We start from the raw sequence: 576,716 nt of genomic DNA, 5'->3' as shown, positions 1-576,716 counted from the left end.
AGCTTGGAAATCACCATTCCGTCCTAACAAGTGAAAAGCTGAACAGACAGAAAAATCAACAACTCCTCTAGGGTGTGTATGAGAGGTGAGAACCCAGGGCAAACTGCTGCCCCCAAGATTGGAGAGACCAAAGAGCTGTTACATAAAATAACTTATTGGAGCAGAGACTGACCAGCAGAAACTACTGCAGAAACCACTGCTGGGGTAGGAAAACCAGAACTGTAATTGATGATTATTGGAGGCTCAGTGTGAATGACTCTGAGTTAAAAACACCAGGGGGAGCTAGTCATAGGAGGGGTGCCAAAATTTTGTGAGATTTATCTCCAGGAGCTCAACCAGGTTTCCTTAGTAAATATTGGAGAAAAATCTCCTCACACTTCTAAGAGGGAGAAGAGCAAAGGAACCATTTTGAAATATACCAGAGCACTTTGTTCTTTTTATCAAAGCCCGCCCTCAGGAGAAACTAGTTAACCAGAGCCTAAACTTCTGGGGTATTATCAGAGCCTAATTGACCTGGTGGGAGAGAAATACCCAACTCTACTCAGCCCTAGCTTTCCATGTGGGAGAAGAGAAATACCCAACTCCAGCACACTCTAGCCATCCTGTCCCACCTAAGGAGTGAGGAAAAAAATTGAAAACACTTGTGAAGTTCACAGTCAAGAGGCATAGGCTTACTAAAAGACTGACACATAATCATAGGACTATAGAACACTTCCCCTCCACCCACACCTCACCGCCACATTACTAAAGGCCCATTTACAGCAATTTCTTTTACCTGGTATATCATTTCTGGCTATCAAGAAAAAATATGAGGCATATCAAAAGGCATAAAACACAATTTGAAGAGACAGCTAGTATCATAACCAGACATGGCAGAGATACTAGAATTATAAGACCAAGAATTTAAAACAACTATGATTAGTATGCTAAGGGCTCTAACTGATAAAGTAGACAGCATGCAAGAATAGATGACCAATGTAAGGAGAGAGATGGAAATCCTAAGAAAGAAGCAAAAAAGAAATGATAGAGATCAAAAACACTGTAACAGATATAAGAATGCCTTTGACAGAATTACTAGTAGACTGAACACAACTGAGGAAAGAATCTATGAATTTTAAGATATCTTGATAAAAACCTCCAAAAATGAAAAGCAAAGAGATCAAAGACTGAAAAAACAGAATATCCAAGGACTGTGGGACAACTACAAAAGGTATAATATGCATGTAATGGAAACACCAGAAGGAAAACAAAGGAACAGAAGAAGAACTTGAAACAATAACTGAGATTTTCCCAAATTAATGTCAGACACTAAACCACAGATCCAGGAATTTCAGAGAACACCAAGCAGGATGAATTCTAAAAATAGTGCACCTAGGCATATCAATTTCAAATTACAGAAAATCAGAGATAAAGAGAATATCCTGAAAGAAGCCAGAGGAAAAAACACCTTAGCTACAGAGGAATAAAAATACGAATTACATCCAACATCTCTTCAGAAACCACGCACCCAAGAAGAGAGTGGAGTGAAATATTTCAAGTGTTTAGAAAAAAAAAACCTCACAACCTAGAATTCTGTACTCCGCAAAATTATCCTTGAAAAAAGTGAAGGAGAAATAAAGTCTTTATCAGACAAACAAAAATTAAGGGAATTTGTTGCCAGTATACCTGCCGTGCAAGATATGTCAAAAGAACCTCTTTAGAGAGAAGGAAAATAATATAGGTCAGAAACTCAGATCTACATAAAGAAAGGAAGAGCACCAAAGAAGGATTAAGTGAAGGTAAAATAAAAACTTTTATTTTTCTTACTCTTAATTGATGTAACAGATAATAGTTGTTCAAAATAATAATAGTAACAACGTATTTATGTATGCTTATGGTTATGTATAAATGTATATGCTTCTGTATTCTTTTACATACATGAAATGAATGACAGCGATAATACACGACACAGGAGAGATGATTTAGGATTATTTTGCTATTATAAGGCACTCACACAACCCATCAAGTGGTATAGTATTATTTGAAAGTGGACTTGTATTAGTTGTAAATGTACATTGCAAACTCTAGGGCAACCACTAAAGAAAGTAATGAAAGAAGTATAACTGATATGCTATAAAAGGAGAGAAAATGGAATCATATAAAATGCTCAATTAAAATCTCAAAGGCAGAGAGTGAAAGACAAGTATAGGAACAAAGAACAAGGGCAATAAATAGAAAACAGTAACAAATATGGTAATATTAATCCAACCATATCAATAATCACTTTGAATGTCAGTGGTCTAAATGCACCAATTAAAAGAGATTGTCAGATGGATCAAACAACATGATTCAAATATATGTTGTCTACAAGATATCCATTTTAAACATAAAGACATATAGATTAACAGTAAAAAATGGATGAAGAAAAATATACTATGCTAACACCAATCAAAAGAAAGTTGGAGTAACTATATTCATCTCAGACAGAGCGAACATCAAAGCAAGGAAAGTTATCAAGGAGAAGGAAGGGGATTACACAATAAAGGGGTCAATTCTCCCAGAAGACATAATAATCTTTAACATGTATGTGCCTAACAATGAGTCATCAAACTATATGAAGCAAAAACTGATAGAACTGCAAGGAGAAATAGATGAATGAATTATCGTAATTGGAGACTTCAACACCCCTCTATCAGCAATGGACAGATCCAGCAGGCAGAAAACCAGTAAGGACATGGTTGAACTCAGTAACACCATCAATCAACTGGATATAATGGACATTTATAGAATACTTCACCCAAAAACAGCAGAATACACATTCTTCTCAAGCTCACATGGAACATTGACCAAGATAGACCACATTCTGGGCCATAAAACACATTGTAAAAAATTTAAAGTAATACTGAACGTACAATGTCTGCTCTCAGATCACAATGGAATTAAACTAGAAATCAACAACAGAAAGATAGCTGGGAAATCCCCAAATTCTTGGAGATTAAACAATACACTTCTAAATATCACATGGGTCAAAGGATAAATTTCAAAAGAAATTTTAAAATATTTTGAATTAAATGAAAATGAAAACACAACTTATCACAATTTGTATGCTGCAGTGAAAGCAGTGCTTAGAGAGAAATTTATAGAATTGAATACACATATAAGAAGAAAAGAAAGATCTAAAATTAATAATGCAAGATTCCACCTTAGGAAACTAGAAAAGAAGAGCAAATTAAATCCAAAGTAAGCAGAAGAAAAGAAATAATAACAGGGCAGGATGAAGTTGAAAACAGGAAATCAATAGCAAAAATCAATGAAACCAATAGCTGATTCTTTGAAAAGATCAACAATATCAAAAAGCCTCCAGCCAAGTGACCTAAGAAAAAAAAATAGGACACAAATTACTAATGTGAGATACAAAAGAGAGGCCATCACTACAGAACCATGGACACTAAAAGTATAATAAAGGAACACTATGAACAACTCTATGCCAAGAAATGTGATAACATAGATGAAATGAACCAATTCCTTGAAAGTCACAATCTGCCAAAACTGATGCAAGGATAAATAGACAATTTGAATAGGCCTATTAAAGAAACTGAATCAATAATTAATAACCTTAGAACAGAAAGCACCAGGCCCAGATGGGTTGTACCATACATTTAAGGAAGAAATTATACTGATTCTCTACAATCTCTTTCAGAATATAGAAGCAGAAGGATATACTTTCTAACTCATTTTATGAGGCCACCATTACCCCAATACCAAAACCTGACAAAGAAAACACAAGAAAACTACAGACCTATATCGCTCATGAAGATAAATGCAAAATCCTCAAAAAAATATTTACAAACCAAAACCAACAGTGTGTGAAAAGAATTATACACCATGACCAAGTGAGATTTACCCCAGGTATACAAAATCAATTAATGTAATCCACCACATCAAAAGGCTAAAGAAAAATCACATGAGCATATCAATAGACGCAGAAAAACACCTGACAAAATCCAATACCCACTCATCATAAAAACTATCACTAAACTAGGAATAAAAGAAAACTTCCTCAACTTAATAAAGAATATCTACAAAAATCCTACAGCTAACTCACTTAATTGTGAGAAATTTGAAGTTTTCCTACTAAGATCAGGAACAAGACAAGGATGTCTCCTCTCACCACTGCTTTTCAACATCATACTGGAAGTCCCAGCTAATACAATAAGACAAGAAAGGAAAATAAAAGGCATACAGATTGGGAAGGAAAAAATAAAATTGTCTTTGTTCACAGATAAGTTGGTTCACAACCTTGAGAATTCCCCAGGTGAAATTTGAAACTGACCCTCTTCCCCATCCCCAGACATGGAGGGGAAGGAGAGAACCGAAGAAAGAGGCAGACCACTCCAGATTGGTAGGTGGTAGTTTGAATCAGCAGAGGAATTTACATGTGAGGCTTGTGTTGGGCAGCCGCAAGACTAGGAGATCTCTACATCCATCTGCCAGGATCTTAAAAATTTATTATGTAGAGGCCTGAACAGGGTTCCGTCACATATCCAGTCCAGATGGTCTCAACAACACATTATTCTCCCAAGGCTGTGTCCTTGAAACAGCTGCTAGTATGAGAGTAGTAGGTGGAATATACATTCTGAGGACAGGGGAGAGGCTAGGGAGCCTCCAATCACCCAGGTCCAGCTGGTGAGTCCATCAGTGGTCATGTCCTCTTGAGAACCTCCTTCAATGACATGATCATCTATGCAGAAAATCCAAAAGAATTGACAAAAATCTCCCAGAATGAGCAATTATAGCAAAGTTGCAGGATACATGGTTAATATACAAAAGTCAATCACTTTCCTCTATTCCAGCAATGAACAAGTAGAATTTGAGATTAAAAACACAACACCATTTACATTAACACCCCCAAAAATGAAATACTTAGGTTTAAATCTAACAAAATATGTATAAGATCTAAATGAAGAAAACTATAAAACTCTGATGAATGAAATCAAAGAAGAATTAAATAAATGGAGAGATGTTCCATGTTCATGGACAGGAAGACTCAATATTGTTAAGATGTCAACTCTTCCCAAACTGATCTATAGATTCAATGCAATCCCAATCAAAATCTCTACAAATTATTTTGCAGATATTGACAAACTGATTCTAAAGTTTACAAAGAGAGGCAAAAGACCCAGAATAGCTAACAAAATATTGAAGAAGAACAAAGTTGGAGGGCTGATGCTACCTGACTTCAAAACTCACTATAAAGCTACAGTAATCTAGACAGTATGGTGTTGGTGAAAGAACAGACAGATCAATGGAACAGAATAGAGATCCTAGAGGCAGACCCACATAAATATAGCCAATTGATCTTTGACAAGGAGCAAGGGCAATACAATGGAGCAATGATAGTCTCTTCAGCAAATGGTGCTGGAAAATCTGGACATCCATATGCAAAAAGATGAATCTAGACACAGACCTTACACCCTTCATGAAAATCAACTCAAAATGGACCACAGACGTACATGTAAAACACAAAATGATAAAACCTTAAAAAATAACATAGGAGAAAACCTAGATGACATTTTTTAGATACTACACTAAAAGCATGATTGATGAAAGAAATAATTGATAAGCTGGACTTCATTAAAATTAAAAACTTCTGCTCTGTGAATAACACTGTCTAGAGAATGAGAAGACACACCACAGACTGAGAGAAAACATTTGCAAAAGAATATATCTGATAAAAGACTGTTATCCAAAATAGACAAAGAACCCTTAAAACTCAACAGTAAGAAAACAAACAACTGGATTAAAAAATGGGCCAAGTGCCGGCCCCACGGTTTAGCGGTTAAGTGCGCGCGCTCGGCTGCTGGCGGCCCGGGTTCGGATCCCGGGTGCGCACCGATGCACCGCTTCTCCGGCCATGCTGAGGCCGCGTCCCACATACAGCAACTAGAAGGTTGTGCAGCTATGACATACAACTATCTACTGGGGGCTTTGGGGGGAAAAAATAAATATAAATAAAATCTTTAAAAAATGGGCCAAAAGCCTTAACAGATACCTCACTAAAGAAGATATACAGATGGCAAATAAGGACATGAAAAGATGCCCCACATCATATGTCATCAGGGAAATGTAAACTAAAACAACGAGATACCTCTACATACCTACTAGAATGGCCAAATGCTGCCAAGAATGTGGAGCAACCGGAACTCTCATACATTGCTGCTGGGAATGCAAAATGGTACAGCCACTTTGGAAGACAGTTTGGCAGTTTATTACAAATATAAACATGCTCTTACCATGCAATCCAGCAACTGTGCTCAAAAAAATTGAAAACGTTTTCCACAAAAAACCTCCACATGGGTGTTTATAGCAGCTTTATTAATAATTGCCAAAACTTGGAAGCAACCTAGATGTCCTTCAGTAGATGAATGGATAAATAAACTGTGGTACATCCAGACAATGGAATGTTACTTAGCACTAAAAAGAAATGGGCCATCAAGCCATGAAAAGACATGGAGGAACCCTAAATGCATATTACTAAGTGAAAGAAGCCAATCTGAAAAGGCTACATACTGTATGATTCCAACTATATGAATTCTGAAAAAGGCAACACTATGGAGACAGAAAAAAACATCAGTGGTTGCCAGGGGTTAGAGGATAGGGAGGGATGAATAGGCAGAGCACAAAGGATTTTAGGGCAGTGAAACTACCCTGTAATGGAGGATACATGTCATTCATTACACATTTGTCCAAACTTATAGAATGTACAACACCAGGAGTGAACCCTAAAGCAAACTATAGACTCTGGGTGATAACGATGTGTCAATGTAAGGTCATCAATTGTAACAAATGTACCACTCTGGTGAGTGATGGTGCTAATTAGGTGAGGCTATGCATGTGTTGGAGCAGAAGGTATATGGGAAATCTTTGTGCCTTTCTCTCAATTTTGCTGTGAACCTAAAACTGCTCTAAAAAAATTAAGTTTTGGGGCCGGCCAGGTGGCACAGTGGTTAAGTTCGTGTGCTCCGCTTCGGCGGCCCAGGGTTTGCGGGTTCTGATCCCCAGTGTGGACATACACACTGCTCATCAAGCCATGCTTTGTTGGCGTCCCACATACAAAATAGAGGAAGACTGGCACAGATGTTAGCTTAGGGACAATCTTCCTCAAGCAAAAAGTGGAAGATTGGCAACAGATGTTAGCTCAGCGCCAATCTTCCTCACGCGGGGGGGGGGGGGGGGGAGTGGGGGTGGTGAACCATGAAAATAAATAAATAAAGTTTTGTTGAAAGAAAAACAAAAAACTAGTCACCCTTCCCAGTCTTTACAGACTGGTTCTGTGCTACAGTAGCCCTTTACTCATTAGCTGGCTTGCTCTCAGCCTAGGGATCAGATGGAGGTGAAAACTTAAGACCTTCTTAGGTCTTTTCTGAATATGCATCTTGGTTGGGCCTTATGTTGCTTTTTCAACTGCTTTTAAATGTCTTGATTTCCCAAAGAGTCTCTGCCCAGCCTCTCTTCCAGGCCTTAGATCGTCTACCTTATGTCTGTACCCTTAACTTCCCACCCCAGGTGACTGTGGGACTGTACTCGAACTACAACTTTCATGAGCAGGGTTTGCTGTTTCTCCTCACCTTAGATCCAACTTCGGCAAGATGGAGCCCAGTACTTCTGGCAGCCCCCAGACAGGCTTGAACTTTACAAATAAAGGCTGCTCTGCTCCCTCCCTGTTGGAGAGAGGGAATTGGGAACTCAGCTGCCTCCTATCCAGATCAGGACCTTGCTGCACTGGGCAAGGAGAGGAGCAAGGGCAAGCAAAAAAAAAATGCCATAAAATTTCCCACATTTCAAATGTGGTTTTTACTTTGTTTGGTGGCTGTGATACCAGCTCAAGACAAGGTTGACATATGGGAAGCCATATTGTAGAAAAGAAACCCTCTTGTAACTTTGAATGACCTGGCTAACTAACCCAGCTGGACATGCACCCTCCAGGAGATCTAACTGCTCTGTAGTTTATGACCCCTGCTTGTGCATGTACCTCCCAGCGGCAACAAGATAACTTTGTTCTTTTGAGTTCCTTAGGAATGTGATGACCCCCAAAGAGAGAGTCTACGCTGATAGCCATCATCAATGACAACTGAAAGATCTGGTGTGGCACTCCCAGTCTCTAACACCCAAGGGTCAACATTCCTAACCCTCCCCCATAACCTACCTGCCTACATAACTGCTATAAGATTTTGTGCCCCCTTAACATGGTTTTTTTGGACATTAGTTGGCCATCTACCCTCTTGCTAGCAAGCTGCAATAAAATGCCCTTTCTCTGCCATCATCTTGCCTCTTGACGATTGGCTTTTGTCTCGCAGCAAGCAGATCATGCCCTTTGTGCAGTAACAACTGTACATCTTTTACTATTTTCCAGAGCTTTTCTAGGGTTATTTTAGCTAGTTTCTAGTTGGTTTTTGATGTTTCCAAGGGGGTTTGAGGGTTTAGATCTTTCTACTCTACCATTTTGCTGATGTCCCTCTACTTTGACTAGAAATCATAGACCACTCAATATGGCAATTACAGGAAAGAAAATATATAAACAAAAAACACAAAACTATTGTTCACGTGTTATTTGATATTACATAAAAAATCCAAAACAACAAATTCATTAGAATTTATAACAGACTTTAGGCAGTAAGCTGTACAAAAGTACAAAATTGATACTACATAAATGAAATTATAAAAGAGATACCCTTTACAATAGCTTAAAAAAATACAAAATCCCTACAAGTAGAACTCACAAAAATATGCAATACAACTATGAAGAAAATATATGGAGAGTTACTGGACCTATATAAAAGGAGCGATATACCATGGTAATGGATAGTCAGAATCAATATTGTGAAGATATCATACTAATCTATAGATTCAATGAATCCAATCACAGACTCAGTATTTTTATTTAGTGACATGATGATTATTCATGTGAGTTGATTATAGCCAAGACACTTGAACAATAACTTACAGAAGGATACTTATTCTATCTTATCGAGATTTAGTTTCCTGCTATATTAACACAGGGTGTTATTCGTGACCCTATTCCGTGCTGCACCCTGCCGCCACATCTACCCCAGATGCTACTGACCTTGCTCTCCTTCCGCTTTTTCCTATAACGCCTGCCTTCTAAAATGCTGTATAACTACATTCATGGCTTATTTTTCGCTCTCTACCTTTTCCCAAAAAAAGTTCTCGAGGGCAATGACCTCTGCTTTGTTCACGGACCTATTTCCGACAGCTTACAACAGCGCTCGGCAAACACCAGATGCTCAGTACACTTTTGTTGAACTACTGAAAGGGAAATAGGTTTGTCCTTGGCAGTTGTCTACTTGCCTTACTACCATTTATGCAGACACATATCTACAAGATACCTCCCTTTCCTTCTGCATGAACCGGGGACCCGGCGCCCCGCAGCCCACACAGCGCGGCGGCGAGCCCGGAAGTGGGAGCTGGGCACGTGACAGGCTTGACAGGGCCCCGCCTCGCAGAGAGGCGCCGGGAACTACACTTCCCAGAATCCGCGAGTCCACGCGTGGACTACATTTCCCAGAGGGATTAGCGGCCGTCCCTGAGTCGCCTCTGCCCCGCCTCTCCGAGACCTGCGTGGAGCGCCGGGGTTTGCCGCGGGAGGGAGGGGATCCGGGGCTTGAGGTCCGCAGAGGCGTCGCCCTGGGAGGAATCTGGACCGGAGGCGGCTGTCGGGCCGGGGAAGTTCGGTAGCCGCCGTCCTGCGGAGCGCGGCCGGGAGGCACGGGACCCGGAACCCCCGAGGCCTGGGTGAGGTGAGCGGCGGGGGTCGGCGGATGCGGGAGGGCGGACTGAGGACTCGGGAGGATGCGGCGCCGGCGCGGGCGCGGGCGCGGGCACAGGGCCGAGGGGCGCGCACGGGGCCTTGTGCGCGCGGACGGGCGCGGGCCGGGCGCCCGGGTCTGTCCCCTGCCCGGGGCACTTGGTCCCCAGGCCCCGGCCGCCCCCAGCGCGCTACCGGCCCGGCCGGAGCTTGAATTCCGCCGGCGGCCGTCGGTGAACTGAAGAAACGTGCATCCGTCTGGCCGTCGCCGCTGTCCCTCGGGCGGCGGCGTCAGGGTTTGTGCACGCGCGGAGCGAGCTGCCGGCTTCTCCGCTCGGCAGTCAGGACTGGCGCGCGGGTCTGGTGTCTGTCCCGTTCCTCCAGGCGGCGGCCGCGGGAAAGCTGATGTTTCCGCTCTCCGAAGCAGTGGTCTCTCAAATCTGGAAATCGATTCCTCGACGGGAGGGGAGAAATTGGGTGGGAAGAGCTGGAGGTGGAGACAGGTTGTCCCCCGGACGCGGGGAGGCTAGAGGATGCTCTGGGGCGCACTCCCCGGCTGTGTGGCCCGCGGCGTTCGCTCCCGCTCTGCCCTCAGTTTCCCGATCCGTAAGGTGGGGCTGCTGGCAGTGCCAGCTGTGCTGCGGGACCAGCCGATGCAGACGGTGCGTGGCACGCGGTGAGGCTCCGTGAGTCGCTGCTGCTGCTGCTGCTGGAGTCCCAGGTCCCTTTTCTCTGAGCGAGGGACGAGTTGGGGCCGCACCAGGACGGCCGAGCCCTTGTCTGGTCCTGTCTGCTCCCAGTTCCTCACCTCCCTCTCTGAGGGCGCGTGGGGTCGTTCTCAGGTGGGGCAAGGATTTCAGAGCTGTGATTCTGAGGGGTGGACAGCAGAAGGCGCTTCCTCCTGGCTCCCTTTTTCTTCTCTCAGACCTGCCTTCTGGAGTCTCCGGCCATCCTCTGGGAAGAGCCCAGGAAGAGGACATGGCTGCTAAACAGAGGGAAGCAAGGTCTCAGGTGAGTTCACTGCCGTCTCAGGTCTTAGGGACAGATGTGGGCTTTTTTACTCTCCAACTGAAGTTCTCTGCCCAATACAGCTCTCCAGGATTTGGAGCAACACCTTTTCCCTTTGAGGAGTTGGTCCACCCTGGTGGATGGTGGATTCTGTAGGGAATGCTTGCCTCCTCTCCCCCAGTCCAAGTCTAGCGTTTCTCTTTTCTTTTCCTAAGAGACACTCTTGTATTCATTCATCTCAATTCACTGTGTGAGTACTAATTCCACAGGTAAGATGCCACGTGTCTTCTGTCATTTGGGAACAGAACAAACACAGACGCACACTTGGCAGAGTTCCTTCCTCCCGCCTCCTTGGCTCACCCGTGTTTCCCCCCGATCCCTCCCCATGGCAAGAATGCTTTCCGTTTTCTTTCCACCCCTGAGAATCCTCATGATACCTTCCCCAGGCCTCTCCAGCCCATAGGTTTCAGTTTTTTCTCCCTCTTAACTTTGGATTGTGTGCCTTGCTTCTATCACTCTGTTGAAAAGAGTTCTTGACCTGCCATTTTGATCTGTATGTTGTGGGGATGCGGGAGGGACCCCATCGGGGTGAGCCAGTGCGTGAACAAAGATGAGCCATGTTGGAGGGGACACAGTCGGGGAGGTCTCTTGACTCCGAGGACAGAGAGAAGACTCCTCAGGAAGCCACAGGGAGGGTTTTGTGGGATCCCGGAGTGGAGAGGCAGTGTATACAGTGGTTAGGAAGTGGGGCTCTCGAGACAGGCGGCTGGGTTTGAACCCGTCTCCTCTGTTGCCGTTTGTGGGCCTTGGGCAAATAACTCCACCTCTCTGTGCCTCAAGTTTCCTCACCTGTAAAATGGGAATCACAGCCGTGCCTACCTTATAGGGTAGGTGAAACGATCAGTGAATTAGTGCACGGAGAGTGTTTAGATCAGGGCCAGGCGGATAGTAGGTGTTCAGTATGCGGTGGTTGTGGTAGCTGAACGATATTATTCTAGTATTAGTACTATTAATGTTGATAGCTAAAAGCTGCTCCACAGTGTTTCTAGGACCCAGAAAATACTCCCCCTTTCTTTACTCATCCTTATCTAACAATAACAGTGAATGTTGCTGAGGAATGTCCTGAGGGTTTTACATTTGTTCTCACTCTCATAACAGCCTAGCAGTTATTATCCCCATTTTACATATGAGAAAACTGAGGCTCAAAGAAGTCAAGTAACCTGAATTGAAACCCAAGTGTGTCTGGCCTCTAAGTTCATGCTCGTGATATCGTGTGGCCATTCCTCTGGTGCATTTTGCAGAACACAGGGCAGACCCCGCGCCCACGGTACCAGAGCTCTTCTGCACCGTGATGTTGTCTTTTGGACCCACAAAATGTGGTGGAGTTGGGTCTCCTGAGGCTACAGCTAGGGCCTGCCATTGCATATTTGGGGTGGTTTCTTCTAAGGCTTTCCCATTCCATTCCAGCAGAGCCAAGTTGCTCTCTTGCCCAGAATCTTCTCCATCCCTGTGTGAGTGAATCCTATAGAGCATTCTCCCTAACCTTGCCTGCTGCCCATGTGTCAGTACTGCATGGACTTGTGTGTAAAACTCAGTGACAGGACGTTTAAGACAGAGAGAGAATATACCGAGTGCTGGGTTAAAAGGAAACTTTAATTATTGTCCTGCCTCTGCCACTAATAAAGTATGTGACCTGGGGTCTTGACTGCCCTGGACCTGTGTTTCTCATCTCTAATATGAAGAGTGAACTAGGAGATGGCGTACGGTCCTGTCCAGCTACATATTTTTCTTTATTGTTCAAATTATTTCATGCCTTTTTCTTGCCTGCCAGTTGGATTATAAACTCTTTGAGAGCAAAGATCATTTCTTGCATTTCTCCCTGATATACAAATAATTTAATGCTTTTTCGTACCATAAAAATATTGCATGATCATGATAAAGCTTTTACAGAATGAAATTTGCACTTATATATGTATATATGTGTGTACATGTATATATTTATGTGCATAGATATATGTATATGTATGTATATATATACTTCTCTGTATATACATGTGTTTGTGTATATGTATTTTTTCATATATACAAAAGAAAGTAAAATCGCCCTTAACCCCACCATCTGGAGATAATCACTGTCAATCATTTGTTATGCATCTCTCAACATCATTTTGTATATACATATATAGTTTTTTTTCAAAAATGTGAACAAGCTATGCACACTAATATATAACCCATTTTTTGTACTTAATATCATGGATATATTTTTAAGTCAACAAGTGTTGACTTATACCATCAATTTTAGTGATTTCATAGTATTATATTGATTTGATAATAGCTAACATCTGAACCTTTAATATGAGCCAGACACGTTTTTAAGTACATTGAATAGATTGTCTCATTTATTTATTAACTCTATTTGGTAGGTTTCGAGAGGTAGTTTTGCAGAGTGGTTAAGAAGGGAGCCTTGGACGTACACCTGGATTGGAATGCCAGCCCTACCGCTGACCAGCTGTGTGACTTTAGACGAATTTCTTGTCCTCTCTGTGACTTTGTTTTCTCCTGTGTAAAATGGGAACAATAATTGGACCTTCTTCTTAGGGTTGTTGTGAATTTTAAATAAAGATTATATGACACATTAATATAAAATTCTAAGAACAGTACCTGCGCCGTGTAAAGCATTCAGTAAGAGAGAGCTGTTTCAGTTTTTCATTGTTACTGTCCTTAAGCTTCACTGAGCACACAGTCCCTTAAGTTATTTAACCCAGCCTCCATCATCAGTGATTATTTAGGTTGTTTCCATTTTTTTGCTATTACTAACACCTTGATAAATGTCCTCTCTGTGCATTTTTGTGCACTATTCATTATAACACAAATATAGTCATTGGTGAGTTAAAGAACGTGCACATTTTAAAACTTTTAATATGTATTATCAAAGTGCTATCGGAAAGGTTATTCTAATTAACACTCCCACTAATGGCCTTAATACCTCCACATATCTCTTATTGTGGTTAACACAGAGCCTGGTTCATACTTCATGCTGCTCAGTTTATATTTGTCACTGGTTGATTGTTCGTTAAACAGATGATCTAGAACCTTCAGAACCTAGAATAATATGAAAAGCGTTTCATGGTAGCCCTTCTACCTCCCCACCGCCACCACTTTCACTGTGTGATGGGTGGTCCTGGGCGAGATAGGATGGCTTGTCATTATAGGTGTCAGTGACGTTCGAGGATGTGGCTGTGCTTTTCACTCGGGATGAGTGGAGAAAGCTGGGTCCTTCCGAGAGAAACTTGTACCAGGATGTGATGCTGGAGAACTACAGTAACCTGATCTCATTGGGTAAGGAAATTTTCCCTGTAGGTACAGAATTCAGAAATTGGAATAACTTGGAACCTGCTTCCCCAGTAAAAACAGTGGGTCATCAGAAACTTCAGCTGAGTTTTGCCTTAGGATTGTACAAATTGGATCTCCATAAATGAATATTAAAACCTTTTTTCCCCTTACAGGCATGGAATTGCCTCATGCGTGGGACCGTCTGCACAGCTGCACATTAAAAATTCTCTCGTAGTTCAGGCTGCATTTTCCTACCATGATTGTTCTGTGATTTGTTTGCTCATCTCTCAGCTGAGAGCTTCCCTCAGCCCTCTTCACTGACCTACCCCTTGCCTTTCCCAATTCTCTTTTCCAATTCATAAATCTGGATAACATAGCACCCACTTCTCTGGATGAAAGCTGTGGGTCGTCTAATAAACTTCCACTGAGTTTTGCTGTCTGATTGTCCTTACAGGATCTCTAAAAATATTAAGAATACTCCTGCTTATAGGCATGGAACTGCCCCGTGTATGGGAATGGAGGGGGTGGTATTGATCATCATTCCCTTCCCTCTATATGGTTGCATATTAGAAGTGTCTTCAGTTGAGGCATCATTTCCCTGCAATGATTGTTCTGTGGCTTGTTTGCACATCTCTCAACAGAGGGCTTTGTTCAACCTCTGGACTTACTTTTCCTTTTTGACTTTCCTTTTGACTTGCCTTTGCTATTTGACTTTTCCAGGTGTCAGCAAACTTTTTCTATAAAGGGCCAGGTAGTAAACATCTTAGGCTTTGTAGGCCACATATGGTCTCTATAACATATTCTGTTTGTTTTTTTTCCATCCATTCTTTTCTCAAGGACCATACGTAAACAGACAGTGGCCTAGATTTGGCCTATGACCTGTAGTTTGCTGACCACTGCCGTGTATCAAAGGGAGTCAAATAGTGTTTTCTCATTTTAAATAGCTACTTGGTACATAATCCTTCTCATAGATACATGTTTTAAAATTTTATTTCAGTCTACATCTAACATATTCCATCTTATACAGAAAGCCACTGGTACCCTATTAATCAAGGCTGCATGTTTATTGTATTTCCTAACGTACAACTAATTATTCATCATCGTGTCCTGCAAGTCCCTTGCCTTTCCCTAACACACCCCCTCACATCGTGGGGGCACAACCAGAGCACCCCACAGAAGCTCTTTGCACCATCCCCTGACTTTTCCACTCAGATCTGGGGTACCTCTTTGTGTGAAAACAGAACCAAGTCTTGTTTTTTTTTTGTCTGTGAGCAGGACTCCCATTTTCCAAACCAGAAGTGATCTCCCTGTTGCAGCAAGGAGAAGCTCCCTGGAAGGCAGAGAAGGAAAGTCCTGGAGGCTCGTCTCTAGGTGAGTGGGTGGGGCCGAGGTGCCCGGGAATATCTGCAGCAACAGTCTGCTTAGTAGGTGGACGGTGCGGCTGGGAGACGTTGGTCAGGCATGTTTCTCCAGGGCTCTCAGTCCTCAGGAAGTAGTGGAGAAGGGGACGCTAAGGCCCCACACACAAGCTTCCGCTTTTCCTCTGGTAATCATTTCACAAATGAATCTTTCAGAATCTTTTTTATTCTCTCCTGTTGTATCAGAAGAGGGCTACATTTTCATGTATTCATTCAGCAAGCTGTGTTTAACGAGTTGCAAATAATTCATTCTGACTGAAGCTCAATGTATACGGGAAAAGAGGAGATGAGAAAGGAGACGGTACTAGAAAGTTAAGGGGGGACCGCATTATAACTTGCTTTGGTGCAGTTCTTAGAGATGTGAACTGTCCCATGGGTGACTGGAAATAATTAAAGGATTTTGAGCAGAAGAATTAGTGGTCCTCAAGGAAATATACGGGTCTGAATCAGAACAGGGTAAATGTCCTTCACTAAAGGCATAGCTAAGAAGCTGTGGTATGTCCCTCTCTGGCGAACAGCACCACGGTCAGGGACAAAGGGCACAGTGAGGTGGCCAGAGCTCCAAGACGCGGTAAGGACAAAAGCAGGTTATGGAGCATTGTTATGATAGGTCACCATTTGTGTCTAAAGAAAATTACGTGGGTGTTTGTCTAATGTATAATATGTGTGTAAGCGCAGAGAGCGGGGCTGAGGGAACACCGCTTAGCTGGTTCCATTTGGAATGGGATGGAGAATGGGCGTGAGGCAAGGGGACTTTATTGACATGTAATGTTTTAATTTTTCACAGAGAATATGTTCATGAAGTCCTTATGAAATTGAATTTAATAAGAGTGGTCACTTTAGAAGCAGTGTCCGGCTTAGATTTAAAGTGAGGCAAAGGTGGAGGTGTGAACATTCCAGAGATTAATGCATAATGTAGGCAAGACGATACTGGGGCCCAGATGAAGGCATGTGCAGTGGGGTTCATCGGGGAGCAGGAGGGCCCGTTGTTAAGGGGACAGGACGAGTTCGGTGTGGGATGGGTTCATCTGAGATGGGAGTGAAATACTCGGGTAGAGATTGCCAGTGGACACTTGTATAACATATAAGGGGTTGGAACTCAAAAGGGAGGTGAGGGAGCCGTCGCTGCAAAGGTGGCATTTGAAGCCTTGAGCTGACCAGATGAGGGAAGAGGGCAAAGGACAGAATCCCAGGAAACCTCAACATTTACGAGGTGGGTTAAGAAAGAAGAGTGTGTGGCTGAGCCTGAGAAGAAGTCATCAGAGGAGAGAAACGGGAGAGGCGGCTGTCGTGGAAGTTGGGGACAGAGAGCTGTTGAACTGGGGAGGCTCGGGCTCTGGAGGATCCAGGTTCCAGCCCTCACCCACTGTTTTCTTATCCCGTAATAAACGGAGAGTGAGTTCCGTGCTGGGCACTGGCGGTGCAACAGTGGACAGAAAGATGCAGGTCCACCCTGGTGGAGCCCACAGTCGAGTGGGGAGACAAGTGTTCCTGGACTGAGGGCACACAAGGGTGTGGAGTGACAAATTCCAGTCAGGACCTCGTAGGTACCATGAGATACAAAGTGCAGTGACAGTGTAGAACAGGAGGAGGCAGTGTCGGCAAAGGCTTCCCTGAGGAAGGGCCGGATCCCAGGATGTGGAGTATCCCAGGCGTTGGAAAGGGTGTGTGAGAGTCCAGAGAAAGGAAGCCAGCATGTGCAGACAGGAGCGAGGAGAAGGATAGAAGAGTCAGCAGGAGAGGAGCAGGGACCAGATCCCGCTGGGCGAGGGAGCCCTGTCAACAGGATTTGGTCTGTGCCTGAGAGCCAGGCACGGCCCCTGCAGAGCTGCAAGGAGCCTGGCCACAGGCCCAGGTTTACATTCTGCAAAGATCAACCTGCAGCCAACGTGGAGCCTCTTGGTGTGGAAGTGGGAGGACTCGTCTGAGGCTGTTGTCAGGTCCAGACGACTCAGTTAATGGCCCCTCATAACGTGGGCCCAGCAGAGGAGCTGAAGGACAGGCCGTCTCGATCCCCAAAGCCCCCACACCGGGGGAGCTTTTTTCCTACTGTAAGTTGAAGTTTTTGATGTGGGATCCACGCTTGTCTATCTTTCTATCTTTTTAACTCTCATTTGGGAGAAATACACTAATTTTGTGGAAACTGGCAGAGGCCACCACAGAGTAAGGAGAGAATGCAGGCAGCGGGGAAGAGTTGAGAGTTAGGAGGGGTGTCAGTCCCGCTATTAGGTTGGGCTGAGTCTGGCCTGAAAGCTCAGAGGAAGAGAAGAAAGGATCCCTTCCCCCTCACCTCGGGAGCCTCTCATCTGTGAGTGGGTCTCCCTTCCTGGGTGAAGTGAGTATTAGTTGGATTAAACAGAAGAGAAAGTAAGACGGGAGTCCAAAGCTGTCCAGAGAGATGCTGGGGCCACCTGGTGGTGGGGTCAGAGTCCTCAGTTAGCCCCTTCTCGGGTTTGGGAAGACGTTCCTGAAGGGCAAGTATGAGTGGATGTCTGAAGGAGGTAAGGACATCAGAGCTGACCAGTGTGTGCATTTCCCTCAACGGGGTGAACCTCCTGTTTCCTCAAAGATGAAAGATAGGACGTCCTGGGAATGCTCATGTGTGGTTGTGTGCGTCCTGCACCCCTGGTGAGTCTCCCATCGGCCTGGACTAAAGTGGCCTCAGAACAGCTTTCCCTCCCCAGGAAAGGGGTGCTCACTTGCCTGTGGGCACAGGTGAGGGACCTGGAAGTACCTCAGATTATTAACTCTAGACCAGAACCAAAACCTACCCTTTGAACAGCCAGTGACAGAAAAGCTCATACTCCCAGGATAGGACTCTTAGAACCTCTAGTTGCCTCCAAATGTGCTTTAAGAAAATTATTTTCCCTTCAAAACGATTCACAAATAGGAAAAACAAAACAAACCAAAAAGAAAAACAAGCTGTGTCATCCCTGGCTGTGTATGTTTTAAATTGAGAGCTGGGAGGAGTTGGCTCAGAGGATGTGCAACTCATCTGAGTTTTTTGCTTAAGGAATGAACCCAAAATATAGTCGCTGAGGCTGGGTTTTTCTGGAAGAGTTAGAATAAGAGTAATATGATTAAACCAACTTGTGCATTTCATGAGTTTGATTTACACCCAAATGTGGAAATATTCTTGAAATCTAAAATTTAAAAATCCAGAGATGATGTAGGTAAACAGTTACCTCCAGTGGAAAAGCGTTCTTCTGTCCTTGTCTTTTTCTCTTCCTTTGTTACTTTTATGCAAGAAACCACGTAGGGCGGACTGAACCTGTGCAAGGTGGTCAGCTGACGGGTCTCTTGGGGGCTGCCTTCCACTCCCCGAGATTTGCCGGGGCTCCTGCACAGAGGGCAGGAGTCTTTTTCTAATTTGCACAAAGGTGCTGTTGGGGTTAGCAGCCCAGTGAAATAGCATGCAGTGGTTTTGAAGAGTGAATTTCTTACAAGGTGAAAGTGGAGCCCAAATGCACCGTAGCCCTGTTTAATATGTGTGAGTTAGTCTTGTTCTTGGCCCTTCCTGCCTGACAAAGACCCCTACGTGTGCCCTATGCCTACCTTTTTGCCACCAACATCTGTTCCCCTTATAGCTGCCAGAATGATCTATGTAAAAGATAAATGAGGTCATCTCACTCCCTTGCTCAAAACCTCTAGTGGCTTCCATCACCTAGAGCACAATCCAGAGTGGCCTTCAGAGGCCTACATGGTCTGGCCCCGGCTACCTCTTCACCTTCACGTCCTTCTGCTCTCCCCTTCATTGGAGGACTCTGATCATGCTGGCCACCTTGCAGTTCATCAGGCAGGCCAAGCAGGCTTCCACCTCAGGGCCTCCGCATTTGCTTTTCCCTCTCCTGGACCATGCTTCTTCCTGGTGGTGCAAGCCCACGTGACTCACACTCAGCTCGCATTTTCTCGAATAGGCACTCTTCATCTAAAACTCGGCCCTCCATCCTCTGCATTCTTGATCCCTTCACCATGCTTTATTTTCCTCAGAGTGTTTGTCACTGCGTAATAGTACCTGTTTAGTTATTATCTGTCTCTTCCTCTGGATTGTAAGCTCCCTTAGGCTGGGTTGTCTTTTTCATTTGTTCCCATTTCCCCAGTACCTGAAACAGTGCCTGGTCAGAGTAGGCTTCCAGTTAATGAATGCATGAATGACTTGGCTAGGTTAGTGCTGTTGGAGACAGAAGGAAGTGAGCCAGCCTCAGAGATATTTGGGAGATAAAAGCAGCAGGACTTGGAGGTGGATTACATATGGAAGATAAAGGAGATGGATTTGTCAAGGATGCTTGCTTGGTTTGTGGCTTGTTCTGGGATGAACAATGATATCATTCACTGAGATAGTGACACTGGAAGGAGATCAGATTTGGAGGATGGTATCGATTTGGTTTTTACTTTTAGAGAAAATTTTACTTTTTTAAAAAAGTTTTTTATTTTGAGATAATTGTAGATTCACATGCAATTATAAGAAATAGTACAGAGAGATTTCATGTCCTTTTTCCCAGTTCCAAAACTATAGTACAACATTACAACCAAGATATTGATGTTGATAAAGAGACAGAATTCCTTCAGTCACCATAAGGGTCCCCTCTTGTTACCCATTATTTAGACACACCCATTTCTCTCTTATTCCCTGTCCCTATTCCCCACCTCCCCTTGTCCCTAACCCCTGGTAACCACTAATTCATTTCTAGAATTTTGTCATTTCAAGAATGTTATATAAATGGAATGATACAGTGTGTAACCTTTTGGGAGTGGTTTTTTTCATTTAGTATAGTTCTCTGCAAATTTATCCAAGTAGCTGCCTGTATCAGTATTTCATTCCTTTGACTGCTGAGTAGTATTCCATGAAGTGGATATATTATATTTTGTATAACTATTCACTTGTTGAAGGACATCTGGATTGTTTCCAGTTTCTGACAGTTACAAATAACACTGCTATAAATATTTGTGTGCAGGTTTTCCTGTAAAAATAAGTTTTCATTTCTCTGTGATAAATGGCCAGCAGTGCAATTGCTGGATCATATGGTGGTTGCATGTTTTGTTTTTGAAGACACAGCCAAATTGTTTTCCAGAGTGGTTGGAAACATTTTACATTCTACCAGCAATGTAGCGACATATGGGTGCAGCTTCTCTGCATCATTGCCAACATTTTATGTTGTCACTAGTTTATATTTTAGCCCTTCCGATAGGTATATGGTGATATACATTGTGATTTTAATTTGCATGTTCCTAAGGTCTCATGATGTTGAACATATTTCCATGTGCTGTTTTGCCATCTGTATATCTTCTTTGGTGATATGCCTGTTTGTGTCTTTTGTCCATTTTCTGATTGAATTGTTTGGTTTTTTACTTTTGAGTTCTGAGAATTCTTTATATATTCTAGATAGTGGTTGTTTGTGGATACGTGGTTTGCAAATATTTTCTCATGGTCTTTGGTTTCTTTTCGTTCTCTTAACTGGGTCTTTTGCAGAACAAAAGTTTTAATTTTGATGGGATCCAATTTATTAATGTTTTCTTTTATGAATTGTCCTTTTGCTGTCAAATCTAAGAACTCTTTGCATACCCTTAGATCTTAAAGATTTTTTTCATGTTTTTTCCTAAAAGTGCTATAGTTTTACATTGTACATTTATATCCATGATCCTTTTTGAGTTAATTTTTGTATTAGATGTGGGGTTAGGTCAAGATTCATTTTTTTTGCTTATGGACATTCAGCTGCTCCAGCATTATTTGTTGAAGAAGCTGTCTTTCCTTCGCTGAATTCTTTTGTAGCTTTGTCAAAAATCAGTTGAGCATCTTTGTGTGTGTCTGTTTCTCGATATTCTGTTCCGCTGATCTATGTGTATTCCTCCACCCATACCACACAGTGTGGATTACTGTAGCTATATAGAGGCCTTGATGTTGAGTAGAGTGATTACTCCCAGTTTATTTTTGTTTTTCAAAGTTGTTTCAGCTATTCTAGTTCCTTTGCCTTTCCGTATAAATTTCAGAATAATCTTATCTATATCTGCAAAAAAATCTTGCTGAGTTTTTGATAGGAATTGCAGTAAACTTGTATATCAGTTTGGGGACAACTGAGATCTTTACTAAGCTGAATCATCCAATCCATGTATATGGTACATCTTTCCATTTATTTAGCTCTTCTTTAATTTCTTTGCTCAGTGGTTTATAGTATTCAGCATACGAGTCCTGTACATGTTTTGTTACATTTACACCTAAGTATTTTTTGAGCAATTATAAATGGCATTGTAGTTATAATTTCAGTACCCACATGTTTGTTGCTAGAATATAGAAATATTATGGATTTTTGTATGTTTATCTTGTATCCTATGACCTTTCTGAACTCTCTTATTAGTTCTAGGAAATATTTTATAGATTCCTTGGGATTTTCTATGTACTGTCTTCTACAAATAGGGGTGGTTTTATTTCTTCCTTTCTGATCTGTATATCTTTTATTTCTTTTTCTTGCCATATTGTACTGACTAAACTTGCAGTCCTATACTGAATAAGAATGATAAGAGCAGACATTGTTGCCTTGTTCCCGATCTTATGTAGAAAGCATTCAGTCTTTCGCCATTAAGTATAATGTTAGCTATAGGTTTTTGTACATGCTCTTTATCAAATTGAGATATTTTTATGGGAGTTTTTATCATGAATGGATGTTGGATTTTGTCAGAGGCTTGTTAGATATCATTTATAGGAACATGTGATTTTTCTTTTCTGGCCTGTTAATGTTGTAGATTAATTAATACTGGCTTTTCAAATATTGAACCAGCCCTAGAACACTGGCATGAATACACTTGGTCATGGTGTATAATTCTTTTTATATATTGCTGAATTCTATTGCTAATATTTTGTTAAGGATTTTTATACTTATATTCATGAGAGATATCATCTGTAGATTTCTTTTTTTTGTACTGTTTTTGTCATATCAGGGTAATACTAGCTCCATAAAGTGAATTAGGAAGTGTTCCCTAACCTGACATACATGTGACAGAGGATTTCACATGTACCAGTGTAAATTCCAGATGTATTAAAATAGAAAATTTAAAAATCAGACCTAGTCAAATTGTCTGTTAATGAAATCTGGTCGAATAAATGCTGGTACATCCACACAATGGGAATTCTGTGTAGCTGTAAAAAAGGAATGAAGACCTTTGTAAATTCCTCTGTGGATCTCTATAATATATTGTGAAGGGAGGGGAATGTAGAACACTTTAATAAAGAAGGTGATACAGATCTATATATGGTTATCTATAAGATGAGGGAAGCAGAAAAGATGAAGAGGACAGGGATAGAATCAGGTTTTCTATGAAGGAACCTTGTTTTATAGTTTTGAACTTGGAACTATGAAAATGTCTTATAAAATTAAGTAAAAACGAAAAAGGAAATTGAAAGCAAAATGAAATCATTGTGTTTCAAGTTAATGGCTTAACCAGAACAGAAAAGAATTATTTCAATTGTGTTTTTAAAAACAACAATTTTACTGAATGTTCTAGTGGGTTATAGCCTGAGGATAAAAAGAATTGCAAACAAATCTTAACTTGTTTTTAATATTCATGTTGTTAGCAATAACACCGGTATTGTTATTTTGAAATTACATATTATAGGAAAAATGAATGAGTAGTTTTGTTAATATCATTAGGATCCCGTTTTTAGCGTGAAAGAAAAGAGATTGCAAATATAAAATGAAAGAAGTTAAGTAAAATTGCTAAAATACTAAATTTGAATTGAAAATGTTAGAATGAACTCATGATTTATAGTCCCATTTAAAAAGTATATCTTAGCTTTTTAAATGGCCTTGACACGATGACCAACCCAGTAGTGATGAACACCTCTAGTTCCCAGACTACATTTCTAAATACCCTTTTCCATTACAAGGAGCCGGGGTTCCTTGGAAAAATGACTGATTCTAGATGTGGGAAGTAAATGTTAAAGATGAGCAGAATATTTTGTCCTACAGAAAAGGAAGAACTCTTCAAGACAAATGAGTCACATTAGGAGCTGATTGATAGGATTCAGATTAGCCATAAGTGGGTCATTTTTGAGCATGTAAAGGAGTAATGAATGCAATGAGTTAAAAAAGAAAAGACAAAAACAACCAAACATGAAATATGTTAAAATTCATAAGTTCATGTTGATACTTAAACAAAAAAAAACTTCATTGGTCACTTTTGGAGGATGGTAGAGAACCAAGTCATTATTTTAAACTCTAGTTAATAACAGGAGAGAAAAAAAAAAACTCCTGTCTTTCCGTTAGGAACCATATCTCAAGCTAACCAGATAATTTATGAAGGAAAGTTATTTTCTATTAGAATGATTCCAGGTAATAAATGCAGGAAAATGATAGAACTAGAGTATCACTATTTTGTAACCCCTAATGAGATAATGGATCTAGGCAGTGATTATCAAAAGCTGCTAAAATCATGAGATGAAAACTGATGGGGAACTTTTTATAGGATGTATCAGGCTGAGACCACCTGAACCTATTTATCAATTGTAACATATTTATAAAAATAAACAGTCAGATATTATTGCCTCTGGATGTAATGTAGTAATTGAAATTGGATCTGATCAGGCCTCTAGGGCTGTCTACTAATTTACAGAAATATAGGAGGTAGAGGCATGTGTGAAACACACTACAGCTATGCAATTAGTAACACCCAGAATATGTGAAATTCTATAGGCCAGATGACTTTAACAGGTTACAGATTACATTTATAACCTATAGATTAAAAGAGATTTAAGATCAACCAAATGCAGTGGGTGAACCTTGATTGTTTCGTAACTGAAAAAATGTAAGAGGCAATTAGGGATATTAGAACACTGCCTGTATATAAGATGGTATTAGAGAATAGCGTTAATTTCATTGGTTGTGCTATGTTTTGCGTTTTGTTGGGTTTTTTTTTAAAGCCCTTATCTTTGAGAAATGCATTTGGAAATATTTAAGGATGAAATGATATTATGTTTAGGGTTTGCTTTAGCACTGTGTGACGGAGAAGGAATGGGGCTTGTAGATGAAACAGTGTTGGTGGTGGTTGCAGCTGGCTTAGGGGTTCATTGCATAATTCTCTGTACTTTAGTATATGTTGAAAATTTTCCATAATAAAAAGTTTTAAAAATTAGAGTTACCAAAAACAAAATTTCTAGACCAGCATTTCTCTTTTTCCACTAAGACCAAGAAACCTTTGAATGTTACTTTAATATAGCAAAGAGACTTTCCAGATATGATTAAATTAAGGATCTTGAGATGGTGAAATTATCTTGGATTATCCAGATGGGCCTAAATGTAATCACAATTTTATATGAGAGAGGTAGAGGGAGATTTGACACAGAAAGCAGAAGGTAGTGTAATGATGGAAGCAGAGAGAAATTTGAAGATGCCATTCTGTTGGCTTCCAAGGTGGAGGAGGAGGCCATGAGCCAAGGAATGCAGCTCTAGAGGCTGGAAAAAGGAAGGGAATAGATTCTCCCCTAGAGCCCTACCAGCACCTTGGTTTCAGCCCAGTGAAACTGATTTCAGACTTTTGGCCTGCAGATAGTAAGAGAATAAAATGCATTTTTTTAAGCTACCTAGTTTGTGGAACTCTGTTAGAGCAGCCATAGGAAACTAATAAACAAGATGACTTTTCTAAGGATAAATTCAGTGGGAAATGTTACTGAAAGGGTAGGAAACTGGGGTCAAAGGAACAAAGGGTCAATAGTAGTTATTATAGAGTAATGAAACCCTCAACTTAGGCAGATTTTAGTGATGGCTGTGAGAGACATTTCATTGATGGAATTTAATTAAGAGAATTTGGTGACTAGGCTTGGAATGCAGGGGAGAGAAGGTTCTGAGATGAAACTAAGAACTTAACGGCAGAACAACTGTAGGGTTATGATGTCATTTTGAACTAGGGAAAATAGAAAAAAGATTTGAAAAAGCATGTGTCGGCTTCAGACTTGGACAGACTGGATTTGAAATATAAGAAAAATACTAAAATGGAAATTCTAGCAGGCAGTTAGAAATACCACCGTATGTAAAGTATTTTGAGAAAAGTTTCAACAGTCATTCATGTAGGAGGTGTTGGAGTGGATGAAATCACCTAGGGAGAGAAGAAGTTTGAAGATAGAATCTCAAAGACTTAAGAGCCAAGGGAGGAGAATCCAGGAACTAGTTCCTGGAACTAGTTCCTAATGACAGGCACTAGTCAGGGTGGTGACCAGGCACAGATGACTATTGATTGTCATTTGTTAGATCTTCTTCCCCCTGGCAGAGGAGAGGTCATTAGCAAGATCATTCTGGTTTCTATAAACTTTTGATTTGTTCCTGAGGTAGCTCAGGTCCAGGCTCGATTCTAAGACAGACCAATGTTTTATTTGCACTTCAGGAGATAGACTTGTAGGCCTTGCTAAAGCCACAGTGAGAGGAAGAAAACTCTGAGCTGATCATAAGAAACACTTAGGAGGGCCACAATCCAAGGTTCTTGTTTGCTTCAGTGGGTTGCGTGAACCTAGGACTAAGGCATTGACACTTTAGAGTTGGGATGAGTAGAATTGATATAGCCCCTTGTAGCTGGGCTTACAAGGTTGTCAGCCTAGCCAGCAGATCATGACCTTTTTCATCCAGGCAGACTGATAGGGCCTCATATCTTAATGGGATGTCTTGATATGCTTTCTTAATACTTTGTAATAGTTTGCTCTTTTATAATTTGGCATATAAAGTGAGTGTCCTTGACACTGTTCCTTTGAGATGTTTGAAGCTGTTTTTTTCCCCTTCAAGCCTTTTATTGATGGTGACTATACCAGTCTTTGTGTGTGGGTAGTGGGGTAGTCATCTGTCAATCTTGATAACATACATACAAGTGAACAATAACTTTCTCATAAATATCAGTCTAGTTATAGTTCTGGTTTTTTTTAATCAAGAATTATATTTTTTTCTTTCTGTTATCGTTATGGACTCATGGCTTTTTACAGACTTAATTAACTAAGTCAATAACAAATTTTTGACTTAGCCATCAGAAAGTCCTTTAAGCTGGCTCCTATGTCCCTTGACATAACCCTACACACACACACACACACACACACACGTATGTACATGTATACGTATGTATATATATTACGTATTTTTAAACCTTAAGGACAGTGGGTTGAGTTAGCCATACTCTATTTTATAACACATTTGCACCACTGGTGTGTGCAAGCCCATTTTTTCATTCTTATATTCCCACTCCATTCTCCTCCCTATTCCCCACCTCATCCCACACCGCAATAGGCAAACATACTAATGCATTTAATGTGTATCTTACCAACCCTGTAAACTTTGCATCCTTGCTTTCTGCTAATATCAATATGTCGCACACTCACCTTGTACCTTCCAGAGCCCATACAAAGAAGTCTCACACATACTTTGTACCTTCCATAGGCCATGAAAGAAATAGCCATCCTTCCAAGGAGTCCTCATTCCTTTTAGTTGTTAGAGATCAAAATCTTAAGGACTGTAACATACATGTACTACTGGAGTGATATTGTTTAGAACCACTGTAATAAACAGAGCCAGAGATTTAATAGGACATTTTATTTTCTGATTTAGTTCCAACATTACTTTAAAACATACCTATTTAAATTTTAACTTTTTGCAGACTAAAACTTTGCTTTCTTTTATTATTTGCTGAACCGTGTAATATCATTGTTTTTGTTTATTTTTTTTTTTGTGAGGAAGATCAGCCCTGAGCTAACATTCGATGTCAATCCTCCTCTTTTGTTGCTGAGGAAGATTGGCCCTGAGCTAACATCCGTGGCCATCTTTCTCTCCTTTATATGGGACACCGCCACAGCATGGCTTGACAAGTGGTGCGTCATTGCACGCCCGGGATCTGAACCTGCGAACCCTGGACCGCTGAAGCGGAGCACCCGCACTTAACCGCTTGCATCACCGGGCTGACCCCAATATAATATCATTCTAACTGAAATTATTGAATTATGGCCTTAACCAAGTTTTAATAGTTATTGAATTCTGTTTTGTACTATCTTATCATTATGTTAGCCCTCCTTTACCTTATTCTGTCTTTGGCTGTCCTATTACTGATCCTTGACTGCTTTTCAATATTGCATGCAATTCATTATTGCCTTTTTCTTGAGGCACGAACTGGCTACCCTCCTAGCTTGGCAACTTTTGGCTTCACCTTATATTTTGACACTTACACAGACTAACTCAATAATGCCTAGCTGCTTCTGTACTTGGATTGGTGCTAAAACCTCCCCACAACCCAACTATTCTATAATGGAACTTCTTCTATAGGAGTTTGAAATATGTGTATATATTAACTAAGAGTATTTTCTAGTGTTGTGAGCTAGAAATTTAAATAGAGCCTTACTTTACCTTTCCTGTGCTCCTATTCTGATCTTATTGGTTATTTTTTTCATATTTTTCGGTTCAAAGTGGGATTAGTCTTTCTGGTGGTCACTCTAGCTCTTCTTCAGGCTCTTTGATAGAGTCCCTTTGTCTCTAGCTTTTTTTTCTCAGTCTACCGTTGCTTATCACAGAGCTTTATACCTGAGGCAAGGATGGGGCAGGAACATATGGGACTGTGTTGCTGGGAATTGTTGCTTTTTCTCTTCCTTTTTCTTTTAAACAGCTGTATTAAGATATAGTTCATATACTATAAAATTTACCATTTTTAAGTGTACACTTTAATGGTTGTAAGTATATTCACAGAGACCTTCTACCATTACCACTACCTAATTTTAGAACATTTTCATCACCCCAAAAAGAAACCCTGTGCCCGTTAGCAATCATGCCACATTCCCACATCCTCATCATCCCTGGAAACTACTCTCTACTTTCTGTCTTTATGGATTTGACTGTTCTGGACATTTCACGTAAATGGAATCATATGATAACGTGGCTCTTTCTATCTAGCTTTTTTCACTCAGCATAATATTTTCAGAGTTCATCCGTGTTGTAACGTGTATCCGTACTTCATTCCTTTTCATGGATGAATAATATTCCTCTGTATGAATATACTGCCTAATTGCCTCTCTCCCCAACCATTGGTAAATCGCCATTTTACTTTCTGTCTCTATGCATTTGACTTTTCTAGCAACCTCATAGAATTGAAATCATATAACATTTGTCATTTTGCATCTGGCTTATTTCACTCAGCATAATGTTTTAAGGTTCATCCATGTTGCAGTATCTATCAGAATTTCATTTCTTTTTAAGACTGAATAATATTCCATTGTATGTATATACCATCTGTTGTTTATCCATTCCTCTGTCAATGGACATTTGGGTTGTTTCCACCTTTTGGCTATTGTGAATAATGCTGCTGTGAACATGGGTGTACGGATCTCTCTTCAAGTTCTTGCTTTCAGTTCTTTTGGGTATATATGCATGAGTAGAATTGCTGGAACACATGATAATTCTCTGCTTAAATTTTTGAGGAACTGCCATGCTATTTTCCACTGTGGCCACTTTATTTTACATTCCCACTGGCAATGCACAAGGGTTCCAATTTTTCTACATCCTTGCCAACATTTATTTATTTATTTATTTATTTTAATAATAGCCATACTAATGGATGCAAAATGGAATCTTGTGGTTTTGGTTTGCATTTGAGTGCATTTGCATGCACTAATTAGTGATGTTGAGCATCTTTTCATGTGCTTATTGCCCATTGGTATATCTTCTGTGGAGAAATATCTATTCAAGTCCTTTGCCCATTTTTGAATTGGGTTGTTTGTTTTTTTATTGTTAAGTTATAGGAGTTCTTTGTACATTCTGGATATTAATCCTTTATCGGATATAAGATTAGTAAATATTTTCTACTATTCTGTAGGTTGCCTTTTTATTTTGCTGGTAGTGCCCTTTGATACACAAAAGCTTTTGATTTTGATGAAGTCCAATTTGTCTGTTTTCTCTTTTGTTGCCTGTACTTTTTTGATGTCCTGTCCCAGAAATCATTGCCAAATCAAATGTCATGAAGCTTTTGCCCTAGGTTTTCTTCTAACAGTTTTATAGTTTTAGGTTTTACATTTACGTCATGGATCCATTTGGAGTTAATTTTCGTGTATGATGTTAGGTAAGGGTCCAACTTCATTTTTTTTGTATGTGGGTATCCTGTTTTCCCAGCACCAAAAGACTGTCTTTTCCCCATTGAATGGTCTTGGCACTCTTGTCAAAAATCGTTTGACCATATATGTGAGGGTTTATTTCCAGACTGTCTATTATTGGTCTATATGTCTTTCTGCCAGTATCACACTGTTTCAATTACTATAACTTTGTAATAAGTTTTGAAATCAGGAAGTGTGAGTCCTCCAAGTTCATTCTTTTTCAAGATTATTTTGGCTTTTCAGGGTCCCTTGGGATTCCTTATGAATTCTAGGATGGATTTTTCTATTTCTGAAAAAAAACAGCATTGGGATTTTGATAGGAATTGCATTGAATCTGTAGATCGTTTTAGGTAGTATTGTCATTGTCATCTTAAGTCTTACAGTCCATGAGCACCTGATGTCTTTAAATTTATCAATGCTTTACTTTCTTCCTAACATGTAGTTTTCAGTGTACGAATCTTTCACCACCTCCTTTGAGTTAATTGTTAAGTATTCTTTTTGATGCTGTCATAAATGGAATCCTTTTTTTATTTCTGTTTTGGATTGTTCATTGTTAGGATATAAAAACACAACTGATTTTTTGTTGATTTTTTTTTTTTCTGCTGCTTTGCTGAATTTGTTTATTCTAACAGTTTTTTTCTGGAATCTTTATGGTTTTCTTCATATAAGATCATGTTATCTGTGACTGAGATAATTTCACTTCTTCCTTTCCAATTTGTATACCTTTTTTTCTTTTTCTTGCCTAATTGCCCTGGCTGAAAATTCCAATACTATGTTGAATAGAAGTGGTGAAAGTGGGCATTCTTGTCTTATTCTTGATCTTAGAGGAAAAGATTTCAGTCTTTTACCATTGACTATGATGTTAGCTATGGTTTTTTCTTATATGACCTTTATAACGTTGGGATAGTTTCCTTCTATTCCCAGTTTAAGTGTTTTTCTCATAAAAAGGTGTTGAATATTGTCATGCTTTCTCTGCATCACTTGAGATGATCATGTGCTTTTATCCCTTCATTGTGCTAATGTGATGTATTGCATTAATTGGTTTTTGTATGTTGAACCATGCTGGCATTCCAGGGATAAATCTCATTTGGTCATGGTGTATAATCCTTTTAATATGATGCTGAATTCTGTTTGCTAGTACTTTATTGAGGATTTTAAAAATCAATCTTCATAAGGAATATTTCTCTTTAGTTTTCCTTTCTTGTAGTGTTTTTGTCTGGCTTTGTTTTTAGGGCAGTGTTGGCCTTAGTTAGGAAGTGTTCCCTCCTTTTTAATTTTTTAGAAGAGTTTGAGGAGAATTGGTGTTAGTTTTTCTTTAATAGTAGGTAGAATTCACCAATGAAACCATCTGGTCCAAGGCTTTTGTTTGTTGAGAGATTTCTGTTTACTAGTTCAGTCACCTTACTAGTTACGTGTCTATTCAGATTTTCTATTTCTTCATGATTCAGTCTTGTTAAGTTTTTTGTTTCTAGAAATTTCTCCCTATCATCGAGGCTATCCAATTTGTGGTAATACAATTGTCCATAGTTCGTTCTTATAATCTTTTTAATGTCTGTAGAATCCATAGTAATGTTGCTACTTTCATTTCTTATTTTAGTAATTTGGATCTTCTCACTTTTATTCTTAGTCAGTCTCACTAAAAGTTTGTCAATTTTTTAGATCTTTTCAAAGAACCAGTTTTGGTTTTGTTCATTGTATTTTTCCATTCTCTGTTTTATTTATCTTGGCTCTTGTCTTTATTATTTCCTCCCTTCTGCTAGCTTTGAGCTTAGTTTGTTCTTTTTCTAGTTCCTTAAGTTGAATAGTTAGATTGTTGGTTACATCTATAAATTTTCCTCCTAGCACTGCTTTCACTGTGCCCCATAACTTTTGATAAGTTGTGTTTTTGATTTCGTTCGTTTATAAGTATTTTCTAATTTCCCTTGTGATGTCTTTTTCGACTCCTTGGTTGTTTAAGAGTGTATTGTTGAATTTCCACATATTTGTGAATTTTCCAGTCTTGTTATTGATTTCTAACTTCATTCCATTGTGGTTGAAACCTGTAGGATGCCTTATTTTTAAATCTGTTGAGACTTGTTTTGTGGCGTAACATGATCTATTCTGGAGGATGTCCTGTGTACACTTGTGAAGACATGTATTCTGTTTTTGATGGGTAGCATGATCTGTATGTGTCTGTTAGATCTAGTTGGTGTATCGTGTTGTTCAAGTCCTTTATTTCCTTTCTTCTCTTCTGTCTGGTTGTTCTGTCTTTTATTGAACGTGGGGTATTGAAGTCTCCAACTATTATTGTAGAACTATTTGTCCTTTCAATTTCATTAATTATTGCTTCATATAATTTGAGGATGTATCGTCAGATGTGTATATGTTTATAATTATGTTATCTTCTTGCCGAATTGAACCTTTAATTAGTATAACATCCTTGTCTCTTGTAACTTTTTTTGTTTTAAAGTCTTTTTTGTCTGGTACTAGCATAGCCACCCACTCTCTCTGTTGGTACTTCTGTTTGCATGAAGTATCTTTCCATCCTCTCATTTTCAACTAGTTTGTGTCTTTGGATCTGAAGTGAGTCTTCTTGTAGGCAGCATATAGTTGGATTATGTTTGTTTTTTTCCATTCTGCCAATGTCTGTATTTTGATTGGAGAATTAATCTATCTATATTTAAAGTAATTACTGATATGGAGGAATTTCAGCTGTTTTGCTATTTGTTTTCTATATGCATTTTATCTTTCTGTCCATGATTTCCTGCATTGCTGTCTCCTTATGTGTTTAGTTGATTTTTTTGTAGTGAGACATTTTAATTCCCTTCTCATTTCCTTTTATGTATCTTGTATAACTATTTTCTTTTTGGTTACCATGGAGATTACATTTAAGGTACTAAACTTACAGCACTAATTTTAATTTATACCATCATAACTTCAGTAACATACAAAATCTCTGCTTCTGTACAGCTCCATCCTTATCTGCTTTCAATTATTTATGTCACAAATTATATCATTATACATTGTGTGCCTAAAAACATAGCCTAATGATTTTTTGTGTGTGTGTGAGGAAGATTAGCCCTGAGCTAACATCCGATGCCAATCCTCCTCTTTTTGCTGAGGAAGAATGGCCCTAGGCTAACATCCATGCCCATCTTCCTCTACTTTATATGGGACGCTACCACAGCATGGCTTGACAAGTGGTGCGTCGGTCCGCGCCTGGGATCTGAACCTGTAAACCCTGGGCCGCTGAAGCGGAGCGCGCGAACTTAACCGCTACGCTAGCGGGCCAGCCTCTCCTAGCGATTTTTTAATGCATTTGTTTTTTAAATCATGTAGAAAATAAAAAGTGGAGTTACAAAGCAAAATTATAATACTGATCATGCATTTACCTTTACCAGAGATCTTTATTTTGTCACATAGCTTCAGGTTATCGTCTAGCATCCTTTCATTACAGCTTGAAGGACTCCCTTTAACAGTTCTTGCAGGGCAGGTCTACTAGTGACAAACTCCCTCAGCTTTATTTACCTGGGGATACCTTAATTTTTTCCTCATTTTTGAAGGACAGTTTTGTCACTGAGAGAATTGTTCATTGACAGGTTTTTTTCTTTCAGTACGTTGAATATATCAACCCATTACTTTCTGGCTTCCGAAGTTTCTGATGAGAAATCTGATAATCTTATAATGTATAAGGGGTCTTTAATAAGTCTTGCTTCTCTCTTGCTGCTTTCAGTATACTGTCTTTGGCTTTGGGTTCTGACAGTTTGATGAAAGTGTATCTCAATGTGAGTCTGAATTTATTCTGCTTGGAGTTTATTAAGCTTCATGGATTTGTAGCTTCCTACTTGCATCAAATTTGGAAAGTTTTCAGCCATTATGTCTTCAGATGATCTCTCTGCTCATTTCTCTCTGTCTTCTCTTTCCAGGACTTCCACAAGGCATATTTTGGTCCATTTGATGGTGTCCCACAGGTCTTTTAGGCTCTGTTCTCTTTCTTCAATATTGTTTCTTTGTTCCTCAGACTCAGTAATTTTAGTTGTCCTGTCTTAGGTTCACTGATTCTTCTGCCTGCTCAAATCTTTTGAATTGCTCCTGTGAAGTTTTCAGTTATTGTACTTTTCTTTTTTCCACCCCCCCCCCACAAAGCCCTAGTAGATAGTTGTTATGTCATAGCTGCACGTCCTTCTAGTTGCTGTATGTGGGACTCGGCCTCAGCACGGCCGGAGAAGCAGTGCGTCGGTGTGCGCCTGGGATCCGAACCCAGGCCGCCAGCAGCGGAGCGCACTCACTTAACCGCTAAGCCACAGGGCCGGCCCGTTATTGTACTTTTCAACTCCAGAATTTCTTTGTGGTTTCTTTTTATGTTTTCTGTCTCTTCATTGATATTTCCATTTTGTTCACCATTTTCATAACTTTGTCCATATCTTCCTTTAGCTCTCTGAACATTTTTAAGGCTATTGTTTTCAAGTCTCTGTGTAGTATGCCCACCATTATGTCTTCCTTAGAGATTTTTTTATCTTTTTGTTCTTTTGAGCCATAGTTGCCTATTTTTTTAATACCTTGTGATGTTTTTGTTGAGAACTGGACATTTGAATTCTATAATGTCAAAACTCTGAGAATCAGATTCTTCCCTTTCCCCAGGGTTTGCTGATTTTGTCTTGCAGGGTGTCTGTGTTTCATGGATCAGCCTGAGATATGAATTGAAGGTTTTCTCACATCTTTTCTGACCCTGTATCTTTTGCTGGACATGTATGGAGACTTTCTAAATTCCTCTGTGCAGTTGCTTTGAATGTTTTTATATTTAAATATATGGTTCCCTAAAGTGAAAAAAGGTAAAATGAAGGGGTGAAAAAAAACAGGCACTGTCCCTTAAATTCCCTGGAAGCTACTTCAGCCAGTGGTGACTATAACAGTGGCACCTGCCATTGTGTCTGCACCTCCATGATCCAAAGCAGTAATCTGCAGTCAGAACCCAGATCCCCAATATTTGGAGAACGAGGTCCTTATTGCCACCTTGGCTCGTGCAAGCCACTCTAGGAATGCTAGTACAGCTGCCTGCCATGGGGCTGCTGACCAAGGCATGGGTGGCAGCTACTGATTGAAATTAATTGCAGTTTACTGGCAAGCTTTTCTCTAGAAGCTGCAGGCCTTCAGATAGATTCCAGAGTTCCAAAATAGTAACCTCAAGACAGATTCTGCCAGTTCAGTTTGCTAGGTGGAGAGACAGAATCCTGGAACTTCCTACTCTGTCATCTTCCCTGATGTCCACTTTTTCTCTTCTAATTCACATTTATTTTACAGTTTTGGCATTTTCTTTTTTCAAGTAATGTTGAAGAATAAGACTTGCATAGAAGTTTCACAATTATGAAGTTAATTGTTTTCATTTGGGGAAGAAATTTTGATAGTTTTCTTACCATCCACCCACCATTGTTTTCAGCTACCCAGAAGGCTCTGGTATTTACTCTTTAAAAATGTTTTATCATTCTATAAGTATTTTAATTTTCTACTTAGAAAGTATGTTTTTTAAGTAAAAATCTTTTTTAAGATCTTGTTAGCTGTATACTGATTTTTTTTAATTCCTTTGCAGAAACCAGAGTTTTAAAATTAGTTGACATGGTCTATAAGAGGAAAAAGTAACCCACTCACTCCCGTTGCAAAAAATGACAGAAAGTGGAAGGAGATTTAATTTTTAGTTTTATTATGGAAAAGTTTAGACATATATAAAAGCATACAGGATAGTATAATGAATTCTTGTGTATCCATCACCCAATTTCAATGGTTATCAACTTATTGTCATTTTTTGTTTCATCTATACCAGTGGTTCTCTGCCAGAGGTGATTTTGTCATTTGTCAATGTCTTGAAACATTTTTGATTGTCACAACTTGGGGTGGTGGAAAGAGTAGGTGCTACTGGCATCTAGTGGTAAGAGGCCAGGTCTGCTACTAAACATCCTACAGTGCACAGGGCAACCCCACACAACAAAGAATTATCTGGCTGAGGTTGAGAAATCCTGATCTTTGTGCAGGATTCAATGTATCTTTATATATTTTCTTTAAAATATCTTTATATAACATTGAATTGTTCTATCCAAGAATAGGAGAGGTTGTTCCACTTGTTCAAGTGTACTTTAACATCATCAAGACTTTTAAAATTTTCCTCATAAATTTTTCATATTTCTTGTAAATTTATTCCTCTAATTCTTTGTTAGTGTAAATGAAGGCTATTGATTTTAGTGTGTTAATTTTATATCCTGCTACTCACTCAATGGTAAAACTCATGTTTTACCATTGATTCTTTGAGGTTTTTTAGATACATCATCTAGTATATCATTAGCAAATAGAGGTAGTTTTATTTTTTCTTTACTCATTCTTATGTCTCTAATTAATTTCTCTTATGTAATTGTATTGGTTAATAAATCTAGTAAAATCTTGACTATTAGCAAAAATAATGAGCATCCTTGTTTTGTTTTTGATAATGTTGGGAATGCCTGTGGTCTTTCTGCATTAAATAAGATACTGGCTTTAGAACTAAAATACATGTATTTTATCATGTTGAGGAAGTATTCCTCAATTCCTGCTTTCTTGAATGTTCTTATTATCAATGGTGCTGAATTTTTTTGAAGGTTTTCTCATTATTTCTAGATATATTCATAATTTCTTCCTTTATGTACATAAAATAGAATGTACTGCAGTAAGTGGTATGATAAGGGGACTGGATTTTTGGAGTTCAGAGTCAAGAAAGGATGCACAGAGGAGTTAACATTTGAACTGAATCTGAAGACTATGGAAAAATTTGGCATGTAGGAAAAGGAGGGAAGACATTCAAGATTAGAAATAATTACAGAAATGAGAATGATGTCTTGAAGATAATTTGAGTCTGTGGTAGGCTTTGGATACCAGACTTCATTTTCCAATTCATACTTCTCTTCTAATCCTTTCTCTCTCTTCTTCATTTGCCTAGTCACTGTTACGCTCTCACCTTCTTTTTTTAAATTTTTTTTCCCCCAAAGCCCCAGTAGATAGCTGTATGTCATAGCTGCACATCTTTCTAGTTGCTGTATGTGGGACGCGGCCTCAGCATGGCCGGAGAAGCAGTGTGTTGGTGTGCGCCTGGGATCCGAACCCGGGCCACCAGCAGCAGAGCGTGCGCACTTAACCACTACGCCACGGGGCTGGCCCTGCTCTCACCTTCTTTAAATGCTTCCTTTATTCTTTTATTCACCCTAGTACTTCAGCCCTCATTCATTATTATTTTATACAGTGTTACTTTCCTATTTTCTCTTTCTATTTTCTTTTAATCAGATAGCAAGCCCTTATTTATATATCATTAATATTTATTCCCTCTACACATTTAGTTTCAGCCAATCACCTGAATCATTGGCATTTTCTTTCTTTTTTTGTTTTTTTCAGGATGTAAGAGCAGTCCTAGAACCACAAAGTCAACTCAAACTCAAGACTCATTATTTCAGGGGCTGATAAGGAAAAGACTCAAAAAGGATGAACCGTGGAACTTCATATCAGAAAAACCCTGCATGTATGAAGACATATTAAAGAAACAGAAGGACAAAAATGAAAGTTTACAAATAATTTCAATCACCCATACGAAAATCCTTACTTTAGAAAAAAGCCATAAAAACAGTGAATTTGGCCAAAATTTCAGCCTGAAATCAGTCTTCATTAAGCAACAGAGAAAAATACCCTCAAAATATGAAATACAAAGAAATACCTTCAAGCAGAATTCAAATTTACTTAACCAACCAAAATTCAAGATAGCAGAGAAACGCTATAGATGTAGTATATGTGAAAAAGCCTTCATTCATAATTCATCCCTTCGTAAACATCAGAAAAACCATACTGGAGAGAAATTATTTAAATGTAAAGAATGTTCAAAAGCTTTTAGCCAAAGTTCAGCTCTTATTCAACATCAAAGAACTCATACTGGAGAGAAACCCTATATATGTAAAGAATGTGGGAAAGCCTTCAGCCATAGTGCATCCCTGTGTAAACACCTAAGAACCCATACTGTGGAAAAATCCTATAGATGTAAAGAATGTGGTAAATCCTTCAGCAGAAGATCTGGCCTTTTTATACATCAAAAAATCCATGCTGGAGAAAATCCCCATAAATATAATCCAGGTAGGAAAGCATCTAATTGCAGCACATCCCTTCCTGGTTGTCAGAGAATTCTTCTCAGAAAGAAGTCCTATTTATGCAACGAATGTGGCAACACCTTTAAGTCTAGTTCATCCCTTCGTTATCATCAGAGAATTCACACTGGAGAGAAACCTTTTAAATGCAGTGAATGTGGGAGAGCCTTCAGTCAGAGTGCATCTCTCATTCAACATGAAAGAATTCACACTGGAGAAAAGCCCTACAGATGTAATCAATGTGGAAAAGGTTTCACTTCTGTTTCACGACTTAATAGACATCGAATAATTCATACTGGAGAGAAGTTGTATAACTGTAATGAATGTGGTAAAGCCTTAAGTTCCCACTCGACACTTATTATTCATGAGAGAATTCATACTGGAGAGAAACCATGTAAATGTAAAGTGTGTGGGAAAGCCTTCAGACAAAGTTCAGCTCTCATTCAACATCAGAGAATGCACACCGGAGAAAGACCCTATAAGTGTAATGAGTGTGGGAAAACATTCAGGTGTAACTCCTCCCTTAGTAATCATCAGAGAATTCATACTGGAGAGAAACCATTTCAGTGTCGAGAATGTGGGATATCCTTTGGCCAAAGTGCAGCTCTTATTCAACATCAGAGAATTCACACAGGAGAAAAACCCTTTAACTGTAATACATGTGGGAAAACTTTTAGACAAAGCTCATCACTTATTGCACATCAAAGAATTCATACTGGAGAGAAACCCTATGAATGTAACGCATGTGGGAAACTCTTCAGCCAGAGGTCGTCCCTTACTAATCATTATAAAATCCACATTGAAGAGGACTCCTTGAAAATAGATTTGCATGTGTGAAAGCCTTAAACCAAAGCTCACCAGAGTATACATGTTTGAGCTAGATTTAATAAATGTAATGAATATGAAAAAACTTTCTAATTTAGCCCTCAACAGAAATTAAAACCCAAGGATAAACCTTGACTATATAATAAATATGGGAAAACTTTCATACCTGTCAGTCAGTTATTAAATTATCTTGAGAAAATAATTCACAGTTGCGAATATTGATTTTGCCCATTTGTAAGATAAAAGATGGGTTTTTATCTATTTATATAGCACTATATGCTATATACAATATGTAAATGAGAGAAAAATGAGTGCAGGTATGCTGGATTTTTCATTAGAAAGACGAATTGTATAAGTTACTAACATTTATTATAACTGACATTTAAAGAGCAAGCAGAAGAATTGATCTTAAAAATATATGCATTTTTAAAGCAAAGGACCAAATAAAAGATAAAAGCAAACTGTAAACTACCTCTTAGTCTCTGGAATTTGCCTTTTCCTAATCTGTTGTCAAACTTTGTGCATAGTTTTCATTAAAAAAGAAAGAAAAAATCCGTTTCCTTCCTCCTTTATTCTTCTTACTTCCAAACTACACCAGTCTTCAAAAATTTTTACACGATTTGTAATTTTGTTCTCAGAATTATTTTTCTTTGTTGCCTTGAAGTCATACTTATTATATAATTGTACTAGCTGTGCTCTGAGCATCATGTAAGGTTCAGGTAAGTAACTAGAAAACACAGTTTGTTTAGGCAGTCACATCAAGGTTAAAGCTATTAATATTTTTTTAGTTGGCTGCAAAAGAAACCTTAAGTAGTAGTTGAAAGAACCTAACATCTGTGGCAGTCTTGGGAAGAAATTAGTTTTTTGAAATAAAAGTCTGTTTTCCCCACTTGGGGTTTTCTAGTTTTTAAAAGTTTAAGACTGCAAAGGAAAATAAAAGAAATCATTCCATACTTCAGAACTGGTTTACACAGGAAATGTTTGTTTAACCCCAGGTTTGGGTCAGGTGCTATCCTGGGCACTGGAAATTGAACAGAAGAAACAGGCTCTATTTTCGAGAAGTCATGAATTGAGGGGGCGAGAGGATGGGGTTGAAGGGAATAACAAGTGAGTAAGCATATTATCATGATGTGTTAAAGTAGTTTTCAGAGAAACAGGTGATGATACTAAGTTGCAGATGTAGAGATTTGCACAGGATGCAGAAAGAAGGAATGGAGCCTAACCAAAGGAGCCTGGAGAGACCTGAGACAGTGTCCCAGAGAGAGTGGTGCCAGAACCCAATTTGGAAGAAGAATAGGAATTCTCCAGAGGCTGAGATGAGTACTTCAAAGAGAAGAAGCCACATATGCAAAGGCACAGGTGGGTGACAGTATGACACATTTGTAGAACATTATAAGAATGAGGAAAATGACAAGTGTTAAAGCTTGAGAAGAAGGAGGAGGCCAGATAACCAAAGGTCTCATTTGCCATTCTAAGGATTTTAAACTTTATTCTGAAATTTATGGAATCAAAGGTTTTATGTGAGGGGAACTGTCCTGGCAATAATGTCTAGAGAATGAATTTAGGAGGTTGAAGACAACTGAACAGATTGAAGCTTAGAATATGGGCTGTTAGAGTAATTTAAATGATGGGTGAGTGAGGCTCTAAACTCAAGCAGAGACGGTGAAGAATATGTGACAAATATTAATGTTGTACAATACATAGGGCATGGTTTTTGCAATAGAAAAGTTGGGAGAGATGAGTCAAGAACAAGGGTAGGTTGACTTCCAAGTTTATACCTTGCTTAGCTGAATGGAGGGAGATGTCATGTACCAAGTAGAAAGTACAGGGGGTGCACAATTTTGATTTTATACATGTAAAATTGATCATAAAATCTAAAAAGGAAATGTGAGCCAGAAGACTAGAAGTAGGAGTAGTCAAAATCATGGTACATGAAATTGGCCAGCAGAGAGCATTAATTAGAATGAGAAACAAAGGGGTAATGGATTAAACCCAGGAAAACATCAATATGTATGGAATTGTTGGAAGAAAAAGAACTAAGAAGAAAAGGAATCGGACTTCAGGTAGGAGAAAAGCTGGAAGAGTGATGTCATTGAGCCCAAAGGGGAAATGAATCTCAGAGAGTTAGTAGTGTTAGATGCCACAAGTCAAGTGATAGGGAAAGGGTAAATTGGAATTAGTAACTAGGAGAACATTGGAGATCTTGGCAAGAGCAATGTCAGTGAATTAGGGTGAACAGAAGTCAGATTATTCTATGTTAGATTATTATAGGAAGGTGAGAACTAATAGGCTGTTGTAGACTGTTTCAAGTTTAAATGAAGGGAAGTAAAGTATTTAGAGGGGAGAAAACTAGGGAGCATTTATATGTTAATGATTGAGGCAATAATGTATACACATGTTGAGGGTGAATTAAAGAAGAGATCACTGAGTGGAACAAATTTTCTGAGATGTTATGAGGGAAGTAGGAGCATAGGTGGAGGAATTAACCTTTACCTGAGGCTGGAGGGAAAAACCTACAGAAAGATGGGATTGCAGATAAATTTTTGTTTCATTTGGAGGTCGTGAAGGAATTTCTGCCTGCTGACCGTATTTTCTGTAAGGCAGAAGGATCTCATTCTTCAGAATTTTTTATTGATGTCATAATAGTTTATAACCTGAAATTTCAGTTGAAAATTATTATTTCTCAGTCACCATATATATGTGCCCCTTTACCCCTTATGCCCACCCCCTCCACCCCCTTCCCCTCTGGTAACCACTAATCTGTTCTCTTTGTCCATGTGTTAGATTATCTTCCACATATGAGTGAACTTGTATGGTGTTTGTCTTTGGCTTATTTCACTTAACGTAATACCCTGAAGGCTCATCCATGTTGTTGCAAGTGGGACGAGTTTGTCTTTTTTTATGGCTTAGTAGTATTCCACTGTCTATATATACCACATCTTCTTTATCCATTTATCAGTCGATGGGCACTTGGCTTGCTTGTGCATCTTGGCTATTGTGAATAATGCTGCAGTGAACATAGGGGTGCACACATCTCTCTGAATTGTTGACTTCAAGTTCTTTGGGTAAATACCCAGTAGTGGGAGCACTGGGTCATGTGGTATTTCTATTTTTAATTTTTTGAGAAACGTCCGTACTGTTTTCCATAATGGCTTTCCAGTTTGCCTTCCCACCAGCAGTGTATGAGGGTTCCCTTTTCTCCACATCCTCTCCAACATTTGTTATTTTTTGTCTTGGTGATCATACCCATTCTAAGAGGTGTAAGGTGATATCTCAGTATGGTTTTGATTTGCATTTCCCTGATGATTAGTGATGTTGAACATGTTTTCATGTGTCTATTGGCCATCTGTATATCTTCTTTGGAAAAATGTCTGTTCAGGTCCTCTGCCCATTTTTTGATTGGGTTGTTTGTTTTGTTGTTGTTGAGGTGTATGAGTTCTTTATATATTTTGGAGATTAATCCCTTGTTGGATATATGATTTGCAAATATTTTCTCCCAGTTGGTGGGTTGTCTTTTCATTTTGTTCCTGGTTTCCTTTGCCTTGCAGAAGCTCTTTACTCTGATGAAGTCACATTTGTTTATTTTTTCTTTTGTTTCCCTTGCCCAAGTAAACATGGTATTCAAAAAGATCCTTCTAAGACTCGTCTCTAAGAGTGTACTGCCTATATTTTCTTCTAGAAGTTTTATGATTTAACGTCCTACCTTTACCAAACCAAGTGGGCTCACCTCCTGGTGAGTTAAATAAGACTCTACACCAGTGGAAGTTGTCTCACAATGTGAAGTGTATTTGCAGCAAGTAGGAGGCCATGAGGAATCATTGCCAAAGTTATGGCATCCCCAAACAGGGAAGGAGGAAGTTTTATTTCGGTTGGGGAATGAATATTCAAAAGGGAGAAGCGGGTATTTGCTTGCACAGGCTCAGCTGAAGAACATGCTTCCACATAATGAGGCCTAAACTCCTCCTGGAGCCATCTTTGCATTAAAAATGAGGCAAAGGTCATTGGCATAGCTCTTGTGATGAGGCTTGGTCAGTTTCAGGATGGCTGGTGGTTACATGTCCCTTGAGTTTCTCACTTGGTGAGTTTCAGGATGATTAGTGGTTACATCTCCTTAACATACAAAAGGAAAAGAAGCAACTTGGAAAACCAGTTAATTGCTTCCAAACCCCGCTTTGAGTTTCTCGAGGCACCTAGTCAGTGACACTACCTTTAAGTCTTTAATCCATTTTGAGTTAATTTTTGTGTATGGCGAAAGATAATGGTCTGCTTTCATTCTTTTGCATGTAGCTGTCCAGTTTTCCCAACACCATTTATTGAAGAGACTTTCCTTTCTCCTGTGTTCTTATCTCCTTTGTTGAAGATTAGCTGTCGGTAGATGTGTGGTTTTATTGCTGGGCTTTCATTTCTGTGCCATTGATCTGTGTGTCTGTACCAGTACCATGCTGTTTTGCTTATTATAGCTTTGTGTAGTATATTTTGAAGTCAGGGATTGTGATGCCTCCAGCTTTGTTCTTTTTTCTCAGGATTGCTTTAGCTATTCAGGATATTTTGTTGCCCTATGTGAATTTTAGGATTCTGTATTCTATTTCTGTGAAAATGTCATTGGGATTCTGATTGGGATTGCATTGAATCTATAGATTGCTTTAGGTAGTATGGACATTTTAACTATGTTTATTCTCCCAATCCATGTGCATCGATTTCTTTCAAGAATGTCTTATATTTTCATTGTATAGGTCTTTCACCTTCTTGGTTAAATTCATTCCTGGATATTTTATTCTTTTGGTTGAGATTATAAATGGTGTTGTCTTCTTGAGTTCTCTTTCGTTAGTTCATTATTACAGTATAGAAATGCAACTGATTTTTCTAAGTTGATTTTGTATCTTGCAACTTTGCTGTAGTTGTTGATTATTTCTAATAGTTTTCTGATGGATTCTTTAGGGTTTTCTATATATAAAGTCATGTCGTCTGCAAACAGCAAGAGTTTCACTTCTTCATTGCCTATTTGGATTCCTTTTATTCCTTTTTCTTGACTAATCGCTCTGGCCAAAACCTCTTACTATGTTTACTAAGAGTGGTGAGAGTGGGCACCTTTGTCTTGCTCCTGTTCTCAGAGGCATGGCTTTCAGTTTTTCACCATTGAGTGTGATGTTGGCTGTAGGTTTGTCATATATGGCCTTTATTATGTTGAGCTCCTTTCCTTCTATACCCATTTTATTGAGAGTTTCTATCATAAATTGGTGTTGGATCTTGTCAAATGCTTTCTCTACATCTATTGAGATGATCATATGGTTTTTATTTCTCGTTTTGTTAATGTGATGTATCACATTGATTGATTTGCGGATGTTGAACCATCCGTGTCTCTGGTATAAATCCCACTTGATCATGGTGTACAGTCCTTTTAATGTATTGCTGTATTCAGTTTGCCAAAATTTTGTTGAGTATTTTTGCATCTATAATCCTCTGCGATATTGGCCTGTAATTTTCCTTCTTTGTGTTGTCCTGGTCTGGCTTTGGGATCAGGGTGATGTTGGCCTTGTAAAATGTGTTAGGAAGTGTTCCATCTTCTTCCATTTTTTGGACTAGTTTGAGAAGGATAGGTATTAAATCTTCTTTGAATGTTTGGTAGAATTCTCCAAAGAAGCCACCTGGCCCTGGACTTATTTTTTGGGAGGTTTTTGATTACTGTTTCAATCTCTTTACTTGTGATTGGTTTATTCAGATTCTCTATTTCTTCTTGGTTCAGTTTTGGGAGGTTGTATGAGTCTAAGAATTTATCCATTTCTTTTAGATTGTCCAATTTGTGGGCATATAGTTTTTCATAGTATTCTCTTGTAATCCTTCGTATTTCTGTGGTATCCATTGTAATTTCTCCCCCTCCATTTCTAATTTTATTTATTTCAGCCTTCTCTCTTTTTTTCTTAGTCTTGCTAAGGGTTTGTCAATTTTGTTTATCTTCTCAAAGAACCAGCTCTTAGTTTCATTGATCCTTTCTACTGTTTTTTTGGTCTTTATTTCATTTATCTCTGCTCTAATTTTTATTATTTCCCACCTGCTGACTTTGGGCTTTATTTTTCTTCTTTTTCTGATTCTGTTAGGTGTAATTTAAGATTGCTTATTTGAGATTTTTCTTGCTTGTTAAGGTGGCCCTGTATTGCTATGAATTTCCCTCTTAGGACCACTTTTGCTGCATCTCATACGAGGTGGGGATCTCATTTTTTAAGATATTGATTACAGTAGCAATTTTTGGATCTTTGGGTACTTTAAAATGTTAATCAAATAATGAGATTCAATCTGTGCTTTGGACACTTTTTAGGAAGTCATGGCTCCGAGTTCACTCCTTACTTTGTTTCAATAAGAAAGCTCTGCTTTTATCAGTTTTACAAGTTTGACATCTGTGTTACTTTTTGTTTTTTTAAGAAAGGAATTTCATCATGAATTTCAAAATTAGGAGGGGGAAGAGAGAATGCTTTAAAAAAGTGATAAGCCTGAAAAGAGACTGGAAAGAAATATAGGAGTTCAACAGGTGTGTGGGATAGATGGAAAGGCATTCAAATAAGGGAGAAGCTTGTCCAATGATAAGGAGGCATGAGAGGACATGATGTCCTCACTGTACTATTATAAATAGTAATTTTAAATGTCATTTTTCAATTATTTATTAGTATTACATAGAAATACAGGTGATTTTTGTATATTGACCTTGGATCCAGTGACTTTGCTAAATTTACTTTTTTCTAATAGCTTGTTTGTAGAGTTTTTAAAAAATTTTCTGCATACACAATTGTCATCTGTAAATAATGGCCATTTTTTTTCTTTTCTAATAGTAATATCTTTAAAAAATTTTTTTCTTATACCACTGTAGAGCAAGGCCGGTACAATGTTGAATACAAATGATAACATTCAGTATTTCACCATTTAATACAGTGCTACCTTTAATTTGTTTGTGGATATGTCATTAGAGTAAGGACATTCTCTTATATTCCCAATGTGCTGTGAGTTTATATCATAAATGGGAGTAGCATTTTGTCATATTCAGCTTTCTGCATTGATTGAAATGATCATGTTGTTTTTCTCCATACATTTAACAGAGAAATACATTGACTAAACTTTTATGTTAACCAATGTTACATTCCTGAAATAAATCCTACTTGGTCATGATGTATCATAATGTATGCATATGTATGTGTAAGATCAGGTTTGTTCCTTAGTAAATAGAAGCTTGATGACGTGATCAAGATTGTGTTCTAAGAACTCAGAGCAGAAAGAATTTTTTATCATCCAAGTCTGAAGAATAGATGGAATCATAATACCTAGAGAGCAAGGGGAATGCAAGGATAAGAGTAACAGGAGCAAAAGGCTCAGAGGGAGAATAAATACAGCATCTGTAGGGCCCAGTGGGGAAACTAGCCTTGCTGGTGTAAAGGGTTCCTAATGGGATAAAAGAAAAAATAATACTGTAAATGGAAGCTAGAGTTAGGTTGCCAAAGACCTTGAATGCTCCTGGCCACCCTGGTGTCTTTCCCAGGTGGCCCTGCATAGCATGCAATGCCTCCTATCTCTAGGATCTGTGAGGATAATAAACCTTAATTTTTTTTTCCTGAGCCTCTTCTGAATCTCTTCTAGTCACGCCTGACTGACCAGCTCATAAAATACAAAACAATAAGCATTTCTACACATTTAATTGGACAACTTAGATGAAAAAGACCAATTCCTTGAAATGCAATCTGAATTGTTCTATAACTATTAACGAAATTTAATTCATAATTGAAAATCTCCCTCAAAAAAAAATCTGAAGGTCCAGATTATTTCTCTGGATAATTCTACTAAATGTTTAAAGAAGAATTAAAATGAATTTTATATACTCTCTTCCATAAAATATAAGAGGGAACACTATTCAATTAATTTCATAAGATGGTATTACCTTGATATGAAAACCAAAGACTACAAAAAAAGAAAACTGACCAATATCTGTGGTGAATAAGTAACAAAAGTCCTTAACAAAATAATAGCAAATAGAATTCAATAATGTATAAAAAAAGTTATAAACCATGATCTAGTGGGGTCTATTCCAATATTTGGTCCAATATTTGAAAACCAATGTAATCCTCTATAATAACATAACAGACAAGAAAAATCTTATGATCATATCAATTGATGCAGATAAAGCATTTGACAAAATCAAACACCCGTATATAATAAAAACTCGCAGAAGAACAGGAACAGAGGAGAACTTCCTCAACTTGATAAAGAACATCTAGGAAAAAAACCTCCAGCCAACTTAATACTTAATGGTGAAAGACTGAACGATTGCCACCTAAGACCAAGAACAAGACAACTATCATGACCTAGCAGTTGCACTCTGGGCATCTATTACAGAGTAATGACAACTTATGTTCACATGGACTTCTGTACATGAATTTTTAAAGCTATTGGGATATGGTATGCCGACCATACAGTTCACCCATTTAGAGTACAATCCAACAGTTAGTATATTCAGAGATATTTGCAACCAACACCACAGGCAATTTTAGAACATTTTTATCACGTCAAAAAGAAATCCCACACTCTGGCTATCACTGTCCTATCTCTTTTATCCTCCCAACCCTAAGCAGCCACTCATCTATTTTATGGCTCTATATATTTGCCTACTCTGGACACTTTAGATGAATGGAATCACATAATATATGGTCTTTTGTGACTGGCTTCTTCACTTGGAAGAATGTTTTCAAGGTCTATTCCATGTTGTAGTAACTATCATTTTTATATCTTTTTTTATCCATTTTTGTATCCTTTCAATATCATTTTATATCTGAATATTCCATTGTATGGAGATACCACATTCTGTTTATCCATTCATCAGTTGATGGACATTTGAGTTTTTTCCACCTTTTAGCTATTATGAATATAGCTGCTATAAATGTTTGTGTACAAGTTTTTGAATGTATGTTTTCATTTCTCTTGGCTATGTACCTAGAAGTGGAATTGCTGGGTAGTATGGTCACTGTTTTACCGTTTGAGGACCTACTAGATGATTTTCCAAATTTGTTCCACCATTTTACATTCCCACCAGCAGTATATATGATGCTTCCAATGTCTCCACATCCTAACACACACTCATTTTCTGGCTTTTTTTTTTTTTTTGAGGAAGATTGGCCCTGCGCTAACATCTGTTGCCAATCTTCCTCTTTTTCTTTTTTCTCCTCAAAGCCCCAGTACATAGTTGTATGTCATAGTTGTAGAGTTGTAGCTCTTCTATATGGGATGCCACCTCAGTATGGCTTGATGAGCAGTGAGTAGGACCACGCGGAGGATCCGAACCAGCAAACCCTGGGGCACCGAAGCAGAATGCACGAACTTAACCACTAACCACAGGCCGGCCCCATATTTTCTGACTTTTTTACTCTAGCCATCCTAGTGGATGTGAAGTGGAATTTTATTGTGGTTTTGATTTGTATGTCCCTGATGGCCAATGTTGGGCATTTTTCCATGTGTTTATTGGCCATTTGTATATCTTCTTTGGAGAAATGCCTATTAAGATACTTTGCCCATTTTTTAATTGGGTTATTTGTCTTTCTTTATTGAGTTGTGAGTTCTTTGTACATTCTAGATACTGGCCTCTTGTCAGATATATGATTTACAATTATTTTCTCCCATTGTGTGAGTTATCCTTTTTTTGATAGTGTACTTTGAAGCACGAACATTTTTAATTTTGATGACATCCAATTTTTCTATTTTTTCTTTTGTTGCTTATGCTGTTATATCTAAGAATTTGTAATTTGTTTCCAAATGCAAAGTCCTGAAGATTCTCTTATGTTTTCTTCTAAGAGTTTTGTGGTTTTAGCTCTTATATTTAGGTCATTAATCCATTTTGAGTTCATTTTTATATGGTTTTAGTAGGTGCAAAGGGTTCCTGGACCCAATTCCAACGTGTGTATGTGGAGGCTTCCCCACACCGACAAGCAGTTCTCAGATGCCAGCAGGGTGTCCGAGAATTCAACTCAATTTTGACACTATCTATCCTGACATAGTATCAGATTCCACAGGTAGAAGGATCAGTCCCACAAGACTGCCCTCTACTTCAGATTCCAGTCACAAGCCTAGGTTGTTGCCTGTGCTTCTGACCAACTGGCTACAAACTGGAGGTTCCAACAACCCCCTACAACTCAGGATGACAATTGCAAGTCCAGGTTGTTACCTGTACTTCCAACCGACTGGCTATAAGTCAGATTCCCACAGCCCCCTCCTTGGGTTCAATTAAGTTGCTAGAATGGTCTTTAGCACCCTTGTCAAAAATCACAAAACTCAAGAAAACTCGTTTACTCATTAGATGACTGATTTATTAGAAAGGATAGTAAAGGATGTGAATCAACAGCCAGATGGATAGGTAGGGGCGAACTCCTGAACAAAGGAGCTTCTGTCCTCATGGAGTTTGGGACCCAGCATGGTGGCACATAGAAGAGTTCTGGTTCCCCAATGTAACAGCTCTCCAAAAAAGGCCAAAGAGCTGTCCTTGTGGGGTTTTATGGAGGCTTCATTACACAGTCATGATTGACTAAGTCATTGGCCATTGGCAATTGATTCAACCTCAAGCCCTCCCTCCCTCCCTGGAAATCAGAGGATGGGACTGAAAGTTCCAATCCTCTGATCAGATGGCTGGTTCTCCTGGCAACCAGCCCCTACCTTGAGGTGGGGTCATATTGCTCAGGAAATTCCAAGGGATTTGGGAGCTGTAAAGTCAGGAACTGTGGATGAAGACGAAATATATCTGAGAAATATATTTCAGTCATCTGAATCACCAAATATATACATTTCTTATAAATCACAGTATCACAGTAGGAGTCAAACTTCATGCTTTTGCATGGAAATCCAGTTGTCCCAGCACCATATGTTGAAAAGAATATTCTTTCCTAATTGAATGGTCCTTAGCACCCTTGTCAAAAATCACATGGGTTTATTTCTGGACTTTCAACTTTATTCCATTGATCTGCATATCTATCCTTATGCCAGTAGTACACTGTCTTGATTACCATTGCTTTGTAGTGATTTTTGAAAATAGAAAATGTGAGTCCTCCTTCAATATTCTTCTTTGTCAATATTGTTTTGGCTACTGTGGGTCCCTTGCAATTCCACATAAATTTTAAAATCAATTTGTCAATTTCTATAAGAAGTCAGCTGGGATTCTGATAGAGATTGGATTATATTTGTAGATCAGTTTGGAGAGTAATAGCATCTTAACAATATTAAGTCTTTCAGACCATGAACATGGAATATTTTTCCATTTATTTAGATCATCTTTCATTTCTTTCAACAATGTTTTGTAGTATTCAGAGCATAAGTTTTGCATTTCTTTTATTAAGGTTATTCCTAAATATTTTATTCTTTTTGATGCTATTGTAAATGGAATTGTTTTCATTTCACTTTCAGATTATTACAAGTGAATAGAAATACAACTGATTTTTGTATATTGATCTTATATCCTGTAACCTTGCTAAACTTGCTTATTAGTTCTAATAGTTTTTAGTGAATTCCTTGGAATTTTCTATATGCATGATCATGTAATCTGCAAATAGAAATAGTTTACTTCTTCCTTTCCAACATGGAAGGCTTTTATTTCTTTCTCTTGACTAATTGCCCGGGCAAGAACCTCCAGTATGTGTTGAATAGAAGTGGTGATAGTGGACATTCTTATCTTGTTCCTGACCTTAGAGAGAAAGCATCCAGTCTTTCACCAGTAAGTATGATGTTAGCTATGAGTTTTTTGTAGATTCTCTTTATCAAGTTCAGGAAGTTCCCTTCTATTTCTGTACTGATGAGTGTTTTTATCACCAGTAAACCTTTGAGGTTTACTCAAAGGGTGTTGGATTTTGCCTAATGTTTTTTCTGTATTTGTTGAGATGATCATGTGGTTTTTGTTTTTTTTATTTTATTGCTATAGTTTTGTACATTTGTTGATTTTTGGATGTTCAGTAAATCTTGCATTCCTGGGATAAATAACTTTTATTTGTGCTGTATAATTCTTTTTATAAGTCAATGAATTTTGTAGCTAGTATTTTTTTGAGGATTTTTGCATTCATATTCATAGTAGAATATGGATAGAATAGGCTAGAATATCATAACAGATTGGTGTGTGGTTTTCTTATGTTGTCTTTGTCTGGTTTGGTATCAAGGTAATACATCATAGAATGACTTGGGAAATATTTCTTCTATTTTTTGAAAAAGTTTTCAAGTATTAGTATTAATTCTTTAAATGTTTGGTGGAGGGGCTGGCCCAGTGGCTAGTGGTTAAGTTTGCCAATTCTGCTTCGGAGGCCTGGGGTTCGCAGGTTTGGACCCCTGGTACAGACCAATGCACCGCTTGTCAAGCCATGCTGTGGTGGCATCCCATATAAAGTAGAGGAAGATGGGCACAGATGTTAGCCCAGGGCCAATCTTCCTCAGCAAAAAGAGGAGGATTGGCAACGGATGTTAGCTCAGGGCTAATCTTCCTCACCAAAGGAAAAAAAAAAAGAATAAATGTTTGGTAGAATTCAGTAGTGAGGCCATCTGGTCCAGGGCTTTTGTGTGTAGTTTTGTTTTGTTTTGTTTTTAATTTCTAATTCTATCTCTCTTCTTGTTATAGATCTATTCAGATTGTCTATTTCTTCTTGAGTCAATTAGGTACTTTGGGACTGTCTAGGAAACTTCCTATTTCATCTAAGTTGTCTAAGGTATTGATATACAATTTTTCTTAAAATCCTTTTCTAATCTCTTTTATTTCTATAAAATTGGTAGTAATATCCTCTCTTTCATTTATGATTCTAGTAATGTGAGTCTTCTCTCTTTTTCTCTTGGTCAGTCTAGCTAAAGATTTGTCAATTTTGTTGGTCTTTTAAAATAACAGCTTTTGGATCAGATTTTTGGAGTGACATCAGCATCACGGCAGAGTGAGCTTTCCCATAAACTCTCCCTGGATAAATTACAAGAAAAAAGACATTCACATGCCAACAAAGGACACTCACACAACACAAGAGGACAGCTGAGAGACCCATGCAGCCGCACATCAGAGGGTGGAGGTGCTGGAGCCCCTGGAGGAAGTCGGGAGAGGTAAGGAGATATCCTCCCCCTCCCCATCCAATCGGTGTCTCTGGGTCTGTGTGGCTGCCAGAGAGGGGTGAGGGGTGGCCCTCTGCTGGGAAAATCATCGCTCTCCAAGTTCTCTCACAGCCTGTGGGAAAATCCCATACAGAGAAGTCTGAACTGTTGCCAGGGTGCCGTTAACATCTGAGCACACCAGGAGAACAGATAGGGAAGAGCAAGAAGCAGCCTGGTGTCGGGCAGGAAAAAGAGAGAGTCCCTCCCCACCACCGCCCGGCAGACCAGCTCAGCCGGTCAGCCAGAGTGCTCCACTCAAGGATGACAGTGGGCTCAGAATACACAGCCAGTGGCGGCAGGTGGAAACTGCAACCAGATATTGTCAGAATGAGGAAAAACAAATCATACTCAGCAGGCACAATGCAAAAATACATCAAATCTCCAGACCAGAAGGAGAATGACACGTACCCAGAAATCAACCCTGTTTGTACAGAAATATGTAACCTAAATGACAGGGAATTCAAAATAGCTATCATAAAAAAGCTCAACGAGTTACAAGAACACAAAGATAAACAATTCAATAAGATCAGGAATTTCTTCACAAAAGAGATTGAAACCATAAAGAAAAACTAATCAGAAATGTTGAAGATGAAAAACACAATGGAGGAGATAAAGGAAAATCTGGAATCTTTAAAGAACAGATCTGACAATATGGAGGAAAGAATTAGCATCACTGAGGATAGAAATGCAGGTATGCTCCAGATGGAGGAGGAGAGAGAGCAAAGACTAAAAAGAAATGAAGAAATTCTCCAAGAAATATCCAACTCATTTAGGAAATGTAACATAAAGATTACAGGAATTCGCAAGGGAGAAGAGAGGGAAAAGGAACAGAGAGCTTATTCAAGGAAATAATAGCTGAGAACCTCCCAAATCTGGGGAAGGAGCTGGAAATATCAGTACAAGAAGCCAATAGGTCACCTAAATATATCAACAGGAAAAGGCCCTCTCCAAGGCATATAGTAGTAAAGCTGGCAAACGTCAGTGACAAAGAAACTATATAAAAGGCAGCTAGACAAAAAAAAAAAAAACCTAGAAAGGAATTCCCATCAGGCTCTCAGCAGATTTTTCAACAGAAACCTTACAGGCTAGGAGAGACTGGAATAATATATACAAAATTCTGAAAGACAAAATCTTTCAGCCAAGAATACTCTATACTGCGAAAATATCATTCAGATATGATGGAGCACTTTCCCAGATAAACAAAAACTAAGGGAGTACCTGGCCATGAGACCCCCCCCCCACGCTATAAGAAATGCACAAGAAGGCCCTCATGCTGGGGGAAAAAAGAGAAAGGGGATACAAAGCATCGAGCAAGGAAAAAATTAGGTAGACAAAATCAGAAAAATAGTAGTTCTCTATCAGAATAGGTCAGCAAACACTTAAATACCAAGATAAAAGATTAAAGGAAGGAAAAAATATATATATATATAGCCTCATCACTTTAAACACATGCCCACAACACAAGAAGGAATAAGTTGTGAAAATAATGACTTACAAGGGGAAGAGGAAAGTGATCGAATTGACTTAGTCTAAGGAAATAAGAGGTCATCAGATAATGGACTGTCTCATCCACGAGATCTTGTATACAAACGTCAAGGTAACCACTAAACAAATAATCAGAACAGAACCACGTATAATAAATAAAGAGAAAACTAAAAGAGTCATCATACAGAATCACCAAACTGAATTGGTAGTCCGAAATACATGGGACAAGAAACAAAGGAAATGCAAAACAACTGGAAAATAAGCAATAAAAGAGCAACATGAAACCCTCATATATCAATAATCACTCTGAATGTAAATGGATTGAATTCTCCAATCAAAAGACACAGAGTGGCAGGATGGATTAAAAACCAAGACCCAACAATACGCTGCATCCAGGAAACACATCTCAGCTCTAAAGACAAACAGAGGCTCAGAGTGAAAAGATGGAAGACAATACTCCAAGATAATGGCAAACAAAAGAAAGCAGGTGTTGCCATACTTATATCAGACAAAGTAGACTTCAAGATAAAACAAGTAATGAGGGACAAAGAGGGGCAATACCTAATGATAAAAGGGACACTCCACCAAAATGATATTACAATTATAAATATATATGCACCCAACACAGGAGCACCAAAGTACATAAAGGAACTACTAACAAACCTAAAAAGAGATATTAACAACAACACAATAATAGTAGGGGATCTTAACACCCTACTTGCCGCAATGGATTGATCATCTAGAGAAAAAGTCAACAAGGAAATAGTGGACTTAAATGAAAAACTAGAGAAGATGGATTTAACAGACATATACAGAGCACTCCATCCAAAAATAGCTGACTACACATTCTTCTCAAGTGCGCATGGAACATTCTCAAGGATAGAACATATCTTGGGAAACAAGGCAAGCCTCTATAAATTTAAGAAGATTGAAATCAGACAAGTATCTTTTCTGACCATAATGCTATGAAACTAGAAATCAACCACAAGAAAATGACTGGGAAATTGACAAAGATGTGGAGATTAAACAACATGCTACTGAAAAACCAATGAATCATCGATGAAATTAAAGGAGAAACAAAAAAATATCTGGAGACAAGTGAAAATGAAAACACGCCATGCCAACTCATATGGGATGCGGCAAAAGCGGTCCTGAGAGGGAACTCATAGCAATACAGGCCCACCTTAACAAACAAGAAAATCCCAAATAAACAACCTTAAACTCTGCCTAACAGAACCAGAAAAAGAAGAAAAAAACAAAGCCCAAAGTCAGCAGAAGGGGGGAAATAGTACAAATTAGGGCAGAAATAAATGAAAGTGAAACCAAAAAAACAGTAGAAAGGATCAATGAAACAAAGAGTTGATTCTTTGAGAAGATAAACAGAATTGACAAACCCTTAGCCAGACTCACTAAGAAAAAAAGAGAGAAGCCTTAAATAAATAAAATTAGAAATGAAAGAGGACAAATTACAATGGATACCACAGAAATACAAAGGATTATAAGAGAATACTATGAAAAACTACATGCCAACAAATTGGACAATCTAGAAGAAATAGATAAATTCTTAGACTCATACAACCTCCCAAAACTGAACCAAGAAGAAATAGAGAATCTGAATAGACCAATCACAAGTAAAGAGATTGAAACGGTAATCAAAAACCTCCCAAAAAACAAAAATCCAGGACCAGATGGCTTCTCTGGAGAATTCTACCAAACATTCACAGAAGATTTAATATCTATCCTTCTCAAACTATTCCAAAAAATAGAGGAAGAGGGAACACTTCCTAACACGTTCTATGAGGCCCACATCACCCCGATACCAAAGCCAGACAAGGACAATACAAAGAAGGAAAGCTACAAGCCAATATCGCTGATGAACAGAGATGCAAAAATACTCAACAAAATATTGGCAAACCAAATACAGCAATATGTTAAAAAGATCAGACACCATGATGAAGTGGGATTTATACCAGGGATGCAGGGATGGTTCAACATCCACAAATCAATGTGATACACCACATTAACAAAATGAGAAATAAAAACCACATGATCATCTCAATAGATGCAGAGAAGGCATTTGACAAGATCCAACATCCATTTATGAGAAAAACTCTCAATAAAATGGGTATAGAAGGAAAATACCTCAACATAATAAAGGCCATATACGACAAACCCACAGTCAACATCATACTCAACAGGAAAATCTGAAAGCCATTCCTCTGAGAACAAGAACAAGACAAGGGTGCCCACTCTCGCCACTCTTATTCAACATAGTACTGGAGGCTTTGGCCAGAGCAATTAGGCAAGAAAAAGGAATAAAAGAAATCCAAATAGGCAACGAAGAAGTGAAACTCTCACTATTTGCCAATGACGTGATTTTATACATAGAAAATCCTAAAGAATCCATTGGAAAACAATTAGAAATAATACAGCAAAGTTGCAAGGTACAAAATCAACTTACAAAAATCAGTTGCATTTCTGTATGCTACTAATGAACTAAAAGAAAGAGAACTCAAAAAGATAATTCCATTTACAATTGCAACAAAAAGAATAAAATATCTAGGAATAAATCTAACCAAGGAGGTGAAAGACCTATACAATGAAAACTATAAGACATTATTGAAAGAAATTGATGATGACATAAAGAAATGGAAATATATTCCATGCACATGGATTGTAAGAATAAAAATAGTTAAAATGTCTATATTACCTAAAGCAATCTAGAAATCCAATGCAATCCCAATCAGAATCCCAATGACATTTTTCATGGAAATAGAATGAAGTATACTAAAATTCATATGGGGCAACAAAAGACCCTGAATAACTAAAGCAATCCTGAGAAAAAAGAACAAAGCTAGAGGTATCACAATCCCTGACTTCAAAACATACTACAAAGCAATAGTAGTCAAAACAGCATGGTACTGGTACAAAAACAGACACACAGATCAATGGAACAGAACTGAAAGCCCAGAAATAAAGCCACACATATATGGACAGCTAATCTTCCACAAAGGAGCTAAGAACATACAAGGGACAAAGGAAAGTCTCTTCGATAAATGGTGCTGGGAAAATTGGACAGCCACATACAAAAGAATGAAAGTAGACCATCTGCTTTTGCCATTCACAAAAATTAATTCAAAATGGGTCAAAGACCTGGAGGTGAAACCTGAAACTATAAAACTCCTAGAAGAAAATATAGGCAATACACTATTCAACATTGGTCATAAAGGAATCTTTTTGGATACCATGTCTACTCGGACAAGGGAAACTAAAGAAAAAATAAACAAGTGGGACTTCATCAGATTAAAGAGCTTCTGCAAGGCAAATGAAACTAGGATCAAAATGAATAGACAACCCACCAGCTGGTAGAAAATATTTGCAAATCATATGTCCAACAAGGAGTTAATCTCCATAATTTATAAAGAACTTACACAACTGAACAACAAAAAAACAACCTGATCAAAAAGTGGGCAGAGGAAATGAACAGACACTTCTCCAAAGAAGATATACAGATGGCCACCAGGCATATGAAAAGATGTTCAACATCACTAATCATCAGAGAAATGCAAATCAAAACTACACTAAGATATCACCTTACTTGTTAGAATGGCTATAATCACCAAGACAAAAAACAACAAATGTTGGAGAGGTTGTGGAGAAACAGGATCCCTCATTCACTGCTGGTGGGAATGCAAACTGGTACAGCCTCTAAGGAAAACAGTATGGAGATTCCTCAAAAAACTAAATATAGAAATAGCCTATGATCCAGCTATCCCACTACTGGGAATCTATCCAACGAACCTGAAATCAACAATCCAAAGAAGTTTATGCACCCCTATGTTCATCGCAGCATTATTCACTATAGCCAAGACATGGAAGCAACCCAATTGTCCCTCAACTTATGATTGGATCAAGAAGATGTGGTATATATGTAGAATGGAATACTACTTAGTCATAAAAAAGACAAAATTGTCCCATTTGCAACAACATGGATGGACCTGGAGGGTATTATGTTAAGTGAAATAAGCCAGAAAGAGAAAGACAAATACCACATGATTTCACTCATATGTGGAATATAAACCAACACACGGACAAAGAGAACTGTATGGTGGTTACCAGGGGCAAGGGGGTTGGGGGGTGGGCACAAGGGATGAAGGGAGGCATTTATATGGTGACTGACAAACAATAATGTACAACCAAAATTTCACAATGTTATAAACTATTAAGACATCAATAAAAAAATTTTTTAAATAACAGTTTTTGACTTAGTTAATTTTCTCTAATGTTTTCTAGTCTTCATTTCATTAATTTCTGTGCTAATCTTTATTATTTTCTTTCTTTTGCTTCCTCTAGTTTTAGTTTCATCTTCTTTTTCCAGTGTCTTAAGGTAGAAGATTAGGTATTATTTGAGATCCTTCTTCTTTTTTAGTAGTCATTTACAGCTATACATTTCTCTCTAAAGACTGCTTTAGCTGTATCCTGTAAGTTTTGGTATGTTATGTGTTCATTTTCATTCATCTCAGAGTATTGTCCAATATTTCTTTTGATTTGTTCTTTGACCCAGTGGTTTTTTTAAAAGTGTGCAGTTTAATATCCACATATTTGTGAGTTTTCCATATTTCTGTGTTATTGATTTCTAGTTTCATTCCATTGTGTTGGAGAACACACATTGTATTATTTCAATCATTTTAATTTATTGAGTTTTTTTTTTTTAATTTCCTAGCATGCAGTCTATCCTGGAGAATTTTCCATGTGCCCTTGTTATATATTCTGCTGTTATTGGAGAAATTGTTTTAGAGATGTCTGTTAGGTCTTCTTGATTTATAGTGTTCTTAGAGTCTTCCATTTCCTTGTTGATATTCTGCCTAGTTGTTCTATCCTTTATTGAAAGTGGGATATTAAAGTCTCCAACTATTATTTTTTAACTATCTAGTTCTCCCTTTATTTCTGTCAGTTTTTGCTTCACATATTTGGTGCTCTGATATTAGGTGCATTTATGTTTTTAATTATTATGTCTCCTTTTTTTCTGATTAAGGGCTTTAATGCAAAATATATAAAGTTTCAGAGTTAAATAAGAATACAGGGCTGGCCCCGTGGCTTAGCGGTTAAGTGCACACGCTCCGCTGCTGGCGGCCCGGGTTCGGATCCGGGGCGCTCACCGATGCACCACTTCTCCAGCCATGCTGAGGCCACGTCCCACATACAGCAACTAGAAGGATGTGCAACTATAACATACAACTATCTACTGGGGCTTTGGGGAAAAAAAGCAGGAGGATTGGCAATAGATGTTAGCTCAGAGCCGGTCTTCCTCAGCAAAAAGAGGAGGATTAGCATGGATGTTAGCTCAGGGCTGATCTTCCTCACACACAAAAAAAGAGTACAACCCCCCAAAAAAGATTTGAACCCTTCCTCAATGAAGATACTCAAATGTCAATTAAGTACATGAAAAGGTATTCAAAATTAGTTATTTGGGAAATGTAAGTTAAAACCACAATGAGACACCACCACACTAGAATGCCTGAAATTTAAGACTGACAATATCAAGTGTAGACAAGGATATAGTGCAACTAGAACACACACTGCTGGGAGAAATGCAAAATGATTCACCCACCTTGAATTATTTTATCTTCTTAATGGAATAGCTCTTTTATCACTATGAAATGTCGTTCTTCATCTCTAGTAACATTTTTTATTTTGAAGTTTATTTTTTCTGATATTTATATAGCCACTCCAGCTTTATTGTGTTTGCTTTTTGCATGAAATATATTTTTTCATCCTTTTACTTTCAATCTGTTTCTGTCTTTGAATCTAACACTTGTCTCTTGTAGACAGCAAATAGTTTGATCTTGTTTTTTATCTAGTCTGACAGCCTCTGCCTTTTGATTGTGTTGTGTAATCCATTTACATTTAAGGTGTTTATTGATATAGTTTTATTTACAACTACACATTACCTTTTGTTTTCTATGTCTCATCTCTTTTTTTGTTCTTCTATTCCTCTTTTACATTTACTGGATATTTTCTAAAATTGCATTTTAATTTCTATAGTCATTTCTTCAATATAATTTTTAAAGTTATTTTCTTAGTGCTTCCTCTAGAACTTACCTCCTACATCCTAACTTATCAAAATCATCTTCAGATTTATTCTAACTTAATTCCAGTGAGAAATAGAAACATTACTCCTTTATAACTCTATTCCCTTTTACCCCTTTTTGTGCTATTATTGTTATACATATGACATCTATAAATGTTATAAAACCAGCAGTACATTGTAATAATTATTATCTTATGTAATGTTATGACTTTTAAAGAAGCTGAGAAAAGAAAGAACAACAAGTAAATATTTATGGCTTTTTTATATTAAACTCATTATTTATCATTTCTGGTTCTCTTCACTTGTTCCTGTGGATTCCATTTAACATCTGGAGTTATTTTCTTAGCCCAGTACAGCTTTGCTTCCACCCACCTTCTTTGTGCTATTATTGACAAATATAATATATTTCTAAATGTTAGGCCTGACAATACATTATATGCATATTGTTTTATATAATTACTTTTCAAATCAGTTAAGAGAAGAATAAGAAATGTGCATATATACTATCTATATTTTATAATTACATACTTACCTTTTCCAGTGCTCTTTGTTTTATCATGTGTATTCAAATTACCATCTGAAGAACTTCCTTTAATGTTTCTTGCAAGGTGGGTAGTAGCAACAAATTCTTTGTTTTTGTTTATCTGGGGATGTCTTTATTTCATCTTCATATTTGAAAGATAGCTTTGCTGAATATATGATTCTTGGTTGACAGGTTTTTTCCTTTGAGTTCTTTGAATATGTTGTCCCACTGCTTTCTAGCCTCTATTATTTCTGATAAGAAGTCAGCTGTTACTATTATTAGGTTTCCCTTATAAGTGACAGGTGTTATTCTCTTGCTGTTTTCAAGAGTATCTCCTTGTTTTTTGGCTTTCAGCATTTTAAATAAATATGATGTATCTAATTGTTGATCACTGTGTGTTTATTCTACTTGGAGTTTCTTGAGTTTCCTGAATATGTAGGTTGTTATTTTCAGTAAATTTGGGATACTTTCAGTCATTATTTCCTCAAAATATTTTTCTGCTCCCTTCTCTCCTCTCCTGGTACTCCTGTTATGCATATGTTGGTGTACTTAATGGTGACTCAACATTTCTCTGAGGCTCTTTTCATTTTTCTTCATTCTTTCTTCTCTCTCTTTTTCAGATAACATACCTGGCTCCAGGAATGTAATCTGGATTACAACCTTATGCATATGATGGAATAAGGAATAAAAATTCATAAGGATTACATCCCCTTATGCCTGTGATGGAATAACAAGAACCAGACTTCCCTACAGCATCCAACAAGCGAAGAGCCAGATGAACTACATGAATCAAACATTTTCAGATACTGGACAATAGGAGCTCAGGACAGTGTCTGGAGGCAGGAACCAAGTGAGGGGTCCCCACAGCTTCCCCAGCTCAGAGCCTACAGAGAGCTTCTAGATCAGAGTGAGGAGGGGATTCAGGCAGAGCATGGAGGTACCCCTGATTCAAGGAAACAGGATTCAGAATTTGAGGAGGGAAAGGCAGCTAGAAATCTAGGGCCCAAGTACCAAAGAGGAGGGAGCTATACAGGTCAAGTTCTGGAGATCTGCATGTGTGTTTGCTTGACTTTTTGCCTAGGCACTGATCAGTGTATGCATGTGAGCAAACTACCCAGACTGGGTAAGAACCACCGGACAGAAGCAGGCTGAACAATCCCTGGGGTCAGTCAGAGCTGGGAAGAATTCATGACCCCAGCAGCCAGAGTGGAAAACCTCCTATCTGATGGGTCATAGTATAGAGTCCTCAGACAGGTATTGCCCTGTAGTGGAGCCAAATTACCCTGTGTTGGTCTCACCTAACAAAACTTTAAAAGTATCCTCAAAAAGACCAAACTGTTTCTAACTAACTGCATTATAAAACAAAGTCCAAAAATATTTAAAGGAACACTGTGATGGTTAATTTTACGCCTCAATTTGACTAGGCTAAGGGATGCCCAAATAGCTGATAAAGCATTATTTCTGGGTTTTTCTGTGAGAGTGCTTCTGGAAAAGGTTAGCATTTATATGGTAGACTGAGTAAAGAAAATGTGCCCTCACCAATGTGGGTGGGCATCATCTAATCCATTGAGGGCCCAAATAGAACAAAAAGATGGAGGAAGGACGAATTCTGTCTCTATTTGAGCTGGGACATCTGAACTTCTGGTTCTTGGGCCTTCAGCCCTTGGACTGAATTATACCACCAGCTTTCCTGGTTCTTCAGCTTGCAGATGGCATGTCATGGGACTTCTCAGCCTCTATTAACTGTGTGAGCCAGTTCCTATAACAAATCTCCTCTTATCTATATCTACATGTATCCTATTGGTTCTGTTTCTCTGAAGAATCCTGACTAATACAAACACACACGCGTGCGTGCGTGCAAAATTCACCAACATAAAATTCACAATATCTAGCCTCTAGTCCAAAATTACAAGGCATGCACGAAGGCTTAGAAGTTCAATTCATAACGAAGAGAAATCAACCAATAGAAACCCACCCATAAGTGACACTTATGAAAGAATTAGTATATAAAGACTTGCAAATATCTATTATACACAGATGCCCTACAGTCACAAAGGTGAAGGAAATTATGACCCTAAGAAGATAAATGGGCAATATAAAAATGACTGAGATGAAAAATCAAAGCACCCTCACATTCTCATTAAAATTAGAATGAGGTAGCATAATATGCTGATGGACTGTAGAGCCAAAGTGCCAAGTTCTATTCCTAGCTCTGAAAATTACCATCATGGGGTCCTGTTCCAGTTAGGGAAACATGCTGTGCCTTAGTTTTCTGTTTTGAAAAATGAAGACAGTAATAATGCCTTCCTTTTAGGTTGCTATAAAGATAAGTGGGTTAATATTTTTAAGAAATATAGAAGATATTTTATGGGCTGTATAAATGCTTATGAAATTAACTGAAAGACACATAAGCCAGTGGCCTGCCATAAACACAGTAAGTACCTCCATTTTACCTCCTTCTTTATTGCTGCAATTTCAGCTGCATTAACACTGAAATCCTGGGCTATGTCTCTTTTCTCTGCATCCTCAAGGCCTATTCTAGAGCCCAGAGGGCAGGAAATTCTCCCTTTATGGAAATTTTTTTGTTCATATTGTTAAAGGTTTCATTTTTATTTTTATTTTATTTTATTTATTTTTGTTAGGAAGATCAGCCCTGAGCTAACATCCATGCCAATCCTCCCCTTTTTTTGCTGAGGAAGACCAGCCCTGAGCTAACACCATACCTATCTTCCTCCACTTTATGTGGGACGCTGCCACAGCATGTCCTGACAAGCGGTGTATTGGTGCTTGCCCGGGGTCCGAATAAAGGTTTTATTTTTATAATCAAATAATTGCAGCTGATAAGCACCAAAGCTGTTACCTATAGAGACCATACTCCAACTCAGGCACGGGTCCCCACTATGCAAAGAAGAGCTGCTACTAGGAAAGCTGGTGGCAAATGCAAGAGCAAATGACAGGAATCTTCAAAGTCCATGGTGATGTCAGAGTCGAGGCCAGAGTGGTCTCAGACAGAGTAGACCCTGCAGCCACAGGGCACACCCCTGATGTTCCTGCCCATCTCCCACTGGCTTTGGGGAACCTCACAAAGGCAGCTTGTTCCAAAGTTGGTACCCCGAGTCTACTCATTTAGGTACACAAGCTTTATTTGTTGTTGTTAGTGTTTCCATCAAATCTCTTCAATTTGAACCTTTCAGTATTTCCTAGGTTTTAGATGTTTTGCTTATAAAAAGCATATAGCTAAATACTACTTATTTTTTCCACTATAAGTCATTTAACTGGATGATTTAGTCCATTTACATTGAATGTAAGTAATGATATGTTTATATTTAAATAGATCATCTTATTTTGTGCTTCCCATTTGTTCCATTTGTTCTGTATCCCCTCCCCTTTTCCATCCTTAAATCTTTTTGGGTTGACAACTTTTAATCATTCTATCTTTTTTCTCTCTTCCAGGCTGAAGTTACTTATTCTATTATTTTTATTCTAGAGATTAGTATAGAAATGCACCACATGCCTTAGTATTTAGCAAAGTCCAATATTAGTTGGTGTTTACTATCTTCCTAGAAAATAAAAAGTTTAGATTTATGAACACTTTTCTGCATATGTTTTAGAAAATATATGTACCCATATCTGTTGGAACTAGGAGTGAAATTGCTGAGTAGTAGGATATACAGATGTCAGCTTTAATATTTAATACTGCCAAACAATTTTATAATATGATTGAACCAATTTACGTTCCCACTAGTAGTGTATGTTGTGCATTTTCCCTCATCATTGCAAACATGTAGCGTTGCCTTTTATTTTACTGGGTCTGGTGGCTGTGAGTTGGTATCTCATTGTGGTTTTATTTTATATTTGATGCCTAATGAAGTTGAGTGCCTTTTCCTATGTTTATTTGCCATTTGGATATCCTACTCTTTTTTTCCCTTTTGATATCCTTTTTGTGTATTCATGTTTCATGCTCATTGTTCTATTGCATTGACTGTCTGTTATTGATTTCTAGGAGTCCTATATATTTCAAGAATTCAAGTCTTTGTAGATTTTAAGAATTTCAAATATCTTCCCCTACTCAGTTGCTTCCCTTTCATTCTCTTAAAACGGTTTCTTTCAGTAAACTTTTGGTAAAATTTTTAATGAACTTTGCTTTATCAGTGCATTCTTTTATGGGGAATATATTTGATGTCCTGTTTAAGAAAGCTTTACCGATCATGAAGATGCTTTTCTGTGTAATATGATACTGTAGTGTTAGTGGGCATCTTCATCTCATTCCTGATCTCAGGGGAAAAGCTTTCAGTAATTCACATTAGGTATGGTATTTGCTATGGTATTTTATAGATATGTCTAATCAGATTAAGTTGATTTTCTTATATTCCTAGTTTGCTAAAAGGGATTTTTAGAAAATTTATCATGAATGAATGTTGAACTTTACTGGATGATTTTATTGAATATACAGAGATGATCATATGTCTTTTCTCCTTTTTTCATGTTCATGTGGTGAATTACATTGATTTTCACCTGATAAACCACCTCGCATTTCTGGAACACACTCCACTTGGTTATGCTATATAATCATTTCCATACACTGCTGGATTTGATTGCTAATATTTTGTTGAAGATTTTTTAATGCATGCTTATGAGAGTGATTGGTCTATAATGTTCCTTTGTTTAGTCAGAGTTATGCTGCTTTTTCAAATCATGTTGTTAAATGTTCCTTTTAAAAAATAGTTAAAATGTTAATAGTTCAAATAGTTAAAAATGTTCCTTTTTTTTTAACTATTCCCTGGAAAACTTTGTGTAAGATTGGTGTTTCTTTTAAATTTTTTGAAATAATTTACCAAAGAGCCATTCTAGATCTAGAGTTTTCTTTGTTGGAGGGTTTTAATAATGCAAAAAGAGTATATAGGAATTAGGGACCACAGCCTTTCTTAGTGATACAGATTTCATTTGCTCCAAACTTACTTGAGTGTCTCAATGATGAACCTTGAGAGTCTCAATGATTCAGGATCCTGACTATATCTATATCAGACACACAAAAGTTACCATAGGTGTTTCCCCACTTCCTCCTCTACAAATTAGGTCACCTTTTTGAGGACTGCTGATGAAGAGATGCTGATTGTATGCTGAAAGCCATTTAGGGGCATCATCCAACTGTTTCCAAATTTGAGTCCAGTTCTTTTTCAGATTCACAAACTGACTTTCTTAAGGCATATAAAGATGAGCATACTCTTAGTGACAGACTCATAGTATTTAAAGTCAGAGTCTTAGGTACCTCTTAGTGGAATTGTTGGCTCATAGGGATGTAAATGTTCAATTTGAGTAGTTAACAGCTGAAGAGTTTTCCAAAGTGGTTGTACAGTACAGATTTACCACCCATCAACTACTCCATATCCTCACCAACACTTTATATTGTCGATCTTTAATGTTTCCTATTCTGATGGGGATGTAGTACTATTGTGTTGTGGTTTAAATTTGCATTTCCCTGATAATTAACAAAGTTTATTGGCCATTTGGGTATCTTTCTGTTCAAGTTACTTGTCCATTTTAAATTGGATTTTCTGCCTTTTTTCTTATGTATTTTTAGGAGTTCTTCATATATTCTGGATGTGTCCTTTGTCAGTTAAGGGTATTGCAAATATCTTTTCCCATTCTGTGTCTTGCCTTTGAACTATCTTAATTATATTTTAATAAACATAAAATCCTCATTTTAATGCATTGTAGTTTAATGTGTAGTCTAATTTATCAAGTTTTTTAAAATTTATGATTAGTGCTTTCTGTAACCCTTAAAAGGAAAAAAAAAAAATCTTTCCCTATTTCAAAGATACTCTCCTATTTTATCTTCTAGAACTGCACTGTCCAATATGGTAGCCACTAGCTGAATGTGCCTATTTAAATTAATTAAAATCACTAATGTGTGATTTTTAACTTAAGTTAAAAGTTAAGTTTCTCAGTTGCACTAGCCATATTTAAAGTGCTCAATAGCCACATATGGCTAGTGACTGCTATACTGGACAGTACAGGTATACGATATGTCCATCATTACAGAAAGTTCTATTGAACATTGCTGATCTAGAATCTGTATTGTTCTACCATTCACATTTAGATCTATAATCCATATGCTATTAAGTTCGTGAATAAAATAAGGTAGGGATCAAGTTTTATTTTTCATGAATATATATATAAACAACCAGCCCTGGTGGTCTAGTGGTTCAGTGGTGTTCTCACCGCAAAGGCCCAGGTTTGTTATGTTACCTGGTCAGGGAACATCACCTGTCTGTCAGTTGTCACATTGCAGCACCTGCGTGTTGCTGTGATGCTGAAAGCTATGCCGCTGGTATTTCAAATACCAGCAGGGTCACCCATGGTGAACAGGTTTCAGTGGAGCTTCCAGACTAAGACAGACTAGGAAGAAGGACCTGGCCACCTACTTCCGAAAATATTGGCCATGACAACCCTATGAATAGCAGCACAACATTGTTTGGTATAGTACTAGAAGATGAGAAGATGGCACAAAAAGACCAGGCAGGGTTCCACTCTGTTGTACACAGGGTCGCTAGGAGTCACGATGTACTCATCGGCACTAACAACAAATATATATCCACCAAAAGACAAGTACAAGAATATTCATAGCAGCATTCTCCTTAATATCCAAAAACTGGAAACAACCCAAATGTTCAATAGTAGAATGGATAAATAAATTATGATGTATTCACATAACGGAGTAATGTGCTGCTACGCCCAACAGTATGAGTGAATCTCAAGCTATAATGTTGAATGAAAGAAGCCAGACACAAGAGAATATATAGTGTAGTACTCTATTTATTTAAAGTTTTAAAAGTACAAAAGTAATCTATGGTGTTAGAAGTCAAGATAGTGGTTTCCTTTGCGGGGAAGGGATGGGGTATTTGTTGGGAGGGGCATGAGGGGGGCTTCTGGAGTGTGGATAACAATCTGTTTCACTGGATGGTGGTTATAGAGTTGTGTTCATTTGTGATGACCCATTAAGCATTAAACTATTAAAGGATAGGGGTTTTTTTAAGATGTAAAATCTTTACTGTCATATAGATATAAAATGAATAGATTTTATTTAATTAATTGGTGAGGGAACAAGAAGTTACTACTGGTTCAAAAGACATGAAATGAATTTACAAACAGATGCAGAACTGGTGTTTTTGTGGGAGGTGGCTGGAGGGAAATCAGTTGTCCCTCCACTGGACAATTTATTTGCTTATCTATAGATAAGAATAATTTGGGGGCTGGCCCGGTGGTGTACTGGTTAAGTTCACACGCTCTGCTTCGGCGGCCTGGGGTTCACAGGTTCGAGTTGAATCCTGGGCACAGATCTATGCACTGCTTGTCAAGCCATGTGTGGCCATGTCCCACATACAAAAATAGAGGAAAGGGAGTGATGTCAGCATCATGGCGGAGTGAGCTTTCCCGTGAACTCTTCCCCCGACAAGATACAACAAAAGGAACAGTCACAGACCAACAACAGAATCCCAGACAGTGAAAAGCTAGAGCGGAGGGATCCACACTGCTGCACATCTGAGAGCGGAACGTGCTGGGCCCCCGGAGGAAGTGGGGAGAGGTAAGGAGAACTCTCCCTCCCCATCAGATCAGCGATCCCGGTCCGCGCGGCTCCCAGAGAGGGGGGAGGGGCAGCCCTCGGCGGGGAAACCGTGGCTCTTCGGACTCTCTCAGCCAGTGGGAAACTCCGGCACAGAGGACTCAGAGGAGCCACGGGGCTACCATCAACATCTGAGCACCCCAGAGAGCAGATAAAGAGGGGCAAACGAGAAGCCTCCCACATCAGGGACCCAGAGGGCAAAAGAGAGAGCTCCCCCCTCCCTGCAAACCAGACTCTGCAACTCAACCGACCAGACCAGACCTAGCGATCTGCGGCAGACCAGACCAAGTGATCCGCGGCAGACCTGATCAAACGACTGGACCTGTGGATCGCAGCGGGGGGAAAAAAAAAAACAAAAACTGCGGATCGCAGCAGAAAAACCAGGGCAGAGTGCAGGGGGCTTAGACTACACAGCCCTTTACCACCAGACAGTGGCGGCAGGTGGAAATTGCAACCAGAGATTTCCAGGATGAGGAAAAACAAAACCAACACAGGAACCACAATGCAAAAATATATGAAATCACCAGACCAGAAACAAAATGACAAGCACCCAGAAATCAACCCCGAAGACACAGAAATCCATAAACTAAATGACAGAGATTTCAAAATAGCTATCATAAAAACACTCAACGAAATATGAGACAACACAGACAAACAATTCAATGAGATTAGGAGTTTCTTCACAAAAGAGATTGAAATCATAAAGAAAAACCAATCAGTGCTGATGGAGATGAAGAACACAATGGAGGAGATAAAGGAGAATCTGGAATCTCTAAAGAACAGAGCTGACAATATGGAGGAAAGAATTAGCACCTTAGAGGATAGGAATACAGATATACTCCAGATGGAAGAGGAGAGAGAACTAAGACTAAAAAGAAATGAAGAAAGACTCCGAGAAATATCTGACTCTATTAGAAAATGTAACATAAGAATTATAGGTATTCCTGAGGGAGAGGAGAGGGAAAGAGGAACAGAGAGCCTATTCAAGGAAATAATAGCTGAGAATTTCCCAAATCTGGGGAAGGAGCAGGAAATACCAGTAAGCAAAGCCAACAGGACACCTATATATATTAACAGACAAAGGCCTTCACCACGACACCTAGTGGTAAGGCTAGCCAGGGTCAACGACAAAGAAACCATATTAAGGGCAGCTAGACAAAAACAAAAAATAACGTACAAAGGAACTCCCATCAGGCTTTCAGCGGATTTCTCAACAGAAACTTTACAGGCTAGAAGAGACTGGAATGATATATTCAAAATACTGAAAGACAAAAACTTTCAGCCAAGAATACTCTATCCAGCAAAAATATCCTTCAAATATGATGGAGAAATAGTAACTCTCCCAGATAAACAAAAATAGAGGAAAATGGGCACAGATGTTAGCTCAGGGTTAAGCTTCCTCAGCAAAAAGAGGAAGATTGGCAACAGATGTTAGCTCAGAGCCAATCTTCCTCACAAAAAAACAAAACAAACAAAAGAATAATTTGCATTGTTATCAGTTGTCTACTAATATTTTAAACTTACAGAGTTTTAAAATAGCTCAAAGACAATGAAAGATTCAAACCCTGTAGAATCAGATAACCTGGAAGGGCATGCTCTAGACATCTGATAGTTTTCCATTGCAGATACCCAATAATCTTTTTGGTCCATTTCACAGTCTTTCACATTACTTAAGGTTTTTCAGTAAGTACGTTATACTTCAATAAAAAAAATTTATTAAAATATAAAATAAGTACAGAAAAATAGAGCTCTATAACCCATATGTCAGCTTTCTCAGATATTTCCCAAGACTTCTCTAAATTCCTGAGAATTCCTCACTGGCCAACTTTATTTAAAGCTTCAACCTCCTGCCATGTGGCTGGCCTCGGTCTTATTTCCCTCTTCCCATTCCCTTCTCCAGAATCTATCTAGATTTCTACCAAGGTGGAGGAGGGGAAATTGCCCATAATGTTTATTGGGAAAAGAGGTCTAAAGATCTGTCTCAAAGAGATTTTACTTTGTCTTCTTTTACCCTTTTTATTCTAACCCTACCCCCCACCTTCAGTCCCAATTCCAGAAGTATCTGGTATTATCACTTCTGTACTTTTTGAGGTTTCTGAGACATAAAGTCAGACTGGCACTCAGCTTATCTTACAGCTCTCTGGGAATTCGGCATTTTTCAGGTTTGCCAAGAAAATAACTTTCCAGGTACAAAATGTTGCTGACGTGTCCTTACCTGTTTTTTCCTGATTTTGTGAGTTAACAACGTTTCAAATAACCCCTTAAATTTGGTCTCACTGGGTATAGGAAGGGAACAAAATTTGATGTGTTGTTATGTTAAAGAAAAAAATATTATCCTAACTGTTAAAGAAAAAATTGTTCATGACAATTTGTTAAAGAACAGTAAGGCAGAATTTATTCAAGGGGGGCTATCGTGATAGATATAGGCTCCACTGCAATGGGGTCTTCAGTGGGGAAGAGAGATTAGGCTCAACTGAGTACAGCATGGACAAGTGCAAATTTATAGCCAAAGAGCAAGTTGGGGGTCAGAGGATAGAAAGTTACTAAGAGGAAACATCAGGGGTGAGGGGGCTTCTGGCTAAACTGACCTAACAGGATTCTTGCTGAAAGCAGGCCAGGGTGATCAGACATCATCTGGGGGATGGTATGAGGATGAGGAACCCAATCAGATATCGAGGGCAATCAGACATGGAAGATGGGGGATTCTTGCTAAAATTAGACAATGCAGAAATGAACATGGGAAGCCAAAAGTCAAGGCTTTGTTGAAAAAGAGCTCAGAGGGGCCTGATTAGAGTTTGGTCAAGGAGAGAATCTGTCAGTATGACCAGCCCAACCTCTAAATATTCCCTTTACCCAAATTTTATAAAAAGTCTCTAGTCTTTAAAAACGTCTAATTGGAGGCCAGCCCAGTGGCATAGTGGTTGGGTTCATGTGGTCCACTTCGGTGGCCCATGGTTCACAAGTTCAGATCCTGGACACGGACCTACACACTGCTTATCAAGCCATGCTGTGGCAGCATCCCACATACAAAGTAGATGTAGATTGGCACAGATGTTAGCACAGGGAGCAATCTTCCTCAAGCAAAAAAACAAAGAGAGAGAAAGATTGGCAACAGATGTTAGCTCAGGGACAATCTTCCTGACTAAAAAAAAAAAGTCTAACTGCATTATTGTCAAGGAATGTGGTCCTTATGATACCAATTCCTTGGAAAGTGTTGAGACTATAGCCTAGCATGAGGTCATTTTTTAATAAATGTGATTAAAGATGTGTTTTCATTAATTTTGGAATGCAGTATTCTATATGTCTGTTTATTAAATCAGACTTTTAAATTTTGTTCTTCAATATTCCATATCTTTAGTGATTTTGGAGGCAGCAGCTTTTCTATCAATTACTAAGAAAGATAGGTTATTAATAACTCCATAGCAGTGGATCTCTCAATTCTCTTTGTAGTTCTGTCAACTTTTGCTTTATATATTTTGAAGCTACATTATTAAATAATGTAAAGCTAAATTATTATTTTTGTGCGTGTGAGAGAGATTGGTCCTGAGCTAACATCTACTGCCAATCTTCCTCTTTTTGTTTGAGGAAGATCGGCCCTAAGCTAACATCTGTGCCAATCTGCCTCTATTTTTTTGTACGTGGGTCACCACTGCAGCATGGCCTGATGAGTGATGTAGGTTGGCACCCACGATCTGAACCCGCAAACCCGGGCCACCGATGTGGAGTGCACCGAGCTTAATCACTACACCATCGGGCTGGCCCCAAAGCTAAATTATTAAAAGTTTATGAATATTTTCTTTTTCTGGTGAATTAACACTTTTGTCAGTATGTAATTACCTTCTCTACCTCTGGTAATATTTTTTGCCTTAATGTATATTATGTTTGATCTAAATGTAGCTACATTAACTTTCTGTGGTTAATATCTGCCAGCTATATCTTTTTCCAACTTTCTACTTTCAAGGTTTCTGTATCCTTATGTTTCAGCATATAGCTAGATTTTTAAAAATCCAGTCTGACAGTATTTTTCTTTTAAGCAAAGTTCAGTCCATATGCATATCTAGTGATTATTGATAGACTGGAATTTATTGCTACCATCTTGTTATGAACTTTTTATTTGTCCGAATTTTTCTGTTTCTGGGTTGTTGGAGGTTTGTTTGTCCTTCTCTCTCTCCCCATCCCAAATTCTCTGCTTACTTGTTTGGAAATTGCACACTCTATATTGTGAGTTTTATCAAGGACCATTTCTCTACCCAAACAACTATGATGCATATATTCATGTAGTTTCTAATTTTAGAATGCCCTTGTTGTCCTGGAGAAACTGTTTCAAGGAATTTGTCTTAGTGTAGTGATAATCAGATTGTTACTTAGCTTGTTTGGTGCTATTTGGGTTACCTTAACTTGATTAAATGAATTGTGAAGATTTTCATATTTTTCAATATTTTGAAGTAGTTCAGACAGCTGCCAAAGAGAAACAGGGTTGGTCTCTAGTTAAAGGCAGTAAAGACAGATTTTATTCACTACTATTGCAGTAGGAGAGAGAGGCTTCAGTAAAAGTGAACTCAACTCTCCACACAGCAAAGACAGCTGGGGATTTATAGTCAACAAGCAGACTAAGGGGGTCAGTGGATGGAAAATTACCAAGAGGAGACAGCAAGATTAGGGGGATTCTTTGCTAAAGGTAGGCCAAAGACTTTTGCATCAAGAGTAGTGGATTATCCCAAATTGTTAAGTAAATTAATAAAAATATTTTGGCAAATTAAAAAAAAAATAGTAGATGGGGAGTTTGATCAGATATCAAGGGTGGTGGATTCTACCTAAACTGACTTAGGATTCTTGCTAAAACTGGGCTCCACAGGCCAATGATAGGGTCCAAGTACTTAGCCTTGTAGAAAACAGGGCTCAGAGGGACCTGTCTCAAGTTTGGTCAAAGAGTGAGTCTTTGTCACAGCAATAGAAAGAGGAAACTAGCAGTTATTTTTAGAAAACCAAATACTACTACAATCTAAGCTACCATATTGTTCTGCCCTAAATGTCATGTACTTCTCCAAGTTCCAAAGTGGCAGATCCAGCTGAAAGTAACTGAACTCTGGCCACTTATTTAATTGGAGATTTTGTCCACATTCTATACAGTGATAATTTTGAAGCACTTAGAGCAGTGCCTGACACTGACCCTAGAAGAGGGGGTACAGGAACCCCCATTCATGGAGCACTCACTACATATCTGGTTATGTTACTACTGTAGGGGAGGAAGACAAATCCTCTACCCTCTATGTCCTTCTGGCTGGGCTATGAATTAAACTGACATGAGACAAAAGAATAAGAGGAGAAAATCAAATAAAGCTTTATAACAGTATACATGGGAGACACTCAGGAAAACTGAGCAACTTGCCAAAATGGCGGAGGCTGTTACTCTAAATACTACCTTCACCTAAAGACAAAGGGGGATATTGGGGGTGGGGGGAGTCAGCTATGGGAGATTACCAGAAAAAGGACAGTAAACAAGAGTAACTGTTATTATGCAGCTTTAAGTCCTCGCCTTCCGTATTGATAAGAATTTCTAGAGATGAGGTCATCCCCCCTTCTTCCTGGCACAGAGAGGAATATAGATACCTTTACAACTGGAGATTTCTCTTACAAAGGGTAACTTCTACTTTTACTTGGTTTTCAGAGCTTTTCCTATGTCTGCAGTTTTTAAAAGTAACCAGCCCAAAATAACCCTTATGCCAAAGAGACACATTTTGAGATGGCCAATTCTGATCCCCCACACTACCTCATCTACTCGTTCTTCTCACAACTTTGCGAAGGACTCCTCTGGGCTTCTGTCATTTCAGAGGAGGAAAGTGAGGCTTAGCCAAGGCTGTGTGCCCCTCCTCTCCTCTCGCAAAGGGCATGACAAACCAACCAGGGGCTGTTTAAGAGTAGCCGGAGTGAGGTCGCGGCACAGTCCGCTTCGCGCTTGGCAAACTGCAAGCCCCGGACGCCAGACAGCCATCCTGGGAGCCATCGCCTCGGGGCCTGCGCCTGCGCATTCCAACGCCGGCGCCTCGCCCCCCAAAGATTTGTGGGAAATGTAGTCCGGCGCCCCGGGTGGAGGGGCCGGGCGGGGCCGCGTCGGTCTGCTGGGCGGTCCCTCTCCCGTAGGGAGAAGGTGAGTGCGGGGCCTGCGGCGTGATGTGGAGGAGCGGGCGGGCGCAGAGCCGAGGTCCGGGGAGAAGGAGCCCAGGATCGCCAGGCGAGGCCCTGAGGGGCGGAGCCGGCGGCAGATAGGCCGGGGGCCGCGTGTTTTTCGCCCCTGCGCAGCGCCGGGCCGCCGAGCTCCAGGTGCGCTTCTGTTCCTCGGGAGCCCGGCCCGGTGGGAACACCGAGAGCTGAGGGGCGGCCGAAGCGGTCCTTCCGCCACTTGACGGGGAGCGGCGAGGGCGGGGGACCTGGCGGGGGCGGCCCGGGGCTGAGCAGCGGAAGGATGCGGGAGTCGCTGGGACCTCGGGTTCCTCCCCCGCGGGCCTTCCCCGGACCCGCCTCGGAAGTCTCGGGGGTGCTGGACCCGGGTTGGGGGGGGGGTCTCCCGGCCCCAGCACCTGCCCTTGTGTACCCCGCAGCCGGGCGACCCGTCCTCCGTGGTTTCCGCTTCCTAGGGGCGCTGGCCTGGGCTCCTCTTGACCCGTCTCCGCGTAAGAGCGCGGAGGCCGACCCTGTGTAGATTTCTACTCCCGGGAATCCTTTTCTTTCAAGCAATTTTTCTTTCTCTTAAAAAAATAGAGGTTCACAATAGAGCAACTAGAAAATTCAGGTTAGCAAGAAGGAAAAAAATCATTTGAAAATTGTCAAAATCTGCACTCTGCGTTTTGTATAAACATGGAAACACTGGTTTTAAAAATATGGATATTAGAATCCTTTTCTCCATTTACCTTGTAAAATGAGTTATGAAATACATTTGGTAGGGTGTTTAAAGTGCTCAAATCTTAAGCTCCATAATTTTTTATAAACATTTTGATCTATGTAACTACCACCCAAACAAGATAGAAAATAAACTTAAAAAAATTAATATGTTGAAAACACCTACTTATGTCAATTTTTAAAAACAGCTAAGTTAAGGGGCCAGCCTGGTGACATAGTGGTTAAGTTCTTGTTCTCCACTGTGGTAGCCCAGGGTTCGGATCCTGGGCGGGGACCTACCTACTGCTCATCAGGCCTTGCTGTGGCCGCCTCGCAATAGAGAAAGATGGGCACATATGTTAGCTCAGGGCCAATCTTCCTCAGCAAAAAGAGGATTGGCAACAGATGTTAGCTCATGGCCAATCTCCCTCACCCCTCCCCCAAAAAAAACCCAGCTAAGCCATCATTTTAATGAGTGTGAGGAAAAGTATGGCTGTGCCATATTTAATCATCTCTTTAGGACCTCATGTTCTTTTTTAGGTTTTGTTTTTTCAGTATTATAAATGATATGGACCATTTGGCCACATATGTCTTTACATTCTTGTTTCATTCTTGTCTCTTCAAGTGAAATTTCTGGATCAAGGGTACTGTAAGACTTTTGTTACCCCTTGCTTTATACTCTCCCGAAAAATAGTAGTTCTTAAATACTTGCAATGTCAGTGTGCCTGATTGACCCACACCACCTCTGGGTGTTGTTATTCTCTATCTTCCTGAGAGGTGCAAATGATAGGGTTAAATTTGCATTTTGAACACTCATGAATATTTTTATGCAATTTGTGTTTTGTTTTAAAATTTTGTATCTGATGCATAAATATGTATTTCCTTACTATGCAGAAATGTTACATTTTTATATGGTCAGACAAGAAGATCTTCCTTTCATGTTTGGGTCTCTGACATCATTGTTAGAGAGGCCTTCTGTTCCACAGGATCACAAAAATGTTCATCTGTATTTTCTTCTAGTATTTTAGTTTTATTTCATGTGCAAATTTTAATTCTCTTGCAAATGTAAGCCCTTGTTCCAAGTTATTGACTAATTCATCCTTTCTTCACTGATGTGAAATGTCACTTTTTTCATATCCTGAATTCTTCTATGTAAATTTTTTTCTGAACCCTTTGTGTTGGTAGCATTTTAATTTGCTCCAATGACCCTTTTCCTTGTTAGGCTATAACATCCTTGAGGGCAGAGTTTCTCTGTTTTGTTTACACCCGTATTCACCCCTCCCCTATGACTGCCTCCTACACAGTAGGTGGTCAACAATATATCTGGTGAATGAGTGATTGTGCCTATTCAGTAACATTCTGTTCTGATTATTGTAGCTTTCTAATATCTGGTGAACGAGTTCTTGCTCATCACTATTCCCTTTCAAAAATTTCCTGGCTGTTGGTATACAACACAATTAACTTTTAAAAAATCATTTTTTCTATAATTAACTTTAAAATATTATTATTTAGGTATAACTTGGTTGGGAGTGTGTTAAGTTTATAAATTGATGTCAAAGAAGTGACAACTTAGAATATTGTGACATCCTATCCAGGAATATAGTACGTCTCTCTCTGTTCATCTTTCTTAATATATCTAAATAAGCTTAATAAAATAAACTTAATAAAAATTGCAGTTTTCTTTATGTAGGTGCTGTACACTTTATTTGGTTTATTTGTAGGTATTTTTTGTTGTTGCAAGAGTCTCATTTCTCATGGCTTCTTTCCTTCCCTCAGCACTGCCTCCTCTGGATTGTGCCCATCGCGTAGGAAGGACGCCACAGGAAGGAAGGAGAAGGCAATGGCTGCTAGACCTCTGCCACTGGGAGCTCAGGTGAGCTCATTTTTCTCTCAAACCTCTCCCTTACTCCTATACTGTATGTGGGCTTCACTGCAGAGGACAATGCTATTGAGATCTCAGAATGCTGGATGTTTTCCACAAAGCCCCTACTCCATGTCCCTCAGCTCTTTTCTCAGTTGCCACTGTCATTCAGCTGGATATCTGGCCTGCTGAGGGCTTGGTGCTGTTCAAGGGTCAGAAAAGGAACAAAAATCATATGAGAGATGGTCCTGGTGCTTATAGGGCTTATGGACTCTCAGGGAACTTAAAAGAGGTCACATGTGTACAGGATACAGTCATCATGATTGCACATGAATATGATAATAAGAACAAGTATGGTTAGGTACCCAGATTGTCAGTGTTCCAAGACCTGGAGAGGGGAAGATCAGTGTGGCAACCAGAAGTAGCGTTGGGTAGGGATAACTGGAGAGGATTTGCTATAATGGAGTCAGAGTGTCCCAAGTTTAAATCCTGACTCTACCATTTCATAGCTGCATTGTCTTGGGCAAGTGACTTGACTTCCATGAAGCATTATTTCTTCATCGTGGTTGTTACCGGACTGAAGAGTCCAATCGCCCAGGTTCTTGGTCAGCGTTAAGAGAGGAATTCAGAAACCAACACAACGGCAACAGCAAGCAAGCAAAGATTTATTAGAGGAAAGGTCAGATACACTCCAAGTGAGGAGCAGGCAGTGCCAGAGAACGCATCTGCTCTGAGTCTTGAGTTAGTTTTATTTTTATTTGGGCAGTTTAGAAGAGAATTAGCATTATCTGGTTATCCGCTAATAATGGTCTTTCCTCCACCCACACATTGGGAGGGGGAGTTCTTGACCTTTTAGGGGAATCTCTGGAACTGTCATGGCAGTCATCCCCCTCAGAAGGGGGGCTAATGCATATGGAATTCGTATGTAAATTAAAAAAAGGCCAATGTCCTCTAGAGGTGTAGAGCAGAAGGCTTTGTTTTGTGCACTCTTTACTTTTACTTTTATCCTCGTGGTTGAAGGTCTCAGACTCCGGTGGCGGGGCCAGGGCAGGTCTCAGTTCCCCTTTATCTGCATGTTGTAGGATGCCAGCTAGACGCTTCACTGATGCAGCAAGGTTTCCAACTATGATCCCCTGCTCATGTCTACCTAGCTATCTATCTCAGTGATGATAGAAATAACAGCATTACCTGAGTGCTTGCCCCATACTTGACACTGGTGAGAATTGCACTTGGCATATTTCACTTATCATACCTACTTCATGGTATGTAAACAGTGCCTAGCATGGTTTCGGAATGTTGAAGGTACTTGGTTAAGTGGTAGGCATTCTTAGCATTATTCCAGCCAAGAGCCTGGTGAGTTTTAGAGGTGGACAAATGTAGCAGTGACAGGTAGTGAGAGGAAATCAGATACAAAGTTTGGGGTCAAGTGCTGGAGGAGTTTGTGTGTTTGGTGGGGTGGTAGGCATTGGGGTGGAGAGGAGTCCAAGGAACTTTGATAAGGGAGCTGGCATGATCTTTCCTAGGGAGAAGCAGTGTCCATCTAGAGGACATCTAGCTAGAGGAGATCATGGAGAGAAAACAGCGAGTGAGGAGCCTGGGATTTTTTGCCCTGAGAGAGCACCTGAAAATGGAATCTGCTAGTTTTTACTGGAAGCTGGAGTTGTTGCTTCTCTGGAAAAGGAAATAAGACATCAGGGAGACCTGGCCCAGGAGACCCTAAGTTTGTGTTTTTCTTTTTAAGGTTAGGCTTACTTAACCTTGTCTGCAATACCGAAGGACTGGTGGTGTTTTCTCTATTCATAAGGTCATGTATTAGGGTCTCTTAAACATGTCACTTATTTATTTATCCAAGGAGCTAGTTTAAAGAAGCCTTCATGAAGACAAGTAGTAACTGTTGTGGTTTCTGTTTGTACTACTCTCTCTCCTCAGTATTATCAAGCTCAGTTATAAAAGGCAACAGAACTCACAAAAATAGTTATTAGAAAGGGAGTTTTTTTTAATGTATGTTAATATGTGTTGTTCTTTTCATTTATTTTACTCCTGTGTATTATTCCATGATGAAAAAAAATCATATTTTTATTTACCTATTCTACTACAGAGGGACAGTTAGGATGTTTTCTTTCTTTTATCATTATAAACAGTGTTGCAGGAACAGCTTTGCCAACGTCTCCTTATATGCCTGTGAGAGTGCTTCTCTAGAGCAGTGGTTCTCAAAGTGTGGTCCCTTGGGAACCTGCGAGCTGTCAGAGATGCAAATTCTTCAGTCCCACCCCAGACCTACTAACTCAGAAACTCTGGGGTGGGGCCCAGCAATCTGGTTTTTTTTTAAAAAATTGAAATGTAATTGACATATACATATTAGTTTCAAGTGTACACATAATGATTCAGTATTCGTATATATTGCAAAATGATCACCACAGTAAGTCTAGTTAACATCCATCACCACACATAGTTAAAATTTTTTTTTTCTTGTGATAAGAACTTTAAATTAAGAAAGAGAGGGAGTTTCTGGAAGAGGGGAAGGTTTACAGGGGGAGCATTCAGAGGATTTTCATTCGTGAAGGTTGTGATTTGGTTGTTGTTAGCCTTGATTTTATTTTATTTAGTTAAAATAATGTTAACTAAGTTTTTAAATCAGCTTTTTTTCACCTATAACTTACATGAAATAAGCCATTATAAGCATATAATTCATTAAGTTTTCACAAATTTATGCACCAACATAATCACCACCCCAATCAAGCTGTAGAACATGTTCATCACCCCAGAAAGCATCATTACCCCTTTCCAGTCCACATCCCCCATCCAGGCAACCGCTGGTTTGATTTCTATCATTATAGATTAGTCTTGCCCTTTCTAGAGCTTCATATAAATGAAATCAAGCAGTATGTATTCTTTTATGCCTAGCTTCTTTGGTTCAACCTAATATTTTTCAGGTCTGTTCATGATACTGTGTATAGGAGTAGTTTGTTCCTTTTATGGCTAAGTAGTATTCCATTGAATATACCACATTTTGTTCATCCATTCACTTGTGATAGACATCTTGGTTGTTTCTTGGTTTTGGCTATTATGAATAAAGCTACAAACATTCATATATAAGTTTTTGTGTGTACATATGCTTTCATTTCACTTCAGTAAATACCTAGGAGTGGAATTGCTGGTCAAGTGTACATTTGACGTTATAAGAAACAGCGAAATGGTTTTCCAGTTATGTACCACTTTACATCCCCACCAGGAGTGTTTGAGAATTCCAGTGGCTCTATCTCCTCTTCCATGCTTGGTGTATAGTTTCCTAGGCTGCTGTAACAAAGTGCCACAAACTGGGTGGCTTAAAACAACAGAAATTTATTGTCTCACAGTTTTGGAGGCTAGAAGTCTAAAATTAAGGTATTTGCAGGGCTCTGCTTCCTCTGAAACCTGGAAGGGAGGAATCCTTCCTTAACGCCTTCCTAGCTTCTTGTGGTGTGCCAGCAATCTTTGGCATTCCTTGGCTTATAGCTGCATAACTGCCATCTCTGCCTTCATTGTCACATGGCGATCTTCCTGTCTGTCTGTGTCTTCAAATGGCCGTCTTCTTATAAGGACACCAGTCATATTGGATTGGGGCCCACCTTACTGTAGTATGACCTCATCTCAACTAATTACATCTGCAATGACCCCATTTCCAAATAAGGTCAAATTCTGAGGTACTGGGGGTTAAGACTTCAACATATCTTTTTTGGGGGGACACAGTTCAATCCATAACACTTGGTATATACGTCTTTTTAATTTTAGCTATTCCTGTGGGTGGGAAATTGTATTTCATTGTGGTTTTTAAAAAAACATTTTTATTATGAAATAATTTCAACTTAAAAAAATTGTTGAAAAAATAATACAAAGAATTCCTGTATAGCCTTCACCTGGATTAACATTTTGCCATACTTGCTTTCATTCTTTCTCCCTCCATACATATATGTGTGTGTGTGTGTGTTTATCTACATGTGTATGTATATATATCTATGTGTGTATATATGCATATACACACACACAATTTTTTCTGAACTACTTAAGTTATAGACAAGGTGCGCCATTAACTCTAAGTACTTCAGTATATATTCCCAAAAACAAGGCCCTAATCTTACATAACCAAAATACAGGTATCAAAATAGAGAAACTTACATTGATAGAATACTATTAGCTAATCTACAAACCTTACTTATATTTTGCCAGCTGTCCCACGAATGTCCTTTATCTGGTCCAGGATCTAATCCAGATCATACCTGCCATTTAGCTGTCATATGTCTTTATCTCCCTTAATATGGAATAGTTCCTCAGTCTTTGTCTTTGATGACCTTGATACTTTTAAAGAGTAGAAGCCAATTATTTTATAGAATGTTCCTTAGTTTGGGTTTGTATGATATTTGCTCATGATTTGATTCAGATTCCGATTATTTAATTAAAATTTGAATGGCTAATATATTCACATGATTCAAAATTCAAAAAATATAAATGAGCATATACTTAAAAAATAAAGTCAACTTCTCACCCTTGTCTCCCAGCCACCCAGTTCTTGCTCTCTATAGAAAAGCCATGATGTAGTTTCCTATGTAGCTTTCCAGAGGTGACTGCGAAAGCACATCAGCATATACATTTCCCCCAATTTTTTATCCAATTGGTAACAGATAATATTTACTAAGAATTTTGCACCTTGTGTTTTATTTTTATGTTTTTTCATCCTACAGTATATCTTTGAGACCTCTCCGTATCAGTACAGGAAGGACTTCTTTCTCCCGTTCTGTGGGGCACCAGAGTGTGTCAGCAGTCTCTATCGAGGGACGTTAGCCTCGATTCTGAGATCTGCTGGCTACACACACTTCTTCACTTTAGCTGCTGCTTCTCTGAATTACCGATCACTTGGAGCTGGACAGAGATCATGGGAGATGAGCAACAAAATGTTGAGAAAGAAAATACAGTTGTCAGATGCTAAAGCTCAGTGACTGACTTGGGACCTGTCAGTGCAGCACTCGAGCTGTTTCTCTTTTTCATCTGTCCTCGTATTTTCATCTTTCCTCTATTGGCCAGTGATGTGATTATGAACTGCCCAAGTATGACTTTTATTTACTTTTAAACGTTATCTTCTTTTTCTGAATATAAATATTAGGCATATAGTTATAAAAAAATTTTTTTAAGGCTAGAAGATTTAATTCCGTGTCTCAACCCCTCAAAAAATAACTGTGGATGTGCATTCTTCTAGCCTTTCTAAATACCTATTTATGTCCTTTGGCCATTTTCATACTGGGTTGTTTATATATAAAAGAAGCCTTTTATGTAATGTGGATATTAATCTTTTGCCATAAGTTGCCAATATTCTGTCATTTTTCTTTTAATTTTGTTTATAACATCTTTTGCTACAAATAAGTTTTGAAGTTTTATGGAGTTAAATTTCCTTTTCCATTCTTTGGTATTGGAATCATGCTTTGAAAGGTTTTCTGTACCCCAAGATTATATAAATATTTTTCTATGTTTTCTATTAGTTTTATCATTTTCAATTTACATCCTTTAGCTATCTGGAATTTATTGTACCTGATGTGAAGTTGGGATGTAACTTCATGTAACATGATGTGGTGAGCATTTCATCATCCATCCATTCATTAAGCAGATACTTAGCCACCTGCCTACCGTGTGCTAAGCAGTGTTCTGGATCCTGGGAAGATGGCAGTAAATGAGACAGGCAAGGTCCCTGTCTCCTAGATCTTCGTTTCTAGAAACGCAGGACAGACAATAAAAAGGAGCTATTACTGTGGATAGTGTTAAGTGCTGTCATGGCCGTGAGGCAGGGTGGTGTGGTCAAGTGTGACTGGAGGTTTGTTTCAGCCCGGCAGGATCACCTCAGCAGAGCAGGAGTGGCACCTCTGAGGAGACAGCATTCAAACTGATGGAATCTGTTGAATAATCGACTTAGTCTCCATAGATTTGAAATGCTACCTTTAAAAGGTACTAAATTTCCATATATATGTACATGAGTTTATTCTTCTAGATTCTATTTATTGCTCTATTTTTCTTGTACTACTACACTTTTATTTGTTGTTTTGGAATTTATTTGTTATTTCATAAAGCAAATCCCCCCTAGTTTTTCTTTTCAGAATTTTGGTTACTATTCTTATACATTTATCCTTCTAGTCGAATTTTATTAACTACTATCAAGTTCCAACAGTTACAGTAAAAAAGAAAAAATATGCAATTCTGATTTGAATGGCATTAAATCTTTATATCAATTTGAGGAAGACTACCACCCTTACAATGTTTATTCTTCCTAGTAAGTAAAAAATCATTCATTTTACTCAAATCTTGTTTATGACTTTTGTTAACTTTTTAGAGATTGAACATGAGGATCTTGCATTTTCCTATTAAGTGCATTCTGAGGTGTTTCATTTTTTGTTCCTACTATGATTGAGCTATAACCCTGATTGTGATTTTGTGAGGAAAAAAATTGTTACTGCAAATTGTATTACTAAGACATTTTGCTGCTGTGGTGCCTAAAATTTCATCACTATCATATCTTCTTGATACATGGTGCTTTCATCATTTAAAATGTCCCTATTTATTCCATTTGATCCTCGACTTTTCCAAAGAATAACAATATCAAAAAGCCTAGGTTTTTAGGGATTTTTATTTTAATTATTTTATTGAGGTCATAATGGTTTATAACATTATAAAATTTCAGGTGTACATTATTATTTATCAGTTTCTGTATAGACTGCATTGTGTTCACCATCAATAGTCTAATTTTTATCCATCACCATATATATGTGCCCCTTTTACCCCTTTCACACACAAACACCCAAACCCCTTCCCCTCTGGTAACCACTAATCTGTTCTCTCTATCCATGTGTTTATTTATCTTCCACATATGAGTGAAACAATGCGGTGTTTGTCTTTCTCTGACTTATTTGGCTTAACATAATACCCTCAAGGTCCATCCATGCGGGGGAAATGGGATGATTTTGTCTGTTTTTATGGCTGAGTAGTATCCCTTGTATATATATACCACATCTTCTTTATTCGTTCATCAGTTGATGGGCACTTGGGTTGCTTCCACATCTTGACTGTTGTGAATAATGCTACAATGAACACAGGGGTGCGTTGATTTCAAGTTGTATGGATAAATACCCAGTAGTCAGATAGCTGGATCATATGGTTTTCCTATTTTTAATTTTTTGGAAAATCTCCCTGCTATTTTCCATGGTGGTTGCACCAGTTTGCATTCCCACCAGCAGAGCATGAGGGTTCCCTTTTCTCCACATCCTCTCCAATATTTGTTATTTTTCGTCTTGGTAATTATAACCATTCTGACAGGTATAAGGTGATATCTCATTGTAGTTTTGATTTGCATTTTCCTAATTATTAGTGATGTTGAACATCTTTTCATGTGCCTGTTGGCCATCTCTATATCTTCTTTGGAAAAATATCTGTTCATATCCTCTGCCCATTTTTTGATCAGGTTATTTGTTTTTTTGTTGTTGAGTTGTGTGAGTTCTTTATATATTTTGGAAATTAACCCCTTGTTGGATATATGATTTGCAAATATTTTCTCCCAGTTGCTGGGTTGTCCTTTCGTTTTGTTCATGGTTTCCTTTCCCTTGCAGAAGCTCTTTAGTCCGATGTAGTCCCATTTGTTTATTTTTTCTTTTGTTTCCCATGCCTGAGTAGACATGGTGTTCGAAAAAATGCTATTAGGACTAATATCAAAGAGTGTACTGCCTATATTTTCTTCTAGGAATTTTATGGTTTCAGGTCTTACATTCAAGTCTTTAATCCATTTTGAGTTAATTTTTGTGTATGGTGTAAGATAATGGTCTACTTTCATTCGTTTGCATGTGGCTGTCTAGTTTTCCCAGCACCATTTATTGAAGAGATTTTCCTTTCTCCGTTATATGTTCTTGGCTTCTTTGTCAAAGATTAGCTGTCCACAGATGTGTGGTTTTATTTCTGGGCTTTCAATTCTGTTCCATTGATCTGTGTTTCTGTTTTTGTACCAGCAGCATGCTATTTTGATTACTATAGCTTTGTAGTATATTTTGAAGTCAGGGATTTTGATGCCTCCAACTTTGTTCTTTTTTCTCAGGATTGCTTTAGCTCTTCAGGGTCTTTTGCTGTTCCTTATGCATTTTAGGATTCTTTGTTCTATTTCCTTGAAGAATGTCATTGAGATTCTGATTGGGATTGCACTGAACCTGTAGATTGCTTTAGATAATACAGACATTTTAACTATGTTTATTCTTCCAGTCCACTAGCATGGACTATCTTTCCATTTCTTTATGTCATCTTTGATTTCTTTCAATAATGTCTTACAGTTTTCAGTGTATAGGTCTTTTACCTCCTTGGTTAAATTTGTTCCTAGATATTTTAGTCTTTTTATTGCCATTGTAAATGGGATTGTATTCTTGAGTTCTCTTTCTGTTAGTTTGTTATTAGAGTACAGAAATGCAACTGATTTTTATATGTTGATTTTGTACCCTGCAACTTTGCTGTACTTGTTAATTATCTCTAATACTTTTCTAGTGGATTCTTTAGAGTTTTGTATATATAGGATCATGTTGTCTGCAAGTAGCAAGAGTTTTACTTTTTCCTTTCCAATTTGGATACCTTTTTTTCATTGTTGCAGGGAAAGATTTGCCCCGAGCCAATATCTGTTGCCAATCTTCCTTTTCTTTTTCCTTCCCTCCCCAAAGCCCCAGTACGTGGTTGTATATGCTAGTTGGAAGTCATTCTGGTTCTTTTATGTGAGCCGCTGCCACAACATGGCAACTGACAGACAGGTGGTTCGGGAAGCGAACCTGGGCCACTGAAGCAGTAAGTGCCGAACTTTAACCACTAGGCCATCAGTGCTGACTCTGGATACCTTTTATTTCTTTTTCTTGCCTAATTGGCTCTGGCCAAAACCTCCAGTACCGTGTTGAATAAGAGTGGTGAGAGTTGGCACCTTTGTCTTGTTGCTGTTCTCAGAGGGATGGCTTTCAGTTTTTCCCCACTGAGTATGATGTGGCTATGGGTTTGTCATATATGGCTTTTATTATGTTGAGGTACTTTCCTTCTATACCCATTTTATTGAGAGTTTTTATCATAAATGGATGTTGGATCTTGTCAGATGCTTTCTCTGTGACTACTGGGATGATCATGTGATTTTTATTTCTCATTTTGTTAATGTGGTATATCACACTGATTGATTTGTGGATGTTGAACCATCCCTGTGTCCCTGGTGTAAATCCCACTTGATCATAATGTATGATCTTTTTAATGCATTGCTGTATTTGGTTTACCAATATTTTGCTGAGGATTTTTGCATCTATATGCATCAGCAATATTGGCCTGTAATTTTCCTTCTTTGTGTTGTCTTTGTCTGCCTTTGGGATCAGAATGATGTTGGCCTCATAGAATGAGTTAGGAAGCATTCCATCTTCTTCAATTTTTTAGACTAGTTTGAGAAGGATAGGTATTAAATCTTCTTTGAATGTTTGGTAGAATTCTCCAGAGAAGCCATCTGATCCTGGACTTTTGTTTTTTGGGAGGTTTTTGATTACTGTTTCAATCTCTTTACTTGTGATTGGTCTATTCAGATTCTGTTTCTTCTCGATTCAGTTTTGGGAGGTTGTATGAGTCTAAGAATTTATCCATTTCTTCTAGGTTATCCAATTTCTTGGCATATAGTTTTTCATAGTGTTCTCTTATAATCCTTTGTATTTGTATGGTATCTGTTGTAATTTCTCCTCTTTCATTTCTAATTTTATTTATTTGAGCCTTCTCTCTTTTTTTCTTAGTGAGTCTGGCTAAGGGTTTGTCAATTTTGTTTATCTTCTCAAAGAACCAGCTCTTAGTGTCATTGATCCTTTCTACTGTTTTTTTGGTCTCTGTTTCATTTATTTCTGCTCTAATTTTATCATTTCCCTCCTTCATGTGACTTTAGGCTTTGTTTTTTCTTCTTTTTCTAATTCTGTTAGGTGTAGTTTAAGGTTGCTTATTTGGAATTTTTCTTGTTTGTTGAGGTGGGAGGTGGGCATGTATGCCTATGAATTTCCCTCATAGAACCACTTTTGCTGCATCCCATAAGAGTTGGTATGATGTATTTTCATTTTCATTTGTCTCCAGGTATTTTTTTATTTCTCCTTTGATTTCTTCATTATCCGTTGGTTGTTCAGTAGCATGTTGTTTAGTCTCCACATATTTGTGACTTTCCAAGCTTTTTTCTTGTAGTTGATTTCTAATTTCATAGCATTGTGGTTGGAAATGATGCTTGATATGATTTCAATCTTCTTAAATTTATTGAGGCTTGCCTTGTTTCCCAACATATAGTCTGTCTTTGAGAATGTTCCGTGTGCACTTAAGAATATGTATTCTGCTGTTTTTGGATGGAATGTTCTCTGTATGTCTATTAACTCCATCTGCTCAAGTGTTTCATTTAAATCCACTATTTCATTGTTGACTTTCTGTCTGTATGATCTATCCATTGATGTAAGTGATGTTGAGGTCCTCTACTATTGTTGTGTTGCTCTTAATTTCTCCCTTTAGGTCTGTTAATAGTTGCTTTATATACTTTGGTGCGCTTGTTTTAGGTGCATATATATTCATAAGTGTTATTTCCTGTCGGTGGAGTGTCCCTTTTATCATTATATACTGCCCCTGTTTGTCTCTCATTGCCTTTTTTATCTTGAAGTCTGTTTTTTTGGTATAAGTATGGCAACACCTGCTTTCTTTTGTTTGTCATTTGCTTGGAGTATCGTCTTCCATCCCTTCACTCTGAGCCTGTGTTTGTCTTTAGAGCTGAGATGTGTTTCCTAGAGGCAGCACATTGTTTGGTCTTGTTTTTTAATCCATCCAGCCACTGTGTGTCTTTTGATAAGAGAATTAAATCCCTTTACATTTAGAGTGATTATTGATATATGAGGGCTTAATACTGCCATTTTATCTCTTGTTTTCCGGCTGTTCTATATTTCCCTTGTTTCTCTTCCCTTGTATTTCTGATTGCCATTTCAGTTTGGTAGTTTTCTGGGATGGTTTTTTCAGTTTTCTTTTTATTTATGATTTGTGTCTCTGCTCTGATTTTTTGTTTAGTGGTTACCATGAGGTTTGTATAAAAGATCTTGTAGTTGAGATAGCCCATTTTCTGATAGCCTCTTATCTCCATTAGCCTAAGCTTGTTCCATCCCTTTCCTCTTCTTCTCTAACTTATTGCTGTCACAAATTATGCGGTTTTGTGTTCTGAGTTTGTCATTAAAATGAAGTGTTTATAGTTATTTTTGATGCTTTCCTTCACTCTATCTTTTATGTTATAATTGTTTGCTAACCTGTTCTGATAGAGAGCTGCAATTTTCTGATTTTTTCCTATTTATCTCCTTGTTCAAGGCTTTGTAAACCTTTGCCTTTTTTCTTCAGGTATGAGGTTATTCTTAATCATGTCTTGTAAGGGAGGTCTAGTGGCGACAAACTGCCTCAGCTTCTGTTTATCTGGGAAAGCTTTAATTTGTCCATCGTATCTGAAGGATAGTTTCACTGGATAGAGTATCCTTGGCTGGAAGTTTTTGTCTTTCAGTATTTTGAATATATCACTCCAATCTCTCCTAGCCTGTAAGGTTTCTGCTGAGAAATCCACTAGAAGCCTGATAGGGATTCCTTTGTAGATTATTCTCTTCTGCCTTGCTGCCCTTAATATTTTTTCTCTGTCATTGACTTTTGCCAGTTTTACTGTTGCATGCCTTGGAGAAGGTCCTTTTGCGTTGATGTAATTAAGAGTTCTGTTGGCTTCATATACTTCTAAGTCTAGTTCCTTCCCCAGGTTTTGGTAGTTCTCAGCTATTATTTCTTTGAACAAGCGCTCTGCTCCTTTCTCCCTCACTTCTCCCTCTGGAATACCTATAATCCTTATGTTGCACTTCCTAATTGAGTCAGATATTTATCGAAGAATTTCTTCATTTTTTTTACATCTTAGTTTTCTCTCCTTCTCCACCTGAAGCATTTCTATATTTCTGTCCTCTAAATTACTAATTCTGTTCTCCATAGTGTCAGCTCTGTTTTTTAAGGTTTCTAGATTGTCTTTTATCTCATTCATTGTGTTCTTCATCTCTAGAATGTCTGTTTTTTTGCTTTTTTATTTTTAGAGTTTCAATCTCTTTGGTGAAGAATTCCTTCTGCTCATTAATTTTATTCCTGAGTTCACTGAACTGTCTTTCTGAGTTTTCTTGTAACTCGTTGAGCTTCTTTATGACAACTATTTTGAATTCTCTGTCATTTAGACTATAAATTTTTGTAAGTTCGGGATTGGTTTCTGGAAATTTCTATACATTCAGGATTGGTTTCTGGAGACTTGTCATTTTCCTTCTGCTCTGGGGCATTAATGTAGTTCTTCATATGTTTGATGAAGTGATCCTTTGCCGGCAAGAGCTGTGTTTTCCCTTCCGCGTCTGCTGGAAGTTGTGCTGATAGGGCTTGTCTGCATTTGCCTGTTGGCCGCAGCTGCTTGGCAGGTCACATGCACGTGCAGGTGCTCTGGTGCGGAACCACTGCCTTGGCTGGAGATCGGCTGAGCTGGTGCGCTAGGTGGGAGGGGAGGGGGGCTTTCTTTCATGCACGTGGGCCTGCTCTGTGCTCATAGGAGGTTCGTCTGGGCTGCTGTGCTTGGTGGGGGCACCCACATGGTGGCTGAGCCCTGCCACTCGGTGTGGAGCATTCTCTTGGGCCAAACTGCAACTATGAAAGCAAAAGCTTTCTTACACAGGCCTGCCTGCTCCCCTGCCTCCTCTTACAGTCACACGTTGTTTGCTGCATGAGGACCCACGATGTAGCTAACTGCTGCTGAGGACGGGGGGGAATCAGCTCACCTCCTTCCACTGCTTCCTGGGATGCAGTACCCCCACTTTCAGATGTATGTCTGCATGGATCTCTCAGACATCCTGTTGTGCTTTGTAGGGAATCTTATCTTGGTTAGTGAATGTCCTATTGGTTGTATCATAGGGGGAAGAGACTAAGGGAACAGCTTACTCTGCCGTAATGCTGATGTCACTCCATACTCGATTTTTAGGTTTAAGAAAACCTCTGCATGAATGTGATAAACCCATGAAGGTGTTTATTTCAAACACCATGAGTTACCCTGTGCTTAATGTAATGCTGGGGAGAAAAAGACCCAGACTAAGTGGAAAGGAGAAAGGGAGAAAACATCCTAAGGGATTAACAACAAATACATTTTATGAGTGATATTGTTAAGTTTCACTTTAGCATTTTAAAATGCCTTTCTGTACTTATCTCAATCAGTGCTCCACAAGCCCATTGCCAGCACAGGGCTCCACACTACAGTTCATGATAGAGACAAGCTCTGTGGCACGCTCGGGGCTCTGCACTTAGGGTGATGAGAATCTAGGGAAATGGGGAAGACCAGTGGATAGCACATAGCAATCTGAATTTGGGCTTTTAATTTTGCCCAATATATTCAGCTAACAAGGCAATTTATTGAAGAAAAGTGGATTAATTTTTGGAAAAGGAATCTCATTATTTATGATTTATCTTCTTTCATCAGGAAGGGGCTTATGTTTTGTTTCCAGATATATTCTACCTTATCTGATATTTGTATGTTATCCGCCTGCTTTCTTTTTATTTGCATGTGCTATATTTTGTCTCTATGCCTTTTTTTAACTTTTTGGTTTGTGTTTTAGGTATATCTCTTGTATGTACCATATAACTGGATTTTAAACCAATTTTAGAGTTTTTATCTTTTAACAAAGAAAGTCAACCCATTTATGTTTGTTGTTATACATGTATTAGGTCTTTTTCTGGTTATTTAATGATTTATGGTTATTGTGCTGTCTTGTTTCCTTTCTCCTTTGTTTACATTTGTTGAACTGATGATTTGTCTTGGTTCCTTTTTTCCTTTCATAAAATGGAAATTCTGCCATGTATTTATATCCTACTAGTAGCTACCTTTAGTGTTCCTGACAATTTTTGTCAGTGAATTTTAACACTTTTTTTGTCATTTTGACATATTTATTAAATAAATATTAGGAGAAAATGAGGCAGAAAAAAAGATAATGAACTTTGTGCCTCAGTGTTGACACTTTTTCTGAGTTCATAGGCAATAGGATGTAACACACACAAAGTTCTTGGAAATTGGTTTTGTTCTATCTCCTGTTTCTTCAGTCCTTCTCTCTCCACTAATTTTCTCCCCTTTGCCTGTTTACATATTAAAATACTCTCTGTCCTTCAATGAAAACCTTTTCCATTACTTTATTTCCATTTCCCATTTCTTACTTCTTTCCATACAGTCTTATTCTCATCTTTTCACAAAAAGTTTGAAGTAATTTCATCTGATTCCTTATCTTCCATTATTCTTTTGTCCTCTGTAAGCTGACCTGTGCCTCCGGCACTCTGCTGAAATTAGCTAATTTTCAGTCATTCTGTTTGACCCTCTCCATCTTCTGTGACCACTCCCTCCTTGAAACTCTCTCCCCTGACTTCAATCCTGAACCTCCTTCCATCTCTCTTTTTGTCCTTCTCTGACTCTCCTGCTTGCTGGGGTTTGCTACGGTTCTTTCCTTGGCCTTCTCACAACATGAGGAGTTGGATGGCCTTAGTTTCAAGTCCCAGCTGCGTGATCTGGGATAAGTTATTTAACCTTTTTGATCCCTAGATTCCTCATATATAAAATGATTTCAGTGCTCTCAATCTAGCAGGTTATTGTATGGATTAAATGAGGTGAGGCGTGTGAATCTCCTTTTAGTGCAAAACTCAGTACAAATGTGAGTTATTATTCATGGTAACCACCACTCAGTTATGTGTACCCTGCTTGTATTAGTCAGGGTTTTCCAGAGAAACAGAACCAATAGGATATATGTAGATATAGAGAAAGAGATTTATTATGAGGGATTGGCTCACACAATTATGGAGGCTGATGAGTCTCCACAATCTGCTGTCTGCAGTCTGGAGGCCCAGGAAAGCCAGTGCTGTGGTTCCAGTCCAAACTCGTAGGCCTGAGAACCAGGAGAGCCAGTGGTGTAAGCCCCAGTCACAGTCTGAAGCCTTGAGAACTAGGGGCACTGATGTCTGAGGGCAGGAAAAGATGGCTCCACTCAAGCAGAGAGAGCAAATTCTCTCTTCCTCAGCCTTGTTGTTCTATTAGGGCCCGCCACAGATTCAGTGATGCCCTCCCACCATGGTGAGGGCTGATCTTCTTTACTCAGACTACTGATTCAAATGGGAGCACCCTCACAGAAACACTCAGAAATAATGCTTTACAGTGATCTGGGCATTTTTTTAGCCCAGTCAAGTTGACACACAAAATTAACCATGATACCTGTTAAACAGATATTAAATGCTTATGGTGTTTTATTTCCTAGTGTAATGGCTAGAGAACAAGGCTGAAATGGGCTTATAAATTTGAAATGCTATTTTCAAGTCAAGCTGGGTGTTTCATTGGTCCTCTTATAGACCAACCACATCCTAGATCTGTATCCAGTTTGCACGTGCTTTCCCCTCATCAACTGTGAGTCCCACCTGTATTGTAAGGCTTGAAATTCCATGTGCTATCTTGACATCTTTGAGCCTCACGGGCTCCAAAGACCTAGCTGTGAGTTCCCCTGCTCTCATCTGATATGTCTCCACCAGCAGGAAAGGCTCCCCACCCACCTAGCTCCCCCATCAGCCCAACCAGGTGCACCCCTCCCAGGCCTCAACCTAACAGATTTTACCTCCTTACCAGCCCACAAAATTGTTCAAACAAGCCAATCACATCCTCCCACGGTAGCCAAGGTCACCTCACCCTCTTGTCAGCACAAAGCCTGCCTCCCCAGCCCCTGCTGGTTCCCTGTTCCTGAGTGCAGCCCCGAGGGGCCCTGCATGGTGTATGGTGTCCTCCTCCCCCAGGCTGTGAATGTATGTGACTCATAAACCACCGTCAGTCTTGTCTGTCCGGTGCCTAGCGTTGTGTGTTCGGTCATCTTGTACTATTCAGGGCAGGGAGTCCCTCCCTTACCAATGGGGTGACTAGGAGGTGATCAAAGCACCACCCTCTCTTCTCCAGCAGTACTCCAGAGCAGCCTTCAGCACCTTTCCCTATTACTCCCTTATCCTCCTCTTCCTATCCTTGAATGCCAAAGCACTTTCTGTGTTATGATTATTTCATGATAATGTCTATTCTTGTTATATTGTTATATATATCCTTATAGTATAGTGTCTATTCTTGATGTTTTGTTTCTTTTGGGAGGTTACACGTTTTTCTCACACAGATCTCTGTATCCTAGTTTCTTCTAATGCTGCTTGTTTTTTTCAGTTCCTTCAGAGGGTTTTACTGGCACAGTCCTTTGTTGAGCAGGAATTTATAGTTTCATGTCAGTGACATTCAAGGATGTGTCTGTGGATTTTACTTGGGAGTAGTGGATTCATCTAGATTCTGCTCAGAGGAACTTGTATGGAAAAGTGATGCTGGAGAACTACAGGAACCTGATTTCGCTGGGTAAGGATTTTTCCTTGTAACTCAAAACCTACCTATTGATATCTTTCCCCGCTATTGACATCTTCTACCACCTCTGAAATTCATGAATTTAGACTTGAAATCCCTATCTTTTAGGGTATTTGCTTGGTGTTCTCTCTTTCAAGTTGAAAGGTCTTTTCTGTAAAGATTAGGAAATGGGAAACTTTTGAAGCCACACCTTCCTTTGTTTCAGAAGCCCTAAAGGAGAAGGGATAAGGATATGGCTGGGGTTGGTTTTTATAATCAGTTCAGAACCCAAATTTAGTGTGTCTTCTCTTGAGCAGGGCATCAGCTTTCCAAACCAAATGTGATTTCCCAGCTGGAACAAGAAGAACTGAGCCTGATAACTAAAGAATTTCCAGGGTGCATCTCTCCAGGTAAGTAAGTATCAGGCTGCAAGGACTTGTCACATGCATGTGTCACCTTGGGGAGAAATCACTTCAGAGATCCTGGGTCTCTGGAGAGACCAGAGTACACATTTGATGTGTATTCTCTCAAATGCCTCCACTTTACTGATGTCACCCATCCTCCCTGGGTCTTGCATGTCTTTACCTTAGAGGGAGGTCATGCCTTATGATTACAGAGTCACTACCTTTGTAGCACGTATTCTGTTGTCTGGAATATACTGAGCATGCAGTAAATGCTCGCAGTTCCTGTTTCCTCTTCCATCTTCATCTCTACTTGAATCCCATCTGCTGTCTCTTTTTGGGCCTTCACTCTCTTTCCCGAGTCTCCACCATAACCTATATCCATAGCCTCCTTTCCCTTATTCATTTAAATATGTGTAAGCTTTTTTAAAGGAAATTATCATTTCTCTTCCTCTGCTCTGTATCGGTGTTTTATACAGTCCTCATTTAAAAACAAATGAAAACTGACTTTAGCCTTATTTTTACTAATAATCTTCCATTTTATATATTTCCTTTCTCATTCAGATTTCTAATCTGCATCTACTACTTATTCAATCCCATTCTCCTCTAAACTTTTAATGCTTCTTAATCTTTATCTGGTTTCTCATCTCCATCACAAATGAAATTCCTCTTGTAGATGTTATCACTGACTTTTCTCTGAAAAAATGCCTCTTACACCTTTATCTTCTCTACTCTGTGGGAAAGTGTTGAACACCACTTCTTTTTATACATTTCTTAAAATTAAAGAGATAGGCAAATATTTATTTGATCCATGGATAGTGTACAGCTAAGTATAAAGTAATAAAAGAAAGCAGTAAAAGAACATATTGATGGGAAAAAAATAATCTGATGAACATCAATGCTGGTTTCCAGTAAGCTTTCTAAAGAAGAGGATTCTAGGAGAGGAATCACTGAGACAAACGATGGACACATTTTTATGGCTCTTGCTACATATTTTACAACTTTGGATATTATTCTGTTTTTTAATGCTAATTTATTAAGTATAAAATAATCCCTTAAGGTAGCCTTAAATGCCTTTATTACAGATGTCTATGCATCTGATTACTATTGTTATTTGTATTTATTCTTATGTAAATAACCTATTCAAGGAGTATTTTTTGAGCACTAGTCCCTGTTTCTAGCACCAAGGAAACAGCAATAAGCAAAACAGGCAGAGTTTCCCCATGGAGCTTATAGCCTAGTTGGGGAGACAATAAACTAATAAAGAAAGAAGGCAGGGAGGGAGAAGGGAAAGAGAAGGAAGGCAGAAGGAGGGAATGAACATCGCAGAGTGGTAGTGCTGTGTGGAAAGACAAAGCAGCATACGGAACGGGACATGGACCAGTTAACAGGAGTGCTGTTTCATAGGGGTGACCAGGGAAGGCCTCTCCTTTCGGGTGACTGTTGAACAGATACTCAATAAAGTGGTAGGTCATGTGGAAGAACATCCCAGGCACAGGGAACAGCAGGTGCAAAGACCCTGCGGGGGATTGCATGGGCTTGTCTGAAGGGAACAGTGTGAGAAGATGTGACGATTTCCTTAAACTTTGTCCTTTAGTCCTTCTGTGAAAAAATGTATTTTTACTATCACATTTTTTTTTTAATTTCTATGAGCCTTCTCATTATCTGAGTTCCTTCTTTTTTAATGCATGCATTAACTTTTCTCTATAAGGATAATTAAGTAATTTTGGTTAGGTTTTTTTGGGGTATGTGTATGCAGCATTTTTTTCCTTGTTCCCTATATATTATTTTGCTGGGTTTACTTATGGCTTTTTCATTATGCCACTGCCATTTTGGTGGGTTTCTGGAGGCAGCACAGGCAAACACATGTATTCTTGGTACTGTTTCCTCTCCTGCTTCTTCACCCACCTTCAGACTTCTCCATTGGGCTAAATCCTGAAGATTCTTCACCTATTTGTGACTGCACTTAACACTGTATTTTCCTTGTGTCTTTGAATGTCTGTCTAGCCACTAGTCTATAGGCTCACTGAATTGTCATGACTGAGCTTACCTTTCTGTATATCCCCTGCCTAGCACATTGCCTGCCAGAGTAGATATTTAGTATGTTTGTTGAGTGAATATTGAATGACATCAAGTAGAATTTTTAGAAATCAAGTGAAAATATAGCTTTGAGAGTTATAATCATACTTGTGACATATCAATGAGTATTGACATATCAATGAGTATTAGGTGATTATCAGGAAGAGTGAGTGAGAAGGGCAAAGCACCAAGGGTGGAACCCAGAAGAACAATAACATTTGGCTGAGGGCCAAAGATGTTCTAGCAGGGGTGACAGGGAGACTAGTCAGAGGAGGAGGAGAGAATTTAGGGAGAGCTGGGCCAAGGGAAGAGAGAAAAGCAGAGGGAGAGTGCAACAGTGCTAAGTAAGAAGTGAAAAGTGCCATTGGCCTTAGTGACAAGGAAGCGGCCTGTGACCAGGGAAATGTGCTGTGGGTAGAAGAGCGAAGGAGAAGCAAACAAGTAGAGACTTGGAGGTACAAACCGTCGCTTCAACAAAGTCAGCCTGAAGGAAAAAGGAGGAGAGGGCAAGAACCGAAAGAAGTCGGAGGTAGAGTGCTTCTGGTCCAAGGAGGAGACTCGAACGTCTTTACAAGAGCAGGAGGGTGTCCGTTAGAGAGGGGAACTAAAGACAGAGAAAAGTGGAGGAGGAGCATGGACCCCAGAAAACAGGACGACGTGCAAACCCCACATCTTATTCTTTCCAGATTTTCTTCGATGTTACTGCCAGATTAATCCACCATTTAGTCTTATTATCCTATCCAAAACCAAGATGAGAGAGCATCGACCAAGTGCCGTGCTCAGCTCTTCCTCAGGCAGCATCTGAGCACTCATCCTGACAACCCTGTGGGTAGGTATCGTCAGCCCCTTTCACAGGGGGAGAGAACAGCTCAGAGAGATGAAGTGATGGGCCAGAATATGAACGCAGCCTTTTTGTTTTGTTTTGTTTGTTTCTGTCTTTGATTTTAAGGCTAATTTTTTTTAAAAACCATAACTTTTTTTGCTTGCCTTGCTGTGACTTCTTATTTCCTAGTCTATCTAGTAAAAACAGAACTCCTACATCCTGGCCCAATTTTCTTTTCAGCATCATTGTCTTCTTTTTCCGTACTAAAGTTTTTGTGTGGACAGCAGTTGAATGCTTCAGTAGATTTTCCTCCTATTTTATAAAAAATGAATAGAAAATGTAAAGACAGAGGTGCTGTTCCTAGTGATAGCATTATACTAGTCAACTTGTTAATGTGGAAACAAAGATGGAAATTATTAGTAATATGGAAAGCAGTGAATTTTTAGCCTTTAATCAGTGGTCATTAGACTTAAATCAGTTGATAATATTCAGTTATGAAGGAAACAAACAAAAGTTAGGAATATGTATAAGTATTAGAAATCTATTATCAAAGATTATGTCTAAAAATAAGGTATAGTTAGGGATTTTATAACATTTTAAGCTCTCCAGGAAGCTACCCTTAACTACCCCAACTAAAAACGATAGGTTTTATGCATGATTTTGAATCATTCTCAGAGATGGACTGAGTGACTACCTCTGTGTGTGTGTGTGTGTGTAAATATATATGTATGTGCACACACACAGAGAGAGAATTATGTACTGTGAACGCGTCCCTGTCTACCTTCATGCTAACATGAGCCTCACTAATGTTTAGTACACACACGTATTTTTGCTTCTATTAGTCGGAAAACTGATCTAAAAGACTATAATAAATGTAGGAGTATCCAAAAAGCTTGTCATCCTTGCATAGGGCAGGCCCACTCCTGCTTCAGGGCTAAGCGCTGGCTCTTCCCTCTGTCTGGGACGCTGTCCCTTAGATAGTGCTTTGACTCCCTCCCTTAGCCCTAAAGTCTTGGCATAAATGTCACCTTTCCAGTGAGGCCTTTCCTGAAGACTCTATTTAAAATTACAAACGTTTCCCCTCCCATGCTATTCTCTATTTCCATACTGTTGCTTTTATTTTTTCCCTAAGGTTTACCATTTAAATACTAAGTATTTTACTTATTCATTATGGTGATTGCCTGTCTTCTTCTCACTAAAATACAAGTTCCTTCAGGGCAGAAATGTGTTTTGTTCATTGCTCTATCCTTAGCACTTCGAACAGTGCCTGGCTTAATAAATAGTTATTGAATGAAGGATTCCTCATGTTCAGATCAGTCTGGCTGCCATTGAGGGAGCAGGAGTATAAGTGGGAAGTCCAGTCAGGTGAATACGGAAATACCTGGTTGAGAGGAAGGAGTAGCTTAACTGTTACACAGGAAATGGAAGCAATAGAAAAGGAGAAAATAAATAAATCCACTTGTCCTAGGAAGAGCGGGACCTGCTGCCCAACCCCCCACACCCAGCCCCATACTCTGCAAGCTCTTGGCCTCACTATGGCCTGTTCCAGCCATAAATACTGAAGGACCTGTGCTGTCCCAGACCCCTTGATCCTGGGGACTCTTGCTCATGTCCTGATGAGTACCAAAATTGTATAAATCCTATCAGTTGACTAGGCATTCTAAGACAATAAGGAATATGGGCCGTCACTCAAAAGCCCTGGTTAGGGGCTGGCCCCGTGGCGTAGCGGTTAAGTACGCGCACTCCGCTGCTGGCGGCCCGGGTTCGGATCCGGGGCGTGCACCAACGCACCGCTTGTCAAGCCATGCTGTGGCAGCATCCCATATAAAGTGGAGGAAGATGGGCACAGATGTTAGCCCAGGGCCAGTCTTCCTCAGCAAGAAAAAAAGAGGATGATTGGCATGGATGTTAGCTCAGGGCTGATCTTCCTCACAAAAAAAATAAATAAATCCCTGGTTAGGCAAAAAGGCAAGGCAGAGAGCTGTCTATTGCTTAACATAAAATAATAATGGTAATAATAACAGCTAACAATCATTGAACCCTTATTATAGCCAGGCATAATGCTGTGAGCATTACTGAGTCCTCATTTAAAGAGATAACAAAATGGCAAGGATCTGAAATGTCCAATACAGTTCTTGACCCTAGAGCTCAGGTTCCAGCCCACAACATTTCACTAATTCTGAGTAAAGCTACCCTAACGATTTTATGTTTTCCAAAGAGACAGTCATGTAATCTGGGGAAAATAAAATGTCCTCCCCTCTCAGTTGTCTACTTTTTATTAGTCACACTTTTGGAACAATATTAAATAGTAGTGGGAATAATAAACACCCTCTCCTTGATTGGTATTAGTGTGAATTCTTGTAGTGTTTTATTTTTATGGCTGGTACAATACTAATATTTTTGGTTTTGAATCAGGATTGGAGGTTGGATATTATCAAATACTTTTGAAGTATCTATCAGGTTGATCATATGTCCTTTTTTCCATAATGTATTAATATGGTATTAATATAGTCCTAATAGTGAACATTCTGGAATTCCTGGATAAATGCTTTGTTCAAATTGAATATTTAAGTAACATTTCAGGAATGGTTTAAGAGTACTGTAATTACTGAATCTTTCATGTTTAAGAATGTGTTTTGGTTTTCTTCACACATGTGTAGAGTACTGGCCATGTTGAATTCTTGAGTCATATCAACCAATTATTTTTAAAATTTGTAGGTAATCTACTTTTTTTCCTTAAGTAGCAAGTCTTCAGAATTAACTTTTAAATTAGGTCTCTCAATTCCATGAAGATAGAATGAGTCTTACTATTAAGTTTTCTGCAGTACATAAAGATGTTTCAACTTAAAATGATTAATATTTTCCAAAATAGCAGATATTTTGCTGTTCTTCTCATTTGTTTTTTGAAATATTATATATACAGAAGAATGTATAAAACATAGGTACTATTTAACAAAAACCTACATACTCTTCTACTATAAATATTAACTAATTTTTGTTCTTATATCAACACTATGAGATAAGGTAGCATTTAACAGATGAGGAAACTGGAGCACAGACAGGTTAAGTAACCTGCCCAAGGTCACACAGCTAACAGTGATGGAGAATAAAGGTAGTCTGGCTCCAGAGTTGTCATCTTAACCATTATGCCATACTGCTTCTTTTTGTACTTAATAATGATAAAGATTAGTGAATAATAAAGAAAGCAAACTCCCAGGTACCACACCCCAGAGTAAGAATCAGAACATTGCTAGTATCTGAGACACGCTCTGTGTGCGCCTCGTCATTCCCATCCTCTGACCTCTACCCAAAACATAACTGCTATTCTCGCTTTTGTGATAATTCCCTTCCCTTGCTTTTCTTTATAGTATTGCCATCTGTATATGAATCTCTAAACAATATTTAAAATTCATCTAAATGGACTCTTAATATATATATTTTTCTTTTATTTTGCTTAAATTATTTATTCATCCATATTAATGTGTTAGCTTTAGTTTATTAATTTTAACTGTCTTAGTCAGTTTGGGCTGCTGTAACAGAATACCATAGACTACATGGCTTAAACATAAAACATTTATTTCTCACAGTTCTAGAGACTGGAAATCAGGGTGCTAGCGTGGTCAGGTTCTTGGGGAGGGCCTTCCTCCTGGTTCATAGATAGCTGCCTTCTTGCTGTATCCTCACATGGTAAAGAGCAGAGAAGCAGCAAGCTCTTCTAGTCTCTTATAAAGACACTGATCCCATTCACAAGGGCTCTACTCTCATGACCTAATGACCTCTCAAAGGCTCCACCTCCTAATACTATCCCATGGGGCATTAGGCTTCAACAGATGAATTTTTGGAAAACACAAACATGAAGTCCATAACATTCACTGTTGTCAGTTATTCCATTGTATAAATATTTGACAGTTTAATTATCCATTGTGTTGTTGATGGATATTTGGGTTGTTTCCAATTTTTTGCTATTGTGCACAATGCTACTTTTAAAATTGTGAATCGTGGTATACCTTTGCAAGGTATACTAGGTATACTTGGTATAGTATACCAAGTATACTAGGTATACATACCTAGTAGTGGACTTGCTAAACCATTCAGGTTCCCATTTCTTAAGTCCTATTCAAGTTTTTTGCCCATTTTTCTAATGGATACTATAGATACTGTTTTCCAAGTCTAAGTTCTAGTTCTTTGTGGGTCATGTGTTGCAAATATCTTCTCCCAGAATGTAACTTTTTTTTTCTTACTTTCTTTATAGTGTCTTTTGATGATTGGAAGCATTTAATTATTCTTCCAACGTTTATTTGCTTTTAATTTTTATGCTTTTTTCTTCTCGTTCTGTTTTTATTATTTTAAAAATTTATCTCTTGAACTTATTAGTTTCCAAACTTGATATTTTCTGTGTATCACTCATCTTTGGACAGAGGCAGTTCTGCCTGGACTTTTTATTTGTCTAACAGTGTGAATGGATACCCTTTGCCCTTCATGTTGTTTACTGGGTAGCATTTTGAATGTTCTCAGAGAACTTTAGTGGATAGCTGGATGTGCTGATAGTGAGGGGGGCAGTGGCCACCTCTAGTTCATGTGCTGCCTATTATTCTCCTACTTGATGGAATAGGTCCTCTCTGAGGTTACTTGGTGGTGTATGTTTTGGAGGTGGAGCCTACTTAGCTTTCCACTTTTTCTCTTTTTTTAGGTAAGCAGGTCAGTTTGGAAGGAGGAGGTCCAGTTAATGCATGCCTCTTGTTCACAGCAAAGCCTCCTGCCCAAAGGCCTTTGGTTTGTTGGTTCAGTGTTGATCTCAGCTCTGCTGAGTTTGATCAGGCCGAGAAGCTGATTCTCAGACTACAGTTTCCTGTCCTCAGCCTCTCACTGCCTCCAGGCCGTTTTGTCTGGGATAAGAAGTCAGATCTGAGAAAATAAAGTCTGAATGGCTACAAGGTCCTTCCTTCAGCCCCCTCCCAAGCAGTTCATCAGATTCTCCCTTGCCTGCCCTTGCCACCAGTTCTCATCTTTAAGGAATAGATATTTAGGAAAGGGCAGGGCCCTTTAGGACTCTCTCTTGTGAGAAAATTACAGCCTGCTAAAAGTTTGCAGGGGAAAAGCTTTTACATAGTGTCATCCTCCCATAAGAGTTTAAGTTTCAAGTATGTTCTGGTATTTTATGTTCCAGACAAGTATGTTCTCAAAGGGTAGTTTATATACATTATCTTAACTTAATCTTTATCAGGTTATTTTTATCCTCATTTTATATCTGAAAACTCAGACCCAGAGAAACAAGCAACTAGTTAAGATGTAAGTGTTAACAGCCAGGGTTTGGACCCAAGTTTGTCTGACTCCAGAGTCAACCATCTTTTCACTGTCACACTGAGATGTTTTATGAAGATTTAGTGTCAGAATTATAGGCAGCATTGTAGGAGGGATGAGAATGGCAGGAACACCAGGCACAGTGTGGCAGGGCTTTCTGAGCTGCCTCATCCAATCCCGGCTCTTCTGTATATTTTCCCTTAGTTCCATCTTCAGTATTTAGCCTTGTCCAGTGGTCAATGATTTTCTTGTCTATCCTTCCTGCACAGGCTCACTCTTTTCTCTGCTTATCCCATGTCTAGCTCCCCTATTATTTATCACTGGTTCACTGTTCCTTTGTTCTGGCTCAGTTTCCCTCCCTTCCAGTTCTCTTCCTACTTGTAGGAACATCTTTGAAAGCTCTCAAATGTGCCCTACAGTTATTCTCAGTTTTATTCTCTCATTCCCACCTAATAGAGTTTTCAGTCTCCCAGCTCAGAAACAAATGTGCATTTGAATTTTTTATTTTTTTCAGACTGGGAGACACAACTTGAAACCAAAGAATCAACTACAAGGCCCTGCATTACTGAAGATTTATCCTATGGGGTAATAATGGAAAGGGAAGGTCTCTGGCTTTCTTCTTTAGGGGAAACCTGGGAACATGATAATTGGTTACAGGGGCAACAGAAAAACCAGGATAGACATCTGGGCCAAGTGGCAGTTACCCGTAAGGAAACCCCCACTGAGAGAAGGGTGTATGGAGGTAATGAATTTGAAAGATGTTCCAGTCAGGGTTCAATCCTTGATACACAACAAAGTATTCCTATGGGAGAAAGGCCCCATAATCAGAATTCACATGGAAAAGACTCCAAACAAAATTCTGAATTAATAAAATCTCAAAGAATGTTTGTAGGAAAGAAAATCTATGAATGTAATGAATGTGGAAAAGCCTTCAGCCAGAGCTCGTCCCTTCTTAAGCACCAGAGGATTCATACTGGGGAGAAACCCTATAAGTGTAATGTATGTGCAAAGCACTTCATTGAACGCTCCTCCCTTACTGTACATCAAAGAATTCATACTGGAGAGAAACCCTACAAATGTAATGAATGTGGGAAAACCTTCAGTCAGAGCATGAACCTAACTGTTCATCAAAGAACTCATACTGGCGAGAAACCCTATCAGTGTAAAGAATGTGGAAAAGCTTTCCGCAAGAATTCATCCCTTATTCAACATGAAAGGATTCATACTGGCGAAAAACCCTACAAATGTAATGAATGTGGGAAAGCTTTTACCCAAAGCATGAATCTCACAGTACATCAAAGAACTCATACAGGAGAAAAACCCTACGAATGTAATGAATGTGGAAAAGCCTTCAGTCAAAGCATGCATCTTATTGTCCATCAGAGAAGTCACACTGGAGAAAAACCCTATGAGTGTAGTGAATGTGGAAAAGCCTTTAGTAAGAGTTCGACTCTTACCCTGCATCAGCGAAATCACACTGGAGAAAAACCCTACAAGTGTAACAAATGTGGGAAATCCTTTAGCCAAAGTACATACCTAATAGAACATCAGAGACTTCATTCTGGGGTAAAACCTTTTGAATGTAATCAGTGTGGAAAAGCTTTCAGTAAGAATTCATCCCTTACTCAACATCGGAGAATCCATACTGGAGAGAAGCCGTATGAGTGTATGGTATGTGGAAAACATTTCACTGGGCGATCATCCCTTACTGTACATCAAGTTATTCATACTGGAGAGAAACCTTATGAATGCAATGAATGTGGAAAGGCCTTCAGCCAGAGTGCTTACCTTATTGAGCATCAAAGAATTCATACTGGTGAGAAACCCTATGAATGTGATCAGTGTGGAAAAGCCTTCATTAAGAATTCATCCCTTATAGTGCATCAGAGAACTCATACAGGAGAGAAACCCTATCAGTGTAATGAATGTGGAAAAGCCTTCAGTCGGAGTACAAACCTTACACGACATCAGAGAACTCATACGTGAGGAAAGTTTTCACTGGACCCATGATTAATTCTTCAGTGATAATCAGATAAGTTATGTAATGTAGAAACCTAATTAATGTAATAATTGTAGGCATCTTTGAGTTGAAGTACAATATACCATATCAGATAATACAGACCACTGCAGAGAAACCATATGAAAGTGGAGAAATCTTGATTCAGAAATTTAAAACTTCCTTTATCTCAGGAGGTTTAAGTAGCTAATGTTCTAAACAATGAGGATTCATGCTGAAGATAAGTTCTGTTGTATCATACTGCAGATTCTCCTCTGGACATCAGAGACTTCACACTGGAGAGAAAACGTGCGAGTGCTTAACTGGACAACCCAAAGACCTGGTATGTAGTCCTGACCTGCCACTAACTTGGAAAAGTCACCTACTTTGACCAGGTCACAGTTTCCTTATCCGGTAAATGAGAGACTTGAGACTTACAAGGTCTCCAGGATCCGTATTAGCTCTGAAATGCTACAAACCTATAAATATAATGAATGCTGGGAAATCTCTGATCTTTTACAATGTTATATATGTTATCTAGATGCTCCTATTCCACAGTCTGGTTTCCCTGGATGTTCTGAGACAAAATGCTCTACCTCTACCAACTCCTATTATTCCTCCATTGCCCTTCCCTGCATTGTTATTTTCTCCCCTAAAATACAGGCTGGTTGCTACTAGGTGATGGAGTAATTGTACAAATCTTAATGCAATAGCATGCTGTTTTGAGTTCTCAATTAACAGTCATTAAACTGTTAAATAAGCTAATTATTTAGAAAACAATGTAACTTACAGTTTTAAGTACAAAGGATTCAAAATACCTATCTCAGTGTCATACTCTTATCAAAGTGGAAAGGAGAAGAGTGAGGCTGAACAATAATAGATCTGAAAATTTGACATATTAACAAAATCTTTGCAGCTGAAAACATAAATCATAAGGAGATTTTATAGATCTATAGTTATGATAGTAGTTAAGACAATCTCATTTATTTAACATTTAATAAGTGCTATATGTGCTAGACATGATTAGAAAATCAAAATGAGTGAGACATATTCTTTGTTTTCCAAGGCCTAACCTAAGAAATTGGCAGTGGGATGGGAGAGCAAAGGAAGAATTCAAGCAATAATGAGGCAGAATCTAGATAACATGGTAACTGATTAAATATGGGCACCTGAATTTCTTATTTGATTGGATAGGGGTGCCATAATTAAAAATACATAAAGGTAACCAATTGTGTGGGGCAACGATGAGTTGATTTTCGGCGCATTTTGCTGAGTCTGTGGGTATCCAAGTGAAGACTCCTGACAAGCAGGAGACTAAGTAGAAAGGCAGTGATAAAAGGTACCCTGGGGAGGACTGTCATTGAATGGGTAAGTGGAGGAAGTGGAAGCCGCAGAAGCTGAGAGGAAACAACAGCCAAAAGAAAAACAGAAAGAAAAATCAGGAGAGGGTGGTAGCACAGAAGTAAAAGGAGAATTTTAGCATATGGATAGGAATAGTTACTATTTTCAAATCCCAGAGGGTTAAAGTAAAGTGAAAATAGAAATATAGCCTTTGGTTTTGGTTCTTGATACCCTCTGTAAATTTTAGTGGATTGAAGAGTGAGTTAAAGGTTGAAAAGGACTTAGCTTGACGGAGAAAGAAGAGATTTAGAAAGATAACTAGAGGGAGATTGGGGTTGAGAGAGGGTCTATGGATTAGAAAAGATTTGGCTGTAAATAATAGAAAGCCCAGTTAACAATGGTTTACAAGCAAATAGAGATTTATTTTTCTCACATAACAAATCTGGAGGTGGTTGGCTTTGGTTCAGAGACAAAATAATTCAGTGCCTTGAGTATTCCATCATGGTCACATGATGATGGCTGCCACAGCTTCAGGTAAGGTATCTGCATTCAAGGCAAGAAGAAAGGAAGTGGGTAGCACCTGCGACATCTGTGCCTTTTATCAGAAAATGTTTTCCCAGGAGCCCCTCAGCAGACTTCTGCTTACACCTCATTGACCACTGCTGTGTAACATGGAGGCTAGTAGTAAAGGGGACTGAGAAAATAAGTGTTTAGCTCTTCTAGCCTCTATGGTGGAGGCAGGCAATGAAAAGGGGGTTTGAGAACGGTGCTGATGTAGCCAACCAACAATCTGCCAGAGAGTGTGTATGATTTAAAGTAGAAGAATTGAGCACGTTTATCACTGAAAAGAAGAGGCATGGGAGGGAATGGGTAGCTCAAAGTGGGAAAATAAGATTTGGGGCACAGGCAGAGACTATAGGAATCTTTTTCGCCAGGAGGAGGAAAACTTGCCACTGGGAGAGGCGGGAATCAATGATGGGCGCAGATGTCTGTGGGTGGCAATGGAGGAGGTTCCCTATGGACCCTGAGTATTTGGACCTTGAGCAGTTCAGTCTCTTTGGGCTATGGAACCTCTATGGTCTAACTCTTGGAGTTAGAACAGGCAAGGACAAAGGGGGAATGAAACACTGAATTAATTGTATCCTTAGAAACTTAGGTTTTTAATAATGTATCTCCCTTACACCTAGTTTCTTCCTTTCCCTTCACTTATTTTTCTTGTTCCCCTCCTGATCTCAAGAGATAGAAATGGAAAGGAAGAATAAAAGGGACAGAGATAGGTAGACAATAGATGAAAGTGATAAAGACAGCAGCAAAATAAAGGCTTGAAAGGAAGGCAGAGGACAATGGGGAGAGGGAAAATGAAGTGTATTGAAGCCTAAGATGGATGCAATAACTCAAAATCAGTAAAATATTAACCCTTAGAGCTCACACCAGAAGAAATGGGTCAGATAAATGGAGGTTTCACTTCTTTTTTCAGGAGTTTTGGAAGCCTTCAGCCCTTGTATGTCAGTTCTCAGCAGTCCTGGGCAGGAAGTAAAGGGAACAACCTTTGCACCTTTCCTCTGTCAGCAGGGGCAGGGCTTCCGGTTCCACTTCCTAGACATGAGAACTCAGGCAAGGCACTTCACGTATCAGTGCCTCCGTTTTCGTATTTGTTAATAGTGCAAACCTCACAGCTTTGGATTACATTCAGTACTAATGTAAAGTGCTTACAAAAGTGCCCAACATGTAGTTAGTGCTGAATAAATGTTATATCATCATCCTCATATACCTGAAAACAGATTATCCAAACTCCTTAGCACGGCATCCAGAACTTTAATTCTCTTAGAATCACTAGACTCTCAAAGCAGATGCCTTGTAGACAGCTTATATAACTGGGGGAGGCTGTCCCTCCCCTGGACAGTGGTCAGAACCTCCTACCTGGTTTCCCTGGATTCCCTCCAGCCCCACCACAGTCCGTTCTCCACAGCTGACCAGTGATTCTGTTGGAATGTGCTCAGCCGAGCCACCCTTGTGCTCACACCCCTTCAGTGGTTTCCCATCACACAGAGTAAATCCAATGTGTCTACGATGGCCTTCAAGGCCCCTTCTTACCCCTGCGACCTCATCTCCCACTCCCCTGTTCACCAAGTCCTCTCCACTCAGACTGGCCTTGCTGAGCCTCAGACTCACCAGGCCCACTTCTATCTGCATCTCTGTTCCCTCCCCTTTAGACGCTCTTCCCAGATATTCACATGGCTTCCTCCACTGTATTCTAGTCTCTGCTCAAATGTTACCTCCTCAGAGAGAACTTCCGAACCCCACACCCAAAACCTTAACACAGCTTCACTGTCATCACTACCTGATAAATATTTTGTTTTCTATTGACTCCTTCCCCCAGTAGAATTAAATCTGCATAAGCTATTTCTCCAGCCCCGAGAACTGAGTGGCTCCAAGTGGCTACAGAATGAAATCGTCAATAAAACCAAAACCAGATGCCATAGTGTCACATAAAGTCACCGTCACTGCTTCCTAAGGTGGCCAACACAGACCTCAGGCACATTCTTGGCTTTTTTGTCACCACCGACAAAGTTAAAACCCTCTCATTTCTCCTTCCTGAGCTCCATGAAAATGTGTTCAAGTGCAAGGAACATCTCCCGTCGGATGCTTCCATGTATCGCCTCGTCCTTGCCTCCCTGCGAACTGCCGTCCACAAAGATAAACACCGCCTTCTCCTTGAAGCTGTCCGAGAGGCCCTGGCCTCCAGCCCCTCCCGGGAGGCGCCGAAAACCGCGTCTGCCCCACCTGACGGCCGCGCTCGGGGCCGGCCACCCCCGGCTCCAGCCACCGCCCCGACCCCCCGAGTTGGCCCTCGCTCGGCATGACGCCCCGTCCTGTCCCCACAGCCCGTGTCGGCCCTCAGCACCCCTCCCCCGCTTCGGCCCTCAGCCCGACGCCCCGCCCTGCCCGGAGCCGCCCCCCAACCCCGCGTCGACCCTCGGCCCGACGCCCCGCCCTGTCCCGCAGCCCCCACCCCCGCGTCGGCCCTGGGCCCGACGCCCCGTCCTGCCCCGCAGCCCCCTCCCCCGCGTCGGCCCTGGGCCCGACGCCCCGTCCTGTCCCGCAGCGCGCCAGGCCGCCCGCCCCCGGCCCGCACTGAGCGTTGTTTGCGGCCCCGCCGCGTTCCCAAGTCCTTTCTGCGCGGTCCCCCGTCTGGAATGCGCCTTTCTGGCTTGTCGCCTCCTCCGTCCTCGGGGGCCTTCCCCGATCCTCTGTCCTCACGGATCAGGCGCTGCTCCTCCGGACTAACCTTTCCCATCCCACGGTCAACTTTTCTCTAGTCTCTATCTTCTTGGGCGTTTTTTCTAGGCAGAGACCGAGTCCAAGACTAAACAGAACAGAACCAAATCCGCATGTGCGGGTTAGCGCAAGGGGACTAATCTGAAAGGAGCAACGGGGGCGCCCCGCCGAGGCCCCTGGGAAATGTAGTTTCAGCAGCGAAAACCGCTAGCCCAAGGTGGGGTGCCGCGGAGGGGGCTGAAGGGTGCCCTGTTTGCGCAGGCGCGCAATGTCACGTTCTCGGCCGGCGCTGTTGCGGGCGGTCGCGGCCGATTCGCCCTCTGGGAAGTGGAGTCTGGGAAGCAGGGTGCTGCGGCCCTCGGTCTTGTGGGCGTTCAGCTCTGCGGTTCCCAGGGCAACGCGCAAGCGCAGTTCAGACCCGGGCTGCAGACTCCAGCTCATTGTGCTCTGCCTGCGATGTTGCGGTTGCCGTCTCTCGCTGCGGGCAGAGGCTCCTCGAAGGGCAATCCAGTGGTGACCAGGCACGGTGGCCGCAGCCGCATCGGAGAGCAGAAGTGGCGGTGCAGTGGTCGGGCCCGGGGACAAGGGCGGAGGGAAAGCCGAGTAGGTCTGGGTCGTGGTCCCTTCTGGAGGACGCTGATCTGATGCCCCAAACTTCCCGGGATGTATGCCTGAGGTTTGATTCCAAAGAGAAGAAAGGAGGACGGCCAGGTGTGGGGTCTCGGATTTAGAGTGCGAATCTGCGAGTGCATGTGGAGGAGGATGCGGTCAGGGCCTCTGGCGTGTGTGTTGGAGCCGACTACGGGCAGCCCGTTTACGCTCCGGGAACAGATGCTCCCGGTAGGGTTCGGAGCCCTGTATGCGGAACTTGCCGGGGCCGGGGCAGCGCTGGGCAGTCTCTGCAGCCGCTCCCCGGGGGACCTGGCAGAGGGCAGGACGGAGGGCCGGGGGTGGGGTGTGAATTAGATGGCTAGCCCCTGCTCCTCCCCCCCAACAGATACACTGCTGCTCGCCCACCTTTGACTCCAGGTCACCCAAACTGGGCCCCAGAGAGGGAGAGGCCTGAGGCCAGAGAAGGGCTTGGCCTGAGACAGGTCGACAATGAAGATGCAGCCTTCTTAGCTTCTTTTTTTGAGGAGAAAGAAGACGACTCTCCTTGCCCACTTCCTGGCCTCCGCTGGTAGGATTAGGCAGCTGTCCAGGCAGGAGACACACTTCTCTTGAGACCTCTCAGCATAACTTAGGGGCAAAGGCCGGAGGGTGGGTAGAAAGCGTGAGAACTGGGGCTGGAGGGTGCTTTCTGCAAGGGGAAGTCTATGTATTTAAGATACAGAAAGGGGATATGGAGGATTTGACTCAGATGCTGGGGTAAAGATGTGGGGGCAAGTAGCAGCATGGTGAGTGATTCCCTTTACAGTGGAGGCCTGCAGAAATGCCCTCAGAAGGAGCGGAGAGAATTGGAAGCAAAGACAGACTAAGAATTCACTGCTTGGGGTACTGTAGGACTCCCAGATGTGAATGCTCACAGCCTCACTCTGGACTGCTGTGTACTGTCTTTTCACACAGTCCTCTCCTCAGAGTTTCCAGCTTGAGGAGTCCTGCTCTCCCTGTCCTTAAAAGGGCTCATCAGAGAACAAGGAATGGCGGTCAGGCACCTGCCAACCAGGGTCCAGGTGAGTGGGGAGTTGCTGTGGGGTCCCCCACAAATTGCATGAGAAGATTTGAATCCGGAGGTTTGAAGAGTGTGAGCATATTTCTTTCCCCTGGCCAGAATTTTCTCCCAATCCAGTCTCAATCAGAGACTGACCCACTTGCTCCTTTCTCCCCCCTGCCCCCCATATTGGGCTTATCCTGGTGGATGTTTGAGCTAATATCCTGCTAAAGGTGTCATGAGTGACACAGCTGGACTGGAACTGGACCACACGTTGGTCCAAAATGGAAACCTGCGCTCTTTTCACTAGGAGTAAGATGAGGATTGTAAAGCATTAAGGCAGCAGTTGAGAGAAGAGAGAAACTGTAACACTTTCTTGAGGAGGTGAGATTGACTGGACTCTTTTAAAATGACATTTGGCTTTTACTTCAGAGGAATTGTGGGTACCAGTGAAATCATTCAAATGATATGTTTTCAATTTCAGTAAGTTACTAAAAAGCTTTGAGCAGTGTCAGCCTCTTAAGAATAAGAGTATGGACTCTGCTTTGAAGGAGCCAGCATTTGAGTGCATAAATTCTGATGAATTTGGTAAAATTGTTCTAATTCCTTCACATTTAAACCTGTCCAGGACAGGAATCTGGCAGAAATCGTTGGAAGGGATGAGTAGCCGGTTGAAGTGCCATGTTCAACCCAGTCACAGCTCACCAGCTGCTCACCCTCCTCCTGCTGGTTTCTGACTTGTCCCTTAAGACCCATCTCAGGCACCAGTTTTTCTGTGAAACCTGTCCCCACGATGCCAGTCCACTGTGATATTTCCCTGCCCTAGCCTTTTTCTCAAATTCATTGTTGATGTCACAGTTTGTCTTTTGTGTTTACAGGCTGCCTTAGTTTGGTTGCCATTCAACAGACCTATATTGGGGATGTAAAATGTGCCAGGTATTATGATCCATGCTGGTGATGCAGAGGTGAACAATGTCCCTGACACATTGGTTCATGGGTTCAATCCATCAGGTGTTTCTTGGTGCCTACTTTGTGCAAGGCTCTGGGTGCAGGTGACAGAGACCTAACTCACACCATCTGAAGCAAAAGCAGGCTTTTATTGGAAGGATACTGAGATATCTCCCAAGTATTTCTCCAAGGGCAAAGATGCAACTGGATTTTTGTATGGAAGTGGAGTCTAGAATAATCTAAAAGTCCTTTCTCTTGGACCCTTGGCTTTGTTCGCTGTGCTTCTGCTTCATTCTTCTTTCTCAGTGCACACCAGCTCCTTTGGCCTCTCAGCCAGTAGTTTCCAAGGAAGGGAATAGTGAGCAGAGGGACAAAGTCACAATGTCCAGAACGACTGTTTTCATGGGAACCGTGTGTGTGTGTTGGGGGTGGGCAGGTGAGCAGCTGGAGAGAAGCAGAAGTTGCTGAGCAACATATAATAGGTGCTGGGTACACGAGCCATGTTCTAGAAGGCGTGCTGGGGAGAAGGGAGATGTGGAAATGGTCCATAGCTTCCTGGAGTTAACAGTCTAGTGGGGGAACCAAAAGTAACCCAAAACTCACATCCAGTGGGACAGAGCTTTGATGGGCCTGCGTGGGTGATACGGGAGCAATCGAGGAAGGCTGTGCTGAGGAAGTAATGTCTAAGCTGAGAGGTGGGGAGGATTTGGTCATGGGGTGTGGGTAGAGGCAGGGCTGGGCAGATTGAGGGAGATGGGAGAAAACGTTTTGTCAAAATGAACAGCAAGTGTGAAGTTCCAGTGCTGAGGAAACATACCTTCTCCACGATATGTTTCTTCAAAGCAGGGAACAGGGTCTAATAAAAGCTCAACCCCTAGGAGACCCTGAGGAAATGCTTTCCTGGTCACAGAACACTGGCCCCCTATAGGCTAACATCCAGCAGATCTCAGCCAGCTCCTGGGGGCCCCTGGTCTCAGCATTTCCCAGAGAGCCATGTGAAGGGGTAGCTGCTGGTCAACAGGGACAGGTTTGCTATTACAGGAATCGGTGACCTTCAAGGATGTGGCCGTGCTCTTCACCCAGGACGAGTGGGCACAGCTGAACCCTGCTCAGAGGGCCCTGTACAGGGATGTGATGCTAGAGAACTACAGCAACCTGGCCTCACTGGGTGAGTGGGGAGCCTCCGAAGGCTTATCTTCACATTTGGAGATCTCTTTGAGACCCTTAAACTGGTTCCATATAGAAGGTTGGGTTGCGGGCCAGCCCCGTGGCTTAGCGGTTAAGTGCGCGCGCTCCGCTGCTGGTGGCCCGGGTTCGGATCCTGGGCGCGCACAGACGCACCACTTCTCTGGCCATGCTGAGGCCGCGTCCCACATACAGCAACTAGAAGGATGTGCAGCTATGACATACAACTATCTACTGGGGCTTTGGGGGGAAAAAATAAATAAATAAAATCTTTAAAAAAAAATAAAAAAGAAGGTTGGGTTGGGATGGGAACGGGCTAAGGATGTTATCTTCAAGGCTACTACATGCCTATCCTTGGTGTCCCGGGCACAGGGACTGCACAGACTCTTTTGGAGTCTAAGTACAGATGCCTCAAAGGTGACTAGGGGTCGAATCCTCCTCCCTCTGGCAGGGAGGAGGACATGGGAACGGATTGTCTGTGTCAGGCCTGAGCCGTCTTTTCCTCCTTCTGGGAACTCATCTCCACCCTGGGCCTTCCTGTTAAGTCACCTTTTCCAGGAAGTTCGGAGACCAGATGTCGTCCTTGCAGTGATTTTCTCTCTGGTGTCAACAGATATGGTCCATTTTTTTTTTCCCTTAAAAACAGGACTCTTAGGACCCGAACCAGATATGTTTTCCCAGCTGGGAAAAGGGGAAGAATGGATGCCAGAGGACACCTTGAGAGGCCTCTGTCTTGGTAAGAATCCTGCCTGTGGGAGGCATTGGGAGGAACTCCACAAATGCACCAGGCCTTGGAGTGAGAAACGAGCCTCTTTCCCCTTCTTGCTCACCTCAATACCTTGTTGCCACATTTGTCCCTGCGTGCATGTGGCACTCCTTTCTTGTGGCAGTTTGTGCCTCCCTGGACCCTTCTCTCTGTAATTTTTCTTCTCTCCCTATTTGGCACAGATTAATAGTCTCCGGTTTGGAAAAGACCTCAAATATAATCTGGACAGCTTCCCCCGCTGCTTGCATGTCCTGTTGTCCTGCTCAGCACCTGACAGTGCAGTCTCTGTTCGCACTTCTCCAGTGAGGAGGAACCACCCTGGGTACACACAGCAGGGCAGCTTCTGGTCCTCAGGGCCAGTCACCGTGTGCCTTCTGAGGCAGCTCTTCTAGCTAAACATTGCACATTTCTTGAACCACCTTCATGTTTGTTTATCCACGTGTACATACATTCAGCCAGCATTTCATTATTCTCCCCTTTTTGCTGGCGTCACACTGGGCTGTAAGCACCATGAGAGCACGGCCAGGGTCATGGTAGGTTTTGCTGTATCGCTCACACCCAGCACAATGCTTGGCATCTAGTAAGTGACATGGACTTTTTGCCTGGGGATACAGAGAACATGACAGTTTAATGGCTGTTACTTGTCTTGAGGAGCCCATTGGGTCTGGTAGCTTAAGAGCAGGAGTAGGGGTGCCTCTCTCCCCTGCCTAATGTTCTAGAGAGCTTATTGCTTTATCTGAGACATTACAAATTTCACCTTCAGCTAGCGTTCTGTAGGCTGTAAAATATTTTTAAAACCTTTTATTAGTGATTTTTCACAGTAGCCCAATGAAGCAGGCAGGAATTTCTGTCCTACAATAAAATAACTGTATACAGTCATGCATCACTTAACAATGGTGATACGTTCTTAGAAAAGCGTTGTTAGGCAATTTTGTTGTGCGAACATCATAGTGTCCTTACACAAACCTGGATGGCATATCCTAATACACGCCTAGGCTCTCTCGTACTCATCTTGTGAGACCACCATCGTATATGCAGTCGGTTGTTGACTGAAATGTCATTATGCAGCACATCACTGTACCTGGATGTCAAGGACCCAATGTGTTATGGAATTTAAATATCTGAAATCCAAAACTCAGTTATCAAAAAAAATCTTTTAACTTACCCCAATAATGTTCTGAGTTTCCATTACCACCAAACTAAGGCATTTTTAATATTTCATTCTGTATTATACAAGCAGTGATATAACAAAAAAAAGAGGAGAATTAAAATAAATTCACGCACTATCCTGCCATTCTCACATCATAATATTGTGGGGGAAGAGGGAGAATCCCTCTCTGCCCTTTCCCTCAAGGTTCTTATGGCTGGCCAAATAATTAACAAGACAGGTTAGCAGGAGAAAATAATACCAAGGTTAATAACGTATACGTGGGAGAAACTCAGAAATGAGCAGCTCGTCCCTCTGTGTAAGCTGCTTGCTTAAGTATTGTAGCTAAAGGCGAGGAAGGTGTTGGGAGTGGGTAATGGTTTGGGATTTCAGAGGGGAAGAAGACAATTCACATGGAGATAGAAATGCAAATGTTTGTCTGACAACTCTTTTCAGGGCCACCTATAGAGAATGTGGCCAGGGGGAGACAGAATTTTTGATAAGAGGGGCTTGGTGCCTTTCCTATTGTAACATCTATTTTACATTATTATTACAGCCATCATGATGATAACTCCTTCCTGAAACAGATCTTTTGTTTTGAATTCTTTAGGCAGTTTGGGAGGGGAAACTCAAATGTTCTTCCTGAGTTTTCTGAGTCTTTATTGTCTTCAGCTGGAAATAATCCACATACCAGAGTGGTGCTTCTTGGGGTGGCCTGCCCTGAGCACCATCAGTTCCCTCCTCTGAAACTTCCCTAGAAGTTTCACATATTAAAAGCTGAGCTGGTGACTGTGGAGAGAGAAATCAGGTTAGTATCTGAGTGATAAGAAGTCTGCAAAGAGAGAAAAGAACATAGATAGAATGAGGATGAACAGGCAGCAAAGAACAAATCAGAGCACATCCCCACACTCCATTAAACCAGTCCCCTAATCCTGGAAATAAGTCAGTCCAATAAAATGTGTGAGCTTCATTTATCTGATGGAAAATATCAATCTTCTCTTTTAGTAGATGTAAGTTAGATACTACTTGCCCTGTTTGATTCACATGGAAGTAACATTTTTCGCCAGTGATTGCACACGCTCCTCCTTGCTGGGCAGTGAGTACATCCAGAGCACGTCGATTTTGGAGCACCACAGAGGCTAGCCTGTTAATCTTTGACTGGAGTATGTTCACGGTTTGCATGGTGGTGTTGAACTCTTGCTCCATTACCATAGAGAGATTTAAGATTGCCTTTTCCAACTCGTAATCTCCAAAGCTGGGGAATAGGACTCTCAAGGCTGAAAAGAACTTGGAGTTGTGATACACAAGTGGATTTTCCACAGTTTCTTGACTGGCATGTTTATGTGGCACAATCTTATGAACAAAGGAACCCAAGTTTGTAATTTGGCTGGCATTTAAGGTGGAGTGTTTGGTGACAGAAGGGGCCAGGTATCCAAGTCCACATCGTCCTGACCAGTTAGGTAGGAATCCTTTGTATACTTTGTTGCCACATAAAATGAAAAGACCAGTGTAGTTCAAAGACAAGGTTAGAATTGAGTCTGTAGTTCCCAGGATCTGGACCATTTCATGATCTTTGCCACTGGCACTGTTAGTACCTAAACATCTCCATTTTCCACGCGCTCTTGTCAGTCTGTGAGAACAGAACAGATTGCAGAATAGCTGGTACCGGAGGCCTGCAGTTTGATTTTGCCAGCTATAAAGCCTGGTCTTGTCACCTGACCAGGTGAGTCCAGATTTTTTTGATCCACCCATATGTAGTCTGTGGCATTGGGCAGCTTAACCATGAGGGCAACTGTGATACCCCGCGTTGTACGTGGGTGGCTCGTAAGCCATCCAGAGCACTTGGTGATTTGGCACATGTTTGTGCCAGAGGGAGTAGTGATAGAGTCACTTACAATTCCCTTGAGAAGTCTGAAGATGCCACCTGCAGAATCAAACCACAAAGTTTGATTGCAATATTGTCCCAGTATGTCACCCAGGAAAGGTCCAGTGCCATGTTTACTTTCAATGCAGAGGGAAAAACTTTCACCTATTGCCTGTACTTGGGCAAGGGACAGTCCTTGAGCTTCTAAGGAGTCTTTCTGGGGCCCAAGTGACTCACCAGGAGAAGAGGCAGAGTGAAGTTTCCCTTGTGGATACCATACCCTGTTATTCAGCCATCTTCCGTACTTAGTCCACCAGGTGTTCACATCAGCAGGAACAAAGACTAGTTCAGGTTCTTTTTGCGCTGTCTAGCTGTTGACATAACCAACAGTCAGATTGATTAGTTAGCGTGGCCAGGGCTTGGTAAACTGGCATAAAGGGGTGTTTGGTCTGTGCTTGACCTGTTGAAAAGGAGAGGGTTAGTAAAAGCAAGACACAGATTGGAAAAGAGCCCATAGCGGAGACTTAGAGAGGGGAAGAGGGACAGATAGAGACCAGCACTCTCCAGTCAGCTTTCTAATAAATGATTAAAAATATATATATATAGGGGCCGGCCCCGTGGCGTAGCGGTTAAGTGCGCGCGCTCTGCTGCTGGTGGCCTGGGTTCGGATCCTGGGCGTGCACTGACGCACCGCTTGTCAGGCCGTGTTGTGGCAGCGTCCCATATAAAGTGGAGGAAGATGGGCACAGATGTTAGCCCAGGGCCAATCTTCCTCAGCAAAAAGAGGAGGATTGGCAGATGTTAGCTTAGGGCTGATCTTCCTCACAAAAAATAAATAAATAAATAAATAAATAAATAAATAAATAAATAAATATCCACTAATAGTTTGTGTGTACATGTGAGTGTGTGTGTGTATAGGGAGTTTTAAAGCAAGGGGGAGAAAATGGGTCAAAGTAGGTTTTCTTGATCCGTGATCTTGGGAAAAGCTGTCTACTTCGTGATGTTGGCTGCTTCTGGGGCCTGGATTTTGGCCCTCGAAATCCTTAGTTTAAGGTCACCTGTGGGGATTCTCTCTCAGTTGTGTTGAGAGCAATGTTCTGGGTCTATTTTGTCTTGGCTTGCATGGATCCAGGAAGATTTTTCCTTTATTTTGATGGCAGTGCAGGTCGTCAGTAAGTCTTCATAAGGTCCTTCCCAGCGAGGTGACAGTGTGTGTTTTCTTCTAAAGACCTTGATGTACACCGGATCTCCTGGTCGAAAGGGATGGCAAGGCTTGTCAGAAGGTGGGGGCCACGCCTCTTTTACCTGTTGATGATATGCTTCAAGTATACTAGTTAATTTTTGTATATAACTAGTCATAGCATCAAATTGTTCACTTAAGTTCCCATAATATTCACTTAATCCGGGAATTGAAGGTTTAGAGATGCCAGTAAGCATCAGACGTCCAAAAACTATTTCAAAAGGAGTCAATACATGCCTCCTATTTGGAGTATTTCAAATCTTCATAAGGGCCAAGGGCAGAGCTTCTGGCCTTTTAAGTCCAGTTTCTTGACAGACTTTTCCTAATCTTTTTATATCTAGATTTTTACGTTCCACTTGCCCTGATGACTGAGGGTGATATGGGGTATGAAATTTTAATGAGTACCCCAGAGTTTTTGCAAGCAAGTGGTTTATCTCTGCTGTAAAATGAGTTCCTTGGTCTGATTCAATCCATAAAGGAATGCCAAATCGAGGAATAACTTCAGGTATTAATTTCTTTACCACTCTTGTGGCATCTGCATGTCTGGTCGGATAGCGTTCAGTCCATCCGCACTAAACATGCAGACAATAACCAAACAGTGAGAGTAGCCAAAGCTGAGGGCAAGTCTATAAAATCCATTTGGAGTGCCGCAAAGGGCAGCGTGGGCCTGGGAGGACTTCCTGGGGCACACCGATTTCTCCCAGAAACTTGGTAAGATTTGCAAGTTGTGCAGTGGGAGGTAATTTGGTCAGAAATTTTATGGATGCCACGGCAAAACCAATTGTCTTTTAGTTCCTTAACTATCCCCTGTTTGCACATATGTCCCATTTGGTGGGAGATAAGTGCAAGCCAAAAAGTCAAAGGGAGCTACTGGAAGTCCATTTGGCCCAATGTACAATCCATCTGCTAATTGTTTGGCACCATTTTGTATCCAATTGTCTTTTTCAGATTGTGGGGCATTTGTCTGATAGTTAATAATATCAGTCAGACATAAAGGAAGGTTTAAAAATTTGGTGGAAAACGGATAAGGGGGTCCATAGTGAGCTGCATGTTTAGCAGCTCTGTCAGCCCTGTCATTCCCTAAAGATATGACATCAGTCTCTTTAGTGTGGGCTGAACAATGAACAATGGCAATTTTAGAAGGAAAGTGAATAGCTTGTAATAAGGCTGCAATTAGGTGTCCATTAGCGATAGGAGTTCCTGCAGAAGTTAAGAATCCACGGGATTTCCAAATTGTGCCAACAGCGTGGTAGACTCCAAAAGCGTATTTGGAGTCTGTGTAAATAGTGGCAGTTTTTCCTTTTGCTAATGTGCAGGCCCTAGTGAGAGCTATGAATTCAGCAGCTTGGGCTGATTTTATGGTGGGCCAAGAATAAGCTTCAAGAGTTTCATGTGGAGAAACTATGGCATAACCAGTTATTATGCTTCCCCAGAAATTTCGTTTACAGGAGCCGTCACAAAACAGAAGTAAGTCTGGATTGTCTAAAGGGATGTCTGAGAGATCCTCTCGTGGCTTCGAGACCATTTCTATAATTGCAAGGCAATGATGTGGAATGGAGTGGGGCTCTCCATCATCAGGAAGGGGCAGTAAAGTAGCTGGATTTAAAGTGTTGCAACGATGTAAGATGGTGGAAGTGTTAGTTAAAAGAGCCTGCTCCTAGGTGGTCTGTCGCCGTGTAGAGAGGTGTTGTGTCCTATGAACTTGCAAAATAGCTGACACAGAATGTGAAACGTAGAGGTGAATGGGAGAGCCTAATGTGAGAGTACTAGCTTTATCAATCAGGGTGGCAGCTGCAGCCACCACACGTAAGCATGGGGGCATACCTGATGCCACAGGATCTAGTTGGCATGAGAGATATGCTATAGGACGCATTTGAGAGGAAAAGATTGTCCTAGAATGCCTGCAGCAATTCCATTATTTTCATGACAGTATAGATGAAAAGTCTTGTCAAAATTAGGTAAGCCAAGAGCCGGAGGCATGGACAAAGCTATTTTTAAGGCCTCAAAGGAATTTAATGCTTCTGAGGGCCAGGAAATAGGCTCTGGGGCGATATCTGGGAGAAGAGAATACAGAGGTTTAGCAAGGGCCGCAAAAATAGGAATCCATTGGCAGCAGTAACCAGCAGCTCCTAGAAATTTTCGTAGCTGTTTCTTTGTTTTGGGGAGAGGGATGGATAAAATTGACTCAAGGCGTTTGGGGGTTAGCTTTTGAATGCCTTGAGATATCTCATGCCCTAAGTAGGTAACAGTCATTTGCACCCACTGAAGTTTAGATCTGGAGGCTTTATGGCCTCGTTCAGCTAGGGCTTTCAGGAGAATGAGAGAATCTGTAAGAGACCCCTGCTTAGTTGGATTACAGAGTAAAACGTCATCAACATATTGAACAAGAGTGGAGCCTTGAGTAAAGACTACAGAATCCAAGTCAGCTTTAAGGACCTGGGGAAATATTGAGGGGGACTCACAATATCCCTGAGGTATGCGAGTCCATGTTAATTGTCTCCCTTTAAATGTAAATGCGAAAAGAAATTGTGAGTCAGGGTGCAATGGGATTGAAAAGAAAGCTGAGCAGAGGTCAACTACTGTAAACCAGACTGCATCAGCAGGTATTGAGGTCAGGATGACAGCTGGATTAGGGACCACAGGATGCCGAGGAATTACAAAAGAGTTTATGGCTCTGAGGTCTTGTACAAATCTGTAGATTTGGTTCCCGTGTGAGTCAAATTTGCCTTCCTTTTTTACTGGCAAGATTGGAGTGTTACAGGGTGAGGAAGTAAAAACTAGTACACCCTGTTGCAAAAGAGAGTCTATTATGGGTTCAGTTCCCCACTCGGCATCTCTAGAGAGGGTACTGGGCTACTGATGGAAACAGTTTATTCTTTTTCCAAGCAATGTGTATCGGTTCAGCACTAAGCAACAATCCTACCTCATTTGCATGTGCAGCCCAGAGACTAATTGGGACATCCTTTAAAGACTCATCCTCCTCAGAAGGATTTAAATCAGGACAAGTTTCCATCATGGGAAGTAGGAGACTTGGGGCTTGGTCAGAAGGCAAGGAGATAAAAACACCTTTTTCATTACAATTTATAGTGGCATTGAATTTACATAAATCTCTGCCAAAGAGGTTTGCTGGTGAACAGTCAGAGACTAAAAAAGCATGATGAGTGTTAAGGGGTCCTAAAGATATTGGAGTGGGCTTAGATATGGGCAGTGAAATAGGCTGTTCAGAGACTCCAACAGCTTGAATAGAATCAGAGGTAACAGGTAGAGATAAATCCTTCGAACAGATAGTAGAGAGTGTCGCACCAGTGTCAATTAGGAAATCCAGTTCCCGATCCTCTATTTTAAGTTTAACTGTAGGCTCAGGGGTGCAACTGAGGATCGGCTGACCCCATGATTTGATGGAGAAATGCCCCTCAGGCGGAGAAAAACGAGCCTTTTGGGGGTGCTGGGGCCAAGCGGGAACATTTTTTAAACTTTCCCTTCTCTTAAGAGTGGGACATACCCCTTTCCAATGTCCTGGTTTCTTGCGATACCTACAATTGTCCGAAGGCAAATAGGGAGACCTCTGAGTGGGCTTTAGTTTACTTTCAGGGTTGAATTTTTGCTTTCCAAAAGATTCACCTTGCAAAGCAAGAAGAGTTGTCTTTAATTCTCTTTTCCTTTTGCTTTCCTGCTGACAATTTTCAAAGAATTGTGTAGCAGCCCCCATTATTACACTTAATGGTTGCCCTGCCCAACCAACCACACTGTTTTGAATTTGTTTCTTTATATCAGGAAGAAAATTTCCAACTGAAGCAGAAATTAGGAGATTCCTATGTTCTGGGGCTTCCGGATTTAATGCAGTGTGTCTTTGGAAAGTCTGAATAAACCGCTCAACAAAAGCTTTAGGATGTTCCCCCTGGTTCTGAGTGCATAATTCAATTCTTGACCAATTAACTTGAGGAGGAAACGCCTCTAGAATCGCTCCTATTAAACCTTGAATATCAGCCTGTAGCTGTGCCACTTCCTGGTCATCTGCAGGAGGGCCTGGGAGAGGGTCTGGCCATCTATTTCCTCTACGAGGAGGGTTTTCTCCAGGGGGCCGTCTGGCCTGTCTGATAACTACAGTGTAGTCATGGGCTGGAAGAACGCCCCTTAGCAGCCAGTCAAGGTCTCTGTGGGTGGGGTTTTGAATAGCCACTAATCTTTCTAATTCCTCTCTAAATTTAGTAGGGTCTTCTGACAATGGAGCAGGAGAATTGTATAATTTAATAGATCAGCTGCTGTCCAGGGGACATGAATTCTCTGCAGCAGAGGTCCAGGGTACATCCTCAATGGACACTGCATAGCAATGTCTGAAGCTGACAGAGCCTGATTACAGAGCCCTGGCAAGTAGGAGGAGTTGTAAGACACAGCAAAACGAACCTTCCTGTCCTTCCTGGGTGTTTCTACTAAATTTACTTCTTGGTTTTCAGCATTTACACAAGTCACCTGTACGCCGCTCACTTGGAGGTCAAGCCTAAACGCACCCTGTAAGTCTTCAACAGTGCGAGAAGTTAAAATAGGCAGCTGAATGCCCTTCAGAGAAGTTGGACTTCTGGGACCTAAGGGAACTGGCTGAGGAGGTGGCTGGGGAGCTAAGTCTTGAGGGGGAGGGTTTGGACCAGGGGCACAGAGATCCAAAAGATCTTCTGGGGAGTCAGGGGCAGGGAGTTGGGGATATAAGGGAGTGTAGGAGGGAGGAGAAAGGGAATTTTCAGTAAATTTGCTTTCAATCTTTGTTCTAACTCTGACTTTTGTTCTTGCATTTTGTTAAGAGATTCCCTAAGGCTAGCTGTTATATTTTTCTGGGTTTTGTTTTCAATTTGATCATCCCACAAATACCAATAAGGCAGCTGCTTGGGATGACAGCTCTTTAAAATATTTTCCAAATATAGAAGTGTTTCCAATTCAAAGGATCCATCGTCTGGCCATTGACGAGTAGGATCTTCATTTGTATATTTATTACAATAGTGACTCAATCCAATAAGCCCGTTTAAGGAAAGACCCAGAGGTAACTTTTCACACTTAGAATAAATCTTTACCACGGACGCAAGAGGTATCCCTGGTGAGGGCGCAGATGATGTAGCTTCCATGATCCACAGAATTCATTCCCAAAGATATTCAGAGAAAGTAAAGACCTTCGTTGCACAGGCGGTAAGAATGGTGTAGTGAAAACGGTGTCTCCAGTCTCCCACAATAGTGTGGGACGCCTCCAGTCACAGACCCGATAATCTGTGACACCGGGCAGGCACTACTGGAATGGGAGTTTTCCAGCACTAACAAGCAGTGAAGGTTAAGATGACAAAAGCCCTTATGGGCTGGCCCCTTTAAGACAAACTCCCCTGAGAGCTTGGCACAGCCAGACAAAGAGACAGTTCAGAACCCCAGTCTACTCAACTGGCCACCAAGGTACACCCCGATAAATGGACCTTCCGTATGGTGGAGACCAAGGAGAATATTCTCACTGGTCACAAAGCCAAGTTCTCAGGACACAAAACAAGACAGAAGGAAAAACCTCATCCAGTTTTTTTCTTATATGCACAATGACAGCTTTAGCCACGCCTTAGGTCTCTTAGAGCCAGAATAATACCTGGGGGGAGGTGCCGCAGGGTTGGGGACTGTGTGCTTTACAGAGTACCTCGTCGTTGCACAGATATTTTCTTGCAGTTGGCGGGGGACCTGTGTCATCTACCCCATTCCGTGACCCAACTTACCCTTTCACGGGGAGTCTTCTGAAGGTGGAGAGCGCCCTAATGGCTCTTAACTGCTTGACCTGTGCCCACCAAATTTGTGGCCTTTTTGGCTTCCAAGATGCCTTTGGCAATGGCCTTCACTTCATGTGCATGTTAACCCACAGCAAAGTTTGTCTAAATAGACGCCGGTCTGGTGAGACCCACAAACTCACCAGTCTGTGAGGCCGGCCCAGACAGCAGGCTTATAGGGCCTATGCCTGCGTCCTACCCTATGATATTTCCTTCTTATGACACACGACACAAAAGATAGAGACAAAAGAGAAAAACAGAGACTATCCCTGGGAGGAAAGGGGATCAAGATTAAAACCAAGAGTACTCTACCAAATTGACCAGAGTCACTAAAAACACAAGAAACTAGTTTCCCAAATATTTTCTCCTGCCAATCTAAATTTAGAAAGAGAAAAAAATTCTCATCACTTGCTTCCACCGGACCCCGCAGATAGAGATTCCGGGAGGCTGATGTGGTAAGAAATCTTACCTTTTGCTGGCTTTCCCGTATCTCATCATCTGCAGTAGTCCAGGGAGAAGGCAGTTCTTCCAGCCAGAGAAGGCAACTTGCCAGCCAGTGGGGATCTTGCCAACTAGGCCAAAACTGTGGGGGAAGAAGGAGAATCCCTCTCTGCCCTTTCCCTTAAGGTTCTTATGGCTGGCCAAATAATTAACAAGACAGGTTAGCAGGAGAAAATAATACCAAGTTTAATAACATGTATACATGGGAGAAACTCAGAAATGAGCAGCTCGTCCCTCTGTGTAAGTTGCTTGCTTAAGTATTGCAGCTAAAGGCGAGGAAGGTGTTGGGAGTGGGTAATGGTTTGGGATTTCAGAGGGGAAGAAGACAATTCACATGGAGATAGAAATGCAAATGTTTGTCTGACAACTCTTTTCAGGGCCACCTATAGAGAATGTGGCCAGGGCGAGACAGAATTTTTGATAAGAGGGGCTTGGTGCCTTTCCTATTGTAACATCTATTTTACATTATTATTACAGCCATCATGATGATAACTCCTTCCTGAAACAGATCTTTTGTTTTCAATTCTTTAGGCAGTTTGGGAGGGGAAACTCAAATGTTCTTCCTGAGTTTTCTGAGTCTTTATTGTCTTCAGCTGGAAATAATCCACATACCAGAGTGGTCCTTCTTGGGGTGGCCTGCCCTGAGCACTATCAACATCATTCATTCTTCCATTTGTTCGTCAATGCTAGTTGTTTATTGCACTTGGTGGGGGGATTGGGAAGGTAAAGAAGGACTTTTATGCTTAGAAGGGATTTTATAGTCAGGTGCAGGTCATGACATGAAAAACCCGGTGGTCATGGTTCAGTAATATTTCCTTATACACACGGGCCTTGGTTGGGAGTTTCTGTAGGTGCATTCACAGGTGTAGAAATACTGGGTTTAAGGGTATGTGCTTCTTCAACTCTTCTAGATTTCCCCAGATTGCTGAGTAAATTAGTTGTTCCAAATTATATTCATAATTGATGCACATTCCTGTTACTTTACATTCTTGCTAAAATTTGGAACTGTCAGACTTTTAAAAATTAGCCCCAGTCCTGAGAAATGGTATCCCATGGTTTTAATTTGCATTTCCTTGTTTACTCGTGAAGTTGAATATCTTTTCATATGTTGATTATTTGTGTTCTGTGACTTACATATTCATATTCTTTGCCCATTTTTCTATTATGGTTTATCTTTTTCTTATTCATTTGTAGGAGTTCTATATGTATTCAGGAATCGAATACTTTATCAGCTAATACGTATGTCAGTCTATAGCTTATCTTTTCTCTTTCTTTACTAACAGAAGTTCTTAATTAATGAAGTAAAATATATCAGTCCTGTCTTTGTGATCTTTATCTTCGTGCTTCCTGTGTCCTGTGTAAATCATCATCTCTACCTTAGATCTGTGAGAGAAGGGCTTGGTCTTATTTCCTCTTGTATCCTCAGCACACCAGAGCCCCAGAGGTGTTTGTTGAATGAAAGCAGGACTTTATTTAGTATTTACTTTTATCTTTTTTTTCTAGATAAGTCTTGTCAGAGTTTTGCTTTTTTAATAGACTTTTTAATGAATAATGTTTGGCTTTGCTGATTCTTTCTATTTTGTCTTAATCTATTTCATTAATTTTTGCTCTTTGTCATTTCTTTCCTTTAACTTTTTTGGATTTTATTCTTTTTCTTTATTTTTAGTAGTAAATTTTATCAAAGTAATACATGCATTTAGTTTAATGAAACTACAATGTTTACTATGAAAAACAGTGGCCCCTTGTCCCCCCTTTTCCCCATTCTTCCCTCTTTGGAAGTAACCACTTTCTCTTCTTTTAGCTGATTATTTGGTATATTTGCTTCCACGTCTCCAAGTAACACGTTGGTATTGCTACCTCTTGACTTTGCGGTTTTAGACGTTACTTATGAATTCCTTCTATAGAAAGTGAGGATTAAACTCACCTCCCTAACTACTCATGCTTATTGCCTCCTCCACCCCCTGTCCTCCCAGAAGAGTTGTAGTGTAATTTTGGTCAGAGCAATAATCACTGTTTTACATTGTCAAACGCTATTCACAACTGATCCAGAGTAAATTATGACAACTTTTGCTTTCCTAAGCAATCTATTCCCCGAGTTCATTGGTTCTTAGGTTCATTTGTAATGAGCACTAATTTACTCTCAGCCCTTCTCTACCTATCTATATCTCAGGACTTTCAGATGATTCATCAGTCAGTCTGATAATTTCATTTTCCTGGAAAAGTCTCTTCTGGAGCCATCTGACCTGCTCCACTCTGGAATGGTTGGTGCCCAGCTGTCATCCTCCTGCGAATCCCCCCTCTCCTGGTCTGCGTGTCCCATGTCGTTTTTTTCTTGGTTGACCCACTTCTTTTGGTGGCACACATCTTCCAGTAGCTTCCTAAGAAAGGATGCAAGGGAATACATTTTTTGCAACCTAATATGTCTGTAAATGTCTTTTTTCTGCCCTGATACTCCTGGATAGTCTGACTAGATAGAATTCAGCACTAGAAATCTTCTTCCTCTGGAATTTTGAAGACATTACTCCATTGTTTTCTGGACCTCAGTCTGCTGTTGAGAAATCCAAAATCATTCTGATTCTTCATCACTTGTAACCTGTTTTTCCTCTCTGAAAGCTGGCAGGATCTCCTCATTTACTCCCATGTTCCTAAGGTTCTCGGGGATGTACCCTGGTTCTGTATTTGTATCGTTGAGTCTCGGCCAGCCTGCAATTGAGCGTTTGGTGAGCCTTTCCATCTGAAATTCCTGCCCTTTGGTTCTAGGACATTTTCTTCTAGCATTGTTTGATTTCCACCTTTAGTTTTCTCTATATTCTCTTCATAGAATGCTTGATATCTCCTGGACTGATCTTCTAATTTTATCTTTGTATTAAAATTTCCATCTTTATTCTTTTTTGTTGTACTTTTTGACAGTGTTCTTCAATTTTTTCTTCCAGTTCTTCTACTGAGATTTTAAAAATATTTTTAAATTACTTTTAATCTTTTAGCTGATTAAAAATGCAATAAAATTCACCAATTTTAAGTGTAATATTTGATCAGTTTTGACAAATTTATACAGTTGTGTAACCATCACCAAATCAAGAAAAATAATATTTTTGTTATCCCTGAAAGTTCCCTCTTACCTCTTGGCAGTTGGTCCCCTCCCGCCTTCCCTGCCTGCTGATCCGCTTTTGTTGCTATGGGTTTACCTTCCCAGGACTTCATAGGAATGGGTTTATACAGTATGTGCTCTTTCGTGTCTGACTTCTTTCACTTGGCACATTATCTTTGAGACTCATCCTTGCTGTTTCATCTGTCAGTAGTTCCTTACTGTTGCTGAGTAGCATCTGTTGTATGGCTATACCACTATCTGTTCATCTATTCATCTTTAATGAACATCTGAGTTGTTTTCAGGTTTTGGCTAAAGCTGCTATGAACATTCTGGTACAAGTGTGGAGGTATTTTTAGTTCATATGCTTTTTGTGAACATGTGTTTTCACTAAGGTAAATGCGTAGAAATAGGATTGCTGGGTTGTATACTAAATGTGTGTTTTAACTTTATAATAAACTTTTGCAGTGACCATTCCATTTTGCATTCCCACAGTGAGGTACTCGAGGTCCAGGTGTTTCTTGCTGCCCTGGTTAGGCCGCCAGCACAATGCTGAGTAGCAGCTGTGAGAGGGGCCGTCCTGCCTTCTCCCCATCTTACAGGGAAGCATTCAGTCTTTCATCACTGAGTATGTCAGGTGTAGGTTTTGTTTAGATGCCCTTTATCAGGTGAGAAAGTTTATACCTTTTCCTGGTTTGATGAGAGTTTTAACATGAATGGATGTTTAATATTTGTCAAATGCTTTCCTGAATCCTTAAGATGATGTAATGTTATATAGTGTGTAATATAGTGAATTAATTAATATAGTGAATTACATTGATTGGTTTTAAAATATCAAATTTGCATTCCTGGAATATACTCAACTTAGTCTTGATTTGTTATCCTTTTTAAATATTACTGGGTTTAATTTGCTAGCATTTTGTTAAGAACTTTTGCATCAATTCTCATGAGGGATATTAGTCTGTAATTTTATTTCCTTGTCCTATCTTTGCTTTTGGTATCAGAGTAATGTTAGTCTCATAAAATGAATTTGGAAGTTTCCCCTTCTATTTTCTAGGAAAATTTGTGTAGAATTGGTGTTATTTCTTCATTAAATGTTTGGTAGAACCAGTGAAGTCTTCTGGGCCAGGGGTTTTCCTTGTGGGAAGGTGTTAAACTACAAGTTCAATTCTGGCGGCTTTCTGCTCTTCAGTGGCCACAGATTTTAGCTGCCTCGGCCCCCCACACCCTGCTCTCTGTCACTTCAGTTCACTGAGACTCCTGGGCTGTTTTGTGTGCTCTGTGCACTGACCTGGACCTGCCTCCAGGGGCTCACCTAGGGCATCATTACTGGTTTGTTTCCCTTCTCCCAAGGGTCTCCCTCTTTCGCTGTCATTTATACAGGGCCTAAAAGCAGTTGTTTCTTTCTTTTTTTTTTTTTCTGGTTTCCTAATTGTTTCAGGCAGGAATTCTCTATTGAGTTTTCAAGTTCTGCCATCATTTTTAATTTCCAAGAACTCTTGTTTCTCTGACTATTGCTCCAAATATTTCTAAATATTTATAAACTCTTATTCGTGTTTTACAGTTAAAATATTTTACCTCTAAAGATAACGATTTTCAAAAGCATTTTCTTCTCTCTTCATAGGCTCTATGTTCTCAAATTTTCTCTTTGATTATTTTGTTATCTCTTTCTTATCTAGTAATTCCTTATCGTCTGCCCCACTCAACAGTGGGAGGACTGAAGTCCTTTTTGGAAGCTCTGTGTGGGTGGGTAAGTGGGGCTTGAGTCTTCAGCTGGCTCTCCTGCCACCCATGGCCCTGGTGCCTTCAGTCCAGAGCAGCTTTGACTTACTCTCTCCAGGAGAAAAAGCCTCCAACCTTTGCCAAGTTGGGAGAGGGAACTCCTCCAGCTCCTCTGAGTTGGGGAGGGATCTGGGGGCATACAGGCTTCATAACCTGACCTTAAACCACTCCTCCTTATTTTATCAGCCCCACACCCCTACTTCCAGATGTACCTGATGGTGCCAATTCTTGAAACTTTTGGTGATTTGGAAGGAAATTGAGTTCATTTCTGGTCCCTCCCGGAAACGAGGGGGTGACCTCTTGACTGCGTTGTATAGGGGCTTGGATCATACTATTGCATGCCTCGCTTGAACCCGTATGGTTGTATACTTTAGAACCATACCCTTTTTTTTTTAATGTGGGCCAATGCAGCTAGGGGTGTGGCTCCTTAATTCAGCCCACCCTGAAGTAACCTGGGCCCTGTGTGCCCATCCCGAGCCTGCTCTGTCACATGACAGTTTCCGTGCGTCCAGTCTTTCCACACCTCAGGTGCTCTTCAGTGTGGAAAAACCAGGGTGCATTTGCCTCCTCTCTTGAGAAACAGTTAGATGAATGATATCCTATAACATAAAACATTAAGAAGACAAATATTCTCTAGAACTCACAGATGATGTGTTTTTATGATCACAATCAAGAGAAGGCTTTACTAGACATGGCTATCCAATAGCTGCTAGAAGAGAAAGCTAGCAATTGGTTATTTTTATTGAGCCAAATTATTATTTTTGAAAGCCATCTCCTAGATTTTTTAAAGTAAACATTTTTTTACTTTAAATTTTAAATTTTAAAGTAATACTAACACAGAAAAGTACACAAATCATAAGTGTACAACTCAGCAAATTTTTACAGTGTAAATACATCTGTATAATCAGCACCTATATCAAGAACTAGAATGTTACCAGCATCCCAGAAACCTCCATCCCCTCCGTTTCTTTTGTCCTACAGATAACTACTACCCTGACTGTAGCTTTGTTTTGCCTATTTTTAAACTTTATATAACTGGAATCATACAGTATACTTTTCCGTGTCTGGCTTCTTTCCTTCGACAGTGTGTTTGAGATTCATCCATGTTGTCACGTGTAGCAATAGTTGGTTCGTCTCATTGATGTACAATGTTTCCCTGTGTAAACCTACCACTACTTGTATGTTCTACTGTTGCTAGACGTTTGGTTTATTTCTAGCTTGAGCCTATCGTGAATAGTACTGCTATGAACATTCTTGTAGGTCTTTTAAAGAATGTATATATACATTTCTCTTGAGTATGTAGCTAGGAGTACTTTGTTCATGAATTGGCAAGCTTTAGTAGACACTGCCAAATAGTTTTCCAAAGTGGTCATAATAGATTATACACCAGCCAGCAGGATATGAGAGTTCCATATTCTCTTATATACTTAGTATTGTTATTTTTTTTAATTTTCACCATTTTAGAGGATATATGGACTATCTTACATCTCAACTTATAGCTGATGAAGTTAATCATCTTTTTAATTTTTATTAGTCATTTAAATATCCCTCTTTTGTTAGGTATATGTCTTTCCCCCATTTTCTACTTAGTTGTCTAATCTTTTCTTATTGATTTGTAGATTGTATATTTGGGATTTGAGTCCTCTGTCATATAGATATATGTATTGCAAACATTGTTTCCCACTCTGGATAATGGTGTCATTTGATAAACAGAAGTTCTAAATTTTTAAGATAGTACAATTAATCAGAGGTTTTTTTCCCCTTGTGGTTAATGCTTTTTGTGTCCTACCTAAGACATCAAGGCCATGAAGATCTTCTGTGTTTTCCTCCAGCAGCTTCATTCTTTTGTCTTTCATACTTAGGTCTACAGTTCACACAGAAGATTCATTATTCATTGTTTTCCCTATGGTATCCAGTTGACCCAGGATCATTTGCTGAGAAGACTGTCTTTTCCCCATTGTACTGCAGTGACATCGCACCTTTGTCATACATAAGGTGACTGTGCGTGCGTGGGTCTGATTCTGGTTCTACGGTCTGTTCCGTAGGTCTGTCTGTGTACAGGTCTGTTTCTGGACTCTGTTCTCTTTCATTCTTGTTGTCTAATCTTGTGCCAATACAATACTGTTTTAGTTACTCCAACATTATAATGAGTTACTATTGATGATATAAGTCCTTCAGCTTTGTTCTTTTCTTTGCCTTTAGAATTTTAGAATTGGCTATTCAATTTCCAAAAAATTCCTGCTGGGATTTTGATAAGAGTTGGCCTGAATCTGTAGATTAATTGGGGAGAATTGAGAGTATTCCATTCTATGAACATGGTCTACCCCTACATTTGTTTAGGTTTTCTTTAATTTCTCTGGAATTTTTTTGTAATTTTATGTGTGCAGTTCTTACACATCTTTCATAGCATTATATTTATTTCTAACTATATGTTGTTTTTGATGCAATTATAAATATCTTTTGAAAGTTTCGTTTTCCAATTATTTGTTGCTGGTATATGGCTAGACTATTGGTTTTTATATTGATCTTGTGTCCAGCAACTTCACTGAATTCCCTTATTAATTCTAATAGATTGTCCAGAGTATTTTGCATTTTTATATGAACATACTCGTATTATCTGAGAATAATGACATTTTTATTTCTTCCTTTCCAAACTTTTATTTTTTGTTTCTTAACCTTGTACTGGTTAAGACTTCTGTTACAGTGTTCAATAGAAATAGTGGCAGCAGACATGTTTATTTCATTTCAGTCTGAGGGGAATGTTTTCAGTATTTCACAATTAACTGTGATGTTTGGTGTAGATTTTTTGTGCATATTCTTTTATCAGATTAAAGAAGTTCTGTTCTACTCCTACTTTGCTATGAATTTTTATCATGACTGGGTGTTGAATTGGGTCAGATGCCTTTTCAGCATCTATTGAAATAATGATGTGGTTTTTTTCCTTTATTTCGTTAATGTGATGAATAACATTGAGTGATTGAAATGTGAGAACAACCTTGAATTTCAACTTATTTGTGATGTATTATCCTTTTTTATGTCACTGTATTCCTTTTGCTAATATTTTGTTTAGGAATTTTGCATCTGTGTTCATGCAAGAGAATGGTCTGTGATTTTATATTTTTTTAATTGTCCTCATCAGATTCTGGTAGGTTGTGCTAACTTCATAAAACCAGATGGAAATGTTCCCTTTTTTCAGTGCTCTGAAAGAGCTTGTGTAAGACTGGTGTTATTTCTTCCTTAAATATTCAGAAGAATTCACTAGTGAGGCCATCTCTGCCTGGAAATTTCTTTGTGAGAAAGTTTTAAATTGAAGATTAAATTTATTTATTAGATATAGGACCATTCAGGTTTTCTGTTTCTTCTTGTGTCTGTTTTGGTACATTGTACCTTTCTAGGAACTGGAGCCTTTTGTCTAAACTGTCAAATTTATTGGTATAAAGTTTCCTCATTATGTTGTTATTTTATAAATCTCTGTGGAATCTGTGCTGACGTCACCTTTATCATTCTTGACATTGGTGATATGTGCCTTCTCTCTTCTTTTGATTAGTCTTTCTAGAGGTCTGTCAGTTTTTTATTAAGTTACTAATTTCTGTTATCTTTATTATTTCTTTCCTTCTCTTTTGGGTTTAATTTACTATTTTTCTAATTTCTTGAGATTGATAATATAAACAGGTAGATGGTTGTACATTTCCTTCTAAACATGGCTGTAGCTACATCCTATAAGTTCCATTTCATGTTTTTATTATCATTTAGTTTAAAATATTTTCTAATTCTTGTTGTGATTTCTTCTTTGATCTATTAGTTATTTAGAAATGTATTGCTTAATTTAGAAATACCTGTGGATTTTCTAATTATCTTTTTGGTATTTTGATGTTCATTTCTGGCTTAATTCCACAGAGTTCAGAGAACATGTTCAGAATGATCTCAGCCTGTGAGATGTGTTCATACTGCTTCATGGCCCAGTATGTGATCAGTCTTGGTAAATGTTCTGTATACACTTAAATATAATGTGTATTCTGTCATTGTTGAATATAGTGTTCTAAGTATATCAATGAAGTCAAGTTTTTTTTTCAGGTTGTTGAGATCAATCCCTGTTCTTTTTTTTTTTTTTTTTTTTGGTGAGGAAGATCAGCCCTGAGCTAACATCCATGCCAATCCTCCTCTTTTTTTGCTGAGAAAGACCGGCCCTGAGCTAACATCTATTGCCAATCCTCCTCCTTTTTTTTTCCCCCTTTTTCTCCCCAAAGACCTAGTAAATAGTTGTAAACTGTTATAGTTGCACATCCTTCTAGTTGATGTATGTGGGACCCGGCCTCAGCATGGGCAGAGAAGCGGTGCACCAGTGTGCGCCCGGGACCTGAACTCCGGCCGCCAGTAGCAGAGCGCGCAGCGCTTAACCACTAAGCCACGGGGCCGGCCCTCAATCCTTATTCTTAATGGTGTGATTACTGAGTTATTGAGAGTGGTATGTGAACATATCTCACAAATGTAGATTTGTTACATGTTCTTGAAGAATTTACCGTTTTGTCAATATGAATAAAGTCTATTTTCTCTAATATTGTGAGATTTGTCTGATATTAGTTTAGGTATACCAGCTTTCTTGTGGTTAGTGCTTATATGATAAATCCTTTTCCATTCTTTTGTTTTCTATATTTCTATATTTCTGTGTCTATATTTTTGGTGTTTCTCTTCTAAGTGGCATTTAGTTGTATTTTTTTTTCCAGTCTCACAATCTTAGTTTTTTAGTAAGATAATTTAGACCAGTTACTAATATGTATGGGATTGGACATCTACTATTTATTTTCTATTTAAAAAATAGAAAATCTGCTTTAAATACCTTTTTGTCTTCTATCTTACCTTCTCTTGAATTAACTGTTTTTAGCATTCCTTTTTTTTTTTTTTTTTGTGAGGAAGATCAGCCCTGAGCTAACATCCATGCCAATCCTCCTCTTTTTGCTGAGGAAGACTGGCCCTGGGCTAACATCTGTGCCCATCTTCCTCCACTTTATATGGGACGCCACCACAGCATGGCCTGACAAGCAGTGCATCGGTGTGCATCCGGGATCCGAATCCTGGCCGCCAGTGGCAGAGTGTGCGCACTTAACCACCCCAGGGCTGGCCCCGTTTATATACTTTCTTTAACTAGTCTTTTATAGGTAAGTCTAATAAGTAAAACCAGCTTATTACTATCCAAAATAAATTTTTACTTTTAATAATTCCCAGACAATGCTAGTACCTTAAGACATTAACTCCATTTTCTTCCTTCCACCTTTTGTGTTATTTTTGCTATGTATTTTAGTTAACATATGTGTTTTCAACATCTCAAGACATTATAATTATTGTCTTGTGCCAAAATATTTTCATGTACCCACATATTGACTCTTTCTGTTGCTTTTCGTTCCTTCTTACATTTCCACCTGGGATTATTTTTCTTCTGCCTGGAGCACTCTTGTTATTGTTTCTTTTAATATGGGTCTTCTGGTGACACAATCTGTTTTTATTCATATGGAAATATCTATTTCATATTCACTTTTTAGGGATATTTTCTTTCTGTTGAATTGTAGTTTGGCAATTACATTCTTTCAACACTTCAGATGTTACTTCATTGTCTTCTGGCTTCCATTGTTTTTGTTGAAAAGACAACTGTCAGTCTTATTTTTCCTCCTTTAAAGGTAATGTATTCTTCTCTCTCAAGGAACTTTCAAGATAGTCTTAGGTTTTCATTGGTTTTACTGTGATGTGCCTAGGTGGATTTTCTTTGTGTTTATTCTGCTTGAAGTCTAGACTGCTTCTCAAATTCATTTTTAGCCTTTTTTTTTTGAAATAATGTTTTTGCCCAATTCTTTTCTTCCTCCCATTCCAGAACTCCAGTCACACATATGTTCAACCTTTTCACTATGACTTATACGTCTCTTTTTAAATTTTTTTCCTCCAAGTTTTACCATGGATATTTTCTGCTTATGTGTTTTTCTGGTTCACTATTCTTCTCTTCTGCTATGTCCAGTATACTGTTAAATCAATCTATTGAGTTCTTAATTTCAATTATCATATTTTTCAGTTCTAGAATTTTCATTTGATTCTTTGTTTCCAATCCACCGTTGAAATTCTCATTCTTATCTGTTTTATTGAACATATTAATTATACTTATTATAAAATCCGTGTCTGATAACTTTGGTATCTCAGTTCTGTGGGTCCTGCTCTATTATCTGTTTTTTCTCTTGATTCAGTTTCTTAGTACTCCTGGTGCTTTTGGATTGAATCCCTTATGTGTGACATATATGTGAAGGAGTGAAGAGGCTCTGGATGATGCTGTATTCCTCCAGAGAAGAGTTACCTCCTCCTCTGGTGGGCAGCTAGAGTGCACGCAAACCACCTTAATCCCACCAGTGACTTGTTGGCTGGAGACTGGGTTGCAGAGTTTGTAAAGCTTTGCCCTTCTCTTGTTTGCCCTTACTCCTAGGTCGTCGCCTTCCAGGAGTCCCAACGGAGAGCATCACATTTCCTGTGACCACTACCCTCCTTCTTTAGAGAGTCCTGAACTCCAAATTTTGGCTTCACAGTAGCATGAGGCTATAGAAAATTCTGAATTTCTGCTTAGCTTTAGTCTCTTGCCCTGAGAAGCATAAGAATTCAGCAAATTCTATGAGGAAAAAGCCACTAAGTGTTGGGATCACCTCTCTGTGTTTCCCTTCTCTCCCAAATGTTAGCCTGTCAAGTTGGCCTCAAGTGACATCTCATGCCTTTAGACAGAATTTTTTTTTTTTTTTTTTATAATTCAGATTTTCCTATGTTTTCTGCAAGAATGTTGGTTTGCCACAGGCTACTTTGTCAGGTCCAGAAGTGAAAGTCAGTCCTTAAGATTTTCAGATTTGGCAGTACTGGTGTAATTTGACCATTCTTTATTCTGAGCAAGGATATATTATTCTGAGCTCACCAGAATTTTAGCCTTAAAATACACCTATTTGTCTTTCTTATTCAGATAAATAAAGGAGATTATTTTTTTGATTGTAGCTCTTTGTAGATTTTCTGGAGTAAGTAGGAAAAAAAGTGATGAAGGAGGCTTGTTCTTGATAGGATTTCCCAGGAACCTCTGCATCATCTGTGTTTAGTATCTAGTCCTTATCCTTGCATTTCTTAGTACAAAGTCTTAAAAGACTTGACATAAAAGCCAGATATTCACTAAAAATAGAGATGCCCTATGATCCAGCCATCCCACTACTGGGAATCTATCCAAGGAACCTGAAATCAACAATCCAAAGAGGCTTATGCACCCCTATGTTCATTGCAGCATTATTCACCATAGCCAAGAAGTGGAAGCAACCTAAGTGTCCCTCGACTGATGATTGGATTAGGAAAATGTGGTATATATATACAATGGAATACTACTCAGCCATAAAAAAAGACAAAATCGTCCCATTTGCAACAACAAGGATGGGCCTGGAGCGTATTATGTTAAGTGAAATAAGCCAGAAAGAGAAAGACAAACACTGTATGATCTCACTCATATGTGAAATATAAAGCAACACATGGACAGAGAAAACTGGACTGTGGTTACCAGGGGCAGTGGGGGTGGGGGGTGGGCACAGGGGCTGAAGGGAGTCATATATATGGTGATGGACAAACAAAAATGTACAACCCAAAAATTTCACAATGTTAGAAACCATTAAAACATCAATAAAAAAAAAGGCAGATATTCACAAATACATATGGAAAACTGATGTGCAATTCAGAACTCTACTTCTTAACATCGAGGTACCCAGGAAACCAAGTGAGACAGTTGTCGAGTAAATGTGGAATTTGTGTGTGGGGAGAGGAGTCATTTTGTCAGATAATTCATGGGACTATGGCTCCTAGCCCAGTAGAAGAGTCCGATTTCTGGTGACTAGTGGAGTCCTTTCCCCAGATTCAGGGCCTCTCCCTCCTAGACATGCTGGAAATCCTGGCAGGTTTGCTGCTTTCTTCCTGATTTTCTGTGCTCACGTATATGTCCTCACAGTACATTTTCCTCATATGGATGTCACATTATTCATATAGATTTGAAAACATTGCTTTCTCACCAGTAGCAGGAGGTCCTAATATTGTTAGTAGATATGAGTGTTTCACATAGCCTTTACAGTAGCCTTTTTATTATCCACCTGACTGCTAAAATGAGTATAAAATATAAAAATGTTGGTTTCCAGTTAGTCTGGAACTGAATTTTTTCCTACCAAGTGTTGACCTCTAGTTTCAATGGTTTCTTAAGGCCATATCTGGGCTACTTTAAAGACCATATCACTAAAATAAACAAGGTACATTTTTTCTTATCTGTTAGCACAGTGTGGACTGAATAGATTTTTTTTGAGGCTTAGGAAGTCAGGTAACTTCTCTGTAATCACAAAGAGAATAAGTATTGTACTCAGGATCCCAACCAGGCCTGTGACTTCTGCACTCAAGCTCTCGAGGTCTCCTGCTCTATACATTATACATTAGTTCACCCCCTTCATGCCATGTCCTCTGTTCACATCTCCTCTCCTTTCCTTTGTTATCTTCACTTCAAGAAATCTTCAAAACTGAAACCTCTTGGTTAACATTATAAACAGGCTCATCTTCTTATCCCAACTAGAAATTTTACTAGGATAAAACAGACATTTTTATTTTTGGTGTCTTTCAGACTGGATGACTATGCCTGTGAGTAAGAAATCTACTCTCAAGGCAGATATTCCTGGAGAAGAATTGGATCAGTGGATTATAAAGGAAAGATTCACTAGAGATAGTAACTGGAAATATGACAGCCTGTCGGAATGGCAGCATGGAGGCCAGGAGATAAAGTTGCAGCAAGTGGTACCCTTTCACCAGAAAACCTCATCTGCGGTTAGGGACCAGGAATGTGATGAATCTGGGAAGCAGCACACCATGAGTTCATCTTTCGTTCAAAGTCAGGGATTTCAATCTAGCAAAAAAGCCTTTGAGTGTAGTGAGTGTGGAAAAGTCTTCACTAAAAGTTCAACCCTTAATAAACATCAGAAAATTCATACTGAAAGACTTAATGCAAATCAGAAAACTCTTATTAAAGAGAAACGATATGAATGTAGAGAATGTGGGAAAGCCTTTCACCAGAGTACACACCTTATCCATCACCAAAGAATTCACACTGGTGAGAAACCATATGAATGTAAAGAATGTGGCAAGGCCTTCTCAGTGAGCTCCTCGCTTACTTATCATCAGAAAATTCATACTGGAGAGAAACCTTTCGAATGCAACTTATGTGGAAAAGCTTTTATCCGAAACATACACCTTGCCCACCATCATAGAATACATACTGGAGAGAAACCTTTTAAATGCAACATATGTGACAAAGCCTTTGTATGCAGGGCACATCTTACCAAACACCAGAATATTCACAGTGGAGAGAAACCCTATAAATGTAATGAATGTGGGAAAGCCTTCAATCAGAGTACAAGTTTTCTTCAGCATCAGAGAATTCACACTGGAGAGAAGCCCTTTGAATGTAATGAGTGTGGAAAGGCCTTCAGAGTGAACTCTTCCCTTACTGAACATCAGAGAATTCATACTGGAGAGAAACCTTATAAGTGTAGCGAATGTGGGAAAGCTTTCAGGGATAATTCATCCTTTGCTCGACATCGGAAAATTCATACTGGAGAGAAACCTTACAGATGTGGTTTGTGTGAGAAAGCCTTCAGGGACCAATCAGCCCTAGCCCAGCATCAGAGAATTCACACTGGGGAAAAACCCTACACGTGTAACATATGTGAGAAAGCCTTCAGTGACCACTCAGCCCTTACTCAACATAAGAGAATTCATACGAGAGAAAAACCCTACAAATGTAAGATCTGTGGGAAAGCCTTTATCCGAAGCACACACCTTACTCAACATCAGAGGATTCACACAGGAGAGAAACCCTATAAATGTAATAAATGTGGGAAAGCTTTCAACCAGACTGCCAACCTAATTCAGCATCAGAGGCATCATATTGGAGAAAAGTGATGTGACTGCAGTTTAGATGGAGAAGCTTTGAGACTGAATATATTAGGTATTTAATGTAAGAGAATCCATTCTAGAGAATAACTATGAACGCTTACCTGGGGATAGTCATTTTATTTACTGAGAGTCAACCTTCACAATATTGTGGGTTTTCACAATTTAGGAATGGCAAACACGCCATAATTCAGTACAGCCTCAACTGAACAGCAGTACTGTTTAATTAGTTTGAATTACCAAGTATCAGAATCAAAATGGAGCTTCATTAACAACCTAGAAAATGGTTTATCAAATTTACATTTTAACTATTAAGACAAATTATAAAGTTGTAAAAATTAAAGTTGAGATGCAAAGGAACAAAAAAGTAAGAAAATGGTCTACAAGGGTTTTACTCTACTTGATTCTCTCATATAAGAGGGTTTCCACCTTCAGTAGAACCCTTTGTTCTCCTCACCCACACTCCTGACACCCAGTGTAAAGAAGTGCAGTCACCCATGGTCCGCTCAGGACTTATATAAATTATTCTCCCGACCTTCAGCTTCAAGCCGTCTGTTGTCAGATCTCCCTGGTCTATGTGTCCACTGCTTCTCACCTGTATTCTCCTCTGGGACAATTCATTTGAATGGCATGTCCCTCTTTTGGTTTAGCAACTCCTAAGTAGTAACATTGTGTCATTATTACTACCCCATTTGCCCTTGGGGAGTGTGGTGATCTCATCTCATATACAGTCCATGATTCTGGATATTGCAGCCAAACTCTGCTTTCATAACTTGGGACCTCTGTCTGGGAGGCAGAGGTTGATTAAAATTCTTCAGTTACCTAGTTCCTCCGGGCCTCAGCTCGACTCTGACCCTGGGGTGATACCTAAAGTAGGGGTTTAGTCTGTGTGGACATTACCCTCCGTTTCTGCACTGCATTCACTCTACACACAGCAGACGGGCATGCTCAGCTTCAGGTGTGATGATCCCAAACACCTAGTGGTGTCCTAGGCCACCTCCACTTCTGTGACTTGCCATTTCCTGATGTGCAACTGACATGAAAGGTTGGAGTCCCAAGGCCCGTTCTCAGAAGGCTCTGACCTACTTTCCCTCAGCTGGGCAGTCCTCTGTGTCCACAGCATTAAAGTGTATTTGTTGCTCCCAGAATATTGAACTGCTGCATCCTGGTCCTTGCCCTGCTTTTGTCCAGTTTTCTGAAGGTATTAATTCTATGTTCACAAGAAAAGCAGAGAGCTTTGAATTTCTGCTTTTGCATTTGAAAGTGGCCATTTCCTCTCCTCCAGCTAGGTATTCCACTACTTAAAAACTATCCCGTCCTGACAGTGGTGGGCAACATGTTGAGTAATTCCACGGGACAAGAAGTGGTCAACAGCACTGTGACATTCTCTGGCAGGGGCAGTGTCCATGCCCAGAAGTTTGAGTGAGACTCTAGTCCTGCAGGTACAGTTCTTTCACCGTCTTTAGTCCTTCAGTGCTTTCAGTGGAAATCACAGATAAAATAACGTCTCTGTGCCTTCACACATAGCCTCTGGTGGCACTCTCCCCTTCCCCTCCACAAACCGTGGGGAGGCCGCACTACTGCAGGCTGGAACACACCACCTAATGAAGCTGGAAGAGAAAGTAAACTATCATTCTGGGAGGTGAAGTGGCAGGTCTGATCTGTGGAAGTGCTATCCATCAGGTTGGGCAGTCTGCTTGCTCCTACAAATGCTGCATCTCAGCTCCAAGTTACAGAAGAGGATATTCTGTATCATGATGGAATCAGTGAACTCCAGAGTGAGTATAGACTTGGAAGCTTCCAGCATCTTTAAAGCCCAAAGTCCTTAAATTCGTCTTCCACCTAATAAAGGCCACTTGTGTGGGCAGGCATCTCCTGTTAGGTGATCAGCAACTTAGACTTTCTCCCCTGTTGCACAGGTGAAGCAGCCTTTCAAGAGGTTCCTTGGGACTGTCTGTGCCCTGAGCCCACACGTGTTCATCTGCAGCCTCACAGCTGACAAGCCCAGCTTCCACAGTAAACTTGAGAAGCTGCTCACTGCTACAGATACCTGCCTTCAGTACTATCCATGTGGCCTGCCTGGTCCCACCCATCACCCTCTCACCTTGAGTCCCTGAGAAACACGTTTCTAAGCCGAGTTGTGGTTCATTTTGTTTGTTTTTAATAAGAGCTATTGCCACTTGGTCTGTGCCTGCAGTTGAGCTGGGCCAAGACCTGCTGCCACTGGAAGGGCCTCATTCATCCCAGTGAGAGCTCCAGGAGCTGTTCCTCCCCCAGAGTCAGTGCAGTCCGAAGGCCCTCCATCCAAGATTGCAGTCCATGTCCCTGAGCCCACCTCCAGTCAGGCTTGAGTCTTCATGGAAGGAGACCTCTGAGATGCCGATTCACTCATCCCTGTCTGGGAAGGCAAAAAGTAAACAAACGACCTACTAGATGATCCTGGGCCAACCTGGATACATTCATGGTAATGCTGTTGGAGCAGGCAGTTAGCAGTGGCTTTATGATATTCTGCCGTATGATTAGCACCTTATTGTGTGACCTTCTCATCTGAGGGCATCAGCATTTTCCTGGGTGCTATTCTGTACTTTTCTAATGTGAAGTGGTATGGCTCTCTGCCTGGGCAGTCTGACCTGCCCCAGCATCGCCTTTGGCTCACCCCTAAAAATACATTTTTGAAAACCCTGAAATAGAGATCCTCAGCCACCTTCTCTTCTGCCAACTGATCTGCATGGTGTTAGGCAAGATTTCAGCAATTACTGGGAGGGACTTTAGCCCACCCTCAGCCATGTTAATCCTAAGACATCCAGAGATTTCTAGGAAAAGCCGTTCATTGCATACCTCACTTTTCTAATCTTACTGATTGACCACGTAGACACTGACTGTGACAGAAGGTGGGGACCACTGTTTGGGACCCTTCAGGGTTACAGAGTTTACAAGCTGGTAATGTGCCATCCTCAGCACATCCAGCCGATGCCCCACTCCTTCCTACCCCACATAGTGCACAAACTTGCCAGCACACCCACAATTATGCCATCTCAAGATGACAAATCTGTGTGTGGCAGAGGAACTGCTGAACTTATGTGCGAGCCAGTCTCCTCACCTGCCTCTCTGGACTAAAGGAAAAACTATGAGCCAGAGAAGCAGACCTGGGACCCACCTCCCACGTCAGAGCTCTCCTGGCATACTTTGGAATTGTCCAGTGGGCAAAGCCACTGGAGGTACCAGTCCCACTCTGCCCAGAGGAAGGGTTTGAGTATAAGATTAGCATCTTGGCTTTGTCATATTCTTCAATGCCTGCGGGCTCCCATGAACAGCCACTGAAACCGTCTGCTCTTGAGGAAAAAAAAATTGCTCCACATTTCCCCTCTCAAGTCCCTCGAGTCCCTCTCTCCCGTCAGGTCTTCCTCATCTCCAGCTGATTGGTTTTGCACCTAGGTTCTCCCCGTCCACCTGAGTTTGCCCAGCTTTGACAGCAGCATCGCCCTGAGATGGTGCCTCCTTCCATATCCAGTAACTGCTTTTACAGTGGCACCTTGACCCTGCAGCAGACTCGGGCTTCCAGATTACTGTGCCTGAGCTGCAGTCTTGGAAAAAAATAGCCCTAAACTGCATGCATGCCTTTGGTTGAGAAAACAATTCCCCTAACCATGAATTTAATCCAAGAGTGGGCAGCCTCCAGCTGTCTGATTGCGCTCTTTTCCTTCCTGTTGCCTTTGCACCTTTCACTGCCCTCCCGTGTACTGCTGGACTAGCCTGCAGGACCACATGGAGACAAAAGACGCCTGCCCTACTCCATCCTGCAGTGGGAGGTTTCCCAGCTTCTTGGCCCACCTCAACTTCTGCTAAATATATTTTTGGTAATATTTTTACTTTTAATATTTTTATACCAGTTTATGAAGGGAAAAAAATACAAGGCTTGATTGTTTGCCATCACTTGAGGACTTCTCAGTTGTGCTAATGCTTCTCTGCAAGTGCCAAGATTTGGTCGCCCAGATGCACCCCTCCTTGTTCTGTGTGTTACCCTGCATGCCACACATCACTGTCCTTAAAAAATTGTTGCCATAAGACTTATTCATCAGTGTGTCTTTCTGAAAATCAGGAAAGTACCTGGTGTTCTAAGATGTACAAGTTGCATTTGTGTTGCCTGCTTATCTAATTAGCTGTCACTAAGACGTGGCCAGAGTGGTGCTTCCAAGTGTTTTTAGCTTTTTATGGCTAGTCTGGTCCTGGCTCTCCACAATGACCATCCAAACCTACCTGGCCCAGAAAGCCTACTGTTCAGGCTGTGGGATGTAAAGAGCTGTACCCCCATCACTGGGAATAACAGCTAACGTCTGAGGGCATACTCTGTGCCAGGTACTGTTGTAAGCACTCTGCATGTATTAACTCACTTAACCCTCACAGTTATATGAGACTGCCATCCCCACTTGAAGGTGGAAGAAAGAGGTTTAGAAACGTCAGAAGTCGCACAGCTGGTAAATGGTGAATCGAGGACTTGACCCAGGTGGTGTAGCTCCAGGGCACACACTGCTGCACTTGGCACCTCTATGACACATTCTGGGCCACCCTAGAGAGCCACCTGGCTCCAGGCGCTGGGTGCAGCTGCTGTGGCTGTCGGCCGGTGGGAGGTTATGTAGCAAGTCCCCAGTCTTACACCCGTGCTCTGGGCATGGTTTTCCATGTGCACTTTTTCCACAAGAAGACCTTTCTTCAGCCCCAGGTTGGCAGGGTGGGAAGAGTTCAGGTTGCTCTTCCAACGTGAGGGTGCAGGACCATGAGTTCACGGACTCATATCTGAGTCCTGGACATCTCATGGGCACAGCCTGTGATAACCATGGCCGGTCGTGAACCCAGACCCAATGAGAGAGTTACTAGGAATGCCCCTTCTGGAGGTGTCCCTAAAGAGGAAAGCTGAGGCTAGCAGCCAGAGGAACGTAAAGGGCCATAGCCATTGACTTAATAATTTCTCCCAATCGTAGTATACGTGGTTATAGATGCATGTAGTTACTGCTTCCGTGACCCTTAAATGGGGAAGACAGGTATTATAAAAGGACATAGAAAGAATTAGCAAATAATTGTAGTATATGCAATGAGGCAATAGAATGGATACTCTGAATCAGAGTTCAGGGGCCCAGCTTTAGATTGTGTGGTTGGAGCAGGCCTCACTGAGGAATTAACTGGTGACAAGAGATACAAAGGATAGATGAGAGAGACAGGCAGAGAGGTGTGGGTGATCTAGACAGAGTGAACAGGGTGTGGGAAAGCTCAGAGGCAGGAACTAGCTTGGGCTGGTTTAAAAAGGTGTGAGTGGAGCCCAGAGAGTCGGGACCCAGGTGAGCAAGATGAGGGTCGGTAGGAAGGCCAGGTCAGCACGGGCGGTGAGCTTTGGTGGCACTCTATGCACCGAGGAAGCTATTCCAGGTTTCAAATTTTGTATTTCAAACTTCCAAGCTACAGATAGTTTCTATTGATATATAAATTTTACTAGAGCATAAAAGGTGGAAAAATTTCCAATTAATTTATTCTTTCCCAATTAATTTCCCTTGCAGTGAATAAGAAATTCCAAAGTTGGAAAAAACTGTTTAACCACCTAAAGTTCAATTACTAATTTATTTCGCTAATATACCTCAACCAAGATAACAAGGTTGCTCTCTGACACAAATGTTACCTAATGTTATTTTATAATTTCTAGCCATTGTGATAAGAAAAATAAAGGAGTTATAAACATTTACTCGCGGGGATAAGCCAGATTCCCCCTGGTGAATTGCCCCAGGCTCATCACCAATCTTTCTGGTCCCCTGCAGTCCATCTCCCACTCCAGCCACCACTGACCTGTCCACCCCACAGTTCCAGCCATGGTGCTCGCCTGCTTAATCCCTTCAGTGGCTCCCCTTGACCGGGGCTAGAAAGCAAGGCTGTCAAGACCCTTCACAACCAGATCCGTGTAGCCTCTCCAGCCTCTTCTCTGCCCTCCCCCCTCCCCCTGCTGAAATGGAACTGCCAGTAGCTCCTGGTGCCCAAGACTGGTTTGTAATTGTCTATTTGTCTAGTTCCCCAACCAGGCTGTGAGCTCAATGTCAAGGACTTGGCCCAATGTAGCCCACTGTGCCCAGCACCCAGCTCAAGCTGAGCACATAGTAGTGTCAACAAATGTGTGTGAAATTAATAAACAAGTGAACCTCACTATTTCCAACAAATATTTGCGAGGCCTGTAGAGGATATGACACATACACATCTCTTTAAAGAAAATGCCTTCAATTGGCTTATGGGTTATAAAGGGCACGTCTATTCCCAGGGCCACGTTATAAGGGAAAGTCCCTACTCAGCCAGTGACCTTGTGTATAACTGTTGGAAAGGAGAAAGAAGGTGGGGAGAGTTGTCGTTTTATCCTCTAAGTGTTATTCAATAAATACGTAACTATTTTTTAAATGATTTAATATGTTATTTTTTCTTTTTGATAACACATGGTACAAACTCTAAAGCATATACAGTGAAAGGTAACTGCCTCCCTCCCATCCCTCCTCCTGCCCCAATTTCCCTCCCCAGAGGCAACAACAGTTACCAGACTCTGTGTGTCCTTCCAGAGACAGTTAGACAAACACAACACCACGTCTTGTAAACACAGATGGTAGCATACTAGATAGTTGTTCTGCATTTTGCTACTTTTATCTAACAACATACCTCAAAGACCTTTTCATTCCACTAAATATAGAACTGCCTCATTCTTGTAATGGCTGCAAAATATGCCATTGCATGGATGCACCATAAAACATTTAAATGTGGTCCCAAATTGAGGTGCAGTGAGATTGTTTCCTTATTGCAAAAATGCTGCAATTAATGTCCTTGGATATATGCCATTTCATACCCTGGTAAGTATGTCTGTAGGGAATAACTCCCTGAAGCAGGTTGCTGGGTTCAAAGGGTGCGTGCATCTTTAATTTAGAAAAACAGTGCCATCTTGCCCTCCGTAGAGGATGAACTAGTGTGCACTCCACCTTATGTGCCATGGGGGTGGGGGCTATGCCCCAAAACTTGCCAGCACGGACCCTTAGCTAACTCTTTGATCTTTGCCAGTCTGATAAAAGGGTGTCTCAGAGTGGTTTTCCCCCAGTTTTGTTGAGAAATAATTGACATATAACATTGTGTACGTTTAAGGTGTACAGTGCCATGATTTGATACACATATATATTATGAAATGTTTACCACAATAAGGCTTGTTAACACACCCTTCACCTCACGTAGTCACCATTTTGCTGTTATCTTTATGGTGAGCACAGTTAAAGCTCTGCTCCCCTAGCACCTTTCAAGTGTCCCATTCAGTGTCATTAGCTGTAGTCACCCTGCTGCTCCTTAGCTCCCAGACTTTTTTTGGTCTTTTGAGTGTACATAATGGGGTTTTTGTTTGTTTGTTACAAAAGCTTTTGATTTTTATACAAAACTGATTAATCTTTTCTTTCATGGCTTCTGAGTTTTAAATCACAGGTAAAAAGTACTTACCCACACCTAGATTACTTTTTAAATTGTCCACTCTTTTCCGGTTTTATTTTTTACTTTAAAATCTTTGATCCCTTGGAATCATTTTGATGTAAGATGTGAGATTATAGGATGAATTTAATTTTTTTCCAGATGGCTATCCAGGTGTCACAACACCATTTATTAACTAAGCTGTCTTCTCCCCCACTGATTTAAGATGCCATATTTATCTTCTACCACATTTCACACATTTTTCCATCTTTTTCTGGACTACTCTGTCCCATTAGTCTATCTATGATCTATGAGCCAATACTTTAAATGATTATAGCCTGATAATAATATGACTTTTAAAAATATGGACTGACCCTAAAATATAGATAATAAAATTTATGTATATTTTTCTAAAGTAATTTCTTATCTCAAAATCTTATCTTCTTTCTTTAGAATGGTTTTTTTTTTTTTTTTTTAAAGATTTTGTTTATTTTATTTTTTCCCCCCAAAGCCCCAGTGGATAGTTGTGTGTCGTAGCTGCACATCCTTCTAGTTGCTGTATGTGGGACTCGGCCTCAGGATGGACGGAGAAGTGGTGCCTTGATGCGCACCCGGGATCCGAACCTGGGCCACTAGCATCACAGCGCGCGCACTTAACCACCAAGCCACAGGGCCAGCCCTTATCTTCTTTCACTTTAAGAGGATAATGAGAACTTGATTTAATGCTGGGAAGTATGTCAATGAAGATTTAAAGAGTCCTCCCTTCCAGTTTACCTTTTAGACCTAATTTTTCAGGCTGTATTGAAGTCCTTTGTACGTGTCCTTTTCCTTCCTGATTGAATTCCCTGACAACCCACCTAGTCTCCGAGCGCCTCTGAGTGGAGCTTAAGAGTCACTGCTTTGGCGTGTTTAAGGGTGTCCGTATGCCTTTGTCTCGATGTGGTTTTAGCCCCTTTTCTTGCCTTGTCTTTATTTACTTATTTTTTTACTTGACTCATTGGACAAAACGTCAGTATGACATAGAATAGTTGAACAGCGTGGTTAACGAACTTGCCCTTGTGGAACTAGACCCAAAATGCAGCGCTGACTCCTGCAGAAAGCTGAAGGGTATGAAAATACCAAATATCAAACTAGAGCAGATCTTTTACTCCATTCAAGATGCTAGACCACATTTTACAGTGTGATCCCATTCACAGAAGATGTTTGCAAGCTTGTCTTCAGTTTGTTCACCGTCATAAGCAGGCTATTTTGTTACTTTTTGTGAAAGTGCAGATTTCTCTAGAGAGCAGTTTTTAAAGAAGGGATACTGGGGGGGGGGCACTTATCTCCCAAGCTCAAAGTGATTTGGGGGGAGTGTGGCAGGTTATTTTTCATTTTTGTCCAATAATTTCAGCATCTGAAGTCTTTGCAAGTCTCTTTGTTGCTGTTGCCTTTGTTTTTGCTGGTTCTTTATCCTAGTGCCTTTTTTCCCCTCTTTGACTGATTACTTTTGACGCCGTGCTCTTCCTTGTCTTTGAATAACTATGTTGGAGGAATTCTAAAGCCCAAATGAAGTTGCATTCTTCCAGGGAAGATTTGCATGTGCTTCTGCAAAGCCCCTCATGTGCCACTCTGGGAACACTTCAATTTATGGCTGGGATACTGTGGAACACTCAGGGGATGTGAATCGGGCTACCTGTCCACGTGAGGGCTGTCACGTGGTTATAACATCTTAAGAATTGATTCATTTTTCTCTTGCTCTGAAAGGCACAAGACAAATGTCCCTGCAGTCCTCTGGATGCTAGAGAGAGGGGGACAAGTTTACTTCTGGTTTCTTCCTTACCCTGAAGTGTGCAGCCCTCTGAGGTTCCAGCTTGAAAAGGGGAGGGTCTCCCATTAGATGCTCCCCATGGAGCTGACCTTGGCCTTTGAACTCTGTCAACATTGCCCCAGCAGTTTGTCAAAAACCGACTTTCAAGTCTGCCTGAATCTCCAAATGCCATTCAGGGAGAAAGCAGCTTCCTCGGTCACTCACCTCTCTGAGATCATATTTTCACTGAGATTTTGACCTGATAACTCTTTATGATCTTTTCAGCTTTTCAATGAAGATTTTAAAAATATTTTTATTATGTCTTTTACATACTTTAACCAGGAGATTTTGCTTTCAGTAAACTTGCCCTCCCTCGTCCCATAAATAGAACGCTCTGCTCTCTCACACCGGTCCCCTCAGGTGCCCCCACTCCAGTGAAGCTGCTCCTCCTGACAGGGTTATCAGTGCTGTACGCGTTTGCTGGCCGTGACGGTCAGTTCCCAGTCCACTTCCTACATCACCTACCAGCAGCATCTGACATCGTCTATTACTCTCTTTACTTGGCTTTCAGGTCCACACGTTTTCTTGGTTTTCCTCCTCCTCAACTGGGCTGCTATTTCCTCCTACTTTGTTCCTACTATTCCTTGGTAATAATATCTTCTGCTAGCTCTTTCTCATCTCCCTGACTGCTTAATGTTAGAGTATCCTACCACTCAACTTCTGACCTCTTCTCTTTTCTCCTACAGTCACACCCATGGTGATGTCATGCAAATGAGTGACTTTAAATACCATCCATAGATGGAGGACTCCCCACCTTACATGTTTAGTGTGGGCATCTACAGTGTAATCCAGACTCATGCATGTAATAGCCTACTCAAAATTTCCACTTGGATGTCTAATCAAGATCTCAACCTTAACACATACAAACGGAGCTCCTATTTTTCCTCTCCAAATCTGCCTGGGACTGAGGTGTGAGAGAACAAAGGAAAGAGAAGGAATATGGGGGATTTCCCTATTCTCTAAGCATTAGGAATCCCCCTTCCTGATCTTGATCCAGAACTAGAGGTTCCTTGTGGAGCTCTCTATGTCTGGATCCTGGTGCCCAGGTCCAGGTTGCAGACTAGCGGGTAACAGAGGGGAAGAAGGGGGGAAGGGGACTTGCTGCCTGTTCAGCAGCACTTCAAATTTTGGACTTTTCCCCCAACCTGCCTGCTACCATTTATTTTCCAGAGTCCTCAAATAGCTATTCCATGTGTTCTGTCCAGGTTCTAGAGCAGCATTCAGTGGGAGAGACAGGATGGAATCTACTTCCTCCATGTTACCCAAAACTGAAAACTAGAATAAAATTTTTATTTTTATACAGCATTGTATTTTTCCTAAGTTAATTGCCTTAAAGATTTGTTTAGGGGCTGGCCCCGTGGCATAGCGGTTAAGTGCGCGCGCTCCGCTGCTGGCGGCCGGGGTTCGGTTCCCGGGTGCACACCGATGCACCACTTGTCAGGCCATGCTGTGGTGGCATCCCATATAAAGTGGAGGAAGATGGGCACGGATGTTAGCCCAGGGCCAGTCTTCCTCAGCAAAAGGAGGAGGATTGGCAGATGTTAGCTCAGGGCAGATCCTCCTCACAAAAAAAAAAAAAGATGAATGAGCCATGAACTATTAGGGGTCACTTGGTTCCACAGTAATAAGTAGCTACAATGCATGACAGAAGTCCGATGGCCCCATGGGATAAGAACAAATTGTTGTCGGAATTCACAGAAATTACAGAAGCTTTGGCAGAGACATCAGGAAATGTGGTTACATACAGTAAGTGATCTTTAACACCAGAATCGAGAGGTAAGGAACACGGAAGAAGCGAAGCTTGGGTGTTTCTGGAAAGGTTATGGTGTTCTTGTAGGGCTGATGCACACAGGGACAGACTTGCCTTTCGTTTCTGCCACTTCCTAGCTGTGTTACTTGCAGCAAATCTTTTATCGTCCAGTTTTTAGTTTCTTTACTGATTAAAAAAAAAGGAGTAGACTGGAAAGTTTTAAAGATCCTATCCAGTTATGTTACTTCTGCCATTCTGTGTCGATGAGTACGTAGGCTGAATACAAATCTTGAAGGGCTTTTGTTACCAATGTTATGTGTTTGAACTTAGGAAGTAGGCAGTGGGGGGGGGGAACTGGGATGACGAGATGAAGAGAATGTCATGATTACACATATTCATTAGGAAAGTGGTCTGTTACCAAAGATGGTTATCAGGATTACCTGTGGAGGTGTTCAAAAATGCAGCTATTTGTGTCTTTGGCCCTAGTCCTACAGATTCTGCGGTAGGAAAATATTATGGATATCTGAAGTTAGGGAGAGACTGGATCTTGAGAGTCGAGTTATGCAGCTGTTACAATAATTCATTTGAGTTAATGATAATATAGGCAAAGGAAATGTCAATGGCTATTCCTTGAGAAGTAAGTCATGATCTTCATCTTCCTCATCTTTTAGGCTTTCTTTAATCATCAACTTTTCTTACCCTTTCTAGGGGTTTTTATTCCTACCATCTAGCATGATAGATAATGTTCACATCATAGGTAATATTCACTGAGCGCTTTCTATCAGCCTACAATATGCCATGAAATTTATACCAGAACCCCATGTCTGTGGGGGCAGATGACCTGTGAGCTAGATATGGTTATCGTACTCACTTCATAGGTAAGGAATCTGTGACTTGCCCACGATCACAGTGTTAGAGTAAGAGAAGCGTTTTAAATGTGAAATCTTTCTGATTCTGGAAACCAAACCCTTAACCACTAAGCTGTACGGCCATAGGTCTTGGAGAACTGGTCACCCTGGCTGCCAGAGTCCTCTACTTACCTCTTTTCTCTCTTCCTTTTTATCCCTTTCCTAAAATATAAGTCCACACCAGAAGGTGTTTCTAAGAATGCTAGTGCATGCATGATTGACATCAGTGTTATTTCAATGAACGAATGTGTCCACCACTCTATTCTGCCTGTAATACTCTGAAAAGACACATGCACGAAAGATGTTTCTAGGACATTCTCAACACAGTCACCAGAGTGAAGCTTTAACTTGTCAGACCATCTCACTCCTCTCTTAAGTCCCCCCAGTGTAATCCTGCAATGTCCTCATCTCCCCTAGAATAAAAGCAAGCCCATAATTATAATGGCCTGTGCAGCCCCTCCACATGATATACCCCATTACTTTGTGGGATGGTTAGTTTTATGTGTCCACTTAGCTAGGGCATTCAATCAAACACTAATCAGTGTTTTGCTGTGAAGGTATTTTGTGGATGTACTTAACACCTACAGTCAGTTGACTTCAAGTAAAGGAGAGAGAAGTAATTATTCTCAATAATGTGGGTGGGCCTCATCCAATCAGTTGAAGGCCCTAGGAGCAAATATCCAAGTTTCCCCGAGAAGAAGTCATTCCACCTCAAGACTACAGCATCAACTCCTACCTGAGCTTCCAGCCTGCTGCCTGCCCTACAGATTTCAGACTTGCCAGCCCCCACAATCATGGGAGCCAATTCCCTAAAATATATCTCTTGACATTATGCATATATATATATATATGAAATATATATATATATATCTTATTGGGTATAAGATAGATAGATACTACATAGGAGATATATGTAATATATCTATTAGCCTTTCTATCGTATGTCTGTATATACTATATTCTCTCTCTCTATATATATATATAATATATATAATATATATTTATCTATATCCTTTATTTACATCCATTATACTTTATCTGTATCCTATATCTGTACATACTGCTATATCCAATAGGATCTATATCTACGTGTGTCTAGCTGTCTATCTGTCTATCTATCGGGGCTTTCCAGAGAAACCAATGTGTTCTCTTGGTTCTGTTTCTCTGCAGAACCCTGACTGACACACCTCGCCTACCCTCTCACCTTGTTTCCTTCCCTCACGCTGCTCCAGCCACACCAGCCTCTGCTGGGTCCTCAAACACACCAGGCATGCCCCTGCCCTAGGGCCTCTGCACTGGCTGTTCCATTTGCGGGACCCTCTTCCCCCATATAACCCGATGGCTCGCTCCCCACCTCCTTCAAATTTTGCCTTCTCAATGAAGCCTACACTGAGCCACTCTAGTTTAAATTGCAGCCCATCCTCTCTCCTGCCCCATTCTCCTTACCCTGCTCTACCCTTTTCTTTTTCCCATAGCACTTGTCACCTTCTCACATACTACGTAACGTATTTGTCCTACCTATTGTTTATTGTTTGTCTCCACCACTAGGAGGTAAGTCCCAGGCAGGAAACAATCCTTGTTTATTTTGTAGGCTGATGTATCCCAGGTGCTTAGCACAGAGTAAGCACCTGATGATACTTGTTGGAACAACAATGAATGAGCAGGCTGTGGGGGTCAATGAATGGGGGCCCATGAGTCTAAGATGAGGTCTTGGAACTGATCGGCTGAGGGGTTTGCTTAATGAGTGGGGTCTGCACGGGCAGTGATTGGTAGGACTGGAGGGTCAGTGTAGGTATATGGGGTCAGTGATTTGGCATCTCTGTGGGGATTGTTAAGGAGACTCTGGCCGTCAGTGACTGTCAGAGAGGCTAATTGTCTTGCCCAAGATCACCTATCTAGTAAGCAGCAGAGCTGGAACTGATCTCAACAAGTGTTAACCTCAACACTGTACAATTTGAAGATGTGAAAGCTGCCTGAAGGAAGTATACAGTGGCAGGGGCGAGACAAGGTCTGTGGACCCTGGAAAATCTCCATCTGGCAGATCAGAATGGGAAAAATAACTCAGAAGTTGCCACTATGGGTAAGTCCAATATTCAGTTGCTCTAGTAGAATAACCTAATGGTACTTAATCTGCCAGATTATATCAGTGAACAGCTCATGGGCCCGTGATCCTTTAGACCAACGTGCCCTTCCTGCTAGTTCTGTTTCTGAGTCTGCAGGTGAGTATGAGAATGAATCACAGCCAGACGCAGGTGCTGGCAGAGGACAGGGCCCACAGCAACGTTCCCACCAGTGTGGGGAGCTGGTGCCCTGGAGTGGGGATTTTGATATTGGTGTGTAGGATGAGAGGGAAAGATACAGGAAGCAGGAAGCCTAGTTAGTATCTTACCACAGTAATCCATGAATGACATGAGGAGGCTTAACATGTCCAAATCCAATCCCTTCACTCATCTGCCTCTCCACACCCCTGTCTGCCTTTTCCATCCAGTCCTCACATTCAGTGTCTCCCCTTTCAGAGCCTTATCCCCTTATCTCAGTTCCTACCCTTTGCTCCACAGGTTGAAAGGTCATCTCTGAAACTCCCCACCTGCCTGTCACAGCTCTCAGTACTCCGCTCTGTCTGTCCACCTGGGGCAGATTTCCCCCTCAACGCCCAAAGATGGAAAATATCTACACTTGGGAATTCTTCCTATTTAGAAACAAAGATGTCAACATAACAGAGCATTTCTGAAGAGGTTTCATTCTATAAAATGATGGTGGAAAGATCACTTTGAATTGTGCATTTTATTCCATTTTAGAAAGAGTCTTGGGCTGGCCCTGTGGCTTACCGGTTAAGTGCGTGCGCTCCGTTGCTGGCGGCCCAGGTTCGGATCCCGGGCGCGCACCAACGCACCACTTCTCCGGCCATGCTGAGGCCACGTCCCACATACAGCAACTAGAAGGATGTGCAGCTATGACATACAACTATCTACTGGGGCTTTTGGAGGAAAATAAATAAATAAATAAAATCTTCAAAAAAAAAAAAAAAAAAGAAAGAGTCTTGCAAGTTGATGACTACATAAAAAAGCAACAGAAAACCCAAGTCAAACTTCTGGGAACAGTTACATTTACTTAACAAGAAATCACTGAGTAAAGTGAAAGACAATGAATGTAATGAATTTGGGGGAAATTTCCAAAGAACACAAATGTACTAAATGTGGCAAAACTGTAATAAATGCATCAAAAAGTCACACTAGTGAAAAGGCATAAGAATATAATTAATATGAAAAAGGCCCTCCTCTACAAGTCTCAACTCCATGGACACAGTGATACCCTTATGAATAGGTGAGGAAAGGCTCTTATCGAAATGTGATCCTACTCTGCCGTGGAGAACTCCTACTGGAGAGAGATGCTGAGACTGTAATGTCGAGAAGCTCCCGTCCAGAGCCCCAGTTCACTGGAGCATGTAATCCACACTGGGGAGAACCCATTCATGGGCAATGGATGTGAGAGAGCCCTCAGGTAGAGCCCAGGTCTCATCCAACAGAGAAGAAACCACACAGTCAGAAGCGCTTATAAAGTCCACAAATTTGAAAAAAGAACTTTATTCAGGGGTTCAAATTGATTGATTGGACATCAGAGAAGGCAAAGTTGTGCATGCAAATAGCACGGGAAAACCCTCAACCCCCAAGGAACATCAAAGACACAATGGAAGGGAGAGATCTTCTGGTACACCGGGAATCTGGAAAGCCCTCTCCTAGGAGTCAACCTCTGAACACACTGGAGAATTCAGAAAGGAGAGAAACCTCACACATGTACTGAACATGATATACCTTTAGGAATAGAGGACGCCCCACTACACACAAAATGGTGCATGCTGTGGAGACCATCTGCAGGTGGACTGATGGGAGATGGCCCGTAAGAAGAAGACAGAACTTGCTGTGCATCAAAGAACTCACATCTGGCAGAAAGGCAGGAATGAGTGTGGGAGTGTGGGCAAGTCTTCAGCAGGAAGCCAGGACTCTACGTCAGAAACTTCACACTGGGGAAATCCTCCAAATGTGGAAACGCTCTTACCAAGAAATCATCTGAACTCCAAGTCATACGGTTCGGAGTGGAGAAAACCACAAAAATGTAAAAAATGTGGAAAAGTTTTTAACTAAAAGTCAAGACTCATTGCACATCAGAGAATTCATACTGGAAGAAACAGCAAGAAAACAATAAATATAGGAAAACCTTCATTGAGAGATCAGAGCTCACAGACTTGCTAAGAGTTAATATAGGAGAAAAACCCTATAAAAACACTAATACGGAAAAGCCTTCAGCAAGAAAACACACCTCGTTATACATCAGAAAACCCACACAGGAGAGAAGCCCTGTGAAAGGACGAATTTTGGAAAGCATTCAGCAATAAATGAAACTTCATCAGTCACAATGCAGAGAAACCCCAGGAATGCAGCCAATGCGAGCAAGGAGAATCTGTACACCAACAAGGGGATTCTGAGGAGAAGCCCTATTAATTGAAGCATGTGGAGACACCCAGTCCCCAGGTCAAAATTTATTATGCACCAGAGAGCCTGTATGGGGAGGGTCTCTCTGTTGTACGAAGTGTGGCTGATCTTCAAAATCAGTTCCAGACATTAGATACTAAAGAATTCACACTGATAAGTAAAGAGTCAATTTAACAAATTTAAAATTTACCCCAGGGAAATAAAATTCCATAACTTAAACCAAGCTTTTCGTAAAAAAAAGATTACTGAAAAATGAACGTCCATGAATCTGAAGTCCAGGCATCTTCCTCCCGCTGCTTCATGCTCGCCTTTCAAAGAAGACCTCCCAGTAAACATGGGGAGAGAAGAGTGTTTACATCCATCCTGAGTTACCCACTTCAATCAATCCTCACCATGGACGCAACTCTCTCTGTCACTGGTCCCAACCTAGAACTCCTGAACATACTCCCTCACCGGCATCAGAGGAGGGCAAATGCCACCCTGTTGCTTTATTCTCATGCCACTAACACCACACTAGTGTATCTGATTTTCTTAAGGTTCAGAGTCATTTAAGGGAGCAGACATGGGAAAGGAAAACGCTGTACTCTAAGTGTGGCATCTCCCAGAGCCCAGGGGAGAAGATCCCAAAGAAAAGACCTTGACAAAGTAACCTCACAGGCACATCCCAGTTCCTCTGCTCGCTCCCTGTCCTGTGCAGGCCATCTTTTCTCACGGGGCTCTCAGCCAAGGCTCCAGCCCCTCTGTGCTGGCAGAATACTGACCCGAGCCCGAGTTCCTCAGATCTCCTCTCATGGAAACTGCTCCTCCCTGCCTCCAACCCTGTGTTTCACTCTGACGTCTGCACATTTTCACACCCTGCCCAACCCCCAGGCTCTGGTGGTTGATCAAGGGGTGGAAATCTCACCCACACTGGGCCAAGCCCAGGGCTTCATTGTGATCTCTGAACTTGAGACCAGGGAGTGTAAGTTTAGTCTCTCTCTGCAGTAGGATTCTTTTGGTGGCTGCTTCCCACCATGAGTAGAAAGTCTGGTCTGCAGTGAGGAAGTATGAGGCCGACATGCATAGAAGAGCAGGGATAAAAGGTGGCGCGTGGGTCCAGGTATTTCTGAAGACCAGCCCCATCCTGGTTGTGTGGCCTTCGTGGACTCCCTGTCTCTGATTGCTCACTGAAGACCTGGACTCTTTCCAGCTTCCACCATGAAGCGAGGGAAAGAAATGAAGAGAGGAGAGGGAACAACTATGCCATTTCATCCCCCGACTCGCTATTTGGGGGCCTCTGTGTCCTCGCCCTTGGGTGGGGCTGCCACGGTGGAAGTTGTCTTGAGGCTCCGCTTCCGCTTCTGCACATTCTGCTCCGGGTGGAACAGGATGACGTAGGTTTTGGGTACATAGAGCATGCCCAGGGACACCGATGCACTCAGGCTCAAGGACACAGTCAGTGTGGTGGTTTGGATGTAGATCTGAGCCGTGGAGGAAGGGACCAGGTGGGACTCAGCCCTACTCTCTTCCACCTCCCCGCCCCCAGGTAGCCTGGAGGTGAGTCTATTTCAGTCGGGTGAATGGGAATGAGCACTTAGAAAAGGACAACAGCATAAGCAAAGGTTCTGAGGCATAAAGAAGCTCCTGAAGAAGTCATGGTGTGGCTCTGGCGTAGGCAGGAAGGAGCGACAGGGACTGAGTGGACAAATGACTGAGGGAAGCGAGGGGTTGATTCACAGAGAATGACGCCTGGGGAAACAGTCCATATGCCTAAAAAGGGCTAGAGCATGTTAATGAATGAAGGGACCTGTTTTCAAATGTACAAATGAAGGAATGAACCGAGATTAAATAAAGGAGCGAGTGGGCAAACAAATGGACGATAGGCGTGAATAACAAATGTTCTGCTATACACGTGAATAGATGACAGAATAATGATTGAGACAATGGACTGACAGATTAATGGATTGGCAGACATAAAGTACATGAAGAAGTCATTGAATAAAGACAAATAAATTGACGGTTAGAGGTGTGGATGAACAAATGAATGAATAAAGACAGGAAGAGAGGCATGACTGAGTGAACAAGCAGAGGGAGCTGGAAAAACAAATGAGCGAACAAGTCAGTCCATGAATGAATCCACCACCCAAGCGACCATCCAAAGGAGTGGCCCGGCTCTTGGAACAGTGGAGCCCTTCCGTGGACGGGCAGGAAACAAAAGGGGAAGTGAAACCTATGGGGGACCCGGATTACCTTTTCAGCTGACTGGGCGGTGCCAAAGAAGATAGGCACAAAGGCCAGCCAGACGATGCAGGTGGTGTACATGGTGAAGCCAATGGGCTTGGCCTCGTTGAAGGTCTCGGGCACACCTCGGGCCTTGATGGCGTACACCGTGCACGTGACCATGAGCAGGAAGCTGTAGCCCAGGCAGCCAATGAGAGACAGATCTGACATGTCGCACTTGAGCACCCCTCTGGCCTGCTCCGGGTCCACGGTCCGCTGCTCTTCATAGTCGATCACGCTGTGTGGGGGCCGGGCCCCCAACCACGCCATCACTCCCACCACCTGCAGGAGCCAACACTATATCAGAGACGCACCTAGCCCAGCCGCCGACCGAGGTCTCTGGCAGGTTAGAGTCCCTCGAGGCACCTGGCTTACTGAGTGGGATGCTCAGGCCTGAGAGCCACTGTGGAAAGGGAAGGGCCGTCCAGGAGGGGACAGCTAGGCAAAGGCTGTGCCACGGGCTGGGGAGAGAAGGGCTGCATGGAGGTGTGTGCTGGGAACATCGGGGTTGGTTGGGTAAGAGGCCCCAGGATGTCCTAGTCCTGTATTCCAAACATTAGTGACCACTGACTGCGCCCCGTGAGGCGCAGGGACTGCGGGCACAGGCTCTGGAATCAACACACCTTCTCTATCTACAGAATGGGAACCCTCATAAGCTGTTGTGAGGACACCATGCCAGCTTGGGGGAGGAGCCGGAGCCTATCCCAGCAGAGATGTTGTCTCCTCACAGCCCTCCAGGTGGGCAGTATCCTCTCCATTCTGTAGACGTGAGAACACTAGCTTGATCCTGTCTAGCACACAGCAAATCTAGTTCCTGAAAACCCCTTCCTTCTCTCGATCCAGAGAACTGTTGAACAAGGTGTAATGAAACCATATGTGAATGCAGAGTGAAGCTGAGAATAAGGAGGCACTCGATGGAGAGCAGTAAGAATATGAGCTGATGACGGGCAGCCTGGGAGGTTATCAGAGTCAGACACAGGCCCTAACAGGGAGGAGATGGAGTGTCAATTCCCCCACAGTGACAGGAGACATGACCTTGAGCCAAGGGAGGCTGGGGAGCGGGAACTAAGACACCCGCATGAAGGCAGGACCCTGGAAGGGCTGCCCCATACATTCGGGCAGGTTGTTCATTGCACAAGAGAGCCTGATTTGGGGGGTGTGCAGGCAGGGCTGAAATCTAACCAACACTCCAGTGCTGTGCACCTGGAGCAGGGCTGTGTGATCCTGGAGGAAGGGACGTTTTAAAATAACTTTTACCCCCAGAAGGAGCACCTTTTTGTGATTCTCCCCAAGGCAGCAGCTCCATGAACAAGGGACTGTTAAATAACACCCCGCCCCCTGTCCAGGAAGGCAGCACAGAGGCTCCTCTTAAAACACGCTCTAGAAGGGGGAGAACGTTGCCTATCAGAAACTAAAACCCAAGGCCTGTGATACACAGGAGTGCAACCAAAGGTACCCCACCGACTCTGCAATCCAGCTAATGGATAAAGAATCAACATCCAGCACATGTAACCAACTCCCACAAAATAACAGAAAATGAGTGAAGCCTAGGAACAGGTACATCACAGGAGAGGAAATTGCAAGGGCCAAGTGCACTGGGAATTAAGTACAGGCAAATTAAAGCAACGAGATCCCATTTCACGTCATCATGTTGGTAAATAACCTAGGGAAGTTGAAGGTGTGCCTCTTTGAAAGGGTCAAGGGTTCCCAGAAAGGAGGGTGTCATGTGGGGCGTCCATAGGTGAGCTGGGGGACACTGAATGTAGTCTACGCTTCTCCATCCTGGGGTGAGGGGCACCATGGGGGTTTCAGGCAGGGAAGCAGTGAGGCGCCCTCTCAGGACGTGCTGGGCACTGAGATTCTGGGCTGACCGGGGAAGCCCAGGCCCTACTATGTGCAGGATGACGGCGGCACCTGCCAGGCGTGGAGAAGTGCAGGGACCCAGGCCTGTGGGTGGGAATGAACGTGCAGAGCTGGGGAGGGAGAATGGCTCACCTGGAGTGGAGAGTGCGCCGTGTCAAGACGAGCTGAGCACGGGCCCCCCACCTGGCCCTGAGAACTGGGCTGATGCTGCAGTGTCACACAATGTCACACACACCTGTCTCTTAGTACCCTCTGCACAGAAGGCAGCCAGTGGTGGCCAGACCACGAGAGTCACGTCCAGTGCTGTGACAGCACGTCTTAGAGAAAGCCCCAAGGGAAGTCTGCTTCTGCTGCACAAGATTCACAACATCCTGGCCCTCTATGGACCTGGGTGCTCCCCTCCACGGTAACATCCCTGGCGCCCAGGCCTCTGATCCAGGTCACCCCAGTGACAGGGCTGCAGGAGCTCCCTTGTTGGAAACAGACTCTTTGCTTGAGAACAATTCATCAGAGAGTTCTTTGAACTGTGTTTGATACGGGAGCCAAATTGTGGAAGAGCGTGTTCAGTTCACGAAAATAGTTTCCCCGCTTTACAGAAAAATAGCTGGACGCTTGCACTTGCTGACCCGCTTTCCTTCAAGGAGCGGGCAGGGGCATGGCCGCCGTTAAATTAGTTCTTCTGGGTACAGGAGAACAGGAGGGCCCTATCTCCTGCGGCTTCTTTTTTTTTTTTGTAACATAGGAGCCAGAATAGAAAAAAGTGACTCTCTGATTCCTAAAGTGGAAGACAGCTCCTCCTCCAACCCCAGGTCGGATCCGCCCACCCTGTCACCTTGGGAGCCTGAGGACCCACCTGCACGAAGGTGAGGCTGAAGGTGATGACCAGCTGAGACGTGGGGCTGATGAAGGGAGGGGGCGTGACCGAGCGCTTCCCTTGCTCGAAGATGCGGTGGATGCGGTTGGTCTTGGTGAGCAAGGCAGAGTAGCTGAGGGTGGTGCCCAGGCCGAGGAAGAGCCTCCGGGCAGCGCAGACAGCGGCCCCGGGCTCGGCCACCATGAGGAAGGTGATGGCGTAGATGAGGAAGATGCCGGTGAGGAGGACGTAGCTGAGCTCGCGGCCAGACGCCCGGACGATAGGCGTGTTGTTGTGCCGCACAAAGGTGGCCACCACCGTGGTGGTGGCCAGGATGCCCAGCACAGCCAAGAGGAGGGGCGGGGCCGCCCAGGGCGAGGACCAGGTCAGAGTGACCACGGGCGTGGGGCGGCAGCCCGTGTGGTTGCGCGTGGGCCTCATGTCCCTGGGGCAGGCCTCGCACGTGAACTCGTCCACCTGGAAGCGGTACCCGTCACAGGCCTCACAGTGCCAACAGCAGGGGACGCCCTTCACCATCTTTTTCCTCTCACCTGGCCCACAGGGGAGGCTGCACTGAGACTGGGGCACCTCGCGGGGATCTCCCGACCACTGTAGGGCTTCCACCTGCGACACAGGAAACACGGACCTGTGACCTACGCCTCCAGGAACCATGAGCCGCCTCCCGACCCCGGAGCTCAGCCTCTGCCACTCACGTCCAGCCTGAGGTCCTCTGCCCACTGGCCCACAGCCTGGTAGATGCCACTGCCCGCACTGCCATTGGCCGCCTGGTACTGGAAGATGTCGTATCGCCCGGGTGCATCCCCGTTCTCGTTGAACATCACGGGCGTTCCTGCGCTGCCTGGAGGGGAGAGCCTGTCAGCCCAGCTGGTTCTTCAGCCCATCAGAGCCAGCCTCCTGGAGGGGCCCAGGCCCAGCCAGGACAAAGGAAGAGCTCAACAAATGCACATGCAAAGATGCTCAACATTGTCAGGGAAATGCAACTCAAAACCACAGAGGGGGCCAGGCCATGGCGTAGCAATTAAGTGCCCACGCTCCAATGCTGGGGGCACGGGTTGGGATCCCTGGTGCGCACAGATGCACTGCTTTCCAGGCCATGCTGTGGCGGCGTCCCATATAAAGTGGAGGAAGATGGGCACACACGTTAGTCCAGGGCCAATCTTCCTCAGCAAAAAGAGGAGGATTGGCATGGATGTTAGCTCAGGGCTGATCTTCCTCACTAAATAAATAAATAAATAAAATTGAAAAAAAAAAAAAAAAAACACCGAGAGGTACCTCCTCCTACCCATTAGGATGGCCGCTGTCAAAACAACAGAAAATAACAGGTGCTTGTGAGGGTGTGGAGAAATTAGAACGCTATGCTTTGCTGGTGGCAATGTAAAATGGTGCAGTCACTGTGGAAAACAGTACGGCAGTTCCTCAAAAAATTAAACATAGATTACCACATGATCCAGCAATTCCATTTCTAGGTATATATCCAAAATAATTGAAAGCAGAGACTCAAAGAGATATTTGTACATCTACATTCATAGCAGCATTATTCACAATAGCCAAAAGGTGGATGCAACCCAAGTGTTCATTGGGGGTTGAATGGATAAACAAAATACGGTCTATCCATACAATGGAATATTATTCAGTCTTAAAAAGGAAGGACATTCTGACACATGCTACAACAAAGATGAGCCTTGAGGACATTGTGCTCAGTGAAATAAGCCAGTCTCAAAAGGACAAATACTGTATGATTCCACTCATACGAGGTCCCTGGAGTAGTCAGACTCATAGATACAGAAAGGAGAATGGTGGTTGCCAGGGGCTGGGGGAGTGGGAGAGTTAGTGTTTAACGGAGAGTTAGTGTTTAATGAGCACAGGGTTTCAGTTTTGCAAGAAAAGAGTTCTTGAGGTTGGTTGCACAACAATGTACACCACTAAACTGTACGCTTAAAAATGGTTCAGACAGTAAATATTCTGGTATGTGTATGTTACCACAATGAAAAAAAGAAAAAAGAAAGAGCTGAACTGCTCAGGCGAGAGGATGGGTTTAGACTTGGATGAAGGTCTGAGTGGTGGCATGATATTTGTACGGATTTGAACCCTCAGCTTTATTTCTTTTAGAAGCTTGTTCTCCCAGCTTGTAGAGCTGGTCTGCAGTAATGTTAAGTTGCGGTATTTGGCAGAGAGAAGGTGCTCAACACTGAATGGAAGAACAGAGTTTTTACTTGTATTTTTTTTATTATTTATCTATTTATCTATCTATTTATTTATTTATTTTGTGTGTGTGAGGAAGATCAGCCCTGAGCTAACATCCGAAGCCAATCTTCCTCTTTTTGCTGAGGAAGATTGGCCCTGAGCTAACATTTGTTGCCAATCCTCCTCTACTTTATACGAGACGCCTGCCACAGCATGGCTTGATAAGCGATGCGTAGGTCCACGCCTGGGATCCGAACCTGCAAACTCTGGGCCGCAGAAGCGGAGCGTGCAAACTTAACCACTACACCACCGGGCCGGCCCCTTTACTTTTATTAAGGACAGTAATTGAATAAGAAGTGTCTCTCTCCCCACAAACCATGAGCACAGCTGAGTCCCTGTGGGCCTCTTCAGAAGCCTTCATGTGAGCCCTGACCATGCGCCAGGTGCTCTCCTGGCATCAGGAGGACATACCCGGCTCGCGTCTGTGCTCCAGCCGTGCAGGGCCTTGCTGGGGCGGCGTTTGGGAGCCTGAGACTCAGAGTGGGCAGCAAATGCACCTTCTGCCCAGCCTGCACTGGGCCCCACGCACCCAGAGTCCAGATGCCTCCACGCTCTGTGCCATGGAGGGGAGAGTTGTGTGTGCCCCTTTGAGGGCTCCAGGCAGAAGAGGTCACAGAGAAGTTCCCCAACACCTGAAGTTTGCAAGTTGGGGCAAGGGTGCTGAAGCATGGGGAAGCAGGAGTGTTCAGAACTGGTCCCCAGAACTTGGCTCGAGCCTCCAGCTCTCAGGCCCAGGTGCCCCCACTGTACCTTCTGCCTCTCCCGTCCCTTGGATCCTGCATCATCCCAGGTCCCGCAGAGAACTCCATCCCAGCCGGCTTCCCCTCACTCAAGCAGGGGCTCTGGCTCCCACTCACCATTGAAGCGGACCGCCCGAATATACTGCAGCAGCATCCGCCCATCAGTGGGCTCCATCGCCGGGCACAGGCCTGTGTGCCCGGGGCAGAGGGCCTGGTGCATGCTGTGGAGGGCGTGGGCGATGGCGTACACAGCATCAATCACAAACTGCACCTTCCCCTCCTGCTCGTAGGCGGAGTCCCGGCCAATGCGTTCCTCGCCTGTCCCAGGGAGGCCGGGAGGAAGTGTGCCTGGCCCCCAGATGCCCAACCTGGCCTCCACCTTCTCCCTCGCCACCCTCACCACCCTGGGCCGCTCTCACCTGTGCATTTGCGGGTGGAATCATCTGACTGGGTACCTGAGCTGGTCAGTTTGCAGTTAAAATTCTCTTCCCAGAACTCGGCAAACCAGATGTTTCGGCGGTTGTTCTCCAGGGAGCGGGTCATGAAGTACTGGTCAAATCCTGAGAGGAAAGGAAGGAGGGAGGGGGGTGGCAACTGTCTGAGCCAGCCATGGTTCTCCTGTGTCCCTTCACCACTTGCTCACTTTGCAGCTAGGAGTGCCCACACGACCAAGTTCTGGCTGGTGAGTTCAAAGCCATCTGGGGGCTCCAGGGTAGTATTTGCATCCTGATGAAAACTCAGAGCCTCACCACATAAAAGACTTTTAAGCTGCCCCTTCTTTCCTGGTTAGGATGCTGCTGTGAAGATGTAATGGGTGGAGCTTCAGCAGCCACTTTGTGAATAAGATGCCACAATCGTGAAGACACATAGCAACCACGGAGGATGAGAGACAGAGTGGGGACAGAGCTCAGGGCTTCAAGAACGTCAGTGACTCACTGCCCCGAACGTGAAGTCACCTACTTTCAGACCTCTTGTGACAAAACACCTTTATTGCTAAAACCACTCTTGGTCTAGATTGTCACTTGCCACTAAATGCATTCTAAGGGAAAGAGAGAGTGTGAGGGTGTGTACCCCCAAAAGGTTGGGAGCCCCTGGGATTCAGGGCTCAGGCTTTACAAGGATCTGTGCTTCATAAAATAGCCTTGAAGCACCTCATCAAGGGTGGGAAAATGCGCAATCCTGTTGTAAAATGAACATCCCCGCTGAATTCTTCCAGATATCTCACAGGTGGATGCGGGGCGAGGCCTCACCATCTGATTAACAGGACAGTGTGTCCCACATCCTTGTTTCTTTCCCTCCCACCCCTGCCCTCAAATTAGAGTGCCTTTGGCAGAACCAGGAAGACAGGCATCGAATTAAAACAAAAAAGACTAACAATTCTTCACCCTGCGCGTGGGGTGTGTTCTTCCTCATTTGCCAACTCATCCACACACTCCTGGAGGGATGTGTTCACAGAGTCCCAGAATTCTGGAATCTAGAAGGGACCTGGCTTGAGGTACACTTTTACAGATGGGGAAAATGCATGCCCCCAGGTGGGGACGTGGGGAGGGACAGCAGAGGTGGGGATACAGAGGAGGGCTCCCTGCACTCGCCATCAATGGAGGCCCTTTTGGGCAGGATGGTGATGGCCCCCACGGCCACGTCCTCCAGGTTCAGAATGGGTGAGATCTTGGATCCCCAGCTGTCCGAGCCGACCCACAGGAAGTGGCCAGTCAGGTTGGCCTGGCGTGCAGCCTCCAGGACTCTCCTGGCAGGAATAGGGCTGGGGGTGAGCAAAGGCCCGAGATCCTCCTCCAACTCACCCCAGCACTTCCCATTCTTCTCTCTCCATCTTTCCAGTCACATCCACATCACTCATCAGACCCTCGTTTGTCAGGAAAAATGGGGCATAGGGTGTTTAGGACACTTGCCCTGGGCTTCAGGGCAGCCAGGCCCTGACCCCAGGCCTGCCCTCCTGTTCCGTGCACTGTAGCCCACTTCACTCCGCCTGGAAGAAGGGCCTCCCTTCCTCTGGCAGAGCCTCCTGCTGGGGCTCAGGCCGGGTCTGTGGTCTCCTGCTGATAGCCCCTGGACTGGCCTGGGCTCCTTCCCTGACAGCTCATTTTCTGCACTAGATCTGCCCAAGGGTCTCTCTCACACTGTGGATTATAAAAACAGACAAGGATTCTTGTGTGTTTCCCTTGTCTACACTTGGAGCATCTCCATTCAGACTAGGCCTGGTTCATTTCTGAGGGCACCAGAGAGGCGGCAGCAGGCAAGCGTGTGGGGGCAGGCCGACGAGGGCAGGTGAGAAAGAGGGAAAGGGAGGAAGGGAGGATGAGCATGGCGGGGGGGGTGTGAGAAGAGGAGGCAGGGGCTTCAAGGAGAGCCTTTGAAGAACACTACGACTGAACTCGCCATTCGTCCCACCTGATGTCATCCTCATTGGCAAAGATGATGATGCCCCGGGCGTTGGGTGTCTCCATGAGTCTCCTGATCACCTTCTTGAATTCTCCTGGCTTTGGTTCCCTGGGGATCTTGATGGACTGGGCAATACAGACCCCCCCTGGGTGTCGGGGATGCCAAAGTCAGCTCTCATCCCACCCACCCGCCCACCAGAGCTGCCGCCACGCATGACTATCACTGGGTCTGAGTCCTCCAAAGAAAAGGGGCACTTGCCCATGGGGGGCACCATCCAGGCTCCCCACCATGGACCCAGTGCCCCATCTCATGGCTTCCACCCTGTCCAACGGCCCCTGGCTCACCCCTCTATAGGTTTCTTGATGCCTCGGACCCCCTGCCCCCAACTCACCAGCCTCGCGGGAGATCTGCACAAAGGCCTCAACCCCGCTCTCGCCATAGTTGCCCTCGGAGGCCAGTGTGGACACGTAGTTCCATCCCAGTGCCCTCACAATGTCCACCATGGCCTGGGCCTGGTAGGAGTCAGGCGGCACCACGCGGGAGAAGAAGTCGAAGCGTGTAGAGTCACTGAGCTCAGGGGCCGTGGAGGCATAGCTGATCTGGGGTATCTGCAGGGGGGAAGGACACCTGGGCTGTGGATGGAGGGTCAGTGACCCTAGGGAGGGAGGGCAGTGGGGATCCAGGACACGGCTGGAGGCATAGAAGTCTGAGGTTAGGGTGCTGAGGGCCAGCTGGAACTGCCACACGGAAAGGCCAGAAGGTTGGGGGAAGATCTGCATTTTCTGAACGGGTCTGATGAAATATGCGAGGTCTGATGGTCTAGGGGAGAGGGCAGGGCCACCATACACAGTTGCGCAGGGTGTGTCCTGAGCAAAGGGGAAGTAGAGACTCAAGTCCAGTCCTCAGCACAGGCTGCATCTGCCTGGGGAAAGGAACACCCTTGTCAGCCCCAGAGGACGACATGATTTCCTAATTCCTACAAAAGGGTTGTCTGTGTGGGTGGTCGGCAGCCCCAGGAGGGGTCAGAGCAGGCAGGGGAGCTGGGGAAGGGCATTTGATTCCAGGCTGTGTCTGGGCTCATGGAGGGGCCCGTTTTGAACTGGGTTTATCTGTGCGTTAGAGTGACTGACAGCGGATTACAGCTGAGCTGATCCAGGATAAGCGGGAGGAGTATGCAAGGGGAGAGGAGAACGGGAGCAGAAGGCGGAGGAAGCCGGTGGAGGGAGGCTGGCAGAGAGAGGGGTGAATCAGAACCACGTTCAAGAAGGACACACTCACAAGCCAGAGAGCAAAAGGGAGCCAGTGGGGGCTGATGTGAAGGTCAGAGGCGGAGAAGGTTCTGGAAAGAGTGGGCTGGGGCTGGTCTCAGGGAAAGGGTTGTTTGAAGCAGGGCAGAAAGAAAGTGTGGAGACAGTACGGAAAGGGGAGGGAAAGAGCAAGAGGGAGAGAGAGGAGAGAGGGAAGGAGGAAGGGGAAGAGAGAGAGAGAGAGACCAGGAGACAGAAGGAGAAAAACAAGAAGACAGACAAAGAAAGAGGGAAAATCAGAGAAAAGGAGGCAGAGAGAGGCCCTCTGGCTATAGTGCCATTCATGGATGTGCAGTTACTCTGGGCAGTCCAGACACTGTAGATAATCTTCAGAACAACATGCCCCCACAGGTGGAAACTCCTTATGGAAATTCATTGAAAATATCTGAGTTCATAGCCACGCGACTGTGGGAAGTGAACTCGGAAACCCTCATCTTTGCTTCTGGACCAGGAATTGCAAAACGGCCCCCAGGGAGACAAATCTGGCCCAGGGTTGCATTTTGTGCTCTACACCTTTATTTTTTTAATTTTTGAATTTGTAGCCAGTGTCTAAAATCTGGGGCTGCAGAACCACCTCAGTCTTGGGCTGAGCAGGCAGCAGTGGGACCCGGGCTCACAGGGTCCTGCTCACTCAGCTACAGTCCCCAGCTGGCCCCAGAAGGCCCTTGAGTTTGAGACGTCTGCACTCGACCCTTCGACACAGGGAAAGGGACAGAAACCAGAGCTCCAGGCAGGGCAGGGGACAGAGCACACAAATGGACAGACGTGGGCAGGAGACACCAGACAGAGATTCCCCCACCCTCCCAACACACACACACACACACACACACACACACAGGGAGGCCACACACTTCTCCCACTGCCAACTAGAAGTTGTGTCTTTGTGCTCCACACCGAAGCTACTATCCAGGGGAAACTGGGGTAGGGAGAATTAAATGGATGCAGACGATGGAGGGGAGCCCAGATAAAACCTCTCCCCAGCATGCATGGGGTAGAAACAGAGGCCACTCCTGGGAGAATCAGCAAAACTCTCAAGAAACAGATGTCCCCTCCCCTAGCCAGATGGAAGCAAAGCCTTCCTCTCTCCACAGAAAGATGGGAAGACAGAGACATCCCCTCCCCTCACAGAACCCCAGCAAAACTGTCCCTGTGAATGACAGAAAACCTCCAAACGCTAATGCCAAAGGCCCCTAATCCCTGATTCCTATGGCCCCCCAAGTCACTGCCCCCTAGATTGCAAAGAAGGTGCTGCCTCACACAGAAGACAGTTCCCTAAAGATGAGGGCTCCGCAGGCCCACCCAGGCATCTCCCACAGGGCAGGGCCCTGGAGGGAAGCCCTCTAGAAAGGAGACCCCACTGTGGCCTCTTTCAAATGTCCCTTGAAAGACCATTGAAGGCAGACGTTTTGGAATTGGATTTAAATGATGATCAAAAGGAGCAGAGTGGTAAAGTCCTTGTGGGCCACCCCCGCTTCCCCCCCATCCCCGCCCCCAACCAGCCAGAGGCATGTCCCAGTTGCCCCACCGGAAGGAGGGCCCTAATTTCGGGGAGAACTTTCGTCTCATCACCCAGAGCTCTCCACAGGGCTCGGGGGGCAGGACCACCACGCACGGTTGTGCGGGGCGTGCCCAAAGCAAGGGCACTCGAGCAAGGGGCCAGGTGGAGGCTCAAGTCCAGGCCGCCGGCTCTCGCCAGTCGGCCCGGGCACAGGCTGCATGTCGTCAGCCCAGAGGGAAAGCGTCCTTATTCCCACAGAGGGCGGCGGTGCGGGCGGCAGCCTTGGGAGGGCGCAGAGCAGACAGGGGAGGCCGAGGCGGCTGGGCTGAGACTCAGGCTTGCGTCTGGCCCAGCGGACAGGGCTTCTCTGAAGCAGCTGTCGATCTTTCTGAACTAGAGTGATTTCTGCAAGGAGACTGGACCTCAGTCACCCCGAAGGCGAGAACGGGAGAGACGCCAGACCCCGAATACGGCCCCGCGGCCCTCACCGCAAACAGGCGCAGCACGTTGGCGACCATGATGGAGACAGAACTGGCCGAGGCGCCCACCACGGCCACTACGCGCTCGGGGGGCGCGGCGCGCAGCGGGGGGACACCCCCCGGGCAGCGCACCGCCGCCTCGTCGCCGTCGCCGCGGCCACGGATCAGCGCCTGCACGAAGCTCAGCGCCTGCTCCAGCGCGTACGTGTCCCTGGAGCAAGTGTCGAGCAGCCGCGCGCCCAGGCGCACGCCGGGCAGCAGCTCGGGGTCGGCGTTCACGCGGTCCAGCGCGTACAGCATGGCCTCCAGTCGGTGCACGCCCTGCTCCTTCTTCAGCGGCCCGCACGCCCTGCCCGCCGCGCCCCGCGCGTGCACCGGGAACAGGCCGCCCAGCGTGAGGCCGCCCGCCACGCGCACTGAGGCCGCGGCGCACGCCACTCCCGCCTGCGCCAGCGCCACCAGCGGCGGCAGCAGCGCCACGAGCGACGGCGCTCGGGCGCTCCGGGTCCGGGCCATGGGCTCGCCAGCTGCGGAGGGAAGACAGGGCGAGGAGGGGAACAGACAGGAGAACGCTAAGAGTGCCCCGGGTCGGGGGAGAGGGGAGGGAGCCCCGGGTCCTGGAAGAGGGGAAGCGCGCAATAAATGTCGGCTGAGCCAGGTGCAGAATAGATGCACTACCCTCGCCTAGCCTTCCCAGGCCGCCACCTTGTTCTCACACCCTCTGAACCTTATCACATGGGTCCCCCTGCCCGACCACTGCCTCCACCGCTCCAGTCTTGCCCTTCCCCGACAGCATGGGCCGCCCTTCCTCGGGGCCCCTCCCCAGGGCACACCCAGGCCCCTCCGTAGCCACACTCACCTGCGCCAGCCGCTGTCGGTTCAGGGCACGGCTGTAACAGATGCGGAGGGCCCTGATCGAGAGAGGATTTAAGGATTCCGGGGGAGGGATGAGAGGCCGTCCTGAGAGCGGAGACCCCCTCCTGAGCATGGGGTGTGCGCAGAACCAGCGCTCCGCGTCTCCTTTCCCTTCCTCTCCTACTCCCTGAGTTTTTCTTTCCTGCCTTTGGATGTGTCTCTGACCCCGACTGTCTCTGGCTGTCTCTGACACACACACTCTGTCCTTCTCTCTTACTCTGTTTCTCTCTCACTCTGTCTCTGGCTTTCTCCCCACCCCTCTTCTGTCTCTCTTCTCTTTCTGTCTTAGTCTCTTTCTCTCTCTCTCTCTCAATTTCTCTTTGTCTCTTTGTCTTGCTCTATTTCTCTTTCCTGGCCACCAGTCTCTTGGCTCCAGCTGCCTAAGGGACTTAACTTTCTCCTTGCAAAACCCCCAAACCCGGCAGGAACCCAGTGAGTGGAGGGAGAAGCACAGGCCGAGAGAACTGAGTGCGGCTGCACAGGAAGAGGGAGACCAGGGCCAGGCGGGCAGGAACAGTGAGCAGGCAGACCTTTAATATTAGTGAGGACTCTGCTAGGTTGCACGCAACAACTATGCAAAGAAGAGACTTTTGCCATCAGCCTCATTTTGTGGATGCGGAAATAGAGACCTCAATCAATCAAGTTACTTGCCCAAGGTCACACAGTTGGCATGTGTCAGCATCAGGATGTGCACCCAGGGTGGTGTGCCTCTGATGGAGGGAGGGGACAGGGTCAACTGGCCCTTCAGCTCCCAGCCCTACCTCTTGCATCAGCTGAGGAACCCTAAGGAGTTGCCCTTCTGGTGGTTTATAAGGCCTTCCTAGGCTCCAGGCTCTGAAGCAGTGACCCCCACGGTGTGAGGCTCTGGGAACCTGAGCTTCCTCAATCATGTTGGGGGCTAAAGTGAAGGGGCTTGGCCAAGAGATGCTTTTACCATCCTCATCATACTGAAGCCCAGATTTGGCTCTCTGATGCCGAGAGAGCAAAGGGCATCCTGGAGACAGCTGGTGAGCTCCCAGCGGGAGGGATTAGCGGCTCGTCCTGCGTGGGCCTGAGCAGCTTGGGGTCCATTAGAGAGGGTGGATTAGGGCAGCCGCAGGGCTTTGGGCAAAGCTGGCAGAGGAGCAAGCAAAAGCCATGTCACCCTTCTTTCTTCCCCCACCACATCCAAGGGCCCTGATGGTCTGTTTCCAGAGCTGTTCAAGCACCTCTCCCTGGCAGAGGCCAGGAGTCAGAAGGCCTGGGTCCAGTTTGGCCTCTACCCATTTTACAAGATGGGAAGGATGGAGCCCTTAGCCGGTCCTAGACCCCAAGCTTGACATTGCAAAGGTCTGTACAAACAGCGTTTGAGGTGGATGGGCCCTGCAGCTGGGCTCACACAACCCCTCACAGCCTTTCCTGTTCAGGACAGGTCAGACAGAGCCTCAGCCGACATCACAGAGCGGGTTCCCGACTTTGGGGATCAGAGCATCCCACTGGCTCCTGAGTGCCGGACGGACCACCAGCGAGCTGAGGCAGAAACCCTCACAGTGGTGCAGGAGGGAGGCGCAAGTGTCTCACTGAGATGCTGGAGGTGGAAGGGGAAAGAAGTGGGTGGGTTCTAGGCACGGGGAGAAACTGGCTCTGAGGGTGAGGGGGAGGAAGGCTGCATGGCTGGAGCACTGGGAGAAGCAGGTAGCATGCCTCGAGAATGTGAGGACCAGGACCAGGGCAGAGCAGGTCCGTGGAGCGCAGAAACCAAGAGTTAGGTTTTGGACGCAGGAAAGCCAAGAATCTCACTGAAGATTTGAGAGCATAGGTCAAGCCCTTGGTTGGACTCATGAGTCCGGCATTGAGGGAGGAGGCCGGGACGGAGTTAAAGCTAAGGCGGCATCAGTGAGGGTGTGGTATTTAAAGCAGTGGACGGACCAGCTCACCTGGGCAGAGGATGTGGACAGAGGGTGAGAACGGAGCCTACATTAAGAGTTGGAGCAGCACAGAGGAGGCTGGGAAGGAGTAGCCAGGCCGGAGGGGGAGTTGGAGAGTGGGCGGCACAGCAGCCAAGAAACAGGCTTGAGGAAGGAAGGAGAATTCTTCACAATCAGTTCCGCCCTGTGCAGCAGCCTAGGGTCATTGTTCACCTCCCACAGATGAGACAACTGAGCAGAGAGGTGTGGTGACTCCCCCAAGGCCACACGGTACAGGGCACATGGGGCTGCTCAGACAACCTGTGAGAAAAAACTTAACCTGCACTTCTGGGTCCATGATTTCAGCTCCAGCTATTTCAATGACAAGATTAAATGAAATTAAAGGCCCAGAGCTGCTGCCTTCAGTATCTTTTCCACACTTCTAATCCCAGGGCTGGATGTTAAATGTTCAGACTAGTCCCCCAATTTAACAAGTAGATGATTTTTATTACAAAATTTATTTAAAATTATATGTTCTTGGGTTCATTTAATGGTTAGCTTCAAAACCCCTGATCCCTGGATTGGGTTGTTATACATATTCCACCTTCTCTTTTGTTTCAAGAAAGAGCCAGGGACATGTGTTGTGAGAGAGACGGTGCATCTGGCATGGACTCTGGTACAGAGATGTTCAAAAGCATGGTGTCTGGATCTGAGGATGTCCCCCGGCGCCTCCCTGCATGTCCTGCCTGGACAAACGTGAGGCATGGGTGCACTAAGAAGCCTCCCCCTGCTGGGGTCCGGCCTGGTGGCACAGTGGTTAAGTGCACACGCTCCACTCTGGCGGCCACAGGGTTCGCAGGTTCGGATCCTGGGTGCGCACCATGAACCACTTGTCAGGCCATGCTGTGGTGGCGTCCCATATAAAGTGGAGGAAGATGGGCACGGATGTTAGCCCAGGGCCAGTCTTCCTCAGCAAAAAGAGAAGGATTGGCGATGGATGTTAGCTCAGGGCTGATCTTCCTCACAAAAAAAAAAAAAGAAAGAAGCCTCCCCCACTGCTGCCCTGTCCCGCCTGCCCCTCCCTGGCACCTTCACCTAACCCACCCCCACACACACACCTGGGGACAGGAGCCTCCGCTGGTCTCCAGGCGACCATGCACCTCTCGATGGCAGCAGGGTGTGCTGTTGGGACTGGCCCTCACCAAGCCCCAGCATCAGCTCCTTCTAGGCTTCCTGTTGGCCCCTGGGCTCCGGAGGCCAGTTTCTTGTCCCACCCACCAGTAACTGGAAGCCTGAGGTCGCTGCGCACAGTGCTTTCTCCAGCTCAACCGCCTCCGCCCCAGGGCTGAACTGCGCAAAGCCTGGTGTTTTGAGCCACGACCCCTGGGGAGGCGCAGCCACCACCGGATAGCTGGGTAACAGCTCAACTAAGGATGAAGCAGCCTCAGGCTGAAACCTTGAGGATAAACAAAGTGCGGAGTCTGGACGGCAAGATGCTACCACACTCCAGTCCTCACATCCTCAGAACTGTACTCCTTTCCAGCCTGACCTCAGTGGGGCAGCAGGCCTGGCGGGGACACCCAGCCACAGGCACGGGTGCATTCTCAGAGCTGCTTGGACTCAATGAAGTAGCACAGAAGTTTTCAAGATGCTTAGGATGAAATTTAAAAGGTCTCCCCAGAGAAGTCCTGATTACTCCCTGACCCAGTGACTCAGTCCATTCAGGCCCCTTAGGTGACCTAGGGGCATTCCAAAAGTCACCTCATTAACATAACAAATGACACTTTTACTGCTCTCATTCACTTAGGAAATTCCAAAGGTTTTAGGAGCTCTGTGCCTGAAATGGGGACAAAGACCAAATATATATTTCTTATTATAAATCACAATATCACAGGCTTCCACATATGAATTAGGGGGAACACAATTCAGTCCCTAGCACTCAGACTGGGCCTGAGGCATCAGGAGTACAGGACGTTCAGCTGCTCTCGAGTGTGGTGGTTCAGAGCAGACACGGGGCAGCGAGCTGGCATTGTTCTGCCTTGGTTCCTATAAGCAAGCACAACCAAAAAACAAAGCATTAGGAAAGAGTTCTAAGAAGTGTGCACCCACCAGATAGCCAAATGGCAGAACGGTCCAAACCAGAAAGGTCCAAAATGGTGATGCGGTGCCGTGTGCAAAAGGAGACGTGTGCAAAAGGAGGCGTGTGCCAAAGGTGCCGTGTGTAAGAAGGGAAGATCTGCGCGTGCCCCAAATGCCCCCGCCCCAAGCGATGCAGCAGAGACCCCTCCCCCTTCACATCCCATAAGACCCCTGCTTACCCTCCCTTCGGGAGAAGGTGTTTCAGAGCACCAGCTCTGCCTCCACCATTCTTGATCAATGAAAATTTCTGCTCTGCTATTCCGAACCTGGTCTCTTCTATTGGAGAGCGGCTCCAGGCAAAAGGACCTACTTGTGAGTTACTGGTCCCTTGGGGCTCAGTAACAGACATAATTATAAATATACATTTTTTTCTCTTGTTGTAGATGTAATCTTGACAGAAAAGGAAGGGTTTAGAAATTGCATTTTGTTTGTTTTGAACATGCAGTTTTCAGGTTCCTAAGGAATTCCAACTCTGAATTCCTTTGGAAGCAGGTGTCTCTCACCACATGGATTAATATGCTCTGGCTGCCATAACAAAGAACCACAGACTGGGTGGCTTAAACAACAGACATTTGTTGTCTCACAGTTCTGGAGCCTAGAAGTCTGAAATCAAGGTGTCGGCAGAGTTGGTTCCTTCTGGAGGCTGTGAGGGAAGAATTTGTTCCAGGCCTCTCTCCTCAGCTTGTAGATGGCCATCTTCTCCCCGTGTCTCCACACTGTCTTCCCTCTGTGCATGTGTGTGTCCAAATCCACTTCTTATAAGGATACTAGTCATATTGGATTAGGGCCCACCCTAGCAACCTTATTTGACCTTGGTTACCTCTATAAAGACCCCATCTCCAAATAAGGTTACATTCTGAGGTACTAGGGGTTAGGACTTCGACATAAATTTGGAGTGGCGGGAGGAGACACAAATCAGCCCGTAACACCACATAAAGACTTTGCAAATGAGCTGTCTCTCATGGCTGCCAGGCCTTTGCTTTGAGACAATAATAACTGATAACATGGGTTATGAGGTCAGTGCAGGTCAGAGCAGGCACTGAGGGTGACCTTGGTCTGCTCCTGTCCAGCCTGAGCCGACAGTTTGACACTCCAGTCTCACACACCACCAGGACAACCTGAGAGGTAGGGCCTGCTCCTCTCCACTGACCTCCAAATGCAAACCACTGTAACGACTGACATGTGAAGTTCGACTGGAAACAGCATATGCAGGGTCCTGCCGGTCCACACTGAGCCCAGTAAGCTCATGTGGGTGTGACACACAGAAGTCTATCGGGTGTAGTTTAATTGGGAACTTGTACGAAAACATGTCTCTATTCCTAAATAACACAGGGTACAGTTTTGCCTGTTTGTGACATTATATAAACGGAGAGGGATTATTTTCAAAAGGAAAACTTTAATTTGTTCAAATCTAAATCTTGCCCTAAGTAAAAGGCACAGACCACTTGACAAATGAACCAAATGCATCATACTGAGGTTTAAAAATGGTCAGTTTTTATTCTTTCAGTCTGTATGATCTTTCTTGTTTGAGACTAGCATCAATGTGAAGACTGACATGAACATAAACATTTGGGCTCACAGTTCTGACAGCAGAGGAATTCTGAAACGAATGTTGAAATGCACAGAAGATTCATTTATAATGGCTGTGTTTTAATCTGCCTTGCCGCAGGTCAATGAGTAATTTCAGGTTTGAAATACATTTGAGAAACTGCTCACTTTAAAGGAACTATTTGCTAACTATCAGAGTGTTCTTAGTTGGGAGATACTACTTAATTGTTTTGTTTTTAATGGCAAAGCCTTTAACTGGAGCACACATTTTCTTCAAAATCAGAGAAATCCAAGTGGGGAAGGCTGTAGAATGACTCTCAGGGAAGTTATCCCAGATATAGTGTAGAACAGGAGTCAGAAAAATTTTTATTTTTTAATTCAGGAAACTTAGATTTAATGGAATTTTCTCCATAACACACAGTATCACGGTATAATCACAGCAGACAACTTCTTAAAGGGCCATGTGGTCTGCTGAATAATGTCCCCCCACATCTGTTCAGCTCCTAATCCCCAGGACGTGTGATTATTACCCTACATGGCAAGTAGAACTTTGCAGATGTAATTAAATTAAGGATTTTGAGATGGAGAGATGATCCTGGATTATCCTGGTGGGCCCATGTAATCATAAGGATCCTTATAGGAGAGAAGGTGATGTGAAAATGGAAGCAGAGAGAGATTTGAAGCTGCTAAATGCTGGCTTGGAAGATGCAGAAAGGAGCCATGAGCCAAGGAATGTAGCTCTAAAATCTGGAACAGACAAGGAAATGGGTTGTCCCCTAGAGCCTCCTGAGGGGGCACAGTCCTGCTGGCACCTTGATTTTGAACCAGTGAAACTGATCTCAAAACTTTGTAAGAGAATAAATTTGTGTTGTTTGAAGTAACTAACTTGTGGCAATTTGTTACAGCAGCAACAGAAAACTAATACAGGCCAAATAGTAAATATTTTAGGCTTTGCAGGCCATACAGTCTCTGTTGTAACTATTCAGCTCTGCCAATGTGGCATGAAAACAGTCACAGACAATCCCCAGACCCAGCCTCAGGGTCATGGCTAGGAATGGAAACAAGCCACTGCTGGTTGTTTGAGTGGGATTCCCATTCTCAGTATCAACTTAGGTCAGGAACCCCAACTAGTAGGCCTAATTTAGAGTCTGGATGTCCAGCTAGAGGCCACTGCAAAACCGAGAGAGAGAGAGAGAGAGGATGGTGACACTGCACAGCTGTGGGTAAAAGACAATCCTTTCAATAAATGATGTGGGAATGGGCCATCCCAGTGGCACAGCAGTTAAGTTCACGCATTCTGCTTCAGTGGCCCAGGGTTTGCCAGTTGGGATCCTGGGTTCGGATCTACTCACCGCACATCAAGCCATGCTGAGGTACAGTCCCACATAGAAGAGCTACAACTCTACAACTATGATATATAACTATGTACCGGGGCTTTGAGGAGAAACAAGAAAAAAAAAAAAAAGAGGAAGATTGGCAACAGATATTAGGGCAGGGCCAATCTTCCTCAAAAAAAAAAAAAAGACGTGGGAAAATTGGGTGTCCATACGAAAATAAATCGAACCTGAATGCTACCTCATTCCATATGTCAAAATCAATTCCAGATGCATTATTGACCTGAATGGGAAATGCAACTCAGTAAAGCTAGAAGAAGGAAGAAAATAATAAAGATTAGGGCATAGATCATTGAAATGGAGAATAGAGAAACAATGGTAAAAATCAATAAAACCACAAGTTGGTACTTTGAATAGATCAATAAAATTCAAAAACACTTAGCTAAACTAAGAAAAATGGAAGAAGATGCAAATAATTAAGATGAAATAAAAGTGGAGAGACTACTCCCAAGCTCAGAGAAGTTAAAAGAGCGTAAGAGAATACTATGAACAACTGCATGCTAACAAATTAGATAACCTAGATGAAATGAACAAGTTCTTGGAAACACAAACTACCAAAACTGACGCAAGAGGAAATAGAAAATCTGAACAGATGTATACTATTATCAGTAATGAAAAATTTCCCAACAAAGCCCAGATGGCTTCTCTGGGTGAATTCCACCAAACAGTTAAAGAACAATTAACAACAATCCTTCTCGAACTCTTCCAAAAACATAAAAGAGGAAGGAACACTTTCTAAACCATTCTATGAGGCCAGCACTAACCCAGTACCAAGACAAAGATATCACAAGAAAACTAAAGACCAATATCTCTTATGAATATAGATCCAAAAAACACTCAGCAAAATACTAGCAAACTGAATCTGGCAGTGTATAGAAAGGATTATGCACCATGAGCATATGGGACTTATCCCAGGAATACAAGGTGGTTCAACATAAGAAAATCAATCAATCTAATACACTACATTAACAGAATGGAGGAAAAAAATACATGATCATCTCAACTGAACAGGAAAAGCGTTTGACAAAATTGAACACGGTTTTTTTTTTTTTTTTTTAATAATTTTATTTATTTATTTTTTCCCCCAAAGCCCCAGCAGATAGTTGTAGGTCATAGCTGCACATCCTTCTAGTTGCTGTATGTGGGACGCGGCCTCAGCATGGCCGGAGAAGCGGTGCGGCGGTGCGCGCCCAGGATCGAACCCTGGCCGCCAGCAGCGGAGCGCGCGCACTTAACCGCTAAGCCACGGGGCCGGCCCTGAACACGGTTTTATGATAAAAAAACACTCAGAAAACTAGGAATAGAAGGGAACTTCCACCACATGGTAAAGGAAATTTATGAAAAACCCACAGCTAATATCATAATAGTGAAAGATGAAAGATTTCCCCCTAAAATCAGAAACAATACAAGTATGGCTGATTTCACTACTACTATTCACACTGTACTGGAAGTTCTGGCCAGAGCAATTAGGCAAGAACAAGAAGTAAAAGTCATGCAAATTGGAAAGAAAGAAGTAAAACTCTCTACTTACAGATGACATGATCCTATATACACCAAATCACAAAGAATGTACAAAAAAAAAAAAAACTATTAGAGCTAACAAATGAATTCACCAAATTTTCAGGATATAAGATCAGTACACAAAAAGTTGTATTTCTATACACCAACAATGAACAATCTCAAAAGGAAGTTAATAAAATAATTCCTTTCACAATAACATCCAAAAAATTAAAATACCTATGAATAAATTTAACCAAGGAGGTGTGGGATTTGTACACTGAAAACTACAATAATTACAGAATTAAATATAGAATTATCATATGATCCAGCAATTCTACTCCTAGGTATATACCCAAGAAGATTGAAAACAGGTACTCAAACAAATACTTATACACAGATGTTCATAGCAGCACTATTCACAATAGACAAAAGTTAAAAACAACCCAAATTTCCATCAATGGATGACTGAATAAAAAAATTGTGGTATATACATACAATGGAATATTATTCAGCCGTAAAAGGAATGAAGTACTGATACACGCTACAATGTGGGTAAACTTCAACAACATTATGCTAATGAAAGCAACCAGACACAAAAGGCAACGTACTGTATAATTCCATTTATATGAGATGTCCAAATAGGTAAATCCGTAGAGACAGAGAGCAGATTTGTGGTTGCCAGGGGCTGGGGAGAGGATGGGATGGGGAATAACTGCTTAATGGGTAAAGTGTATCCTTTTGGGATGAATAAAATGCTTTAAAACCATATAGAGGTGGTGGTTGCCCAACACGGTGAATACCCTATGACTCAAGTCAGTGGAAAACTACAACCCAACCGAGGCAGGATGACTCACGGCCCAGACCCCTCAGGAACAAAGGTTTAGGTCACGCCACCAGGTTAAGGACCGTGACCAGCTGAGGTGCTTGCTGAAGGCAAAGGGAATACAGAAGGGGTGGTGGAAGAAGGTAGTTATAAATAGCAGCTACAGCCATGTGACCAGATACAGAAAGGAGGACTGAAATTACCATGAGTTCATTTTTTTGTTAATGAACATGTTTGTTTATATATCTTTGTTTTCTTCCTTCTCTTATTCTCTTATCATGTAACATAATATGTATTGACTTTATATCATAGTATTTAAGAATTTTTTACTTTACATCATTGTATTTAAGTTACGGTATATCAAGAAGAGTAAACATTCCTCAGGGACATTACCTCCTCTCCTGAGGAAGGGGTTAGAGCATTTTCTGTTGTACACAGGAGAGTTGTATCATGTTAGGTGGAAGTATGACCTTGTTATTGTCTTTATTTGGAGATTAAGTATAATTTAAGGAGACATATATGGGTGCCAAGCTGACAAGGGGTGGACTTGTGATGGTTAATTTTATGTGTCAACTTGGCTCAGCCGCAGTGCCCAGATATTTTGTCAAATATTATTCTGGATGTTTCTGTGTGGGTGTTTTGGATGAGAATAATAGTCAAGTTGGTGGACTTTGAGTAAAGCAGATTGTCCTCCATAATGTGGATGGGCCTTGCTCAATCAACTGAAAGCCTGAATAGAACAAAAGACTGACCTCACCTGAGCAAGAGGGAATTCTACCAGTCCACACCTGAACTGCAACAACAGCTCTTCCTGGGTCTCCAGCCTACTGGCCCACTTCGCAGATTTTGGACTTGCCAGTCTCCATAACTGTGTGAGCCAATTCCTTAAAATAAATTTCTGTCTCTCTCGATACACACACGCGAGCACACGCGCGCGCGCACACACACACACACACATCCTGTTGGTTCTCTTTCTCTGGAAAGCCCTGACTAATACAATATGTTTTCCATTTTTTGGGGTATATATCTAGGCATGGAATTGCTGGACCATATGATAATTCTGTATTGAACTTTTTAAACTTTTAAAACTGTTTTCCACAGTGTCTGAGCCATTTCACATTCCCACCAGCAAGGTGGGTTTCAATTTCTCCGCATCTTCACCAACACCTGTTATTTTCCACTTTTTTGATTATCTCCTTCCTAGTGGGTGTCAAGTGGTATCTCATTGTAGTCTTCATTTACATTTCCCTAATGACTAGTGATGTTGAGCATCTTTTCACATGCTTTTGGCCATTTGTGTATCTTCCTTAGAGAAATGTCTATTCAAGTACTTTGACCCTTTTTAAATTGGGCTTTTGTCTTTTCGTCATTGAATTGTAAGATTTCTTTATATATTCTTGATATTATATCCTTATTAGATATATGATTTGCAAATATTTTGTCTCATTTAATAGGTTGTCTTTTCACTTTCTTGATAAGGTCCTTTGATGCACAAAAGTTTTCAATTTTGATGAAGTCCAAGTTATATATTTTTCTTTTACAGCTCATGTTTTTGGGGTCATTTCTAAGAATCTATTGCCAAATTCGAGATCATGAAGATTTACACCTAGGTTTTATTGTAGAATTTTAATGGTTTTAGCTGTCACATTTAGGTCTTTAATCCCTGTTGAGTTAATTTTTGTATATGATGTGGGAGGGGTGCAACTTCAGCCTTTTGCATACAGGTATCCAGTTGGATATATAGAAGGCCTCTATGGTAGGTGATATTTGGGCAGAGACCTGAATGAAAAGTGTGATCATGCAATGGTGATATCTACCAAGCAGAGGGGACAGCAGTTGGAGATTCCAGGTACAGACAAGTGGCACAAATTAATCAAGGAATGAATACAGGCATTTCTGTTGGAGTACAGTATATGTATCCCTGAAAAATTTTGTGTTGCGTAAAAATGCAGACAAAAATAACTAGAGTTACAGGAAGAATATAGGATGTGAATAGACCACTCAAACCACAGCAGCTTTGGAACCACAACACTAACAAAAACCGCAATCTAATAAAAAATAATAGCACAGCTAAAAAGACATGGTAAGTTATTAGATACATAAACACGTACACACATATGACAGAGAGAACTTCACTTATGAAGAAAGGTGAAAGAACCTTAGAGAAAGAGGATGCGAAGAGAGGTTGATGTCACTGAGTTATGAAGATCACACAGAAGTGTTTCTGAGTGAGCGCAGGTGCCACACTGAACTAAGAGAGATTGTGAGAGTGGAAAAGGTATCGGGAACAGTCCTATTTTCCCTAGTTGTACTGCTCTCAGCTGTGTTGGTTTACCTGCATTCAGATCCTCTTACTTGGAGTGTAAAATATTAACGTGCTGGGGGAAAAAAATCTCATACAAACCAAGAAACCTTCCACATGACACCAAACTAATTTATAATACAGAAGCATGTGTTGCAGCAGAACATATTTCTTCACAAAAAAATTCAGAATAGAAAAAACAAAACATTTTACAATGTGTTTTATGAGATTAATACATGGCTAGTACAAGAAATAAAATTTACAGCCAAACTAAGGAGCATAGATACAAAAATCCTAGTCAAAACATTTGCAAACTGATGGGGCCGGCCCAGCAGCGCAAGCGGTTAAGTGCGCGCGCTCCGCTGCAGTGGCCTGGGGTTTGCTGGTTCGGATCCTGGGCGCGCACCGACGCACCGCTTGTCAAGCCATGCTGTGGTGGCGTCCCATATAAAGTGGAGGAAGATGGGCACAGATGTTAGCCCAGGGCCAGTCTTCCTCAGCAAAAAAAGAGGAGGATTGGCAGATGTTAGCACAGGGCTGATCTCCTCACACACACACACAAAAAAACTTGCAAACTGAAATACATAAAAACATCATCATCAAGTCTGGTTTGACCCAGAAATGCACTTTAGCAGATTAATGACTTAGAAAATTCATTAATGTAATCCACTGCATTAACAGATTAAAGCAAGAAACATGATTATCTAAATGGATGCAGAAAAAGCATTTGATAACATCCAATATTCATTCATAATTTTAAAAACTTAGCAATCTGAGGATCTTCTTTAACCTGATAAAGTTATCTACCAACAGCCTACAGAAAATGTTGTACTCAGTGATGAGTCATGTCAAGTATTTATTTTCTTTAAAATCAGAATAAGACCATAATTCCAATTATCACTCCCTCTAAGGGGCACCAGTGAGTGTGAGAAAATAAGCATGATTGAATTATAAGTATACAACTCTCAGCATTTGCAGGAATGATTGCCTACTGTATTATTCAGGGTCCTCCAGAGAAACAGAATGTATATATATTATAAGGAATTGGCTCATGTGATTACAGAAGCTGAGAAGTCCCAAGATCTGCAACTGACAAGCTGGAGCCCCAGGAGAGCTAATGGTGTAGTTCCAGTCCGAGTCCAAAGGCCTGAGAACCAGGAGAACCTATGGTGTAAGTTCCAGAACAAAAGCCAGGAGGCTCAAGATCCAAAAAGCCAATGTTTCAGTCTGAGTCCGAAGGCAAGAAAAGACCAATGTCCCAGGTCAAAGGAGACAGGCAGAAGTTCACTGTTCCTCCTGAGAGAGTCAGCCTCTGCGTTCTATTCAGGCCTTCAACTGATTGGATGAGGCCCATTCACATTATGGAAGGTAATCTGCTTTACTCAGTCTACCAATTCAAACCTTAGTCTCATCTACAGACACCTTCACAGACATACCCAGAATAATGTTTGACCAAATATCTGGGCGCTCCATGGCCTACTCTAGTTGAAACAATAAATTAACCATCACAAGTACACCTTTGTCACCTTGGCTCCCATATGCATCTCTTTTAACCATACTTAATCTCTAAACAAAGACAATAACAAGGTCATACTTGCATCTAAGATGATACAACTGTCCTGCATACAATCAAAAACTCACTAACCCCTTCCCCAGAAGAGGTAAAGTCCTTGAGTGATGTTTACTCTTCTCCTTGATATCCTATAACTTAAATACTATGATGTAAAGCTAACAATACTTAAAGACTATGATATAAAGTCAATACATCTTATGTTACATAATAAGACAGTAAGAGAAGGAAGAAAACAAAAATTACAAACAAATATGTTGGTAACAAAAAAATGAACTCAGGGGACCGGCCTGGTGGTGTAGCGGTTAAGTGCTCGAGTTCAGTTTCGGCAGCCTGGGGTTCGTAGGTTCGGATCCCGGGCGCGCACCGACGCACCGCTTGTCAAGCCATGCTGTGGCGGCGTCCCATATAAAGTAAAGGAAGATGGGCACAGATGTTAGCCCAGGGCCAATCTTCCTCAGCAAAAAGAGAAGGATTGGCAACAGATATTAGCTCAGGGCTAATCTTCCTCACAAAAAAAAAAAAAATGAACTCAAGACAATTACAGTCCTCATTTCTGTAACTGATCACATGGCTGTAGCTGGTATTTATAACTACCTTCTTCCACTACCCCTTCTGTATTCCCCTTGCCTTCAGCAAGCATTTCAGCTGGTGGGGTGACCTAAACCTTCATTCCTGAAGGGTCTTGGTCATGAGTCATCCTGCCGGGGTTGAGTTGTTGTAGTTTTCCATTGACCTTAATCACAAGGCACGGTGATACTAAGAGATGCCCTAAGGGACCACCTGTATGCCAGACATACTCATCCTTACCCCCACTGAGAGTAGTTAATCCAATTTAGGAGTTAATCCAATCCAGGATCCATCACCCCAGCCAGCACAGTAACTCCCTTCTTTGCCTATTGATTCAGAGGCATGAGTAATCCAAAGTAGCCAAGTGGCAGTCTTAACTTCCAGTTCAGTGGAATCACTGTTGTGTTTCCTGGTGGACGCACTTCTCCTTCTGGAACTAAGACCTCTAGGCCACTGGAATGTCAGGCTGCAGGAACAGGAAGCAAAAGTTTTGCTAGTGGGTCACTAGGGGTAATAGTGTATGGTGCCACTCCCATTTCCACCTCCTGATTCCTGGACCTGTGAATCCTGGCTGTGGGAGAAACAGAACCGTATACTGGATGCTGATTCAGAGCACAGACAGCTTTATGGAGAAACTTGCACCAGCCCTGCAAGGCACTGCTACCTAGCTGGCAATGTAACTAGGTCTTCAAAAGGCCATTCCACCATTCTATCAAGACAGCTGCTTCAAAATGGTGGGGAACATGATAAGACCAGTGAATTCCACAAGCATGGGCCTATCACAACACTTCATTTGCTGTGAAGTGAGTTCTTTGATCACAAACAATGCTGTGGAATACTGTGACAGTAGATAAGGCATTAACCTGCCACCACGAAGCTGCTGATCACCATGGGAATGGTGCTATACCGAGGACTCAATGTTGGCCTCTGCTGCTGGCAGACTGGGCACTTAGTGGTGGCCATAACCAGATCGGCCTTGGTGAGTGGAAGTCCATGCTGCTGAGCCCATGCATAAACCCCATCTTTGCTACCATGGCAACTTTGTTCATGAGCCCATTGGGTGATGACAGAGGTAGTGGGGAAAGAGGCTGACTGGTATCCACAGAATAGGTCATCTTACTTGCTTGATCATTAAAATCCTCCTCTGCTGAGGTCACCCTTTGGTGAGTATTCACTTGGAACACAAATATCTTCAATTTTTTCCCATTCAGCAAAGTCTATCCATGTACCTCTTTTCTAAATTTCCTTGTCATTAATTTTCCAATCATGTTCCTTCCAATTCCCTCACCATCCAGCCAAACTATAGGCCACAGACCATCAATAAGTATATAATTGCACATCTGGCCATTTCTCCTTCCAAGCAAAGGGAACGACCAGGTGCGCTGCCTGAAGTTCTCCCCACTGGGAGGATTTCCCTTCACCACTGTCCTTCATGGGTAACCCAGAAATGGGCTGTAGTGCTACAACTGTCTACTTCAAATGGACAGCCTGCATTTTGTGCAGAGCCATCCGTAAACCAGGCCTAAGCTTTCTTTTCCTTTGTCCACTAATTGTAGGGAACTACCCATGAGGCCACAGGTACAGGCTGGGAGAGAAAAAGCAGCACCGCAGGAGTGGGGACCACGGGCATTTGGGCCACTTCTCCACATAACTTTCTTATGCCTTCAGGACCTGCTCAGGCCCAGTCACACCTATACCCCTTCCATTTGATGATGAAGTGCTGCTATGCATGCCCAACTTTATGACTTGGTGGGTTGGATAACACCCAATTCATGATGGGCAGCTCAGGTCACATGGTAATTTAGTGGCCCACGGTTAAGCATTCAGTGTCTACTAATGCCCAGTAGCAGGCCAAGAGCTGTTTCTCTAAAGGGGAGTAGTTATCCACAGAGGATGGTAAGCTTTGCTCCAAAATCCTTTGCCTACATTGAAATTCACCTATAAGAGCCTGCCAAAGGCTCCAAATGAAATCCCTATCTGCCACTGACACTTCAAACATCATTGGATCTGCTGGATCATCTACCCAAGTGGCACAGCAGCTTGCATAGCGGCCTGGACCTGTTGCAGAGCCATCTCTTGTTCTGGGCTCTAATGGGAACTAGTAACTTTTCAGGTCACTCGGTAAATGGGCCAGAGTAACACACCCAAATGAGGAATATGTTGCCTCCAAAATCCAAAGCGGCCCATTTTTCAGTTGTAGGAGGGGCCAAATGCAACAACTTATTCTTCATCTTAGAAGGGACATCTTGTCACGCCCCACACCATTGGACCCCTAGAAATTTCACTGAAGTAGAAGGTCCCTGAACTTTTGTCAGATTTATTTCCCACCCTCTGACACACAAATGTCTTACCAGTGAGTCTAGAGTAGTTGCTACTTCATGCGTACTAGGTCTAGTCAGCACAATGTCATCCATGTAATGGACCAGTATGATATCTTGTAGAAGAGAAAACCAATCAAGATCCCTGAGAACTAAACTATGACATAGGGCTGGAGAGTTGATATATTCTTGAGGTAGGACAGTGAAGGTATATTGCTGGCCTCGCCAACTGAAAGAAAACTGCTTCTGGTGGGCCTTATGGACAGAGATGGAGAAAAAAAGCATTTGCCAAATCAATAGCTGCATAGCAGGTACCAGGGGATGTGTTGATATATTCAAGCAATGAAACCACATCTGGTACAGGGGCTGCAATTAGAGTCACCACCTGGATAATCCTACAATCGCCTGTCATTCTCCAAGATCCATCTGCCTTCTGCACAGGCCAAATAGATGAATTGAACAGGAATGTGGTGGGAATCACCACCCCTGCATCCTTCAAGTCCTTGATGGAGGCACTAACCTCAGCAATCTCTCCAGGAATGGGGTATTTCCTTGGTTTACTGTTTCCCAAGGTGTAGGCAGCCCTAGTTGCTTCCACATGGCCTTTCTCACTAAAATAACCCTCACTCCACCAGTCAGAAAACCAATGTGGAGATTCTGTCAGCTGCTGAGTTATGTGTATTTTAATTATGCATTCTGGAACTTGGGAAATAATCACAGAATGAGTTCAGGGACCCACTAGGCCCACTGTGAGACAGGCCTGAGCTAAAAATCCTTATCATTTGAACTCCATAAGCCCCTTCTCTGACTTTTAGACTATAGTGATGTTTTGAATATCCTGGAATTAGCATTAGTTCAGAGCCAATGTCCAGTAGTTCCCAAAATGTCTGATTATTTCATTTTCCTCAGTGCACAATTACCCTGGTAAAACACTGTAGGCTAGGAAAAAGATTAACAGCATAAATTTTTGGAATTTTACTGGGGTCCTTCCTCAAGGGGACTCAACTTCCCCTTCATTCAAGGGGTTCTGGGCCTGTAAACTGGCTCAAGTCTGGAAATTGATTGAAGAGCTGTAACTCTCTGTTTTTATGATTCAGGTTAGATTTTTGTTCACCTGACCTAGAATTTTTCTGCTTATACAGATTAAATAAGAATTCAGTTGGCTTCCTAGGAACATCATGATCAACTAGCCAACACCATAGGTCTGTGTAAGCCAAACTATCCTCATTGCTGCTTTGACTCTGCTATCCATTAAGTTAACCAGGCCCACCTTGACTTTGGTGGCTGAAGGACACCACCCGGCCCCTGTCAATCCAGGGCCCAATTGTTTCCATTGCACTTAGGTTTCCTAGTTCAGTGACCACAGTTCCCACTGTAAGTTCTGGACTACAGAGAAGAGCAGTCACTGAGCTTTTCAAGGATTCTAGAGCTCCCATCACAAATTTATTTCTCACAGTATTGGTGAAAAATATGTCTTTTGGATCTTCCCAGGGTGAATGAGTAGGTCTTAGTGACAAATCCATTAAGCCTTTCAATCTCCCTAAGTCTTTGAGTCCCTTCCTCTACATCAAACCAAGGCAGGCCCAGCATTTCCAACTCACTCACTTTGGACCACCTTTTGGTCCATGTTTCAGCCAAACAACCAAACAAACTATTAAAGCCCTTTCTAACTCTCTGAACTGTAACCTTCAATGCAGAATCTCTGCTTAGTGAACTCATATCAATAAATTCAGCGTGATCCAACTTTATGTTCCTTCCACCGTTATCCCACATCCTTAATACCCATCCCACACATGTTCTCCAGATTTCTGTCTGCATAAATTAGAAAATACCAGTAGTCCTTTTGGAATGTAGCACACCTCATGTGTCACTCTTTATACCTCACCTTTAGGGGCCTGATGGGATGGATTGGAATCTAGTTATAGGTCTAGAAGCAAAGATAGGTGGCAGGCGTGGATCCTGAGGAAATTCAGTATTGCTTTCTGGGAAACTGCCTCACAGGCAGCCATTACAGTTTCCTCAGGCAATGCAGGGTTAATCTCCTCAGACTAGGGGTGGAGAGGCTGATGCCACCAGCAAAGAAGAATCATCTGAATTTAGGAGCTCAATGTCCTCAGCATCAACAAAGTCTTCCCACGTGTCTCCATTCCAACTTTCAGGATCTCATTCCTTCCCAATCAATGTCCTCACTTTAACAGTTAACATACTATGAGGCTAGGACTTCAACTTGCATTGTAATTCAGCAAGTGGCAGGATGAGAATCTGGGTTTGATTTTCAGCAATCTCAGCCCTGTAGCTACAGGAGATAAGGGTCTCCTTCAGGACACACACAGAGGCTTAAGCTAGGTTGTCAAATCCCTAAACTCATTCTTTGCTTTCACTACTTCATCTAGTGACATTAGGAACAACCAGCCAAGCTTATTATATTTGTTAGTTTGCAAAAATTGTTCAAAAGTATCATATACAGTCACCCAGATCCTTGCTTCTTATAAATGATTGAGTAGGAGGAGTATCCAATGGTGATATTTTGTATACTTCTATTGCCAGATCACCCCATGGATTATCAATGCTCCCTTTAGTACTAAAAATAGAATTATTAGTATCTTTATATCTAATCAGATTAGAGAGTCAATTCCAGAAACCACAGAACCAATTTAGAAAACTCATCCTTAAAATTCTGTTCCTCTAGAACCACTCTCAGAATCCAAATCTGTATCAGTCAGGATTACCCAGAGAAACAGAACCTATAGATAGTGTGTGTGTGAAGTGTGTGTATATATATATAATATATACATAAAGAGATTTATTCTAAGGAATTGGCTCATGTGATTATGGAGACTGAGAAGTCCCAAGATCTGCAGCTGGCAAGCTAGAGGCCCAGAAGAGCTGATGGTGCAGTTCCTGCCTCATCCAAAGGCCTGAGACCGAGGGAAGACCGTGGCATAAGTTCTGAAAACCAGCAGGCCCAAGACTCAAAAAGAGCCAGTGTTTCAGTTCAAGTCCAAAGGCAGGAAAAGACCAATGTCCCAGCTCAAGGTAGTCAGGCAGGAGTAGTTCTCCACTTTCTGTGGGAGGGTCAGCCTTTTTCCTTTATTTGGGCCTTCAATTGATTAGACAAGATCCACTCACACTTGGGAGGGCAATCTGCTTTACTCAGTTTACCAATTAAAATGTTAATCTCCTCCAGAAACATCCTCACAGACACACTCAGAATAATGTTTGACCAAATGTCTGAGCACCTCATGGTCCAGTCAAATTGACACACAAAACTAACCATGACACCTACATAGAAAATAATATATAAGACCAATTCTAAAAGCATTTGCCTTTCTATACACTAGGCACAAAAAGTTGGAATATGTAATTTTAAAAGAGATACCATTTATAATAGATACAAAAATATATAGGATAACTAGAAATTACCTAACCAAAGGTGGGCAAAATCTATAAGGAGACTATTATGACACCTTATTGAAAATACATAAAGAAGCACTTAAATAAATTAGGTGATAAAAATATTCATGGATAGGAAGACTCAATAATATAAAGATTTTAGTGCTCCTGAAATTGAGAGCATGAAATTACATTGATTCAATGTAATCTCAAACTATATTACAAAGGGTTTACATGGACTTTAATACATGGATTCTAAAATTTATGTAGAAAATCAAAGCGCTAAGGATAATCAAGTGCCTCTTTGAAGATAAAACAAGATGATATATCAAAAGCTACAATAATTAAGGAATGGTAATGGTACAGATAGAGATAAATAGATGGGCTATATAGAATAGAGAGTTCTTAAAATAAGTTACACATATGTGGAAAACCCATATTAGGAAATCCATACATATTTCCATATATGTGGAAAACTGACATTGCAAATCATAGGAAAAAGGATAAAATATGAATAAATGATTTAGGAAAAACTGGGTAACAGTAATGAAAAAAAAGAAATTGGATCCTTACTTCATGTCATAAACAATATTAATTCTAGATGGATAAAGACAAATATTCAAGTGATACTTTAAAAAATGTTTTGGATATAACATATAAGAACAGGTTCTTTGAACTAAGTATGGTGAAGCATTTTTTAAATATGATTAAAATAATAAAAGCCCAAATGATTCTGATTCCATTTCCAATGTGTGGGTTCTTTCCTCACACCAAGCAGTTCTTCACCACCAGCTGGGTGTCCTACAATTCAACTCAATTCTGACACTATCTATCTGGAGATAGCATAACATCCCACAGGTTAAGGGCTCAGTCCTACAAGACTACCCTCCTCCACTTCAGATGCCAATTATAAGTCCAGGTTGTTACCTATGCTTCTAACCAACTGGCTACAGAGTGGAGGTTCCAATGACTTCCTCTCTGGGTTTAATTAATTTGCTAGAGCAGCTCACAGAGCTCAGAGAAACATTTTGCTAATAGATTACCAGTTTATTATAAAAGGATGTAACTCAGAATAGCCAGATAGAAGAGATGCATAGGGCAAGGTATGGGGTGTGAAAAAGGAGACAACAGGTCCCAAATGGAGTCCTTTGTGCTAAGCCCATGACACCAAACTGAGACTTAATACCTAACCTAACTGCAGTTTCAACTTCCCCTAGGGATGTAATCTTAACCAGTCAGTCTGGAATTTCCTGGTCAGCACTAGCTAAGTAATCTACTGGATAGACCCCTTTCATCCCCCTAAGAAAGGTGACCTTGCCTGAAATAATCCTTTCTTTTGTTCACGACTTTCATGTCCCACCCCTTCTGACTTTATTTATTTATTTATTTATTTTTGTGAGGAAGATCAGCCCTGAGCTAACATCCGTTGCCAATCCTCCTCTTTTTGCTGAGGAAGACTGGCCCTGTGCTAACATCCGTGCCCATCTTCCTCCACTTTATATGGGACGCCGCCACAGCATGGCCTGACAAGCAGTGCATCGGTGTGCACCCGGGATCCCAACCCGGGCAGCCAGCAGCGGAGGGCGCGTACTTAGCCACTACGCTGTGGGGCCGGCCTCACCTTTCTGACTTTAAAAACCTTTCCTTTTCTGAAGCTTTTTGGAGCTTCTTTCTATTTGCTAGATGAAATACTGTCCAATTCACGAATTGTTGAACAAAGCCAATTAGATCTTCAAATTTACTCAGTTGAATTTTCTTTTTTTTAACAGGTTTGGTGGCAGTGGTGGGACCAAAGGAGACTTCTGATGGCTTTGGGGACAATAAACAACACAGGTGTGGTACCTGCAAATCCTTTTGAGTTCTCTGTCTTCTCACCATTTCTGAGGGCTGTGGCTAAGTTCCTCTCCATTCTGAAATCTGCTTTCTTTGCATGGAGCTCCTGATCTAATTGGCTTTCCAACATAAGGCAGGTCAGCTTGGGGCGGGCCCCGTGGCTTAGCGGTTAAGTGTGTGCTCTCTGCTGCTGGCGGCCCGGGTTCGGATCCTGGGCGCGCACTGATGCACCGCTTCTCCGGCCATGCTGAGGCCGCGTCCCACATACAGCAACTAGAAGGATGTGCAGCTATGCCATACAACTATCTACTGGGGCTTTGGGGGGAACATAAATAAATAAATAAAATCTTAAAAAAAATAAATAAATAAGGCAGGTCAGCTTGAGTTGGCAGATGATTGTGCCCAGAGCCCAAGCCCCTAACCTTTACTTCAGGCCATAATTCTCATTTAATGGGTGGAAACCCCCAGCCCTCGATTCAGTCCCGAATCCACGTGGGAGCTGTTAGTGGCAGTTCACAGTTCCCCATTTATGTGGAGCCCCTAGTCCACAGTCTCCATTTGTTGAAGTCTGCTGGCTCAATCCTTTCTCTAGTTCAAAGTTCCATGGTGGAAATTGTTGGCATTGCGCCTAGGACCTTCTTTTGGCTGGGACACAGTAACATCTCATGGTTACTGCCAATACATTAAGGTGCACATGTTTGTTTGTCTTGTTTTGTGTAGATAAAGGCTATTGCTAATGGAAATCTTGAAAGCCAAAAGCTGCAAAAATTGGTGGATGCAGGTCAAGCACTTAAAAGCTGTTAGAGCACTCACCACTTAACTCTAAGACTCCAGTGTTAGGATAAATTGGTCACGGAAAAGGTTAGGCTGACACTAGGTCTCTTGCCAACCTCAAGAAAATTTTCATTGAAGGAAATAAAAATTGTATTAAAAATTAAAAAGTTACTACCTTAGAGACAGGCACCTCCACGCCCTAAGGATTCCTGGTATAGGAGGGAACGTTTATCGATCCTGACTGACTCTATTCATGAAAGACCTACCCTAAACTGTTCGGGGAAGAGTTGAGAACAAGAGAGTGCTCCAGAGGGATAAGTTTGGGAGGGTCGGGGTGGAGGGGGTCCAGATGGGGACGCGTGTGTGTAACCTGATAATCGCTTCGCGCCATAGCAATTCGCGCCATAAAATGTAACTGTTTAAATGTTTTAAATTAGCCAATCATGTAAGACCGCGCCAACCTTTTCCCGCTTTGTGCTTCCAAACCCTATATAAGAATTTGCCCTTTAAGGTCCGGGGTCGACTCCTCTGTCTCCTGCGAGAGATACGTGTCGACCCGGAGCTCCGCTTAATAAACCTCTTACCTCTTGCGTTTGCATCAAGCTCGGTCTTCTGTGTCTGTGGGTCCGCGCCTTCCTGAGGCTGGAGTTGGGGTTCCCTTTTTGGGATCCTACATTTGGGGGCTCGTCCGGGATCTGCGCGGTCACCCCAGACTCCAAAGACCCCTTGGAGGTAAGCCTGAGTGACTGAGTGTGCGAGTGTGTGCGGCGCCGCGAAGCATTGTTTTGGTATCGGGGCAGCCGCCGCTTCGGGCCGTGAGGACCGAGCGGCTGCAGTGGCAGACGTGCTGAGAACTGCAGGCTGCAACCCTGGGGGACGCCCCAAGGGACAAGGGGAGTCAGGAGAGCCTGACCACCCCCCTTCAGGTGGAAAAAGAAACGGCACTCTTTTTCCCAGGGAGGACACGAAAACCCCTCCCGTCTGAAGCCGCCTTCGGTTGGCTTGTAGAGACGCCAACCGGGCAAGATTGTTTGTTTATGTTTTGGTGTTCGTTGTTCTGTTTTTGTTCGTCACGTGGACCTCATTTGACGGGATGGGATCCTACAGCTGGAAGACCTGCCTTCTCCCTGGACTACTGCAGATGGTGAGATACGGGAACGCCTGACAAAAGCCGGCAAAAAGGTAAGACTTCTTACCACGTCAGCCTCCCGGAATCTCTATCTGCGGAGTCCGGCGGAAGGAAATGGTGAAAATTTTTTCTCTTTCTAAATTTAGATTGGCAGGAGAAAATATTTGGGAAACTAGTTTCTTGGGCTTTTAGTGACTCTTGGTTTAAATTTGGTAGAGTACTCTTGGTTTTTGATCTTGATCCCTTTTCCTCCCAAAGGTAGTCTCTGTTTTTCTCTTTTGTCTGTGTCTTTTGTCATAAAAAGGAAATACCATAGGGTAGGACGCAGGCATAGGCCCTATTAGCCTGTTGTCCGGGCCGGCCCCACAGACTGATGAGTTTGCGGGTCTCACCAGACCGGCGTCTACAAACTTTGCTGTGGGTTATTATGCACATGAAGTGAAGGTCATTGCCGAGGGCATCTTGGAAGCCAAAAAGGCCGCAAATTTAAGTGGGCGCGGGTCGAGCAGTTAAGAGCCATTAGGGCGCTCGCCACTTTCAGAAGACTCCCGTGACAGGATAAGTTGGGTCACGGAACGGGGTAGATGACACAGGTCCCCCGCCAACTGCAAGAAAATGTCCGTGCAACGACGAGGTACTCTGTAAAGCACACAGTCCCCGATCCCGCGGCACCTCCCCCCCCAGGTATTATTCTGGCTCCAAGAGACCTAAGGCGTGGCTAAAGCTGTCATTGTGCACATAAAAAAAAAAAAAACCGGATGAGGTTTTTCCTTCTGTCTTGTTCTGTGTCCTGAGAAAACTTGGCTTTGTGACCAGTGAGAATATTCTCCTTGGTCTCCACCATACGGAAGGTGCATTTACCGGGGTGCACCTTGGTGGCCAGTCGAGTACACTGGGGTTCCGAACTGTCTCTGTCCGGCTGGGCCAAGCTCTCAGGGGAATCTGAATATCTTTGGGAGTGAATTCTGTGGATCATGGGGGCTACATCATCTGCGCCCTCACCAGGGACGCCTCTTGCGTCCATGGGAAAGATTTATTCTAAGCGTAGAAAGTTACCTCCGGGTCTTTCCTTAAAAAGGCTTATTGGTTCGAGTCACTATTAGAATAAATATACAAGTGAAGATCCTACTCGTCAATGGCCAGACGACGGATCCTTTGAATTGGAAAAACTTCTAAATTGGAGAAAAAAAATGTTTTGAGAGCTCTCACATAATTGCTTAATTGGTACCTAAGAATTAAGGCTAAAAAAAAGAAGGAAAAATTTGACTAGTCTTAAGACCTTGACTCAGGTTACAATTGAGTTAAAAACATGTAAAAGTGTAAGTGTTGATGAGATTATAAAGGTTGGAATGTTTGAGCTGATTTTGTATAGAGAGGTTGCATCAACCTTGCCTGAATATGTTTTAAAATGTCTGACTGGGAATGCTCCCCTGGTCCAAAATTATAAGACCAAGACCTATTGATAAAAATCTTAGTGATGACTGTGTTTAAAGATATAAGAAGTGATGAAAACTGCATAAAATTTTATAGGAAAAAAAACTGATGTTATTTCTATTACAGAACTGGTTAACAAAAATAGTAATTTAAATGATGGCTAATTTTATCTGAAGTCTTATGAAGTCTTGTAGGCAATCTAAATAATTATTGAAAATAAGTAACTAAACAGTTATAAAAAAGATAAACGTTGGATAAACTTTACACAATAATTATGTGTTATGGTGGTTACAGCTTCCAAACTCTTTCTGGTAACTTAAAACTTTAGAGTTTTGCTAAATTTTATGATAAAAATTCTCTGAGTATCATCATTTCCAAATAAGATAAGATATTAGACATTGATTGCTAAATGTACATTTGTCTACTTTTGGCTTTTCATTACAGAAAAACTAAAAGGTGTTTTAGGTCTATTGGTAAACATGTGTTTTATTAAAAGATTGTACTATAAAGTAACATATTTCTAGAAGTTATGAAGTGTTCATAAATTTTCCAATCCACAAAATGCTAATGTAAAAAAGTTTATAACTGTTTACTTAGTTTTTACTTAAAAGTCAAAGTCTATAAGGGTTAAAATTTCTAATTAATATATGTGATTAAAGCTACTAAAAAATTAAGAAAAATATGTCTGTGTACAAGAAAAGTAAGATGTGTAAAAAAAAAACAAAAAATGAAAATGTTTTATTTGGTCGATTAAAAAAGATAAATTTGTCCTCAAGTACTAGAAGGAAAAAAAAAGACATGGGACAAATTCTGAATGTAAAAAAAAAAGTTATAAGTTTGTAAAAAAAAAATTCTGGAAAAAGAGTTTTTACATGGTCAAGTTGGCTAAGATTAAAATAAATTTAATTAAGTAAATGAGTTTTAATATCAAAAATAAGCTGATACAAAATTATAATTTGGTCTTATTTCTCTTAAAAGGATAATTTTCTTAAACTTGATAAAGAGGTTACAAAAGATTTTTCTTTACCTTTAAATAAGTCTACCTAAAAGACAAAAAAAAAATCTATGTTTTGTTAAAATAATTTCCTGTGTTCAAAAGACTGAGGTCTCTCTATTAAGGCTTTTTGGACTGTTAATGCTATGTTTGCTTTGACTGTTTATATTTTTGACAAGCTCCCCCAAAATTCATATCTTAAAGTCTTTTTTTACTTTTTTCTTTGAGAATTTTCAAAGGGCCCTGGAACTTCTCAAAGAAATTTGCTCTCTTCCTATAAGGGGAAAGATACTAAACTTATTAGGCTGATTCAGTATGTTAAATTACATGGAAAAGATTGTCAGACAAGTGATGATAAGTCTGCTTAGGTGCTATTATGTGGGTAAATGTTATTGATATAGGTGTTTTAAAATTGTACAACATTACTGAAATGCTGATCTGTCCTGAGTATCAGTCACAATTCTGGTTATTATTATTTTAAAGTGTTATATGTCACAAAATTAACCAAATTTCTCTGTCAATTGCCATTTTGAGGTCTTGTTCTTTACAGACTTATTTCTTTGCTCTAATGCTTTTGCAAAATGTTTCAACTTCAGAAAAATTCATAGAAAGGACTCTGACATTTACACTGAAGTACAGGCTTCTGATAAACTTTCTGATCATAAAACTGAACTTGATAAGAAATTACAGAAATCTGTTAGAGAGACTGATAACTTCATGAAGCTGCTAACAAAAAGATTGGGATCAAAAATAGATTACACAGGACTGAATGGACTGATTATAATTTTTATGATTTTTCATTTGAAGTATTGCTGAATTTTTAATGTTTTGTTTTTTCAGATTTAAAGAAAACTTTTTCTCTTTTCTCCTGAGCTAGCTATGACTTATAACAATTTGGTAAATAATACTTTTGTAAGTAAAATTAAAATATTTATCTTTTTCTCTCTATCTGATCCCTCGAATTTAGAAACTCTTAGTGAATATTGTTGTTTTCATGGCAATATAGTTATTTGCATAAGTTCAATAAAAATCTGTTCTCCTTGTAACAGGACACAATTGGAAACACTGGTTATATTACCAAGGTTATGACTGGAACATCATATTTGCGATATAACCATACAGCTTTTGAAAAATGAAGATTAGACTTTATGAAATAAAGCCACGTGAAAATATTGGCCTGGTACCTTGTGTTCCAAGCAGCACTTACCAAGATAAGTAAAGAATGTCACTTACCTGGCAGGTACAAAGAACCTTAAAATATTTTGGGGAAACCTCGGAATAGAAGAATTCACCCAAATTTATAGGTATTGCAGGCAAAGTCTGGTGACAAAATCCTTGGCTTGGCTTTCCTGGCCTCGAGAGGCCTTTAAAGTTCAATGTGAGATTCCTTATAAAAAGTTCCAGCAAAGCAGATTTAAAAGAGCCTATGTGATCAATTGCTATTCTTGCTGTACTTATGTTAATAATTGGGCCAACTCTATTAAAACTAGACTTATTTTGCAAACTAGTTGGTTTTAATTTTGCTATCTTAATAAAAATGAGGGTGATTTTAGAAAAAAAAAATTATATTTCAGTAAAAACTATAGTATACATTTGCAGATATTAGATCCTAGTTTTGTTAATTGTCTTTTGCGGTTTTTATTTTATATCTGTTGACTAGACTGGATCCTGATTTCTTCCAGTCTCCTGAAAAATCTGGCTACAGATCTCCAAACTAACGTTTTTGATTTTTTCCATCATTTTCATTTGAAATCACTGAGAACTAAACCTGCCCTTTTTCCTGAAGCCTTACAAACTGAAGCTGATGGACTTGATACAAACTTAAGAGATTACCCGATGACATCATCAGAGCAATTGAACTGATCTATCATCAGGACTATGAAATGTGTTCAGTGAGATAAAACAATCTACCAACTCAGCTTCTAGACTATGAAACTTCTTTAAGTTTCAAAAAGACTGTGAAACTTTTAGTTTCAAAGGCGGGACTGTGGGAGATCAAGATTTGGCCACCCTGAAATATATCTCTTTACCTTGATTGTTTTCTCTAAAAGACATTTGACCTCCCGCAGTACCTACTGGGCAAAGATGGCACAGACTGTTTAACTTAATACGGGGAGCTTACTACGCCTTAAATGGCTCCAACCCTGAAATGACTGAAGCATGCTGGCTATGCCTAGCGGTCAGCCCCCCTTATTATGAAAAAATTGCCACCATGGGGGTCTATAATAACACCACGGACCACACGACTTGTCTTTGGGGCAAAGAAAGGCGGATAACCCTAACGGATGTATCGGGGACCGGTTCAGGACTATGCTTAAAAAAAATTCCCCCGGGCTACCAGGCTCTATGTAATAAGACTGAAGTCAGCCTTCCGACCACTCCTGGTTATTTTTTGATACCAGGGCCCAATAGGTGATGGACTTGCTCCACAGGCCTGACCCCCTGCATCTCAACTGGCGTATTCAATTCGTCACAAGATTTTTGCATGCTTGTGCAGTTGGTGCCTAAAATTTATTATCATACTGCCAATAGTTTCGAGGATGAATTTGACCAGAGATCCAGATTATGAAAAAGAGAACCAATATCCCTCACCCTGGCTGTACTCCTGGGACTGGGAGTTGCCGCGGGCGTAGGGACTGGCACTACGGCCTTAGTCACAGGAGAAAGGGGATTAACTGCCTTGAGCAATGCTATAGATGAAGACCTCAGGACTTTAAAACAGTCCATCTCTAAACTAGAAGAGTCCCTCACCTCCCTGTCTGAAGTAGTGCTCCAGAATAGAAGAGGATTAGATCTGCTGTTTTTAAGAGAGGGAGGACTTTGTGCGGCCCTTAAAGAAGACTGCTGTTTCTATGCAGATCACACAGGGGTAGTCTGAGATTCAATGCAAAGATTAAAAAAAGATTAGACATGAGGCAGCAAAGCAGGGAGGCGCAACAAAGCTGGTTTGAATCCTGGTTCACTAAGTCCCCCTGGATGACAACCTTACTGTCCTCCCTAGCAGGACCCTTGCTGATTCTTTGTCTACTTTTGGTCTTCGGACCGTGTGTTTTCAATAAAATTACTGCTTTCATAAGAAAAAGGGTCAATGCAGTGCATGCTATGATGCTCCAACGCCATTACCAAGCTCTCCCACGCAATGAGCCACTGACAGTAGACACCGAAAACTAAGTTCTAAGATTAGAACTAGGGACAAAAGAAGAAGTGGGGAATGAAGGAAATAAAAATTGTATTAAAAATTAAAAAGTTACTACCTTAGAGACAGGCACCTCCACGCCCTAAGGATTCCTGGTATAGGAGGGAACGTTTATCGATCCTGACTGACTCTATTCATGAAAGACCCACCCTAAACTGTTCGGGGAAGAGTTGAGAACAAGAGAGTGCTCCAGAGGGATAAGTTTGGGAGGGTCGGGGTGGAGGGGGTCCAGATGGGGACGCGTGTGTGTAACCTGATAATCGCTTCGCGCCATAGCAATTCGCGCCATAAAATGTAACTGTTTAAATGTTTTAAATTAGCCAATCATGTAAGACCGCGCCAACCTTTTCCCGCTTTGTGCTTCCAAACCCTATATAAGAATTTGCCCTTTAAGGTCCGGGGTCGACTCCTCTGTCTCCTGCGAGAGATACGTGTCGACCCGGAGCTCCGCTTAATAAACCTCTTACCTCTTGCATTTGCATCAAGCTCGGTCTTCTGTGTCTGTGGGTCCGCGCCTTCCCGAGGCTGGAGTTGGGGTTCCCTTTTTGGGATCCTACACATGCAATGAGGTACACTGTAAAACACCACAAATCTCCAACCCAGTGGCACATCCCTCTTAGGTATTAGTTTGGCTCCAAGAGACCCAAAGGCTTAGCTAAAAATAAACAAATAAATAAAATAAATGAGATCCTTAAATTCCAAAGAGTTGAACATGCTACCTTCCAGCATACCTGCTTATTTTATGTCTAAAACCTGGGGTCCCAGAAGCTGTAGATATCTACAAAAGAGGCAAAAATCTTACTAAAAACAACCTAGAATTACAATGACCATTATGGAGAATGTTCCAATCAGAAAAGATTGCTTATTCAAGAAGTGCACTTGAAAGCAAGTTTCCCAAATCAAACAAACCGAATGAGATACCTATTTTTATGGGTATACAGAAGCTTCCAAACAGCTTCAAAATTACAAAAATACCTTCATTAAAAAATTCTTTGCAAAAAGCTAATGAAAATTTAAAGACACAAGATCATAAACAAAAGTCTGCTAAACCATTAGCTGTACAGCTACAACTCCAAGGCCAGGTGCTTAAAATGACTCCTGGGCCCCCCACATGACACCTTCCTAGGAGTCTGTCATTAAAATGCTGGCCCAGGGGTCAATATCTCAGTTGTAATCTACTGGGACACTGGAAAAGAGATTGTTCTCAAAGGGCCTATGCATATGGGCCCCTCCCAGAGTTGATGGGACTCTGAGGGGTTCTCCAGTAAACTGCTACCAGCAATTTACATAAACAGCCAAGGGGAAACTAAAATTAAAATTAATGAAAATACTGGCCAATTTCTTTTTCACCAAAAAACTGGTAGATACCAGAGTTACACTCTCTACTTTTAAATCTCACTTGGAGCTGCAGATGCAATCCTCAGGAAAACTGGCATAAGCTGGCTAAACGTGAGAATTCTTACCAGTCAGCTCTCCCTGATCTCTGTCTGTAGTATCCAGCAGAAAAAGAAAAAATAAATAAAATTTCACAGTGTCCATTCCTTTTCAAACCCAAGCCATTGGTTATTGATCCTTGGGAATGGCTCCAGATCTTGTAAAGATAATATCTTTTGCACCCTCTTTGAGGATGCCTCTTGGTCCCATGGGGTTGTTTAATTCTGCCAGAAATATTTACCATTTGCCCCGGCTGAAGGCTGACAAGATATCTGAAAAGATTTAATAACTCTGTGATCAGAAATTTGGCCAAATTGACAGCTGATATTCAGAGCATGATAGAAATTTTTTTAGGCCTTCTCCCCAGAGCTAAAATAAAACTCTGTACCCAAAAGGAAAGAAAAGCCTTCAAAAGCCCTTGTAAAAGGATATATGGGTGGATCAACCTATAATGTCATTTAAGTTGCAACTCAATTCTTCAAGTAATTAAAAGCAAGTGTTCTTATGTTACAAATCTTTACAAAGCCAGACATGCACCTCCAGACACAATTCAAAGTCCACTTTTTTTTTTTTTTTACCAATCCCAAAACCTCCCCTATTTACATCAAAGGGCTTCTAAGTACTATAAAAATTCTAGCCTTAGGAAACCAAAGTCCTTCTTGGAGGTACTTGTATTCTTTCCTTGTGCTTTTTAAGTGTCTTCCACACAAATATTAGTTAAAAAGCTTTAGCCATCTGAGCAGCTAACCTTAACTTATTTCATCTACCCAGAAGAACAACTTAGATCCAACTTCTTTTATAACTAGTAAATTTTGTATTATTGTACCTGATTCATGGCAGTGATTTTAAAACAGAAGCTGTAAGATTTTTGTTTGTGACTGTCTATTTATGTGTGTCTATGTATGTGTTGTAGATATATGGTATTTCCTACCTCCAGATGGTATTGCCAAACAATTTTTAAAAGAGCTCTATTTAATTGGCTTAAAGAAATTAAGCACTTATATAAATTAAGCAAAACAAGTACATTGAATAGATGTAAATGGAATAAAAGTTTCTAGGCAAGTTTTTAAATAGTTTCTCCAAATCTTTTTGGTAACCTTAAACCTTACAGTTTTGCTAAGTTAAATTAAATGATGGATAGTCATTGAATATCCAGATCATTTCCAAATGAGATAAAATACTGAAACATTAATTACTGGACATAGGTTTATCCACTTTCGGTTTCCTTTTACAGAGAAACTAAAGATATTTGGGTCTATTAGTAAACATGTTTTGTGCCATGCTGAGAAATTTACTATGAGAAAGTGTAAGTGAACGTAAGTGAGGCCACCTTCTAAGTGAACATAAGTGGGGCCATCTTGTCACACTAAAGAGCACTTCCGCAGTTGAAACCCTTCTAGCATGTGATCATTATAAATTGCTGCACGCTGTCATGATTTTCTGGCCCCAATCCTGTGCGCCTACTCCTGCTGAGGTACTCTGATAGCTTTATTCTTAACAATTTTAATGAATTTTCCCAGGGGATAAGAAGGCCTCCAGAAAGAAAGAACACTTGTAGAATATTCATCATCATCAACAGAAGAAAAGAACAATGTGAGATCCTTGAGCCTGTCATGTACATTTCCAATCCCGTCCGTATTGCCCATTTTCCCTATATAACTGCCTCAAGATTCTGTAATCCTTGAAGATGGGTTTTTGAGACATTAGTCACCTGTCTTCTGATTTGCTGTCTAACGTAATCTAATTAAACTTCCTTTCTTGATCCCTAACTCGTTGTGATTAATTGACTCAGATCACGGTGAGCAGAGTGAGCCCAGCGCTTGGTATCAAAAGCATATGTTTCCAAAAATTATAAAAAGTATCTATAAATTTGCCAAGCCACAGAACGCTAAAATAAAAGACAGTTCATAATTGCTTACTTCTTAATTTTCACTAGAAATTAAGGTTTTCCAGGGTTAAGAATTCTAATATATGTAATTAGAGCTACTAAAAGTAGTAATAAAACCACATCCGTATGCAAGGAAATAGAATATGTGTTTTTGGTGAAAGAAGATATGAGAATGGAGATGCACTTTTGTTGAAAAAGAAAGTAATTTTGTCCTAAAGGGGTTGTCGGGAGAGAGGGAGAATCTCCCTCTGCCCTTTTCCTTAAGGTTCTTATGGCTGGCCAAATAATTAACAAGACAGGTTAGCAGGAGAAAATAATACCAAGTTTAATAACATGTATACATGGGAGAAAGCAGGGACATTGCGTTTCTCAACACAATAGCAGAAATTCTCGTCTTAAATACCATATTCAGCCAATGACACCATATTCAGCCAATGACAAAGGAGGATGTTGCGGGTGGGGGGAGTCAGTTACAGGAGATTACCACTAAAGCACAGTAAACAAGAGTAAGGCAGGGCCAGCTCATGGCTTAGAGGTTAAGTGCGCCTGCTCCGCTACTGGCGGCCCGGGTTCGGATCCCGGGCGCGCACAGAGGCACTGCTTCTCCGGCCATGCTGAGGCCGCGTCCCACATACAGCAACTAGAAGGATGTGCAACTATGACATACAACTATCTACTGGAGCTTTGGGGGGAACAAAGGAGGAGGATTGGCACTAGATGTTAGCTCAGAGCTGGTCTTCCTCAGCAAAAAGAGGAGGATTGGCATGGATGTTAGCTCAGGGCTGATCTGCCTCACAAAAAAAAAACAAGAGTAAGGTTATTATGCAGATTTAAGGCCTCACTTTTCACATTGATAAGTTTCTAGAAATGAGGTCATTCCCCCTCTTCCCAATACAGAAAGGGAGATACCTTTACAAATGGAGATTTCCCTTATAAATGTAAATGTTTGTCTGGCAACTCCTCACAGGGCCATCCAGAGAATGTAGCCAGAGAGACAGAACTTGTTGGTGTCTTTCCTATTGTAACATCTATTTTACATTATATTACAGCCATCAGATGGAAGATCTGTTCCCGGAAGGAGTTACTATGTCAAATTCTTTAGGCAGTTAGTGGGGGAGGTCAAATGTCCATCAGAGACAACAATCAAGGTAAAGAGATATATTTCAGGGTGGCCAAATCTTGATCTCCCACAGGGTTAAAGAACTTTGTTTTTTTTAACAGTGGAAAAGGGTGTGGAGGGCCGGCTCCGTGGCTTAGCAGTTAAGTGCTCGCGCTCTGCTGCTGGTGACCTGGCTTCCTGGCTTCCCATCCCGGGCGCGCACTGACACACCGCTTCTCCGGCCATGCTGAGGCTGCATCCCACATACAGCAACTAGAAGGATGTGCAGCTATGACATACAACTATCTACTGGGGCTTTGGGGGAAATAAATAAATAAATAAAATTATTAAAAAAAAAAAAAGAAAGAAAAGGGTGTGCTTTTCTATGCTCTGGCTCAGTGCCATCCTCCCCAAATCTCCATGTAATCACCAACCCAGAAGCTGGAAACCCATTCTTTTGGTGTTTTATGGAGCCTTCATTACATAAGCATGATTGATTAAATCATTGGCCATTGGTGATCAAACTTAATCTCCAGCCCTCTCCCCTCCCCAGAGGTCAAAAGATGCGGCTGAAAGTTTCAACCCTCTAATCACATGGTTTGTTCCCCTGGCAACCAGCCCCCATCCTTAGGGACCTAGGGTCTTTCCAAAATTCACTCATTAACATAACAAAAGACACCTTTATGGCACTTATCACTTAGTAAATTCTGAGGGTTTTAGGAGCTCTGTGCCAGCAAAGGGAATTGAGACCAAATATATGTTTCTTAATATGAATCACAATTTCAAAAGTTCTAACCCAAAAAGTAAAGATTAAATTGCCTATTAAAATTACAAGCTTTTGTTCATCAAAATACACCATGAAGTAGTGAAAATTGTTGCCACAAACTGTGAAAAAATATTTACAAAGTAGGTAACTGTAAAGAATCAATACAAAATAAATATAGATATGAATTAGTAGGAAAGAGACAAACAACAAAATAGAAATATTGTCAGAGACTTGACAGGTACTTCACAAAAGATGAAACTCAAATGGCTAGTAAATGTATGAGAAGTTCAACTTCCTTAATAATCAAAATTAAAATTAAAACATCAATGAGTTATCATTTAATTTTTACCTATCTTATTTGACTGGCAAAAATTTAAATCTCTAATCCAATTGTAAGAAACTCATATAAAACATTGCTCTTGCTGTAAATTGGTATAATCACTTAATAGCTTGGCATTATATTGTAAAGTTGAAGAGGCAGACACCCTAAACCCAGCAATTCCACTTCTGCATATATCCCCTGAAAAAATTTTCATGTATGAACACCAAGATTCTTATTTAAGAATGGTTATAAAACCATTGTTTGTGGAAACAACCCGTAGGGCACTGACAGAATAATGGATAAATCAATTGCGGGATGGTCACATAAAGCCATACTAAAGCACAATGAAAACTAAGAACTTCAGACTTATATATCAAGATAGATGAATCTTCCAAACACAATGATAAGCAAAACAGCAAGCTACAGGAGACTAGGCAGATATTCTAGGGATACATATTTGGAATATTTATTTTTTAAAAAGCAATGAAATAATAAAAACAAAGCTAGGAGAACGGTTACCACTGGTGTATAGGGTGTAAGGAGGGAATAGGGATAACAAATAATAATGATAATATAAAATAATATCTAATGCTTACATAGTATTTACTATTTGCCATTGTTCCAAGTGCTTTTTGTACTTTAACTCATTTAATCCTCAAGCCTATAGGTAGTTACTAGTACTTTCTCCATTCTACAAAGAAGGAAACCGAGTTATAGTTCCCAACCATTATATCAAATACTTCCCTATTAAAAAAATAATAAGAACCTCAGGCAGGTGGTCATAGGACCTAGTCCCTTCATGGTTGCAAAAATTGTTACCACACAAAATTGGGGTTATCTTGCCCAATGCACATAAAAAAAGCCAATTATTACAGCATCAGCTTTTGGGAAAAGAAATCAGCTTTATTGCTAGATTGATCTGCAAGTAGACAACGGCATATTCTCAGATCTGTCTCCCCGATCCAGGACTTGGGGCAAAATTTATGGGATGAAGGGCAGGGCGGTCTGAAGTGTGGAGATAGGTGATTGGAGGTAAAGAGAAGTGAAGTAATTGATGATCTGAGCAAGTGTAGCCAAGCTTCATGCCTCTTTATAGGACACATATTCACAAAATGGCGGCCTTATCATGATCTGAGGGTGGAGTTTTTAGCTCCTTGACATCAAAAAAGTCACTTATCGAGCATTTGTGCAGGCCCAGTTGATGGGCTGGTGGTCTCAATTGGCCTGAAGTGGACAAGAGGGTCTCAGTTCCTGAAAAACCACTCTGTTGATAAGATGGGGTCAGTTGAACTGTTCCTAGAGGGCCTGTGGTTACAATGCTTCTGCACAGCAAAGGAAACCATCAACAAAATGAAAAGGCAACCTACCAAGTGGGATAAAATGTTTGCAAATCATATATCTGATAAGGTGTTAATATCCAAAATACATATAGAATTCATACAACTCAATAGCAAAAAAAATGAGCAATATGATTAAAAAATGGGCAGAGGATCTGAATAAACATTTTTCTAAAGAAGACATATAGATGGCCAATAGGTACATGAAAAGGTACTCAAAATCACTAACCATCAGGGAAATGCAAATCAAAACCACAATGAAATGTCACCTCATATGTGTTAGAATGGCTACTATCAAAAAGATAAGAAATAACAAGTGTTGGCAAGAATGTGGAGAAAAGGGAACCCTTGTACACTGTTGGTGGCAATGTAAATTGGTGCAGCCACTATGGAAAAGAGTATGGAGTTTTCTTCGAAATGTAAAAGTAGAACTACCATATGACCTAGGTATCCCACTACTGGGTATTTATCCAAAGAACTTGAAATCAACAATTCAAAGAGACTTATGCACCCTTATGTTCAGTGCAGTATTATTCACTATAGCCAAGAAGTGGAAGCAACCCAAGTGCCCACTGACTGAGGACTGGGTAGAGAAGATGTGGTATATATACACAATGGACTACTACTTAGCCGTTAAAAAAGACAAAATCGTTCCATTCGCAACAACATGGATGGACCTTGAGGGTATTATGTTAAGCAAAATAAGCCAGACAGAGAAAGACAAACACTATATGATTTCACTCATATGTGGAGATAAACTAACATATGGACAGAGACAACAGTTTGGTGGTTACCAGGTAGAAGAGAGTTGGGGGTGGGCACAAGGGGTGAAGGGGTGCATTTATATGGTGACTGACAAATAACAACGTACAACTGAAATTTCACAATGTTATAAACTATTATGACCTCAATAAAAAAAATTACCATTTTAACCTTTTTTTTTTTTTTTTTGGTGAGGAAGATTGGCCCTGAGATAACATCTGTGCCAATCTTCCTCTATTTTGTATGTGGGACGCTGCCACAGCATGGCTTGATGAGCAGTGTGTAGATCCTCAACTGGGATCTGAACTCTTGAACCCTGGGCTGCCGAAGTGGAGCACACAAACTTAACCACTATGCCACCGGGCTGGCCCCATCATTTTAACCATGTTTTGTTTTTTTTTTGGTGAGGAACATTAGCCCTGAGCTAACATCCATTGCCAATCCTCCTCTTTTGCTAAGGAAGATTGGCCCTGGGCTAACATCCATGCCCATCTTCCTCTATTTTATGTGGGACGCCTGCCACAGCATGGCTTGATAAGTGGTGTGTAGGTCTGTGCCCAGGATCCAAACCTGCAAACTCTGGGCTGCCGAAGTGGAGCACGTGAACTTAACCACTATGCCATCAGGCCAGCCCCCATTTTAACCATTTTTAAGTGTACAGTTCAGTAGTATTCAGTGCATTCATATTGTTGTGCAATTACCAACCAGTCATCTCTAGAACTTTTTCATTATCCCAGACTGAAACTCTATACCCATTAAACAATAAATCCTCATTCTTCTCTTCCCCCAGCCCCTGATAACCACTATTCTACTTCCTGCCTATGAATTTGACTATGCTAGATACCTCATATAAGTGGAATCATACAATATTTGTCCTTTTCTGAGTCTGCCTTATTTTACTTGGCATGTCTTCAAGTTTCATCCATGTTGCAGCATGTATCAGAATTTCCTTCTTTTTTATGGCTGACTAACATTTCATTATACCTACATACCACATTTTGTTTATCCATTCATCCATTCATTGACCCTTGGGTTGTTTCCACCTTTTGGCTATTGTGAATAATACTGCTATGAACATTGATATACAAATACCTGTTTGAGTCCTTGCTTTCAATTCTTTTGGGAATATACCCAAAAGTGGAATTGCTGGATCATATGGTAATTCTATTTTGTTGAGGAATTGCCATACTATTTTCCACAGCAGCTGCACCATTTTACATTCCCACCAGCAATGCACAAGGATTCCAATTTCTCCACATCCTCACCAACATTTGTTGTTTTCTGTAGTGCTTTCTTTTGTTTTGACAGCAGCCATCCTAATGGGTGTGAAGTGATATCTCATTGTGATTTTGATTTGCATTTCCCTAATTGTTAGTAACGTGTATTGTTGTCTTTTATCAATAGAAAACAACCCATTTTTTCCAATTTAATTATTTTTACTTTGAAATGATCTTTGTCTTACCTTCAAATGACTTTTGGTTTTAGGTCTGTTTTTGTAAACTGTAACGGCGGATATTTTAAAAATCATTTATTCAACACTTATTGAGCACAACTATTTGGTATGTACAGTGCCAGACAACGAGGATGCAGTTTGAAGAAGGGGTTTATAGTCAACGCTGGAAGACACGCTTTATGATTTAAAGGAACCATTTTAAAAGAAATAATGAGTGTCATGAAAAGGGAAGCACTAGGTTTATGCTTTTGTTTTTACCCAATGTGAGCGTCAGTTAAAAATACATCTTTTACAGGTTACAAAATTTAGCCACAGTTTTTTTTTAAATTCAAAAATGTGTACAATAGGGCCGGCCCCGTGCCTTAGCGGTTAAGTGCGTGCACTCTGATGCAGGCGGCCAGGGTTCAGATCCCGGCGCGCACAGACGCACTGCTTCTCCGGCCATGCTGAGGCCGCGTCCCACATACAGCAACTAGAAGAAAGTGCAACTATGACATACAACTATCCCCTGGGGCTTTAGGGGAAAAAAAAAAAAAAAAAAAAAAGGTGTACAATAGATTTTAACAGTTCTCTCACCAACCAAGAATAAGCAGCAGCGGGCGGCTAGTCTTCCACATTTTTCAACACATACTCACTTTTCCTTCTTATCATCATTGTCCTTACAATTATGAATAAAAAGGTGCACGAGAAGATACGTGGTTAGATCTGATGTTGCAAGACACGGCTTCGGCCTGCTCGGCTCCTAGCATGACCGCTTTCTCTAGTCTTCCCGCCGTTGGCTCTTCTCGGACGCCGTAGAGGGCGTGCCGCGGCGACGTCTGGGAAATATAGTTCGAAAGGAAAAGCGCTGCGGGTCAGCCCGGGGACCCGCCGGCTCTCTCGTGCGCAGGCGCAATTGCGCCCGGCGACCTGGCGGCAGCGGGGAGAAATGTTCCAGCGGTAGGTGTTCCGCTTGCCTCGAGTGCGGTCCGCCTTGGGCCCAGGTGCAAGCTGCCGGTGAGGGCGGGCTCGGGGCGTGCGGCTCTTGCGGCGGGGCCCGGGCAGAGGGCCGGCCGGCGCGAGTCCAGCGGAGTCCGGTCTCGGCGCGTCCGAGCCTCGGCGGCCCGGCAGGTGACGGCGGCCAGGGAGGGGGCGTTGCCTGGGGAGGGGGGGGTCCCCCACCCCGTGGAGGCCGGAAGCCGGAGCTGCCCCCGGCTAACCCGGGGCTCGGGCCGGGCTCCTGGAGAAATGGCCCCAGAAGGGAGAGGCAGGAAGCCGCGTCTTGTTTCAGCGTTCGTGAACCTGGGGCGGTTTTCGGCTTGTCTCGTTTGTTGTTTTTTTTCCCCCTAGAGTTTAAACTTAAAATTATTTTATGTTTATCCGTTTTTGCCAGCCTTGTTTGTTTGGCATTGTTATCTTAGAGTGAATCCTAGAGTCATTTAACTATTTTCTTTTTTGTTTAGAGTAATTTTGTCTGCTTGCTAAGTTACTTCCTTTTTCTCTGAATTTTCCATTCGTTTCTAGCTAGTGACGCTGTTCCTTCTGTGTCTTGTATTTTTTGGAGGCGGGGGGCGGTAAGGGGGGTAGGTAATGTTTCCTTATTCATTTAAGGAGCTTTGAGAACTTCATAAAGGAAGCACAACTTCCAAAAGGAAGAGAAGACAGGACTAATTTTTGGTTGGCTATTCCTGAAAGGGACACCAATTCTTCAAATGCTATTTGAAGAATCATTATAATCGTAATTATAATTATTATAGGTTAAGATATCTAAATGCAGCTGTGTGGAATATTTGTCATTTCTCATTGATTTAACATCTCTCTGCGCCTGGTGTGACTGCTATTTACTCTGTTAATGCACCTTAGATGGTTCTAATCCCTTAGCTTGATTCATCTTTATTCATAAACCACTGGCTGAAAGGTAGCAGACTCAGTGACTGGAAGTAGCTTGTTGCCCGCTCCGTTGGCCATGCCCAGGGCTCCTCGAACAGGAGTGCCTCGGTTGTGCCGGTTTCCCTCTGGCTTCCCTCTGGAAGGTGCTCAGTGTGTGGAGATTTTAACCTCCTCTGGCCTAATGAGGGGAGAGCAGACAAGATGGAGAGACCTTACAGTTTATTTTTCCATTTCAGGCCTTCTCCAAGAGGGGCAACAGGGAAGGAGAAATGGCTACAAGGTTGTTGCCAGCCCAGGTTCAGGTGAGTGAAGGCTCCCTTGAACTGCCTTCCGGGTTCAGAGCTTCATGCATTGCTGGGCAGTGAAGCCGCTGGAGGGACCAGAGGGCCTGGGAAGTGAGGAACTCTGGAAGGAAGGTGTTTTCCTTGTCTCAGGGCCAGTTTCATTGTGAATTCTCCACCTAACAGTGAAGTACTTGTTGACTAGGAGTTGAATGGGTCCCCCAGCCCGGGGCCAGTGCCACACCCAGAGCTTTGTGAGGGATCCTGGTATGTTTCTGCCCTATGGAGGGCAGAGACATGGGGGAGTCAAATAATTCCTTCCGTTAACACTAGGAGTTCAAAGAGGAAAGGCATCGTCTTTACCCTCAAGGAGCTGAGGACCAGTCAACTAGAGTAGTACCTGGAAGGGTCCAGGTGATTTTCTAGGAAGATTCAAGAAAGAAGACCTCTGGGTCTGCAGGTGTGGTCAGGGATACTCCCTCGTACTGGGTGATTTTGGACTTACCAGCTGGACTGGGCTCATATAGATGGTGAAAAGAAAGGAAAATGCAACTTGGGCATTGGTTCGAGGGGACAGATTCAGGGAAGTGAGCCTTCCCTGAGGTGGGAAGCATCTGGGCAACAGTGATTTCTTCCCTCCTTTGCCCTTTCTTGGCACTTGAGGAAATATAATTAAAAACATAATCTTCTCCAATCCAGAAAACCTCTCCACAAAGGTGAAAGAGAAAGAAAACAATGTTATTATTTAATGTGTTAAGCCAGAATGTAATGTGCCTCATAGGCAATCTGCTAAAGAGATTGCCTAGACAGAAAGTTTACTCTTACATAGCTAAGTGGATACAACCCAGTTTTGCAATTTGGATATTTTTCAGGTGACAAGTTAGGCCCATCTCCTTCCAGGAAGCTGAGAGACTGGCACGTTCAGAGAGACTTAGCAGCTTCTTGAGGAAATGTTCTTGCATTGTGAGGCTGGCAAGTGACTTATTTAGCCATTAAAAAGATTTACATGCAGTTGGAAAGGACAGAGAAAGAAATTGAGAAAGAAAACAGTGGCGGGGGTGGGGCTGGGGTGGTGCACAGGGATGGGCTGGGAGTCTCCTGCCTTATTTCCAACAGCCTCTTGCTTTTAATGTCATGTTGGCTCTTACAGGTCAGAGAATATCCCTAGTCTTGTGACCTCCTTTCTGGGTTTTAGGGGATGGTAAAGAGAAAGCAAGCTGTGACTTTACACTTAACACCTCTAGGAAAGTGTCTGAAGGAAATAAGCTTTGCCCACTTTTCTGATGATGTGCAGGGGTGCTCAGTCCAGCGTTTCTAGAGTTATAAAAGTGGAAACTGAAATGCTCACCAGTAGATAAGTAAGCTGATTCATCTATATGATAAGATACTGGGCAGCAAATAAAAGATATTGAGTAGGGTACTGTTATCTGTATATATTTCATTTCTGTTTAAATCTAGAGCAATATTAACATGTAAGAAGTCTGAAAGGACATACTGCAAGGAGTGAACAAAACTTGTTTCTGGTGGTAGAAATTTAGATTAACATTTCTTTTTCTTTTGCTTATTGGTCTTTTCTATTTTTTTTAATTTTTTCCCCCCAAAGCCCCAGTAGATAGTTGTATGTCATAGCTGTACATCCTTCTAGTCGCTGTATGTGGGACGTGGCCTCAGCATGGCCAGACAAGCGGTGCGTCGGTGCGCGCCTGGGATCCGAACCCGGCTCGGCGGCAGCGGAGCGCGCGCACTTAACTGCTAAGCCACGGGGCCGGCCCCTTATTGGTCTTTTCTAAGTTACTTTTTTTAAAAAAAAAAAGATTCCGATAAGAAAAGAAAGGGGCCACTAGTTTAAAAGGGGCGACTTGTGATGCGGTGAAGCAAGAGAGAGGTAGAAGAGCAACGGCTTCTAGGGTGGAGAGGGAGAGTCCCAGCCTCAGCCTTCTTCCCTGGCTCTTGTTGGATGCAGCCACCACCCTGGGCCCTCTGCTGGCAGAGCCATGTTGGGGGCATTCTCTCTTACTGTGAATGTCAGTGTCCTCTTTTTTTTTTTTTTTTTTAAAGATTGTATTTATTTATTTTTTCCCCCCAAAGGCCCAGTAGATAGTTGTGTGTCATAGCTGCACATCCTTCTAGTTGCTGTATGTGGGACGCGGCCTCAGCATGGCCAGAGAAGCAGCGCGTCGGTGCGAGCCCGGGATCCGAACCCGGGTCGCCAGCAGTGGAGCGCGCTCACTTAACCACCAAGCCACGGGGCCGGCCCCTGTCAGTGTCCTCTTGCCGAGGACACAGATGGTGCAAGGTGATGACAGAATCCAAGCATACCTGTTCCTCCCTGAGTGAGTGTCCTGGAGCCTCCTAAAACCTGATTCTCATGTCTCACCTGTAAAACGAGGGCTTGGTCTAGGTGATTGTGCATTTTCATGTCTGAAGGTCTGTGTTTCCATCATCCTGATTTTGTTTAATGATTTCAAGTGCTTATCTTGTTGGGCTGCTGTGCTTCAGCTTTCTGAAGGTACCATACTTCACTCACAGTAGATATGTGAGAATATGTGCTCAGCAACTAGGAGGTGGTCAGGAGGTACTTGGCTTGAAATGCTCAGAACCCTGAGTGGTGACGGGGTTGCTGCTCAGACACCCTATTGGGGGGATGGTCCTGGGTTTGCCGTTACAGGAGTCAGTGACATTCAGGGATGTGGCTGTGTTCTTCAGCCAGGACGAGTGGCTGCGTCTGGACTCTGCGCAGAGAACCTTGTACCGGGAGGTGATGCTGGAGAACTACAGCACCCTGGTCTCGCTGGGTAAGGACCTTTCCTCCTCATACAGAATCTGCTGGGGGAGCATCTTGGCGCCCTCCAAGGAGGACATTTGGAGGGCTTGGCCAGGTGCAGCCTGCAGCTGGGCTCAGAGGGTGGTACTTGCTGTTCCCCTTGGCTACTGGTAAAGGTCTCAGCTTAGTCGAGTTGGTGCTGGGTGTCCTTTCTGTGCTGTTCCTGTCTCCTGCCCCCCACATTCTGTCCCCCTCGGTCTCACAGGAGATTCCAGAGTAGGGGAGTGCACAGCCAGAGCCATAACTTTCGTCCTGTTGCTACCTCCTGACCATCCTCCAGAAGCTCAATTTTAAGCCCCTCTCGGAACAAACCTCCCTCCTTCCTTCAACTGTCCCTCTGCCTTGGAGACCCTGGGGCTGGATCTGTGTACCAGGATGGCCACTCATGTCTGCGCCATGAACTCATTCTTTTTCTTGCCTTTGAACAGGGATTCTGTTTTCCAAACCAAAGGTTATCTTCCAGTTACAGCAAGGGGAGGACCCTTGGGTGGTGGAAAATGGAGTTTCTCAAGGCGCATGTCTAGGTGAGCAACAGTAACTGGGAATTGGCATAGCATTTTCTAACTGCCTGGGTGCTGCTGATCAGCGAGGAGCTTGGGCTCAGGAGACATTGACCAGTGCCCTCCTTGGTGTGCCAGCCAGATGGGAGATGCTGGGAAGGGCATATCCTCACTCTACCTTTTTAAGTACTTGATATGGCACATTCAGAGGGACAGTTGAATTTTGTCCTGTGTCCTTTGTTTTTTGTAAAGTAACACAGTATATAATGTGTAAAGTTTTGTGATTTATATCTTCTCCTTTTTTCTTGCTTTTACTGGGTTATTTTCTTAAAATTTTCCTTCTGTGGTTTGAACAAACCTTTTAACACTACAATACATCTCTCATTGTCCATCTTGGGTTGTTGCTTTGACTTTTTTTCTGCAAGTTTATTACACATGGTTCAGCTAAAAAGAAGAAGCAGACGCATGTGTATTTACATACTACACAAGAGACTGCAGGAGTAGCAAAATGGTAAAAAATCGAATTTCGGCAGAAGGTTTGCAGATGTTCAACACGCCATTCTCCTAAATCTTTTGTGTGAAAAATTTCAAAATCATATGTTCCAGACCCTGGCTGCTAGGACGTATCTCTTAGTCTCTAAAGCTCCTCTGGGTTGCTGCTTCAGTAAGCTCTCCTTTCCTGTTCTACTTTGAATTTTGCTTTTGTTTCTAGCACCAGAGAATGGCTCTCTCTTTTGAGATGCTACTTATCCAGAATTTATTTCTCTCGATGGCAGGAGACAGGCTTTCTGTTTTGGCTCAGTTTTGTGTTTCCATTCATGATCTCTGTCTTCAGATTTTTCCCTTTCATGTGACTAGAATATTTTCTTGAATAAGGTTTTCAGAAAGGCTCATTTGTGCTATATTTGTGCATGTCTAAAATCAATTATTTTTCCTGTCCTGTAGGAATTATGTTTTGGATCTAGAATTCTGGCATCAGTTTTTTTTTCCTCTTAGAATTGTTCAAACGTTGCTTCACTGTCTTTGGGCACTGAATGTTGTTGATATAAAGTCCTCTGTTAGTTTGATTCTTTTTCCTCTCTTTTCCTTATAGAAAACCTTTTTTTCCCTTTTTCTGTCTTCTGTCTGGAATATTATAGGATATCCTCTTTATCTTTGGAATTCAGAAGATTGATTAGGTTGTATTAAGGAGAATTTTTTAAAATATTGTTGTTTGGCATTAACAGGGCCCTTTGCTTTGAAGACCCAAGTCGTTTTCATTTCTGGGATCTTTTTTTCTATTATATAGTAACATATATTCTGCCACATTCCACCAACAATTCAAGGAAGCTGACTGCAAGAATAGTGATATAATAAAATAGAAATTCAGTCAGGACCTTAGAAAATAAATATATCTGTTGTAAGGACGAGAATGGTCCCCATGAATGAGTTTCAAATTTGGCTCTGAGCTTTCTGGTTGGTGAAAAAATCATTAATAGTGAATTGACTGAGTTCTTTTTTTTGTAGGCATTTAAGAAAATTAATTATTTTTAATTTGTACAAGATATACATGGTATTATAAAAAAGAGAGAGACAGAGGAACAAAAAATGATCCACCTGAAATTTTACCAACCATGATGAATCTTTGTTAACATTTTACTGTTTATCCTTTCAAACTGTGTGAATATTTATTTGCATATGTTTGTATATGAGAGAGACAGACACACAGACACGCACACACAGAAATAGAAACAGAGAGATTGATTATACATATTGTTCTGGAAACTGTTTTTAATTGTGAATGTCCTTCAGTTATTCAGCCCTCATTAAATAGAGGTCTGCCTTATTGAAAGAACTATTGTTAAGCCATATTTTGTTAAACAGTCTTCCTTTTGGAAATTTTAGTGTCCATTTTTTCTGTATTAATATTGCTGCAATAGCTGTGGAATACAAAGGCAAATAAAAAGAGAAAAAGGTCCAAAGAGTGAATAATTACAGCATGAGTATTTTGATTAAAAAGGCAAGGAATGTGAATTAAAAATTCACACAAGATTTTTTGAAAAACTATTCAACTTCATTTTAATCGATGAAATTCAAGCTAATGCAATGAGTAAATAATTACAGCATGAGTATTGTGATTAAAAAGGCAAGGAATGTGAATTACAAATTCACACAGGATTTTTTGAAAAACTATTCAACTTCATTATAATCGATGAAATTCAAGCTAACACAATGAGACACATTTTTTCCTTATTAAATCACCAAAGGTTAAGAAATTCATTTCCAGTGTTTCTCTACTGCTCTGAGTGGTAAGTAGTATCTTTGGTAGGATTTTGGTTGGTATCGTCTTTCTGGAGGATAGTCTGGCTTTATTCCAGGTTTAGAAATTTATCTTAAAATAATTCCATAATTGTGCAAAGTCACAAAGATGGTGTAAAAGAATGTCTGTTGTAACAGGCATTACTGGGGGAAAAGCAAGCTAAATGAGTCTCAGAAGGGGATTTATTGAATTAGGATGTGTTCATGCACTGAAATGTTGTGTAGCCATTAAAATGATATCAACCTACATGTATTGACATGGAGAGAAGCCTACAATTTTTTTTTTTTTTTAAAGATTTTATTTATTTATTTTTTTCCCCCCAAAGCACCAGTAGATAGTTGCATGTCATAGCTGCACATCCTTCTAGTTGCTGTATGTGGGACGCGGCCTCAGCCTGGCCAGAGAAGTGGTGCGTCAGTGTGCGCCCGGGATCCGAACCCTGGCCACCAGCGGCGGAGCGCACGCACTTAACCGCTAAGCCACGGGGCTGGCCCGCCTACAATTTTTTTTAAGTCAAGTGGGGGCAAGGGAAGCTTAGTTTCAACTAAGCTTAAGTAAAAGTGTTTTTTTACGTTCAGAAAAATTCTGGTGAGCTAAATTCCACATATAACAGTGATTATATTTACATAACGTGTTTATATGTGAACTGTATTTTCATTTTTATAGTTTTCTGTATTTTCTTAAAATGATTGAATATTTTCTTTTTAGTTAAAATAAAAGCTATTTCATAAAATACGTTTATTCCTTTTGAATCAGTGATTCCATTTCTTGCACTGTATCCGAAGTGATCAAAGGATGGACAGAAAATTATTCTCAAGAATGTATTCTTCTCCCAGTATTCCCCATATTACTGTATGGCACCAATCTGCATCAGGCTGCCCAAATGAAAAGCTAGGCATTCTCCTTGAGTCCTCTCACTTATTCTGTACACCTTATGCATAGGTGAACATACCTGGCATCTCCACCTCCAGAATACCCAGTGTGCCAATTTCCATTACCATGCCAGTGCAAACCATCATCACCTTCATCCAGGAAAATTGTGGCAGCCTCCTGATTGGCTGTTCTGCATTTGCTCTTGTTCTGTTTTCCTCCACCCCCAATTGTAGTCCATTTGTCAACAACCATAAACACAACAAACAATCTGTTTGATCCTTTTAAAACAAAACATCATGTCCCTGCTAACCCTTACTGATCCTTAGAAGAAATTCCAAACACGTTCCTGTATCTTAGAAGCCTCCACATGATGTTGCCTCTGCCCCCCTCTTTCCCTCACCTTGAAACACTCTTCCATTGTTCCTCCTGCTGAGGCCAGTTGGACTTCTTTATGTTCTTCAAACATAGAAAATTTATTCCTGCCTTATGGGCTTTGTGGTAGCTGTTCTTTCTAACTGGAATCATCTTTACACCCACATTTTTGCATGGCCAGCTGTTGTTATTTAGATCTCATCTTTAGTTTTATTTTCTTATCACCCAGTTTAAAATATCAGCTTGTCCACTCTTATTACACATCACCTTGTTTTTGTTTGTTTTCTTAGTTCTCATCATCCCTGGTACTTCTGTGTTTATTTGGTCGCTTGATTACTGTCAGGATCCTGCTATTAGAATGTAAACCTTGTGAAAATTGGACTCTTGTCTGGCATGTTCCCTGTGATCCTGAGTCTTGATTTTTGCATGGTGCATGGTGGGCACTCAGTAAATACAGCAGGAGTGAATCAATGACTGTCTGCCACAACATTATTTATAGCAAATGAGTGCCAGAACAGCACCAGTGGAGGCCCTGTGTTGCAGAGAGCTTTTTAGGTGCAATAGCTTTTCCACTTTTTATGTACAGCTTCTCTGCAGTTTTCTTGGATTTACCCTGAGTGCACTGGTGGCTGACGTGGGAGACAAAGCTGAGGAATGACACAACCTGCTGTGCTCAGAAATGCCCTGTTCCCTGCCGACCTGTGCTTTCTTACTAGATCTGACTCCACCTCCTCCTCCTCCTCCTGGAAGAGCTTCCCTCTGAGTTCCTCAGCCCACCTACACATAGGTTTCTTCAGACCCTTCCCACCCAGGCATATCTTCCATTCTGCTCTCTCTTGTCCTTTTTTTTTTGTGTGAAAAAGATCAGCCCTGTGCTAACATCTGCCAATTCTCTTTTTTTTGCTGAGGGAGACTGGCCCTGTGCTAACATCCAGGCCCATCTTCTTCCACTTTATATGGGACGCCGCCACAGCATGGCTTGCCAAGTGGTGCGTCGGCGTGTGCCTGGGATCCGAACTGGCGAACACTGGGCCACCAGAGCGGAGCACACGCGTACTTAACCGCTTGCACCACCAGGCCGGCCCTTCTCTTGTCCTTCGTTTCCCCATCATTTCCTAAGTCTCCCAGGATGTATTTGTTAGTTATCCTTGTATATTTTGATGTTACTTTTCTTTATTTCCATTGCAAGGGAGACTTACGTGTTTTGTTTATTTTAGGGTGGGAGAGCTTATTTGAAACCACAGTTTCCAAAGAAGAAAATCAGGAAATAATGAATAAACTCATAGGTGATGGTCCTTTTGACTTCAAGTTGGGAAAAACGTACATAAATGAGGACAAGCTAGAGAAGCAACAAGGTAAAAAGAACAAATCTTTCAGGAAAGTCTTAGTTACCATCAAAAAAACCTACATGAAAGAGAGGAGCTTTACAGGTATTGAACTTGGGAAAAATCTCGATCTAAAATCTCACCTTATTCGAAAACCCAGAATCGTTTCTAGAGGAAGGAAACCCCATTCACAGCAGTATTCAGTTCTGTTTAAACAACTGGGAGTCAACACAGTTCGTAAATGTTACAAATGTAATATCTGTGGGAAAATCTTCCTCCACAGTTCTTCCCTGAGTAAACATCAGAGAATCCATACTGGAGAGAAGCTCTATAAATGTAAGGAATGTAGGAAAGCTTTCAGCCAAAGCTCATCTCTAACTCAGCACCTGAGAGTTCATACTGGAGAGAAACCTTATATATGTAGTGAATGTGGAAAAGCCTTCAGTTTCACTACATCTCTCATTGGACATCAGAGAATGCATACTGGAGAGAGACCCTATAAATGTTATGAATGTGGGAAAACATTTAAAGGTAGTTCATCCCTTAATAATCACCGGCGGATTCATACTGGAGAAAAGCCATACAAGTGTAATGAATGTGGGAGAGCCTTTAGCCAGTGCTCATCTCTTATTCAACATCATAGAATTCACACTGGAGAGAAACCTTATGAATGCAGTCAGTGTGGGAAAGCCTTTACTTCAATATCACGGCTAAGTAGACACCATAGAATTCATACTGGAGAGAAGCCCTTTCATTGTAATGAGTGTGGAAAAGTATTCAGTTACCACTCAGCCCTTATTATACATCAGAGAATTCACACTGGTGAGAAACCTTATGCGTGTAAAGAATGTGGGAAAGCCTTCAGCCAAAGCTCAGCTCTTATACAACATCAAAGAATTCATACTGGAGAAAAACCATACAAATGTAACGAGTGTGGGAAAGCTTTCTCTTGGATTTCACGGCTTAATATACACAACAGAATCCATACTGGGGAGAAACCATATAATTGTAAAGAATGTGGAAAAGCCTTCAGTTCCCACTCAGCAGTTAATACTCATCGAAAAATCCATACTGGAGAGAAACCTTATAAATGTAGTGACTGTGAAAAAGCCTTCAACCAAAGCTCGGCTCTAATTCAGCACCAGAGAATTCATACTGGGGAGAAACCATTTAACTGTAAAGTATGTGGGAAAGCTTTCAGACAGAGTTCATCCCTTATGACACACATGAGAATTCATACGGGAGAAAAACCTTATAAATGTAGAGAATGTGGGAAAGCTTTTAGTCAGAGCTCATCCCTAACTAATCATCAGAGGACTCATAGTGGAGAAAAACTATAAATCAAATGCATGTGGAAAATCTTCCAACTGAAGTTCATTCCCTACTGAATATCAAAGAATTCATCCTGGGGAGAAAATGATAAAAAATAGTTAATTGTGGGTTAGGCTTCAGAACTTAGACCTCATCAAACATCCAAGATTTCATGATGCCAGATAACCTTAGGAATATTAGGAACACTTCCATAAAATGTTTTTTTATATGTTCTTAAGTTATTACTGACTATGAAATAGAGAATTTGTAAGATCAAAAGGCTGGTATTTTATCTTTTTTCTGGTGATGTCTGACAACAGCCACCAGCTGTCAGAAGCATCATTGGGAAACGTTGATTTATGTAAAAGTGTAGCCATAAAATCCAGACTTCAGATTAACCTGGGAATCTATTTTTTGAAACTACATTTAAGTGTTATACAAGCCAGTTGTACTAAGGAGAATGTTTTGGAGAAGAAATGTAAGCAGGTGACCTGTAGCTACCTCACTGTCACTAAAATTTGTTTTTGTAATAGTTTAAAAGCAAATTGTGTACTTGGTCGTTGCTAAAACTTTTGGCTTGTTTCTCCTTTGCTTTCTAAGCCATTCACCTGAAAAGAAAATCACTCTGTAAACTATGCAGCTATAAGTCCTGTGAGTTTTCTCCATGACCACTTGTTCCAAACTCTGAATCAGATCTAAAGTTGCTTTATTTTAAATCACAACATGCATGGTATTTCACTTGTTTTTCTCATCAAGTGATCACCTTTGCTGTTTTAAGTTGAGAATTAAAGGTTATTCAGACAACTACTGCTTTTGCAAGTTTATTTACTGATAAGTATTGTTTAAAGTTATCTTACAATGTGTAGCCATAGGGAGCATGACTCTTGGCTCCCAGGCTGTGCCTGCTTACTTGAGCTGTCTGGGTACCAGCCACTTCGAAGGCCCAGGAACAGTGTGGAACTCAGGTCATCCTCCCTGCAGGTAAAGTGAACAAGTGATTTTCACCCTGACGTTCTACCTTCACCTCCATCAGATCATCCCCATTCCCTCCCCACACTCTGAAGGCCACTAGGCAAAAGTTCAGGCTTTAAGTTCAGATGCTTTTTCTCCAAAAAATGGGCTGTTATATCCTTTAACAAGTTATTTAGCCTAGTTCAGCATTTCTAAACTGTGAATAATAAGTTGAGCAAGTCAAAAACAGTTATCTCAGAAGTTAAAGTAAAATTGTTGAACTTTACAGAGGTCAACATCATCTAGTTTGCCCAGTTTATCAGGAGTAGGCAAGCACTTACAGACTGAAACACTTATTTCATTTTAAACAGTTTTCATTTCTTTCTCTTTGATGAGAGAGAGAAAAAAAAAACTTTAAAAGTTAAAAAAAAAAACTCAGAAAAGGTGATGTTGGGGGTGGAGACTAAGCAAAGCAAAAATCATTCATTCATCTTTTGCTTCCTAGAATTAATCGATCTCATTGTTTCAGACTTGTGAGGAACAGACTTTTCTAGGTTATTTAATGCTCCATCTGCAATGCCTCTTTCCCCACAACCATTCTTTAAATTTTCTAATTCCTGGGAAAATTCCTAGGAGAAGATAACATACCTGTCTATTTGGGCTGCTATAACAAAAGATTGCAGACTGAGTGGCTTATAAACAACAGAAATTTACTTCTCAGAGTTTGGAATGCTGGGACGTCAAGATCAAGGCACCAGCATGGTTGTGTCTGGTGAGAGGGCTCTTCCTGCTTTGTAGCTGGTACCTTCTCGCTGTGTCCTCACATGGTGGAAGGGGTGATAGAGCTCTCTGGGGCCTCTTCTAAGTGCACTAATCTCACTCATGAGGGTTCTGCCTTCATGACTTAATCACCTCCCAAAGGCCACATTTCTAAATACCATCACATTGGGGGTTATGTTTCAACATATGAATTTTGGAGGGACACAAACATTTCAGACCATAGCATTCTCCAAGTATCAATAGTCCTAAAATTATCAAAAAACTTAAATCTGAATAAAATCACACAAAATATTAGCCCCAGTTATTTTTAAGGTGAGGTCTATCAAACTTGCAAGTAACATCATTTAAGTCTTATGTAAGATCTTCCCAAGGAGGTAATGTATAAGCACAATGATTCTAATATACCAGTACCCAAATCAGACAAGGCAAGTACAAGAAAGGAAGATTGCAGGCCAATATCCATAAACCAAAATGTAGAAGTCCTGAACAAAGCATTAGCAAATGGAATCCAAAAATACCTAAACATAGTTAATACATTGCAAGACAGATTTTTCATAGGAATGCACAGGTTATTTAACATTAGAAAACTTACCGATGCTGTGTACCATCTTAATAGATTAATGGAGAAAAATCCATATGCTTATCTCAATAAATGCAGAAAAAGCAACCAAAATACTCAGCCCCTACTCACGATACAAACTCTGAGCCAAGCAGTAGTAAGAAGGAACTTCCTAACCAGGTGAAAGGGTATTTACCAAAAACCCGCTGAAAAAATGGTAAAATGTTAGAGGTATTCATGACAGACAAGTATGGAGAAAGAATGAACTATTCAATAATGGCTTTAAGAAACAGAAATTGGTTCATCCACATAGAAGAAAATTGGATGCCTGCCCTTACCATACAAGAATTATATGAAAGGCAAAACTATGACTTTTGGAAGAATAGGGGAAGATTTCTTAAACAGGATACAAATAAGCTATATAAAATTTTTTAATATTATTTGTTCACATTAAAGAATTTCTGCTTATCAAAATAGACCAAAAAGGAAGTAAAAAGTCAAGACACAAAATAGAAGGAAATCTTTTCATAACATTACCAACATGCTATCATCTGGAAAATTTAAATAATTTGTACAAATCAATTATAAAAAGACAACCTAATAGCAAAAAGTAGTCTGAATACATGATTACTTATTTCACAGAAGAGGAAATACAAATTCCCAAAAAGATGAGAAGATGCTCAACTTCATTAGTAGTTTAAAAATGCAATTAGGACCACAGGTATGATTTTACAAGTACAGGTAGACAAAAACTAAGATGTGTGACAATACTGAATTTTGGAATGTATGTAGAATAACTGGCACTCATACTTTACTAGTGGGAGTATAAATTGATACAGATCATTGACACCTTGTAAAGTTGAACATGTACATACTGTAAAACACAGAAGTTCCACTCCTACATATATATGCTAGATGAATGTTTGCATATGAGCACCAAGAGTCATGTCTAAAGTTGCTTAGTAGCAGTGATCATAAGAGCAAATATTAGCAAGTAGTCTTAATGTCCATTAATAGGAGAATGGATAAATTTTAGAAAACACAGTAGAACAGCAATGAAAACGAATGAACCAAAGCTATATGCAAAACAGATGAATTTTGAAACACACTAATGTTTTAAAAAGCCATAGGAAACTACATATGGTGTGATACCATTTTTTGCAAAATTAAATTTATATTAATAATGATATACAAACATGGTAAAGATAATAAAAACAGCAAGTGATTGAGAAGGCATTCTAGTTATCCATTGCTGTGTAACAACTCATCTGAAAATTAATGGCTTAAAACAACAATTTATTAGTATCTGTCTTGGTTCCATGTTTGGGCTCAGCTTGGCAATTCTTGGCGTATCTAATGCATTTGCAATCAAATGGCAGCTGGGGCTGAAGGCTCAACTGGCCTGATGTCCAAGATCACTGGCAGTTGGTGATGACCCCTGGCTGAGAGCTCAGTTGGGCTTCTGTATGTGGCTTGGGCTTCTTACAGAAGAGTGGCTGATTTCTGAGAAGGAGTGTCCCAAGAGTGAGCATTTTACAAGATCTACGTAGAAGTTGCAAATCTTATAACTGAGCTTTGGAAGTCACACAACATTAATTCTGCTGTATTCTATTGGTTAAAAATGATTCACAGATTTGGCCCAGATTCTAGGGGAGAAGGGTATACAAGTGTGTGAATACCAGGCTGCATGGTTCATTGGGGGATGGTCTTTGGAGACTAGCTACCATCTAAACACAAAAGTCAGGATGGTGATTATCTCTGGGTGTGAGGCAAGGGAATGACTTGGGGAGGAGCATAGAGTTCCTCAGCTCGCTTGATGCCTGAAAGAGTCTCCCTTGTCAGGAAGAGGCTGCCCAGGCCAGCCAGAATGATGATCAGTATGTAGGCCAGTGTGTATATCAGTAAAAATAATTAAACAGAATTTTTTGACCCAACTCAGTGCTGAGATCTTAATGCCTGATCACCCTGGATAAAGTGAACATCAAGTTTAAGATGTAATGACTTCAGCGTTTGTACCCAAGGGCCATCCCCAAGGTCATAACGTTCTTCAGGCCACTATTGGATTTAAATGTGTCTCATTAACAAAACTATCAACACTTCCTTCTCCTGTCTGTACCTTTTCTTCTCATTCATCTGCCTAGATCACCAGAGGAAGAGAATATTGGTTCCTATCCCAAGTAAGGAAACACATAGTAAACCAAAATATGCATATCATAAGAGAACTAGGCAAAGAAAGAATTAACAATCATCACTAAATTGTCAACAGATTTTCTTTGCCTTTGTTGTTAGTGCTGTCAAGTAGATTAAGCTCCCCTGTAACCTGTCCACTATGGGTGACCCTGCTAGTATTTGAAATCCTGGTGGCATAGCTTTCAGCATCACAGCAACACACAGCTGTCACAGTATGACAACTGACAGATGGTGTGGTTCCCTGACCAGAAATGAACCCGGGCCTAAGTAGTGAGTGCTGCTTCTTAACCACTAGATCACCAGGGCTGGCTTTTCTTTGCCTAATTTCTCTTATTCTCAAAGAGACTTGTTCAGAATCTAGACAAAAGAGAAAAATGTCCATTTTCATAGAGTTTCTTAATAAGCCATTTTCAAAGCAACCTGAAAAAGCAAAATGTGCTTTAACTTTTATCATATGGTTGACAAGCTTGATATATTGTATTTATAGTATTCAAAGTAATGAAATTATTTAAAATGTCTATCTTTTCAGGTGGTTTGGGCTGTTGTCCTATTGGCTGTTGCATTATCAAACAGATGTTTTCTCATGAAAAGATCTGTGAAATGAATAGGCCATTTTTTTCCTAGGCTGTTCCCCCATTGGATTTGTCAGATGTTTCCTTATGATTAGATTTATGCTATGCCTTTTTTGGCAAGAAAACCACTGAACAGTATTGTATTCTTCTCAGTTCATTATATTTTCACATTAGGAGGCTTGTGATGTTGACTTATCCCATTGCTGGTAATTTTAACTTCGCTCTCTTGGTTAAGAGGGTATCCCCCTGATTTCCCATGGTAAAGTTACTATTTTTCTTTGTGTAATCTTGAGTATCTTGAGAAGAAATCCTATGAGTGTTCGCATATGTATTTTTACAAGTCAAACTCCCCTCCACTAGTTTTAGCATCTATTGATGACACTTGCTTTAATCAATTATTATTATAATAGTTTCCAAATGGAGATTTTAGAATTCCATCATTTCTTCTACACTTATTCATTGGCTTTCTACTTTAGGAAACAGTTTTATCTTCTCTCTGTTTCTATGATTGGAAGCATTGTTTCTTATTTTATTCAATGGACTGTAATCTGCTAATATCATTATTTATTTTGATGCTGAAATTGTCCCAGACTTAGCATCTGAGAGCCCCTGCAAGCTGGTTTCTATGTCCCTTCTGTCACAACAAGGTTGGGTTATAGCCAAGATTTGTAATTCAGGTACACCTACTTCAGTCTGTGTAGCAAAGTATGATTTCTTGACTAGATGACTTGGGGGTTAGGGGGAAGAATTGTGGGGTTAAAAACATTTTGGGAGATTTTCTCTTTTTTTCTTCAGGATATTGTATTTTCTTCTCTTGTTACTTTCCCTCTTGACACATGGTTTCCACACCTCTACCTTTCTGTTAATAATCTTCTCCCCATGAGGTATTACCTTCCCATGGATGCCTCCTCACATCCTGCGTATACTTTTTTGTGTGTGTGTGAGGAAGATCAGCCCTGAGCTAACATCTGATGCCAATTCTCCTCTTTTGGCTGAGGAATATTGGCCCTGGGCTAACATCTGTGCCCATCTTCCTCCTTTATATGGGACGCCGCCACAGCATGGTCTGACAAGCGGTGCATCGATGCACTCCCGGGATCTGAACCTGGGCTGCCAGCAGCAGAGCGCAATCACTTAACCGCTACACCACGGGGCTGGCCCCCCTGCATGTACTTTAAAAAAAAAAAATGTGGTGAAATATATATAACATAAAATTTACTATTTAAACCATTTTTAAGTGTATAATTTAGTACATTCACAATGTTTTGTAACCATCAGCACAATTTATTTCCAGAACTTTTTCATCATCTCAAACAGAAACTCTGTATACATTAATCAATAACTCCCCATTCCCCACACCCTGTCCCAGCCCCTGGTAACCTCTATTCTACTTTCTAGAATTTGCCCATTTAGAATTTAGAATTCTAGAATTTGCCTATTCTAGGTAACAGATATAAGTGGAATCATATAATATTTGTCCCTTTGTGTCTGGCTTATTTCACTAAGCATAATATCTTCAAAGTTCATCCATATTATAACACGTATCAGAATTTCCTTCGTTTCTAAGGCTGAACAATATTCCATTGTGTGTATAGACCACATTTTGTTTACGCACTCCTCTGTTGATGGACCTTTGGGTTGTTGGCATCTTTTAGCTGTTGTGAGTAACGCTGCTGTGAACACTGGTTACAAGTATGTGTTTACTCTCTGCTTTCCATTACTGTCCCTGTAGTTTTGCCTTGTACAGGGTGTCATATAAACGCAAGTATACAGTATGTTAGTATGATTCTTTGTTTGCGTCGGCTTCTTTATCTTAGCATAGTGCATTTGAGATTCACCCATGTTGTTGTGTGTATCAGTAGTTTGTTCCTTTTTATTGCTGAGTGATATTCTATTGTATGGATGTCCACAGTTTATCCATTCTCCATTTGAGGAACATTTAGGTTCTTTCCAGTTTTTGGTGATTATGAATAAAGCTGCTACAAACATTTGCATACAGGTTTTAGTGTGAACATATGCTTTCATTTCTCTTGGGTCAATGCCTAAGAGTGGGATTACATAGTCAGATGAGATGTGGGTATTTAACTTTATAAGACACCGACAAACTGTTTTGCACAGCGGCTGCACCATTTTCCATTCCCATCAGCAACATATGAAGGTTCCAGTTTCAAGGTGGGTTTTTCTACATCCTCACCAATACTTGTTATTTTCTGTTTTGTTTTCATAATAGCCATCCTAAAACGTGTGAAGTGGTATCTCACTGTGGTTATGATTTGCATTTCCCTAATGACCAATGATGTCGAGCATCTTTTTATGTGCTTATCAGCCATTTGTATATCTTCTTTGGAGAAATGTCTATTCAAATCCTTTGCCCATATTTGAGTTGAGTTGTTTTGTTGTTGTTGTTGAGTTGTAGGAGTTGTTTATATATCCTGCATGTACTTTTAAGCATGTACTTATATTTAGTTCTCTTATATACCAGTATACTTTTGCATATTTTCACACACAGGATGGATTTTCTCTTTCTGGTGGTGATTTTATATAAATTTTAGGAATACCACTGCCTCTTCTCTTTTCTCTTGCATATCCTTTATTGTTTTTTTTTTAAAGGATATGATGGGAGTTTTACATTTATATCACCATCACTGCCTCACCTACCAAGAGTTACCTGAAGAAATATTTTTGTCATCCACTTAAACAACACATCATTTCTACTCCATTTTTATTTTTCTTCATTCCAACAATATTCTTTAAGTACCTACTAAGTGGCATATCCAAGAAATTAGTTGTACCTAAAACAGAACAAATCCTTGTCATGCCTGTGGCAAGAGGAATAAAAGCTGCCACGTAGTTCTCCAACAGTTGCTTTGTGATCTCTGCTTCATTAGAAAGATATGGGCCAAGAAAAACAAGCTAGCAAGACTTCAATTTCTTTTAAGCAAATAGATTTAAACACAGTCAAAAAATTGTTTGTAGGTTTTCATGACTCACCCCATAAATTTACAGGGTTGTGATGGAAACACCAGAGAGAATTACCCTTGGGCACCTTTATTTCAGCACCATCCTGTCCACACATCTCTTTATCTAGGTCATTTGGGTTCTTTTTCCTAAAAATGTTTACAATTGCTTTTTTTTTTTTTTTGAGGAAGATTGGCCCTGAGCTAACATCTGTTGCTAATCTTCCCCTTTTTCTTTTATCTCCCCAAAGCCCCAGTACATAGTTGTATATCCTAGTTGTAGGTCCTTCTTGTTCTATGTGGGACACCACCTCAGCATGGCTTGATGAGCAGTGAGTAGGTCTGCGCCCAGGATCCAAACCAGTGAACCCCAGGCCACTGAAGTAGACCATGCGAACTTAACTGCTACGCTGCCAGGCCAGCCCCTGCAATCACTCTTGATTGTGTTTGTACAATTCTAATATCATTTAAGCTTCTACAAGAGTTTATACAGGACAGGAAGATGTAAATAGCTCATGGCATGTTTCTATCACAACAGTCAGGTTCTCAGGAGGATCTGGATGGCATTTGAAACAGCACATCTTGTGCTCCTCAAATCCAGCTGGTCCATCTGCCTCGATTCTACATTTACACAGGGATGGATGCCATTAAGATCGTCTGCTGATTAAGAGAATCAGATTGAAGAGGAACAGTAATCTGATTTTAAACACTGCATATACTTTGTTTAGCCTTTCAAATCCTGAACGGTAGTTAGGAACAATTCCCATTTCTCCTTTCCTACAATTTTTCTTTTTATTTCCTCACTGTAAAGAGAGGGAAGGGAGGGAGGAAAGAAATGAAGGGAGGGAGGGAGGGAAGGAAAAATAGCCCATCTCTAGTTACACCACACTGGACCCAAGGGGCCTGCTGCGTCAGGAGAGCGGGTTTCTTACTACACATTGATGCTGTATGCAGTGTAGACATCTTTTCAAATAAAGTAGATGTGAAGCTGGGTACTTGAAGGTTACTGTAGATATTTAATAAGAACATGATTGCCTTTTACCTTGTTCCCAACACAGACATAGATGAATCTTGTCAATTTGCTGTTTTCTTTTTTAACTTGAGAGGTGACTCGGGTCTTGAGGATTTGTGAGCTTGTTTTGCAGAATAAAGAGAATGCCTTGGGAAGGCTGTGATCACCAAATGGCTGGCCCCCAGCAGCCACTGCAGATTGCCCAGGGGCTTATCGGGAGTGACCTCTTTGTTTCTCTGAAGCTCCTCCTGCCAAGCCCCTTAGATCTATACAACTCCCCTGCTTTCTGTTCTTGAGGAGGCAGATTTGAGCGAACACCGGCTCCCATCTACTCGTTCTGGCCAATTCGAATAAATCTTTCTCCTTCTCCAAGCACTGATGTCTCAGTGTTTGGCTTGCTGTGCATGGGGCACACAAACTTGAGATTAAGAGGTTTGGTATCAGATGGTCATTTTGTTTTTTTAAAGAATAAACTATATTAGAAAGAGAAAGTCACAAAAAAATCATTTTAGAAATTGGAAGCTGTAAGCTTGGAAGATAAATTTGAAGAGTCCTCTCAGAAAATAGAGGAAAGAACAAAGAATTAAAATGTAAGACTATCAGAGATATGAAAGCCAGACACTAAGAATAACAGTTTAATATGTTGCTAATGAAGAAAGCAGAAAAAACAGGACAGAGTCTTATCCTTTTTTTGTGTCCCAGACAAAAATAATGCAAAAATTGATTGTTAGATATAGGAGGGAAAAAAAAGAAATACTTACAGATACAGGAAACAAGAAAAAAATTATGCGTCAGTGTAGAGAAATAAACAGCAACAACAAAAGGTTACCTACAAGAGAAGAAAAATCATACTGACCTCAGATTTCTGCAGAAAACTAAGTACAAGAGGCCTGTTGGAATAACAAAGTGCACTGATAAAAACTAGGCTATGCCAGTAAGAAAAAGGAACAGAAATATCAAGACCAAAAGAAAAACAAAATTAGAGAAGCAGTGGTATAGACGTGGCCAATAAAGAAACAATTTAAACTTATAATTTTAAACTTATAAGTTTAAAATTTATAAAATTTATAAAAAAAAGTTTAAACTTATAAGTTTAAACTTATGATTTAAACATAAGTAAATATAAAACTCAGGGAAATTGCCAAAATTCATAGTTGAGAGAGAAAATGGAAGATGGAAGTATTAAAAGTGGGTTCTAATGGTCCTGGTCTATTAGCACATGTTAAAATCCTAAATGGAACAGAAAGTAAAATAAATTTGCTTTTGGTTAAATGTAGAAGAAAGTCAGAAGAGAAGCTAATTCTTTTTTGTGTGTGTGTGTGAGGAAGATCAGCCCTGAGCTAACATCCATGCCAATCCTCCTCTTTTTGCTGAGGAAGACTGGCCCTGAGCTAACATCTATTGCCAATCCTCCTCCTTTTTTTTTCCTTTTTCTCCCCAAAGCCCCAGTAGATAGTTGTATGTCATAGTTGCACATCCTTAGCAGCTGTATATGGGACGCCACCTGAGCATGGCCCGACAAGCGGTGCGTCGGTGCGTGCCCAGGATCCAAACCCAGGCCGCCAGTAGTGGAGCACGTGCACTTAACCGCTAAGCCATGGGGCCGGCCCCCAGAAGCTAATTCTTAATTTTCATTATCAGAAAAATAGAGCATAAAGAATACTTTTAATGTAATATAATTACCAGGGCTATTTGAAAAGAAAAGATATACTTCATAGCTGAAAAACATTATATTCTAGGGGCCAGCCCGGTGGCGTCATGGTTAAGTTCACGCATTCCGCTTTGGCGGCCCCAGGTTCAGTGGTTCGGATCCTGGGCGTGGACCTACTCACCGCTCATCAAGCCATGCTGAGGTGGCGTCCCATATAGAAGAGCTACACCTCCGCAGCTATGATACATAACTATGTACTGGGGCTTTGGTGAGAAAAAAGAAAAAGAGGAAGATCGGCAACAGTTGTTAGCACGGGGCCAATCTGCCTCAAAACAAACAAACAACAAAACCCAGAAACCTTAAAAAAAACAAAAAAGAAAAACATTATATTCCAAATGTTGTTAACATCTTCATCTTTTCCATATTTTGAATTTTGAACTTTTCCAACCACTTCTCATAATTTCTACTCAGTCCAAATGGCTGTCTTCTCTCACAGAGACTACTACAGTAGCCTTCTGACAAATCCTAGTCTTTCTGCTTCTTTCTTTGACCCTTTAGTTTATTCTCAGCACAGCAGTCAGAGTGATTACTTAAAAATGGACATCAGAGTATGTCTCTCCACTGCTCAGAGCATTCTGTTTCAGAGTAAAATCCAGTGACATCATAACCACTAAGAGCCTACACATTCCAGTCCTCTTGCCTCTGAGCTACTTCTCTCTCCCTTTCTCTTTCTGCTTCAGCAACAGTATTCTTATTATTCCTTGAACAGGCCAGGCATGCTCCCAACTCAGGGCATCTGCTTTTCAGTTGGCCAGAAAGTCTTCCTGCAGATATTTAACTTAGCTCATTCCTCACCTTTGCAGGTTTTTTTTCAAACGTCACCTTCTCTGTCAAACGTTTCTTAACCACTTTGTGTAAAATTGCAACAGTCCCCTCCACTTCCACCAGGGTTGCTGTTCCCCTTTCTTGTTCTTGTCAGTGCTCATCACTATCTAAAAACATACCATTTATTTTTCTTTTTTATTATCTTTCTTCTCCATTCCCCACGAGAATTTAAGATGCATGAATGCAGAGGTTTTGCCAGTTTTGTTCACTGGTGTATTTCTAGCATCTAGAACAACGTCAGGCACAAAATAGGTATTGAATTTTGTTGTTGTTGTTGTTGAACAAATGAACAATGGAACCTTATACAGCAGTGAAAATGAATGATCTTTGCAGGTATCAAGATAGACAAATCTAAAAGTTGTTACACACAACACAACAGGCTCAAAATGGATTTGCTCATGCAAAGCCCTATGTCACCAAACCAAGACTTCATTATAGTTTTGGCTCTGGCAGGAATGGAATTTTAAACCAGCCAATCAGGAATCACCCGATCAGCTTTAGTTAGGGAATCTGTCTGATAAACCCCTGCCATCTTCTATAGGGAGAGTAACCTTGCAATAACCAATCCGCTTTTTGCCTAGTATAACTTCCTTGTTTCTACCCCTTTCTGCCTTTCATAAAGTCTTTCATTTAGTACAGCTCCTCGGAGTTCCCTTCTGTGTGTTAGATTGGATGCTGCCCAATTCATCAATCACTGAATAAAGCCAATAAGATCTTTAAAATTTACTCAGTTGAATTGTTTTTTTTACAAAGTGTTCACGTTGAGCATATAAGTCTCAAATGAACATAGAGCACATTCCATTTATATAAAGATCAAAAACCTTGCAAAAGTACGCACATTGTTTTGGGACACATATATATGGAGTACCCATCAAGCTAAGCAAGGGAATGCTTAACAATTTCGAAAAATGACTGGAGAGCATTGTGCACAAGGCTTCAAAAATTCTGGTCAAGTTGTCTTCTGTAAGCAGAGTATTGGGTATGTGGGTATTAGTTTTATTCTTAATCTGTGCCTATGCATACATTATCTTCTGGTTATGGGACACATTAAAAAAATTAAAAATAATCATAACTAGCTGGTGAGAGCTATGGCGCACTGATCTTCCTACAGGCGTGTAAACTCAGGTTTTTTTTCAAATCATTTTGCCCGCCTAACAAAACAAGTCTCCCAGCTGATTTAGGCAGGGAGGCTCCCACTGCCTTATTCGTCACACGCCCCCGCTCGCATTGCCTGCACCACGTGGACAGCATGGCAAGAGTATTTTCTCCCGCGCTGGGAGAAAATACTCACTGGCCAAACGTCGCTCCGCCGCGGCGCCCTCTGGGAAGTGTAGTCGGCGCGGAGCCCGGGGCATGCCGGGAGTCGTAGTTCGCCTGGGGTTGCGGGGTAGACTCGCCGCTGCCGCCGCCGCATTTCTGGGGCTCGGGGTGAGGGTGATCTTGGCTCGGCTACGGCGGCTTGCCTGGGGCTGAGAAGCTGCTGGTTGCATCTTGCGGACGGCGGTCGGGGCCAGCGCCTGTCTCCATCTGGGTGGGGAGGTGCGGAGCCGGGCGAAGCCGCGCGGGCACCAGGGAGACGCCGCGGCCCGGGTCAGGAGGCCTGTCCGCGCCGTCTGGACGGCGGTGCCCCGCGCGCGTCGCTGGCGCCCGGAGCCTTGCGGGGACGGAGCGCCCGTGCCAGGTGAGCTGGGCGGGCCCGGGACTGCGGTGGTGGTGGGGGGGGTCTTTGGCGGGGTCTTTTCTGAGACTTCTAAGCGAAGCCGACGACGAAAACAATGGCTGCTGCCTGTAGGGAACGTCCGTGCGCCAGGCTCTGGCCTAGCGCCTGGGGTGGAGTGACTCAATCCGCCAATAACGGGGAGGGTGGCGGTACGCCGCCCTCATTGTGCAGATGAGGAAACTGAGGCACAGGGTGGCCAGGAAATTTGCCACATTTAACTGGGGCCTTGAACTCGGACCAGGATTCCCTTCCTGCCTCTACTGCTTACCTTTTTGTTTCTTTGGGCAGGTCGCTCCGACTCCCTGGTTCTGTCTCCCTCAATCGTAGAGTGTGGTCGCAGTACTCCCTGTTTGGAGTGTTGTGAGGATTAAAAATGGTAGATGAAAAGCCCTCAAGATTCCCGGCGTGGAGCAAGTGCCTCGTAGAGTATCTTCTGACTGTGTCATCAGAAGTGCTGACTTCTGGGGCCGGCCCGGTGGCGCAAGCGGTTAAGTGCGCGCGCTCCGCTGCGGCGGCCCGGGGTTCTGGGTTCGCTGGTTCGGATCCCGGGCGCGCACCTACGCACTGCTTGGCGGGGCCATGCTGTGGCGGCGTCCCATATGGAGTGGAGGAGGATGGGCACGGATGTTGGCCCAGGGCCGTCTTCCTCAGCCAAAAAAAAAAAAAAAAAAGAGGATTGGCGGATGTTGGCACAGGGCTGATCTCCTCACACACACACACAAAAAAGTGCTGACTTCTGCAGCAGCTTCCCTCGCCTGCTGAGGGCGCCAGCCCGAGGTTACACCCCGTACTGGGCCCGATGGGCCCTCACGCCGGGTGCCGCACCCCGAAGAGCCCACTGCCAGCTCAGGCAGCTAGAGCAGGCGGCTGTGGCCGACACTTGTCTTACCTGCTCTCTCAGTTGGGGTTCGTGTACGAGGAGTGGGGGTCTGTTTCAAATCATGGATACTGTAAGAGGTGGCACCTGTGGAATTTGTGTTTAGGAGGGGCAGCAGAGAGCAGTCTGGCGTGCATCTTGTGTGAGAGGGGGTATTTTAACCATATTACCCTGGGTGAGCTGTGGTAAGGCCAGATGCAGATCGCCAGAGACAGAGACAGGGAAGGTTCACGGATTGTGTTTTACTCGCAGTTAGCTGGGGAGCACACAACGCTCCACGCGAGGCCACTCAGGGGAAGCACATGGGTCGGTCATGAGGCAGAGAGGACAAATGTTGTGGGCAAGCACCTTTATTGTGGTTTCTTCACGAAGGAAAGGGTGAGGCAGGGCAAGCAGGCTTAGGATTGGCTAGCTGTGTTTAAAAGTGGGCAGTCCAGGAAATTCATGTTCACTGTGACTGTTAAGAGTGTATAGTTTAAAGCTATGTAAGGACTCTGGATATCTCTGGGTGAGTCACAGTTTTCATAGAGATAGCTAATAGACCTTAGGTGGATGTTAAAGCATCAGTCTATAGAAATTGGAAGTATGCTTAATACAAGGAGGAGATGGGGACTGGGAAAATGTCTTAGAGCTTCATTGGCTTGGTAAGCACACTTTTTACAGTCATGCGCGGCATATTGGTGTTTCAGTCAATGACAGACTGCATATATGAGGGTGGTCCCATAAGATTATAGTGGTGCTGGAAAACTACTATTGCCTAGTGATGTAGTGGCCATGGTAACATCATAGTGAATGCATTACTGATGTGTTTGTGGTGATGCAGATGTAAACAAACCTTCAGGTCCTTCAGGAGGTATTCCAGAAAAGGGCATTGTTATCATGGGAGATGACAGCTCCATGCATGTTATTGCCCCTGAAGACCTTACAGTGGGACAAGATGTGGAGGAGGAAGACAGTGATATTGATGATCCTGACCTGTGTAGGCCTAGGTTACTGTGTGTTTGTGTCTGAGTTTTCAACGACCAAGTTTAAAAAGTAAAAAAAAAACTTTAAAAATAGAAAAAGCTTATAGAATAAGGATATAAAGAAAGTGCTTTGTACAGCTGTACAATGTATTTGTGTTTTAAGCTGTGTTATTACAAAACAGTCAAAAAGTTAAAAAAAATTAAAAAGTTTGTAACGTAAAAAGATTACAGTAAGCTAAGGTTAATTAATTATTGAAGAAAGAAAAATATTTTTATAAATTCCACGTAGTCTAAATGTCCAGTGTTATAAAGTCTGCAGCAGTGTGCAGTAATGTCCTAGGCCTTCACATTCACTCACCACTCACTCACTGACTCACCCAGGGCAACTTCCAGTCCTGCAGGCTCCATTCATGTAAGTGCCCTATACAGTGTATCATTTTTTATCTTTTATACCATATTTTCACTGTACTTTTTCTGTGCTTAGATATGTTTAGATACACAAATACTTACCATTGTGTTAAAATTGCCCACAGTATTCAGTACAGTAACATGCTGCACAGGTTTGTATCCTAGGAGCTAGGTGTGTAGTAGGCTATCCCATCTAGGCTTGTGTAAGTGCATTCTATGATGTTCACACAACAATGAAATCTCCTAATGACGCATTTCTCAAAACATATCCCCATTGTTAAGCAATGCACGACTGTACTTGGTTTGCATCATTTATGTGAGGTGGCTTTGTTGGGACCTGATGGACATTATGGGTCATCATAACTTCCTCTCTCCAAGCCATCCCTTGACACTAGAGTTCCTCATGACACCTCTTTTCTCTCCAGACCTACCTTGTCAGCACTCTGCTCTCCCTTGACAGGAAGACTAAGAAGGAAAGAGTGGCGATGGATTTGCTGCCCACTGAGGTGACAGTAAGTGAAGTTTGTCTTTTTCATGAATTGCCTTCTGGGTTCAGAGATGGTGGATGTGTTTCCATCCTTTGGGTACTTTTCTTTCCCACAAAAGCTATGGAGAATCCAGAGCCTTGTAAGTTTTCTGCAGGATCCAGAATTTACCGAGGGGCTGCTAAGGAATGTGCCTCCTCTGTCCCCAGGTCACTCTTAATTCACCCTAAACTCACTTCGTGATTAAAGATTGTCAACCCTGAACATATACTTCTGGCTGCCGTAAGTGCTTGGTGAGGAGTATGGAGTATTAGACAGTCTTTGTCTTCACAGAGGATATAGTCTCACTTGGGGCAAAGATGTGGAAGGGCCAAAGATACCCTCAGCAAACATTTATTGAGCACTGACTATGTACAGGATACTGTGCAGGGCACTGGGGATTCAAAGAGGAAAGATGTTATTTCCATCTTCAAGGAGTTCATGGTACTGATCTTAGGAAATGATTAAACCTCCAGGAAGAGTCAGGGAAGAGACCCTAGAAGTGGGGTCATTTTGAGCTGGTACTGAAGGTCAGGACTGATACTGGTGGGCATCCAAGAAGGGGTTCAGCTTGGTGTGGGCTCTGAGGCTGGTGCTGGGGAGGACGAGGGCTGGGACTTGCCCAAAGACCTTCCCTCTTTCTTAGGAATTCCTCTGCATAGTGCGACTGTGATGTCAAACTGTCTACAGGTTCCTCTTATCTGTCTGACTGATGCCTCTCTTTCTTCTCTGATTCTTTTTTCCCTTGCTACTTTAGACTCCCCTCCTGGGCCCTTTTTTCTTGCTCTTTCCCCTTTTGCGATCCATTTTCATTACTTTAACTATCACCTTTCTGAAGATCTTTCCCAAATTGCTGTCCTCAGGCCTGAACTTTTCCCTGGAGTTCAGTCTTGCATTCCTGAACTCTTTGGAAATATTTCCACATGGAAGTCCCATCTTTCCTCCAATACCAGCTCCCTTTCCTATGGATTTTCTGTTCTGCCATACCCAAAGCCTCTCTTTTTCATTGGCTGCTTTTCGAAAAAGTGATGGTAGCCCATAGGGAGTTCATGATTTAGGAAGTTCATGATTTTGTGAGTTCACATCCAAGCTAGGGATGTGACTTCGGTAAGTTATTTTATCTCTCTGTGCCTCATTTCTTCATTTGTAAGTGGGGTTAATTATGTACACACTTTTTGAATAGACATTTTCCCAAAAAAGACATGGAGATGGCCAACATGAAAAGATGCTCATCATCACTAATCATCAGGGAAATGCAAATCAAAACCACAATGAAATACTACCTCACACCTGTCAGAATGGCTGTTATCAAAAAGACAACAAATAACCAGTGTTGGAGAAGATGGAAAAAATGGAACCCTCATACACTATTGGTGGTTATGTAAATTGGTGTAGCCACTATGGAAAACAGTATGGAGGTGTCTCAGAAAATTAAAAATAGATCTGCCATATGATCCAGGAATTCCACTTCTGGGTATTTATCCAAAGAAAACAAAAACACTAATTTGAAGAGATATATGCACCCCTATGTTTATTGCAGCATTATTTACAATAGCCAAGATATGGAAGCAACCTAAGTGTCCGTCAATAGATGAATAGATAGAGAAGATGTGGAATATATATACAATGGAATATTACTCAGCCATGAAAAAGAATGAAAGTTTGCCATTTGGGACAACATGGATGGACCTAGAAGATATAATGCTAAATGAAATGAGTCAGAAAGAGAAAGACAAATACCATATGATCTCACTCATATGTGGAATCTAAAAAACAAATGAACAAACAAAACTAAACAGAAACAGACTCATAGATACAAGAAACAGACTAGTGGATACCAGAGTGGGGAGGGGATGGGAGGGCAGGCAAAATAGGTGAAGGGGATTAAGGGGTACAGACTTTCAGTTATAAAATAAATAAGTCATAGAGATGTAATGTACAGCGTAGGAAATATAGTCTGTAATATTGTGAGGCCAGCCCCATGGTCTAGTGATTAAGTTCAGTGTGTTCTGCTTCAGCAGCTCAGGTTCAGTTCCCAGGTGCGGACCTACACCGCTTATTGGCGGCCGTGCTGTGGTGGTGACCCACGCACAAAATGGGAAGATTGGCATGGATGTTAGCTCAGGGCAAAACTTCCTTAAGCAAAAAGAGGAAGATTGGCAACAGGTGTTAGCTCAGGGTGACTCTTCCTCAGCAAAAAATAATATCTTAATAACTTTGTATGGTGACAGATGGTTACTAGACTTACTGTGGTGATGATTTCATAATGTATATAAATGTTGAATCACTATGATGTACATCCAAAAATAATGGGATATTGTATGTTGATTATACTTTGATTGAAAAAACGTATTAAAAAAATGTACATACTTCATTTAATCCTTCCATGAGGACTGTTAATATCTGCATTTTACAGATGAAGAAACTGAGGCACAGAGAAGTAAATAACTTGCTCAAAGTTGCACAGCTGGCTTTTGAACCCAGACAAGACAGTCTATCCAGTTAGCATTGTGCTCTCAGGATGGATATGTAAAGTGCTGAGAACAGTGCATGGTACCTATTAAATCTCAGTAAATCCTAGCTGTTACTGTTAGCGTCAGCAGCAGCAGCAGCAGCAGCAGCATTATTTTCGGACCTGTCAAATTTGGTATGTCTCTCCTCACTAGGCTAGACTTTATTTTGATTCTTTAATTACAAGGAGATGGGTGTTTCAGGAAATCAAGATAGAAAGACTAGAAAATGCGTCAAAGCAATACCCAGCTGTTACCAGGATTACCTTCTGTGCAGAGGTAGGACTCTTCACTGAACTTCCCACAACCCCTTGCTGCAGAGACTGACTTCATTTTAGCTAATGGAAGCTGTAGAGGAGGATATTTGCAACTCAGAGCCAGTTTTTATGGACAGCTAATTTAGTATCTAACCCTTTTGATTATTAAGTCTCCTAGGGACCCGAGGAGACCCAACCACAGGTCTCATTACCCTATTTGAGTCAGTTCAATGGTAATATCCAATCTCAACTTCTTTCATTAGGGAACTGAGGGGCAAATTTCTCTCTGTTCTTTTAGAAAAATCAAACAGCAAATAAGCATAATTTTTGGAAAAAGTAGGATCTTTGTGAATTTTACAAATACTCCTTATTCTATTGTATTCCCAGGTAATATATAATTTATCTTGTTGGAAAAAGTCACATGAAACTTGTTGTTTATTGCTTAATAGTCATAGTTCATCAGTTACATCTCTTTTTTTGTAGGAAATTTGTTTTTCATATTGTCACTACTTTTTTAAAAAATAACTTTATTTTTTTAGAACAGTTTTAGATTTAGACAAAAATTGCAAGGGTTACCAGCGTTACCATATACCCTATACCAGTTTCCCCTGTTATTAACATCTTACATTAGTATGGTACATTTGTTATAATTAATGAACCCATATTGATATATCTGTAGTAACTAAAGTCCTTTCTTTATTCAGATTTCTGTAGTTTTTACTTAATGTCCTTTTCTGTTCCAGGATTCCCTTTAGGATACCACATTACATTTAGTCATCATGTCTCCTTAGGCTCCCCCTGGGTGTTAGTTTCTCATACTCTCCTTGTTTTTGACCATAACCATTTTGAGGAGTATTGGTTAGGTGTTTTGTAGAATGTCCCTCTGTTGTGATTTGTCTGATGTTTTTCTCAATGTCAGGCTGAGGTTATGGTTTTTGGGAGAAAGACCACGGAGGTAAAGTGTCATTCTCATCACATCATCCAAATTACATTCTAATAACATGACTTGTCACTGTTGATGTTGACCTTGATCACCTGGCTGAGGTGTGTTTGCCAGGTTTCTCCACTGTAAAGTTACTATCTTTTTCTGCCTTCCCGTGCTGTCTTCTTTGGAAGGAAGTCGCTATGTGCAGCCCACACATACAGAGCAGGCAGTTATGTTCCACCTCCTTGAGGGCAGAGAGTCTGCATAAATTATTTGGGATTCAGTGTGGAGGATTATCACTTCTCCCCCATTTGTTTATATCTGTATGGACTCACAGATGCCTATTTTATACTTTGGGTTATAATTCAATACTACTTTATTCTTTTGCTCAAAGTCTTCCATCTTTGGCCATTGGGAGCTCCTTCAGTTTGCTCCTCTGTCCCTTTGACATATCCCCATCAATGTGCTTTTGTTTTGTTTTGTTTTTGGAACATTTCATCACTTTTGGCACTACAAGATGCCTTAGGCTCATTTTGTATTTTTCCTGGCCCAGTCTAGAATTAACCATTTCTCCAAGTAGCCCTGGTTTCTTTTCTTGGAGAATGGTTTTAGAAAACAAGATCCGGGCCCTAAGTTTACTCATTGCTACTGTGATGTCTTTGCTTTGAGACCTTATAAGCTGACAGAGCAAGGATATGTATGTGTATACTAACCTGTGTGTGTGTCTGTGTGTGTATAAATACTTCTGTATGTACCATCTATATATGTGTGTGTGTGTATATACATAAAACCTTCTATATGTGTGTATGTGTATATGTATTTCTATATGTAACCATCTGTATCTATATTAAGCTAAATATAAGTTCATACTGATATCTCCAACTCTAATTCATTACATGGGTCATTGTAGCCTCATCCCCTTCCTTATCTGTAACCCCCTGCTCCAACAGTGAGAAACCTGACTCCCACCATCGGCCACCCATTGACTTTAACCATTCACTTCCAGTATACGTGTATAGCAGCATCTGAATTGTTAACCCATACCCCCGTGGGAAACTACTTTACCAACCAGAGTTGATTGCTTACGTGCAGTTCCTTTTGTCTTACAGACTCCACTCATTTTACTTAGGTTACTTAGGTCAGCACCTTTTCCACCACCTCCTTCATAAGGTTGTATCATACATTTGTATTGTATTTAGATTGTTTTGTCATGTTCTGCATTTCATTCTGGGATCCACTGATATCCTAAATGATATTTTTAAAATTTGCCTACATTAAGTTTCACTCTTTGTGTTGTAAATTTCTGTGAGTTTTGAAAAATGCATAGTGTCGTGTAGCCACCATTATAGTATCATGCAGAATAGTGTCACCACCCTAAAAATTCCCCTTCACTTCACCTATTCAACCATCTTCCCCTACCCAACTCCAGACTCCTGGCAACCACAGATCTTTCCACTCTCTCTACATATTAATTATGCTTCTTTTTTAAAAAATTTTAATGGTTGCCCTGAAGTTTGCAATATAAATTTACAACTGATCTTTGTTTTTAAATAACACTATACTATTTCCTGGGTAGTGCAGATGTCTTATAACGAAGAAATCCCAATTCTTCCCACCCATCCGTTATCCCCATTTCACTAAACATATGCTATAATCACCCAATCATTGTTATTACTTAAGCAAACAGTAATCTTTTAGATCAATTAAGAATAAGAAAAATAAAAGATTTTATTTTGTCTTCACTTATTCCTTCTTTGTCGCTCTTCCTTTCTTTATGTAGATTCACGTCTCTGACCAATATTATTTTTCTTCTCCCTGAAGAACTTCTTTTACCATTTCTTGTGGGGCAGGTCTGCTGGTAATGAATTTTTTGTTTGTCTGAGAAAGTTTTTATTTCTCATCCCTTTTGAGAGATAATTTTACTGGATATAGAATTCTAGGTTGGTGATTTTTTTCTTTAAACACTTTAAATATTCCACTCTCTCCTTATTTGCATGGTTTCTAATGAGAAAATCCACTGTAATTCTTATCTTTGTTCTTCTATAGGTGAGATGGTTTTTTCTCTGTCTTCTTTGAAGATTTTCTTCTTGTCTTTGGTCTTCTGTAGTTTGAATATGATATGCCTACCTGCTTGGTATTCTCTGAGGTTCCTGGTGTCTGTCACTAATCTTGGAAACTTCTAAGCCATTATTATTTCAAATAGTCCTTTTGCTCCATTCTCTCTTTCTTCTCCTTCTGGTGTTCCAATTACAGAGCAATTTAATTGATCAGATAGTGTTGTATTTTTAACATGGAAGAATATACATGACATATCAGTGAGAAACTTAGGGGTGGTGAAATAATAATCATTATTTCTCACAGTTTCTCTGGGTCAGAAATGCAGACAGGCAGCAGAAACAACTTATCTTCCCTATAATAAGTCTGGGGTCTCAGCTGAGAGACTCAAAGGCTAGGGGCTAGAATCATCTGAAGTCTCATTCACTCACCTGTCTGAGAGTTGATGCCAGTTCTTGGCTGAGACTTTAGCTAGGGCTGTTGAGTGGAACATCTGCCTGTGATCTCTCTGTGTGTCTTGGGCTTACAACATGGTTGCCAGGTTCCAGGGATGAACATCAAGTGAGCCGGGTGGAAGGTATATTCTTTTATGACCTCTCCTGGGAAGTTACATAGCATCACCTCCACTGAATTCCTCTGCTCACGGTGCTTATAAGCCCATGCACGGATTCAAGGGAAAGAAACATAGGCCTACTTCTTGGTGGGAGAAGTGTCAGTGCCACATTATAAAGGAACATGTGAGGTGGGAGATATATTCGTGTGGTCATCTTGAGAAAGAACAATCTGCCACATCTGTCAGAATTAAAAATACAAATATCCTTTGACCCAATAGTTCAGTCTCTGCCAGTTGACATTAAATATAAGTGGACATGTACCCAGAGAAATCTGCATGAGAATTGTTATTGTCCATTGTATGTGGCAGCGAAAAACAGAAACCATCTAGATAGTCATCAGTGAGGAAAATGGTAAGTTATGGTATTTATACAGTGGCATATATCATGCAGTTGTTAAAAAGAATGAGGTTCGTATATGCAGATGTGGCAAGATCGATAAGATATAAGTAAAACAGGATTCAGAACTTTTCCAAAAGAAGGATACACATACGTATGTGTGTATTTGCACAAAACATTTCTGGAAAGAAAGAAACTTGATACCAGTTTCTTGTAGGATGGGACTGCTAATCTGGGATAGGAGGGGACACTTAACACATCACCATGTGCTCTTTTGTACTCGTCGTATTCTTTGGCTTGTGGCTGTTTTCCTTTTGTTTAAAAAATGGTCAAAAGAATATATGGATGTGCAATTATATGAATTCTGGAATATGTTCTTTTTTTTTTTAAATTTTTTGTTTATTGCAGTAACATTGGTTTATAACATTGTAAAAATTTCAGGTGTACATCATTATACTTCTATTTCTGCATAGATTACATCATGTTCACCACCAAAATACTAATTACAACCCATCACCACACACATGTACCGAATTATCCCTTTCACCCTCCTCCCTCACCCCTTCCCCTCTGGTAACCACCAATCCAATCTCTGTCCCTGTGTGTTTGTTTATTGTTATTATCTACTACTTAATGAAGGAAATCATACGGTATTTGACCTTCTCCCTCTGACTTATTTCACTTTGCATTATACCCTCAATGTCCATCCATGTTGTCACAAATGGCTGGATTTCATCGTGTCTTATGGCTAAGTAGTATTCCATTGTGTATATATACCACATCTTCTTTATCCATTCGTCCCTTGATGGGCACTTAGATTGCTTCCAAGTCTTGGCTATTGTGAATAACGCTGCAATGAACACAGGGGTGCATGTACCTTTACAAATTGGTGTTTTCAAGTTCTTTGGATAAATACCCAACAGTGGAATAGCTGGATCATATGGTAGTTCTATCGTTGATTTTTTGAGGAATCTCCATACTGTTTTCCATAGTGGCTGCACCAGTTTGCACTCCCACCAGCAGTGTATGAGAGTTCCCTTCTCTCCACATCCTCTCCAACACATGTTGTTTCCTGTCTTGTTAATTATAGCCATTCTGACGGGCGTGAGGTGATATCTCATTGTAGTTTTGATTTGCATTTCCCTGATAGATAGTGATTTTGAACATCTTTTCGTGTGTCTGTTGGCCATCTGTATATCTTCTTTGGAGAAATGTCTGTTCAGGTCTTTTGCCAATTTTTTAATTGGGTTGTTAATTTTTTTGTTGTTGAGATGCATGAGTTCTTTATATATTTTGGAGATTAAGCCCTTATCAGATGTATGGTTTGCAAATATCTTCTCCCAATTGTTAGGTTGTCTTTTCGTTTTGTTGATGGTTTCCTTTGCTGTGCAGAAGCTTTTTAGTTTGATGTAGTCCCATTTGTTGATTTTTTTCTATTGTTTCTCTTGCCCGGTCAGACGTGGTGTTTGAAAAGATGTTGCTAAGACTGATGTCGAAGAGCGTACTGCCTATGTTTTCTTCTAGAAGTTTCACAGTTTCAGGTCTTACATTCAAGTCTTTAATCCATTTGGAGTTAATTTTTGTGTATGGTGTAAGGTAAGGGTCTACTTTCATTTTTTTGCATGTGGCTATCCAGTTTTCCCAACACCATTTGTTGAAGAGACTTTCTTTTCCCCATTGTATGTTCTTGGCTCCTTTGTCAAAGATTAGCTGTCCATAGATGTGTGGGTTTATTTCTGGGCTTTCGATTCTATGCCATTGATCTGTGTGTCTGTTTTTGTGCCAGTACCATGCTGTTTTGGTTACTATAGCTTTGTAGTATATTTTGAAATCAGGGAGTGTGATACCTCCAGCTTTGTTCTTTTTTCTCAGGATTCCTTTAGCTATTCGGGGTCTTTTGTTGTTCCATATAAATTTTAGGATTCTTTGTTCTATTTCTGTGAAAAATGTTGTTGGAACTTTGATAGGGATTGCATTGAATCTATAGATGGCTTTAGGAAGTATGGACATCTTAACTATGTTAATTCTTCCAATCCAAGAGCACGGAATATCTTTCCATTTCTTTGTGTCTTCTTTGATTTCTTTCAGAAATGTTTTATAGTTTTCGGTGTACAGATCTTTCACCTCTTTGGTTAAGTTTATTCCTAGGTATTTTATTGTTTTTGTTGCAATTGTGGAATATGTTCTTAAAGCACAAACAAAACTCCTCCGTGAATAATAGGATGTAGTGTGATATATTTTTTGTTATTGTTTTCAGTTTTTTTCTGAAGTGATTATGTTTAATTTGTGCACTTTTTAAAAAGCCAATGAAATTAAAAAAGAAAAAATGCCATTTTGCCGGAAGTGTTCCAAGGCCCGGGGAGATGGGACTGGAAGTGAAGACAGAATGTGAGATTGCTGTGAGTGCTCTGCTTACAGCAGCAAGGAGCCTATGTTAGTCTGCTCAGGCTGCCATAACAAAGTGCCACAGACTGGGGGACCTAAACAATAGCAATTTATTTTCTCACAGTTCTGGAGGCTAGAAGTCCAGGATCAAGGTGTCAGCAGGTTTGGTTACTTCTGAAGCCTCTCTCCTTGGCTTGCAGATGGCCACCTTCTCACTCTGTCCTCACATGATCTTTCTTCTGTGCAGGTCTGTGTCTTAATCTCCTCTTCTTATAAGTACACCGGTCATATTGGATTAGGGCCCAATTTAAAGACCTCATTTTAACTTAATTACTTTTTTTTTTTTTTTTTTTTGCTGGGGAAGATTCCCCCTGAGCTAACATCTGCTGCCAATCTTCCTCTTTTTGTATGTGGGTCGTCGCCACAGCATGGCACTGACAGATGAATGGTGTAGGTCCGCACCCGGAAACTGAACCCGGGCCGCCAAAGCAGACCACGCCAAACTTAACCACTAGGCCACCAGGGCTGGCCTTAATTACTTCTTTAAAGACCTTATCTCCCAATAATGGTTACATTCTGAGGTACTAGGACTTAAACACATGAATTTGGGGAGGGGGGCAACACGCAATTCAGCCCGTAAGAAAGTCCTTTCAGCTGGTTCCTGTTGAAAGATTACTCTAACTACCATCTCCTCCATTCTTTCAAGTCAGACATATTTGACATAGTTCAAAGGCCTCTCCCTGTAAGGCTCTCTTTCCTGTGGTCTCTGGATTATAGAGGGGGTGGTTCCTAAGCCTAATAAAGCCTGGGCTGAGGTAGGATCTCTGAGCCCGTGGCTGGGCCTGGCTCCAAACACCCAGGTCACCGGCTCTAGTCCCAGCAGAGCTAAGCAGCTCGTCTCCAAGAGGCCACAACCCACAACCAGGTTAAGTAAATATGGAGTTACCACACAGTATTTTTTGACAGTTTAACATCTAAGCCACATTCCTTTGTTTGGGGAGCTCCCCTCTTTTTGAGTCTTAGGAAACAGAACCCACCTCACATTGTAGAAGCTAAAATCACCAGATATCTGCTTTTCCAGCTTCTCTTACAGATAAGGTACAGGTATGTGATCCGAGTTTGGTGAAGCAGTTGTACTTGCCCCAGACTTTGAATCGGTAGTTAGGATGTAAAGAAACAGCAACAATGTAGCGCACACTCTGGTGATTGTGGCAGCAGCAGTAACAGTGAGTTTGTAGAGAAAGGAGGGGGAGTACACAGCAAAAGCAGTGTCTGTCTAGTGGGCATGGGGGTGATAAGAATATACTGTCTGCTTTTCCACGGTAACAGCAATAGTATTCTCACAAGTCTGGTTTTCTAGTGTGATCCTGGCTGTGGTCCAGAATGTAGCCTGGCCCCTGCTAGTTTCTGCTCATTTCTAGGCCTAGTTCTAGGACTCTCAATGATCTTGCAGCTACCCAGTCCGTTTTCTTTATAAACGAGCCAAAGTCAGTTTCTGTTGCTTAAAGTCTGACGAATATACTTCTTATAAAATCACCTGCTGAAACCTAGATTCTCATTTTGCATCTTTAAAATACAGCTTATACTACCAGTGTTTCTAAGTAGGATCATTTTAGCATTTTGGATGAAGCAGTCTTTCACTGTGCAGGGTTGTCTTGCACATTGCCAGATGATTAGTAACCTTGATCCCTTCCCTTAAATGCCAGTAGCACCTCCCTTAGTCATTGTGAGAAACAAAAACACCCTCACAGATTTCCAAATTTAACTTGGGGATGAGAGAAGGATACCATACACTCATGAGAACAACTGACCTAGATGATTGATAAGATGTCTTTCAGGTCCGCAGTTCCAGGATTCTGTCATTTTGTTATTTCTTAATGTTTCATGAGCTAGTCTAGACTCACTGAGTGTTTTGTTTTATATTTAAAAAGTTATACATGGGCTTTCAGCTTCTGGGAATACAAGAATAGCTCCTATCAGACCAGTTCATCTGTGGATAACAAGTAAACTCTGGACAAAATATATGAGACAACCACTGAAGGCTCTGGAGAGAAACCAAATAAGACAGATACTGGACAACTGTCTACATTTGGAAGAAGGGACTGTCACAGTGTAAATAGTGCAGTTTTTATAGCATTTTGCCTAGGGACAGGCCACTGTGAGCACCAACAGAATGGTTAAAACTTGGTTAGAAGTCTGGAGTCTTACTAGCGTGAAGAATCACAAGACAGAGTTTAGGGCAACCTTAGCATCTGGAAAGCACCTTGGAAAGGAGAGAGCCAGAGAGGGAGAGCCCCAAATTCTGTGCATAAACTCTGCCCAAATCTCTGGCTGACCCTTGAACCACACATGCACAGGACAGACTCAAAGTAGCCCAACTAAGAACTGAACAGAGATTTTTGCTGCTGCCTACTACAGAGATGACAGAGTTTGAAATTTGAGTACAGCCAAATTAACTACCTACTTAAAAAAAATCAGTACTCTTTAAAGAAACATAAAACAAAATCCCAAGTCTACATTATATACTACACAATGTCCAGGATAAGGTAGACATATGAAAAAACAGGAAAATGTGACCAATAGTCAAAAGAAGGCAATCAATAGAGACTAATCTCAAGGTGACCCAGATGCTGGAATTAGCAGGCAGACTTTAAAACCACTATTATAAATATGTGCAAGGACTTAAAGGAAAATATGCCTGTAATGAACGAACGAATAGGTAATCCAAGCAGAGAAACAGAGACTGTGAAAAAGTAATAGAAATTCTGGAACTGAAGAACAAAATATCTGAAAACTTAAAAAAAAATCACTGCATAGGCTTGACTTTTAGAAATGAACATAAGGAAATGTCACTGAGACTTGTAGGTAGATCAGTGGAAATTGTCCCATCTGGAGAACAGGGATGAAAAGAGCTTCAGTTACCTGTAAAATAATGTTAAAGGTCTAATATACATGTAATTGGAGTTCAAGAAGGAGAGGAGAGAGCAAATGGGGCAAAAAATATATCGAAAGGAAATAATGGCCATAATTTTCTCAAATTTGGTAAAAAACATATTTACAGATTCATGACACTGAACCTCAAGCAGAATAAATACAAAGAAAACCACAGGTAGGCACATCATTGACCAGTGCTGTGCAATAGAAGTATAATGTAAACTATGAGTAGAAACCACATGTGTAATTTAACCTTCTGGTAGTCACATTAAAAAATAAACAGAAGCAGATAAATTAACTATAATAATATATTTTATTTAACCCAGTATATCCAAAATATTATTTCAACATATAATTAATATAAAATTATTGAGGTATCGTGTGTATATGTGTATATATGTGTTTTCTAGTAAATCATTTGGAATGTATTTTACACATAATAGCACATCACAATTTAGATTAGCCACATTTCAAGTACTCAATAGCAATTTTTTTCTAGTGCCTACCATATTGGGCAGAAAAGTCATAGACAAATCACTGAAAGCCAAAGATTTGAAAGCAGATAGAAAAAAGAGAATCAATATTTCAATGTCTGTTGGCTTCTCCTCAGAAACAACAATGGCCAGAAAACAGTAGAATGACATGCTGCAAGAAAAAAAACTCAATCCAGAATTCTATAGCCAATGAAAGTATTCTTCAAGAATAAAGGTGAAATAAAGACATTTTCAGATAAAAGAAAATGAAGCTAGTTTATCATCAGCAGGCCTGCACTACAAGATAGCCTAAAGGAAGTTCTTCAAGCTAAAAGGAAATAATGCCAAATGGGAACTCTAATCTTAGGAAGGAAATGAAGAGCATTAGAAATGGTGGCTATTTGGATAAATATAAAATACTTCTTCCTCTTGATTTCTTTAAAATGCATATGGTTGTTTAAAGCGAAAATACAATATTATGGCTTTTATATGTAGGTGGATGTAATGCATATGACAACTGTGGATATAGAATTCATTTATGTCTGGACTGGAAAAGCTCTGTCTTTGTCTGGGGATGCCTGGATGGCTGTTTTTTGACTCGTGGCCAAGATAAGGGCGGTGGATGTGCTATTCAAAATCTAAATGCCACTGGCCATCCCCAGGGTTGTTGTCTTTACTGATAGTTTGCAACTGGCCTAGATGGTTTGCCAAGCCTTGCTTGATACACAAAAGGTCCCTGCTGAGAGTTTCTCCTTTGAGCTTTCTCAAAACCAAGATTCCTCATATAGATCCAGAGACACAGCATAGTCTCTGTGTACAAATAAGAGAGATTGTACATGGAATGGCTCTTGCACTCTCTTTATCTACTGTACTGTACCCTTTGCCTTCCATGAGTGTGCTCAGTGTGGTATGTTGAGTCCTGTCAACTATCTGAACTGGAAAAGTCTTTAAAACAACTATAGCAAGGTGGGAGTGCAAACTAGTGCAGCCACTATGGAAAACAGTATGGAGATTCCTCAAAAAATTAAGGATAGAACTACCATACGATCCAGGTATTCCACTGCTGGGTATTTATTCAAAGAACTTGAAAACACCGATGCGTAAAGATACATGCACCCCTGTGTTCATTGCAGGGTTATTCACAATAGCCAAGACTTGGAGGCAACCTAAGTGCCCATCAAGGGACGAATGGATGAAGAAGATGTGGTATATATACACAACGGAATACTACTCAGCCATAAGAAACGATGAAATCCAGCCATTTGTGACAACATGGATGGACATTGAGGGTATTATGCAAAGTGAAATAAGTCAGAGGGAGAAGGTCAAATACTGTATGATCTCACTCATTAAGTAGTAGATAATAACAACAACAAACACACACATAGAGACAGAGATTGAATTGGTGATTACCAGAGGGGAAGGGGGGAGGGAGGTGGGTGAAGGGGATAATTAGGCACATGTGTGTGGTGATGGATTGTAATTAGTATTTGGGTGGTGAACATGGAAACATGATGTAATCCATGCAGAAATAGAAGTATATTGATGTACACCTGAAATTTATACAATATTATAAACCAATGTTACTGCAAGAAACGAAAAATTAAAAAAATAAATAAAATTTATATAGGAAAATAAAAAAAAATAAAACAACTATAGCATGAAGAAGGGGTGGTGGTGGTCCCATATACTTGCAAGGTTCTTCATTCTATGTGAAATCATATAGTAGCTCTAAATAGACTATAAATAACTAAGAATGTATATTATCATTCTCAGAATGACCACTAAAAATGCAGAGATATAGCTAAAAAGTCAATATAAAGATTAAAATGGAATCTAAAAAAATTCAAAACACACACACACACACACACAAATGTAAGCCTAACAGAAGAGTATAAACAAATAAGTGAGAGATTGCTTTCCTGCCTCTCTCCACAGATGTCAAAGAATATTCAGCGTGGACAGCTTGTTGTGTTCTTCCAGATATTTTTGTATGCACATAAGTACATACAGATAAAGAGTAGATTGTTTGCAGCTTGCTTTTTCATGTGAATCAACAGTATGTCAAGGCCAAATTCCGGTGTCAGGCATACAGATCTACCTCATTATAATGGCTGTATAACATTTCATGGAATAAATGCACTATAATTTGCTTATCCATTCTCTTATTGCTAGATATGTAGGTTGTCTTCAGTTTTTTTACCATTGTATTCATTTCCTGTTGCTGCTGTAACAAATTACCACAAACTCAGTGGCTTAAAATAACATAAATTTATTCAGATCAGAAGTCTGAAATCAGTTTCACTAGCTTAAGGTCAAGCTCTCAGCAAGGCTGTTTCTTTCTGGAGGCTCTGAGGGAAAATCTGTTTCTTGGCCTTGTTTTCACCTTCTGGTGGCTGCCTGTTTTCTTGGCTTGTGGCCCTTTCGTCCATCTTGAAAGCACATCACTTCAGTCTCTGCCTCCGTCATCACATCGCCTTCTCCCCTTCTGACTCTTACTCTTCTTGGGCCCTTCTCATAAGGACTGTTGTGATTACTTCGGATCCACCGGGATAATAATTCAGAATAATCTCCCCATCTCAAAATTCTTGATTTAAACAGATCTTCAAAGTCCCTTTTGACATATATGTCACATTCACAGGTTCATTATTTAGCCTACCACAGTCATTAACTTATAAGTAACATTTCAGTGAACATCCTTGTTCAAATATCCGTACCCAGTTGTGTGATTATTTCTTGTAGTGGAATCCTAGAAGTAGAATTGCAAGGTCAAGATGATGTACCTATTACATTCTGATGGATTCTCAACAAAATACCCACCAAAAGCATTGTGCCATGTTTTACTCCCTTCACCTCTTTCTTACAAGAATTGCTATCTTCCCAACCTCTGCTTTCTCACATTTTTGGGTTTAATTGGGTTTCTCTTGGAAGAAACTTACTTTCTCAACTTAGTTCGTTCTTGCACCTGTAGTGTCTTGTACAGTCCTTTGGTTTTTTTTAATTTTCATAGTCAGTGGAAACCCATCTGACAATATAGCTTAGAGATCTGTCTCCCTGTATTCAGATCCGAGCTCCGCCACTTTCTAACAGTATTACCTTGGGAAGGTTACTTAACCTTTCTGAACTGTTTCTCCGTCTGGAAAATCATTTAATCGTAGTATCTACCTCTGAAATTTAGAGACTATATACAAAGTTCCTTTCATAGTCCCTAAGTATTCAGTAAATGTGAACTAATATTAGTTTTATTATGTGTCAGAAATTCCCTTATGTTTCTGTTCTGCTGATGGTATTTTCCCCAGTTTTCCAGCATTGCTCTAAATGTATTCTGATTTTTTCCCTTCCATTTAATTTGGATTTTGAGTGGGAGGGAGGAGGTAAATGTATCTTTACAGGTGACATGTATCTTTGCTTCCAGTGGGTACTCAATAAATATTTGTTTAATAGTTAATGGGTGATTCCAAAAATGACATAAATAGTTGATTTGAAATACTTAGAATCCTGAGACATTTTCAGAATTGATTGCTACACATCTTAATGTCACCTTCTTACCGAGTCTTCCAGTGGCGAAGATGGTCCTGGGTGAACAGGAATGGGTTTGCGTTACAGGAGTCAGTGACATTCAGGGATGTGGCTGTGTTCTTCAGCCAGGACGAGTGGCTGCGCCTGGACTCTGTGCAGAGAACCTTGTACCGGGAGGTGATGCTGGAGAACTATAGCACCCTGGTCTCGCTGGGTAAGGAGGTTTGCCTGTAAAGAAGAATCTGCTGTGGGAACACCTTAAGAGGTCCCTCTTTGGGGTTCATAGTGTGCAGGTTTCTACCCCACTGTGCCTCAGGAAAAGATGAATCTCTGTAGAGATGGAAGTGTACGTTTTTGTGTGATGCCCTTCATGCTCTTCTTTTCTCCTTCCTGTGCCTTCCTCCCATGCCACCTCCCAATCAAAGTTTCCTTCTACTCCAATGACTAGATCCCGGTTTAGATTCTGGAAAACATATAGAGCTCCTAATCTTAGAGGCAGCATAGCCAGGGCCCTATATTGTTTCTGAATCGAAACCCACCTCCTGATCCATCCCCTGAAAGCCCCAGTCCCATCAGATGTGCTTGTGCTGCCTACTCTGCCTCCCAAGGCTTGCCTTCTCTGCCCTGTAGGTTCTGGTTTGTGAATTCTGGGATTTCTCTTCCTACCATTTATTCTAACTCCATTTCCTTTCTCACGAGCAGGGATTCCATTTTCAATGCCAAAGGTGATCTGCCAGCTGCAACAAGGAGAAGATCCCTGCACGGTGGAAAGAGAAATCCCTCAAGACACCTGCCTAGGTGAGTGAGTGACTGGGAAATGGGCACAGGGTGTCTTTATACATGAGCAGGCCGTGAAGAGGCAGTGCTCTGGAAACTTTCCTGGAAATTCCGAGCCCTCTTGAAATGCTCAGGGCCACCAGACAGAAGCCCCCTTGGTTGTAATGGTTTCCTCTGCATCGAGAAGGTCCTTGTCTTCATGTCTGTCTTCTCATACTGCTACCTGCATTCTCCATCCCTCTCCTCTTTTTGCAGCCTCACTCACTTCTACCATCTTTGACCTCTTGCTCTTCATGGTTTTCTTTCCACCTGTGTTCACATATGTTCATGTCTGACAGATTTCAACTACTTTCCACCTTCTGCTGCCATATTTTGAATTCTTTATAATTTTTTTTTCATTTCTTTCACCAACCACATATTTCAAAGTGTTATCAACTCTCCTTTGTCTCTGACTTCTGAACTCACATTTCCCTTTTATCTCCTTGGAGACTGGGCGATCTTCTCCCACTGTTATATTCAACCAGCTCTCATTAACATCACCACTGTAGCCCTTCTAGTTGAGGGGTCCACACACTTTTTCTATAAAAGGCCAGATAGCAAATATTTTGGCTTTGGGGCCATATGGTCTCTATTGTAACCATTTAACTCTGCTATTGTAGTGCAAAAGCAGCCAGAGACAATACTTAAAAATACAGGTGTGGCTGTTTTCTCATAGAACTTTACAAAAGCAGATGGCAGCTGGATTTGGTCTAGAGACCCGTAGTTTGCTCACTACTCTTCTAGCCTATTCTAATCTAGTTGGTCTTTATCATAAAACTGTAGGTTGTTGGAGCTGGAGGATCACTTAAAGGTGATCGAATTTAGATACCTCTTTTTATATCTGAAGACACAGAGCATCAGAGATTTTTACATACTTTGATCACAGAACTAGAAAGCTGAAATGCAGTGACAGAAACTTAGATCACCAATGTCGTTTCTATTCACCACGTGACAGAGATATGCCAATAGTTTGCTTTTATCTTTGGTTTGACCTTTAATCTAGGACTTTTGCCTTCATTGACGTCTTTTTTTCGCTCATTCTTTCTAAAGATACTTTTCATCTTTATTAATATACAATTTTCTCTGAATACAGAGTTAGTAGGCAGTGCAGTAGAGTGTTGAAGATCGTGGTTTGCATTAGACGTTCCTAATTTTGGTGTACCCCTACCACTACTTACAAGTCTAATGAGCTGTGGGAACGTTATCTACCCTCTCTGGGCCTTGTTTTCCTCTCCCACCTTCCTTGCCACCAGCAGAGTGATCCATCTGAAACTCAGGTGTTTATCCTATACCTCAAGAGAGGTCATTGTTTCCCCATTATCCACGGAGTAAAGTAAAATTTGTTAATGTAACATTAAACCTACTTCATAGCCTGTCTCCATATTCCTTTTCAGTCTCATCAGTGGCCACTTCCACATCAACTCCATGTTCTGGGCAAAGCTGCATACTCATTAACATTTGTATGTTGTTCCTTCAGCTTGAATTACCTCTTCCATCTTGTCCACTGGAAAACTACTTATCCTTCAAGATCCATCTGTCTGCCTAAAATGCCACCCCTAATATTTAGGTTTCTCCTTATTTTTCCTACTTCCCAATCAGCATTAATTTTTCAATCATTTGCATTGATATAGCACTTTCTACATACCTTGGAACATATCCATTACAGTGTCCATCATAAAGAATTATAGTTATTTTGTTGTTATTTATTTTCCTAATTGATCATGTATATTTAAGGGAGAGACCAGGTCCTTGAATTCTGTGCCTCTGGCATCTAATACATTGCAGTTAGTTAATTTTTTTTTTAATTTAATTTAATTGCCTCTATGATTAGCTCAGTGGCGGTGAGGCTCACAATCAAGTACTCAATCCAGCTAGACTATTGCAACTTCGTTGTTTTTCAGATTCCATTCTGTCCTTCTTCTGATCCAAGCTGCCCACTAAAAATGACCATTTTTTTCTTACCATTATCTGCGTGAGAACTTACAACCCCTTCCATTATCTACATTATTATCTAAATTCCTCTGCCAGTTGTTCAGGAACTCTGTGTTTGGCCTCACCCTGCTGAACCAAATTTTTAACTAATTCCAGCCTGGATTTCCTTCTTTAGCTGTTAAGGTTCCCCTGATATGTGTACTTCCCCACAGATGACTTTGATCAGGCTTTCTTTCTGATTCACAGAATCCTCTTTTTCTGTTGAAATCCATATCATCTTTATTGTCCAACTTCCTTCATAAAACCATTCTTCACTAATATGGTTGATATTGGTATCTTCATTCTCTGAACTTCAAGCCTGAATTATACAGTTGAGGCTGTACACATCATGGAGAAATTAACTATTACTGTTTGGTCATTTATTTATTTCGTATTCTCATTGCTGATTATTCAATGTTTGTTCAGTAAATGACTGATTGAGTCTCAGGAGTCCAGTATGAGAGGAGAGAATATCTTTTCGTTTTTCAGGTCACCTGCCCTTCATAATAATTTTTCCCACTAACTCATTCTGCCCATTCATTGATTATTTTTTTACTTAAGACATTCTGATTATGTACTTGTGTTGTGCACAATAAGGAATTAACAAATAATCATAAGACATATCCACTGTTCTCATTGAACAAATGAATTATTTTCATAAACGTATATGTAAGGTAAGGTGATAGAATGTGTAAGTAAAATATGTTTTGAAATTCTAAGAAAAATATGGTCAATTGAGGCTTAAATAATTTTCTGAAGAGAAATGGGATCAGAGTAGAATTTCTGGATGGCCGGGGAAGGTCATACTGTAGGAAAGGACAAAAAGAGAGAAGGTACCCTGGTTAATCCTTGAAAGCCCAAACTGCTAGGTTTTCCAAAGATATTAACTAAGAAAAATCTGTATTTTTATACAGATTTATAACCTGTGTTTCTTGTTCCTCTTATTATTTAATTTCAGTAAAATAGATGGATTTTTGTAAACATAAATAATCCAGTTATATTTTATTTAAGTTATATAGTTTATTTAAGTACATACAATTATTTAATTTTAATCTATTTTCAGTCATGGATTGATTAAAGAAAGCCAGGTTTTAACCCAGAGCTCCTTAGAATCTGCTCAAGCTAAATCATTTCACTTAGCATCAGATCTAAAGTTGGGGCTTGGGTATATTTCAGGACTTCAGGACATATTGACTTCAGGTCTCTTGTAGACTTTCATTAGTCTCAAAAGATTCCTACAAAGAGAGGTCAGTCTTCTGGTTGCAGCTTGTTAGAAGAAATGCGTGTGTCTGTTTCTCCTCACGATCAAATGGAAAGGGGAAAAGTGGTGGCAGGGTATGAAAAAATTGTTATTCCTCCCATTGCAAGGGGTAGATTGTGGCACATGGCTGATTTGCTCCATATTTTCCTCTTTATAATTAGCATCTTGAACTTAGATCGGATATCATCAACACAGTCATGCTTCAGGGCTGCTGTAAGTTTTAAAACATGAACTTCCTCTTTTTAACACACTGTTTCCCCTTGTAAAGACTAGGATATGAAATCATAGTCACATACAAAATCACAGAATTTAAGAAAAACATTTTAAATATTTAGAAATTATTGTGTATAGAGTTTCAGTGAGAACATAGGGGAAAATGTAATAAAAGCAACATGTGAGTTGAAAGGAGAAAGTAAAGACAAGTTACCTGCTTCTAGTGCATTCAGAGTAGGAAATGCAGATAACTGAGGTGTCCCATAGTATTCAGCTTGAGCTTATCAGCTGACATTTTTTGGTACCTTCACACCTCCTGCTCAGCCAGTTCTTCTGTGTCTACCTTTACTTCTCTCAAGTTGCAGTCTCTTCATTTTCAGTGTTAATTTGTCCAGTGTATTGTCCCATACGGCTCCTTAACCTGTTTACCTCTCTTTCCATTCCATCTTGTTTTTCTGCAGATTCAACTCTATATTTGAGACCAGATGGTTTGAAACCTCTTTTATATGTATTTTTACCAATTTTATTGAACCACTGATGCATGTTTGCATCTTCCAGCAAAGGAGGCATTAATTCTTCTCATTCATTCCAGGTTTCAAGACTTGGCCTGAAATAGAAGCATTGCCTCCCAGACAGGACATTTTTATAGAAGAAACATCTCAGGGAATAATGAATAAAAAGGCCATTAAGTTTGGTCATTGGGACATAAAGTTTGGAGAAGCTTTGGAATTTGAGAGCAGGACAGAACAGGAGCAACAGAAGAAACCTCTTAGGCAAATGGTAGCCTCAAACAAGAGAACCATTAGTGGAGATGGAAACCATACAAGTCTTGAATTGGGGAAAGGCTTATTTATAAATACAATTCTTGTTACACAACAGAGTGTTCCTGTAGAAGGGATACCTAATATATATTATAATTTTGGGAAAGATTTTAAACAGGATTTTGATCTAATGAGATGCTTCCAAATTTATCCAAGAGAAAAACCTCATATTTGTAATGAATGTGGGAAAAGCTTCAATCAGAGTCTTCATCTTATTGAACACCAGAGAATTCATACTGGTGAGAAACCCTACAAATGTAATGAGTGTGGGAAAAGCTTTAGCCATAGATCGTCCCTTCTTGCCCACCAGAGAATTCATACTGGAGAGAAACCTTACAAATGTAATGAATGTGAGAAAGCATTTAGCAGCAGTTCAACCCTTATCAAACATCTGAGAGTGCATACTGGGGAGAAACCCTATCAATGTAAGGAATGTGGTAAAGCCTTTAGCCAGTGTTCAACCCTCACTGTACATCAGAGAATTCATACTGGAGAGAAGCTGTATAAATGTGGTGAATGTGAAAAGGCCTTCAATTGTAGAGCGAAACTTCATAGACATCAAAGGATCCATACAGGTGAGAAACCCTATAGATGTAGTGAATGTGGGAAAGGTTACAGCCAGCTTACATCCCTGGCTGAACATCAGAGGCTTCATACTGGAGAACAGGTGTGTAAATGCTTGGAATGTGGGAGAACTTTTACACGCATCTCAACCCTTTTTGAACATCAGCGAATTCATACTGGACAGAAACCCTATCAATGTAATGAATGTGGGAAAACCTTCAACCAGTATTCATCCTTTAATGAACATCGGAAAATGCATACTGGGGAAAAACTTTATACATGTGGAGAATGTGGGAAAGCCTTTGGCTGCAAATCCAACCTTTATAGGCATCAGAGGATTCACACTGGAGAGAAACCCTATCAGTGTAATCAGTGTGGAAAAGCTTTCAGCCAGTATTCATTCCTGACTGAACATGAGAGAATCCATACTGGAGAGAAACTCTATAAATGTATGGAGTGCGGGAAAGCCTACAGTTACAGATCAAATCTTTGTAGACACAAAAAAGTTCACAATCAAGAAAAACTCTATAAATGGAAGGAATATGGGATCACAGATTTCTTAGAGGAGATAAGCCATGTGAGGTTTAATTCGTCTCTCAAATAATTCAAGACTTCTCATTGGAGACGAATCAGGAGAATAATAAATAGCACACAGACTCCTGATAGAAGAAGTCTTTTTTATTTCTCCTGGAGAAAATATGCTAGTTACCACTAAGTAATGGTGAAATTGATCAATGAAAATATGAAGAGCACTGCCTTGCCAAATTTTATAAGAACCATTAAATTCTAAGGTTTCTAAAAACATATAAAAACTTCTAAATTCATAGAAAAAATGTAAAAGGCCTTTTTTTAGAAAAACATGAAAATAATGGAATGTAAGTTTTGTTTCTTTCATTAGATTTTATTCTCTTTCTAAGAGTAACCTTTAAGATGAATTTTCTTTATTAAGCTCACTTTTTATGAACTGCCTTACCAGCAATTATATATATAAATATACATATGTACACATGCACATATGTATGGTGTGTACATATATACACACAGTTTTTGAATATATATATATTTTTTCCAAAAGTCTTTGATGATTTAAAAAATGTGGTTTTATTAATTTAGAATTTAGTTTTGAAAGTTAAAATTTTCCCAAATGGAGTCTCTCTTCCTTTTCCTTTCCTTCATTATTTCTTAATTTGATACAATTCCACGTACTGAATAGAGTCATATTATAGTATTACAGAAGGTGGAGTAAACTGAAGCAAGTAAAGAGACTCATTGCAAATACTTTCTTAGACCCAGATTTTGGTTTCTAAATGCCATTCCCCACTAAAAGGAAGAAGGACTCCTTGGAGAAATGGCTGATTCCCTATTTGGAGTGTAAGCTGTGCCTGGAGGACCTTTTTATGAAACAAAACAAAAAAAAGATAGCACTTGGAGACTAAGGGGAAAATGTCAGAAGGACATGAGAGCCAACTTGAAGGCACTCAGACTAGTCAAATTTAGGACAATTTAAACATCAAAAAGAATAATCACTGTAATTACTTATAACATGGTAAGTAAAAATAAAGTAAATCCTTGATGAAAAATTGAGAAAAAAGGAAAGCTCTTTATAAACTGATTTGAAGAATGCCATCTTTTAATTGTACATGGAATGATAGATTTAGAAAAAAATAATCATTTACAATGCTTAATGTAACTAAATCAGGCACATTCAATGGATGGTAAAACCCATTAGGTGAAAAAAAATTAAGGATCATTATTTACCTGGTGTCTAAAGATCACAGATACCAATTGCAAAGGAAAGGTATGCCTTTATCATGGAGCGATCGGGCTGTCAAACTGAGTTTCACTACTAGTGGGACAACCTGACATTATGTGACTCCTGATGAGATGCAGCATGAAGCACACATGATCATCCATGATGTATTCTTGCCAAAAATGTTCAATGAAAATCTAATTAAATCTCTTATCTAGACTTATCTTCCTGTTTGCAAGAAATATAGGGAATAGAGGAACAAGTTGAATTACTCAGTGAGGAAGTAGACAAACCCAGAGTTTCAGACATTTTACAAGACAACTGTTCTGGATTTTTCAAAAAGTCAGTGTAATAAAACAAAAGGTGGACTCTTCTAGATTAAGACATTCAAGAGACATTACCAAATGCAAGGTGTGATCCTTAATTGGCTTCTGATCCAGAAAAGTTAAAACAACTATGAAAGACATTTGGGGGGACACTTGGGGAAATATGAGGGTGAAATGGGTAGTAGATAATGTGGTATGTTTAAACTTCTTATAAGTGATAATGGTATTGAGGTATATAGGACAATGCCTTTATTCTTAGGAGATGCATGTAAAAGTTTTCAAGTTTGAAAAGTAATGATATTTGCAGCATATTTTCAAATAAAAATGTAAAAGAAATAGTCAACTGTTGTTGAATCTTTGCGGGGGATATAGAGATCTTCATTGGTCACCCTTTAAACTTTAAGCTTTTCTGTATGTTTAAAATTTTAATAATAAAAAATTGAGGCAAAATGTGACCAGATAAAGTGAGGAATATGCAGCTTCCAGTCAGGATTCTTCCTTTATACTCTCATAAATTTCCTGTTTGAGAGTGTATCCTCTAGGGATGTAATCATTGGAAATAAAATAACTTTTGGTTGGTTCTCGTTCCACTTTAAATGGAGTAAGCACACACCACCTTATCTCTCCTACTAAGTATAACTAAAAACCCTGGAGAGAATGCGTGGAGCAGCTGTCTGAGGACCCTGAAAAGAAATGGTAGTAGGCAGATTTGGGAAGGAAACCAGAATTTGAAGTAAGACCAGTTTAGCAGATCCACACATTCCTGTGGTGAAGACAGTGGTGGCTGAGCAGGCATCTAAACCTCAGAGAGAGAAGAACCCTTGTCTCTGGTCAGTGGAACTGTGGGCCAAAAGGTTGGGGAAAGCCCCATTGCCTTTCTTCTCTCACTGTCTTCCTGGTACTTGGACCTAGAGGTAGATGTATCTATGAGATGTGTAGCAGAGAGCAGAACCTGAGGCCTTAGATTTTTAACCAGAAGACCATGAAAAGGAAGTGGCCCCTGGGAGCTGGATGTGTCAGGGTGGTGACAGAGAAAAGGAACCTCAAGAAAGTGATCTAAAGTTGTGTATGTGGGCCGGCCCTGTGGCTTAGCGGTTAAGTGCACGTGCTCCGCTGCTGGCGGCCCAGGTTTGGCTCCCGGGTGCGCACCGACGCACCGCTTCTCCGGCCATGCTGAGGCCACGTCCCACATACAGCAACTAGAAGGAAGTGCAGCTGTGACATACAACTATCTGCTGGGGCTTTGGGGGGACAAAAATAAATAAAATTATAAAAATAAATAAATAAATAAATAAATAAAGTTGTGTATGTAATCCTAGACTCACCCCTGAGCTGGACCCAGAGTCTCATAATGTTTAAAATGTCCAGGATATAATGCAGAATTGCACAAAATATAAAACGAAATATTCAACAATTCATAAGGAAAGAGACAACAGACACTACCCCCAAGATGACACAGATGTTGGAATTATAAAGTAGATATTACAACATTGTTTCAAAAAGTGTGACCATTTTTTAGTGGAAACTTAAAAATTCTCTTCAGGAAAATAGATAATATATAAAAAGGAACCAAATGGAAGTTTTAGAACTGAAAAATACAATAACAAAATTAACCAAAAAACCATTGGGAGGACTCAGTAGCAGAATAGAGATGACAGAAGAGTCAGTAAAGTTAAAGATAGATTGACACATATTATCCAAACTAAACAAGAAAGAAAAAAATAAATGATCACATCAGTTGATGCAGAAAAAAATATTGACAAGATTAAATACCCACTCATGATTCAAAACTCAGAAAATTAGAAATAAAAGAGAAATTAACCTAATAAAAGGCATATACCAAAAACTCATAACTTCATACTTAATGGTGATCAACTGAATGATAAGATCAGGAACAAGTCATGATGTCCACTCTGAACACTCCTATTCAACCTCCTACTGAAAGTCCTTGCTAATGTAATCAGGCAAAAAAAGAAAGAAAAGGCATTCAGTTTATAAAGGGAGAAATAAAATGATCTCTTATTCAAAGATGACATGATTGTCCACTTAGAAAATCCCAAGGAATCAACAAAAAAGCTCTTAGAACTAATGAGTTCAGCAAGGTCATGAGATACTAGGTTAACATGCAAAAATTAATCTATGTATCTATGTACTAGCAATGAACAATTAGAAAATAAATTTAAATAAATTCCATTTGCAGTAACTCCAAAAGAAAAGAAAAAGAGGAAAGAAATACGTAGATATAAATCCAGCAAACGTGTACAGGATCTCCATGCTACTACAAACTTGAGTGAATCAGAAAACTACAAAATGTTGATGAATGACATCAAAGAAGAGCTAAATAGACATACCATGTTTCAGTTCTCATCAATTTAATCTTCAGATTTAACACAATTCCAATAAAAATTTTAGTAGGATGCTTTTGTAGATATAGACAGGCTGATTCTCAAATTTACGTGGAAAGGCAAAGGAAGTAGAGTAGCCAAAACAATTTTGAAAAAATAAAGTTGGAGGACTCGAACTACTCAACTTTGTCTCATTATAAAGATACAGTAATAAAGACACTGATATTGGTGAAGGGGTGGACATGCAGGTTACTGGAACAGAAAGAGTCCATTTTAAAATTATATCCTGAAATTCTTTGATAGGCTTCCCTCCAAGAGATGAAACTTAACTATCCTGCCCTTGAATGTGGACTAGACTTGGTGACTCATTTCTAATGAATAGAATATGGTGGAAGTAATGGTATGTCACTTAAAATATTTGGTTATAAAAAGACTGTGGCTTCTGTATTGGGCATGTACTCTCTTGGATCATTGTCCTTTAGGAAGCCAGTTGCCATATTGTGAGGACACTAAGATAGTCTAGGGAGAGTTTCATGTGGTTAGGAACTGAAGCCTCTGGGCAACAGCCAACAAGGAACTGTGGCCTTCCAACAACCATGTGAGTGAGTGTGGAAGTGGATCCTCCCTCACTTAAGCCCTCAAGTAAGACTGCAGTCACAGCCAACAGTAACTGCATGTGAGACACTGAGCCAGGAACACCCAGCTAAACCACTCCTGGACTCCTACCTCCAGAAAGTGTTAGTGAATGTTGGCTGTTTTGACCTGCTAAGTTGGGTTATTTGATATGCAGCAACAGGTAACTAATGCAGATTTTGATATTTGGAGTGGGGGCGCTGTAATGAACACCTACAATGTGGGAGTGGTTTGGGAACTGGGCAGTTGGCAGTGTGTGCTAGTAAAACCTAAAGTGCTTTAAAGAAACTACTAATAGAGAAGGTGCATGGTCTTTGACAAGGCTGCAAATGAGGACTTGCAGAAAAGGAAAGTCAGTGTTATTGCAAACTGGAGGACGAAGGATCCCTGTACTGTAGTGGCAGACCATTGAGCGCACTGTCACCTTCAGTGGTGTGGAAGGTAAAACGTGCCCGATAGGATCTCACTAAGAAGATTTTCAAACAATGTTCAAGGTGCCACCTGGCCTCTTGCTGCTTATAGTAAAATGTGAAAGATGTAAACTATAGGAAAGGCTGTTAAACAAAAAGAAGCCAGGACTTAATGGTTTTGGAGATTCTCAGCTTCACCAAGACAAGCAGGATATGCTAAAATTAAGAAACAGCTTCCAAGCAAAGATCAAATTTAGGGCACTGCCTGGAAACCTTTTTTTTTTTTGTTACTCACATTTTTGTATGCTTGGCCACTGGGAGCTCTTTCAGACTTACACCTTTGTTGCTTTCACATGCCTCCGTTATGTTTTGGTTTAGCTCTCCTTTATTTTCTTTCTTTTTTTTTTTTTTGGCCCCCAAAGCCCCAGTAGATAGTTGTATGTCACAGCTGCACACCCTTCTAGTTGCTGTATGTGGGACTCGGCCTCAGGATGGACAGAGAAGTGGTGCCTCGATGCGCACCCGGGATCCGAACCCGGGCCGCCAGCATCGCAGCGCGCACACTTAACCACCAAGCCACAGGGCCGGCCCACTCTCCTTTATTTTCTGGCACTGTCAGATGCTCCAGGCTCATGTTGTATTTTCCCTGCTCCCTAAAGTTATCCCAATCCTTAAGTTGTCCATTTCTCCAGGGATCCCTGGTTCTTTTATAGAGAATGGTATTTACAAACCAAAATTTGAGTACAGAATCTAAAATTAAATTCACACAAATACGGCCAATTGATTTTTTACACAGATGCGAAAACAGTGCAGAAACAATAGTCTTTTCAACAAGTGGTGTTGGAATAATTGACCATATGCAAAAAAAGAAAAAAAAGATGAACTTCAACTTAAACCTCACATCTTCTGCAAAAGTAAACTAAAAATGGATCATAAATCTATATGTAAAATGTAAAATTATAAGGTTTTAGGAGAAAACAGGAGAAAGTCTGTGAACTTGGGTTAGGCAAGAGCCATTAGATGACACCAAAATCATAATCCGTCAAAGAAAAAAATAAGTTGGCTTTCATCAAAAGTAAAATTTTTTTCCTCCTTGAAAGACACTGTTAAGAGAATGAAGAGACAAGCTACAGCCTGGGAGAAAATATTTTTAAATCATATATCCAACAAAGAACTGTATCCAGAATTATAAAGAACACTCAAAATTCAATAAGAAGATAACCCAATAAAAAAATAGGCAGAAAGTTTTCACAGACACTAAAGAAGATATTCAAATGGCAGATAAGCACATGAGAAGATAATGTCATTAGCCTTTAGGGAAATGCAAATTTAAACCACAATGAGATATCACTGCAGACCTATTAGAATAGCTAAAATTGAATTAAAAAAAAAACAAAAACAATACCAAGTGCTGGTGAGGATGCACAGCTATTGGGACTGTCATACACTGCTGGTGGAAATGAAAAACGTTACAGCATTTTGGCAGTTTCTTATAAAGTTAAACACACAATGTGACCCAGCAATCCTATTCCTAGGATTCACTCTAAGAAGTGAAAATTTATGTTCATACAAAAACCTGTACATGAATGTCTATAGAAGTGTTATAATCACCAAAAACTGGAAACAACCCAAATGTCCTTAGTGGATGAAGGGATAAACAGATTGTGGTACATCCATACAATAGAATACTACTCAGCAATAAAAAGGTATGAACTGTTGATACATTCTACAGCATGGATGAGTGTCAAAGGCATCATGCTATGTGAAAGAAGCCTGTCACAAAAGCTTATATGCTATGTGATTCCATTTAAACGGCACTCTGGAAAAGGCAAAAACTATAGACATGGAGACTAGATCTGTGGTTGCTAGGGACTAGAGGTGAGGAGAGGACTTGACTACAAAAGAGTAGCACAAGAGGATCTGGCCCAGTAACGTAGTGAAGTTCACGTGCTCTGCTTCAGCGGCCTGGAGTTCGCAAGTTTGAATCCCACGTGTGGACTGACACACTGCTTGTCAAGCCGTGTGTGTGGTGTCCCATATACAACATGGAGGAATTTGGGCACAGATGTTAGCTCAGGGCCAATCTTCCTCACAGACACACACACACACACAAAGTAGCACGAGAGTTTTCTGGGTGATGGAACTGTTATGTATCCTGATTAGTGGTGGTTATACAAATCTATTCAAGTGTTAAAACTCATAGAACTCCAATAAAAGTCAAATTTATTGTATGTGAAATTTAAAAACAATTTTTAAAAACAAGAAAAATATGTGTCCAGGATCTGTGTGTTTGTGTCTTTGCATGCATAAAGTTGTATTATACTATGGATGAACCATGGAAGTGCCTGTTGTAAAAGGCATTTCAAGGCCAAAGAGGTGAATTTTGTACCTGAGTTAATATGACAGAAGCAACCAAGAGAACAAACAGGAGTCTGAATTCATATCAAAATTCACAGCTAATGGAAAAATGAAGTTGGTACAGAGTTCACTTGTAACCCTGCAAGGCCACAACCAATGAGAAAACCTGAAGATGGAAGTCTTACAATTGAAGGCTGTCACTGCCCCTGTGGGAAGGTGATAGGGCTCACACGTGAAGCTACAGAAAAACAACCTGAATGTGTTTTGGTTTCAAACACGGTGCTAAGATGTTGTAGAAGGAATGTTGGTTTCAGAACCAGAAGACTTGAGGTTAAAGAGTTGGTTTTACCACTCACTGTTGTGAACTTGGGAAAGTTTGATACTCTTTCTGGATTCTAGTTTTATGTATCTGTAAAAACAAATCTCCATAGATGATTGATAGATAGATAGATATGGACCAGATGAGTTGACAGGATATTTTCATTTATATCATTGAAATATCCTAAACTGAAGAAAACTTCCTCGCCTGTTTCTGCTGAGTGATTTTCTTTCATTGTTGTACCAAGAAGTTCCCAATTGGATTCCCAGCAATTAGTTACTTAATGCCAGAAGGCTCTTTGCTCATGTTGGTCCACATCCTGTGTCTTCTAGGGAACATTCTCTCCCCTTCCTTCTCCCAGTCATTGCTCTTCCCTCTTATAGGAAGGGTAAAGAGGACTGTGGCAAAACAAGTGAGAATAAACGTTTTCAGAATGAGCGCGGGGTAAAAACAACTCTTTCTCCCAACCTTATAATCAGTATCTAGGAAGTCCTAGTGTAAAAGATGGAAAGATTTGTGTGATGTACACCAAAGAGGGCTGCTGGTGGCTTTTTCTATTCTGTCTTGCTGGGAGACGAGCTTGTAGAGAGGTTAGTGGAGAGAGAAGTTTGTTTCCTATGTTTGCTTGTGACACTGTTTGGCATGACAGCTCGGTACTGCTCTCTGCTGCTCCACCCACTTCCCTTAGTTCTTTCTTTCTTCAGCCACAGAAATCACATTTCCCACACCAGAATTAACAGATATTTTAAAGGGCTTTGTTAACTGTTAGTTACAGTTAGCAAAGATCCCTAGTGATGGGGCTGAAACTGGAGATAGATCCTGAAAACCTAGACTGGGATAAGAATTGAATTACCTTTAAAAGGGAGGAGAAACCATGCTCATCTTAGAAAAAGCTGCTCCCTCTAGAAAGGAAATTGGTTTTTTAGGGTCAGCATAACATTTCCCCTATAGGATAAGGAGGCAATCTACAACCAAGTGGAGAGATGAAAGACAGCAAGCATAATGAAACCCAAGAATGAATTTGCTCTCAGAGGAAAAGAAAGGCAATGTCACCCTTCCTGGGTTTGGGATCCCAGCAGAGCAAAAGTGTAGGGTGAAATGTTATCCCAAGCAGGGCAGCTGTGTCCTGGTCCTCAAGCTGGCATCTATGTGAAATATCCTCTTGCTCTAGAATGTGTATGGCTCTGCACCTGAGGTTCCAAAACAGTAGTGGTGATAGCTGTACTATAATGATCTACATTTATATCACAGTAGGCCTTTGTTAGTGTTGATAGGAGTTGTCTCTGAAATTCTCATGTCATTCAATAACGACTTACAAGTTGTGTATTAATTGGAGTCCTGTAGAATGTAATTGATCTTAAGGTTCACTGTGGAAGACATTGTATAATGATCTAAAGCAGGAGTCAGCAAACTTTTTGGGCTAGATAGTAAATATTTTAGGCTTTGTGGACCAAGAGGCAAAATTAAGGATGTTTTGTAGGTACTTTATAGCAAGAAAGAAAACAAATTTCCACAATTTTTTTTATATCTTCATGACGTATTTATTTTATAACTGGAAGTTTGTACCTTTTGACCACCTTCACCCATTTCACCCACCCCCCCAAGCACAAATTTTTAATGATGAAATTCAAAATACAAAAACAGTACTATTTTTTGTAGTATGAGCCTACTAACAAGAATAATGGATATCTTTTCTGGGGAGGGGTAACCATTTTGCTTAAATGAGATTCAAAGTTAGTACTTCCTATCATTAAAATTTATCGCACCAAGACAATCCAATGGGAATGAACAGTCTTTCAGCAAATGGTCCTGGGACAATTGTATGCAAAAGAATAAAGTTAGACTCTTATCTACCATATACAAAAATTAACTCAAAATGGATCAAAGACCTAAATGTGAGAGCTAAAACAATAAAACTCTTAAAAGAAAACATAGGCATAAATCATTGTGATCTTGGATTAGGAAATGTTTTCATAGATATAACACCAAAACTACAAACAACAAAAGAAAAAAGTAAATACATTGGACATCACCAAAATTAAAAACTTTTGTGTACCAAAGGACACCATCAAGAAAGTGCAAAGACAATCAGCAGAATGGGAGAAAAATTTTGCAAATCATATATCTGATAATGGGTTTATATCTAGAATGTATAAAGAACTACTACAAGTCAATAGCAAAAAGACAACCCAAGTAAAAGTGAGCAAAGGATCTGAATAGATACTTCTTCAAAAAAGATATACAAATGGCCAATAAGCACATGAAAAGATACTCAACATCATTAGCCATCAAGGAAATGCAAATCAAAACTACAAGGAGATACCACTTCACCCCTACTAGGATGGGAGAATAAAAAGGACATAATAAAAAGTGTTGACAAGGATGTGGAAAAATTGGAACTTGCATACACTGCTGGTGGGAGTATAAATGGTGCAGCCTCTTAGGAAAATAATCTGGCGTTTCCTAAAATAGTTATAGCGTTACCATATGACTCAGCAATTCTACTCCAAAGTATATGCCCAAGATAAACGAAAGGAAAACATACATTCATACAAAACCTTGTACATAAACGTTAATAGCAGCATTATTCATGATAGTCAAAAAAGTGGAAACAACCCAATGTTAATCAACTGATGAATGGGTAAGGAAAATGTGCTATATTCATACAATGGAATATTATTTGTCAATAAAAAGAAATGAAACATTGATAAATGCTACAACATAGACTAACCTTGAAAACATTGTGCTAAGTGAAGGAAGCCAGTCACAAAGTACCATATATTGTATAGTTCCATTTATGTGCGATGGTCAGAATAGGCAAATCCATAGAAACAGAAAGTAAAATTGGTTGCCAAGGGCTTGGAGGGTTGGGGAAAATCTGAGGTGCCTGCTAATGAACATGAAGTCTCTTTTCGGGGCGATGAAAATGTTCTAAATTGATTGTGCTAAGGGTTGCACGACTCTGTAAATATACTAAGAAGCATTGGATTGTACACTTTACTGAGTAAATTGCATGGTATATGAATGCTATCTGAATAAAGTTGTAAAAAAAAATTGGTTGCAAATGCTTATCTGTTAATGCTGATCTGTAGTGAAATTTTATGTATCTCATCTTTGAAAATGTTCTTTCACAAAGGTATGCCAAGTAGTGATATCAGTCCATGAGCATATGATGATTTTAATTGAACATAGTCATTGCTTGGAAGGCATTTATGTAATTCCATTAGATTCTTCTTTTAATATTTTCCTTTAGCATATCATTACATTGCAGATTAATCGCTTCTAGTCAAAGGTTAGGTGGATGCTCCTCCATTGCACTGTTAAATGAATTTTGAAATAAAGGAAATTTCCTTTGCACTTGCATTGAGATCTAAGAAAAAGATGCTGCTGGAACTGAAGTTTGTGCTCAGAATCTAGACCTGTGGAAAGTATTTGTGGGAATTGAAATATCACTTCTTGTTTTAAATTTTGATAGCACAAGACATGTATAAAGCACCTTGACGTTACTTGTGATTCAAATATTAGTTGTCATTGAAATGACTACAACAGAATAAGTTTTGCATATAAGCTCTGATTTGCCTCGCAGTTTTAGGTTGAATTCATTAAGAAATGTGTCAAGTTTGTAGCAAAAGCTAATTTTCAAAGCCATCTCATGTTTAATAATAGTGGTTGAACACAATTCTCATCCAGAAAAATTTCATTGTCAGCCCTGAGTTTTAAAAATTGCAATAAAACTTTACTACTGCTAAGTCATTGAAGTGCTGTGTGGCAGAAGCAAGTGAGGATATTCAGCTTCTATCTCTAGGAAAAAAAAAAAATTCACAGAACTGACAATAGTTAAGTCCACAAGAGCAAATAAAATTCATTGTTGGCACTAATTGTTCAATAAGACATGATAGACTCAAATATTTTCTGTATATTACCTGCTGATGAATAACCACAGGTTTTAAACACCTTACATTTTCACAAGCTTTGAAATTTGTTCAACTAAGCCTCTTTCTGCTCTTTACATATTTTTACCACCGTCAGTTGGAACACGTCTTAGCAGAATCCACTTCAGGTTATACTGAGTTAGTGTTTTTTCAACTCTTTAGAAATATTCTTGCTTGTAGTTGTTCCACACGGACTATTTATAGAGGCTAATTCTTCAGTCATATTTTAAACTCGATGTTGCCTCATCAGGTAAACAAGAACCGAGCAGTGTCATTAACATCTGTTGACTCAGCAAGAGCCAAGGAAAACCCCTTCAAGTCATCCACCTTGTTCTTTAACTGAGAATTGATGCTGCTCACAGGGTCCTCACCTCCCAACACCTGTTCTCACCGAAAGGCTTAAACAAGTTCCTCTTCTCTGACATATTTCTTTGGCTGCTGCAATCAAACATGATTTAATTAACTCACTGTCGGAGAATAGACGTCCTTGTTTAGCTAATAGATGATCCACTCAGAAACTTACTTTGGTTGCAACCTCATTTTCATTTTTTAATTAGTGTGGAGAAATTATGCTGTGATGAGATATTCCATTTTATGTTTTCAAATTTCTCTCTCCATTATTTCCCTGTGAGCAAGAAATATTGTGTCTTCTCTCTTTTTTTTCTTGATTAGCCTGGCTAGAGGTTTCAATTTTATGGGTCATTTCAGAGAACCAACTTTTGGTTTCATTGATTTTCTTTACTGATTTCCTGTTTTCAATTTTATTCACTTCTGCTCCAATTTTTATTATTTATTTTTCTTCTCATTTCTTTCCTTCTGCAATATAGGTTTATATTGATTGTTCTTTCTCTAGTTTCCTAAGGTGAAACCTTGAATTATTGATTTTAGATCTTTCTTTTCTAATACATACATTGAATGCTATAAATTTTTCTCTAAATTTTCCACTTCTTTCACTGCATCCCACAAATTTTGATAAGTTGTATTTTCATTTTCATTTAGTTCAAGATATTTTTATTTTCCCTTGAGACTTTTTCTTTGACCCATGTGTTATTTGAAGTGCATTGTTTAATCCCCAATATTTGGGGGAATTTCTAGCTATCTTTCTGTTATTGATTTCTAGTTTAATTCAGTTTGGTCTCAGGGCATGCTTTGTATGATTTCTATTCTTTTCTTTTGTATGTGTTAAGATGTGTTTTATGGCGCAGAATGTGGTCCATCTTGGTGAATATTTCATGTGAGCTTGATAAGAGTACGTATTCTGCTGTTTTTGAATGAAGTATGTTATAATGTCCGTTAGATCTGGTTGATTGATGGTGCTGTTGAGTTCTAGTGTATCCTTGCTGAATTTCTGCCTGCTGGATCTCTCAGTTACTGACAAGAGGTGTTGAAGTCTGCAACTATAATAATGTGTCTATTTCTCTTTGTACTTCTATCAGTTTTTGCCTCACTTATTTTGATACTCTGTTGTTAGGTGCATACATTAAGGATTGTTATGTTTTCTTTGAGAATTGACCTCTTTATCACTATATAATGCCTCTGTATTTCTGATAATTTTCTTTGTTCTGAAGTCTACTTTTTCTAAAATTAATGTAGCTACTCCACCTTTCTTTCAATTCGTGTTAGCATAGTATATCTTTCTCCATCCTTTTATTTTTAATCTATCTGTGTGTTTATAATTAAAGTGGATTTCTTGTAGACCACATATAGTTGGGTCTTGTTTTTATCCATTCTTTGTCTTTTTATCTGGATATTTTATCCAGTCTTTGTCTTTTAAATGGCATATTTAGACTATTCCCATTGAAGGTGATTATTGAAATCATTGGATTAATGTCTACTGTATTTGTAACTATTTGCTATTCATTGCATTTGTTCTTTATTTCTTATTTTCCCCTTTTCCACCTTCTCTGATTTTAATTGAGTATTTTATATGGGCATTTATTGAGCATTTTCCATTTTCTCTGCTCTCTCAGTATGTCAATTATACTTCTTTTTAAAAAAATTTAGTGGTTGCCCTAGAGTTTGCAATATACATTTACAGCTAACGTATGCCCACTTTCAGATAATACTATATAGCTTCACATGTAGTGCAGGAACCTTAAAACGAGTATTCTCAATTCTTCCTTCCCATCTGGTATTGTATTGCTGCCATATATTTCACTTCTCCATATGCTAAATCACTCAATACATTGTCTCTCATTACTTGGGCAAACAATTATCTATTAGATTATTAAGAATAAGAAAAATATTTGATTGATTGATTGACTGATTGATTGTGAGGAAGATTGACCCTGAGCTAACACCCGTGGCCAATCCTCCTCTTTTTGCTGAGGAAAATTAGCCCTGAGCTACCATCTTTGCCCATCTTCCTCTACTTTATATATGGGACACCATATATATATGGCTCAATGAATGGTGTGTAGGTCCACGCCCGGCATCTGAACCTGCAAACCCCAAGCTGCCGAAGTGGAGTGTGTGAACTTAACCACTATGCCACCAGACTGGCCCCAAAAAGATTTTATTTTATCCTTGTTTATTCCTTCTCTGATGCTCTGCCTTTTGTTATGTAGATCCAAGTTTCTGACCTATATCCTTTTCCTTCTTTCTGAAGAACTTCTTTTAACATTTTGTGCAAGGCAGGTCTACTGGTGACACGTTCTCTCAATTTTTGTCTGAGAAAGTCTGTCTTTCTCCTTCACTTTTAAGGGATAATTTTACTGAATACAGAATTCTAGGTTGGTGAGCTTTTTCCTTCAACACTTTAAATATTTCATTCCCCTCTTCTTGTTTTCATGGTTTATTGTGAGAAGTCTGGTGTAAGTTTTTTTTTTTTTTTAAAGATTTTATTTATTTTATTTTTTGCCCCCAAAGCCCCAGTAGATAGTTGTATGTCATAGCTGCACACCCTTCTGCTGTATGTGGGACTCGGCCCCAGGATGGACAGAGAAGTGGTGCCTCAATGCGCACCCGGGATCCGAACCCGGGCTGCCAGCATCGCAGCGCGCGCACTTAACCACCAAGCCACAGGGCCGGCCCTGGTGTAAGTTTTATTGTTCCTCTGCAAGTAAGTGTTTTTTTCCTCTACGGCATCTTTCAAGATTTTTCTTTTTCATTGGTTTTCTGCAGTTTGATTTTTTTTTTATTTTATTTATTTATTTTTCCCCCCAAAGCCCCAGTAGATAGTTGTAGGTCATAGCTGCACATCCTTCTAGTTGCTGTATGTGGGACGCGGCCTCAGTGTGGCCGGAGAAGCGGTGCGTTGGTGCGCGCCCGGGATCCGAACCCAGGCCGCCAGCGGCAGAGCGCGCGCACTTAACCGCTAAGCCACGGGGCCGGCCCAGTTTTCTGCAGTTTGAATATGATATGCCCAGGTGTTAGATTTTTGGGTACTGATCCTGCTTGGTATTCTTTGAGCTTCCTTGATCTGTGGTTTGGTGTCTGTCATTTGATTTTGGAAAATTCTCAGCCATTATTACTTCATATATTTATTCTGGTCCATTCTTTCTCCTTCTGGCATTCCCATTAAACTTTATTATACCTTTTGTCTTGGATCTTCTTGGTCTTAGATCTTCTGTTCCATTTGTGTGTGTGTGTGTGTGTGTGTATGTGTATTTGCTTTCATTTTTATTGGGTAAATCCCTAGGAATAGAATTTCTAGGTCATGTAGAAAGTGAGTGTCTAACTTTATAAGATGCTGCCAAACTGTCAAACTAGCTGTTCCATTTTGCATCACCAGGAATAGTGTATGAGAGTTCCCATTACTGCACATCCTTACCAGCACTTGTCAGGGTTTATTTGTTTTTCATTTTAATCATAATAGTTTGGTAATGTTATCTCCTTGTGTGTTTTTTTTTTTTGTGAGGAAGATCGGCCCTGAGCTAACATCTGCCAATCCTCCTCTTTTTTTGCTGAGGAAGACTGGCCCTGGGCTAACATCTGTGCCCATCTTCCTTCACTTTATATGGGACACTGCCACAGCATGGCCTGACAAGCGGTGCATCGGTGTGCGCCCGGGATCCGAACCCAGGCCGCCAGCAGCAGAGCGCGTGCACTTAACTGCTACGCCATGGGGCCGGCCCTCCTTGTGGTTTTAAAAAGCATTTCTCTAATAACTAATGATTTTGATCACCTTTCACGTGCATATTTGCCATCCATTCATCTTCTTTAGTGAAGTGTCTTTTCAAATTTTTGCCCGTTTGGGGGTTTCTTTGTTTAATGCTGAGACTCAAGGGTTTTTTTATAGTCTGTAAACAAGTTTCTTGTCAAGTAAGTGATTTGCAAATATCTTGTCTCTGGTATGTGGCTTCACTTTTTATTTTTTAACAGTGTCTTTAGCAAAGCAAAAGTAATCCACTGTATTCAGATATATGTACACACACACACTCAGAAAGAGGAAGAGAGATATCAATGCACATGTTAAGAGATATCCATATAGGTGCCAAGAGCATTTCATAGTAAGTGATGGTAAGCATGCTTTGTAAAGCTTCAGATTGCGGAATCTGAAATGTATGGTGCTGTGGAGCAACTATGGAGCTGACACTAGAACTCCATTAATCTTTTTATCTCACTTTGTAGATCTTGTGTCAGAAAGCTTTGCCTAACACAGTGCTACAGAGATTTTCTCCTATTCTTTCTTCTAGAAGTTTTGTAATTATATGTTTTACATTTAAGTCTATGATCCACCTTGAGTTAATTGTTGTATAAGGTATGAAGTACAGGATAAGGCTTCTTTTGTTTGTTGCTTTATTGTTTTTGTTTTCGTTTTGCTGATGAAGATTTGTCCTGAGCTAACATCTGTTGCCAGTCTTCCTCTACTATGTCTGTGAGCTGCTGCCACAGCATGGCCACTGATGAGTGGTGTAGGTCTGTGCCTGGGAACTGAACCTGGGCTGCTGAAGTGGACTGCACCGAAATTAACCACTAGGTCACCCGGGCTGGCCCACTTTATTGTTTTGTGGTTTAGTTTAGTTTGCATGTGGACATCTAGCTGTTTCAGCACCATTTCTTGAAAAGGACTATCCTTTCTGCATTGACTTGCTTTTGCACCTTTTAAAAAATCAGTTGATTTTATATGTGTGGTTCTATTTCTAGACTCTATTCTATTCTGTTGATTTATGCTTTTATTCTTTAGAGGTTTCTTTTCAAGTTCTGTTAGTGTGTGTTTTAGTCTGTTCAGGCTACTATAAAAAAAAATACCATAAACTAGGTGGCTTATAATTAGCATAAATTTATGTTTACAATTCTAGAGGCTGGGAGTGCAAGATCAAGGTGCCAGCAGGTTCAGTTTCTGGTGAGAGCACGCTTCCTGGTTCATAGCCACCTTCTCATTGTGTCCCCACATGGTGGAAGGGTTGAGGGAGCTCTCTGGGGCCTCCCTTATAAGGGCATTAATCCCATTCATGAGGGCTCCACCCCACTGACCTAATCACCTCCCCAAAGCACCACCTCCAAATACCATCACACCGGGGATTTGGTTTCAACAGTAGTTTTGGGGGACACAAACATTCAGTCTTATAGGAGTGTAGGCTAGAGTACCCTTTACTCCAGGGCTAGAAGCGCCCTGCACCCTGGGTGTAGCCCTTCTATGCTGTCACCTGAATGCTTAGGCTTTCGTCAGGGTCTCCTCTCTCTGGCTGCCTGAAACTGCAGTGCCTCCCAGCCTTGTGTCAACACCAGAATCTTCCTTCATTTCACAGCTCCCAGCTCTTTGTTCTTTGCCCTTCCACACACACTTTTTCACTGCCTTTTTACAGCTTATTCAACCAAAAACTCAAGGAGAACCCTGCAGATTTCTGGAGCTACTTCTCTGTGCAGCTGCCTTCTGTTCTTACAGTTTGCACCACAAACTCCAGACACCTCAGCAGATCCAAACTTTGACTTATGTCTTTTCAGCTCAGTAAAACTGTTTTTGTCTGATTGGACTTCTTTTCTGCTAACTATGACCTGCAAAGTGCCTCCAGGTAGAAACCTGGGGTATTGAGGGCTCACTTTTGTTTGTTGTCTCTCAGGGATTAGAGTTCTATGTTGCCTGTTGTCCAAAATCTGAAAAAAATATTTTTTCTAGATGTATCATTTCTTTCTCTTGGAAAGGCTAGTCTAGTAACACTTTTTAAATCATGGATGGTAGTATTCATGTACAGAAATAATCCTAAAATTACAATTTTGATATATGTTATTAAAGAAAACTACAGACTATTGCCAAAGCATTGAATAGAGACATGTAACTACTCCAGAGCATGGCATGAGGTCAGAGTGTGCTTGCTTGAGTAAGAACCGTTAGGCAGAGATCTCAGAGCAGTTGAGAAGCAGGACTTGTTCCAGGCAGAGAGAAGAGTGTATAAAAAGGCCCTATTCCTTTTTTTTTCATTTTTTTTTTATCTTTGCATTTCAGTTTGGGAAATTTTTATTGACATATCTTCAAGCTGACGGATTTTTCCTTGGCTCTGTCCAGTCTACTGTGGAGCCCATCAAAGGCATTCTTCGTTTCTGTTGCAGTGCTTTTGATTTCAGCATTTCTTTTGATTCTTTTTTAGAGTTTCCATCTCTCTGCTTATACTTCCCATCAGTTCTTGCATGTTGTCTCCTTTCCATTAAAGCCCTTAACATATTAATCATAGTTATTTTAAATTCCCTATCTGATAACTCCAAAATCTGGGTCATACCTGAGTCTGATTCTGATGCTTGCTTTGTCTCTTCCAACTGCGTTTTTTCTTGCTTTTTAGCATGCCTTATAATTTTTTGTTGGAAGCTGAACATGATGTATCTGGTAACAGGAGGTGAGATACTCAGGCATTTAGTGTGAGCTTTCATGTTAACCCCTAGGAACTGGGCAGTGTTTAGTGTTTGCTGTGGCTGTAAGTGCCAGAGGCTTCAGTTTCCTCTAGTTTCCTTGTGTATGTGTGCATGCACATGTGTGCATGTGTGCATGTGTGTGTTCATTTGTTTTTTGCTTCCCTATTGTATTTCGGTTCCCAAAGAATTCCTTCTTAAATAGGAAGGAAGAGAGCTGTCCTGCAGCTCTCTCATTTGTAATCCACTATTTTATACTGGAGCCCTGTTGATGTGGTGGTGAGGCATTGGGGAGAGGAAGCATTCTATAATCTTATGATTAAATCTCAGTATTTTAGTGGGTTTTAGTCCCTGGGTTGTGACCTTCAGAAGAACTTCTTTTTTTGTGTGTGTGAGGAAGATCGGCCCTGAGCTAACATCTGCCAATCTTCCTCTTTTAGCTGAGGAAGACTGGCCCTGGGCTAACATCCATGCCCATCTCCCTCCACTTTATATGGAACGCCACCACAGCATGGCTCGACAAGCAGTGCGTCGGTGCGCTCCTGGGATCCGAACTGGTGAACCCCAGGCCACCGAAGTGGAGCGCGTGCACTTAACTGCTTGCGCCACCGGGCTGGCCCCAGAAGCACTTCTTAACCTTTCTTTCTCCCCCTAGATAGGAGGCTGGAAGGGACTGGCGTTGTCTAATTGCCTTTTTCCCAGGCCAGATAAGGTTAAGTGTTATTCTTGAGGGCAGGCCTCTGTTTTAGAGAACACTCTGGGCATATTTCAAAATGACTAATTTTTTCTTCTCCCTGCAAGAAGCACAAGGGGATTTCTGTCCCATCTTCACCATGAGAACCTGGTCTGGTTTCTGGTGGTAAAACCCATGAAGAGGAGGGGTACTCCGTAAGACTGTGGACCCCAGGAGTTTCTCACTGTTGAGCCAGCCCACACTCTGCTTCCAGCAGTTTGTGAGTTACCATTTAAGTGTTTCTACCAGTTACTGGCTCCAGAAGCTTCTGCTTCTGGTAAGCTGATCTTGGCTCTGGTTCTCTGTAGTCACTTGTTCCTTCAGTTTTTAGGGTGGCAACACACCCTGGGACCTCAATTCTCTGACAGATCTAAGAAAAGTCATTGATTTTCACTTCGTTCAGCTTTTTTCTTGTTGTGAGGATGAGAGTGATGACTTACAAACTCTTCACATGTAGGAGCTGAAACCAGAAGTCTCTCTCCTTAGTTTTCAGTCCAGCTGCCTGTGCGTTTGGAAGAGGAGTAGGCAGAGGAGGGTGGCTGACCAGTCTGCACTTCTTTCTACCGATTTCTCAGAGTAGTTGGGCTTAAATGCCATCCTGATGTGCCCCAACCGACATCATTTAGCCTGAGCTGTTGCTAATAATTTCTGGGTGAATGTGGCAGACAACGATCATCCCAAAGTAAAGTACAAGAGGAAAAAGGTAAAAGTGATAAACTCTCTCCAATGCTGTCTTCTCACTGCAGGGTCTGGCTGCTCTACACTCCAGAATTGTGAAAAAAACAACAAAATAGAAAACAAAATAAGCTTCTGCCACAGGCACACTTATACCAGTTCAAAACAGCCTTCTCAGGCGTTCTCATAGTGTTTATGTCAATTCATCAGATTAATAATCCTTTTGGTAGGTTCTCCAGAGTCATTGTGGCTCCGGAGAAAGTTGGAAACTCATGCTAGTTCACCATCTTGTTTGGAAACCAATAGGTTTAAAGTTAAACCATCCTTGATTTCTGGGTTTAATAAACCTAACTTAGTCTGATATAGCACCTTTTTGTCTGCAATTGGATATGGTCTACTGATATTGGAGTTAGAATTTTTGCATCCATGTAATTTTATTGTGCTTTTTCCTTCTGGTCCTTATCTATTTTGGTATTAGAGTTATCTTAACTTCATGGAATAAATTGACAAGTGATTCCTTTTGTTCCTATTATCTAGAAGAGTTTTGTATAACACTAGAAATATCTGCTTCCTGAATGAATGGTAGCATTGGTCTATAAACAGTCTGAGCCTGGTATTTTCTTTGTGGAAATATTTTGAATTACAAATTCAATTCATTTCATGATTATAATTCTAGTCATGTTTTCTGTCTATTTCTTGCTGTGTAAATTTTGATAAAATTTTTTTGTTCTAAGAATTTATTCATTTTGCTTATTTTCATTTTTTTGCATTAATTTGTTCATATTATTTATTTATGAACCTTTTAATCTCTACTCTTTCAATAGTTAAGTTCTGCTTTTTATTCCTAAAATTGTTCATTTATACAGTCTGTTAGTCTTGATCATAATTACCAGAATTTTGTAAATATTAAATCAACATTTGGCTTTATTTGATCTAAATTTCTTTCCTATTAATTAAATTCTACTCTTATAAATAATCTTGGTTATTTATTTCCTTCTAATTTCTTTGGGTTTGTTCTGTTACATAGTTCATTAACTAATTTTCAAACGTTTTCTTTTCTAATTTTTGTATTTAAGACCATAAGAACTTCCAAGCACCTCCTTGACTACATTTCACAAGTTTTGCTATGTAGTATTCAATTATAAGTATTTTCTAATTTTCAATATTACTTTTTTGATCTATGAGTTATTTAGAAGTGTGATTTTTTTGAATTTCAAATACATGTTTTTAAATTAAATTTTTAGATATTGATTTATAATTTAGTTACATGTAGATAAGTTACATTAATTACTAAATCTACTCAATTTCTTATGCTTCCTTAATGGTCTAATATCAATTTTCATAAATATTTAATATGTATTTGAAAATAATGTGAGTTGTTCGGTTGTTGGGGGAGCAGAGATACATGTGTGTTCCTTAGATCAAGCTTGTTTATTGTATTATTCAAATCTATATATTATTGATTTCTTTTTGCTGCTGATCTTCAATTACTGAGAAACATATTAAACTTCTTCCCTAGGATATAGGCTTTGTCAGTTTCTCCTTGAGGTTATGACAGCTTTTGATATATTAACTTGGTTAATTGAACTTTTATGTCTTTATAATATTTATTTGATGATCCTTCTCTATCCAGTAATGTTTTTTCAAACATTAATAGTAGAAATCCAAGTATCTACATAGAATTATAGCACTTTATATCATAAAAATTTTAGTCTAAATTATTTTAGGAATAGATAAGGAATTGTTATATTTGGGCACTTTGCTAAGAATTTAAATGCTTTGAATTGTATTCTCTTTCACCACTAAAACTTTGTGTTAAAAGTTTGCTACATGTTATTAGAAATGATACGTAGCCCAATTCCAACAGATAGAAATAGACAACCCTGTATTAAAAATTGGTAAATAGGATTCCAGAATTGACACATGAGATAATTCAGGCCAAACAAAACATCTCCTGAAAACAACTAAAAAGACTGAGCAAGAAAAACAAAACTCTTGAAAGCATCAAATAGTTAAAAGGATATTTAGAAATTCTCAGCCAACATTAGGGAGAAGATTAGAATTCAGAGAGGTGAACCATAGCCACTAGAAGACTTAAACAACATTATCAAAAAACTTGACCTAACTGACATCTATAGAACACTCTACCCAATAATGGCAGAATACACATTATTTTCAAACACACATGAACTATGGATAGACCATATACAAGGCCATAAAAAAGTTTCAATACATTTAAAAGGACTGAAATAATACAAACTATGTTTTTTTGACCACAATGAAATTAAATTAGAAATAACAACAATAAAAAAAGAGAGATACCCAAATATTTGAAAATTTTAAAAATATTTGAACTGAATACTTTTAAATAATCCATAGGCCAAAGAAAAAATCATAAGTGAAATTTAAAAATATTTGAACTGAATGCAAATGAAAACACAACATATCAAAATTTATGGAATGTAGCTAAAGTAGTTCATGAGGGAAAATTTATAGCTGTAAAGGCTTATATTAGAAAACAAGTAGGATCTCAAATCAATAACCTAAACTTTCACATTAAGAAACCAGAAGATGATAATTGCTTCTGCATTACTGGGTGACCTTGAGATCTCAGGAGTGAGATGGTGGTTCTCTGTGGGCTGAGTGTCCTCTCCGATGCCCAAGGAGGCTGGGTCTGTTCCTTCGAACCCCAGTGGTCAGACTTGCTCATGTCTCAGCATTTCTCCCCGACTGACCCACCCCAGGATGGTGTGGAGTGCAGCACATTCACCTGTCAGCCAGCCGCCATTCTGGTTCCGAGGCTGCATCTTTCCCCTGGACTGGAGAGGTTGCTAGTGTTTGTCCCTGGGCCTGCTTTCAGCTGTTTATTTGAGTCCTTGCTCTGTGGTCAACTACTCTTGGCTCCTCACTCTCCATAGTCAACGGGGCGTTGGACAAGTTGTTACTGAGTGTGTTCATGGGGATACATCACACAAAGCTGCCAAGGCAGGCCTTTCGGCACTCTCAGCTCTCACCTTTGCTGGGCTTTGTTATTTCAACTATCACGACGTGGGCACCTGGAAACTGTTGCCATGCTGTGGAAGCTCTGGCCTTTTGACTTGGTACCTTAAAAATGGATTATTCACCTCTTTGCCTCTGCTCTGTCAGGCCATTCAACTGACAATATGGAGGAAATAACAGGTAAGTCCATTGGTGAGACAAACCTCTTCTCCTAATCACATGGTTATTTTCAGAATTTAATCTTTGAGGAAAATGTTTGAGAGGAATTGTATTCAAGAAATTTTGAGACTGAGTTCCATATTCTGGTGCATTCATGGAATTGTCTGCCAGTTTCTCACAAGACTCACAGTATAACTAAACATTATATATGAGTCGTTGCCTTTTAATTTCTCAGTCTCTTAGAGAGAATTCAGCTTTGTGAGCATCAATACATGGTCAGACATCTGTATTTGTCCTGGGAATGATGAACAAAAAGGAAAACTGTTAGCGCATGAGTAATGATTTTGCAGAAAATTAGACAGTGTATAATTTTTGAAACCTTCCCCGGCTGTTCAGTTGATACCAGCTACTGATGGTTACATGTCCTAGGGAAACTTTAAAATTAGGAAGTGCTGATATCTCACATTACTACTTTCTAAATCCTAGGAGAAGAGCGTGTAGAGGTTCTGAATATAGAGAAGTCCCATTTTGGGAAGAGGTCTCCCCGTAGACATATGGAAAGATTATGGATTCTAAACTAAGACTTGCTTGTCAAATGTGTTTATTTGACTGGTCCTAAAATAATCTGTACACAAATATAAAACTATAAGTAATAAATTATTATTTTCCCATTGTGAGAATCTCTAATGTGAAAATGTATTCTATGAAAATAAAGTTTCTAAAAAAATAAAATGCTGGATTAAAGAAAAAAGGAAACCAGAAGAAGAACAGACTAACCCAAAGCAAGGAGAAGAAAGGAAATAATAAAAATTAGATAAGAATCAATGCCATAGAAAAGAGAAAAACAAGAGAAACAAAAATAAGAGAAAAATCAGTGAAACCAAAGGTTGGTTCTTTGAAAAGACCAACAAAATAGAAAAACCTTTAGTTAGACTAACCAAGAAAAAACACAAATTGCCAAAATAAGGAGTGAAAAAGAGGATGTCATTACTGATCCTACAGCAATTAAAAGGATTATAAGGGAATACTACGTATGCCAACAAATTAGATAACCTAGATGAAATGAACAAATTCCTAGAAAGACAAACTACCAAAACTGATTCAAGAAGAAATAGAAAATTTTAATGGGCCTATAATAAGTAAGGAAATTTAATTCATAGTTTAAAATCTTGGTACAAAGAAAAGCCCAGATCCAGTTGTCTTCACTGGTGAATTCTATCAAACATTTAAAAAAGAAGTAATATCAGTTCTTCACAGACTCTTCCAGAAAATAGAGTAGGAGGGAACACTTCCCAATTCATTCTGTGAGACCAGTATTACCCTGATACCAAAACCAGGCAAAGACATGATGAGAAAACTACAGATATGGATACAAACACCCTCAACAAAATATCAGGAAACCAAATCCAGGAATAGAGAAAAAGAATTATACACCATGACCAATTAGGACGTATCTCTGGAATGCAGTTGACTTAACATTTGAAACTCAATTAATATAATAGATAATATTAATAGGATAAAGGACAAAAGCCACATGATCATCTCAATAGATAAGGAAAAGTATTCAACAAAACCCAACACCTATTCATGATAAAAAGTCTTGCTAAACTGGGAATAGAAGGTACCCTCCTCAGTGAAGAGAAACAAAACAAAACAAAACAAAAGAGAAACAACAAAACAAAACAAACTACTAGAACCAATAAATATGTCCAGCAAGTTTGAGGACCCAAGATTAAAATACAAAAAACAAGTGTACTTCTATATACTAGCAATGAACAGTCTTGGAATTAAGAAAACAATTCCATTCACAATAGCAACAAAAGAATAAAATGCTTAGAAATAAATTTAACAACAATGTGCAAGACTTGTACATTTGAAAATTACAAAATATTGCTGAGAGAAATTAAAGAAGATCTAAATAAATGGAGAGATATTTCATGTCCATGGACTGGAAGACACAATACTGTCAAGATGGCAGTGCTTCCCAGATGGATCCATTGATTTGATGTAATCCCTCTTAAATTCCAGGAGGCCTTTTGCAAAAATTGACAAGCTGATTTTAAAATTTATAGGGAGGGCCGGCCCCGTGGCTTGGTGGTTAAGTGAGCGCGCTCCACTGCTGGCGACCCGGGTTCGGATCCCGGGCTCCCACCGGCGCGCTGCTTGTCCGGCCATGCTGAGGCCGCGTCCCACATACAGCAACTAGAAGGATGTGCAGCTGTGACACACAACTATCTACTGGGGCTTTGGGGGAAAAAATAAATAAATAAATAAATAAAACCTTTAAAATTTATAGGGAAATGCAGAGGACCCACAAGAGTCAAAACAATTTTGAAAAAGAACAAAGTTAAAGGACTTACACTTTCTGATTTCAAACTCACTAACAGCTATAGTAAGCAAAACAGTGTAAGGAAAGACATGTAAGTCAATGGAACAGAATTGATAGAAACTCTTATTTGTGATCACTTGATTTTTGACAAACGTGCCGAAGAAAGGGGAAAGATAGTCTTGTCAACAAATGATGCTTTCTTTTCAACAAATGATGCAACCAATGACAGCTGGATATCCACATGCAAAAATATGAATTTAGACCCTGATGTCACACCACACACACAAATTACATCAAAATAGATCATAGACCTAAATGTAGGAGCTAAAACTATTAAACTTTTAGAAAAAAAATAAGAAATCTTCATGACCTTTGATAATTTAGTGGAGAAAGGATAGTCTTTTCATCAAGTGGTGCTGCAACATTTGGATATCCATATGCAAAAAGATGAACTTGGATCCAGACTATATTTCATATACAAAAACTAACTCAAAATATAGACATAAATGTAAAACCTAAGAATATAAAACTTATAGAAACAAAACACGAAGAAAATCTTTGTGACCTTAGGTTAGGCAAAGATTTCTTAGATACAACATGAAAAACACAATCCATAAAAGAACAAATTGATAAACTGAGCTTTATTAAAATTAAAAACTTTTGCTCCTTAAAAGACATTGTTAAGAGAATGAAAAGACAAGCCACAAATTGGTAGAAAATATTTGCAAAGCATACATCTGATAAATTGTTTGTATTTATAATATATAAAGAACTCTCAAACTAAATAAGAAAACAAGTCAATGAAAATTTGGCAAATATTTGACATACACCTCACCAAAGAATATATATGTTTTTTTAAATTTCATTTTTCTATTAATTCCTTTGTATTCTATTAGTCCACAATGAAATGAAAATTTAACAAGTTTATCTTTCAGCATGGATAGCTGAGAGCACTGTTCTAAGCATTGTTGGAAAGAGGGTCACTTTAAGAGTAATAATTGATTTTGAGAAGTCAAGAATGCATGTTGAAATTTCTTGAATATTCCTTAAAATAAGAGAAAAGCAATATGTAGCTTCAAAACTAACAGAGGGCTAAAATGGAATGGAAAAAAAGCACCCAATCCAAAGGCAAGAAAGAAGAGAAGAAAGAACACAGAACAGTCAGGACAAATTGCACAGAAGGAGGTGGATATAAAGGCACTGGTATCAGTGATGGCAGTAAATGTAATGGACTAAGTGCTCTCATCAAAAGACTAAAAATGTTAGGCCATACTAAAAATTATATATTTACAAAGTACAAATAGAACACATAGGATATAGAAAATTTGAAAATAAATGAATGGAAGTAGTTATATCATGCAACCACTAACCCAAAGAGAGCTGATATAGCTATACTAACATTAGGGGGGAAAGTTCCAAGCCAGAAATTATTTCTGGAAATAAAAGTGTTCAATTCATAAAGATAAAAGGATAATGTTACCAAGAAGATATAACAATTAGAAATTTGTATGCTCCCATTAATGTGGCCTCAAAATGGTAAAGTAGCTTATTTTTTTAAAAGGAGAGCAAAAATTGATAAAACTGCAAGGAGAAATAGAAAAATCTACAATTGGTGAGAGCTATTTAAACAACTTTCTATAAAATTAATAAAACAAGAAGACAAAATCAAGATATAAAGATTTGAATAACAAATTAACAAATTTGACATAATGGACACATATAGAATACTATATCCAACAATTGCCAATTACATATTCTTTTCAAGCTCATGTGCAGTGCTTACAAAAATTGACCACATCCTAGGTCATAAAGCCAGCCTCAACAAACTTCAAAGGCTTGAAATCTTTCAGAAAATGTTTTCTGACCACCATAAAATAAGCAAAAAATCTATAACAGTCTATAACTAGAATATCCCCTAATGTTTGGAAATTAAGCAACATGCTTTAAAATACCCTTAGATCAAAGAGGAAGTCACAATGAAAGTTAGAAAACATTTGGAATGGAATGATAATAAACGTATGAAATATCAGAATTTGTGGGGTACAGCTAAAGCTTGCTTAGAGGGAAATTTATAGTTATAACTGCATAGAATTAAAAAAAGAAAGGTTGAAAATCAGTGATTAAGTGTTCACCTAGAGAATCTAGAAGAACCTTAGTTGAACAAGGCGTTGGTTGCTTCAGTACACTGTGGGACAGTCACACACTGTCTTTGTGTATCTTTTATGTGTGTTTGAGGTTAGACAGCCCCTGGGGGAACCCCCACAGAGAACAATATGGAAGTCTCATTCTGACAGGCAAGCACTTCCTGGCCTCTGTCTGTCCAGTCTCCACCTGGTCATGGAAGGATGTGAAACCTCCTACATAGGAGAGTTGAGGTGTGAGAAAAGACCCTCTAGGACATATGCGTCATTTTGGATGTGCAGACAAATGTTTGGATGTAAAATCATGGGAGTATGGCTTATGAGTACCTAAACTCCTGACAGCGAGGAAGCAACTGTATGGGGGCATGAGGTTCAGGGGGAACTGGTCACATAGCCTCTAGGAATGGGAGTGCATTGTGTTCCCCTGGGCTGAGAACGTGCAGCAGGGGATAACCATGGCACGGCTGCTCTGTGCCTGGGAGTCAGGGACGCACATAGAGGGAGGAAGAGGCGGGAGTGGTGGCCAATACCTCTGTAATTACATTTCGCTCCTCCTAACCATTCATCAACGTTCTTCAGAAAGCACGGATTGGGCCTTCCTTACCACTTCCTCTATAACCCAGGGACTGTTTTCTAAAATAACCTCACTGGGTTATCCAGTTATGAATTACCTTTGCAAATATTTAGTCTCAGCCAGTCCTGCTTACCCAACTCCAATTCCTCCCCTACTGCCAATACACACACTCACATGCACCCATTTCAAGTTCCTCTTCCCCGTTATGAACGACTAGCTATACTATAAAAACGGAGTCAAAACAAATTCCAATGAAGAACAAAATGAGAAATCCTATTTATTCCAAAGCCACCTCCAACCCCTGTACAAACTGGTAAGGGTTGTGACTGTCCCCTCTCTCCAGCACTGTCTGCACCTTGTCTGCCTCCTAGGTGGCCAGGGCACTGAGAGAAGTCTCCTCCTCTGCCTTCAACTCCCTCCTTGCCCAACACCTGCTCATATCAAAGAAGGCCAGAGAGAATGGACTTGTCTTTACAAGTGGAATTCTGATTGTGAGTCGGGTTACCAAATTTAACAAATAAACATGCAGGACTCTCAGTTAAATTAGAATTTCAGAGAAACAACAACAAAGTTTTTGGTATAATAAATATACATTTATAAATAAATAATTTATAAGTATACTACAAAGTTATTTGTTGTTTCTCTGAAATTCAAGTTTAACCGAGCATCTAGTATTTTTTCTAGAAACTCTAGTTATGGGAGAGAAGGGCTGTGATCAGGGAGGAGGGGTCTGGAGCCTCTTTGTCTACCCCCTGAACTAAAGGTTTACTGGGAACCGTGGGCTAAGTCATGTTGCCTGGAGGGCTGGCTTCACGGGGGCTGGGAGGGGGTCAGCCCTTGGGACCCCTCTCGCCCTTCACAGGGTCCTGACTGGAGAAGCCTTGCCTCAGGGCCCACCACATCCCCCCCCACGCCTCTTGGCCTTGTGATGGCAGCACCTCCTTCCCTCCTGCCCACGTTCAGGCTGGGGCCAAGGGACAGGTGCAGTCGAGGTAACAGACAGACGAGGCATGATGTGCAAAAACACAGACATTTGACTTTAATAAGTTATAAAATCAAGGAGCGAACTTTTACTGTACAGAAAACAAATATACTGATTGCTGTGATCGTAAGATAAAATGTGACTTGAGTTCAGCACCGTGGTGATTCATGTGGCGGCTGCCTGTCATACAGGAGTACACAGTCATAATACTTCATCTGAGAAAGGCTTCACTATTGAGCACCATTTATATACTCCAAACAAATAAACAAAAAATCTTAAAATACAGATGAAAGGCTTATATGTGAAATTCCATGGGTTTTCCAAAAGGAGTAGAGCAGAGAACCAGGTCCCAAAACTAGCACAAGTCTCCCCGTGCACATGAAGTGACTCTCGGGCCCCTCAGCTGATTTTCTGGAGCCACAGACAGAGAGGACCTCTGAGTCTCAACATGGTGTTACAAAACCTCAGTTGGAAGACCTCCATGGCCTCTGCCAGGCTGCTGCAGCCCCTGAGACACGGAGGCTGGCTCTGGAAGCTCAGGGCTATTGCTAAGCCGGCTCTCCCACGGGTCCCAAGCTCAGTGGAGATTTGCAGTTTCTCAGAGCCTGGTGAACACTGCGTTCCTTGGACAGAGAGACGTCTGAGGCCATCTACTTTACGGAACTCGGTGGATATATGGCCCGAGGGACTGAGTATGACGTATGGGGCCATGGCCACACTGCCTGCAGTTCCTAGAGGGCCTCCCTCTCCCTCCAGCAGAAGACAGGTTCCCCTGGGAATGTCCCACCTGGGGCCTCTCCTGGAAGCCTTCCAGCCCCCAAGACATGCAGCCCTTCTCTGCTGGGATCTGGGAATGGAGTGTTCCCATCCTATGGCCCCCAGGCTGGGTAAACCAAGTAGTACTCCCTGGCTGGGGTTAGTCACCCCCGACTTCCTCAACATTCTAGGCCAGACCCAAGCAAAATGCCCAGTCCTTCAGCCTGTGAATAGCACCAGCTGCCATGGGTTCAACCAGTGAGGGAAGGCTGTGGGATCCATTTCCTAATCACAGAGACAGGATTGCAAAAGTGCTTTATACCACATCCTGTTAAAGAAGAAGTGGTACTATAGGAGATATTCAAAAATGTTTTGTACAGTTTGGTTCTTAGGAGCCAGCAAGCTCCTTTGAGACACTGGGACATGTGTGAGCATGTGTGGACCTGGAGGCAGAGGGAGAGGCAGGCTGCACCGGCTGGAGTGGGAGGCTAGTTATCACCTGGTTGGGATGTTAAGCATCATCCCAGGTGTTGTTCTGCTTCCTGCACCCTTACTTGCCCCTTAGACCACACACCCACAGACTCAGACACACGTAGCACCTCAAGGCTCCATATAAAGTAGCCATCATGGTATCATCCTGAGCCTCAGTAATCTCATCTATATGGTAGGGAATTAAACAAGAAAGAGTTCTCTAAGGTCTATGACTGGCAAGAATACAAAGGCTCCAGCACTTTCCTGGACATGAAAAGCTTAAGAATTAGGTGGCAGGCGAGGCCCAGCTAAGGAGCTAATGTGCCCCTGGGTCTTGCAATTTTGGGAAGTTTAAGCTGCACATTCACTGAATATCAATGCAGGGAGAGGTAAAAATTAGCTGCTGTCCTCCTAGCCACCCTGCTCGCTTACTCTTTCTCTCATTCACATCTCACTCCCAAAGCACCATTCTGCGTTTGCAAAGAGCAAAAGATAAAGCAGGCTCCCCTCTTCCACCCTATGCCTCCCCTCGGAGGCCAAGTCTTGCAGTTCACTGCTGGGTTCTGGAGCTTCTAAGTGAAGGAATTGGGGGCGGGGCTGGGGGGGCACCACAGGGCTAAACAGGGAAAGCCCATCCCCCACAAGCGAAGCTGGTCTTTAGGAGCAAACTGAGCCCACAAGGCCTCATCTCAGAACCCTTGGGTGTGGCCACCCTTGTGGCAGCACTCCTGGCCCCCCCCAGGAGGGAAAGTCAGGGGCTTGCCCAGTCACTGGATTGTCCAGGAGAGCGCAGGCACACCGCACGACCTCCCTCATCCTTCCAATGCCCCTGAGGAGGGAGAAAGCCCTCTGGGAGGCCCAAGGCTGAGGCCAGGCTGGCTAGAGGTGGCAAGCAAGGCTTAGGTTAGTGGAGAGGAGACAGGCCTGGGGGAGCCCGGGAGAGCTGCCCACTGTCTCCTCCGCACGCAGGAAACATGGCCCACTGTTTAGATACATCCTTGAGTCCCAGTTGGAGGATTCTCAGTACTTTCCCGGGAAGAGACAGACAGCTTCACAGCTCCAACTCTGCTGAGATATTCAAACGCAGCACGTGAGCACCAAATAGATGAGATGGCTTTCCCTAAGTCCTTAATGCGCGAGACTGTATCAGGCCAAGACTGGCAGCTCCAGACCCCACCAGACCCCAGACTGCCCTAAAACATTCTGAGTTGACCTTTAAGGATTGAGAATTTTCACACACAATTCTAGACTTCTGAAAAAGTGCACTCTCTGGCAGCAGGGTCTGGCTCTCACAGAGGCAGCAGTGGCTGGGGCCGGCAATCAGCTCTAGTGGGCTGTGGCCCTCAGGTTGGTCACAGTCCCCAGCCGGCCACCATACTCATCCTTGCTGCCTGCCTGGCTCTTGAAGGCGCTAGAGGTCACGGCCTCTACTTCATTGTGCTCATCTTAGAGACTGGTCAGTTAGTAAATAAATCAGTGTTTCTCCTAAGAGCCCCCATGGGCTTTGTGCCTCAGTTTGGAGAACCGTTAGGGAATGTCCTGCGTCTCCAAAAGGGTTGTCACCACCAAGGAAGTCACTGCTCAGAAGCCTGGAGTGAGTGTTTTCTCTCTCTGATTAGCCCTTCTGCCCTACCTCATTGATGGAGGTTGTAGAACCTTTATATTCCTCTCCACCCTACACCCAACCCCAGTACAGGACTTACAACATTCCGGGGATGGGAAACACCCGTGCTAACCCAGTTGTCACATGCTTACAACCAAATATATATATTTTTATGTCATTCTCCCTCTTTGTTGTCTCAAAGCCTTTTGGAATCAGGAATTTTGACTTCATCTCCATGACACAGGATTTGCCATCCCATGGAATATCTCTATAAGCAAGAAAAAAAATGCTATTGATGCTATCTTTCCATTTTATTAGACCTTTCCAAGCATCTCTTTCTTCCTCATCTCATCAATGAGCTTTTGGATTCTTTGGTTTCTGGTCTTTTCATATAGGCTCGGTCGTCGAGGGATTAGGTTGGGTGGCAAAACTTCATCGTCCAGGCTGTGGATTTTGTAGGGCACATCGACAGCATTGGTTTCTGGGTGATCCTCAGTGGCACTGGTGTTGGAGGCATTGACAGGCACCTCCAGGGGCTTGGCTGGTGGAGGCTGCACCTCCATGACTAGAGTGGGCACTGGGAGGGTGGGCATGAGGTCTTCTATGTCATTGTGCTTCCCGGGCAGTGGCTCTGCCCTGTCATCCACGTTGGTGAGGTTGTCGTGCAGGTTACAGGACTTGCAGCACAGCTTGTTGTAGCCTGGGATGGAGCAATAGCGAGACAAGACTTCCATCCTACAGAACATTGACTTGTCGCCTTGGCAGCGGCCCTCTGAAAGAGAAAAGTGGGTCAAATAACCAAAGGACAAGATAAGGGGGACTTTGTTCCCCCACAGGGAACAGCTTGCTGAAGGAGTCATTTGAAAGAACCCAGAGACAGTACAGAGGCAAGCGAGCTCACGCGGAAAGGCTGTGTGGTTTTGATGTCAGAGCAGCCCGGTATCAGGGCAGCATCCGGGGACCCCTGCCCTGGAGTGCTGCCACACAAGCTGTGAGCACTGCATCCTCCTCCAAGCAGCCCCAGCCGAATCCAGATTTTTCAGTATCTCTCAAAGTTTGAGACAGAATGAGGCCTGTCTGTTCTTAGGGAGTGATTCCAAGCTCATCTTAAAGAATGGGACTTCGTCAGATCTTCACATTTGACATCCTCCTGGTAACCCCAATGAAATTTTGTGGCAGAGTTTGACTCTACAATAATCTATAAGCAGTTACTGTAACAAAACTAAACCTAAAAGAACCAATTCCTAAAACCCAATAGAGCAAATCCCAGAGCCTCAGCTGTGGCCTCGCCACGCTCCTCCACTCTGTTCCCATCCTCACCCAAACTCCTCAGATGACCTTTGTTTCTGAAAAGTGCCTAAAGGGAAATTAAAATTCACCCCAACTTGTCTGGCTTCCTTCCGCTTGCCTCAACTTACTGGACAGCCTCATGTCCTGCCACTGCTCCATCCACCTATGGCCCTGCCACATGGCGCTTCTGGCCATTTTCCAAACAAACTGCTCCATAACTTGATGCCTTCACACAGGTTAATCCTCTGCCCAGCACCTCCTCCCCTTCCCTTCCAGCCCGAGAAACCACTCATGCACGGCCTAGCTTGCGTGGAGAGCCCTGACTCCCTCTCTTTCCATGTGGCTGTCTTCTCCCTTGGCCTAGCACCCCCTCCACCTGCAGTTATTCATCCCACCCATTCAGCTCCTCCTGCTCTCCCTCTCCCTCCACTCCCTGTCTTCCCAAATTTCCGTCCCTCTTCCCTTTCCCTCACCATCTCATTCCACACACAACACAAACATTGAGATGCTTTACAAAAGTTCATTCAATATGAAAGAATAAGCCACATAACTATATAACAGAGGATATTTGATCCATTATAAATTCCTGATCACTGACCTCAATGGGCCCAACCCTGCGTGCTCTGTTTCTCTGCTCAGCCACTCTGTTCTGCACAATGAGATCAGACTTCCCCCTCACTCTCCCTAGTTGACCTCATCTCCTACTGAAAGGAGGGAAGGAAGGAGGGAAGGAAGGGGCAGCCATCGGATGGGAACCACATCTGCCGTAGTTACTCTGTGCACTGTCTACATCCACATCTGAAGCCATGCTAGCCCACTGAAACTTCCTGCAGTGATAGACAAGCAGGCCCCTCCCATTCAGGGCCAGTGGTTCTGATGCCCACCCACCGCATGGCCACTGCTCCAGCTTGTTCTCTTCCCTACAGGCTGGTGACCCACTTAGTTGGACACCAACCCCAAACTCCCAGAGCTTCAGATTCTTGTATACAACTGTCTCCTAGACAGTCCCCAACCCCATGGTCCCAAAGGTGCCTGAGACTGCACACGTCCATCCCTGGCCTGTGGCCTCTGCTGACACCATCCGTCTCAGAGAATGGCCTTTCAGGCACACAAGCCAGACCCCGGCATCCCCTATCCAGTCATCTCCAAGTCCGCCTATTTCCTCCTAGATACTCTCGGATATGCCCATGTTCCCCTCTCTACCCCCTCCACAGGGTGGGTCGAGCTGCCTTCCTCTTGGCTGCACCGTGCTAAGAGCCCCCTTTCTGCCTACTCCGTTCTTTCTCCTTCTCGTCCAGCTGTCCAGCTCCAGTCAGAATGCTATTTTTCAACTGAAGATGCGACCACGTCACTTCTGATCGAAGCCCCTGCATTGCCCCTCATTGTTTTCAGGGTAAGGACCTGTCCCCTTCACCTCTCCAGCAGCACTCAGGCCTCAGACCCCCTGCTCTGCACTATGCTCCCTCTGGCCACAGCGCCTTTGCGCATACTATGTCTCCCCTCTCCCTCCAGCTGCTCTCCTCTCATCCTCAAGGTTCAGCTGGAATGCATCTTTCTCAGGCAAGCATCACCTGACCTCCCTTAGGAGGTTAAATCCCACCGGTATGTGGTCTCTTGGTGCCATGGGGTCTCCCCTTCCTGGCACTTCATCCAGTTGGCACGTTCACATTTAATTGTCAGATAAGGTGACTAATGCTTGACTTTTTCATTATCCTGAAAGTTCTAAAGGGCAGAGCCCCGAGCTGTATTTGGATGTCCCTGCAACCCCAAAGCCTAGAACAGGGAATCAAAGAATGCATAAATGTATAAATGTGAATCACTGAGGAAGCCCAGAGCAGGGAAATGATGGATTTTAAAATAGCAACACTACAGGCAAGAAGAGCACACAGAGCACATGGCCCCAGAGCAGACCCAGCTATGGCTCTGAGCTTCCAAGTGGCCAGAACGAGGAGGAAACATGCCTGGCTGCAGGACCCACAATGCAATGCGAAGAGCTAAACCAGATGAGCTCTTCAGAGGCCCCAGTCTTCCCAACCTGGAGACCAAGGATCAGGCTCAGATGTGGGGGGAAGGCAGGCGGCCTGATGCTAAGAGCCTGCTGGAGAAACCAAACTGGAAGATCCTGAGATGCACTCTCAGGCTTTTAAGACTGTTAGATCCCTTTCCTCAGATAAAATCTTACACAATTGCCCAATATATGAGACGGATGAAATCAGAGTGGTCCTGTTGGAAGCTGGTGGTGGGGGGTGTGGCACAGAGCCACATTGCTCCCTTCCCCTCCCCCTGTCCCCTCTCCCCCTCCCCTCCTGCTCCCTTCCCCTCCCTCTCTCCCCTCCCCTCCTGCTCACTCCCCCTCACCTGTTCTCTTCCCCTGCTCCTTCCCTTATTCCCTCCCATCTGCTCCCATCCCCCCTCCTTGGCCCTCCCCATTTTCCAGCAGCCACTGAAGTGAGCAGTGTGAAAACCACTGATCACAGCCCTCAGGAGACACCAGGGGGCTTTGATAAGAGGAGGTGGCAGCATCTTCCCACAGGCTTTGACCGTCAGCTGGGGCGGGGAGGGGTGGAGGCATGGGCCTCCACAAGGATGGAGCCTGGCCTGGCAGTGCTGCTGGGAGTGGGGCCACCCCTGCCACAAAGCAACACCTTCCCCTGTCACCTGTGCCTTTTCCTTCACACAAATAACCAGACTGGCATTGAGCATCCCCCTTCCTATCTCCCTCCAGGCTGGGATCTGAGCGTCAGTCTACGGTCCAGTCGGTCCCTTGTTTTACTGGAACAGCCACTCCATTCATTTATTATCCAGAGCTGCTTTCCCCCTACAATGGCCGAGTTGAGTAGTCATGGTGTCCCGAGAGCCTGGATCAGAGCTTGACACACAAAGCAGTGTCGCTGAGTAAAGGGACAAATGGGGACTAGCAGTAGCTCACCCTGCCACAGGCAGGTGACGGCGGGGGTGTGGGGCCCAGGCTCCCCTTCTCCAGGGTGCCTTCCTTCCACCTGGCTCACGTAGCCCCAACTTCTGTGTCTGATTTCCTTTGAACAGTGGGCTGCACTGCTTTAAGTTTTTAAAAATTAAAATAAGTCAATAAATGAATAAATAATTGAGAAAGCCACTGGCCAAAGGCTTGGCTATGCTAATATCAGCCTAGAAAAATTTCAAAATAATCATTACCAACCACTCTTAAAAGGACACCAAAGGTTGTGTATTTTTAAGTAGTGTCACTGAGCAGAAAGCCCTCCGAGGAGAGGGAGATGCAAATTCCACCACCAAAGGGCTGAGCAACTGTCCTGAGGCGAGCGCCGCCAAGAGGAGGATTTCAGTTTTAAAATCCTCGATCTTCAGCCGCTTCCAGCAGCAATTAACTCGCAAGGCCTACTGCCTTCCACGGAACAACAGGCCGTTGAGAGTGAACCCGTTTTTCATAAATGGAAGTTGTTTGTATGTACGCGGCTGTACCTGCCCACCACCTGTGTTATCACTGGCTTCACACTCTCCTCCTCTAAACTGACTCCCTTTTAACTTAAAATGTATTCTAGAAGGAAAGTTTATACTGCTACCATTCATGGAAAACTAGTGCAGTGAATAAAGGTGATCCTAAAGATGAATACAAAGAAAAGTTTTAAGTCCTCTTAAGTCAATTTTTAAGTCAAATTTTAATTCCTCAAATGCTGGGAAATACTCCTGTCTGCCAAGCTCTGAGCTGGAGAGAACGAGCAAGTGTAAGAGAGACGCCAAACTCAGGCCAAGCAAGACTCTCCTGAGGTTGTCATAACAGAGAGAAGGAGAAGTAGGAAGGGGCTGCTCGTTGGGACATGTGCGCACCACCTACAGGAAATTATTGCCATCTCCCACGCTCAGGAAAAGGCCAGGATGGAGAAAACTTCATTCTCTTTCCTCTTTTCGCAGTTAAACCTCGTGCACCACTTCACCATTCAAAAGGTCATGCGACAAGTTGAAGAAGCAGGTGACCCCTCATCTGTGGCGCCCCCCATGCCCTCGGCTGTCCTGGCACACAGCTGCCTGGGCTGTCAGTAGACCCCTGCAGCTCTGGTCGGGGAACCCCCGTGGAGGACTGCTCCGGATCTGTCTGGGGAGGGAGCCTGAGTGGATGCAGCTCTGTCGGACGGTGGTGTTGGCCTCCTCGCCTCTCTTGAGCTGGGATTCCTTTCAATGAGCAGAGCTCTCCGCAGGCTGAGCTCGGCCACAGCCACCGTGACCCCCACCCTGGAGGCTGGCACCCAGGGCCTGGCCCTGTGCTCCAAAGCTTGTCTCCTTGATGCTGGGTGGCCCCACGTCATCCTTTCTCATGACCTCCCTCCTGTCTGGCACGGGACCCCTTCACAGGAAAGGGAGGAGAGAGATGCCCACTGGCCAGACATGGCACAGGCCCCAGACCAGGAGGTCCCTGTTGGATCCTGACCTGCTGTCTGGTCCTTGTCAGCAAGGTGAGCGAACACAGAGGCCCTGTGGCTTCTGAGGGCAGGCACGGCTGAGCACACACACGTGTGAATGTCGCAGGCCAGGTGCTCAGAGCCACCGCCACCTTGCCCTTCTCCCGACCAAGACTCTCCTGGGGCTGCCCCCCTCACCTGGGCCACATGGGCACCTCTCCCTCCCTGAACAGGCAGGCCAAGGCTGAGAGCTGTCTCAGGAGCCAGGGCAGCCACCATCAGGGCACTGTGACCTGGACCAGCACTCTCTCAACTGCTTCCCCCACATTCCCACTCCATGGGCTCTGGTCCCAAAGACGGGGAGAAACCCACCTGCACCCTTTTGCTGACTGTGGGACCTCCATCCACGAGGGGAGACCCCGGCATTCCTGTGAGGTGCTGCTTAGCACTAACAATTAAGAACTCAACCACTGAGGCGGCGTGTCTGCACGGGCCGCTGTCACATTTTGAAAAATGGCTGCGCGGGGAAGATATGCCTCAGTGGGGAGGGGCCCTCATATCTACGCTAGGCAGGGGGAAGGGGGACAGGAAAGTCATTTGATTCAGAAACCGAGGCACTAATGCGACAGAAGGGCACCCGCAGCCCCCAGCACTGTCAGACGAGGAAGAGAAGGAGCCAGCAGCGTGCCAGACCCAAGCACCCAGTTTTACTGAACTTTTATTGAGTTTATTTGTGGGATGCATGACAGGAAGTCTTTCCATCTTTAGTAAGAATAAAAGGTCATTTTCACAGTCACTTTGGCACACACTAACGTCTCATAAAAAAACCGGAAAAGCAACAACAATGGAACCTATATAATACGTCATTGAATACTTACAAAACACTAATAAAATATCCCTGATAAACCACAGTGCATACAGACAGAGAGCACAACGCCCAGGACCGTGCTGCACCTTCCCAGAGTCACTCGTGTCACGGCAGCGCCTAGCCCCAGGTGGAAGTTAACAGTCGTGAGAGTCAGTTGGCAGCACGCGCCCAGCGCGTTTGTACAGAACAGTGATGAGCGCGGGGAGGGCTCGGCGGCGGGGCGCTCCGCACGGGGCGGGTGGGGCTGCACTGGCCAGGAGCCCTGCGCGCCGGGTAAGGCAGCGCTGTCCAGCGCCCGCGGGGCCGGCCTCCAGCAACAGTCAGAGCCGCTCGCCGCGGCCTCGGGGCGGGCTCCGTCCGCACGGAGCGGCGCGGCAGCCAGGCCACCTGGACCGGGGAACCTCATCCTGGCAAAAGGTGGGTGGACCGGCAGCCCCTCACCCCCTCCCCGCAGACCCGCACCGCCTGCTCCTTCCTGGATCCCGCCCCCTCTGCAGCTGGAGTTAGCAGCCAATTCGGTGACCTTTCAACTTTAAGGCATTTTCTACATAGTTTTGTCTAAGCAAAAAAGCAATAAAAATTGAGGTAATTCTGTAGTTGTCCACACTGTAGGTGGCTGCATCCACCTCAGACAGCCTCTCACTCTCTCACCCCTGTGGATGGGGACATGTGCGCGCGATGAGAAAAGGCCATTGCAGCTAATGGACAGAGAATGGAAGTGGCGGTGTGTCCCCAGGTCCCACTGCAGGGACGCATCCCCTGCCTCCTCCATTTGACCTGAACCCCCGAGGGTCAGGGCACGGGGGCCAAGGGCTGTGTAAGTGGGACACAAAGGCCACGAAAGCAGGCCACGGTCGCGCGAGCCAGGAGGACACGCTCAGCACAGGGCGGCAGCAGCAGCAGCAGCAGCAGCGGTGGCCGGGAAGCCCCGACACACTGCCGGAAACCCGGAGCTGGGCCACCCGGTGCGGTGCGCAAACCTGCACGGCCCGAGACCCCCACTGGCCTCGCCTCGCTGCCGGGCAGCATTTGAAAGGGGAGGAGCGGGCTTCCCCCTTGACTTCCAACCTGCAGCTTCAGCCTGCAGGGATGTGGCCCCACGTGGCGGTCACCAAGTAGTCACATTTGCCCTTTGGCCTCTGGCCCCTCCAGCACCACGACAGATCTTTGCCCCTTTACAAGCCATCACTAACCAGGTCCCAGCCTCCGACAAGAGGCCAGTGCCCCAGGCCTTGCCTCTGCGAGGCTGGCCCTCCCGGCCAGGCCGCTCCGAAGGAGACATCCGAGCACAGAGGCCCCGGAGAAAACAAATTCAACCGAGAGAGCGCTCAGGAAGAGTCAGGGGAGTTTTCCATAGAAAGAGAGGAGAGGAGCCCACGGCAAGCTCCACAAGGCGCAGGGCATGCACTGGAGGGCAGAGGCAGAGTTATAAACCGGCCGGTTACTTGACGAGGTCTTCTGGACCGGCGAGTCGGGGTCCGGTCGGGACAGCCACTGAACCACGTAGCTCTTCTTGGAGGGATCGGAGATGTTTCCTAGAGAAAAGAGAAAGGAGGCTGTGGCTGCTGGGGCACCAGGCCAGGGCCCCTGCCCACCCCAGGCCCAGCGGTTCCACAGCCTCCTGGTGTCCTGGGGAGGGGGCCACAGGAGGGCCCCAACTTCCCAGCATGGCATTCAAGGCCCTCCCTCAGGGCAGATGGGCCCCAACTACCCTGTGCAGGCTCACCTCCTGCCTCTCCCCCCACACCCACACATCCCGGGTCTGGCTACACAGAGTATCTACAGCTACTACCCCTCACACACACACACAGGCCCTGCCACGCCTCCTTGTCTTTGCATTGCTCCTCAGCCCCCCAGCCCACCCAGCTCCCGGGACACAGAGAACAAGTGAATCCCAGATCTGGCCCCTCCAGCTGGGGCAGGCAACACTTGACCCCCTGAGCTTCCTCCTCTGTAGACGGGACTTGTGGAGGGGTCTACGTCTTGAGCTGCTGCGAGGACCAAAAGAGGGATGCGTGTCCGGCACTTGGCAAATGTCTGCAGGCAGACAGTGCTCTGGTTGTTCTCCTCGCAGGGCATGGGCACCCCCTACTCGCATGGCGCAGTCACTGTTAGTCTGGTTTCTGTCTCCCAGACCAGAGAGGCGGGGATGGGCTGAGTCTGCTCCATCCTTCACCAGGGCCTGGCCTGGAGGTGAGCATGGCAAGTGTCAATTCCTTCCACTTCCTACTAGGGAAAGGCCCCAGCTGTGGCCCGAGAGGGCTCAGCATCTCCTTTAAGTTCACGGATGCTGAGTCCAGCCAGTTGTGGGAGGAGCTGCGTTTTCCTGGACCAGCCTCCCTCGCCCTGGGCCTGCTGCATGCTGGGGGCGGGGGACTGGGGCAACAGAGGGCTTACGGGGACAGGGGCCAAGCCTGCAGATCCTTGCTGTCTCAGGCCTCTCCTCCCGGCAGACCCCGAAGCTGTCGTCCACGGTTCGGCAGAGCACCGGCCGCTCCTGGGTGCCATTGCCACAGGTTACGGAGCACTGCAGGCAGAGTCACCAGTCAGGGCCACCTCCCACGCTAGGCTGGGCCTGGAAGAGCTCCCCAGGCATGTGACCCATAACAAGTGGGAGGTGGTGAGGGGCAGAGGGTAGAGTGGGATAGATGCTTGGCCTGCCTTGCCCCAGCCTCAGGTGGCTGCCTCAGTCTCCTGGGGCTCTAACGAGGGGACGTGTGTGCCCATCTCTCTGAGTTACTGTGAGTTAGAGAGACGAGTATGCAGGGCCTGGCACAGGGCCTGGCATTTCTGGGCTCTCAGTGAGCGCCTGCCTGCTCTGGCTGGAGGAGGCCCACAGCCAGGGAAACTTGCTGTGCGCTGGGCCACTGGGAAAGCTCTGGCCGAGTCCAGGAGGCTTTGGCAGAGCACCCCCCCACTTCCCTCAGCACACGAGTTTCAACACCACCAGCCCCTGTGCCTCACCACATGGGGTAGGGTCACGCCCAGATTCCTGCTTGACTCACAGCTCCGCCCAGCCCTGCCCAAGGATAATTCTCAAGTCCTTGCCTTGCATGTGAGAAAGGGTTGACTCAGCAGACCTGGGTTGCTCAAACCCTGCACAGTCCCAGGAAAGGCCTGTTTTCATGCCCGGCCATTTGGCAGCTCCTGGGAACCAAGTTCATGAATATTCTATGTGGTAAGAGTGTGTGTGTGCGCCTGAGGCCTTGAGTCACACTGCACCAGTTTGTCCAGTGAGTTTACACCAACCATGTGATTTATGGTGAGCCCCTGCTTTCCCTCCAGGGGTCTGGGGTGTCAGTGACTGATGTCAATCACGCAGGCACTGTCTGCCCACATGACTAATCCCCAGTGAAAACCCTGGACACCCAGGCTTGGGTGGGCTTCCCAGTTGGCAGGACTTCGTGCGTGTTGTCACACCTCATTGCCGGGAGCACTAAGCGTGTCCCTGGTGCCTCCAATGGGAAGAGACACCTGGAAGCCAGTGCCTGGTTTCCTCTGGACTTCAGCCAGGCACTTTTCCCTTTGCTGATTCTACTGTGTGCTTCTGTTGTAATAAACCATAACCGTGAGCACAACTTCTGAGTTCTGTGAGTCCTTCTAGCAAATCATGGACCCTGAGGCTGGTCTTGGGGACCCCTGACCAACCAGGCCTGTGAGCTGGATGTCAGTGCTCATGTCAGTTCAGCCTTGCCCCCAGCACTGCCCCTCCAGCCCCTGAGACCATCCGCACTACTCTTTCCAGCCCAAGTCTAAGCCCTCCCTTGCTCATGTCCCCTCCCACAAGCGTGGCTGGCCGCCTTGACCACACATCCACCCTCTGAGATGAGAGCCCTGGCCCCCTCGTATCCTGGAGCCAGGCTGCCCTCAGTCTCCTGGGAGTCCAGACCCCATAGCACATGGGAGCCTCTGCCCTGTGGAGTAAAGACACACATTCCACTGTGTTTCTCAACAGAGCACTGACCTGAGAACCACAAGATGTGGCCCAGGACAGGAGCTGCGTCCATGCCAAGATGGAATACCCTGGCCACCCACTGCCACCCAAGCTTGGTTTGGGGGCCAAGGACATGGGGCCGGGGGCCAGGATGATTGCTTACCTGGGACCAGGGCCCAGCCCGCCACCGGCCAGGGCAGAGCTCACGGTTGCAGGCCCGGCGGCCCTCGGGCCGGGCGTCGTTGCAGTGCTTGGTGTGCACAGAGCGAGTGGTGTTGTTGTGCAGTGTCTGAACGCAGCGCACAGAGCGCACCTGCATGCCTGTCCGCCCACAGCTCTGACTGCACGGCTCCCATTCGCCCGTGACCCACCTGCCAGGGCAGAGCGATGCACAGTCAGTGCCCTGGAGAACCAGCCTGGACTGTTCTCACAAGGGGCCCTGTAAGTTAGCTCTGCCCCTGTCCAAGGTCCTACACATGATGAACCCCATGCATGTCAACCACTGGGAGACCCTGTGGGGGTGGCCATGGAGGGGCCAGGCCCGAGGGGCTTTGCTGGCATCTGTCCCTTCTTAGGCTTCCAGCTCTGCCCTCTGACCTCAGCTTCTAGTGGAATCGTGAACCCTTCTGCGCAGTGTGGGACAGCAGTGTGGACTCCCTCAGCACCAGTCCCCACACGCCCCACCTGCCTAGTTACCAGCCATCCTCCCTGCTCAGGGCCCTGTGGAAGGATTCAGCGATGCAGCCCTGCCAAACCCCAGGGCTGGAGGGTTGGGCCACAGCCACTGCAATGGGCCACGTGGGAAACATCAACCACAGGACCAGAAGCAAGCCCTGCACCCTCGGAGCCCCAGTGTCCCCATCTGAGCACTACCACTTGCACATTATTGCTCCAGGTCAGCAGGCTGAAGCAGGGCTGCAGCGTCTCAGACGCCACGAAATGTGGTGTGTGAGAAAGAATCCAGCAAACGTCTTGGGATGTGAGGCCCAGAGCCGCTCAGGGGGCCCAGATCCCCACCCTCCTTGATAGGAGCCCCAGAGGTCTGCCCTCTCCTCCTCCAGTGGGACCCCAGGCCGCCCCGGGAACTCACACAGGCTGGGAGCACTCCTGGGGGTTGCAGGCCCGGCGGATGGCTCTGGGCTTCAGGAGGGCATCACAGAAGCCTCGCTGCACCATCTTGTGGTCCAGCCTCCGGCGGCAGCCGTACTTGGTGAACTGGGACCCTGAAGATGGAGAGCTCAAGGGGGCTCAAGGGGGCGGTGTCCCCTCCAGGGGTGCGGAGGGGCAGCGCCACCAGCAGCCTCAGTCCTCTCTGCCCTTCTGATGGGGTGGGGGCCAACAGGGCACCAGAGCCAGGCCTTGGAGATGTCCAGCCTGGTGTCTCCTCAGCCCCCTAGGCCAAGTGAGGGCAAGAGGGTGGGGAGAGTAGCCACCTTCTCCCCTGGCCCCGTGGCTGGCTTCCAGGGGCAGGAGGAAAGGTTCTATTTTCTCTCCCATCACTTGGCCACTTACTACAGCTTGAATTAATAGGCACTGAGGACCTGGTATGAGCCAGAAGTTGGCCAAACACGAGACCACGGCCTGCCAGTTTCCTCCCACCACAGTCCAGTGCAGCAGTTCTCAGCTGGGGGCAATTTTGCCCCCTGGGGACATTTGGCAATGTCTGGGACACTAGTTGTGACATCTGGGGCACAGGTACTACTGGCATCCAGTGGGTAGAGGCCGAGGATGCTGCTCAACATCCCACAGTGCATGGGACAGCTCCCACAACAAAGAATGATAGAGTCCCAAATGTCAGCAGTGCCATGGTTGTGGGAAAGACATAAGAGAATATGGCCAGGCAGCCTGACCAGGTCTAGGCATCTGGGGGTGTCCCAGGAAGCAGAGGATGGGGGGACACTGGTTTAGTGGGAAGGCAGTGGAGGAGGATCCCGGGGGAGGAGACAGCCTGTGCAAAGGCCCTGGGGCAGGAGCACAGCATGCCCGGGAAAAGCACCTAAGGCCAGTCTGGCCTGTCGAGCCCAAGCAGGGGTGCCAGTGTGGTGGGAGAGGTCAGCAAGTTGCCCAGACCTTGGAGGTCACGAGGAGAATTTTGTTTTTTATCCCAAGAGCAGAGAAGCTGCTGAAGACTATGACCCCAGGAAGGGACATGGTCTGATCTGCTCCTTTAATAGGCCACTCTAGGGGCAAGATTGCACACACTGGGCCAGGTGGGGAGCGAGGCTGGTGCCAGGACTGGGAAGGCGGGAACAGCAGGTGGGTCCAAGAGATATGTCAGCAGTGCTGATGAAATCCAGGGGGGCTTGGGCCCACCAGAAGGCTGGGGGCACCATCCACCCAGGTGGGAGCACTGGAAGAGGAGCCTTCCATCCGCCTGGGCCAGAGTGGGTGTCCCGCCCCCGGGGAACGCCTCTTTGTGCTCTAGGTGTGGGACCCCACGTAGCAGCTGAGGGAGGTCTGTCCCGGCCACCTGCTCCTGCAGGCTGAGCTGTCTTCCGCCTCTTGTCTCGTCCAGCCCCCAGGAGCAGGGACCACGATGGCAGACCGGAACTTCCTGTCTGTCTGTACGTCTCACCCGGCCATGCACTCTTTGAGATCCGGGGCACAGGGGACCCCTCTGCACCCAGCCCTGCCCCAGGAAGGTCTGGGATGCCTTTCTGAATGAACATGGGAGGGACCTCCGCAGAGGGGCCCGAGTCTTCCCCATGTCCTGCCTCGGATGCTGAGACGTAATCCATTTAAGCCATGCTCACAGCAACCTCCCCCAGGCCAGCCCCTCCCTCCCACGCTGATGCACGGCCCTGCTGGCATCGTCCGAGCCCCACAGGCCCTTCTGGCTGCCTTTGGCCTTACCTGCCCTTTCCGCCCCCCTTCCCCCATCCCAGGCCCGGCTAGGCCCTTGTCCACCCAGGCAAAGGTCACTGGCCCCTGGGGCCAGTCTTCCTATATCTGGCCCATACCCCAAGCCCGGCAGTCAGCAGGGCACATGGGCTCAGGAAGCCCCTGGCCCAGAAGACCCCTCCTGCTCAGTCCCTGAGCCCCTCGGGCATCCGGGCCCCGGCCCCAGGCTTCTGCTCACCCAGGGCACCACCCCTTCTGGTCACCTCACATCACCTGGCCCAGGGGCCCCAACTCTGAGAAGACCCTCACCTCCGCCGCAGGGCTTGGAGCAGGGAGACCACTTCTTCAGGGCCCACTCGTAGCCCACGGAGTCGTCTTCCAGGACGTTGTTGTCGTCCACGCCGAGGGAGTCCTCGTGGATCATGTACTTGTACGTCAGCGAGACCCGGGCGTCCCCCTGCGGGACGACCTGCACCCCGCGCCCCATGAGTGGCCTGCCCAGCTCTTCACCCTTCCTGGGCGGCCAGTTCAGGTGGTCAGCCCGAGGTACACTGACAGCTGACTCTTATTACTCAAAGTAGTTATGCTCTAGAAAGTTCCCGCGAACACTGAGTTCAACAACACTGAACCACTGCTCTCAGGGGAACACAGGGTCAGGGTCCTATGAGACCCCAACGATATATACTGCTGATTCATTAACACTGAGCTCACAGCCAGCAGCCCTGTGACTCACGCCCAGATGCGGCTCATCCGCCACGGTGTTTCCTCCCTAAGGCACACGGCAGCTTCCTGCGCTTAGAACACACACGGCACCTCAGCACGACGCTTAGGGGCCATTTCCAACAGTGAAATCATCCGTAAAAGGACAAAAATGCGAAAAACGTGGGACTCAACATACTGTGAAAAGGATGCTTGTTTTCAGCAGGAGTGCTAAAACAAGAAGCCGAGCATCACCTTGCCCCGCCTCAGCTGGGAACGAGTGTGTCACTGCTCTGCATGTGTCTGTGAAGGCCCGGGAGAGCACGCCAGTGTGAACATGGGGGTCACAAACACATTTCAGCGAGTAGGGGAAGTCTTCGCACAGACACGGTGGCTGCTGAGGCCCGGCTGCCGTGCACTGACCTGGGCGGGTCCCCGGGGCATCTCTGGGCTGGAAGAAGCCCTGCCGGTGAGGCGGGCAGGGGTCACAGTGTACTGACACACCAGCCCCAGGGGCATGCCCTGGTAGGGGGCGCTGGGTCCAGGGGCCTGAACCAGCCCCAGTGCGCTCATCTTAGCGGAGGGGCGAAAGGACCTGAGCCTTGTCTGTAGTGTTTTAATGTTTTTACAAGTAAAATATATTACTTATACAACTAAAATTAATTTTTAAAAAGTGATTAGCAAATCAAGCCCCCTCTGTCCTCCCAACACCAGGAGCAGCCTGTGGTCTTGGACTCAGGACCCCTGGGGTCCGGTCCCGCTTGGGGACAAAGTCCGGTGTGACCTGGGTCTGGCAGGCTAATGTCTTGAGCCCCGAGGGTCCTCCCAGGGTGTGGCAGGGTTTGGATGTGACGGCAGACGTGAAGGATAAAAGGTGGCCGTGAACGTCATTCAGAGGGGGACCCAAAACCCTTATAGGGGAGAGTTTGCCTGAGGTCACTTGGGGGTCAATGCAGGGCCCCGACTCCTGGCTCCATGTCTGTTCCTCTCTCTGACACAGAGATGGAGACCCTCGGTCCAAAGGGCAGCCCACAGAGGCCGTTCAGAGTGTGGCCCGGCCTGGAGGATGGAGGGAGGTTCGGGGTTCCCAGGCACCTCCTCCATTGCTTCCCTGGTAGCCACTTGCCCCTCTACCTGGGCAGCCAGGAGGTGGCGGGCCTGGCTCCTGCCTCGACTCACCAGAACGGTGATGGTGCCGTGGAGGGGGCCCATGGTCTGCAGCGTCTCCCGGCCATCCTCATCCCGGTACTCCCACTCCACACCCATGGCGATGAAGGATTTGGAATTGGGATCCACGTCATTCTCTTCATTTAAAATGAACTTGCCTGTCTCCAGGTTCTTGATGGCTGAGAATGGCAGAAGACAGCCCCGCTGTGATCACAGGGCAAGATTGAGGCGCTGCGTGGAAGCCGGCGGGGGACGCTGGTTTGGATGGGTGGGGGGAGCAGTGGGGAGCAGAGCCCCTCATCTTGCCCAGCGGCCCACTCCCAGGGGCCCAAGCCGCCTTGGGAGCCCGCCTCGCCCATTGGCACTCAGTGGAACTAGATTCCCCTCCACTGCGCCCTTTTGGCCAGCCCAGGGCCCTTCCAGGATCTGCTCCATGGGCCCTGGAGGCACAAGGGGTCTGTCTGCTCAGAAGCGGCTCACAGCTGGCACGGCAGCCTCCCTGCGGGCTACTCACAGCACTCAGAGCCACCGCCCCCCCAACCCCAGCTCCCGGGTGCAGGGCATCTGCTGGACACCAGGGCATGGGTCTGTGGGCTTCCTGCCATGCGGTAAGCATATGTCCAGCTGAAAAGCAGGGTCTCCCCACCCCTTCAGTAACTGGGGCCTGTCCTGAGGCCCCATCAGTTCCCCACACCCCCGAAGAGGCCTGGCCTGATCAGGGTGGACATTTGGGCCACTGGGCATCCACAAAGAGCATCTAGGAGCTGAGAACCCGGCTGTCAGGAAGCCACACACTTCCCAGTGTGGAAGGCGGCTACGGGGGGCTGCTGGATGATTTTAGGGGGGCCCACGAAAACCACGGGATCCCAGAATGAAGAAATGATTCCCTGCACACGTCTCCTATGATTCTTTCCACATCACGAAGAAGCCTCGGTGGGGGCCAGTAGGTCCTTAATTTGTCACTAACCCTCGCTCCCCTGGTGCAGAAGGCAGACCTGGGCCCTGGTCCTCTAGCAGGGAACACATTTAGGGAATGAACTTTTCTATTTACCTTCCATTTAAGGCAAGTGGTACTGGTTTTGCATTTTGGGTGGCAATATAAAGTTTCCTCTTAAAACAAGGAAGACAGAAAAATGCGTGTCGGTGAGGGTGCCGGATGGCAGCAGTTTGGGAGCCCCTGACTCAGTTTGGCCTCCAGGGCACAGGGAGGAAGGTGGGGCCCAAATTGGGGGAAGGGACTTGTGCAGGATCTCCCCAGTGACCCCCAGCATCACTTTCTGACTTTGGCCCCACGGCTACCCAGGAGGTAGGGCCCAGATGCCTTCGGGGGGAGGAGGGAGGCTAGGTGAAGCCCCTGCGAGGGTCGGGGGCAGCCTCCGAGAACACAGTCCCGTAGGCAGGGGCTGACACATGGGAAGGGGCACCCAGAGTTGTTAGAAAATTCAAATTTTCAAGAGATGCCAGAAATCCCTATTCCAGGTAGAATCTCTTGAATCTAAAATTAAACTAATTTGAATATATGCAAATACACTGTGTCAGCCCATCCTCCGGAGGCCTCAGCACCCTCTGGTTGGTGTGTGAGGGCTGCCTAGCACTCTGCTGCTTGCAGACCCTGCTTGCCTTACAGTGGCTAGGGGGCCTTCCACCTGGCCTTGAGACGTGGGGTAGGGAGTCACCATTCTGCGGGCTGGGGGTGTGGCATGTCTTAGACACAGGTTCCTCCACAGCCGCTGCTCTGATCCCAGCCCCTGCCCTCTCCACCAGGAGGCCACCCTGGGAAAGGTACATGAGGTGGGCTGAGCCAGCGACAGGCCTCTGCTGCCCACGTGCTCTGCCCACCCCCAGAAGGGCCAGGCCGTGGAGACGCCACGTTGCCCGTACTCCGAGACTCACCCAGGTGGTGGCTGGTGGTGTCTACCTCCTGGATAAGCAGATGTCTGGCTCCTGCCGGGATCTCAAACATCTTGACGTAACCTTTGTTGGGATGTGGGAAGACAAACCAAATGAGAGGGGAGAGGCCGCTCGAATGTGGACAACGCGTGGAGGTGCCTCGCCCTCAAAGGGTTCCTGAGGACCCAGTGTTCCGGGGGCCTTGACCGCCCACCCAGAGAGCCGATCACCCAACGGGAAAGCTGCTGTGTCTCCACAGCCTTTATGCTCATCTTCAAATCCCGGGTGCTCCTGAGGGAGGCTCCGCCATGGAAAACTTGTGGGAATCCTGGTGGACGGCCCTGGAGTCACGCCCAGGCGTGAGGCTGAGACGCCATGTCTAGGAGGGAAGCCTCCAGCAAACCGCTTGTTTGCCTGGACCTCAGCCACCTAATCTGCAAACTGAAGACCCTGGGGTCTCAGGGGGCTGTGGAGAGGGTCAGCTTCCAGCACCCCAGCACCGGCTCTGAGCAGAGTCGGGCACGTTGGCTCCGTGGCCTTCTTCTAAAACAGACAAACCCAAGTGGCTTCTGGCCATTTCAGACAGAGGCAGGCAATCAGCTGCCGCAGGCCACCTGGAGGGCCGAGGGCCAGAGGAGGCACAGGCTTGGAGTGAGGTTCCCCCAGAGGGCTGTCTTTCCAGATCCCAGGTCTGCCGGGACCCCGTGTTCCCCAGGCCCATCCTGTAGCTCCACGGGGGACAGACTTACCATGCCCTTAGCCCCAGGCTGCACTGACCAGTCCAGGGGAGTCCTGCTGATAGCCAGCTGGGGCAGGGGCGGAGGGGCAGGGAGCAAGGGACCACAGGCCAGCTGGGCAGCTCTGGAGGGCCGGGGAGGGGTGCCCTCCACGGTCTCTGCCCTCAAATAAAGTCTTCTAAGACCCACCCTGTGTGCCTATATCCCGGCATTCTCTGCCCTGACCCCTGAGACCTGGGCCTCCATTCTCCCTGTTGCCCCTCCCACCCAGAGCCTGGCTCAAGCTGTCCCTGACTTAGGATCCTCCATCCACCTCACCCTCCCAGACCGCCCCCAGAACAGTCTGAACCCACACCGAGCCCCAAGGATGGTTCGGGGCCGGAGGGAGGGCGACTCACTGAGCTTCTTGGGCGAGCGTGTGAAGGTGCCCTTCACCACTTTGCAGTGGCTGTTGTCCCCTCCGCACACACCGCACTTGTCCTCTTGCTTGCTGGAACCGATCACCCCGTCACAGCCCACCTTCTGCAGGGGGAGGGGGTGCAGAGTACACGTGAGACCCCCCTCCCACTCGGGCCCTGGCCTGACCCGCGCCCCTGGGCCCCGGCACCTGCTCCCTCCACAGCCCAGGTCTGGGCATCCCTTACCAGTTCCCAACGCAGAGGACGGAGCAAAACAGGTCCTGTGTGCCCACCCACTGGGGACCCACCAAGGACAGCCACTCCCCTCACTGTGCCTCATTCACTCATGTGGACAGTGTGACCTCAGAGGGCCCTGCACAGCCTAAGCGGGGCCACACCCCGACACTGTCCTGGCATGGCAAGCTGGCCTCCGAATGAACATTCCTGGCCTGACAGCTGCACATCAGCCCTGGCCTCCGCCCCTCCTCCTGGGGCAGCCATGCGGCACAGCCCCAGCAGTGGCCCTGCAGGGCTCCAGCTGAAGCTGACACCTGGATGCCCCGGCCTCCTCACAGCCCCAGGAACACAGAGTCCTCTTCCAGCTGTCTTCAGGTGTCTGGACAGGAGGTGACAAGACTCGGTGGGAACACTTTTGCCTTTATTCTCTCCACTAATCCTCTCAACACTGCCCACTCCAGCAGCGAAAATTATTCCACATTGAGCTGGGACATTCTTTTGCCTGGGGCCACCTGGTAGAGGCAGCAATACATTCAGGTTCCTTTTCTCTCTACAGCCCAGGCAGCACACCAGTCCCAGGGCCATGGAAGCTCCGTTAGGAACAGCCCTGCATGTCGATGGCCCTGAGCACACTGCCTGAGGCTACTTTCATACCAACATCCACACTCACAGCTCTCCTAGCTCAGCAAGGAAGAGGACCTCTCCCCTGAGCTTGTCTGCTCCCTCTGCATGTCCTACAGTGCACCACAGCATCACAGATTTCCCTCTTTGCCCTGGCTGCCAGGAAGCTCAGAGCCAATTCTCTCCTCAAGATTCTCCTACCACCTGCTTCCTCTCCCTTTGCTCTTTGATTTCTGACTTTTGTCTTATAAGGACCTTTAAGAGCAGGGGCTCTAGACCATGAAGGTGGACAGAGCAGTGGTTCATGCATCATTTTTGAATGTGTGGATAGAAGTTAACAATCTTTGGTTTTATTGACCTATATGTGATCGTAAGCCTTTGAATCATTTTTGGAAGTGAGCAGGGTGAAAAACAATCAATAAAACGAAATGTTCATTTTTATTTTAATGATTCCTGAGGAAAAAAAATTAAGCAAAGGAAGGCAATGTGATAAACTGTGGGGAAAAAAATACTGGTCTTTTAAGGCACAGAAGCCCAAGCTGAAAACACGCATCGGACACTGCCCAAAATCAGGGTGTGTCTCACAGTCACAGCTGGAAGGCCTGCCCGCCACCTGGAGGAGTGTCACACGTGGGTTTTTGTCTGGGCAGCTGTGGTCGGCTCATCTCTGACCATCCAGGCCCAGGCAAGCACCGTCCCTGGCTCAGGGCACATGTCTTTGGTGAACGTGGATGGACGTCCCGGAGACACTGTGTAAGATCCAGCGGGCTGAGGTAGACCAGTGGGAACGTGATACTAAGATTTTAACCAAGTCCCAGAGGCCAGTGAAGCCCAGGGTCCTTCCACTGGCCTGAAATCCCGCTTTAGATATTAAAGGGGTTAATGGCGCCGATGACAGCTCAGGTTGGGGATGCCCACGCGTCCCCAAGCGGCTCTGTATGGTTGCTGCTGGCCACCCCACGACCAGAGGAAGTTGACAGCTTGAGTCCACCTGGGTTCAAGGTGAGGTGGGAGCCGCTGGTAGGGAGGGTGGGGTAGCTGTCAACAGGAGGGCGTGGAGCAGATAGGGGCTACTCTTTTCCTTCCTTCCCTGCTGTGACATCCTCTCCCTCAGCTAGTAGGTTAGGAAACATGCTAGCTTATTTCAATTTCTCCCCTTTTCACAGCAGTTTTTAGATGACCTATTTGATGTCATCTAAAAAGTCAGATTGATTTGATTTATCAACATTGTGGATTGTGCCCTTTATTAAAACAAAATGACCCTATGGGCCGCATTTAATCCTTGATTCTCTTTGACGCCCTGCTGCGTGTGTACACGGTGTGCCTTTGTTCTCGACACATCGTCTGCTGTCGTTTCACTTCTGACCTTCCTGAGTTGTGTGCTTCGACATTCTCTAAACCGACAGCACCCACTTGAGTACTACTTTTTGACCCAGGACTAGATTCTTTTAACAGAAGAATTTCACTTTCCCATGTATTGTTGGGGCTCATATATTTCATCTTACTACTGCCAATGTCTTTTGTGTGTTTTTAAATCTTTCCTTACTGTCTCCTTTGTCTTCTGACTTTTGCATTATGATCATATGCAGTCATGCACTGCATGACAACATTTTGGTCAACAATGGACGGCACAGATGACGGTGGTCCCATAGGATGAGTACCATAGAGCCTAGGTGTGTGGTAGGCCATATCATCTAGGTTTGTGTAAGTACACTCTATGATGCTTGCACAGCGACAAAATCACCTAACGACACATTTCTCAGAATGTAAGCGACGCACAACTGTATATATTCTCTACCTATGCAAAAATCTATCATCCTGCTGTTATCCATTAAAAATCACTATTAATTAATGAAGTACTTAACCTATTCTTCACTTGTCAGTGTCAGGAGTGAAGCTATAGTCACCGGCACTAAGAGGGTGAATTAGTGTTCTCACTTCTATATTACGTTTGCAACTATCGTCACAGCTGCTATGTAAAGCTACTTCTACTACTCAATGTTTCCTGTGCTTACTGCCTATATTAATCATATTTTTAAAAATTTTCTTTGTCTTATGATGTTTTGACATGTTAAAAATCTTGCTGGCCAGGGAGAGGGCTAGCCAGTTCTTAGAGAGAGCAAAGGGGCAGGCTGGGAGCTCGCCTTTGATAAGCAAATCAACCAATCCCCCTAAATGCCCTCTTTATCTACCTCTCACACACCAGGCCAATAGTTCCCCTGCACAAAATCATCCCAGCCAGCTACCTGGAAACTAGAGACTAGCCCTATAGCCTGGAGTCCACTGGAATTATTCAAACTGGCTAATCCTCAACTGTTTATCCCGCCCTGCCCTGCCTTTCCCATAGAACGCTAAGGAAGGCTCTGACCTAGTTTGCCCTGCTCCTATCCAAACTCCTGTCCCCTGCTCCTATCCAAACTCCTGTCCCCTGCCTCCTGTCCCCTGCCTCCTGTCCCCTGCCTCCTGACCAAACATGGTGCTTCTTCACGTGGCCCTGTGTAGTACAGCATGCCCTCCTCTCAGGCAACGTAAGTAATAAATTTTTCTCTCAATGGCATTGGCCTCTCCGTGTTGTCACCTAGTCACCTCCATAAATTAAAACCCCACGGGTACAAAGGAGACATCACTGTCTTTGTTTTTGAGTATTTGGCTTCACTGTCTGAGCAGAGCGTGTGACCAGCCTCCCTGCCAGACTTAATCTGAAGCAGCCTCCTCCAGGCCGTGTGCTGCCATGTCGCAGGGGAGCCTCCCTCACTCTCCCTGGGATCCCACTGAAACCATGTGAGTGGAGAGAAGCCCTAAGCGCACCCCCAACTGCCCCGTACCCCACCTCCTTGTCTTCCAGCCTCACTCTACTCCTCTGGGGCTGCCTGTGGCACTCTGCCAGGCTCTCTGCCAGGGACTCCCTGAGGATGCTCACTTCTCAGGAAGGTAAGACCAGAGCCAGCCTCTATGATGTCGACAATCAGTCCCATCTACACAAACTCTACAGAGGCTTCCAGTTGTTTCTAGGGAGTCTGGCAGGGGGAAAGTCTGTGCTCATGTTATTATCATATACTGAGTTACCCCACAGTTGTTTCTTGTGACAGCCTAAGATTGAAGCCAAAGATGTAAGAATAATGGAAAATACAGCAGGGTGTTTCTACAAAGAGCCAAACCAATGAGACTCATGGTGGGCCGCCCTGATCAAGAAGAAGCTGTCCAGTACGCAGTGGAGTGCAAACACGTGGCAGTGCTTCACAAGGAATCACCTGGAGGGCTCGAAAAATCCATGCTCCTGGGCCTAGCCTCGACCTACAGAATCTGAAGCTCTCAGGTGGAGCCCCTAAGCTCCCCAGGTGGCTCCTAGGCACACGCAAGTCTGAGGACCCCGGCACAGGGGAGGGTAAGCCGACGTTTGTGAAGAGCCTGCCCCATTGCAGGTGCTGTTTCCGACACTCTGCATGCTTAACCTCAGCAAATCCTCCCAACCACCCCAGGAAGCCGAGGCCCTGAGCCGTGGCTGCCGGTGCGCTGTGGCCCCGCCAGGTCTTGTGGCACTCACCCTGCAGTCCCCGCGCACACATAGGCTGAAGGCATCCTTGTAGGAGCAGCGCGTCCCATCATGCACCATGCGCTTCATGGACACCACCTCCCCGGTCTCCTTGGACTCGCAGTAGAGGTGGCATCTCTCCTTGGCTGGAATGGGAGCGGCTGGGTGTCGGCAAGGAGTACGTGCCGGCAGCACTGCTTGCCTTCCTTCTCAAGTTCGCTCCGTGTGAGGGAGAAACTCCCAGGAGGGTCTTAGGATTCACACCACCCCCCCCCGCGCACTTGCCCTGGGGCAGGTGACTGCAACCCCTTGTATCACTGTCTCAGGGCCTTAGACTCCGGGGTATTGGATTTAGGAGGAGCTTTTCCAAACTGAGCCAGGCTGTTGTTGGTGCAGCCGCATCTCAGATCCCCGAGGCCCAGCCTGGAGACCCCAACATGGGGGCAATGGTACATGGCTGTTTGCCAGGTCTCCAGCTGAAGACCCTTTTCAGTCAACCTTCTTTGAAACCCCAAATAAGGCCTGACGCCCCTTGATTCAGTCTTGGGTCCCTGATACCTTTCCTTCTCAGCATTTTCTCAGAGGTCACTAAAACACTGGCTCCTCATCGGATGACCATCTCTCCTGGCCGCCAGACTGCAGCCTCCCTCCGAGAGGGAGAGGGGGACCCTGTCTGCTCCGGCACCCCCTCCAGCACTGAGCAGGCCCATGCCCCGGCCACCCTTTCCTGCCCAATGCCTGGAAGGAACAGAAACTTACGTTTAAAATTCCATCATGAGGTGGAGGAGGACCCAAATGTAATATAGATGCTATCATGCCTGAAGCTCCCAGATTTTTTAGTCTATGAGCCAATAGAGGCCTTTTAATGCTTAAACCAGATCAAGTCATGCTTTCCGACACTTGGAACTGAGAGCTCTGACTGAAAGCTGAGAAGGCCAGAGGTAACCCCATTCCTTGGCAGGGTCCACCCCATCCCCAAGATGTTCTAATCACGCAACCCCAGCCTCTTCCAGCGGGTGGCGACAGCAGGAGCCTGGCACCAGCCGGGCCTGCAGCTGGGCCCTCTCCCTGCATCCTGGGCCAGGCCATTTTCTGGTTCCTCTGGAACTGCAGTCCTGCCATGAACCCCTCACCTCAGCCCAGGAGTGGGCCCTGGCAGCCTGGGGTGGCTGGCAGCCTTGCCCATGCAGCATCGGCGGCACAGGACAGCGCAAGCCCCGGGCCTGCCCGTGGAGAGCCCCCTCTGCCCCGCCCCTCAGGCTCACCATCCCGGTGCTCGTGGGGCAGCCAGTGGTGCTGGGCGTCGCCGTGCAGGAAGTACAGGTCCCACTGCCGGCACTGCTCCTCGCGGAAGTCGGCCAGTGCGTCGGGGCAGTCCTGCGGATTGCAGAGCTGGAAGTCGTAGCCGAGGCCTGAGCAGGTGCGGCCCCCATTGGCTGGGCTGGAGGAGGAAGCAAAGACCTGCAGCTCAGTGCCCCCAGGGAGAGGCCAGCACTCAGGGTGCCTCTTGTGGGGTTTAGAGGGAACCCTGAGTCTCAGGTTGGGGGCAGCTCCGCTGAGGGAAGGGATCCAGCCCTGCCCCGTCCTAGCCACAGGCCCCCTGGCAACCCCCCTGCCTCCTGGGCCTGAGCATGAAGTACAGAGGAGCTGCTCATCCTCCTTGGGCCCCATGGGAAGGGAGCATCTGCTAGACCCCCGCGCCCGCAGCTCCTGCTGCTATGACCGTGAACCAACAGGCCTGTGACGGGGTGTTTGGGTTCTGGTCCCCTCCAGCCCCCCGCCCCGGGCCATGAGCCCCAGGATGGAGAAGCCGGGGGAGTCTCCTCTACATCCGGGCCTGGGCCTGTGCCTGACACACGATGGGACCTCAAAGAGCAATTCTGAGATGATGGAATCCCTCTGCACAGGCTCTTAACAAGCGTCAGGCACATGGTAGACACGCCACCACTGGCTTCCTCTACTTCAGAGAATCTGGGCTCGTTTCTGTAATTCCCTCACTTCGCTGAGAACACACCAGTCCACAAAGCACTAACCCCACAGAAAAGGCCAGGCTGGGGGCCAGCAGGTGCCTCTGGCAGGTGGGGCCATGGGGCGTGGCCGGCCAGCGCCCTGGGAGCAGCTGGGGGCCACTGTGTCGCCATCCGCCAGGCGTGGCAGAGCCCAGCAGAACCTGAGGCCCCACCTGCGCCGCTGTCTACCCGCCCACCCCCGTGTCACAGGAAGAGCCACAGAGAGCACAGGGGGCAGGGCACTTTGAGCCCCCTTCCCGCCTCTGCATCTCGCCACGGATGGAGCCTTCGGATGGGAGTTGGTCAGAAGCGAGAGGAGAGTTGTCCGGGCTCGAGCTGGGGTGGCCGGCCCCAAGCACAGGTGTTCTTGAGGTGCGGGCTTTCCCACCACTGGACCGTGGGTCACGGGTCCCTCCCCGGCAGATGTGGACTTCAGCCCTCTCCCCAGAGCTGTGGCTGCTGCCTGCCTCTGGCTGCCCAGCGGCCAGTTCAGGATCTGGCCAGAGAAAGTGGCCTGACGGAACAGAGCACTGGAGCTGCCACAGAGGCCGGAGCCCAGCCCGCCTGGACGGGCCCCAGAGACCTGTGGGGCTTAAAGTTTGGGGTCACAGGCTCCTCTGAAAAGTTGAGGTGAAGCTAGAGACCTGCTCCACCAGAAAAATACATACGCACAGACAGCCCCGCCATGGTCTCAGCAGAAGGGTAATAAGCCTGTGGCTTAGGGTGTAGGGCCCCAGCCCAAATATCTCCGGGGTCCAGGTGGGTGGAGGGGGTGAGTGAACATGGCTGGGTGGGGCTGCCCACGGAGCGGGCAGCCTGAGTCGCCCACCAGCCTGTATTTGGGCCTGGCATTGCTATGGTGCCCAATTTGGAAGGTAGAAATCTGGTTTGCTTTTTTATGTGAAATTCCAAATTTTTAATATTTTGATGTAAATCAAAATCTTTAAAAGACTGGACAGGTCAAAGAAAAGCAAAGGCCACATGTCTCCCAGTAGCCGAGGGGCCTCTGCTGGGCGGGGGAAAGACCAGAGTGAGCCGGCGTCTGTGAGGGGGTCTTCCTGCACACCAGGCGCTGTGCACATTACTGCACGTGCCCCCACGATAACCCCACAGGGCAGGCTGCCTGAGGCCCGGAGTGCTAACTGAGTCACACAGGGCTCAGGCGCTCTGGCTCCACACCCTCCCTCTGGTGCTGCACCCGGCAAGGCCAAGGCCAAGGGTTCAGGCAGGAGGAGCGGCCAGGCGGGCGTGGACATGAAAGAGGCTGGGCCAGGAGCGGTGGAGGAGGGGTCTGGGGGAGGGCAGCACAGCACAGGGCTGGCGCCTGCACCGGAGGCAGGATGGGGAGGGTGGTTGGGGGAGTCTGGTGGGCACAGGGGCAGCCTCTCCAGGCTGTCTCTCCCCTAGGCAGCTGGGCACAGGGGGCATGTCACTGACCCTGCACCTCGCCTGATGGCAAACAGCTGCTCCCCTGCTCAGGCTCCTGGCATCCTGGGGCCCGAGAGAGCCCTCCTCCTTATCCCCAATTCCTGGCCTGTGTTCCACCTTCTATCCTTGACGCCCTCAACCATGCAGGGCAGAGTGAGCCAGCGTCTAGAGTAGGGCACAGGCCAGGTAGGGGGATGGCCCCAGTGGGTTAGGAGGCCAGGTTTCCAGGGCCAGCTCTGCCCCCAGCAGGCTGAGTGGCCGGGGGGCCTGAGCCCTCCCCTCTCTGAGTCTCAGCTTCCTCCCAGGGAGGGTGAGGAGGGCCGGGGCTACCTGCCCTCATACCCTCTCCAGAACTGATGTGTGGCTCACAGGGGCCATGCAGGACAGGGGTGCTAGCGAGGGGCCTTGGGGACCACAGCTCTCACCCGGGAAAGTTGGGAAACATCAGGGCCAACTCACTGTGGGTTGTCACATTGGCGGGTCCTGAACTTCACACCTGTGCCACAGGTGCGTGAGCAGGAGCCGAATGGACTCCAGGCGCCCCAGTTGCCATCCCGTTTGAGGATGTCAGGCGTCAGCCAAATGCAGTGTCCTTTAAAGCAGTGCTGAAAGACAGACAGACGGTCACTCCCTGACCCACCGTTCGCATGCCCCCCACCTTCAGCCTGCAGTGCCGGTGACAACTGCCTGGCCTGGAAGCACAAGGAGAGCAGGCGCTACGTGCCCCCAGATGCTCAGAGCCCCATCAGGAGGCCCAGGGAGGTGCTGGTGCACCCAGCTTCCCTCGACCACCGCCAGGGCCTCCCACCATCCTGGGCACCTTGTCCAGCCTCCTCTGTCCCCCTGGCCACAGGCTGCCCCACACTTGTCTCTAGGTGAAGACGGTGTGCCCACACAGGGGACATTCATAAAGATGTCAAGCCAGCGACTCCAGAGACATACAAGATCTACTTGTTTAAGTAAAAAAGCCGATTTAAAGGAAATATAGAAATGAAGGACAGGTGATATGCTGACATGGTAAAAATTCATGAATACAGTAAGTAGAACACTGGAGCACAGAAAACACAATTCTACAGCTTGAATCTGATCACACTGCTCCCTTTCCTCCCACGGGCAGGAAGCTTATACAATTTAGGGCCCACTTGAAGGAGAACATTGCAAAATTAAAAATACTAAATTAGGTATAAAATGGAATATTGATTTAGAAGAAGAAAACACATCACAAAATATTAAAAATTGACCAATACCACAAACAACCAACAACAGAGAACAATGATTTTTTTCAAATCGATTGACCAATACAACATTTCCTGCAATTCTAACTGCATACTCTTTCATCCCCTCTTCACATGATAATAAATTTGTGGTATTATTTTCCATAGAAAGAAGAGAAAGATAATGCAGGCATTCCTCAGTGAATTTTTCCTGTAAGGGTCAGACAGTATCCATTTTGGACTTTGCAGGCTGTATGGTCTCTGTTGCAACTACTCAACTGCCGCTGGAGCCTGAAAGTGGCTATAGACAACATGTATGAATGGACATGGCTGTGTTCCAATAAACCTTTATTTACAAAAACAAGCAGCAAATGGAAACTTCTAGAATAGAGCTGCAAGGAGCTTGGTGATCTCTCTCCTCAGTTAAACTCATTTAACTGGTGAAAATTATTTTTTAAAAATAACCATTTAAAGTATCTGAAGATTATCCTAAGGTCAATATAAGAAATGGAGAAAAATTTATTCAAGAAAATTTACTAAATCTTGGTAAGAACAATGAAAGTCTATGGCATTTGAGCCACACCCCTCTCCCATCCCTTCCCCAGCTCAGTGTGACGGAAACTTTACTGCCTGGAAGACAGAGCTCCCTATCTTCCCCACTCCCAGTCTAGGGCTATGGTTTCACCCTGGGAAAGGCAAGCCACTGGCACCTCCCATACCTCTCAACTCTGTGTTGCAGAAAGTCTATTCCAGGTTGGGGTGGACAGAAGGACTGGGGCTCCCTTCACCCACCCAGTCCCCACTCCCAGGTATGGCAGGCCAAGAATACTGGACCTTGATAGTCCCTTCCCCAACTTGCTTGTAGGGCAGAGGATTCACGCTGAAAGGGGCAAGCCAAACAGACTAGAGGCTACCATCCCCATGTAGTGACCCACTTGTAGACCAGGAGTGTCACTCTGGGAAAAGTGAGCCACCCTGTCCCTAGCTCCGGTACAGTGGTACAGTGGTCTTCCCAGAGGAAAAAGCAGAATAGAGAGCTCTCCTTAAGGGGATTGACTTTATTTGGAACAGAGCATGGGGAAGTTCATGCCTAAGGGCATTATCAAAAACAAAAGAAATCTGGTAATGCACAACTAAGAGGAGGCCAGTAGCTCCATGATACTAGCAGCAAGAAGTAAAATGATAAACCAACTAGAAGTGTAACAGAGAACCAGGAAAAAGACAGCTAAGAGCCCTCCTGGGGTCTGAGCAAGCCTCAAAGACTGGCAACACCCTGCCCCTGTTGAGGGACTAGAGTTTAACTGGGTTATACTGTAGATAAGTTGTACCCCAGGGCATTATCAAAAACAACAGAGCAATCAGTTAGCTGTGAAAACTAATTTGGTATGATACCAATAGAGGCAGAACAGCCAGAAGTTTAGTGGGAAGACAAAGAGACAAAGAAAGCCTGGCTAATCCCATCGTCCTGGGGTGGAGGTGGGAGCTGTGAGATCAGAGTGCCTATGCACATGCCCAAGGCTGTGACTTCTCAGTGGCAATATCAGCAGCTGCACACTGAAGGGCAAACAGAATTTATTGAAACTGTGAAGCCAAGTCACTAAACAAATAAACAAGTAAACAAGAAAAAAACAGCACAACAAGATCCAGGGGAATCAATACCCAGAGTTTCTTCAATGTATTATCTAAAATGTCCAGTTTTAACAAAAATTTCTGAGACATGAAAAGACACAGGAAAGTGTAACCCATACAGAGGAAAGTAAGCAGACAACAGAAACTACCCTTGAGGAGGCCCAGATGTTGGACTTAGCAGACAAAGATTTCAAAACAGCTATCAAAAATATGCTCAAAGAACAAAAGGAAACCATGTTAAAAGAACTAAAAGAGAGTATTAAGAACAATGTCTCACCAAACAGAGAACATCAGGAAAGAGATAGAAACTATAAAAAGAACTAAATAGAAATTCTGGAGTTGAAAAGTACAAAAACTGAAATGATACATTCACTAGATGGCTCAACAGCAGATTTGAGTTGGCAGAAGATAGAATCCATGGACTTGAATATAGATCAATAGAAATTACGTGATCTGAAGGGCAGAGAGAAAACAGAATAAAGAAAAATGAACAGAGCCTCCGAGAAACATGGGAGACCATTAAGTCCACTGAAACGTGCATAGCAAAAGTGCCAGAAGGAGAAGACATAGAGAAAGGAGCAGAAAATATTCATAAATATAATGTCTGAAAACCTCCAAAATTTGATGAAAAACATTAACTGACACATCCAAAAAATTTCACAAACTCCAAGTAGGATAAATGGAAAGAGATCCACACCCAGACACTTTATAGTCAAATTACTGAAAGACAAAGTGTTGAAAGCAGCAAAAGAAAAATGGCTCATTGTGCACAAGGAAAGCCAGTAAGATTAACAGCTGACTTTTAATCAGAAATAATGAAGGCCAGAGGCAGTGGTGTCAACCAAGAATCATACCCAACAAAATTATCTCACAACAATGAAGGTGAAATAAAAATATTCCCAGATAAATAAAAACTGGGAGAACTCATTGCTATCAAACCTGCCATATAAGAAATACTAAAGGAAGTTATTCAGGCTGAAAGCAAGCCTCAGATATCAGAGAATAATTCAAATCCACGTGAAAAAATAAAGAGCACTGGAAAGGGACAAATTTCTAGAAACACACAGCCTACCAAAACTGATTTAATAAGATGTAGAAAATCTGAATAGATCTATAACAAATAAAGAGATTAAATTAGTGATTTAATACTTCCCACAAATAATAGCCCAAGCTCAGATGGCTTCACTGATGAATTCTACCAAACATATAAAGAAAAATTAACACCATCCTTCACAAACTCTTCCAAAAAATGGAAGATTCCCCAATTCATTCTGTGAAGCTAGTATTACCCTGACACCAAAACAAAGACATCACAAGAAAAAACTACAGACCAATATCTCTTATGAAAATAGACATAAAAATCCTTAACAAAATCCTTGCAAACCAAACCCAATACCACATTAAAAGATTATAGATCATGAACAAGTGAAATTTATTCCAGGAATGCAGGGTTTAACAGCTGAAAATCAATCAAGTAATAAACCATATTAATAGAATAAAGGACAAACTATATGATCACCTCAAGACTCAAAAATACATTTGGCAACATCCAACTTCTTTTCCTGAAAAAAAACACTCAATAGGCTAGAAATAGAAGAGAACTTCCTCAACCTGATAAAGGACATTGATGAAATACCCACAGCTAACATCATGCTTAATGGTGAAAGAAAGAATGATTTTCCCCTATGATCTGAAACAAGACAAGGAGGTCTGCTCACACCACTTCTAGCCAGCATTGTACTGGAAGTTCTAGCAAAGACAATTAGGAAAGAAAAAGAAATAAAAGGTGTCCGTATTGGAAAGGAAGAAGTAAAGCTGTCTCTATTTGCAGATGACATGATCTTCTATATAGAAAATCCTAAGGAATCCACTAAAAACTACTAGGGCTAATAAATAAATTCAGTGAGACTGCAGGATACAGGATCAATGTAAAAAAATCAATTGTATTTCTATAAATTAGCAATGAAAATTGAAAATAAAATTAAGAAAACAACTCTATTTACAATAGCATCAAAAAGAAGAAAAACTTTAGCAATAAATTGAACAAACGAAGTACAAAACTTGTACACTGAAAACTACAAAACATTGTTGAAAGAAATCAAAGACCTAAGTAAATGGAAAGACATCCCATGTTCATGGATCAGATTGTTAATATGGCAATACTCCCCACATTCATCTATAGATTCAATGCAATCTTATCAAAATTCCTGCTAGAATTTTGTAGAAATTGAGAAACCCCTCCTAAAATTTATATGGAAAGTCAAAGAACCAGGAACAGACAAAACAATCTCGAAAAAGAACAAAGTGGGAAGATTCACACTTCCCTACATGGAAGCTTACTACAAAACTAGTAATCAAGACAGTGCGGCCCTGGCATGAGGACAAACAAATCTATGAATGGAATAGAATGCAGAGTCCAAAAATGAACCTTGACACACAGAAAACTGATTTTCAACAAGGGGGCCAAGATGACTCAATGGAAAAAGAACAGTCTCTTCAACAAATGGTGCTGAGACACTGGATATCCACATGCCAAAGAAGGAAGTTGGACTCCTTCCACACACTTTACACAAAATTAACTGAAAATGGACCATAGACCTAAATGTAAGAGCTAAACTCTTAGAATAAAACACAGGAATACATCTTGACTCAATGGCAGTGTTTCCTAGATATATTACCAAAAGCACAAGAAACAAAAAAAAAATAGATAAATTGGACTTCATCAAAATTAAAAATTTTTGTGCATCAAATGATACTATCATAAAAGTGAGAAGACAATCCACAGAATGGGAGAAAATATTTGCAAACCATATATCTGATAAGCCTGATAAGAGACTTGTATCCAGAACATATAAAGAACTCATAACTCAATAATAAAAAGATAAATAACTCAATTAAAAATAAGCAAAGGACATGAATATACATTTAACCAAAAAAGATATATACAAATTGACATTAAGCACATGAAAAGATGCTCAGCATCACAGGTCACTAGGGAAATGCAAATGAAAACCACCCTGAGATAACACTTCATACCCACCGAGGCGGTTGTAATAAAAACACAGACAGTAACAAGTTTTGGCAAAGATGTGGAGACATCAGAACCCTCATGCATTGCTAGTTGGAATCTAAAAGGGTGCAGCTGCTTTGGGAACCAGTCTGGCAGTTTCTCAAAATGTTAAACATAGAGTTACCATAAGATTCAGCAATTCCACTCATAGGTATATATCCAAGAAAAATGACACATCCACATAATAACTTGTACAGGAATGCTCATAGCAGCATTTCTCATAATAGCTGAAAAGTGGAAATAACTCAAATGTCCACCAACTAACAAATGGATAAATGAAACACAGTATATCCAAACAATGGAGTATTATTCAGCAATAAAAAGGAATGAAGTACTGACACATGCTACAACATGGATGAACCTTGAAAACGTTATGCTAATTGATGAAGCCAGTCAAAAGGACACACATTGTACAATCCATTTATATGAAATGTCCTGAAGAAGCAAATCTACGGAGACAGAAAGTAGATTCGTGACGGCCCAGGGCTGGGGCAGGGGTGCAGGAGGATGAGCTGGAGTGACTGCTAATGCGTACGGGCTTCTTTTTGGAGTGATAAAAATGATCTAAAATTTGATTGCTGTGATGGTTGCACAACTCTGCGAATATACTGAAAACCACAGAATCATAGACTTTAAATGGGTGAATTTAAATGTGAATCACATCAAACAGGCAGCAGGTGGGGAGTTGGTCTGTGTGCCGTACCTTGCCAACCCTTGCTCTAGCATGTTGAGGGAAATATTTTCTTTTTGTTTTTATGGATAACTTGGAGAAGTTATTGGTGATGTCATGTGACCATTTAGATGACCAAATTTAGAGAAACTGCTGTCTAGTTTGCTTCCTGATGAGGACTTCAGGGCATTTCAAGTTTTCTTGGTCAGAGCCTCATTTTTTTTTTTTGTGAGGAAGATTAGCCCTGAGCTAACATCTGTCGCCAATCCTCCTCTTTTTGCTGAGGAAGACTGGCCCTGGGCTAACATCTGTGTCCATCTTCCTCTACTTTATATGGGACACCGCCACAGCATGGCTTGACAAGCCGTGCATCGGTGTACGCCCAGGATCTGAACCTGCGAACCCTGGGCCGCCGAAGCGGAGCTCGCGCACCCAATCGCTGCGCCACCGGGCCGGCCCCTAGAGCCTGATTTTAAACGCCCTTTGCATTAGCAACACTCAGTAACTTGCTGTCGACATTCTTATTGTAGGGACAACATTCTGAGCTTTGTAATGTCTTTGATGTTGTCAACATTTCACGTCAAATCAGAACAAACTTTAGATGATTTTCCGATGTGTTCATCAGATTCACTCCTCTTCATTAGTTAGAGTGTCAAACATTCCAGGAGCCTGCCCATTACTTCTCTTTGACATTTTTCTTTCTCCTAATGAATGACTGCTTTTGGTTTACTCTGAAATCTGTTTTTGCTATATAATTAAGTTTTTGAAGTCAGAGTTATTTCTACTGATACCTGTACTTATTTTTAAACTTTTATTTACTTTCCATTAATTTTTATCTGAATTTTCTTTAATAAATAAATTCAAAAATGATAAAAGTAGGTACCTTTACACATATATCCAAGTCAGAAGTCTGTAATTTCTCTCTCATTTTATTGAAGCATTCCAAAACAACTTTCAAAATTGAAGTTAAACTGGTGTATTAAACCTTTGTCAACATTCTGAACAAACTTTTTGCATCCCATTTGCCTTCAAGTTTCTCCCCTGGTCTTTGAAAATGTATTTTAGTTTCCGTCCCTTAGTGTCTGTAATATATACGTTGTGAGGCTTGAAGAGCTTTCTCTCAAGCAGACCGTCTTGTTACACTCAGCCTTTCTAAAGAAATATCCAAGCTGGATCTGTGCTCAAAGGAACCCATCCACAAGACAAACCCCAAAGGAAAACAAATCGTTGCCAGTACAGAAGCAGCCATGACCTCAGGTACAGTTGAAGCATCTTTTCTCCAATGATTTGAGGAGAATGGGCTGCACACAGCACATATTTGACACCAAATGTCCCCGGTGTGTGTATGTACTCCCCTGGTGAGTTGGCACAGAGGTGGAAGGAGTATTTCTGGAAGTTATTCTTATACCTGGACAGATACAATAATTAACTAAACATGAAAGATATTGAGAACCATGTAAACGAGCCAACGATTATACCCCAAATTCAATTTCTCCTTAGCCAAAGCCACAGAGCACTCATGGCCCCTCACGCCAGCTGACAGGAGGAGAGGTGCGTCAGAGGGGAAGGAGGGGGGAAAAGAGAAGTGATCTTCATTGATTATGGTTAAAATATCTTACTTTTGCAAAATTTATGAAAACATAATGACCATGTGAACACATTGCGAGGTCCCTCCCAGGACCTCAGAAGGGCCCAGTGCAAGTGAGGAGCCCAGAAGCTCATGCCTCGTAAGCTTCCTGGTGGATCCACCTCTGCTCTCCTCTCAAAACCTCCTCGGGCTCCCCACTGCTGTAGGATTTGGACAAGCCTGCTGGCCTGGCATCCAAGGCCCTGCGTGACTGGCTCCTCCTCACTCCTTCCGCTTCATCTCCCTCCCATCTCTCCACGCTGGTTTCTTTCCTCGCCACCACTGCGGGTGCCTCTGCTCAGGAGGCCCGCCGCTCCACTTCCTTCCCCCACACCCAGTGTAGCTGACACATGCCGCTGCCACCAGCGTGAGGATCCCCTTCAGGACCGAGGCTCTCATTCCCCCAGCCACGAAGTGTGCTGGTTTGCTCGTGGCTGACAGTTGACAGGAAATGCCCTCAGCCCAAGAGAGAGCCAAAGAGCCTTGTCCAGGGTCATGCCCTTTTCCTGGGGACAGCAAGAGCCAATGCATGGTCAAGGTTGGGGACAACTCTAAAGGCCAGACCAGCCCAGAGCTCTGGATGGGGTCGACTGAGCCCTGTGTTGTGGCCACACATTGTTCAATGCCTCACTCTCCCCACAGGTGTTGATCCTGAGAGCGCTCCCCAGGAAAATGCCTGCAATCAAGCTCTGTCTCAGAGCCCCTTTCCAGGGGAGCTATGCTCCCATCTCCATGCCCGAGTCACTCCCATGTGTCCTCCTGGTTTTGTCTCTCAGGCAGGCCCTTCCTTGCCTCCCTGCCTTTGTGCACATCTCTGCTTGGGAGCCTGCCTCACCTCTTCCTTCCTAACACAGGCCTCTCTCCCTTCCTCACCCACCGGAGCACTCCCAGGCCTGCCTTTGCACTATCCTGAGCCCACGTGAGGCACTGCAGAGGCAGCCACTCTGGATTCTCCTTCCCAGGCTCTGGGCACCCGGGCACATGGCCACCAAGCACAGTCACGAACCACCTGGAGTCAGGCAGGCCTGGCTGCAGGCCACCAGTGATGTTGGTCATGTCCTTCCGGGCCATGGTTACCTCATCTCTCACCCCAGAGCTCCCCTCACTCAACCATGGAAGGGAGGGAAGAACCCACAGAAATGCTGGCTGGTGTTGCCCTCAGCTGGTGGTTGAGAGGGGAGAGCCCAGGTCAGGGAATGCTGTGGACTGAATGTTTGTGTCCCCCCAAAATTCCCATGTTGAAGCCTAACCCCCAATGTGATGGTGTTAGAATGTGGGGCCTCTGGGAGGTGATGAGGCCTATAGGAATGGGATTAGTGCCATTATAAGACATGAGAGAGATGATTTCTCTCTCTGGAATGTGAGGACATAGTGAGAAGATGGCAGTCTGCAACCCTCACCCAAAGCTGACCATGCTGGCACCCTGATCTCGGACTTCCAGCCTCTAGAACTGTGAGGTATAAATACGTGTTGTTTTAGCCCCCTAGTCTACGGCATTTTTGTTATAGCAGCCAGAGTTGACTAAGACAGGGAGTGAGCAAGGGGTCCTGGCATCTCACAAGGCTGTGACTGGGGCCTGGCATCTAAGTCACTGGTGGCCAGGGGAACCAAGGGCCAGGAGGATGGAGAAGGCCACAGGGTGGCCCCCCCATCCCCGTTGAACAAATTGGTCCCCAGTGTGGAAATGGAGAGCTGGGCAGGGGACAAGTCAGGACACCCCACAGGCCCACGGAGTGATCGTCCATCTCTTCCGCAGACCAGGGTCCAAATGCACAGAGGCAATACACGTGCGTTGTAGAAAACATGAAAACAAGGCAAAGCAGAAAGAAAGGAAATCACTCAATTCCACCACTCAGAAGCCACCCTCTATGTTTTGGTTTAGTTCCTCCTGGAGAAGAACTACAAGCATTTAACAGAGTGCATTACCCCAAATGAACAATTTCATACTCTGATACCTCAGTGCTATTATAAGGGAAACATTTAATGTTATTAAAATGTTTTATAAATATATGTTTAAATGCCTACAAATATTTCATCCAATAGAGAGGCTTAAACATTGAGAAGCACAAAGTCCCGTGTCCTGGGTGAACTGGGAGCCCGTCACATAACCACGGACAGACCAGGCTGCCTCTGGGACAAGTATGCAGAGAGCACTGTGCACCTAAGCAGGGCTGGGGACACTGCCAGGTTGGTCTGACAGCCTAAAAGGCAGACTGTTCTTTTCAGGAAGTGCGCGTTTAGCATTTCTGATCCGCTCTGGTCCCGGGTTTCCATCCTCCACCCAGCAGCAAGTCTCGAGCGGGTACCATGTGCCAGGATGTGAGGATAAGCGAGCTGGACACTTAGGTAACTTGCCCGGTGGGGGAAGGATGGCTCAAGGTCACACTATGAGGAAGGAGGGACCCAGGGCTTGAACTCCTGTGCCCAGACCCAGGCCTGTCACTATGCCTGCCTGCCAGTTCTCAACGGTGCAGGGAAACGCGAGGTCCCACACAGGGGCATCACAGGACCTTTGCACTGGGCACAGGTCTCTGAAACAGTCCTTCTAAGGAGCTTCTGAACACTTAGGGTGGGTGTTGCTGCCCCAAGATACTGCACGTGAATGTGAGAGCACATGAGGACCCTTTCCTGCCAAGACACACTGAGGCAGGGGCCATCTTCGACCCAGCTGGGCCTGCACCCCACTTGCCGCCCTGACGCTGGCTAGGGCAGGGAGGGCAAGGTGATCCCACCAGCCCGGCCTGCGGGGCAGAGGCCCCTGGGAGGACCCTCTGTGCTTGGCCTGACTCTGGCTCCAGGGTATCTGGGGCACATGCTGTGTGGCCACAGGGCATGCTGGTCTGAGAGCAGATCTGACAACGTCTTCAGCACCCTGGACAGGACAGGACACTGAACAAGCACAGGACGTGCCATCGTTAGTTCAGTCAGTCCTTCCCTCTCTCCCCGCCTCTCCCCAGCCTCCTGGGGAGCCATGTGTGTTAACCATGTCTTTTATTTTCTGGATTCTGATGCTTTGACATCTGGGGCCTGCTGAACCTGGAGGAACTGCCCTCCCAGGGTAGCTGACTCCTAGAGACAGTGCACAATTCACTAGGGGGCGTGAGTTTCAAATGCAAACCACCCAATCCAGAGCCCACCCCCAGCCACCTCCTCTATCAGGCCCTCACACTCTGGACCACTTGTCCTAATCACCCAGGGCCAGGTACCAGACAACTAAGGGCAGCCCCTATGCCCCAGAGCAGCTGAAATTACCCAAACTAGCCAATCCCAAGCCTGCTCACCCTGCCTCACCCGTTTCTTCCTGCAGAAACAACACTCCCCTCCCTCTGCCTCCTGACCCACGTGGTGCTTCCCGGTGTGGCCCTCCTTTTGGGATCCACGAGGAGCAACTATCTTCTCAATGGCAATCATTTCCTCATCTGCTGGCTTTACTATACCTCAAATGTTCTATTAACACACTAATCTTCAAACACCATGCTCCTCTCCTCTGCCCTCCCCAGCCCTCCTCGCCAAGCTCCCACCCAGCGTGGTCTCCCCACCTGGACTGCTGGTCCCACTTCCCTCTACCCTTCGCTGGGGTCACTGACTGGGAAGCCTCTCTGAGCTCCCCAACAGGCCAGTCCCCATCCCCTTCCTCACTACCATGTCACCGCTGCCTCTTCACGTTCATGGTCGACCCTCACAGACAGCGAGGTGTGATAGAGGCGGAGTGGGCCTGACACATGGAATGAATGAATGAACGAATGAATGAACGAACAAATGTGGAGCTGAGTGACGTGCAGCCTCTTCACCCTCATCTCAGGTTCACCGCCCAGGTTCACCCAAGGGCAACATGCTCATCTCTCCCCTCTCAGCCAAACCCGCCTGCCTGAAACTCTTGATTCCATGGGAAAGCTGTGCACCCCTGGCCCTCGTTCCTTACCGCCCTGATGCTCTCTGCTTCACTCGCCGAGACACCGGGCCCTGAACCCCCAGTACCCCAAGGGTACTGCTGCCATCCCCTGCCTACCCGGCCCCACAGTCGACCCTGGGCAGACAGTGAAACCAAAGGGCGAGGGCAGGGCGGCTCGTCTGTACCTCTGCTCCTTCTCCCCAGGTCATCTCTGCGTATGAGGATGGATAGAGACTGTTCTACCTCTGGGAAGTGGCAGATTCACGCACGGTGAGGAAGCAGGGGTACGAGGTGGTGGTGGACGCCAAGAGGTGAGAACGTGCTTGGGACGGCCTCTGAGGAGTGGGGACAATGAGGAGCCCAGGCAGGGCGGCTGTGACCAGGGCCTGAACACCACGCGGCACAGCCTGGGGCCCTGAGACGCTGCTGTCTGGTGTCCTGATATTTCTCCAACCTGGCCAGACCTCTCCCTGCTCCCTCCCCACTGCTCTCTCTCTTTGTCCCTGTGGCTTTTCTTGCAGGAAAGGGGGAAATAAAGAATGGTCGCTTTCCAATATAAAATTACACTGCAATAATAAGATATTGAATCATACAAACGCACATGGGCGGAGGATTCTTATAGGCCCCCAGGAGACCCTCCCTCATCCTCCCTCTCTTTCCCCCTCCACCCCACACCCCTACACTGAGAACCCTGATCTGGGTCAGTTCCCAACCTGCACTCTTGTGAACTGGGGCAGGCTGAGCCAGCCCCAGCTCCGCCCCCTCAGTCAGCACAGCGCTGTTTCTTAATACATAAAATGGTGATTTTATTTACTGGACTGGATGAACAAAGGGTCCCACCACCAAAAAGAGTGAAGGACTGTGACTGGGTCAGTGGTTTCTGTGGGGAGAGGACACTTTGGCCACATCTGCCCACCTTCCTCTGCAGACCCACCCACCCCATCAGCGTTCTTTGGTCTGCTTCTCCAGTGGCCAGGGCTCCTGTGGGGTGAGAGCCAGCCACAACCACCCCCCGCCACCCCCTGACCCCCGCAATGAGCACACCTCTGCAGGGTGTGCCTCCCACTGCATCTACCTTCTCTGCCCAGGGTGGACTGGGAGGAAGTGGACGGGAGAAGTGGACTGCAGTCTTACCCTCCACCTTAGCATTCACTGAGCTCCCCACTGGGCTTACGGCAAATGCTCCCTGGCCCCGTTCCCTCTATCCACCTCCTGTGGGGAGCAGGGTTACGCAATCAGTTCTGGTTTTACCAGGTCCCTGGCATATTACTAACAACATCCCACCTCCGACTTTTAACAGTTCAGTAAGTCTGGGGGCACAGCTGAATCACCTGGGGCACCTCTTAAAAATACCAATTCCCAGGTCTTCAAACAAAAACATGCACACGAATATTCATAGCAGCACTATTCATACATACCAAAAGGTGGAAAAAACCCAAATGTCCATCGATGAATGAACAGATAAACAAAATGTGGTCTATCCATACAGCAGAATATTATTCAGCCTTAAAAAGGAAGGAAGCACTGACATGCTACACCACGGATGAACCTTGAAAACATTATGCTCGGTGAGAAAGGCCAGTCACAAAAGGGCACACGTTGTATGATTCCTTCTACATGAAATTCCAGAATAGGAAAATCCATAGAGGCTGAAAGCATATTAGTGGTTGCCAGGGGCTGGAGAGAGGAGGCGAATGGGGATTCTCTGCTTAATGGGGCCTCCTTTTGGGGTGATGAAAAAGTTCTAGAACTAGATAGTGGTGATGGTTTGCACAACATTGTGAATGTGCTGAAAGCCACTGAATTGTACACTTCAAAATGGTTAAAATGGTGAATTTTCTATTATGTGAATTTTACTATAATTTAAAAAAAAACAATTCCAGATCCTGTCCCAAACCAAAGTCTTCAGGGTGGACCTGGGAACCTGTATCTTTAAGAAGCTCCACCGGGGACTAAAATTAACCGGAATTTAAGACCTGCATGGGGGAAACCCAGGTGATTTGGGGGCCTTTCTAGGGCTGACGCCAGAGTTGTGGGCAGAAGCCCTCTCCCCCTCCCCACCCACGCTGCTGGTCTGGCGGTTTCTGTGGGCTGAGCCCCCGAGCCTAGACCCAGGCTTAGCTCATCTGCATAAGCCAGCCCCCTAGCAAGTGACTGGCCAACGAGTGGACGTGTGATCTCAGCTGAACCAATGAGAATCAGGCTCGGAGTTTGCACTGAAAGGCTGCGGAAGGAGAAGCCCTCCTTTCTGCTGAGTTGCCAGAAGGTGGGAAGTGAGGCTGGGGTGACCGGAAGCTGCTGGTGGGCAGCCGTCCAGCGACCTCGGGACAAGTCTGCCCACCAGGGGGCAAACAATGAGCCGCCAGGGATGGAGAGGCCAAGCCTGATGCTGGGCCTGGGGACCCAGCGGCCTCCAGACCCCAATGCTGGCCTCAAGGGGAGGTGACCCATAGTGTGCAAGGGGGCCGGAAGGTTGCCGGAACCCCAAAACTGCTCCTCAGAGGAGGGGATTCCTGAGGGCGGGGCTCGAAGCACAATGAGGAGCTCTGAGACACCAGGTTCGCTCCGACAGGAGAAATCGTACGTGGGAAGCATAGAGGCGGAAGCTCTGCAGTGTCAAGTACAGGGAGTGATTAGAAAGGAGGCAGGGTCCCCCGAGAAGGCCCCCGGCCCCGCCCCGCGGGCACTTCTGGGCCTGTCCCTGAGTCTGTGTGTGTTGCGGTGCACATTCTCTGCCCCCACTCACCTTGCCAGGTGCACACATGGTCCCGTCCAGGGGGGGCCCTTTCTTGGTCTTGCAAAAGTAGGGGTTGTCAGGGTGGCTGCACCACAGCTGCTTGCAGGGGTCGAAGGTCCGGAACTAGAAGAGAGCACCAGCAGCTCGCCAGGCCGCTTCCAACTGCGGGACCCTCTTGGGGTGCCACCTGTCCCCAGGAACTGTCCCAACTCCAGCTGCCTCCCAGAAAGCCAGCCAGGTCCAGGGCAGGCTCCCCTCCCCTGCCCCGGGGCGGCTCCTGCACTCACCGCGGTGCACATCATGTAGCCCAGGCCGAAGTCGAAGCGGCACTGCTCGTTCATGGAGTAGTGCAGCCCCGGGAGCTGCGGCAGCGCCGGCCAGTCGTGGGCAAAGGGGTCGTCCCGCAGGCAGTCATAGGAGCTGTGAGGGACACGTGGGCTGTCCAGCCTGTGAGGCAGCTGGCGCCCCTACTGGAACCGAGGGGGGCCTTGCCTGCACACCCAGCCCTCAGCCGTGCTGCCTCCGTGTCCAGCTGCATCTCTTTTTCTTGGTGTAAGCTACCCAGAAGCCCAGATCTCGGGATCCCAGGCGTCCATGAAAGGTGCGGCTGCCATGCCCACCTCCCCTTCAAGGCCGTGCCCCCAACAGTGGACTCGCAGCCACACACGCACACCCACCTGCGCTGCTCTCTCCCTCTCCCATCCCCTGGGCCTCAGGCTGAGACTGGAGGTCTGAGGGCTCGGGCTGGACCCAGGCACAGGGGGACACGCGCCCTCCTAGAGCTGAGCCGGGGCTGCGGGGTCGTCCTGGGGGAGCAGGGCAGTACTCACTGCAGGTAGCGGCTCAGCTCCTGCTGGCTGCAGCGGGACCAGTGGAAGCGGTGGAAGGCTGCCTGCACCAGGGGCGCCATGATGCTGCCCAGGCGCACCTCGTCGCCGCAGCGGTTGCCCTGCCCGTCGTGCTCCATGCCCAGCCTGCACAGGGAGCCAAGGCGGCTTCACTGGACCCTCGCCTAGCCCCACTGACCTGTCAGCTCCACCCCACCCGAACGCTGGGAGGGCACCCCAACCTCCCTGAGCTGTCTTCCCCCGACCTTAGCTGTTCTGGTCAGCCTGGCGGTGCTGCTGTTCCACCAGCTAGATTCTTAAAGCCGGGGGCACTCTGGGGAGACGGTGTCCAGCAGCAGCCCGCTCAGTATTCTGCCCCCGTGGTGGGGCACTGCCCCAGGTCTCCAGGTGCCCTCTGCACACACCCCCCATACAGACCCGGCGGCCCCGCGAGGTTTCCCAGAAAGGTTGTCCAGCACCGATTCAGGTGGAGCCTCAGTTACTCATCTATAAAATGGGGTAAGGAGCCCCCCACCCAAGGGCTTGAAGGGCATAACGCATGAAAGGCCCCCAGCACCCGCGCAGCTCTCAGGCGCTTCCTTGGCAGAAAGTGGGCCAAGGGCCTGCCCTGTGCAGCGCTGGGAGGCCAGAAGGTCATATCCCAAGTGCTTTTCATACAGAGCATGTCCCTCAGGGCACAGAGGAGAAGCGGGGCCCCTCCGAGCCCCGACCTTCCCCAGACAACAAGGACAGTGAGGCCACTTACACGTGGCCGGTCTCATGGGCCACCACGAAGGCCGAGGAGAAGCCATCCTCGTGGTTTAGCGTGCAGCTGCGGACAGGGTGGCACATTCCGGTGACAGGAGCATAGCCTGGGAGGAGACAAAGGGCAGCTCCAGCTTCCAGGCCCAGAGCCCAGCCCGGGGCAGCTCCAGGCCCTGCCAAAGCCTGAATCAGGGGACCCTGGCCCGATGCCCCCCCACCATCCCTGGGGCAAACAAGTCGAGTCAACCGCCCCTGGCTGGCACAACTCAGGAGACATCTGCCCTGGGCAGCAGGCCTCAGCTCTGCCCATCAGTGTCCACACTGTAGCCGAGGTCAGTTTCCCAAACCCAGGTCTCACCTGCCTGGACTCTCTGCCACCCCACAGCCTCCTGCCTGCCATTCTCTCCCACGCCACCTCCCACTGTCCACTTCACGGAGTGACCTTCTGGCCCCTGGGCAGCACACTGCTTCCACACCTTCTCCCTTGTCGCAGGCACCCTGGCCCCTCCTCTGCCTGGCATCACAGCCTGGAGCCCACCCCCCAGGGAGGGTCTTCCCTGGGTCCCCTGGGGTTTCTCCAAGTCCTGTGAGACCCCAGCTGGACCCATTTCTATGTCGCACAGAAGGCTGGGCGAAGCTGTCCAAGGGCAGAGCCGGGCACAGAGAGCCAACGTGCCACATTGCCCTGCTGAGTCAAGCAGAGCCGACTGGCCGAGGGCACTGAGGGGCCAGGCCAGCGGGAGATGACAAGGCCCAAGGAGCTCTGAGCTGGCAAACTCTGTGCTCTGCCTGAGAAGATTCTGAGCCACATTCCTGCCGTGAGAGTTTCCCTCCTCAGCAAGGACCCCAGAACCTAGGAAGGTGCACCCGGAGGCAGAGGCGGGGAGGGGGAGTGGGAAGGGGTGGTTCGGCAGGCCACAGCCCCCTACATGAGATGCCCAACGACCCTCCTGTCACCCCCTCCATCAAGTGGCTTCTGAAGAGCCACTGGAGTCACAGGTAACAGTGAGGAGACAGCAGCGGGTTTTGCCAGCCCAGTCACATATGTGGCCTCAGGGAGTAGTTGGAAAACGGAGACTGACAGGGAGCGAGGGCAAGGCTGAGGAAGGAGCCCGAACGGCCCAAGCAGCGGGGTGAGAAAGCCTGAAGGTGGCGGCCTGAGGAACAGCTGCTCCCCTGGCTGGGCTGAGCCTGATCACAGCGTTTCTTCAGATGTTCCCAGGGCAGCCTTAGAGGACAGCATTCCCACAGTCCGGGACGGGGAGGGTGGTGGAGGGCATGACACCCAGACCCCACCTAAAGCTGAGGAAGACCAGAGAACGGGGCCTGCCACTTGTCCCTGGACAGGATAAAGAAGTGCGTACAGAGCTGTGCGTGCCACAGAGCTGTGACACCTGGGTCCTGGAGGCCCACCAGGCGAGGAGCCCTGACTCCGGGACCCTGCCTAGCCTCACCCCTCCCAGACCCCAGGGGGGGTCCCAAAACAATCTGTTCAAAGAGAAAAGCAGAGAAGAAGTGTGACCCTGGGTGTGCTGGGTTTAGACCTGTCTGTAAAAGCACAGTAATCTAACCATCATCTTTTTCCCTTGGAATAAACAGGAAAATCTGAATCTTAAAGTATTTTTTGGTCTGCAGACTTTGAGATGACTGTCCTTGAATCAGTGTGCCAGAGTAAAGCTTGGAGACCTTCCTCGTCCTTTGTATATAAGGCTGGCATATGAATACATGCCTCAGCGCGAAAACTTCTCATTCATCCCACGTAGCATTACATGGGCCTTCACCATTTGAAGATCTGAAAAAGCACCTTTAATTTTTTCTTTGTATCCTTCCCTCTTATTTTGTTTTGTTGTTCTCTCTTTCTGGAAATGTTATCAGATAGATATTATACTTCTGGTACTGAGCCTCTATGTCTCCTAACTTTTCTCTCATATTTTAATCTTTTTGGATGCCCTGAACTTTTTATTTTAGCTTTTGAATTTTCTATTTTACTCATCACATCTTTAATTTCATAAAAACACTTTGTTGTTCTCTAATTCTTCCTAGCAATGTGCTCTGGGTTTATAGATGTATTTTCTCAAACATTCTGGGACTATTACTTTATAAAAAGTTCCTTTCCATTCCCTAAATTATCTCTGTTTCCTTTGGAGTCAGTTTTCCCATTTTGTTTTGCACCTTTTTCATTCTATAAGTGTTTTTTGTAGTATCTGGTAATCCTTGGCTGTCCTTTCACAGTTTTAACTGAAGGACGAGGTCACTTACTACAAAGGTTGCATTGGTTCCTCTCCTAGGAACAGTTCTGCCCCCGTTAGAGCTCTCGCCCAGAAAACACGGCTACAGAGGGCTCTATGTGTCAGCGGCTGCACCGCTGGGAAGGGGGCTTAAAGGTGCGCTGGTAGCCCCTCAGCATGAGGAGGCACCAACAGCAGCAAGGAGCCTCCCTCCGTGCTCAGGAGGATCCCAGTCACCTTCTCTGTTGCCACTTTCGCCCCCTTGTGGTGCCGATCAGCATGGCAAAGGGGGCAACCGCAGTGCCACAGAGATGTCAACGTAAACCGATCTTAGCTCTGACCAGGGTCACTTGAGAAGCCCCCTTAGTTATACAGAAATAGGCGAGCGGTCAGCAGAGAGAAGCTGAAGGTTAAGAGAGTGGAGTCAGACACAGAGCAGTGCATATAAAAATTCATGGAAGAAAGTGGTGGAAGGAATGAGCATATATATCATATAAATATACTTATCTTTATAAAAAGGATCACTGGAATGATCAACCAAAAACTAATAAAAATGACAGCCTGTAGAGGATGGGGTGGGTGGAATGGTTCCACTCCTAGGAATACATATTTTCGTATAGTTTTTTAAAGCTCTTTCTTTTGAAGGATAATATACGTCCGTAAAAATGCACAAGTCTTAGGATACAAGTGAATTACCCCAAGGTGATTATACCCATGTAGCCACCTCTCCGGCCAAGAAATAAACCATATCAGGGCTGCAGAAGCCCCTTCTTGCTGCTTCTTGCCGCGACTGCCTCCCCTCACCCTCCTGACTTTTAATGCCATGGATTAGTTTTGCCCATATTCAAAGTTGAAATAAATGGCAATCCGAAGTATATATTCTTCTCTATCTGGCTTCCTTCACCCAGCACTCGATGCGTGAGACTCACCCGTGGGGTGGCGTATAGTTCTACACCTTGTCACTGCTGTATGAACGTATCACAGTTTCTTCATCCACTCTCCTGCTGATGGGTTGAAGTCACTGCCTGCTCAGGAGTTATTGCACACAGTGCTGCCACGAACGCTGCTGCACAGTCTTGGTGCACAGGTGCCTGCGTGTGGCGGGGGCCTGTCTAGGAGTGTGGCTGCTGGGTAGGTGTATGTTCGGCTTTAATAGATACTGCCAAACAGCTTCCCACAGGATTTGTACCAGTTTATAGTCCTGCCAGCGGAGTAGGAGAATAACATAGCCCCATCTGCACCAACATGTGGCATTTCCAGTCTTTTAAATTTTAGTTGTTCTATTAAGTGTATCCTGGTATCTCCTTGTGGGTTTCACTGCATTTCCCTAATGTCTACTGAGGTTGAGCACCTGTTCGTACAGGTATCGGTCATTCTTGTTCTGTTAAGAGCCTGACAAAATCTCTTGCCCATCAATCTACTGGGTTGTTTGCTTATTACTATTATTGATTTGTCAGAGTTCATATATTTTAGATATACGCTCCTTATTAGATATATGTATTATGAATATTTTTCCCCAATGGATTAATGGGTGCCTTTAATGAACAAAGATTTTGTGTTAATGTAGTACTATTTATCTTTTCCATTGTGGTTAGGGCTTTTTATCTCTTTTTTTAAAGACATCTTCTCCTGCTCCAAGAATATGGAGATATTCTCCTATATTATCTTTCATAAGTTTTATTATTTCTCCTTTCATATGTAGATCTAAAATCCACTAAGTTAAGATCCAAAACACCCACAAATACGATGCGTATATAGAGTAAAGTAGGAGTGTTAGGCTTCATTTTTCCCCTCAATTTGGATACTTAATGGACCCAACACCATTTGTTAAAAAAACATCTTTCCCCTCCACTCTGCAATAAATCAAGTGTTCGTGCAGAGGTTCAATTCTGGACTCTGTATTCTGTTCTAACAATACATTTGTCAATCCTTGCATCAAAATTATACTCTTTGACTATCATATTTTTATAAGTATTGAATATTTTGATCATCTTCTTCAACTGTTCTTGGCTATTCTTGGTCCATGCATTTCCATATAAACGCTAGAATCAACTCCTCAGCACCCTCAGACGCCTCTGCTGGAACTGTGCTTGCCCTGGAGTGCACTGGGGAGCCCTCGGAAGCGCTCGCATGGACTCTAGATCCTTTTGGAGAACACTGCTATCTGTACAGGAGTGAGTCTCCCCTCCATAGGCATAGCATAGCCCTTCATTGATTTAGTCTTTTATAATTTCTGCAAACGTTGTCTTACAGTTTTCTAGTCTAGGTCTTGGATATACTTTGTTAGACTTATTCTTAAGTATTTGCTGTTTTTTATTCTATCGTAAGTGGTACTACTTTTTTAATTTGTTGTTAGAATATAGAAATTCAATTGATTTTGGTATATTGACATTATATCCAGCAAATTACCTAATAATTCTAATGATTTACTTGTAGATTCTTTTGGATTTTCTATGTATATAAGCATATCATCTTCAAATGGGAGTTTGATTTTTTTCCTTTCTGATCCTTCTATGGTTATTTTCTCCTTGTCTTATTTCACTGGCTGGGACCCCCACAGCAATGTTGAAGAGCAATGGCACGAGCGGGCATTCTTGACCCATTCTCAGTCTAGGGGAAATGCTTCCAACATTTCACCATTATATATGATGTTTGTTATAGTCTTTTTTGAGGGGTAAATATCCATTACCAGATTAAGTAATTTCTTCTTAGTTCAATAAGACATTTGATCATAAATCCATCTTGATTTTTGTCAGATATTTTTTCTGGATCAATTGCGATGATCATATAAATTTTTCTCCTTTATTCTGTTAACGTGGTGAATTACAATGATTGATTTTCAAATGTTAAACCAACCTTGCATTCCTAGAATAAATTGAAATTAGTTGTGACATAGTACCTTGTTTATATAGCAGCGGATTTGATTTGCTAGTATTTTGTTTGGGATTTTGTATCTATATTCATGAGATTGAATTTTGTTCTTGTAATGTCCTTCTCAGATTTTGGATTCAATGTTAGCAGGCCTCATAAAATTTAGTTGGAAAAATGTTCCTTCTTTTTTCATTCTGCAGGAGTTTGTGTATGATTGGTATTATTCTTCCTTAAAAATTAGGAAGAATTCTTGGGTAAAGCTATCAAGTCCAGGAGTTTACTTTGAAGGAAGGCTTTTAATTACAAATTCAATATCTTTAACTGATATGAGCCTATTCAGATTTTCTATTTTTTCTCGGATTTTTTTTGTCAAGGAATCTGTACCTTTCATCTAAATCGACAAATTTATTAACACAAAGCTGTTCAAAATACCTTCTCATTATCTTATTATCTTTTTAAAGTAGGATTTGTAATGATGTCCCTTTTATGTTCCTGATTTTAGTAAATTTGCATTTTCTTTCCTTCTTTTTTAAAATTAGTATTGCTAGAGGTTTTTCCATTTTAATCTATGTTTTTCAAAGAAGCAAATTTTGGTATTTTTGTTGAGTTTAGTTTGCTGTTTTTTTTCAAATTTCTTGAGTTAGGTGTTTATATGATTGACTTTTCAGCTTTTTTTTCCCTAATAAATACACTTAAGGCTATAAATATCAATCTAATCATTATGTTAGCCACATCCACAACTTTTGATATGTCATATTGTCATTATCGTTCAGTTTAAAAATATATTCTAATTTCTACTGTTATTTCTTCTTTGAACTGCAAATTACTTATGTGTATATTTTTTAATTTCCAAACATTCATAATTTTTCAAGTTTTCCTTCTTTTCCAGTGTGATCAGGGAACATATTCTGTGTGATTTCGATCTTTTACGTTTTGTTGAGATTTCCCTACGGCCCAGCATAGTCTGCTTTGGTCTGTTTTCATGCTGTACGCGTAAAGAGTGTGTATCCTCCAGCTGTTTGGTGTAGTATTGTATATACATCAACTAGGTGGAGTTGCTTAATTCAAGTCTTCTGTATCTTTACTGATTTCTTATCTGTTCTCTCAGTTACTAAGAAGAGGGTGTTAAAATCCCCAACTATGATTACAGACTTGTCAATTTCTTCTTTCAGATCTGTCAGTTTTATATAGTTTGAATTTTTAAGTAAAATATCTAAACTTTTAAAGGTTGAAAACTTGTTCAAATTTGTTTTTTAAAAACTGAGGGAATGGGGCCGGCCTGGTGGCGTAGCGGTTAAGTTCGGGCACTCTGCTTCAGCGGCCCGGAGTTTGTGGGTTCGGATCCCGGGTGCGCACCGATGCACCGCTTGTCAAGCCATGCTGTGGCGGCGTCCCATATAAAGCAGAGGAAGATGGGCACAGATGTTAGCCCAGGGCCAATCTTCCTCAGCAAAAAGAGGAGGATTGGCAATGGATGTTAGCTCCTCACACATACAAAAAAAAGCTGAGGGAAGCCAACAGCTCTAAAACCAGCCTTATCCCATCGGTCTCTGAGCTGCCAGCTCTGACTCTGCCCATTTCACCCCTCTAATCTTCACTGTCCCCCTGGGAGATACAGTTCCCTGGGGGACATGGCACAGGCCCTGATGGTTTTGGAGAGCCAGGAGGTCACTAGCACTTGGTGGCCACAGCCCCTCCCTGCCCTGACTCCTTTCCCGGCCTGGGCCCTTGCAGGGCCAGGGGCTCATGCCCAGCTCCCTCCTCTCTGTGCTCTGCAGGGGCGAGGCTCACCTTGCATGCCCGAAGGTCCAAAGTCCTGCCGGGTGAGGAAGATGGCGTGATCGTGGTATTCATCGTGGCCTGTGTCTGGCTTCTGCTGGAGGTAGGCCCAGCGGCAGACGTTCTCCAGGCTCTGAGAGGGGTTCCCAATCTCGATGAGGCTCATGGACTGCGGGGGTGGGAGAGACAGGAGACAGGGGTGAGTGTCTGCTGGACCAGACCAGAGCCCAGCAGGCAACAGCGTTCGCAGACCCCATCTACTGGGGACCTGGTCCAGGTGGCACTAAGCCCAGTCCCTCTTAGGACCAGCCTCCCACTTGGCTCCTTCCCCAGTCACACAGACCTGCATGAGTTTCCACACAAAGTCACGGCACAGTTTTCAGGTGAGATGTGGAAGCAAATCTCTGAGGCCACCTAAGGCCTCAAACAATCCATTCACTCCACCCCATTTCCAGGGGTCCCTGCATTCTATTAGGCTCCTACTCTGTGCAGGCCCTGGACAGGAGGCAAATGCAATGTGGACCTCACCCTGAGGAGCTCACAGTCCTGGCAGGGTCCAGGGAGCAGAGACGGAACTCCCCACAGGGTGTGCAAGCCCAGAGAAGGGGGAGATAACCCTGTTTTCCCCTGTTTGTGAAGGTATTTACAGAAAACAACACAATGGGGGAAAAGCTGCAGCAGATAGAGCAAGGGAGCCCCACGAAGAGCAGGAACAGAGAGACAATTCCCTCAGGAGCCACGGCTGAGGCCTTGGGAGCAATCATGTACCGCTTGTATGGAGATGCAAATCTGACAGCCACGCTGGCCACACTCTGCACCACGGCGTTGCCATTCACTCTCTCGCTCAGTCCTCACAACCACCCTGAGAGGGGGAAACTGAGGCTGGGAGAAGTCAAGTCACTTGCCCCACATCACACAGCTAGGAAGCAGAGTTGAGATCTGACCCCAGGAAGTCTGAAACCGAAGTCTGTATTCAACCTCCTGCCTGATGAACTGCCTCCCCAAGTAAAACATACACCAGAGTGTCTCACAGCGAGGCTCCCACAACAGGCACGCTGCCCTTTTCTCTCACACCATTCCTTTCTGCTCTCACCACAAACTCCCGCCACCAAAGTGGTCCCCTGCAGGCGAAGAGTCCTGGGCATGCCCTTTTCCTCTTTAAGGACATATCTGTTCATAAAGTAGAGACATGCATTCCTTGGCATACATGTGTGCAGACGTTCTGTTTCTTCTCTTGCATAAATATATTCATCAAGCAGAGGCACATATTTCTCCTTGTGTGTATAAGTAGCAGAGAGTAGATATAAGGTATTGTTAGTAAGCCGGGGTGTTCCAGAAGAAGGAAGAACAATTCAAAGCCGGGGAGGACTGGTCATTGCCAGGGATCTCGTGTGTTACCCGAGTCAATGACTTTCAAGATGGCAGACCAATTCCCAAGCCCCAAGCACAGAGTTCACTGCTTCTGGGAGATGAGATTACTCGTTATAACAAGATGTAGTTGTAAATCATAGACTGGCAGGAGAGGGCTGGTGACCAGGACTGTTGGACATCGGCACAGAGATGGACAGCCCAAAGGAAGCTGGGGGAGGGGAAGGGAAGTGCACTTCCTGCCCCCTCATGATTCGGGGGAGCGTGTGACCAGCTCTGGCCAACGAGCTGTGAGCAAAAGTGACATATGTCTCTTCCTGGTCAAAGCATTTAATTACCCCCATGAGACCCTCCAGAGATCTCTTCTCGCTGGCATGTGAACCAACAATGTCGAGATGGTGGCTGCTTTGTCACTCAGGCCCTGAGTGACAATGAGATCAGAGTCCTCTGCCAACTCACACTGAACATGTAGCGTGAGCAGGAAATAAATCTTTGCTATTGTAAGTCTCTGGGACGTGGAGCTGGTTTGCTTCTGCAGCACGTCCTCACCCAGCCTGGCTGATACGGAGGGGCTGAGGAAAGGAACAGCATCTGTATCATATCCACGCCAGCCCCGCACAGGTCAGCCCAAGTTCCTGCCAGGCTGTGGCTGCCTCCAGAAAAGCTTGAGAGGTCACAGCTCTGAAGGAGGAATCAAGTGACAGGATGTCCTTTCCTGGGATGAGCTTTAGGTGGGATGAGAAGGAAGGGACCCTCATGGTGGATCTGATTTGGTGCTAGAGTTTGGGGCCTTGTGGTTGTGTCCCACTGAGCTTAAGACTGCCAGCCCAAGGCCAAATCAGAGGGTGATCACAAAGGCCACTAATGACCACTTCACCTAGGATGGCCCCAGAGGCCCCCTCGAGCTCAACTCCCTCTGTCCCACAAAGCCTGATGCAGCTCAGCAACCTTGCTAGGCCGCATCCAACGAAAGAGGCCCCTCCAGGGCCGTGTCTCCCAGCCTGAATGTCAGGAGATTACAGTCGTCCCCCGTTATCCAAGGGGGATAGGCCCCAAGACACCGAGGGGATGCCTGAAACCTCAGATGGTACTGAACCCTATGTATGCTGTATTTTCCCTATACACACATACCTATGATAAAGTTTAATTTATGAATTAGGCACAGTAAGAGATTAACAACAATAACTAATAATAAGATAGAACAATTGTAACAATACACTGTGATAAAGTTACCGTAGGTCTTAGCAACCTCAGCATATGATTTTTTATTCTTTCCTCATTAAGTCAAGAATTTTCACCTTTTCACTTAAAGGAAGCACTTTACGGCTTCTCTTTGGCATATCCGGATTGCCGGCATCACTGCTCTTGTGCTTTGGCAAGGCTCATTGTTAAGTAAAATAAGGGTGACTTGAACACAAGCACTGTGATACCGCGACAGTCGATCTGATAACCCGATGGCTACTAAGTGACTGACAGGTGGGTAGCGTCTACAGCGAGGACCCGCTGGACAAAGGGGTGATTCATGTCTTGGGAGGGACAGAGCGGACGGCCATGAGATTTCATCAGGCTACTCAGAACAACGTGCAATTTAAAAATTATGAACTGTTTATTTCTGTAATTTTCCATTTAATATTTTTGGGCCATGGTTTACCGTGGGTAACTGAAGCCATGGAAAGCAAAATCATGGAGAAGGGGAGACTACTGTATTCCCCATGCTGGCCCCACCTGCCCTCAGGGACCAACGTTCTAGTCTGGACCCCTCCAGGGTCCTGTGGCTGTAGTTACTTTTCCCTGCACTCTTCTGACAACAGCAGCCCAGACCCCTTTGGTAAAATAACCCCTCTGTTAATCTGGGTCTGACCCCAGGCTCAGGGGTGGGAGGGCTCAGGCCTGGCCAGTCCCAGCTCTGCACCTTCCTGGCACCAAGATGGTTCTCAGTGAATGCCAACGAAAGTGGGCCAAGGAGTTAGAAAGGTGTGAGACTGTGAGCCTGGAGCTGCTGGTGCCCCCTGCCACTATCCGGGCAGACCCCAGCTGAGGAGGAAGCCCACACAGAACAGAGCAGGGCCCCGGGCTGGAGAGAGGTTCATTCCTGCTGTCCTCACATGACCACCTGGCTCACCCAAGCCTGAGGCCAGCCCACCACAGATCTGCTTGCTATCCATTGCTATGTTACAAGTTATTCCAAACCTTTACAGTCAAAAAAACCAAACATTTATTATTTTGTGGTTTCTGTGGATCAGGAATCTGCAAGCAACTTTGCTGAGTACCTCTGGCTCAAGGTCTTGCATGAGATTGTCAAGCTGAAGACAGGGTCTGTGGTCTCCTCTGAAGGCTGCCATGGGGGAGGACGAGCACCCACACTCACTCACGTGGCTACTAGTGGGATTCAGTTCCTCATGGGCTACTGGGCTGAGGGTTCCTTGCCACACCACGTGGGCCTCTCCACACACGGCAGCTTGCTTCCTCCAGCACGAGTGACCCGAGGGACGGCAAGAGAACACACATCCAAGACAGAAGCTAGTCTATTTACAACCGAATCGGGGGTTGGGGAGAGGACTATGCCAGGGTGTGATACAGGAGGCAGGGTCTCCTGGGGGCCAGCTTAGAGGCTGCCTGCCACAGATGTGTGTCTCGTTTATATGTGTCAGGAAATTCCTCCTTGTGAAAGTTGATTTCAGTTGTGTTAGTGTTGCTTGCAGCTGCGAGTCCTGAGCAAGTTACTTCCTCCTTGAGGGGACCATGGGAGCTCCAGTCAAGCGACTGGCTGGTCTCCAGGGTCCCCCTGGTGCGTCTCACACCAGTGGGAGAAGAGTTCCGGCCACATCTCTGAGGAGGAGTCAAGAGTCCAGCCAGAAAGAGACACTCGTTTCAGGGCCAGAGAGCAGGAGTAAGGCCATGCGGTGGGGGGCAGAACCAAAGGCAGGGGCCGGGCTGACACAGGCAGGCTGGGGACCGCAGAGAGGCCCGAGTGCTCAGGGGGTGGGCTTCTGGGAAATGATGGGGGGCGCTGCACACCCAAATGCCTACAGGGGCAAGGCGGGTGATGTAAATCAGTGAGGCCGGTTGGTTGTAAGAAAAATAAGTCTCTCCTTTATTTTTCCAGTGTAGAAGGGGTAAAGATCCAGGGCAATATTTCCCTATTATGATAAAGAAAGTGGGGGTCGATAAGGAATGGCGAGGACTGTAGCAAACCAAGGAGCCTATGCACAGCTGAAGGGGCGGTGACAGCACCAGCCCACTGCTGGCACGCAAAAACAGAGACCGGAATTGCCAGATTGGACTTCTCAGGCCAATCTTTAAATCTAGATTTTACAAAGAAGCCTACCTCACAGTAAATGTTGACTCAAATAAGTTATGTGGACAAAACAAAACACATCCCCCAGATGGCCAGGTGGAGAGCCCTGGAATAAGGGTCCGCAGGCAGACGGTCCTCCCGTCCTTCCAGGTGGACTCACACTGCCAGCGCCTCCTCCCCCAGAGGCTGGGCTCCTACGTTCCAAGCCCCCTCCCCCAGCCAAAGTGACTTGGCTGTGGCAGCAGGATAATTTATTGAAATATTGATTTGTGCTTTGTTCTTGCTTTGTCTTTCCTTCACTCATGCCAGGAAGGCAGACTGCCACCTGCGTTCCCCAGCCCACGGGGGTTTGTGCTGCAGCATCCAGAGCACAAGTTGTCTGAGATCCCCTCCCGGCTTTGGGGTTCTGAGGAGACTACCCCAGGGGAGCAGCAGAGAGGACTCGGAGGGGCTTCCCCCTGGAACGAGGTCGCCTTGGGGAGACAGACCTGGGCCCCGGAGCCTGCTGCCTGGACAGGGGACACCCATCGGCCTTTGGGCACCCAAGACGTGGGAGTTCCTATTTCTCTGCCTACGTCCCAACTTTCTCAAGGTTCTGGCCCACTTCAGATGGGCTCAAAAGAAGCAAGGGCAGAGTCCTTGTCCTTGCTGGCTCTGGAACACTCAGGAGGGTGTGGGGTGCCCAGGGGCCAGTCTGCGACCTGATATCGCCCTTGTGCCCTGTGGCAGGCGCAGAGCCCACGTGCATTTTAGAAAGAGGAGGGAGGGGGGACGGGATGGGGACAGTGTGGCCACTGAGCTGGATGGAGGTGTGGCTGTGTGATGTCAGCAGAGCTGGGACCACGGAGTGGAAAGAGACAAGCAAGAGAGGTGTCATGGCTGGCGGGTGAGGGAGGAGGGACCTATGGAGGAGCCACGGGGAGAGGACCACAAACTCCCAGGGAAAGCGTGGGGCTCACAGTGCCCTAGGCCATAGTCCAGGGCTCATCTCCGGGGCCCAGCTTGCTTGCTTGCTTGGTGAGAGCTCGGCATTTTTGCTTGGAGGAACTCTCCCACTTCTCAGGTGCAGCCTGTGGGTGACCAGTCCAGGTGCTCTGTCTGCCCCGAGCAGGGCCAGCCTGGGGCCAAGTCAGGCCAGTGGAGCAGAAGTTCAAAAGGACTGAAAACTGCCTGAAGCAGCTTGCCTGGCACAGCCCTGGAAACACCCATCTGCGAGCTCCTGCCCCCTGCACCCCAGGCCCAACCTTCCTTCGACCTCCTCCTCCCAGTTCCTGAGAGCCCCCGGCTTTCCCGGGCGTTCCACGCAGCCTGAAGGGCTCCTCCTAGACAGAGAGGTCCATGCAGAGGCCCCCGGAGCGAGTCTGGGCCGGCCCACGTGGGTCACTCCGGCTCTAACGGGACCTCTGCCCCGCCCTCCTCCCACTCCTCTGCCACCCAGCCCACATCCACGCAGCCCTCAGACGCCGCACCCCAAACCCGCACCCCTGCCCTTGCCACGTATCACAGCAGGGAGCTAGGCTCTCCTCCGACAGGAGAGGAGACTCATCTATTTCTCCCCAAGACGTGACCAAAGGGAGAGGCTAGAGAGCTGCCCGCTTCAATTAGGAAAGCTGCTCACGCCCAGCTCACCGCGGCGGTCTGCGTTCTTCCCGCCCCGAAGGTGTCTGCCCTGCTGCCTTCTCGTCTCTGCTCTGGCTTCTGTAGGGATGCCTTTTTGTCCGACTCCACCTGTCCCCGCCTGTGCTGGGGTGGGGAGCACGCCTGCGCCGTGGGGCCATGGGGTTCCAGGGAGCGCAAGTGGGGTTTGGCAGGAGGAAGCCACAGAACCAGCCTTCACCTCAGCGGCCGGTCCTCCCCCAAAGGGCGCCAGGGCGCCAGCTGTCCAGAGTGAACAGTGGGGCCGTGCGGAGCATTCCTGCACCCTGAGGCTGGGTAGCCGCCGTGGGGTCCCCGCATCGGGAGGGACTCACTATGAGCCGTCACTGGGCTGGAGGTGTACACGGATCATTTAATTTAAGCTGTACAACTGCTCTAAGATACAGGTACTGTTATTATCCTATTTTCCGGATGAGGAACCGCATCTCAGACACATGAAGTAACTCGCCCCAAATCCCACCGCTAGAAGGAGGTGGAGGTGGGCCTGGAAGCCAGGCAGCGCCCCGAGGTGTCCTCTTCGTGGCCGTCTCCCTCTATGGGAGGGATAGGAAAGGAAGGGCGGGGCCCCAAGGCGGCCACCAGGTGGCGCTGCTGCCGCAAGAACGGCAGCGCCGGGCTGGGCCAGGCGGGCGGGGCGCCCCATCCCGGGGCTGCAGCTCTGAGCCCGGAGGGCACCCGGGCACAGGGGACTGAGCAGGCCGGAGACAGCTTCTGGGGTCCCACCCTAAATAAGTCAACTAAGACCTGCGCAAAAAGTTCTGTTCCAGTCATTGCTTTCTGACATTTCCATTGTTTGCTCTTAAATGAGCTGCATTATTTATGCTCTTCCCTCCTTCAGTCAGGGAGACAGGAGGGAAACAGGTGGCAGCCTGTAGGCCTGTCTCCCCAGAACCACAGCCGGCCACGGTCATGGGCAGCTCTGGGAGCACAGCTGCATGTCAGGGACCCACAGACCCCAAGCTCACCACGGCATGGGCAGGTGACAGGTGGGGCTCACCCGAGCAGTGGGGTTGGAGGCCTGCTCATCTCTCATCTGCCCCATGTTTTTGAACAAGTTACCTCACTGTCCTGAGCTCCCCATCTGCAAAATGGGCACAACTGCAGCACGGAGCTGGACGCAGAGGCTTCCATCCCTGACAGTCAGTGCCCACAAACGTTCCTGTCCTTGCCGCTGTCATGGCGAGATGGCCCTGGGGGAGCCGGCCCACCTGCAGCTACGGCCACTCCAGTCCCAGGGAATCTGGCGTCAGCCCACAAAGCCTTCTCAACTGTCCCCACTGTCCCCAGAGGGGCTCCTGCTTCAGACTGCCCTCCCAAACATGCAGGAGAGCGGACAGCTTTCCCGGAGCGCAGGCCTGTGCCAGGGCAGGACGCAGGGCAGAGCACACTCCTCACCCTGCGCTCTGCTGACATTTGGGGCTGGGTGTTCTCTGTTGTGGGGCTGTTTTGTGCACTGCAGGATGTTAAGCAGCATGCCGGCCTCTACCTGCTAGATGCCAGGACCATACCCCGGGAGCAGGGTGGCAAAATCACCCTCCGTGGGGGACCACTGGCATGGGGGAGCGCCAGAGGGGAGCAAGGGGCAAGACGCTTGGAGCTCACGCACCCCAGCCTTCAGAGTAAGTGTCCAGCCCCTCCTTCTCAGAGCAAAGCAGCTCACCACTGGGTGACCTCAGCAGGCCACTCACCTCTCGGAGCCAGCGTCCTCACTGTCAGGTGGGTGTGACAAGGAAACTGCTGCTGTGCTGACATGGAGCTGCTGTGCGGGTGAAGTCATGTAAGGGGCTTCAGACAGGGTCTGCCCCTAGGGGGCCCAGCAGGCAGTAACTCGCAGGAACACCCTTGTTACTGTCGTCATTGCTAGTGTGTGCTCATCTTCCTGGTGACACTGGGGCTCAGTGATGGTAAATGACTTGCTAAAGGTCCTACAAGGGTCAACAGGGCCAGAATTAACACTGTGTCCCTCTGGCTAGATGCAGCGTGGGCTCCCTCGAAGCTGGAGGTCTTCTCTCCGCAGCTCCGATGTGTGAGGCGGTGCATGGAGCTCAGATCTCATTATGATGGGCATCTCAGAATTGTAACCCCAGTGAGGCCAGAAGGCGAGCTCCTTATTTCTCTGCCTGGGACTCCCATATCACTAAGGCATGTTCCAGACACCCTCCTAGAGGCTGGAAAGCTGCTCCAAGAGAAAGCCAAGCTGCCAGCACAGGATTCTCAGCACAAATCTTCCCAGGCTCAGCCACGGCAGGCCTGCAGGGAGTGAGTGAACAGGCCTCCCAGGCAGGACCTGGCCCGAGTGGTGTCCCATCCCAGGGACAGCCCCGTGGTCTCCCTGGAGTCTGGGTCCCAACCCCCAACCCGATGGGGCCAGACATGGTGACCAGCCCCTAGTCATCCTGGCTCCTCCTGAGCCAGCACTGTCCCTGGGGTGCTCCGAATCCCCTGTGCTGCCCCTCACACCGATAGAGAAGCTGAGGTCTAGAGCTAGTGGGTGGCGGCCCAGGACAGAGTAAGAGGCAGTGGCACTGGGCTCGTGGACAGGGAGCCCTTGCCCCCAGCACTCTCTTCTCTGCCTTCAGTAAGAGACTCACATCAGAATTTCTCAGACATTTCCCCTCCAACGCTGAAAAATTCCTGTGAGCATTCCACACTTTGTCTTGACCTGGCCTTTCATGACAAGATACCTTATGTTCTTCTCTGACTGTCCCCAAGTCTCTGATTTCCATTTGCTTTGATTTTCATCATCCTAGGAAATATTTAAAATGAGAACAGTTCAGTAGCTTTGGTGCCTTCTCAAAAAATCAATCGAGAAGCCAGTTGCTATGCAACCCTCAAGTGTTGCCGATGTTCTGCTCCCTGGCTGATGGCATATTGTATAAAATAAGATAATCTCTTTTCTTCTGCTGTTTTTTATTTTTTTTTTAAGGAAATGGAGAAAAATGTTGTTTTAGGAAAAACTTGAGATAACTCAGAGGCTTCTCATAAGCTGGAAGACAAACAAACATGTCACTTGCACAAGTGCCACCGGTTTTATCCCCTGGAGCCTGGGGGGGCCTGGGGACAGGCTTGGGGAGAGGGCAGGGGCTGGTCTACTTCCGTCACAATTTGGAATGAATAACAGGATCTGGGTACCTGAGCCACTTTCTGCCCAGAGTCTGGGCCTTGGCCTTACAGCCTCTCCCAGTCCACCTGAACCTCGAGGGGCACAACTCAGGCCCCTCTCCTCGCTGGGGTCCTGGCTGCAGCCCTTGGTTGTACCTTAGTCCTTCCAGGGCCAGGGCCCCTTCTCCTCAGCAGGAACGTGGCTCCTTGAAGAGACAGTTCAGAATTTATCCTCTCTGTAGCCAAACTCAATCCCCGTCCTCGGCCCTTGGATCCCGGCTGGGCAGTCACCTGCCTGCCACTCCATCCAGGGCACCCCCGTTGTTCTAATTCCTTCATGGTGCTTGCCACTCTGAAATGATCTTGTCACATGTCACTTCACAGGGAGCGTGTGCTCCACTCGGAGAGCAGGCAGGTCTTAGGATGGATCGGGGTGTGGCCTGGAACGGCGGCTCAGGACGCATCTCCTCCTGCTTTCCACAAGGTCCCCAGAAACCCGAAAACAGGGCCTCACCTCGGGGCTGTGCAGAGTGGAGTCTGTGACGGCGGACACAGACAGTCACCATCCGCAAGGAGGTAAGCACAGGAATGAGACCCTTTCTAACGATGTGATGCAGTGATTTTATGTCTGTGGAATTTAATGACAAAAAGTCGGGACTGGCATTTCGTATGTCTTGGTTTTTGTCACATTTCCCATTTCTAATAACTCCCTTTCAATGCATGTCACAGAAGTATTGGCCAGTGACGGCCCTCGGCATGCAGGCGCTCCGTGTGTCCGGCCCAGTACCCTCGACCCTCACAGCCACTCCCCACAACTGTCACTTTCCCGTGTTGCCTGGCCGCTCCAGACCGCTGGGACAGCCCCTGCTTTCCCACAGACGGTGCTCCCGAGCCCTCAGCCCAGGACTGCACTCGCTTCAGTCAACCAGAGCCCACGCCAGGCACACCTGCTGCCCCGGGCTCCTAATCTCTGTGCTGAGGCACAGGTGCTCAGTTCCTGGAGACACCAGACCAGCAGGTGGGGCCCCAGTCCCTCCATGTCAGGACATCTGTCCAGCACCTGCACTCCTGGGTGCTGTCGGCCAGTCGCGTCCTCCTAACTCTGCTGTTCCCCAGCCCGCACTTGGGCAGCATGTCTTCCTTGGGGAAACCGAGACTCACACCTGGACTTCACTTCTCCCTCACGACCCAGCAACTTGGCGAAGGAGGACCGGGCATCCAGCGGGCCCTGGAATCCCCAGGGACACAGAGGCCTCAGTCGGCGCCAGCCTCCCCCAGGAACCCCTACCACAGCCCCACTGGGCCCGACCTGGGCCCACGGGCTTCCGGGGGGCTGGCGGGGCGGGGCAGGGGAAGGTGGGCAGAGCGGGGTGTGAGCTTTGGTACAGGAGATGGGTCGTCCTGGCTGGGTCCCCAGGGCCAGCAGAGGGGCGGCCTGCATGTTGTCCCTCCCGCTCAGGCCAAGGGGATTGGGGATGGGAATGGGGGCGCAGTCCCCCACATCCTGCTGTGTCCTCTATCCTGACTCCTCCAAGGCAGAGGTCTGAGGCCAGTCTCAGAGCCCTGGGCTGGGGGAGTGGTGGGTGCTTCTGGATTTAGCTCTGACAGCGTGCCTCTGGCCCCCAGCTCTGCTTCCAAGCTCCGCACCCTCAGGGGGTCCCACTGCCCGTCCCAGCAGGAAGTCAAGGAGGTGAGGGGGTGTTGGTCCCCCTGTGCCCTCTCAGTTCTCACTATACTGTTCCTGGTCTCACTAAAGAGACCAGTGGTCCCCTTGCCCCACTGCCCAGGGTGGGCTCTGGCTGCCTGCCTGGCTGGCCGTGGGCTCCAGGCAGCCCCACGGCCTACACTCTTCCCCATACTGTCCCCAGGACAAACAGGCGGCAGCCTGACAATGGGGTCCACGCCCACTCCCCTTACTCCCCAGTCTGCTCATGGGGGACGCGGGGGTACCGACATGGCCCAGGGAAAGCAGAACCCCTTTCCACGAGGCAGCACATGAGAGGCAGGGGCCAGATGGGCCAGGAGAGAGGGTGCCTGCACACCTGGTGATGCAGCCTCACCCGCAGGTATGGCCATGTACCTGTGGTGGCCTGCGTCCTCGCTCTGGCCAAGATGGCTCGTCCAGAAGTCCCCTAGGCACTCAGGTGGTGGAGTTCCTGGGCCTGGCCACAGGAAAGGTGAGACAGTGCCTGCACAACAGAAGAACACAGACCCTTCCCCAGCTGCCCCCAAACACCAACAGAGATGGGTGTCAAACGAGAGCGTGAAGTCCCTTCTGTATCCTCCTTCAAATCAGGAATAAAATGTTGGCCATGACAGAGCCCTGTGGCATGCTGTGCAGACCCTTCTCCATGGCGCTGGCATTCAGTTAAACAGGATTACTTGGACTTTACCATGTTTAAATGATTTTTTTAAATGTAAACTATTTTTTCATAATTAAAAATGTACCATTTTGGTTATAAAAGAAATATGCTTATCATGATGAATTAAGAAAATTCAGTACAGAAAAAAAGAAAATAAAAATCCATGGCCCACTGCCCAGATATAAGTACATTCACATTCGATGTATTCCTTCCAGTCCCTTCTGTGTATATATATGTACACAAAATTGAGATCTTACTGTAAATTTATATCCTTTTTTCAAAAAGCAAACAAATAAACTTAACTTTATGCTGTAACCATTTCCCAATGCCCTTAAACACACTTTGAAAGTGGGATTAATTGGCAGCCTCGTATTCTGCCACATAGACTTATTATAATTTATCTAACTAGACCCCTGTTAGTGGACAATTTAGATTGTTTCCAGTCCTTTACACTTAGAGATAAGGCCATGACCTTTGTCTTCTTCCTAAAACTTCGCCCAAAGTTCTGATAACTGCTTTGGGATAGAATCAACAAAAATGAGAGCCTGGGGGCAAACAAGAACCTTTCTCAGAGCAGAGATAAACATTGCCCCATTCCTTCTAGAATGTGTCCACATTTACACTCTTACCCGGAGAGTGCACTGCTCCATTCACCCAAACCAGCAGTGAGTCCTTCTTCCTAATCTTAACAGAGCTGATGCTTTAAAAATGGTAAACTGTTTTATTTCTTTGATTAATAGTAAAGTCAAATATTTTTCCCTTTTTTTGGGCCATTTGTATTTTTTCTGCTGTTTATTTCCATTGCCAATTCTGTTCTTCCTATGACTTATAGGAGCTCTTCATAGACTAGGGTATCTTTGTCATATTGCAAATGTCTTTCCTGCTTGTGGTTTGCCTTTTAATTGTGTTGTTTGACAGAAGTTTTATATTTTAAGTATTCAAATATATCCATCTTCCCCTTTACAATCCTTCTATTGTTTTTATGCTTAGGAAGCCCTTGACAACAAATATGTTCTTCTTAACTTATATAGTTTAAATAGTTGAATGTTTTATTGGCCTATATTTATCATATGATATATTTTACTACTTATGAAATTTATATTTATCATATATTAATTTATAATACTTAATAACCATTCCAGTTATATTTATCACATGTTAAGTAATCTATGTGAAGGGTGTTTTCAGAGCTATATGTGTTATTCAATTGATCTGTTAAGGCTTATGCAAATACAGTAAGATTTTAATTATTTTTGCATTACAAGATGTTTGAAGTAAATATCTTTTTATTTGCTTGGCTTTCAAGGCTGTCCCAGCCATTCTTGACTGTTTATGCTTCTAGATGAATCTTAGAATCACCTCATCAAATGTCCAATTATTAATGTGGGAAAAATCAACATCTCTGCTATATCTAGACTTCCTGTAAGGAACAGCATATGTCTCTTCATCCGTTTTTGCTTTTTTCCTGTCATTAACAATGTGCAATTTTCTTCCTGTAGGCCCTGTATTTGTCTTGTTAGAACTATTCCAGATAGTTTATATTTTTGGTTACTACTGTAAAGGGAACTTTTCTCTCCCTATTATCTCTATTACCAGGGCATTGTGGGTTTACACAGAAATTATTGATTTTTGTATAATTATCTTATATTTGGCTATGTCACTAAATTCCTTTATTAACTCTAAAAGTTTTACAATAGATTCTTTTGGGTTTTCAGGCACATAATTATCAGCAAACAATTATAATTTTGTCCGCTTTTTTCCGATATTGGTTTCATGTCATATGACATTGTCTAGAATTTTCAGAACCTCACTAACAAACTTATGTCTCTTTCTTGTCGCCAGTTTTACTGTAACTGCCTCAATGAGCGCAGCATTTTCCAAAGCAAGTTTTGTAGAATGTTGATTACATGAGGAAAATGGTTCGGCTGAGAAACAGGTCTGAGAAACTCTGCATACTGATCCCTCTCTCGGAGAGTCACCACACACATTTCCACAGTGAAGTCTCTGAGGAATTCTGCTGTCAGGAATACTTGTTTTACAAGCATTTCCCAGATTTATTTGGCCATAGAACCCTTCTATTTTCCTGTGTAAACATCCACGGACATCCTAAGAATTAGCTATGCAGAATACTTTTAGGAACATGCACTTCTTTTTCACAAATAAAATTTTGGTTGTCACGTTACCATCTGTTACTAGTTTTCACAGATTTTCAAAGCCAGGAGCTACTCTCAGCTCCTGCGCAGCCCTTCACGCCCCTTGCCCTGCAAGCGTCTTTCTTCAGCATCAGGGGTTCCTGGGCTCTTTCTCAGGTGCCCCCTGACTGGGCGTGCTTCCCTGTGCGCCCCCCAGGCCTTTGCAAACAACGCTCACCTCTTCTCTCCAGGCTCCAGACCCCCGCCAGCCTCTCCCTGGCCGTCCCACTGGGATCGCCTGCACCAGACACCTCAAGTTCAACACATCTCAGCTGAACGCATAGCCTTTCTCCTCCACACACCACCTCTCCTCCTGTGTTCTCCATCTCAGGGGTCGGCATCACCGTCGACTGGGCTGCCCGAGGCGGAGACGTGGTGTCCTCCACCTTCACCCATCAGCGCCCACGCCCTCCTGACTTGGCCTCCTAAAGTTCTCTTCTGTCTGTCCTCCCTTCTCCACCCCCATGGCCATGGTCCCAGGACAGCCCACCACTGTCTCCCCTCTGATGGCACCCACACCCTCCTAAGCCACAGCTCCCACCACCCGTTCTGCACACAGGAGCCCAGGGACCTTCTTAGACATGCAGATCAGATCATGTCATCCTCCTGCCAGAAACTGCCCTCCTGAGAGAACCAGACCCCTCGGCGGGACACGCAGGGCCCTCGCGATCGGCTCCTTCCCGCTTCTTCAGCACCAACTTCTGCTGTTTCCATCCTCGCATTCTTCCCTCCAGTCAGATTCAGCTGCTCTCTGTTTCTCCAACCCGCCCTGCCCTCTCTCCCCTTCCAGTCTTTGAACCCAAAACATCCCTATGCTGGTACTTCCCTCTTTCACTCCCTTCCTGTGGTTGAAAAGTCACTTCTCCAGTCGCCTGCCCTGCCTTTCCCCACGGAGCCCTGAGGTTGTTGTTTGTCCCTCTCGTTCTGGAGGCAGCGCTGCGGTCAGGGCCCATGCCAGTCACCCAGCACAGCACTTGGCACACAGAAGCCCTTTGAAAAGTGTTTGTTAGATGACTAGGTTTGTCATTAGGCAGACGGATGTGATGAAATATATGAACAGACTTCCTGATATTAAACAGTTGCCGCATTCCTAGAATAAACCTTATTTTATGGTGGTGGGAGTCTCTCATATGTATTATTGAATTAAACTCTTAAGGCCTCAGGATTTTTACACCATTTTTAGAAGTGAGACAGGTCTGTACTTTGTCTTAGACATGCTACTTTTGGCAGCTTTGAATGTAGGAATCACATTGGCTATAAAAATAAATTGCGTGGATTTCAGAATATATATATTTATATATTCTGAAGAAGTTTATATGGTATTGTATTATCCTTGCTTAATAATTCCTTGCAAATGAATAAGAATGTGCTGGCAAAAATAGATTATCTGACTCCCTATTTAGAGGTTTCTTCAAGATAACTTTGAAGATGGTGAAGAACTTGAGTTCCTTCCATGGTTATGAGACTTACTATGGTGTTTTCTACATTTTTTGGAGTTAGCTTTGAAATATTCCCATTTCCCAGGAAATCCTTGATCTCCCAGGATCTCCAGGTTCCTGACCCAGAGATTCTCAAATTCTCACCTTCAGGTTTTGACTCTCTTCTGCAAATGTCGGACTGTGACCGCACAGTCCTTCTCCCTGCCTGCAGCAGTTAGGAAAAAAGAACAAGTAGAAACAGCTTTGGGTTAAAATAAATGAGGCTTTGTTCCATCGAGTAATCAATACTGGGAAGGAGACAGACACTCTTTAGGCCAAATGAGAGCCAAAGCTTTGCCAGCACTGGTAAGCAATTAACTGTGCACAATTTCCAAATTTTTCTTTTTAATCAATATGCGAGCAATTAGGGGAAATGCAAGCTGCCACCCAGTGCCCAGACCAATCAGTGGTACTTCTCCCCCTTCTCCCCCAAGACCCGAAGTTTCCCATTTCCCCTCACCAGCGGTAGAAAGAGAGACGAGGGGGATATAACTATGCCCATCCCTCAGGCTAAAGGCCTGAAAATTCAGACACAGGAGGGTCCTGGTGGAGGGGTCCCAAGCCCAGAATGGAGAGGCTGGAAGGACCTTGCCTCAGGAAGGGGCGGAAAGGTGGAGAGAGAGGGAACGTGTTGACAGCTACTCCAGTGGGGACAGAGGAAAGTCCTATGGGACATTCCAAGGACCCCTGCCTGTGAATGGAGGCTGGAACGGGATCCCTGGGCACGGCCCACCCCCAGCCTTCCCCCTGTCCACAGTGTCTGTGTGGTCTAGAGGCCAAATGGGATAAAGAGCTCCATGAGCCTCTTGCCGCTCTCCTAGTTGGTTCACCTACAGAGGAAGGCGTGCACATCCCCTCCTCCACTGATCACCAGTGGGTGTCCGAGTGGCAGGGTGGGGAGGAGGCCCAAGGGGAGATCTCCCAACCACTGCCTCGAATGCTTTCTCCCCTGCCAGGATTATATATATATACACCCTTTCTAATCTTTGGTTTGTGATTCCCCTCTGTGTTTCTAGATTAAATACGCCAGAGATTTGCTTTTCCCAAGGCTTTCTTGATTGATTCTGTTGTTTCTTTCTATTTTCTCATTTATTGATTTCTGCACTTTCTGAACTATTTCCTCAGTTTTGCTTTCCTTAGGTTTTTGGCTTGGGGTTGTTGTTGACATTTGTTCTAACTTACTGAGTTGAATGCAGGGTTAACTTGTTTTCATTCTCTCTTGTGTAATCATGGAAAGCACCTGTGAATTTGCTTCTGAATACACCTTTGGTCACACCCCATAGGTTTTGATCTGTAGTGCTCTTGTTTTCACTAGTTTTCTAAATGACATGCAATTGCAGCTCTAATATTCTCCTTCCTAGGAGATTTTTTTTTTAATTTTCAAAAGAATCGGATTTTTTCAGTTTATACATCCTTCTCCTTCTCCTGCTTTTGGGGCACTGAGTCAGAGAATATAGCCCAAATGGTTTTTGCTGTATAAAATTCACTGAAATTTTCTTTATGACCTAAAGTACTTTTGTAACTTTTAAGTGTTCTATGATTTCTCCAAAAGAAGGCATATCTTTCTGTAGGGCAAGAAAAAAATGATATAACTGTTAATTTAACTTTATTCATTATATTATTCAAAACTTTTATGCTTTTTAAAATGTAATCTGTTAAAGGTCTTGAAAAGGGTATGAAAGACTCCTGCAGTTAGGTTTCGTCAATTTCTTGCTTGTTCTGATGGTTTGCTTAGGCATATTTTATGTTCTCTGTGGGGTGCATAAAGGACCACGACTGGTGTCCTCGCTGTGGCCACTTCTGTCACTTGAAAGTGACATGCTTCCCAGGGGAAGGAGAGTGGGCTCAAGGTGCACTGTTCCTGGAATTCGTCCGGTCACACAAGCCCTTCATTGTCATTTTTGTACTGTGGGCTTTGTGAGTTGTGTGCAGTTTGATTTTACTTTTTGAGACTGAGACTCTCTGTCTTTGAGAAAAGGAGTTAACTCTTTACATAAATTACCATGGTGGGTGCACCTGATCTTTTTATGATTTGATTTTCTACACACTGAGTGAGGTCAGACCACGGACTCTGGAGTTTGGCTGCCAGGGTGGGAAGCCCGACTCCCCAGGAGCCAAATGACATTGGCCACTCACCTGGCATGCCACTGAACCATGTTAAGTCTCAGCGTCCTTATCTGTGAAGTGAGAATGGTCACAGCTCTGCGTCCCCGTCTATCCCTGGATTACATGGGTTCATATGTGTAAAGTGCTGTCAAGCTGCCTGGCACCGCCGGGACCCTTCTCTCCTCACCATCTCCCTTGGCGAGGCACCCCCTCATCTTCCCATCTCAGGTCACTGTCTCTGGGGGCTCTCTACCCTGCTGTATAGACCTGTGCACACTGCTAGGAAAGATGCTTCCACGTTTTACAGCAAGAGGGGGAAAGGAGGGCAAGAGAGCCAGTTAGGGCAGAGGCTAAGTGCATGAGAAGAGGAAGACATGGGTTGAAGATGTGGGCAAGAGTTGAAGTGAGGGGTGTATTAATTACATGTTTTTGATGCTTTGACATCTGGGGCCTGCTGACCCTGGAGGGACTGCCCTCCCAGGGTAGCTGACTCCTAGAGACAGTGCACAACTCACTAGGGGGCATGCTTTTCAAATGCAAACCACCCAATCCAGAGGCCACCCCCACCCACCTCCTTCATCGGGCTCTTGCACTCTGGGCACTATCCCCTGCCCTAATCATCCAAGGCCAGGTACCAGACAGCTAGGGGCAGCCCTGTGTCCCAGAGCTGCTGAAATTATTCAAACTGGCAGAATCTAAGCCTGCTTACCCTGCCTCACCCAGTCCTTCCTGCAGAAACCACAATAAGCTCTTGCTCACAGGTCCCCCTCCTTCCCTCTGCCTCCTGACGGACACTGGTGCTTCCCCATGTGGCCCTGCATGGTGTGATCTGTGAGTCATAATCCATCTTTTCCATGGCAGTCACATCCTGATCGTCAGCCTCACCACACCTGAATAACAATAAAACCTACATTTTAAAACAAGGGGTGAGGTGAAAGGGGAGCAGGAGTATGATGCTGGCTCACAGGGACAACAGGAACCACAGGGACCACAGGGCGGCTGGGGAAAGGCAGGGCGGTTTTAACAGACACAAACCCTTTCAAAGCAGGCTATGCCTCCCTGGAGAGCCCCATTCATCCCACAGTGGGTGTAGGCTCTGGTGTGTCTGCAGGGTAGTGGTCCACAGTGCTCACTCACCTTCCCGTAGCTCAGCAGGATTATCCGCACCAGGACGACATTGATGTGGGCCCCCAAGGATTCATCGTGATAGATTTCATTGACCTGAAAAACAACCAGGGAGGGGTCAGCAGGAATCTCAGGCCCAAGGACCAGCCTTGGCTTTGCAAATGGCATCACCACCCAACCAGCCCCCAGGCCAGACCCCTGGGACCCCACCAACTCCTTCCTCTTTCCCACACTTTACACCTCGGCATCACCATCAACTTTGAGTCCATCCCTTCCCTTCCCTCTGCAACTCCCACTTGCAGCCACCACCCCTGCCTGGATTGCTGCACCCCTCTCCTCAGTGCCCCCTCCTGCCAGCGCAGGCATTTTCCCCCTGGAGCCTGACCGTGGGCGGGGACACTGACCTCTAATTCGCTCTAGCCTCTGACTGCATGTGGTGTTTCCTTCAGGGGTGGATGTGGGCAATGAATCCCAGTGGCACGGACAGTGCGGGGACTGCCCCGCGGAAATCTCTCCACAGCTGCTGCAGGCGGCTGTGAGTTGTTATCTATGCTCATCACCCCCGGGAAAGGGGGTCGTTTAGACCCACCGCCAGATCTAATTTCTCACGTGTGAATCAAGAGCAGACATCAGTCTGTCACAAAGGTACTTGCGTGTTCTGTTTCGATAGCTGTAAAAATAACCTCTGTATTTTTATCACTCTTTTATTCTCATGTATTTTATTTGTTGCATTTAAGAACATTTTCTGAGCAGGTGCCCATGGGCTTCACCAGATGTCAAAGGGGTCCACGGCAAAAAAACATGAGAAGCCCTCACTCTCCACAGCACAGCCAGCATGACCTTCTGAAAACCTCGGTCAGGTTATTCTGGGTTTCAGGCTGACAGAGCCTTCCTTCCCATTGACCCCAACCCCAAACACCCAGGATCCTACCTGGAATGGACTCCTTCCTGCCACCAACTTTGTTGGTGGCCAAACCATACTCCTCCTGTAGGCCCAGCCTCATGGTCATTTCCTCCTGGAAGGGCCTCCGCAGCTCTGGTTTGTTCCTCAGTGATCCCCAGTGTCTGTTACTTCTTGAGCTCTCTGTGACCCCCCCCCGGCCTGTGAGCTGCACGGTCACCTATATTTTCCCTGTGTGTCCCAGCACCCAGGACACAGCAGCACACGGCAGGTGCTCAGGAAACACCCACTGGAGGGATTAACCCACTCACATCAGCATGGGGGCAGAGGCATGGACTGGCCGTGCACTCTACCCTGTGTGCAGACCGAGTCCAGAGGCTGCTGAATAGCCCTTTGTGAGGGCAGATCCGGCCAAGCGAGCCTCCCAGGGCCCACTCTACCATCTCAGGCCAGAGCCATACCCCCTCTTAACCCCAGCTTTTAGAATCTCTATCCAAGCAATGGTAATTGCTGCCTATAAACAGTAGGAAGACTCTTCAGGGAATCTGAGAGTTAACAAGGAAAATCAAATCATGATGGGTGGATGGGCAGGCACACGGGACATGCGAGACAAGGAGCCGGTGGCCGCTGTCATCATTGCCGTGTGTCGAGACAGCACCAACAGGAGGGAGGGCAGAGCTACTGTGCACGCCGGCCCCCATGAGGCCCCCATCTAGCCCTACGCTCAGCCCCTGCCAGGAGCTTCCTCCCAGCAGATCTACCTTCTGACTACAGTTGGGTTCCCTACCCTGACCTGGCTTTCCAGCAGGGAAGGGGCAACTGAGAGACCTACAGGAGCATGGATGGTCCCTGGGACTCAGTGCACGAGGCTGGAGAGGTGGGTCAGCACCCCGCACCTGTCCCCTGAGTGTCCGCCAGATGCCCAGGGCCCACCTGGCCACCTGCTGCTGATAGGGTGGAGCCCCAGGGAGACTCTGCCAACTCACCCAGACCGTGCCATCCCCTCTGTAAACAAAGACGACGTCCTCATCTCACGAAGCTTTGTGAGGACTAAATTTCCACACGTGTGATGGAATGATGTTTGCAAAAACAGTAAAATGTTGGTTTTCTCACTGCCAGTAAATCATATTCTCCCGCAGCCCCCTAGTGGAGTCAAGGGGGCAGGTGCACACCCGCTAAGGCACAGACATCCTCGCCCAGCTTTGAGGGTCAAACTAAATTTTTTAGTCCACAGTGAGACAATAGCCCTAAAAGCCAGTTTTTCTTACAAGAGAAAGTGGTTTTTGTCTCCAAAGTATCACTCTATCTCTCACGAACAAAGCCGGGCCAATTTGGCTCAGGGAGTTGGACTGCAAGTCGGGTGCAGAAATGAAGAAGGCGGGACACCAGGAGGTGCGGCTGCAGCTGGGGGGGCCGGGGGGAGGAAAGGGGAGAGAGAGGCTGGGTGACGGCTTCGCTTGACTCCCTCCGCCCCGACCCTCAGGTCATGCCTTGAGTACAGGGTGCAGAGAAGGTACAGAACAGATACTCGAGAAGGAGACGACAGCAGAGAGAGCTTGAATCTGCTGTCTGGGACATGGGAGGGGACGGGTTCACCTCACGGGGTCGCTTCAGGGAGCTGAAATGGACACACGGGATGCTTTGGCAGTGAGAAGTCTGAGAGGGTAGGATGCTGGGGGCTGGCTTGCAGGGTTACCTGGGGCGGGCGGCACTGTGGGGCTTCAGAGAGAGCCCAGGGGTTGGTGGCCTGCAGGAGAGGAGAGCAGACTTCCTTGCATGGCCACAGCAGAGAGAACAAACCCCAACCGACCCCAACTACAGGACCTCAGCCTGGAGGGTCACTGCCCAGGGCAGAGCATGCTGGGACAGATGCATGCAGATGCAGGGCACCTGAGCCATGCACACACCCCTGCTCCGAGGGAGGAGGGATAGGGACAAACAGTCTTGTTATTGCCTGAATTGTGTCCCCCACATTCATGTGTTGAAGCCCTAACCCCCAACATGACAGTATGTGGAGATGGGGCCTTTGGGAGGACTAGATGAGGTCATGAGGGTGGGGCCCCCATGACGGGATTAGTGCCCTCATAGGAAGAGGCACCAGAGGGCTTGCTCTCTCTCTCATTCCCTCTCATTCTCTCTCTCTCTCTGTCAATGTGAGGACAGGGCCAGAAGGCAGCCATCTGCAAGCCAGGAAGAAAGCCTTCACCAGCAACCAAACTGGCTGGCACCTGGATCTTGGACTTCTCACCTCCAGATCCGTGGGAAATAAATGTGTGTTGTTTAAGCCGCTAGCCTGCAGTATTTTGTTGAGCGGCCCAAGCTAAGACAAGCCCAGAGCTGGAGCTTAACCTCTGACCTGACTATTCCCCCTGAAGGAAGAGCCTGAGCCACGCCTCACGGGCCAGGTTATGTTTCCCCTTCTATCCTGGGATATAAGAACTAAAGAAAGCTGTGTTTCTCCCCAGGGTTGAGTTTTGGTGTATAAATGTCCATCCTGCCACACATAACCCCCTAGCCCAGCGAAGGGCCCCGCATGGGTTCTCAATGGGACTTCTCAAACTGAGTGCCCCCACCCCGGGCCTCTCATAGAGCCCACCACCCCCAGGGGCTAGAATCGCCTGGCCTGGCCTCTCCTTCTCCACGGCCCACGTCCGTGGAGAGAGCAGCAGAGAGCCATGAGCGCACTGCACACCAGCCACCATGTTAGCACTCCGGATTCAGCAGGGAACCAGCACAGAGCTGGCCCTCTGTCAGGAGGTGGAGAGGGACATTTGGAAGTAACAAAACCAGCTCCACGATCATGTCATGAGGGCTGCAAGGGAAAGGCAGGGAACCCAGAGGGCGTATTAATGGTGAATCTGCCCTGGGGGGGAATGGGGAGCCTCCTAAGGATGTGGCATTTTGTCTCAGAGCTGAGAAATGAGAACGAGTTAGCTCAGCAAAGCCAGGATGGTGCTCCTGATAGAGGGAACAGTGTGTGCAAACGTCCTGGGGTCAGGATCCCAGGAAGGAGGTGGGAGAAGACTCCTGAGGTCAGACCACATCCGTATTCAGGTCGGAGGAAGGCTTCCAACTCCACTCAAAGAGCAATGGATAATATGGGGCCAGGAAGGGGAACACTGCATCTTAAAAAGATTACTCTGGCTCCTTTACAGAAGGTAGATTGAAGTTTCTACTGCAGCAGTTGAGATGTGGGAGTGTGGGGCTCAGACTCAGAGGTGAGTGGAGAAAAGGGACAGATGTGAGGAGTGATGTCGATTGGAATGGGGGTACCTCCTACATAACCCTGGGACACCCAGGGCCCACTCAGCCCGTCCCTCACTGGCAAATGGAGGCAGTCCATGTTTGCTCTGCACGGAGTTGGGGAGGGAGAAATGTCCTGGGGTCGTCTCTCAGAGCCTCCCCAGAAAATGAGGGGCTCCGGGGCCCTTCAACAGCCTGGAGTGTAGTGCACCCTGAAGCCCATGCTCTGACTGCACTTTTCAGGGCTGGCCTGGGGTCCACCTCCAGAGGACCTGTCCCCAGTGCATGCCGTGAGGCCCTGAGCCTGTGGTCACAATCCCTCTGAGGACAGGAAACCCACCTTATTATCCCAAAGGGTGTGGGGGCTGAGTTCACAGAATTCTCTCATTTTATGCTCCCAACAGCTCTTTGAGGCCACGAGGAGGGGTGGTCAGTCCCACCGAGTGATGAGGAAGCTGAGGGTGGCCCCACAGGGAGGAGGGAGACATGGGGCTGGCCATCTTCCCAGTTCCCAGCCCACACCCTGCCTGTCAGGGCCCAGGACCCTCCTGTTCTCCTGGCCCCCCAACTGCGGACGAGAGCGGCCGCTCTCATCTCGGGCAGGGGGTCCTGTGTCCTTCTTGGACACTGGGAGGTTCTGACCCTGACTCCTGATTTGAGACAGGAGGTGACCAGAACCCCAGGAACCCCACCACCCAGTGCAAAGCCTTGTGAGGCAGACGGGCCCCATCCTGCTGGGGGTGGGGGTGAGGCCGCCAAAGCCTGGGGCGCTAGGCCACTGAGTGAGGGTGCGAGCTGGGGAGGCTCTGTCTTTGGAACTGCCCACCAGCTGCCAGCTCCCGTCAGCTGGGCTCAGTGCCTGACTCTGGCCTCAGAGAGCGACTGGGCCTCCTGGGCTGCTGAGAGCCAGCCAGGGCACGTCCGGAGTGCGCCTAGCAGATGGCCAGCGGGGTGGCCGGGACACCTGCTCTCGAGACTCCCCAGCCCCGCCCGCCGTGGTGGCCTTCAACTGTGGCGCCTTTCATGGTTTTCTCCCCTAGGAAGCCTCTGCCCTTCCACACAGGGACACAGTGCACACGGTCTACTCTCCCAGGGAGGCAGGGCTTTGAGCCATGACTGGCCCCTCTCGGCAGCTGCTGGGCCTTCTAGGGAGCCCTCCAGGTGGCCTCCTTCAAGGTCAGACCCCAGCCCCTCCCAGAGGGTGGGACCCTGTGTTCCCCCCGCCCACCCATGACCAGCTGGCCTGGGCTAGGTTCTTGCTCATTAGCTTGGTGTGGTCGAGACCCCAAGCCAGCATACAGGTCCCCTCTGGTCTCTGGCTCCCAGTCCCCACACTGTGCTTTGTCAGGAACAGAAATGGCAGAACGCAGGGCTGTGGGGAGGTGAGACGTCGTCGGCAGTGCTGAGGCGAGGGCCCCACTATCCTTGTCCTCTGCTGGCCTGAGGAGCGGGCCCTGCCCTGCCCCCCAGGGTCCTGCCAGCTTTTCAGGGGGCTGAGAAACTGCCAAAGCCCCCGAGTCCAACTGCCTCCTGCTCCCTACAAGATGGTGCTCAGATGCTGTGGCGAAGCCAGAAGCCCGCAGGGCCCACCTGGGCATGGGGACCACTGGGCATGATGAGCAAAATTCCCATGGAACACTTGAATCCTTAATAGGGACACAGCTACAATATTTCTGCCCAGGAGAGAGCCGACAGATGTGGCAAATACACGACCGAAGACAGAGGCAGCCTGCAAACATCTCCCTTACCTCTCCCCTCCTCCCCCGACCTTGCCTCATCTCACAGACAGGCAAGCAAGCGGCAGGGGCTCCCGAGCACCTTCCCGCCTCCTGTCCTGCCCACACCCCCATACACCATTCTTCATGACGGTCACACTCAGAGCAGATCTGACCTCCTCCTTCTTCTGCCTGAAACTCTCAATGGCTCCCTGGTGCCTTCAGGAGCAGGCCCCGGGGCCCTCTCTAAGCTGGCCCTGGGCGGCTTCTCCATGCCCCACTTCAGCTCCTCTCCTCCAGGAACCTTCACTCTGACAGCTCCACCCTCCCCAAAGCCTGGCTCCCTTTCAGGCTGCTTGTGCAAGGGCTCATGCCTGGAATTCCCTCTTCCCTCCTGCAGCCCCTGAATTCTTGAAATCTCTGAAGAGCATTAGAAAAAACAAAGTCATAGTAATAAATGTGTTTCAAAGGAGGGGGCAGCTACTCCCCTGCTCAACCCTCCACTGCCACCCCAAGGCCTTCCCACTGCAACTGGAATAAACTTGAAGCCCCATGGCCTCTTTTCAGGTTACCCCAGGCCGTACTCACGTGATCCAGCTGGCGGCCTCAGAGCTCCTTGCACAGGGAGCCCCTCCGTACCTCAGGGCCTTTACACTTGCTGTGCCCTCTGGCTTCTCATGATCTTCCCCCAGCACAACTGTCCCTGTTCAAAGCAAGCCCCTAAGACACCCCCTGAAGTAGTTGCTCCCAGACTGGACTATGCACTTGATATAGAGGCATCTCTCCTCCTTGTCACTGCTGTGTCTCCAGCAGTGTGGAGCACACAGTAGGTCTCAGTAAAGAGTTTTGAATGAACGAATGAGTGAATAACTTTGGAGAATGGGGAACAAGAGGAAATGGGCAGAATGTGTGACAGCAGCGGGCCCATGATGCCCTGTAATGACAGATGCTCCAGCCAAGTGCCCAAGTGCCTCCCCACCCCCCTCCCGCCCCCCTGGCATGTGTGTGGGGACGGGGTGGGGGGGGTGGGAATCTGCTCTCCTCCGCCTAGACCTAGGGGGAGGGGAAGCCGGGACAATGTCCTTGAGCTGTGTCTGAGAAATTGATCCTAGAATCTTTAAACCTTGAGGGAAGATGTTCAAAGCCACAGCCCTTCTCCGTGCAGAGAGGCCAAGGGCTCTCTTGTTTGGGGAAATACATTGCAATGCGCCTTTTGCTTATGCGAAGACGCAGCCAAGTTCCTGTTTGGAATAGACAATAAGGAAGGGCATGGCCCTGCATGGTAATGTAAAAGTTTGCCTTCTTGTGGCAGTGTTCCACCCCAGGCCACTGTGAGCCCTGGCAAGTGGCCTGAGGCTGTGACAGAGGTGACTTTCTCCTCTGCCAGGGTGGGGAGACGGTCTGGGCAAGGAGGGGCTTCTACGGGGCAGAGCTGCTGGTGAGGTTCCTATCCATTATGCCCAGCCTTCAGGGAAAGCGATCAGCTCCTCCACAGAGCCAAGCTCTGGCAATAAGAGAACCACGTGGGGGCGCGAGCCAGGCCTGGAAGAGTCTTTCATGAGGCCTTGGGAGCGGGGCGCACAATCTGCTTTGTGGCTTCTCTGGGAACTTCTGCAATAACTGGGAAGAGGCTGGTCTCTCTGAGGCCCCGGGAGGAGGCTCAGACCACCGCGGTGGAGGCAGGGAAGACAGTGCTGCTGGAAGCCGGGGCAGAGAGGGCTGCTGGCTTCCGTGAGGAATTGCTTTCATCTGCGTGCATCTCATGACGCATAATGAGGCTGCCAAAGCCAGGCCTTATCGTGAGAATAAACATCCCCCTGCAGATCTCAGTTCCCCGCTCTTTCCTCTGCAAATACTTCGGAGGCAAGGCAAGAGCAAACATGATACTCTAGCCACTGCTCAAAATATCAAACTGGCATGAAATGCAGATGGGCAGGACTGGAATTACTAAGGTCGTGCCATTAAAAACGGGAGGCGGTTAGGGCCCCTCCTTCAAGACCACACAGAGCACGGCCCCAGCACCCCCGCCCCCAATCCCACACCAGGCCACACTGGCCGGGGCCTAGGGATATCTCTGCAGGTCCCCCGGGTGGGGACAGGGCTCCTGCACCCCAGGGATGCAGGTCAACGCCCAGAACCTGTGGAGGCTCAACAAACATTTACTGTGCAAATGAGTGGAAACACAAAAGGAAGAACAGAGCTGTGGTATCGGTGCTAATCACTCCAAGGCGTGGGGTCCAGCGAGGGCTCGGCCTCCATCCTGCTCTGTGACTTGGGCCCGGTACTTTGCCTGTTTGGGCCTAAGTTTCCTCATCTGTGAAATGGAGGTGGTCCTAGTCCTCACCCCTTAGGCAGTTACCAGGACCACCCTCCACAATGTATTTCAAGCATCTAGCGAAATCCCAGGCGGATCCCACATTCCGTACAGCCCGCATCAAATGACCGAGGGTCAAACACCCTGAGCTGGCTCCCTGGGACCCCAACTTCAGCCATCTGGGCTTCACCCCAGGCCCCCTGGGCTCTCCTCGGGGCTGCAAGGAAGGGCTTGCGTGGACAGCTGCATGCTCAGGCATTTTCTAGAGCCCGCGCTGCTGCCACCCCCCCCCCCTACCATGTATGTGTGTGTGACCTGGCTTCTCCCTCCCCACCAGCCCTGCCACGTGGTAACCGACTGCCTCACCATCACTCGGGGCCTGACCTTCCCACTCACCGCCCGACAACTCATCAGAAAGGGATCATGCTGCACCACGGGGAAGGACGGACTCCGCTGAGGCCACAGGACACAGAGGACACGGCTGAGGCTGCAGGCCGGGGGCCTGATATCCCCTGAGGCCACTGTTTGGAGGCCACTGACAGGGAAGGAGCAGAGAGAAGGCAGGGATCTTGATTCCTGCTGGCAGTGGCCCCGGCCCTGGAGAGCCCACTGGTGCTCCCAGCTCCTCGGCGTTCCCTGACCAGAGCCCTGGGGTCCAGCGTGGAATCTCATCCAGAAGAAGCCCTTCAGGGAGGGGCCCCTCGTGGCGAGATCTTGTGGCATCCTCACTACCTCCCCGCCAGTCTCAGAGCCTGTGAGGCACTGCTCCCAGCCTTGCGATGTGAGCTCTGTCACCTTGTCCAACTGGGCACCACAACATCATCTGACAACAATGGTTTTTATTCCTCCCGTAAATCGTATTCTTCTGTGGCCCTATCACCACTTGGACTCAAGGAAAGAGAGAGGGGAAATGGCACCTTGAGGAGGGGGTGCCGTGGCCCTTGGGAAGTCCCTGGGGGCGGGAATGGGGGAGGACACGGGAGGTGGCTGAGGAGCAGCAGGAAGTCAGACCCAGGGTTATGGCCCCCCATCCCTGCCACTGTCCCCACATACCTTTAGGGTCAAACAGATAGATCCCAGGGGGTTTGGGGCCCTGCTTCCCCTTTGCCCTTGAGATGAGACCATGTGGCAAGAGCAGAGTCCATTCCCAATGTGGCGCTAAGTGGAGGTGAGAAATGGGAGGGGCTCGAGTGGGTGAACTAGCCTGGGTAGCGGCCAGGCTCCCCAGCCCCAGAGGGGAGCATGTGGGCCGAAGAAGCTCCGGTCCCATGCTGGCTGGGGTAGAGGTAGCTGGCTGTGGACTGGGAGAGGCTGCAGAGTGGACGAGTCATCACGACACTGGACCTGGACTGGGCAGGGACACCCCAGGGAAAGAGCCCGGGGCCAGACCTGACACCCCCTCACAGCGAAGATGGCGAGGACTCGGGCTAGCCTCCCCATGGCCACTAGGACTCTCCCCTCATGATGAGGAAGAGGGGAGAGACCCTGCCCAGCAGGCACTGACCCAGAGGAGACTGAGGAAACCATGCCAGTATAGACTGTCACATGTGTCCCCGGCTCAGCAGGAATGCTGAGCTCCCCGCAAATCCAGAAGCTTTAGTGCAGCCCTACTCGCCTCATCACAGCTCACCGCTGGGCTGTCTGCTGCGAGTGCATCCCTCCCAGGAAGTGAAATAAGGCGCCTCAGAGAACACAGCAGGAAACAGCCTTGTCCCTTTGCGCAGCACGGGGCCTCCTGCACCACAGGAATCTGTCTGAGTCACCGAGCTCCCTTGCCAGCCTCTGTTCCTGGCTGAGCAGTGCGTCAACCACTTGGGCACAGGCTAGGAACAGGCCCCCAGAGGTGTGGAGCAAGGGACTGCACGAGCGGGCGAGAGGACGGATGGACACGCTCTGCTGCACAGGGAACCCAGAACCAAGCGAGGTCAGCTGAGTTCTTGGAGGCACAAGCCCCCCAGATCATTCCTGGGTCGGAAGGGCCGTGGGGAGCCCACAGGTCCGTCTGTTTGTCAGGCTGGGGTGGGGAGGGCGCACGAGGACAGCCCCGCCCCACACCTGGCTGCCCCCGCCCACCCTGCCCCATCCTGTGCAGTGGACGTGCCAGGGAGCTCAGTGGCTAAGCTAACTGGACGCTGCTCCCCTCCAGGCCACCCCTCTGCTGCACTGTCACCATCTCTGATCCCCTCACTTGTTTGTCAGACTGTTCACTGCACCCCCTCCAGTGAGCCTGCGCCCCTGCAAAGGCAAGGCTCTCCTGCATCCTCAGCTGTGGGATCCTCAGTGCTTGGAAAATGGCTCCCAAAGCTTCAAGATCAAGTCCAAGCTGCCTCCGTCTGGCCAGCTCTGTTCTTCTGAGGCCTCCCTGCCCCGCATGCCCATGCCTGCCCCATGCGCTGTCTCCCATTCCAGGGACGTGCTGAGGATGTGGTGCCTTCCCCACCACTCCACTTGGGAAATGCCCACTCTGCAGTCAAAATCAGCTCCAGGCTCATCTCCACTGTGCCAGTCCTCCAGCCAGGCAGAGGGCGCTGGCTGTGCCCCAGGGCTGCCGAGGCCTTGTCCTTCTTGCTGTGATAAGGCACGTAAGTGTGGTCCATGAGAACCGAGCTTCTCGAGGACAAAGTGGGCTGGTTTGGCAGATGGCATGGATGCACCTTGTTTGTCAGCTCTGACCTTCCCAGACCTGTGCCAGGTGCCTCCTCACATCACGACCTTTCACCTCCCACACCCTGCAGGGGAGCGTCATTATCCCTGTTTTATGGGGGGAACTGAGGCTCAGAGAACATGGGAAACTCACCCCTATGAGCGCGAGTGGGAGCCGCTGCAAAGGCTTTGGAAAGCAATTTGGCAAATCTGCTGAACTTAAGGCTGTGTGTCTCCACGAGCTGGAGATCCACACCTGAGCAACTATGATGGAGAAAAACAGCCTGGGGCATCAGGGAGAAGGGACGAGGACACTGATGCTACTGGGACTTCTTTCCATGGACAGGTAGAGTCCATTTCTTATGGGAGTCAGTGGGACCACAGTCACTTTATGGGAATTCATCTACTCACTTATTCATTCATTCAAAAGACACTCAACACCCAGTCCTTGCCGACCTTTGCCAGGTGCCAAACATGCAGAGTCCGGGAAGCAGACTGTTAGCCCTGACCCTTCCGAGACGCAGCACCAAGGGGTCCCGGGCAGCAGAGCAGGACCCCGGGGTCGCTCAACAGCAACTCAGCACAGGGGGCTGCCCAGGGGGGCCTGGGCAGGAGTGACAGTCCATGCCAGCCCAGATCGGGAGCCAGTCTCTGCTTTTCTGGCTCAGCTGTCACTTCCTGGCTGGAGTCTGTACAAGACAAGCTCTGTAGCTGCCTCAAGCTGTCATTAAGAAGTGACAATGCCTGGCCCTCCTCATCCACTGGGACTCCAGCTCCCGCTTTGACAACCCTCAGCTCCCCAGGGAGGCCAAGGACAGGCTGCTCCAAGGCTCCTGTCGGCTGTCAGGAGGCCTTCTGGAGCGGGGAGGGAGGTGGGCGAGAATGGGGGGCGGTGCAGCACATCTCAGGAAGGAAGAGGCAGAGGTAAGGACAGGCCATGGTCCCCACCCGTCGGAACGTTCTCCACCTGCATCATCATCACTGGGGAGGGGTCTACTGCCCCCCCCCCAGCCCACTGGAATGTGAGCTCCACGCAGGCAGGACCCCCAGGCTTGCTCACTACGGCATTTCCAGCACCTACGCCAGCGGCTGGCACATAGTGGGCGCTCTATAGGCATGCACTGAAGGAATGAGTGAGGGGTGGGTAGCAAATCTCAGAGAGAATGGGAAGACACAAGCGATGGAGAAGCCAAGGGGAAGAACCAGGAGAGTCGCAGAAGTAGATGGAAAAGGTAGTCGGAGGTGTGGACAAGTGACATGAATGCCATCAGAGGGCCAAGGTGAGGACACGCCTCAGCGCCTCCTCAGGGGTTCCGGAGCCCTTGCTCCTCAGGTCAGAACAGTGGGAAGAGGACCTGCACCTGGGCCAGGTCTCCGAGGACGGCCCGCCTCCCACAGAATCCCATCTGCCGCCCTAGCTGCCCACCCAGCCTCTGAGCCTCGATGATCTTACCCAGGAAAGGGAATCTCACAGGCCACTGGGACAACATAGAGACAGCAAAAGTGCCTCCTCACACAGGGCCGTGTGCAAACTCAGCCCCCTCAGGCTGTGGGGAGAGGCGTTTCCAGTTAAGAGAATGTACAAGCCCCAAACTCCCGAAGAGAGAGGTTTCTCTTTTTAGACCCCAAACCAACCTCTTCACTCCCTTGTAATGGTATGGCAGTGGGCCCCACGCCCCTTAGCCTGGCCAACCTCATCTCCTGCCTCTCCCCCAGCACCCTACACTCCAGCAAGGCCCAACCACACACTGTGAGGCAGCGATGCCGCTGGGCTTTTGCACGTGCTATTCCACCACCCACAGCAGCACCAGCACACCCCAGGCTTCTCTCCTGGTTAACCTCTGCCTCTGTGGCAGGGCTCAAGCGGCCCTCGTCTGAGGCGCTCTTCCCTGTGACCCCGCAGTGCCCTGTACTTGTGTGATGAGCGTGTTAACCAGGGTGTAATTACTCGTTCCTTGCCCTACTCCCCACCCCTCCCAGAAGCCAAGCTTTCTGAACACAGAGACACAACTCCTCGCTTTTGTACCCCAATGCCCAGAATGGGGCCTGATTTAGACCAGGGGTTCAGAGAGTGCCCAATGAGCAAACACGTGACCAGTGACAGCTCACATTCGCTAGACACCCTCCACGTGCCCAGCGCTCTGCTAAGTACGTTTCTGGTGTTTAACTCGAGTCATGCTCACAGCAGCCCTGGGAGGTGGCACTAATTGTCCCCCGGCACAGGACACAGCAGGGCAGGCAGTTGCCTCCTTTCTTCTAGGCCAGAAGGAACAATCCCCCTGCTGGCCGGCCAGACTTGTCCTGCAGTCGTGTTCTGATTCACTTGTGCCGTGTGAGGGCTTAATTTCAATTTGTTGCCGACATTGAAAAATAATTAAATTTCCCATAAAAGTTGGATTTCCAGCTTCTCATGGAAAAACAGAGCTGGCAACAGGGGGCCTGCTTATTCCTACACGACCACAAGGGATTGGGAACCAGGAGGGGATCTCCAGGGCTGTGGCCTCTCCTGTCGCTCCAGCCCCCTCTGTTCTCTATTGCCACAGCCCTCCTCGCCCCTGACCGTGCCTCCTGCCTGGCTCCCATCAGCATCTGAGAGCGCCGCCCTCTTCTCAGTGGTGTAGCGGGCTCACACACGCCACCGGCCCTGACAGCCATATCTCCTGGTGGCTTATGTGGCCATGCTCTCAGGCCAGTGGGGCGAGCATGAGGAGCAGGAACAGTGTCTCCATGGCCCACAGCACCAGTCGACCCGGGGGCCTAGGGAGCTGCGTGTGACAATGGGAGCTCCTGATCTCCATCCTCCCACCCCCTGCTGTGGCCAGGCCCAAACTCAAACGTAAACTCCTTGCCCGGGAGCCCCGTTTGCTTCCCCTCAACCTAAGGGCACCAAGCGTTAGTGTCTCGTTTCAGAGATGTTTTCCTCTTTCCCAGGAACTGAAGCCAAAGTCATGTGAACGGGCCTGGGGCTGCGCCTTCCCCCAGCTGGACTGCAGTTCTGTGGCCAGTTCACGAGGCTTCTCCCGAGACCAGTAGAAAACATCCCTGTCCCGCCACTACCCCCCGGCTGTCACCACGTGGCCCAGCATTCTTAGAAGTTGGTGAGAATGGAGCCCACGTGCCTTTGATTGTTTGCAAACCCTGGCAAGGCTTTGGTAAACCCAGGCCAATTTCTGGATTAAATTAGCAAAGAAAAGAGGAAAAATATCTGAATCCTGGCACAGAGAGAAATCATTCATTCAACAAAACTTGTCTAAGAACATACCGTACGGAGGATTGTCCCCATGTTAGGAGGGGTCAAAGGTTATGGCCCTGACTCTGAAAGCACAGAAGCGCCTATGGATCCCATGTTCTCCATGTGCCTACGGATTGCTTCTGCCCTCAGCAGAAGAGATGCCTTGGCGGCTCAGGAATTCTTCTAGAACGTGAGCCGTTAACGCAGCTGGGAGAGACAGCTCTCCTTGCCCAGAAATCTGCTCCTTCTGCTCTGCTGTTTTAAAATGGTTATTAAGATCAGCTCATTCGATTGCTTTAAAAAGAATTCCCAAAGTGACCTCACACGTTCATCAAGCTGGCAAGGCTGGGATGAGGGTGAGGGTGGGCTGGGGTCTGAGCAGGGAGAGGGTGAAGTTCAGCTCAATGGGGACAAGTGCAAGTTCCCTGCGATGGCCTTCAGGAAAGGGCTGCTCCAGCTGCAGGGGCTCAGAGGCCTCAAGAGGGTGAAGGGGAGCTTGTCTCCTGGGGCCACCTCTTGCCAGAGATGCTCAGGGTGTGTGGGAGGTTTACAGATGAGTAAACCAAGTTCAGGGCAGTGAAGGAACTTGGCCAGGTAGGTAAAAGCCAGGGTTAAGATGGAACTGCTTCTGACTCCAAAGCCAGTCCTCACTCTATGTGCAGTGCTCCCCTAACATGTACACCCAATGCACTGATGCAGTGACACGCAAATGCAAACTCTAGAGTGCTGGGGCGACTGCTCAAGGTGGGCACTAAGCAAGTAGGAGATTTCTTTAGAGCCTAACAGCAAATATTTCCTTAGTGTCAAATGGTGACGATTTTTAGCTTCCTGGGCCATATGATCTCTGTCCCAACTACTCAACTCCACCGTTGTAGCACAAAAGCAGCCATAGACAATTCATAGATGAATCAACGTGGCTGTGTCCCAATAAAACTTTATTTACAAAAACAGACGGTGGGCCAGATTTGACCCTTGGGCTATAGTTTTGGCAGCCCTGCTTTAGAATCTCCAGTCTGTCTTGAAACATTCATGTGAATTTTGCTTTAACTCAATAACATGTCCAAGTTTACTTTAACATAAAATCAATGTTTTAGAATGCTTGCCATCCAAAAAAAGTGGCCCTTTAGGGGGGACACTTCACATCTGTCCCATGGCCTCTGGCAGGCCTCCTGAAAATATGAGCTTCCAGGAACAACGGGGTAATTGTGGGCCTCTCTCGGGGGCGGTAGGCCATGGCCTACCACAGTGGTCTGCCCCACATCTGCAAGGGGTGCGCCGGGCGCAGCAGCTTGTGCAGGTGGTCCCGGGTCTCTGTGGACACACCCAGGCCTTTGGTGTCTCGGAGAAGAGTAGGACTGCAATCTGTGCTTCTGTTAAATGCTATAAAACTGCAGAGGAAGCACTGGTCTTGGGCCCAAGTTTTATATTTCTTGAAGTCTTGGCACAAATAGATTTTACTTTTAAAAATGGGTACGTAATTCCTTTAATAATGGCACAAGTCTTCCCTAAGGCATTCATCCCTGGCCCCCATTCACCCGAGCCTGGAGAAGAGCCACTGTCTGTGCCTCCTGGGCAACTGGAGGTGCCGTGAACATCTGGGCAGTGTCCTAGCACGGCTCCTTGGGGGCCAGGCACGCACTGCCACAGCACGAGGTGGTGAGCAGAGATGAGCTCAGGGGCTGGCAGAGCATGTCTGTGAGACTGTCGTAACTCCCCGGCACCAGGGCCAGCAGCAGGCGTGCTCAGGAGCACGGACTGCAGCCCAGCCTGGGCACCACACACAGGAGGGAGCACATTTCCAAGGAGGAAGGATCAAACAGGACGGGGTTCCCAGCACAGAGGGAAGCACGCAGAGGGGAGCGAGCACCTCATCCTCAGGGCTGGGCCCGGTGGATGCCTTGGGACAAGGCAGAGCCGAAGGCCGGGAGGAGCAGGAGCGGAACAGGATGACGGCAGAGGGAGCTGGCTGTGGAGAGCCATGTCTGAGCAGGGGCCCATGCAGGGCCCAGTGGTGGCGCAGGGGACAGGGCCTGGAGGAGCCAGCACGGCTGGATGGGCCATACATCTGCCATCCTCACAGCTCCATCCTCACAGCGCTCCTAGCACTGGGAACGAGTCCCCTCCTCCTCAAATGGCTTCCCCAGGGGGTTCCAGCTGCTCTGACAGGCTAAGGGCCCCTGGGCCACAGGGATGGGGCCTCATCCTGGGTTTGCCAGAAACCTGGAGGGCTCTGGCTGTATGAGAGCTAAAAATTAGTGCAAGGGCCCCAGAGGACGAGGGCGCAGCCCACAGCCTGGCCCCAGGGCTCAGAAGACCCCAGCAGCATCTTAGCTTTCTTCACCTGGGCAGAAAGCCGAGAGTGGGAGTAGCTCTGGGCTGAGCCTCTGGATGAACAGAGGATGGGGACAAGGCATGGAGAATGGGCCCTGAGGTGGGAAGCACAGGCCACATCAGGGAAGAGGGGATGGTCAGGCTGGGCTGTGGAGTCTTAGAACAGGGCTCATAGTGCTGGGTTGGTGGGCGAGAGACCAGGGCCCATGCTCAGAAGGTCCTGCACTTGGGGCGTAATGCTCTGCAGTCGCCGTCTTGAAGTTGTCTCACTTGTGAGTTTGTGTTTTGTGAAGTGAAGTCCAGCAGGACAGTGGAGCACGTTCTGGGGGCTTGCAGCCTTGGTTCTCTCGAGTCCCACCTCCCTGGGACAGATTCTCTGCTGCCCCTCCCCACCCTGTAACCACTGGCATCTTCTGCCGCCAGCAGGGGCCTGGACGCAGGCGCAGAGAGGGTCAGGGTGGGCACACATGCCCCGTGGCATCTCAGGCCGGGGCATGCAGTGGCCGTCCCAGCCAGGGCAGGCAGCCCCACACAGGTCTGAGCCTGTGTCCCAGCAGAGGTGAGCCTCTTGCGCAGCGCCATCCAGGTGCTGGGTGTAAAGATCCTTGGCCGTCTGCCCTGGGCTGGGGTAGTGGACCCATGGGAAGGGGAGATGCCAGGCTCGGTGTCCCCAGACCCCTGGCCTGGGCGCAGCACAGTGTGTTCCTCCAGCAGCGGCTGTCGGGCCCCAGTGGCACACCCCACACTGCTGGCCAGGACCCGGGGCCCCTGTGGAGAACTGTGCCTGAGGGAGCACTCCCTCCACCAGCTCCACTCCTGAGGGCTCCTCTCCTCCTCCCTCCAACCTTCCTGAGGCTGGCTTGCGCTCTGCTGGAACTTCCGGCCGACTTGAGGCACCCTCCAAGCGTGAGCCATGGGTATAAATCCGTTTAATGTCGGTGATGCCGCATACAAGTTAGAAGCTCTAATATTTGCATGTAAAACAGGCTCTGTACAACATAAAGATGAACGGTGAAACTCATGCTAATAATTAAAAATTCCAATTTTTCTTCACTTAGAGTGACAATAAATAGAAAATTTTTAAATCTTGACAAGTTGAGAGAGGGACTGTGGAAGAAAGGAAAAGGCTTCATATGAACCTTTACAGCACTTTTTCCTGCTCTTTGAACAAGAAGCCTCATTGGCAATTGGCACTGGGCCTCAGGGGTTTCGTACCAGGAGGCATTCTGGGGGCACGGCTGCTGCAACTGAAGGTGCTGAGGCAAGAAAGTCAGCGGGTCAGTGGGGGTCAGGGTTTGGGAACCGACGCTGCTGACAAGGGGCCATGGGAGTCACCTCTGGGGCGACCAGAGCGAAGTTCCAGAAGGTTAATTTCTGGGGAGGGCGCGAAGTGCCGAACACAGCACCCAAGGGAAAACCAGGGAGGGAAAGAGCTCAGGATATGACCACACAGAAAGGTAAGCCATCGAAAACCACCCCAAACAAAACAAAAGGCAAACAGCAAAACTGGGAAAATGTTTCCCATACGTCTGTCAGAGAAAAAGTTAACCTATTTTAATATAAAGTTTCTTCAAATTAACAAGCAAGAAACTAAAATCCCAGTAGAAGAAAGGACATGAACAGGCCAATCATAAAAAATACAAGATGATTGCTGTTTTAAAATATATTTTAAAAAAAATGCAACCTCATTACCATCAAATAAGTACAACTTACAACAAAACGTATATCCCAGTTGTAGCTATGAGACTGCCACAGCTAGAACGGCTTTGGTGGTGTGAGGTGGTGGGGAGATAGGCATTCGCTCAACAGAGCACGAATAGGCGAGAGCACAGCACAGAACATTCTGGTGTAGAAAGCTTCAAAATGCACATACCTGTTGGCCAGGGTTTGTACTTTTAGGAACTCAGTTTGAGGAAACAGTGAAAGAGGAGCGACAGATTCAGCTATAAGGATGTTCACTACAGGTGGCCGCCCATCTGACCTCTGATAGGGAAATAAATTTTGTTATATGAATATGTCCCACAAATAATCAGTTACATAAAAAGCACGCCACAGTCAGTGGTGCACTGTTACACCAGCATTAAGATGAGACCGGAGGCAATAATTGGTAGGAGAAAACACTCACATACCTGTATGAATATCTTCTAATTTTCCATTGTAAATAATATATTGTCTGTGTTAAATGCAGCATATTTTAATAAGCAAAGAATGTTACTTTTCTAGATTTAAGGAGGAAAAGAAGGAAACTGGACCTGGCAGGAGGTGCTTGAATGGGTTGGGGGAGTCTGAACACCGTGAGACTCTTTCTGCTCCCAGGTGAAGTGAAGTGCTCAGTGAACATTCCCAACCCTTCACACCCTCCAGAAAGTCTGAGATGGAGACAAGGACGGATTGATTAATTCCCATATTCCTATGAAAAAAGGGAATAAAATGCCTTGCCCATTAGTGTAGGAAGGAAGCCGCACCCCCAGCGAATTCCCGCTGCCCTTCAGGTCACATCCAAGTCCCTCTCCACATCTACTGCCTGGCCTGGCTCGTCTCCCACCTCCCCTCCTGCCTGTGCCCCGTGATCCCACACTGGCCCTGCTGCACCTCTTCAAATGTGCCAATCTCCTTCCTGTCTCAGGGCGTTTGCACTGCCTGTTCCCCCAGAACACTCTATCCCATCTCTTCTCACAGTCATCCCTTATCATTCAAGGCTCAGCAACAATGTTACTTCCTGTGCACAGCCTCCGTGACCCCTTATAAAGTGGCGCACTTTCCCCAACCCTTCTTCCTTCTCCATCTCAGTAGCTATTTTATTTCCTTTCTTGCATTTATCATTACCTGAAATCACCTCATTTGTTTTTCACTTGAATATTGTCTGTGTCGCCCCACCAGAAGGCAAGGCCGTGGCCACAGGGACTGTGTCCTGTCTTGCTTACAGCTGTACCCCTTGCCTAACAGGTAGTAAATGCCCAGTAAACACTTGTCAGCCATATGGACAGGAGCCAGGGGTACTGGTCAGAATAGGACAGGCTAGGCTGCAGCATTAAAGAGTCCACACATCTCAGCAGCCTGACACAGCGGCTGCACACATCACAGCCCAGTGCAGGCTGGCCGGCCCTGCCCCACTTTGTAGCTGTACCTACTGGGACATGTGGCTTCCAAGGTCACTGCGGCAGGGAAAGAGAGAGAGGGAAGGGCCACCCCGGCTCTTCACTGCCTTGGCCAAGAGGTGACACACATCACTTCCTAGCCACACAACCCCAAATTAACCCCTGCAAGGGAGGCTGGGAAAATGGAGGAAAGGAGGGGAGCACGTGGATATCTGATGAACCCGAAGTGTCTGTGTCAGACCAAGACCCGCATCCCACCCAGGCTCTGTCACAGACAGACGCCAGAGGAACTCCTGCAGGGGGAATCACCCTGAACAAGATGGAAACCAAACCACGCCTGCATTTGGCCCACCTTGGCCTCTCCTCCTCCTGGGACCCCACATTCCCCAGGTCCCTGCCATGGGGACCCCCACCAGACCCTCCTCCCAGGGCCTCAGTGGCCTTCCTTAGGGGACAGGCTGTGTCCATCCACGGCTGGCCCCGAGCCTTGGCCACTGGGAACGCCTCTGCCCTGGCCCTGGCCGTCCTCACAGCTGACCAAATGCCTCACTTGGCGCGTGGTCCAGGCCGGCTGCTGCCACATCTGTCCTCCACGTCACTGCTTTGGCCAGAGCTGAGAAGCCCCGAGACCAGCTGTGCACATGTAAGGAGAGGGACACGTGCCCTGGCCAGGCCTTCAGGGCCACTCAGGGATCCGGCGCAGCTCCAGGTGAGCCAGTGCCTTCAGAGTCTCGGGGCGCCCACAGCAGCGCTGCCCACACCTGGTCAGCACCACGCGCCTGGTCAGGTTCAGAGGAAGGGCGCAGCAGGAGGTCCCACTGGGCACAGATCTTCCAGGACTGCACCGTCCAGTACGGGAGCCACTAGCCACACTGGTGATTTAAATCCAAATGTAAATTAGTTACAAATAAATTAAATTACCCATTGGGATGGCTACCATCAAAAGTAACAAGTGCTGGTGAGGATGTGGAGAAACTGGAACCCTTGTGCACTGTTTGAGGGTATGTAAAATGGTACAGCTGCTGTAGAAAACAATACAGTGGCTCCTCAGAAAATTGAAAATAGAATTACCATATGATCCTACAATGCCACTTCTGGGTACATACACAAAAGAACTGAAAGCAGGGACATGAAGAAATATTTGTACACCCATGTTCATAGCAGCGTTATTCACAATAGCCAAAAGGTGGAAGCAACCCAAGCGTCCACTGACAGATGAATGGATAAGCAAAATGCGGTGTATACATACAAGGGAATATTATTCACCCCTAAAAAGAAGGAAATACTGACAAATGTCACGATATAGATGAACCTTGAGGACATTATGCTAAGTGAAATAAGCCAGTCTCAAAAGGACAAATACTGTATGACTCCACTTACATGAGGTACATGGAGTAGTCAGATTCATAGAGACAGAAAGTAGGAGGGTGGTTGCCAGGGGCTGGGGGAGGGGGAAAGAGGAGTCAGTGTTGAATGGGTATGGAGCGTCAGTTTTCCAAGATGAAAGAGTTCTGGAGATGGATGGTGAGGATGGCTGCACAACAGTGTGAATGTGCTTGATGCCACTAAACTGTACAGTTAAAATGGTTAAGACAGTATATTTTATGTTATATGTATTTTACTACAATTAAAAATTTTTACATTAAAATAAAAAAATTCTATTAAAAATAAATTAAAAATTCAGTTCTTCAGTCACATCAGCAACATTTCAAGTGCTTAAGGGCCAGGGGTGGCTAGTGGCTGCCTCATTGGTCAGGGCAGAATTAGAGCATTTCCAGCACTGCAGAAACTTCTATTGGACAGTGTTGCTCTGGAAGGTCATCCTTTACCAAATATTCACCCTTCCTCAATCCCCTCGTTCCCAAGACCACCACAGGGTGCCACATGCCTTAAATCAGCCCCGGGGACTCTCTCCTGGGCATGAACCTGCCCTGAATGAGGACACAGAGCCTTAGAGGGTGCTCACTGTTGGGGCACCACGCGCTGCAGGCTCCATCCTCAGCCCCTCGACCGCACTGCGCTTTCCTCTCAACGGTGGGAGCTGGAGCTCAGATTAGAGGCGCAGATCCTCCCCGACCTGTGTCTCCCTGAGCCCCAGGACTGTCCACCATGCCCTCTGCGTCTGCAGGACCAACCACTGTGCCCGGACAAGCAGGAAAGATATGGCCCAACTACTCCTTCTCAGCTCCTATGATTTCTCTCCCAAAATTCTTTTATTGTGATAATAAAGTTTGTTTCGATTTAATAATTTTTATATTTCTCATGATTTGCGAGAAACTAACCAAACCATCTCATTATCCAAAGCTGACCATGAGGGTATAAATGAATAAACTGAGGTTAACTGGTAAAACCAAGAGAGAGTTCTAGACTTCCTCCTACCAGCTCATGCAGCACGAGATGTGTGTGACAGAGGGACCCCCCACACCAGGGAAAAGGCGGATTTGCTCCACCAGCCTCAAGCAGAACTCACCACGACACTCCAGCTTCAATCAGAGTCCCTGGCTTACTTCTTAAAAGCAATTCTAGATGTGCTGTCACTAAATTAAATATCATCACTGTCACCATAGTAAAACCACATTTTATTTAGAGACTGAAAGTCCCATTCACCTCTATTATCTCATTTAATCGTCACGACAACTCCTGAGAGGGAAATTATTGACCCATTCATTTTAAAGAGGAGAAAACCAAGGCTCAGAGGACTGGAGCAGCATTCTCAGTGACACTGCTGGTCACAGGGGGGCCAGGAATTAACCCAGATGTGACATCATCAGAAATATGTGTCTGGTCTGTAGCCCCACCTCCTCACATGGACTCCTAACCCCTCATAATTTCCTGAGTGATGGGGGTGAGAAGAGTGTCTTCTGTTATTCATAATGAGCCCCTTTCAACCACACCTGAGTTTATGCTAATGAGGTGACTCTCCGTGGGCCCCTACACAGCTTTAGGATGGGGGCCGCCAGAGTAACCAAATCTGTGATTCGAGGGTTGGAACTTTCAGCCCCACCCCCTGACCTGGAGGGAGGGGAGACAGGCTGGAGATCCAGTCCAATCACCCAGGGCCAATGATTCCATCAGTCATGCCCAAGTACAGTCATGCGCCGCATACAACAAACCTCATATACGCCCGTGGTCCCGTAAGATCAGTGCCATACAGCCTAGGTGTGCAGTAGGCTGTACCATCTGGGTGTGTGTGAGTACACTCTATGAGGTTCACACAACGACGAACTCGCCTAATGACACATTTCTCAGAACATGTCCCTGTCGCTCAGCGACACATGACTGTAGTAGAACCTCCATAAAAACCCTAAACAATGGAGTTTAGAGAGCTGCCAAGGTGGGTGACTTTGTCGAGGTGCTGCGAGGGTGGGGCGCCCAGAGAGGCCAGGGAAGCTCTGTGCACCTCCCCCATACCTCGCACCCCCTGCATCTCTTCCATTTGACTGTTCCTGAGATGTATCCTTTACAGTAAACCAGTGATAGTAAGTAAAGCTTAGAAGGCGCAGAGACACCCCATTAAACAGCCCAGCCTCACATGGGGCAACGGATTCCCTCTTCAATCTTCAATTCCTCTGACTGCCTCAGGAAGCCTCGGATGGGTGTCGGTCTGTCTCTCCCCTCCTCTAACACACACTAAACTCCCTGTTACACAGCGTGGGCTGCAGTTCAGAGCCTGCAGAAGGCAGGACTACCTACCCGGGGTTGAGTAACCGTCGCTTTACGTTTCACTATTTAGGTTACCTTTACGTAAAGTGAGGCTTCCTTTGCAAATAATTTTAAGTTTTAAAAAGGCCAGTTGACTTACAGGAAAACACACAGTCCGGGTCCAACGTGGGTATGGTAAAAATCAAGAAAACTGGTACACAAATGACTGGAGTTTGTGAAAAATGGCCTTAGTGTGTAAATAGTCTTGCCAAGTCACAATTACCCCCATTTGCAGATGAGAAAACTGAGGTTCAGTGAGGTCAATGGGAGGGTCTTTTCTCACCTGTGGACCCAGAGAGCCTCCCAGTGACCACGTCGCTTACTCCCAGCTCCACCAAGAAACGGCAGAAAGCAGGGGCAGGCTGGCCCGCCTGCTGCCCTCTCCACCTGGCCCCGCCCCCAGCCCCCACTTACAATGTTCATGAGCGTGAGCAGGTACTTCTGCACGTGCTCCTTCCCGTGGAACTGCACCACCGAGTCGTCCACGCCCAGCAGGACCTCGATGTTGTAGTCGTCGTCGGCAGCGTGCCTGCGCGCCCTGTGCCTCGAGCTGTTGACCTGATCCTCCAGGACGCCCAGGGCGCGGCTGAGGCTGTCCAGGCTGTCCAGGGAGGCCCCTGGAAGGACAGAAGACAGCGTCTGCAACAGCAGCCCGGGCTCACCAGGGTCGCCGCAGCAGGTCCAAACCCCATTCGGATGCTACGCGGCACCTGCCAGGCACCAGCTTGGCCAACATCTCGTTGAAAACCCACGGCACCGGAACAGAGGGCCTTCTTGTCCTCATTTGACAGGAGAACAAACAGGTTCAGGGAGGGCAGTAAGTAGACTTGACTGTGCCAAGTCAGCTCAGACCCAGAAGCATGCACACCAACACCTCAGCAGCAGCCAAGTCTGACACCCAGCGACGCTCGGAGAGGCCAGGAAGCTGGGCCGCGCAGCCAGGGATGGGCATGAGCAGCATCAGCTCTTTTCACCCATTCATGCACTTGCAGGCTCCCAAAGGGCCGCCCGGGTGCCAAAGGGCTGGTCTCCCAGGTGTTGCCACCCCCTATTATAACTGGGGAAACTGAGGCCCAGCTTGGATGGTGTGTGTCCCACAGGGTCTCCTTGGGCAGCTCTCCTTCTGGAACTTTCTGCTCTGTCCTCCACTGAAGAAAGGTCCCTCGTCTCTGGGCCAGGTCCACCCGCCCCTATCCTGGCTGGGATCTCCCACGGCCCCCTCCCCCGTGTGAACAGTGCCTGCCCCTGGTCCCAAGTGCGAGGAGATGGGAGGTTGCCTGACTGAACTGTGCAGGGACCAGGATGATCGCCTCTCGTGACAGCTCCCCCATGGTCTGTCTGGGCAGGGACTCACTCTGGCCCCCACAGGCTGGACACCCGGCCGAGGGCAGGCAGCCCTTCTGGGGCGTGGTGCCTGAGGGGCCTCAGCTGAGGGGTCCAGGGCCCGGAGCTCCATTTGGCCCAGGATCCCAGGATGTTGTCTCACCACCTGCATAGCTGCAGCTTCTGCCTCGGTTCCCTTCGACTTTCTCACTGGGCCTGGAGCCCACCCTGGACCAGAGCCCCTGCCCCCACCTTTCAGATTTGCAGCTGAGCTGACCAGGCTGACCTCAGTGTTGCTGGTAGCCCCAGACCACACTGCCCGCTAAGCCCCAGCACCAAAGCCTTCTGGAAGCCCCCCACACTCCTGCGCTGGTCTCTGTGTCCGTGCCAGGTCCTCGACCCCAGGGTCCTGCTTTTCCTTGACATTCCCTGGGGGGTCGAGGGGTGTCTCAGAGACTCCTGCCTGGGAAGGACCTAGGACCTCAGGTCATCGTGACATCACTGACCCAGGCCCTGTGGCCCCTGCAGCTAAGGTGGGGCCGGAAGCCTGCAGCACCACCTCTCCACAAAGAGTCTTCCAGAACACTTCCTCTCACTTGTCCCCAAAGCCTCTTGTCCACTGCCTCCTCTGGACCGGGACAGGAACTCCCTCAACATCACGGTGGCATGTGACAGACCCTGGAGGCAGAACAGGGCTTCTGAGGGCAGCATGGCAGTTCACAGACAGGCGGACAGCCTGCCGCCATCGGGGTCCTGCTCCATACTCGGTCCCGCGCATGGGTCTCCTCAGCCAGTGCCGACCACTGGCCTCCTTGCTGTGCATTACTGTCCCCGTTCTACAGACAGGAAGACTGACGGACCCCCGCATCGCGGACTCTCAGCTGGAAGCTCTCTCCTTTACACCTGCTGTCTGCTAGTTTTGAGGCACAGACTTGCGACCTGGCGTGGCAGAGAGACCAGGAAGGAAAAGCAGAGGGAGGGAGGGGAAGGAGAAGTGGGGGGCTTTGACAGGAAGAGCAGTGAGTGGGGTCAGGGCTGAGTGGCTGCTTGCATTCCTGCACCTCCTGGGGCTGTTGTGCCCCTGCCCCAGCCCTGCAGTCTCCCACGTCCACCCCTCCCACACACACACACACACACACACACACACACACACACACACACACACACACACAGTTGCACATTGCAGGCGCCGCCCAGGGACGCTCCGGGGACGGGGCGGAGGCGTGCAGGCAGCGCGTGTGCAGTGATCACTCTGCTGGGCCGCCTGGAGGTTGTTCACGGCCATCCTCGCCGCTCCCAGAGGAGACACTGGCTGCTTAAACTGACAGGGGGGTTGAGGAATTGCTACTCTATTTTTACACATTTATCTCTTTGCAGTTCCAACAAGCAGGGACAACTCACCTTCAGAATCACCTCGGGAAGCAGAAAGATGGTAATTTCCATAAAAAAATTCTTCCCCGGGGAAGAGGCTGGACATTCCCCTCTGCCCCTGTCAAGCCAGGGGTCACCGACGGGGGGTCTCCGGGCAAAACCAGACCACAGAGGCTCCTGTTAGGGCCACGTGGTGTTGAAAAAATACGTTATTTGGTTGACAGTATTTCAAAATTGGGAGATTTCACGTTAAACAAAGGCTAGAATTGTCAGCTTCTCTGAGGAAATAGGAGACGGGGTCACCGCGGGGGTGGGGGAGTCACACTGAGCTGTGGAGTAACGACCACGCCTGGAGACATAACGCATGAGGCTTGGATCCCCAGGCCGCCTGGCCTGCCATCCTTGTTGTCCTCCTGGCCCCTGAAGGCATCAGAGTGTGCCCCAGACCCTAACCCAGGGAGCACGGGGCAGGGACCCCTCCTGACACTCCCGTGGGAGGGGGAGGGGCTGCCATAAGGCCAGAGCTGGCTGGGGCACATCTTGTAGCTGCTTCTGCCGAGCAAGCAGAGTTCTTAACTAAACTGTATGTTACAGGTCTGTTGAAAACAGCAACATTTTCTAAAGATGCATTAGAAGTGTTAATTTCACCTCAAACATAATTGTTATTATTTTCATCACTATTATTTTGGGGAGTGGCTTGGACATTATGTTCTAGAACACCCCCCCGCCGCCCCCCCACCAAAGCCCAGCCCCTGTAGAGATGCCCCAAAGCCCAAGGTCAAAGTGCAGACGAGAAGAGGAAGACAGGTCCCCTTGGGCCACTTGGCAGGTGACAGCCCCACCCTGCAGTCCGTCCCCTGGAAGCCCCAGGCCTAGCAGCACACAAGGAGCAGCCAAGGTCAGCGGGATCTGCCAGGCCCCCAGGCCCGGACCACACAGGCGATGATGGAACCCGGCAGCCAGGCTCACGTTCCACCCTGGCAATCTTGGATGGCCCCTCAGTTTCCTCACAATGGGCTTGATCCTGAAGCCCAGGCCCTGCAGAGACCTGGACCACCGCCTGGTCCTAGCAGACCTGTCCCTCAAGCTGAGTCTTGTCGCAGGGTGCTCTGGCCAGCGGCAGGTTCCTGCTCTGTCCTTCGTCAGCTGTCTAGCGATTCCCTGAGGCCAACGCCAGCCTGCGGGGCCTGCCCACCTGCACTGGGTTGTCTATCGGCTCTAAAGGCCTCTCCTCCTCTCGGTCCCTCCAGGCCAGGGGTGCGCTCTTTGCCACTCTCCCCTCCTCCCCCCAGAGCTCCTGCATGCTCCTAGCAGCCTGCTAAGCCATGGTGACACGGAGCTCACCCAGCCCTTCGCTCTATCCCTTATTACTGGCCCAGGCCCGGATAACGAGCTGTCAGTGCTCCTATCTCCTGCTGAGACAGAGGTGGCACTGCCCTGACTCCTGTCACCCTCTGTGCACAGCCTCCCCTCAGGAGTGGAAGTCGCTGGTTCCCCCAGGTGGCTGATCCTTGGTCAAAGGGACCCTGGTGGCATCTGCGACAGGACCCTATCTTTTCAATGGGAAACCACAGAGGTTTAGTGCCTGGCATTCCCTGTGCTGGGGAGACCCTTCTGGATGGCAGCTGGGGCTGTTTTTGCTCATGTGTGTGAGGCAAAGGATAGCACAGCATGACGTTTCCAAGGCTGTCCCTAGTTTCAGAGTCTTTAGGGGAGATCGGATAGGATCCCTCAACGAGTCAATCAACAAACTGGGGAGAGGATGGGAAAAGAGGAAGCAGAACTGCATCAGGGAATCCCGAAGAACCTGCCCTCCAGGGGAACAAGCAGGTCACGGTGGCCCAGCTCATCCACAGCCCCTGGAGCACAGGGAGCTGCCCACACTGCCCCCTACCACTGCATCTGGGGGCGGGGCATGTGTACAGCCCTTCACAGTGACAAAACTCCACCACCCGCAGAGCAACGAGGAGGCTCCTCACTATCCTCGTTACTGTCCCCATTTTAGCATCAAGGATCCCAGGAGCAGAAAGATTAAGTGACTGGGACAAGCCACACCTCAGAGGAGGAGCGGGGACCAGACCAGGCCATGGGATCCAACCTCGTTAACATGGCCAGAGGGGCCCCTGTACCTCACCACCACAGAGGGATGGTTGGGAAAATTGAAACTGGTAGGAGAAACAAGCACATTTAGCCTGGAGAAGAGGAACCCTGGAGTCTGGAGCCTGCAACCGCCTCAGAGCATCGCGCCACAGCTGCTGGCCCTGCAGGCTCACGGGCGCCTGGGTGCCACTGTCCCTGTGCACATCCCAAGCCCTGTGCACACTCCTCACCTGAGTCCTTTCTGCTGCTGCTGCTGCTCCTGCCCAAATTTAGCCGCCCCACCAGGCTGGGCAGGAGCCCCCCAAAAGGCCCAGAGGGGAGGGTGCCCACAGCCCCGGGTGCCAGAGCCGCGCTGCCTCCCGCCCGCACTGCACTCAAGGATATGTTTGGTCCCCACCTGCTGCCCCGCAGAACCGGCCGCACGCCTACAGGGGAAGACGTAGAGCCTTGAGAAGCCTCTCAGTGACAGGGGAAGACTGCTGTCCCCTCTCCCTGGAATGATCTTCTCCTCAGTTCTCACTGGACTGCTCCTGCTCATCCTTCAGGTGTCAGCTGAAGTATCACCTCCTGGAGGAACTCGTCCTATTTCATCCTAAATTAAAACAGGCTCTCCCTCCCCAGGGCTCCCAAGACCATCCTGTTTTCTTCCCCCATCTGATGCTCCACCATTTGCAGCTCTAATCTCACCTGAGAACTTGCTTGGGCATCACCTGCCACTCCCCTTAGAGGGAGGCCCCCCCAGAAGACAAGGGGCCTGGGGTCTTATGTGCCCTGGTTTCCCCAGTGCCCTGCAGGTAATCGCAGGGCTGTAAGGGGTAGGAGCCAGGGCAGAGACGCAATGGAAGGGAGCACAGGGCCCAGCAGGGGAGAGTCGAGGGGGTCCCCGTGGGAGTCGGGCTGGAAGGGGAGGCAGTGCAGCAGGACCAGGAAGGCCAGGCTGGGCGGGAGGGCAGGAGCAAAGTGAGGTGACAGGCAGAGGAGCGTGAGCTGGCACAAAACCCAGCTGCAAATTACTTACACAAGGCATAACTAAATGAAATGGCCCAGGAGGAGTTAAGACAAATGGGGTGAAGAGAGAGGTACCCCGTAATTACCAACTAAAAGAGATGAGGCATAACAGTATTTATGAGAGAAAATACAATCCAAGGCATTAACAGGACAAAGTGATAAACAATTCATCGAGAAGACGTAAAAGACAGGAAACTTCATGCACCTAACAGAGCTTCACACGGATACAGGGAGAAACAGACAAAGCCACAGTTCTATGTGCATTTTAATACATTTATTCCAGAAAACAACACATGAATTAGATAAAACATTAGGTAAGGCTGAAGAGGACTCAAGTCAACCTAATGATTAAGTCCAACAACCAGAAAACACACATGGAACAAATTCTTAATTTGACTACACATTAGAATAAACAGAAAACTCAAAAACCGTGTCCACAGTTGCTACCACAGAGACAAAGTCAGAGAAAACAAGAAGGAAAGCCTCAAACCCTAAACACCAGAAATTAAAAACACAGCTCTAAGAGACTAGACTAAATACAGCATAGAAATTCTAATCGTTGGCTCAAGTAGAAAACCTGAATAAACCTTAGAAGTAATTGAAAAAGCAGTCAAAGAAAGCCCAAACTTACAACAAATGGATACTTCTTGTCTTACATAGAATGTGTATGCAAAGCCCAGCACCTTTCTCATACACAGCAATAACCAGACAGAAAATAGAATGGAAAAAAGGGCTTATCAACTATAGCAACAAATCCCACAGAATATCTCAGAATAAACAAAAATAATGAACGTACAAAGTCCACACAAAGAGTAATATACTACAGGGGCCGGCCCCGTGGCTTAGCGGTTAAGTGCGCGTGCTCCGCTACTGGCGGCCCGGGTTCGGATCCTGGGCGCGCACCGACGCACCGCTTCTCCAGCCATGCTGAGGCCACGTCCCACATACAGCAACTAGAAGAATGTGCAACTATGACATACAACTATCTACTGGGGCTTTGGGGGAAAAAAAAGGAGGAAGATTGGCAATGGATGTTAGCTCAGGGCCAGTCTTCCTCAGCAAAAAGAGGAAGATTGGCATGGATGTTAGCTCAGGGCTGATCTTCCTCACCAAAAAAAAAAAAAAAAGAGTAATATACTACAGTCTAAAACTCTCCAAAAATACAAAGAAGACCTCAGTAAATAGAGACAAATGACACAACTGTGGAATGGAAGTTGATTCTCCTCCAAATTAATCTATAAATTTAACACAATCTGTATCAAAGAATTGTTAAAACTCAACAAATTAATTCCAAATTTTAACTGGAAGACTACATATGAAAGAATAGCCAGAAAAATATTGAAAAGAATAATGAGGAGGGTACTTACCTTTCAAATTAACAGAACATATTACAAAATAACATTAATTAGAACATGCCGGTACTACTGTCATGAAAGATCAATGGAACGACAAAAAGTCCAAAAACAGAACCAGGCATATGGGGAGCTTCTGGATAAAAAGGGTAGATTGAACACATGCATTCAATTTAGCTCCTTCCTGGAAGCCCATTACAGCTTTAGTAAAGGGATGTTTTTTAAAAACTCAGAAGCCCACAAGGACAGGGAGAGCAGGAGAGGAAGAAATAACAGCAGGACTGTTGGCTGGAAAGCAGATGGCCACGCGGTGACAGACTTAATATACCAGAGAAAGTGGAATCCCAAGCTGGCGATGAGGAGAGCCAAGACTCATCGCAGAATCCTCCAACGGCACCAAGTACCTCTGGAAGTGGGGGAGAGGGGCGGATTGAAATAAGTAGGACCACTTGATGGCTAATACCAAATCCTCTCCACATACCCTGTCCCCCATAACTGACACTGGCATTGGTCTGGAAGCTCATTCTCTCTCAAAAAGGTGGAAAAGAAGGTCTCTGGGCTGCAGGCACCAGGTGTGGTGGAGAGCACATGTCCCGTACTGAAGTCAGGAGGATGAAATGAATGCTGAGGCACCAGCCTGCTTCCACGACTCACGCATGGAATGCTGGTGCTCAGGCCTTTACTCCCAGGCAGAAGACTGGTGGTGGTGGAATGGGGCTCTTCTCTAGGGACTCTGACCAGAAAGCAGTATCACTGTCCATGGTCCCCTCCCACATGCATTGAGCTCCCAGTTACCTCTTTTGTAGCCCAACCTTACACATGAGCAGCCAGCCAGTAATAACCACCCCTCAGAATAAGCTCCAGACATGACAGATGGAGAAAATCACCAAAAAGAGGAAAGTGGAGGAAACAGAGACTACGCAGGAAGGTGGTGAAACCTATCATTAGTAACCTCTGAGAGCTAGAAGAAGATATTACATCCATTAAACAGAACAGGATGAGAACAGCCAAAAGGGTTCTTTGAAATTAAAAGCATCTCAGCAGAAATGATAAACTCAATGGAAGGATTGGGAAGATAAAGCTGAGAAATCTCCCCGGAAGGAAAACAACAAGACAAAGACTTGAACAATCAGGAGAAAAGATAAGAAAATTAGAAGACGAGACACAAGGTGTATCATCCATATAACAGAAGCTCCATAAAGAGAGAAAAGAGAAAACAGAGAGGAAAGAATTAATGAAATAACTCAAGAAAATTTCCCACAACTGGAAGGTGTCCCCAGACTGAAAGGTCCCAGCTAGTCCCCAGCACAGTGGATAAAATAAACCCACACCAAGGCACACTGTCATGAAATTTCAGAACACAGGGAAGCTTCTACTCCAAACTTTCATGGAGAATAAGGGGGTGGGGAAGCAGTTACAGAAGAGTTCACAAAGGACTGGAACCAGAATGGCTTCAGACTTCCCAAAAGCAGCATTAGAAGCAGGAAAACAATGGAACAAAGCCTTCAAAATTCAGAAGGAAAATTATTTCCCAACTGGAATTCTATACCCAAATTCTCACTCAAGTATGAAAGTGGAATAAAGACATTTCCAGACATGTAAGTTCTCAGAAGTTTTACCTGTCCAGCGCCCCTTCTCAAGAAGCTACTGAAGACTGTGCTTCTGCAAAACAAAAGAGGCAACCAAGAAAGTGGAAGACCACAGATATAGGAAGCAGGAGACCCAACATGAGATGAGGAGGGAATCCCAGAGGATGGTGAAAAGTGATCCCAGGATGACAGCTCTGCACCAGATGTGGAGGGCAGCTGAGCCACCCTGCAGCAGTGTGACCCAAGAGATAGACTGTCATCACCAAGACCCTACTTCCATCGGGCCATCTTAACCAGAGGACAGAATGCCCAGGAGAGTGTAGCCGAGATTCTCATCAGTATGTGGCTTGTCTTGGCTGTGTGCTGATGAGGGTCTCTCTCCTCATGCTCTGCTGAGGGCACGCATATCACTCACAGAAGTTCTCAGCTTCTCCTTGAGAGCTGGAGGTAGGCCACGGTGGGCTTAGAGTGGAAAGGACAGAGCAGCCCACTCCTCTGACTGTACTTCTGCTGCGTGTCCAGCGCCTGGTCTGCACCTCAGTCTTGCCAGGCACCCGACTGTGGAGAGCCCTGTGTTTCTCAAGACTCACTTGTGGCCTTGCTCGCAACTTCCCCTGAAGGGGCCTTGTCAACTCCCAGAGAAGCAGAAGGCAGACTGTGACCCAGAGACTGTTCTGCACACCTCCTCCTGGAGCCTCCGTCCAGCGGGGGCTGTGCTGCCCTCTCCTGGCACAGCTGGTGCGTGCCTGCCCTCCATTTTAATATTAATTACTTTTGATATTCATTTATGTGTAAATTGTAAAGAGGATCAAATGATAAAATAGAAAATAAAATTAGTAAATGATAAGGCAGCAATTCAAAACCAGGTGATTTGGTAAATGGTGGAAGTGGAGCAGCTGTGGACATTGTGGAAATCTGGCACTACTGAGTCAACTACGTGCAGGGCACCTGAGGGCCAGCAATTTTACTCTGGGGTCTACATCTAAAGACATGGGGTGTCTACAAGATATCCCAGTCCCGTCCTTAGACCAACCGTTGCCCTGTGGACCATTTTTCACTCCCCTTGACTGAGTGTGCAGACAGGCATGCTCACACAGGCCCCTCAGGAGGCACCTGAGAACTATTCATGGTCGTGCTGTTTGGATGGGTTGGGGGGAGTTGGAGGCAACCTTTCTCTTCAGTGGGCGAGGGGAGAGGTGCAACCCGCACAATGCCACGCAGAGGTTAGAAGTTTGACATCCACATGGACAGAGGGATCTAAGAAACAGAGTGCCGAGTGCAAAAAGCAAGAAACAGCATGAGATGTACAATGCAGCACAATTTATGTCAATTAAAAACATACACACTCAAGGAGCAACACCTATTTTGCAAAAATACACACTGACAAAAGGATCCCCTTTGATCCCCTTAGAACTGTTGCTCATTGCAAGGGAAAAGGAGAGAAGAGAGAGCGGGTTGTGGAATTGAGTGGTCTCTTTTTTTTAATAATGTTGGGACACCTGGTTAGATGGAGGAGGTAAAGATCAACTCCTGACCTCACACCTTAAGCAAAAACCAATCCCAGGTGGACTGGTGACCCGGGATGATGAAAATGAAGTCACAGAAGTGCTAGAAGAAAATTCAGCTAAATGCTTTTTTATAATCTCCGTGTTGGGCAGGCTTTGGACTCCAAGGCCAGTGCACTCTCCGAGTCCCCCCTACAACTGCCCCCTGCGCATGAGCTGTTTCACACACCCCTGGCCTCAGCTGGGCACGCACATGGGTGGGTGGGCGTGCGTGCTGAGGGTCCTGCTGCCCAACCTGTCAAGCATGTGGACGAGAATGAATCACTCTCCCTTCCCCAGTGCTCAGTCCCTGAAGCTTAAATCTCCACAACCACCCTGCAGAGCAGGAACTGCCATGTAGCAAAGAAGGGGAGGGTGATGTTTATGGAACTAGAGCAAGGCCAGAGCGCCAGCCCAGCTCTCCTGCTGCAACGGCTGCAGGCCCCAACATACACAGCAGGCCAAGCCTGGGGGACAGAGTCCTGGGCACCAGTAGCCTCAGGGAGCACACTGGCACCCCCACCCAGGGGAGGTCGTCTGGAGGAAAGTCATCGCCCTCATTTGTAAATGACCAAGAGACAAGCCCTCTGTGACTGCAAACTCCCCTACAGATGATCATTAAGATAAAATACGTTTATGGAGAAGCATAATCAGGACACCGCAAGAGCCCTGTTTGGAAACGGGCAGGCTCCTCGGAGGCTCTGGGAGCAGGAGGCTCAGCCCCGCGGGGGCCATCAGCACAGAGCCCCACTGGTGAGCTTTATTAAAAGAAGCTCATTAGGATTATTTCATCTCAGTCCTTTATAACTTTATTACCAAATCAGAATTAATTTTTGCAACTCGGGCAGACGCAGCTCATCCTGTGTCATTTTTACGACTCAAGGTGGAGGGGAGGAGCGGGGAGGGGCTCCTGGGCCACACTGGCCCTCGGCTTGTCCATCAGGGCCGCGTCTGTAATAGCTGTGCTGCATCTCAGAGACAAGAGCTCGGAGGCGCATAAACTACCTCGAGTTCCAGGCCTGCTCACCCTTCCAGCACTTCAGGGAAGGAACGCCGGCTCTGGAGAAGGAGAGAGAACCGCCCTCGAGCATGCCATCCCAGGGCTCCTCAGCAGTGGACATGGACCCTGGCCCACCCAGCACCCCCTGCCCTGCTGGAAGTGAATGGAGCCACCCGGAGCACTGCCGCGTGCAACCTGCCCCTTCTCTGGGTGCTGCTCCTTGCTGTTCCTTTGGTGAGCCACCCTCCCCACTCCAGGCCACATGGCTCAGGGGAGCCAACCCCCCTGAGCCCCCGCTCCAGGACAGCCCACCTGGCCCAGGCAGGCCAATGAGCCCTGATGCCAAGCATTTGTTGGAGTATCTGGGCAGATAACTCTCTCTTCTCTCTCTGCCGGGATTGCTGAGTTGGTAAAACGTGAGCCAGGGGCTGCTGGGGCCTCCTCCTCCCTTGAGAAGCAGAGCTGAGAGATGAAGAGAACAGGTGACACCGTTGAGGTCCCAAATCCAGCCACGGCTGAAGTTGATACACTCCTGGACTTTCCAGCCCTTTGAGTCAATTCATTTGGATTTCTGTGTCTTGCAATGACTTGAGTCCTAACATGACCCACCCCCCAACACATACAATCATATGCGTTGGCTGAAGCTAGACACCGTCGTTAGATTTTGTAGCCAGAGCATCCTCAGACTATTAGCATCAGATGGTGCCTCTCTGTTCTGTCTTGTACTTGCACCTGCTCCCTTTGGAGGGACCCCAGTATGGAGGGAGATGAGAGAAAGTCCCCTGTGGATTTAAGGTATGTAGCTGAGAGAAAGGGGCCAGGCTCTGGTTCAGCCCCCACAGACACAAGTCCTTGAGAAGTGAGGGGACCTCCTGATGACACAATGGCCCCAGCAGAAGTGTTAAGGACACTGAGGTTGGGCCCAAACCAGCAGCGCTGTGCTGACTGACCAGGAGCTCTCAGAGCCCCTCGGGGCTCCCCACAGCATGGCTTAGGGCCAACCAGTACATGATATGATATGTGTTAATTCCTTAAATGCTATGTCATATGTGCAATCTGTTTCTACATGGCTCCAAGCAATGGTTGGTGAGGTCTTGACAGGACTGGTTAGGCTGTAAATCCCAATTCAGAATAAAAAGACACATTGGGAATTTACCAAGAGACATTCTGAATATGATTTGGTTTACCAGATAGATCTGCTTTAGAAAGCAAATCCCTTTCCACCGTTCTCAAAACCTTCAATGGCTCCAGATCCCTCACACAGAGGTTCGCAAACGGCCCTGGCCCCCTCTGCACCCCACACCCGAAGAACGGCCCAGGCTCCTCCGCACCTGCCCACTCCCCCCATGCCACCCTCCTGCTGGCTTCTGAAGCCCACCCACCCCAGGGATTCATGAAGGCTCCTTCAGCAACCAGGTCCCTGGGGACTCCGGGTGTCACGGACTATGGGCCTCGAGAAATTCAAAGGGGGGTTTTGATGCAATTAACTGATTTTCCAAGTTATTTCTTTTCCTTTTGTATGTTAAGGAGATGTAACCAGTAGCCATCCTGAAACTGACCAAGCTTTACCACAAGAGCTATGCCCAGGACCTTTGCCTTATCTTTAATGCAAAGATCTCTCCAGGAGGAGCTTAGGCCTCATTGTGTGGAAGCATGTTCTTCAACTGAGCCTGTGCAAGCGAATACCCGCCTCTCCCTTTTGAATATTCATTCCCCAACCTAACAAAAGTTCCTGCTTTCTTTTGTTTAGGGACGCCATGACTTTAGAAATGATTCCTCATGGCCTCCTATTTGCTGCAAATACACTTTACTTTGTGGGACAACTTCCACTGTGTAGAGTCTTATTTAAGTCACCAGGAGGTGAATCCACCTGGTTCAGTAACACGAGGCCTGGGGATGGCGAGAGCAGGGTGCCTAGCTGAGTTCTGGCCTGGCTGCACTCCTGCACAGAGCCAGTGCAGGGAGGGTCCCGGGACCAGCCTTGGCCTCCAGGGCACCCTGTGGCTGGTGACTCCCTGGGGGCCGTCAGCCGTGGGAGGGGAGCTGGCCCCAAGTTAGTCCTCACTGCTACTCCCTAGTACGAAGCAGCCAGATGGTGGGACACAATGGAGAGCCTGGCAGATCGTTTAATGAAAACATTTACTGTGAACTTCAGAACAAAACACAGACACCCACAGGTCCCAACAGAAGGGAGGATTCCCTGGGACTTCGTTTTGAATGTGGGGGAAGCGGGAGACTGGCAAGTGGGATGCTGATGGCCAACGCCACGGGGCCACGCGCCTGGCAGCTTCCGCCTGTGCACAGCTTGTATAAGCACGTCACAGGCAGGGAGAGCCCTCTCGCCAGGCTCGTACTCGCTCCCAGTGTCCTGGACTGGGACACGTGGCAGCCTCCCTGACATGGCTCCCTGGAAGGCCCTCAGGCACCCACATGCGGAATCCAGGACTGCAGCCTCCTCCGCCCTGCCCACACGTCCAGCTGCACCGCCCACCCCAGGGCCTGCGACCTGCATCCACCCAGGACCATGCCAGCAACAGGGCCTGCTCCTCCCCCACCCACAGTGTTAGCTCCCTCCTCACCCTAAGGGTCTCCGGAACCTGCCCCCACCCCCCACCCCCGCCTCTGCCCTAGCTCACACCTCCACCAGGAAACTAGCTCCCTATTGGCCTTTGGATTCTCCAAATCCAAGTTCCAAAGCGTTTCTCTCAGCTGCCAACCTCAGTTCCTTTACTGGGCCCTTCATCTTCTCGGATGTTGAATCCCGAGTCACGCACGGTGGGTGAGGGCACTGCAGGGTGAGGGTCCTGGTCCTTTGGGAGGTGCTTGGTGCCAACACACACAAGAGGGGTGGGATGCAACCTGGCCCTGTGTGAGACCCTTTCCTGCCAGGCCATGATCGAAATGCACAGACTCTCAGCAGCCTGCCATCATCCCTTGATCCCCTGCTACCTCCTGCCCCACTCCCGGCCCCACCTGGAGCCTGGACATACCAAGGTGCTGAGGCTGGGACACATGGCTGTTCTTGGCTGACGCTGGGACTCAGGGTGTCACTGCAGGATGGGCCACACTGTATGACCAAGCCACCTTCCCAGGACGGAGAATTCTCCAGACACCCTTGTCAGCAGTGTGATGGGACAAGGTCCCCACTGTTGACAATGAAGACGACATCAGCAACATCAGGCATCGGGGCTTTACAGACACCCCTTATTGATTCTTCACAGCAGACCATGGGTCAGGAACGGACCCTTTCTTACACAGATTGAGGGACAAGCCCAGGGAGGTCATGTTCCGGCCCATGGCCTCACAGCAGCAAGGGGCAGCAGGTCAAGCGTCTGACTCCAGAATCCAGCTCGGCCCACTGCACCCTCAAAGCCTCAGATGAGGCCACTCGGGGCCAGTAGACAAGCGGCTGCTGAACGTGTCAGGGGACCCCCGCCAAGCTGGGGACCTCGTCCCAGAGCCACATCTGCCATGACCCTGTGGCACAAAGACCCATGCTCCGCCTCACCCCGTCAGTTTCAGCCCTGAAGTGCGGGGCTCTAACGAGGACCAGGAGAAGCAGGAAAGCGTTTCTGTGGCAGCATGAAGTAGTCTTAGCTGCTCAGCACCCCAACGGGGCTTCCAGCTTGTATTGTTGGTGTCTGGCTATGAACTGGAACTTGGAGATGCTGTAAATGGAGTGTGTGCTGCCCCATAGGAGGGAGACACTGAGGGTCCACTTTCAGGGTCACTGCGCACAATGGTGCCCTGCACAGCTCTGGGCGGTAGGGGCTGCTGTGCTCTGCTCGTAAGTGCATGCCCTGGGGCTGCACATGCCTGGGGACCTCACTCTTTAAAACCTTGCCGTGGACCGTGCAGGAAAATGAGACGAGAGATTCCAAAGGTCCCACACTGGGCAAGTCTGAGGGGTCTTTGATGGGGAAGATGGCCAGCTGCCTACTGCTCCTCATGTCCGTCCCTGCCCAGGGCCTGCTCAAGGAGTAGGAGGGAGTGAGCTGGGACTGTCCCTGGCCCTCCTAGCTGATGCCTGGGGCCAAAGGGCTGTGGGGTGGCCCTGGGGGCTGGGGCCTCTTGACTGCCAGTCCAGGAGACCCACAGGGCAGGCAGGGCACACCTGGTGGCCGGGCACCTTTGATCAGCCCAAAGAAGAGCTCCACATGGGAGGGACACTCCTCTTCCCATGTCCTCTCCTGAGTCCTGCTGGGCCCTGGAGCTCCCCCCACCCCCAGCCCTCTCTCCCTGCCAGTGTCCAGAACACTCAGCCCTCCCTCCTCAGGCAGGCGCTGCCTTCCTTCCTGTCTTTCTGGCCTTTCCCTGTCCTCCACAGCAGGAGGCGCAGGAGGCCAGCTGTGAGCGGCTCCTCTCAGACCCACCTGTCCACGGGGAACCCCGAGTGCGGACAGCGGGGACGGTACTAAGAGGCCTCGGTCGGCCCCGCTGTGGGCCCCGGCCACTGTCCAGGCCCGCAGACTCTGAGGGTTTGTCCTGTTTGTCTTCGTGTGTGAGCTCGGTGGGTTCAGAACCCTGGGGGCTAGGGGAACCCTGATCAGCCCTGGTGGAGCCCCACATCCCTCTCCCATGATGCTTCACAGCTGCAGTCACTACGAAAGACCTGGAGCTGCTGTGCTTCCACAGCGGCCACCGCGGGGCACTCCCCGTGCTCCCCACAGTGCAGAGCCTCCTGTTACACCACGGTGTTGATGGGGCTTCGTCTGATCAGCCCATGTAGAGAAGGGAGGAAACGAGAAGTGAGAGCAAGTGCTGAACCCTGTGAATTTAATCCGTGATGCAGCCTCACACGGGCCTTTCCTAACAAGCCGGGGGGCGGGGGGATGCACTCCAAGCCCGGATCCCATGGCCCCCAAGGGCTGCCCTTCTTGCAGAGAGGATAGCATAGGGCTAGCTCACTAGGCCCCTGGCCGCCCTGGACACCCCAAAGGCTCCAGAGGACCGGCTGAGTGGCTGGGCTGGCAGAGACTACAAGAATCATCATGTTCTACTTTAAAAGGGTTGGGGTTTCCTTTCCTGACTTAAAAGCAGATGTGACTCGGCCAGGCTCTGTGCTCACCAGCTCCCAGACAGCACTCCCGGGAGAAGTGTGTTCTTCAGGGCAGCCCCAGTTTCCGTGAGGAGGTGGGATGGGGACGGAGTGGGGATGAAGCAAGTAGACAGGTACTCAAGGGCTGAGAGGCAGCATCACCACTGTGATGTGGGGAGCAGGGGCTGAGCTGGGCAGACAACTGCCCTGGGGAGCCCTTTGCTGCAGGGGGACCTTAGGAGGAGCCACGTGGACTAGGGAGGGCCAGCTGGGGCATGTTGGGCCTGAGGCTCTGGGGGGACCGGAGGACAGATGTCCACTAGGCACTCAGGTCCAAGGGGTCTGGGGCACAGAGAGAGGGCTGGGCTGGAGGGTGGTCCAGGGGTCCTTGGTGTATGAGAGAATGTAAGCCATTCCCGATGCATAAGGTGAAGGACATCAAAGTGACTGCAAACAGGAGGCCAGGTGAACAGAGAGTCGGTTATGAGCCCACTCCCCAGGATCCTGTCTGGGCACAAGCCAGCTGTCCTGTCCTCTCCAGCCAGGCGTGCTGGATGAGGGCCGACTCGTCACAGCCCAAGGCCTCCAGCAGGACAGGCCAGCACCCCCTCCACCTGCCAGAGCCCAAGGCTGGCCGGGTGTGGGGTGAGAGGAGTTCTTGGCCCAGGACTGGCTCTGAACCCAGCGCAGCCACGGCCTTGTGTCGTCTGTCTGATGCTTCTCAGAGCAGCAAAGGCACCTGCAGCCCAAGCACCCAGCAGACATGTCTGGGTCTGCCAGCCCTGCCCTTGGGACCAGCGAGATCCCAACTCGCTGGGATGAGGGCCGGCTGACATTCGCCGCCCTGCCTGTCGTTCCGAGCACCTGCAAGAGCACGCCAGAGGCGATGCCTTCACACCTGTCACCTGGCTCAACGTCTACAACCATCCAACCAGGAATCCTCGCACCCCTTCCAAGACGAGGCACTGAGACTCGTGGTCTGGATGAAGGCTCAGCAGTGCGTGCCCACCCGGGATAAGCTAGGTCAGTGGATTCCGTGCTCCCCGCCCACACCCGAGAGGCCCTAGGTTTTGATTCCAGCAAGGCCGCCTCCCAGCTATAAAACACAGCCAAGCCACTCTCCCTCTCTGAGCCTTGGTTTCCCGATCTGAAAAATGGGCATAATGATCCTGGCAATAGCCCACAGAGTATGTGTTCAGTGCACATAAGACAGCCGAGGCTCAAGGTATGTGAGGACAACTTTGGGCCCTCTGTCAGAGAATCGAGCGAAAGGAGGAGACAGCCAGACAGTCAGATTCAAATGGCTTGAAATGGACCCAAATATGGGAATGGGTCACAAAAGCCAGTCCCCTGCCCCATTCCCCAGGACTCAGCAGCATCCAGCCCAGCCTGGGCCTCCAGGGGCCACCAGCAAAAGCTCCTGTGAGGGGTCCTGTGCCCGCTTGGGGCTCAAGGGTGGATACTCCAAGGCCCAGCTCTCTAGGAAACTCCCCTCCCCGGGCTACTCTTGAAATCACCTCCAAGAGGAAAGAATCACTTCTCCTTCCAAAGCCATCCCCAGGCAGGAAACGGGCCGCAGGCACCACGAATGTTTAATTCCGGGAACTGCCCGCCTTACGTGCACACCGTCACTCCCTGAGCACCTGCTGGGAAACCATAATTAAGTGTGAAATGGCTCCTTTTTACAAGTCCCCTTTCTCACCCTTCTCCAGGCTGCTGGGAGCCCTCGGCTGCTCTCGGCCTCTCCCCTAATGCTCCCCTTCCTTCTTTCTCATTTAATTTTCTGAACTTTTCTCTTGACAGCCCTACCCCACACATTCCTGCACCTTGGCACACAACACCAAGCACCATAATGACTTCACTATAAACCTCTCATGGAAATTCGTTTTTGACTTTGTTAGAAAGCACTGCAATCAAATCCCTGGGAGTCCCTGTCGATGGGCTGGCTTGTCGAAGGAAAGACATCGCAGGACTAAGTGGCTTAGCAAGAGGCGGTCCCGGCGGGTGGGCGGGGCTGAGTAGGTGGGCAGGCGGGCAAGGTGGAATGACCAGGAAGCATGGCCTGGGCCCCTCTGGGTCAGCAGGCATCATGAGGGCTCACTCTGTCCTGGGCACTTGCAGGACGTTGACCCTGAAATGCTCCCCTGGGCTCAGCTGTGACGAGCATGAGCAGGCCTTGAGGTGGTCATTCCCATAAGCACTCTAGGGCCTGGCCCTGCAGAGGCCAGAGGGAGACCCTGCCTCAGACACTCACTTTGATGTTACACCTGGGAGGATGTGCATGCAGGCGCACAGAGAAGGTGAGGTTTGGGGGAAAGACAGGCTCAAGAGCTCCAACCTGGGGTCCCCTCTCTGGAGCCCCCGCCTGTTGGAGACTGTGGACTTGGCTGGCACTGCTGCCCTCAGCGTGTTTGTGTCTGGTACAAGACTTCCTTCAGTTCATGCACATACTTAAAATGTACACGATTCATGTACTTGTGTGGCACGCCTTCATTTTTTAATACAGTGGAGTTCTCAAAAAACAAAAGGGAGCAAGGCCTTTCTCGCACATCCAAGTCTGCGGCCATGTGCCCCTGTGCATACACCCACACGCACATGCACATGCACTCACATTGAGACCCCTGGGCACTGGGCAGCCACCTCCAGGGGCCAAGGAGCAGGCACCAAGGTTTGAGGGACTGCTCCGCACCCAGTCTCCCCTTTCCTGGAGCAGCTTCCCTGTTTTATTCCCAGGAATCACTGGCCCCAGGTGCACGCAGCCCTCTGCTAGCCAATCAGCCCCTCCCTCACCAGACTCGGATATTGAGCCAGGCAGGTGGCTCACAGCTGCCAAGCCCTTCCTGCTGCTGGGACCCCAAGTGACTTGGCTTCCAGGTCCTTCCCCAGGGTGGCCCCCTGTCTCCCCACCGACTCTGTGGGTGTCCTACTGTCCTCCCAGTAATTCCACCCTGGCTTCGGGCCAGACTCCGTTCATGCTGCCTGCCACCAGAGAAACTCCCCACTGCAGGGGCATCCTCAGCAGGCACCCAGGGACATCACTGTCCCCACAACCAGGGCACCATGGGGCTTAACGTCTGCTTTGCAGGGAATTCTGACTGCACTGTGTCACATTACCCAGGTGGGAAGCTCCCAGGTGGAATCTGCCAACTCTGCACGGATAAGCTCAGAGAGGGAGAGCAGGAGACAGCCCAGGAGACTCTGCCCCCACCCCAAGTTTCTGTCTGTTCACCACGGAGGGCTGTGCATCCTTGGGGTCACACTCGCTCTCCTCTCTCCTCCCTCCACCTCCATGACCATGCACGGGCTGACGGGTACCTGCCCATCTGTAGCCTGTACCAGCCTCCTGGGCTCCAGACTCACCACCCAGCTGCCCAAAACTATCCCTGGTGGGGAGGCATCCACGGCCACCTCCGTGACAACAAGCCCCAAACAAACTTGCCTGTCCTACCCCAATCCCAGTAGACATCGCTGATCCACCCATCGCCCCTCCACACCCAAGGAGTCATCAAATCCTGGCACCTTCCCCCTCCATTCCTCGAAATCTGCCCCCTCTCCTCTGTTCATGATGAGATCATGCCTCATCACCTCCACCAGGCCGGCAGCAGCCTCCTCACAGACCTCACCACGTCGGCCCCTGCAGCAGTTCTCGGGCTAACCCAGACCACCCAGTAGCGTGAGCCTCACTGGCCAGGGCCTCCTGATGGGCCTGACACCCTACCAGCACCACCCATTACCCCACACTCTCGTCTTCTGCCCAGGAGACTCACTGATGTCCATGCAAGGCACTTTACAGCCATAGGTCCTAGAAAACACTGCTTGCTCTGCCCAGAATGCCCGCCCTGCCCTTTCTGGCAGACTCCTTTTCAGTCTTCAAAACCCAGGTCATCATCCCTGCAAACAGAGCAAGTCATTCTCCTTTCTAGACTCTCATAGCACCCTGTACTTTCTTCTGTTAAAACATTGATCACATGAAATTGTAAATTCATGAGTTCCCGAAGGAAAAGCGTGTGTTGGATTCATCTCTGGACCACCAGCCTTGGCCCAGAGGAGGATCTCAGTGAAGGCTTATGCATGACGGGATGAAGGAATAAACAAAGAGCAAGAAAACAAGCCTATCCCTGTGTCGCTGACACCACAAAACGCTCAGGGTAGGTGAAACAAAGATGCCGTCCTTCACGCCGATGGAACCAAGTGCCCATCTATCTATGTGCGTCTGAGTTCTGCCAACTGTGACAGGCCCGGGCTGAGGGGAAATCAGATGGGCACCAACAAGAATCAGCTGGGGGTCTTCAAGACACTCACCCAGCCCCTTTGTCTTACGTTCTAGAGGTTGGTGCTGCAGAAAAGTTCTAGGTAACAGGGTGGGGGCCTTGTTCCCACCTTGCCCCAGGCATCTGATGGGGCCAGTGGAAGGGGGTGGGGAGGGAGGCAGGAAGGAGGGTGGACTGCCTCTTCCCGGACCAACTAGAATCCAGGACTGACGCACACCAATTTGGTCCTCTCTATTGCTGGGCCCCACATAAAGCACATGAGCCCCACACAGAGCTCCTAGCAGGCCCTCGGGTCTCCCCAGGTCCCCTCCACATCAGGATTGCTCCAACCGCTCCTCATCACCCGCTAGCACCTGCGTCACCCCTCATCTGGCTCAGCCCCTTCTCAGACATCTTTCAGCCTCAGCCTTGTCTCCTGTCACCCCAAGTCCACCAGCCCTAGTCCTGGTCCCAGTTGCCCTCCTGTTCCAGCTGTCACGGAGCAGACAGGAAAGGCTTCTGCCCCACAGGCCTGAAACAGTGCTCAGCCACGAAGCCCCTGCCCCAGCCTAGCTTCCAGATGTTGCTGCGCCTGTGAGCTGTTGACCCATCAGGTGGCGGCGTCCTGCCCAGCCCTCTGCCCATGGTTGGCTCAACTCCAGTAGGGGGAGGGCTGCTCCGGGAGCATCTTCTCTCTGTGTGGGTTCAGAATCGTCTCTCCCTCCAAGCCCGTGGACTCTAGGCCCAGGAGACACACCTACCCTGTCCTGAACACTAAAAGGATAAACACTATCTCCAGGTTCTCGGGGCAGATGGACATCAGTCCCAATGGCTCCAGCCACCCCCACAAGGCTGAAAGGGAGAATAAATATTGAGTCCTCCAGGAACACCCCTCTCCAGGCCCTGACTGAGGTCCTAAGTCCCCAACAAGGACTATGGAGACAAAGCCAGAGGTCTGCGGGGAACGAGGCCATCAGAGAACTTGGATATGAGTTCAGGAAACCCCTTTGAGATCCCTTCAGTCACTCTGAAGAAGGTCTTCATACTTTTGAGCCCAATCACGTCAGTTAAGTGTGGCTTCACAACGGTAGGGCAGCAAGGGTGCGCTGCCCGAGGCCAGGTGATGGTTTTCTGAGCCACCGTGTTAGAGCGTCTACAAGAGGTTCCTGCTGGTGGAACTGAAGGAGACAGAGTCTCGTAAGGGGCCTCTGGGCCTCTCCCTGTGCTCCTGTGGGGTGGCTCCATCCGTGAAATGTCAAGGACAGGAGGTGTCTCGGGGTACGTGTGTCCCCTGGTTTTGCCTTCGTCCCTGAACTCCCCAGGAGACAAGAGCCTAGTGCTTCTCGTCCTGCAGTGTTGACAAAACAAGCACAAACCAACAAGCTAATGAAGCCCACGATGTCTGCGTCTCTCAAAACACATCAGACCACATGGCTGCTCTCGTGAGAGTGTCCATGTAAGGGACGGTTACTCAGCTGGAACTGGGAGCTGCCCCCACGAAAGCCATGAACATCCTACAACAAACACACCAAGCCGTGTCATTAGGCAGACCTTGGTGCAACTGGGCTCTGCTAACGGCCACGCTGCTCGAAGGCTCAGAAGACACTGAAGCTGTTCCACCCACTCTGGGGGCACAGATGCACCTCCTAAGCCTGAAGGAAGCTGAGAGGAGTTGGAGCGGCTCTAGTTCTCCAGAACACGCAGCAAGTGAACAGCTGACACCCCTCCGTGGAGCTGAGTCCCGGCTTTCACCTGCTCGTGTGCACGGATTCATCCCCCAGCTACTGACTGAGAGCCTAGCACACGCCTGGACTGTTCCTGGGCCACACCAGACGGGAACACAGCTCCTTGATGGGAATCTTCCATTCTAGCAGAGGGCCAGACAAGAGCTAGGTAACTTACAGAGTACACTGAACATGGTGAGTGCTGAGGACAGAAAGAAAATGAAGAGTGGAAGATTGGGAGTGTCAGGGCCAGGACAGGGAAAAGAGGAGGCTGCAAAATAGTCAAGTGGTCAGGGTGGATCTCTGAAAGGGGACAAGTGAGCAAAGACTTGAATGGGGTGAGGGAGGGAGTCACAGGAGCATCCAGGCAGAAGGAAGAGCCCGTGCAGGCCCAGGAGCCAGGAGGCTGCAGTGAGCGAGTGGGAGAACAGGTGACGGCAGGTACAGAGCGGCAGAGGGTCTCGCAGATTCAGCTGTCTTCTAAGCTGAATGAAGTGGGGCCACTGTGGGGTTTTAGGCAGAGGACAGACATGATCTGACTGAAGGTGTCAAAGAATCATGGACAGAGGACTGCACAGTGTAGGATTCCACTTATATGAAATGCCCAGAAGAGGCAAATCCATGGAGACAGGAAGAAGATGAGAGGTTGCCTACAGTGGGGGAGGGAGGAATGGAGGGTGAACCTAAGGAGTGTATGGTCTTCCAGAGCTGATGAAAATGTTCTAAATTGATTGTGGTGATGGTTGCCCAACTCTGAGAATATATTAAAAGCCACTGACTTGTACACTTTAAATGGGTGAATTGTATGGTATATGAATTGTGTCAATAAAGCTGGCAAAGAAAAAACAATTGCGGCTGCTGCACTGAGGCTCGCCTGGGGGTGAGGCGGGCAGGGAGACCCGTGAGGAGGCTGCTGCTGCCGTCCAGGCAGAGGGTGGTGGCCTGGCCCGAGGCGGGCCCAGGGGGAGGTGGTGAGAGGTGGCCAGGTTCTGGTGAATTTTGAAAGTGAAGCCAACAGATTTCTGATAGATTGCACCTGGGGGCGAGAGGACAGGCGGAGTCAGGGATAACTCAAGACCCTTGGCTGTGAAAAGGGAGGGAGGAGTAGCCATCCTCAGAGATGGAAGCCATGGGTGAAGCAGCGGTGTGGACAAGATCCAGAGCCCACTTCCAGGCCTGCTGAGTTCGGTATTTCTGTTCAGCATCCAGGGGTCAAGGAGGCAGAAGGAATACGAGTCTGGAGTACAGGAGAGAGGGCTGGGCTGGAGATGCAAATCTGGGAGCCATTGGCATTTAGATGGTACCTAAAGCAGTAAGATGGATGAGGTCACCAAGGGAGAGGTGTGGAGGGAGATGAGAAGAGCTCCGAGGACGGAGCCGGTGGCACGCCAACATGCAGAGTGGGGAGAAGACTAGTGAGGTGGCTGGAGACCAAGAAAGCGGGTGTCCTGTAAGGCATGCCAAGGGTAGGAGGGACCAGCCCTGTCACACGCTACCAAGGAGAACTGAGGACTGTTCAATGGATTGAGCAGCATAGAAGTCATCAGCAACCTTGAGGAGGACAGCTTTGGCAGAGTGGTGAGGTCAGAAGCCTGATCGAGTGGGTTAAGAGAGAACAGGAGGGGAGGAATTGGAGATGGTAACACTTCGTGGGGGTGTTTTGCTGTAAAGGGAGCCAAAAAAGGGACAATAGCCAGAAGAGGAGGAGAGTGAAAAGGCGTGCATGAGGACGGGGAGGTGATGTTGGAGCTACGTGGAAAGAGACAGGAAAAGTCGTCCAGGGAGGGGAGAGTGAATAGACAGGGGAGTGCTGTCTCATTGCTGGCAGCCTAAAGATCCACCGGAGGCTTGTGACAATCACTGTAAATGAGACCACCTGTGAGGCCAAGTATTTTCCTGCAGCTCTGCTCAGGGGCCTCCCAGGGTCCAAAGTAGGTAGAGAGCTTCATTCCACCAGGATGTCAAGCCAGTGTTACAAAGCAACAGTGATCAGAATGAGCAGACATGTCATTTAAGACAAGGAAGCTGAGTAAGGGATGGAGAGAAGACATCAGTGGGCGAGAGACAGTGAAAAGGCAACAGCATCGATGGGTTGGAGGTCCTAGTTGGGCTGAAGGTTTGTTGGCGTCCAGGTACTCGTGGAAGTGAGCCAGGAGAATAGAAGGTAGTGCTCAGAGAGTGCGATGCTGAAACAGATTATGCAGGAACACAACAAGGTCTGGGGCATGACCACTGATGTCATCAAAGAAAAATCCAGTTTGTGAGTCCTTTTGCAAACCTTGAAATCTGCTGCCATTGTCAAACTGGTGAGAAGTTTTGCAGAACTCGACCCTCTATCAAATGAGCTCCCGCGACGCGTGTCTAGGCGTGGGTTTGCTGTGCTGTGAGGGCAGGAGCTCCGGCAGCCACGCGTTGCTGCCCCCCACCCTGACAGGCACTGACACAAGTCTTGGTCACTGCTGTGGAAACCATAAACGTTCTCAGATTCAGAGCTCACGTCCCACCTCTTCCAGGGGTTTTGTCTGGAAAGGGAAGCCGAACACGGCATTTGACTCTCCCGGCAGAACTCGACAGAACTCCTGGAGGACAACCTTGACAAGCTCAGCCCAAGTCGGGAGGGGTGTCTCAGGTTCAGTGAAAGAGAAGGAAACCCACCTCTCAGGAGAATTTGTTGGGAGGACTTAGTGTGAATTTTGGTTTGCCAACAGGTGGGCTTAGCTATATGGATTTGGTAAACCCAGGCCCTTTGTGGAAGGTGCTGGAGAACAATGGCGTCTTTTGGTCAAGAAGAAACTGGAATGTGAGAGGAAGAAAGGGGAGGCCAGGCTGCTGCAGGCTGGGCTGAGCAACAATGTTATGTCATCGTCTCAACCAGGACAGTGTGCAAACATCTGGAAACTCCGCAGGCCAGCGTGGACACTTCCCTCATCTCAGGCAGCTTTCCTGTGTGATCCTGGACCAGCAGCCAGTGCTGCTGCCCCAGACGACCTCTGTGAGGCACAGACTGCCAGAGGTGACCTCATGCTTGTGGAAAATGAGGCCACAGCACATCAATCCAGCGAGCCCCCCTCTTCCAGAAAAGCCACGGAGATCGCTTTGTTATTCTGCACTTTCCTGAGTCAGAGTTCTCAGCCTCACTGCCAACAAAACAGAGAGTCAAAACCAATCTGATGTCCAAAATGACGTGAAAATTGCCGTGTCAAAGGCCATTCTGCAATTTCAATTTATTACAGTCGAACAACCGCAGCCTTCTTGGAAAAGTTTACTTTTGGTCAGGATTCAGGTTTGCTCTTTCTCTTACTTGCGCAATTGGAATTTATTTCAGCATTTCAGGAAGTAGCCATTCATTTTGGTGTGGAAAGTACAGTTAAAGGAGATAGAACTCTCACAAGGTTTGTTGTTAAGTTCTGAGAATGTGAGAGTGATTTACAGCGTGTGAAAATTAATCATACCCAAATGTGCGTGTGCCTCTCTGTATGTAATTTTAAAGGGAGGCAAGTAGAGGCCATTTGTTAATTTTCCAAATGAGCACCCTTCTTTCTGTTGAGGGGCAGAGCCCTGCCTTCCCCTACGTGGCTCTGCTGTGTGTGACTCAGGCTCACACCCTGCTTCAGCTGGCTGCAGGGGAGGCACACAACCCACATCTCGCTCCCTGTTCCCCTCGCCACATGACCAGTCCAGGCGGTGGTGACATGTCTGCAGTGAGGCTAATCAGTGGCCCTCCATGAGCCCTGGACACTGAGAGAAAGAATCATTCCCTCCTGGGGCAGCGAGCTCACAGCGTGAGCCTGGGGCTGCTGATGTAAAGAGCCAATCTGAGGGAGACATCTGTGCAGAAGAAGCCAAGTCAAGAGAGGGAGGGAGAGACAGAGCCTTGGCAGCCTTGTTTGGGCCAGCTGTGCCTGCCATCTCAACCCCTTGGGCCAGTACACTTCCCGTCTTGGCTTAATTAGACTCGAGTCTCCATCACTTACACCTTGAAGGACCCTGAGATACAGGGTCTCTACCTCCCTCACTGCTATGGCCCTAAAAAGGCTAACAATGACCTTTGGTCATTGGGACCTCCTGTCCCAAGAGTTCCACTTCTGGAATGGTGGTGTGAGGAACCTTGGGGGCCTGTTCCCCAGCAAAACAACTATAAATAGTAAAAATAATTAAAAAGAAAACCAAAAACAACAATTTAAAGTCTCTGGAAATTGTCCTAAGGGCATACAGCAAATGAAGAAACACCATTTATTACAGAAAATCTACTAAATCTTGGCTAAAAAAAACTCAATAAGAATAGCAAGAGTCTGTGGCACTTGGACCATAACCCACTCCCTCCTTCCCCCATCCCCACTACTTCAGTCTAAGGGAAGCTCCGCTCTGGGTGAGTGTGGCCAAGAAGATGGGGCTCCCTTTCCCCTCAGATCCCAATCAAGGGATACAGTATCTCACTGGGATAGGGTTGGCTGCCAGCATTTCTCATCCCCTGCAACTCCGAGTTGCAGAGGCAAAATTCCTGGTGAGTGTGGCTGAGAAGTCAGGGGCTCCCTTCCTCTACCCACCCCCACTCATAGGGCAGAGGCTCTACCTCAGGTGCAACAAGATGAGGATACTGGAGTCCCAATCACCCTCACCCCAGCTTGCTTGTTCCATGCTGGGAAAGCCAAGCCAAGATCAGAGGCTCCTTTCCCTGCCCAGCACCTGAAGCAGTAGCTCAGAGATTTTGCCTAGGGAGAGAGGCAGTCCCAAAGAACAGAATGCTCTGAAAACTCTCCCCAAAAGACTGACTTTATTTGAATCAAGGTATGGACAAGTTCAAGCCTGAGCATGCTCTCAAAAACACTAGAAATTTTGGTGGTAAGCATTTAAGAGGAGGCTGGTAGCTCTATGACAGCAATGAGCTAAACATAGGCTAGCTAGTTTACCAGAGAGAACAAGGAAAATAGACAGTTACGAAGACCTCTCCTTTGGGTAGAATGAATCTCACACTGGACTCAAAAACTAGCCCTACCCAAATTCAGTTGGATCAAACCATGTAGCAATTTGTGCTCTAGGGCATTGTCAAAAATAATAGAGCAATAAGCCACCAATTAGTGGAGCCGAACAGCTGGGTGTGATACCAAGTGAAGCAGACAGCTGACAAAGAGATAAGGGAGAGAGACAGTCAAAAAGCCCTGCTCAAACCACTGTCATCCCAGGGTGACTGTGCACATGCCCAAGGCTGGGCCCTCTGAGGGGCAACATCAGAGGCTTCACGCTGCTGGGGAAACAGACTTCGTACAATAGTCTAGTCAGGTAAAGAAACAAATAAATAAGCAAACAATAAAATCAAGCCCTGGAACAGGGGAGGGGAATCAGCATCCAGAGTCGCTACAATGTATTACCTAAAATGTCTAGTTTTCAAACCAAAAAAAAGAGAAAGAGAGAGAGACATAGGAAGAAAGAAGAAAGTGTTACCCACACACAGGAACAAAAGGGAGGCAGCAGACTGCCTATGAGAGGGCCCAGATGTCAGGTTTCACAAAGACATCAAAGCAGCCATTTCAAATACATTCAAAGAACTGAAGGAATCAAGCTTAAAGAAGTAAAGGAACTACAATGACAAGGTCTCATCAAATAAAGATTGTCAATAAAGAGAAAGAAATTATTTAAAAATAACCAAGTGGGAATTCTGGAGTTGGAAGGTATAATAACTGAAGGGCACAACAGTGCATTTGAACTGGTAGAAGTAAGGATCTTAAAAACAGATCAAAAGACATTATGTGATTCCAAGGACAGAGAGAAAAAGAATGAAGAAAAATGAACAGAGAAACCTAAAAGAAAGAAGGTTTATCATTAAGGGCATGAATATATGGATAATGGAAGTACCAAAAGGAGAAGACAGAGACTAGAGCAGAAGAAAATAGAAGGAACAGTGGCTGAAAACTTCCTGAACTTCATGAAAAATATTAGTCGGTGTACCCAACAAACCCCACAAACTCCAAGTAAGATAAATGCAAAGAGATCCACAGCCAGAGACATCATAGTAAAAATGCTGAAAGACAAAGGCAAAGAGAAAATTTTGAAAGCAGCAAGAAAAATGACTTGCCACATATACGGGAGCCCCAATAGGATTAACAGTTGACTTCTCATTAGAAGTAATGGAAGCCAGAAGACAGTGGGAAAGCATATTCAAAGTGGTGAAAGAAAAACATCTGTCAATCAAGAACCTTATATCCAGCAAAACTATCTTTAAAAAATGAAGGTGAAATATAAGCAGTCCCAGATAAACAAAAACCCAAAGGATTTGTTGCGAGCATCTTACAAAACATCCTAAAGGAAGTTCTTCAGGCTAAAGCAAGTGACCCCAGATACTAATTCAAATTCACACAAAAAAACAAAAAGCACTGGTAAAGGTAATTAAACAATTATAAAAAAAAACAGTATAAATGCATATTTCTTCTCCTTTCTTCCCTTAAATAACTTAAAAAGAAATGTTATAAAATAATATGTATACAATTGTATTGTTCAGCCCATATCATATAGAAATATAATATATTTGACCATAACAGCACAAAGGAGGTAGACAGGAATAAAGCTATGTTGGAGAAAGGAAATGATACCAGACAGTAACTTGAATCCACAGGAAGAAAACGAAGAGAACCAGAAATGGTAAATAAGATGGTTAATATAACAAACTACAAATACATACTTGTTCTCCTTTCTTTTCTCAGCTTCTTCAAACATAAAATTATATAAAGTAATAATTATAACAATGTGTTGTTGGGTTTGTAAAATATACAGATGTATGGTAGGCAGAATTATGGCCCTTGAAAGATGTCCATGTCCTAACTTCCAGAACACATGCATATGTAAGGTTATATGTTAAAGGGAAATTAGGGTTGCAAATCAGATGACTTTAAGATAGCAAAATTATCCTGGATTAGCTGGGTGAACCCAAGGTAATCACAAGAGTCCTTAAAGGTAGAAGAGAGGCAGGAGAGAGATGGTAGCCTGAGAAGTACTTGGCCTGATTTAACTGGCTTTAAAGTTGGAGGAAGGGAGTCATAAGCCAAGGAATGCAGGTGGCCTCCAGAAGCTGGAAAGGGCAAGAAAACATTTTCCTCTAGAGCTTTTAGAAGGAACAAAGTCCTGCCAATAATTAGACTTTAGCCCAGTGAGACTCATTTCAGACTTCTGACCTCCAGAACTGTAAAATAATAAAATTTTATTATTTAACCCAGTAAATTTGAGGTATTTTGTTACAGTAGCAATAGAAAACTAATACAAGATAGATAGCAATAATAGCTCAAAGGGGGAGAGGAGAAATAGAGCTATACAGAAGTAACATTTCTATAGCTCACTAGAATTAAGTTAACATAAATCTGAAGTAGAGCCTGATAAGTTAAGATATATATAGTAAGGGAGAGGAAATCACCAAAATATCAGAGTAGGGCACTCCAAATCTCCATCCCTCCACAAAAGCAACAGATATGCTGGTAAAATCTGTCAGAATCAACTTTTTTGGAACTCCAGAATTTAATAAAATACTTACAACATCCAGGGAAATGCTTAATGAAGAAAGAAAGCTGCTGAATTTCAGTAAAATAGTGTTGTAGCATTATAACCTACCCACTTACCATCTCCCATTCCCCAGCTCAGTGGCAGCCATAAGGAAGGTAGCCTGCATTCCTGGTGCAGATTGCTGCCACCAACAGGAGCAATATGAACCTTATTCCCAAAGAATTGTGGTTTGTGTTTTGACCCATCTGGTGGTCCCTGAAAGATCAACTCAAGGGCTTGCCTTTGTTTCTCCTGCCTTGGAGCTTTATCAGGGCTTAAGTGGTTTCCCAGGCAGGACTTGTAGAAAACATTTAGAGGAAATGTATTAGCCACAGCCACCTGAGATAAGGGACAACAGTTGGGGCAAGGAAAGCAATAGACAAATCAAAAAACCTTGAAAGGAAGAGGCTGGGGAAGGAGACACTTGGAGGAATAAGGTCTTTGGAAAGCTCCCACATACACCAGGGAATCTGCAAGTCCACACATATACCCAGGGCTGGACACATCCTCAGAAAGGACCTGAAAAGACTAAAGTTTTCACCTCTGGCTGACCTTTATGCTCCATGCAAGTAGGAGGTGAAGGCTAAGACAGAGTTGTAAACAGTCTGGCTAAGCATTGAAGGAATGCCCCAACACAGAACCAACCTGCAAAGATTGAGAGAGTATTTTTTTTCCTTTGGCTTCAGGCATTTAAGGAAATCTCTTGTCAAATCACTAGCTGACCACTAAGCTAACAGAACAGAGATTTCAATGGCCACACACAACAAAGAATACAGACTTTACAAAAATAATTTAGAAAAGTCACTACACAAACAAACAACAACAACCCAATAAGCAACAACAAAAACCCTGGGGAGGCGGAAAATCTGATTTCCAGAGTTGCCGCATTATAATATTCAAAATGTCCAGTTTGCAGCAAAAACTTATGAGATATGCAAAGAAACAAGAAAGTATGGCCCATTCACAAGAAAAAAAGAAATTAAGAGAAACTTTCTCTGAAAAGTCCCAGACACTGGACTTGCTAGACAAAACTTTAAATCAACTATCTTAAATATGGTCAAATAGCTAAAGGAAACTAAGAACAAAGAGCTAAAGCAAAATAGGAGAAAGATGTCTCACCAAATAGAGAATATCAGTAAAGAGACAGAAATTATAAAAAAGAATCAAAAGAAATTTTGAAGCTGAAAAGTATAACTGAAATGAGAAATTCACAAGCTAGGTTCAGCAACAGATTTGCACAAAACAGCAAACTTAAAGATAGGTCAATTATCCAGTCTGAGGATCAGAATGAAAAAAGAATGAAGAAAAATGAACAGAGCCTAGAAGACCTGTCGAAAACCATCAAGTGCACCAAGATACACATAATGGGAGTTCCAGAAAGAGAGGAAAGAGCAGAAAAAATATTTGAAGAAATAATGGCCCATAACTTCCCAAATTTGATAAAAGACATGAATCTACACATCCAAGGAGCTCAATGAACTCCAAGATGTATAAACTCAATGACATGCACACTGAGACATATTATAATCAAATCGTCAAAAAACAAAGACAAAGAGAGAATCTTGAAAGCAGCAAGAGAGAAGCAACTCAACATGTACAAGGGATCTTCAATGAGATTAACAACTGATTTCTCATCAGAAACTTTGGAGGTTTCTGCACAGTTGGATGACATATTTAAAGTGCTGAAAGAAAAATATTGTCAAGCAAGAATTCTATATCCAGCGAACTATTCTTCAAAAATGAAGGAAAAATTAAGACATTCCCAGATAAACAAAAACTGAGGGAGTTTGTTGCTAGTTGACTTGCCATCCAAGAAATGCTAAAGTCCTTCAGATTGAAATAAAAAGACATTAGACAGTAACTCAAAGCCATATGAAGAAATAAAGAACACCAGTAAAGGTAACTAAATATTCTGGGTTTATAACTCCTCTTTTTTTCTATATGATTTAATAGAAAAATGCATAAAACAATAATTATCAATCTATGCTAATGGGTATACAATGTATAAAGATGTAATTTGTGACAATAACATCATAACAGGTAGGGGAGACTGAGCTGTATAGGAGCAGTTTTTGTATACTATTGAAACTAAATTATTCTTTAAAACTAGATAGTTATACATTTAAGATAATAATTATAATCCCCAGAGTAAACTCTAAGAATATGACTTAAAAATACACAGATAAAGAAACAAGAAAAGAATCAAAACAATATATTAGAAAAAAATCAAACACAAAAGAAGGCAGTACTGGAGAAATTGAGGAACAAAAAGATATGACATATAAAAAACAAATAGCAAATGGCAGAAGTAAGTCCATCCTTATCAGTAATTACTTTAAATGTAAATGGATTAAACTTTTCAATTAAAAGGCAGAGATTGGCAGACTGGATTTAAAAAAAACAACATGATCCAACTATACACTGTCTACAAGAGACCCAATTTAGACCCAAATACACAAATAGGTTGAAAGTGAATGGATGGAAAAAAAATTCCGTGAAAATAGTAAGCAAAAGAGATCTGGTGTGGCTATACTAATATCAGACAAAATAGACTTTAAGTCAAAAAACTTTATAACACAATCCAGCCCTGATTGTCTAATAGTTAAAATTCAGCGCACTCCATCTCAGTGGCCCGGGTTTTGTTCCCGGGCATCGAGCCATACCACCCATCTGTCAGTAGCCATGCTGTGGCAGCAGCTCACATAGAAGAACTAGAAGGACCTACCACTAGAATATACAACTATGTACTGGGGCTTTGGGGAGGGGAAAAAAAAGAGAGAGAGGAAGATTGGCAACAGATGTTAGCTCAGGGCAAATTTTTCCTAGCAAAAAAAAAAAAAACCTTTATAACAAAGAGGAATATTATATATTGATGAAAGGGCCAATCCATCAAGATATAACAATTATAAATATATATGCATCTAACAAGAGTCCCAAAATATATGAAGCAAAAACTGACAGAATTAAAGGAAGAAATAGACAGTTCTACAATAATAGTTGGAGACTTCAATACTCCATTTTCAATCATTTTCAACCAGCCAGAAAATCAATAAGGAAACAGAGGACCTGAACAACACTATAAACCAACAGACCTAACAGACATATATAGAACACCCCACCCAACAATAGCAGAATATATTAGGCCACAAACAAGTCTTGGTAAGGTTTGAAAGACCGAAGTCAAACGAAGTGTCTTCTCTAACCACAATGGAATAAAACTAGAAATCAATAAGAGAAGGAAAATTGGAAAATTCACAAATACGTGGAAATTAAATAACACACTCTTAAACAACCAATGGTTCAAAGAAGAAACTACAAGGGGAATTAGAAAATGTCTTGAGAGAAATGAAAACTAAAACAAAACATACCCAAAACTATGAAATGCAGGAAAAGCCACGCTCAAAGGAAATTTATAGCTATAAACTCCTACATTAAAAAAGAAGAAACATCTCAAATCAATAACCTAACTTACACCTTAAGGAACTGGAGGAAGAAGAGCAAACTAAACCCAAAGCTGGCAGAAGAAAGGAAATAATACAGACAGGGGCAGAGATAGACCAAATGGAGAACAGAAAAACAATAGGAAGAATCAACAAAACCAAAAGTTGGTTCTTTGAAAAGATCAAGAAAATTGACATTTAGCTAGACTGACCAAGATAAAAAGAGAAGGCTCAAGTTACTAAAATCAGAAACAGAAGTGAGGACACTACTACTGACCTTATAGAGATAAAAAGGATTATAAAAGACTACCAACATTGACAGCCTGACAACATCAAGTCCTCAGCTGCGAGACAGAAACCAGCAGGACCTCACACAGGAGAGAGGCCAGCCCTGCTAATGAGGAGCCAGCAGCAGGCCTTCTCAGGTGTCTGCACTGGAGCCCTGAGGCTGGAGTTGGAGAACTCACAGCGAGCTGGACACAATACGTCCACAGACCTAGAAATGTTCTGTGGATGGTAACCCGCCCTGACCCTCCCGGGGAGGGACCATCTTGCTCAGGGCACGTTGGAAAACAGTCTGGCACTTTCCTCAAAAGGTTAAACATGGAGCTACCATATGACCCAGCAATTCTCCTCCTAGCTACTTGCCCAAGAGTTATAAAACTATATGTCCACACAAAAGCACGTATATAACTGCTCACAGGGAAGACGGCCCAGAGGCCGGGCCCCAGGAGCAGGGCTGGCACTGAGGCTGGGGTTCCGCCCAGAGTCAGGACGCCATTCTCACCAAGTCACCTTTGTCACCCCAGTGACACCCCAGGTGCACAGCCCCTCCCAGCGCTGTTTAGGAGCAGCAGTGCTCACAAAAGAGGGGCACAGGCCGAATTTGGCCCACACACGTCACACAGCCCAAATCACTTTTTTTTAATGTAGAAATTTCTTGAGGAATTACAAATTTCTGACTTCTGTTGAAAAACAAAGATCTGGCAACACTGACCCTGCATCCTCCCTCGTAACAGCAACAACCATCAGAACTGAGAGGTTTTCTGCTTCATGGATTTCGGGTCTTATTTTGTATTATCTTTTCCCCTCTACTTCCTCTGGGTAATTTTGCTTTTTTCTATCTTCTTAAACTGGAAATTTATTTCTTTAATTTGCAGTCTTTTTCTTTTCTAATATAAATTTCCATCCAAGTTTTGATACTTAGTGCTTTTATCATCACTCAGTTTTAAGTATTTTTGAAGTTCTACTATTATTTCTTCTTGGACCCACGAAACTTTTACTTAAAAGTTTTTTTTAATTTCAAAATAATGGGGATTTTTATTTTGAGGGGTTATTAATTTCTAGCTTAAAGGCATGATGATGAGGGGACAGGATCTGCATCATAACTATTCTTTTAACTTTTGTGAGACTTGCACTTAATGGATCAATTTCTGTAAGAGTTGCACGTGTGCTTGAGAAGAATGAGGGACCTCTGCTTGTCAGACACAAAATTTACCTCTGTCCATTAGATCAGGCTCATTGTGTTATTCAGAACTTCCTTGTCTTTGCTAGCTTTTTGTCTATTTAATGCAACACTAATTGGAAAAAATGGCTGAAATCTCCCCAAATGATAGTTTTGTTAATTTCTCTCTATTTCTAACAAAGTTTACATCAAATGCGTTGGGGCTGCTGTACTGAGTGAACTGCTCTGTCGTCTTGGGGAAATGAACCCGATCTCACTATACAGGTGACCCGGCCCTGAGACCCGGAGCCCACTGAGGCTGAGACTGACACACCAACAACGGCCTGCCTGTGGCTGTCTGATATTTCTGTTCCCCCACTTGCTCTTCCAACCGTCTCCTGCCTTTACACTTCAGTTGCATCTGCAGTGATAGCACACAGCTGGATTTTGGATTGGGGTTTGCTTTGGTTTATGTACTAGGACAACATCTGTCTTTGAACTCGTGAGTTTAATCCACTTACATTTACTCTGATTATTGGTAAATTTGGACTTGTCTCTCCCATCTTACTCTACTGTTTCAATTTGCCTCAATTTTTTGGTTTCCCTTTTCTCCTTTCTAACTTGTCTTGTAAACAATGGCATCCCCTTTTCTCAAACGCATCCTCTCCTGGTTGTGCTGGCAGCCTGGCCCTGGCTGCAGCCCGAAGCCATGTGCCCACTCGTGGACACACAGACACATACTTCACACCAGCTCCAATCTGAATATCAGCACCAGGCCAGTCTCCACAGGGCTCTCACGTCTGCGTTTTCCTCTCTTTGGGGATGGGGCTAGGGTGGAGGTTTGTGTTGTTATTTCTCCGATTCAACGTTTCTCTGTTTAGAGCATCTCTGGAGTTGATCAGCACCCCAGCTAACAAGCCATCTTGGGGGAAACCTCAAGCGCCTCTTCAGTGTCAACACTGAGCTCATTTCAGAAGCGTCAAGGAGGCCACCCCTTCAGTGGAAGCATGTGCTGGGTTTTTTTTACCACAGTCCCCATTGCCCCCTCCTGTATTACACACCTGGGCTTCACAAATGCAAGTTGCTGCCTGTTATACGCATGTGAGATGCACCGCTGTCATGGAGAGACACAGGAGCCCAGCAGGCTGACCCCAGGCCCATCTCCATACCCAGTGATGGCAGCAGGTGTGTGAGAATCAGCCACGGCCTGGACCCAGACCAGCAGGGCCTTCCTTCTGCCACTGAGCACTGCTTCGCAGATTTCTAGTGGTAGTAATACTGGTACCATTAAGTACTAGTATCATCTTACATCCATGTGACCGGGCACCCAATGCTCCCACGCAGAGGGGCCCTGGGACCGTGCACCCTCCCTCAAGTCCTTTTGAGGACTGGCCCAGAAAGTGTAGGTAACAGTGCCTTAAATTAAATGTTTTCTGAAGCAATGAATAAAGCCCCTTCATCCCTGCTTCTGGAGGGGACCTGCAACCAATAAAGAAGTAGCCATGGTAATGGACAAGTCAGGAGAAGGAGCCAGAAGGCTGGTCCACTGCCCCTGCCCAGGAGTCTGAAGAGTGGTCAGTGGCACAGGCACGCGGTTCTGGAAGAGGCAGCGTGACCCAGCAGAACTGGGGCACAGGGAAGGGCCTCAGAGACCCAGTGAGGGATGAGATCAGGCTGGCATGACCACGAAGGCAGAGACCCAGTCAACTCAGCCACATGGGTGAACCACGGCCTGCACACCAGCAAGACAGATTATTTTAAAAGACCAGGGGTAAAGCCAGACCCCAAAGGCCACAGACTGTGTGATTCCGTCTATATGAAATGTCCAGAACAGGCAGATCCATAGAGACAGGAAGCAGATTAATGGTTTAATGGTTGCCAGGAGCTGGGGGGGAGGGAGAATGGGAAGTGACTGCTAGTGAGTACGGGGTTTCTGTCCGGGAGGATGAAAATGTTCTGGAACTAAATGGTACTGATGATTGCACAATGTTGTGAATATTCTAAAAACCACTGGATTATACATTTTTAAATGGTTAAAATGGTGAATCTTATGTTATAAGAATTATAACTAAAAAAAAAGACAAAAAGGCCAATGGCAGCAATTCAAATGCTTATAGGAGCTCAGGGGAGGCAAAAATGAGTGACGCCAACTGGGGGTTGCAAATTAAGCCCTTCAGAATACTCTCTAAGCCACCAGGTTACACACACTCTCCCTCTCACTGGGAGGCCCTCTGCCTGGCTGTCCTTTATCAACTTGTGATAGCACCAAGGTCACAAAAATATTTTGGCTAAAAGAAAGACAACAGAGCATAAGGATGAAGGGTCCCAAGCCCCAGATTCTGGGCCAGAGAATCACTGGAGATTGTGGGGACTCGAAAAGGAGAGCATGTACCCCTACTCAGGGCCCCCGGGCACCCACCCATTGGGACCCCGAGGGAAAGCAGTGCAGGCCCAATGCTGCCAGGGGTCCTGATTTCTCACGGAAAGCTGGAAATCCATGTGTGTGTATAAGTCTTCTTACACATTAGCTCAATTTGTTTTTCAACACTGTGAGAGAAACAACATATCCTGGTGTCCCACAAAGCCTGCACTGGCACTTCTCATCCTCCACTCAGCTCTAGAAGATCCTGGGCACCCGGGGCAGGCTCTGATGAGAGGTGCTACACCCCCATCTTTCAGGACCACCCAGACCACCTTCTCCAGGATGCCTGTCCTAGTACAGCAGGCAGAGTCGATGACCCCCTGGGGTGCCCCCGGCCCTCATTGCCCCCTCTATTTCAGGAGCCATTGCCCCGAGCTGTGCCTGCTTCTAACGCCTGACCTGGCGAGGCAGGAGTGCAAACAGGTTGGTCCAAGACTGCCCCACCCTGAGCCAACGAGAGATGGGCCCGGGACAGCAGCCCAGCAGACTTCTGCTGAATACATGTGGTGTGGGCAGCAACCTGGCAGAAGGAGCCAGAGGCAGGCTGGTGCACAAACCTCAGGAGTTCTTTTAAGAAGCCTTTCTCTTCCCCAACAGCTGGGCCCAGCAGCCATCAGAAGAGTGAAGGGGCAGCTTTAATGCCGTGGGCTACGCCCCCTCGGAGGCGCAGTGGAGGAGGTGCTGGGATGGGAGAAGTCGAGGAGACCCAAGGTGGGGCTTTCCCCTCCGCTAACACCTCATCCCTTAATGAAGCCAGGCCCACGCTGGGCTGTTCACAGGTTTGAGGGGGTCTCATCCACCCACAACCCTGCCAAGTGGAAACTCCTTTTCTCCCTTTTTCTGTTGAGGAAACAGGCACCGAGAGGTGGAGGGAGAAGCCGGGATTTAAACCAGGGAGAGGGACCGCGGAGTCTGTGCTTTGAGCCAGCGTACCCTGCCCTCAGCCCTGGAGCCCCGGGGCAGCCACTTGGCCTTGAGGCCTGGCGAGAGCAGCCCCTCTGACAAGCTTCTTGGAGCTCACTCGGCTAGGTCAGCTGCCAGTGCCCCGGTCCCCGCATGTCAGCACACTTGTCATTGTTCATCCCCTTGTCTGCCTCTCCCTCCACCCGGACTCCTCAGGGGCAGAGACCAGACTGTGCATGCTCGATGCCCAGCACAGGGCCGGCTCAGGAGCACGCCAAACATTGGCTGGCTGGCTGGCTGGATGAGTGAATGAATGAATGAATGGATGAACGAGTGAATGAATGAATGAATGAATGGATGAACAAGTGAATGAATGGACTCTGATGCAGGAAAATGAATCCTTCGTGTCCACGGCAACTGAGTCAGGCAACAAAGTCAGGGATGTGGTGGTGGCAGGGCTGTTTTTAGGCACTTTAGGGGTAAACTTGGTCTGGCTTGTGACAGATCAGCTCTAGAGGTAAGAGGGGGGCTGAAAATAACAGCCCAGAATGCCTTCCTGCGGGGATCAGCAATGCCCCAGCCAGTCACTGAAGTAGGGCAGGAGAAAGAGCCCGTCAGGGAGGAAGAGACTCACTTGAATTCAACTGGTGTACTCCCAGTCTAGGCCAGGCCTGCAGGACCCTCTCTCCCTGGATTTGGAATCCACGGTAACTCAGAGCAACAAGGCAGGCCACCCCAGAGCCTGAGGAGGGAGCAGGGGGACTGCTCAATGGCTCAGAATCAGGGCTTGGATTTGGGCCCACGGGTGTCTGACCCAAGATCAGAGCACCACGGCTGCCCGGTGAAACCCTCCAGAAGGGAGTCTGGGCTATGGGCCTGCAGCTGGGGAGGGGGCAGGGCTGGGGCAGCTGCGGCAGCCTCTGCACCTGAGAGTAGAGTGGATTTAGACCAGCCTTATCCCCCATCTCACCTCTGTCCCTCCACTGTGAGGTCAGACCCTTCCCACTGTGCAGCCTGGGGGGCCCCTATTTCTGTCCCCTCTCCTGAAAGCCAGTCGAGGCCTGGCTCAGAAGGAGGGGTCAGCAAAGCCCTGAGGCAGGGCCGTTTCCCAAGACCATGGGACTGGGGCCCACCCCACTTCCTTTCAAGGGGCAGCAGGTGGGGAAACCACCGTGTTCCCCCAGAATTGGTCCTCGGCCACTGCCAGAGCCACACATGATGCAAACACTGACTACACAAGAGGCCAGACTCTCTTTCTCCTGTCCTCGGCATCCACGGGGAGCAGGTGGCTCTGCAGGAGCAGGTGTAGGGCCAGGTTGCCAGGGGCTGGGTGCAGAGCGCAACCATGGCACGTGTGGACACACTCACCCTCCACCCGCCAGGCCACCAGCCCCACTGAGCCCCTTTGCACAGATGCCACCAGGCCTGGGAACTGGCTCCTATCCCACCAGCCCTGGGGGCTTCCGGCACCCCCGCACATAAACTTTGGCAAGTCACCAACCAGTGCCCCCTCCTGTCCCCCAGCTCCTCCCACAGCTTGGGGAGTGAAGAGTGCTCTCCGAGGCTGTCCTTCTCCTAGAAGACCCAGTAGGTCTTGTCCCTCAGAGGACTGCAGCCCGGGGCCCCATCAGGTGGGAGCACAGTTGCCTCTCGCCCAGGGCACAGTGAGCCCCCAGGCCCCAGGTTGTCTGCTCTTGTGACCCCTCGCTTGGGCCACAGGTGCCCAAAGGGGAAGGGTCCTGGGACCCACTGACAAAGACCGCAGAGTCATGGCCACCCTTGGAGCTCTACGATCCTGAGGCCACCGCCGAGGCCCCGGGGAGGAGGACTTGTCCAGGGCTCGTCCAGAGACAGGCCAGACACTGGTGTCCTGGCACTCAGCCCAGGGAAACCCTTCAGGATCCCACGATTCATTCCATGAAGATGTGGATGTGTCTGTTCTGTGCGTGTGTGTGCATATATGCACGTGTGTGTACACATGAGTGTGTGAGAGAGAGACAGAATGAGTTTGTGTAACTACCCACGGGAGGTCATCTTTGTCTTGGAGCCTCTCTCCATTGCACCCTGGGCGGGCGGGGCCAGAGTGAGTGAGTGAGCCAGACGGGAAACAGCGGGACAGGGGCTGTGTGCCCCGCCTGGAAGAGGCCTAGCGCCTCCTGCTAAATACCACCTGCAGGAACAGGCCCAGGAGTGCCAGGCCTTCTGATGGTTCTGAGAAACTGAAAATGGAGATTTTAATGTGAAGCCTCCTGACTTTTAAGTGCACACTCACAGTTTTCGAAGGCACTGTGTGAGTCAAATAAAACATGTGGGGGTGATAGTGGGGATATAGCCCATGAGCTGCTGGCTGAGGCCTGGCTCCAGTCCAAAGCCCCCAATGTTACAAATGGGGAAACTGAGGCTGGGTCAGAACAAGACCAGCAAGCCAGAGTCATGCTGAGCCCCTGGCTCCCTCACCTCCCCACCACAGGCCTTGGGGAACACCCACACACTCCAGGCACCGAGGACCCAGGGAGGGGACTCTAAGCCTGGCCTCTGGCGTCTGTCACCATGGGCACAAGCTGAGTTTACTGAGGTGGCCCAAGGTGGGTCCTGCAGGGCTGGCCTCTTCCGGCATGTGAAGACCCTGCGCCCCTCACAGTCCAAGGTCCCAGGACAACGACAAGCCCATTTTGTCCTACTGGTGATGAAGGCCAAGAATGTAAGTAGATCCTGAGACATCGCCCAGAACAAAGGACTTGGTCACCTGACCAGAATCTTCCTGCGCCTCCACTTAACCATTTGCTCCCCAAGCCGCAGGGACCCTGAGGACAGACGAGCTGAAGCAGAACCTCAGGCCCCTGGGACTCGGGGCCAGAAGCGACAACCACGGGGTCTGTCCACCCCAGCCCTGTCCGGCCTGGTTAGTCGGGTGTGGCCACCCAGTGCTTGGTGGGCAGGGGGGCACTTCCTGGGGTCTGGGGGCTGATCCCAACCACATGGCTGCCCCTCCCTGGTTCTGTCTGGAGGCCTGGATGGAGCTCCCCGGCCGCACCCCTCCTCCTGCTAATGCTTTGCAGATGGGCGTCCCCACTGGCCTCCAAGAAAAACACACGACCGCAGATCTCTGCTCCCAGAATCGGAACCGCTGGAAACGTGTCTTGCGACATTCCCGAAATAAAAATAAAAATTCCTCTGAAGTTCATTTCAACTCCAAGGCAGCGCCGGCCACACCGAGAGCTGGGTCCCACCAGCCTCGGGAATGCCATGGGCTCGGGTTCCCAGCCACTGAAGCCACCCCATGACCCTCTCGCCCCTGCCACTACCAGAGGCCTGCTTGGCCCATACACAGTTTTTGAAAATTTTGAATTAGCTGCCAACATTTGAAAATGAAGAGGTTTTACATAAAATTGCAATTTCCTCTTCTCTTGAGAAATCGGAAGCTCTCCTGCGGCTACCCGACGTTGGCCTGCACCCCACTGACGTGGGCATCAGAGACGCCTGTAGAGATGTGCCCCTCATGGCCCTCTGTGCCCAAGCTCTGGGCAAGGTTGCAAGGACGTGAACTCCTGTCTTTGGTGCTCTGACCCGTCGGGGGTTCCATGTCTCTGCCCACCCAGCTCTGCCCCTCCTGAGTCTGGGCACTGGGCACAGGTCCCCACATCTTCTGCACACACTTTAGCCTGTGGCTGCCTGCAACTGGTGGGTGGGGTTGAGCAGGTCATCACTCCTCTGTCCCTAACCTGAGCCCCCTTGAGCTTCTCGACCCCAACGACCTGTATGAACCTCAGTCAACTCGACCCCCTGAGTCCCACTCCCCACACCCCAGACCCTGAGATCTGGGGATTGTGGTGTGGCCCTTGGCCCTCTGCCCCATGAGATATCACCTGGCCAGACTGGCCTGGTGCCCCAGCTCTTTGTTATCCTGACTCCATCACCTGCCAAGCCCACTTGTCCCCCATGCCTGGCCAGCCCAGCCCCCAGTCAGTGAACTAGTGAAGCACTGAAGATAAAGAGGGTGATAATGGCCCCCATGGCACACCCCACAGAGTCCCTGAAGTTGGCCAAAGAAAGGCTCCAAGCCCCAAGCAGCATTTCTCCCAGCTCGGAATCCACAGATGGCATTTTTTACCCGTCCAAACATGAATCCAGAGAGATCAGGACAGAATCTTTACAAAAAAGCCAGGCCACACAGAGACTTTCCCAGGCCAGGACTCCAGCAAAGGAGATGATTCTGGCAAGTGCCACCTCGACAGGTCTGCAGGACCAGGGTGGGGCAGAGGTGGGGATGGAAGGGGCCCAGCTGGGAGCTGTGGTTTTGCCTCCTCCCTGACCTTGGGCGAGCCTGGATGGGAATGTGGATCTGCCCCGTGGTTCTGACCTCCATGGGGATTACCTAACAGGACCCCCAACACTGTTGCTGCTCTCTCGCTCCACGTCGCATTTGGACACTCCTCTCCATTCCCATGGCCACCCCGGGCCGGGCCACAGTCTCTCACCCAGCTCTCTGCCTCTTCCCTTCCTCCACGGAAACCAGGTCATGCTGCCTCTCCACTTACAGCAGGGTACCGCCCCCTACTCCAAGACTGAGCCCATGAGACCCACCACCATCTGCCACTCAGGGCCCTGTGCCCCAACCCCGCCCCTCCTGCCAGACCCCAAACATGCCACGTCCACTTCCTCAGTGGAGAAGAGCTTGCCCGCTGCTCTTCTCTCCTAGTGAACTGCAGTCCACACCTCTGATCTCAGCTCCAGCCTCCAGTCACTGTGTGGTTACTCCGTGGCATTTCCCACCGTTTCTAACCGGGCAGGCCTCTGTGGACTGACCACTTCACCATGAGCTGTGTGAGGTCAGGCAGGGGAGGAGGCGCTGTCGGTCTGGCTCCCTGGGGTCCCAGAGCTGGCCCAGCGCTGGGCCCTGTGTGGGCTGCCAGTAAATGCCTGTTGAGTGAATTAAGTGAACAAGGGATATGGTTTCCACGGGGTACTGGACATTCAGAGACAGAGCTCGGTGAATGGCAGCCAGAGCATGCTGGGAGCAGCAAGGCTGCCTCCCCCCACCCAGCGCCCTGCTGCCCCAGCTCGCCTCCCCAGGTCCATAAAGGCCCACAACCAGCAGACAGCCCGGGGCCCGTGGCCGCAGCAATGTCCCACCTGCAGAAACCCGAGAATCGCAGCCAGGAGTGTAAGAGCCGCTGCAGCAACAACAGCGGGCCGCAGCGGCAAGCCTTCAGACGCCTACCAGGGACAACGGCTTCTCTAGGAATGAGGGCCACGTGGCCAGGCTCCCCTGGCAGCCACACTCAGTCTTTCTGTTCATCAGTATTTGAGCACCAACTGTGCGCCAGGCATTCCCCCGATGCTGGGAATTCTGCAGCAAGCAGAGGATTCTCCCCACAGCCGATGTGCTGAGTGAGCTGAGACACGTCCTCACTCGCCCACGCTGGGCCTGTTCTGCATCTAGTCAGTGGACAGCCAGCCTTCGAGTGGGGTCTAATAAAGCTGGGCCTCTCAGCCCAGGCTCTGGGGTGGACGGGAGATGCTGCACAGGGGCCAGGCGGCCCTGAGTCCAGCCTGCCCCTCCCTGTCGCACGCAGGGTCGACAGCCTGGCTTCAACTGCGGCTCCACAACTTACCAGCTGTCCACTGTCGGTGCCTCAGTTTCCTCATCTGTAAAGTGGGCACAATGACAGCACCATTGAAGCCCAGGGGTGGTTACAAGAATCCATGAGATGATGTGCCTGCAGCGCTCTGGCAAATGCTGCACAGGTGGGCGCTCAACCAACACTGGCATCTCTCCCTGGTGCCCTCATCACTGCCCCCATGGCAGTGCTCCTGGGCCTCGCTTCTCTGCCTGCTGCCAGGGCTGTCAGGTGGATTAAATGACATGCAGATGCAGAGTGCCCATCCTCAAGCAGGCCCTCAATAAATGCACATGTCCCCCAACCACCAACACAGCTCCAAGGCAGGAGAAGAATCACCCACAGACTGGGCCATGGAAAGACTGGCTTTTGTGAAACAAAAACTAACAAAACTGAAAAGGAAAGAGGAACTACAGCCCGGGGAGCAGGCTTGTATCAAACACGACAGAAAGTCGATATCTAAACAGATGAAGGGCTTATCCCGACATGGAAGACCCCGGGAGAGGAATGGGCAAAGGACCTGAATGAGAAGAGGAGACAGACAAGTAATCAAACACGGGCAGACCATCCATCCTCGCTGGCAACCAAAGAGGCACAAATTAAAGCAAAAAGCAGCCCTGCGTTGCTGCTGGATCAGCAAATCATCAGCCAGCAAAGCCCCTATGCTGGGGAGGATTTGGAGACACCAGGAGCCTGGATGGGAAATTGGTCTGGCTCCGCCCCGAGAGCCGGGAGTCTGTCGTGTGCTTGGATTCCATAATCACTTCGGTCACTCGGCAAGTACTCCCTGCCGGCTGCTCAGAGCCAGGGCTCGAGGGCGTCTGGGCTGGCTCGGGCCCACTGCTCAGAGGGTCAGCAACAGGTATCTATTCACAAGAGAAGAATCCAAGCCCCTGCCAGGAGGCCCTCAAACCCAAGTTCCACGAGAGGTTGCACTAGGGGCAGGAGTGTGTTACTGCCATGCGGGCAGTGGCTGTGTGAGCAGCTGAGTGGACAGCAGGCCTCTGCCCGGAAGGCCTGAGAAGCAGGCACACAGCACATCATGCTGCTCTCACAAGCTTCCATACACCCTGGCAGGTCTGGGCCCTCCGCAAAGAGGCAGACTGGGAAAGAAGGACCCGGCCTACCAGAGAGGCAAGGACACACAAATGTCGACAGGAACCTTGGACTTCACACTATCCCCAGCAACCCTGTCCCTCCTGGGGCAAGAGGAGCTGTGAGCACACCCCAGAGCCTGTCCACCTGTGAGGCTACCCCATGAGTCTGGAAGCCAAATGCGATCTGCGGGATCCCCACCTCAGTCTGCGTCACAACCGCCCGCCACCCTCCAGGTTGCTCAGGCCTTTCAAAAGCCAGGAGCCATCCTTGATTCCGTCCCTCACACCCATGTGCTGTAGCTCTACCTGCAAACACATCCTGATCCCACCCAGCCACCACCTGTCATCAGATGCCAGCAGGACCCAGGGCCCCCACAGGCCTCCCTGCTCCCACTCTCTCCACGGAGAGCCCTCCCAAGGCTTCTCACTGCTTGGAAAATAAGACCGCACTCACACCCTCCCCACCTCTGTGGGCCCAGCACCCTCCTCTCACCCCACTACTCCCTGGGCTGCAGGCACAAAAGGCCTTCTCTCTGCCCCCCGGTCACACGGGGATGAGTCCCTCTCAGTGGGTGCCAACTGCTCCTGCACTGCTGTCCCCTCTGTCTGGGGCAGTCTTCCTGAGGTGGGCCTTCCAGCCAGCCAGGTTCATCTCACCGACCAGGAGTGGCTCCCCCCACTACCTGCCCTCTCATTCTAACCTTCCTCCAATTTCTCTTAGTTCATGGACTTACCCCTCTCTGCAGCACCTGCTCATCATGTCTCTCTGCTGGCTGGCAAGTTCTGGAAGAAGCTTCATCCTGCTCATTCCCTGCCATATCCCCAGCACCCGATCCAGCCCCAGACACAATGTACGTGCACAGCAAGAATGTGTTGAATGAATGAATGAATAAATGAATGAATGAGAGAATGAAAGTGTTGCTCTGGGCCTCAGTGTCCCATCTCAAGAGGACAGTAGTTATTCTTATTAATCCCCCCATGACTGGGGAGCATCACACAGGCCCAGCTCCCAGGCTATCCCTTCCACCAGGTTCCAGCCCCAGTTTCCTCCGAATCCTGTGCCATCCTGCAAGCTCTCACCTGAGCCCTGACCTCGTCCCCAGTGTGTGCCTTCATCCTGCCTGGACACCCATGGGAGGTGCTCCAGTGGAACTCCCCCACCAGGCTCTCTTGTCAGCCTAGGCACATTCCCTGAGGCCCTGCCCAGGGTCAAGGGGCAGCCCACACCCCAGGACTGAGCCCAGGCCAATGGGCCAAGTCAAAGGTTTTGGGAGAGACAACCCAACCCAAGAATCCACCCCAAGATCCAAATGTGTGTGTGCACATGTGCGTGTGCAAGAGAAAGGGGAGACTGAGGGAGAGAAAAATAAAGCCTGAGGGTGGGAGGGAGAAAGCCAGACACCAACATTCCCACCTAACTGCACGACCTTTTCCCAGTCCAAGTTCCATCTGCACCAAGTGCACAGCACTGTTTGGTATTAATTTCAAAGAGAAATGGGTCAAGGAAAATTGGAAATTTTTACAGAAACCACTTCAGGCTTGGAACTAGCTGAAGTGTTTGCCGACCTGTGGAGAATTCTGAGAGGAAACGGGGCCTGTGGTCAGAGGTCTCCAACTGGGACAAATTGGCAGAGTTCAGACCTCAGGCCCAAACCCAGTTTTTGCTCCCGGGTAACGGCCCCCTGTCCCCTTCGGACATCCCTCAAACCATCTCTGCAGCCCCATCCACCTGATGCTGAGACCTACCATCTCTCACCCTCCATCAGCCCCTTGGTATCCCCAAGAGGCCTCTGTGCAGGGACCCGCTGTGGACGCCTGGCCCTCTGCCCCCGTCGTGTAGATGTAGCATGCAGGAAGCCCAGTCACTTTCACAATTGTCCCATGGGGGTACCCAGAGTGCAGAAGGAGGCTGGTCGGGGTCCCCAAGGATATTCAGGCCCAGCCGCTCCTGCCCCTGGCAGCCCAGCAGGCACATCTGAAGCACAAATGCCACAGATGTGGTCAGCTGTCCCTGGAGACATCACACGTCTCCCAGAGACATTCCAGTCGGCTATGCTGTGGACCTGCGCTGGGGACCATGTGGAGCCGTGGCCCGTGCGACAACAAGGCACACTGCTCTTGCTAATTAAACTCCGGACACCTGGAGCAAAGCGCAGCTTCGCGCCCAAGCTGCGTGTTATCTGAAGCCAGGCGTGGTTACAGTGTGCCAGCAGAAAGCTCTTTGGGGGTATTCACAACAGAAGTCCAAAGAAAGGAAAGAAAGAGCATCTATTAATTGTGTCTGTGGAAGAGATAGCCTTGGAGAAGAGGCAGCGAGTGTGGAGAGGACTTCGGAGCCCGAATCGCAATGACGTGTAGCAGCAAGCATGCAGCGGGCATCGGGCCAAGGATGAGACAAGCATTCACTTGTCTAATCCCACAGCCCCCCTGACCTTACACCCATTTTACAGGTGAGGAAACTGAGACACCGTGGGGTTGGGTTAGCTGCCCAGGCAGGCACCCTGGACCCAGACATCCCCCACCCCCGTGCTGGGACCTGCAGTTGACACACTGAGAACCACTGCCCCATCTCTGAGAATTGTCCCTTGCATCTGACTTGGGGCTGCCGCCAGGCCAGGGCCAAGTGACCGTCTCCAGGCCACAACTGTCATCTGTTCACGGTGCTCCAGCAAAGATCCAGGTCCTTCCTGGGCCACGTTCTCCTGGCCGGCTCCAGCCCTGAACCAGATCCCCACACGGAGGTGGGAGGAGAGAGGAAGGGGGAGGGCAGGCCTGAGCCACGGGGACCGCAAAATTTACATCTGAGGAGAAGAGCTGAGCACATAGATTGTCCACGCTGGCCAGGCGGAGCGGTAGTCACCAACTGCATCGAGGGGGGCACACTTGGCATTGTCTCTGCCCTCCTGGCCCACCAGGCAGGACCCCCGAGCCACAGACCCCAGCAGAAAACCCTCCAGCTCCACCAACAGCTCCAGAGCACTCTCCCAAGTCTGACCCAGACAACTCCAGGCCTTGAAGAATGTGCAGCCTCGGCTGTCCCAGTGCTGGCCCCCGCCCACCCTCCCGGCCTGAGGCCACGTCACCACACTGGTATCTCCTACAGCCATTCAGGGGGCCAGCTGCGGAGTGGCGGGAGCACCGAGGCCTCTGCCAAGGATGCGCTCAGCTCTGAAACACGCCTCCCGGAGCCGGGCCAGCTGCCTTGGATTTCACAATCAGTGCTTCTTCTTGGGTTTACTCTGGTCCCCAAGCTGCAGGCACAGCCCAGGGGAGGAATGAAGAGGAAGAGGAACTGGGAGGGCCTAGAAGTCAAGCACCGAGGCGCCCAAGCTTTTAGCTGCAAGTCAGTGAGCTGGCAACGGCTGACTGGACAGGGCCGGGGGCCAAGTGCCATGGGGGAGCCCCAGGTCACCACCTGAGAGTGCCTGGCAGGGGCCCAGAGCTCTGGCGAATGGCTCAGGAAGTTCCTGGGTTGGGGACACAGGGAGAGGCCCCAGCACTTGGACTCTGGCCAGGCCTGGGGCTCAGGGTGCAAAGCTTGCCAAGGGCCTCTCTCCCTCTTCCACCAGGACCTCAGGCTTCAACACTGAGATATCGTGTAGGCTGAATCATGGCCCTCGGATGCCCACATCCTGACCCCCAGAACCTGTGAGTCTTGTCTTATATGACTAAAAGGACTTTGCAGATGTGATTAAGGATCCTGAAATGGGAAGATTCTCCTGGATTATCCCAGTGGGCCAAATGCAATCACAAGCGTCCTTATAAGAGGGAGGCAAAAGGAGATGAGACAGAAGAGGAGAAGGTGCTGTGACCACGGAGATAGAGATTGGAGTGACGTGGCCATGAGCCAAGCAATGCCGGAGGCCACCAGAAGCCAGAAGAGGCGAGGAACAGATTCTCCCCTAGAGCCTCCAGAAGTAACCAGCCCTGCTGACACCTTGATTTTAGCCCCTTAAGATCTATTTTGGATTTCTGACCTCCAGAACTGTAAGAGAACAAATGTGTTGTTTTAAGCCACTAAGTTTATGGTAAGTTGTTATAGCAGCAACAGGAAACCAAGACAGACATCAATGGCTACAGGGCAGAAAGCCTCCGGCTCACTTCCAGCACATTAGTGCTGCCTTCATCCCGGCCCCGTTATCCACCCCTCACCCTACCAGGCCTCGCCCGTGGCTGGGCCCTCTCCCTGACGACTCACACCCACTGCGTCACCCAGGTAGGCCTAGTGCCACTTAGTGGAGCCCTCCCCACTTCCCGCCCGTGGCCAGTCCGGACAGGGCTCCACTATTTCCCATGTCACTGCTCTGGCCTCCCTGTGGCCTCCCTGCCTCCAGCTTGGACCACAGTGGGCTGGCTAAAACAGAACTGTCAGGCCCCCTCCCTCCTGGGCTGCTTGCTGCCTACAGGACATCACGCAGGCCCTGGAACATTCGAGCCTGCAGCCCCTGAGGGCCCTCAGCTCCCGGCCCTGCGCACCTACCACAAGCTTCTCTCCTGAGGCGGCTCCTCCCCGGCTCCTCAGCAGCCTGGAAAACTCCTCCACAGCTCAAGGCAAGGGACAGGACAGACGCGCAGCGGGTCAGGAGGGGAGGAAGGGCTGTAGGCTGCCAGGTGGAGACTTTCCAGGCTGGCCAAGCTGGGTCACGTGGAGGAGCCACGCAGCGCAGGCGCCCTGTCCCCTCTCTCCTCGAAGCTTTCCTTGGCAGCGGCAGGCAGAGTGCTCCCCAGGGCAGCGTGCCTCCTCTGCCCGCCAGGGAGGATGCTGCAGCCTGACAGCAGCGAGCAGTGGCTTGGCACCAGCTGCCTCCAAGGAGAAGGCAGGCAAGGTCACGGGCACCGAGCTCTTCCTTCAGCCAGGGCCCGGGCGAGGCAGGCGGGAGGGCACGGCGGCCCAGCAGGAGCTCACAGCCCCTCCTCTGTCCCAAGGCCTTGCCCGGGGCTGCAGGAACCCAGGAGAGCAGCCCCCAGGAGCGGAGCGCAGAGGACACTTCCGCCTCTGCATCTCACGAGCACAGGCAGCCAATGGGAGCCGTGTTTTATTTGGCCCATTGGTGCTTTTCAGAAATTTGAAGCAACATTTTAAAATCAGGAGAGTTCACGCAAAAGTTCTGATTCTAGGTTCTCTTGACAATAAGAGGATGGCTGCCCCAGGCCCCACTCCCACCAGGTCACGGTCCGAGGGTCAGGGGATCCGAAGAGGGGCTGCCCTTTGTGAACCAGATCTCCGCTCTGCCCTGTGCCCCATGAGGCCGGGGCCGGGCACCCTGAGCCATGGCACTCATGCCGTTTTCTTCTAACTGAGACATATTCTCTGTGTCCACACTTATGTCAAAAGCAGGGAAATGAAAGCCAGGCCGAGGTGGGTGTAATTCCTTCTCTCACCCTCTTCCTCCATCCTCATTGGTGTTGCCTGCCGGGCGTGGCAGGCCTCTGAGTTTGCAGCCCTGGTCTTCAGATGGTAGGACTTCCAGCAAATGGCACTGTGTGCCTGACAGAGACCACACACCCAGCACTTGACCAGGGGATCTTTCACACCCTGTGGGGACCTTCCCAGAATGCAAAGTTCAGCTCCCCCCCTTAGCGCTAACAGCAAGGCTGGCTTCTCCGTGCACAGGGTCTGGGGTCAGCTCAGCCACGGCAGGGCCCAGCCTCTCCAGGCCCCACAGTCTGGTTGAGACTGGACTAGAGTCCAGCAGAGGCAGAAGAAGGGCAAGGGGCCTGCTGGGCTGTGCAGAGCACTGTCCCCTGAGAAGGAATGAGGGAAGCCTGCAGTGTGGTTCCTCAGGGACGTGCCCCCATTCACTGCACAGCCAGCCTTGTACAGGAGGGCTGATTCACTTCCTGCATAGGCTGAAGGATGGCCCCTAAAGATACCAGGTCCTAACCCCCGGGGCCCGTGAATGTTACCTTATATGGCAAAAAAGGACTTTGCAGACATGATTAGATTACAGATCTAGAGACGGATCTTGAGATAATCCTGGATTACCAGGGCAGGCCCTAAATGTGATCGCATGCATCCTTACACATAAGAGGGAGGAGGGGAGATTAGACTACACAGAAGAGCAGGAGGCAATGTGACCACAGAGGCAGAGACTGGAGTGACACACGAAGGAATGCCAGTAGCCACCAGAAGTGGGAGAGGCAAGGAATGCATCCCCCCCCCCCAGAGCCCCCGGAAGAACCACAGCCCTGCCAACACCTTGATTTCAGCACGGTGATGCTGATTTCAGACTTCTGCCCTCCAGAACTGGGAGAGAATAAACTGTTGTCGTTTTAAGCCACCCAGTTGGTGGTAATGCGTCGCAGCAGCCTGAGACTTGGAGGGGAGTGACGAACCAGGATCACCCAGGGCGGGCTCCGAGCAGGGCTTCCGGCAGGACTAGGGCTCCTCATACCGCACCCACGGGCCCTGGCTCCTCCTCAACAATCGCAGACAGCGTTGACCAATGGCAGCCAGGGCAGGGCTCAGGCACAGGCCCAGAACTCAGAGTGAGGCCCTGTCCACGTATGTGTACAAGTGCAAACACACATGCATGCACACGTGCAAACACAGACGTGCACACAAGCATGTGCAAACACCAGAGAGGCCAATGTCACACAGCAATCCCCCCAACATATTGCCCCTGAGCACAGGGTTGGCTCTGGGGATGAGAGAGAACGGAACGTGGGGTGCCAGAGAAAGGCCCGCCCAGAAGTGGCTTGGAGACACCTCACCCGCCTCTCCTCAAAAGGCCACCCTGGTGCCCTGGCCTCGGAGCTCTGCCCTCCGCCCCAGCCAGGCTCCCAGGCCCAGCAGCGCTCAGCAGAGACACTTCTGTGACACCTGCAAGGTCGGAGAAGAGAGAAAAGGTCCTCCCTTGTCTCCCCCAACCCCTTGCCCACCCTAATACCCTCCTCCAGGGCCCGAGGGTGACTGTGCTGTGCACTAAGCTGCCCTGTGTACATACCCTGGCCTGAGTCCTAGAAGACATGCTAAAACCTGCATTTTCCAACCATTTCACCAGGCAGCCTGCAATCCAGCAACTGACCTCAGATGATGGAGACTATTAGTGACAACAATGCTCTGAGGCTCCATGAGCCCCCGAGATCACCCCAAGAAGCCTGTTGGCTGCTCAGGGAAAACAGGGCAACATATCTTAATGCCCCAGAGGAGCTGTGTGGGACACACACCTCTCACTCCAACAGGCTCCCCACCCCACACCCAGACAGATGCAATCTCCCAGACCAGGAGCCCCAGGACAGGTGCCTCCCCTTCCTCAGAGGGCCTATCATAGCCATTGCCCATCAATAAATGGCCAACGTGTTTCAAACCCACGTCCAGACGCTGCCTTGGAGGGGCGGGAGGGAGCTCCAGTCAGAACCTCCTGCCTGCCTCTGCCAGGGCTACATCGACACACCAGAGTTCCCTTCAGAGCTCACCAGAAGAAAAGGTCCCCTGGCTTACACGCACACACACACATGCTCACACACATGCTCACACACATGCACACACTCACGTGTACACACTGAAAGCCTTTGCTCGGAGGTCGTAGTGTGCTGTGCCCGGCAGGCTGTATCCTTGCAGGAAAGAGCACAGAGCACACGTGCAGCCAAGGTCACCGCTTGTCCCTGTCTCTCAGCCACCACTGAGGCCCTGATGAGGCCCAAGCTGATGGAGAGCCAACCATCTGAGGTCACCGTGGGCCCTCAGCCCCGCCCCGGCTTAAAACGTGTCTGGACCCCCTCCAGCCAGTGAGTGGGCTTCAGCCCCTGCCGAGTGGGAACAATCAGGCACATCCAGGGAGAAATGTGCTCTCTGTGGACCAGTCACCCACACAGGGTCATGCTGACACTGGGCAGGAAGGTCAAGGCAAGGCCACTGGGCCTGTGGCTGGACCTACTGCCCACAACCCACAGCCTAGACCCTATACACCCACAGCCCTGTGGCTCTCTGCACCCACAGCCGGAGCCGAGGCTGAGTGCCCAGCCTGGGATAGGCTCCCCTCCCTCATTTCCAGGGTGGCCTTAGCCCCTGACCCGCCCAGGTGACCTTACTCAGAATCTTCTATGGCCAGTGGTTTTTGGCTTATTCTGAGTTTGGAATTCCTTTCCTGCATTCTGAGTTCCATGCTCTCACCAGAGACAGGTGAATGGGGGTGGGGGGTAGATTCAAGAGAAGATGCCAAAAGACCAACAAAAGCCCAGATAATAAGGCGAGGCCACCAGCGACGGAGGAGGGCTGCCATGTTCGGGAGACAGTCACCATGTGGAGTCTGGGATTGGAGACACAGCCCAGGGCACCGGGCAGTCCCTCTGCGCAGGCTCCACCTCACCCCACCTGAGCGGGCCCCCAGGCTCCCCTGACTCTTCCAGTAGAAGCCAGCCCAGAAGCACCAGCCCGAATCCCAAAGTGGCTGGCCCTCAGCTCTCTGAGCCACAGGCATTTCCAACCCCACTGGACAGACGAGAAGGCAGAGGCCAGAGGCCCAAACTTGCCCAAGGGCAGCCAGCCAGCGAGGAGTAAGGCCAGGGCCCTGATCCCTGGTCTGGGGCATTTCCCTTGCCCACTTTCACTCCTGCCCTCACCCCACAGGGTTACTCTCCATTCCTCCCCCTGCAGAGAGGCCCAGGTGTGGGAAAGAGGTGGGAGGGGCTGAGGCTGCTGGCAGCCCAGGCAGACAGCGATTCATCACCTGGGAAGAAGGGGCCGCCGGAAGTATTGGTCAGCTCCGGAGAACGCGGGCTTCCCGATGGAACAATTCCTTTGCAAAGGTATCTGACACCTCCTTGAAATTAGAATCATGCCCTGACAGGCTGCACCCAATTTATCTGTCAGGCTGGGAAGTCAGAGACCTAAAATAATCAACTAAGGCTGCTTGGGGTGATGGGAGTGTCAGCAAATCACGGCCCGGCTGGCCCGTCCCAGGGGGCCTCCAGGGCCCACCGCAAACATGCAGGTGAGCCTGACCCAAGACCCAGGCCTCCATTCCCTGCCTGCTGCCCCCTGCCACAGCCGTCCGCAGCGGGGGGTCTGGGTTGGGAGGGTGAGGGCTAAGCCTGCCCTGTAAGAGCCAGGCAAAGGCGAGGCAGCCTCATCCACACCCTGTGGCCCTGGGGACTGTGAGACCCGCTAGGACCACAGTCAGACCTCAACCTGGCCTCGCTGCAACCTGGGACCCAAGGTCCCAAGAAGGCTGGGGAGGTTTGGGCTGGGGTAGGCCCGGCCTCCTGGAGGCCCTGAGAGTCTGCAGCCGGGATTGTCATCATGCCCACCCAGCAGCTCCTTCCACGCTCCTGGGCCCAGAGCACACTCTGACTCTAAGCTGGAAAAGACAAAACCACGCGAGTCTGTGTGCAGGCACCAAGGCTGCCGGGAGCACCTCTGGGGTCTCACTTCCCTCCATTCCTGGTGGGGCCTTTCTCTGTGAGCAGCCAAGGAGGGGTGGTCACCATTGCAGGGAAAGTGGGCAGCACAGAGGCAGAGAGAGGCTGCCTGGGGGCAGCACACATCTTCTTCAGGGGCACAGGCTCAGAGACATGGGTGTAGGACTCAGGCCAGGGTGCAGGCCTGGTCTGGGCCCCCCTGCTCCCTCACACTTGCTGGCCTTTGTGCAGCAGAAAGTGGACCCTCAGGCAGACTTCACTGCCCACTATGGAGGCCCTGGACCTGCAGGCTTGTGGCCCATGTGCACCAGAGCAGAAGCCCCCAGCCCAGCACCCCTGTACCCCCACCATGTCGTGCAGTCAGCAAGGGCAGGGTGCAGCCTCAGCCTGGGACCAGGCCTGCAGAAGGGGTGCTTGGTCCCTCAGGGGACAGCCAAGGCTCACCACACAGCCTGCTCACCTGCATGTGGCCCACAACCTTACCTGTGTCCAGGGCCTGTGGTCCCCCCAAAGGAGGGGACCTGGGGGTGGGTGGCCGGCGATACACCACATGCACGCGGCCCTGCTCAGCCTCCTGCACCGCCAGCCCCTTCTCCAGGGGCTCAATGAAGAACTCCTCCTCCTCCATACGGATCAGGCCAGCCTGCAGGGCAAACAGAAAATGGTTCAAACTCCCAGCGCACAGCAGACCAAGGAGAGGGAGCAGCGAGGAGTGCCCCAGAGGGCAGAACTTCCCACCTGGCTAAGCAGGGCCCTGCCAACCCTGCCCAGAACCCCACTTAAGTGCTAGGTTTGAACTCCAGGCCAGGGAGGGCATGGACAGCCAGCCCTAGAGGCCCCATCTGCCCAGAGCCTCCACTTCCAGTCGCTGAGGCCAGAGCCACTGGACAGGGGTGAGCCCTGTCTGGGGAAGGGGTTCTGCCTGGGTCATGCCCACGCCAACCCCCAACTCTCTCCACCTGAGTTTGTGAGGCCAAACTGTCAAGAACAGCCTGAGGGGATTCAAGTACAGTGATGGGCCTGCACGAGGCCCCAGGAGGACACCAAGATGCACCAAATGTGGACCAGTGCCACCCACTCCTGGAGCCAAAGTCTAAAACAAAGGTCAAAACTGTCAGCCAGGGGCTGAACCTGCCTACAAACATGTTCAGTTGGACCCACACAGTATTTGTAAAGTTCTCAACTCAATACTCAAAAAGGTGAGGTTTCGGGTTTCAAACACGGAATTCCAGCTTTCCTTGGAAAACGTAGGCTTTGACCACAGTGCAGTGGACGCCATGGATGGAGTGTGTGCCTCTGCGGCTGGCCACAGTCCCCACAGCCCCCACTGTCTACCCCTTCCTTCACGTCGGTCACAGGCCCAGACTCTACAGCCACTGACCTGCTGCCCCCCGCAGGCCAGCCACAGCCCTCCCTTCCTGCAAATCCCTTGAAGGACTCCGACCTCCGTCGGGGCTCAGGCTGCCCTGTACTCTGGCATTCAAGGCTCTCAGCCTGCCACTGCCCTCCCTGCCCCCAGTTCACACACCTCACACCAGCCGCTGGGACAGCTCCATCCTTCCAACACAGTGTGCACCGCCTGGCCTCCTGGCTCCTGAACCCACCACACCCTCAGCTTAGGAGGCCCTGCTCCTGCCCTCACCTCGGCCATCTGGTAAATTCTCCCTTCAGTGCCTGGCTCAGACAACTCTCCTAACCGCCACCTCTCCCCCTGCAGGCACATGACCCTGCCCTCCCCTTGGCCATCCTGCTGTCAATGCCCTTCCCAGCTCCCACACTTTTGATTTTTTGGTCCATTACCCATAAACTGGGGGCCCCCACTGTGTCCAACCTGCAGATATATTTCCTTTAGATCCTATACTTACGATCCGCTCAGGGTTTGTTTGTTTGTTTTTTAAACCAATTAATTGAGGTATGATTGACATGTAAAAAGCTGTACGTATTTAATGTGTACAACTAGATAAGTTTGGGGCAAGTAAACACTCATGAGACCATCACCACCATCAAGGCCATAGACATATCCATCACCTCCCAACGTTTCCTCCCACCTCCTTTATTATCATTTTTTTGGTGGTAAGAACACTTCACATAATATCAACCTTCTTAGCAAATTTTAAGTATACAGTAGAGTATAGTTAGCTATAGGCACTATGCTGTACAGTACATCCAGAACTTATTCATCCTGCATAACTGAAATTTTGTCCCTTTTGACCATCACCTCCCAGTTCCCCCTCTCCCCCAGCCTCTGGGCAACCACCATTCTACTCTCTGCTTCTATGAGTTTGACTATTTTAGATTCCTCATATGAGTGAGATCATACAGTATTTGTCTTGCCATGTCTGGCTTATTTCACTTAGCATAATGTCCTCCAGTTTCATCCATGTTGTCACAAATGGCAAGATTTCCATCTTTATAATGTCTAAATAATATTCCATTCTACATGTGGACTGTGTTTCTTTATCAATTTGTCATCCATAGATGGACATTTAGGTTGCTACCACGTCCACTGTGAAAAATGCTTCAACGAACATAGAGGTGCACATATCTCTTCAAGATAGTAATTTCATTCCCTTAAATATATATCCAGAAGTAGAATTGCTGGATCATATGGTATTTCTATTTTTAATTTTTTGAGGAACCTCCATACTGTTTTCCATAATGGCTGCACCAATTTACATTCCCACTGACAGTGCACAAAGGTTCCCTTTTCTCCACATCCTTGTCAACACTTCTTATCTCTTTTTGATGATAGCCATTCTAACAGGTGTGAGGTGATATTTCACTGTGGTTTTGCTTTGCATTTCCCTGATGATTAGTGATGTTGAGCATCTTTTCATGTACCTTTGGTGTCTTTGGAAAAATATTCAGGTCCTTTGCCCATTTATTTATTTATTTATTTATTTATTTATTTATTTATTTTTGGTGAGGAAGATTAGCCCTGAGCTAATTCCTCTTTTTTTGCTGAGGAAGATTGGCCCTGGGCTAACACCTGTGCCCATCTTCCTCTACTTTATATGGGACGCTGCCACAGCATGGCCTGATAAGCGGTGCATATGTCCACACCCAGGATCTGAACTCACAAACCCCAGGCCGCTGAAGTGGAGTGCACGAACCCAACCACTCCGCCACTGGGCCAGCCCCCCTTTGCCCATTTTTTAATTAGATTGGTTTGTTTTTGTTTTTTTGCTATTGAGTTGTACAAGCTCCTTATATATTTTGGATATTAACCCCTTACCTGATATATGGTTTTCAAACATTTTCTCCTAATCCATAGGTTGCGTTTTCATTTTGATTGTTTCTTTTGCTGTGCAGAAGCTTTTTAGTTTGATGTAGTCCCACTTGTTGATTTTCCCTTTTGTTGCTTGTGCTTTTGATGCCATATCCAAAAAATCATTGCCAAGACCAATGTCAAGGAGCTTTCCATGTTTTCATCTAGGACTTTTACAGTTTCAGATCTTATGTTTAAGTCTAATCCATTTCAAGTTAATTTTTGTGAGTGGTGTAGGATGGGTCCAAATTTATTCTTTTGCATGGGAATATCCAGTTTTCCCAACACCACTTAATGAAGAGACTCTCCTTTCCTTGTTTAGTATTCCTGGCTCCCTTGTCAAGTATAAGTTGACCAAATACATGCATGGGTTTATTTCTGGGCTCTCAATTCTGTCTCACTGGTCTATCTGCTTTTATGTCAGTACCACACTGTTTTGATTACTATAGCTTTGTAATATAGTTTGAAATTGGGGAATGTGATGCCTCCAGCTTTATTCTTTCTTAAGATTGCTGTGGCTATTCCGGCTCTTTTATGGCTCCATAAGAATTTTTGGATTGTTTTTTCTATTGGAATTTGGAATTTTGATAGGGATTGCATTGAATCTATAGATAGCTTTGTGTAGTACGGACATTTTAACAATATTAACTCTTCTGATCCATGAACATAGTATATCTTTCCATTTATTTGTATCTTCTTCAATTTCTTTCATCACTGTCTTATAGTTTTCAATGTATAGATCTTTCACTTCCTTGGATAAACTTATTCCTAAGTATTTTAGTATTTTAGATGCTATTATAAATGAGATTGTTTTCTTTATTTTGTTTTCAGATAGTTCATTGTTAGCATATAGAAACATAACTGATTTTTGTATGTTGATTTTGTATCCTGAAACTACTGAATTTGTTGCTAGTTCTAACAATTTTTTGATGGAGTCTTTCAGACTTTCTATATACAATACCATGTCATCAGGAAACAGACAATTTTTTCTCTTCCTTTCCAATTCTGCTGCCATTTATTTATTTATTTATTTATTTATTGCTTGGCTAGAACTCCCAGCATCTTGGTTTTATTCCTGATCGTAGAAGGCTTTCAACCTTTGACCATTGAGTATGATGTTAACTGTGGGTTTGTCATGTGTGGCCGTTATTATGTTGAGGTATATTCCTTCTATATCCAATTTGTTGAGAGTTTTTGTCATGAAAAGATGTCGAATTTTGTAAAAGGCTTTTTCTGCATCTATTGAGATGATCATATGATTTTTATCTTTCATTTTATTAATGTGATGTATCACATTTATTGATTTGCACATGTTGAACCATCCTTGCATCCCGGGTATAAATCCCACTTGATCGTGGTGTATGAGCCTTTTAATGTATTGTTGAATTAGATTTGCTAATATTTTGCTGAGAATTTTTGCATCTATACTCATCAAGGATATTGGTCTGTAGTTTTCTTGTAGTGTCCTTATCTGGCTTTGGTATCATGGAATGCTGGCCTTGTAAAATGAGTTTCAGAGTGTTCCTGTCTCTTCAATTTTTTGGAAGAGTTTGAAAGGATTCGCATTAATTTTTCTTTGAATGTTTGGTAGAATTCACCTGTGAAGCCACCTGATCCTTGGCTTTTCTTTATTGGGAGATTTTTGATTACTAATTCAATCTTCTACTTATTACTGGTCTGTTCAGACTTTCTATGTCTTCATGATCCAGTCTTGGTAGGTTGTATGTTTCTAGGAATTTATCCATTTCTTCTAGGTTGCCCAATTTGTTAGCTTATAATTGTTCATAGTAGTCTCTCATGATCCTTTGTATTTCTGTGGTATCAGTTGTAATGTCTCCTCTTTCATTTATAATTTTATTTATTTGAGTCTTCTTTCTTTTTTTTCTTAGTCTAGCAAAAGTTTTGTCAATTTTCTTTAGCTTTCAAAACATCAGCTCTTAGTTGTATTGATCTTTTCTATTGTTTTCTGGTCTCCATTTCATTTATTTCTACTCTAATCTTTGTTATCTCCTTCCTTCTGCTAACTTTGGGCTTAGTTTGTATTTCTTTTTCTAGTTCCTTGAGGTGTAAAGTTAGGTTGTTTATTTGAGATCTTTTTTTTTTTAATTGTAGGCATTTATTGCCAAAACTTCCCTCTTAGAACTGCTTTTGCTGCATCCCATAAGTTTTGGTGTGTTGTGTTTCCATTTTTGTTTGTGTCAAGATATTTTTTGATTTCCCTTTTGATTCCTTCTTTGACCCATTGGATGTTTAGGAATATGTTAATTTCCACATATTTGCAAATTCTCCAGTTTTTCTCCTGTTATTGATTTCTAGTTTCATATCATTCTAGTCAGAAAAGATACTTGGTAGGATTTCCATCTTTTACATTTGCTAAGACTTGTTTTTTGAACTAACATATGGTCTATCCTGGAGATTGTTCCATGTACACTTGAGAAGAATGTGTATTCTGCTGCTATTAGAAGAAATGTTTCATATGTCTGTTAGGTCCATTTGATCTAAAGTACAGTTCAAGTCCAATGCTTCCTTATTGATTTTCTACCTGGATGATATATCCATTGTTCAAAGTGGTGCATTGAAGTCACCTAATATTATTGCATTGTTCGCTATTTCTCCCTTTAGATCTGTTAGTATTTGACTAATATATTTAGGTGTTCTGATGTTGGGTGCATATATATTTATAACTGTTATATTCTCTTGATGAATTGACCTCTTTATCAGTATATAATGACCTTCTTGGTCTCTTGTTACAGTTCTTGACCTAAAATCTATTTTGTCTGATATAAGTATAGCTACCCCTGCTCTCTTTTGGTTTCCATTTGTGTGGAATATCTTTTCTATTCCTTCACTTTGAGCCCATGTGTGTCCTTAAAGCTGAAGTAGGTCTCTTGTGGGCAGCATATAGTTGGGTCTTGTATTTTTATTCATTCAGCCTCTGCATGCTTTTTGATTGGAGAATTTAATCCATTTACATTTGTCCTTTGGGAAGCAAGCAACATGATTTGGGTTGCAGTGTGCTGCCTATGTGTGCCCTGGTTCTGAGGGCATCTCAGGCTGTATGTGCACCCACAGCAACCGCACAAGGGGAGGAACAAGCAACTCCATTTACTCCACTTATTGATAGGTAAGCACTTACTAATGCCATTTTGTTAATTGTTTTTTACTGTTTGGTAGTTCCTTTGTTTGTTTATTCCTCTCTTGCTGTCTTCCTTTGTGAATTGATTATTTTCCATAGTGGCATTCTTTGATTTCCTTCTCTTTATCTTGTGTGTATCTACTATAGTTTTTTGTTTTGTGGTTACCTTGAGGCTTATTTGAAACATCTTATAGATATAACAGTCTATTTAAGTTGATAACAACTTAACTTCACTTGTGTATAAAAATGCTACCCTTTTATGCTCCCCACACATTTTATGTTTTTGTTACAATTTATATCTTTTTATATTGTGTATCCATCAACAAATTATTGTAGCTATAGCTATTTTTAATACTTTTGTCCTTTAACCTTTATACTAGAGTTAAATGGTTAACACACCACTATATTACAATATTAGAGTATTCTGAATTTGACAATATACTTACCTTTACCAGTGTTTTTAATATTTTCACATACTTGCATGTTACTAATTAGCATCCTTTTGTTTCAGCTTGAAGAGCTCATTTCATCATTTCTTGCGAGGCAGGTCTAGTGGTGATGAGCTCTCTCAGCTTTTGTTTCTTTGGGAAAGTCTTTATCTTGCCTTCATTTCTGAAGGACAACTTTGCCAAGTAAAGTATTCTTGGTTGGCAGTTTTTTCTTTCAACACTTTGACTATATCATTCCACTCTCTCCTGTTCTGCAAGGTTTCTACCAAGAAATCCACTGATAGCTTTATGGGGGTTCCGTTGTATGAGAGAAATTTTTTCTCTTGCTGCATTTTTTTTAATTATCTCTTTGTCTTTGATTTTAGACAGTCTTATTATGTGTCTTGGAGAAGATTGTTTTGGATTGAAATTTTGGGGTGACCTCTTAGTTTCATAAACTGGGATGTCCAAATCTCTCACCAGGTTTGGGAGGTTCTCAGCCATTATTTCTTATATAAGCTCTCTGCCTCTTTCTCCCTCTCTTCTCCTTCTGAGACTCTAATAATGCATAGATTGTTTCTCTTAATGATGTCCCCTAAGTCCCACAGGCTTTCTTCATTCCTTTTCATTCTTTTTTCTTTTTGCTCTTCTGACTATATAATTTCAAATGATCTTCAGTTTAATTGATTCTTTCTTCTGCTTGGTCCAGTTTGCAGTTGAAGCTCTCTATTGAATTCTTCAGTTTAGCCATTGTATCTTCAGGTTTAAAATTTCTGTTTGGTTCTTTTTTATGTTTTCTATCTCTGTTGAACTTCTCAGTTTGTTATCGTATTGTTTTCCTGATTTTGTTAAATTGCTTATCTGTGTTCTCTTGTAGCTCTCTGAGCATCTTTTGTGTGTGTGTGTGTGTGTGCATGAGGAAGATCAGCCCTGAGCTGATTAGCATGGATGTTACGTGCTAATCCTCCTCTTTTTGCTAAGGAAGACCAGCTCGGAGCTAACATCCTCTCTGAGCATCTTTAGAACAATTATTTTGAATTACTTGTCAGGAAATTCATGTGTTTCCACTTCTTTGGGGTCAGTTACTGGAAGTTTACTGTGTGCCATTGGTGGTATCATGTTTCCCTGATTCTTCATGAGCCCTGTAGGCTTGCATAGGTGTCTGCACATTTCCAGACTCTATGGACTGACTTCAGTAAGGAAAGACCTTCACCTGTGGGTGGGGGCACACTGGAGCACGCTGTGACCCTGGATCTAGTGCTGCAGGGCACCAAGTGTGGGGGCATGTGGCAACTCTGGTTCCGGGTTGAGAAGAGGGCATGATGTCGCATCGGCTCAGGCTGCTAGGGTCCATGACATTAACAACTGTGTGGTCCTTGGCGAGCACTGCAGTGGGTCCACAGTGGCTGCAAGAGCTGTTGGGGTCCTTAGTGGTGTGTCTAGGTCCAATAGTTAGGGACCAGGGCAAGCAGCAGTGGTGGCCAGAGCTGGTGGTGTGCACACACTTAGCTGCAGGGGCCAGCTGCAGATGCCTGTGTAGTGGCAGGGGCCAGTTGCAGATACACACGTAGTGACAAGGGCCAGGGCCAGCAGTAAGGACTGGGGCCAACTGAAGGCACACTAGCAGCTACAGGGGCCCTGTCTGTCAATGTGCACTCCCATGGCTGAAGGGTCTCACCACAGATGTTCACACAGTAGTGGAGGCTGGTGACAGGAGTCAGGTTGGTGGCACACATGTGCACAGCTGGAGAGGCTGGCCCTGAGTGCATGCATGGCACTGGGGGTCAGCCACAGGGGTCTAAGCTGGCATTTTTCACTCAGCCACAGAAGCTGGGGTGGGGGCGGGGGGGGGCAGGGGATAGAGCTGGAGGGACTCAGGCAGCTGGTATCTGTTAACATGAACACCTGTGGGGAGAAAAACCTCAGCCATGAAATGTACAAGATGTCTGCATCAGCTGTGCTGGCCGCTGGTTTCTTCAGTGATGAAAGCTGCTGGGGTCATCTGCAGAGCCTGCCACCGGGAACCATGGTGGCTCCCTCCGTGTGGCTGATACTGGCAGCCCTGCCCTTCTTCCTTGTTCCTTGCTGTCTCCATATATCTCAGCTTTCTGGTCTCTGGGTGGGGTGTAATTGAAGCAGGTCCTTTGTGTGGTGCCTCAAAAGGCTGGGGAAGCTGGTCACTCACCCTCCCCTCCTTTCCTAGTGAGGGGAGCTCTTTCTAGCTGGAGTTCCTTCCTGGTGCTGGGCAGGGCCAGCCTGGAGGACAGGATGATGCAGGCAAATGGAACTGTTCTTCCTTCCCTTCTTGTATGCTCATTCTCAGGGTTTTGTTCCACCTTGTTTCCGAGTTTCTTAAGTGGAGTCCTGAGCTCTCCCAGATGTTTTTGTTCATGGAAAGCTGTCTGATTCTTGATCTTTGTTGAGGGACGGAGGCTGGGGTCTCCTATTCAGCCAACTTGGTGAGCTCACTCAGGAATTTTAAAAGCTTGAATTAGTTGGTCCAACTTAAGCATCAGGAGATTTCACACAAATGACCAGATTTCCAGATTCTCTTGAGACATCAGAAAAGCTGGCATTTCCTGTTGTCTGTTCTGGGAACTGGCTGGGCTTCCCTCTAGGTTCTCCTCTCGAGCCTCCAGAGGGAGTGCAGCCCTGCCAAAATCTTGACTTTGCCCTCCAGATCTGTGAGAGAATAAGTTTCTGTTGTTTTCAGTGATTTGTTATAGCAGCTGCAGGAAACTAATACAGGGTCCCAACGAGTGGTGGGATGAAGGGGGCAGCATTCCCTGAGGGATGAGGAGCAGGAGCAGCAGACCCCCGAGGACATGAGTTTGCAGCATCTTGAACTTCCAGGGAAGGGGTCCAGGAGGCAGAAGAAGGGCAGGAGACAGAGCTACAGGGATCAAGACTGAGGCGCCGAGGTCACAGGGCTGTGGGAGGAGAGGTCTGTGGGAACCCTGCAGGCCCTCACACTCTGACTCATCCCTGGGTCCCAGGGCCTTGCCAGGCCTGGGAAGGAGTGAGCAGATGCTTGTGGCATGAGTGAATGAATGGCCCTGAAAGAGCAGGACCTCTGAGAGAGACACGGAGGAGGAGAGCAGGGACACCGTGGGCCGTCCCCTTCCCCTGGCACATGGGTGAGTTTACAACAAGACTTCCTTCCTCTATGCCGCCATTGACGTTTCCCATGTTTGTGGTTTGGGGGCAGGCTGGTGTCTCTAACGCGTCTTTATTAATAGAACCCATTCAAGGACGTGTGTGAATTAACTACGGGGCGGCAGCAGGTGAGCAGACCGGTCTGTGAGTCTGGCTTTCTGGGTTCCCAGGACCATTTCTGTCTGGCTGGGTGACTTCAGCCAAGGTGCGGAATCTCCCCAGGCCTCCATCACTTGCTGTGAATGGGTCCATCATCCCTCCACTTGTGCAGCTGCTGCGAGAGCACAGGCAGCCTGGGACGCACTCAGGACCAGGGCACAGGAAGGCAGCACATGTCGTCCACCTGCTTGTTCCCAAATGACAAAACCTGAGGCCCAGGGGTGGGAAGGCCTGCCGGGGTCACGCAGGGTCTAGAAATCAGGCCCCAGGCCCCTGGTGGAAGGAACATCTCCTGGGTGGCCCCCTGGGCCAGACCAGGCCTATCATGGCAATTAGGACAGGACATTGGGGCTTCAGGGCCCAATGGGGCAACCTCCTCTTCTGGAGGGACACTTGCATCCCAGGCTGGGAGCCATCTGTGCCATAGGCACAGGGCCCTGGGGTCATTCTGGAAGGACCTAGAGTGATGATGAACCCGACATGGTGACGAGCAGCCCATTCTGGCCTGAGAGACCCCAGAAGACAGTTTGGAGTCTCCCTGCATGCCAGGGGTCAGGCTCTCCTCCTCGGCCAGCCTCCCAGTGGAAGGCCACTGGGTTGACCCAAGGGCACTGAATCTGTTTGACCCTGCCCTCAGCCTTTCTGTGGTCAGGAAGCCAGGACACAAGGTGGCCAAGCTGCTTGGCAGGGACTCTCCCAGGAGCCCATCTGAAGGGCACGAGAGGGCACTGAGATAAATCGGAAGTACAGCGCAGTTGACTCAGGTTTCCTCACGCAACCAGAGACCTCTAACTGACAGCACTCCCCAATGGGGAGGCTGGACACAGTCCTCACAGCATCACCCCACCTCTGATAGGGACTGTAGAACACACACACAGATGCTGCATTGGTGAACATGGTGGCACCTGCCCCAAGACCAGCAGCTCCCTACAGCGAGACCAGCGCTGACTGCCCCAGGACCAATGGACGACCCCGAGACCAGCGGTTGATCACCACCCCCCAAGACCAAAATAATGGTCAAGAGGGGTTTATTTGACTGCCTGATTTCCAGGTATTTTAGTGTGCATCCTAGGAATGGTCTGTCCAAAAAACTTCAAAAGAAAATTGACAAGAGAACAAGGTACAGAACGTGGGCTCCGTTTTACTGAGGTTTTCCAGGACTTTTATGTTCCTGCTGCCAGAAGCAAGTGCATTTGCTTTCCCATGTAATTTGTATTAATAAGAACCAGTTTCCTCTCCCCCTCGATAAATATTACAGAAATCCCTGAAGCACACTGCTCTGAAGGGCACTCAGGCGGGAGCCGTCTGTGTCTGTCCAGCCTGGTGTCCCACGGAGGAGCTGGCACCCCGACCCGGCTCTCACCACGAGTCCACACTGCTCTTAAACTCTGTGACTGCCTGCCTGACCCCATGAAGAGGGCTCTGTCCCCGACCCTCGGGTGCCACCGCAGGGACCTGGAGCTGGCAGTTCTTTGGTCATCAAATCAAGTCACTGGTTCTCAGATCTTGATTATAAGATGCCTGCCTACCTTCTCCCTCTTCTATGCCCTGTTCCTTTGCTGTATGGCTTATGACGAAGTAGTCACTAGAAATGGAAACTAAACGTTAAAAATTTATAAGAATTCAAAGGCTTAACAGATATCCTCTGTTACTTTGAATTTTAAAGTGCTCCAAACACTGACACTGTCAAAGTCGGGGTCTCACAGGAAGGCAGGAGTGCATCCTGCTCCCACCTGCAAGGCGCCCAGTGTGCCGTCCTCACTAGCTCCTGCCGTGGAAGCTGCCAGCTGCAGCACGCACCAGGTCCCACTTGTGCATGACAGGGACCAGGTCTGTCACTCAATCTTGTCATTCTTGCAACCTCCAGCGCCAAGACTGTCAGGTGTCTGTCAAGGTTGCAGTGGTGACAATTGAGCATAGAAAGAAAAAAAGAAGCTGGTCCAAAAAGGGAAGGATCCACATTTGACAGAGGACAAGCCAGCATCACTTGCCTCAGCTCGCTGTTGCCCAAACTCGACCTTGCTGTGAAACCACACACACACACTCACACACACACTCACACACGTGCACTTGCCACAGGAATCCCCAAAATGCCGGCATCTAGTCGGATTCCCATTCCTGGAACAATTTTAGCTCAGGGAGAACCGTATCCTTTCTCCCTTTCTTCCCTTTGGAAATGAACCCATGAGATTCAGTTGGGCAACAGGGCACCAGCGTCCCCTGCAGGGAGACGTGCCGCGTGAGCAGGCCTGGTGTAATGACATCTGGTGGGTGTGCTGCCAAAACGGGGTCTGCCACTTCCTGCATGCTTGGGCAAGCTCTTGCCCCTCCCAGCTCCCTGGGGAAGATTGGGGCAACCCTGGAAGCTTTATGGGGAGGGGGCTGGCCTCTCACGGCTGAGCAGTCACAGGGTGGGGGGATCTAAAGTCCCTTTGGATTTAAACCACTCCATCCTAACCAGTGGGGCTCCTTCTCAGTTCAGCATCACAGAGGATGTTTCTGCATATTGATTTTTCCACTTCTCCAAAAGGAGCACCAGCCATCTGTGGGGGGAACCGGCCACCAGTGGGTGAGAGCAAGCCCATAGGGTTAAGAGGGATTTGTCCTCTCCCCTGCGACTCCCTCAGCTACTGCTCCATGCCTTCCAGAATATCTCCTTCTGGAGGGGTCTGTCTGAGGACGTCCTTGTGGCAGAGCCCCTGCCTCCCCCACTCTCTGTCTCATTTGGGTGGACGCATGTCCTTGCCGTGTGCCATCCACACCCCTCCTCCTCTTGGGGAGCTGCCCCTCCTCTGGCGTGTAGACCAGGGTTTGTCCTCCCAGGTTGGAGGGGAGGCTATGGCTGGAGCTGGGCCTTCCAGAGTTCTCCTGGAAGGAGACAAGGTCGTCCCTGAGTGCCAGGGAGCCCCAGTAAGCTCACCTCGCAGGCCCCGCCCCTTTTGGGACCTGGTTTCAGGCCCTCCAGATCCTTTGCTCCAGAAAAGCCCTCCTTTGCCCTAAGCTGGCCAGATGCAGTTTTCGAGGCTCGAAACCATGAAGCCCGACTGACATGATCCCCTGGCGCCAAGCCCCGTGGCCAGCTGTGTGCTAAGGAAAGCCGGACCCCACTTTGATGAGCAGGGTGGAGGGACAGACAGGCAGGGGAGCGAGCACTGGATGCAGAGCCAGGAGGCCTGCTCTCCAATCCTGGTCTCGGGCCAGTCCTGTTCCCTCCACAGCCCCAGTTCCCTCATCTGCAAAGTGAGGAGTGGGCCCAGGGGACCCGTGACTTAGGTGCCATTTGTGCTTTTATAATTCCAGCAGGAGCCAGGAAAGCGCCAGCAGAAAGAACCCAAACAAACTAACTAAAAGCAAGAAAACAACTCCCCACCTGCTCCTCTGGATCGTTGCCTCTGCCTACAAGGCCTCCCACTGGCCACAGCAGCCCACTCCCCATGCCCAAGTGGACCCCCAAGGGTACCCCAATCTGTGCCTGGCTTCCTCTTGCACCTCAATGCTACAGCCTCTGGCCTTCATTCCCAAAGGGTTTGATGGCACCTGGGACCCTGGGCTTGAGTCCCCACTATTAGCCAGGTGTTACACAGGGGCCTTTGAATATGGTGAGAATTCAAACTCCCCTAAAATTCCATATGGCAGAACACTCCATTTCCAGAGGACTCTAAGGCTCAAAGAAGTTAAGCTGCTAGCTCTGACTTCCCACAAGGGCCCGAGCAGGCTCGGGAGCACAGCCCTGCCCTCCCGACACTGGCCCAGGAGATCCAGCGCAAGGGCACGAAACTCCAACCTTCTCTTCACTGCTGTCACAAGTTTTGCCTTATCCGATTTTGTTAAATTACAGCTGGATACTCCTATCTGCTAAGACTCTGAGCCTGAATCCTGATCTCTCTTTGTTACAAAAAACTAGAAAAGTGTTAAAGATTTGTTAGCATCAAACTGAAGGTCCTCTTGATTTAATCAGAAAGTCTAAAATAGAATTGAAAAGGGAATAATTTTCTCACTATGAGATTCATGCTTTTTAAATATATAACAGCTTTACTGAGCTATAATTCACATATCATACAATTCATCCACTTATAGTGTACAATTCAACCATCACCACAATCAATTTTAGAACATTTTCATCACCCCAAGAAGAAACCTCGTACACACTGGCAGTCACTACCCATCTTCCCCTACCCTGCACCCCCATGTGCACACATGCCAGCCCCTGGCAACCACTAATATACTTTCTGCTCTACAGATTGGGTTATTCTGGACATTTCATAGAAACAGAATCCTACAAAATGTGGTCTTTGGTGACTGGATTCATTCACCTAGTATAATGTTTTCAAGAGTCTCCTGTTATAGAAAAATCAGTACTTAAATTCCTTTTTTATTGTCAAATAATATTCCATTGTATAGATATACCACATTTTATTTATCCATTTATTGGGTTGATGGACATTTGGGTTATTGCTACTTTTTGGCTCTTATGAATAATACTACTTTGAACACTGATGCACAAGTTTTTGTGTGGACAAGTTTTCATTTCTCTTGGGTACATACCCCAGAACTGAATTGCTGGGTCACATGGTAAATCTATACCAGATTCTTTCCCAAAGAAGCTGCACCATTTTGCATTCCTACCAGCAGTGTACATCGGTCATAGTTTCTCCACATCCTCTCCAACGCTTGTTATTGTCTATCTTTTTTATTCCAGGCATCCTCATGGGTGTGGAGTGGTATCCCATTGTGGTTTCGATTCTAATTTCCTTGATGACTAAGGACGTTGAGCATCTTATCATATGCTTATTGGCCAAATCTTCTTTGGAAAAATGTCTATTCAGATCCATTGCTCATTTTTTAATTGGATTATTTTCATTTTTTGTTCAGTTGTAAGAGTTCTTTACATATTCTAGATACAAGTCTCTTATTAGATACATGATTTGCAAAAATTTTCTCTCATTTTGTGGGTTGTCTTTTTACTTTCCTGATGGTGTCCTTTGAAGTTCTGAAGGACTTTTAAGAAGTCCAATTTATGTTTTTTTCTTTTGTCACTTGTGCTTTTGGTGTCATTTCTTAGACTTTGCCTAACCCAAAATAATGAAGATTTACTCCTATATTTTTTAAGAGTTTTATAGTTTTAGCTCTTATATTTAGATCTAGCATCCATTTTGAGTTAATTTTTTTATTGGTATGAGGAAAGGGTCTAACTTCATTCTTTTGCACGTGGATGTCCAGTTGTCCTAGTACCATTCGTTGAAAAGACTGTTCTTTCCTGCATTGAATTGTCCTGGCACTCTTGTCAAAAATCAGTGTGAGGATTTATTTCTGGACTCTCAGTTCTATTTCACTGATCTATTTGTCTGTCCTTCTGCCAGTACCAAACAGTCTTGATTACTGTAGCTTTGTAGTAAGTTTTGAAATCAGAAATTGTGAGTCCTCCAACTTTGTGCTTCTTTTTCAACATCATTTTGGCTATTTTGGGTCTCTTGTATTTCCTTATGAATTTTAGGATCAGCTTGTCAATTTCTGCCAAGAAGCCAGCTTTTGGGATTTTAATAGGATCCAATGCTTTTTAGTGTCATGTTTGATGCCACATTAGTTCACTTCTTATGCCAACCCTCCAGGAACACTGGCCTAGAGGGAACACTGCATTAAAAACTGAGAGACTGAGATGAGAGTCCTAACTCTGCAGACCAACCAGGGGTATGACCTCGACAACTCAGAGCCCCAGGGAGTGAGGCTGTATGGAGGCACCATGCCACACCTCTGCTGCTGGAGAGAATCCTGTCACCTGCATCCATCTCAGCTCCACTCCACATCTTTCTCCAGCATTTCTCACTGGCTGCTGTATTCCAAAATTGAGTCCCCACAAATGGGGGAAATCACAGGTTGAGAGTACCAGAACTGAGCTCTGCAGACATTCCACTGCGATAATTATGATTACAAACCAGAAGTCATTTACCATATAGTCTGGGAAGCAAAGCTGTATAACGTAAAAATAATTCATAACTCAACTTTCATAAGTTGGGGCAAAAACTGTCTAACAAGCCAGTAAAAATGAAAGAAAGGGTGGAGGAGGGATGAAAGAAGTAGTTTAATTGCATTAATTCTTTAATCTTCAATAGAAGGATCAACAGTTACTGATAAGCTGCTAAAGTTGAAGGATATAAGTTTACGAATACTGTTGGAAGTTATAAAAGCCACAACTAGTAAAACTAATATATATCTTCCAAATTACTGGAGATGAAGGAGGATAGATCACATAGTAAATGTGGAAGACTAGAAAAACAGCAAAAATGATAAAAACAGAAAATGTAGATAAGATGACAGAAATAACAACCAATATTTCTGTTATAACAATAAATGTAAATGGTCAGATTGCTTTAAAAAATCTCTATGACTTGCAAAAAAAATGACAAAATTTACAAATTTGTGCTAGGCCAAAAGAGTGTTATAGGTGAGGAACAAACATGCTGATGACAGTTGTGACCAGGGAGGGCAGGCTGCTCCCGCACAACACCCTCACGTGAAGTCAGCACGGCTAACGTTCAGGGCAAGGCCTCCAAGCCACTGGGCTGTGGTTCAGGTGCAGAGTCCAGCAGTGGTGGACCGTCTGGACTCTGAGCTCCAGTGCTGCCAGTGTAAAGTGAGGATAATAACAGCATTGGCACAGCTGGCGTGAGGGTTAACCCAGGTAAGCACTTAGCACGCTGCCTAATAAACCAGCCCGTGATTATCATTATCATCGTTAACATGAAATGAGAGTTGTCCAGAAATGTGTAACAAAGAGTTAATAGTGTCAAGGTTTGGGGTAAATTTTGCGTTTTTACTAGTATTTCTTGAGATTTTTACACAGGGCATATATCAAAACAGACGATCTGTTTAAAGCAGAGAAGGGGAGGGGGCAGGGAGAGAAAGATAAGGGAGGAAAATGGGATAAACAAGACGCCTTCCGGGGGCCAGTGTGGGGGCTGGCCAGTTGGTCTCCCACTGTATCAGGCAGCACCAGGGTGGCTCCCCCGGGAGCTGGCCTGTCCAGCCTGTGAGAGTCCAAACTGTCCCACACTCAGGCCCTGAGCACGCAAGCATCAGGGAGGGCCCCCAGAAAATGGAGCTGGCCTCCTAGCCTGGCCGGGCCAGAGGGGTCAGCAGGTCAGGCCCAGACTCTGGGACCAGGACAGGCCTGCCCATCTATCACCAGAACTGACACCCGTCCCGCCAGATGCTCGGCCTGACATTTCCCAGGGCTCACTCAGCACGAAGACCATGTCAGGGAATGTCCCCAGTCACAAATTAACATTCACATAAATAATAGGGCGCTCTCCACTGAAGAAGAAAAATGACTCTTGCTGCAGGAACATTTGCCAAAATATCAAAAAGTGGAATTTTTCTTTTTGAGTTCCCACATCTCACCAACTGGGCCCCGGCAGACACTGGCCTTGAGACATGAGGTGGAGGAGAGCTCACGGGGTAAGGTCTAAGTTCCTCTTTCAAGGTCTTGCCGACAGCCCCCTCCCTGGGCTGGCACTTGGCCCTGCGGCAGCCCAGCCCACGCAACACACACACCAGCTGGAATCCAACACCTCTGCAAAGCTGTCCCAGCAGGCCTCCCTGCCTCCTCGGAGGCCATGCACACCCGCCCCTCCTCCTATCCTCTGACATGGCGGGGCCAGCATATCTGAGCACCACCACCCCCAGTCTGGTCCAGAGAGAACCTGCACAGCATGGCTAGGAGGTGGGGTGGCAGGGCCACTTGTCTAGGAGCACCAATGTCTGCTTTTCCCCTAGATATCTGTTATTTGGGGTGCTGCACACAATTATGAGGGGGCTAATACCCCCAATGTCACTGGTGGCAGGGATCTTGGGCCAAGGTGTCACCAGCCACCCGTACCCAGAGAGCTCCAGGCCCCATAGACACTGCCATCCCAGACCCCAGGAGACTTACCCTGGCAAGCCGAGGCCCCCAGTGTCCCACTGCAGGGCACATGGGCCTGGCGACTCCAGGACCATCCCTCAGAATTCACACAGCCTCGCCCCTCTGCCAGCTCCAATGCTCAAAGAGGAAACCACGACCACATCCTCCCACTAGACCCGGGGCCAGCGCCTCCTCCACGTCTGTCTTAGTCGACTCGGGCTGCCCTAACAAAGAACCACAGGCAGGTGGGCTTTGACAAGACAAATTTATTTCCTCACAGTCCTGGAGGCTGGAAGTCTGAGATCAAGGTGTCAGCAGGGCTGGTTTCTTCTGAGGCCTCTCTCCTTGGCTTGTAGATGGCCGTCTTCTCCTTGTGTCTTCCCATGGTCACCCCTCTGTGCATGTCTATGTCCAAATTTCCTCTTCTTATGAGGACACCAGTCACAATGGATTAGAGTCCCACCCATATGACCTCATTTTAACTTAATTAACTCCTGGAAAGGCCCTCTCTCCAAATACAGTCACATTCTGAAGTACTAGGGGCTAGGACTTCGACCTACGGCTGGGGGGAGGGGAGCACAGACCAGCCAGAAGAGCAGCCATGCACTAATGCGCCAGGATTTGGAGCTGACTGCTGGCAGGGTTGCTGGTGGTCCCAGGACCCAGAATGACAGATGGGCAGGGCTGCCACTCAGGGAGCACCTTTGGACTGCAGGAAGGAGGGATACGACCTAGGCAGGCCGCCTCCTGAATCACGACCCAGTGGGCTGGAATTCCGGCGAGGAGAAGGTCTGTGACGCCAGTGAAGTCAGGGCACACTCTAGGCCGGCCATGTGGGACTCCCGACGCTTCCTCCTTCTAAAGCGGACATTCTCGCTCCCATGACACAGAGCAGGGAGTGCAGGCCCAGGGGGAGGGGAATGCTGCACAGCCAGTGGGCAATAAGCAGGCATAAGGACCCCGCCTTACTACCCAACCCCCGTCTCTGGGGACCAGCAGGAGCCCTGCTCCAGAGCCCCACTTGGGGCAGCTTCAGGTGGGCATCCATCCTCCATTCCTCCAGAGAAGCTGGCTATATGCCCAGAAGTCAGCGAGGGCTCCTGTCAAGGGGCTCCCCACATGCTCACAGCACCCCAGAATTTTCTGGGGATCCCAAGGCTGAGCCTACACAGCTGCTGGAAGACAGGGGATGCAATCCTAGATGGGCAGCATGTCTGAGAATGCAGTGCCCTTTCCAGAAAAGCAGCGCCCACTCCCGGGGGCCCAGAAGGCAGTGTCCCGCTCCTTCCCACAGGGGATGCTCCTCCAGGAGGGTCCACATGGCCAAGGGGAGACACAGGCTCACCAAGAGTCAGGCGGCCTGGCTTGTGGATGAAGGCTGGTTTGATGGGCAAGGCTGCCACCCAGGGAGCCATGGGGCCACCAGCCCCCACAGGAAGCCTGCAGCCTGAACCCGGAACCCACTTAATGCAGGTCTGGTAGGGGTGGGGGCAGTGCAGAGGCAGTCACGGCCACGGCAGGAAGCAGGGATGTGGCCATGCTCACAGTGGATGAGCAGAGGTGGGGCAGACACAAAAACCCTGATGGGGAAAGTGCAGGCCAGGACGCAGAGCACCCCAGTGCAAGTCCCTGTGCTTCCACATGCAACGCTGGCTCAGCTTTCCTCTCCCAGAGCCTCAGTTTCCCCAGAGGTAGAATGAAGGGCTCAGAGGGTGAGACTTTGAGGGGCACGTCCTCTGTGCTCACATGTGTTGGGTGCCCAGGTTTGGAAGTTTTCCAGGCAAAAGGGCCTGGTTTTCACTTTTCACTATGGGTCATCAACCCTTCTCTGGGCATCTCAGGCCTGAAGCACACAGAAAGCCTGGCACCCTGCCCAACTCTGGTTTCCTTAAAATCTGACTTCTTTTCCTGCTCAGATCTCTGGGGCTTGCCATGGTATCCGGGGCAGGCTGACCGCCGACCGTCCTCTGCCCGCCTGCCCAGCTGCCACTCGTGGGCGGGCAGCCCTGCCAGGGCCCGAGGCTCTCTGCTGCCCCTTCTTGTCCAGATTTCCCAAAACAAAAATCAGGCCACGCCATCTGACGAAGGATCTTGTCTGGTTTATTTATGGGAAGAGATGGGGCTTTAAGGGCCAGGTTCTCTGGGCCGTGGCCAGGCTACTCTGCAGGCCTTCAGACACTGCCCGTGCTGTGTCCTCGCTTGTCGAGTGTTGATCCAGGGTGAGGGGCTGGGCCCCAGCACCAGCGACCTTGAAATGTTTATAAATTCCAGAGCCAGGACAGCAGGCCACATGGCCCTGGGCCCCTCTGTGGGTCACTGGAGCCTCAAGGGGCAGCCAGAGCAGCAAGGCCAGATTGTCTGAGGGCACTGCCTCAGTGGGCCACCATCACTGGGGGCTACGGGGCATTCAGAGGAGGTTGACACATGGTATCAAGTGCCCCGTGGGATCCTGCTCTCCCCAAAGTACCAGGCCACTAGGCCTCTCACTGGGAGACAGTGGCAGAGTCCCAGGGTAAGAAAGGCGACATCAGGCAGATGTCCAGTACCCCTCCCCACTCCAAATCCCCCCACAGACACCCCAGGCATGGCAGTTGCACACGGAAACACAGCCGGCCCACCAGCAGTGCCGAGCCTGGGCTCCGGGGGCCTCCACCAGAAGCCAGAGGGTGAGCTAGCAGCAGCTGCAGGCAGGTGCAGACCACATGGAGGCACCAGGCACTGCTGCTACATCCCCTGGTCCAGGGGCTGGCCTGCAGAAGCAGAGAGTTCTAGGGGACAGAGCAGCAAGAACAAAGGCCCTGGGGAGGAAGCGAGCCCGGCGCATCCCAGGATCGCCAAGGAGAACAGAGTGGCCAAGGCGGTGCTCTGGGGCCCACACCTGTCCCGTACCCACGTGGGCCCTGGTGCTCCGCTGTGGGCACTTTCCAACCGCCCGCCCACGCAGGGGCCACCAGATGCCCCAGGAGCTCCAGGACTTGTGCCTGTGAGGTGGTCCCAGGGTCCCAGGCGAGCAGGCCGCTCCCGCTGGCCGGACGGGTATTTCCTTCACGGACATACGTGGGACCGAGCCACTACATCGGTGCTGACACCTCCATTTCGGTGCCTCTCACTCACATCAGACGCATAATCATTGCAGGGCTCTGGGCTCTGATGCCCACAGCCTGACCTCAAGCTTGAGCCGCCATGTGGCCTCAGGCGTTGGCGCGTGCCCATCTGTGCTCCAACCGCAGAAACCACCTCCAGCTTACGGCCTCTGTGGCTGGGCACCAGCCAGCAAGCGTCCTTTGCCTTGTGTGCCCAGGGTGGTGGCCCCACTCCCTCGCAGGCACCAGGCCACCCATGGGCAGTCCTCCAGGGCTGGCTGCACCCAGCGGCTCTGAGGGTTCTTGGAGCTGGTGCTCTGTGTCCTCCCTCGCCTCTGAGGGACGCTGGACGTCGCACTCTCCCTGGCTGGTCTGCTGAGGGGTGGCACGCCTCACACGAGCGGGGCGCTCTTCTCACTCTGCCTGCTGCGGCAGCGTGCGGAAGGCAGGCCACACTCAACACCAGCCGAGATCCCGTTCTAGGAGAGCAGCCGCCAGACTGCAAGGAAGACGTGGCTGGAAGACGTGTGGTTCTTCACTTACACCGTAAAGTTCCAAACAACAAATTTAACATGACCAGAAAGGAACAATGGTTCACAGGTTCCTGCCCACTCTGGGTCAGATCTGCACTGGCGGCCATCATCAACAGAGTGTGGTCACAGCCTTCAAGAGAGCCGTAGAGGGCCGGCCCCGTGGCTTAGCGGTTAAGTGCGTGCGCTCCGCTGCCGGCGGCCCGGGTTCGGATCCCGGGTGCGCACCGAGGCACCACTCCTCCAGCCATGCTGAGGCCGCGTCCCACATACAGCAACTAGAAGGATGTGCAGCTATGACAGACAACTATGTACTGGGGCTTTGGGGGAAAAATAAATAAATAAAATCTTTAAAAAAAAAAAAAAAAAAAGAGAGCCGTAGAAGCCAGCGCTCCCTGGCAGATTATGAAACCAAGTCAGGAGAAACACCATAACCAGCACTAAATACACGGGATCTGGGAATGCAGAGGCAAGAGATTCACAGCGTCTCTACGCAAGCAGGTCCCAGAGAGCCCTGTGAGTGGTAACTGCATTCCTCCCCTTCTCCCGCTGCGGGAAATACAAATAGGACATTAGCCAGGAGCGCACACTAGACAATAAAGAACACGGAGAAGGCTCCTGGACCTGGACAGGAAGAGACGGTGCGTGCACAGTAAGAAGGATCTTTGCATGCTCTGAGCAGACAGTAAACAGGTTAGCACCTTCTCCCGCATTCCTCTACATCTGCATCAATACCTCACTATGCGCCACGTGGGCTCGTGGATCTTGTAACACGTTTTTAATCAAATTGTTTGTATGGACAGGGGCCCTGCAAAAAATATTTGCCCAGGACCCGTACATACCCTAGGAACAGTTGTGCCTCTGGGAACAGCCTAGAAGGATTGTTAATAAGGAGCCCGGGTGCGGAGGGGTGGGGTGGGCTCACCCAATGTGACACTCTCTTCCTGGAATGTACATCTGAGACAGAACCATGACGTGGCCAACCTGAGCCCCTCACGCCACCCAGAGCTCTGACCACTGCCCACGAAGCTTCCTGAGGCTCTGGCTGTCGTCCTGCAAGTCACCCCATTTCCAAGGCACCCCATTTCCATCCCCCATAGCTTGCCTTTAATTCTCTTCTGCTTGAGTGAGTTGAGATCAGCCCGACACTGCCCGACCTCTGTCCCTGTCTTCCTAGAGGCTGTCAGGAGCTCCGCATGCCAGCTCTGCCTGCAGGTCCCCTGGGCCGTCCCTCCTGCTGTCCTAGGCACCATGGCCTCACCTGGTGCAGGCCGTGGATTCTCGCCTGCACGCTCCAGTAAGTGCCGACCCCCAGCCGCCTTCCTTGTTTCCAGGGGGAGATGCGGAAAGACAGTCTGGCCCGAGTCCCTCTGCTCTCCCAAAATAAGGGGCACAACATTGTGTTGCTTTGTCACTTCTCAAAAAGTGTTAATCTTCATAAAAGAGCATGGGGCGCTAGGCGTTCCTCTAAGTAAGTCAAATTAATTAGCCAAATCACACATGAGAGCCTCTTATTCTTGCAGGCTTTGTTTACAGGTCAGAAATTAGACAGGAAGTGAAAACTGACATTGCAACGTGACGAGTGTTTTCCCTTTTAATGACAGTGACTCAGGACTGTGGACTCAGACGTACATGGAGCATCGCCTTGCCTCCACCATGGACAGGAACTCACCAATGGCTGACAGACCACAGCCCACAACACACAGGGGACATCAGTTTCCCACAGCCATGGACCAGAAGGCACCAATGGCCTGACAGGACCCAGGCCAGGACAGGCACTGGAATGTGCCTTCTAGGGTGGCCTTCACTTTGTTTTCTCCTGTTTTGTTCTTTGTTTTTTAGGTGTTGGTGCATCCGGAGCATTCAGCTTAACGCCGGGGACCTGAGTGTGGTGCTGATGAAAGGTGTGTAGCTTGCAGCCAGAGCTGAGTTCAGAATCCACAGCCACATCCATTCAGCCAATTATTTGCAATTAATGCTCTTTCCTTAGCAACTCGATCCCATGAACAGGGGAGACATGATCATGGCTAGAAGCTCCACCAAGGCTCTGAGCGCTGACCCAGCAGGGACGCCTAGGGGTGCTGGGCCCAGCCTGGCCCAGGGATATCGAGCAGCCCCACTGATCTGACCCACCAGCATGGCCTCAGGCAGGCAGCTTGTGGAGCTCAGGAGTGGCCACATTGGGACCCCACACCCTCAGAACCACAGGCTTTGGGGAGTGGCAGAGCGGCCCCACCCACAGTCTCGCTGCAGGGCCCCACTGAACGAGCAGGGTGGCCTCAGCACAGCACTCCAGCTTCCAAGGTGGCTGTGCCCATGTTGGAGGAGCTGCCTGCTGGCCGAGTGGGAAGGGGGTGTCTTCTAGGGTCTGGAGGGAATGTCAAGATTATCCCTGCAAATCCTTCAATACTCCCACCAAGTCGAGTAGATGGGGTTTAGTAGACATCCAACGTGGAGACCCACCAAGGCAGTCTAAAGAAGGAAGAAAAGAAAGTCCACGTGCAGACATCTTGCCTTGAGACCCTTTCTGTCTGTCCATCACTATTGCCTCCCGGGTAAACAGGCAGTGGGGAGAGCCTGGAGGGTGCCCGCTGCACAGTGGGTTGGTTTCTGCTCCCAACCTCTAGCCCCCTTCTGGAGGCTGCCGGTTTGTTTGTTGTCCTCAGGATGTAACACCATCCCACACAAGCCCAGCACATACAAGTGCTGAATACATAGGCTCTGGGTAGAGAGGAAAGCTGGCTTTGAAAGGACATTGAGAGGAATGTGGGCCCTGCTTCTCTCCTTTCCCACTGACACTCAGGGCTGGTTGCTCTCCATCCACCACCCAACCCCTTCACCTCTATCCTACCCTGCACCAGAGGCCAACCAGGCAGGCAGCCTCTCCCTGGCTCTCCTGGCAAAGGGAGGCACCAAAAGGCAGTCAGAGGGTGGGCAGAGAGAGGCTTTTTTCTCTCTGCTTGGCCCTGCAGGTCCAGGGGTGGTCCCTGAGCCCCACCTACCCCTGTGGGTTCCCTTATGCTGTCCACGGCTCAATGAGGCACACCTTCATTCCACTCCCCTCCAGTGGAGTGCTGAGTGGACCCCAGGTCCTCTGGGACCCTGATGGATGGGAGTTACCTCCTGAGCAGTGCCCACTTTCATAGGCCAGGGTGCTGGTCCCATCTCTAGAGTTCAGTGTGGGACTTCCACATTCCAGCCTGATTCCCACCCTGAAGCACACAGGGTTAGCCTGCTCCCTGTAACCACGACAGACTCAGGCAAACAGAACCCAAGACTTTCCCAGAACATTCTGAGCCAGGCACATGAGCCCCTCCCACTGCTGCTGGACAGGAGGTAAGAGCCAGTGTAGGATGGTTGGACATTCTGAAAGTAATTTAGGAACAGCCCATGGAGGCTGCCCTCCCCACACACTCCCTAAACATCCCTTCCAACTGAAACAACTCCATGGGTCTATGCTGGGAATTAGGGGGGTGCATACCATGAACCTTGGGAAGATGCTGCCTCATGAGAGGGAAGGACTGTCCAACCCAGGACACCACATCCCAGGACACACCCTTCTGGGCCATGGTCCAGGGACCATGCATGTGGTGCTGCGTTTCTCTCCAGTTACCACCAAAACCCCTCTTCTCCTTCACATCCACCGTTCCCAGCAGACTACCTTGCACTGGCCCCCGACCTATGTCTCCCATCCCACGTGCCCAGCACCCATGACCCCTGCCCCACCTCCCCAAGGCCACCAGGGACCTTCACATGGTCCTCTTTCAGCTTCTCTCTGGCCCCCGCTGGTTTCCATGGCACCAGAGCCTACAGGTTCCCTCATATTGCATTAGCCCTGTAACACAGAACACATATTCCCTTCAAAAGCCCCCCTAATATTTACAAAGCTGAGCAAATATTGGGAGACAAAGGCAATTTCAGAAATTCCCCAAGGCTCAGAGCACTCAGGTCATCTGCCATGCTCATAACTCAGAATGGCTGGCTTGGACCAGGGCATTCCTGCCAAGTCTCCATGGAGACCAGCTCTTCTCCTTCCTCCAGAGTCTGTGGAAGGTGGTCAAAGCTCCATGGAGCCTGGGGTGCTGGCTGGAGGACTATAAATGCCCAGACACCTGGCAGGAGGGTGCAGACAGGCTCTCTGGAACCGAGATAGAACCTGGAGACACCCAGAAATGTTTGAGGGGGTGGGTGTAAAGGTAGGGGAAGCAGATCCTTGCAGGAAACTGAGTCTAGGCTGGTTAGAGGTGAATGTCACGGAATGAGTGAAGGAAACCTGATTTAAACCCACAAGTGTCTCACAGCATAGATTCAAAATGTCTAGAATAAAGTCCAAAATTACTTGGCACCTGAAGAACCAGGGAAATCTCACCTTGCATGGGAAAAGACAATCAATAAATATCAACACTGAGATAACACATATGTTGAAATTAGCTGACAAAGATTTTAAAGCAGCTATATAAAAAGGCTCTATAAAGCAAAGGCAAAGCCTCTTGAAACAAATGCAAAGATAGTCTCAGCAAGAAATAAAAGACAAAAAAAGGAACAAAATGGAAATTTTAGAACTGAGAAATACAATAAGCCAAATAAAAACCTCACTGAATAGGCTCAATAGCAGAATAGAGATGACAGAGCAATGAGTCGGTGAACTTGAAGACAGATCCATACAAATTATCCACTTTGAACACCAGAGAGAAAACATATTTTTATAATGTAAAGAGCCTTAGGGACCTGTGGGAAAATACCAAAAGATGTAACATTGATGTCATTGGTATTCCAAAAAGAGAGAAGAAAGAGTGCAGTGATGAAAAAATAACTGAAGAGATAATGGCTGGAAACTTCCCAAATTTGGTGAAAGACAGAAACCTACAGATTCAACAGAATAGTGAACCTCAAAGAGGAAAAATCCAAAGAAATACACTCCAACACGCACTGGAATCAAACTGCTGGGAATTATAGACAAAAGGAAAGTCTTGAAAACAGCCAGAGAAAAACAGTACATTACTTACAGGGGAAAAAAATATTCAAATGACTACAGATTTCTCATCAAAACCATGGAATCCAAAGAAAGTTGAAAAACATTTTTAATATGCTGAAAGAAAACTCAGAATTCTAACCAACCCAAAATTCTATTTCCACCAAAAATATCCTTCAAGAACTATGGAGACATAAAGCCATTCTCTGATGAAGAAAAACTAAAAGAATTTGTTGCCAGCAGACCTACCCTAAAATAGTTGCTAAAGGAAATTCTTCAGACAGAAGGGAAATGATATTAGAAAGAAATTTTGAACATCAGGAATAAAGGAAGAACAACAGAAATAGGAAATATCTGGAAAAATATAATAAACTGTTCTCTTAAGTAGGAAGTATAACATTGTCTGATGGGATTTTCACTGTATGTAGTTGTATAAAACACAACCACAACAGAAAGGGGTGGAGTAAAGATACCTATATGATGCTAAGGTTTCAACATTCAAATTGAAGTTGTAAAAATATCAATTCTAAGTAGACAGTGAAAAGTTAAGTATGTTTATTGTAATCCCTAGAGCAACCACTAGGTCAGTCTAGTAAGACTGACAGAAAAAAATAAAACACAAATAATAATAATAGAAAATTTTTAAAGGATATCACTATAGACTTCACAGGCATTGAAAAGACAATGGAACAGTAGGAACAACTCTATGCACATAAATTCAACAACTTTGATGAAATGCATGATTTCCTCAAAAACCACACACTACCAAAACTCACCCCAAGATGAAGTAGAGAGCCTGAAAATCCTAGAACTATAAAAGAAATTGAATTCATAGTTAAAAAGCTTCCAGAAATGAAATCTCCAGGCCCAGATGGTTTTACTGGCAAATTCTACCAAATATCTAAGGAAGAAATGACACCAATTCTACACAGTCTCTTTTAGAAAATAGAAGAGGAGGGAACACTTCCCAATTCATTTTATGAAGCCAACTTTATCCTAATACTAAAACCAGATAAAGATAGTTCAAGGGAAAAGAATTATAGACCAATATCCCTCAAGAACATAAACATAAAACTCCTCAACAAATTATTGTCAAATCCAATACAACAATGTATAAAAAAGTATATTGCACCACAAACAAGTGGAATTTATCCTGGAAATGCAAGCTGACACAATATTCAAAAAAATCAATGTAATCCACCATATTAACAGATTAAAGAAGCAAAAATACATGATCATATCATGATATTATCATGAATGCAGAAAAAGCATTCAATAAAATTCAACATCCATTCACGAATAAAAATAAAAAACTCTCAGCTAACTAGCATAGAAAGGAACTTCCTTAACCTGATAAAGAGCATCTACAGAAAGCCTAAAGCTAACGTGACACTCAATCATGAAAGACTGAACGTTTCCCCCTAAGATAAGAAATGTTCTCACTACTCCTATTCAACATTGTACTGGAAGTCCTAGACAGTGCAATAGGCATGGAAAAAATAAATACAAGGCATAGAGATTGGAAAGAAAGAAATACAACTGTCCCTATTCACAGACAACACAACTGTCTACGTAGAAAATTCCAAGGAATATATAAAAGGCTTCTAGAAATAATAAATGAGTTTAGTAAGGTCACAGTATATGAGGTCAAAACAAAAAATCAATCATATTTCTATATTCTAGCAATGAACTCTTGGAAACTAAAAAAAAAAAAAGTAAGCCATTTACAACCCTTAAACAAAAGCAAAGCAGTTAGATATAAATTTTAAAAACACATATGCAGGATTTGTATCCTGGAAACTAAAAACTGTTGATTAAAAAGAAATTTTAAAACACCTAAATAAATGGATATACTATGTTTATGGAACGAAACACTCAACATAGTAAAGACGTCAATTCTCCATAAATTGGTCTATAGATTTAAGACAATTCCAATCAAAATATGAGGATTTTTTATAGATATAGACAAATTTATTCTAAAATTTATATGGAAAAGCAAAGGAACTAGAATTCGCTATGAGAATTTTGAGAAAGAAGAATAAAGTGGGGGCAATCAGTCTACCCAATAGCAAAGCTAGTACTACATAGCTACATTAACCAAGACAGTGTGGTGCCAGCAAAAGAGCAGACACATAGACCAACAGAGCCAAGGTTGATGGGGCTCTGCAGACAGCAAACATGGCCAGGGCCCAGGTGTGTGTCCCCACAGAACTCTGACTACACACCTCAGCCTGGGCCATGCCCCTCAAGCTGGTGTGGCTGGAAGTGAGAGGCGTGGCATGAGGAGGGTGGTGCTGACTCTGATTTGGAACAAGCCAGAGCAGATAGATCAGAGATGTCTCTGGAATCCTATCATGCTCACTCATTAGCCTTCTCAGTAGCTGTCCCGAATAAGGTCCGGGAGAATTCAGCTCATGCCCACAAATGCCCATGGGTGGACTTTGCCTGTGAGCTTCACTGGTGTCCTAAGGAAGGACAGAAGGCTGAGAACCACTGGAGGGCAGGGCCATGTCTCCCTCAGCTCACACTGAGGGCCTGTGTGCCCGGCCTCCGCCTCTTCAGTCGCATCACGCTCTGTGCCCCTCCACATTTGGAGACCAGAAAGCTGGAATTCTGGCTGCCCCTGCCGCAGTTTTACTGCCCCATACGCTACAATGCTGGGCAGGGGTCGTAAGTGACCTCACCCTCTGCACATCAACATGGCTTGGTCCCCAGAACATATTTTTGAGTGAAAAATGCAAATTATAGAATGGCAATCATGGTCTGTGTTTTAAAAATATACATGTAATATTTTTTTAAAGGAAGGAAATAAATACAGCAATGATACTATATATTTTCTCGAAGTGCCTCGAGGTACATGCAAACACACAGAAAAAGGTCTAGGAGGATATTTTTGCCAGGCTCTCATTCCTAGGAGGAGTGGGGGCAAAGAGTCGGGACAGGGCCACCTGGGCTTCCGCCTAATCTGCAAAGCCGCTCGTTTTACAGCGAGAACATATTCAAATGACTGTGGAGATTAAAATATAATGAAAGCAGATGAATTCATTGAAATTAGATTTTTTTTTTCCAAAAGAGGAGACTCTGCCAAGAAATCTCCAAGGCCTACCTGATGGCCAGGGGCCCCAGGGTGAGGCCAGCGTGCACAGGCAGGATTGCGGGTCCTCGCCGTCCTCTGAGACCACACTGAGCGCCAGCGGGGAGAGGAGGGCTCAGGGCAGATGCCCCACCCCAGGCCACAGGGCGCAATCAGATTTGTCTGGAGCAAGCCACCTGGCGGCAAATGTGCACACACACTCACACATGCACACCGATAATCACACTCACATGCACATACACACACACATCCTAAGCACACTCACATGCGCATACACATCAACACTCACACACACACACCCCCCACTCAAACAGTCACACGGACATACACAACTATACACTCACACACCACTCAACACACACCCACACAGACACACAAGCATACATCTGCACATGCCACTCAAACACATGCTTGTACACACTCCCAGAGCACACACTCACACTCACTTGCACGCGCATTTGTACAACCCCAGCACTCACAGACACTCAGGGCCAGGGCAGCCTGTGAGCAGGAAGAGACCCCAGAGAAAAGCTTGTGTTCCTGAGGGAACAGTGAGGCCCAGGAGAGGCGGCCCGCCGCACACGCCGCAGGGAGCGGGGAGCCCCTGCTCCAGCCACCAGCCTCGCTGAGCCTCTAATCTCCAGTGCAAGGCCACACCCCGCGGAGAGCCAGGCAGATGAACCCGACCTCGGAACTGACACCCCAGGAGGAGGCAAGGCCGCGAGACCAGCCCCCGAGGGCCCAGGGCTCCGGCAGGCACTGGGACAGCAGTCTGGGTGAGGGGTTCTCAGGAAAGGCCCCTCTGAGGACATAGCATTTGTCCCCGGACAAGGCCCAACAGCAGCAGGGCCCCAAGGGCTGTGGGACCATGTCCGGGCAAGAGGCCCCAGGGAGACGGAGGTCAACCAGCCGCTGCCCGGGGGTTGGGCCCAGGGCTCCACCAGGGAGGCCGTCCCTCCCCAGTGTGACCTCAGAAGCATCAACCCTGGGCCTGAGTCCTTGGGAGCAAGCCCAGCACCTAGCAGAGGGCAAGCACTTGTCAGAGGCAGTCAAGCAAGGGGAACCCCCAGGTGACCCAGCCGCTGGCCAGCCGGAACCCAGCCCAGACCTCCACCCTGCCAGCGTGGGGCGAACGCCAGCCCACAGGGCATCCCTGTTCCCAGGTCGCCTGTCCCTGCTGTGCACTGCCGTCCGCCCCTGCAGGAGCGTGGTGAGGACATTGCCACCCTCTAAGGAGACTGTCAGCCTTCCCAGGACACCAGCACCTGGCTGCCCTGAGGGGCACAGCTCATCACACGAGGACAGCGCCAGGGCACAGTGGAAGCTCTGCTCACAAGGGTTCAACAGCTTAAGGAGCCAGGTCCTGGGAGCCCACCACTCCACAGGCAGCTTCCCAGGCCGGGCTGCACCGCTTGCTGGCAGTGCCATGGAGAATGCCAGGCTGAGAGCAAGTGCAAGCTGAGCCTGCATGACTCCATTCTCCACACGACTACCCAAAGGAATCTCTGAAACATGAATCAGACTGTCACCTGCCTGCCTCAGACCCTCCGGCAGCTTCCTACCACACGACTGCCCATCACCTGACCTCCCCTCCTTTACTCCAAGTACCAGCCACAGAGATGTTCCTTCTGTCCTTGGCACACCTCAGCTCAGTTCCTGTCCCAAGGCCTTTGCACCTGCTGTTCCTTCCAGTGAGGAAGTCCAGGTCTCCACTGAAATGTCTCCTCCTCAGAAGGACCTTGGCTAAAAGCGCCCCTTCCCCGTCACGCTCTACTCTGCTATCCTGTTCTATTTTTTCGTAACACCATTTCCCACTAATTGACATGTGGATTCTTTTTTGAGTCACTGTCTGCTCTCCAACCAAAGGATCTCAGGAGAGTGGAGTTTCCTTGCTCGACCCACAGCCTCCAGACCAGTGCCTGACACTTCAGAGGCACTCAATAAATATGGGGAAGTCACTTGCCTTTGGATCCTCTGTTTCTTTGACTGCAAGATGGCGTGGGGCTTCCTTTTCAAGGCCACTGTCTCACACATTTGGGCCCAGTTCACTGCCTTCTGGTGTGATCAGGGCATAAACAAGAGGAAGTGTAAAAGAAGTGTTCGTATTGAGAACTCTGGCGCTCTGATTTCTTTCCAGTCTGTAGAACATTCCAGTGGCTTGCTGGAGATAGGAAGATAGGCACTGGGAGTCGTCTGACACGGATTGTCTTAGCAGCAGGAGAACCTGAAGGGACGTCAGGAGGCTCCAGGACCATCTGACAAATGACCGCCTCGGGATCTGCAGAACTCAGCGGCGCCAGGAGACAGCACTTGAAATGCCAGCTGGAAAGGTTGCGCACGCCAGCTGGAAGGGGAGCTGCGTAGCCCCATGGGCAGGCAGAAAGCAGGGCGGCCACACTGTTCCCAGAGCAGGGGTATGGGTGGGTGAAGGGCCGCAGGGACTCCCTGTGATGTGATGACCACCCCTGCAGGCCCCGGGCAATATATTGCCTTATTTTCTTTTTCTAGACAAACACTTGGGGAGGAATTCTTATTAATTATATTCACAGAATAAATTCTCCCAAAATGACATCCATGTGCATAGATGGGGGGCCGGGTGAAGCCTCGAGCCCTTCCAGAGAAGTGCCTTCTCCTGGGAGTGGTGGGCCCAGCGGGTGCCTCCAGGGCCCCGGCCAGCTTCCTGAGTGGCCCCAGACCACGTATGGCACCTGGGAACTTGTTAGAAACGTGGAATCCCAGCCCTGCCCCAGACTTCTGAACCAGAACCTGCATTTTTGCAAGTTCCCAAGTGATTTGTTCGTTAAAATTGGGGACGTAGTTACCTCTGTGTGTGTGTTTGTGTGTGTGTGTGTGTGTGTGTGTGTGTGGTGTTAAGAACACTTGAAATCTAGTCTCTTAGCCAATTTCCAGTATTCAATGCAGTATGATCAACTATAATCTGCACGCTGCACATCAGCTCTCGAGACTTATTCATCCTACACAAGCGCAACTCTGCATCCTCTGACCCGCATCTCCCTGCTTCCCCACCTCTTGCCCCTGATAACCACTGTTCCACTCTCTGCTTCTATGCATTCAACTTTTTTCTATTCCACATATCAGTGAGATACTTCACTTAGTATAACGTCCTCCAGGTTCATCCATGTTGTCACAAATGGCAGGATCTCCTTTTTTTAAGATTGAGAAATGTTTCCTCATATATACACATATACCACAAATCTTTATCCATCCTTCTGTCGACGGACACTGTAGTAATCATTTTACTATGCATATGTATATCAAACCATCATGTTGTACACCTTAAATATATACAATTTTTATTTAAAAAAATAAAACTTAAAATAAGTCCAGGATGTGCTGCTCTAGACCCTCCTGGGCCCCCTGAAGGTCAGCAGAGGGCCCTGGGAGGAGCCTATGTCCCTGAACCAACCCCCCGCCTCGCCAGCTATGTGGCCTGGGTGGCGAAGTTCTTCCATCTGGCCAGGCCTCACTTTCTCTGGCTGTGACATGAGAGGAACATCTCGGCCCGGCAAAGGTGTTGGGAGGACCAAGGAGGGGAGGTGCGGAGATCTGGGGTAGTGGGGTCTCCAAGGGCCTTGCTCAGCCTCCTGGTGATGGTGGCAGGGCCACCACACCACACCATGACCATACCATGAGGTCAGAGAGGCCTTGTCCTGGGCGGGCCGCCCACCTCCCCACAGAGCACCCCAGGCTGAGCCTCCCACCTGCCCCAGCCTGCTGTTGCCCACCTGCTGGCTCGCTGTTCCCAGCCTTCGCCTCCTCCCTTTCACCTCCAGGTGGGGCCAAGGACCCCCCTGACGGTGGGACCAGGGCATGCCATCCACTGTCTCAAAGACAACAGGAAACAATTTTTCCAAACCAGATTATATAAGGGAAATATGCGTATGTTCGACAGATGTTTGCAGAGATGCTGATCCTCCCCAACCCCTCGGAGCAGGAAAGCCATCCCCCTCTCCACTCAGGGCCCAAATCTCCCAGCCCAGGAGGAGCTATCCTCCGCCCAGGTACTCCTCCAGCCGGGCCCCCCATACAGGTAACCCAGGGGACAGGCGCTGCACAGCTCAGAGGTGCAGTCACTGCCGGGGTCAGATGGCTGTGAGCAGCATGCAGAGATTAAGAGTAATGGAAATCTGTCGGCAAAGGCCCAGCTACGACGAAGAAGGTGAATAGTGGACATCACGCCACGCGATCCCCTCGCACTAAGCGAGGTCTCCAGACCCACTGCCCTGGGCTGAGCAAAGAAGCAGCAAAGGTACAAATATGATATTTACAGGTCCACGGGGTGTGGGCAGCTAAAAAAATGGCCTCCAAACATATCTCCCAGTTTGATTCTCCAAAACCTGTGAACGTTACCTCACATGGCAAAAAAACGACTTTGCAGCTGTGATTAAGGATTTTGAGATGGTGGACAATCCTGGATTATCAGGGTGGCCCCTACATGCACTCACATGCCCACTTCCTCATAGGAGGGAGGCAGAGGGAGAGTAGACAGACACAGAGGAGAAGGCGTGCAGAGACAGCAGAGAGGGAGGATACCAGGCGGGAACGATGTGGCCACAAGCCAAGGTATGCCGGCAGCCACCAGAAGCTGGCAGAGAAGAGAACAGATTCTGCCCTAGAGCCTCTGGAGGAAGCACAGCCCTGCTGACACCTCGATTTCTGCCTCCAGAACTGGGAGAGGACACGTTTCTGTTGTTGAAGCCAGTACATTTGTGACAATTTGTTTCATCAGCCACAGGAAACTGACGGAACAGGGAACCACGATATGGGCTAAACTGGTGACAGAACTATTCTAGAGGAGTGGGCAGGGGAGAGGCAGCGGGCTGTCAGCGAGTTAAACCCTCGGCTTCAGACCACGTCAAAGCCCAAAACATCAAGCAACAACACGAAAATCGTACTGACAGAGGCACAGTAACCGCCACAACCAACAGTCTAAAGCCTGCAAGGGCTGCTTCTCAGAACGGCCTGTACAGGAGGCACACACACGCACACACACTCGCACACAGGTGCACACACATACACACTCACGCACATGCTCACACATGTACTCACACACACTCCTGTATACACACACACGCACTCATACACACACACACAAGCAGGCACTCTCACACAAACACTTATGTACACTCATATGCTCACACTCACACATTCACACTGGCATGTATCCTCACAGTCACATGCTCTCTCACACACTCACATGAACTCAGTGCATACACACTCACACATTCACATGTGCACACACACACAAATGCATACTTACCCACTCACACTCTCACACTTGCATGCATCCTCACATTTGCACACACCCATACACGCACACACTCACACGCTCAAACAGAAGCAGAGGGAGGCCTGGCCAGAGCCGAGGCGTCAGCTCCAGGACCAGGGGTCCCCGACCAGAACCTGATGGGGGCTCCCCGCACCTCGCACACACTCCCAGCCATGGCCCAGACCTCAAGCTTCGTGCTCCTGCATCCACTCAGAGGCTTCTGATGGGGTGCAGCCTCGGAGCAGGCAGGGCTGTGCCAGAGCCAGGTCCGGGGATGGCACTTCTTGGGCTCCTGGCCCCTTCCTGTCCCCTCCCAGCCAGGCCGGCCTCTGTCCTTGTCTCGCTCGGCTCTCGGGAAGCACCTCTCGCCAGCCATCTGGGGCTTGGCTGGGTCTCAGCGTCCTGGCTGCCACGTCTCACTCGGAGCTGGGCACGCGCCAACTCTGAGCTAAGAGAGCACAGGGCGGGGGGGCAGGGAGTGGAAGCGGGGGTACAGGGAGCTGCGCAGGGACACGGCTCCTCCCAGCCTGCACTGAGGCCAGAACAGACACTGTTTCCCCTTTCTTTTTGAAACAAGAGTAGTAAATCCACCGTGCTTTACTCAGAGCCAGGGAACCAGACCCCCTGGGCTCACAAGCCCTCTGCCCACTACTCCTGCCTGCTCACCCCTCTGTAGCCCCCAGGCCGTGTTCCTCCTCTCACTGGCAAGTACACTGCCACGTCCCCACTGGACTATGCCCCCATTTTACAGATGAGGAAAATGAGGCCTGCAGAGGCCAATGTGCCTGCCAGGTCGCAGAGCCCATCTGGGGTGACCCCAGCCAGACCCTGGCTCTGGGGGGCTGACCTCTCCTGCCCAGCCCTCATGGCCTCCGTGCACTCAGGCCATGTCCTGCCTCAGCCTCCACACCAGGAGACTCTCCACCCAGTTGGCAGGGGTCCCCAGGGCACTCTCCATCCCCACACCTCCCTGTACCGCGGCCAACCAAGAGCCACAGGGACGCCCCCTCAGCATGGTCCCGGGAAGCTGAAGCCCAGCTATCCATATGGGAACTCTCCTCTTCCAGTCCACCCCACTCCCGCCCTCCCGGGAGCCTAATCACAGTCAGCGCCGCGCCCTCCTTGCAGTCATTCAAGCCAGGAGCCTGGACGCTGTCCTGGATCCCTCCTCCCGCCCACCCACATCCCCAAGCCTCGGCCCTTCCACTTCCTGATTGTCTCCCACCAGCCCCCTGGCTCTCCCTTCCCTGTCCCTGCCTTGGCACAGGCCCCACGTGTCTCTCTTCTATTCCTCCTGGGGCCCCCAACCCAGACCCTCTCTGACTAGCATAGCCTCTACCCCACCCGAGACAGCTCTTCCTAAGACACATCACAAAACGACCATGGACAAGACTAAATACCCTGCCTTCTGGAATGCACTGAGAGAAGATCACTGTGTGAGGGTCACATCAAGGTCCTGGGGCTAGCCAACTGCACTCCTGTTGGTGAAGCGGCGGTGTCCACAACGTGCATTCACTTCCCACCATCGTTAACCCAGGGAGCCAGGATCCTGGGTCAGGAAAGGGGAGCGGGAGTCAACAGGTATGCACAGGGCTAGGAGGAAAGTCCCCACCTCCCTGTCCAGATTACTAGGAGGACCGTGAGCGCTCCCCCACAGAACCGGCCATAGTCACTTACACTCTCTGGGGAGTCCGAGATCACATCTGAGCAACACTTGTGCTACAGAAGAAAGACCATACCCAGAACAACACATTACAGATGAGGGGGAACTGAAGTAAACACCATACATATCCTCAAAGAGATCAAGAACAACATGGAAAACACAGAGCAGGAGGAGCGGCTGCAAAGGGAACTGGTGAGGACAGACGCCTGCAGCTGGACAGAGGGCCCCGTCGCTGAACTGAAGAGCAGGACAGATGAGCCACAGCACCGACTCAGCGCTGAGAGATCTGGTCTGAGAGCTCTCTCTGATGCTTAGGGCTGGAGAGACAGAAGGCAGGAGAGAAAAGTGAAGCAATATGGATGAATCCAGAAGTAGAAAAGGGCGTAGAGAGAAAGAAGAAATATTTGAAGACATAAGGGCCAAGAATTTCCCAAAATTAGGTGAAAGATTTCAACTGAAATGGATTCACAGAGATCTGATCAAGGCGTTAACTAAGAAAACCCCACACCTGGACACATTATAATGAGACCTAAGAACATGAGAGACTAGGAGAAAGCCCTGACAGCTCCCAGAGAGAAAGAGCCGATCACCACAGAGAGACGCTCCAGACGGACATACACCCACCAGGGGCGGCAGACAAGACACAGGAGCACCAGGAAATCATGTCTGCACAGAATTCAAGAAAAGGATCTCACCTCAGGGCTGGGGGTGTGGGGCGGGGTGGGGTAGGGGAGCAAGAAACCGCCCACTCCCTGAGGCTAGAGGAACAGCAGCCGGCAGCAGAGGACAGCTGAGTCCCCTCAGGAGTGGGGCCAGAGGCCGAGGCCACACCACAGCAGACGAGACAGAATGTGGCAGCATCTTGGGGTGCTTAAACAGCTGGGGTGGGGGAGCCTCTCAGGGTGCCCCAGCCACTGCATCCGGGGGCTCATACCACTGTGGACATGTGAGGCTCCTGCCCAAGTCCTTTAGGAGCTCCCCACCCCACAGAACACCCATCCCACCCCGGATGGCGTTTCAGACCCTCCTGATGTGTCTTTCCGGGAAGCTGTGTGCTCCATGAGAGCAGGGCTGGGCTCAGGCTTGTCTGCCTCTTCACCGTGTGTCCAGCGTGTCCTCCTCCCCATCTGGGCAGAAGAACGATGGAGAAACGGTGTTGAATGAAGGAGGGGGAGGAAGGAAGGAGAGACAAAGAAGGGAGAGAAGGAAAGACAAAAGGAAGAAACCAAGAAAGGAAGGAAAGAAAGAAACTCCAGCTGATTCCCAGCAACACTCAGGTGCAGGAATGCAAGGATGATGGCAGAGCCCCAGCCCCGTGGCTGCCGGGACCCCCCCGCCTCAGCCCGCTTGCCGGCTCTGCCCGAGGCCACCCTGGGCCCCCAGAGCCAGTCTGCACTCTTCCCCCAGCACTTCATTTCTTTCTCCTGATGGCCTCCTGGCAAATCCTCATGAATCCATGCTTGGGCCCTGGCTAGAGCATCCTTGTCCCTGCAGACTGCCTCAGCTGGCAGAGTGGCTGATATCACAGGGCAGCATCACACCGCGCCCGCCTGCACTTCTGACCCCAATTTGTCACCAGTGCAGCAGGGAAGGAGCACGAAAGCCGAAGAAGCCCAGCACAGCCTCTCACAGAGGCGGAGAGACCCAAACAGGTGGGCGTCCAGAGAGGAGACAGCACTGGTTGGTGGTGAGCCTTCTCCAAGAGGTGGAGGACTCCGGGGCATGGAGGAGCTGAGCGTCTGTCCCTCCTCACTGTTCTCACACCTCACTGTCCAGAGGGAAGGCCACAGAAATTCCTTCAGCCCAACTGAGGGACGTGAACAGCATCTGCGCCCTGCACCCGAGCCAGGAGCTTCTGCGGCTGTCGAAGACCGCTGGGCTAGCTGGCGGGACACACACCCCGGGGACTTACCAGGAATGCAGTCGGCACTCAACACGAGTGCCCCCAAAATTACAGGGAAACTTCACTTACTTTCCTGTATTAATTACAAGAGTATTATGTAAATATATTCTCAAAAAAACTGAAACAGGACACATCCCCCACCTGATGGGCACACGGTGCCCCTACCAAAGAAAGGCACAGGTGGTGCGGGCTGTGCGCGGGGGGACAGGTGCAGGGGGCCGCACGCCCCCGCCGACCACTCTTCCCTTCCGCCTCCACCCGGCCGCACTCGGCCACCCCCCGCCCGCGGCTCGGCCTCGATGCCGGAAACTGCTCTGCTCAACTGCAGGCACGTGGCTCCTTTGGCCTTTCTCCTCTGGCTGGTCGTGGAGGTGCTTTCAGACGTCTTATCCCGCAGGACGGTGGCTTGCGCGTCCACGTCCGAGGGACGCCCCAGGCCTGGCGCAGCGGTGGGGCGGGGGGGAGGCAGATCACACTCCCGTCAGCACCCACCCAGCAGGCGCTCCTTCCGCACACTCCCCGCAGACCAGCCTCTTCGCTGCTGCCCGCCCACCGCTGACCGACAGCATCGCGGCAGCAGGGTAACTGCGTTTCCCTGACGGCCAGTGAGGCGCGGAGTGCGTGTTTGTTGGGGAAACGTCCATCTCAGCGCGTTGGCCGTGTGGCCGGCCCCAGTCGGGGTGCCCTAGCCAGGCCTGGAGAGTGGTGCGGGCCTGCAGAGTGGAGGCGGGGCTGGGCCACAGTGAGGGGGGAGGCAGGTGTAGGCAGGGCCCGCGGAAGGTTCAGGCACCCAGTCTGAGGCCCTCTGGGGTCCCAGGGAACCTTGCCCAGGGCTGGCACAGAGCTGGGACCTGAGGAACAGCAGTGGCAAGTCCGGTCCCTGCTCCAGGGTGAGGGCCGGCCTAGATCCCTGCCCTGGCCACCGTGAAAGGACCTCCCTGCACCAGGTGGGTGGGCCAGCCCCTTCACCTTCCAGCCCAGCGTCCCTCCCACCCCAGGGCCCACAGCGACCAGCCCAGGACCGCCACTCCAACAGAGATCCCAGGCCAAGACGTTGCCAGCAGAAAGGGCCATTCATCTCAGAGCTTAACTAGCCTCTTCCAATTAGTGAGGAATAAAGTGGCAGCGTTGACTCTGAAGAAGTGCAATGTAAGATTAATTAAATGCACTGCTGCTGAGCTGCTAAGCACAGGAGGCCAAGCCCTCATTAAAACAGCAGCAGACTGAAGCCGGAAGAAGGAGGAGAGGCAGATGGGAGGCAGACAGAGAAGGGGAGAGGAGAGGGGCAGTGGGGGAGAGACAGAGGGGCAGACGGGGAGGACCACAGTGGCCCTGCCGGAGAGACGGGCCCACTGCAAACCCCTTTTGGAGAACGTGCCTGCTACAGCTGCTTCGAGCCCTTTCTCAACAGGGTGGGAGGTGGGAATAAACCAAATGAAATCTTGGTGAGAGACAAGGCACAGCCCAGCAGCCAGCATGTGTCCCCACAGGGCAGAGGACAGCTGCTGCCCTGGACCAGGTCAGTGGGTCAGTGGGGACGCGGGGAGGGGGCAACACCAAGGCCCTGTTGGCTCAGGGTGGGACTGAGCCTCCCATGGCAACTTCCCTGGGGGACCGCTGATGTTACGCTCTTGGGCCTTGAGATGGTGAGGCCTGGCCTCTCATGGGGGGGGAGGGCTGAGGGCCATCCAGGAAGGTCAGTCCCCAACCCAAAACAGCAGGGTCAGTGACAGAGCCAGTGACTGGGCAGGTAAGCCCCCTTCAACCGTGCACTTGAAGAAAGGGGCGCCGCTTGTTGGATTGCCTTTGCTCTTCCCACACATTTATTTCTCTTCTGTTTTCCTCCAGCCATGAGTGTGGTCTGGTGAAAAATTACAGTTTGCTCTCAGTTATGGCTGTGGGTGCCTGCAGCTCTGGCCTCAACACACACATGCACATGTGCACCACACACATGCACTCACACACATGTACACTCGGGTGTGCCCCCACATGCATCACATATGCATCCCCACACACATGTGCACTTATATACGTCATTGCACACACATGCATTACACACACATACATATGCATCCATTCATACATGTGCACTCACACTCCACACGCACACATACACCCATGCATATCACACGTGTGCGCACATCCATCACGCATGAACATGTTTGCACGTGCACGTGTCTGTATACACGTGTGTCATTTACATCCGTGTGTCACACGTGCACTCACGTGCACACGTGTACACTCACTCCCCCTGTGGGCTGCTCTTGGCCCCATTCTCTTACTTGCTTTCGCAGTTCTCACCACTATCTGCAGTGGTGTTTACTGTCTCCCCACCCACCTTGCCCACATTCATCCAGCAGAACAGAGCCCCCCACTCTGCTGAGCAGGGGTCTGACCCTCTTTTCACCCAGAGGCCACACGCATTTGGTGGGCCACACAGAGCACGTCTGCAGGCTGGACTCAGCCCATGAGCCTCTCCTGGGCAGAGCGGTCACCATGCCAGCTCTCTGCTGGCCCGCACATTCGTACCCAGTGTGCCATACCTCTGACCAGCCCTGATCATTCCTGGTCTCTGGCTCCTGAGGTAGGAGGACCACCCTGTCTGGCCTCAGTGCTTGCTCTTGTGCATTCAGGCCGCTCCTGCTGCCCAGCTTGAGGGTTTCCAGGGCAGCCAGTGATCGGTCACCCTCCCCCAGCCTCATGCTCTCTCCCAGGAGAGCTGGGCCAACTCCCAGGAGAGCTGGAGAGCCTGGTCAGCAACTGGCAACCTCGGTGTTCCTGCTCTGCCCAGTGAGGTGGGGGGAGGCCACAGAGGAAGCTCCCTCCTGCCCATCTCTGCCTCCACGTCCTTCTCTGTCCTTCCATCCTGCTGGGGCAGCAGCTCCCTCCTCCAGCCACCCAGGGCTCCCAATCCCTACCTGGCCTCTTCCTCAGGGACCTTGGGCCTTCCTGGAGTCCACTGTCCTCCTTCTGATAACATGGCCCCTGTGTTCCTCGGGAGCCACCCCTCCTTCCCTCAGGTCACACATGACCCAGGCCAGCCCACCCAACCACAGGGAACACAGCTCAGGGACAAGGACATGCCACAAGTTAGTCCATCCGGCTACACCCAGAAACTGTTGCCGGAACTCTCAGAAAAGAAAAGCTGTTTCCTCTGGGATTGTTAAACTATGAGAATGTGAGGTGACAGCTGCCTGAAGCCATTTTCTTCCTCATGTGAAGAGCATGAATGAAATCAACAGAAACAAGAGTAGAGTCAAGAGCTGGAGAAAGTAAAAGAGACTGAAAATTTCTTTGGGTACCTGGATCCAGCCATACCTGAAGCTAGAAAGCCCTGGGGTTTTTTTTAGATTTATTAACCAATAAATTCTTTATTGCTTGAGCGAGTTTCATTTGGATTTCTGACACTTGCAGAATAACTCCTGACTAATATACTAATACACTAATTTCTCTTCCATATCTTCAAACTTTCCTTCTCTCCTAAATCCTGTCCTCAGTCTATGAACAAATTTGAGCTATCTAAAATCCTCTATGCACAGAGGCAGAGTTCAAACACACTATAGATATGTGCACATGAAAATACCACATGCATCTATATACTCAAATCCTCCGAAGAGGAAAAGTCCTCTTCAACCAGACATCTCCCCCTGCTACAGCATTTTGTGCCCACGATGCACCCTCTTTCATCCACTTCCTTGCCACTCCCTGGCCCCTCACCTCGTCAGTCTAGCTTCCACCGCGCCCCACACCCCTGGCCCTGATGTCTGCAAGGCCCCCTCTCTTATGTTGGACCCACACACACTGCTATCTGGCAGCCTCCCGCCTCCCTGAGCCCCATCCTCTTGAATTTCTCTCGTCCATGAGCACAAGAGCAAGCCCTCCCCTTAGGCCTCCATCGCCTCCTCCACTTGGAGGACCAAGGAGCACATCTTCCTCCTTCTGCCTCTTTCTCCCTTTGGTGCCCACCCTCCCCAGGGACGACACCACAGTCAGCCCTCTGCACAGAAGTCTCCCCGCCTGAGCTCCACCCGGACCTGCTCCTGCACCCGGAACCTGCACTTCTAGCTGCCTCAGGACCCCCTGGAAACTGCCCCAGTGAACCCTCCCTCCATGCTGCTCCCCCTTGCTGCCAGCACCCCGCCCACCCTCCCAACTGCCCAAGTCAGAGGCCTGGGGGTGTCCCCTTCAGCCTCTCCCTCACGCCCCAGGCTCGAAGACTCCTGGCACCTGGAGATCCTGGTCTCTCCACATTTCCTGAGTAGATTCTGTTGCCTCTGGGCAACGATGTTAAGGCAGAACATTAAATGATTTATAAATATGTCTGTTTTATATATATAGTGAACAAAAGCAGGTCAGAGAATGTACAATATGTCCCTTTTTTATAAGTATGCTTGTACACATGTGCATATGTGTGAAAGACACACACTAAAATGATGGGACTACAGGGGATTTCAATTTTCGTTCTTTGGTCGATGTATGCATTCTGCTTTATTCAATGCATAGGTGCTCCTGGATTTAAGACAGACAGAATGGAACACTGTAAACCATCCCAGGACCTGACAGGACCCAGCACAGTGGGGAGAGGACCTGAGGCTGTGTCCCCGACTCACTCCTTCCTTGTATGAGTCCTCACTTGAAACCTCATGGCTGAGGCCCTGGCGGCTCCGAGAACTGCAGTCACCTGCCCAAGGTCACACAGGAGTGAGCTGGGAGGCCACCGCCCTGGGCCACTGCAGGCTGTGCCCCACCCCCTTGATGCAGGGCCACCCCTGACGCAGTCCCGGGGGCTCCTGCAGGCCCTGAAATAGAGCTGCACTGCCACATGAGACACCCAAGAGACAAGAGGAGGCCGGGAGCCAATTCTAGATGGCTCAGCAAGGCCACCGCCAGCCCCAGAGTCGGGGAAGCCTCTGTCTGTCTCTGAAATGCAAGAAGCAGGACGGAAGGCCCCTCTGGGAGGGCACCAGACAAGGATGTTGGCAGCTCCACAGGCAGGTGGGGCAGGAACCCAGAGAGCTGGAGAAGCTGCAGCTCCTTCCAGTGGGGGCCTGGGAGGGAATGCCAGGGGGAGAGTGGTCTCTTGTACACAAGTTGCAGCCTGACCCTCAACTGCAGGTGTCCCCAAGGAAGGGCATCCAGCAAGGCGTCTCCCAGTCTTGGGCGTTCTCCCTCCAAAGTGCCCACATGGGGCCACGGGACTGGATCCTGCTCGCAGACAGGAATGGGCAGGAGGCAGGGCCCGAGCCCTCCCAGGCCAAGCCTGCCCGGAGCCAGGACCACGGCCTCCACGCAGCCAAGGAGCCCTCACTAGCCCCACAGCTGGTAGGGACTGCGCAGGAAGTGACAGAGGCCTGGTGCCCTCCAGAGGCAAGCACTGACTCAGCCAGTGGCAGGGAGCTAGGTCTGTGTGTCTGACGTCAAATCCACTGGCAGTCCCCCACTGACAGGCCTTTGGCTGCCTTCCCTACTAAGTAGCTGTGAAGGGAAACGGCCAGGCAGGAGGAAGACAAAGGGAGGAGGTGGTCCCCAGCAATCCAGGAAGGCCTGGGCCCCCCACGATGTGGCTGCAGGACTCCCGAGCTAGGCACACAGAAAACACTTTGGAAAGGAAAGGGCAGCAGGACATCACCCCTCACGGTGGGCCACATGGCATAGCCGAGAGCAGAGCAAGACAGCCACCACCTGGATCTGGACAACTCATCCCACCACAGGCCACATCATTCACAGGGTCTCTCAGGACACCCACAGCGAGGGGCCTGCCACTACCCTCAGGGAGCTCCCTGGAGGGCTCTTAACCCCAGCTAGCCCCCGGCACTGGGAGAGGACAACACTCCACTGTCACTAACCACCGACAGCTGGCGTTTCCTGCCAGTCTGACGGAGGCAGCCAGCCCAGCAGAACGAGCAACACCTGTATCTGGCATGACAGCCACAATGAGGATTTGCATCTCTCACTACCGCTAGTGCGTTTACACTCAGCACAACTCAAATGACAGAGGTTGTGACACGTGCTGCCGGGTCTTGTTATTTCATGCACTAATTGAAAAGCACATGAAAAACTGTACACAAACATTGTATAATGTTGGCATTGTATAATGTTGGCATTGTATAAGAGCCAAAAGGTGGAAACAATCCAAATGTCCATCGACCAATGAATGGATTTAAAAAATGGCCATCTATCCATTCAATGAAATATTATTTGCCCATAAAAAATAATGAAAGTCTGACATCTGCTACCACATGGAGGAACCTTGAAAACATTACACTAACTGAATGAAGTCAGACACAAAAGGACAAATATTGTGTGATTCTGTTTATATGAAATGTCCAGAATAGGCAAATCCATGGAGACAGAAGGAGTAGTGGTTCCCAGGGACTGGGAGGAGTGGGCAATGGGGCTGATAGTCCAGGCATATGGGGTGTCTTTTGGCATGAGGAACGTATTCTAAAACTGATTGGCTCATGGCTGCACAACTCTGTAAACATACTAAAGCCACTGAATTTTACATTTTAAATGGGTGTATGGTATGTGAAAGATGTCTCAATAAAGCTGTTACAAAAAAAGCCCATGATGATAAAATTTAAAAGCGCGTGTATTGCTGTATTATAAATTTTTTTCAATGTTGATAGCTTTATTTTAACAGAATTTGTGTCCTTTGTATTTTATATTATGTATTAAAAGCACTATTCTGATAAGGGGTCCGTGGGCCTCACCAACTGCCAAGACGCTTTATGACACAGAAAATGTGGGGAAGGGGCAGCCAGGCACTGGGGATTTCCAGCACCTCAGACAAAGGCCCAAATGTCCTCAGCGCTTCCCACTGTCTTCTCTGCTAACAACCCCAGGGGGACCAGCTTTCCTCTGGACACTCAGCCCTCCCCCTTGGGCTCCCACGGTTTCGACCACAGACTTTACCCGCTAGAGCCAGTGGTCATGTGACCAGGCCTGGCCAATCTGAGGCCTGCTCCCTGCTCCAGCCACGGTGATTCCCTCAAAGTTTGGCACATGACCCAGCCTGAGCCAATGAGAATCAGCCTCAGGACTCCCACTGAAACCTCTAGGGAAGTGGAGGTCTCTGCTGGGCTGGCAGTTGGCGCCCGCTGAGCCTGCCGCTCCTCGCCTGGGAGAGCCCGCTGAGGCCAGGCCAAGGCGAAAGGCAGAGCTGAGACAGGGCGGGAGGCCTGAGCATCCTCCTTTGGCCCCAGCCGGTTCATACTGGGTTTTCTGTCACTTTCAGTGGCAGGACTCTGGATCTGGGGACGGCATTCCAGGAGGGACAGGGCGCAGGCATCAGCAGCACAGGTGGCAGTGAAAGGGCAGGAGCGAGGCCCCAGCAGCCTCATGGTCACACCCTCCAGATTCACGGCCAAAGAAGAAATTAGGAGACAGGCTCTCCCCCTCTCGGGGAGGAGGGAGAAAGGCACACGTGCCCCGCTTCCCTGGCCAGCAGCTCTGGACAGCTCTCCATCCCCAGAGGCTGCTCCTACGTCTTACAGAGCCCACTCTCCCTCCAGGCCTGCCTGCCAACAAGACTCTCTTCTCTCCTTCCAGGCTGGAAATCTTTTCCACATCCTGGCTAATTGTGTTCAGGTGTGGAGGATTTGGTGGCAGAAATGAAGTGCATGCGCACGCACGTGTGTGTGGGGGTGGGGTGGGGTGGGTGTGTGTGCGTCCGTCCGTCCGTCCATCCCTCTGTCCATTCCCAAGCCCTGGCAGCTGCCCCAAGAATGCTGTGTCGGCAGGAAGGGATGGAGGACCCTCAGCCTCAGCCTGTGTCCTGACGGGCTCTCGGTGACGTCAACAGCTCTTGGCCTCCTCCAGTAAATATCTGTTCTCCTTATTCTGACCCATGAATTCCATTTCAGAACAGTTACGGCCTCATCTGGCAACATGTCCCAGGCCGGTTATGGCCTGGGGCAGGGAGAGCATCCTACCCCAGGGCCTGCCGGCACCTGGCCCTGCCTCCCCACTCCCCACACCCAGCCCAAGCCCAGCCCACAGAGCACTCAAAAGTGATTAATCTCTGCACTGCTCCTCACAGTCTCCAAGTACTGTCACACTGCGCTTCCTCCTAGCAGCACCACGAGGAAAACATTCCCTCGCAGGAACAAGGGCTGTTCACTACTAAGTGCCAGCTATGGACCTTACATCATTTAATCCTCATAATAACCCCCCAGAGTATCAACTTTTACCCTTCACAGACGAGAAACAGGAGGCTCGGTGAGTGAGGTTCGGAAGAGCCAGAATCAAACACACTCAATGTGGTGGGGCAGGGCTGTGTCTCACTTCAGCACACAGGGCCTCAGGCCACAGAGACGATGGTCCATGCACCAAAATTGTGGGAAGGAGGGAGGGAGAAATGACCGACTCCAGAGACCCTGTAGCATCCTCCTCAACATGAGACAGTCTCAAGTGCCAACTTGGGGACCACTCAGGAAATGACAGCGAGTAAAGTGGGCCAGTGAGGCAAGGGAACCTGGGGAGCAGAGACCAGGGTGCCTGGAACTGTGGGACCCCTCGGAAGGGCACGTCCCTGCTCAGCTCCAGCCGGCGGGAACACAGGCCTCGCGGCTCTCTCAGGTTCTCAAGAGAAACTGGAAATCTGGAGCTTTGTGAGCAAGTTGTCAAACACTGGGAAGGCCAAACAAAACTCCTCTGTGGGTGGACATGGCACACAGCCTGCTGGTTTGCAAACTCCGCCCTGCACGATGAGAACACTGAAGTTCAGAGATTATTTCACTGGTAAGGGGCAAGACAAGGACTCAAACAGGGCTTCCAAGTCCAAATTCATTCGGAGTTTCCGGTTATACAACTGGCTCTACTGCCAGCCTCTGAAAGGGTCTCACTGACCCACATCCCCAGCTGAAACACAGGACAGTCTTTCAAAGACAGCCATTTTCCTGCCAGCCCCGCAAACAACTCCGCACAGGCCTGGGTACATACTCCCCAGCTGCAGGGTCGCCCAACAGGCCACAGGGCTGAGAGAGGCTCCCTGACCTGATGGAGGCCGCGAGGTACTACTACTCGTGCCTCACAAAACCACCACACATGCATGGCTGTGCCAGCTCTACTGGATGCAGCATCCCAGGAAAAGAAAAGCTGCTCCGCCAGGGATGAGCGGAGATGGAGAGCCACTTACGCCAAGACTCGTCTGCTGTGGCTCGACCACCAGCAGTGTTCACGGAAAGAAGCAGGACGTGGTTCTCGTCTCCTTAGACGGCAGCGGGCTAGACACTCTGAAGACAGGGTTGTGGCGCCCACACAAAATTACTAAAATTCAGTTTTACACTCTAACCAACGTATTAAGACATAAAATGGATAAATATTGAAAAAGAAGATGCAAAATATTATGAATTGCAGAAAATCACACACTTAGAAAATCCTACCCCTCGAAAAAAAAGAAAAAAAACAATATAATATGGAAGTTCATGAAAATGCCTAGACGCGAAGTAAATATAGAAACTTGCATATCTGGAACTCAAACATGGGAAACATCCAATTGAGAGATTTATTGTGATTATCCGTGTTTTGCATTCGTGCCACTGTGATAATGGAAGACGGAGTTTGCTGAAGTGCAAGAGAAAGACATGAGTCCCTGGGAGCAAACGATGAGGAGCAGGGGGCCTGGGTGGGGCTTGGGTTGGCCAGGTCAATGATGATGTCAGGTGTTTAGCTGCAGTTGTACAAATGTATATATAATTTCTACTAACATGCTGTTTTTGGCTCTGTTTGCTCTTTGGGAATGAAATCATCTAAACTCTGAGAATATCATGAATCCAGAACAAGTAGGTCCCAGCGTTCTGAGTAAATGGTCGTCTGCTGTATCCTAGATTAAAATGTTCCTAGTATCTATAGTAACCTGTAAAATATAATGGAAAAGATCCTATTCACGATAGCAATAAAATCCTAAAACTGTTAGTAATAAAACTACTGGGATATATTTTAAAAGTTTTGAATCAATGTTCTTATTACCCTGAGAAAATTAAACATCATGAAGATGTCATCCACTTGATGACAGCAAAGATTTGCTGAGGCCCTGATGCATGCTGGACACTATTTTATGCATGCAATATTATCCAAAATAAACATCCTCTTATAATTTTGCTTAAGATCATAAGAAAACAAACCCAAAATCCATTTGGAAAATGGACAAAAATAGCCAAAACATTTTTTTTAAGTCACGATGGTGACACTTGCCCTATCAGGTATTAGAACATTTCGTTAAGCAACAGTAATTAAAGAGCCTAGTGCTGGTGCAAAAGAACAAGAGAGAGGCAGGAAACAAACCAGATCACCTCCGTGAACTTCACAGACGCGGGAACACGCACCCTAAAGTCACAAGGAAAGGGTGAATTAGTAAATGACAGTGCTGAGACAACAGTGTGGCAATTTAGAAATAACGCTTAAAACCAACACCTTGTACAATATGGGAAACACACTTCACTTGAGCAAAGAGAAGAAATCAACAGGAAAGGCTGGCATAGCGGCCCAGGAGAAATGCAAGTCAGCGAGGTAAAATAAGACAGGCAACTGTGCATATAGATCTGCCGAAGCCAATGAAGGGTTAACGTCTGGCCCGGAGTAGGACCAGGCAGCTAGGCAGCTGGGGCGGTGGCTGGGGGGGGGGGGGTGGTGGTGACGAGGACACCAGTTATCCAGAAACACAAAGTTATCACAGAAACACGTTTCAGCAACAATAGGATCACATAGGATCACACCCACACCCGCATAATTAACTCACAGCAAGGCCTAGGACTGAGGGTCCCAGGCCTCCTGCAGCGGCCTCCTGCACACCAAGGGAGCCGGGCCACAGGAACCAGGGGAAACCTGCAGGCCGGGAGTGCTGTGAGGGCCTGCGCCCCAGCAGCCAATCAGGACAGGCCAACTCCAGGACAGAGCCAGTCTGCCCTCCCCGCCGTGCCCAGTCCCAGAGGACCCATCCAGGCCACCAGAGCCACCCTCCACGGCCAGCAGCCTCCCTGCGCCTGCCCTGGCTTTGGTTCTCATGCTCCAAGTCCTGAGGTCCTAGAAGGTCCTCAAAGAGAAGAACGCAGTGACTCCGGTGACCTTGATGGTGGGGTCAGATGCCTGGCACACCCTTCCTGCCCCTCTACTATCTGCTGTCCTCCACCCAGCTTTGGCCACCCTCCACCCTCCACTCCGTCCACTCCCAGACACTGAGCAGAGGCTGGCCTCCTTCACCCCCTTGCCCAGGTGCCCTCGTGCAGGATACCACCTGCACAACTGTCCATGGCAGCCCTGCAACAGAGCACAGCCTGGTCCGACCAGCCTCCCCATTAAGGACACAACCAACAAGGGCCTGGACTCCCAAAGGCCAGGCTGCCCTCCCGGGGGGGGCTACTCCGGCAGGGCAGGGACGCGTCCTTGACCTTGTTTGCAGGACAGTGCACCAAGAATTCGGCCACCAAGGAGAGGAAGAGCACCCCCTGCAGTCATTAGCCCTGCTCGAGTGGGGGTGCACTTCTGAGGACAGCAAAGCTCGAGTCTGGAGCTCCTGCCGCAGCGCAGCAGAAGGAGCCCAGGCTCTGGGCCCTGTGTGACCGCGGCAGGCACTCCACTCTCTGAGCCCCGCTCTCCTCTCCTCGCAGTACGGTGGGGTGTCGACACCCGTCCCCAGAGTGTGCCTGTTGGCAGCGGGGGCCTGTGGGTGTCATGGGAGGTGATGAGTAAGTAGGAATGTGCAGGCGCAGCCTGGGGCAGCATGTGCGCCCAGCGATGAAGAGCCTGCCACCCAGGAGGGTCACCCAGGAGTCCTAGTTGAGGAAGGTGGGGTCCCCTCACTCTAAACGGGAGGACCAAGAGGGGAGGGGAGGGAGGAGGGGAGAGAGGGGAGTGGAAAGAAGGGAAGGGAGAAAAGAGAGGGAAGGAAAGAAGGAGTGAGGAGGGAATGGGGAGGAGAGGGAGGAGAGAGCAGGGAGGGGAAGGAAGGGAAGAGAGAAGAAGAGAAGGGAGACAAGGGGAAGGGCTCTGAGCCAGGATCCCCCCCGCCGCCAGGTGACAGCTGTCGCTGGAGCTGCATGTGGGAGCTGTTCAGGACTCACAGGCACTCCCTGTCAGCTGAGCTGGGCCATGGCTGATCTCTCCTCACACTGAGTGTGCGAGGCTCAGACAAGCCACTCCAGGCTGTGACAGATCTCAGCTCGGGGCTAGTGAGCTCAAACCAGTGGCTAGTGGTCAGCATCAGCCACTGGTGGGAGGAGAGAGGGCTGGGATCTGGCTGGGGGGCATCGAGGAGCACCAAGGAGGACACCACCCCTGCCCCTACCCTGCCTGACAGGGTCTGCAGAACCAGTGCCCAGTGCCCACGAAGTTGCAGGCACCCACTGCGTGTACAGCCAGCCTTAGGGACTCCATGCATGGGGGCTGCCCTCCCTCTGCCAGGCTCTGAATGTCCAGGTGAGAGACCCAGGGCAGAGGGTCAGGAGATGACAGCCCAGCAGTAGCTTCCCTGACCCCAGGCACCCAGAGGTCTGGCCATCCCTCTTGGCCATCATCTCCTTCCACTCCAATGCTCCAGGACATTCCTGTGGACTGAGGCTGGCCAGCCTTGCTCCCCTTCACTCCCTTACAGGCACACACCCTCTGTGGCAGGTGGCATCACAACTGGGGAAACTGAGGGTCGCAGGCCAGCAAGAGGAGAGCCAGGCCCCAAACCCGGTTCTGTCCGACCTTAGGCCTCATGACCATCCTCTAGGTCAGTGGGTGCCCCTCTGCTGTGCATAAGACTCTCCCATGTAGGTCTTGAAAACTGCAGATGCCCAGGTCCTGCCCAGACCTGATAAATCAGAATCTCTCGGATGGAGCCTAGCACAGGCATTGTTCAAAGCTGCCCAAAGCCCACGCATGGGCTTTCTACGAACGGTCCCTGTTCTACCTGAAGCCACCTTCATGGCTGGGTGGTGCAGCCTCTTCCACCTTCCTCAACGAAGCTCCCCAGCCCCAGAAATGCTTCCCATGAATGGATCTGACAGCTGTAAACAGGGGCTGGCTTGCATTTCGGGGCCAGCAAGCTGGCAATGGAGGGGACCTCGCAGCAGCCCTGAGGCCCAGCTCAGGGGGAAACACAGTCCCTGGGAACTGCAATGCCCTTGGCTTTCAAGGGGTGGTATTAGACACATTTTACTTAGATTTCAGCTCCTTTGCTAATAAAAAGGGGATTTTAGACGACTAGAATTCAGAGGATATTGCCTTCATGTGAAATCCATCTTAGTCCACGAGCAAGCACCGTATTAAGCAGAGAAACGCCAGGGGCGTTCCCATCAAAGTCAGGCGCAGGCGAGGATGCGCAAAGCCACTGTTACTTAACATGACTCAGAAGCTTCTAGACGGTGCAGATTGGAAATGTGGCTCCAAAATTATCATTGTCTACAGACAGTACAACTGTATACCTAGAAACCCCAAGAGAATCCGCAAAGATATATTAGAATTAATGAGTTCAATCAAGCAGCTTGATAAAAGATAATTATATAAAAATCAATAGCCTTCCTGTATACCAATGATAGATGGAAACGATTCAATTCACAACGGCAAAAAAAAATTCTTGAAATGACCCTGATTAAAAACAATGGGTGACCTGTATAAAAAATGTATAATACTTTACTGAGCAACATCGAAGCAGAATTAAATCAATTGAAAATTACACCATGTTCCTGGTAAATACTGTAAATTATGTCAATTCCTCCTTTAATTGGTATCTAAGTTTAATGTAATGTCAAACAAATTCACAAGGGATGTTTTTAACCTGACAAAACAATTATAAAATTCAATTGAAAGAATAAACAGATGTAACCAGCCAAGAAAATTTTGCAAAAGAATAACAGCAAAATAGGAAGCATCCAGCCAGCTGTTTCAAAGCAGCACTGTCCAAGACAAATGCAGTGAGGACTTCACATGCAGCCCGTGAGAAAGAGATAAATAAAAAGAAACAGGTGAAACTAATTGCAGCAATCTATTTTATTTAATCCAATATATCCAAAATATTATCACCTCAACCCATAATAAACACTTTAAAATTACCAATGAGATATTTTATATTCCTTTTTTGTACGAAGTCTTTGAAATCTGGTGTGTATTTTAGACCCAGAGCACCTCTCAGGTCAGAGTAGCCACATTTCCAGTACTCAGCGTCATGTGACTTTTAGCTACCACAGTGGACAGCACAGCTGTAAAGGAGTGAATACTTGAGATGGTATGTGACATAATCCATTTAAATATATATATTTAACATATTGTTCACCATGAACACCAATATGTTCACAGCTCTTGAGCCACTTTTTATCATACCTTCAGAAGCTCTGTCCCAATCAGACTGGCCACTACTGAGCCTTAGACAAACCTTGCATGAAACGTAAACACACCTTATTTGCCATGTGGTCCCAATCTCTGCTTTCAAAGGAGAAATATCCAGGTTCAAAGGCAAATGCTTGAATGCTCTCCTCACAGAGCTGGCGAGGGCGAGCCCCTCTGCTGTGAACAGCCCAGTCACTGCTGCTGCCCAGCTTCTCCAGTGTGAGAATTGCACCCCAGCTCTCAGATGGGGGCCCGAAATCATTTGTAACATAATAATAACAAAACATCATATCCAGGACTCAAAGACACACATCTGTCACGTTTACCCACAAGTGGATGGAGCCAGTCACATGCCAAGTAAGCACAGCTGGCTAGGCAGGAGAAATGGCCACTGCTCGGAGCAACTAGAGGCAGGGTGGCTGGTGCCTACGCCTCATGGGACTGCGGTTGAGGCACGTGGTGGTTTAATTGGGGGTGTCCCCTCTTTCTTGGTTGCCCTATAATTGATGGCCCCTTAGATCCACTGAAACGCAGAAACAGCCAACATTTCATAAACCCCGGGCCTGGGCCCAGTGCCTGTCGTGCACCCATCCTTCCACTGCCCATGAGGTGGGTGTGCATAGATCCCCCTTTGCAATCTGAGGAACTGAGTCTCAGCAGAGATGCAGCCCTTGTCCAGGCTTCCCAGCTGCCAGGCAGAGCTGGTCATGTGACATGGTAGACTCTAGCCCACACTAAGCCCAGGGTGCGCAGTGGTAATCCCTGCAACGTGCAGAGCCGGGTGTGGCAGCGCCAAGCCAGCCTGGCCTCTTGGGCTTGGTCCTGGATGCCAAGGTTTCCTCTACCTCTGAACGGAAGCTATGCGCCCCACTCCACAGGCTCTGGAGTAGACAAGCAGTGTAATTGAAATTCATGGATGAGCCTGAGGAGCCAGCTCCAGGCTTGGTAATAACTTCTCCATATTAATGTCAGCACCGCAGACCCGGTGGACAGCTGACATTTAATATGAAACACAGCAGAGCAAGAGGCTCCTACCTGGCCGTCCCATTCCAGAGCGCCTGCCAATGGGGGCGTGTCCAAGGTAGCACCAAGATTCAGGGGGCTGGGGTCTTCCTCTCCCCTCAGTACCTCCAGCCTACCTCAGGCCCCTCCCCTGCAAGAAACCCCTGCCAAGGACACACACGACCACACATGCACACTTACATTTGAATGCATACTCAAATGGGCACACACATACACCTACACACAGACACACACATGCACCCTCACACACATGCTCACTCAAATGCATACATGTCACATTCATACAGATGCGTGCACATGTATGTGCACACACATGCACACATTTCCACATATACACATATTCCCATGCATAGGGACACAAACATGCACCTACGTTCACATACACCCAGCAGCCTGCTGTGTTCTGGCAGCAGCACAGGAACACCCAGGCTGCCCAAGCAGAGGAGGGCAGTGGGGGTAATGAATGATATGTCTGCTGGCCAGTACAGATCCGGGGTCCTAGGAGGGGCCCTACATACACTTGCCCCTATGGATCTTAGAGACGAGAGTGGGGAGGCCCAGGCCATGGCTCAGGCTACCATATAGCAAAGCCAACCTCCATGCTGAGTGGACCCACGAGGCCGTGGGGGGTGTCCCCATGGCTCAGGACAGATGAGCCCTTCGATGACTCCTCTGCTCATGCTGGCTGTGGCATTCATGGTCCTCACAGCAGGCCTGGGTGAGGACCCAGCATTCCCCACCTCCCAGCTGACCCTTGGCGTCACTCCTCACTCACTAAGTGCTTGGGATATAGGGAGACCGGCAGCCAAGGCTGGTGGTTGGTCAGGAGGAGCCTGAAGCCCGCCAACACCTAAATGAGCGGCATCGTTACCCTCCACAACCAGTGCCAGAAACACACACGGCCCGCCGTGCAGTGGAGTCAGGGCAGGGGCGGCAACGGACAGGGGAGGCCCAGGAAGAGCTGGCTTCCTGGGCTCAGGTTCAGAGCAGGGGCTGACGGACTACGCTGGCCTTCATGAGGGGCTGAGTTGGCTCCACCATGCCCTTCCATAGAGGATTCACAGGGGAAAGGACCCCCAACACGGGAGAGCCCCACAGATCCGAGCATCTCACCAGAGCTTCGGTTTCCTCATCTGCACAATGAGGACAACAGTGGCTGGCTCACAGGTCAACTGCAGGAACTAGGTACACGTGGCAGCAGAGGTGGCCGGTGTCAACCCTGATCCCGTGACGCCTTCTGCTGAGGGACAGAGCCAGCTGCTGGAGTCCTTAGGTGCCCAGTGCGGGACCTCAGGCCAGAGAGCAGTGCTGCTGGTGGGGAGCAAGGGCCTGGCTTTCCCGGGTGGTCCCAGCACCACCACCTGCCCCATCATCAGTCCAGGCCAGGGGTGGAGCATGTGACTCAGGCCAGAGCCAATCAGCACATGGCATTCCTGGGCCACAGTGATTGGCTATGGAAAGGTCCCATGACCTAGGACCATCCAATCAGAGTGAAGCTCAGGACTGGGAGGAACATCCAAAAAACAGACTGCTTCCCACTCCACCCAGCTGTGCCTGGAGGCCTGGGGGTGTGGGGGCAGCTGCAGCCACTGGGCCCTCAGGAAACAGAGGGACACAGAAGGGGCAGAGCTGAGTAAGCGCGGTTCAAGGGACACCACTCCACCTCTGCTTACCTACCCAATCCCACAAGTCCTCAGATGCTGTGTGTGTGTGTGTGTGTGTGTGTGAAAATACACACAATATAAAATTTACCACCTTAACCATTTTTAAGTGTACAGTTCAGTGGTATTAAATATATTCATAATATTGTGCAACCATCACCACCATCCATCTCCAGAACTCTTTTCTTCTTGTAAAACTGAAATTCGGTGCCCATTAAACACTAACTCCCCATCGCCCCTCCCTGCGCCCCTGGAAACCCCACTCTACCGCCTGTCTCTGTGATTTTGACTCCTCTAAGTGCCTTCAGATACCTTATTTGCTGAAGCCAGATGAGTCTGGGTTTCAGACCACAGATGCACCTGCACTGTTCTGAGGAGCCACCATGAGACAGGTGGGGGGCCGCTGGCTGCTGCTCTGCCACTTCAAGCACAAACCTCTGACAAGGCAGCCTCCATCATGGCAGCCAGTGCACAATCCCCCCCGCCCCCCACCCACTCTGGCCAGGAAGAGCCCCTGGGAAGCCCCTTCCCTCCCACAAAATCACCAGTGAGAAGTGGTGGTGAGGCTGGCCAGGAGGTTGTCAATGCCCTGGAGGACACGTAGGGTGGCAGTGATGAAGGAGGGCTGGGTTCTCGGCAATTTCCCAGGACAGCCCCTGCCTGGAGGGACCCTGGCCCCTCTAACCATCCTGCTGCCAGCAAGCTCCCAATACTTCCACACCTGCCTCCAGAGGCCCCTTCAGGGAACCTCAGGGCCCACACTCTTCACAAGGGGTCTTCACACTCGCCTTATTTGCCCACATGATGTCAACAGACTCAGAAATGCAGCTTCTCTAAAGAAACACTGGAGGGTCCAGCAGCAAGCCCACGCTCCCTAGGGGCAACAATCTATCAAGAGAGGCAAGGCATGGGCTCGCCAGGGCCCCCACCTCTCTCTCCACCAACCCTGTCCCCTTGCTTGTGTCTGGTCCCCATCAGGCTCCTAAGACACCTGGCGTTGCCCTGGAAGTTCCCAGAAATGGTTGACTCCAGCTCCCACTTTCCACCTGGACAAACTGAGGCTCTTGGCAGGAGGATTTGCCCAGGGTCACAATGTGACTTGCCAGAGCCCAGCCCAAGGTCTCCTCACCCCCACCTAACCCTTCCCCTTACAGGCCTAGGGGGCTTCCCTCCCTTACTCAGCTTGATTTAGACCAGGAGTTTTCAACTTGGGTTTCATGAACCCCAAGAGGATGGGGGCAGGAAAACCATGCCAACCACGTGTGCACAAGTGCTTTCCTGTAGGAAAGGAGGCAGAGCTTTCGGCCACTGTCCAAGGGGGCCTGCACACTGATGTGGGCATCCTGGGGTCGCCAGCTGAGGAGAGGTGGCCAGCTCTGGGCACTGGAGGCACCGTCTCCAGGGCGAGTCCCCCACCCTTCCCTGCCCAGGCCCCCACTCCCCAGGCACTCTCATTTCACGGCTCCCAGCTGAGCTCTGCCCAGTTGGAGCTGGGCCCACAGACACAGCCAGGTATAAGTTAGCTATGGCACAAGTCACCAAGAAGTACAGGGTGCAACATGGCATGTGAATGTCCAGGGTGGCTTCCTGAATGAAGTGCCGTTTAGCTGAGACCTACAGAGCAAGCCAGGTAAAGAGAGAGGGATAAGAGTGGTATAGGCCACAGCACAGCCTGTGCAAAGGCCCTGAGCTGGGAGTATCCAGTGTTGGAAGAACTAAAAGTTCAGTGTGACTAGAGTACAGGCATGAGGGGGGACACAGTGACAGACAAGGCTGGAGGCCACTGAGCCAGGTCATGAGGGACCTTGAATGCCAGGCCAGTGGGTTTGGATATTTTTTTTCAGGGCAGTAAGAACCATCAAAAGGTCTTAAGCAAAGGAGAGACATGATTTAATGTGTGGTTTACAAAAATCAGTCTGACTGCTGTGTGGGGAGAGAGTTGCTGGGGAGAGACCAATTCGGAGTAGCTGGGGAACACAGGGAACACAGGAGCAAAAGACGGGCTTGGAGTCAGGCATGGTAGAGAGATGGGAACTGGGATGAAGTCCAGAGAAGTCTAGGATGGGTGGCTGGTGAATGACGGGGGTCGTGGGGGTGGTGGGGGGATCCTGGGATTCCCGCCCAAGTGACGGGCAAGGTCTGGAGGAGAAAGGAGAGACCAGCATCCCATTTCAGAAGCACAAGGTCGCCTGGGGAAGGAGTCCCAGAGGCAGCTGAGCAAGCAAGTCTGGAGCACAGAAGGAGATCTGGGCTGGACACAGGGCCTGGAGTCTGGGTAGAATGTGGTGGCAATCATTTTCATCTGCCTGGCATGCTCATCCTTCCTCCTGCTTTTACGATAGAACCCCAATCCATCCCAGAGTTTGGGAGTCTGACCCTCACCCTCAACCCCAAAAGTGGGTAAGAGACTCGGGCCAGGCCCATATCACAGTGACTGGTTTAAAGATGGGCCTGTGACCTAAGCAGGGCCCATCAGAGCCCTCCACAGGACTCTAGTAGGAACCATCCAGAAAGGAGTGCTCTCCATTTCTGAGAGATTGCCACCATGGAACACAAGCTAAGCCAGGAGCTGCCAGTGACCCCACAATGGGAGGGCCATCTTGAACACAGCGAGTGGCAAAGCTGAGAGTCAGAGAGTATGTTCTGACACCAGCCCTGAGCCCCTGCATCCAGCTGTCTCTTGTTTTATCCATTGTAAGCTGGTTTTCTGTCACTTAAACTGAATGAGTCTTAAACAAGGAGAGTAATAAGCCGTGAGGACGCTGAGACCACCTCAGGCAGCTGTGTAGATTGGCAAGAGCAGGGGCCAAGCAGACGCCTCTGCTCCTCTGACCTGAGAAGCCCCAACACCCAAGGAATCCAGAAGTTCCTACAGCCCCTCTTCAGCGCTCCTGAGACCCTCTCACTGCCCTCCAGGCAGTGCCAAGGTAGGGCAGGAGGAAGGAAGACCCCACAAGGGCAGCTGCAAGCCTCAGACATCCTTTGCCCCGGCCCAACAGCCCCAACCTGCCACAGCTGCTCTCCCCCCAGCACCCAAGCTGTCTGGAGCCCTGGGTGTGGCCTCGAAGGCAGCAGCCTCATTAAGAAAGATGAAACTCATGTCAGTCCCTTGGGCCAGCGAATGACTTCTCTCTGTGGCCCTCAGTGACTTTTAATGACCATCAGGACTGGACAGAGTGGGTGCCTGACCAGGATGGCAGCCCAGCAGGGGAGCCCCGGCCCCCAAGGCAGCAGCTCTCGGGCCTCTCGGAACCTCGGCCACATGATGGGGGCTCTGTCTCGCCAAGTCAGGGGGCTCATATCAAGCCCCCAGGGAAGGGTGTCCACTGCCCCTCTCAGGCCACGGGATGAGACCAGGCCTCAGAGGTGTGACCCTTTCCCTTGCCTAGCCCATGGAGGCTTCCACCACTGGCCCTGCCTGGCCAGAGACGCCAGGCCAAGAGAGGTCTCCAGGGCTACACTGAGGGGGGAGGTGGTGGTGGCGCATGGTGCTTCGGTCCTCCTGGAGGCCCCACTGCCCTCGCCCAGCCGCAAGGACTCAGGCAACCTGCAAGGAGCTGTAGCCCAGAGCAGGTCAGCGGTGAGGCAGCAAGCCCCCAGACCCCCAGGCCTGCTCCCAGCTCCCACTCACTCACACTGGCGACGGGCAATGCCCCTACTGAGAAGGCCTCCAGGAGCCACACAGAAAAGGTAGGAAATGTTTTAAAGAAATGTATTTCTTCATTCTTATACTTTTTCGTTGGCATGCAGAAAAGGCAATAAAATGTAGTCAGCACAGTCTTGGAATCAGACGTGCATTCAAATACTGGCTGTGAAGCTTGAAGCAGGCTGTCTCAGCTTCTAGAGCCTCAGGTCACTCATCTGAGGAGGGGGATAATATCAGACACAGGCCATGGAAGATGGTGAGGAGGAAACAAGCTGGTACGGCACGCAGCAGGGGCACCGGGAACTCGGACTCGCTACCGCTACTTCTTATGCCAACAGGCTTCTGGTTGGGTTCTTAATGAGCAAACAAGAGTGATGTGAAGTTAGCACACCTATCCCATGGCCTGAGAGGTTCTAGAAAACTCTTCCATAGCAATGTGATGTACGAGAATTCCTCGTTAAGCATTATTTTCATGAAATAGGCAAACTTTCACCCTTCCCTGTGACTATTATGAACGTCTGTCTAGTGGCTGTAAAAGAACCCGGAGACTCTGCATCTCCCAGCCTCTCTAGAGAACACTGCACAGCACGTCTTATGAAGCCTGTCTTCATGTGGAATTTCTTGAGTCTGCACCTCTGCCTGATTTCAGCAGAGTTTGCACCTTGGCAGGCCTGGGGGTCTCAATCTCACATCATTTCAGGGAGCAACACCTCTTGCACTCTCCATCTATGAGATTCTGCAGACCCCCTGTCCTGGTTCTCACGGGTGCATCTGACCCCAGCTTGACCAGAGTGATACCCAGGACTCAGCTGGAATTATCAGAAAAATATGTCTGCCTGGCATGGCTGGGGCCCCTTGACTCGCCACAAAAGGACTCCACCTGAGAACACAGCCAACACACAGGAAAACAGAGGCAAGAGACAGCAAGGGTCCTAATGACCTGGCGGAAGCTCCTGGATCCAACCATGCCTGAAGACTTACCATTATGGGAGCTAATAACTTCCTGTTTCTGTTTAAACTAATTTGACTTGAGTTTTCTGATCCTGACTGATGTAGTGACATAAGAATCTCTTTGTGTTAAATAGATTAGGAGACTGCTGTCCACAGTAAACAAAGCTACCACTGCCTTCTTTTAAAGCAGAGAAACAAACTCAGGGCCAGGCAAGTAGAGGAACAAATGTGTGTCCCAGGCCAGGGGCAGGACAATAGGCCTGAAAGGGCCTGTAGCTCTTGGGAGGGGCATGTCCCACTTAAACGTAAGCCGTAAAACCACAGCTGCCTGCTGTGCTCCCGCTCCATGGTTTCCCCACGTCTTCCAGGAAGGCTGGTTGCACGTGTCCTGCAAAGAAGGGGTTCCATGGTCCTTCCCTGGGTGGGAAGCGCTGGATTACACAGAGTTCAAGAAGTTTGTTTATTACTGAACTTCTCAGAGATCTCAGTGGGCCCCCAGGCTGAACACAAGGTGCAGCGTTTCCCACGTAAGGCCTATTGAGAGGGAGCACACAGGAATTATGCCTCCTGTTATCACATCTCAGTGTGGTCTGCTTGCCCAGACTTGGGAGCGCCCTGGCAGAAGGGGCTGGACAGAATCAAGCCAGACTCCTCTCATCACGAGCTGTGTAACCTTGGGCAAGTCGGTCAACCTCCCAGAGCCTCAGCTGCCCAGCTGTGAACCAGGGATGAGGCTCCCTCCCCCACAGGGTGGCTGTGAGGACCAGAAGCATGATGTGTAAAGCCCCAGGCCGTCAGTAAGCAGCCTGTCACTGATGCACAGAGAGACTTAAAGAGTTAAGGAGTTAATTGGTGTAAAATCAGAACAGACACACAGGCCAAAAATAAAGAAAGAAAAGAAGAAGTAATGATGCCGCCCCACTGTCTCAAGGCCATTTTTCACTGACAGCATTCAAGGCCACTCAGGCAGGCCCCAGACCCTCTTCCAACTCCATTCTTCTTTCCAGCTCTGTCTTGCACCTCTGCTGGTGTGTGTCCGGGAGATCTCACCACGCCTGTCCTGACCAGGCCAACACACACCCGGTACCTCTGCACATGCTCTGCCCTCTGCTACAACTGACAACCTGCACTTCGGCTGCCAGCAACCCATTGTCCAAATGGCCCCCGGGAGCATACCTGCAAAGCCCTGTCCAGAGCCCCCTCAGCACATCAGCTGCCTGAGCCTGGGAGCCCCGGGTGGGCACCAGCACGTGGCACAAACACAGGAGGAAGTGCTGGCTGAAGAAATGAATCACCGAATGAACAGGGGAATGAATGATACAGTGACAAAGCCCCCTTGAGATGCTCTCCATCAGGAATTAATTAGTACACAGGAGGTGGCCCACCAACAACCTGCATTGTGTCAACACCCCCCACCCATCCCACCCCCAGAGTCCCCAACACAGGTTCCCTTTTATTTAGGAAATTCACCTCCAGCATACAGAGACAAACATATGAGACCTAGGATGTTCTCAGGGATGATGAGGATGTAAAGGGCTGCACCACGTTAACCCAACTCCTCCAAGGACACTTACAGTTGTCTGCAATATGCCCGAGTTCTAACTAAATCCAGCCAAAGGTAGTGATTTTCCAAAGCAACACATGACGTTTCCTGTGTCTCCATAAAAAGAACGCCAGCGGTTGTGGGACTCTGGTGTAATTGCCGGCTCTGTAGCCAGCAGGACAAGCCTGAGGACAGGGGCTCAGGGGCCGGCACAGCTGGGAGAGCCGAGGCTCACTCGGGGCAGGAGTGCCCTGAGCACCAATTAGACAGAATCCACGGTGGGCGGCTTTAGATGTCTGGCCAACACAGCCAGCCTGACCACCACACACCCAATCCAAAATAGAAAACTGCAGTGGCTTCTGCCATGTGCCAGGCCCCCGGGCGGCCAGACAGAGCACCGCCAATGTCAGCTTCCTCCCTGAGCATCGATCCAGGCTTCCTCAAAGGCCCCCTTATGCCAAGCCATGGTCCCTCCGGGCCTCTGAAGGCAGAACTTCCCAGGGTTCCAGTCACACTGGGCGGCCCAGGCAGTCCCAGGAGGGACCCCCCCACACCAGCCTCTCTCCTGTCCTTCAGGGGCTGCCCATGGGCACCAGAGCCTGCATTTCCAAATGCTCCCCTTGGCTCAAAATAGAGAAAACCGACTTTTCAAATAACCAGCTGAAGTTCAACAGGAAACCACAGCATAAAAATCAGTGGCTCCCAGTCAGCCAGGGGGCAGCCAGGGGGCAGAGGGATAACTGGGCATTTCAGCACCACTGCCTGCTCCCTGGGTGGGCACCACCTGCACACACAGAAACAAGAAGACTGACTGCCAGCACACGTGCCCTCGACACACATATCATACATGCTAACATGCACAGGGACACACTCAGCAGACACTCTGACACATGAATGAGCAGAAACCTACAGACACACACGTCCACAAGACACAATGGCATATTCACATCACAGGCACACAGGCACCCAGATACAAGTACACACCGACATTCCAAAACACATGTGCAGATGCACAGACACAGAGAGATATACACACATCTGGATGCAAGACGAAGACCTCTGCTGGCGTGCATAAGGGAGTCGCACACTGGTCTAGTCGCTAGGCGCTTTGGAGACCCTGGCCCTCCCCCTGCATAAATCACCGCTCTCGGACCAATCAAAATAACTTGTCTTCAGCCAACCCCTTTAGTCGGTGCCCCGTGGACCCTAGGCACAGGGGTGCAAAAAAGGTCCTCAGAGCTGGCCTTGCCCCTCCCGGGGGACTCCCAAGTAACCGGCTTCTGAAGCCCAGGCAAGGGCAGTGGACAGAAGGGAGAGAAAGAAGTGTGTACTCACCAGCCCATCGCAGTTGCTGAGCGCCACGGAGGAGGTTTCAGCCAGGCCGGCCACGTCTCCGACGTAGAGGCAGGTCCCAAGCAGGGGCTCCACGCGGATGGAGCCCGATTCGCCTTGCCACTCCACCGTGGCCCCGGGCGCCACGAGGCGGGCGTTGGGCCGAAGCCGCAGGTGCAGGTCGCGGCCGAAGACAGTGACATTGTAGAAGAGGCGGCCGCCAGGGTCCTCTTCGCTGCCTCCAGGGAAGCCTGGGGTCTGGACGGGGGCAGCCCTGCGGGCCCGTACCCCTGCCTGGGCCATTGCCGACACCACGTGGGACACCAAGCGGCCCTGGGCGTCAGTGCGCACCGGCACCGCCAGGATGCGCTCCGCTCTGTGGCCCAGGGGCCCACCTGCAATGGGAAGGGGGGTTAGAGCCGCCAAGACTCAGAGGCCAGAGCCCCGCCGCTGAGCCCCGCATCCCCCCAGACCCTGCCCCCCACTGCGAAGGGAAGGGCATTCCGCCACGCAACCCCCAGAAACTAGCCTGCACCTCCCCGGCCTTCTTCCAACCAGGAAGGGGCGTTAACAGAGCCACCACTCCGGAGCCCCGCCGTCCCTCTCCGGGACCCTGCCAGCCAAGGGCTCTGCCCCCTGCCCCGTTCCGGGTTGGGGTTGCGCGGGCTCCTCACAGTTCCCCAGGGGACGGCCCCGTCAGAGCGTCCCCCGCCCCTTGAACCTACCGTCCTTGGCAGGACGTGGGACTGCTCCGAAGCCATTCCCGGTTGGCCCCACACCCGTGTGCCTCTGCCCCTCGGCAGCCCCCGCCGCCCGACTGCCCTCACCACTCGCCTCCGGAGCGGAGAAGATTCGGTCCCTCCGCTTACGGGCGGCCTGTCCTCCGCGTCCAGCTCCCAGTTAGCCCGCTGCCAGCCCCCCTCCCTGAGCGCCCGATGGCAGGGAGGGGTGGAGCAGGGTCCCTCGGATCTTTAAGGATCCCCTCCGAGGCGCCCCAACCAATCCTCAGGGCCCAAGGCGGTGCGCTCGGCACCCGGCTCCTCCCGAGCGTCCCCGGACGCGAGCCCGGGCGCCGCCTCGCCCGGCTCCCCCGGACCCGCTGGGGCTGGCGCTGCGCTCTCCGCCACGGGGCTTTCCCGGCCCTCGGTCTCCACGCTCGGGTCCCGGGAGCCGCGAGTGCTCCTAGGCTCCCCCCGACCCGGGGCGCCCAGGTGCGCTGCGGGGCGCCCCTCTGCGACCAACCAGCCCCGAAGTTGGCCAACTTGGCCCCGGGCGGGGCGCGCGGAGTTTGCCCAAGTCGGGCTGGACGACGCCTGGGGAGGGGGCGGCGGAGCACGCGGGGCAAGGCCCGGCCGACGGGGTCGCGGGGCGTGTGCGCCCGGCCGCACCTACCTGGGGGGTCGGCGGCGGCGGCGAGCCGGGCGCCCGCGGGCGGCGGCGGCAGCAGGAGCGGCGGCGGCAGCAGGAGCGGCGGCGGCAGCAGCAGCAGCAGCAGCGCGGGGCAGAGCAGGCGGCGCGCGGCTCCCGCCGGCGGATCCATGGCAGCCGGACCGCAGCCGGGGCCCCGCACTCGCAGCCGGCGCGAAAGTTCCCCGCGCGCCGCCCAGCCCACATCTGGGGGCAGCTGGAGCCGCCCGCAGCTGCAGCACCGCAGGGCGCGGGGCGGAGGAGGCGAGGCGCGGAGGGGCGGGCGGGGAGCGCGGAGGGGCGGGCGGGGAGCGCGGAGGGGAGGCGGGGAGAGGGAAGGAGCGAGCGAGCGAGGGAGGCGGGCGGGAGGGAGGGGCGGGCGGGGCCGGCGGGCGCCTCAGCCTGCGGTGACCCGGCGCTTCTTGGCGCGGCCGCCGCCGCCACCACCGCCGCCGACGCCCGCTCCTCTCCTTGCGCCGCCGCCGCCGCCGCCGCCGCGGATCCCGGCTGGCCGCGAAGCAGAGACGCCCCGAGGCGGCAGCAGAGAAGCGTCGCGGGCCGGGCCAGGGGAGCCCTACCGCTGGCTACCCTTGGCGCGCCCCGCGCCCTGGTGGCACACAACCCAGGAGGAGCGGCTCCGGGGGGGAGCAGACCCACGCAGAGAGTCCTCGGGGTGGCCGGGTCCCACTCGTCAGGGTTGGGGCACAAGGGGCCGCCTCACCCTCTCTGTGCGCCCTGGGGCAGCCCGGGAGACGGTTTTATAGGAGGGTGCATGCACTGCAGGGGCTATCCCAAAGATCAACTTTTACCCTTACAGAGAGGCAAGGTTCCCTCAGTCCCCAACTCCTCTCGGCCGAAAGTCCCTGTCCCCCTCCGTCTGCCTCGCCATGCCTCCGTTGCAGCCTCTGAGCTCAGCCTCCTCCACCCGGACCTGGACTCCCTCCTAGAGCTGGAGTCAGGTTGCTCCTCTCACCTTTCCGGGGGGTATTCTAGCCTCCTGGCCTTTGCACTCCCCAGGCCCCCCCACGAAATAGCCTGTCTGCGCTCCACTCACTTTTTCCATGTCAGCATCCAAGGCGTCACTCTCCATCCTGGAGCAAGTTTGCTGTCAAAGGACAGCAAACACAGCACAGTCCTGATCCTCCCACTGCCTGGAGTTGCTGTCCTACCTGCTGTCCCCCAGCAGAGTGACCTGCCCTCCCCAGGTCCCCCTGGGACCTCCCTCCCAGGCGTGTGTCTGTCCAAACATCTCTAGTGTGTGATCCCAGACTTCCGCCTCACTTGCCCAGAGGGTGCCATCTGTCACTTTGGATCTTCTCGTTCACCCTGCCCCAGGCCTGTGTGGCCAGAGTTTTGGGGTTGGCCTTGGTCAGGCAGGACCTGATGGCTCGGGCCCCTCCCTGCCAGCCAGGAGGGCCCAGTCTTATGAGGAAACACATGACTTGCACAATTCGCTCTAGCTGTGATTTCGTATCCTCGGTTCTGTCATTTTCGGGTCCTGGATGTGAAGGCACTGCAGCTTGATGGCCATCTTCACCTGGAAGCTTCCCTCTGTGTCACCTGAGGATGCCCGAACCAGGATCCAGCCCCCAGGCATGGTGAACATTTGTTGTCAACGTTAAAAATGGCGAAATTTCACATAAGAATTTAGATTTCTGACTTTTCTTGAGAAATTGGAAAGTGTAGCCACACTGGGCCCGCATTTCTGTGTATCAGCCATTAAATAGGGCGCACACCTTGCAGTTTGCTGTAGGTCCCTTTCCTCCACCCCCAGCAGGCATCCCCTTTTGTGACCTCTGATGACACAGCTCATTCCAGAGAAAGGTGGATGGTGATCAGTATATGAGAAGAGAGATGACTCAGAGCTAGGCATCCTGGAGGACTTCCCATAAGAAGTGGCATGGGTTGAATCCTGAAGGTTGAGAGAGTCAGGCAGCCGAAAGTTGGGTCCAGCTAGGTGCTGTCTTGGAACCCATGATACTCTTTCACTCATTCCTCCTGTGGTTGGCTGTGCTTCCATCCTCCTCAAAAGATGAAGGAGACCCAACCAGCAGCCTCACCTACCTCAAGGGTCGTGCTCTACCACTCACTTCCCTGCCAGGTTCATGGTTGTCACCATCACGGTCCACCACCACCATTGTTTCTTTATACAGTACTTAATCATGTACTTACACTTTTAAAGGATACTTTAAATCACTACCATAAACAGAAAAGCCAACATCTCACCATAAATCAAAGATAACTGCCAAAAAAAAAATGAAAACAACAAAAAAAAAGTTATCAAATTCTAGATACTGCTGCCTGTAAAAGGTGCTGAGGCTGAAGCTGGTTAGCAAGTGTCAGAAAAGTGGTGAGCAGACGAGCAGAAGCAGGGACCTGTCCTTTGAGGCAGCCAGAAGGATAAAAGCAGAATTGAAAAGGAATCACTCTCACTTTGCGAGTCAGTGATATTTTCTGACGGGTCCACATAACTAGATTATCTTGCACTCTTTGGAATATCAGCTCTAGGATAGTTTTTGGAAAGAAGGATATCTCTCTGACACTCCTGAGTAACCCGTAGCAGCTGTTCCTTCCCACACCACCCCTGGCCTCCTGGGGCTCCACCAGACAGTGACCCCACCATGAGTGAGAGACAGACCACTGCCCTGCACCAGCCCATCCTTTAGTCCCACAGTGACCTCCTGCGTGGCTCAGTGGATGAATCAGGCACACATGCATTGAAATATACTGCTGAATCTTCCATGTGGGAGGCCCTTGTGGACTCGTCCCAGCTTCCTGATCGCATATCCTCAGCTCAAAAAAAAAAAAAAAAATAGAGGCACCTCCTACTTCTTCAAACCTCCATGGTTCAGAGCTCTCCTCTTCCTCTTCTGGGTGGGGAAGATGCTGCCCCACCCACTGGTGCTTGCCTCTCCCTCTGGTCCCATCTCCTTCTCCTCCAGGTGAAATGTGGGACACAGAAATCCCATGGTTCTTTGCTCAAGCCTACTTATTCAGTCTAGATCCCAAAGACACAAACTAAGGACCATGGGGCCAACTCAAGTAGAACATTCGTTTAGCGCATATCACGTGTGTTCATTTTTAGTTGAACTTGGGTTCAACTTTGGGTCTGGTTGCACTCTCTTGCTTGACCCAGTCCTCACCACTCCCTATTGTCCTATACCTGCCTACTGCTCACAATCGTTCCAGCCTAGTCCCAGAAGGACTGGAGTTGCAATCCTGATCTAGAACAGTGGGGGAGGCATAAGGACAATTCAGGGTGAGCTTGGGCCCTCCAATCCCCTTAAAAGCTTCCCCAGGAGGTGAGGTGCAGAAAGAGATGGGGACATTTCCTTGTCATCTTGGATGTCACAAATCACTCCACATGCCTCGAAGCAGGGACATTAAGAAAGGAGAACGTCTTCCCCTTTGCCCGCCCCGGCTCTTGGCGGGTGTGGTGCCCTGCCTATTCTGAAGAGGAGGGGCAGGGCTCTCAGCCCCACGTCTGGCATCTAGGCCACATGTGCCAGCACAAACTTCATCAGAGCCATTCCTGTTCTCTGGTGACCACACAGAAACCAGAAAGTCTTCTGTCCTTTGCCGAGGTCACTGTCCTTGGCAGGTCCTACCCACGCAGGCTGCAAGCAGATGGAGGCAGTGAGGTTTCAGCATCCTCCCTCCAGACAAGCAAGCTCCTAGGGGTTGTGGGAGGGAACTAGACTCTTCCAGTCCCCTGGGGACCCATATGCAGAACATAACAAGCCATGAGGGCTTAGTGACCTTGTTGAGGGGACTCTGAAAACAGCCACTCTGTTCCCCTTCACTGTTGGCAAACAGTGGGTGAGGTGGCCCCATCAGATGCACTGGCAGAGCTCCGGCCAGGAGCGGCCTTGTTAAGCAATATGTCAGGAGAACACTGATTGAGCAGAACATGGCAACCCAGTGGCCTTTGGGGAGTGTGGTTCTTGCTGTTTCTTGAGCATCCCCCCACACACACCCTGACAGGGCGCTGTGCCTGGCAAAAGAGGAAACATGGGCAGTGTCTGGGCCACAATTCTTTTCATTGCCATCTTCCACAGAGCGGTGTCCTACCACCCCTGGGATCAGTTCTGCCTGGAAGTGACAGACAAAGGGCTTGAAGTTTGCAGGCTTGGGGATTCAGGCTCAGTCAACAGGTCTACATGGAGACATAAGATGGAGGCTCAGACTCAATCTAGGCAGTAGTGGCCTGGGGAGGGATAAAAGCTCAATGCTCGCGTATGACTGTCCACTTGCATGTGTGCTCAACCCAGCAGAGAGGCAGCAAGGCCCACGAATCTCCAAGGGGGTGTCTGGGTGTAGCAGGTAGTGCTGTCCTGGGCCCACTTGGCTCAGGGTCCAGATCCCTGTCCACCTATGTCTGACCTCTCACAGAAGTCAGGAGAGCCATTTGGTTCTCCCATCTGAGAAAGGCCTCTGAGTCCCTTAAGACACCCCTGGTTGCAAGTAACAGAGCCAGCTTAAACACAAGGAAATGCATGATCTCCCGTACTAAGAGGCCTGCAGGGACGGCAGCTCCAGAGCTCAGCCACGGCACCGAGGCCCGGCCCCCTGCATGTCGTCTTTACCCCTGACTAGGTAGAAGGATGGCCAAAACACATGCAGGTGGCCTGCCTTCTCCCGCAGGATGGGCTGACTCCCCCCTGGTGTGTGGGCCAAGGTGGGTCACGTGGCTGTTGCTGAACTAGCTGCCAACAAGGGGCAGGGGTGTTACCGGGACAAGCCTGGATTAACTACCTGGGGCAGGATGGCTGGGAGGGGTCAGCCCCAAGGCCCCCAGCACCTCACTTTCCTTTACTTCCAGTGAGAGCATGGCACAGTCCCAGGCTCTCCCTGCCGGTGGAGAGAAGACACTCCTCGCTGACTTCATGTCCATATCCCACTCCCAGATGACATCATCTATAGAGCATGGAGAATTAGTTTCTTTACTTATGAATCCTGGACATAACTTGTGAAGGCCACAATCCGATTACATTGTGGGGGTTTGTATTCAAATCCTTGGTAAGCCTAACGGAGCTGTTCCTCACTTACAATCCAGGGACCATCAACTGGCCTGGCCTGGGCCTTGCTAGACCCCCAGGACCCCTGGCCTCCAGGGCTTCATTCCCTTTAGGTCGCCCTCCCTTTGTGTCAAGTTCCTTCCATCCAGTCTGGCCTGACCCTGCCTGGTTCACAGCACCTAGGATGTGGGCCTTAGAAGGACCAAAGCTTCTGTCTGGGGCTGGCATGGACACTCACCATGGAATCCCCAGGCCAAGATCTGGTGGGAAGAAAACTCTGGATGCAGGGTTGAGGGACTTTGGCCATCACTGCAGCCTCTGGGGACTCCCTGAGGACCCCGCTGCTCCTGCAGGGGGTGCCAAGAGGCCTCTCCCTTGCCCCAGCCCTCATGGCTGGTAGGAGGGTGCTTCTTGGCTGCCTCCTTCCCGGCAGCTCCAGATGGTCCCTCGTCCTCTGCAGAAATGCTGAGACCCGACACAAAGTCCCCAAGACATTTAAAGTGGAGCTCATGGAGGAACGTGTCACCTCTGATCCTTGCAAAACACTGTCCCCTTCTTCTGATCATTCCACACGCAAAAAATATACACCTGTATCTTTTGTGCGATGTTTGAAAGTTTTTGTTTTTGTTTTTGGTGAAATAAATCATCCCCGTGTCCAGTTGTCTTGCAGGCTCTCTATAGATCTGGTTCCAGGCAGTCCCTCAGGAGGAGAAGACTTCTCTTCACACTGTCCCTGAGGGCTCTGGCTGCTCCTCAGAGCCAGTCCTGATGGATGCTTTCCCGTCTCCACACACATGGCCCCTCCTGGGCAATCTCACTCTTTCCCGTGGGTTCAAGAGTCTGTGCACTGAGGACCCAGCCAGGTCTGTTCCACCCTGTAAATGCAGTAACCGCTGGGCATCCCCATCAAGGTGTCTCTGAGCCCTAGCTCCTCTTGGACCCGGCTCCACCACACCTCCAGCCCTGCTCCCATCCTGTCCTCATGGGCTCACATCTGGCATCCCCACTCCCCAGAGGTCCCCCAGGGCATCTGGGGCCCCTCCCTTTCCTTACCTCCATATCAAAGGGTCACCAGCTCCATCCACCCTCTCATTAGCTCTGGAATCTGCCCCCTTTTCCCTGCCACTCTCTCTAGCCCAGGCCTGGTCACCTCTCCTGGGCAGAGTGACAATGCCCACAGGATTGTCCTAGTTGGGCACCAGAGACCCGAAATTGAGCCTGTTGACTTGAGTGACTTTCCCTAGTCAGACAGGGTGTCCCCAGGACAGGGTTCCGTGCACAGGGATATGCACGCAGCACTTAGCGGATCCACAGCCCGCTTCCTCATCTGCAGGGCTGGAGTCACACGCCTCCCTCCCTGAGGCGGGCAGAGCGGGGGCCTGGCACACCCTTGTTGTCAATGCAGGCAGGTGGGAGCAGCCCCTGCAAGGCTTGTGAGCACCAGCAGCCCCCCTGGTGGGGGGTGAGCGGCAGGCACCTCTCCAGCACAACCTGGCTTTGCAGCCCCCTCCCCAACCCCCCCGCTCCTCTGCTCTCTCACACAGGACCTCTGCAGGGTGCTCCTTTTCTTGGTCTCCACGTGGCACCAGTGGCCCCTTGCTGCCCACCAAGAGATCGCCTCCCCAGCTGAGAATACAAGGCCCACCCAACATGAGTCTGAAAGCACAGGCTGCTGGGAATGGGGGCGGGAGGGACGTGGGGCTGCAGGGGTGGGGAGCACCACAGAAGAACTGCATTTCAAGGTCTGGGGCTTGTCAACAAGTTCATATGAATGGAAAGCAGGAAGCCAATTCAGGGCACCTGACAGGCAACTGTCTCAAAAGACAGGAGCCAAGAGCGTTCATTTGCACATGGGTGTGCGCAAGCACACACATTGTGCCAGACGCGTGGTGATCCGTGTGCACAAACAGGCATGCAGACACACGCTGACCCTCAGCACACAAACGCCCACAGACCCAGACACGCAGACACACACTCCAGAGCCCACGCAGTGCCCAGGTCGCCCTAATTGCATTTCTGAAAATGAGAAAGAGGAAATCAAATGACTCTCAGGCAGCCGCTGTTCCCCCACGGCGATTTCCCATCTCCGTTCTGAGTAGCCGCAGCAGCAGGGCAGCCTGAGTTCTCAGCTGAGCCCCAGACTCCTTAGCAACCCGGAGAGGTGCATGCTGCAAGCAGGTCCCCGTTCTGGCTGGCCTGCGGGCTCTGCCGTGTCCTCGCCTACCTGGCCATGAAGGCAGTGGACAGGAGCTGCTGGCTTACCCAGGGGTTGTGGTGATGGTGGGAGCCACTGGTCTGCTTGCTGGGGCAGCTGAGACCCCAGGTGGCTTTCTGTTCTCAAGTCCTACCCAGGGCACAGGACCCCAGCTTTTCCCCATCATTGTTGAGCCCAAGGGCCTTGCCTCATGCCTCTGAGCATCCTTGAACGCTGTGCCGGGGGCTGGGCAGCAGCTTTGCAGAGGATCCCTTCCCCATGGGTCTGTGCTATGGTGTCTGTCCTCCTCCCGACCCACTGTGCAGACCCTCTGATGGGGAGCCCCTCCTCCAGCACATTCCAGACCCTCTATTCTACACTGCATCTCAGACAGAAGCCAGACAGAAGGTCACTGTTGGCATAATGCTGTCTTCAGTTTTTGAGCAGGCAAATCACATTATCAGCCACCCTGTTATACGTGAGATTAAATGAGACCCTCGAATCTTTTTTATATAAACATAATAAAGCCTTCCCCCACCCCTGAACGTTGGCAATGGATATTTTGACCCCAATTGCAGGTCTCACTGGTTTCCTTTTCCTGGCTCTAATCTGTGAGATGATGAGGCACACAGCTGAGAAAGAGCAGGGTCGCAGGGCCAAGTGGCTCCAGGGATGACCCAACCCTGGTCTGAGGGACTAAAGCCCTGCTCTCCTGAATCCTCCCTGGACAAAAGAAAGACCTGAGAATTGCAGAGCCAGGGTGGTCCTGGACAGACGAAGACCCTGAGTTCTGGGAGCAGCAGGTAGTGAGGAGCAACTTGGCTCCAGGTCCATCAGAGGCTCTCTGTCCACCAGGATCTCCCAACACACGGCAGCAGGGAAACGACGCCTCCAAAAGGCTGGGCCCCCCTCTCCCAAGAAGCTGATCCTCGGTCTCGCTGGACTCCGGCCCCCACCTTGGACCTCAGCCTTGCTGGACCCCCAGCCTTGGCCTCACCAGACCCTGGGTATTGCCTCCAGCCCTTCGGCAGCCTCCACTGGGCTCTGTGCTACCACTGCAGCTCCAGCCTTGCCTTCTCTTCTCTCAGAGAGGCTGCGGCTCCTAAGGAAACAGCTTCTGCAGAAGGCCTACTCCATAGGCAAGCTGTCATCCTGGAGAAAAAAATGAAAACCTCCCAGCCTCACTTATAACAAACTCGGTCTGTTGTGCAACTTTGCAGTACAGAGTGTGCGTGTGCCCAACCTCCCCACAGTTGCATAATTTTCCAGCTGTTTTCAGGACTATTTCATTCTTCGTCTGGCATATATCACAAGCCATATATAAAAATTAGATATATGTAAATATAAAGTTGAGCATATGTGTGCCACGAAACGACAAGTGTGAAGTGAAGGAAAGGAGGTGGGCTCCAGGACTTAACAAAAAGGCAGATGAAACAAGTGTAAACATTTTGAATGCCACCTTCTAGAAGCCTGGGAGAGAAAATGAACTTGGACTCAGTTTAAATTTAAAGTGAAATGTTCGTCCAGTAAAATCAGTTTCAACTTTGTTGTGTTTGATTTCCTTTTTCTCCAGTAGGTGTTTTTTTTTTTTTAAGAGCAATCCCTAAAATTCCACCATTGTTATAAAAAAAACTCTGTTGGCATCTTCTTGCCAAATATTTCTTAACACTGTAACCTGAGACGCCCTGGTGAGGGGCAGAAAGGCACCAAGATAACAGACCCCCTACATCTCCCAATCTTCTGTGTGGGACCATTCACAGAGACCAGCTCTGTACTTGCTGCCGACGGGATCCTGGGCCGCCACTGGGCCTGCCTGGGTTCTGTGTCACGTAGGAGGACCCTTTCCTCCTGGTACCAGGATTTGCCCAGAATGGCACCTGTGACAAGCAGCAGCTGGGCAGTGGGACCCACCAGGGCTGGCCCGTCTGACCGCCTCCACCCCCACCGGCCACAAGCTGGAGGCTTACAAGCAGAATCCTGCCCACAGGCGTGTTTGGTTGAGACAGCACTGTGATTGTCTTTAAAAATTGGATAAGATACATACATATAAAAATTAGGAGATTTCAGGTTAGAAATCTAGATTCTAGGCTCCTTTTGATAAAGTAAAATACCCTGGGTTTCCCCAGCAGGGCAGCTGGAGCAGAGCTTAGGGGAGGCTGTGCCCTCTATTTCTGTCCCTTCCTCACCCGGGGCAGTTAACTCTTGCCTCACAAACCACCGTAGAACCTATCCCCCGTGCTCCCAGCTCTGCAGGTTGGCCAAGGGAGCCTCCCTCCAGGGCAGGTCTGCGGGGCAGCAGGGGTAGCTCTGCTCCACAACTGCTCATATTGGGCCCAGGGTGCAGGAACAGCAGCTCCCAGGGGAAGCTCATCTCACAGAGGAGGACACAAGCTTCTAGAAGTGTGAGCATATGAAAGCACAATGCCTCTGAGACCTGGGCTCCAAACTAGCACACCATCCCTTCCACCCACGTTCCTTTGGGCAGGTGAGATGCCTGACCCAGCCCACATGAACAGGGCAGAAGTACTCTCCATCTTGGAGAGAGAAGCTGCAAAGTGTCACACAGCAAAGAGTGTGATACGGGGACATGTACTGGATTGATAGTGTCCCCTAAAATATGCATGTCTGCCCAGAACCTCAGGAAGGGACCTTACTTGAAAATGGGGTCTCTGCAGATGTAAATGAGTTAAGATGAGGTTATATTGAATTAGAGTGGGCTTCTAATCCAGTGTGACTGGTGTCCTTATAAGAAGAGTAGTGGAAACACAGAGACGAAGACACACAGGGAGAAGGCCCTGTGACAACAGAGGCAGAGACTGGAGGGATGTGTCTACAAGACAAGAAGCTCCAAGGATTGCTGGCAACCACCAGAAGCTAGGAGAGAGGCACGGAACAGATTCTCCCTCAGAGAAGGTACTAACCTTGCTGACAACTTGATCGCAGATTTCTGGCCTCCTGAACCATGAGACAATAAATTTTTGTTGTTTTAAGCCATCTAAGTTTGGGGTAATTTGTTATGGCAGCCCTAGGAAACTACTACAGGATGGGGTGAGGAACTGGGAACAATGATACAGTCTACCACAGACTGCCCTCTTGGACACAATTATTCAAGACTCTCCTACTCGCAAAACACACTCACTCCTGCCCAAGACCCCCAATCATGGCATCAGGCTGGAAGTCCAGAGTCTCATATTCCAAGTCAGACTGGATGCAGCTCCTCTTGGTCCGGAGACCTATGGAACGAAAGGAGAAGCTCCTACTCGCCTTGCCACACACATACCCCAACCTGTCATGGCAGAGCAGGGACAGCATCACCCACAAACACTCCATTCAGAAAGGAGGACAGGAGGCCCTAACAGTCACTAGTCCACAGCAATTCTTAAGTCCTGTTGGAGAAACGTTGCTAGGAACTGCTACCCTGCTGTAGGGAATGTCCTGTGATTAGGCTCCCAGTCCACTCCCTGGGGCTGGATCCTCAGTCCTTTGTTGTCAGTGGCTCTTGGCTCTACTCTCTAGGAGATTCTTCCTTCTCCATCATTCTTCTTGGTCACTTCTGAGAAGGACCTGGAAAATACACCCTTTGTTGCAGCTGAAGGTTTTCTCAGCCTGCATCTTGCCCCTAAAAAATTAGAGTCCCAGAGATTTTTCTTTGCATCTTGAATAGTCTCAGTCTCTTTTAGTCCAGGTTGGTGGGCTTTTGCTAATACAGTTCTCTCAAAAATTGTGAGTTTCCTATGTATTTGATTGTGTGTGCCCAAAGCCATATTCACAATTCATTTCACAACATGTCTCTCTCTGCACTTAATTACAGGTACTGTAGACAGCTCAGGTTGCTGCAGGACCACACCATTGATCTTTCTAGTAACTACCAGGCACTACTTAATTCTTCCAGAGGCCTTCACAGGGGTGTGAGAGCTATGCCTTTGATTTGCTCTATTCCTCAAGCTATATCTTAACAGCCATGCCCTTGATTTGATTTTTCTCTCAGGCTGTATCTTAATTGGAGAATCTTTTATTGAATGGGGAAGCTGGAGATTAGAAATAGTTTTATTTTTCAACCCAGCAAGTCCCAGATATTCCAGACACTCTTCCTTCCCTCTTTAGTTCTTTCTGAGACCTGGCCAGGTTGTTTCTGAGCTGTCTCTTCCCTGTAGGCCCCTATCAAATGCAAGCAGCAGGAGCCTGCTTGTGCCTGCAACATTCTACCTGGACACTCCTGGCCCAGGGCCATGAGTGCATTACGTACACTTTCCAACCTCCAAGTTATTGTGAGTGACAGTTTTAGCAGGTGGTCCACCATTCCATAACACAAGCCATCATTTTTCCAGCTTCCTCTAACAGTTTCCGGTTTTAAAGCCAAAGCCTCATATTGCAGGTTTCTGTTCTAGGTACCAGTTTCTGTAGCAGTTACCCACTGCCATAATAACACTGCATACTCGACCACCCTAGAACGTGGCAACTTAGAACAACAATAATGTACGGTCAGGCTCACAGCTCTGCTCCCTGTGTGTGCATCCTGGGGCCCAGGCAGGCAGCTCCCACGGGAAGTTCATCTCGTGGAGGAGGTCAGAAGCTTCTAGAAGGGTGAGCATGAAAGCACGATGCCCCTTAAGGCCTGGGCTCCAAACTAGCACACTGTCACTTCCACGTTCTGTGGGCTGGACAAGCCACATGAACGGGGCAGGACGCCCACTCCATTCTAGAGGGAGGAGCTGCAAAGTTACACGGCACCAGGCGCGGACACAGGGCTGGGTGAGGACCTCGGGATGATGATGTGATCCAACCCAATTCAGAGTCAATTTTCCTTATTTGACATTTTTCACATTAGGAAAGTACTCGTTGTTGTAACAAGTGGACCAATTCCAAATCATGTGAAGAAAAAGCAAGTCTCTCTTCCCTGTGAAGCTCCCACTCTTCTCTCTTTGAGGAGAAAGAAGAAACGAGCAGACGATGTGCAAGGAAGCCTGGGAGAGAGTTGGGGAGCAAGGCAGAAGCAAGGAAAGGGCTGGCGGCCCCCTGGAATCTCTCGGGCCCTGCTTCCAGCCCATGGAGGCCAAATGCTCTTCCTACTCTGGTTTCATGAATTACCCCACCTCCATCCTCAACACAAAGTCCCTGGTTAGCTAATGACAGTTCAGATGGATTTCCCCTCTGTATTCATATCCTGTGGCTGCCACAACAAATTACCACCATACGGGTGGCTTAAAACAACAGAAATGCATTCTCTCCCAGTTCTGGAGGCCAAATCAAGGTGTTGGCAGGGCCGAGCTCCCTACAGAAGCTCTAGGGAGAATCGGCTCTTTGCCTCTTCCAGTTTCTGGTGGCTGTCAGCACTCCTTGGTTTGTGGCCACATCAGTCCAATCTGCCTCTGTGGTCTCATCATCTCCTTCTCTTCTGTGTGTATTTGTGTCAAATCTCCCTCTGACTCCGTCTTATAAGGACATTGTGATTGCATTTAGGGCCCACCCACATAAACCAGGGTCATCTCCTCACCTCAAAGTCTTGAATTTAATCACGTCTGCAAAGATCCTTTTTCCAAATAAGGTCACATTTACACCTTCTTTGCAACCAACCGCCCCTGACAAAGATATGGGAATTGGCCAAGACCACACCCAGAATAGGGAGAGGCAAGTCAGCAAGCTTGGGGCCTTGCCTGCCGAGAGCAGAGAGAGGGCATCCAGGCAGGGAGGGGCAGCAGCGTGGGCAAAGTCGGAGGCGCATAAAGGCATGGAAGTGTGTTCAAGGAACCGCTCCGGATTTCAGCTCTATTGCCTCCTCAGGGACCACGAGGGAACGCCAAAGGACACAGGCATTTCTTCTCTGTTCTTTGAACCTACAATCAAGTCCAAGCCAGGTGCTGCTTTTCCCTAATGAAAATGTCTTTTATCGGGGGAGTTGACTCTGTAAAAGAAAGCCCTGCTTTGATGAAACCAGCCCTTTAAAATGAAACATTTTATCAAAAGCCATAATACGATCCCAGTGAAATTAAACCAGGAAGACAGACATTCAAAATGCCCCGGACACTGGTTTTGATTTTTTAAATTGTCAGTTAAATTAAAGTTGGACCATGGAGACTCAACACTCAGCTTGCCTTCCTGGAGGGAAATGCTCTGATATGCACCCCCAATGTGTCTTCTTCCTGCAAGGCTTTCGGAGGTCGGATGCAATTCTCGCCGGCAGGGCTGGCTGGTTCCATTCCGGGGCTGGAAGTCAGGAAGACACCTGGGGAACCAGAACTATTCATTAGATAAGCGGGAAGCCCACTCCATGTCAGAGCCTGACCCAGGACAGCAGAGGGGCCCTGCCAGCCACAGGAAGGGTCAGAGACTGACAAGAACAGATGGATCAATCATGGTTATGTGGTAAGTGACAGAAACTTCCTTGGGCAAAAAGAGAATTTATTGTTTCACAAAATTAAAAATCCAGGGATAGTTTTGGCCTTGGACATCTGAAATGATGTCCCTATAACCCAGTTTTTATCCCTCCAACTTTCTTCCCCCCTTCCTTTGGGTCACTCCCTTCTCAGACAAGGGATCTCCTTGTGGTGCTAGGAGGGCTGCTGCAGCTCCAGCTTCACATTCTTACAACCTCAAACCCTGGGGGAAAACAGACTGCTTCCCCAAAAGCTCAGATTGAGTGCCAGGTATCTGATGGGCCCAATTGGGGTCAGGTGTCCATTCGTGCCCCATCCCACGGCCAAGGTGATGAAATTCACTGAGGGCGAGGCCTGGGCCAGGTGATCTACCCCTGAAGCCAGGGTGAGGTCAGCTTCACCCCAACTCCGTGACTCCCAGGGCAGGGGTGTGAGTGGTCACAAAACAGTGTGTCCCCTAATCCACCCTAACAGTTCTGACTCAGAGTGTGCCTATTAAGTCACAAAAAACGTTAATTCTTATAACCTAGATTGTCCCATTTAACGGTTGTATTTGTCTGCTCAGGCTGCCATAACAAAATACCACAGACTAGGGGGCTTAAACAATAGAATTTATTTTCTCACAGTTCTAGAGTCTGGAAGTCTGAGATCAAGATGCCAGCATGGTCGGGTTCTGGGGAGACCTCTCTTCCTGGCTTGCAGACAGCTACTTTCTCTCTGTGCCCTCATGTGGCCTCTTCTCTGTGCACACAGACAGAGAGAGCTCTGGTGTCTCTTCTTTTATACAGACACCGTCCTTTCAGATCACCCCCCCTTATGACATCATTTACTCTTAATTACCTCCTTAAAGGCTCTGTCGCCAAATGCGGTCACATTGAGAGTTAGAGCTTCAACCTATGAATTGCGGGGGACACAATTCATCCATATAATGGCCAAACTAACCAGCTAATTGTATATCTCTGCTGGGACCTGTGTGAGTATGGCATGAAGTCCCACGAAATACCAATTTAACAAGCGTGTGAGGAGCTGTCCCAGATCCAATAGGAGCTGCAGGTCAAGGCTGTAATGTTTTGCCTGCTTCATAACTCCTGTATCCTTCCTCCCACACACCCCACCAGCCAGCCCAGTCCGGCTCCAGCACCCCGCTCCAGGACCCCACTCCAGGGCTGCCCTGGGGAAGCGGGCAGCTCTGGGGCAGCCTGGCTCAGGTCAGCTGGTCTTGGGCCCGCCCTGGCCTTGGATCGCTGCACCCACTGCCTTTTAGAGTCTAGTCTCAGAAACCCAACCAGGGGTCTCCTTGCCCCTCAAAGCCACTTGCCTCTCTTGCATCTCTCTGTGCCACACCCTCAATCCTGGTGACCCCAGGTTCAGGCACAGACCACCTTAATGGACATGGGAGGGTCTTTCGGGGTTTGTCTGTCAAAGATGGAATCATATCATACACGTCAGCCTCTAACAGTCCTCACTTGCTGACACATCACGGCCATCCCTCCGGGACCATGGCTAGAGGTGTCCACCGCCTTCTTGAAATAGCCGTTTATAAGCCCGCAGCTGCAATTTGTTCAACCTCTCCCATGTTTATTGATCTCTTTATGTTGTTTGCAGGTGTGTGCAAGTGAGTGCGTGTGTTACTACCAGCAGTCCTGTAATAAATATCTTTGCTTCCTTGTATGTTGGTGCTTTTGTTTCTATAGGATAAGATCCCCAGGGTGGGATTGCCAGTTTAACATTAGTTCGTATTTTAAGTTTAACAGATATTGCCAGACTGTTTTCCAAAAGGACTGAGCAATTCCCACTTCCAACAGCAGTGTGCACGAGTGGCCCATCACTAGCATCCCTGAGCTCAGGTGTCACCGCTCTTTCGGATTTTTGCTAATCTGATATGTGACCATGGCACCTTGTTTTAATTTGCACCTCCTGACCACCAGAGGGGAGGATGAGCGCGGTTGTGTGTGTTTACAGGCGTCTGGGGCACCCAGTGGAGACAGAGGGGTCAGAGAAGGCTTTCCTGAGGCCATGAGCTCTGGGAATGCATTAACTGAGTTAGGCTGGAGAAGAGGGCCGGGAGGGCAGAGCAGGGTGGAGGCCAAGAGGACTCAGCAAGAGCGCTCAGGCCGGTCCAACGGGTGCTGTGTGGACAGAGAGTGACAGAGGACTGGCAGTGGTGGGGTGGAGCAGCGGCCCGGGCTGTGGCCTACACCCTCCGTGTAAATGCCTATAAAAGGGGTTCCTGGGCTTCCATTCCAACCCAGCTCTCTCACCAAGTGTCACGTGCCCCAGGCATGCTCTTTCCTCTCTGGGCCTCAGTTTCCCTATCTGTAAATTCAGGGAGCTGGCCCAATTCCAAGTCCTTTAGCTCTAAAATATTCTGAGTAGTCCAGCTAAAGTCTGAAGAAGCAGCCCCACCATATGCACATTAAGTAGAGACAGCTTTTAAAGGCAGCGGGAGCCCCAAGAGGAAACTGTGTAACAGAGCAGGTTTTCAAAGGGAATTCCCAAGAACCAGTTTGGTGACCCTTGGGCCCCTCCTCCCTTCCAGGGTATGAATGTGAGAGGATGGCCTCAGACGGGTAGAGCCATGAGGCTGAGTGGGACCCCAGTGGGGTCCTTTTACGTGGGGTCCTGCCCCAGAGGGAGGCTTGCCAGTCAGACAGGGGTCAGGAGCAGCTGGCTGGAGACTCCCTGCCCACAGCAAGGAGCAGCGCAGGGGCTGAGGGGTGTGGGAGAGAGGCTCCAAGAATCTGTGAACCGCAGGGCCGTCTTGCAGCCAGGGCCCTCCCTGTGAACCTTCCCAGCTACCCCGCTCCCCCATTGCACACCCCACTTCTCCCTGCTGGTGAGAGGGGAGGAAGTGAGCACAGAGAGGGGCAGATGACCCTGGCCCCTTCCCCAGGCAAGGTGCCCCACCGGCAGGGAGGAAGGCGCCTTGTTACTGAACAAGATTGAAATGGTGACTAATATGCTGGACAGGACACCTAAAGGTATTGAAAAGACACAGCATTTGCAATGTAAAGTGACTGTGAAACTGCTTATTGCTGAAGGGCGAGCCTGGGTGAGGACACAGATGAGGTCAGCATACTGGACAGGTCAGCCGTGCAGGGGCCAAGGTGCTCTCCCTGAGGTCCTCCAGGCTGGTCCTAGAAGCCAGGTTCTCCCCACGAGAAGACCTTTCAGCTCCCACACTCAAACCTCCACCTTCATCCTGCCAGCCTCACGGCGCTTCCCCCCGATGAGATGCTCAGAACAGCCCCTAGTGGGCCAATTCGGGCTCTAATGGAGATGTCTTCATTCTTGCCGCCCAGATCATTAATGAAAGGTTAATGGATCCCCCACTGGGCCAACAGCCTGGGAATTTCAGGGCCCCGGCTCTCCTCTGTCCATGTGCCCCCGCACAGACCCAGGCCCCAGCAGAGACAGGCTGAGGTGGCCCGGGAGCCCCTGTGTGTGCAGAGGTCAGGACAGAGGGCCAGGCGGGAACAGCACCTTCAACATCTTCTCAGGGTTGGGGGACTGGAACTCACAGGAAGTCCCGGCAGAGCCTCACTGCCGTCTCCAAGGCATTTTCTCAACCTGTGCTGAGGGACCTTTGCCTTTCTTTCCTTCGTCGCTGTCCCCAGCTCCCTCCTCTCTGGCCCAGTGTCCCAGCCCACTCTACCTTTGCCTTTCAGACGCGGACAGTGAGGCAGGGCAAGGCGGTGGGCTCTGCCTGTCTCACCACTGAAACCTTCTGCGCCTCACTTTCCCCATCTGACAAATGGGCGGGTCCAGGCTGATGTGCAGGGATGGTGAGGACCACAGTGGTGATTAGGAAAGCAATCTGTCCGCCCCGGAGTGCTACTCAGCAAGCCAGCTCCCCGGGCTGCCCCTCAGGCTCAAGACTCTGCAAGGAAGGGTAGCAGAGCCTATACAAGCCCGTGAGAGGGGAGGGCCCCTGGAGTAGCTATCCCTAGTCACTCCCTGTAGGGATATGGGACCCCGGACTCAGGCTAACGACACACACACACACACACATACACAGCGGCACCACACACCATGGGGAAATGCTGTAAAACACCTGGGAAGCAGTAGCTTCTGCCCTCTGCGCACTTGGCCCCCAGGATTTTCAAACTTGTGATCCTAGAGCTCAATGGTGGGGCTGCAGGGGTGGACTAGAGTTACACGCCAAGAGCCAACCAGGAAACACATTCCTACTGACCTTCTCCCCCTGCCGGCCTGCCACAGGTGGAAGGGGAGACTTGGCCTGGTGGGTGCCCCCTCCCACACCCAAGGCGATGACTCCCTTAGCCTCCAAGCCCAGCCACTGCGAATCCCTGACCTGGAATCCCCAGGATAATGCCGAGTCTGCAGCCAACAACTGACAGGCTCTAAAGCCACATTTCCCTCCCCAAACGCTGCTCCTCCCATGCTCCCATTGTCTCTCTGGGTGGCACCAGGGTCCCCCAGCTAGACTGGCTGCTCCAGAAATCACTCAGGGCTGTTTCCACAAGGCCTCCCATTGCAGGTTAGAGAAACTTATGGAGCCAGAGCCAGAGCAGCCTCTGCCCTGCCCACGCTTTCGCTGGACTAACCGAGGGCCCAAAGCGGCTTGGAGGGGACCCCACTACCTTCTTTGGGGCAAGGATGAGACCAGTCAGTCTGGGCATTGACACCAGGAGTTGCCAGCCACCACCAAAGGGACCAGTGGAGATGACAGCGCAGTAGACTTGCTGTCCAGGAAGCAGAGTAGCCTCCTGGGCCAGTGCTGCACAATGCTGCTGTCATGTCACAGCCACAGCCTTGGCACCCGCGGTCTACACTTCCAATCTCTGGCCAGTCATCTGGTCCACAGAGTTTGTCTCTACACAGCCTCTCAGGCCACTCCCCTCACTGGTCCCTCTGCCTGGCCACAATCTAGTGACTCTGAGCAGGCTGCCACCCACCCCCCCACACCTCCAGCTCCTGTCTGCAAACGGGACCACAACCCGCCCTGCTCCCTCCCCTCCCAACTCCCACTGCCCTCAGGGTTGAGCCCAGGCCCTTCCCTAGACTTCCAGACCTCCAGGAGGCTGCCTACCCTCCCACTGTGCCTCGCAGGGCCCACCTTCCTGCCCTTTTCACTGTCCCTGTTCCTGGGAGACACCTCGCGTGTCCCTGCCTCTCTGCTTTGCTCGAGCCTCTTCTGCCACCTGGAATTCCCACCTCTAGTTTCTGCCCCCATCCTACCCATTCAACAGGAGAAAAGGTCCACAGCCATAAGCCAGGGCCTCACCAATAGCCAGGGACGTGCAGATGAAACACCAGCCAGCGTTTGTCACTCCTCAGACGGGAGGGGCACTGCCAAGCCCTGGGAAGCGGGCCCTCTCCCAGCCACTGGGGAAATATAATCAGGGAGAAGCTGGCCTATTAAATCTACTTGGAGTCATTTGGAGTCTTAAGTCCTTAAGAAAGAGTATCTGATGTGTGCCCACTCTGGCCTCCCCACTGGGTCAAGTTTGAGATTCCCTGTTTCACCATCTCAGGATCCAGGTCTGGTACATGAAGATCATGGAGAAAAGCAGTCACCAGGGCCTGCTTTGGGTTGCTTATCACCAGAATGGTGATTACCAACATGGCACTGGCTAGAGGGAGAAGACATAGGGGCTCGAACGGGGGGCCTTCCTCTCCCCATGCCCAGGCTGCAGATTTTAGGGAGGGAGGTAGGGACGGGCCCAGCACTGGCAGTTTCTTTCTCCCAGTTCCCAGCACTGGCCCCCTCTTCACCTCTTCTATCTGTAGACTGGAAGAAATGGCCTCCCGCTTGCTTCACCCTGGGGACCTCCCCCACTGATACTATATAAAGAAGTGGGGGAGGGTCTCGTAGTCCCCTCATGGTGCCTTCTTGTAGTGACCCACCTTAGGGGATGCTGGCGTCCCTCCCCCCTAAGCTGCTGGGCCCAGAGGCCCTGCTGGCCCACTACTCTGAGTTTTAGGATGTCATTAAAAAGATGAATCTAAAAGAAAAATCTATTAAAACTAAAATTAACAATCCACATGCCCCAGGAGCCAGCAGTTCTTCATATCCACCTTGGTGAGGAAAAGCTTGCTGGTGTGCCCAAGGGGGCCTGTACAAGATTGCTCCCTTCAGTGCTGTGTGTAATAGCAAGACATTGGGAGTGAAGGAGAGGTCCATTCACCAGCAGACCAGCTGAACAGCTGCCCCCACACCAGGAGGGAGAGCCTGCCTACCACTGTCACTCACTCCACTCACGCTCTCGTGTGAAGAAGGCAAGTGGCAAAGCTGTGGCACGTATGATGCCATTTAGAGACAGCGACAACAGAAGCCCGCTCCTCCTCCTCCCCCTCCTCCTCCCAGCTCCACAGACATGCCCCGGGGGCCCACCACACAGGGCCCTTGGCTCACTGTCTGTGGTGCTGGTCACTCTTGCCGTAGCCTGCTGCTTTGTAGGGTCACCCTCTCCTGAGGGTTCAACCCACAAACTCCTCAATGCCTCCTGTGTGCCCCTGGGATGAGCTCTGGGGCATGGACATAACACTTGTGTTGGTCTGCCAGGGCTGCCATAACAAACTACCACAGACTGGGCGGCTTCAACAACAGAAATCTATTTCCTCACAGTCCTGGAGGCTGGAAGTCCGAGATCAAGGTGTCAGCAGGGCTGGTTCTTTCTGAGGCCTCTCTCCTTGGCTGTGGATGGCCGTCATCTCCCAGTGTCCTCACGTGGTCTTTCCTCTGTGTGTGTCTGTGTACTAATCTCCTCTTCTTATAAGGACACCAGTCAGACTGGATTAGGGCTCCACCACAAGGGCCTCATTTTGCCTTATTTATCTCTTTAAAGACCTTATCTCCAAACACACCACCTTCTGGGGTACTGGGGGTTAGGACTTACATGAATTTTGAGGGGACACGGTTCAGCCTGTGACACTTGTGGAGCCCTTGGTAAGTGTGAGGCAACATTCTTGGTAAGTGTGAGGTCAGCCTTATCCCTGACCTCGTTTGACTGTCTCCACAACCCTCTGGGGTGCACATGATTTTTATTATCCACATGTTACAGAAGAGAAAGTTGAGGCTCAGAGACATTAGGGCAGTTGTCCAAGGTCACCCAGTCATTGTGCAGCTGCTTCACTTTCTCCACCACCTTCTCAGCACCCACATTCTGCGTGTGCCTTGTCTGTCCCCTGCTGAAAGAGGGGTCTATGAGGGTAGGAGAGACTTGTCCCCTCCCTGAGACCTGGCACAGAGAAGGTGCTGAGTGAGGGATGATGCCCAGAGAGGGGCATGTTCGGGTAACGTGGTCTCCGCCACTCAAGGACTACAGCCCCCCAAGGGGCTTCTCTTTCAAGCTCAGCTCAGAGCTGAGCCCCTGGCAGCCAGCCTCAGCTCCTCCAGCCCCAGCCCTGCCCAGACATAGGAGGCTGCAGAGTTCTTTGGTAAAAATCAATGCCATGGCTGGCAAGCAGCTGGGCCTTGCTTCCCGGGGCTCCACCGTATCCCAGCAACAACACGCACATCCCCTTGTCTGCAAGCTCCTGAGAAGATGCTGCTCTCAGATGCCAGCGCCCAGCTCGAGCCACTGAGCCTTCAGCCTCCACCCAGGGCTCCCACAGGCTCACCTCCTGAGCCAGAGACCAGCCCCCAGTGGGCGAGACTGAGAAAGGTGTCCCTACCACGTGCAGCCCCCGGGTTCTGCAGCCCTTCAGGCGGGCAGTTAATTCTCTTAGATCAGGGCAAATGGCAGGGAGGCCTGTCTGAAATGTGAGCAGCTAAGATCTGACAAGAGTCCATAAATAGATGCATGTGCAGGGTGTTTTATGGAGACGCAACTGCTTGAATCAGGAAGGTATTATCCTCACGCACAGAGATCAGTTACTTCTAACTCAGACCCAGTGGAGATTCTGGGCACATCCCCTCTCGGTCTGGTCGGAGCTGCCGCCGGGCAGCAGCTTGTGTGTGGTCTGGGTATCCAATTCCAGAAAGCAGGGAACCTGGCTGGCAGAGAGACCTTCCCTTGGCACTCTGCCAGGGGGGTGGGGGTGGGGCCTGCCAGCCACTGCCCCTGGGGGAAGAGATGGGTGGCAGGAGCCCACCCCAGGCTCTTCAGGACTCTGCTGCCAGCCCTTCCCGCCCTTCCCATCAGGAGTCGCATATTTTTAATTACCCTATTTTACTATTTCTTCTGTCTTATTTGTTCTGTTAGCTAATGCTATTTACTCCTGTACTTTAAACTTTTAAAAATCTTTGTCTTTCTGTGCAGCCTTTATTGTGGAAGCTGTCAGCTCATTCCACCCGGCTTATTTGTTTTCCTTTTCTTTTATTTACAATTTATTGTTTGATTTCCAAGAATCTTCTTTTTCGATTTGGCCTTGTCCGTGGGTCGTGGCGTTTTTGGAGGAAAGAGCCCAGGTTTGGGAGCCCAGCAGACCCTAACCCAGATGTGACTCTGGCTAGGCTGGGGACCCAGCCTCTTAGAGTCACTTTAGGTCTCTGAGCCTCAGTTTCCTCACAGGAAAAATGGGGATAGTCATACCTATGGGAAGATTCGTACCTGTGCAGGGTGCTTATGAGAATGACAAATAACTAATTTTAAGTGCCTGTCTCGGGGGTACACGGGTACATGGTCATTGCCACTGGGTGTAAATACTGGTGCGGGAAGTCTGGGGTTCTGCTGTGTCCTCCACAATTACGGGATCAGTGATTTTCTGTGTCTTTCTTACCCACATCTGGGTAGCTCTGAGGAGGGTCCCAGACGCAAGCCAAGAAACCTGTATGCAGGGGTGGGGACAGCCGTTGTGCAGGTCTGCTCTGACCAGGCCACCTTGCCCTCTGCGAAACTGCCCACCTCTGGTTGGGAGGGGAGCTGCCAATCAAACACCGTGCCCCACCCCCTGCTACGGGATTGGACATGCAGCCCAACCTGAACCAATCAGCATCCTTCCCCAGTGCTTTTTAACTGGACCTAAGGCCAGAGCCTGCTTCTTCCTGGTGGAAAAGTGGTGAAACATGTGTCTGCAGGTGTCAGGAGCCTAAAGGGGAAGAAGCTGGCCTGGCAGAGGCCCCAAAGGTGACAGAGGAGGGTCCAGGCAAGTGGATTCTAGGGCCAGGGTCCCTTGGGTGCAGCATCAATTTGGTTCTGAGAGCCCTTGAACTCGTTTGATCTGGCTTCTGACACTTGCAGCCAGAATCCTTGCTCAAAAAACCTATGGCTCTGCCAGGCCCCCAAAGATGGATTCCCATAAACCCTTGCCCAGACTCTGGAGGGCTGCCCAGGAGCCACATTAGTGAACCCACACACTAGGTGCACTGGCTTCTCTCTCCAGGAAAGCACCAAGCACTTTATGGACTGGCTCAGGAGCTGAAGGCTGTGGGTGGTTTCCACACCCAGGCAGGCTCCTTTGGGGCCACACGGGGGGACACTCTGGCAGGTGGTCTCCAGGAGGAGGACCCCTAGGCCTTGGTGGGTAGGGCGTCAAGGTTGCCCATGAGGACAAGGCCTGGTCTGAGTCTCAGCCCCCAGAGGGTGCCCAGGGTGTGCTCTGAGAGCCTAGAACATGGCGGGGCTGCAGGCAGGGGTCAGGGGGGCTGCACCCAGTCAGACCATCAGCCTCACCACCCAGGGCGAGGGCCCTTCTTCACAGGGTGCCCCGACCAGCAACGGGGCCAGCTCCCCAAGAGAGGGACTGGAGGCAGGGAGTTAGGAAGTAGAGGGAGAAGTCCAGTTAGATGGCTGGGGTCAGCGTGGGGCAAGGAAGGGGAGACCCTGCAGGCCCAGGGCTGTGGCAGGCCATCAGGAGACTCTGCTTCACTCAGAAGTGACATGACCCCTGTCAACTCACCAATCACCATCCAGCCAGGCAAACTCACTGGCAGGACAGAAGGCACACAGGCTGTCGGCATCCTCTTTTCAAATCGCCTCATAGGACAGTCTTCGCAAGGGGGCAGACTGCCAGGATAGCAGCGGTGCAGAGGCTTTTCAGGGACCAGCCTCTCTCTGACAGGGGCATGTCTCTCTTTGACCTGAGTGGGGGCCGATGGACAGGGACCTCAACTGCAGGGAGAGTGAGGCCCCCTAGGAAATGCACCGCGGCAGGGCCAGACAGCAGCTCCCAGAACCCCATCCTGGTTCAGGGTGCCAGAGCCTCAACAGCCCTCAGGAGAAGCCCAGACCAGCTGCCCAGAGGACAGCTGAGAGTCACAGGCAGCCCTCTCTGCACGCTCTGATCCCAGCCCAGAGCCTGATCCAGAATCTGATCACATCTTACATGTCCACTACTCCATCCTGGTGCAAGCCACTGCCATCGCCGTTGGACTAAAGCAATAGGCTCCCGGCTCCACCCCACCCCCGACTCCCCTCCCCAACACTGCCTCCCACGAAGCCCAGTAGCCAGCGTAAACCTCTAAAATGGAGGTCTGATCGTCTCACTCTGCTCAAGACACTCCACCTCACTCCGAGTAAAAGCCAAAGTCCTCCCAACAGTCTGCAAGGCCCTACCCCACCCTGCCTCTGCCTTTCTGACCCCATCTCCGATCCCTTCCCTTCCCCTGGCTCACTCCGCGCCCCCTCTGGTTTCTCTGCTCTTCCTTAAACAGGCCATGCCCACTCCCGCCTCCTCTGCCTGAAACCCATTCCCACCAGGTGTCCACAGGACCACTGCCTCGTTTTCTTCAGGTATCAGCTCAACTGTTACCTTACCAGGGAGGCCTTCCTGACCACGTGACACAAAATAGCCACTTTCTTACCCCACTGTAGCTGCAGCTCAGACTTACTCACCAGCTTCATCCTCTTACCACAGAGCACCATCTGACCTTCTACATGTTTGTTTATCTGTTTCCTGTCTGCACCCACCAGACTGTATGCTCTCCATGCGCGAGGACTTTGTTTTGTCACTGCTCTGAGCTCAGTATCTAGGACATAGACGGACTCAATACTTATTTGTTGAATAAATGAGTGAATAGTGCATTGAGAAGGGAGCACCCCTGAAGAGAGGTCGTTTGAACAGAGACCTGAATGGTGAAAAGCAGCCAGCATTTGAAGATCTGGGTTAGGTCTTCCAGGTAGACGGAACCGACAAGGCCCTCTGGCAGCCACAGGAGACGGAAGGGGCCTGCGTGGCCAGGCCCAGTGAGTGTAGGGAGAAGGGAGTCGGGGTGAGGACGGCACACAGTCTAGGGCGGTATAGGCCATTGTGAGGAGTTTGGGGTTTATTCTGAGGGTCCTGCGTAGCCTTTGGAGGATTTTTGGCAGGACAGTGAGCTAACTTGATTCATGTTTTTTAAATACCGTTTCAGCTCCTAGATGCACAGTGCAGTGCATTGTGGCCAGAGCTGGTGAGCAATCGGCGAAGAGGCCTCCGAGATGGCCAGGTAAGCCAGGCTAACCGTGACCCCACCTATGACGGGGGCGGGGCAACTGAGTGGGCTGGGGGCAGAAAGCAGGGTCAGAGGCCGCAGAGAACCGGAGGAGGGCATGCACAGGCCCTGGGAGGGCAGCACTGCAGCGGGTGCTCAAGGACGAGGGCCACAAGTCCCGAAGTCCAGGCCAGTGGTCCGAGACCATAAGCCCCAGCCACCGTGCTGTGAGTGTCCGGAGCGGGAGGAGCCCAGCTGAAGGAGGGTCCCCGGGGGAGGAAGCCAGATGGGGAAGGGTCCGGAAGGGGAGAACTTCGGCCTGGTCACTGGCTGGTGACAAGCCGAGGGGAGGGCGTGGGCGGTGCTCACAGATGCCGTCTCCCGCCTGTGCGGCGCTAGGTGGCTACCAGCGCCACCAGCCGTGTCCACACTGTCAGGTCCGCCGGAAAGCACGGACAGGGGTGTGAGTGGCTGCGGACCTGTGTGCCCCACTCTCCAGCAGGGCGGTGGGATCATGGTGCTCACCACCACAAGGGAGTGGCTGACCCTCCTGTGGGCACAGGGAGGGAGGTGTGCTCACGCAGACAAAAGCAACACCACTGGCCAGCTCCAGAGCTTGCAGGCAGGGGCCTCGTCAGAGGCTGTAGAGGGAGCTTCTAGAAGCAGGCTCGGTTGGAAGGAGGAAGATACCCATGATTATACTTATTTAACCCAGCGCCACCCCGTTCCTCTCCAGAAACTAACTATATCCACAAGAGGTGAGGGCGCCTTTAAAACCACTCAGAAAAGCTGTGTTCATATTCCTGTCCCAGAACCATGAAAACGTCTCACCTCCCATTTGTGCAGTTGAGGGAGATGCTATCACAGAGCAAGAGATGAGTCTGGAGGAGGCAGGTGTTCATAAAACAGCATGCAACTTCAGGAGAGAACAAACACACTCGGTCCCTGCGGGGTCCCTCTCTGGTGGGGTACCTGTGCCAAGGCGGGCAGATGTCTAGCATGTGACCCAAGAAGGGAGGGGAGCTGCGTTTTGAATGCCGTGGACGTGGAGTTGCATGGGCTGCGGGCAAAGCTGGAGAAGGGGGGAAGACTCAGCTAGTCTAAGGGGTTTGGAAATCCTCCACCCCAGGATTTCCTCCACCCCAGGAGGATTTTTGTCAGGAATTCAGGAGAGGGATTAAATGTCCTAAATTTGACCACAATTTCTCCATTGTTCCAGGAAAGAACACACTAGACCCTGCATGATTGTTTGAGAAAAACTCTCATCCATTTAGCAGGCTGGTGAGCAGCATGCAGAGGAGACTGACAGAATAGGAGGCAGGACACAGGGTGCAGGATACAGGACCAGGATGTGGGACACGAGTGGACACAGGGTGCCTCCTGACCAGCGACATGGAACAGACATCCCTGCAAGCATCAGTAGTACATGAGATCAGGGACTGGATGGTGAGTGGGGGCCCCAGAGCTCAGTGCCGAGTCCTGCTGGGCAGAGGCTCTGCCTCAGACCGAGCTCAGGCAAGCTGGAGGTACTGGCTGTGGATGGAAATAACCGGGAGCTGCCACGGGAGGAACCCAGGTGTATACTCCCAGATGCCACCACAGTCCTGGTGTCTGGCGCCGGTAGCACCCACCCCGCCTCTTGTCTATCCCCTAGAACTCCTGTGCTCTCTCCAAAGCCTGGTGGGAGGTTTTGGATCCCTCTACCTCCTCACTGGAAACCTGCCCGTTGCTCTCCCTGTCCTTCAAGATAAGGGGCAACTGCCTTAGCCTGACTTTCAAGGCCTCTTATCCAGCCTGGCCCACCCTTCCTGGGATCATCTCGAACCCACGTGCCCTCCTGTTCTCCAAGCATAACAGCTTCATGCTGCCATCCGCGGCCCTCCGTGCCCAGGCCGGCAGGCCCCCGTGTACCCATTAGGAGGCCGTAGAGTGCCAAAAGCTTGGGTTTCAGTGTCTTCAGACATGGGTCCATAGCCACTGACTCCCGATGCCACTGCAGGCAAAGCAGCTTCCTGCCTGTAAAATGGGGAGGGAACGTGATGATGCATAAAATGACGCTTCTGCAGCATCAGCAGGTTTCCCGCTGCTTCCTCTGCCTTTCACATTGCTGGTCCCCTTCCCCCAATTTCCCGGGCCAGGATGAAGCAGGAAACTAGGACCTAAGACACCCAGCACATTGCATGTCCCTGGCCCCAGGGATGGGCCCAGTGACCTTAGTGGGTCCAATCAGAGTGAGCCTCAGGGTTCCTGGGATGGAAAGCCCTCTATCCCACAGGTGCCTCAGAAAGAGGTAGAGCTCTCCCGGATGGGGCGGTGTGAGGGTGAGTGGTCAGGAACTGCTGCAGCTATTTCCTTCCATGGTTGGAGCCACACTAAAGATGAATCTGGCATTTGGAGGTAGAACAGCCAAGAGCATCCCAGAGGACTGGAGCTGGTTCTTAGTGACATCATTGGAATGGCTGGATCAAGCCTCACCTGTAGTCGGTTATCTCCAGACTTGTCAGTAACCTGAGCCAATAAATTCCCTTTAAAGTTTAAGTGAGTTTAATTGAGATTTTATGTCATTTAGAATGCAGATTCCTAGCGGACCCTGCAGCCCAGCCCTGGGCATGGGCCTGGGACACACATGGTCAATGGGTGCCTACTCCATGAATCTTGTCCTGGGGTCATCAGGCAGGTGACTTCTTTGCCCCGGCGCCACCCCCCGCCCATCCCATGTGCTTCCTTGAATGCTCAAGACAGAGTCCATATCCTAGGCACCTTTGCACACTCAGAATCTTCCCCTGGTGTGTCCAGCGCTCACTAGTGCTCAGACATAAACCGAATTAATGGTCACTCTCAGATGGAATCCATGTGAAATTCAAAAGTAGGTGGGCACCCCAAAATTCTGCCTGCATGCCAGTTCCTACTGAATCCCCTCACCAACTAGGAGAATATAAAGGTGCTGAGAGAGGGTTTTGAAGAAGAGAGAGTTGGGGGAGCATTTATCTGGAAAGAGCCACCGTCGTGTTGTGAATGCTCCCTCGCTGAGGAGGACGGGTGTGGGGTGCCACCCCCTTCACCTCTGTTCTACTGAGGGCACTTCCGTGGGACCACTTGGAGGTCTTGGACACCAAGGACTGGGGTCTGACCCCCACATGGGAGCCAGTGCCAGCTGAGTCATGGTCATGGGAGCAGCTTCCAGAGAGGGCTGCTGCGCTGGGAACAGCCCGCCTCCCCGAGTCCCTTGGGGGCAAGGCTGCGGGATGTTCCCGGGGACCAGATGTAGTGCGGCCTGGAACCCCCAGCCTGAGGGGATGAGGGACTCAGGCAGAGTCTGCATGCAATGAACCTGAGGAGACCCTGAAGCCGAGGGAGGGGTTGGCAGAGGAAGAGCGCATCACTCACCTCTGAACAGCGGCAGCAGCTCCCGACCACACACCCTCACACCGCCCCTCCTGGAGGAGAGCACAATCTCTTCTGAGGCACCCGTGGAATAGAGGGACTTCCATCCCAGGAACACCGAGGCTGCAAAGGCTGCGAAGTGTCCAGCAGGGAACCTTCCAGCAACCATCAAACCACCCATGTGAGAGAGACAACCCAACACTCGCGGAGCCAAGAGCAGGAAGCCAGCCCTCCCTGACAGGCAAGGTTAGGGGGAGACACAGAGCAGAAGGCAACCCCACCGAGTTCCCACGGCAGGACTCTAGCCAGAAGTCGGTAGAAGATGGGAAATTCTGCCGAATCTAGCCTTTAGTCACTACCTTGAAAGGGACATGCTGAGAGGCCTGACACCTGAGGGAGAGCCGAGTGGGCATGAGACCTGCCATGTCTTCGTGTGGAGAGGGCACGGCCTCCTTCAGCCAAATACATTTTAAGGGAATAGTTGTAGAAAAGCCTTGTGGGGCTTTGGTGGCACTGCAGGGGTGTTTGCGTGGGTGGGTTGCACGCGTGTCCGGCTTCCACCAGCTATGCATGAGTGTGCCCATGCCCTGCTCACCAGCACGGAGTTCTAGGGCCTGCTCTTACTTTTTGTAACTTAATAACTGTGTAGGGTGATAACACATTATTGGTTGGCATTTCTTTAATGACTTACGAGGTGATACGCTTCTAGAGACACTGGTTTACTGCGTTAGCTTCCTTTTAAATAAATTCCCTTTTCACTCGCTTTGGATACTTTTCCTGGAGGATTAGAGCTGTAACAAGCCCTTATACTTATATTAATTTTCCCATCATCTTTATGGAGCTTGTTATTCCCCATCTGTTACTGCTTTTTATCTTGGTTGTGGCCCATTTCTCGTCATGGAGCCGCCTTTGCTTTGCCGTAATCCCAATGATCTGCACATCCCTGGATCAAGGCATGGGCCCTGAGCCCACGGTCTGAGTCCCAAGCCGGTCAACTCCTTGCTCCACAATTTCGGGGGCAAGGTCCTTACCTCCCTGGTCTAGAGAACCATCTGTAAAATGGAAATAATAACTAGTGGCCTGAGCAGTAACAAGAACCACCTATGTAACATTCATTGCATAGTACATAGCTCATAACACATGGTAAGCATTGTAAAAATCTGTATTCTCGTATAATCACCACTGTCACTTATCATTTTCTTCCTTCCAGAGTTGAGACAACATGCAACCACTTTCCCGTTTCTTTTTTTTAATTACCTTTTAAATCATGAGGAATTCATCATGATGTCTGGGATATGATTGGATTAAGATCTCCTTTTCCCTAGATTAAAATCCAATTCTCCCATCTGCATTTATTTAATGTTTCCTCCATATAGGGACAAATGACTTTTGTGAATTTATTTTAAAACCTAGAGCTTTATTGACTCTTTCTTTCTTTATTTGGACCTCAGCTGCAGAGATCTGTGCTAAAACCATACTCCTCAGATCACAGCTTTGTTAACACAGATGCATGCAAACCCCTGACTTATTTTCTTCCACTCAATTTTCCCTTCTTTCCATATCCGCACTCCCACTGGCCCCCTCTAGAGCACATTCTCTAACATGTTGTGTCTGACCTTAAAGATGCGTGCTTCCCTGGAAAATCTGTAGGTCTGGGCTCTGCCTTTGCTGTCGCCTTACATAATCAGTGTTGGGCTACAAACTCCATTCCATTCCCACTTTCCTCTCTCAACACTGTTTTTGAGCTCTTTCCATGGAACTGTGTGAAAAGCTCATTCAGTGTTTCTTCCTGCTGCATCATGTACAGCACAGTTTGCATCTGCCATGTTGAACATGTAACATTCCTGTGGCAGAGCCTGTCTCCTGCACTCTGCCATAGAAACAATACCATAATAAGCATAGCTATGCATGTCCCCTCAGACATCCCTGCAAAAGCTTCTGTAGGACTCCTGGGTCAAAGAGCACATGCACTAAATGCTGTGCAGCTGCTTCTGGAATGACTCTATTTATCCACTGTCCACCCAGCCATGCCTGAATGTTCTAGCACACATCCCCACTGACATTTGGTATCATCCCCCTTTCCAGTGTCACCACTCTGCTGGATGTACAGTGCCACTTCTGTTGCTTTAATTTGTGTTTCTTTGACCATTGGTGTGTTCAAATCTCTTCAGCCACTTGCTGGCCATTTGGCATTCATCCCCTTCTGAGAGCCACCTTGTCCTCTCCTTCTCATTTTCCTATTGAGTTGCACGTCCTTCTCTTACTGATTTAGACCTTCCTATATTCTAGATATAATCCCTTAGCAGCTGTAGGCATCACAAATGTCTTCTCCCATTCAGCGCTCTGTTGACTTGGGCTGTGGAGTTTTTCATGGAACAGATAGGCTTAATTTTGATTTAGCCAAGTGGATTGGTGTCAAGATGGTGGCATAGGTGAACTCTGAACTCACCTCCTCCCACAGACACAGCAGACTTACAACTACCCTTGGAACAATTACCCCTGAGAGAGACCTGAAAACTGGATGAGAGGAACCCCTGCAACACGTGACAGTCCTGACTGAGGTGAAAGAGACAGAAATTTCCTTCTGGAGAGAAAAAATGCCACCTTCACAAGCTGTAGCACTTCACAGCAGCCCGGGAGCAACCCAAAGGTACACAGCCTTCCCTGGAGGAGTAGGGGATCTGAGCAGGGGAGCATTGCCACTATAAGCATTCTTTGGATCCAGCACAACCAAGACAAGTGTCATAATATATGGCCTTGCTAGCTACTAACAACAACAGGAAATACCCCCAGAAAAGCTATCGGACATAAGAAAAAAAAAAAAAAAAGCCAGCTCATAAAGGTCCCACACACAAATTCACCTGTTTCAGAAAGCAACCTGAAATCACCAGAAAGAAAGGTGCACAGTCCTTTGGTGAAAAGAGACTCACCTGATAGGCTCTGGGTGCATCTTAGTGAGAGGTGAGATCTCTCCAGGGACTGAGACATTGGCAGCAGCCATTGTTGTGACCTAGTGCAGGCGTGCTGACACAGACACTGGCAGATGCCGTTGGAGTTCTCCCCTGGCCTCTCTGCCCAGGGTCTGTCCCACCCACTAGAGCACTGATTTAATCCAGCTCAGCCAGGGCAAGCAGCCCACCCAAGGGCAACTTGTGGACCTGCATAGACTAGGTGCCTGGATTCTCTGCAGCAGGGCAAGTGGGTCCACCTCTGTGAGGCAGGTCATGTGTGAGGAGGGGATGGAGTGTGTGAGGCATTGGTGGAGTGTGTGGGGCCTGTGCTGTGGGCTGAATGGGTCCACTTCAGGGGGTCAGGGCACATGCACAGGGCAGTATTGTGTTGATGGGGTGTGTGGCCCTGTGGTTGGTGGGGCTTGTTAGCTGCAGAAGACATGTGCTTCTCAAACAGCCACATAGGGGATCGGCCCCACCTTCCAAAGCCTGAAACAATTGGGTGCTCCCCTGCCTGGGGCCAGCCCCACCCAGCTGCAATCCTAAGAGAGCTGACAAGAGCCTCGTTGGTTGGAGACCTAAAGCAACTGTAAGCCCCTGAGCCTAACAACCAGCGACACTGGGGGCCTACTCACTTAACAGAAAAACTACAACAGGAATGTGCTATTAGGCCTTGCAGCCAACTGTGTTGGGGCTCCCCACACCTGAGAAAGAAACTGAAGGGTCCATAACAGCCACATGCAGCTGAGCATTACAACCAGCTGGCCAGGGGGACAGCTCAGCCTCCCTGGGCACCTACAGCAAGAGCAACCCTGCCACAACAGAAGGACACATGTAGCCCACACAGGGGTCACTCCTGGAACATTTGGAACTGGTGACGAGAGGGAAGCACATTGCTGGGCCTCATAAGGCATCTCTTACATAAGGTCACCTCTCCAAGATCAGGAGACATAGCTGACCTACCTAATGCATAGATACAAGCACAGAGAAAGAGACAAAATGAGGAGGCAAAGGAATACGTTCCAAGTAAGGGAACAGGACAAAATGCCAGAGAAAGAACTAAATGAAACAGAAGTGAGCAATCTACCTGACAAAGAGTTCAAACAAAGAGTCATAAGGATGCTCGCTAATCTTGGGAGAAGAATGGATGAACTCAGTGAGAATGTGAACAAAGAAATGGAAAATATAAAAAAGAACCAATGAGAAATGAAGAATACAATACTGGAAATGAAAAATTCACTAGAGGGACTCATAAGCAAAGTAGAGGATACAGAAGAACAGATCAGTGAGCTGGATGAAAGACTGGAGGAAATCACTCAAGCTGGACAGACAAAAGAAAAAAGAATTGAAAAGAGTGAGGACAGTCTAAGAGACCTCTGGGACAACATCAAGCACACTAACATCCATGTTATAGGTATCCCAGAAGGAGAAGAGAGAGACAAAGGGGCATAGAAGCTATTTTAAGAAATAACAGCTGAAAACTTTCCTAACCTAAGGAAGGAAACAGACATCCAGGTACAGGAAGCACAGAGAGCACCAAAAAAGATAAACCCAAAGAGGTCCACACCAAGACAAATAATAATTAAAATGTCCAGAATTAAAGATAAAGAGAGAATCCTAAAAGCTGCAAGAGAAAAGCAACAAGTTACATACAAAGGAAACCCCATAAGGCTATCAGCTGACTTCTCAGCAGAAACCTTACAGGCTAGAAGGGAGTGGCACAATATATTTAAAGTGCTAAAAGGTAAAAACCTACAGCCAAGAATACTCTACCCAGCATGGTTATCATTCAGAATGGAAGGAGAGATAAAGAGTTTCCCAGATAAGCAAAAACTAAAGGAGTTTATCGCCAAGAAACCAGTCCTAAAAGAAATGCGAAAGGGACTTATTTAAGGGGGAAAGAGAAGACCACAAGTAAGAAAAAATTATCTATTTCCGTGATAAGGGGGTAACGGATACAAATGCACAGAAAAGAGGTTAGATATGATACCAAAAACATAAAATGTGGAAGGAGGGGAGTAAAAGAGTAGAGATTTTAGAAAGAAGTCAAATGAAAGAGACGATCAACTTAATATAGGTTGCTATAAATGTAGGCTATTATATAGGAACCTCATGGTAATAATAAACCAGAAACCTATAATAATAAATACACAAAACACTAAGAGAAAGGAACCCAAACATAATACTAAAGAAAGCCATCAAACCACAAGAAAGAGAGCAAGAGAAGAAGAAAGAAACAGAGAAGAACTACTAAAACACCCAGAAAAAAAGTTTAAAAATGGCAATAAGTATACACTTATCAATAGCTACTTTAAATGTCAATGGACTAAATGCTCCAATCAAAAGGCATAGGGTGGCTGATTGGATAAAAAAACAAGACCCATATATATGCTGCATACAAGAGACACACTTCAGACCCAAAGACACTCACAAACCGAAAGTGAAGGAATGGAAAAAGATACTCCATGCAAATGACAATGAAAAGAAAGCTGGGTTAGCAATATTTGTATCAGACAAAATAGACCTTAAAACAAAAACTGTAACAAGAGACAAAGAAGGGCACTACTTAATGATCAAGGGAACAATCCAATAAGAGGATATAACACCTGTAAATTTCTATGCATCCAATATAGAAGCACCTAAATATATAAAGCAATTATTAACAGACATAAAAGTAGAAATAGACAGTAACACAATAATAGTAGGGGACTTTAATACTCCACTTACGCCAATGGATAGATCATCCAAACAGAAGATCAATTAGGAAACATTGGCCTTAAATGACACACTAGACCAGATGGATGTAGATATATACAGAACATTCCATCCAAAAACCAAAAATACACATTCTTTTAAAATGCACATGGAGCATTCTCTAGGATTGATCACATTTTAGGCCACAAAACAAGTCTCAATAAATTTAAGAAGATTGAAATAATACCACGCATCTTTACTGACCACAACAGTATGAAACTAGAAATCAACTATTGGAAGAAAATCAGAAAAGCCACAATTGTGTGGAGATTAAACAAAATACTACTAAACAATGATTGGGTCAATGAAGAAAACAAAAGAGAAATCAAAAATACCTGGAGAAAAATTGATTTAGCCAAATGCATCAATTTTTCACCTCTGGTTTGCAATGTGGGGGTTTTGTTTAAGCAGTCTCTCCCCAGCTCTAGGTCACAAAGATGTGGTCCTGCAGGATCTTCTACCATCTTTAAAGCTTTCCCTTCCATCTGTCAGCCTTTAATCCATCTGAGGGCCACCGGGGATATTGGGATGAAGTAGAAGTCCACGTTTAAAGTGAGCCAGTTTTCCCAGCCTCAGCCACTGAAAAACTCATCCTTTCCCCCTTTCTTTGTGTGCCACCTGTATCATATACCAAGTTCCCATGTGCACCAGGTGTGTTTCCAGCTCTCTCTTCCATGTTATTGACATCCCAGTCTATCCCTCGACCAGGATGGCAGCCTCTGTGATATGCCATGACATCTGGACCAGGGCAATTTTGAAAGATTGACTGACTTCTTCTCATACCTTGATTCTTATATATACATTTCACAATGAGCTTGTTGATTTCCTTGGTGATTCCCACTGAAATTTTGATCAGGATTGCATTCAATGCCTCGATGAATCTGGGAGGCTCAAGAACTTTTAACATTAAGACATCTCATTCATGCACACAGTAATCTCTCCATTTAGTGATGTCTCCCTTTATGTCCTTTACTAGAAGTTTTCATTTTTCTACAGAAAGGTCCTGTGTGTTCTTTGTTAGGTTGACCTCAGAATGCTTTTTGCTGTTGCAAATGGTGACTTTTTTTCCGACTTCTTGGTCACTTTTCATTAAGAATTTTTCTATAAAGCATTTTACAGTATTTTTTGAATATCAACATTTTTACAGTACATTCGCTGCATATATGCTTCTTCATTTCTTTTTCAATAAAGATAATTTCTTTGGTTGTCAATGTCTCATCATTTGATAAGACCAATGGAGTCTTTGGCTTTGGCTAGTAGCCAGCTGTTTCTGGATTGTTTGAAGAGAACCCCATAAATCTGCAGTCTAGGGGTAATTCTGCTGTTGCATCAATACTTATAGTTTCAGTAGTTCTGTAAGTACTGATTCTCTTACAAAACTGTATATAAATCAAGGAGCTGTGCCTGTATTTTCCACTCCGATATTGAATCAATAAAGAAGAGCCCCATTTTTTAGAAACGGTATTTAGGGGCTTTGCCTTCAGTCTGTTTACTGTTTATTATAAAGGACACAACTCAAAAACAGCCACATGGAAGAGATGCAGAAGGCAAGGGATCGGGGAGGGGTGCAGAGCTTCCATGTCCTCTCTGGGCCACCACCCTCCCAGCATCTCAATGTGGCCACCAACCAGGAGGCTCCATGGCTTAATTTTTAGATGGTTGCTGCTGATGTGGAGGGAGGCTGTTGGTGAATGTAAGCTGATTGTGTGTCAGAAAACTTGTTTAAGCTCCTGTTAGTTCTATCATTTTGTCTGCTGATTCAGTTGGGTTTAATATATATGTGATGTTATCATCTGCATATAATGAGGATTTAATCTTCTTCCTTCCAATCCTGACAAGTCTTATGCTGTTTCCATTCCTAAGAGCATTAGTCGTGACCCCCAAATACAGTGTTAACAGTGAGGATGGTATCGGCCTTATCACCCAGTCCTGCTCACAGCACAAAGATGTCTAAAACATCTTCACCAAGTATTCTGTTTGCTGTAGGCTTTTGGAATATAGCAGCTGTTATGGAGTTAAGAAAGTTTCTGTCTATTCATAGTTTTCTGATAGCTTAAAAAAATCATATGTAGGCATTGGACTGTGTTTCTCTGAATCCAGTGAAATAATTAAAATCAGCATTCTTAAAAATATAATATTTAAAAACTAGGTGTGCACATTTTTCTCATAAACACCTAGAAAAATCTAAGGAAACAAGACACTGTAAGGTAACCAATCAGGCAGGGAGGATGAGGAGCCAGCCTGGGCCACTGACTCCTCCCTGGCCCTACTGGGGACCCATTGCAGAGGAAGTGGAGATGCCTCTGAGTGTGAAGAAGTAAACCAAGACTGAAGGGAAGAGAGGGCATTTCTGACTGCATGCAGAGGGGAGATGGCGGAGGGTGGAGGAGGGCTGTGTGCTGTGGTCAAGGGATAGGGTGCAGAGTTCCAGTGTGATCTCTTCCCCTAGCCCCATGTGCTCCGTGGGCCATTGCCTGTCCCCTTCCCTCCCTGTGCAGACCCAGAACTGCAGCAACAGGGTATACCACAGGGAGGCGGGCTGGGGTTAGGCCCACTAGGGTGAGACATGGAAAGACTGGGTGCAGGGCACCCTGGAGCTCCCTTCACCCCCCTCCACAGCCCCCACACTCACTGAGCACAGATAACTCCAACTATAAGAGAAAAGCTCTCAGAAGAGCATCGTCCTTAGGCCACGGGATGCAGGTGGTCCCTCAGGGGCAGGGCCACTTGCTCAGGAGGCAGCTCAGAGCAGCCATCAAGCCCAGACCTTGGAGCTTGCTTTGGGCTCTTTGCTCAGAGGCATACCCCCCAAATCCCAAGCTACTAGGCATGGCCCAAGCTACTGAAAATAGGCCCCTCCACACTGTGCACGTTCCGACAAGATAACTGATTCCCCCAAGAAAACTGGCAGTGGTGTCTTTTACTGAACAAATAAAGAGCGTGAGCCAGAATCTATAAACTGGCAGTCCACAGGCAAACCCAGCTGTGGCTTTGTTTGACCAGCTCCACATTTTAAACTTCTGGAAATTGATTGCCCAACCAGGGAATGTGCTCTCCAATGACCAGAGACCCCACCAGTCCCTTTTGTTCAACATCTAGCTTGATTCATTTTTGTTACATATCTGGCCCCTCTGGGCATTTGAGTGTGCAAACTCTACTTAAGCACAGTTTAAGGCCTTTACAGATCCAAGGATGGTTGGTCTGATTTTGTGCAAAAGGTCTCTCTGGGGGATAAGCCACATGATCCCCATTTAGGAAAGAGCTGTTCCTTCTCCTTCAGAACCTCTAGACAGGGTGGGGTGGAAGCTGAGTCAGGTGATGACCCTGCCATGTGTGAAGCGGGGTCCCTCTCCTCTGTGTTCTTTTTTGGCGACTTACTACTGAAGGGTCTCCTGCCAGAGCCCTCAGGAAAATGAATAGCCTTTGATTGGACTCAGACAACCACATCAGAGATAACCCCTCAGGGAGTCTGTTCATTTAATTGCCTGGTGGTGGCTGTGTGGCTAACCCTTGCCCGCTGAATCCGTGGGAGATGCGCTGGCTCAAATCTAACAGTCTCCAAGATTTATTTAAGGACAAGACAGATGACACCAGGATGTTTTCCCTCCCTGGATCTCATCTGCCCCCAAGGCCCCTAAATTTCAGGAAAAGGGGTCACAAACTCCAATGCAGACAACAAAAACCAGTGAGGCAGGACACATGTGAGAAGAATCATGTCGTCCATCAGTGTGTCTTTCCATTTTTGTAAGAAATGCGCGTACAGAGACCTGGGTTGACAGAAATGAGAAAAACATCATAAATGTGAAGATGAATGGCAGCCATTGGTCTGGACAAGTGCTGCCATTTGTCAATCCATGTTGACAGATATGATTTTCAAGAGCAGTGGAGAGATTGGTTTTTAAATGAAATCTGATTTTTTTAAATGTTGGTTTCTTAAAAAAAAAATAAATAAGAACTACTATGTTGGGGGTGTCTACCTCCAGCCATGATGAAAAACTGGCATCACATTTGTCCTCCTGCCTTAAACAGATGTAATGGGACAAAATACATAATAAAGCAAACGTTGTCAGGCCCTGGACAACAGCCAGTTCAGGATCACAACCCCTGAGAGAAGGAAGCACATCAGGTGAGCCCCATGTGCCCTCTGGCTCTTGACCTAGGACAATTTCCCAACCACAGCAAAGAAGGTGGAGGCTAAGATACCTAGTAGAGAAAGGAAAATGCTGAGTTGAGGAGGCAGAGATTGGAGTTTGGGGCTGTTGAAGCCCCTGAAAAGCAGAGTTGGGAAGCACAGAGAAAGGAACTGTGCAGAGGGGTGTCACAGATTTCTGGCTGAGAGCTGGGCTGCACATGGACAGAAAAAGACAGAGAGACCCAACATAAAGCAGATGACACACGTTTGGCAGCAGAATTGAAATATTAAAGGTCACATAGTACTAGGGGTCATTGGAGTTCTGGTGTAACCAGAGTAAAGAGATCTCATTAAGACATTCATCTGAGACACAATTTATATCCTACATCTCATGAATAAGGACCATGTCCTAGAGAAGTGGTTCTCAATTGCAGGGGAGGCATGATTTTGCCCCTCCCCCAAAGGACATTTGGCAATGTCTGGAGACATTTTTTACTGTCATGATGGGAAGTACTACTGCCATCTAGTGGGTAGAGATGTGGGATGCTGCTAAACACCCTACGGTGCACAAGACAGTCCCTCACAACAAAGAATTTTCCAGCCCAAAATGTCAATAGTGTCAAGGTTGAGAAATCCCACCCTAGAGTAAGTGTTACTCTAGACTTCTGCAGCAGCTGGCAACCAGATTCCCAGATGGTCCTCAGTGATCCTACCTCCTATTATTCATACTCTGTATAGTCCCCCCATGGAGAACTCCAAGTGTGGAGGGACAGAGGCGTCTGGCCAATAGCCAGCAATGAGCATAGGTCTGCCAACAAGCACTTGACTGAGCTTGAAAGCATATTTTGCAGCCACAGTGGAGCCTTAGATGACTGCAGCTCCAAATGACAGCTTGATTGCAACATCATGAGAGACTCTGAACCAGAACCACCAAGCCAAGTCACTCCCAGATTCCTGATCCTCAGCAATGATATGATAACAAATTTTGTCATTTTAAAGTGCTAAGTTTTAGAGTAATTTGTCACTCAACAATAGATAACTACAACAACCCTGCCTAGCAAAGCCTAAAACCAAGTCTTGACAGGATCAAGGGGAGCTGCCAGTGCATTAACTGTCTGCCAGAACAAAACTCAAAACTCCTTAAAGGAATAACAAATAATATAGATTCCTTAAAATGTATAATTTACGATGTCCACGATACAGTAAAAAATTACTAGGCATGTACAGAAGCAAGCAAATATGACTCATAATCAAGAAAAAAAGCAGCTGATAGAAGCAGATCCTGAGATGACCCCAGATGTTAGAATCAGCAGACAAGAACCTTAAAAGAGCTATTAGAAATATGTTTAAGAAGTTAAAGAAAAATATGATCCTAATGAGTGAGCAAATAAGAAATATTAGTAAAGAAATAGAAATTATAAAAAAGAAATAAATGGAAATTCTATAACTGAAAAGAAAACATCAGAAATCTAAAATTGACTTGATTGGCTTAAAAGCAAATTTAAGATGGTAAGAGAAAAAGCCAATGAACTAGAAACAGATTCATAAAAATTTCCACTGTGAAGAAAAGAAATAAAAACTAATTTTAAAAAGATGAACAGAGCCTCAATGACCTGTGGGACAACATTCAGTAGTCTAACATAAGTGTAACTCAAGTCTCAGAGGAAAGCAGAGAGAATGAGAATGAAACCATTTTTTGAAAAAATAATGGTTGAGATTTTTTCTAAATGTAGTGAAAAACATCAATTTGCAAATCCAAGAAACTAAATAAACCCCCAGGCAGGATAAATACATTGAAAACTACAAGTAAGCACATTATGGTCAAACTGCTAAAAACCTAAGATGAAGAGAAAACTTTGAAAGCAACCAGAGCAAAATGACAAAGACAGAGGAACGATGACACAAATGACAGCTGTCTTCTCATTAGAAACTGTAGAGACTAGAAGACCACAGAATAACATTGAAACGAAGAAAGAAAACAACTGTAATCCAAGAATTTTATATCCAACAAAAATATTCTTTAAAAATGAGGGTGCAACAGACATTTCAGATTAATAAGTAGACAACTTATTTTGCAGGCTAACAAAGTAGACTTCAAGTCAAAGAGTAATTCCACAGACAAAGGGGGACATGTCATAACGACAAAAGGGTTAACTCAACAAGAAATCAGAAAAATCTTAACTTTGTTTGCCTCTAATAACTGAGCTTCAAAATTCATAAAGCAAAAACTAACTGAAGGACAGAGAGAAATAGACAATCCTCCCCAATCGTAACTGGAGATTTTAACACCTCTACTCAGTAATTTATATAACAAGGAGACAATCAGTAAGAAAAAGAGATATGAACAACACTATCAACAATCTTGATCTAATTGACATTTTCAGAATATCTTTCTGAACAACTTCAAAATACACATTATTTTCAAATGCACATGAATGTTCACCAAAATAGACCATATTCTGGGCCATAAAATAAGCCTCAATAAATTGCAAAAGATTAAAATCTTACAGAGTATGTTTCCTGAACACAGTGGAATTAAGTTAGAAATCATTAACAATAAGATATCTAGAAAATCCCCCCAAATGTTTGCAAAATAAACAACATACTTCTAAATAACTCATATGACAAGGAAGAAATCAATAGAGAAGTCAGAAAATATTTTAACTGAATAGTAACGAAAACAAAAAGTATCAAATTTTGTGGAATGCAGTTAAAGTGGTGCCTAGAAGGAAATTTATCATTCTAAATGTCTATAATAGAAAAAAAAGCAAAGATTTAAAATTAATAGTTAAAATTTACACCTTAGAAATATAAAAAGGAAGAACATATTAATCCCACAGTAAGTAGAAGGAAAGAAAAAAGAAAGAGCCAAAATAAGTGAAGGATGAAACAAGCAAATAAACAGAGAAAAATAACGAAGCCAAAAGATAGCTTTTTGAAATGCTTAATAAAACTGAAAAATACCTAGCAAGGCTGATCAAGAAAAAAAAAAAACACAAATTACAAAATATTTGAAATAGAAGAGAAGATATCACTACAGGTCCTAAAAATATTAAAAGAATAAGGAAATGTGATAAACAACTTTATGACAATAAATTCAACAATTTAGATGAAATGGACAAATTCCCTGAAACACACAATTTACCAGAAGTGACACAAGAAAAAAGAGAAAACATGAATTGCCCTACTTTTCAGTATTATATTGCTTCATAATCAATTCCAAAACTTAGTAACTTAAAATATCAACAATAATTTTGTTGTTACTAAGTTAATTGACCTCAAGTTGGTGGTTCTTCTTCTCCAAATGGTGTTGGCTGGGATGACCTACTCTGCTGCTTTCAGCTGGCAGCTGGACCAAACTAGAAAGTCCAAGAAAGCATTACTCATATGTCTGGTACCTCAGTGCTCCTCCAGATGATCTCTCCACATGAGCTTCCTCATAGAAAGATGCTCTCAGAGTAGTCAGACATTTCATGTAGCAGCTGGCGTCAAGAGGGAAAGTAGGAGCTTCCAGCACTCTTAAGGGACATGTAGAACTGACACAGCCTCACTCTTATTCCATTCATCAAAGCAAGTCTCAAGGCCACCCCGGATTCAAGGAAGGGAGATGCATGTAGAGACATGCACACACAGAAAGGGAAGAATGGATGGCATCCACATTTGGAGACCATGCACCACAACCTAAGTCTATTAAAGAAGTTGAATGCATAACCAAAAACTTTCCACAAAAAAAACTCTAGGCCTAGATGATTTCACTGGTGAGTCCTATCAAATATTTAAGGAAGACAAATTATCGATGTTACACACATAGATGCAAAAATCCTCGACAAATGTTAATAAAGAGAATCCTGCAATGTGGAAAAATGATAATAAATCATGACCAAGTGGATTTAAGACATGCAAACTCAACATTCAAATACCAATCTATAATTTATACCATTAATGAAATAAATGAGAGAAATTATAGTCATGTTATTTATTTATATTTTTTTTTGGTGAGGAAGATCCGCCCTGAGCTAACATCTGCCAATCCTCCTCTTTTTGCTGAGGAAGACTGGCCCTGGGCTAACATCCATGCCCATCTTCCTCCACTTTATATGGGATGCCGCCACAGCATGGTCTGACAAGCAGTGCATCGGTGTGCGCCCGGGATCCGAACCGGCAAACCCTGGGCTGCCGCAGCAGAGCATGCACACTTAACCGCTTGCGCCACCAGGCCGACCCCAGTCATGTTATTTTTTTAATTTTTGTGTGTGTGTGTGAGGAAGATTAGCCCTGAGCTAATATCCAATGCCAATCCTCCTCTTTTTTCTGAGGAATATTGGCCCTGGGCTAACATCCGTGTCCATCTTCCTCTAGTTTATATGGGACACCACCACAGCATGGTTTGACAAGAGGTGCATTGGTGGTGCGCACCTGGGATCCGAACCTGCGAACCCTGGACTGCCAAAGTGGAGTGCATGCACTTAACTGCTACACCACTGAGCCAGCCCCCATTCATTTTAATATACACAGGAAAAGAATTTGACAAAACTTAACACCAATTCATGACAAAAATGCTCAGCAAACTAGGAATAGAAATGAACTTCCTCAATTCGATAAAGGACATTTATGAAAAAACTACAATTAGTATCATACTAAATGCTGTCCACTCTTATAACTTTTATTGAAAATTACGTTGGAGGTTCTGTCAACTTTGATAAAGCACGAAAAAATAAATAAATGGGAAAAATGGAAAGGAAGTCAATAAAACTGCCTTCATTCATTGAAAACATGATTGTCTATGTAGATAATCCTAAAGAATCTACAAAAAACTACTGGGATTAATAAACTAATTTAGCAAAGTCACAGATACAAGGTTAAAAATGAAAATATTTGCATTTCTATATGCTAGCAATAAAAAAACTGGAATATAAAAAAATTTGATTTATGATAGCATGAAAAAACATTAAATACATAGAAACACATTTAACAAAAGATGCATAAGAATGCTACACTGAAAATTATAAAACATTGCTGAGAGAAATTAAAGAAGACAAATTTAGTGGAAATATATACTATGTTCATGGATTGGAAGACTTAATATTGTTAAGCTGTCAAATCTCTCCAAACTGACCTTCAGATTCAACATAATACCAATCAAAATTCCAGCAAGTATTTTTTTGCAGAAATGAAAAGATGATTCTAAAATTTATATGAAAATGCACAGGGGGCCGGCCCCGTGGCTTAGCGGTTAAGTATGTGTGCTCTGCTACTGGCTGCCCGGCTTCGGATCCCGGGCGCGCACTGACGCACCGCTTCTCCGGCCATGCTGAGGCCACGTCCCACATACAGCAACTAGAAGGATGTGCAATTATGACATACAATTATCTACTGGGGCTTTGGGGGAAAAAAAAAAAGGAGGAGGATTGGCAATAGATGTTAGCTCAGAGCCGGTCTTCCTCAGCAAAAAGAGGAGGATTAGCATGGATGTTAGCTCAAGGCTGATCTTCCTCAAAAAAAAAAAAAGAAAAGAAAAAGAAAATGCACAGGACCTAGAATAACCCAAACAATTTTGAAAAAGAATAACAAAGTTGAAGGACTCCTAGTACTGAAATTTTAAGATTTATTGTAAAGCTATGGTAACCCAAATGATAGTAGTTTTGGTAAAAAGATAGATACATAGGTCAATGGGAAATAGAGTCCAGAAATAGACCCAGACATGTATGCTCAATGATTTTCTACAAAGGTGCCACAGCAATTCAATAGGGAAATGTATTATTTTTCTCCCACTGCATAACAAATTAGCACAAATTTAGCAGCTTAAAACAACATTGAGGGCCGGCCCCGTGGCTTAGCGGTTAAGTGTGCGTGCTCCGCTGCTTGCGGCCCGGGTTCGGATCCCGGGCGCATACTGAGTCACTGCTTCTCCAGCCATGCTGAGGCCGTGTCCCACATACAGCAACTAGAAGGACGTGCAGCTATGACATACAACGATCTACTGGGGTGTTGGGGGAAAAAAATAAATAAATAAAATTAAAAAAAAAACATTGATTTATTATTTCATGTATAATTATAATATTTCATATATTTCTGTAGGTCAGAATCCCTAGCATGGTGTACCTGGGTTCTCTGCTATGGGTCTCAAAAGGCTAAAGTCAAGGTGTCAGCCAGGCTGCATTCTCATTTGGAACTTGGACCCCTCTTCAAAGCTCATTCAAGTTGTTGGATGAATTCAGTTCCTTGTGGTTGTAGGACTGAAGCCCTCAGTTCCTAGAGGCCACTCACTGTTCTCTGTCACGTGGCCCTCTCCACAACATGACAGATTACTCCCTTGAGCCAACAGGAGAATCTCTTTCACTTTGAACCTCTTTTAAGGTCAAGCCAAAGGATGATAATTTTCCTTTTGATTAACCCAAAGTCAACTAATTAAAGACCTTAATTACATTTGCAAAAACCCTTCTGCCATATAACATTACATAATCACCGGAGTGATGGCCCATCATATCTACAAATGTCACTCACATGCAAGAGGAGGGGATTATACAGAGCATGGACACCAGGGGGCAGGAAGCTTGAGATTTATTGGTTTTCTATGGCTGCTATAACAAATTACCACAAACTGAGTGGTTTAAAACAATGCAAATTTATTATCTTACAGGTCTATAGTTAGAAGTCTTAAAGGGCCTAACCAGGCTAAAATCAAGTAGTCGGCAGGGCTGCATTCCTTTCTAGAGACTCTAGGGAGAATCTGTTTCCTTGTCCTTTCCAGCTTCTAGAGGCTGCCTGCATTCCTTGACGCCTGGCCCCCGTCCTCCATTTTCAAAGCCAGCAGCAGTAGGCCAATTTCTTAGCACATCTCATCCCTCTGACCTCCCCTTCTGCCTCCGTCTTCCTCATTTAAGGACCTTTGTGATTACATTGGGCCCACTCAGATAATCCAGGATAATATCTCTATAGTAAGGTTGGCTAAGCAGCAACCTTAATTCCATCTGCTATCTTAATTCCTCTTTGCCATTTAATGTACTATTCAAGGTTCCTGGGATTAGGATGTGGACATCTTTGCAGTGCCATTACTCTGCTTACCCCAGGGAACATCTTAAGAAGTCTTTTCAATAAATGGTGCTAGATCAACTAGACATATGATTGGGGAAAAAAATATTCTCAAGTCTTATCTCATACGAAACACAAAAATTAATGAAATGGATAATAGATATAAACATAAAAACTAAAACTACAGTAGTCCCCCCTCATCCATGGGGGATACATTCCAAGACCCCCAGTGGATGCCTGAAACTGCTGATAGTGTCGAACCCTATACATACTATGTTTTTTCCTATACATACATATTTGAGGTTCGACAGCAAAACCGGTATGAATTTCTTTTCCTTCTTCACAATTTCATGGATAGAAAATTTGTTCTTAGTGTAGATTTTAGCAACCTCAGCATTCAACTTTTTTTTTCTCTTATTAAATCGAGAACTTCACCTTTTCACTTGAAGGAAGCACTTTACAGCTTCTCTGGCATATTGGAACTGCCAGCATCACTACTCTTATGCCTTGGGGCCATTATTAACTAAAATAAGGGTTACTTGAACACAAGTCCCGTGATACTGTGACAGTTGATCTGAGACAGCCACTAAGTGACTAAGGGGTGGGCGGCATACACAGTGCGGATGCGCTGGACAAAGGGATGATTCACATCCTGGGCAGAACAGAGCAGGGCACTGCGAGATTTCATCACACTACTCAGAACAGCGAGCAATTTAAAACTTATAAATTGTTTATTCTTGGAATTTTCCATTTAATAGTTTCAGACTGTGGTTGACCGAATGTAGCTGAAACCACAGAAAGCAAAACCAAGGATAAGGGGGGACTACTGTATAAGAAAATATACAAATGGCTGATAAGAACATGAAAAGATGCTCAACATCATTAGTTATTAGAATAATGCTAATCAAAACCACTGAGGTACCCCTTCACAGCCACTAAGGTGGCTGTAATGAAAGAAAGAAAGAACAAATGAACAAGTAAAAGAAAGGAGGAGGGAGGAAGGGAGGAAGGAGAGAGAGAGAGAAAAAGAGGGAAAGAAAGGAGGGAGGAAGGGAGGAGAAAAGGAAAGATGCAAGGAAAGAAAATAGCAAATGTTGGAGAGGATGTGGAAAAGTTGGAACTCTGTGCATTGCTGGTGGGAACGTAAAATGATTCAGCTGCTGCAGAAAATAGGATGGTGGTTCCTTAGTTAAACAAAGAGTTGCCATATGACTCAGCAATTCCATACTTAGGAATATACCAAAGAAAATTGAAAGCATATGTTCACACAAAACTTGTACATAAATGTTCATAGCAGCATTATTCATAATAGCCAAAAAGTAGAAACAACCCAAATGTCCATCGACTGATGAAAGTATAAACAATACATGGCACACCCATACAATGGAATATTACTCAGCCATAAAAAGGAATGAAGTACTTTTGCATGCTACAACTTGGATGAACTCTGAAAACATTATGCTACGTGAAAGAAGCCAGACATAGAAAGCCACATACTGTATGATTCCATTTATAAGAAATGTCCAGAATAGGCAAATCCAGAGTGATAAAAAGATTAGTAGTTGCCAAGGGATGAGAGGGGGGACATTGGGACTGACTGCTAATAAGGACAGAATTTCTCTTTGGGGGTGATGGAAGCATTCCAGATGTAGATAGTGGTGAGAGTTGTACAACACAGTGAATATACTAAAAACCACTGACTAGTACACTTTAAAATAGTGAGTTTGGGCCGGCCCCGTGGCTTAGCGGTTAAGTGCGCGCGCTCCGCTGCTGGCGGCCCGGGTTCGGATCCCTGGCGAGCACCGACGCACCGCTTCTCCGGCCATGCTGAGGCCGCGTCCCACATACAGCAACTAGAATGGATGTGCAACTACGACATACAACTATCTACTGGGGCTTTGGGGGAAAAATAAATAAATAAAATCTTTAAAAAAAAAAAAAATAGTGAGTTTTATATTATGTGAATTATATCTCAATAAAAAATTAAATGGGAAAAAAATCATATGCTCATGGATTATATCAGTATTTGGCAGTACCTATCTGTGAAAAGACATTTTCAAAGATGAAATGCATAAAATATCATTACTGATCAGCATTTGCAACAGGTTGTGATGATAAGAAACATAATTTTGAACCCCAATTAAGCGAAAATGTTATCCCTCCAAAAATAAAATTCCATTTTTCTCATTAGTAGACCTGTATTACAAAAAATTTTACTGAATTATTGTTATATATTTTTAATTCTATCAATTAAAAAAAGTGAAACTACAAAACTTCTAGAAGAAAGCATTGGTGGAAATCTTCATGATCTTGGGATAATTAAAGATTTCTTAGATAGAATACAAAAAGGACTAACAATAATATCTTCTAAAATATAGAAATTAAATTGATTTATAAAAATTAAAAACATAGGTTTTCCAAAAGACACCATTAATAAAATGAAAAAGAAAGCCATAGATGAGGAGAAAACATTTGCAATACATATACCTGACAAAGGTTTTGTATCCTGAATATGTACAGAACTCTTACAACTCAGTAAAAAGGAGATAAATGACCCAATTACAATGGTTGCCAATTTTTATTTATTTATTTATTGTGAGGAGGACCAGCCCTGAGCTAACATCCAATGCCAATCCTCCTCTTTTTTTCTGAGGAAGATTGGCCCTGGGCTAACATCTGTGCTCATCTTCCTCCACTTTATATGGGACGCGGCCACAGCATGGCTTAATAAGCGGTGCATCCGTGCGCGCCCAGGATCTGAACCTGCGAACCCCAGGCCGCCGCAGCGGAGCGCGCGCACTTAACCGCTTGCGCCACTGGGCCGGCCCCAGGTTGCCAATTTTTAAATGGGCAAAAGATTTGAATGGATCTTCCATGAAAGAAGATACACGAAGAGCCAATAAGCACATGAAAAGATGCTCAACATTCTCATCAATGAAATGCAAATTAAAACAACAATGAGATATTACCACACACCTACTAGAATGGCTAAAACTTAAAAAGACTGACAATACCAAATATTAGAGAGGATGTGAAGCAATTGGGACTGTCATGCATTTCTGGTGAGAATGTAAAATGGTACAACCACTTTGAGACACAGTTTGACAGTTTCTTAGGAAATTGAACACACATCTTCCCTATAACCCAGCATTCTACCATAGGTATTTAACCAAGAAAAATAAAAGCATATGACTTTGTGTGGGTTTTAATTTTTATTTAATTTTTATACCAGCTTTATCCATAATATCCAAAAACTAGAAACAATCCAAATGTCTATCATCAATAAACAGATAAATTGTGGTGTATTCTCACAACGGAGTAGTGTTCAGGAATAAAACGAAACAAGCTACTGATACATGCAGCAACATGGATGACAGATATTATGCTGAGTGAAGGAAGTCAGACACACAAGAGTACTCTACCATCCATTTACTGGAAGCTCTAGGACACGCAAAACTAAGCTGGGTGGTACGTGTCAGAACAGTGCTTGCCTCTGGAGGAAGGGGATTTAGCTGGGTTTAACTGGGAAGTGGCACCAGGGAACTTCCTGGGATGATGGAAATGTTCTCTATCTTGATTGAGGTGGTGGTTACGTGTGTGTGTGTGTGTGTGTGTGTGTGTGTGTGTATTTACATTTATATATATATATTTAAAGTAAAATACAAAATGGAGACCAGACTTGAAAATTCCATCACCATTTAAGCTGCATAAGTGAGACAATTTAGCTTATTCTGCAAAATAAGTAAAACTTAACTTGGATCACTTCTTGTAAATTCCTCTAAAAATCATAAACAAAACTTAAGCTCTTCCCCAAAATTGGCATGAGATAACCACTTTTAACCAATCCACTATCACTAGGAAACTCTAATGCTATAACCAATCACTGTAAAAAATAAACAGCCCCTGAGTTTTCACTTTATATGCTGTGCTGTAACAGTATACCTCTGAGCCTCATGCCACTGTTGGTTTGAGGGCTCCCGGTCACAAACTGTTCTTATATGCACGATAAATTCTTACTAAATACTATGTTATTGATCTAGTGGTTCTCTTTTGCTATTTCTGGGTTTTTGATATACATATATATACTCATTGAACTGTATACTAAAATTATATCTAAATACATTCGATTTAAAAAAACGCCACATAGGCCAAATAAAGCATGTTTGTTAACTGGATAAGACTCATGCACTACCAGTTTGCAAACTGAGCTAGGGAATCAAATGGAGTGAGGACCAGCCTTCCCCAACACTCCTGACCCCATACATGTGGGCCAATTGTATTATATGTTCTTAGGAACAGACTCATTTTTAAGGCTCTTTATTGGATGCAGAGAACAAAAAAAAAAAAAAGAAAGAAAGAAAACAGTGACGTCAATTACCATCTGTCCCAACTTCTTATTTGGTCCAAACAAAGGCCCTTCTCAGGGCCCAGCATCTCTCTGGAACTGGTGTGGCCTGCAGTAGATGCAGTGGTGATGACCCATGTGGACACAAATAATCAATATTCGTTCTATAGTAAAGAAGAGATGAGAGTTTTATTTGAGCCAAACTGAGGACTATAACCCAGGAGGTGCAGCTTTCTCAAGAGAAGAAAGTGCTTAGGAGAAGAGTGATTTTCAGCACAGTTATACACCATTTCAAAACAAAGATACGTACATCAAGCATGACAAGGGTACATTCCTTCACAAGTTCAAGGAGATGTCTGTTACAGATTAGCACAACAGGGGATCAACAGACCCTGGTGTCATGGGAAGGGAGACTTATCTTCAAAGAGTGCTGGCGTCATAAAAATGGAAGCCTCAGTTCTTATCTTCAAAGAGTACATTCTTTACTTTAGGGTAAAATGATTAAAGCAGATGGACAATATATGTTTGACAGGCCGTAAGTCGGACTTCTTTTGCTCAAATAAAATTCAGGCCACATCAAGCTCAAACCAGAATGGCTCCTCCACACACCTTCTCCAGACCCCAGATGTTTGCTGTAATCCAAACACCCCTTCAGATTCCATTTGAGTCAGTGTGTCTAAAAGCCATTGTTGAGTTGAAGTACATGCTCTTTCCCATTGTTAGGTATGGACATTTTCTGTCATAGTACATTCCGTTTGTTCTAACCATTTTATTAATGTTAAATTATCTGCCGGAGCAGATTTCCATCCTTTACCTTCTTCTTGAAATAATAGTCCTTCTAATATACCTTTTTGTTTAGAATGTATTTTTATTCGAAGCGTCTTTCTTCATTAAAGGCAAACTCAGCCTGTCCAAGAATACCTAACCCTGATCCCATAGTCCCTAAAACTCACTTTTTTCTTTGGGGCAAGTGCTGATTAATCCACCAAATATGTTGTTGCCATTGCAAGCTAATGGCCATGATATAATTAGGATAAAGGTTCTGGACCCAAAAGTGTTGAGTTCCCCAGACTAATGTTAAATGGGTAGTAGTAACACCTGAGTATAACTTTGTTTGTGTGTGCCATAAAGCTTCCCATGGTCTTCCCAGTCTTATAGTAAGACTAATTTTAGAAGGGAGTTGAACCCACCAGGTCCCCTCTAAAGTGAAATCTTTAATGGATATCCATGGTTGTCTTTTGTTTTGTTTTAGGCCATTCCATCCATAGAAATGTGGTTTACGGGTGCATTGGATGTTTTGGCATACTGGGCAAGCAGCCACTAAATTTTTTCCATTATACCCAGGAAATTTTCTTAATAATTGATCATCTAGGTTTATAGACACGCAGTAGTCAGTTTGTCAGGTATTATATACAATGTGAGTTAGATTTGAATTAGGTAACAGTTTTGAAAAGTTCTCCCTAAAAATGGCCCCTTGTAATATACATATCCTAAAAAATAGGATAGTTTTTAGGGAATATTAGGGAATGACCAAGGAGTCATAAACATTTTATCTAAGTCATCAGCTTAATGTAAAATGACAGTTTTGTTTGGGGTCATATTAGTTAGATTGGCAGGCAGCCATGATATTTCTTTGGGGTGTAATAGAGGAAGAGGGGGGATAGACAAGTGAGTCAAATATTTTCCAAAGTAGCAGGTATAATAAAATGGAGGAAAAGTAAGAATGCAGGCCTGGTCCTGAGTCTTGGAAGCACGTGTCTACCCTGATGTCGTCGTCTTCTCATCCTGATTTGGTGGTCTTTGTTTTATCAGTCAGAGCCGGGTATCAGAGACAGGAGTTAAAGTCCACTCAGGTGGAGGGGACTTTTTTAAATAAGAAATGTGAATCCACGAGTTTATGCCTTTTAATTTTTCAGCACATGGATTAGTCAATAATACCTGATAAGGTCCTTTCCAACAGGGCTGCAAGGAGTCCTTTATTTGATGTCTTTTCTAACGAACAAAATCTCCAGGTTGTAGTGCATGATCCTTGAAGTCTGTGTCTCCCAGGAGTTCACTGTGAATGGAACTAATTACCAACTTTTCATTTTCTGTAAGTGCCTTAATGAGACCCTGACAATAGTGTAATATGTCCCCCTTGAGTAAAGTTGGTTCATACATTCCTTCATCTAGTTGCATCGGTCATCCTGTTACTGTTTCAAAAGGAGACAGCCAATGTTTATCAAAAGGTGTAGACCTAAGATTGAGAAGTACTAGCAGAAGAGCTTTTGGCCATGAGGGATTGAAAGCACCTGGAAGTTTCGCCAATTGAGTTTTGATTGTGCCGTTAGTTCTTTCCACCAACCCTGAGGACGGGGGATGGTAAGTCCAGTGACAGTGCAGCATTACTGGCCAAATGTCACAAATAGATTTAAGTATTCGTCCGGTGATGTGAGTTCCCCAGGCACTATGTACTTCGGAAGGGATATCCCAAACAGGAATTATCCTCTCCAATAACAATTTACCTACTGTCAAAGCTGTTGCACTTCTGCAAGGAAAGGCTTCAACTCAATGTGACAACATACAAACCATCACCAAAATAGATTTATACTCTTGAGATAGTGGCATTTGAACAAAGTCCAATTGCCATACCTCAAAAGGTCCCTCACAAAGTAGCCTTGTGACCCATGGAGTGGTTTCCTGGGATTACATTTAGGACATATAGCACAACGAGCGTATGCTTTATGAACCACTGTGGGAGAAAATTTCCAAAAATATTGTTTTCCCTATAAAATCATCTTTTCAGATGCCCAAAGACTTAAATGATGTACATGTTGGAGTAATAGCAATTGTGCTCCAACAGGCACTATAGGTTTTTTATCAGGTCCAAACCACATTTGCGTGACGGGGTCAAAAATTCCCCCTTTTTGTAGTCATATTTGTTTTCCTTCTTTAGTAGCGATTTTTCGAGCCTACAGAAGGAAATCCTTTACTAGGTTAGCAGGGTTAGTAGAGAGCAGCGGGTGTGCTCGAAGCTGGACAGGATGAGTATTTAGCACTGCCTAATTGGCAGCAACATCAGCAAGTTGATTTCCTTTAGCTTCAGTAGTGTCGGATTTGGAGTGCCCTGGTATTTTAATAATTGCTAATTGCTTTGGTAGTGGTATAGCATCTAATTACTCTGCAACCTGTTTTCCATTCTTTATAGGTTTCCCCGAAGAGGTTAAGAACCCTCATTGTTTCCATAGCATTCCAAAGTCATGTGCCACTCCAAAGGCAGAACGATGTCAGTATAAATGTTTGCTATTTGGTCTTTAGCTAGTTGACACGCTTGGGTTAAAGCAATTAATTCAGCCTGCTGTGCTGATTTATCTCTGGTAAATATGAGCTTTCATTAATGTCCACTGTGGACATTGCTGCATATCCAGCTCAGTAATGTCCTTGCTCATCTATTCAATAGGACCCATCTGTAAACCAATTTAGATCGGTGTTATCACTAGGAGTCCCTTGTAAGACATTCCTAGGAGAAAGAAAGAAATCTGTTAATAAAATGCAGTCATGGTCATTTTCTTCCTGTGGTGCTGGAAGCAAGATTGCAACGTTGAAGATTATTACATCGAGCTAAGGTAATAAGGTGCAGAAAGCAACAGTCCTTCATAAGAGGCTAATCAGCTTATAGAGGAGTGCTCAGTGTAATGGGAATTTAGAATAGATTCAACTGAATGTGGGACATAAATAGTTAGAGGAGACCCGATTACCGTATCTTCAGTAGGCTTACATGAGAGAGCTGTTGCTGAAATAGCCTTCATACAAGGCAGAAGTCCTTCTGCTACTAAGTCTAATTGTTGACCATAGTAATCAACTATAATTTGATGTTGATCACCCTGTTTTTGAGTTAATACACCTAAGGCACTTCCTTTGTCTTCGTGTACAGAGAGGAAAAATGGCAAGTTGTAGTTAGCGTGACCTAAAGCTGGAGCTTGAGCCAAAATGGATTTTAAGGTGCTTATGGCTTTTTCTCCTTCTGGAGTCCATTCAACTGGGTCAGGCTGATTGGACTTAAGTAATGTGTGTAAGGGTTGAGCAATGAGTGAAAAGTTAGGCACCCAGTTCCTACAGTATCCAATTACTCCTAAAAGTCCCCTCAGCTGTTTTTTTGTTTTGGGGAGACAAAAGGCCAAAATTCCTTGAATCTGTTCAGGATCAATCAATAATTCATCTTTAGATATTAGGTGCCCCAAATATTTTACAATAGGTAAACAAAATTGGAATTTATCTTTGGACACTTTACGTCCTTTAGATGTTAGCTGTTATAATAAGTAGATGGTGTCCTTTGGGGAGTCTAATTCAGTTTTGGAGCATAAAAGCAAGTCATCCACAAATTGAATTAAGATGGAGCTGTTAGGAAAATCCACATTAGCTAAATCAGCCTTGAGTATTTGAGAAAAGTAAGTAGGGCTTTCAGTATAGCCCCGTGGCATAACCGTCCAGGTATGCTGGTGATCTTCCCACGTAAAGGCAAAAAGATACTGACTGTCTTTTTCTACTGGGACACTAAAGAAGACACTGCGTGAATCAATTACTGAAAAGCAGGAGTTATCAGCTGGAATGGCTTGGAGCAGGGTGTGTGGATTTGGGACCACAGGATGTCGAGGAATCACAATATTATTTACAGCTCTCAGATCTTGAACAAATCTCCAGCTTTTTCCATTTGACTTCCTTACTGGTAAAATAGGTGTATTATAAGAATTAGTACAAGGAATTATAAGTCACTTCTCAAGATATTCCTGAACACTAGGTCTTATTCCATTATTCCTCTGGTTTAAGTGGATATTGTCAAATATTAGGTAGAGCCTTGGTGTTGTAAACAGTTACCTTAATAGGAGCAGCCAATTCAATCTTTCTGATATCAGAAGAAGAAAATGACCACAATTCTTTAGGCACTTATGATAATGCTTTAGGAATATCATCCATTTTTTTCTTGGTCTATCTGAACTGCTGATTTTATTTTTCAGTGACTAGATTTTGGTCAGCATCAAAAATTTTAAATCTAGAAGCATTTCACCCTTTTGTGAAAAAGGCAATATGAGAATTGTATGCTTCTAGAAGGCCTGATCCAATGAATTGGAGACAATTCACCAGGAGAAACGTACATTTCCCTGTAATACTTCCCAACTGAAAGGTTATTGGCTCCAATTTAAACACTTGCATGTAAATTAGAAACCCCTACCATTTGAATCGACTATTTAGTCCGAGGGAGAGGGTAATGAACAATGGTAGGTTAAGAAGGGATAATGTAGCCCCAGTATCTACAAGGGCTTTCAGTATTTCCTGTCCAATAATTATCTCCATTTCTCCTAAAAGTACTGGTGAGGAGGAGGGGAAATGCCCTCTCGTGATGCTCAGAGCATCCCTATTCCTTTTCGATTTTGCCATGTTCTAAATCCCATTTGAGTTTACAGCAATCTCATTTGAAATGAGCAGGTTTTTTGCAATGGTAACAAGTGTAGTCATCTTGTCTTTGGGCAGGGTTTGAAAAAAGTGTCTTCATGGGGCCACTAAGCTGTTGCAGTTGCAAATGCATAGCCTCAGTGGCTCTTTCTTTCTTTCAAGGTTTTAGATAGCTGATCCGTAAGAGAGACGAGCTTATTAGTGTGTAATGTTGCCCAGCCCAAATCATATGTTTTTATTAATAGTGCTGATTCCTCATCTAATCCTTCTAGAGAGGCCAAATTTAAGAGTGGACCATGTTGATGATCTTGAAAGCTTTCAGGGGCCATCCCAGAGTGCTGCTTAAAGGTCTTCTCAAACCTTTTGAACAAATCCAAAATAGTTTCTCCAGGCTTTTGTTTGCATTGTTGAATTTGTGTCCAATCTACTCCTCTAGGAAAGATGTCAGGAATGGCTTGGTATAATTTATGAGCAATTTCTCCTCATCTGTTAAGATCAGCAGGTCCATGTTTAGGAAAGTCTTCCATGGGTGCTTTCCATTCTGCTTTATTTATCCATTCCCTTGCTTTGCTTTCAGATACCAGCAAACGTATAAGCTGATAGAAATCTGAGTTATCCTGGTTCATGTGTTCTAACAGTTAGATCAAATTCTCAAGCAAATGCTGTAGGGTCTTGTAAAGGGCCTGGAAAGTCCTTAGTTACAGTCTCACGTTTAGTTCTGGTCCAAGGAGTATATGTAAGCGCAGGCTCGCTCTCCCAGTCACGGGTTTTTCCTTAAAGGGAGCCATAATAACATTAGGATTTTCAGTATTTGCTCCCTGGGATTGAGTTAATTTTTCCTATGGAGATGGAAGAGGAAAAGGAGGAGGTAGAGCAGGCAAGTCGGGGCACAGAAGTTCAGAAAGGAGAGGATACAAAAGTGCCCAAGAAGGCAGAGGTAGTGGAGAAGTGGGGCAGCCTCTGAGCTTTCTCCTAACTTAGCAATACGTTCCAATCATTTTCTGTTAGTTTCTTGTAAAGATGTCACTTCATCATTACCACACTTTGAAGCCTCTAAATGCCAATTAAAATATGCTTCCCATTCTGCTTATTTAATTTTATGGCTGAGTTATTCCAATTGTGTGTGCAAGTAAACTAATTTTGGTAAATCGAATGTTCTCCATTTTGGCCATCTAAGACTCAAGTTACTTTTTGTCAAATTTTTGCATTTTATTAAGTACTTGCAAGTAAAGGCTTCATATGTATTGTACATAAAGCCAGCCAGAGTTCCAGTGGGTGGCTGACCATCCAGGAGCTTGTCGGCTTTAGAAGTGCAGTTTCCCATTTTCTTTTAGTTTCAGTTTAAAATAAAGTCTGAATAATTCCTACGGGCAGTGTAGTGGGTTAAAAGTGTGCTGCTTGTGAGTGTCACTTCCTAAAAGGCTGTGAACATTGTCTTACATGTCTCAGTTTCTCCTACCGGCAGTCTAAAACTACTGCGGGGGCTTGGAGCACTGGGGACCAATCCTCATGTGTGCACCCCCGGGCAAGCCGTTAATTATTTAACGTGGATGACGGATCACGGTGGAGTTCCCTATGGGGCTGCTTCACAACACGAGGATCCACCTCAGACACTTTGAGAATGCCTTGCAGCTAGAAGGAACAAGTGTCCTTTTTCTTCAGAGCTGAACAAGTTCAGTTTCTCATTTTGCTGTTAAACAATTTGCTCAGACTTTATAAGTCTTTTCCAAGTAAAAGCCTAATTAAAAGGTCAGCCAACCCAGTTGACTCCAAATATCCCCTAGGTTCCCTTTACCTAAGAGAAATATCAGTACACCCTTAAGACGTTAAGTCCTAAGACCTAAAATAGCTCGAATAAAAGTTAGGACCGTCAACGTAAAGAAGGAGGTCCGTATTTCGGGAGAACTCATGGAAACACCTGAAGAGTGCAGTGAAGTCGGGGGGGGGGGGGGGGCACAATGGGCCCATGCTGGTACCAAGCGCTGGTTCAAAGCAGGCTCCAGGTGGTCTCAGGTGGGTTTCTCTGAAATCCTGCTAACTAGGCCAAGAAATGTCAACACAAATAATACTCATTCTATAATGAAGAAGAGTTTTATTTGAGCCAAACTGAGGACTGTAGCCCAGGAAGCACAGCCTTCACAAGGGAAGAAAGACTCCAGGGAAGAGTGATTTTCAGCACAGTTATACACCATTTCAAAACAAAGATACATACATCAAGCATGACAGGAGTACATTCTTCAAGGGTTCAAGGAGATATTTGTTACAGATTAGCACAACAGGGGATCAACAGACCCTGTTGTCATGGGAAGGGAGACTTATCTTCAAACAGTGCTGGCGTCACAAGAAGGGAGACATCAATTCTTACCTTCAAAGAGTACATTCTTTACTTTAGGGTAAAATGATTAAAGCAGATGGACAATGTATGTTTGACAGGCTGTATGTCAGCTCCTTTGGTTCAAATAAAATTCAGGTCAAATCAAGTTCCAACCAGAATGGTGTGGGAGATCAAGATTTGGCCATCCTAAAATATATCTTTTTACCTTGATTGTTTTATCTGGGGGACATTTGACTTCTCCTACTAACTGCCTAAAGAATTTGACATGGTGGCTCTTTCTTGGAACAGATCTATCATGATGGCTGTAAAGATAATGTAGGATAAATGTTATAATAGGAAAGGCACCAACAAGCCCATCTTATCAGAAGTTCTGTCTCTGGCCACATTCTCTGGATGGCCCTGCAAGGAGTTGCCAGACAAACATTTACGTTTATAAGGGAAATCTCTATTTGTAAAGGTATCTCCCTCTCTGTATTGGGAAGAGGGGGGATGGCCTCATTTCTAGAAGCTTATCAATGTGGAAGGTGAGGCCTTAAATCTGCATAATAACCTTACTCTTGTTTGCTGTGCTTTAGTGGTAATCTCCTGTAACTGACTCCCCCCACCCCCAAAATCCTCCTTTGTCATTGGCTGAACATGGTATTTAAGACGAGAATTTCTGCTATTGTGTTGAGAAACGCAGTGTCCCTGCTTTCTGCCATGTATACATGTTATTAAACTTGGTAATATTTTCTCCTGCTAACCTGTCTTGTTAATTATTTGGCCAGCCATAAGAACCTTAAGGAAAAGGGCAGAGGGAGATCCTCCCTCTTCCCCCGACAATGGCTTCCCCTTACACCTCAGGATATAAAAATTTTCTTATATCACCCCCTTTGGCCAAGGCTTGATGCTGCAAGCACCTCAGCTTGTGAGCCAGGCATCACCTGAACAGACAAGACCGGCTCCCTTTCATGCCTCAGTAATGACAGGAAAGTGTCCTACGCTCACCCAATCCACCAGTTCTTCCTGGGCACACAGGAAGACTATACTCCCAGTCTCCCTTGAGGTTGTTGGGACCATGTGACTAAATTCTGGCCAATAAGACATGGGTAGGAGGAATGTACACACCTCTAAAACTGGTCATGAAAGATAAAATCCCCTGTGCACTTCCTTTCTCTCTCTTCCTCTCCATGGCTACTTTGGAGCCCATGTGATCCAGCTGATGGAGCCTTGGGATGGAAGGTACCCAGATTCCACAGTCACTGCTTGGCAAAAGCTGCTGAAAAGAACCACTCAACACACTGTGTGTGAGCAAGAAATAAACATTTTATTGTATTTAAACTCTGAGAATTGGGAGTTGTTTGTTATAGCAGCAACCAATACTTACCCTAAGTAATCCCTGATATGGGCATGTTACACAGACTTCTGGGTATATATCAACTTAAATTACTGTCAAAAACATCAAAAGAAAAAAGAAAAGTTTACTGGTTTTTGTTACGTATACTTCACGACAATTAAAAAAACAAACAACCCAATTACAAAATGTACAAAAAAACACGAAGAGCTAATTCACCAAAGATAGAGATGGCAAATAAGCGCAAGAAAAAATGTTCAGCACCATCAGCCATTAGGGAAATGTAAATTAAAACCAGAATAAGTTATCACTATGCACCTATTAAAACAACTATAATAAAAAGTAGTGATAATACCAAATGCTAGCAAGAAGACAGAGAAATTGGATCTCTCATCCGTTGCTGGTGAGAATATAAAATGGTACAGCCATTCTGGAATATTGTTTGTCAGTTTCTCACACTGAACATGCACAACCCAGCCCTCACATTCTCAGACATTTATCCCAAAGAAATGAAAACTGACATTCACACAAAAACTGTACACAAATGTTCATAGAACTTTTATTGGTAAAGGTTGAACAAACTGGTACATCCATACAACAGAACACTATTCAGCAATTTAGGAAAGTAAACTATTGATACATGCAACAACCTGATGGATCTCAAGGGAATTATGCTAAGGTGGGAAAAAAAGTCAATCTCAAAGCCTATATGATCCCATTTACATAACATTCTCAAAATGGCAGACCTATAGAGATGGGGGGCAGATCAGTAGTTGTTATGGAACAGAGACGGGGACAGGGGAAGGGGGGTACAAAAAGAAGAGGTGACACAGGGAGTTCATTTGTGACAATGGACTTTTTTTAAGCTTTACTGTGCCTGAACACATGGTAACCACTACTAGGTATTTGCTATTATTATTTCTTTTATAGAGTATTTTCCCCCACAATAATTACAAGAAAGCTATTTTTACCATGTATTTTTTTCTCCTTCATACACACATCTTCTAGACATGCATCAAATGGTGTAACTAAAGGAAGAGAATATTATCTGAAAAACAACACGGAAATGAGTATCTCATTCTTGGGCAAACTTGGAAATTAGTTTAACACAGGAATCTCTTCCACAGGAACCAGTCTTCATTTGCATGAACTCTGTAGCTTCTGGTCTTTTCTTGGTAATGTAAACATGGAGCAATTTCCTCCTGGTGACTTGTTTTGTGTGCCCAAGATTACAGCTACTGGCGTCTCATAGTTCTGTGTCTTGATTGTGGTGGTGTTTACTGAATCTATACAAGAGATAAAATTGCATAGAACCACACACACACACACACACACACAGATGACTACAAGTTAGAAAATGGTGAGAATAAGACTGAATAAAGTCTGTGGTCTAGTGAACAGTAATATACCAATGTCAGTTTCCTGGTTTTGATATTGTACTGCAGTTATATCAGATGTCACTATCGGGGAAGCTGAGACAAGCCCACAAGGGACTCTATGTACAATTTTTGCAACTTCCTGTGAATTATTTCAAAATTAAAAGTTAAAAAAAAAGCACAGGATAAGACAAGTGCAGAGATCATTCCAACCATCAACCATGCACTTGGTGGACCTGTGGGTGACACACAACGTGTTCTCACTGTGATTCCTACCTGCTCTCACTAACCAGTAGCTCTGCTCTGGTTTTTTGTTTTTTTTTTTTTTTTATTTATTTATCCCCTCAAAGCCCCCATAGATAGTTGTATGTCATAGCTGCACATCCTTCTAGCTGCTGTATGTGGGACGCGGCCTCAGCATGGCCCGGAGAGGCGGTGCGTCAGTGTGCACCCGGGATCCGAACCTGGGCCGCCAGCAGCGGAGCGCGCGCACTTAACCGCTAAGCCACGGGGCCGGCCCTCTGCTCTGGTTTTAATAACAAGGAGAAGTTGTTACTTTTCTTCCTAGTAAGCCAAAAATAGCAGTAATAATCCCCCCCATCCAGGGGCAGGAAATCTGCCTTTAGAAGCAAAGCTCATCCCCTGGGTCCTGCTGGAGCACAGGGAGCAGTTATTCAAAGGCATAAATGCTAACTGACCACCTACCAGGTGCCTGGGACTGTGCTGCTGCTGAGGGGAGAACGGACTGAAGAAGATACAGGGAGATGAGTTAGAGGCCACCACAGAGTCCGGGAGAGGGAGAATGATGACTTGGCCCAGAAGGTGGTACTGGAGAGAAGGAGAAAGGATGGATTTGAGATCCATCTGAGAGGTAAGATGAACAGGACTTGGGGATTGTTTGGATGTGGGCAGTTATGGAGAGAGGTATCCAGGATGCCTCCCTGGTATACCCTTGTGGTGTATGCCTCTGTGACAAGGCCAAAAGGAACAGCCAGCACCTCCAAATCAACATCTCCTCACTTGAGCACCAAGAAGCCCCAAACCCTTTGAACTCCTTTTTCCTGTTCCAGCTGCTTGCACTCCGAATTCCCTCCTCAGTGGCCTGTTAGAGGTTCTGGTAGAGATAATAGGAGCCAGGAGGGATGCCCTGGGAAAGCTCCATCCTCGGGTGAGTCAGCTTTGGGCCATGCCTACGCAAAGCCTGGGAACACTGCAGCATGAGCTCTGGGCTGGCAGCCCCATCCAGCTCACGGGGGTGACTGGCATGGGCCCGTCTCAGGTCTCTAGATGGAGCAACACATGGATTTCCTCACACGGGGAAGACAAGAGGAGAAGCAGATGGGACAGGAGAAAGCAAGTTCAAGTTTGGGATCAGTTGAGATGTCAAGCGGGCAAGTCCAAAGCTCAAGGCTAGAGACATAGAATGGAGGGTCATCAGTCTACAGATGATCTTACAGTCATGGCTGGACTGCTTTGCCTGGGGATGGTTTAAAGTGAGAAGGGAAAGAGAGCTGAGGACTGAGGCTTGGTTTAAAAATTGTATAAAGGAGGAAGAGGCAGAAAGGGAGACTGAGAAGGAGCAGTCAACAGCGTAGAAAGAAACATAGCAGAACGCTGTGTCAGGGACGCCGGGAGAATAAAGGGTGCCAAGAAAGAGAGAAACTCCATGTAGGGTCTCTAAGCTGAGAAGTTCCAGGGAGAGTCTACGAGCTTAGAAATAAGGGCACAGATGTGTCTGTGAGTTGGAGACCTGCCATCACTTGTCATACATGCGCACAGGAGAGCACACGGCCTTTGGGCCACCAGATCCATGGACACCTGACAATGCTGACCTGGGCCAAGGGCATGGACCATTGTCCTGTGGGAAGGGGCCACCAGCATTTGGAAAGCCGCTGCCTGCCTTCCAGAAAGGGGACCCTCCCCCCACATGCTTGGTTATCCTGTGTGCCCCCTGGGCCACCACCTGCAGTGAGCTTCTGGTGGGGGCCAGATGTTCTGGAGGGCTTCGAGTGTCTCTGCTCAAGGACCACTCTGGGTTGGGCCTGGCGGTGCCCATGGCCCCTGGACTTCCATATGAGAATCACCAGTGTGACTGACCCCGGCCCCCAGCTCAAGGTGGGCATGGCCAGTGGCCCCAGTTAGGACATGAGTCTCATGGTTGGGACATTTCCTGAAAGTTCTAGGCAAAAAGCCCTCTCCACCCACATGGGCAGGTAAGCCAGGAGAAGGAGGTAGAGGCCCAGAGGTCTCATGTGGGGAGCATGTCCCTGCAGAAGAAGCTGCAGAGAGGACAGGGGCTGAGAAGGGCGGGGGACCGACTCCTGCTGACAGTGGGGACCCCGCGGCCCAGCTATACCAGGATTTCCCATTACTGGCCCATTTTCCCCCTTAAGCCCATTAAGGATGGGTCTCTGAGGATAAACTGACATAGGCCTCACATCCTTCCACTGGCGACCTCTCTCCCTGCTGGACCCGCCTCCTTGACCCAGGAGCTGGCCAGAGCCCCAGTCTGACCAGCCAGGCTCCATCTAGACTCCTGGTGGCCACTGTCCATGTCCCTACCCAAGTACCACAGACTCAATGCCTGAGCCCCTCACCTTGTTCTGAGGACTTGGTGGCCCCCAGTCTGGCTCCTAGTCCCACCCCTCTCATCTTTCCTTCCTCAACCAAAAGTTGAGGAGACTCAGAACAGTGGCACCTCCTCCATGAGAGAATTTTGTCCCCAAGACTCAATTTAGATTCGAAAAAGACAAGCCCCCATTTGTTAGCCCCCATCCCATGAAATGCCTTGGCCTGCGGGCTCCAAAATTAGGCAGAAAACTTTCCTCTGTGAATTGGAAGACACCCTCTCTGCTAATTCTCCTGGCCCTGAGTGGTTTTCACAGCTCATTAGAACCACCAGGACGGACTTGGCCTCCCTAATGAGCCCAGCACTTCCTCAGCCTGGGAAGCGCGCCGGCCCTAATGAGTTTTCCTCCACCATGAACGCACACACTGTGGGTCAGCAGTGCGGAATTAGCATTTATGGTGGATCCCAGTTTTTAATAAGGCCAAGCAGGCACTCTTCCAGCTGAGCCGAGAGAACTGCCACCATAGGGGGTGGGGGTTGAGCGGGACAGGAGGCCGTAGCTCTGGCTTCTCCCACATGGGCAGCATCCTCTCTGTCCTGCTTCCACAGCCCACCCATCATATACAACCTCTGCTCCCAGCCTGGCTCCCAGGGCGGCCAGCCCCCACCCCAGGGCTGTGTGGGCAGAAGTCTCAGCCAGCCACCCTCCTAGAGCTGCAGGGCTGGGCGCAGAGGGGCGGAGAGACCCAAGAGTGTCTCCAGGGAGCGCTCACAACAGGTGGGATGGGGATGCCATGGAGGGCCACAGAAAACACTGCTCTGGCTCCTCTCTTGGCAGTGACATCCCCAGGGGCACCCACTTCCAAGACAACATGGCAGGCTTGCTGGCTGAGGCACCAGAACCTTCCAAGAGCCAGATCATAGGGTGAGCCTTGCTACTGGACCCAGGAAAGCTGGACGGCCTTGTCTGCCCACCCCCTTGGGTGTTAGTAGAGCGGGCTAGCGCCAGGCACTGCTCCTCCAGCCCAGGGGTCAGGCCTGGAAGCAGCCTGCTAGGAGGCCACGACAGAAGCTGCTGGGCTTCAGCCCTCTCACTGGGATCCTACGCACCCCCATCAGCCTGCGCTGGGAAAGCTGGGGCCCTCAGGCACGTTGGTGGGGTGAGCCCTGGGCCCAAGGCAGGCACGCGTAAGGCCTCACCCTAGTAGGGGCCACTCTGCTGAGATGGGGCCGCAGCTGCCCGAGGCCCTTCATCTGCGGCTCCTCCCAGCAGGCGGCACCAACCCAGCCGCCAGCACCCTGCCCTTCTCCCGCCAGCGTGCAGGTCAGTGCCCACCGCCCGCCCCTGCTGCCCTGCGCTGGCTCTGGAGCCCTGTTCTGGAAAGCAGGCCGTGTTCCCTGTGCGAGGGAAGCCCGGAGCCGGCATTGGGAGTCCATGTGCATGTCTGTCATAGAGCAAAGAGCTCTTGCCTCTCGGGCCTCTTGCCAGCCCTTGATTCATGCAACTTAGAAAATAAGACATATTTTTATGCAGTTTTGCCACGTTTATTAAGGGGAAATGTGTTTAGTTGACTGGCTCAAACCTGCCTTCCCGTCAAACGGGCAGCGACTCAGGCTCCACCCATCTGTTCCTCCAAATTGGTCTCAATCTTTCCTGGGTCCAGGTCAAAACCCTGAACCTCTCAGACAATCAAAGTACCGGACTGCTCACTTCCAAGTGAGCGCTTCTCCAAGAGCATTTCTTTCCAGGCTCGTTTCAGAGCCCTTCCCCCTACCATCTTGTTTCCATAATCCTGAGGCTTAGGCAATTAAAATAAAATATCTTTATAGTCTCTAGATGTTTACTAGACCAGCTGGTAATGAGCTAAGCAGGATCTTCTCTATTACATAAAGGAAAAGAACAAAGAATTAGGAATATGGAAGACATTCAAATGTCTTAATTAGTGCTTCCATCTGTAAAAAAGGTTCATCACTAACAGATGCCCTCAGAGGCCTATATTGGGAAGGCCATGGTCCCCAAAGCCCCAGCGTGGAAGGCAGCTGGATCCAAGAAGCCCAGCCCTTGTTGCCGGCCTGGCCAAGGGTCCACCCGTGGGAATTCTGGGACCCTGGGGCAGCAGGGGACAGCAGGGCCTCTGCTGGGCCCAAGCTTTGTGTGGACTCTGGGGAGGAGAGAGGATGGGCAGGGCCTGTGAGCAGATGTGGGCAGGAGTGAGGCAGGAGCGCCAGGCTCCAGGCGGCTCCTCGGTGGGGTCAGTCTCCGCCGCACCCCTCGCCACACCAGTGGCAGGCACAGGGCCTGGCTCAGGAAACTCCCCCAGCTCTGGCCTCTTCCTCACTCTCCCCAAAGGCCTATTCGGATTCCCTCACAGCCTCCCTTGAAGCCAAGCACCGGAGAGCCCAAAAGATGGATGTGTCACAGAGATGGCCCTTCACCTTGGGGCGAAACCCTGGACCCCACCAGGCTTGCCCCTGCCCCAGAGCCCAGGCAGTGGGGCTAGGCTTGGAGGTGGGAGAGGGACTTGATGGTGGGCGGCGGAGATACTGAGCAGGGTCGTGGAGTCAGGCTGAGCATGCAACCTCTATCTTCAGGCCACCGTGCCTCCCTCTTCACGGTGACATAATCCCAGAGAACCTCATAATAAGCACAGCCCCATGTCCTGAGTCCCGCCTGGTGCAGGGGCCCGTGCTAAGTACTCCACCACATTCACCCTTGTAACAGATGACGCCATCAAGGCACAGAGAGGAGAGTGGCCATCTCAACCAGCCAGCAGCGGTGAAGCTGGGACTGAACCCTGGTCTCCCTGGGTCCGGAGCTCTGTGCCACGCACATGCCTGTGCTGCCCCCTTCAGCCAGCAACCATCCTCAGCCTCCCAGACTTGGCCCAGGCACCCCAGCCTTTGGGGGCCGCCCTAGACTTGCCTCTGTGCTCGCCCCTCCCCTCCTACCGCAGTTGCCGCCTTCCCCATCTGAGGGTGAGCAGCTGGTGGCAGGAAGTGGGCCTCACGCACTCCAGGCTCAGCACTCAGCGCGGCCTTGACCCAGGCCACAAGCTCAGTAAATGCTGGCTGAACTCAACCACGTGAAGGTTGGAAACTATTTTAAATTAAATGATAACGGATGACTCTTTTTAAAGCAAGGGAATGAGAGAGGAAGAAAGCAAAATTGACATGAGTAGCCTTGGGCTTCCAGTACGTCCAATTTAACGGTTCAAGAAGTTTCTACTATTGAAAAATAATTCTTTCCTATAAGGCATCTTGGTCTACTGTTGGACAAAGTCCTCTGAGCTAAGCCAGTTCCCTGCCTTTATGTGTCTTTCGTCTTAAATCTTTCAAAGAAAACTTCAAATATATTGGACTCTTGAGGCAGGACTCCCACCCTCGCCAAATTTCCAGAAGACTTGAGACTTTAAAAACCCAACTTCAATTTGATTCAACAAACTTGTTGAGTTTCTACAAGAAGAATGAGATGATGGCCCAGCCCCAGAGGAACTCATGGGCAAAATCAGCCAATTGCAGCGAGTTGTGGTAACTGCCTGAATGCTGGAAGTACGAGTGAGCTGCTGCAGGGGCAACGAGGTAGTTAGCTCACGGCGGGGTCTGGCAGGGAGGAGGAATGGGGGGGTTGTATTTTACAGAGGAGAAGGCATTTGACTTGATCTTGAAGACGGAGGATTTATAAGGTCAAGAAGGCAGGATAGTCCACGTAGAGGGAACAGCATGAGCAAGCGCCAGGTGACATGAAACTATTGGCACGTTTGAGACCAAGGGAAGACGTGAACGCGTCTGGGAACCAGAATAAGGGGCAGGAGAGGCAGAGAAGGGGGAGCCGGAATGAGGCTTCAAACTGACCACCAACCCATGGTGCACGAGGCCGTCTGGGGGTACTTGGCACTGTGCAGGCTGCTTGCTCCTGCTCCGACGAGCCCCACATCACAATGCCCTTGTTATCTCTCTCTTCTGCTTTTAAGGGGTTTTCCCCTTTTATTTTCTCCCTTACATATCAAACTAACACTTTCCCCTCTTTGCTGCAATTGTTAATGTATTTATTCACGGAATCATTTACTCCGCAGACATTTTCAGATGAGGCACTCTGTGCAGGATCCCGGGAAGGCACAGAGGACTCAAAGGACTCAGGCCCAGCCCCCGAATCCAGCACTAACGGGGTGGTGCAGAGAGGCGGGGACAGCCGAGGACAGGGACCCAGGTCTTCAAGGCCATGCGCTAGTGGAATAAGTGGGAGCAGGGGAGACTGTCCCAGGCGGACACACTCACGCCTCACGGACACATTCACACAATCACACCCTCACACACAAATTTGCTGCTTCTTTACTGTACCCCCTAGAAACCGTTCATCCAAACTTGCTGGAAGTAGATTTCATTACAAGGTGCCCAGTCAACACTGCCTCCTCTCAGCCTGTGAGCCCGGGGTGGTCACCACTGCTCTAGATGTTTGTAGCCCCCAAGTTCCCTGCACCCCCATGATTGCCTTCATTCACCTCCCTCCATTTGCTCAATCTGAGTGAACCCTGACTACTCCAATAGGCCCTTGGTGAGGGCCTGAGGGGTCAGCTGGTTTGGAACGTCCCAGAGATGGCAGAGGCAGGCTCAGAGTGTGGTGTAGTCTTTGCAGGTTCTCCCTGGGCTCTGGGTGGCAGAGCTCCAGCCAAGCGGGCCGTGTGGACGTCCCTTCCCATCATCCCCCAGACTCCTGGGCCCTGCTGTGGCTGAGGCTGGGCACAGGTCTGCTTTCTCCAGGGAGCCCAAGGATGGGGACCTCCAAGGTGGCACCCAAGAGCAAGTGGGAGGCCAGATCCTCATTGGTGCCAAGACAGCCCCTCCGAGCTGGGCCAGGCAGGAGTGGGAGCTCATGCCCCCTATGCCACCTGTCCCACGTCCAGGAACAGGAGCCTGGCCTGAGATTGCTCCACACAGCGTGGCCTGGACTGGGCCAGAACCTCTTACTCTCCACCCTCCTGGGTTGGGGTGCTGCCTTCCGCTTGGGCTGATGAAAGCCAGGATGGACAGGGAAAGGGGCACAGAGCAGGCAGGTCCAGCAGCTTCAGCCAGGCCCTGGCTGAAGTTTCCTGGGGCCAGTTTCCCTTGCCTGGGTGGGAGTCCAGATCAGGTTGACACTAGAGGCTGGCCATTCTCCCTCGGTGGCCCAGGGCGGCGGGGGGACCACAGCTGGCCCTGGCAGGAGATTCAGGACCAGGGAACCAGACCCAGACCCCTGCCCAGGGCTCAGGCCTTGGCCGGAGCTGACCCCTGAGGTCACCGCCACAGGCAGGGCCGGCTGCTGAAGATGTGACAGCACCACAATTTCCAGCAGCCCCAGCAAGTCAGAGTTTCCCGGGGCCAGCTCAGCTCCTTGAGGCCAGGAGAGACTGGCTCCAGCCGTGCAAGAAGGAGCGAAGTTGTTTCAACTGCAATGGAAAAAAACAACACCCAAAGGAACAGGACACTCCGCCAGGTCTGCAATAACCGTCCTGTCCTTTGGGTTGGCCGGCTCCCAGCAATTAGAGGCTCTGGGCACAGTGGGCCTGGGACGCAGCTCCATCACAGCCTCATCACCACTCCCGGGATGCTGGCAGCTGACAGCCTTCCCGCCGGGCCCCATGCCTGGAGCCTGGGACAGACAAGCCATCAGTGAGGGAACCAGCAGGAGCCCCACACCCAGTCTGACCATTGCCCCTTGGCTTCGGTGACCTTCCCAAGTGACCTGCCCCTCTGAGCATCGGCTCCCTCAGCTGTAAAACAGGGACCTTATGCACGAGCACCAAACCCAATGGCACAAATGGAAGTACTCCAGGAGGTGTTATTCTGCTTGCTGGTGTTATCAGAAGCCATGGCAACCCCCAAAGCTATTGTCTGGCACAGCTCTGAGGCCTTGACCCCCCTGATGACCTTGAAACCCAAGGACCCCCCAGGAGCAGACAGGAGGGCGGCACTGGGAAAGCAGCGAGGCCAGCACCAAAACGTGGTAGGTGTCCTCAGCTCCGGGAGAAGAGTTGCAGCACGCAGCCACCACCTGGGTGCTGAATCCCAGCCCAAGCCCTGCCCTAACTTGACAGAAAACAGCCCTGGGACCCAAACGCACAAACGGCATTGGTGCTGGCCCGCACCCCGTTCATGGAGTCAGGGAGGATTAAATAAAAATTCCGACTTGGAACCCAAGTTGGAGAAGGAGCAGGTGCACACAGGATGGGGAGAAGCCAGCCATCCTGGCCACCTGTGACCCACAGAGGCTCCAAATGGAAGGGCCCTTGGTGCCTGCCACCACCGGGCCTGAGTCCACAGAGCTTTGGCGGCCCCTGGGCCCGCCTGGCCCGACCAGCCCCGGCTCCACCCATACACACTTCCTTCCAGCCCCTGGCCTTCTCCCGGGCCTCCAACGCCAAGCCCTCCACCTCCGCCCAGCGGATGCCAGTCCCCTCCCTGACTACCCGCTGACCCAGCCTCGCCTCACATGCTCCCATCCCAGCCTTTCTCCTGCCATTGCTCTCCTCCCGGCACTCGTGAGATCTACAACGGCTGGCTTGTTGGTTTATCATGTTTGGGCTTTAGAGGGAAGGGATAGAGTTCAGATTCCTCAGAACGTGGCCTCCATCCCGTGAGGGTCCACAGGCCTGTGCCTCATTCTGTGGATTCTTCCGTCCCGTTGCATCCCCACTCCTGTCCCACTGAAGGCCCCTTTCATGCGCGGCCAGCACCTGGTGCCTTTGCTGGGTGTCTCTGCACGTTGCGTATCCCGTGAGACGGGAGCGCCCTGCGGGGTGGGCCTCTTACTGACCCCGCATTGTGGAATAACCACCCACTTCTAAGTTTTCCACGCAGCCCGGAGGGAAGGCCCAGCACAGCACCACATGTCCGGAGCCTCACCGCTTCTCACTGCGGCAGAGCTCCAGATGGCCCACCGCCCCCAAGGATGCCCACAAAAGCGAGGACAAACCGCACCCGGGGTGGCACTGTGGGGACACTCGCCACGCTCCATGTGGCTGGAACCCCTTTGCTCTCCAGAGGGCTGTCCCCATCCCCGTCCCTGTCCCTGTCCCCGTTCTCTGGCAGAGCCACCAGGATTCCTGTCCCCCCACTATGCACTCAATGACTTTAGAATGTTGGCCATTGGGTGGGCCAGATGGTGTCTGCTTTCCCCACTGGACAGTGGCACCATGTGGGCAGGGCCCTGTCCACCTGTTGGTCTGCACAGCTGTGTCCCCAACAGGACAACAGTGCCTGAGACCACACCACACACTACCCACCCTCCTCAGCACCCTCTTCCCGAGCGGCACTCACCCCCAGTGAGGTCTGCTGCACCCTCCTGCTGGCCCCACAGCCCTGGCACCCACTGCCTAGGCTCCTGGTCTCTGCGGCCCCAGGAGTGGGGGTGGGACTCAGAGTTAGGTCAGCAAGTCACTTCCACAGCGGACTTGCCCTGCTGGGCTTCTCAGTCGGCCTTGAAGTGTGATTTCAAAACACAAATACAAACAAATAAAGGGCCCGGCCCCACATCATCCCATCTCCACACCCACTCAGCCCCATTCCCACTCCAGCCCCCAATACCTCTGCCCTGAAGAACCAAAAGCGGTGGACTGAGGAGGGCCCAGCCCCAGGCCCAACCCAGAGGCCCACAGAGGGGGGCCAGCAGAGTAGAGCCTGCCTGGGCCTGCATGTTTGGCTGGGGTCACAGAAGGACCCCTATGGTCTGCTCCCTCCAGCACATTCCGGGGCCATTCTCCAACAATGAAGCACTCCATTGTCTTCCATGGTCCCTGTCCTCTGATAGTCTGTGAAGGAAGGGAAGAGAAGACATGAATTGTGAAAAGTGGGTGCACTGTGGCCCAGCACTGCCCTTCCCTCCCCTCCTCTCCAGGGGCCCACAGATGCCTCCCTGCACCATACCTCCTAACTGTCGCTGAACTAGGACCTGAGGATGGGCAGGGGAGAGGACACCCCTGAGCCATTGGGGGGGCACACACCCAGACTACGCCCCACCCATGCACCAGGTATTGGCACCCCTTGTGATACAGTGGACTGAGCTCAGCCTGGGAGCCATGGAAGTGGAAATTTCACAGTTGAGCTGGGCCAGGTGAGACAGGTCAGGTGTGACAGGGGATCAGGTGAGACAGGGGGGTCAGGTGAGACAGGTGGGTCAGGTGAGACGGGGGGTCAGGTGTGACAGGGGGTCAGATGAGACAGGTAGGTCAGGAGTGATGGGGGGTCAGTTGAGACAGGGGGCTCAGGTGAGACAGATGTGTCAGGTGAGACAGGGGGTCAGGTGAGTCAAGGGGGGGTCAGGTGAGACAAGGAGGTCAGGTGAGACAGGGGGTCAGATGAGACAGGGGGGTCAGTGAGACAGGCGGGTCAGGTGAGACGGGGGGTCAGGTGAGACAGGGGGTCAGGTGAGACGGGGCATCAGGTGTGACAGGTGAGACACGAGAGGAGAAGAGGAAGTAGTAGGAAGAGCACAGGCAAAAGTCAGGAAGTGAGAGTGAGGGAGGAGGACACTGGGGAGGTGGGGAGATGGATCTGAGATTGCAAGGGACACCACAGGATGGAGATGGATATAGGCAGGTCACCATGAGCGGCCAAACAAGGTGCCCCTCACAGCCCACAGTGTGGAGACACCTTGAGAGCCAGGCTCAGGTGTTTGGCCTCCACCTCTTAGACCACAAAGCACCTTTGTGCTGGGCTGGTTGTGCTTTTAGGAGAACCACCCCAGCAGTGTGCACTCTCTATGTTGTAAGGGTCTCTTCTAATTCTCACACCAACCCGTAAGGAAGACATGTTGTTATTCCAGTTTACAGGCAAGGAAACTGAGGCACAGAGGCCAAGCACATTGCCCAGTGACCCTGGTTACCAAGTGACAGGGCCAGGACTCACCAGCTCCCACCAGCCCTCTGAACCGAGCCCAAGCTGAGACCCACATGGAGGGTGGGCCAAGAAAGGAAAAAAGCCTCTGCACGAGGGGCTTGAGGATCCAGGGGTCCCTCAGAGAGAGGAAGGCAGAAGGCAAGGAGAAAGCGTGACATCTGGTAGCCAGGGGGACTCCAGGGCCCCACAGTGACCACAATGGTTCTCCTGTGGAGGGGACGCACCAGCAGAAGCCTCCCTGAGAAGTCATCTCTGAAAACAAGTCTCAGCTCCTCCTGCTGGAGTCAGCCAGGGCTGAGGGCTGACACTACTGAACTTGGCTGGCCCTGAGTCCCTAGGACCCCTGCGCTGTGTCCCTGAGAAGGGGACAGGCCTTGGCCTCCATTTCTCACCGGACACCGTCGGCCAGCTTGCAGGTGCGGGCAGCTGCACATCCTTTTGAAAGGGCCTGGGAGGTGAGGAGGGGAGGGGAGAAAAGGGAAGCTGGAGTCAAGAGAGCCAAGATCTCAAGAGAAAGATGAGGGACAACGAGTCCAATTTACTCCCAGGGGATCCTTAGCATAGAGACTCAGTCAAATGTCCTGTCTGAGCATGCCACTCTCATGTTTAAGCCCTCCATGGAAATGCAAATTTAAACCACAAGGAAGTACCACCTCACACTCAGTAAATTGGCTAAAAAGTCTGACAACAGCAAGTGTTGGTGAGGATGTGGAGCAATGGAACCCCTCATGCATTACTCACAGCAGTATAATTGGCGCCTGCACTCTGGACGCCCGTTTGGCATTTTGTTACATGACATATACCTATCCTATGAGCCAACAATTCTACCCTTAGGTAGTTACCCAAGAGAAATGAAAACAAGTCCACAAAAAAGACTTGCATAAGAATGTTTAATGCAGCTTCATTCATAAAAGCCCAAAACTGAAAATAATCCAAACGTCCACAACATGATAATGGTGCTTTTTTGTGTGTGTGTGTGAGGAAGATCAGCCCTGAGCTAACATCCATGCCAATCCTCCTCTTTTTGCTGAGGAAGACCAGCCCTGAGCTAACACCTATTGCCAATCCTCCTCCTTTTTTTTCCCCTTTTTCTCCCCAAAGTCCCACTAGATAGTTGTATGTCATAGTTGCACATCCTTCTAGTTGCTGTATATGGGACGCGGCCTCAGCATGGCCAGACAAGCAGTGCGTCAGTGCGTGCCCGGGATCCGAACCCGGGCCGCCAGTAGCAGAGCGCGCACACTTAACTGCTAAGCCACGGGGCTGGCCCCCGATAATTCCATTCATAAAATGGAATGCTACTCAACAATTTTAAAAAGCTGCTAATAGGGGCCGGCCCCATGGCTTGGTGGTTAAGTGAGCGCGCTCCACTGCTGGCGACCCGGGTTCGCATCCCGGGCTCGCACCGACGCGCTGCTTCTCCGGCCATGCTGAGGCCGCGTCCCACATACAGCAACCAGAAGGATGTGCAGCTATGACACACAACTATCTACTGGGGCTTTGGGGGGAAAAAATAAATAAATAAAATCTTTAAAAAAAAAAAAAAAAAGCTGCTAATACACGTAAAAACACAGATGAATTTCAAAAGCATTTTGGTGAGTGAAAGAAGCCAGACACAATGGAGAACTGAGTTTTAGAAAAGGCAAACTAGTCTAAGGTGACTGAGCAGAGCAGCAGTTGCCTAGGACGGGGCTGGGCCGGGAGGAGGGACTCACTGAAAGCTGCCAGGAACTTTTGGAGATGACGAAACATTCTAGATCTTGTTTGGGATGGTGGTCACATGACTACAGACATTCATCAAAATTTATCAGCCTGTACACTTAAAAACTGGTGCATTTTGCTATCTGTAAATTATGCCTCAACAAAGATGATTTCTTAGAAAAACCTCCATGGCTTCACATTACACCTAAAATCTCAACCTCGCTGGGCTCTCCCGTCCTGCAGCTCCTCCAGCCCCCAGCTCAGGCCAGCAATGTGCCTCTGAAACGTGCTTCCCGGAGCTGCGTGGTCCCGGCCCTTCTCATTGTGACTCCTCAGCGCAGCCCCCCGCCTCCCTGGCAGCATGGCAGGCTGCTTTAGTCCCCTTCAGAGCATCTCTCTGACAGTCATGCTGTCTCTGCTCCCTCAGAGGGCCAGCTCCAGGAAGCAGGCACCATGTCTGCTCTGTGGACCCCCCCATCCCATGCCTAGCACCAAAGACGCTGAGGCTGGGTCTGGGGCTCTAGAGCCACATGAGCATTCAGAGGAAGAAGTCAGGAGGTTAACAGGGCAAGTCATCTCGAAAGAAGCAGTGGTGCCCTGGCTGAGCGGAACAGAGCAGGGACTAGGTGGGAGGCGGGGTTGTGAGGTGCTGTACAGGGGAGCAGCAAGGTCCTATTGCAAAGCCCTACCTGGGGTAAGGTGGGCGTGGGGGTGGAATGCAGGCACACCCCCACTCCAGAGCGGGCCTCCCAGTGGTGAGGCCCCTGCTTCTTACTCTGCACACCTTTGAAGCCCCCAGACCACCCTGGCTGTGATCCTGAGGGCAAGAACGCCTCCCTCCACTCCGGGCTCACCCCCAGGGTCTCTATGCTCCCTCCCTGCTATCTGGGCTCAGGCAGGAGACCCTTAGCAGACACAACTCAGTTTCAAATGCGCACAGGGTTCAAGGGCGTCTTCCCCAGAAAGCGGCTCAGCACTGGCCATGGGGGGAGGCCAACTCTGGGAGGAGACAGCCACTGCAGCTGAGTCTCAGCCCCACCCTCCCCAGCCACGGCCAGTGGCCACAGCGACTTCAGAGTTGATGGGGCCGAGGGACCTTTGACAGATGAGTTACATTTTGATCCACATCGGTTAAGCCATGGTTACTAATTTCATCACATCAGAACAAGAAGTGCAAACCTCAGTGAGATGAATCATTCATGTTTCAACAGAGGAGTCCAGCCATACACGCAGCACCAGGGTGGGGATTCATCCATGGAGTAAATAAGGCAGCGCCCGCAGCTCCCGCCTCCAGACTGAGCACAACTCCTGGAGGAAGGCTCCCCCACACTGTCGCCTCACGCACCCTGACCACTCTCTAAGCCTCGCTCTGAACGGGGGGCCCCTGCCAGCTGCCCACCAGCCCTGGCATTGCCCCCACTGTCCCCTGTAACTGGATTCAGACCCAAAGACACTGAGGCAGAGGCAGGAGTCAGAGAAGAGCCCAGAACTTGCCGGCTCTGCTGCCGTGAGCCCGACCTGAGGGAAGAGAGGGCTGATGGCCCAGCGACCCAGCAAACGGTCACCTCAGGCCTCACAGGAAGCCAGGTTTGCTCCAAGCTGAGCACCCAAGGTTGAATGAGGTGCACAGGTATTGGCTGCCTCCCCAGCGTATATCTTACCCTTCCTAACAGGACCCCAAAATTTCCAGCTTCAAGTTGGGCCCTACTGTGCTGGTCAGTCAGGGCATCTTAGCCCCCCGACACAGGGATTAGTCCAGGGGTAGACACATGATCTAAGGCAGGCCAGTGAGACAGGATGAGATGTTTGTTGGGGTCTTCCAGAAAAGATGCTTCCCTAATCTATAGGAGCTTCTGGGAAAAAAGTTCTCTCTCAGTGAGAGAGAGCCTAACCTTAGTTGCTGCTGGCAGCCACTGTGCCACCAAGAGGAGAGCCTGAGGATGATGCCAACACCATGGGAGGTGAAAAGCAGGAGGGATACACGCCACTCATGCTACCATTGAATGCTTGATTGAGACTCTCCAGAAGTCCATACTACTCCTGAGGATTTTAGATATATGACTCAATAAATTATCTTCAAGTGCAGCTGGATTTAGGGATTCAAAATAACATTTCTAGTCCCTAATCTCTCTCTATTCCTTTTCTCCAATCTACTCCAGATAGTTTTGCTTTCAGCCTCCTCATGGTGACAGTGTGGCAGCCTGTAGTTCCAAGCCTTCATCTTCCCAGATTCAAGTTCATAAAGAAAGAAAGCATCTCTTCCCAGAAGTTCCCACATAAGCCCCAGGATTCACTCCAACTGAACCAACTTGATGGACAGGCCTACCATGAACCAATACAGCGCCCAGATCTCGTCTCACACTACAGCTGTGGAGAAGGGGTGGAGCCCTCCTGAGGCCATATGGTCTGAGAATGGAGGTGGGAGGGGAGGCAGGTTCCCGAAGGCATCTGAGCACTGTCCCTGGAAGAAGGGGGAATGTCTGCTGGACAGGCAGAGTCCACAGATCTGACCACAGTGCCCTTCCACCAGCCCAGGATGGCTGTCCCATCCAGCTCTACCACCCTATACCTCTCCTCACTGACCCATCCTGCCACCGCCACCCCCAAGGAGAGGTCAGCATCCAGGGGGTGACCCGTTCACATGGCTGGTGGCCTTCCCACCACATCACTCCAGCCAGCCTCTCCCGCGGCCATCCTGAAACCTTCCCATCACCCAGGACAGCACCACCTCTGAGGAGTGATCTTGAACTTCACACCTCAGCCCACCAGGGCTCTCCTGGCCCCCATGAGCTGCCCCGCCCCCAGCCTAGATCTTGTCAACACTCCCAACCTCTTGTCCTTCTCGCTCAGCCTGGAACCCGTGGTTGAGCCCCTCAGCAACTCTCCCACCAGCACCCACAGCAACATTTTCCTTCCATTCTCTGCCAAACAAACCTGGAAAAAACCCTATCCGAGATCAGCAAAAATGTGCCTTTTCTCAAATACCCAGGGGGCTGTGGCTGCTGGAGAGCCACCCCATGGAAACCCAGGTTCCCAGGGGCTCCCAGCAGTGCTCAGGCCGGCTCCCACTCCCTCTCATACCCACTCTCAGCCAAGGTGGATTCTCCCCTCCATCAGCCCCCTCCTCAGAACCTCCCTGAGGACTTGCAGGGGAAGCTTCTGGACTGCACAGGCCCACCCTGCTCAGGAGCCGCATCCCTGCCTGCCCAGGTAAGGGTTAACAAGACTGGCTGTCACTGAGATGTTTACCCACCTCCAGACTCCAGATGAAGATAGAAATGGTATTTATGATTTCTACCCAAGGTTTCTGGAAAGGATTTAAGGTGCTTACGAGGATACACATATATAACAAGAATTCATAAATTAAATGTGGGAGCCAACAAAGAAAGACAAACAAGGGTAGGGACACAAAGCGAAGCGAGGAAGGAGGCTGCTCTGAAAACAAAGGACACGTGAGCTCTAAGCTTGCTACAGGCAAGCCACAGACGTGTCCCAAAGCTTTCTAGCAGCTCACTGGAAAAAGCAAACCTGTCTGCTGGCAGCTCCGGGATTGGTACATTAAAAGGCACATACCGCTACCCAGGAGACGTCCCGGGTGTGCACCCCAGGAATGCCTCCCAAGGGACCCCAAGGCAGGACAATGAGAGGTGGGGATCGTCGATAGGCATTCTTGCCGGGCTGTGGGCTTGGAAGCGGGGGTGGCGGGCAAGTGGCAGGGACAGGGATGGTTCTAGCTCCCCTGCTCCCAACACCTGGACGGTGAGGAGACTCCACAGCTGCCACACCCTTGGAGTGGCACCTCAGCCTTTCCTGCTCCTGCCCACACCCTCGGAATGGCACTCCGCCCTCAGGGAGAGCCCCCCCATGACTATGTCCCAGGAGCCACTCCTCTCGGTGGAGTGGACCACCAGCTGGCCCCCCTCAGGGCATCCCTGGACCCTGCAGTCCCATCCACGCCTGCTCTGGACCCCCAGCTCTTTCCTCCTTCATACCTTCAGTCTGCAAGCACTTACTGAGCACCTACTGGGTACAGCCTGGAGGTGTAGACTATAGAGGAAAAGAAAAAAGTCCCAACAAAAGCTATCTGCAGCTATTTCAGCCACTCAGGAGGGCTTGCAGGGGAAGCTCTCTGCCCAGCTCTCGAGACTCGAGTCTTAGGAGGGTCCCCTGAGGATAGGAGTGGTGGCACGGCTGAAGAGCAGCGTAGTAGAGAGGTTCGAGGCTGCAGAGGCCAGCAGCATGGGGCATCAAGGACTGAGAGGTGAAGAGCCTATGGAGCCTCGCTCAGGTCTCCCCAAAACACCTGGGGAGACAGGGAGAGGCCAAGCCCGGGGGTCTGCGGTGACTGGGGTGGGAGGAAGGCAGGACCCGTGCCCCTTGGGGCCTCAATGCAAAGTGACTTCATCAGTGCCCAGGCCCATGAGACCCTGGACAGCTCTGCTGTGGATGAACAATTCTACTTTTATAGCATCTGCTATAATTCTTTCTGATGAACAATTCTACTTTTATAGCATCTGCTATAATTCTTTCTGATTACAAAAGTAATATATCTTCAATACAAAAAACAACTTTAAAAATGCAAAGGAAAAACACAAAATTGAGCCAAAATTTCACCATCTATTGTGGTTAAGGCTACTCTCATCCTGGTGTGCAACCTGTCAGTCTAGTTTAATTAATACATATGTATTTTTTTTTGAAAATTCTGCACGGCGAAACCACTATGGCCAAAATAAAACTTAAAAACCCCAAACCAGGGAAAATATTTGCAACTTATATCACCAAAGAAGAGCTAATTTCCTAATACGCAAGAAAGATCCTAGAAATCACTAGGCAGGAGGTAGAGTTAAATACATGACAGCAATAACATATAAGTTGGGAGTGGGGTAAGTGACATTTAAGTGTTCAAAGGCGTGTGTCCTCTGGGAGGACAACGAGGGTACTGACTAACCACAGGCTTTGATAAGTTAGGACATGTCGTGGCCTCTAGGGTGACCACTGAAAGGACAGGCTGATCACAGAATTCAGGGGTGGAGGAGTTAGGACAGGGGAGGGCGCACACAGTGGGAGGGGGTCCTGGGATGTTGGTCATGCTTTAATTCCTGATCTACTTGTTGGTTACCTGAGAGTTTCATTTATAATCATTCATTTTACTGTACAAATATGTTTTCTATAATTCTTGGTATTTGTGATATATTTCACATTTTTAAAAAAGAATATTAAAAGATGCTCAACCCCATTCATAACAAGATAAGTGAAAATTTTTTTAACTATTTTTCAAAGATCAAAACGTCTGAGGACTCATTGTTTTGGCAAGAGGGTGGAGAAATGGGCACTCCTATGTGCTTGGGGGGGTGTAAGTTGGTGCCTCCTCCGTGGAGGATACTTTGGTGATTTTGACCCAAATTGCCGGGATACAAAGCTTTGTCCACTTCTAGGATCTTATCATCACACATGTGCTAATT

General features: G+C 46.5%; 7 protein-coding genes and 1 pseudogene across 24 annotated transcripts; 6 read left to right on the top strand and 2 right to left on the bottom strand.

Moving 5' to 3' along the window:
• The first annotated feature begins 9,613 nt into the window (after window positions 1-9,613).
• LOC106801557 (uncharacterized) lies at window positions 9,614-39,158 on the top strand. 3 transcript variants are annotated; one of them, XM_087429238.1, is made up of 5 exons: window positions 9,614-9,797; window positions 10,731-10,816; window positions 14,026-14,152; window positions 15,422-15,517; window positions 37,046-39,158. In XM_087429238.1, the coding sequence occupies exons 2-5, from the start codon at window positions 10,784-10,786 to the stop codon at window positions 38,617-38,619; spliced, it is 1,830 nt and encodes a 609-aa protein (XP_087285364.1). In that variant the 5' UTR covers window positions 9,614-9,797; window positions 10,731-10,783; the 3' UTR covers window positions 38,620-39,158. The 3 variants fall into 3 exon arrangements, with proteins under 3 accessions (XP_087285364.1, XP_087285365.1, XP_014641532.2); XM_087429239.1 differs by lacking the exon at window positions 10,731-10,816; XM_014786046.2 differs by lacking the exon at window positions 9,614-9,797 and having other exon boundaries at window positions 10,689-10,816; window positions 13,947-14,152.
• A 143-nt stretch (window positions 39,159-39,301) lies between these two features.
• On the top strand, window positions 39,302-65,529 carry LOC147917182 (uncharacterized). Its single transcript, XM_087429258.1, has 4 exons — window positions 39,302-39,966; window positions 51,224-51,311; window positions 51,485-51,687; window positions 60,455-65,529. Exons 1-4 carry the CDS (start codon window positions 39,953-39,955, stop codon window positions 60,456-60,458), a joined length of 309 nt encoding a protein of 102 aa, XP_087285384.1. The 5' UTR covers window positions 39,302-39,952; the 3' UTR covers window positions 60,459-65,529.
• Window positions 65,530-73,667: 8,138 nt separating this feature from the next.
• On the top strand, window positions 73,668-103,238 carry ZFP2 (ZFP2 zinc finger protein). Its single transcript, XM_087429257.1, has 6 exons — window positions 73,668-73,779; window positions 76,111-76,207; window positions 82,046-82,165; window positions 92,481-92,663; window positions 92,966-93,058; window positions 101,767-103,238. The coding sequence occupies exons 4-6, from the start codon at window positions 92,630-92,632 to the stop codon at window positions 103,236-103,238; spliced, it is 1,599 nt and encodes a 532-aa protein (XP_087285383.1). The 5' UTR covers window positions 73,668-73,779; window positions 76,111-76,207; window positions 82,046-82,165; window positions 92,481-92,629.
• Window positions 103,239-108,125: 4,887 nt separating this feature from the next.
• ZNF454 (zinc finger protein 454) lies at window positions 108,126-144,260 on the top strand. Of its 7 annotated transcripts, XM_087429253.1 has the most exons (7): window positions 108,409-108,471; window positions 108,866-109,048; window positions 109,435-109,541; window positions 109,830-109,903; window positions 111,509-111,635; window positions 112,299-112,388; window positions 136,471-144,260. In XM_087429253.1, exons 5-7 carry the CDS (start codon window positions 111,602-111,604, stop codon window positions 137,802-137,804), a joined length of 1,458 nt encoding a protein of 485 aa, XP_087285379.1. In that variant the 5' UTR covers window positions 108,409-108,471; window positions 108,866-109,048; window positions 109,435-109,541; window positions 109,830-109,903; window positions 111,509-111,601; the 3' UTR covers window positions 137,805-144,260. The 7 variants fall into 7 exon arrangements, with proteins under 7 accessions (XP_087285375.1, XP_087285376.1, XP_087285379.1 ...); XM_087429251.1 differs by lacking the exon at window positions 109,830-109,903 and having other exon boundaries at window positions 136,471-144,259; XM_087429250.1 differs by lacking the exons at window positions 108,866-109,048; window positions 109,830-109,903 and having other exon boundaries at window positions 108,379-108,471; window positions 136,471-144,259.
• Window positions 144,261-153,258: 8,998 nt separating this feature from the next.
• On the bottom strand, window positions 153,259-169,394 carry GRM6 (glutamate metabotropic receptor 6). 4 transcript variants are annotated; one of them, XM_087429234.1, is made up of 11 exons: window positions 168,780-168,843; window positions 167,930-168,447; window positions 165,028-165,244; window positions 164,646-164,781; window positions 163,829-163,983; window positions 162,656-162,796; window positions 162,354-162,554; window positions 159,945-160,090; window positions 159,232-159,855; window positions 156,486-156,797; window positions 153,259-155,716 (listed from the first exon to the last, which is right to left on the bottom strand). In XM_087429234.1, the coding sequence occupies exons 2-11, from the start codon at window positions 168,434-168,436 to the stop codon at window positions 155,519-155,521; spliced, it is 2,637 nt and encodes an 878-aa protein (XP_087285360.1). In that variant the 5' UTR covers window positions 168,437-168,447; window positions 168,780-168,843; the 3' UTR covers window positions 153,259-155,518. The 4 variants fall into 4 exon arrangements, with proteins under 4 accessions (XP_087285360.1, XP_087285359.1, XP_087285363.1 ...); XM_087429233.1 differs by having other exon boundaries at window positions 155,624-156,797; XM_087429237.1 differs by lacking the exon at window positions 167,930-168,447 and having other exon boundaries at window positions 155,624-156,797; window positions 168,780-169,394.
• Window positions 169,395-207,579: 38,185 nt separating this feature from the next.
• Window positions 207,580-258,472, top strand: LOC101395588 (uncharacterized). Of its 5 annotated transcripts, XM_087429248.1 has the most exons (7): window positions 207,580-207,638; window positions 208,805-208,870; window positions 211,556-211,644; window positions 234,306-234,392; window positions 250,500-250,626; window positions 251,115-251,210; window positions 255,266-258,472. In XM_087429248.1, exons 4-7 carry the CDS (start codon window positions 234,366-234,368, stop codon window positions 256,660-256,662), a joined length of 1,647 nt encoding a protein of 548 aa, XP_087285374.1. In that variant the 5' UTR covers window positions 207,580-207,638; window positions 208,805-208,870; window positions 211,556-211,644; window positions 234,306-234,365; the 3' UTR covers window positions 256,663-258,472. The 5 variants fall into 5 exon arrangements, with proteins under 5 accessions (XP_087285374.1, XP_087285370.1, XP_087285372.1 ...); XM_087429244.1 differs by lacking the exons at window positions 207,580-207,638; window positions 211,556-211,644 and adding an exon at window positions 207,682-207,809; XM_087429246.1 differs by lacking the exons at window positions 207,580-207,638; window positions 234,306-234,392; window positions 250,500-250,626; window positions 251,115-251,210; window positions 255,266-258,472 and adding exons at window positions 207,684-207,809; window positions 212,102-212,197; window positions 216,935-219,157 and having other exon boundaries at window positions 211,518-211,644.
• Window positions 258,473-278,883: 20,411 nt separating this feature from the next.
• On the top strand, window positions 278,884-279,541 carry LOC101388245 (succinate dehydrogenase [ubiquinone] cytochrome b small subunit, mitochondrial-like; annotated as a pseudogene).
• A 6,003-nt stretch (window positions 279,542-285,544) lies between these two features.
• ADAMTS2 (ADAM metallopeptidase with thrombospondin type 1 motif 2) lies at window positions 285,545-498,373 on the bottom strand. 3 transcript variants are annotated; one of them, XM_087429230.1, is made up of 22 exons: window positions 498,118-498,373; window positions 496,729-497,120; window positions 434,161-434,320; window positions 379,976-380,178; window positions 356,395-356,478; window positions 337,707-337,863; window positions 330,818-330,923; window positions 330,055-330,198; window positions 329,512-329,644; window positions 329,234-329,347; window positions 314,845-314,990; window positions 312,214-312,389; window positions 310,961-311,094; window positions 306,559-306,682; window positions 305,427-305,507; window positions 303,546-303,712; window positions 301,977-302,136; window positions 299,917-300,049; window positions 298,990-299,197; window positions 297,290-297,419; window positions 296,338-296,427; window positions 285,545-289,112 (listed from the first exon to the last, which is right to left on the bottom strand). In XM_087429230.1, the coding sequence occupies exons 1-22, from the start codon at window positions 498,263-498,265 to the stop codon at window positions 288,655-288,657; spliced, it is 3,648 nt and encodes a 1,215-aa protein (XP_087285356.1). In that variant the 5' UTR covers window positions 498,266-498,373; the 3' UTR covers window positions 285,545-288,654. The 3 variants fall into 3 exon arrangements, with proteins under 3 accessions (XP_087285356.1, XP_087285357.1, XP_087285358.1); XM_087429231.1 differs by lacking the exon at window positions 297,290-297,419 and having other exon boundaries at window positions 288,828-289,112; window positions 498,118-498,372; XM_087429232.1 differs by lacking the exons at window positions 285,545-289,112; window positions 297,290-297,419 and having other exon boundaries at window positions 294,727-296,427; window positions 498,118-498,371.
• Window positions 498,374-576,716: the final 78,343 nt, after the last annotated feature.

The sequence above is a fragment of the Ceratotherium simum genome, chromosome 4 (assembly GCF_057802395.1).
Source record: "Ceratotherium simum simum isolate JZ-2026a chromosome 4, ASM5780239v1, whole genome shotgun sequence".
Classification (NCBI taxonomy): domain Eukaryota; kingdom Metazoa; phylum Chordata; class Mammalia; order Perissodactyla; family Rhinocerotidae; genus Ceratotherium; species Ceratotherium simum.
This window is presented reverse-complemented; position numbering and strand designations above follow the sequence as displayed.

Bases quoted from the DNA above. Each gene is read 5' to 3' on its own strand.
- LOC147917182 (XM_087429258.1), top strand. The intron at 51,312-51,484 runs GTATTGATATAC...TTAAAATAACAG, and splicing joins TTTCATCTAAGTTGTCTAAG to CTTTTGGATCAGATTTTTGG.
- ZFP2 (XM_087429257.1), top strand. From the start codon at position 92,630: ATGCTGGAGAACTACAGGAACCTGATTTCGCTGG. The intron at 92,664-92,965 runs GTAAGGATTTTT...TCTCTTGAGCAG, and splicing joins CAGGAACCTGATTTCGCTGG to GGCATCAGCTTTCCAAACCA. The intron at 93,059-101,766 runs GTAAGTAAGTAT...TATTTTTTTCAG, and splicing joins TCCAGGGTGCATCTCTCCAG to ACTGGGAGACACAACTTGAA.
- ZNF454 (XM_087429249.1), top strand. From the start codon at position 108,325: ATGTTGCGGTTGCCGTCTCTCGCTGCGGGCAGAGGCTCCTCGAAGGGC. The intron at 111,636-112,298 runs GTGAGTGGGGAG...CCTTAAAAACAG, and splicing joins CAGCAACCTGGCCTCACTGG to GACTCTTAGGACCCGAACCA. The intron at 112,389-136,470 runs GTAAGAATCCTG...GGTGTCTTTCAG, and splicing joins CTTGAGAGGCCTCTGTCTTG to ACTGGATGACTATGCCTGTG.
- LOC106801557 (XM_087429238.1), top strand. From the start codon at position 10,784: ATGGCTGCTAAACAGAGGGAAGCAAGGTCTCAG. The intron at 10,817-14,025 runs GTGAGTTCACTG...TTGTCATTATAG, and splicing joins AGAGGGAAGCAAGGTCTCAG to GTGTCAGTGACGTTCGAGGA. The intron at 15,518-37,045 runs GTGAGTGGGTGG...TGTTTTTTTCAG, and splicing joins TCCTGGAGGCTCGTCTCTAG to GATGTAAGAGCAGTCCTAGA.
- ADAMTS2 (XM_087429230.1), bottom strand. From the start codon at position 498,265: ATGGATCCGCCGGCGGGAGCCGCGCGCCGCCTGCTCTGCCCCGCGCTG. The intron at 356,479-379,975 runs GTAAGTGGGGGC...GTTGTTTTTCAG, and splicing joins TGCTCACGCTCATGAACATT to GTCAATGAAATCTATCACGA. The intron at 297,420-298,989 runs GTAAGCAATCAT...CTCTGCCTGCAG, and splicing joins GGGCTGGGCCCTGGTCCCAG to TGCTCCGTAACCTGTGGCAA.
- LOC101395588 (XM_087429244.1), top strand. From the start codon at position 208,838: ATGGCTACAAGGTTGTTGCCAGCCCAGGTTCAG. The intron at 208,871-234,305 runs GTGAGTGAAGGC...TTTTCTCTCCAG, and splicing joins TGTTGCCAGCCCAGGTTCAG to ACCTACCTTGTCAGCACTCT. The intron at 234,393-250,499 runs GTAAGTGAAGTT...TTTGCGTTACAG, and splicing joins TGCTGCCCACTGAGGTGACA to GAGTCAGTGACATTCAGGGA.
- GRM6 (XM_087429233.1), bottom strand. From the start codon at position 168,436: ATGGCCCGGACCCGGAGCGCCCGAGCGCCGTCGCTCGTGGCGCTGCTG. The intron at 163,984-164,645 runs GTGGGACGAATG...TATTCCTGCCAG, and splicing joins GCCAATGAGGATGACATCAG to GAGAGTCCTGGAGGCTGCAC. The intron at 160,091-162,353 runs GTGAGTGGGAGC...TCTCCCCTCCAG, and splicing joins TCGGGCGGTCCGCTTCAATG to GCAGCGCAGGAACGCCCGTG.